At 40.2% G+C, this 536,143-nt stretch overlaps 6 protein-coding genes and 1 pseudogene across 10 annotated transcripts; 2 read left to right on the top strand and 5 right to left on the bottom strand.

Annotated features, from left to right (window-relative positions):
- Positions 1-68,794: 68,794 nt before the first annotated feature.
- On the bottom strand, positions 68,795-70,950 carry GPR135 (G protein-coupled receptor 135). The gene has a single exon (XM_066342661.1). It carries the CDS (start codon positions 70,948-70,950, stop codon positions 69,448-69,450), a length of 1,503 nt encoding a protein of 500 aa, XP_066198758.1. The 3' UTR covers positions 68,795-69,447.
- A 4,992-nt stretch (positions 70,951-75,942) lies between these two features.
- L3HYPDH (trans-L-3-hydroxyproline dehydratase) lies at positions 75,943-92,217 on the bottom strand. 2 transcript variants are annotated; one of them, XM_066341522.1, is made up of 5 exons: positions 91,587-92,217; positions 84,380-84,549; positions 81,118-81,240; positions 80,886-81,023; positions 75,946-76,880 (listed from the first exon to the last, which is right to left on the bottom strand). In XM_066341522.1, exons 1-5 carry the CDS (start codon positions 92,101-92,103, stop codon positions 76,755-76,757), a joined length of 1,074 nt encoding a protein of 357 aa, XP_066197619.1. In that variant the 5' UTR covers positions 92,104-92,217; the 3' UTR covers positions 75,946-76,754. The 2 variants fall into 2 exon arrangements, with proteins under 2 accessions (XP_066197620.1, XP_066197619.1); XM_066341523.1 differs by lacking the exon at positions 81,118-81,240 and having other exon boundaries at positions 75,943-76,880.
- A 53-nt stretch (positions 92,218-92,270) lies between these two features.
- JKAMP (JNK1/MAPK8 associated membrane protein) lies at positions 92,271-113,564 on the top strand. Of its 3 annotated transcripts, none has more exons than XM_066341525.1 (7): positions 92,271-92,377; positions 94,581-94,654; positions 95,561-95,715; positions 102,202-102,408; positions 104,584-104,765; positions 111,031-111,107; positions 112,227-113,564. In XM_066341525.1, exons 1-7 carry the CDS (start codon positions 92,374-92,376, stop codon positions 112,443-112,445), a joined length of 918 nt encoding a protein of 305 aa, XP_066197622.1. In that variant the 5' UTR covers positions 92,271-92,373; the 3' UTR covers positions 112,446-113,564. The 3 variants fall into 3 exon arrangements, with proteins under 3 accessions (XP_066197622.1, XP_066197623.1, XP_066197621.1); XM_066341526.1 differs by having other exon boundaries at positions 92,278-92,377; positions 94,531-94,654; XM_066341524.1 differs by having other exon boundaries at positions 92,290-92,377; positions 94,563-94,654.
- A 6,531-nt stretch (positions 113,565-120,095) lies between these two features.
- On the bottom strand, positions 120,096-186,561 carry CCDC175 (coiled-coil domain containing 175). Its single transcript, XM_066343615.1, has 19 exons — positions 186,405-186,561; positions 184,571-184,656; positions 182,176-182,287; positions 174,918-175,053; positions 171,823-172,051; positions 168,515-168,637; positions 164,248-164,357; positions 145,501-145,582; positions 143,738-143,874; positions 141,474-141,584; positions 138,352-138,423; positions 137,569-137,704; positions 136,918-137,049; positions 132,703-132,841; positions 128,503-128,582; positions 126,651-126,803; positions 123,617-123,719; positions 122,331-122,374; positions 120,096-120,266 (listed from the first exon to the last, which is right to left on the bottom strand). Exons 1-19 carry the CDS (start codon positions 186,559-186,561, stop codon positions 120,096-120,098), a joined length of 2,313 nt encoding a protein of 770 aa, XP_066199712.1.
- A 4,100-nt stretch (positions 186,562-190,661) lies between these two features.
- On the bottom strand, positions 190,662-391,904 carry RTN1 (reticulon 1). 2 transcript variants are annotated; one of them, XM_066342722.1, is made up of 9 exons: positions 391,499-391,904; positions 289,274-290,047; positions 277,795-278,529; positions 199,123-199,330; positions 196,985-197,123; positions 195,491-195,560; positions 194,924-194,970; positions 194,780-194,838; positions 190,662-191,474 (listed from the first exon to the last, which is right to left on the bottom strand). In XM_066342722.1, exons 1-9 carry the CDS (start codon positions 391,737-391,739, stop codon positions 191,432-191,434), a joined length of 2,316 nt encoding a protein of 771 aa, XP_066198819.1. In that variant the 5' UTR covers positions 391,740-391,904; the 3' UTR covers positions 190,662-191,431. The 2 variants fall into 2 exon arrangements, with proteins under 2 accessions (XP_066198819.1, XP_066198821.1); XM_066342724.1 differs by lacking the exons at positions 277,795-278,529; positions 289,274-290,047; positions 391,499-391,904 and adding an exon at positions 215,656-215,853.
- Positions 233,435-234,103, bottom strand: LOC136376755 (peptidyl-prolyl cis-trans isomerase FKBP3 pseudogene; annotated as a pseudogene).
- Positions 391,905-406,755: 14,851 nt separating the features above from the next.
- LRRC9 (leucine rich repeat containing 9) lies at positions 406,756-523,336 on the top strand. The gene is given in 33 exon segments (XM_066388277.1): positions 406,756-406,844; positions 411,466-411,547; positions 411,833-412,051; positions 413,722-413,862; positions 414,757-414,820; positions 415,520-415,590; positions 420,179-420,361; positions 423,130-423,285; positions 428,468-428,664; positions 429,584-429,715; positions 436,095-436,271; positions 436,598-436,715; positions 442,677-442,809; positions 445,104-445,226; positions 445,852-445,967; positions 453,882-454,094; positions 460,584-460,703; positions 467,123-467,314; positions 468,818-468,943; positions 472,050-472,184; positions 473,221-473,398; positions 478,134-478,354; positions 479,655-479,777; positions 488,319-488,449; positions 490,386-490,494; positions 492,410-492,549; positions 498,553-498,689; positions 503,317-503,534; positions 505,947-506,015; positions 516,102-516,242; positions 520,795-520,939; positions 522,506-522,578; positions 522,580-523,336. Coding segments are annotated over 32 exon segments (4,440 nt in total). The 5' UTR covers positions 406,756-406,844; positions 411,466-411,499; the 3' UTR covers positions 522,671-523,336.
- Positions 523,337-536,143: the final 12,807 nt, after the last annotated feature.

Below are 536,143 nucleotides of genomic sequence, written 5' to 3'. Positions count from 1 at the left end.
GGGCTACTCATGGACTTATTTATCTGCTGGTATTGAAAAGACTCTAGCCTCTAGAATCAAAACCTGTTTCATTTTGAAGGACTTTTTAAAAAATAATTTATGGCCTGACCAGGCAGTGGTGCAGTGGATAGAGCATCAGCTGGGACACTGAGAACCCAGGTTTGAAACCCCAAGGTCACCAGTTGAGCATAGGCTCATCCAGCTTGAGCAAGGGGTTGCTGGCTTGAGCGTGGAATCATAGACATGACCCCATGGTCGCTGGCTTGAGCCCAGAAGTTGCTGGCTTGAAGCCCAGAGGTCACTGTCTTGAGCCCCAGATCACTGTCTTGAGCAAGATATCCCTGGCTCAGCTAGAACCTCTGGTCAAGGCACATTTGAGAAAGCAATCAATGAAAAACTAAGGTGCCGCAATGAAGAATTGATGGTTTTCATCTCTCCCTTCCTGTTTGTCTGTCTGTCTCTCTCTCTCTCATGTGTGCGCACACTTAAAAATAATAATAATTTATGGTATAGGTCAATATGGGAAGTGTTACCTTTCTCTTGACCCCGTATCACTGGCTGCTGGCTATTCTCAACCCATTTTGAAGTCAAGCTGAGAACAAATTGTCTCGGTGGTTGATAGAGGGCCCAAGCACTTCTGATCTTCAGAATGAGATTCACGATGTTCTTGTAATTACTAGCCATCTTATTTTTCATCTAGTCACTGGATACTGCATAGTATTTAAAGACTACTTTGTTCTCTTACACTTGATTCTCATTCAGATGGAAGAGTCTTCTGCCCATTGGACAAATTTTATATTCTATCCCACAAGCTGAATCTGCCTATTATTACATATTTGTACATTTGAGCGTGAAGCTACATAGGGAACCACCTAGACCTTCAGTGGCCCTTTGCGTGTTGATAGAAATCAGGGGAAACAAACTTTCAGACCACACTAAACTTACTTTTATGTCCTTGGTGTCTACACAAAAGAAAATTGTCAACTGGGGAAAATGTGCTTCTGTCAAGAGGTTGGCCCTCCAGAACTTTGCCTTTTTTCTGTAACCTAACATAGATTTATGTAGTGCAAAAGTATAATCATTAAAATAGTGTGTATACAATTATTTAAAAGACCATGTTCTGAAGGAATTTTTTTGTGTGAGGTTTCTGTTTCTTACCAAGTGGAAAATCAAGGAACTCCCAAGGTTTAACAATTACTTGATACCATTCGGTTCCATAACACTACCTTTGAGAAACACAGAACTCTGTAGAGAAATTTAAAGTCGAGATTTTAAGTCTTCTTGCCTGACCAGGCGGTGGCGCAGTGAATAGAGTGTTGGACTGGGATGTGGAGGACCCAGGTTCGAGACCCCAAGGTCGCCAGCTTGAGCATGGGCTCATCTGGTTTGAGCAAAAGCTCACCAGCTTGGACCCAAGGTTGCTGGCTCAAGCAAGGGGTTACTCAGTCTGCTGAAGGCCCACGGTCAAGGCACATATGAGAAAGCAACCAATGACAACTAAGGAACTGCAACGAAGAATTGTTTCTCATCTCTCTTCGTTCCTGTCCATCTGTCCCTATCTGACTCTCTCTGTGTCTCCTACAAAAAAAAAAATTATTTTAGGTCTTCTTGCAGCGGGATCATTTACAGACCATTACTCTGTTGAGTTAGGTGCCCGTTTTCTCTGAATCTACCCGTTTCCCCTATTAACATGAACTCCTCTGAAGTCTAAAAACCTGTTGAGCTCATAATTAAGAGATGACTTAAAATCTGTAAATTCTTTATTTTAGAGAAAGCTGGGAACCCTAGAGGAATGAGTTTCTTGTTTATAAGAATTTTTGTGTTTTTTATAGCAAAGACCAACCAGACTTATTTTTCATCAGTCTTATGGGAAAAATATTAGGTCTAACCTTTGGTCTCTTCCCTGACACACTTTCGGCTGTTGCAGCCAGCTGTGTGTTTCCATAGAATCAAACAACCTGAACACAGGATTGCACACAAGGGTTTTTTTTAACAAGGATACTTATTTTTATCAAACCTTGGTGTGTTTTTATTTTTCATGGGAGACAGGGTTCGAAGTATAACGTTTGCCGTATCATTCCAATAAAGTATCAATATTTGTTCTCTCAGCTTCTGTGCCTGTGGTTTCTTTCACTGAGAGGAGGAAGAAGAGAAACAGTTCACTCCCATTTCATTTACACCATCACGGTCATGCGGGGACATTTCTGTGATCTGCGGTCCCCCGTGTGATGATGCACATTTCTTGTTAGTTGCCTTGCCCGCATGCTCTGACCCCAGCCTCCAGTGTAGAGAAACTTCGCAATGTCTAGAGATTTGAAGACCAACTGACTCTTCTGAGACACAAAGGGTGCTCAGAGTGGAGCTGATTGTGATACTGAGTAATGACTCAAGATAAACAGGCACAGGGAAGAGGAGGTGGTGCTCTACCAGATGCTTAAAAAGAGAAGAGCCCCTGGAGCCTGACCTGTGGTGGCGCAGTGGATAAAGCCTCGACCAGGAATGCTGCGCTCAGCAGCTCAAAGCCCCGGGTTTGCCCAGTCAAGGCACATATGGGGTTGATGCTTCCTGCTCCTCCCGCCCTTCTATCTCTGTCTCTCTCTTTCACTAAAAGAAACAGAGAAAAGCCCCTGTGAACATGGCCAAGACACTTCCCTACCGAATCCGGTAAGTGGCCCCACTCCCTTGCTCATGTTCTCCGTCAGCGAAACACCCTTTGGTAACTTACCGAGCCCCTTGACTTAGCTCATCCACATCTGGGTATTATCTCCCAAAAACAGCCCAACAGGGTAGCTTCTCACCATTCCTTGTACTTCTATCCAGACCATCACCCTTTGAGACTTCGGCCCCATCTCTAAAACCCCCTAACTATTAGGACCATGCTGTTCATACCTTAACTCTACTTTAGAAGCTGGGGAGGTGGGGGGGGGGGGGGCGGCGGCAGAGATAAAACGATGGGTTGGTCACTACTGAGCTAACCATGCTCAGGCAGTTCAGATTACAAGCCATTAGGATTTCCAGTTTAAGAGTTTCTGCAAGTTGACTGTCAAAGGGCTCACAAGAAGAGCCTGTCCGCCCTCTCTCCTTCCGTCCCTGTCTTTCTTCCCTCAAACCATCTTCATCCCACCATCACGAAGGCTTGATTATTAGGAATTCTCTTTAAAAGACTTTGCAGAAAGCAGTCCTCTCCTACTGCCTTGACTGTGAGATATTTGACCCTGGAAGGCAGCAGCTGTGTAGTGACCCGACATTTCTATTGCTGCAGAATGCCCACTGAAAGCTTGGTCTTTCAATGTTCGCAAGAGCGCTGCGAGGCGTGGGGTCATGTAGCCCTGGCCCACTGAAAGCTTGGTCTTTTCAATGTTCGCAAGAGCGCTGCGAGGCGTGGGGTCATGCAGCCCTGGCCCACTGAAAGCTTGGTCTTTTCAATGTTCGCAAGAGCGCTGCGAGGCATGGGGTCATGTAGCCAGCTGTGGCTCACTGGACTTGCTGCTGAAGAATTAATGCAACGGGAAAGGAGCGTCTACCACATGATCTGGAGAAATGATGCTTCGAGGTCAATTGGCATTGATTCCCTCATTAGAATGAAGCAAAGGTGACCCTGATGAATCCTAAAACCACCTATAGTCATTAAAAGTACATGCCACAGAAGACTGTTCCCAAGCTCTCTCCTGCCAATTTCTAAGCAACACAGTAGAACCTAATAACTGAGTTTCACCTTCTTGTCTGTTGCCATCAGACATCAGCTGTGACCTTAGGCAGTCTCCTAAATACCTTCACTTCAGTTTTTGAAAGCTGGGCAGAACTGTTGTAAAACTTCCCATTGTGTTCTGGAGCAGTCCTGCCTCTGAGACTACTACAGCCAGTTTACTTTACTAACTAGAGTTAAACTCTCCTGATCCCACGGCTTAGCTAATCCTTGAGGCTAGAGCCCTGGTCCACAAACTGCGGCTTGCGAACCACATGCGGCTCTTTGACCTTTGAGTGTGACTCTTCCACAAAATACCACGTGTGGGCACTACCTCAATAAGGAATGTACCTACCTATATAGTTTAAGTTTAAAAACTTGGCTCTCAAAAGAAATTTCAATCGCTGTACTATTGATATTTGCCTCTGCTGACTAATGAGTTTGCTGACTAGTGGACTAAACCAAAGTTAGTCCTGCAGAGTGAATGCAGCTATTCAGTCATAGCTGAAAACTGCTGCTGGTTCCCGAGGATCCTGGGTGTTAGTGAGCAATAAAGGGGTCCTCGGGTGCAATCACCTAATAGTATTGTTTCTGGATAGAGAATGACTTTTGCTTGAAAATTGAAGATTGCTAGTGGAAAAAAATATACCACCTCAATATTCACTATGACTGTTGATCCTGCAGTCGATGTTGCAAATATTGCCAGTGTCAGATTTCAGTCCTTGCTGCTGCGCTGCTATGTCTAGGCTCAGGCTCGGGCTCAGGCTCAGACTCACGTTCAGGTTCACGTTCACATTCACACTGCAGCTCTGGCTACAGCTGCAACTGTGGCCCAGGCTCTGGCTCAGCTCAGGCTCGGGCTCAGGCTCAGACTCACGTTCAGGTTCACGTTCACATTCACACTGCAGCTCTGGCTACAGCTGCAACTGTGGCCCAGGCTCTGGCTCAGCTCAGGCTCGGGCTCAGGCTCAGACTCACGTTCAGGTTCACGTTCACATTCACACTGCAGCTCTGGCTACAGCTGCAACTGTGGCCCAGGCTCTGGCTCAGCTCAGGCTCAGGCTCAGGCTCAGGCTCAGACTCACGTTCAGGTTCACGTTCACATTCACACTGCAGCTCTGGCTACAGCTGCAACTGTGGCCCAGGCTCTGGCTCTGGCTCAGCTCAGGCTCTGGCTCTGGCTCAGCTCAGGCTCGGGCTCAGGCTCAGACTCACGTTCAGGTTCACGTTCACATTCACACTGCAGCTCTGGCTACAGCTGCAACTGTGGCCCAGGCTCTGGCTCAGCTCAGGCTCAGGTTTTCGTTTTTGACATTTGATGTCTGATTAAGGGTCTATCGATTTCACTTTATGGGAGAAACCTGGGCTCTACCCTAGCTGGGTTAGAGCAAGTGCTTATAGCAGATTGCATTACAGCAGTAAAGAGGCTCATTTTAGGTCCATTTACTTCATTTTAGGTCCCCATTTGTTTTTACCAGGTACCGGGTATTGTGGACCCTCAGAGCCCTACTGGGGCTGCACCCTGACCGCCTGCATTGATTTAGTCATAAAAATCAATGCATATCGTTAAATGGCTTTTCCCTGTAGTGTTTGTGGTGACTTGGAAGAGTGTATGGTTGTAAGAGAAGGGAGGGAACAAATCAAACCAAATGGATGCGCCCACTGTGCTCTTCAGTGCAGTGGCCCCAGCTGGAGCGCTGTGTTCTCCGAAACAAAGCATTTTAAGAGCAACAGTGACAAACAGAAATGCATCCTGGTAAGAAGGTCTAAAAACTGACTCAGAAGCATCCACTGACAAGAAACTTTCAGACAAAATACAAAGGTGATATAACAGTCGGCCTCAAATATTTGAAGAGGGAGGACTTCTCTTGGATTTTGCCACGAGGCAATTCTACGCCAACCAACAGGTAAGAGTCACCAATAAGTTGCTTTCGTTTTTCTTAACTTGGAGAGAACTGTCAAACTGCTCTGATAACCCGCAATTGAACAGGTACATCATGCACATACTGAGTATGCTCATCCTCAAAGGAGTTTAAACCTCTAGAGCAGGGGTCCCCAAACTACGGCCGGCGGGCCACATGCGGCCCCCTGAGGCCGTTTATCCGGCCCCCGCCGCACTTCTGGAAGGGGCACCTCTTTCATTGGTGGTCAGTGAGAGGAGCATAGTTCCCATTGAAATATTGGTCAGTTTATTGATTTAAATTTACTTGTTCTTTATTTTAAATATTGTATTTGTTCCCGTTTTGTTTTTTTACTTTAAAATAAGATATGTGCAGTGTGCATAGGAATTTATTCATAGTTTTTTTTATAGTCCGGCCCTCCAATGGTCTGAGAGACAGTGAACTGGCCCCCTGTGTAAAAAGTTTGGGGACCCCTGCTCTAGAGTCTAGACTACATGTCTGGAGGCTAGATGATAACCCATCATCACCTCAGGGCTGCAGGCATTTGGGACTAATCGAGAGGTTGATTAAATGTTTCTTTTTTTAAGAGAGAGAGAGAAAGGAATGGGGAAGGAGAGAAAGGAACAGAGAGATAGAGAGGAAGGGGGAAGGAAGGAAGGAGGGAGGGAGGGAGGGAGGGAAGGAGGGAGAGAGAGAGAGAGAGAGAGAGAGAGAGGAGAGAGAGAAGCATCAACTCATTCCACTTGGTTGTGCCATTGATTGCTTCTGTTATGTGCTCAAACCCATCATCTAGGAGTTGAGTCAGCTCCCTCAGCACTGCTGGGTGACACTCTATCACTGCTTCACCAGTCAGAGTAGATTAAATATGATTTTTTATGCTTTTTATTTGGAAATAATTTCAAACTTACAAACACTGAAAAACAAAGATAGCACAAGGAACAACCTACATGCTCTTTTCCCAGATTCACTTCCTGTTAACATTTTGCCCATTAACTTCATCATTTGTTCTCTTGCTCTCTCTGCATGTAATGACTACACATAATCTTTTACTCTGAATCATTATAAAGATGTTTACATCATGTCAATTAATTCCTACATAGTCCAGTGTGCATTTCCTAGGAGTAAGGATACATATACCTTCAGTACATGTATCAGCTTTATAAATTTGTATCTTGTACCTTTATCTAATCTACCATTCATGTTCCAATTTTGTCATTTGATGTAATAACAAATGTCCTTTAGCATTTCCCCCCTCCAGAAAAGGATCTAGTCTAAGGTTAGATACTGTACTTAGTTGTCTTATCAGTTTAGCCTCTTCTGCTCTTCAGCCATTCTTTGTCCTTTATGGCATTGACATTTCTGAAAACTAGTCCAGTAGGAAGCAGAATAATGACCCCAAAAAGTTCATTTCCTAATCCCCCAAAACTTGTGACTACGTTACCCTACAGGGCAAAGAAGACTTTGAGTTAAGGCTCTTGAGACAGGAAGGTTATTTTTGGTCATCCACGTGGGCCCAGGTTCGTGTTTGGAGTCAAGCTCAGGTTTAATTAAGCTCAGGTTCACGGTCTGGTTCACGTTCACATTCAGGTTCAGGTTCGAGTTCACATTCTCATTCATGTTCGGGTTCACGGTCAGATTCACATTCACGTTCAACTTTACGTTGTGGCTCCAACTCCAGCTTCGGCTCTGGTCTAGGCTGAGGCTCCTTTTTGGGGCAGCGGCTCTGGCTCAAGCTCAGGCCCAGGTTCTTACATTTGATATTTGACATCTGACTAAGGGCCTGTCAATTTCCTTTTACGGGTGAAACCCCCCCTCCGCAAAAGCCAGAGTTAAAAGTTGCAAGGTAAATGTGACCGTGACGTTGAACCTGATGGTGATAGGAACTTGACCGTTCAAGTTCTCGTACACATTCACGCTTATGTTCACATTCTGGCTCCGAGTTAGGTTGCAGTTTCAGGTGAGGCTTGCTGGTGTCCTGGTGGAAAACTTGACCTTAACCATGAACTTGACCGTGACTGAAATTTTGAACAAGCAAGTTTTCGTGCACGTTCGCGTTCATGTTCACGTTCAGGTTCGAGTTCACAGTCACGTTCATATTCACCTTCAGTTAGCGGCGCCAAGTCAGGCTGCGGTTTCCGGTGAGACTGCTGGTCGTCGTGGCCAAAATCGGGACCTTGACTTCGTGAACTTGACCATGATTGTACACTTGACTGAACAAGATTTCGTCCACATTCACATTCACCTTCGAGCTATGGGTCAAAGTCAGGCTGAGGTTCCAGCTAAAACTACAGTTGTGCTGAGACTCGGGCTCGGGCTCAGGCTCAGGTTTTTATCTTTGACATTTGATGTCTGATTAAAGGTCTGTCAATTTTACTTTATGGGAGAAACCTGGGCTCTACCCTGGCTGGGTTAGAGCAAGTGCTTATAGTAGATTGTATTACAGCAGTAAAGAGGCTCATTTTAATGTCCCGTTTTGTTTGACATTTGAGATCTGATTGAGTCCCTGTCAATTCCACTGTATGGTAGAAAACGGGCCTCAGTGGAAACCGGAGCTAAATTGCAAAGTGCACATAACGGTGACCCTGAACCTGACAGTGACCAGGAACTTGACTATGGCTATGAATTTGACTTGAACTTGACAGTGATCCTGAACTTCACTGTGCCGGAAAACTTGACTGTTCAAGTTCGTGTAGATGTATGTTCACAGTTCTCACCCACAGTCAGGTTCACACTCACGTTCACACTCACGTTCACGTTCATATTCACCCTCACGTTGTGGCTCTGACTGAGGCTGTTGTTCCAGCTGAGGCTGTGAGTACCTCAGCTGTCAACTTAAACCTAACCGTGAACTTGAACTTGACCGTGAACTTGAACTATGACTTAACCTTGACCATGAGCCTGAACTTGGCTGTGAACTCGAGCTGGAATTTGACTGTGAGCTTTAACTTGAACTGGCAATTGACCTTGACCTTGAACTTGACCGTGAACTGTATCTTGACTGTGACTATAAATTTGACATTTTAAGTTGTAGTACTTTCATGTTGGTGTGGGCTCAGTCTCGTTACCCAGCGATTCAGCTGACACCGTCAGCCTTCCTAGGCGATGCTCTTTCCACTGAGCTACCAGCCACTAAAGTCAAGGTGTTTTTCTTTCAACTTTTCATTTAAAAATAATTCCAAACTTGCCAAACAGTGAAGCATGGGCCCAGGTTCAAGTTCAGGTTAGGTTGCAGGTTCAAGTTCAGGTTCAGGTTCACGTTCACGTTCTCGTCAGGTTGTCATTCATGTTCACATTTGCGTTGTGGCTCAGACTTTGGTTTCGGCTGTGGCTGAAGCTGCCTTGGCAGCTGCTGCTCTGGGCCAGACTCCGGCTGTGGCCCAGGCTCTGGCTCTGGCTCAGCTCAGGCTCAGGTTTTTATTTTTGACATTTGATGTCTGATTAAGGGCCTGCCGATTTCACTTTATGGGAGAAACCTGGGCTCTACCCTGGCTGGGTTAGAGCAAGTGCTTATAGTAGATTGTATTACAGCAGTAAAGAGGCTCATTTTAAGGTCCCGTTTTGTTTTTACCAGGTACCGGGTATTGCGGACCCTCAGAGACCTACTGGGGCTGCACCCTAACCGCCTGCATTGATTTAGTCATAAAAATCAATGCATATTGTTAAATGACTTTTCCCTGTAGGGTTTGTGGTGACTTGGAAGAGTGTGTGGTTAGAAGAGAAGGGAGAGAACAAATCAAACTAAACGAATGCGCCCACTGTGCTCTTCAGTGCAGTGGCCCCAGCTAGTGCGCTGTGTTCTCCGAAACAAAGCATTTTAAGAGCAACAGTGACAAACAGAAATGCATCCCGGTAAGATGGGTTAGAAACTGATGCAGAAGCATCCACTGACAAGAAACTTTTAGACAAATTACAAAGGAGATATGATACCCAGTCTTGAATATTTGAAGAAGGAGAAGACTTACGGATTTCACCACAAAGCAGGACTATACCAAACAACAGGTGAAAGTCAACAAAAAAATGATTTCATTTTTCTTAACCTGTAGAGATCTTTTCTACCCCTGTGATAACCAGCAAAGTGCTGCATAAAGATGCTGAGTATCCCCATCCTCAGAGGCATTCAAACCGCTAGACTAGATGCCAGGCGGCTGAATGACCACCCATCACTTCAGGACTGCAGACATTGGGAACTAAGTGGCACGTTGGATAATTCTGTGTGTGTGTGAGAAAGAGCAAGGATGAGGTGGACAGGGCAGGGGAGGAAGGAGAAAGAGAGAGGGAGGTAGCTGGGGATGTGGAGAAACATCAATTCGTTGTTGCACTTAGTTGTGTCATTGATTGTTTCACATAGGTGCCCAGACCGGGGTTCGAACTTGTTACCTAGGGAATGAGCCAGCACTCTCAGCTCTCCTAGGTCATGCTCTATCCATTGCACCACCAGCCAGGGAAGATAAATGTGTATTTTTAAATTTTTTATTTGGAACTAATTTCAAACTTACCAAACATTGAAAAATAAAAATAATATAAGGAACAGCTATGTGCTCTTTTTCCAGATTGACTTCCTATTAACATTTTGCCCCATTTGCTTCATTATTTGTCCTCTTGCTCTCTCTCCGTCTCTGTGTCTGACTACACATAATCTTCTCTGAACCATTGAAAAGCTGCTTATATCATAGCCCTTAATTCCTACACCCTCCACGGTACCTTTCCTACAATAAGTATATACTTTTATATAACTTCAGTACATTCATCAACTTTATAAATTTATATTTTTACCCTTATCTAATCAACCATTCATGTTTCAATTTTGTCACTTGATGTAATAACAAATGTCCTTGAGCATTTCCCCCCTCCTGAAAAGGATCTAGTTGAAGGTCAGATACTGTACTTAGTTGTCTTATCAGTTTAGCCTCTTCTGCTCTTTAGCCATTCTTTGTCCTTTATGGCATTGACATTTCTGAAAACTAGTCCAGTGGGAAGCAGAATAATGACCCCCAAAATGTCCATTTCCTAATCCCCCCAAATTTGTGATTATGTTACCCTACATGGCAAAGAAGACTTTGATTGAGTTCAGTCTAGAGACAGGAAGATCATTATCCTTGGCCATTCACGTGGGCCTGATGTTATCACAGGGTCCCTACGAGAGGGAGTCAGGTTCTGAGAGCAGGCGTGAGCTAGGACGCGGAGGCTAGAGGAGTGCAACCGCTGGCTGTAAGGATGGAAGGTCGCCACGAAGGAATGTACACGTCACCCCAACCACTTTCTTTTTTTTTACCTATAATTTTCCTTGGTTTTTGTTTGTTTGTTTTGTCGTCTGATGTTTCTTTTTGTTAGATTGACATTGATGTAATGCATTTTTGGCTGGAAGACAGCATAGGTATCAGGGACTCATCCTCATCCAATCTTTGTCTGTCCCTCCCAGGTAACATAAAATTTCATCAGTCAGTTAAAGTGTCACCTAATTTTTTGGTATAATGACCGCATTTTATTCTCTCTGGCAATTGATAAGCTGTCTGGTCCTCGTTAAAATTCCCCCTTAGAGTTAGCGTCTATCGATGAGCCTTGGCTGAAACAATCTTTACTGTATTGGTTGGGAAAAGACAGTAGCTCAGCTCCCACAACCTCTCCAGTTGCCCTCAGCTTTCTACTTTAAGCAGGAGCCTCCCAACTCCTCCATCATTAATTACCTCTGATCACTATGGGCTTGTGAGTTCCTATTTCTTCCAGTGGCTAATAATTCATTATTGGTCTTTATTATTTTTATGCTCAAATTATTTCATATCTGACCTGAGGATGCCCCCTCAAGCTCACTCCAATGTCATTGTAATATGTCCCATTTTAAAACATAATTTCTTAACTTTCTGGCCTAACAAAACTTCCAGGTTTATCCTGTAACTCCTCTGCACCAGCCTTGGAGTGAGACATTTCTCTAAGGAACTCTTGGCACATTTAATGGATAATGGCATCACAGACTGAGATGAACTTTGCTTCTTGACCTATTTCACAGACAGGAAATGTATACATGTATATACATGCATACAACACACATGCATACAAACATGCATGTGCACATACACATGCTTATATACATGCACATATTTTATAAATAATGATTTCACATTGATCCCCTTAAAGCAGGGGTCCCCAAACTACGGCCCACGGGCCACATGCGGCCCCCTGAGGCCATTTATCTGGCCCCTGCCGCACTTCTGGAAGGGGCACCTCTTTCATTGGTGGTCAGTGAGAGGAGCATAGTTCCCATTGAAATACTGGTCAGTTTGTTGATTTAAATTTACTTGTTCTTTATTTTAAATATTGTATTTGTTCCCATTTTGTTTTTCTACTTTAAAATAAGATATGTGCAGTGTGCATAGGGATTTGTTCATAGTTTTTTTATAGTCCGGCCCTCCAACGGTCTGAGGGACAGTGAACTGGCCCCCTGTGTAAAAAGTTTGGGGCCCCTGGTCTAATCCATCCTCACAAGGTCCTCCCTTGCCTTCCCCTGTTTTATATCTCTGTGTCCCTTCTTCCACAGTGAGAGCACTAATCCCAACCACATAACACATATATTCAACCCAACATTTAATCTAAAGGAGTTTCAAAATTGCTTCTTGTGTAACACTACAAAAAACTACCCTACTGGAAAGTGCAGAATTTGTACTTTTTTCTTCTCTGTTTCCCCTCCCACAGCCCACTGTGTTGCTGACTGAGGTATATAATATAAAAATCTGTGTCCATAAGTTACTTGGATAAGTCCTTTCCATGTTCCTTTAGCTGTAGTGAGGTTTTGTCCCCTTCTCATGCTTATTGGTTTAATTTTATTTTTTGAATGTGTAGACTGCTGACTTATTTTCAAAGTCAAAATTATATGAAAAAGTACACAGAGAAGTGTCGCTCTCTTCTGTATCCCTTTGACCTTACCCTACCTTGTAGATATTCAAGTTTAAAGATTTTTGCTTTCTCTTACCGTTGTTTCTTTTGTAATGATATATATGTTTATTCATTTTCCCTTCTTTTTTCCACAAAAGATAGCATACTACATATGCTCTTCTGCAGTGAACATTTTACAATTAATATCTGCTGGAAGACACCCCAGATCAATTCATACAGATCTTCAACCCCATTCTTTTTTTATAGCTGATAGTACTTATTGTGTGTAGGTATCAATTTATTTTAACCAATCTCAAATATTTTCCAGTTTCATATAACATTGTAACAAATAAGCTTGTGTGTCTCTATTCTTGTTGAAGATATATTTTCAATATATATTTCTTAAAGTGGGATTACTGGGCCCTGGCTGGATAGCTCAGTTGGTTATAGCATCATCCCGAAGCACAGAGGTTGCTGGTTCAATCCCCAGTCAGGGCACACACAGGAACAGATTGATGAGTCTGTCTCTCCCACATGTGTGCTCTTTCTCTCCCTTCCTCTCTCGCTAAAATAATTTTTTTTTAAATTTAAGTGAAATTACTGGGTCAGAGTAGACACATAGGTCATTGTTAAAAATTGCTAAATAAAATTTAAAATATTTTAAAAATTAAAAAATGAAAAGCCTGACCAGGTGGTGGTGCAGTGGAGAGAGCATTGGCCTGGGACACTGAGGTCCCAGGTTTGAAACCCCAAGGTCACCGGCTTGAGCGCGGGCTCAACAGCTTGAGCGCAGGGTTGCCAGCTTGAGCATGGAATCATTGACATGGCCCCATCCATAGTCACTGGCTTGAGCCCAAGGTTTCTGGCTTGAGCAAGGGGGTCACTGGCTCAGCTGGAGCCCCTCCCCTTCCCCCCACCTGGTCAAGGCACATATGAGAAAGCAATCAATGAAAAACTAAGGTGCCACAACTAAGAGTTGATGTTTCTTATCTCTCTCTCTGTCTGTGTCTGTCTGTCTCTCTCTCTCTCTCTAAAAAAAAAAAAAGCTAAATAACCTTGATAGGCATTGTACCATTTTGCATTCCCACCAACAATGTGAAGTGTGCCTAATGAATTCAGTCGGCTCTCACTATCTCCACTGTTATACGGGACATCTCTCTTCTGGATTATGGCAATGGCCTTCTAACTGGTCTCTTTGTTTCAGTGTTCTCCACTGTAATCTATTTTCATTACAATAGCTGAAGTGATGCTTTCAAATATATGTAAAATGATGTCACTCTGAGTAAGCTCTCCAGAGGATTTCTGTCTCACTTAGAAGTAAACGTAACAGTTCTCACATTGGCCTTCTAGACCCTAAGTGATCTGGATACCACCCCAGCACCATCACTCTCTAACCTCGTCCTCACTACTTTTCCTCTTCCTCCCTTTGCTCCAGCTGCACTGCTTCCTCCTTTTCCTCGATCAGAGCAAGCACTGACCTAATTCAGAGTCTTTACGCTTCTGTGTTCTTTCTTTACCTTCCGCATCTCCTCCAGACCTTTTTTCTAATATAAGCTTTTCAGTAAAGACTTCCTTGGCACTCAGTTTACAATTACAACCCATGCCCCCCCCAGCACCCACTCCTATCCTCTGTTCTATTTTTCTTCATAACACTTATCATCATATATTTGGAATAGCATTTGTTTATTATGTCTCTTGATTCTACCCCACCCATTAGAATAAAAGCTACATGAAATTAAAGTTGTTTGTTTTGTTCACTGAGTATTTCAGCATCTGGAACAAGGTCTGACATATGGCAGGTTCTCAATAAATCTTTGTTAAATCGAATTAATGACTTCAATATATTATATAAGTCCCTTTTTGGCAAATCAAGTATGCAAAAAATAGAGGCATGAATAATGCAATTTATGGCATTTATTTCATAGATACATTTTAAACAAGGATATATTGGAAAGATAAATCTCTCTTTTTAAATGTTTATGACAGTATTTTCCAATAGCAACTATTACATTTTGTGTCGAATAGTTCTTTGTTGTGGGAGCTGTCGTGGGCATTGAAGGATGTTTAGCGCCATCCCTGACCTCTACTCATTAGTATATCTCCCCAATTTTTTTTTTTTACAGGGACAGAGAGAGGGATAGACAGGGACAGACAGACAGGAATGGAGAGATGAGAAGCATCAATCATTAGTTTTTCGTTGCGCATTGAGACACCTTAGTTGTTCATTGACTGCTTTCTCGTATGTGCCTTGACCGCGGGCCTTCAGCAGACCGAGTAACCCCTTGCTTGAGCCAGCGACCTTAAGTCCAAGCTGGTGAGCCCTTGCTCAAACCAGATGAGCCCGCGCTCAAGCTGGCAACTTTGGGGTCTCGAACCTGGTTCCTCAGCATCCCAGTCCGACGCTCTATCCACTGCGCCATCACCTGGTCAGGCTCTCCCCAAGTTTTAACAGCCAAAAATACCTAAATATCTCCAGACATTGCCAAATGTCCCTTAAGGAATAAAATCACCCCTATTTGAGACGTACTAACCTATAGGCACATTTCTAAAATTGAATCATACATGCACAAAAAGAACAGAATTTAACAATAGAAGTCTAAACAACAACAAAAAAAATACAATCATTTGGGGCAAAATCTTCCAAGAAATATAGGGTTAAAAGTTAACCAAAATGAATAGGGTTGCCAGATAAAATACAGGACACTCAGTTAAATTATAATTTCAGATAATACATCACTTTTCAGTATAACTATGTCCCATGCAATATTTAGGACGTTCTTACACTAAAAATTTTATCTCTTGTTTATCTGAAATTAAAATTTAACTAGGGAATCTTATTTTTGTTAAATCTGGCAACTCTAATTATACAGTAATGACTATAACATCATTACATATAAAACAGGCCAGGCCCTGGCCGTTTTGCTCAGTGGTAGAGCATCAACCTGGCATGTGGATGTCCCAGGTATGATTCCTGATCAGGGAACACAGGGAAAGCAACCATCTGCTTCTCCACCCCTCCCCCTTCTCTCTCTCTCTCCCTCCTGCAGCCATGGTTGGATTGATTAGAGCATGTCAGCCCCAGGTGCTGAGGATGGCTCCATGGAGCCTCCACCTCAGATGCTAAAAATAGCTCAGTTGCGAACATGGCCCCAGATATGCAGAGCGTCAGCCCCAGATGGGGGTTACCCGGGTGGATCTTGGTCGGGGCACATGCGGGAGTCTATCTCTCTATCTTCCCTCCCCTCCCTTTCTTCTTGGAAAAGAAGAAAAAAACATACAGCCCAAACCGTACTTGAAGATATAGGTATATTTGTTAACGCCTTCACTTCTTTTTTCCCCCCCATTCACTTTTGAGAGAGAGAAGGGGGAAGAAAGAGCTAGAGAGAAGCATCAATTCATAGCTCCACTTTGATTGCCTCTCAGATGTGCCTCTCATGTGTACCCATTGATTGCCTCTCATATGTGCCTTGACTGGAGCTCAAACCAGTGACCTGGGGGTTGAGCCAGCACCCTTGGGATCAGCAACCTTGCTGCTCTAAGACACCGCTCCATCCACTGTGCCACTGTCCAGCCCTTGATGCCTTCATTTCTTAAGCAGAGAACTGATTCAAAGTAAACTAAATGTTTAACTTAAAAAATGAGAAAAACAATCAAAAACACCAAAGTAGAACAAAATAAGTAATCTAAAAGAATGTCTCACAGCTAAATTAATTTAAAAGAGGAGCCCTTTCCCACTTTGGTTATAATTTTGCCGATGAGATTATAATACTCCAGGAGCTTTGGTTCTTAGACAGCTCTGGACACATTCTTATAATGCTCTGCATCTACTCACCCTTCTTCTAGGTGATGTCTTTTCCTTTTAAATATATTACCACACACTTTTTTCATGCTGTGTAATGTCCATCAGAATTTGTCTACAGCCTCTGACAAGGAAACTCTTGAGTTTCAAGTATAGGCATTCTTGCTTATGCTGGTGGTTTTAGAAAGAGCCTACTTCATGCCCACGTGGTTGATTAAGATTAGCTGAAACCTAAAGCATCTCGCTCCTTATATAGTGTGTAAAGTCATGGTGCACTTTTGACCGGTCACAGGAAAGCAACAAAAGATGATAGAAATGTGAAATCTGCACCAAATAAAAGGAAAACCCTCCCAGTTTCTGTAGGATGATGTGGCAGCATGTGCGCATGCACAGATGATGACGTAACACCGTGTATACAGCGGAGCAGCCCACGGCCATGCCAGTCAAGATGTGAATGGTACAGAGGAAAGTTCAGTGTGTTCTGTGGCTCGCTAAATTTGAATTCGTGACCAAAGTGCAACATGAATATCAGCGCGTTTATAACAAAGTGCCACCACATAGGAATAACATTACTTGGTGGGATAAGCAGTTGAAGGAAACCGGCAGTTTGGTGGAGAAACCCCGTTCTGGTAGGCCATCAGTCAGTGAGGAGTCTGTAGAGGCTATACGGGATAGCTACCTAAGGAGCCCTAAAAAATCTGTGTGTGAGCCCACATCGAACTGCACTGAATAGGTATGAAACTGGGAGAGTTTTTCTTTTCTTTGGTGCAGATTTCACATTTCTATCATCTTTTGTTGCTTTCCTGTGACAAAAGTGTACCATGACTTTACGGACACACTGTACATTATCCTCCAGCATCTTTACAGATGAGTCCAGTATTCTCAAGGCATCTCTCTCACACATCTTTTCAGACATTTCCAGGGAGATGGCGATGCCTCCCTAAAGGCAGTGGTACTCAAGACATGAACCTATGAGTGAGTGCCTGGACTCCCTGAAGGAAGTGGTTATATCAACTAACTTTGAGAACCAGGACGGGAACAAAGAAATAAGGTCTATTGCGTACAACGGGCTATCCCTGTGTTGTCATTTCCTGAGCAACCTTCTTCTTATCTGCAGTGGCTCTGTTGCCAAATTTCAATTTGGAAGAGCATTACAAGGGGGAAAAAAATCCAAATCCTTATGTAGTATTTCCTAGTTAGTAAACACAGGATTTCCTGCATGCGAAAAGATTTCAACAAATTGCCTTCCAACACGGCCTAGTGACACTGTTCCGTTAGGCGCAGATAAGCGTGCTGATTGAAATCTCCTCCAGCTGAACAAGAGGTTTTGCCAAGCGTGCAGCCAAGTTCACAAAGCTGCCCATTCCCACCAGGCCTTCGAGCTGCAGAAATGGAAATGAGCTCGCATTTCACACTGATCGCCGTGTGGTCCTAGTATCTCATGTGTTTGCACGTTCCCCCAAGTAAAATTTAGAAGTGGGAATCTCCCTTTTCTTCTGAGAGCTCAAGTGAGCAGCATGGTAATTATTAAAGAGGTAGGTAGGTGGTCAACAAAGGCTTCCTGTTCATGGGTTTTAGAAACAACGAGATTGGGGGTGGGGGCGTTCTGGAGGATTGACGCTTTTTCAAGCACTGGCGTTTGTTCCTGGGAGGAAAGACAAAACTTTCTGACTCACAATCTCCACAGGAAGGAAGTGTGTTCAGCAAAGGGGCAGGAATCTTTTCTCCTCAGACATAATTCTGGTCACACCAGGGTAATCTGTAAATCGGCATTAGAAACTGTTCCTTTCCCCATTTCCCATTCCTAATAAGGTGCTTGTGATGAACTAAGCGACTGAAATTCTCTCCCCAGACTTCAGTCCCTCTGTTTTAAAATCCTATGTTAGTGAATTCCTTCTGGAAGCATGTGGTTTCATAATCCCCAGGACACGCTGTTGGCCTGAAACTCCTTGTACTTGAGTCATCACATTGATGTACTAAAGAGTCATAGCAACTGCTCCAGTTTGCCAAAGGACAGAGGATGTACAGATTTTGATATATATCAAAATTCTACAGTAATATGTTATCCTGTGGAAGTCACGACAGAGAAACCTGTTCAGGAAAAGCCAGGGTGAATCTTTGAAGTGAGCATTTGTAATGTTCTGTCTATAGTGTTGCCGCAGTTGCCGTCAAATATAAATACAGGCTATGTACCTGGACTCACTCCCTGTGACATGGCTTTGGTGAATTGCCACCATTCCTTTTGTTAGTCCCCTAGGCTTGCTTGTTGACAATCTAAGAGTATCTAGCTGTTCATCATGTCCCCAAGCTTTAATGAATTTATGAAAATGACCTCATTAAAATAGGATTGTATAAATTTCCATCATTAAATTTGAGAGAAAATTTCCTTTTAGAATAATAATAACTACCATTTATTAAGGCCAAGCACTGTAATAAGCATTTTCTATAAAAACAACCCAATAAAAACCCAAAGACTCACTTTACAGATGAGGAAACTGAGGATCAGGAAAATTAAGAAAGTTACTGAAGGTCACACAAAATTCAACTATATTTTACCAAATAGTTGATAAAAAAGAAATTGCAAAAGACCTGCCATTATAATCTCCCTAATTTTTTTCTTTTTTTTTACTTTTATATTGATGCTCTGAGATTAAAACTCAAGTGCAGAACAGGAACAGGGCCATGGCTGGTTCTCTGGGGTCATTTTGGTTTGCTATTTCAAGTGGGGATTTTCTGATAACAGAATAGTAGTCACAGAATCATGGGGAATCAAAATGGTCCCCCCCCCCCCCCCCCGGATCAAGGGATGGACATGTGACCGAAGCAAGGCAATCAGAGCTGAGGAACACAAAGTCTGGTTCCAGTGACAATCCCAGAAGAGACGACTCATATAGTTCTTGCTACCCAGCACTCAGGAGCTTGCCTGGTTCCAGTCCTTTCTGACGCTTACTTCTTCAGCTGTCCCATCCTAACTGATGGAAATGTCAAATCTGGGCTCTTCAAGAACTAAGGGACCAGAAAAATGAGGCACCAGCTCTCTGCTTCTGCTACAGGCAAAGGGATCTGTTTGCTATTAACAAGGGCTTTGTTAGCAAAGTTTGAAACATCACGAATCTAGTCCAAGTACCCTCAGTCCTTGGAGCTCAAATTGTGACCATCTAGCTCAGCATTTGGGGACTTTAATTTTGGCTGTTAGATTCACTTACTTTGCAAATAAAGTCAAACGTGAGGAGGGGGTGGCCCCTGGGACCCCCTTTCATCTCACCACTCTTTGTACCCAATCAAGACAGACGTGGAAACAACTGCCATCCCAACTCACCTCCAGCTGACAACATTTTCAAACCCGGTTCCAAATCACATCTGAACTGTCCTTTAAACAACGTATTATTGTCACCATACTGTAAATGCACAACGGCACGTTTGTCTGTGTACATTTTTGGCGCTAGCAGTTTTTATTATTCTTTACTCCATGCCTGTCAAAAGCCATTTGTTCAATAATTTATTTTGAGAGTTACCGAACTTGAAATGAATAAAATTTAAAGGACCGTTCCGAATTCAAAACTAAATCTGAAGAAGCTGACCAGAACATGTAAGCTACGTTCCCTATTCCTCGTACTATCCCTTTCCAAAAAGGCAAGAATCCAAAGATCTTTGTTAAAAAAAAAAAAAAAAAAATAGAGGCTTAAATCTAATTTGTAGTTTTTGGCGTGAGAGTGAATGTAATCTTATATTTAACAGTGAACATCTATCTTTTTTTCTCAAAAATAAACTTCTCTTTTTTTTTTCTATTTTATTAAATGAGCTAAAACCAATGTGAAAAACTGAAGGGCATCTAAATAATCACATCAAGGTTGGGGTAGTTTTCCATATTCTAGTCAGGAGGCTTATGGCGTGGCAGTCGGAACAGATAGGCAGGAGAGGAACCAACCGAATTCCAAAAGTTCAGATGGGAATTAGTTTTTAACTTGAAACATATTTTCCACTGGAAATCGCGTTTAAAATGGTAGCTATGTCCTCAAGGTTAGCCTACGAAGGGCTTTCAGACTGTTCGGACAGTCCCGCTATTCTAGTCAATAGTCCTAGTTCATACGGAAAAGAGAGGAACGATGTTAAGATCTGACACCCTTTCTTGGACCCTCACCCCAGCTCCCCAGCGCCCTCTGCTTTCCTAGGTGTCCCCGGGGTTGTCTCCAGCTGCCACCCTCAGGTCACCTGCAGCAAAATTACACCAGGAGCTTATTAATACGAAGATTACCAAGTCCACCTCTTACATAGAAATTTCTAGAAGTGCGGCCAAAGAATCTGCATTTTAACCAATTACCTAGGGGATCCTTTTACACACGGAGGGTTTAGAGCTAAAATGCTTTTGGTTTCTAATTGCCGACTTCCACCTCCACCCCAAATCCAAGCGTCTATCTGCTCAAGCTGGCGGACCTCCGCTTAAGTGAAGAGAATGGCAGGAAATCAATGTGAGTTTAGTGAAGATTTGGGTGCTGGTGCCGCAGGGGCCTGCTCTTTGCTCTGCCTGTGGAAACCCCTGACCTACAGGTGATCATTTTTAACAACTCGATCTATTTCTCCTCACATAGAGATAAAGAAATTTGTTTGTTTGGGGGTTGGGTGAGTGGGCATTAGAATTATATAGAGAGATTTTATATAATCAAATCTTTCTTTTAAAAAACTTAAAATGTATTTTCTTACCTATTAGTTACTTTGTGACGACAGAATTTTTAATGACTACCTAATATTTTAATTTTATGGATTTAATAATTCCCCGCTGAACATTTATCACTTATTATAAACAAGGCTCTGATGAATATTTGGAAAATGTCTTTGACAGAATTGTGTTTTCCTTGGGATTTGTTTCCGGTGATAGAATTCATCGTTTCTCACTACGGATTGCCAAATGCCCTCTGGAGAGGATCATACCAGTTGGCACTCCCAGCAGCTGGGTGTGAGAGTTCCCTTCTACTAAGCACACCATCATCCACATTGAGTAATACCAGGATTAAAAAACTTTCAGACACTTTTTTTTTTTAATTAAGGATGATCCAAGCTGTGACTTCAAAGAACAAAGGAATAGGGAAGAGAAATCAATCAGAGTGGGGGCAGAGCCCTCAAGTATGAATCAGGAGCTGGTACCTGGACTTGGTGACTACCTCTCTCTCGCTGTGTCTCAGTGGACCACGCCCATGGGAGGGTTGAGTGGAGCAGGAAGTGACGGTCCAGGTAGAAACACTCACCTGGCAGTGCGCCTCCTACACTGCCAGGCAGAATGACTAAATCAGCGGTTTGCACATGCTAGCTTGGATAAAAATTAAGAATTACACAAGGCAAGAATAAAAACTCAGATCCTGAGCTCCACCCAGAGATCCTGTTTCAGTCAGCATTAAGTAGGCACAGGGATTTACATTTTTATTAAGGACCCCATGTGAGTCCAACTTAGGTGGCCTAGGACCTCACTTGGAGAAATATTAAACTAAAGGCAGAAAAGAATATTTCTAGAGTGCCAACCCTATAAACCCAAATTATTTTATCTCAGGAAATTACTTCAGTATTGCTCTTTCCAAGAGGAATCCACTTTGAATAGTTTCATGATATAATGATTTTTTTTTGTTGTTCTATTCTGAAATGGACATCTGAACTCAGAGGTCGCTGTGACTGGTCGCGCTCTCAATCCAGCACTGAGAATGGGTGACCCAGCACTGAGAATGGGTGACTTCAGCTGTGCACAATTCTAGTTTGTGAGGATGGTACAGAGACCTTAGCTGGACACATTTCCCTGTCTAGCTGCACGCATGAGCTCTAACCTGGTTTCATGCTGGGTGGTGCTAACTAGAGAGCAAAGATAGCAAATGCTGGCAGAGACTTTTGATGGCACATTCCTTTGTGGCATAAAAGCAGCCTGTGAAATACAGGCTGCAGTGTGCGGAGTCAGGGACCCTGTACCTTCGACATCCTGTGAAAAGGTCCCCAGGCTAGGCCTCCGCAACCCTTGTTGCCCTGGAAAGAGTGAGAAAGATGATCTGTGTTAGCATCCAGGCTCCACATTTGCCAGTTCCAATTACCATCTCGGTGTGAGTTTAAAGGGACTCTGTCAACATTACTTAGCTCTGAAGATCAGGTTCAAGAAGGAAGGTAAAGAAGAGTTTGCTCAAGGCAAGCCTTAATCTCAAGCAAAGTAGATAGTTACCCATTGTTATGGACTGGATTGCGTCCCTTCAAAATCACTGTGTTGAAGTCCTAACCCCCAGAATTTGGCTCTACTTGGAGATAAGGTCTTTGAAGTGGTAATTAAGGTTAAGTGAACTCACTAGGGTGGACCCTAATCCAATATGATTAGTGTACTTATATTGAGAGAAGATAAGGACACAGACACGCAGAGGAAAGACCATGTGAAGACAGAGGGAGAGGACAGCTGTCTAGAAGCCAAGAAGAGGCCTCACAGTGAACCACCGCCCACTGCTGACACCTGAATCTCGGACTTCCAGCCTCCAGAATCATAAGAAAATAAATTTCTGTTGTATAAGCCATCCGGTCTATAATACTTTGGTACAGCAGCTCTAGGAAACTAATACACCCATTGTAGTACATTTGTGTGTGTGTGTGTGTGTATTTTTCTGAAGTTGGAAATGGGGAGGCAGTCAGACTCCCACATGCACCCGACCAGGATCTACCCGGCACGCCCACCAGGGGGCAATGCTCTGCCCATCTGGGGCATTATTCTGTGGCAACCAGAGCCATTCTAGCGCCTGGGGCAGAGGCCATAGAGCCATCCTCAGCGCCCAGGCCAACTTTGCTCCAATGGAGCCTTGGCTGCTGGAGGAGAAGAGAGAGACAGAGAGGAAGGAGAGGGGGAGGGGTGGAGAAGCAGATGGGCGCTTCTCCTGTGTGCCCTGGCTGGGGATCGAACCTAGGACTCCTGCACACCAGGCCGACGTTCTACCACTGAGCCAACCGGCCAGGGCCTGTAGTACATTTTGAACAAATCTCTCTCCCCTTAGTCCCTGGAATATTCCCATTAGAGACAGTCAGCCCTTTGGCTTTGGCTCTTCAGCTTAATAATCTCTCACTTAATATTAATAACATACACACGCACACACATACACACTCTTGTTGTTCCTTTTAGGCCAGGCAGCTGGCTTACTTATCTCTGTATTCTCAGGCCACCTATCAGAATCTCTATCTAGTAGAATTCAACAAACATTTATTGGATACTTACTATATGCCAGACATGCTAAGTCACGAAGATTTTAAAGTATAGATGTAATGCTTCTATTTGAGACACTCAGTGTCTGGGGAGAGAGAACCATGCCCAATTCAAGGGCTGTGATGGTGACAGTTTTAGGAGGACAGAAGTGGAAATGGCTATTTTTTCCTAAGGGACCTGGAGAGACCTCACAGCAAAAGTAAGTTTGAAAGGCAGACTAGGAGGTTTCCAGATGAAAAAGAAAGAAATTCTGGCTGAAAGAAATAGTATGCACCAAAACACAGGTGTATACAGTGAGGTGTGTCTGGAAATGATGAGAACTTCAGTGGCACTGGAGTACAAGGTTGTCAGGATAAACTCAAGTGGCCATGTGCACCATCCTCAGGGCAGGACAAAGCCACTCTGCTCAGCATACATCGATGGAGAGGGTTCTTACAACATCCAGGCTCTTACAACATCTCGGAGGCAAGCAGATGGTCCTTGCCAGCCCAAACCAACGGATCCCACTGCTGTGCGCTGGCTGAAAGAGCACAGGGAGCCCAGCACAGGAGCCAAAGTCCACCTCACTCTCATGGAATCAATATTCCCAGGCCCGCTTTCCACTTCTGGAGAGCTGGAAAGGAACCAAAGAGATGTGATTTAAGCTAGCTCCTAACATCTGCTCAGGAGAATATAATATCTTTATTACTGTCTTTGTGTCCAAGGTTCATTCACTTGTCAGAAGTCCTGATGACATTCCTGCTCCTCTCTGTGTGGTCAACCCCAAATTTGTGTGTTTTGGCAAATAACTGATATTCTTCCTATTGATAGACTGTTTCCCATGTTATTCACTTACAGAGTTTCTGTGGTCCAGTGTTCTGTCGAGTCCCAGCTGGCCAGGAGTGCATAACAGTCATTAACAGGACTGCTGCTTGTTTTTTATAGTCTGGGCTTAGATAAGTTTAAACCCATTTATGTTACAGTACATATATCTAACTGGGTAAAAATGCTCATTTGTGTTAAGTGCCTTCCAAAATTAATGTCAAAACTAAAAATAATAGTTCCCCATTATCTAAGTGATAAAATATGTACTTTTGCCTTTTCGTGATATAGAAGAGTAAAAACTATTTTTGAGAAAGTTACTTCCTGACTGATCTAAACCAGAGCATAATTTTTATAGATTAAAATATTTTTGTATTTAGCCTGACCAGGCAGTGGCACAGTGGATAGAGTATCGAACTGGGACACAGAGGACCCAGGTTCGAAACCCCAAGGTCACCAGCTTGAGTGGGGGCTCCTCTGGCTTGAGTGTGGGCTCTTGAGTGTGGGGTCGCTGGCTTAAGTGTGGGATCATAGACATGACCCCATGGTCGCTGGCTTGAGCCCCCAAAGGTCACTGGCATGAAGCCCAAGGTCACTGGCTTGAGCCCAGGGTTACTGGCTTGAGCTGCTGTAGCCCCTGTGAAGGCACATATGAGAAAGCAATCAATGAACCACTAAGGTGCCGCAACAAAGAATTGATACCTCTCATCTCTCTCCCTTTCTGTTTGTCCCTCTCTGACTCTCTCTCTCTGTCTCTGTCAAAAAAAAAAATTTATATTTACTAATTTTAGAGAGAGAGGAAGGAAGTGAGAGCAAAACGGACAGAGAAAGAGAGAGAGAGAGAGAGAGAGAGAGAGAGAGAGAAACGTTGATTTGTTGTTCTACTTACTTATGCATTCATTGATTGAGTCCTGTATATGCTCTGACCAGGGATTGAACCCGCACCTTGGTGTATTGGGATGATGCTCTAGTCTAACCAACTGAGCCACCAAGCCAGGACCCAAAGCATAATTTTGATTAAAGTATAATGTCCCAGGGGACTGAGCAAAGAACCAAATACCTTTTTTTTTCCAATTTGTTTTGCTTTCTTATCATTTGTTTTGAGAAAGAGTTTGGAAGGGGCTTATTCAAATGTTGAAGTTACTCTTTCAGAAAGAATTTTTAGGAGCTTATATAATCATTAACTAACACATCTCCTCATCCCATAATAATCCTTGATATCAATTGCCTGCTTTTTAAAATAACAGCTTAATTGAAATATATTCACATATTACACAATTCACCCACTTGAGGTATACAATTCAATGGCTTTTGGTATATTCACAAATGGTGTCACCATAATCAATTTTAAAACATTTTCATCACTCCAAAAAGAATCCTTATACCATTAGCAGTCACTCCTCATTTTTTTCCCATTTCCTTCCTCTCCAACCCTAGGAAACCACTTTCTGTGTCTTTAGAGTTGCCTGATTCTCAACATTTCAAATAAATGAAACTATACAATACATGGTCTTTCATGACTGGCTTCTTTTAGAATAATGTTTTCTTAGTTCATCCATGTTATAGTTCATATCAGGATTTCATTTCTTTTTATTGCTAAATGATACTCAATTGTGTGAATATGCCACTTTTGTTTATCCACTCATCAGTTGATAGACATTGGGTTGATTCCATGTTTTGCTGTTCTGAATAATACTGCACTTGTTTTTGGTATGAACATGTGTTTTCGTATATTTCATATGGAGTGGAATTGCTGGGTCAGATAATTTTGACTGCTTTTCAATGGTGAATGAGGACACTCCAGATTTCATATCTGATAAACACAGTTCAAGGGACACTAGTGTGCAGATGTCTAGCAGACAAAGTAGAAATGAGGACTAGAGCATGGGTGAGAAGTCCAGGCTAGAGATTTGGGGGCTACCTGCAGCATTGGTGGGAGCAAGCGTATGGGTGACACAGAACTCCACAGGAGAGTCAAGAGTACCATAAAGAGCCTGACTAGGCAGTGGCGCAGTGGATAGAACATCGAACTGGGATGCAGAAGGACCCAGGTTCGAGACCCAAGGTCGCCAGCTTGAGTGCAGGCTCATCTGGCTTGAGCAAAAAAAGCTCACCAGCTTCAACCCAAGGTCGCTGGCTCAAGCAAGGGGTTACTTGGTCTGCTGAAAGCCCGCGGTCAAGGCACATGTGAGAAAGCAATCAATGAACAACTAAGGAGTTGCAATGCACAGAGAAAAACTAATGATTGATGCTTCTCATCTCTCTGTTCCTGTCTGTCTGTCCCTGTCTATCCCTCTCTCTGTAAAAAAAAAAAAAAAAAAAAAGTGCCAAAAAGAGAAATAAGAACTGAAGAGAAGTCTTAGTCCTGCATGCCGAATGAGTTTACCCATGCCAAATGAGTTTACCCACAGGAAAACCCTTCACAGACTGTCATGTACTGCAAAGACTCAAGTTGATGGGAAACAGGGCAATGAACAGCTGCGATGGAGAAGGTCACAGGGAGTCCTATCCTGAACCAGCTGTACGACTGATTTTTTGATAGATCTGATAAACAGTCAAATGAAACCATCAGACTACAAGTCCTTGGATAATTGGATGTGATAACAAAGATGATAGTGATTAAGCCACGCTTTTTTTTGACAAGAGAATTTGCTCCTGAGTACTTCAAATAACTGTGTTGATCATTCCAACTTTCTTGATTATTCCAATGGCTTTTCTGAGTCTGCGCTTTCAGCCATGTTTCCAAAGCAAGTAATGATACCTGGGGGCTTCTGTAGCGAGGCACCGGTATAGAAATTATGGTGCCATTATTGTCCTCTTTTTGGACGGAGACAACTTCCCGAACACATTTTGCATCAGCTCTTCAAAACATAAACAGTTCCACATTTTAAAGTTTGTAATCAGCCAAAGTATGATGGACTGTTGATGGCACCCGCCCTTTAAGTTCTAGCAAAATCTTGCTTGATGTCTCCCAGATGGTCATTTGGGAGGCAGCACCTGAGGCTAAGGAAGTCAGGTACCATAAAGGCAGGAGGCCACCACGCACCCAGCTCCGCAGGTGTCAGCACTGAACACCTGCAATCGTTAACAGTTTCTCACAAGGACCTTGAGATGTAATTAGTTTACCTCCAATTTTCAGACACGGAAATGGTAACTAAGAAAAGGTAGAGATGACCAAGGTCAAAATCTAGTAAGTGGCTGAGCTAGACTTTGAACCTATATTTGTTTGACTCGAGTGATTTTTTTCCTACTGAGTAACTTCTTTTTTGTTGAATTTGTGAAGATTTCTACAATGTTCACCACCACGGTCCCTAATGCCACAGTTCTGACACTGCAAGTGATAGAGTAGCTGCAGTTCATGGCAGTGCACCCCCCCACCCCCTGCATGACTGAACATTTCTCCATTTAATACAACATGTACTATTCCATGTGTTTTTTAAAATACATTTTATTTTCAAGTGCCTCTATGATTGAATTAGAGAAAACTACACCTATTTCAGCTGAACTACTTTTCCTATGCCCTTCTTAGATGAATCTGTGATGAGGGAAGATTCACATAAACTGCATGTTGGTGAAAAGGTGAGCCTTATATGTAACATTAATAAATGCCTTTTTATAATCAGAATTGCAAAAGTGAAAAAGATAAACTTGAAGATATTTAGCGGCAATGAAGCTCTATTCTACCATGTAAGGATTACTAACAGTTGTATATTTGAGTTGCTTATGGACAATGCACCTATAATAGCCATATTGTACAAAATATATGACAAATCATAATAAACTAAGAATTCATTTGTAAATTAACTTATACATTTAATAGATTTTATGCTTCCCCCATATGCTATGCTAAAACTGTCTTGCATTCTCCGGGGAAGTACATACACAGCAAAGCTTGCCTAATAAAGTCTGCAATTGTGCTGAGATAAATCACTACTTGCCAACATTAAGGGGAAACAGTAATTTATAGGGCTGCAGTGAACACAAGCTTTTAAAATTATGTTCTGTCCTAGGGGGAAACTACCCCCACAGAAATGCATTTACAAGAAAATAACTGGAAAGGTTTGGAAACCTGGGCACTTACTGTATTTTGTGGTGGCATAATATTTTATTACCATTGTTATTTGCCTAAGTTAAAGTGCTTATCAGACTTGATCTCAGCCCTAAAAAAATGTAGAGTCATAAAATAGTATTCAAAGCAGACCTACCTCATTACAGCAACATCCCTGATTCTTCATATTTGAGGAGTTTTTAAATGTTCTAAGTTCTTTATCACACCACTTCTCAAATACCTAAAATAAATGAGGAATTTATGTGTGCAGATTCATATGCCATTTGACAAGGGTAATTTGTAAATTAAGTTGAACCTAAGAATGAGCCACCATGTTTTGGGGGTTCTTTTTTGTATTTTTCTGAAGTGAGAAGCCAGGAGGCAGAGAGACTGACTCCCACATGCGCCCAACTGGAATCCACCCAGCAAGCCCACTAGGGGGCAATGCTCTGCCCATCTGGGGCATTGCTTCGTTGTGTTGTAAGGTACCCAATTCCACAATTTCGTGGGGTTTTGTAGAGGCACATAGTCTAAATTAAGTTTTAAAAAGTTTTATTAAAGGAGGAAATTTATTAAATATGCTGGCCACATATGGCTGACACAGGGCAACAAACCCAAATTGTGCAGTATCCAAAAATAGTTCAAGGGCTGTTTATATGCTCTTAATTATACATGGGAGGGCAAAAAAACCTGACATCACGGCATAAGTTTATACCTTTTGTCTAGAGATACATACATCAACTACACGTTTTTAGGAGGGGAGGGGTAATTTCCATGGGAACAAATGCCTGTAAATGGTCCATTAGTATAAGAAAAGGTTTTTTCTTTTCTGCGCCTGGCTAGCTATTCACCCATTTCCCTATAGGTATGTGGGAAGGTCAGAGAATCCAAGTCTCCTTCCTCTTTTGCATTTACAACACAATGCCATCAGCCATCTTGGTTTTATGCTAATCATAAGTATAGAAATCACACTTACAAAATCTTTCTGCATGCCTAGCCCAAACCAATAAAATGTATTTTTAAACTTCCTAAAATATTAATATTAATTCTGTAGCTTTTGGCACCTTGCAACATTCCCCACTGATTCTATTTCCTAAGTCAAATCTTTGACTTAATTTACTGATGAGCATAAGGCTGTTGTCTAGGAATATTAACTTAAATCATGTAACAGATATTTAACAGACAGCATTAATAACAATACAGTTCACTAAAGAAACAAACGCTATTGATTAATTTCTTATTAGCTGCACAAGCCTTTTGCAACTTACATAAAACTAATTGGTCTTTATAACAATTTACTTTTAGTCAGAACTCTTAATTTTAAAACTCTTAACCTTTAATGACAATTAAGTTGGCTTTCTTTTTTACCCTAGTTTTCCCTTTCCCCAAAGTCAGATTAAAAGGGAGTCCTTAGTAAGTTTCTTAATGCATTTGCCGAACGTAAACCAACCAGCTTCTGGTTTGTGGTTGGAATAAAGCACGCCAATTTTCTACCTTAGCAGCAGTGGGAGTTGTCAGGATCACGGTGTTTGGACCTGTCCACGTGAGAGTCAGTCCTTGATGATGTACTTGATCTCCTGGTAATGTTAGAAGCAACTCTTGGACAGTCTTTTGAACAGTTTGCTGAGTAATCTGTAAATCCTGCAAGTACTTAATCTGTAAATCCTGCGAGTACTTTTACTATTTAATTCAAGCATTTTATTTGCCCTGAACCTTTTGAGTGCCTGTAGGTACAATGTAACTTCAAATTAGCTTCTGATTAATATTGAGTTCCTTTCCTACTAGCTTTGAGTCTGTGGACACGAATGTAGGTCCAATACTAGAATGGGCAAGCTAAACCTGGAAAGAACCATATATAGCAATTTCCTAACAATTGTCAATTAATTTATTAAAGTATATTTCTAAATGTTTACCTGAGAAAATTCCTTCCCTCTCTGTTTTTAATCTTTTCTAATTGGTTTTGAATAAACCTTTGGCAATAAGGGTCCCAAAACCCCACTGGTTCTGGGTGGCATCTATTCATTTGAATTACTATGTTCCAATTTTGAAGCAGACTGGAAGAATATACAATTGACAATAAAATTCAAATAGCTAATGTTAACAAATACTATAATAAGCATTTTAATATAATAAAGTGACTAAAGCCTACTAGATTATTAAACAAAAATAAAATTCTAACTAATATAATGGGATTTAAAATAAAATTCTTACAGTCACAAATGTCCTTAATATATTAACGTAATTTTACTAAATTTTGTTGACACTATTGCAGCTTTTTATTCACAAATGTAACCTGATTTATAGTTTAGTTTGAGAAATGTCCTAAAGGGCAGGAGTTATACACATGCAGGAAAAGTGTACAAGGCACTGGAACCATGGTCATATTCCTACACTTTGCAGCTAGAGTTTAAAGCCCTCATGATTATTGCTCTTAATTAGAATTAGGATCAGGTCCCAGCCTACAATAGGCGTGGGGCATTGAGATAAGAGGAATAAAGGAGACACTATACATTAAATAAAGCAACAAAAATCAGACTGTCATTACCCCCAGTAAAGATCTTTGAGGGCCTGACCAGGTGGTGGTGCAGTGGATAGAGCGTCGGACTGGGATACTGAGGACCCAGGTTCAAGACCCCAAGGTCGCCAGCTTGAGTGCAGGCTCATCTAGTTTGAGCAAAAAGCTCACCAGCTTGGACCCAAGGTCTCTGGCTCAAGCAAGGGGTTGCTCAGTCTGCTGAAGGCCCGTGGTCAAGGCACATATGAGAAGGCAATCAGTGAACAACTAAGATGTCGCAATGCGCAACGAAAAACTAATGATTGATGCTTCTCATCTCTCCATTCCTGTCTGTCTCTGTCTATCCCTCACTCTGACTCTCTCTCTGTCTCTGTAAAAAAATAAAATAAAATGAAAAATAAATTTAAAAAAAAAGATCTTCGAGGGATAAATAAAACTTAAATATTCAGGCAAGGCATAGTAAATGGCCCTCGTATTTACAAGAAATGAGATCAGTTTTACCTGCTTCTTGGAAGAAATTCCCTTAGGCTCATAAATGGCCTTCAGTGGCAGGTCCCAACAGGCTGGGCAAGGTCAGGTCACAGGTAGCTGGAAAGGGCTAGAAGAGACTGAATCCTCCCTCCCTGGAGCAAGGGGGCAGCTTACCTTCTCATGTCCCTTTTTCTACAGCAAAGATATGTCCCCTGGTGGGGCTGGGAAGCCTGGCAGGCCTCAGCTCAATGACCTTTCTTTTCCCCTCTTGATGCAGGGCCCTGATGAAATCCTATTAAGTCCCTTTAGGGCATTGGAGCCTTTTAACGGTATATGCCAAAAGCTGGTATTTTTCTGATCTCTTTTGGGCCCCACTTGCCTTTTCTGTTACTATTTGGTCATTATAGACCTTAAAAGCCATGCTCAGAAGATCTCACTGAGGGGCTTGAAAGCCCTTTTCTGTCTATATAAACTCTTGGAAAAGGACAAAAGCAATGTTATTAGCTGGATTAAATCAAGAAAAACTGGTTTTGGTGTCTCCTTTATAATTCCAGAGTCTCTTCGCTGCTGAATAACTCAGTACTTAAAAGAAATTTAAACAAAAGCATGATAAAATAGATTTTTAGGAGTTTTAGGATATGACTCCTTTCATTAAACAATATTGTTTTAAAATGATAATAAGCTAAACATTACATAAAAAGACATTATTAAAAATTTCTAATATTTAAACTAAGATTCTAATATTATAGGGCTATAAAACAGCAAATAGCCTGACCTGTGGTGGCACAGTGGATAAAAGCATCGACCTGGAACGCTGAGGTCGCCGGTTCAAAACCCTGGGCTTGCCTGGTCAAGGCACATATGGGAGTTGATGCTTCCTGCTCCTCCCTCCCCTTCTCTCTCTCCCTCTCTCTCTCTCTCTCTCTCTCTCTCTGTCCTCTCTAAAAATTAATAAAAGAAAAAATTAAAAACAAACAAACAAAAACAGCAAATAAAGAATTAACAAAAGGCCTTTAAAATAACACATACATTTTAACATGGAAAATACTTTTTTTTTTTAACACAACAGTGGGGAAACAATAAGTCACTACTCCTAACCCAGTGGTTGGAAAACCTATTAGTTAATAGAGCCAATTATTTTTTTTTTTTTTTTGTATTTTTCTGAAGCTGGAAATGGGGAGAGACAGTCAGACAGACTCTCGCATGCGCCCCACCGGGATCCACCTGGCACGCCCACCAGGGGCGATGCTCTGCCCCTCCAGGGCGTCGTAGAGCCAATTATTAACAGTACAATAATTGAACTTTCTTTTAAGAGCCAAATTTTAAATTTAAACTATATATGTAGGCACCTTCCCTACTGAGGCAGCGCCCACACTTGGCATTTTGTTGGAGAGCTGTACCTAAGAGGGCAAAAAGGCCTTTTGTGGCCCGCAAGCTGTTTGCGAATGGCAGTTTGCCAACCAGAGTTCTTAGGAAAGGGGAAAGGAAGAGACATTCAATGTGTTTGTCCCTCTTTGTACAACTCAAGGGCTGACTTGAACCCTGGCCTGGCCAAGCGGTGAGGCTCCAGGCTCAGTCCCTAAGCGACACTCTCTCAGGACCTCCGTTCCCTTCTCCTTTGTCACCAAATTAGGGACACAGTTGTCATAGGAGAGGTGGCATGAACGGGCGGGTATGTCCAAAAGCCACACCGACTTTTATACCCTTCCCCCTGGCAGCTGTTTAGCTTAATTTCTTATAATAAAAGCAGCAAATAAAATATAATTTTTATAAATTTACCTTCCTAGTAATGGGCTGCTTTTAGCCTATAAGAGGTTTCCAATCTTTCCTGCAATTCTCTGCAAATTCTTTTTATAGTTTTACCGTTATGGTTAATGCTGTGGGTCTTCCTTATGAACTCCATATCTTCTACGTAACTGAGAGACTTGAACTTACCACCCTCTCAGCCCTTGAGAGAGCACTGGAATCTTTTCCCTCATTTTTATACCAGTGGAGGGCAGCAAGCTATCATCCCCAACCCACGGAGAGCTTATTTTTAATTCTATTTTTATCCTGTGTTTTCCGAATAGGCAAAACTTCCTTCGGTCAGTAGGCAGATATTTGAAACTATTGATAATTTCTATTTTATATTTTAGTTACCTTACTTTATTGCCTTTCCAGTCGCTCCACACACAGCAGGCCGAATCCTAGCCTAACCGTGAGCTTGGAGGCAGCGGGCTGTTTACTGTTTGCCCACCACTCGGGTGCAGCGCTGGCGGAGATGGGGGAATGGCGGAGAGGGGAGAGACCATACCTACATCTGCCTCTCCTCGGCTGCGGCCCAACCCCCTTTCTCTGCGCACCGCGCAGCCCAGCTCGGTTTTTCTCTCACTCAAACTACTTACTTGCTAGTCCTTCAGCTTTAGAGGATGGAAGAACACTTTCAATTTGTGGTTTTCTCTCTTCCCAGTGGCTGCTTGTAATATGGGACATTTAATTTTCCAATGTCCATTTTCCTTACAATATGCACATTGATGACTTTCTAGCTTAGTCCTATTCTTTCTTTAATTCTTTCTTTTTTCAGAATTTACATTAATTTCCTCATAATTCTTCTTAAGGGTAGCTATGTCCTCATGTGCCTCGGAGAAGTCTCCTTCCTCCTCCGAGGGTCCCTTATCCTTAGAAGAGTTTGTCTCTTGGAATGCTGCCACTACTGCTTTAGTTATTCTTTTTTCCTGTTTTTTACTCAAATTTTGCATGACCAAGAAGTCGTGGCACCCGCTTTGTATTGAGCATATTTTAAGCCACTGTGGTGGATTCATTATTAAATTTAGCCACTGATCAATGTATGGAAACTGATCGGGACAACCTGGGTTCCCAATTACTATATTCCAGACTGTCCTTATTATCTGGAGATTAGAATTCCCGGGTTGCTATTACTTATTACAAAACTGAAACTTGTTTTAGGAGAATCTAAGAATTTGTGCACCAATAAAAACAAAAAGATAAGACAGATAATTAACTAGCACCCAGAATAAAAGGTGTTTGACTATAGAGATATTAATTATTACACAAGACAAGGGGAAGAAGCCAACTAAAGAGAATGATTCTTTTCAGAGAAGAAACCTGACAGGGCACCCGAAACTAACTTGAGAACAAAGAGAGGACAATGATTTTCTACTTAAGGTTGCTTTTTAGTCAGAAGCTTCCAGTTTTAACACAAAAGACCAAAGCCAGGCTTTAAAACAGACACATTTTAGACATTAAACAAAGGACTTACATACAAACACACTCGAGCGTGCTTTCATAGACGAGGGAAGGGCTCCCCCTTGTGGCCTCTCAGGGGTACTCAGGCCATGTCCCTGCAAGGACTTTAAACTTTAAACCCAGGAATTTTAGACAAAAGTAAGGAGAACAAAGAAGAATGAGATCTCGATAAATACAAAGGTGTCTTTACTCAGGTTTCTCTGAGAGAATAACACAATTAGCTGCTTCTGGAAGTTCAGGGTCTCTACTCAGTCCCCTTTAATTATCTTTCTTGAGAAATAAATAAATGTGCAAGCACATAATCATGATAGAAGCTGATGGACCTGGTCACTTTCAGCTCCTACTAATTGTCCTTCCAAAGTATAACTAAATGCATCCCAGAGAATTCTAATCAAGACCAACGGATCTCCCACCAATGTCTTGGTCTTTGGAGAGTCCACAACGGAATTACTAGATTCAACTCAGTAATGCCAAAAAGCTGGCTTTACCTACATACTTTTGAAGTTACAACTCAGCAACGCAGACAATCTGTTCTATCTACACACCTCTGGAGTTACAACTCAGTAGAAACAACAGCTTTGCTTTACCTACAAAATTTCAGAGTTACAACTCAGCAAAACAAAAGATCTACTTCACCTACAATCTTCAGAGTTTCAGCTCAGCAAAGCAGCTTTGAAGGCCCTACTTATATCACTGAAGTCACAACTCCGGAGTCACAACTCAGCGAGGCCTCCCAAATTACCTATATTCCAGTCCCAAACAAATTTGATCAGTACCAGTCTCAGATAGAAAAGTGAAAGCAAGTATTCAGAAGAAAGCCAGAAAAATTCAGCAAAGCAGAAAGAGTTGCTTTACTTACCTTCTTTATTCCTCTGCCAAATAGTCCAAATTGTCAAATTTGGGAATCAGGGGTGTCTACTGGGGAACTGTCCGGACCCACAGGAAGACTGGGAACCCAGACTGGGAACCCTGACAACATTTCAGGTGGCGCCTCTCCTCGGGACTCAAGTGGGACCGGGCAGCTTTCCAGAGAGACCAGCCGATTCTGGGTGCCTCTACCTAGTAACGCGACACACCGTAGGCCCCATGTTGGGCGCCAAATGTTGTAAGGTACCCAATTCCACAATTTTGTGGGTTTTCGTAGAGGCACATAGTCCAAATTAAGTTTTAAAAAGTTTTATTAAAGGAGGAAATTTATTAAATATGCTGGCCACATATGGCTGACACAGGGCAACAAACCCAAATTGTGCAGTATCCAAAAATAGTTCAGGTGCTGTTTATATACTCTTAATTATACATGGGAGGGGAAAAAACCTGATATCACGACATAAGTTTATACCTTTTGTCTAGAGATACATACATCAACTACACGTTTTAGGAGGGGAGGGGTAATTTTCATGGGAACAAATGCCTATAAATGGTCCATTAGTATAAGAAGAGGTTTTTTCTTTTCTGCGCCTGGCTAGCTATTCACCCATTTCCCTATAGGTATGTGGGAAGGTCAGAGAATCCAAGTCTCCTTCCTCTTTCGCATTTACAACACAGTGCCGTTGGCCATCTTGGTTTTATGCTAATCATAAGTATAGAAATCACACTTACAAAATCTTTCTGCATGCTTAGCCCAAACCAATAAAATGTATTTTAAACTTCCTAAAATATTAATATTAATTCTGTAGCTTTTGGCACCTTACAACAGTTGCAACCGGAGTCATTCTAGCGTCTGAGGCAGAGGCCATGGAGCCATCCATCCTCAGCGCCCAGGCCAACTTTGCTCCAGTGAAACCTTGGCTGCAGGAGGAGAAGAGTGAGATAGAGAGGAAGGAGAGGGGGAAAGGTAGAGGAGCAGGTGGGCACTTCTCTTGTGTGCCCTGGCTGGGAATCGAACCCAGGACTTCCACACGCCAGCCAACACTCAACCACTGAGCCAAATGGCCAGGGCTGAGCCATCATGTTTTATTAAGAGTAAAACTAGTGTTCAGTCTCTGTGGGGAATTTTTTTTTCTCTCTGGCCAGAGGATAGTTGAACAGTTTTCCTTTTATGGCTTTCATTAAAGAAGAGAATTGAACCCCACACACATGCTCACGAGCTCACACAGTTGCATGTTTCTGTACACCATCCCCCATAAGCTTCACTTCATTTTCTGGCCAACTGCAGCCTGAGCTCCTCCGCGTTAATCTCTGTCTCACCTAGACCCACTTTTCTTCAGAGAACCTTCCCTGGATTAATCCCATTGTCTGGCTTTTCAATGCCCCACAAAGGGCTGCTATCCCCGCATAGTATGAAACAAACAAAGAGCACACCCAGTTATGTGGATTGAAGCCACCTCAAATTCAAGTTCTCTGACTGTCCTCCCCCAGCCCCACCCACAGCGCTGTCCCGCAGGATGCCTTGGTCACAGCCCTCAGTCCCATGCTCCTCAGAGGCTACTGCAAGTCTCCTCCTCCTCCTCCCTCAGACATCACTTCCCCACAGTAGACGACCTCCCCTCTTAAAAGTTTATCTACTTTTCACTCACCTTCATTCCTTTCATCTTACCACCTTCTCAGATTCTTGCTCCATTATTAATAACTAACTATCACTCTGGTCTGACTGGTCTTTCCTTCTCGGTTGCTTCTTTCCCTTCGCAGACACAAACCCGTCTGGATTCCCCAGCGCCTCCCTGCTCTCCTCCTGGGGCTGACAGCCCTTAAATGGAGGTGGTCACAAGTTTCTTTTCAAAGTTCTCTTTTTTCATGACCTGTTATAATTTCCTTGGGTGCCCATATCCACCCTACAACAGTCAGGGTGCCCCTGGGAAACTGATCCACACCAGTAAGTTTAACCACAAGTCAAAAAGAATCATTGACTGGGCAGAAAGTTGTTAACTAAGTCACTGAACAGGTGGAAAAGGAACTCAAAGATACGGCAGAGGCAGCACCCACAGGAAGCAGCGCCACCTCTGGGGCTGAGAGAACCAAGGAAGAGTCTGGAATTATTAAAACTGGAACTTAGAAGAGAGTTCCCATGAGTGGGATCCAGACCTCAGGGAAGGGGCGTAACTGGGCACTGTTAGGGTCTGTAAGCGGTGGCCAAGAGGAAGCTGGTTCTGCAAGTGGTGGAGAAACTGCACACCGGCCCCAACAGCTGCTGCTGGAAGCAAGTGCAGCAGCTGGAGTGAAGCAGTGAGCTGGAGGGACTTGGACCTTCCTCTCCTCCACCCTGCCACCTCCTTCTAATGGCAGAGCCCTCAGAAGGAGGCAGCTGCTGGCAAAACAGAAATGTGGTTTGCAGAGTCCCGGTTCCAGCTTCTGAAAGTGAGTATTAAAGAGTGAATTTGGATCGAGGGGTAAAAATTGGCTCAAGCCCATAACCTCAAATCCCACGGGAGGATTCAAAAACCCCTCCTCCAGCTCAGCCTTGCTCAGGAGCCTCGGGCTCGTTTAGCTGCTACTTAATTGCAAGCCCCACAAGTTACCTCAAAGTTAGTGTGTCCTGAATTGCTCTCCTCATCCTTTTTTGTTCTTCCCTCCCTGCTATCCCCAAGTGAATGAAGACCATTATCATGTACGGATAAAACGCATCAATAGTATATCCTCACTGAACACTCCCTGTCCCTTACTCTCCACCTTCAACCCTCCCAGAGTCTTTCACTACCCTGACCATCTCTCACGTCACTTCCTTCCTCTCCATCCCCGTCGTCACTTCCTTCCTCTCCATCCCCGTCGCCACTTCCTTCCTCTCCATCCCCGTCGCCACTTCCTTCCTCTCCATCCCCATCGCCACTCTCTTAGTCTATGCCTTTGTCATTTCCTGCTGGATTAAGATCTTGCCTTCACAGTAGGCTTGTTCAGTGGTGGGATTCAAATAATTCAACAACCGGTTCTCTGCTGAAATGACCATTTTAAGTATAAAAAAACCAATATACTGAAAAGTAGTTTACTGTTTCATGCACTTAATACTTAAATAAGAATAATAAAAAAGATACACAAAACTAGATTATGTTATAAGAAAGAGTTTTAAAATATTAATGAAAAAATACTAAATGATAGCTGACAAAAAAACAGCACAAGTTGTCACCCCCTGGTTGTTTGGTTTGTTTACTGAAGTAACAAAAGCGAGGGAATTAAAATGCAGTATTTCATCAAAGGTATAATGAGTTTTATGAAATGAGTAAGTAAATATTACAAGCATAGTTCCGTCAAAATTTTTTCACCCATGGACGGAATGAACATTGCTACGGGCACTTAGAATACGCTGTTGTGCAGATAAACATTAAAACAGAGTAAGGAAAGTAAATTTGTGATTTCCACATTGGGCGGCTGCCCAGGCGCCCACCTTAGAAAGAACCTTGATTACAAGTACCATTTTTACAACCGGTTCGCTGAACTCAACAACAAAAACTTAGGTATAGCTGTCTCACGTATGACCCTCTGCCACACCCAGGGCCCTGACTTCCAGTCAGGAATCTCTATAAGAATGATCATTCTGAAGTTTAAATCCTGACAACCTGATCTTTGCCTAAAATCTTTTACTGGCTTTCTTTAATCTTCAGAATTAAATTCTCTTTGGCCTGATTTAGCAAGCTCTCCAGTCTTAATTCTTCTGTCTGCTTCTGCCCCCGACCCCCTGGCTCTCAGTTCAACCAACACGTGAGGTCCCCAGCACACTCTAGCCCTCCGCGTTTCCGCCCGTGCCCCCTTCCCCCCACTCTGTATGTTTGTACATCTCCCTTTCCTTTACAAGTTAATCTTCCCACTTCTCACTTCTGACCCTTCTCCCCCCTTTTAACTCCTTTCTTGCCTTCCAGACTGAGTACAAGCTCTGACTCTTAGGAGGATTCTCTCCGTCTTAGTCTCCAGTCTGAGTCTCTCCCGTGGGCTCCCATCACCCTCTGCAGAGTGTCACTTGGTGGAACTGCTGAGTGGTTAAGCACGAGAACTCTGAGATCATGTTCAACTCTCAGTGCTTCGTCTTGCTGTCTGTGTGACTTTGGGAAAGTTATTTCACCTTACCCCTCCTCAGCTCCCACATGTGGAGACTGGGGCTTATAATAGGTCCTTCCTGATAGCTGGTTATGAAGATTAAATGAGATATTTGTAAAAAAAACCAATGCCAGTTTTAACCATTGTTTTCAAAGTGTCTCGCTTCTCTGGCTGTTGGCACATGGGATAGAGCAGGGGTCCCCAAACTACGACCCGTGGGCCACATGCGGCCCCCTGAGGTCATTTATCCGGCCCCCACCGCACTTCTGGAAGGGGCACCTGTTTCATTGGTGGTCAGTGAGAGGAGCATAGTTCCCATTGAAATACTGGTCAGTTTGTTGATTTAAATTTACTTGTTCTTTATTTTAAATATTGTATTTGTTCCCGTTTTGTGTTTTTACTTAAAAATAAGATATGTGCAGTGTGCATAGGGATTTCTTCATAGTTTTTTTTATACTCCGGCCCTCCAACGGTCTGAGGGACAGAGAACTGGCCCCCTATGTAAAAAGTTTGGGGACCCCTGGGATAGAGGGAACTCAAGAATTAGAAATTTAGCTTTAGTAATAATAGCTTTTAGTTATGATAGGCTTCATGATTAATTCAGGTAAAAAGCTTTGTTCCAGAAGTTGGATACATGATTGTGCCTACGTGACTTTGATGAGGTTGCAAGCGATCCACCCTGTGCCCCAGGCCCAGGAGACCCACAAGCATGATGGTATCTAAGCCCTGTGTTCCAAGGACAGACGCCTGCCGATGAGGACGCAGATAGGGTATACTGGTCAGCAGATGAAGAAACGCTAGAAGAATCCCTGGACTGCAGCTTTTACCTAACTAACTTCTCTCCAAATTCCAAACCCCTTACCTACCCTTTTCTTTCCCTTATAGAAAAGGTTGGCTGAGATGAGGCGTTAAGATGGCTTGGGGGGTACAGAACCCCCATCTTCTCAGACTGCTGGCCACCTGAGTAAAGCACCCATAAAGATTCAATCCTCGTCTCCACTTATTTGGCTGAGTGGTGACAAGCAGCACGAACGCGGAAATTTTTCCGCTTTCACATGCATGATTTTGAAGCCAGGACACACATGGATAGTACGCTGCTTTAGAACACCATTCCTCTGCTAAAACTCACAACCGCATTTCTTTTGGAAGGGCCAGGACCAGATGGATACTATAATTGTCTTGATTCCATAATTATTTAGGGATGGGCTCAAGCCTCACGTTTTCTTAGGCACTAGGGCCTTCTACTTTCTTAAGGAAAAAAGAGTGAATGTTTTGCCAGCCCCGGGTCCCCTGGCCTGAGTTAAAGTGAGTTTGGTGGGAATGCTATTAACTTCTTAAGGGGAAAGATGAAATTGGCCGGCACCCTGTGTCTGCCTTCCAGTTTGCTGGGGTCCTGGCTGGCCCTGGGGAAGAGAACCCAGTGAAGCATGAGCAGAGGCAGCACACGCTCCTTCCCCGGGGTCCAGTCAGCCAGCAGGCCTCTGTTCTACCTCAACACAAACTCTCCTTCTAAACATTTACTTGTGTTTTCAAACTTCAGGCCCAATGGGATCGTAAAACATATTATTCCGAAAGAGATTACCCTCCACTAATTCATTCTACCACACACAGAGAAAAACGAACACCACGCACAAGCCGATAGCATGGAACTTCTCCAGAGAGCCTGCTGACCACCATGGAGGAAGCCCTCACAGAGAGCCGTGGGGAGAGCCCAGCGTCTGGAGAAGGCACACGGGCAGAATGAAGACGCGGGAGTGCACTTTGTTTCGATTTTCTCTTCACCAGGCCTATCCTTGACTTTTTACAGATTTGCCAGCAGAAGGATCGGGATGGATGAGAACATGGGAGAAGAATGTTCTACTGTCGTTTGTCGTTTGTGTTTCTCGGGAGAGCCATTTGCATGCACGTGGACGGGCAGCTGAGAGGCCTGGGTGGCTCCTGCAGAGAGTGGGAAGGTCAAGCCGCTCCCTGGGGGCTGGGATGAAGTGGCCTCTAGCTTTTGGTCCTCTGGGAGGATGCAGCTCATGTCCAACCACAGGCTGTTACCTCAGATGGCCTCACTGACACAATCCGAGTTCCTTGAGCGTTAGCATCAGCCTGGCTGCATGACACCCTCCTGGGTCCCCCTCCAGGAGCCCCGGCTCTGACACTGCCACTGATGGGCTGTGAAAATTACTGGGACAAGTGGGATATGGGTTGCTTCTTTTTTAATGTGACGGATTTTTTGGTTTTCCTCAAAAAAAAAACATCTCTTCTAAATAAGAAAGCAAGAGCGCCTGAGTGTGGGAAGAAAAATCTAAGCTACTAGAGACTGTAGGGGAACTTCCCTCTGGAGAATACCAGGTTACAGCCTAGCTATGCTCCCTGGGAATGGTTTCGCTTCTAGCGACTGATCTACAGAGTCACAAAATCAACACATCATCATTGTTAGATGTTAAACGTATATTTATATCTAAGGCACTACAACCAAATTATAAGAGCCTTTACTTACTTTGTATCCTTCTACACCCATGCCCCTCCTGCCTGACCAGTAGAAAGGTGATGGGTGTGCTAGCCCTTTGTGAAAGGAAATTGCTACAAACTATCAATGAGAGATTTTTAGCCATTTTTAAATTAATGAGAAATAAAATTTTCTTTTTTTATGTATTGCTTTTAGAGAGAGGAAAGGAGAGGGGGGGGGACATCAATTTGTTCTTCTACTTATTTATACATTCATTGGTTGATTCTTGTCTGTGCCCCAACAGGGGACTGAACCTGCAACCTTGGCGTATGGGGATGACACTCTAACCAACTGCACACCCAGCCAGGGCAATATTATTTCCATTTTTAAAAATTAGAGTCACACTATAGTCATTCATTGTAAAGGAATAACAAAGTTTTATAAGAGCACATGTAGGCTTAAGCTTTTGAATATCTTTTTATATAAATATATTTGAGTGTGTTTATTTCTAACTGTGAATTTAGTTTTTGTCTCTAAGATTGTGAGAAGTCATTTCCTACAAAATAACCTGAAAAATAGATGAAGTAAGTTGAATTCACACTTTTTTCCTTTAACAAAGGAAACTTTGTTTAAGTGAAATCTTGCTGAGAAGCCCAATATATAAAATGGGTAACTAATAAGAATGATAGACAAGCAGCTCTGGCAGAAGGACAGGTTACAGGAGCCTTGCTCTCTTGGCTGGCATGTCCACCTCATATGGACACCAAGGGCCCTCTGGACACAGCACATTGAAATAAGCAAATAAGCACATGCAAAGATATTCATTATTAGCCAATAGGGAAATTCAAATTAAAACTACAATGAGCTATCACTGCACACCTGTTAGAACAGCTAGAGTGACAACAGCAATTCTAACCAGGATAAGAAGAAACAGAATCACTCCTGCATTCCTGGTGGGAATCTAAAATGATGCAGCTATTCTGCAAAATAATGACAGTTTCTTAAAAAATGAAACATGCAATGACTGTACAACGCAACAATCAATTCCCAGGCATTTTATCCTGGATAAATGACAGCTTTGGTTTATGTGAAAGCCTGCACACAAATGTTCAAATGAGTTCTATTTGTTATAGCCCCCAAGTGAAATAGCCAAGATGTCTTTCAACAGGTGAATGTTTAACCAGACTGTGATTATGTAAAATAGTACTCAAGATAGTACTACAGATTAGTACTCAGCAATAAAAAGGAAGCAATTATTAATATATGCAACCTGGATCAATCTCCAGAGAATAATGCTGTATGAAGAAAGTCAATCCCCCAAAGGTTACATACTGTATAACTCTATTCCTAAAACATTCTTAAAGTGACAGAATTATACAAATGGAGAACAGATTAGTGGTTGCTGGGGGTAAGGTTGTGGGAGGGGGCAGTGGAAGTGGCTATAAAAGGGCAGCATGAAGGACTCTGCTCATGATGAAAATGTCCTGTATCTTGTCTGTATCAGCATCAATATTGTGGTTGTAATATTGTTCAACAGTTTTGCAAGATGTTGCTGTTGGGAATCTAAATTTTTCTTTCCATAGAAAGTTTAACAATAAATGTTTTTTAGGCTATCAAAAAAGTTGACGTCTCTAAATACTGTGTCTCTGATTCTGAATAACCACATATAGCTCTGACTTGGATGTCACATGCCCATATACCCATGTATCAGCTCTAGAGGTGAACAGGATGCCCTCTCAGACAGATGCCAGGCACAAAGTAAAGCTCAACTTTCTGCCTTCCCAATTCCATCAAAAGCACTTACTGGACTTGAGTACTGCTTTTGAGTCAACACAGGATTCAAGGCTGAAATTGAACCTGCTGGGTTTTTTTAAGTTCACTTCTGATCTTAACTGGGTAGGAATTTAGGTGATAAGGCAGTGAAAGTAAACAAGAGATAAATAATATCAGCTCAACAAGAGCTGCTGGGTTGTCTAATTAATTGGCAACAAATACCCACTTAACTCCAAAAATATTTGTGGATGCAATTTTGAAAATACATGTTATATACTACAGCAGTCTGAATTATGGCCCCCAAAGAGGTTCATGTCTTAATCCCTGGGACCTATGAATATGTTAGCTTATGTGGCAAAAGAGACTTTGCCGGTATAATCAATTTAAGGGTTTTAAGATGGGGAGACAATCTCCTGGATTAACCAGGTAGGTCTGATGTAATTACAAGAATCTTTACAAAATGGAGGAAAAGGGTCAGAGAGAGAAGGCAATGTGATAATGGAAACAGAGATTGGAATGCCTAAGCCAGGGGTCCCCAAACTTTTTACACAGGGGGCCAGTTCACTGTCCCTCAGACCGTTGGAGGGCCGGACTATAAAAAAAAACTATGAACAAATCCCTATACACACTGCATGTATCTTATTTTAAAGTAAAAAAACAAAACGGGAACAAATACAATATTTAAAATAAAGAACAAGTAAATTTAAATCAACAAACTGACCAGTATTTCAATGGGAACTATGGGCCTGCTTTTGGCTATTGAGACGGTCAATGTCCAGTTCCATATTTGTCACTGCTAGCCTAAACAAGTGATATTACACGCATCCGGAGCCGTGAGGCGCGTGTCCTGCGTCACCGGAAGCAGTACTGTACGTGAGCGACGCCGCACTTTGCGGCACCGCCACACAGTACTCCAGGAGCACAGGATGTGGGTGCATGTGCTCCTCTCATTGACCACAAATGAAAGAGGTGCCCCTTCCGGAAGTGCGGCCGGGACCGGATAAATGGCCTAAGAGGGGGCTGCATGCAGCCCACGGGTCGTAGTTTGGGGACCCCTGGCCTAAGCCAAAGAATTCTGGCCACCTCCAAAAGCTGAAAGAGGCAACGAATGGATTCTCTTCTGAAGCCTTTGGGAGGAATAAGCCTGATGACACTTGATTTTAACCCGGTAAGGCTCACTTCTGAACTCCAAACTGTAAGAGAAGAGTAAGTGTGTGTTGTCTTAAGCCACTAAATTTGTGGCAATGTATTACAGCAGCAATGTGAAATTAGTATATATCCCATAAAACTCTTAAATTGAAAAAGGAAAAAAAAAAGAGAAATAAGATAAAGCAAGAGTTCACTCTTCTGTTTAATTTTATTCAAATATTATTTTGAAGGCAAGATTTACTTCTCATAAACTGCATGTAGACTGTATACCTGAATGTTTACCAAAGAAAATGCCAATCAACTCCCATAGTAAGACACTGGATCATCACTAATAATTGTTTTCTTTTAACTCTGCTGGTAAACAAACCCACATCAGGGATTCTTTTAAAAATCATTTAAGTATGCTTATCATTTGTCTTAGCCTCAATAAGAGTTGAGCTCAATAGTCTTCCTTTTCTGTATTTGCATTTTAGAAAACCAGAAGTCAAGTAAAGTACAGCAAAATTATTTATAGCTGTCCATGCATTTTTCTATTCTTTCTCTTTGGAGGCAGCTTTGTGTTCTTTGGCGCCACTAACTTTATTATTCAATCATCACTATTCATTTATTTTTTCAATGAATAATTCCTCAGATATATATGTGTATAACTATGTGTACATATATAATAAGAATTCAATTATTCCTGTTATTTATAGATGTGTCAAAACAGTGAAGATACTGATTTTCAAAAAGGCTAATCTTGAACATGATATGCTATAAAAAGATTCTTTAGGACATTAATTACACTGGGGAACAAAATATTTGTTGCATCCACAAAAACACTTATTCTTACCTAATTTGAGTGTGCTGATCTCAAATCTGACATTAGTTTTTCTCTGTAAGCTACAGTTTGTTTGCAATTCAAAATTTTAGGTTTTCATCTTATTGTAAAATTTTCAACATTTAGTTTAACATAATGAAGTAGAATGTCTTCTTGGGCATCATCTTTGTGAAAATATAATAATTTATATAATGCAGTAAATACACTAATACACTAAAAGATATGATTGCATCAAAATTTGTCTACAATTTCAAAATAGAACATATTAAAACATTTATTTTAATCATAAAATTTACGCAAAACTTATTTAAATTCTATTCAGGCAAAAACTTGAGTTTGTAGCTCTTGCGTTTGTGTACTTGTTGAGGACAATCTCATTTGATGCTCCAGCAGTAGTCTGTTCATCACTAACAGCTCCAAGATTTTTGAGAAACTTATCAAGGTGACTGTTCAGGAAGTGAATCTTAACGCTCATGTTATATCCAATGTCGCGGAAAGCCAACAACATCCTTTGAACCAGAAGTTCATAGTTTTCTGCTTTTTTGTTGCCAAGGAAGTTCTTTGTAACTGCCACAGAAGACTGCCATGCTGCTTTCTCCTCCTTATTCATCTTCCTGGCAAATTCTTTTTTTTTTTTTTTTTTTTTTCTGAAGCTGGAAACGGGGAGAGACAGTCAGACTCCCGCATGCGCCCGACCGGGATCCACCCGGCACGCCCACCAGGGGCAATGCTCTGCCCACCAGGGGGTGATGCTCTGCCTCTCCGGGGCGTCGCTCTGCCAGGACCAGAGCCACTCTAGCGCCTGGGGCAGAGGCCAAGGAGCCATCCCCAGTGCCCGGGCCATCTTTGCTCCAATGGAGCCTCGGCTGTGGGAGGGGAAGAGAGAGACAGAGAGGAAGGAGGGGGGGTGTGGAGAAGCAAATGGGCGCTTCTCCTATGTGCCCTGGCCGGGAATTGAACCCGGGTCCCCCGCACACCAGGCCGACGCTCTACCGCTGAGCCAACCAGCCAGGGCCCTGGCAAATTCTTCGTCACATATGAGGGTTCGAATTTGAGGTCCATCGAATATATCTGCTTTTATCTTATCGAAAGACAAGGCAGGAAAAGCAGAAATAATATGTTGAAAGCATTCACTTTCTCTATTTAAAGCCTCGACAAACTGCTTCAGTAAGCCAAATTTGACGTGAAGTGGGGGAAAAATGATTCTGTCTCAGTTAACTTCAAGTTCATTCACAATATTTTGCAATCCCTACTTCCAGAGCTTCACGTTTTGGCCACTCCTTCTGTGTCCAGTGTTTCTCCAGAGCTCGGCTGTCCCACAAACACAGAAAGCAAGGATACTTCGTGAAACCTCCCTGTTGTCCTAGCAGGAAATTTACCATTTTAAGATCCACACAAATGATCCAGTTATGCTCCTCATACTTCAGAAAGTTGAGGACAATTTTTATGTCATTATAATCTTCTCGCAGATGAGATGAATAACCAATTGGAACCGCTGCATAAACATTACCGTTGTGATGAATAGACACTTCTCCCAGGAAGAGATACAAATGGCCAACAGATATATGAAAAAATGCTCAGCTTCATTAGTTATTAGGGAAATGCAAATCAAAACTACAATGAGATACCACCTCACCCCTGTTAGATTAGCTATGATCAACAAGACGGGTAATAGCAAATGTTGGAGAGGCTGTGGAGAAAAAGGAACCCTCATTCACTGTTGGTGGGACTGTAAAGTAGTACAACCATTATGGAGGAAAGTATGGTGGTTCCTCAAAAAACTGCAAATAGAACTACCTTATGACCCAGCAATCCCTCTACTGGGTATATACCCCAAAACCTCAGAAACATTGATACGTGAAGACACATGTAGCCCCATGTTCATTGCAGCACTGTTCACAGTGGCCAAGACATGGAAACAACCAAAAAGCCCTTCAATAGAAGACTGGATAAAGAAGATGTGGCACATATACACTATGGAATACTACTCAGCCATAAGAAACGATGACATCAGATCATTTACAGCAAAATGGTGGGATCTTGATAACATTATAAGGAGTGAAATAAGTAAATCAGAAAAAAACAAGAACTACATGATTCCATACATTGGTGGAATATAAAAATGAGACTAAGAGACATGGACAAGAGTGTGGTGGTTACCAGGGGTGGGGGGAGGGAGAACAGGGGGAGAGTTAGGGGGAGGGGGAGGGGCACAGAGAACTAGATAGAGGGTGGCGAAGGACAATCTGACTTTGGGCGAGGGGTATGCAACATAATTTAATGACAAAATAACCTAGACATGTTTTCTTTGAATATATGTACCCTGATTTATTAATGTCATCCCATTACCATTAATAAAAATTTATTTAAAAAAAAAAAAAAAAAACATTACCGTTGTGTAGGAGAACACATTTCAGACTTCGTTTAGATCTGTCAAGAAATAGCCACCATTCTGTTGGACTGTAAGTGGTAATACCTAGCTGGTTGAGAAAACTACTGCTATCATGACAGTAAACAAAGTATTTGTCTTCAGAAAAAAAGTCCACAAAAATTTGTTCATTCTTCCTGAAATGGGATACTTTAGCTGACTGGTGAAGTACATTCTTTTCTTGAAGCCTGGAGGCTAATAACTCAGCTGCTTTCTTTGATAGGCCCAAATCTCTTCCTAAGTCGTTCAATTCGGGTTGGCTAAACTGCTGAGGGGTTAATGACTGCTTGGCATCAGAAGAAGATGCTTCAGATTCTACAACCATTTCCTCATGCATCTTATCCAAATACACTTGATCACCATGTTCGCTTTCTTCGTTCTTAGAAGAAATAAAAGCAATGAAAACTGGAACTGGGAGTGTCTCAGAGTGTAGGATAGGTCATATTGCTGAAGGAATATTAGGATATGCGATCATATGCTGTTTTTTCTTGCCAATGCCCTTTGTATGGATCAGACAGAAATAACAGTCACTGCTGTGGTCCTTAGGTTCACGCCAAACCATGGGAATACCAAAAGGCATTCCTTTGCATTTTCCTTTTGTCCAGTCATGAAGCATTTTCTCACAATTATGACACACAATATGAGGAGCCCAATTCTTGTCTTGATCGCCAAGGGGAACTTGAAAATAGGCAATATATGCACATGTCACAAATGATGAAATATTGCGCCTTTGACGTTGAAGTGTGTAACAGCCACATATATAACAGAAGGTGTCAGGACTGTTCTTACATCTACGCCTACTCGAAGAAGCCATGATTCAATCTTAAAACAAAATAAGAGGGTGTTTTTTTATCAGATAATAATTTTTTTACATTTAAAAACAACTACAATTATGTAAAAGTGATGTTTGTAAAACATTAATTGCCTTGTGGTTAAGTTCAATCCAAGAGTCGTTGCCCTTTAATTCCAATTTAAAAACCAATACATGCCATTAACTGTAACAAAAAGAAATTAAAGTTGCATAAAAACTAGAGCATGCACCAAAAAAGTGGATTTCAGACTTGGAATCAGTGATGCAGAAATATATAGAAACAGTTCTAAAACCTCATGCAACAGAAAATGAAAAAATAATTGTTCCCCAGTGTAATTAGTGGTTTGAGAGCATCTAGAAAAGACATTGTGATCCTCAAGAGTCAACAAAGTGGTTTCTGGCAGGCTTAGCATGACTAATCCAGGTGGATTATTAACATTCACCTAATACAGGGGCTTCTGATTAGTTGTGTTGTCCCAATATACCTGTACCTTGCATCCTACAGGCTCCAACTGGTGTAAGACTGTTTTCCAGAGTGCCAATTAATATGTAATGACTTGATTAGAACAATGTTCTTCCCAAGCTTATATATGTATGGCTTAAAAAACAATCATGATCTACTTTTGTTTTGTTTTTTTTTAAGAGATGAACTTTTTTTTTTAAGATTTTATTTATTGATTTTACAGAGATAAGGGGGGAGTGAGAAGTATCACTCATAGTTGCTCCACTTTAGTTGTTCACTGGTTGCTTGTTGTATGTGCCTTGACTGGGCAAGCCCAGGGTTTCAAACCTGCGACCTCAGCGTTCCAGGTTGACTCTTTATCCACTGTGCCACCACAGGTCAGGCAGTCATGATCTACTTTGTAAATGTGCCACACAAGCTTACAAATCATCGGAGTAGCCCTACAGAATATTTCTATGTCGCCTACTTGAATATCCCTAGGGATAGGAACCTTGTCCCTCCCTGTTCGACCTATTTATTAGACATTTCCTTTACATAGAGCTACACTCTACCTCTCTCTATGTAACATTAACTCTTTGTTCATCTGTCCCTCTGTTTTAAAACGTGAAGAAGGCTATCAGGCCCTCCTGCCAAAATCTTCTTTTTTTTCTCCAAGTTTAACATCAACTTTTTTCTTCACTACTTTTCACAGGACAGTTATTAGTCATTAGGGAAATGCAAATCAAAACCACAATGAGATACCACTTTACATTTATTAGGGTAGCTAACATTAAAAACAAAACAATAATCCATAACAAGTGTTGATGAAAATGTGAAGAAATTGGAACCCTCATACACTGCTCGTAAATGTAAAATGGTGCCGCCAGCTTTGGATAAGTTTGGCAGTTCCTCAAAATATTAAACATAAAATTTCCATATGACTCAACATTTCACTACAAGGTATATACCCAAGAGAAATAAAAACATACATCCACACAAAACTGAAACTGTTCATAGCAGTATAACTCATAGTCGCTAGAAAGTAGAAGCAACACTCGAAACAATCCATTCATTAACTGATAAATGAATAAACAAAATGTGATATATCCATAACAATGAAATATTTTTCAGCAGTGAAAGGAATAATGCAATAAAAAGAATGAAGTACTGATAGATCAGGGGTCGGGAACCTATGGCTCGCGAGCCAGATGTGGCTCTTTTGATGGCTGCATCTGGCTTGCAGACAAATCTTTAATAAAAAAAATAATAACGTTAAAAATATAAAACATTCTCATGTATTACAATCCAGTCATTTCCTACCGCTCATGTTCATGGTTGCGGGTGGCTGGAGCCAATCACAGCTGTCCTCCGGGACAACACCAAATTTTTATTGGATAATGCATAATGTACATGGGTCGTTGTATAGCTCTCACGGAATTACATTTTAAAATATGTGGCGTTCATGGCTCTCACAGCCAAAAAGTTTCCCGACTCCTGTGATAGATGCTACAACATAAGTAGATAAACCTTGAAAACAAAGTTTGCTAATATACAAAGTGAAAGAAGCCGGTTACAAAAATCACATATTGTATGATTCCATTTAGATAGAATGCCCATGGTAGGTCAATCCCTACAGACAGAAAGTAGACTAGTGGTTGCCACAGGCTGGGAGGAGAGGAGAATGGGGAGCCACTGCTGTTGGGGCTGGGGATTCTTTCTAGAACAATGAAAAGTTCTGAAGCCACATTGGTTACACAGTCTGAGTACGCTAAACCTGCTGAATTGTACAAGTTAAGAGTGAGCAATAATATGTGAATGATAGGTCAATAATGCTCTTTTAAAAAGCAGGTACAGGGGTCCTTGGGCTACAACAGTCTTGACATATGACATTTCAAGTTTACAATGTTCACTCCCATAACTTGAAAAAATTGAGATGTGAATGTTTCCGCTTGTGCTGTTAGCATCACACCTACAGACTACGTGGGTGAACTAGTTTGGTTGCGCATGGTGGAAAAATATACAGTACAGTGTACAGTATAGTATATTTATGTCCTTTTGCTTTTTCTGTGGCTTAGTTGGGTTTCTGTGTTCTAGATTATGATTTTACAACTGTGTTAGGATAGGTAAGTGACTTAGGCGAGGGTGTGTTTTGACTTACACCAAAATTCGGGTTACGTTGCTGTTATAGGAATGGGACTGTGTCATAACCCTAGGATCCACTGTATGATGAAAAGCTTTTACAATTTTGCTTTATCATTTCCTATCTCTCAGGCCTGGTTAGCATTGATGTGGTCATGATGTGAACTTTTCAAGGTGTCTAACTGAACCTTGTCATATTAGACAAATTAAACCACACTATTGAAAGCAGGAGGTTGAAAAGTAAGAAACCTTAGGTTTAAAAATGTGTTTTATGACTGACTACAAAACTTGGTTAAAATTTTTAGATGAATTAAAAACAGGAAAAGTGGAAGCATGTCACCATTGATATTTATTTTATTAACTTCAAATGTTATGAAAAGAACTAAAGCAGTTTATTTGATTTGGCTGAATATACATTAGTTACTTAAAAATAAAGCATAAACTTAAAATAGCAGGTTTAAAATGCCTGTCCAGTGCTTTAGAACGAATTGCCAAATATTAATCTGTTCTAAGTCTTTACATCTGTTTTATTGAGGTTTGCTAAATGAGTTAACATAAACTCAAGCATAACATATGCCTAGCATATTTTGATAAAATGTGTCACAAACATATACTTTTCCACATATACTTAAAACTAGAAAGCCCGGCGGTCATACAAAATGACCGCTGTTCTAGATATTATAAATTGTAATTAAAATGATTTGTGCAACGGTGTCTGCTAATTCAAACTGAATTACCCAGGGCAGTTGGCGAGGACGCCCCTTTGCTTAGTGCCCCACGGGGTTTCCCCCTTCTACTTGCTTAATTGCTTAAAGTAGAGTGCAATGAAGGAAACCACTGGCGGTACATTTCTTAAGAGCCACCGCTAGCTCAATAAATAAAGGTGATTTAAATATGTTTTAACCCTTTTTGCGTTTCGGTCAGCATTACTCTGTCGTTTTTTTGCGTTTCTGTCCTGCCTTTGTTCAAGGGACTCATTTTGTCGAGACAGGCTTTTTTGTCTTGCATCTGAGGCAAGCCTTGTTTCTCTATGCTCATCAGTCTCATTTTGCCGAGAAAGACGCATTTGCTCTGCGACTGAAGCAAGCCTTGTCTTTCTCTGCTCAGTGGTTTCTTTTTGTTGAGAAAGCCGTTTTTGTGCAGCTTTAGCTCCTTTTCTCTCCTCTTCAGTGCTGTATTTTCTAGGAGGCATTCTTAAAAGAAATTATGTTAAGACGTAGTTTTTATGTAAAACAGATGATTGCCAATGCAAACAAATGTTCACCTTCCCCCTGACACGCTCAATTTGCGTTCAGCCTTAAATTGTTTCAAAAGCAGATGATTGCCAATGCAAACAAATGTTCACCTTCCCCCTGACCCGCTCAATTTGCGTTCAGCCATGGCAACTTCACCCCATTGGCTAGTACAGTTACGCAAGCAACCAATAAGCTATTGGCGACAAACAGACACTTAAGCCGCATATAATAAAGATATACATTTAAAATAGTTGATAGGGAACTCTCTCTCATTGTATTTTCCAGGAAAGAAATCTGTATACAGGAAGTGTATTGTAGAGTAGTCTCAAGAATAAAATTGTGAGGAGCAAGAGAAGCAAGATTGGGCAAAAGTAGAAGAACCATGATGAAATGGCAAGATGGGCCCTCTCAGAGCATTTAAGACTTTGGGGGCTGGGATGCTCCTTCAGGGATGTCCCAAGTCAAGGTAAAAGGACTGGATTTTTGTATCTCTACCTTGACCACTCATTGAATGTCTGCTGCCCCCCCAGTGAGCGGGCATAGCTCTGGATGAAACAGTTCCTTTCATCTGAGGGTCGTTCTTGGGGAGAAATTAGCTGTGAGCCATCAACAGGTAATGCTTCCACCAGCATCCACCACAGGGAACTCCATGCACTGCCCGGATCCACTTGCTTTGTATAAACTATTCATTCCATCTGGGTACAGCTCCCTCAGGACTCAGTTGGCCCCTTTTCCTCAGGAGAATAGTTAATGAGATGAACACCAATCCCCATGACTGTGGTTGACCTTAGGGATGCCGCCGACATTCCACATCTCCCTTCCCTATTATCCATCCACATTCTCCTCATCCTCGGTTAGTCTAGGTCAGTGTTTCCCAACCTTTTTTGTGCCATGCCCCACCTTAACCTTTCTAAAATTTTCATGTCCCCCCCTATGTAACATACATAATTTTTAACATTAAAAAATTGATTTGTTCACTTAATAAACATAAATGATAGGTTCTAGGAAGAAATCACTATGAAATTGTTAACAAAACACAGTAAGTAAAATTTCAAAACATATAATGAAAAACAGAAATTTAAATTCCAAATAATTTTAATACAGATTTTTCTATATTAATTTATTATTTTAATTTAGTGTGATCCTTGCACTTGATGCTTGCTGCACAGAGATTTTATATTAGGTTCCAATTTGGTTAGCTTTAGTCTCAAGTCTCCACGTTGTGTTATATCCAGCTGATTTCTTTTTTCTACCAGTAAATCATTTACAGCACTAAATCCACATTCAGCTAAAAATGAAGATGGAAACGGTAGCAATAGTTTTCTTGCACATTTGGTTGAATTTGGGTATTTGATTTCTGTTTCCTCACAAAGCCATGCCATCGCTCCTTTGATATTAAATAAAGCTTTAACTGACTCATCATTTTGCAATTCTGCGAGTTCTTCTTGATACTGCATATTTGATATATCAGACAAATCCACTAACATTGGCTGCATCATCCATGTTGGGAAATCAATTTGTTTTAAATCAGAAAATCTTTCTTTTAAATCAGCCGATAGAATATTCAAATGATTGACAATAACAAGTAAAGCGGTATCAGTTACTTTCACATTTTTGGAGACAATGAAACTGTTTAAAGTTTTTGTTGTTAATATGTTTCTGACATAACTCAATATTGGTAATGAAACCAAATATCTTTGCTTTTGCATCGACAAGAGTTTTGTTCCTTGAAGTTGCTTATTTAATATATTTAGTTTTTCAAAGATATCGGCTAAATAACTCACAAAGGCTTTACCATCTATTGTTAACAGATACTTCATTTCAGGTTTGTCACTTAAAAAATCACTAAGAGTATCAAACAGTTCCATAAATCTTTTCAAACAGTCTCCTTTAGATAGCCATCTTACTTCAGTATGAAGTAAAAGTCTCACATGGTCTTCATTTTGTTCTTCACAAAATAGCTTGAAAAGACACTCACATTTGGCACTAGCTTTAATAGCATTAACACACTTTATTACTGTATGTAATACTTCATTCAGAACAGGCGAGATGTTTTTAGCTACCAAGTTTTCCCTATGAATAACACAATGCACAAGAATCATTTCTGGATTCGCATCTTTCATCAATTTTAAGCAGCCATTTTTCTTGCCCATCATATTGGGAGCACCATCTGCAGCACAAGATGTTATATTTTTCATTGGTATATCATTGACATCTAAGTAGTTTTTTAGCTTATTATATATATCTTTGGAGGTAGTGGTGCTTTCTAATCTTTTACAGAACAACATTTCTTCAGCAAAATGTCCTTTATCAATATATCTTACGTAAGTTATCAATACTGCCTCACTGTCTCTCAAAGTTGATTCATCCATTTGCAAGGAGAATTTTCTTGTTTTCAGCTTTTCAATAAGTTGTTTTTCAATATCCTCACTCATTTCATCTATTCTTCTGCTAACAGAATTGTTACTGAGTGGCATAGCTTTTACATCTTTGTCATCTTTTTCAAGAACCATTTTAAGAAATGCTGATATTGACGGTTTTATTAAATTCTCTCCTATAGTGTGATTTTCTCCAGTTTTAGCGATGAATAAAGAAATTTGATAACTAGCCTCAAGAACACGATTATTAGTTGAAGTATGAGCAAATAGAAACTTTAATGTTCTTTTTTCAAAATTTTTCTTTAAAGTTTTAAAGTAACTCAAATCTGAATTAATATGAGCACTATGTTTCGCCTTCAAATGCGCCTCAAGACGACTTCGTTTCATTGATTCGTTGGTCAAGCATTGCTGGCCTAAAAGACAAAAAGGAATCCGCTCATCGTGAACAGCGGGTATGAACCCAAATTTTAAATATTCTTCCAAATATTGACGAGTTTTTTTCTTGCTTGCACCACTCATTTTACTATGGGCTATAATAAAAATAAGATCAATTAAAAACTAATATTAAAATATGTGTTAAAATATATTCAATGTGACAGAGTAAACGTATACTAAAAATTCATATTTATTTAAATGTATATAACACATTTACTACACTACCACCACAAATCAAAAGGTATCTATATTTTTTCCACTTGACAAAATTTTCTGGAAAGTTATGCTTCTAAAATTAAAATTGTCATGCATGCACTATTATAGCCCCAATAATATTTATAAAATATTATTGCTTTCTAGCCCCGATGCAAGAAGTACTTAATAGAGTTTAATATTGATAAAAATAAAATCAAATACTTACCAATTATATCTATGCAATATATATATGTATATTAATTAAATCAACAAGCTTTTACAACAGTTTTGACTGACACTTATTTTTTTTTAAATAAATTTTTATTAATGGTAATGGGATGACATTAATAAATCAGGGTACATATATTCAAAGAAAACATGTCTAGGTTATTTTGTCATTAAATTATGTTGCATACCCCTCGCCCAAAGTCAGATTGTCCTCCGCCAACCTCTATCTAGTTCTCTGTGCCCCTCCCCCTCCCCCTAACTCTCTCCCTCCCTCCCTCCCATGTCCTCCCTCCCCCCACCCCTGGTAACCACCACACTCTTGTCCATGTCTCTTAGTCTCGTTTTTATGTTCCACCAATGTATGGAATCATGTAGTTCTTGTTTTTTTCTGATTTACTTATTTCACTCCGTATAATGTTATCAAGATCCCACCATTTTGCTGTAAATGATCTGATGTCATCATTTCTTATGGCTGAGTAGTATTCCATAGTGTATATGTGCCACATCTTCTTTATCCAGTCTTCCATTGAAGGGCTTTTTGGTTGTTTCTATGTCTTGGCCACTGTGAACAGTGCTGCAATGAACATGGGGCTACATGTGTCTTTACGTATCAATGTTTCTGAGGTTTTGGGGTATATACCCAGTAGAGGGATTGCTGGGTCATAAGGTAGTTCTATTTGCAGTTTTTTGAGGAACCACCATACTTTCCTCCATAATGGTTGTACTACTTTACAGTCCCACCAACAGTGGATGAGAGTTCCCTTTTCTCCGCAGCCTCTCCAACATTTGCTATTACCCGTCTTGTTGATCATAGCTAATCTAACAGGGGTGAGGTGGTATCTCATTATAGTTTTGATTTGCATTTTTCTAATAACTAATGAAGCTGAGCATCTTTTCATATATCTGTTGGCCATTTGTATCTCTTCCTGGGAGAAGTGTCTGTTCATGTCCTCTTCCCATTTTTTTATTGGATTGTTTGTTTGTTTGTTGTTGAGTTTTATGAGTTCTTTGTAAATTTTGGATATTAGGCCCTTATCTGAGCTGTTGTTTGAAAATATCGTTTCCCATTTAGTTGGCTGTCTGTTTATTTTGATATCAGTTTCTCTTGCTGAGCAAAAACTTTTTATTCTGATGTAGTCCCATTCATTTATCTTTGCCTTCACTTCTCTTGCCATTGGAGTCAAGTTCATAAAATGTTCTTTAAAACCCAGGTCCATGATTTTAGTACCTATGTCTTCTTCTATGTACTTTATTGTTTCAGGTCTTATATTTAGGACTGACACTTATTTCAAATTAACACCAACTGAATGATGTGAAACACTACAGAAGGTGCGATGGGCCAATTAGGTGAGAATAACTGCATTATTTAGCGAGTTTTTAAAACGTCCGGGGTTCCCCGCGGCAGACAGCACACTCCGCGGTGAACCCAGGACGAAGTTTACTTGACAACGCCAATCACCCAGTTGATATTTTGGTCTCGTCAAACGAAATTATACTTAATAATTATTTACTGCAATTATTTAAGAATTGCATTTTTTGTTAAATTTGGCACCGATATCTAGCATTGCATTTAAATGGCCCAGGGTGAAAGAGTTAAAGTCGTGTCGAGTCCATTTTCAAATTGCCCCCCTTAACTATCGAATTGCCCCCCTGTGGGGCGTGGGCCCCATGTTGGGAAACACCAGTCTAGGTGGCTTCCCAGGTCGGGTGATGCAGACCCTCATTACTGTGTCATCTAAAGCTTTGTTCACTATGCCCTCCTGAGGATCAGGTGCTGCACCTGTTCCTTTACGACAAATTAGTCAGGAGAATACAAAAAGATGCCAGTAAGTCACATGGAACCAAACCTATTCTTTCTTTCCCCATTGTATAACAGAGGGGCTGCCTCCTGCACAGCCTGGGGTTATTTGCATTGTCGTCCAAAAGCAACCTAAGTTCTCCCTCCTGGGAAAGCCCATACCTAATGAGCCTCCACCCTTTGATCTCTTTCTCTATGTCCTCATGCTATGACTATTGATATTTTAATGCATTAAAAATTAAACTGACATTCATTTTCAACTTGCATCCTCTATATAGTTTCAACAACATGAATGCCAACACATTATTTTAGAAATGTTGAAAGTTCCCCAGCAGTGGGGAATCTGTTCAAGAGAAATGTCCCCTTCCCTTTCCCCAAAGGAGTCGCTTAATTTTTAATGGACCAAGGGGGAAATTTCATTCCATGCTAACTACCTACAAGTTCCTCATAATTAGGGTGAATGTTTATTCATCCAAGATGCATTAAAAAAAAAAAAAAGAAAACAAAACAAAAATCATTTTTAGGTCTATAGGCAACGTCTGTGTCCATACCATACTGTTTGATAAATATTTTGTTTATCACACCTGCAGTTTGATCATTTAAAGGTAAGTTTTAGATACACAAAGTTGATTAGTCTTTTTGGCACCAAAGCAAAGAGCCAATCTGGAATCTATTTAGAGCTTATTAGACAAGTTCACCTCTGTTATTGGCTTAAATGCTTTGGTATACAAGAGTATTATTTTTTTGATAGGCTGTCTGGTTATCTACTTCATGCTAAATCCAACATTTTCTGTTTAACTTTAGATTATTTGTGTCCTGCATCTATCTTAATTATTGATTTAAAACAAAATCTGCTCTTGCCTCTGACATGAAGTTACTCAGGTAGCCTGAGCACCCCCAAGGAAGCCAGGTTCCTCTGAGGGCACAGGGGCGTCAGTGAGTCTCAGGAGACCCTGACCACTCGGCACAGGCGCCCTGAGACACGGCCACCAGGTTCCTCTGAGGGCACAGGGGCGTCAGTGAGTCTCAGGAGACCCTGACCACTCGGCACAGGCGCCCTGAGACGCGGCCACCAGGTTCCTCTGAGGGCACAGGGGCGTCAGTGAGTCTCAGGAGGCCCTGACCACTCGGCACAGGCGCCCTGAGACACGGCCACCAGGTTCCTCTGAGGGCACAGGGGCGTCAGTGAGTCTCAGGGAGACCCTGACCACTCGGCACAGGCTTCCCTGAGACGCGGCCACCAGGTTCCTCCGAGGGCACAGGGGCGTCAGTGAGTCTCAGGGAGACCCTGACCACTCGGCACAGGCTTCCCTGAGACGCGGCCACCAGGTTCCTCCGAGGGCACAGGGGCGTCAGTGAGTCTCAGGGAGACCCTGACCACTCGGCACAGGCTGCCCTGAGACACGGCCACCAGGTCTTCTCTAGTCTACTAGCAGGGCCAGCGAGGCACAATTCTGACCTTTAGGGAGAGTGACCGAACATGACGAAGCGAGTTACCTGGCCACCTAGGAATCATTTAAAAAGTTATCATAGGAAACCAATTTCACTCTTATATTTCAAACATACTATTGATGCTTAAATTCAACTGACTGGAAAAATGGGACTCATCTGACAGCAGAGGGGCCGATGAAGGCAGGTAGGCATGCTAAGGGACAAATCACTCCTGTGAGCACCCAGATACGACTCTACCCTCATTTCATTTCACTTCACCTGCCTCCTCCTTACTGTCAGATTCTCAGACCTCCAGCCTTCCCTCTGCTCATCCTTCCCCTCTGCTCTCCCCACCCACCTGCTGTGGGTTCCAATACCAGTACTTCCAGTACCCGTTGTCATTTGGATGGCTCTGTGCTCTTGAAGAATTATTTCTTTGAGTCTCATTCTCTTTATCTACAGAATGCACATAATAATATCTAGCCCACAGATACAAAATAAATGAAATAATGTAGGCAAAGTACCTAATGGCGGCACTCGACAAATTCTAGCTCCATCCAAAACCCCACTCTCTAAAGAGGAGTAAAGTTTCAGGACACTGAAACTCCCAAATTACAAATAGAATTGTATTTTTCACATAAAGAAATTTGCCTTATTTCTCAGTTGTCCTGGTATATTTTATACACACATCATATGGCATGAAATAAATGATTTAACATACATTTTTTTTATAAATAAATTTTTATTTTAATGGGGTGACATCAATAAATCAGGGTACATATATTCAAAGAAAACATGTCCAGGTTATCTTGTCATTCCATTCTGTTGCATACCCATCACCCAAAGTCAGATTCTCCTCCGTCACCCTCTATCTAGTTTTCTTTGTACCCCTCCCCCTCTCCCTCCTTCCCTCCCCCTGCCCCCCGTAACCACCACACTCTTGTCCATGTCTCTTAGTCTCGTTTTTATGTCCCACCAATGTATGGAATCCTGCAGTTCTTGTTTTTTTTCTGATTTACTTATTTCACTCCGTATATTGTTCTCAAGATCCCACCATTTTGTTGTTAGTGATCCAATGTCATCATTTCTTATGGCTGAATAGTATACCATGGTGTATATGTGCCATATCTTCTTTATCCAGTCTTCTATTTTTTTTTTTTTACAGTGATTAAAGCCTTTAAGCAAACTCTTGGCCAATACAGCCAGAATCCATAAAAGAGTAGTGTCTTTAACATGTTCACCAATTAGACATGTATGACATTGGTCATATTTATTCTAAGTTACTTTTTTCAGAAAATTAAAAAGGCAAAAGAAAGTTTTAACATCAAACAGTGTTACACCATGTATCTATCTAGTTTTAACACTGTAGCATTGAAAAAGATCTTAATTGTATAAATTATTTATTGTGTATGCAAGCTGTAATTCCTTCTTAAATACTTTAAATAAACTCAGGGCTATTTAGAAATGTTATTACCAATATTTTAAGATATTACATCATCCAATAAGAAGTATTCACTGCTTTAATTTTAAAGAGTGATATTAAAATAATGCCATGGCCATATGTGTTATTAAGTATAGAGCTACTAAACAGGTAATAATGGTTTGCCTTATATAGGGAAAGAATTTTAGCCAAAGGTTAATCTTCCTTCTTATTTGACTTCGAAAGCCAAAGTTGAATATATATGACAACTCTTGGATCAAATGTAATAAGAAGCATGAGGACATATCTTTTTACTTTAATTATCAACCTTCTACTCCTCCTGACCCCCAAAAGAGAACCTCTTTCTGTTTCTGAATACTCAGCTTAATTTAAATTATGGATTTAATACACGATACATTTGCCTTAGTTTGGCATAGCACTAAAGATGATACAACACTTTTTTAATTTGATAATGAAAGCCAACTGTAATCAGGAATGTTAAAGAGTTTGAAGATGATGAATGTTTAATGTACCATGATGTCCTGCTTTTGAAATGGTTGATACTTTCCCCCTCTTTGAAAACTGTTCTACTTGGTAATAGAGCCCCCTTGTGGGAAATTAATAGTATTTCAGGCTTTCAAATCGCAGATGAAAGGCCTTTTGAGTTTTTTCCCCTTTTATTATTGTGTGAGCATAGGTAGTGCTATCAAGAAAATATGTACTTGTCTGGGGACCCCTGGCATCCAGAAATAAGCAGGCACTTAGTGACTACCAGGGAGTGGTCAAGTCGGTGCTGTCTCTCCTTTAATTTGTTTCTTGTAGCTGAAGGTAAAACAGGGTTAAAAACGTGGGGTTTTTTTTTCTACTTAAATTGATTGTTAGGTTATTTAGAGAGAGAACAAGTTGACTGACAATTGTATACTTTTAAAATGGCCCATGTAGAGAACGTATTAAATTAGACAGATGTATGGTATGTTTTGACTTGCTGTAGTGAAGATATTTCCTCTCCTTTTGGCCAGAGAGCACACTGCACTGAAAGGAAAGGGTTAGCGCTCGCCCTCCAGGTCAGCCAGCCCTGCCAGTGAATGCACGTGATCACAGCTGTTAGAGGCTGGTGGCTTGTGCTGCCTGAACCGGGGATACAGGGAGGTCCCCTGAAGGAGAAACAGTCAGGACCAAGGGAGGGTTGATAGGAAGAGATTGTCTTCCACCCCTCCACTCCTATGTGCAGAGGATGTAACAGGGTACTGAATCCTTGGTATATTTTGTTAATCATAATATAACAGTATGATTTAAAAGGTAACATAAAAGACTGGCTGTCTTACAGCTTAACTAAATTTTTTCCAGGATTTTATTTTTATTTTTATTTAGACACACAACACCGAAGTGTTGCTATGGTGCTATATTTTCAGGGGCCTGGGCCAGCTGCTCAGGCCTTCGTCTGTGGTTCCAGGGCCAAAGGTCTGAAAAGGCCGAGGACCCATTGCAGTAAATACGTGAATGACCTCACTCCTCCCAAGGCCAAGTGGGGAGGCTTCCCCTCTCCTTCAACGTGGACTCCGTAACATGCTCTTGGTGGTTCACCGTCATCATTCACTTTTCAAAAGTAACTCATGCTTACTGCAAAAATATAATGGGATAAATTATTCACGACTGAAATGAACCTATAATTATATAGTTTGGTAAAAATATTATTTAATAGTAATGGCATTTCTAGATATCCTTTCAGACTCATTTTAATGCAAGTTTGTTTCTCAAAAAATGAGATCAGGCCCTGGCCGGTTGGCTCAGTGGTAGAGCGTTGGCCTGGCGTGCAGGGGACCCAGGTTCGATTCCCAGCCAGGGCACATAGGAGAGGCGCCCATTTGTTTCTCCACCCCCCCCTTCCTTCCTCTCTGTCTCTTTCTTCCCCTCCCGCAGCCAAGGCTCCATTGGAGCAAAGATGGCCCGGGCGCTGGGGATGGCTCCTTGGCCTCTGCCCCAGGCGCTAGAGTGGCTCTGGTTGTGGCAAAGTGACCCCCCCCCCCCCCGGGAGGGGCAGAGCATCGCCCCCTGGTGGGCAGAGCGTTGCCCCTGGTGGGCGTGCCGGGTGGATCCCGGTCGGAGCATGCGGGAGTCTGACTGTCTCTCCCCGTTTCCAGCTTCAGAAAAATACAAAAAAAAAAAAAAAAAAAAAGAGACCACTCTAAATATACTATATTATAATGGACTTTTTATTTTAATAAAATATTATACATATATAACATTTCCTATAAGATTTCATCATAAAAACCAGCATATGCTGCCCATTTTCTCTGTGCAGGCATCATGCTAAGTGCTTAGTATATGTGTGCGGTATAGAAATTACTCATCTTTCTGCCTAGGACTATTTTTCAGAACTTGACATTGGGAGGTGAAGCCCAAGTAAGGAATGGTGGTCCTGCAAGCTGAGAATGTAGAGCTCAGAGTTCAAGGCAGCTGAAGTGACAGGAACCTGTGGATCAGACTGCCAGAGAAAAGAGTTATGTGATAGAGGGAGACAGAAGCGTGCATGAAGGTTCACCCACAGATCTTTGGGACAAAGTTGGGCTGTGCGTGTGTAGAACAAATTGCATGATGCCTAGGAGACAGGGGCTACTACTACAGGACTGAGAGATGAACATAAAAATACTTCAGATACACTGGACTGGATGATATTAGAGTTCTAGTCCAACCAGAATGGAGATACTTCACCGAGCACCTCAGGCATTTATTTAATACAACTGAAAGATTCAACCTTGGGGATAAAAACGATGCCCTACAAGAAGAACCATATCCAAAGACTAAGGACCAAACTAAAGTATATATTTAGCATATTCGCAGCATGCTGCACCTGAGGTTCAGCACGTCCCCTACGAATGGGGGCTAGGTGAAGAAGAGAACTCAGCCAGGATCACCTGGGATTTAGCCTCTGCCACATGTACCCAGAAAGGGGAGTTCTCATGATGGGCTCGGCCCAGAAGCCAGCGTGGGCCTTGACTGGGCTTGGGAAAAGCGGGAGTCCATTCTCCTGGCTGAACTCACCTGAACTGAGGTTTCTGTCACACCGAGCCGGGAGCAGGGAGAGAGAGTGGGCTATAATTCAAATTCCACAGGTTCTTGCTTTCTTCGCGAGTCATAGTAGACTCCCTTGAATAAATATTTCTTCATCTACTCTATGCTCTTAGCACAATTTCTAGAGACTTCAAATGGTTGCTTTTTAAATAATTTTCACATTATCCTGGTTTCATTGGGGAGTAGGTCCACAGAGCTCACTACCATCCCATAAGCAGAACTCCCAATCTATACTTTATATATAACTTTGACTTATTGGCCCAACAATACTAAACTGTTTTAAGGAATCAAAAATGTTAAAAAATTATTTTTAAAAACAGCCTGAGACAGCATGATGGGTGCTGCACAGTCCTCTGTGGCACTGAGACAGAGTAACAATCTGTGTCCAAAGAAGATCTTGAAAGTGGTCTGATGCTAGCTAGCGCTGGGTCCTCCTGGACCGAGTGGGAATAATCACGCAGCAAGCAGTGGGTGTGACCATTGATGGATGTCTCAGCGATGCCTATAGAGATGGAGGACCTCCAAAGACTGATGCTCACAATGCCTTCGTGCCAAATGAGCCCCTGGGACCTGGATGCTGCCATCTTAAGTTTCTGCCGTCTGGCAGAAGAGGAGATTGTGAGGTGGGAGGGAGGAAATAAGTTGCATAAAAATGACTTCCTTGCACCATGAAAATTGTGAACTAGGCTTTAGATCAGCAGTAAAAGTGTAGGCAATTCTTTGGACAAGTTCAGCTGAAGGGAAGGTGCTGAGGGAGAGAAAATGGGTGGAGGAATAGGAGAGGCTTCCCTGCCCTTTTAAGTGAGAGCTTAGGGCATGCTTAAGTGCTCAGGGGAGGGATCTGGGCCTGCAGGCAAGGAAATAATTGATAAACATGAGGTTCCTGAGGCTGAGGCTGGAGAGGGGACTGGTTTTTTTTTTTGTTGTTGTTGTTGTTTTTTTCATTTTTCTGAAGCTGGAAACAGGGAGAGACAGTCAGACAGACTCCCGCATGCGCCCGACCAGGATCCACCCGGCACGCCCACCAGGGGCGACGCTCTGCCCACCAGGGGGCGATGCTCTGCCCATCCTGGGCGTCGCCATGTTGCGACCAGAGCGAGGGGACTGTTTCTTGTTTTGTTGTTGTTGTTGTTGTTTTACTACTGAAAAGACAGAGCTAAGAACTGGTATAGGCCCTGGCCAGGTAGTTAAGTTGCTGTTAGAGCACTGACCCAATACACCAAGGTTCAATCCCAGGTCGAAGCACATACAAGAATCAACCAATGAATGCATGAATGGGTGAAACAACAAATCAATGTTTTGGGGGTTTTTTTTCTCTCTCTCTCTCCCTTCCTCTCTCTCTAAAATCAATAAATAAAAATTAAAAATAGAAGACATATAAATTCAGTTTAGTTACCTTTGGTGGCTAAAACATGAGTGTAATGTATCTGACGACCTCTGTTTCTTTGGTGAGGTAGGAGCGATGGTCATCTTCTGAGAAGGGAGGGTCATTTAAAAGTTTGAGTGGAGAAAGTTCATAGAAACCTACGGAGGGCAGAAAGATCAGCTGACAAGCAGAGAGGTCGGGATGGCTGAGCAGGGCGGAGGGCCCTGGTACGACTGTGGGTCCGTGTGCGGAGGGCCCTGGTACGACTGTGGGTCTCTGTGCAGAGGGCACTACGGATCCGACTATAACTTTTCTCCAGCTGTGCTCAGCTTCCCTGGAGCAGGAACAGAGAAGAAGGCTGACTGAGATCACCCAGACCTGGGATTATTACCCTGTAAGTCATTGCTAAGACTCTCTTCATATATTTTTTAAACACACATCATATATAGTGTTCTCCAAATTAACCAAACCCTTTCTTTTCAGTTTTACGCGAGCCCTGGCCAGACAGCTGGTGGGTTAGCAGAGGTTGCTGGTTCCGTTCCTAGTTAGGGCACACACACAAAGAGATCCAAGTTTCTGTCTCGGTTCCGCTTACTCTTCCTGCCTCTTACTCAAAAACCAATAAATTGGGAAAATAAAAACAATATTGAATTGTACACTTTGGATAAATTTTAAAAATTATGCTACCTGTTTTCCTATCCCCCCCCCCCTTTTTTTTTGTATTTTTCTGAAGTTGGAAACGGGGAGGCAGTCAGACAGACTCCCGCATGCGCCCGACCGGAATCCACCCGGGATCCACCCGGCATGCCCACCAGGGGGCGATGCTCTGCCCATCTGGGGCATTGCTCTGCCACAACCAGAGCCATTCTAGCGCCTGAGGCAGAGGCCATAGAGCCATCCTCAGCGGGCCAACTTTGCTCCAATGGAGCCTTGGCTGCGGGAGGGGAAGAGAGAGACAGAGAGGAAGGAGAGGGGGAGGGGTGGAGAAGCAGATGGGTGATTCTCCTGTGTGCCCTGGCTGGGAATCAAACCCGGGACTCCTGCACGTTCTACAACTGAGCCAACTGGCCAGGGCCTATCCCTTTGATAATTGTGTTTAACTTCTCTCCTTTCCAGATTTCCCATTGTGTTTTACAAACTAGAGAGGCAATACAATGCAGTGGTTAAGACAGGACTTCTGGCACTGATATGCTAGGTAGGTATACTCTTATGTCTAGCACTTACTTCCCAGGTGAACTTAGACAAATCACATGGTACCTCCTCTGTGCCCCAGTTTTCTCATCTGTAAAATAGGGGCAGTGATCACAATAGGGGGTGGAACCCCCCCCCCCACTCCCTAGGAGGGCTGCTTTGAGGATCAAATGAGCTGATGTCTGTGCCATGCAGAGTATGACTCATCGCAGTTAATGTAATTAAAATGAAGTACTCCTCCTGGGAGCAGAATGCGGTATGAAGGACTGCATTCTGGCCTTCTTGTCTTATGCTATATTGAACACATCCCAGTATTTCAGTCTCTTTCCTCTTCTCTCACAAAGACCTTGAAATCATATACTCAATCAGTGTGAGAAAAGGCCGAAGTCCTAACTTTATTGGAAAGTCGTTCTTTCTCCATCTTTTATTCATGGCATTACTTTTTGTCTTAGTATTTATAAATAGACCAGATTGGTAGCTGGCCTTTATCTACATGTCTTCTGCTTCCAAATCCATCTCCGTTGATAACCACTTCTAGAAATGCTGCACCTTTTCCTCCCCACAGGTAAACTAAAGAGTCATGATTATGGGCAATTTTTATTAAGTACAAGATTCATAATTATGCTGGAAACCTTGTTAGGGCAGGTACTGTGATTTCTACCTTTTAGTAGCTTTTGTACCCAAGAAGGTGCCCAAAGTAAAGTAGGAAATAAAAACAGTAGATGATGATGATGGTGGTGGTGGTGGTGGTGATGATGACAGTCCCATAACTTCTCATCTTTAGTGTCCCTTACCATTGATCTTTGTGAGGACAGAGAACGGAACGTAGGGTGCTGAGCCCAGAAAGACTGTGCTTCTATCACTGACTAGTTGTATAGCCTCGAATTAAACACAACACTAGTTCAGTAACTTATTAACAACTTTCTCTTTTCTCCCCTCCTATTCTTGTCGACCATAACTGTTAGAGCCACTAACATGAGATCTCTTCCCCAAGCCATCCCTTTCCTAAAACTTTCTACCACTCCCTACCAAGAGCTAAGGTGGGAATTTCTTTCCTGTCTTAAAGTCCTTCATGCCACCAGCTTCTCACTTCCACTCTCTCAGATGTTCCCTTCATTCACCATTTCATGCTTATTTATTATACACGCTTATGAAATACCTCCCTTCAATTCTTCATCACAGGCAATACCCTATTCGCAACAGGCCAACCCCCTTCCCCCAAGATCTCTCTTTTTCTGATTTCCTAGTCTGTGATACCTTTCATAACTGGAAGATTTTTTTTTTTATCATTTCTTCCTAAATTGTAGAGAAATTCCATTTTCTCATAATGCAAAAAATATACAACTTTTTTCCTTTAATAGGTAAATACTCTAGGTAACTTGTTAAATGTCTGTTTGGCTGCATTAAGTCTGTATATGTTTTATCACAAGTACTGAAAAGGAGAGATGATCTCATCCACTTTGTACTACACTGAATGTAGCAAAATACATATAATTTGTAAGCCTCTGATTATGAGGTGCCTTGAAAAGAAACAAGAAAATATCTTTTAAAAAAATCTTTAGCTCTGCCATAAATATATATTTTCATTTTTTATTACAAATTAATGGCATATACCCACCTATCACGCAGAAACTTAAATACAATTAACATCTTTAAATACTTTACAAGAAAAAAAAGATTGCTATTTCACATGAAAAATTTTATATGATAGCTGATGTGTCCTATCTAAAGTACTATCCGATTAAGGCTATGGAATATTGAAGACAAGAGGGGCAGGATGGAGGAAAAGAAAGAAAGAAGAAAACACAAAAAGAGCTCGTAAAATTCTGAGTAAATGAGTGGCATTTAATGAAATTGTACAGACACAAATGCTGAATTGTGCTTCTGAATTTTTTAAAAGCATCTTTGTTTTATACATTTGTAACAATATCTCTAGATTGACTAAAGTACCTCTTTGACTTGCCTGAGTTATTAAGACTCTATAACATTATATAATATTGATAATTCCACAACCAGTCTCTCTTCCTAGTAAAGACTACATTATTTTAGGAAAATCATATCTATAAAACCAGGATTCATTTTTTAATAATGTACCCAAACTTCCAAAAGTGCAAAAGAGTATGATCCTCTTTGAAAGTTGTTTACTCCAAGAATGGGGAGACTTCTCAAAATATTTTTAGAGTTCCTCTTAGGAAACATCTTCAATTTGTTAAAAGCCACATAGGAAAGTGAAATCTCTTATATTAATATATATATAAATGACATTACTCACCGGATTCAATAAACTTGACTTCAAATTACATTTTTGACTGCATCCCAAAATCAATTTACCTCAAATGACAAAGATTTTCTACTTTGCAAGTTTTTTTTTTTTTGTCAAGTGTGAAATCATTCTGAGAACAGCATCCCTCAATGTATTAGAAACAAAAGTAGCAGGTGAGGTAAGGGCAAAGCTAGCCAGGGCAAACAATTTTGGGGGTAGGATGAGGAACAGTACAGTACTCTTTGAGTATAATCTTAGAATACTTTTCTAAAACAACCGCATTTCTTCATTTTCATACTTTAGGTGGTTGAATTTTATGGTAATAAACTACCTTTTCAAAATCCTTCAATGGTTTTATAATGGGATATGAATTTTAAATTCCCCACAGAGACTTTAGAGGGGTGGGGTGTGAAGGAAGCACACGGAAGTGTAAGGGTGAGGATTTTCCGCTCCCAACCTAAGCACCCAGAGCATGTATCAGAGTAGCATGTGCCAGAAATCCGAAGTTTTGTTGAATGCTGGTGATTTAGAGGGGTGGTAAGCAGTTCTGAGGGTCTCTGTTCTTTCCTGAAACTCTTTGTGTTTGAACAAATACTGATTTGCATTCAGTGATTTTGTTTGTTTCACAATATGTATGATTCCTGTAATATGAGCTTTTCGGTAATTGTGGGGTTTTAGTCATTTTTGGCACTTACTGTTCACAATAGTTGTGTGGTTTAAGATTATTTTAATTTTTGCATTTTACATTCCTTTTGGCACTTTTGAAGGGGACAGTTGTCTTGTATGTTTGGGGGAAGTGGTAGGCCTCCCCCTCTGTAACTTTTTTAAATGTTTGGTTTTATGAAATACACGATTATCCCCAGAATTCTGTATCATTAAATGTAACAGGTAAAAGTCTGCCTTCATAGGCTGTGTATCCCAACCCTTCTTAGAGACTGGTGTCCCTGGCTTCAGATTTAGGCTGTTTGGTCAATGCTGTCACAGGTTCTGGTGGCCCTTCCCGGCAGAAAAGTACAACTGGGTTTTTGCGAGCCCACAAGACCACGTCCCCCGCCGTCGCGCTGGTCGGATTGGAAGAGGTCATTCTGGGGCAGACTCCCAGCGGGTTGGCATAGCGGTTTCGAAAGCGATTGCTCCTTCTGGCCTGTAGGCCGGGTCCCTGGTTGGGCAGGGAAGCGACCGCATTCCTAGTCCGGTAACCTTCTTCCCGACTGCGTCCTAGGAGCAGGGATATGTTGGGGTTGCGAATGGCATAGATAACAGGGTTGATGGCCCCATTGGCCCACGTCAGCCAGACAGCCACCACGTTGAGGAGTGAGGGGGCCTGCGTGGCCAGTGCCTGCCGGGCAGCAGCCAGCAGCACCAGGAAGCAGTAGGGTCCCCAGCAGCAGATGACAAAGAAGATCATGATGAGTACAGTGGTAGCCGTGCGCACCTCGCTGAAAAAACGCAACACATGCGCGTAGGTAGTCACAGGCCGTATGCGCACGTCTGACAGGCGCACGGTCTTGCAGATATGGTAGTGGCAGAAGCACATGAGCAGGAAAGGCAGCAGGTAGCAGGTGATCACCAGCCCCACGCTATAGGCCACACCCAGCTGCGCAGGGTCGGGGGACGTCTGGTACAGGCAGCCGTGGAAGCTCTGCGCCGCCGGGGGCTCCCGGGGCGCACGGAGAAGCTCAGAGGGCAAGGAGAAGGCCAGGGCCGCCAGCCAGGCGCCCACCAGCAACTGCAGTGCGCGGCGGCGACCGATCTTCTCCCGGGGCGGCCGCACGATGGCGCAGTAGCGGTCCAGAGAGATGAGGGCCACGCTGAACATTGACACGATGCTGAAGCACGAGCTGAAGAAGCGGCTGGCAGTGCAGAAGCCGTGCCAGGGCCCCACGGCGGTGGCTGAGACCCCGGGCGGCGTGAAGAGATCCAGGAAGGCGGCGGGCAGGCAGAGCAGTGCTGTGAGCAGATCCGACAAGGACAGGGACAGGATGAAGGCGTTGGTGACGGTGCGGAGCTGCCGGTGCTTTACGATCACCCCCATCACCGCACAGTTGCCCAGGCTAGACAGCAGGAAGATGAGCAACAGGATGAGCCCCTGGGCCGCCACCACCACCCCATGCGACAGCAGCGGCGCCGGCCCGGGGCCCAGTGGCGGCCTCTCCGCTGCCCCCGCTACCCCCTCCGCCTCGTGCCAGCCGAGGCCCCCGGAGGCCGAGGCGCCAGTGATGTCGCCCTCGGTCCCGCTCCCGTCGCTCTGGTTCCCCAGCACCGCGGCCCCCGCGGTAGCCACGGTGCTGAAGGACAGCAAGCCAGCCGCCGTCACCGTGGAGGAAGTCCCGCCAGGTGGATCTGCTGCGGAGGGGGCGCCGGGGTGTGGGCTGCCCAACAAGGCCATGCACACTGGCGGGCGGCCGGGCGGAGGCGGCTGCTCCTCCATGGGGCCCCGCGGCGGCCGCGGCTCTGCGCATCCCGCACAAGGGGAGGCGGCCGCAAGGCGGAGGGGTGGTTCAGGGCCAGAGTGAGAGGCCGCTGCCGGGAGCCCGCTCGGCCGGAGGGGTGGCTGTGGCCCGACCCTGCGGAGCCTTTGACGTGTGTTCTAGGCGTTTCCAAGGGAACCGCTTGTTTACGCAGGAGCGCGGGGCGGGACACCCACTAAATTCCTTCCGAAGCCAAGCCAAGGTATAACTTCGCAACTTCGCGAGGTTACTCAGCCCTGGGTCTGAGCTTCAGGAAGTGTCAAGCCGATATCCGCAGGGTCCACTGTCTGGCCAGATGAAGCGGGAGTGGCCTTCCAGATCTTAAACTTGAGGGGCAGAATAATTTAAACCAGGTGTTCTCAAACCTGAGCACGAACGAATCACCTGGAGTTCTTGCTGAAACATAAGTGACTGGGGTGAACCCCAGAGTTTTAGATTAAGTGGATCTGTCGTCCTGTTCTACAATTTGCATTTCTAAGAAGCTCCCAGGTGGTGATGATGCTGTTGGTTTGATGACACTTTGAGAACCACTCATGTACTGTGTTTATTAAAATACAGATTCACTGGTTGACTCCCAGGATTACTGAGGACAGGCCCATGAATCTAAACCCCATAGGTGATTCTGACACAGGTACATGGAGGAGCTAGGATTATGGATCCTGGAGGCAGGATGTCATCTTGTTTTAAAGAGCCTAGACCTCAGGACTATAACTGGCTCTCACAAGTGTGGAGAAAGAAGGGAGAGTGATTGTTCCTTTTCCTGTGGCCTGGCCTTCATTAGTCTCTGGAACGTGATGTTTTGAGTTAAGGTATTGCCAACTGGTTAGTCACCACAAATGCAGTATCTGGTTGGGAGATACAGGAACGGGAAGTGCCTGCCTGCCCAGGGAAGCTGCATCTCAGGTTTCTGGGCATGGTTTTTAATGGAGAAAGTGTGATTAACCCTCAGGTTCTGTAAGGCTGTGGTTTGTAAAGTGTGGACCCTAGACCAGCAGCATCAGTGTGACCTGGGAACTTGTTAGAAATGAAAATTCTCAGGCCCTGCCCTAAATCTGAATCTGAATTCTGGGCTGGAGTCCAGCCACCTGCCTAGCAAGTGATTCTGATACACAGTCAAGTTTGAGAAACACTGCTCTAAAGAATGAGTAGTGCATTTGTAGGTCTTTAGAATCAATGATATTAATGGTTTGGATGCCTATTTCAATGAGGAAAAACATCTTACTGGAAATTGACAGCATAAATCAGAGTCCATTTAAGGTGGTAAACTAAGACTGGGTTTCTCTGCCTCAGCATTATTGACACTTTGAGACAATTCTTTGTTGTAAGGGCTGCCTATGGATTACAGATGTTTAGCAGTATCCCTAGTCTCTCTCTACCCATGAGTTGCCTGTAGTGACAACTAAAAATATCTCCAGATATTGCCAAATGTTAATATGGCAGGGGAAATCAACCCTAGATGAGAACCACTGAATAAAGACAAAAAATATAATAGAGCCTTGGTCAGTGGCTCAGTGGATAGAGCATCAGCCTGGTGTATGGATGTCTCAGGTTCAATTCCTGGTCAGGGCACATAGTATAAGTGACCATCTGTTTCCACCCCATCCCACCCCTTCTCTCCCACTTTCCCTCCCATAGCCAGTAGCTTGATTAGTTTGAGTGTGGCCCTAGGCACTGAGGCTAGCTCCATTGGAGCACATCAGCCTCAGGCACTAAGAATAGCTTAGTACTCCAGCATTAGCTCCAGACAAGATTGCTGGGTGGGTCCTGGCTGAGGTGCATGTGGAAGTCTGTCTCACTATCTCCCCTCCTCTCACCAAAAAATAAAAAATAATATATTAATTTATTTCTAAAATCTTCTCTGTACTATGTTTTCAGGAACAATAAATAAGGATTCTAGCAGAAAGAAACTTACAGTCTTAAGTAAACACAAATATATTACAATATCGTGTTGTTGAATATATATAAAATGAAATGTTATGGAGGTGACTAACGTAGGGTAGCTGGTGAAGATTTTGCACAAGAAGTGATATTGGACTCTCCAAAAAGCGGTGGGGAGACATTTGATGTATATATAGTCAGAAGGTTAGTGTCTAAGTATTTACTCTTGTGTACTGGCAAGAAGAGTCTGTATCTTAGTATACATGGCAGTAGGGAATGAAGAGAGAAATAAATAATAGACATTGACTGGGGCCCACTTATAAAGGCCTTGTGTACAGTGTTTCAGAGACTGAACTTCACTGGGGGACGATGGCATATTGGCACTAGTCTTTGAAGGAGTATAAGCCATGGTTAAGCCATGATCAGAAAGACAAGAGTGATATCATACTGTCCTGGCTTTCCTCCTTCCTTGTTTGCCTCAGTGTCCTTGGCCAGTTCATTCCCCTACCTACCTTTAAATGCTAGAGTCCATCAAGGCCTAGTCTTGGGCAGCTCTGGACTTCCTCCCTCATCTCACTCACACCCAAAGCTTTGAAAACTCTTTATTCACAACTCTAAATTATGTCTCTAGCCCCAAACCATATATATCTTGCCACTTGGCATTGCCCCTTGATGTGCAAACGCACCTCAAATGCAAGGTGGCCAAAGTGGAATTCATGATCTTGCCTAAAAACCTTGGTCCTCAATATTTTGTATCTTAAAAGATCGTACCATCTTCATCTAGGGCTACTAGCCAAAAACTGTGAGTTCTTCCTAGATGAATTTCTCTTCCTCATCACCAGCCCATGTCCAATCACCAAGACCTGGGAATTTTACTTGTTAAATATCTTTGTATCCTTTCACTTCCTCCAGCACTTCATCCTCCACCTGAATCTTGGCTCTCATCCTCTCTTTGGACTACCACTGTCACCTCTGAACTGAGTCTCCCCACATCCAGCTCCTACTCCACACTATAGGCAGAAAGCTCATTTAAACAAAGTGAATTTGATCATGCCAATCACTTATTTAAACATTAATGGCTTACTCCATTTAATTTAGAATAAGGACCTCAATACGTAATATTTACTACAAGGCAATATATGATTTCACATCTGTTTCCTTTCTAGTCTCATTTTGGGCCACTTTCTTTCTTTTTGCTCCACTCCAATCACGCTGGCCTTTTGTGACTTCCTTGGGGCATTTGCATCTGCTCTCTCTTCTGCTTGGAAAGCTCTGCCACTACCCCCTCCCCAGTCCCCTTGTCTCCCATCCCCAAGTGAATGTCAGTCTCTCAGGGGAAGCCTTGGCTTAGGACATACCACTGTCTACAATTATGTTTTCATGACTGTAACTTGCTTCCCATAGTAGGCTCTAGGCTCTGTGAAGACTAGGACTTTGTCTGGTTTTTGTTTGTTTGTTTGTTTTTTTGTATTTTTCTAAAGTTGGAAACGGGAGGCAGTCAGACAGACTCCTGCATGCGCCCAACTGGGATCCACCCGGCATGCCCACCAGGGGGCGATGCTCTGCCCATCTGGGACGTTGCTCTGTTGCAACCAGGGCCATTCTAGCGCCTGAGGCAGAGGCCATGGAACCATCCTCAGTGCCCAGGCCAACTTTGCTCCAATGGAGCCTTGGCTGTGGGAGGGGAAGAGGGAGACAGAGAAGGAGAGGGGAAGGGGTGGAGAAGCAGATGGGCGCTTCTCCTGTGTGCCCTGGCCAGGAATCGAACCCAGGACTCCTGAACGCCAGGCCGATGCTCTACCACTGAGCCAACAGGCCAGGGCCAGGACTTTGTCTGTTTTATTAGATTCCTAGCATTTAGCACTCTGGAAAACTGATAGAAACACACACAAGAAAATATTTTTTGAGTGACTATTGGAGGAGAATCTGGCAACTGAGAGACCCGTTAAGAAAAGACAATGTAATGGCCCAGGGAAGAAACGAAAGAATCTGAACGCAGGCGCTGGCAGCAAAGGGAAAAAGAGATTTAAGGAGGTAGTAGATGGATTAAGGTCTTTGGATATAAGTAATACAAATAGGGCACTGTCTCCCTTAAGCAAGAAAGGAATTTACTGGAAAGATAGGGGACATTCAGATTACAAAAGGATAGTCTAACAGCCAGCATCAAGAACAAGAGAAGTCAGGGCAGCTCTGTGGGTAGAGATAGCAGATACTAATTGAGGGTAAGCTCTTTAGGGCACTATCAGAAATAAGTCTGCTCCAATCATTTTTTAGACCTTATGTCATTTCTCTCAAAATCCTAGGTCCTGGAGGAAAGAGCCTGATTGGTGTCCCCTTTGCCTGGTAGTCCCAGCAAGGCTACATTTAGGGGATGGATAGTCTCTGGAGAAAAGGAGAGTGTTGATAAAAGAAAGTAATAGTGTCACTTTTTAGAGAGAAGTGATTCTTTACCATTGAATATTATACAGAACGAGTGGAAAATATTATTTTGTGTGTGTAATTTTAGGTAATTCAATCACAGACCTAAAAACAGAGTCTATACAGACTTGCTGGATAGTAAAGCCAGTTAAAATGAATTAATTACTTCAGTTTCTGCCTGGTCAGGGGAAAAAAAATTCTACTTACCTCATAACAGAGTCTAATGAATATTGAGAGCATCACATTAAATAATTTTTTTTAGATTTTATTTATTCATTTTTATTAGAGAGAGAGAGAAGGAGAGAGAGAGAGAGAGAGAGAAGAAGGGGAGGAGCAGGAAGCATCAACTCCCATATGTGCCTTGACCAGGGAAGCCCAGGGTTTCAAACCGGCGACCTCAGCATTTTCAGGTCGACGCTTTATCCACTGCGCCACCACAGGTCAGGCCTGTTAAATAATTTTTAAGATTTCATTTTATAATGACTGATAATGATCTTATTTATTTATTTATTTATTTTGTATTTTTCCGAAGCTAGAAACGGGGAGAGACAGTCAGACAGACTCCTGCATGCGCCTGACCGGGATCCACCCGGCACGCCCACCAGGGGTGATCACATTTATTTTTAATAGTCTCAGTTTACTAGCAAGAATACCAAGAGTTAACATTTCTTTCGCGTTTGAAATCTACCTGGCCATCTAGTTGGTAGAGAGTGAGACTTGTCCCACTGTAGTGATTCACTGACTGATTTCTACTATGTACCTATATTTCAATAACACAATACACAGCCCTTTTAATAAGGGCCTTAAAGAAATATCAAAGGTCTCATTATATCAGTTGGTCTTCTCACATCAGTTTATGAAACTTCAGTTTCCTGGGGTAGGAGCTGGGTTTTGCAGCACAGAAAACATCTGGCGAGAGCTACAATGTGTACCTGAGGCAGCGCCTGCCCCGCTCCTTCCGGGCTGTGAATGTAAGGTGTTGAGTACCTTATAGTAATCCATCTCCCTCACATCCTGCTTAGAGAGAGCACATCGTTTTACTCAAAACACTGGAAGTCTAAAATAATAAACTTGTAAGAGTCATTATTGTGAAGGCTACAATTCAAGCTATTTTATTCAAAGAGCATTTAAAACAAAATATTATAGCAATTACCATAGAATAATATTTCACACAAGAACTAAGGTTTTAGTTTTACATGATTTTTTGGCATTATGTATGTTAGACGTGAGATTTATATGTGTGTGTGTGTGTGTGTGTGCGTGCGCGCGCTAGACATGAGATTTATACATATATATGCAAAAATAGGTATAATGACTTTCTATTTAGTCACAGTGTCCTACTGTATTTTAGAAAGAATGGAACTTGGCTTACATGTACAATTTGGATACAGGTTTCCACATAATTCAGATAAAAACTACTTATAGATAATAACTACTTTAAAAAAAAAACTGTTAAAAGTCATAGACGTCACTTGAGAAGAAAGCCATCCTTCAGTGGGTCACCGTCTTCTACTATAAACCTTGCTGTCCCCGTGTAATGGGCTTGTCCCGATACTTCCACTATGACAGCATTAAAATCACCACATTTTGCTTCCTGAAAAAGGAAGGTGAAACCACAATATCAAAATACTGCATTCATCTTGTATCTGGCTGTAAGTCATCTTGTTGATTTCCATGATTTTAAAGAAAATGCACGAGTTAATGCAATAGGCAACAAAAGAAGAGCGACCAGATCAGGTCCGTGTTTACATGAGTCAAGCCGTGGAGGGGGAGACGACCTGAGAGGAGGGGAACTAGGCACCCAGAACTCTGCTGAGAGGTAAGCTAATCCACTGATTGAATTTAGTCACTAGGGTAATTTTTAGTGAGGATGGAGAAAAGCAAAATATGGAGATACTTTAGAGGCAGAACTGACAGACTTGGGGACTGATGTATGTGGGAAGTGAGGAAAAGGAATAAATTAAATGTGGCTATAGATTTTGGCTTGAAAGTGAAGCTGTCACTACCATTAATGAGGCAGGAAAAAAACATTTAGGAAGGCAGGAAGGAAGAACCTTTTAACGAGTCGAGTTTGCAATATCTCTGGGACAGTCGTCTCAAGATAAATGTACTGGACAGTTGGGAATACAAGTGTTAGACCCCGGGGAGAAGCCCAGGGTAGGCATGGTAGGGAGGAAGGTGTGGAAGTCATCATCAGTGGGCGGCTGAGAGTTATAGCTTCAGAAGTGAGTGAAATTTCCCAGTGGCATCAAATGGCAGATGAAATGAGAAGGAGGCTCAGGATGAATATTGGGGACCTCTAAATGGAAGGACAAGGAAAGGAGGCGGGGGAAAGAGATGCAGAAGATACGACCAGAGAGCCTGGAAGAGCAGAGACAGCAATGAGAATGTGCCTGTGAAGAGGTTCTGCCAAGTGTGATTAGTAACTATTAAATAAGTAACTTCAGACCCTAACTACGGAGTAGCTTTTTATTTTCTTTTTCTTTTAAATGAGAATAACTGAAGTTTACAGTAAAATGTCAATCATTAGGTTAGGGTACATCAATTTTATTATCTTTTTATAAAGCTGCTATAATATAAAGCCCCACTGAAAAAAACTTGCTTTGTCTAATAGCAATGTTATATAATGCTTACCAGTGTGGGGAGTTCAGGGAGACCCACATTCATAGTCAGGATCTTGTACTGTTTGACCTCTGGCAAATTACCTAAACCATTGAATTCTTTAATTTATCATCTCTTAAAAAAAGGTTGATAATAGTACTGACCTCCTAGGAGTCTTGTGAAAATGAAATGAAATGAAATGGTACGCATAAAATATAAAGTGCTTAACTTGGAAGTTGACATGTAGTGAAACACCCAATAAATGTTGCAGATTTTTATTTTATGTTCAATTGCAGACTTGAAGACAACGTATCCCAAATATTTGCATACAATGTAAATGGTTTGGTATCTCATAAGATCATGTATTATGTAGGAATCCCTAACATAAAGAAAATCAATATTTAGAAAAAACAAACTTTAAAAACATCTATATTAGGATATAAAAGTCTTTATTTGTATAGAATCCTATGTTAAAGGACTCTTTATAAGTAGATTCATTTACTAGATGTAATTACATCATCTTGTAGATTTCATTTATTAATATGAGTAAATTCATTAATTAGCTCCATTAGCATGTTTAAACTTTGATTCCATTACAAAAATCCTGATTTCCACAACTTTTCAGGACTTTCACATCTTATTATAAAATGAGACCCTCCTACAGAACAAAAACAGAGGCTTGGACACATGGAACACAGACAGCTGTAGGAGGGGCGGGGGTGAAGGAACTGGATGAAAGAAGGTGAAGGGATTGGCCACAAACTTACATATACCACAGGGAGGCAGCAGCCAGGGGAGGGTGGAGGGTAGGGCAGGTGGAGGTGGGCAAAGAAGGGGCAATGGAGAAGGAAAGAGACTTCGCTTGGGGTGGAGGATGCACAATGCAGTGTACAGATGGTGTTATATACACTTGAAACATGTATGGTGTTATGAACCAACAGTATCTCCATTGATTCAATAAAAACATACCCCCAAAAAGTTATAGGATCTTAAAAAATATATCCAGGCCCTGGCCGGTTGGCTCAGCAGTAGAGCATCGGCCTGGCGTGCGGGGGACCCGGGTTCAATTCCCGGCCAGGCACATAGGAGAAGCGCCCATTTGCTTCTCCACCACCTCCCCCTCCTTCCTCTCTGTCTCTCTCTTCCCCTCCCGCAGCCAAGGTTCCATTGGAGCAAAGATGGCCGGCGCGCTGGGGATGGCTCCTTGGCCTCTGCCTCAGGCGCTAGAGTGGCTCTGGTCGCGGCAGAGCAACGCCTAGGAGGGGCAGAGCATCGCCCCCTGGTGGGCAGAGCGTCGCCCCTGGTGGGCGTGCCGGGTGGATCCCGGGTCGGGCACATGCGGGAGTCTGTCTGACTGTCTCTCCCCGTTTCCAGCTTCAGAAAAATACAAAAAAAAAAAAAAATATATATATATATATATATATATCCAAACCCTAATTTAATGGTTCTCAAACGTTTTGGCACAGAACCCATTTATACAATACCTTAAGGTTTGACGACCTCAAAAAATTTTGTTTTACATGTGTTATATCTTTTTTTTTTTATAAATAAATTTTTATTTTAATGGGGTGACATCAATAAATCAGGGTACATATATTCAAAGAAAACATTTCCAGGTTATCTTGTCATTTAGTTCTGTTGCATACCCATCACCCAAAGAGAGATCGTCCTCCGTCACCCTACATGTGTTATATCTTATTAATATTTTCTATTTTGATAATTAAAGATATTTGTTCATTAATTCATTTTAAAAAGTAAACTCATTACATATTAACATTAACAAAAAATTTTTGTAATTTAAATTTTTTTTTTTTACTTTATCTTAGGAGAGAGAGAGAGAGAGAGAGAGAGAGAATGAAAGAGAGAAGGGAGGGAGGAGCAGGAAGCATCAACTCCCATAAATGCCTTGACTGGGCAAGCCCAGGACCAGAGACCTCAGTGTTCCAGGTGGACACTTTATGCACTGCGCCACCACAGGCACATAAACAACAAATATTGATGAGAATAACATTTGCCAAAATAAAAAATTTAATGACAAAAATGGCATTGTTTCATATTTTTGCAGACATTTATTGTCTGGTTTAACAGAAGACAGCTAGATGGTCGTATCTGCTTCCACATTCAGTTGGTTGGTACATCACATCATTTAGCCTCTGGAGAACTCCACTGTACATTCATGAGAGAATGAAAGTAAAGAGCAAATGATGTCTTAATAATATTATGAATATAGTTTTGACCTTGTGGACCCATGGAAAGGAGCTTGGGAACCCCCAGGAGTGTTCAAACCATACTTTGAGAACCAATATCCTAGCTAAACAGTTTTTATAGGCCTGTTTTTAAAATTCTCTTCTGAGAGCTGAGTGAAGAAACTCACGTCACATCCAATTACACCTCTTCAGTCTTTTTCTTTTCAATTGTACTTTTTTAATGGATTTGTTGGGGTGACATTGGATAATAAATATATAGGTTTCAGGTGTACAATTCTACAATACATCATCTGTACATTGCACTGTGTGTTCACCACCTCAAGTCAGGTCTCCTTCCATCACCATTTATCCCAGCATTACCCTCTTCTACCTCCCCCAGCCCCCTGTCTCTTGTAATCACCAGACTGTTGTCTGTGTCTGAGTTTTTTTCTTTGCTTAACCCCTTCACCTTCTTCACCCAGCTCAGAACCCCCTTTCCCTCTGACAAATGTCAGTCTGTTCTCTGTATCTATGAGTCTGTTTCTATTTTGTTAGTTTATTTTGTTGATTAGATTTCACATATGGTACTTGTCTTTCTCTGACAGGCTTATTTCGCTTAGCATAATAATCTCCAAGTCCATCCATGCTGTTGCAAAAGGTAAGATTTCCTTCTTTCTTATGACTACTATTCCATTATGTAAATGTACCACAGCTTTTTTATCCACTCATCTATTGATGGGCAGTTGGGCTACTTTCATATCTTCAGTCTCAAAAGTAACACATTTACAAAAGAAGCTAAGGGTGTCACTCACCCTCACAGCCTTCCCTGTGAATACTGAGCCAGTGGCACTGCTTTTAAAGGCTCTGGTCTGGTTCAGTTCCAGAAGCCCCTTGTGATACTGTAAGGCAATTCGGGCTGTCACTCCTGAGCCAGTAGGACTTCTGTCAACCTGTTTCAGAATAAATGAAGATAAGAGTGTTCATAGTGCTACATACAGTTCCACATTACATGGCTTTTGTGCCTAAAACTTAGTGTTTTAATACCTGTTCTTCTGCAAACACACAAATGTTGATGGTTGGCTCCTCACTGTAAGTGTCTTTCCCATCTGTTAATATAGTTCCATATAGAAAGCCAAGGTCTTCACTATCAGGATGAGTGATTTTAAACTGCAAATAACAAAACCTTATCAACCACATATAAAATAAATATATTGATTTAAATTTCTATTTCAAATCATATATGTGGGACATTCTTAGACATAGCTTTTCCATCTTTATCATTTTTAAAATACCTTTGGGTCAAGGCACTAAATGCTAGAAATGGCATCTTTGTCGCTATGAATAAACACAGTTTTATTGGAAGTTGCAGTTCTTAGCATACTTTGAGGCCTTCCTAAGGAAGTTGCCTTGCATGCAGCTTCTGCTAAAGGAACAGTCCTATTTTATACACACACACTCTTGGAAGCACTGAGCGCAGCATGGTCAGTCCACAGTTGGGCCACAGCCGCTCACACAGGAAGAGGATCATGTGGAAAAATCAGGCAATGAGTATCTAGATCTCAAGTTAATCCCACTGACAGAGACAAAGACTGTGAGAGACCATGAGCAAGCAAAAGTTACAAGGACGCAGATGCTATTAGGTAAGAAACAATTGAACCAATAAAGATTTATTGTAAAGGATGAAGTCGGTTGGTATGAAAAGCAGATACAAACAGAGAGAAGCAGGCACTGGCAGGATAGCTAAGTCACATCAGGGGTAAAGCGTGGTCAGGTCAGGCCCAGATGTGCAATGCTTCTCGTTCAATTTTTCCTGGATTTCGGTAACTTCTGATAGTTTGACCAAGATGTTTGCAATCTTACTTCCTTCTACGTGTATCCTTACAGATACTACCTTCCACTACTACTTGCCTGTCACAAAGTAGTAGAATAGATTTGGATTCTTTTTTCTTTCTTTCTTTTTTTTTTTTTTGTATTTTTCTGAAGCTGGAAACGGGGAGAGACAGTCAGACAGACTCCCGCATGCACCCGACCGGGCGCCACCCACCCGGCACGCCCACCAGGGGCGACGCTCTGCCCCTCCCGGGCGTCGCTCTGTCGCGAGCCACTCCAGCACCTGGGGCAGAGGCCAAGGAGCCATCCCCAGCGCCCGGGCCATCTTTGCTCCAATGGAGCCTCTGCTGCGGGAGGGGAAGAGAGAGACAGAGAGGAAGGAGAGGGGGAGGGGTGGAGAAGCAGATGGGCACTTCTCCTGTGTGCCCTGGCCGGGAATCGAACCCGGGACTTCTGCACGCCAGGCCGATGCTCTACCACTAAGCCAACCAGCCAGGGCCAATTTGGATTCTTAAAATTCAAAGAGTCCATTTATAACCAGGTTAAAGAGGCCTGCATATCGGCTATTTGTTCTCCGTCTTCTTGAAGCCTCTACGCCCTACCTGTGCTCTCGCACCATCCAACATCACACTGTTCACAGGTGTGCTCCCCCCACTAGACTGAGCTCCCTGAAGGTGGGCTTTGTTCCTTTGTGTTTTCAGCATCTAGCATAGTGTCTGACTTACAATCAGTTCTTGGTAAGTAACTGTTCATTAAAAGAATGAATGAATGAAGACGAATTTATATATACTAACTTCAGCACCCCAACCATGGCCTTTCCCTAAATCTTCATCAGCATGTGAATGGCCGGCAATTCACAAAGTAGTTCTATTGCCTGATACACTCCTAATAAAACTTCTTCTCACATATTTTGAAAAATCCCTCCTCCCTCAAGTCTACCCTTTACAACCTTGGTGAGAAGTTCAAGCTTCAATGACAACTTCAAAATTACTTCTACTAAGAAATCTGTATCTTTTCCCTTTGATTTCATTGAAAGCAGGTGAAATTATTTTATGCCAAACTGCTAATTCAAAGTATGAGTTGTCTGCTTAATGGAACAGAGAACTGATGTAAATTCAGAAGTTATAATGATAAAATAATTCTATATATTGGTATTGACAGTCCTGGAAAAATAATAATTTAGAACAGGGATATAGTGTAAATTTTCATTTTGTTATTTAAGTTATAAATTATGTTAAATTAAAGCTTCAGATATGTTAAATAGGTCCATAATTATTAGTATAAGAATATCAGACACTATCTTTCACAAGTTATTTACATTCAAATGTTGTATATGAGTTATTTATAGGGTTCAATTTGAAGGTGAAATGGCAAACTGGTGCTAGAAATGAAAGAATATTCTAGGTTTGTTTATTATCTAAACTAATTTTATCAGAATAGTTTTCCAAGCAAAAACTAGAGTTAATTGAGTAGTTATTTAACTAACTTCTTAGCCATATAAGAATAATTCACTAATTAAGAATTAATGTTCTCTGTAAAATAAGAGAAAGTCTGACCAGACTTAATGAAATCTATTTTATAAGCTATATTTTATATTCATTATTTTCTTTTTGTTATTATTATTATTATTTGTTAAGTGAGGCAGAGACAGACTCCAACATGTGTCCCCACCGGGATCCACCTGACAAGCCCCTACCAGGCAATACTATGCCAGTCTGGGATCACTGCTCCATTGCTCGGCAACCAAGCTATTTTAGTGCCCCAGGAGAAGCCATGATGCCATCCTCAGTGCTCGGGAGCCAACTTTGCTTGAATCATTTGAGCCATGGCTGTGGGAGGGGAAAAGAGAAAGAGAGATAAGGGAAGGGGTGAAGAAGCAGATGGGCACTTCTCCTGTGTGTCCTGACCAGGAATCAAACCCAGGACTTCCACACGCCAGGCAACACTCTACCGCTGAACCAACTGGCCAGAGCCTCATTATTTTCAAATTTCGTGGAATGACCACATATAGCAAACCATATGCATTTAAAATTAATGGAATACTATTATATATGTAGTGTATGTTTATGTAACCACAAATTATATTAGTTTGTATGTATTATTTAAATTAATAATAGTTATCATCATTAAACATATATTATAAGGCTTGGCACTATTCTAAGTCCTTTACATGTATTGACCTGTTCTTATAACTCCCTATGAAGTAAGAATTTAATAATTTACATTTTACAAATGGGAAAACTGAGGCACATGGAGGTTATATAACTTGCTCAAGGGTACAAAATTGCAAACGGCAAAGCTAGAACTCGTAGGTAATCTTGCTCAAGCCTGAGAGTCAAACCAGTACCTTGTTCTTAGTACTACTAATTATTTAAATACAATGCACAGGGATTTAATTTTCTGTACAGACATGTAGTGTGTATTCCCTCCATGCCACAGGGAAAGGCGGTTGTTTGATGGCGGCGTTTGTACTGACCTGAGCTTTCACTGCTTCTGTCACTGTACTTGCTGCATCCACAAGGTCCCTTGTCTTTGCAGAACAAACATTGAGTCCCAACTTTTCAGCACTAAGAAACGCATAAAATGCGCCGCCATATGCAATATCCACTGCCACCTTTCCATGGCCAGGAACATCCACCAGGAGATCTAAAAGGATGTGTTTAAAAATAAGTTTGTTTTAGTACTTTAGAAATAAAAATCACAGAATTTTTTATAAGTGTATGTTTGGGATGGGGTGGGGAAGGAGCTTCCTATCATACAAAGGAATGAAACAAAAATCCATTTTCAAAATGAGTAAGCATCAAGTAAATAATAAGAGCTTAAGTGCATCTATTTTTAACTTGATGTTTGTATGAAGTATATATTTGAATGCCAAGTTTTCCTTAAATTATATATATATATTTGTTAATTATTATGAGGATCCTTTTTTCTAGGAAACAGCATAGAGGCATACAGAGGAAAATCCCTGGGAGATCAATGTATGAAAGTTATGAAGGAAGATGTAGCTCCCCTTGAATTTAAAAATGGTTTAAAATTTTTTTATTTATTAATTTGAGAGAGAGAAAAGAAGAAAGAGAGAGAAAAATCAAATCTGTTTTCCACTTATCCATGCATTCATTGGTTTGTCCTTGCATGCACCCGACTGGGGATTGAATCCACAACTCTGTGCATTGGGACTATGCTCCAACAAAGTGAGCACTCGGTCAGGGCGAGAAGTGATTTTTAATAGTAAGGATTTGGAATCCTAGCCACATATTGGTTTTCTTCAGCTCTAATGTCAAAACAAAATGAAAAAAACAAAAAAATATTTTTTCCTATATATTATATTCAAACACATATTCACTTATATATTTCATTTCATGAAAGTATCCTGCAAGCAAATACTCAGAATAAAGCCATTGTAGAATCATTGGCCTTTATGGTCAGTGATTTTGCATCAGGGTTTTAATTTATTTTTTCTTCTTTTCCAAGTGAGAGGGGAGACAGAGAGACCCTACCGGGATCCACCCGGCAATCCCTGCTGGGGCTGATGCTCTGCCCATCTGGGGCCATTCTCTTAAACTATTTTTAGCATTTGAGGTGCAGTTTCCAGGGAGCCATCCTCAGCATCTGGGGCCAACGTGCTTGAACGATTGAGTCATGATTGCAGGAGAGGAAGAGATAGAAAGAGGAGGGGGAGGAATGGAGAAGCAAATGGTCGTTTCTCCCATGTGTCCTAATCAGGAATTGAACCCAGGACATCCACGCGCTAGGCCGATGCTCTAGCACTGTGCCAACCAACCAGGGCTCATGCATCAGGGTTTATAATGAGTATTTTGAGTGCCTGACATACCCAAAGTTTCACATGAAGGTCAGTTGTTTGAAATCCTGAATCTGTATTTCCAAAGGAATGGGGCTGGATAATATTTTGGGATGTTAAAACTGTTTTCCCCCTTCTCACATTTTCCTCTGTCCCTCCTCTGCAATTCCAGTGGATTCGGTTATCACAGCCTCTTGGGGAGGCACACGGCAGGGGAGAAAGCAGGTTTGGTGGAAAACTAAGATCTCAGGGGAAAGAGATTTGTTGGCAAAGGAGTGTTCTCAGGCAGAAATATTTCTCCTGGTCAACAGAAAAATTTCCTCTGGACTGAGAAAGGAGGTTGCAGGTCCTGAGTGCAAGTTAACTTCCCCACAGCACCATGGAGAAGCTGCAGGGTGTGACAGGGGCAGCAAGGAGTAGGGAAGGTAGGGGCAAGGGACACATGCAAGGGGGCAGATGATGCTTCCCTGGTAACCTGTTCTAGTTGAGGACCAAAAGGCCCTCTTCTCCAAGGCTTTGGCTATTTTCAAAAACCTTCATTCACACATATTTCAGGAAAAGGGGCAGCAATGAAGCTAAGTTGCAGATTCAGAAATTAAGTTGTGAAAATAAAATACTTCTTCTATTCCTGATTTTGCATAGTCATACAAAGGTACCAGTATGCTATCAGTTATAGACTAGCCCACAGAGCACTTTTCACATGTGTAAAAACAGCAAATGTATCATCAAAAGAGTAAAACATGCCTGTGGAACTTAAAAGCAAAACTGACTGAAAAAAGGTCTTATCTGGATGCTGGCACAACTTGAAAAGCACATTTAATGAAAGGAGAATGAGGAATTAGATGGAAATAAGGACTGCTAGAAAGCTAATTGTGGCTTTGGTGTCCTTGTGTGTAAAATGGAATTGCTGGCCCTGGCTGGTTGGCTCAGTGGTAGAGCGTCAGCCTGGCGTGCAGGAGTCCCAGGTTCGATTCCCGGCCAGGGCACACGGGAGAAGCGCCCATCTGCTTCTCCACCCGTCCCCCTCTCCTTCCTCTCTGTCTCTCTCTTCCCCTCCCACAGCCAAGGCTCTATTGGAGGAAAGTTGGCCCAGGCACTGAGGATAGCTCTGTGGCCTCTGCCTCAGGTGCTAGAATGGCTCTGTTTGCAACAGAGCGATGCCCCAGATGGGCAGAGCATAGCCCCCTGGTGGGCGTGCCAGGTGGATTCCTGGTGGGCGTGCCGGGTGGATCCCTGGTGGGGCGTGCTGGGTGGATCCTGGTCGGGCGCATGCATGAGTCTGTCTGACTGCCTCCCCGTTTCCAACTTCAGAAAAATACACATACAAAAAAAATGGAATTGCTATTCCCCCCAAAGGGTTCCTTTTGAGAATTCCATGTAATAATGTCTGGGCAGAGCTTGGCACAGATTAAGAATGCAATAAATGTTAATATTAAGGCCAAAAGTTTAAACCCAATGGGAACAGAACTCTTTCTTAAGAGGACCTGACATTATATTTGTGTAAAGCCAGTAGCCACGGCCACCATCACAGCTGCCTGGCCAATGCAGGTTCACATTTGTTTTGGACAGATGATGATGAAACAATGGAGCCAAGAACTGGTGGGCCATTAGCTTTAATCCCAGCTTGCACCCGGCAGGAAAGACATACACACAGTGGGAAAACACTTCTCTTTCCATTCAGGGCTCCCAAAGCCACTGACTTATCCGAGTTTCCTAGAATCAAGGGTTTCCACCTCACCAGCCTTACTCACCTCTGTTCCTCATCTCCTTCTCTCTGCACAAATTCTGCACAAACTGGCTTCTCCTTCAACACGACGCCATCTTGGCTGCTTCTCCTCTCCTTCACGTGGCCTTTCTCTGCTCTCCTCTCTAATGCTAACTGAGAGAGAGCAAGCTCCCGGTCTGCCCCCTTTTATAGTGTAGAAATCAAAACCTTTAATCCAATATATATTATACAAACAAGGAAGTCTCTGACACAAAATCACTTATCTGAGGCATAATGGGATTCCTCATGAGAGTGCACCACCCCATAGCAACAGTCAAGGGTGTGGGGAAAAGCTTAGTTTTAAAACTAAGCCTTAGGCTATAACGACTCTGTCTGCTTACAGCCTGTACCCCACACCCAATGCAAACTATAAGCGAGCAAACATATATATCATATTTACAAACTTATTTGACCAACAATTTGTCAATCAGTATATTCTTTCCAGATTTCATTTGAGATACTCATTCAACAAATACTACCTACTATTCTAGCACTTGAATACAGTGATCCAAACTCAGTTTTCATTTTAACAGGTGGAGTGGTGGTGGACTCAGTAATTTCCTGAGGTGGGTACAGTTGTGATCTTCATTTTACAGACATGATATTGAGGAATAGAATCCCTTTCACAAGGTTACTGAGCTGGGGAGGGACAGAGCAGTCATCTTTAGGAAATACTGTCAGTCTGCCATTTCTGTATTTTTCTAAGTAGAGAATTTAGGATTTCATTTTCTTAATGACTCAAAGTGACCATGTTGGGCAGATAAAATGTATTATGCTCACTTTGTTAAAGATTACGCTGCCCACGAGGAGGCTGTCACCCAGGTGATATTAATGTGTGTTGAGAATCCTTATAGCCTGGGGCTTGGTTTTGGGATTAAGCCTTTCCCACCCTTTTTGATGTGGGGCGGTACAATCCAATCATGCCTCAGAGAAGTGATTTTGTATTAGGGACTTCCCTGTTTTGTATATTGGATTAGAGGTTGTGAAGCTACAATATAAAATGGGGGCGGAACGAGAGTTTGCCCTCTTGGTTCCTGGGATGATTAGCATGAGAGAGCAGAGGAGAGCAGAGAAGGAGGCCACGTGGAGGAGGCCAGGAGAAGCAGCCAAGATGGTGGAGTGCTGAGTGAGATGCTAGTTTGTGTAGAGTTTGTATTTGGGATAAGGAAGGAGATGGGGAACAGAGGTGAATAAGTCTGGTGAGCTAGAAACCTTTGATTCTAGGAAACTCGGATAAGTCAGTGGCTTTGTGAGCACTGAATGTGACTGGGTTTTGGAGCCCAGTATGTGTTTTTACTTGCCCGCCGGGTGCAAGCTAGGATTAAAGACTATGGCCCATCAGTTTGTGGCTCCGTTGTTTCTTTACCGACTGTCCGAATCCAATGCGAACCTGCACTGGCTGGGCAGCTGTGATGGTGGCCCTGGCCGTGCCTCCTGGCTTTACAGACCATTAATTCTCAGATTATAGTACGGTCAAGCAGTGGCGCTCTTAGAAACTACTGTGTTTATGGGGTTGGCTGCCCTGCTGTCACCAGCCCAAATTGGGGTAGTGGTGGATCCTGCTGCCTTCTGTCATTTCCCACAAAATTTAGAGAGCTTCCATCTGCTACGGGGGTGGCCTAGGTAGCCAAGTGCTTTAAACTGTTGAGGTTTTTGAGATACAATCTTAAATATAAATTCCTGTCTCCTTCAAGAGCCCTCTGTTGGGCAGATAAAATATATTATGCTCACTTTGTTAAAGACGACGCTGCCCACGAGGAGGCCGTCACCCAGGTGATATTAATGTGTGTCTCTGTGGGCAGGTAGAATCCTTGTAGCCTGGGGTTTGGTTTTGGGATTAAGCCTTTCCCACCCGTTTTGATGTGGGGCGGTACAATCCAATCATGCCTCAGAGAAGTGTCTGTATTAGAGACTTCCCTATTTTGTATATTGGATTAAGAGTTTGGATTTCTACACTATAAAATGGGGATGAAGCGGGAGCTTGCGCTCTTGGTTCCTGGGATGATTAGAAGAGAGAGCAGAGGAGAGCAGAGAAAGGCCACGTGGAGGAGGCCAGGAGAAGCAGCCAAGATGGCGGAGTGCTGAGTGAGATGCCAGTTTGTGTAGTTTGTATCTGGGATAAGGAAGGAGATGGGGAACAGAGGTGAATAAGTCTGGTGAGCTAGAAACCTTTGATTCTAGGAAACTCGGATAAGTCAGTAGCTTTGTGAGCACTGAATGTGACTGGGTTTTGGAGCCCAGTGTGTATTTTTACTTGCCCGCCGGGTGCAAGCTAGAATTAAAGACTATGGCCCATCAGTTTTTGGCTCCGCTGTTTCTTTACCGACTGTCCGAATCTAATGAGAACCTGCATGGGCCAGGCTGCTGTGATAGTGGCCCTGGCTCTGGATACTGGCTTTACACCCTCTCAATGCAGATGTGACCTCGTTTTCTCCTAAAGGTACAAGTGAGATCAATTTGCTCTAAGACTGACAAATGCTGGGGCAGTGGTTGGCAAACCGCAGCTCCCCAGCCACAAGCGGCTCTCAGATTGACGGCCTTTTTAGCAAAGGCCAGTTTAGGAGTACCCTAATTAAGTTAATAACAATGTACCTACCTATAAAGTTTAAAAAATTTGGCTCCCAGAAGAAATTTCAATCATTGTACTGTTAATATTTGGCTCTGTTGACTAATGAGTTTGCCGACCACTGGCCTGGTGTATTACAGCATCATTCAGAATCAGGCTAATTAATCTTGAATCCAGATCCTAGAGAAGGATCAAGATTGAATTAACAGAACGATTTGCATAGTTTGAAGACTTTGAAAAAAGGTGATAATCCTATTCCTGGCTGGAATAAATGAGCTCCCAGCTGACTTCCAATCATGACTACTAAAGCATCCTCGCTGACAGAATTCAGCCCTTCGGAGAGATTTCCCTCTATGTAAGGATAATTATTAGACAGTTCTTGTACATGACATACAGGCTTTGTACTAGGGAACCCAACAAAACCTTCTGAAGACTCAGCATAGATAGAGAACTAACTAGTAATCTTATGTATTCTGCAATCTGTCTCTTAGAATGAATATATACCTAATATATATCCTCACCAAAACTCAATGAGATAATACATGAAGAAGCACAAACACAGAGAGGTTAAGTAATTTGATTAAGGTTGCACAGCTTTACCAGGTTGTTAGGCTCCGAAGCTAGGCAAAGTCTGTTCCGTTTTTAAAGTATAAGAGCCACATATCCCTATTTTTATGATTTATAAATTGCTTCGTTCATTCTAATCTAATCCTCCCCCCCCCCCCCCCCAGAAGTGGGGAAAGCACTTTTTCCAGATGAGTTTTAGTAACTTGCCAGTAAGTATAGTGTTTCTAGTGAGGGTATTCTGAGCCAGCCTGGAACCCAGGTATGCTGGCTGTTCTTTGCTCTTTCCAGACCCTGCTTTATCTAACTGGGAAATCTCTAGGAATGCCTGATGTGTGGGGAAAGAGGCTCTAAAACAGGGGTCTCAAACTCGCGGCCCGCCGAACAATTTTGTGCGGCCCGCAGACTAATCCACGAAGTTCAAAATATTTTGGATAAAATTAAGTAAGCCTAGGGGCCTACTTGTATTTTTCATTTCTCTAGCATCCTAGCTAGATATTAGTTTAGTTAACAGCAGTTGTGATGCGAACTACAGTTTCTGGTCGTTTTGTAACACTTGAGTAAACTGCATGTACAATTGTGCTTGTACTGATTTTTTTTTGTTTTCAACTGCAGTGAGAAAAGTGTTGCATAACAGTTGCCTTTTGTAGACCTAGTGAGGCCGGCGGAACGGCTGTGATCTTGCTCTGCGGCCCACATGCTGAGTTGAGTTTGAGACCCCTGCTCTAAAAGAAATGCGGAATTCTGTAATTCTGAAGGCTCTCTCAAGACCACAGCTGATAGACCTGGGGGATAATTAAATTGCATGCGCCGCCCAAATCCGGGAGGCTAAGAGCTGACACGCATCCGCAGTGATTCAGAATTACCTGTTTATTAGTTGTAAAGGCTGTGGGGTGGGTTAGTTGCGCGGCGTGGGTCCCAGCCCTGAGACAGTGTAGTTAATTGGACATCGGGTTGCAACCTGGGGCTGGGAGGGTCCTGCCCGTTACCTGTGGCCAGCGCGAAGGCCGGGACGCTGTGGAAGCGCACCGGGCCGCGGCTCAGGCCGCCCTCGCACTCCACGAAGGCGGCCACCAGCCCGCACGGGCAGTGGATGTTGACGCGGGCCTCGCGGGCGCCGGCCGGGGGCGCCGGCACCAGCCCGAAGTCGAGCGCGAAGCGGCCCAGCGCCAGCACAGCGTGACCGCACATGGAGCTGTAGCCTTCGTTGTGCAGGAACAGGACGCCCAGGTGCGCGTCTGGCAGCTCGCTCGGCACCAGCACCGCCCCGTACATGTCCCGGTGTCCCCGGGGCTCGTACATGAGCCGTCGCCGCAGGTGGTCAAGGTGCTGGCGCATGTAGCGCCGCTTGGCCAGCAGAGTGGGGCCGATCACCTCCGGGCACCCGGCCAGCACGATGCGCAGGGGCTCGCCGCCCGTGTGCATGTCCACCACCGACAGCGCCGGCGTCCCCGGGTCGTGCGGTGGCAGCCGGGGCACCGCCAGCGTGCTCTCGGTCGTCTGCATCCGGAAACACGACCACAGCCCGGGAGAGCGCGCGCTTCAAACCCAGGGTCCACCCGTGTACTCGGCTCCAGAGGGTTGGACGCGCGCGCTCCTCAGAGGCCCGGGCTTCCGGACCCGGACGAGGAAGCGCCAAGCGGGGGCGGGGCGTCGGAGCGGTCGCCCGGGTTACCAGGAGGCGGAACCGCCGAGGCGTCTGTGGCCCGGATGTCCGGGTGCTGCGGCCGCGTCGGCTGATCCTGGAGGTTTTCCAGGAGAATTTACAAGCGACCAATGGGTGAGTGGTCCCCGGCCCCGGGGAGCGTTTGTCAGCGTCCCTTCTTCTTCCTTAGGCGGCTGGCTCCGGGCTGGCCCCGGTGGGCGGCCTCGGGGTAGCGGCTCATCCCCGCTCCTTGCTCCCACCGCTCCGGGGCCGGTGTGTAGGGGGTGCGGTGTGGGGAGAGGTGAGGGTCTCCGCCCCGTACCCGCTGCACAGAGGGTGTCGGCTGCGTGCGGAGAGGGGGAGAGGCCAGGCTTTGTTGTTACGTTTGAAACGTCACTTTAAGTGTCTGTGTCAGTCCCTTTGTTTAACATTCATAAGGGTTGACTTCACATTTTAGAGCACAGGCGTTAGTAAGGGCAGAAAAACAGTTAAAGGACGCAGAAGCTCCAGCCCACATAACGACGGCCTCTTGTTTCAGCATCAAACACAAGTTTATAGGGCCATCCACAAAGGTTGCACAAATTTAGCTCTCATATACAGAAGGAAATGTAAGGAAAAAGTGAACAGACACTAGGAGTCAGGGTTTTGTTTGGCTGATGGTAAGCTGTTGCTGGTTTTCAGGACTTGGGGTTTAAGAAACTAGTTACTTACATTCAAATGTATTTATTGAGCATCTACTAGACGCGATGCCTGTGTAGCAGAAACTTCCAATTCTGTTAACTTCTGCCTTCTCAAGATATCTGAAACAATTCATTTTCATCAGTTAGTTTAGAACATTGTGATTACAGTTGGTTTAAAAATAAGTGCCAAATAAGGCCAAGCAGTTTGTGGGTTTTTTTTTTTTTTTTAAATTTAGAACTCTGGTAAATGTGAAAATGTTAAACTTGAGGCATTTTAGTCAGTGCTGTTTCTGTTTTGTTTTTGTTTTTCCTCAGCAGCACCAGGAGAAAGAAATCAGAAGTCCTGTTGAGTTTGAAAGGAGAAAGGGCATTATGGATCAGGCAGTCCATAGATTGTGAATTCATGAAGAATTTGGGAAATGATTGTTCAAGAATAAATATATAATGCATAATATTCAAGTTAATTTACATTTGAGCACCGTTGTTTTGGAATAATTCCACACCAGGCTGTAGGCTCCTTGAAGGCAAGGACTCGGTCATGTTCCTCTGTGACTCTTCAGTTGTCCCTAGCCAGTGGAATCTGACACTTAGTGCATGTTTATTGAATGAATGAATCAGTGAATGAAGGGAAACATGTCATGAATGAAAAAATCCTTCTTCAGTAACATCTCCCTGTTCATGAGGTCATAGACAATCTGTAGGCGCTGAGTATTTTGATTTGTTTTTGTAAAGAGCGGCTGCTTTTTATTTCCCCCAAGCCTTGCAATCAGGGGATTGACTCTAAGGCAGTGGTTTCCAAATACTGGTCAGAGGCCTGGTGACAGCCTTGGTGAAATTTTCACCTGTCCTCAAAAAATATGACAAAAGTTAGAATAATGTAATAAGCTTTTTATAACAGTGAATTTAAAGTCCTGCTCTTTATTCTGAAATTATGTTCCTTCTGCTGTTCTGGCATTATGATGTGTTCTATTATGAAAGAAGGTGACAATAGATTGTGCACACGTATGCGTGTGTGTGCACATGCGTGTGCACTTAATGTCCTGGTTGAGTAAAATGCAAAGTAGTGATTCTCTACTAATCCTCTTATTGAAAGACAATGTAAATTCAGAAGTCTAGACCATCTAATCAAGGGCAGTGGCTGGCTGGAGCCTTTGGAGACAGGCCAGGTTAGGCTTTGAGTTCTGGTAGAAGACTGAGGATGTTAATCATAAGAAACAGTATATTTTTTTAATTTTTATTAATTTTAATGGGGTGACATCAATAAATCAGAGTACATCTATTCAAAGAAAACATGTCCAGGTTATCTTGTCATTCAATTATGTTGCATACCCATCACCCAAAGTCAGATTGTCCTCTGTCACCTTCTATCTAGTTTTCTTTGTGCCCCTCCCCCTCCCCCTTTCCCTCCCCCCCATAAGAAACAGTATTAACAACAAGGTTCCAGTATAACTTTCTGCAGTGTCACAGTGTAAAGGAAAAATTTAATTTTTAAAATAAATGCATCAAGGTGTTTGTCATATTGCATATGATATTTTTTTTTTACTTGAAACTGTTATTTCTGCCAAATGCTTCACCTGTTATTGCATTATTTTTTTATAATCATAAAAGATGTTACTGTACTGGCATTTGTTTTTAAAAAGCTGTCGATGTTCAACCAGCATGCCTTGGACTTTACTGTGGGAAGACCCTATTATTTAAAAATGGCTCAACTGAAATATATGGAGAATGTGGGGTAAGTCTTAATGTTTGTATGTTATTTCATTTGTAAAACCTTTTTGCTTTTGAAACTTTTTAACATAATCTTTTTTCTTTGTTCTATTCATTAATTTATGAAAGAATATGTAGGCATTAATAAAACTGTGTTATATTGATTATGTATAGTACATCTTTCTTGACAGTCATAGTTGTGTTTTTAAAAACATTTATAATTTTATTAGTGATACAGTACAATGACTTGGACATCTAAGTAAATTAACATTACAATTCCAGAAGACTTGTTTGCAATTATTTTTGTACGATGTTAATAACTAGGTTTTTCATTTAGTATTATTCAACCATTTTAGTAACTTAGTAAAAGGACTCCTTTAAGAGCATTATACAGATATAGGTCAGTGGTCCCCAACCTTTTTTGAGCCACGGACCAGTTTAATGTCAGAAAATATTTTCATGGACCGGCCTTTAGGGTGGGACGGATAAATGCACAAAATAAAATTATGCAACCAGCGTAAAAACTGTGGTATTTTTAAATATAATTGTCGAACTTACGAGACAAGCGTCAAGAGTGAGTCTTAGACGGATGTAACAGGGAATCTGGTCATTTTTTTAAAAATAAAACATCGTTCAGACTTAAATATAAATAAAACGGAAATAATGTAAGTTATTTATTCTTTCTCTGTGGACTGATACCAAATGGCCCACGGACTGGTACCGGTCCGCGGCCCCGGGGGTTGGGGACCACTGATATAGACAAATACAGTGTAGATTTATTTTTATTTTACTTACACTTTCTCTTATTTCTAAAAGATGCACATGTGAACAGATGTTTAAACTGAAATGGGATATATTATAGAAAGATTTGGGGGGGTATTCATGTTCTAAATAATCTCTGTACATAAAGTACTGTTTTTATATATTGTAGGTGTGTCCAAGAGGACAGAGAACGAATGCACAGAAATACTGTCAGCCTTGCACAGAGTCTCCAGAACTTTATGATTGGCTGTATCTTGGATTCATGGCGATGCTTCCTCTTGTTTTACATTGGTTCTTCATTGAATGGTACTCAGGGAAAAAAAGGTTAGCACTTTCTACAAATGTATTTGGATGGACTGATGTTGAAATAATTATTGTTTAGAACACCTTATCAAACAGTCGCACTTCTGTTGTTTTAGAAGTGGTAAACCTGTTTTTGCTTTATATTCTGGTTACTTTTGATTGTGGCAAGAACACTTAACAATAGGGCATGCTTCAGTAAATAACAAGGGAAGTGTCCTTTTTTTTACTTTAAATGAGCTTGGAGGATTTTTTTATTTACATTTTTTTTTTAAGAATTTTTGTGGTTTTTTTTAAGATTTTATTTACTGATTTTAGAGAGATGAGAGAGAGAAAGGGAGGAGGGAGGAGCAGGAAGCATCAACTCATAGTTGCTTCTCATATGTGCCTTGACCTGGCAATCCCAGGATCCTGAACTGAACCCATGATCTCAGCATTTCAGGTCAACGCTTTTATCCACTGCGCCACCACAGGTCAGGCTGAAGAAATAAAAAAAAATTTTTTTAAATTATATATATATATATATACTTTTTTTTTTTTTTTTTTTTTTTTTTTTTTGTATTTTTCTGAAGCTGGAAACGGGAAGAGACAGTCAGACAGACTCCCGCATGTGCCCAACCGGGATCCACCCGGCACACCCACCAGGGGGCGATGCTCTGCCCCTCCGGGGCGTCACTCTGCCGCGACCAGAGCCACTCTAGCGCCTGGGGCATAGTCCAAGGAGCCATCCCCAGCGCCCGGGCCATCTTTGCTCCAATGGAGCCTTGGCTGCGGGAGGGGAAGAGAGAGACAGAGAGGAAGGAGGTGGGGGTGGAGAAGCAAATGGGCGCTTCTCCTATGTGCCCTGGCCGGGAATTGAACCCAGGTCCCCCCGCACGCCAGGCTGACGCTCTACCGCTGAGCCAACTGGCCAGGGCTTTTTGTTTTTTTTTTTACAAAGAATTACTTGTGTTTACAAAGTTCATTGTTCTAGAGCTAATACTTTATGGTTTAATTTACTACTAATAATCTAGTATAATATAGTTAAATGACATAGCTGCAACCTAGTTATGAAAAGTCAGGCTAACACATTAACTCCATAAATATTCATTTAAGGACTGTTTTATTTTTAGATCAGAGGAGGAGATACATGAATAACCAACATGGTTTATGGTCATAATCCTGTAGAGAAGACAAATGTAATATAAATGTAAAATAAATCAGTCTTAAAAGTGTATAAACAAAAAGTCTAAAAAGCATTGTAAACAAAATGCTCTGGAATCCTAAAGAATGGAAGAGAGAAATTGGACCTGGTAGGATCTGAAAGACTCGAGGAAAAGGACCATTTTAGGCAGAGGAAACGGCTTGAACACTAGCAAGGAGGTATAGAGTGTGTGCCCTGTCGGGAGGGAGCTGAAGTAGTCTGGGCTGCCCACAGTGGGGCGGGGGGGGTGAAAGCAAGCTGGTGAGGAGAGTGGGAACGGTGGACTGAGGCCCGAATGTGGAGGGTTTTGATGAGGTTATGAACTTTCCTCTACTGAGAATGAGGAACCAAATTCTGCCTTAGTATATTTTAGCCATACTGGCCAGTCTGCCTTCTCAACATCTGTCTTGCTTTAGATCCGTTCCCTTTCCCCTCCCCAAACTCTCTGCCTGAAGTAGTGTTGTACTTTCTTGTTCCTGTGACTGCACTTTTTACCAATCTGCCTTTTTCCCTTCAGATTTCAGTTCAAATGACACCCACTAGGAGAGGCCTTCCCTGACCCAGTCTAAATTAGGTCTGTCTCCTCCTTTTTCTCTGTTAATGGCACTTTTCATCTTGTTGTTGATTTTGTTTTGTATTTAGCACTCTATACCATTTATAGTTACCGTATGTTTCGCTCCATAAGATGCACCTGACCATAAGACACACCTAGGGTTTTAAGGAGGAAAATAATAAAAAAATATTCTGAACCAAATGGTGTGTTAAAATAATAAAATACCGTATTTTTCACTCCACTTTTGGGGGGGAAAACTGTGTGTTATGGAGCGAAAAATATGGTAGTTATGTTTGTTTTCTCAGTCCACATTCCTCCCACCCCTGACCATGAGCCCCAAGAGGGCAGTGGCCGTCTCTCTTGTCTCCGTGGACTCTGCAGAGACTGGCACAGCAGCTGGCACGAGAGGTGCTCACTTAGTATTTGCTTGGTGAAGACACAGGGTGAAGGGTTTGGTTTAGAGAAGTACCGTCCGTGGGTGTATATTTAGGAAGGTCACCTCGGTGGAGGGGAGATGAGAGATATATTAGAAGAAACCGTGATGGCCAGACTCCCATCATGGGAATAGAAGTGGAAAGGATAGTCAGATGGAAATGGAATTAGCACTTTTCGGGACCCTACTTAATAAATCCACAGTGATTATTTATGTTGAAAAAACATTCATTATTTTGCGGAAGAATCTATAAATAGATATTTTAAGAGCAGGTCTCATTCTTTTCATTTTTGTTATAGAATAATGAGATGACAGTGAGAAAGGTATAGTACACTTAAAACTAAAATAGAATAAATGCTTAGTAATTATTGAAACTTCTCAGCTCAAAGTAGAGAAGAGGTGGGGGTAACAGGAGTACCTTCCAAATGCTTTAGAACTACAACATTTCTAGGGAGACTCTTAGAACAGAGTGTAGAGCTTTGTTTTGAGGTAGAACAGAGGAGTGATCATTGTTTAGACAGGAAAGGAGGTGGATTAAAAAAGGTAGCTATGCTTTGCATAGCCAGTTGATAGCAGGGAACTATTTTTAATGAAAGAAGCAGGTGCCTAGCTATCTGAGGCGAACCAGTGTTCTCAACCTCTTTTTCATTGTTACCTCTTTAAAGAGCCTTATAGATACCTTTCATTCCCTAATTCCACCTACCCCCTAGAAATTTCTATTGAACTGTTTACGTAGTGTCTGTATATATGTACTTTATGTATAAAGTGTAGTAGTATTTTATCCACAAGGACCAATTCTTGCCCTCTGGGAGTGACATCACCTATTAAGAATACATGGGCCAGACAGTGATCAGAACTCTTCTTCCCGGTGCTCCTGCTTTCCCTAGAGTTTGGTATTAAATTTGTTTATCTTTAAGGCCAGGGCAGAGATAGGCAGCAATTGCATATTTTTATGTAATGTAGTCAGAGGCTGTGTTTTTTTGTTTGTTTGTTTGTTTGTTTTTTACAGAGACATAAAGAGAGTCAGAGAGGATAGATAGGGACAGACAGATGGGAATGGAGAGAGATGAGAAGCATCAATCATCAGTTTTTCGTTGCGACACCTTAGTTGTTCATTGATTGCTTTCTCATATGTGCCTTGACCACGGGCCTTCAGCAGACTGAGTGACCCCTTGCCCGAGCCAGCGACCTTGGGTCCATACTGGTGAGCTTTGCTCAAACCAGATGAGCCCGCGCTCAAGCTGGCATCCTCGGGGTCTCGAACTTGGGTCCTCTGCATCCCAGTCCGATGCTTTATCCACTGTGCCACCGCCTGGTCAGGCCAGAAGCTGTGTTTCTTATGTAATTTGTATTTATATAATTATAATTTTTCAGATATATTCATCCAGCAGTCTTTAAGGGTAGTTGCAGTAAGTGGCCGGTTTCAGAGATAACTAAAATGTGGCTGCTCATAGTCCAATGGATGAAATGATAACCCTTCACAGTATATGTGAGGTCCTATCATACAGGTATGGGCAGAGATTTAAGGCTGCATAAAGAAGTTAATTTTGCCTTCTCAAATTGGATGGTGTTAATAGAAAAAAAACCTGACTTTAAGGTAGACTTTGAGAAATGATTTTTTTTTGTTTGTTTTTTTACAGAGATAGAGAGTCAGAGAGAGGGATAGATAGGGACAGACAGGAACGGAGAGAGATGAGAAGCATCAATCATCTTGTTTTTTCATTGTGACACCTTAGTTGTTCATTGATTGCTTTCTCATATGTGCTTGACCGTGGACCTTCAGCAGACCGAGTAACCCCTTGCTCAAGCCAGAGACCTTGGGTCCAAGCTGGTGAGCTTTGCTCACACCAGATGAGCCCCTGCTCAAGCTGGCAACCTTGGGGTCTCGAACCTGGGTTCTTCCGCATCCCAGTCCGATGCTCTATCCACTGTGCCACTGCCTGGTCAGGCGAGAAATGATAGTTTTTGATAGAAGAATTGAGGAGTCAGACATAAGAAAAAAGACATGCAAAAGTATAGAGGCAAAAAGAGCTCAGTATAATCAAGAAATGAAGGTGCTGTGAGAATGAATGAGGCCAGGATTTCAAGACATTTGGGGTTTGGGGAGTCTTAGGAAATGTTCATAAGACCTGGGGAAGACCCCATAGCTGATTGTGAAGAATGCACAGTTTGCCATGATGGGGAAATGTGTGTGAGGGTGAGTGTGAAGCATGCCCAGGCGTGTAAGGGGTGAGAAAACAAAGTTATTTAGCAGAGCCAAGAGGTGTGGAAGACAGTGCTGGTGAGGAGTATTGTGCAGGTGGGACTCGGTGAAGCAGATTAATAAGCAGAGTTTGAGAATCAGATTTTGTTTTTTAAAGATCATGTGGTTGACTACAGATGCAGTTGGATGGAATGGGTATTATAAAAAGTTAAAACAATGACAAGAAGTGATGAGGTTAAAATTTTGCCTCTAAAGGTGTGACCTCTGTAAGGAAACAAAAGATTGTATTATATGTCAAGGTGCAAGTGTTTACTTATGTAAAGTGTTTTCATCTGTGTAAGATGGTGCTAGAGTTCTCCCAACAATATGGGATAATCATGAGCTTCAAGTGGCCTTCTGCATGAAATTACTGAAGTCTGTGAAAGACATACTATTTAAGACACCGCTGGTCTCCCTGGAGTTAGGGGAGAGCCCCAAGAAACTATTTTCTTTCAGATAACAAACTAACCCACTCTGAGCTGGGGCCAGTACGGATGGGGGAGATGCTTGAGGTTTAGGCCTATAAGACTCTTGTTTATTAAGATCTATTAATGACGTCCTAATCTATGATTAGCAAATAAACAGTGTGACTGAGAGTTGGTAGTCATAACAAATAATTTATTCTCCCAGAGGACTTTGATAATGGACTTTTAGCTATAAAATATCTGTTATCTTTGTAATGTTTAAAGAAATAAAGGTTGCAGTCACGAAGATCTCCAGTAAATAAGAGATTATTGGGAACGAACAGATTTTTTTTTAAAAAGGACTTTTCTAGAAATGAAAATGTATACTTGCCCCCCAAAATGGTAGGTCAATTAGCAGATTAAACAGTTGAAGGTAGAATTAGTGAATTAGAAAATATATATACAAAAAAAAATGCAGCACTGAGAGGAAAGGAGAAATTATGAAATATGTTAAGAGATGTGAAACAGAATGAGAAGCTATAATATGTGTCTGTACTATTTCCTGGGAATCCACTCAGGTTCAATTAAACATTCAGATTTAGGAGACTATCACAGGTCATACCGATGCCAGGATGGCTCAGCCTGGCAGCACGAGCCTTTCCTTCTCAGCAGTAGCTTTTAAGCAGTTCCTCAGAGGCGAGGAAATGAGGCCCACACTGAGTACATGTGGAGTCACCCAGGCTTAAAGTCCTATGCCCTAAAGGAGCCGGAGTGGTCTTAAAGCATTAATACAATAGGAATAAAAACATTAGAAAAAGTGATAACATTTTATATAATGGTTACCTCTAGGGTAGAGATAGAAGTGTGGAATGGGCAGAACAGAGGTAGATAAAAGCTCTGTATTGGATTAGGTGGTGAGTTTGCAGTATTTATTATACTTTATAACTAATATATTACATATAATTTTTCTGTACTTTTTTATATTTAAGATAACTTAAAATAATGCATAAAAAGCTTTAAGAAATGTTTGCCCTGGCCTGTTGGCTCAGTGGTAGAGCGTTGGCCTGGCATGTGGAAGTCCCACGTTTGATTGCCGATCAGGGCACACAGGAGAAGCAACCATCTGCTTCGCCACCCCTCTCCCCTTCCCTCACTTCCTCTCCTGCAGCCACAGCTCAAATGAGCAAATTGGCCCCCGGCACTGAGGATGTCACCGTGGCCTAGCGGCCTCAGGTGCTAAAATAGTTCAGTTGCTGAGGAACGGAGCAGTGGCCCCAGAAGGGCAGAGCATCAGCCCCAGACAGGGGTTGCCTGGTGGATCCTGGTCAAAGTGCTTGTGGGAGTCTGTCTCTTCACCTCCCTACCTCTCACTTGATTAAAAAAGAAAGAAAAGTTTTTCATAGCAATTTGGCAAGACACTGAAGATAAAGGTAGATCTAATTTCTGCTGTTCTGCATGTTTAGATGATACTGCACAGTGGTGTTATCCCTTTTTTTAGTAAACAAGGTTAAACTCTTCTCAAGTACTTTTCATATATGTTTAGCTTTTTCTACTTATTTAGAAGATTTTTAGTTTCAGGAGGTAACAGTTAAAAAATTTTTTTTTAAAATCATGTCTTAAATTACATGCAGGTTTTATTAAAAGCCATTTAGCACTAAAAATTTTCTGGTAATTGTGCTTCTTTTGTTTGACCAGTTCCAGTGCACTTTTCCAGCACATCACTGCATTATTTGAGTGCAGTGTGGCAGCTATTATCACCTTACTTGTGAGCGATCCCGTCGGTGTTCTTTCTCTCCGCTCCTGTCGGGTGGTGATGCTTTCTGACTGGTACACAATGCTTTACAACCCCAGTCCGGATTACGTCACCACCGTGCACTGTACTCATGAAGCGGTCTACCCACTGTAAGTATTTCTTCAGACTTGAGACCATTTTTAGCAAATGATAATGCTAGATTTCAGTCATTTCAACAGGATGAGCATTGTAAAATGGCGTCTAGGCACTGGGGGAAATAAGCGGAAATTATTTTCTTAAATACATCGTCTGATAGGAGAAAATAGAAGTACATCTTAGTTAATAGAAGTGAAAGTTTTTTTGTATTGGTGTTAAAGTGTGTATAAAACACTTGCAAAATAAACCACATATGGTTCTTTAAAAGGGATTTATAAGGAAAACCTTTTAGGTATGCAACAGAGAAGCAACTATCTGACATAAGGGAAGGACTCGGGACTTCGGAGCTAAAAACACGCTTGAGTTTGAATCCCAGGTCTGCCTGTTGTTGTGTTAACTTGAGCATCTGGAGAGCCCCTTGTAACTCAGTTTCTCCGTTGCTCAAATGAGAATGATGATCCCTAATAAGGTGATTATGAGGATTAAATAAATTCGTACATATCAGATACAGTGTATGCCTTATTATGGGAAGCACCTAATAGTAGCTGAAATTATTAGAGTGTTTGGGGTTAATGTTCTTTGTTTTTTGTTTTGTTTTCAAATAAATGAAATTTCAATCAGAATGTTTTGTTTTAAAAATACCAAATTCATAACATTCTGTATAATATCATCCCAGATTACTTCATTTTTAGGTTTTGTGTAAATTGTTGGTGTTCCTTTGATGTTGTTATACTTGGTAAAGGTACAGAAGAGTCTGGTGTTTATGTTTTCATAGGGCAAGTTTTCATTACATAATATGCTCAATGAAACAGTCCTTTTTGAGGAAGTTTTTTAATAGTACTAAACATCAAAACACACATGCATATATGTAAAAAGGTAATTTTCAAAAAATAAGATCCAGATATAAAGATATGAAAATCTTTCCACATGCGCAGTTTTAAGCCTTGCAAATTATTTATTCCATGTATATATTCTCTCTCTCTGGCTCTCAGGCTGTACATACATGTATGGCTAAAATGTATATATAAAGGACTGATAAAGCCCTCTGTTGACTTAATAGAGCTGTACCCTCAGCTTCAACAAATCAAATGACTACGTCATATTCCAGCATAAATATACTGGAAAGCTTAACCAGTTTTCTATTGTTGAATATTTATTTTCTTCCTGAGTTCTTGTATTATGTGATCCAGTAAAAACCTTATTCATAAAGATTTTTGTGTATCCCTGACTATTTTCCTTTGATACATTTCTATAAGTAAAATTGCTGGGTTGGAGGATTTACACATTTTTAGGGTTTTGGATACACATTCCCCAACTGCCTCGTGGAAAGGGACTGTGTAAAGCCAGCAGCCACGGCCAGGGCCACCATCAAAGCAGCCCGGCCCATGCAGGTTCGCATTGGATTCGGACAGTCGGTAAAGAAACAACGGAGCCACAAACTGGTGGGCCATCGTCTTTAATCCTAGCTTGCACCTGGCGGGCAAGTAAAAACACACACTGGGCTCCAAAACCCAGTCACATTCAGTGCTCACAAAGCCGCTGACTTATCCGAGTTTCCTAGAATCAAAGGTTTCTAGCTCACCAGCCTTATTTACCTCAGTTCCCTATCTCCTTCCTTATCCCAGATACAAACTCTACACAAACTGGCATCTCACTCAGCACTCCGTCATCTTGGCTGCTTCTCCTGACCTACTCCACGTGGCCTTTCTCTGCTCTCTGCTCTGCTCTCTCCTCTAATGATAATCTCAGGAACCAAGAGCCAAGTCCCGTTCTGCCCCCATTTTATAGTGTAGCTTCACAACCTTTAATTCAATATACAAAATAGGGAAGTCTCTAATACAAAGTCACTTTCTGAGGCATGACTGGATTGTACCACCCCACATCAAAAAGGGTGGGAAAGGCTTAATCCCAAAACCAAGCCCCAGGCTACAAGGATTCTCAACACAGATTAATATCACCTGGGCGACAGCCTCCCTGTGTTATCTTTAACAAAGTGAGCATAATACATTTTATCTGCCCAACAGACTGGCATGCACTGTACAGCAACGTGTGAGTCCTGGCCAACCTTCCAGCAGTATGAATATTCAAGGGTAGACTTCTTGTCCTTTTACCTTTTATAGGATCTTTGATTTGAAAATGATCAATTTTAAAACATATTTTGATAATAGAACTCTTTCTTTATTTTACAGGTACACCATTGTGTTTATCTATTATGCGTTCTGCCTGGTGTTAATGATGCTGCTCCGGCCTCTCCTGGTGAAGAAGATTGCCTGCGGGCTGGGGAAGTCCGATCGATTTAAAAGTATTTATGCTGCACTTTATTTCTTCCCAATATTAACCGTGCTTCAGGCAGTTGGCGGAGGCCTTCTATGTAAGTTTGATGGTTAGCTAATATATTTGTTGTTATATGTGATGACCAATATTTCCTCTAAGTATCATTTTGGAGCTCTTTTATTTTCATTTTTTTTTAGCGAGAAAGAGAGAGATAGGAAAGGAGAGAGATGAGAAGCATCAGTTCTTTGTTGCGGCACTTTAGTTGTTTATTGATTGCTTTCTCATATGTGCCTTGACCCCGGGGGTGGGGAGCACTCCAGCCGAGCCTGTGACCCTTCCTTGCTCAAGCCAGTGACCTTTGGGCTTAAGCCAGAGACCATGGGGCTATGTCTATGATCCTGGCTCAAGCTGGATGACCCCGTGCTCAGACCAGTGACTTCGGGGTCTCAAACCTGGGTCCTCTGCATCCCAGGCCAACACTGTATCCACTGCACCACCGCCTGGTTAGGCTGGAGCTGTTTCTTTAAAAAAGATTTTTTTTCTTAATTCTCGAAAATAAACCATAGTATATATTTTTGTAAAAACATATAATAAGCCTTATTTCTATGTAGAAAGTACTTTGTATTTGAAGCTTATAACCACAACAGAAAAAATTGTAAGACCTAAGTATAAATTAGAAAATTTGCATATAATATATGTAAATGACTCTTGGTAATATAAAATGTTATCATTGTTAGGTCTTAGATTTCCAAGTCTCTTTATGAAAACCTTTTAGATACAGTAAAAGAATCTTTAGACTATTCTTTTGTGTGTGTGTGTGTGTGTGTGCAAGAGACAGAGAGAGGGACAGACTAGAAGAGAGAGAGATGAGAAGCACCACTTCTTCATTGTGACACCTTAGTTCATTGATTGCTTTCTCATATGTGCCTTGACTGGGGGAGGGGAGCTATAGCAGAGCTAGTGACCCCTTGCTCAAGCCAGTGACCTTAGGCATAAGCCAGTTACCTTTGGGCTCTAGCCAGCAACCAATGGGTCATGTCTAGGATCCCACACTCAAGCCAGTGACCCTGTACTCAAGCTGGTGAGCTCCCACTCAAGCCGGATGAGCACTAAGCCATCAACCTCAGGTTTCGAACCTGGGTCCTCTGCGTCCGAGGCCAATGCTTATCCACTGCGACACCGCCTGGTCAGTCTAGACCAGGGGTCTCAAACTCGCGGCCCACGGGCCGCATGCAGCCCGCTGAACAATTTTGTGCAGCCCACAGACTAATCCACGAAGTTCAAAATATTTTGGATAAAATTAAGTAAGCCTAGGGGCCTACTTGTATTTTTCATTTCTCTAGCATCCTAGCTAGATATTAGCTTAGTTAACAGCAGTTGTGATGCGAACTACAGTTTCTGGTAGTTTTGTGACACTGAAAAGTGTTGCGTAACAGTTGCCTTTTGTAGACCTAGTGCAGCCCGCCCAACGGCTGTGATCTTGCTCTGCGGCCCACATGCTGAGTTGAGTTTGAGACCCCTGGTCTAGACTATTCTTGATTTTAATATTGCTATCTGTTTATTCAGCAACCATTTAGATAAATTGTTATGCAAAAGAGGAATAAGAAAAAGTTGGTTTTAAAGGGCTCACATACTACTGGGAAAATCTGTAAGAGCTGAGAGGACATACTGTGCTGCTAATTTGGATAGGAGGCATTGACCATTGCAAGGATGTTAGATACCATCTTTTATATGGAGTCCCCCAGGGTACGGAGGGCACATCTTCTGGCCGAAAGTAACTAGGCAGGATTGGGCATCATTATGCAAGTCATGTGGCTTGGTAATGAGTTTGGTTCAAGATTAGGGTGGCATTTTGAGGGTAAGACCAAGGGAAACTGGAGATTAATCGGGGGTTTATGTTCCTTCTTATTGTGGTTTATAGCCATATTGTTTCAGTTGACCTGCACGGTATTTGAAAATCTCTAGTTCCATCTAGCCCAGGGGTCCCCAAACTACGGCCCACGGGCCACATGCGGCCCCCTGAGGCCATTTATCCAGCCCCCGCTGCACTTCCGGAAGGGGCACCTCTTTCATTGGTGGTCAATGAAAGGAGCACATTGACCATCTCATTAGCCAAAAGCAGGCCCATAGTTCCCATTGAAATACTGGTCAGTTTCTTGATTTAAATTTACTTGTTTTTTATTTTAAATATTGTATTTGTTCCCGTTTTGTTTTTTTACTTTAAAATAAGATATGTGCAGTGTGCATAGGGATTTGTTCATAGTTTTTTTTATAGTCCGTTCCTCCAACGGTCTGAGGGACAGTGAACTGGCCCCCTGTGTAAAAAGTTTGGGGACCCCCGGTCTAGCCCCTGCCATTCTGTTTTCTGTTTACGTCAACTGTTTACCTGGCTGGCTGGCGCTGTCGGCATTTGAGGTTGCTGTTCTCACTGTAGGAAGTAGAGACGTATTCTGAAAAGGATTCTAAACTCCTTCTTTAAGGCAGAAGAGAGGCAAGACTAGGTTTGTACCTTAGGATGGAATGTGGATTGTCAGGGAAAAGACCTGGGGCGTCAGGTAAAGTTAACTGAACGAGGGAACTGATAAAATACAAGGGTTGAGACAATGGGAAGAGAATATGATGATAAAGTTGCTTTCTGGCTTAGTAACTGGTGAATGGATAAACTGAATCTTAAAAGAAGCAAATAGGTTGGTGAGAAGTGAATTCAGTTTTAGCTATTCATGGAATATTCAAAATAGTACAAGTCTGGTGCTTGGAAGAGCTGTCTGGGCTGGAAAGGTTTAAGAATTGTCAGCTTTCCACCAGACCCATGCTGGCACAGTGGATAAAACATTGACCTGGGATGCTGATGTCCCAGGTTCAAAACCCCAAGATCGCAGGCTTGACAGGGTTGCGGGCTTGAGCATAGGATCATTGACATGACCCCATGGTTGCTGGCTTGAGCACAAAGGTCACTGGCTTGAAGCCCAAAGTGCTGGCTAGAGCAAGGGGTCACTGGCTCGGCTGGAGCCCCCTGGTCAAGGCATATATGGGAAAGCAATCAATGAACAGTTAAGGTGCTGTAAATACGAGTTGATGCTTCTCATGTCTCTCCCTTTCTTTCTCTCTCGTTTAAAAAAAAAAAGTTATATCCTAGACTTCAGGTAGTGCTATTTTAGAGAACCTTTTGGTTAAGAAGTGGAGGAAAGGCCCTGGCCGGTGGGCTCAGCGGTAGAGCGTTGGCCTGGCATGCAGGAGTCCCAGGTTCGATTCCTGGCCAGGGCACACAGGAGAAGCGCCCATCTGCTTCTCCACCCCTCCCCCTCTCCTTCCTCTCTGTCTCTCTCTTCCCCTCCCGCAGCCAAGGCTCCATTGGAGCAAAGTTGGCCCGGGCGCTGAGGATGGCTCTGTGGCCTCTGCCTCAGGCGCTAGAATGGCTCTGGTTGCCACAGAACGATGCCCCAGATGAGCAGAGCATTGCCCCCGGTGGGCGTGCCGGGTGGATCCCGGTCGGGTGCATGCGGGAGTCTGTCTGACTGCCTCCCCGTTTCCAGCTTTGGAAAAATGGAAAGAAAAAAAAGACGTGGAGGAAAGGAATAAAGGTGTGAAAACCGGAGAGATTTGGAAACTTAATCAAAGGAGGCTACCCGACATTATTGCTTCCTTCATTATACCTGCTATCTTGAAAAATGCCTGTTCCCACACTGAATGTCTTACATCATTTTTATTAACAAGCCTCTACTCAAAACATACACATAAGGCCTGACCAGGTGGTGGCGCAGGGATAGAGTGTTGGACTGGGATGTGGAGGACCCAGGTTCGAGACCCCGAGGTCACCAGCTTGAGCAGGGGCTCATCTGGTTTGAGCAAAGCTCAGCTTGGACCCAAGGTCACTGGCTCGAGCAAGGAATTACTCGGTCTGCTGTAGCCCCACCATCAAAGCACATATGAGAAAGCAATCAATGAACAACTAAGGTGTTGCAACTAATGATTCATGCTTCTCATCTCTCTCCATTCCTGTCTGTCCCTATCTATCCCTCTTTCTGTCTCTCTCTCTGTCTCTGTAAAAAAACAACAACAGCCCTGGCCAGTTGACTCAGTGGTAGAGCGTTGGCCTGGCGTGCAGGAGTCCCGGGTTTGATTCCTGGCCAGGGCACACAAGAGAAGCGCCCATCTGCTTCTCCACCCCTCCCCCTCTCCTTCCTCTCTCTCTCTTCCTCTCCTGCAGCCAAGGCTCCACTGGAGCAAAGTTGGCCCCGGTGCTGAGGATGGCTCTGTGGCCTCTGCCTCAGGCACTAGAATGGCTCTGGTTGCAACAGAGCAACACCCCAGATGGGCGGAGCATCGCCCCCTGGTGGGCATGCCGGGTGGATCCCGGTCGGGCGCATGCGGGAGTCTGACTGCCTCCCCGTTTCCAACTTCAGAAAAAAAACAACTAAAAACAAAACAAAAAAACCCCACAACCCCCCCCAAAACACATACACATACACATAGGGAGGATCAAGGATTTATTCATTCATACCAAATATACACCTGTGCAGTCTGAGATTAGTCACAGGGAGCATCCTACCAACTCATAGTTTTACGATATTAAAAAAAAGAAAAAGATAACTGTTGGTTTGTACGGTGTTTAGTCAGTTCTGGCTGCTGTACCAGAACGCTGTAAACTGGTGGCTTACAGCTGACAGCAGTGTTCTCTCACAGTTCTGGAGAGGGGGAGATCCAGGAGCAGGGCCCCAGCAGACTCAAGGCTGGAGCAGCTCGCTGTGTCTTTCCGTGGTAGAAGGAGAGAGAGCTCTCTGGGGTCTCTTTTACAAAAGGCACTAATTCCAGGCCCACCTCCAGATACCATCACGTTGGGGGTTGGATTCCAGCAGAAGAATCTGGGGAACACAAACCATTCAGTCCATAACAAGGGGATATGAAAGTCTGAGCCAAGTAGAACAGCAAGAGCTTCTGGTAGTTTAAAATGCTCGGGTGTTGGGAGAGAGACTGGCAGTTAGGAAGACGTCAGTGACAGGCTTGCACCTGACTGGGAGTGTTTTTGAAGCCAGTTTTTAGTGGGATCCGCATCTGAATCATCAGGGGAACTAAAATTCATATTTCCAGGCCCCACCATGGGTCCTAATGGCTCAAAATCTCAAATTGTTTTAGGTCCTAGAGCAAGACCGTGCTAAGTCCTGCCCTGAGCCCAGGACCTGCTCCCCACAGGCTTGAGGTTTAGGTCTTCCTGGCAACTTCCTTTTCCTCCTTAGGCCTTTTTTACTGCCAGGTCTTAAATTTGTATCATCAGTAACATTTTTTAGCTAATTATAAATGAAATGTGATTTTCTTTTTTTTGAATGGCTGGTTGAGGACCTAATCACTGTCTATGAAATAAAAGGTTTGAAATCTCAAGTGAGCCATTCAATTATTTTTTTTTAATTTTATTTATTTATTTATTTTAGGGGGGGAGAGAGAGAGAAAGAGAGAGAGAGAGAGAGAGAGAGAGAGAGAAAGGGGAGGAGCGGGAAGCATCAACTCCCATATGTGCCTTGACCAGGCAAGCCAAGGTTTTGAACCGGCAACCTCAGTGTTTCCAGGTTGACGCTTTATCCACTATGCCACCACAGGTCAGGCCATTCAATTATTTAGTAAGTTGAAATCAGGCTTTTATAGGTAATTCAGAGCTTCTGGCTTCTGCATCCTGAATTAACATTTGAAATTGTTCCAAATGGGTGTCGCTGCAATATAGAATGATTGGTTTCATAAACTGAAGTTAATTGTTTTAAAATAATTGCAGGAAAAACAATTCAGGATTTTTTTTTCAGTTTGTCCCTTTGTTTTAGAGTGCTGTCCATTTAAAACGTTTAAGAGAAAGGCGGTGTTTTGTAAGAACATTTTGCGTGCAGTATCATTACAGCACTGTATTTGAAGTGTAGTCAGTAGTCTCCCCGATCCATGGCTTTGCTTTCTGTGGTTTCAGTTACCTGCAGTCAGCAGTGATCCAAAAATATTAATTGGAAAATTCCTGAGAGAAACAGTTCATAAGTTTTCAGTTGCATGCCATTCTAGCATTGTGATGAAATCCTGTGCCCCCAGCTCGTCCTGACCCTGACGCGGACCGCCCCTCTGTCCAGGGCGTCCGTGCTGCACACGCTCCCACAGCTGCGGAGTGGGGCGACTGAGACAGAGACGGTGGCCTGCAGAGCCGACAACACTGACTGTGGCCCTGACAGAAAACGTTTGCTGACCCTGCCTGTGGGCACGAAGGCTCAGGTCTCCCACAGGACTGACTGGTTGAGAAAGCTTTCAATTATGAGAACTAGACTGTTTGAATTTTTTGATGGTTTATTCAGAAAACTTGCTTAATTTTCACCATAATACCAATGTTTGTTTTTCAGATTATGCCTTTCCATACATCATATTAGTGTTATCTTTGGTTACTCTCGCTGTATACATGTCGGCCTCTGAAATAGAGGTAGGAAAAACTGCTTCCTTTGTTAAAGTTTTTTTTTTAATAGATTTGACAATTGATTAGGATAATAATACATGTGATATGACATAATACAACTGATTTAGTAATCCTTGGCTAATCGATGTCACTAGGTAACTGTTAGCTCATTGGTTGTGTTTATGAGAGGTTATATACTGGACTGTATTTGGGAAATTAGTGAAGTAGTTAGGCTCTATCAAGCATGTTGGAGAAAAAAAATCATTTCACATAATTTTTCCATAGGAAATATTTAATTATGAGATTAACACCGTTTCAAAACCAAAAAATGCTTTACAGAACTACTTTTAAACTTTGTTTTACAGTAGCAACACTGTCATCAATAATTATATTATACATTCTCTACCCCTTGTATTTTATCCCCAATTTTATTTTCTTGATTATAGATGTTTACTTTTGTCCTCTAATATCTATAATAGTTGGGTGATTTGGAAATAACTAATTACAATATTAGTTCTGATACTGTTTCTGTGTTGAGATATCCCCTTTGTGCCTTTAACTTTTTAGAATTTCAGTGGAAAGTCACTATTAGAAAGGACTCTTTATTTTGAGGCTAAATTCTAAAGGAATCAAAGTATCAAGTGCCCTGGTACTGCTCCACCCTGTACTTGCTAACCCAGTGCCTGTGTGCAGTCTTTAACTGCCCATTACACTGGGTAAGACACATGCTTTCTCATAACTCTTAACTTAAAAAAGTTCAACCCAGAGAAAGTAAGTTGTTAACTATATTGGAATGCTTGCTGTTGATGCTTCTCTTTCTGTCACAAGTGTGACAAAGAGAGAGGGAATAACTTTTAGGGAGAATAATATAATAGAGGAACTAGAAAATAGTTTGATAGTGATTATTCAAATATTTTCCTTTGTATATGATCCCCATTTCTCCTATGTAATCTTTAATCAATATTGCAATAGGTATAATTAAAGAAGGTAAAGTAGTAGTGGTCCCTTAGGTCCCTTTTAGCTCAAACATTCTATGATTCTGAGGTTATGACTGCCAAATACATTTAAATTAAAATATAATAAATTATCTAGCTGATTCAGTTCAATAATCTGTTTCTCTTTTCTTTCCATTATAAAACTATATAGAGCTGCTATGATCTTCTGGTCAGGAAGAAAAGACTCATTGTTCTCTTCAGCCACTGGCTACTTCATGCTTATGGAATAATCTCCATTTCCAGAGTGGACAAACTCGAGCAAGATTTACCCCTTCTGGCGTTGGTACCCACACCAGCCCTTTTTTACTTGTTCACAGCAAAATTTACTGAACCTTCACGGATACTCTCAGAAGGAGCCAATGGACACTGAATATAAAATGCCAAAATACCCCCCCCCCCCAAAAAAAAACAACAAAAAAAACCCCTAAGAAGTATTCTTAAAAAAGTAAAACAATTAAATGTATTAGTACTTTCTGTCATGTACGGGAATAAGGTTGTCAGTATAGCTTAATGTTTTTGGTTGTTTGGTTTGGTTTTGGTTTTAACTTGAGACTCTGTGGTTAGACTTAAATACTACTCTGTTATTTAGTATAATCCACTAGCCACTGGCAGCAGGCTCTTAGAAGAAGCCCATTAGGAAGCACTTGCCTCTTGCGACACTTGAGCAGTTCTTTAGAGAAAAATCACGTTTCTGTGTACCTAGCAATATGTGGTTCTGTCTTTATAAGGAAAACTTGAACAGGTAAATGGGAAATTCTTAGCTTTGCACTGCTGTGCATGCCTGTGTGTTTCTGTTTGTTTCGGAAGCATAAGGAATAATAAAGACACACATACCTGTGGGGGCTGAGAGCAAACATGGAAACAAAGTATGTTATTTTTTGTTATCTATTTATTTTCACCAATAAAGTATTTTTATCCATTATAAAAATAGAGTATAATTTATAAAACAGGTTTTCTGTTTCCAGGTCGTTTGGTTGAAGATATTTTCCAAATTATTCCTGTTTCTGTAAAGAAAAACAATGAAAAACTTAACTACAGAAAGTCTCAAATGTTCTGACATCTGAATTTGACTAATTACGGAAATTCAAAACTTTAGGTAGTGAGATTAATGTCTTTTTCCCAAAGGAATAAATTTAGGTACTCACATATTTCCTTCCTCTTCCATCTCATTCTTTAAGGATGCATACACATGCCATAAGTTTTTTGATTCTAAGACATTTTTTCTCACATCATGACATTTCTAAATTAGCCTGCATCTTATAATTTATGGCTTCTTGGATTTATTTTGTTAAATGTAAAAAGTGCACTCACTTTATATAGTTTTGTTTATGCCTTTTGGATTCACAGCAGTTGTATCATTGAAAATATTGTTAATTTTTCTTTGTTAATATGTTTTTCACAGTACGTGCAACCAGTGGGAAATGGACTTTTTTAAAACGTCTGTGTTTGTTCTTTTCTGTAGGAATAAAAATAAAATGTAAAAATTCTATATGTGATTCACACAAGGTTTGGGTGGTTATCGGTGAACATTAAAATTCTAAGCTGCCCACAGAACCCCTGGACAACTTTGTAACTGGAAAGGGGGAGGCTTGGGGGGTCCTGTGGCCGAGAACCAGAACTATTTTTGTCCCACTACATGGGGAACCATTTTAAGTTATCTTTTCTGGTGTATTCTAGCAGGAAAATGTGTATGCCAAAGGAGAAATCACACAAGTAATTCTGATTACAGTCCTCAAATGCAAAGAATTCAGGAATACTTAATACATACCTGCATTTTTAATCCGTGTTCTTAACAAGACTAGAACAAACATTTCACAGCAACTGTAGTTGCTAATGTTATTAAATAATTTGTTAAAGTGTGTTTATTAAAAATATACAAAAACTATCTTTGTCCTAGCTCAACTTTGTTTTGACTTAGGTCCTTGTAGGGTATTACAATTCTCACTGCTATAGTAATTATTTGCTGGAGAGGTCATTTAAAAGTCAAAAAAATATTTTCTTGATTAATTTGGGTCAATTGATCAATTTAACAGTCACACTGGTGCATATTTGTCTCAAACCATTGGTTTGCAAGGCTTGACTGCACATTGGAGCCAGCTGAAGAGATTTCGAAAAGCATGCCTGGCTCCCTCCCCCAGATTCACAGCGGGGTGGTCTCGAGTGCAGGACGAAGGGTTTTTAAAACCTCCAGGTGATTCTAACCAACATTTGAGAACCATTGTCCGAACTCTAATTAAGATCTTAATTTTTCCAAGAGAACTTTTCACAATTTCGGGGCAAATGACTTTTTAAATTATTATTTCTTACTGAAATTTTGATTCTGCTAGATTATCACTGCGTCTTTTCCAGAATTAAATGATCAAATACAGATAACTACATCCAGTTCTTTTCCATTACAATAACAAAAAATAACGGTTATATGAATTATTTGATCTTTCTTTAAAAATATCTCTTGGCCTAAAATGTCTCTCTAGAGCAGCTATCAAGATATTTGTCTAGAACACAAATTATCTGAAACCTAAATTATAGTATATGGTATACAGTTTAATTCAAGGACTTTTGGATTTTTAAAATTCTTTCAATACCTTTTTTTAAAAAGTCTGTACTCTGTTACTATTTGGTTTAGGTATACACCAAGAATTAACTTTTTACCTTTTGTTTATAAAAGAATTTTAAAGCAACAACGATTTTAGTTTTCAGGCCGAAGCCTGGTCCTTCATATTCTGACAGGCCAATCAGCCCCCAGCAGAAATTTCACGCAGCCATGCTATTATAGTTCTTGGCCGGGTCATGTCTGCTGCTCCTTTGGGAAGACATCCTTGTGTGTTCCCAACACCCAAAAAGACTTTAGACGTCCCACTTTATCGTCCCCTGTAGCCACTCATTAGAAGAAGTCCATTAGATTCTAACTATCTCTTGTCTCATTTTCACAGTATGTGCACTTTGAGGTTCAGAGACTGGGTGTCATTCAACTTTAAGAACACCATTTGCTCTAGTGGCAGATTCAAATATGTTCAATATGTTAATGAAGCAAGTGCAGTGTTCCTGAAAGAGAGGGTCAGGACCTGCAGGGATGCAGTGATATAATATGTCCAGAAGAGGGCAAGGGAGAACTGTTGAGCTGGAAGAGATTAAGGGCTTCTCTTGAAGTTCATCTGTGAGAGAAGCCATTCAACAAGAATATTCAAAAGCTATGAAAGAACAGCCTCAGCAATCTTGAAAATGAAAAACAAAGTGGGAGGTATCACACTGCCTGATATCAAGTTATACTACAAGACCATTAAAATCAAAACAGCTTGGTATTGGCATAAGAACAGGCATACAGATCAATGGAACAGAACAGAGAACCCAGAAATAAAACCACACCTTCTTGGTCAATTGATACTTGACAAAGGAGGTTAGAGTATAGAATGGTGTAGAGACAGTCTCTTTAACAAATGGTGTTGAGAAAATTGGACAGGTATATGTGAAAAAATGAAACTAGATCACCAACTTACACCATCCACATAAACTCAAAGTGGATAAAAGACTTAAATATAAGTCGCAAAACCATAAACATCTTGGAAGAAAACATAGGCAGTAAACTCTTGATATCTTTTGTAGCAATATTTTTGCCATTATATCTCCACCGGCAAGTGAAATAAAGGACAAAATAAACAAATGGGACTATATCAAACTAAAAAAGCTTTGGCACAGCAAAAGATACCATTAACAAAAAGACAACTCACACAATGAGAAAACATATTTGCCGATACATCTGAAAAGGGGTTAATAACCAAAATTTATAAAGAACTTGTAAAACTCAACACCAGGAAAGTAAATAATCCAATTTAAAAAAGGGCAAAGGAACTGAGCATACATGTCCTCCAAAGAGGACATACAAATGGCCAATAGGCATATGAAAAAAATGTTCAACATCACTAATCATCAGAAAAACGCAAATTAAAACCACAATGAGATACCACCTCACACCAGTCAGAATGGTGCTCATCAACAAAACAACACAGAATAATAAGTGCTGGCGAGGATGTGGAGAAAAGGGAACCCTCCTGCACTGCTGGTAGAAATGCAGACTGGTGCAGCCACTGTGGAAAACAGAATGGAGATTTCTAAAAAAATTAAAAATCAAACTACCTTTTGACCCAGCTATCCCACTTTTAGGAATATATTCTAAGAATCCCAAAGCACTAATTCAAGAGAAGATATGCACCCCCATGTTTATTGCAGCATTGTTTACAATAGCGAAGATCTGGAAACAGCCCAAGTGTCCATCAGAGGACGAGTGGATTAAAAAGCTTTGGTACATATACACAGTGGAATTACACGGCCATGAAAATGAAGGACATTTTACCTTTTGCAATGCCGTGGATGGACCTGTATATTATTATGCTAAGTGAAATAAGCCAGGAAGAGGAGGACAAACGTCATATGATCTCACTTATATTTGCAATCTAATGAACATGGTGAACTGAGGAACAATAGAGGCAGAGGCAGAGTCACGGGGAGCAGAGGGACAGCTGTCAGAGGGAAGGGGATGAGGAGACCAGATCAGAGGTGGCGAAGGGATTAGTGAAATCATTCATAGGGGTCCTATACCTACGCAGTGATGTAACCCGAATTTTGGTGTAAGTTGAAACACAAACAGAACATTTGCGCTTTTATTTTTTAATTTTTTAATTTTATTTTTTTTAAATTTATTCATTGTAGAGAGGGGAGAGAGAGAGAAAGAGAGAGAGAGAAGGGGGGAGGAGCAGGAAGCATCAACTCCCATATGTGCCTTGACCAGGCAAGCCCAGGGTTTTGAACCGGCAACCTCAGTGTTTCCAGGTTAACGCTTTATCCACTGTGCCACCACAGGTCAGGCACACTTGCGCTTTTAAAAATCCAAAATGGCGTAGGTAAGGTACTGGGGGATACCAACTCCCTCACTCATATGCCACGTTACTACATATCCTTCCACCACATGCAACCAAACTAGTTCACCCATGTAGTCCGTAAGTAAAACGTTAATGGCATAAGCCAAAATACGTCTCAAGTTTTCAAAGTATTTATGGGAGCAAGCATCGTAAAATCAAAACGTTGTATATTGACTGTCATAACCTGAGGATCCACTGTATACATAACACACAGATACAGATAACAGGGCAGCAAATCCCAGAGGGAAGGGGGGAGGGAGTTACGAAGAGGGGGGCCAAGGGGGTGTAATGGGGGCACGTTGTTGGGGGGTGAGGGTGTTGTATTGAGTGGGACACCTGAATCCATGTTAACACAACAAATTAAAAGTTTTAACTAAAAAAATGACATAAAAAAATCTAGGAGATTACAGGCGACTCAGAGATGGCCAAGTAATTCAAGCGGCCAGACTGACCTTTATCACCTCCGGAGGGGGTAGATTTCAGGGATCTGATGAATGCCTAACAGAGGTCTAATGCTGTTATCATTTATATTTTACAACCAGGGAAACTGAGGAGTGGAGGTTAAAAAACATGGAAGAGGGAAAGCTGAGATTCGAGCCCAGGTGGTGCCATGCTCCAGGAGCAGAACGAGTAGAGCTAGGGGAGGAGAACTCTCCCTCCAGCCCTCAGGTCCACGTCCAGCTCTGCAGAGACCTCTCCTGACTCCTTAACCAGGTCAGGTCTCCCTCTTAGGTTCTTGAGTTCTTAGGCCCCAACTTCAGTATATTATGGCACTGAAAATTTTCATCTATTTGTTTAACACCTGATTTTCCCACTACACCAGGGATGGACAAACTATACCTCAGGAGCAATTCTGCTACCACAGCTGAGTTAAGACCTTTTTTTGGCTGGCAAAACCAAAAATATTGTCTGGCCCTTTAAAATTTGCCGACCTCTAAACCTGACTGCGATTTCCATTTGGGCAGGGACTAGATCTGTTTTCATTCACTCTTGTAACTCTGCAGCCTAGTTAATATAACACGTAGCATAGAACAAATAGGCAGTCAGTCAATACTTGTTAAATACAGTTTAGTGTTAATAGTGAAACATGGATGGAACCTAAAAACAGGACCAACCAGAGAAAGGCAGATATGTTCAATAATGGATCAGATGGGATGTTCTGCTTCAAGTGAGCCCGCTGCCTGCTTCCTTAAGCCCATGGCCTCCAGCAGCGCACACTTGAAGCCTTCCTTTTCCATGGGAAACCTTTCCCACTATCCTGCCTGCCTGTGAATTTGTGCCCAACGCCAGTGTCAGTGACTTGGACTGCCTTGCTATCCCTAGCTCTGCGCCTCTGCTCGTTCTCATGTGAGTGGTCTTCCTTTATTTCCACACCACAATTCTCCATTTTCCATAGCTTATCAAGAAGACAGTCCTCAAGACCCTGGCCAGCTGGCTCAGTGGTAGAGTGTCGGCCCAGTGTGTGGAAGTCTCATGTCCGCCAGGGCACACAGGAGAGGTGCCCATCTGCTTCTCCACCTTCCTCCTCTCCTTTCTCTCTGTCTCTCACTTCCCCTTCCTCAGCCAGGGCTCCACTGGAGCAAAGTTGGCCCCGGGCACTGAGGACGGCTCCATGGCCTCCGTCTCAGGCACTAGAATGGCTCCGGTTGCAAGGGAGCAATGCCACAGATGGGCAGAGCATTGCCCCCTAGTGGGCATGCTGAGTGGATCCTGGTCGGGCGCATGCGGGAGTCTGTCTCTGCCTCCCGCTTCTCACTTCAGAAAAATACACACACACATACACACACACACACACACACACACACACACACACACCCCAGTCCTCAAAATATATACATGAAAAACGGAAATATGGTATCAGTTATTTAGGGAGCATAGCTTTTCAATACAGCCTATTTAAGTTTGCTCCAACACAGATTCCATCGGGCTTCAGACAAAAATGGAAGGTTTGCTCATGTGAAAAATAGTGCAGTTGACACTTGGAGATGATTTAGTTCTTAAAATGCTGCCTGAGCTAGGGTTGCGGAGGATGGCTTGGCCTTGCATAGAGAATGCAAAGTGAAGCAAGACCCACCAGGCACCCATCACGCACTTATACGTAAGTACCACCAGGCACCAACAGGAGCGCCAAAACAGCTTTTGACCGATGAGAAGCCAATATTTATCACTGGCTGCAAAAACATTATTTCTTCTGTCAGTAATACCCTCAGGACAATGATTTTTTACCAAATATTGAAATGTGTTCTTTTTAAAAATTCTATCACTTTCTTCTCATTTTGCTTTATTAGATTTCATTTTACTTTCCACAACCCACCTTTATAATTACTTATCTAATGATGATGCTCTTGAAAATTAAATCTTAATAACCTCGAATAAACCCACACACCTGCTGAATGACATTTTTCACTTCACCACTCCCTCGCTCTCCTGCATTCTCCCATCCTGCCTTCTCTCCCTCCACCACCGCACCTTACCAAGGGATTCCGCCCGGGACCTCTGGGCTGCACTTGTGCAGGGGCTCGCCTCCCCTTCTCACTGCATCCTAACCCGGACAGAGCTCTCACAAGACATCAGAGTGGGAATCAAGGGGGAAGCTGGTGCTCCTCTACAGAGACCGGGCTGCTTGCCCACGAGGAAATCAATATTGTTATATACGATCTATGAACATCTCGGAAGCCCCAGAAAGCATCACCAGATTTGCAGAGAAGGCAAGAGTTGCCGTTTTCAATACTAAACTCACCCCGGGAAGAAAAGGTAAAATGGTGTTCGGTATCTTCTGTTTATGAAGACAAGGAAATGTGTGAAAGAGTTTTAAAAGACTGCTTTGGAAAGTGTTTAAACTAAGAGTTTAAACAATCAGAAAGAAGTTGAGATCCAGTTATTTAGAAAACTCACTTAGGTGGAAGGGAGATTTGTCTAACACTGTTGTACTTCCATGTCCAACCCCCCAGATGGGGTCCAATGCCTGGGACATGATCAGGGATGGATTAGTGGAGATAGCTAAGTTATTTAATAGGCACTCTTATTTGGGAGAGGGACCTTTTTTGATGTCACCAGCTACTGTAAAAGGGCAGAAAGTTCTTTGTTACCCAAAGCTTTTGATGCTACTTACGAGGAAGGTCCACAGTGGATTCCTGTTCAGTAAGAGAATGCAACTCTTCGAGATTCCCTTGTAACCAAATACTGAGATGCTCAACTTTTCCATCTCTTTCACGCAGCTTTTCTATTAGGTTTTTTATTTCTTGCAAGGTTTCTTTACAATCATTTACAAAAGCCTTAAAAAATAGCATTGAGGGTGTGAATATAAATTATAATAAAATAAAAATCATATTCTGTACAGTGACTCATATCCAAGACAAAACATATATGCAAGGTTGGTAATAGTCATGCAAAATAAATGTGTGTACACAGCAAGTGCACAATGTTTTATAAAAGATCTCAGAAAAGTGGATCAGTGAGATTTAATATATTGCTCACCAAACTCAAAAAATTTTTTTAATGGTTGACTTTTTTTATCGAACTATATATAATTGATATATAACATTACATTGGTTTTAGGTGTACAACATAAGTTGATATTCATATATATTGTGAAATGATGATCACTACAAATCTACCTAACTTCACTACCACACACAGTCGCAGAATTCTTTGCTTATGATGAGAACTTTTAAGATCTATGTATCTCTTAGTAACTTTCAAATATATATGATACAATATCAACTATAGTTGCCATGCTGTACATCTCATGACTTACTTTATAATGAAGTTTGTACCATTTGATTTTTCATTCCATCCTTCACACAACCCTAACCACAAGTCTGTTGTTTTTATCTATGCATGAACTCAAAATTTTAACTGGCTAGGGTGATGATGGTGGTGGTTGCATACAAAGCCCACTCACCCTCCGAGCAGCACAGAATCGCAGAGGAGATTTGTTGTTAAACAATCGCATGGCGTCAAGTTTAAGAGAAAGGACTTTAGAATTGGGCTGAGTCTCCATTTTAGATCTCCGTAAGGTTATTAAGTGTTTGGTCTTGGGCAAGTTACCAACATTCCCTGAATCTCAGTAGCTTCATATGAAAAAGGCATTACTTCCACCTTACTTACCCAGTGTTTTAAGGGGTAAAAAAGGGTTGTGTTAAACCTCAAACATGTAGGAAGTGGCCCAGCTCACTTCTTTCCTTTACACCAGTGGTCCCCAACCTTTTTTGGGCCACGGACTGATTTAATGTCAGAAAATATTTTCACAGACCGGCCTTTAGGGTGGGATGGATAAATGTATCACGTGACCGAGACAAGCGTCAAGAGTGAGTCTTAGACGGATGTAACAGAGGGAATCTGGTCATTTTTAAAAAATAAAACATCGTTCAGACTTAAATATAAATAAAACGGAAATAGTGTAAGTTATTTATTCTTTCTCTGTGGACCGGTACCAAATGACCCACGGACTGGTACCGGTCCGCGGCCCAGGGGTTGGGGACCACTGGGTTATTTAATCTTCTAGAGAAGCCAAGGCAGCCAGCTGCTGCCCTCTCCTGTTGCTTCTTCTGCCTTAAGCCCTTCCTTGTTTCACTGATCCCACCGGCTCTCAAAACCACCTGGACTCAGGCTGTGAAGTCTTTCCTGCATGAAATAAAAAACTCACACAGTCCAGGCTGGCCCTAGGCAGACCTGCTCTGGGCCTGGTTCCCGTCCAGTAACACAAGCACCTGTCAGTAGAAGTCTTTTTTTTTTTTTTAAATTAATATTCAGCTTTCTACTTATTGGAAGTAATCTTGTGGTTCATAAAGGTGGAAATGATCATTGTCTGAACACATCAGACTCATTCAAGATGTATAAATAATAATCAGACCTGAAAAAAGATGTTCAAAGGAACATGTTGGAGTTTTTGGATTTCCTGCTCATTGCTGGTAAACCCAGCAATTTAGATGAGGCTTCTTCTTAGTGGTAGGACTTCTGTTCAGCTAGATATCAGGCATAGGTTCTAATGATAACTGTTCTTAGTTTAATTGTAATTTTGATGTGGTTGTGGGAGAATTCAAGTACCTCATTTACCTAGGCTGCCATCTTGACAGGAACCTCCAATAAAAGTCTTAATTTGAAAACAGTGACATTCCCATTTGAATTGAAATGTTAGAGTGGAGAGACAGTTTCCCAAAGGACTGAGATTTCACAGTGACATTTGGCATAAAGGACACACTAAATCTGTGAATGTCCAGTGATCCTGACCTCCCCCTTTACGGTGTACTACACACACACATGCCATGCACACACTTATTAGGTAGGTAAGTGCTCTCAGAAATAGGATACTTACTGAGTTAACACAAAACACTCACCTTTATAGTGATCTGAAATTCAGCCCACACATCCAAATAGCGTGCTAAAATAAAGATTTTCAAAATGCAAAGGTTACTGAAACAATTTGAACATTTTAATAAAATGTTATTTGTTTTTCAAAAGTTGGTTTTATGTAAAAATATCTAACTTCCAAAATGACAGAAAAACTGGATTAGACTTGCCCTCCCACTGCAAACAAGCAGAGAATGGGACACCAGACGCGTGAGAGAGTGGGTCCTCGGGTGACTCCAGCCCCCAGCTGCTGAGTTACCCCACACGGCAGGTTGCCCAGCTGACGTCTCATGGAGCAAACCTGAGTTGTCACCTCCAAGCTCTGACCAAATTGGCAATTTGTGAACAAAGTATATAATTTTTAATATTTCTTATGCTGCAATAGTTCATTTGTTCAAGACATTATAAAAGATGAAACACAAAGTGGCCACAAAGCACATGATAAGATAGATACTAGACAACATCAACCATCAGGAAAATGCAAGTTAAAACCATAATGAAATAAATACCATTACATACCTACTAAAATGGCTACAGTGTTAACAACTTTAAGTGTTTTGACCATTTGAAGTGTGGGTGAGGATGAGGAGTATCCTGTAGCTAGTGAGGTGATAAATTTGTAGAATCACATTGGCAAACTGGCAGTTTTTTATAAAGTTAAACATATACTAATTGTATAAGCCAATAATTCCACTTTTTGGCATTTACCCCCCAGAATGAAAAGAAATATTTGCAAAACCCCCCCACCCTCACAAAACACTTGTAAATAAATAGAAACCCCAAATGGGAGATAATTCAAACGTTCTTCAGCTGGTGAATGGATAAATAAAATATGGTACAGCAATATAGTGGAATGCTACTTTACAGCTACAGAAAGGACCAAGCCAATGATTCATGCAACAACATGAATGGATCTCAAAAACCGTCTGCTGAGTGAAAGAAGCCAGATACAAAACTGTGTGTATTCTATCATTCCATTTATACTGATCCTTAGTGACAGAAAGCTGACCACCGGTTTCTGAGAACTGGAGGTGGGGTAGGACACTCCTACAAGGGAACACAAGGGCAATTAATTCTTCAGGGATGAAAATGGTCTCTACCTTGTTTGTGGTGGTAGTGGTTACAGTGCTGAGCACATTTGTCAAAACTCAATGAACTTAAGATGGGTACATCTTATTGTGTGCAAATCAGTAAAATTTGATTTAAAATGGAGTTAAACAAAGCAAAAACTTCAGTTTTTATTTGGAAAGATGCCCTGTGACACAATGCTTACTGTGATGAGTTATCAGCTGCCAAGACAGGCCACTTGAGACATGCGTGATGTCCTCTTCTCTCTGTGCATATTGCGCTATCTTGCTCTTCAAGTGCGCGATATACTGGAAATTAAAGGCAGGTACTTGCTTTAAGCAGTGTAGTTACTGTAGATTCGTTATCCTGTGGTCATTCAGCAAATATTTATTGATTCTTCCTCTGTGCCACCAACTGTTCTGGGTGCAAGGCTAACAGTGGCGAACAGAGCCCTTGTCAAGCTTACATTCTAGTGAGGGAGATAAAAGATCCTGCTTTCTAGCAAGCATTTCGGTACTCAGATAAAGACTTCATCTGAATACAATTTTACATGAAAAGAAAATAAAAGGTATTCTGCCAAAATGCATCACACATATACATACACATCAAAATTGTTCTTTAGGTAAAATGGTGTGCAGCATCACAGGCAGACACACTGCCTGGCTGGAGATTCCACAGAGAGGAAGACCCCAGGGAGAGGGTTCCTTGAGGCAGAAGACCCCACAGAATCCTCACTAAGTCGAAGGTCTCACTGGGTTGGGTGACAGTGGTAGCAATGGTTTGGATCTTAAAGTCATGGCTTTCTGTTCTGACCACTCAATACTCAGAAACTCTAAAGTATCTGGGAACCTTGAGGGTATGGGCTTTGGGATATAAGCCTGGCACTGGTCTGGTTTCAACAGAGAATCAGTTGATACTAGATACTACCCATAAAAATCTAAGAAACAGTGTCCAATACCATAGAAGGCGATGACACAGAACTGTTGTTAAGCACGTGGTACCCTTGATCTTGTGTCAGTACTCACATGGCTTGTTGGCAGATTTTATAGTAAACCGAAGTCAAATCCAAGCCATCATTCCTGCCCCTCTTTGAACACTGATCGCTGTAGACTGGCTTAGTTAGTTCAGCTGGCCTCCCATAATTCTAATATGTTTACACACTGAATTGTAATTATCTATTTATATGCCCACCTCCTCAGCCAGATGGTGAGCTTCCTAAGAGTTTGGGGCAGTGTCTTAGTCATCTCTGCACTCACTGCACCTCCCCCCCGGGTTAGGGACTCAGTAGGTGCTCAGTGTTTGTTGAGTGAATGGATGTAATCAATAAAATAGAGCGGTGAATGAATGAGATAAAGTCCAAGGTCATCCAGGGGAGTAGTAGACTGGGTACTGAATCCAAACATAGAACTTTTAGAACCAGCCTTTCACATAGTCATTCATTTGTTCACTCATTACCAAAATAGCAATAAAGTTTTAATTATTTTAATAAATAATATACATCATCTTAATAGGAAGATAATATAATGGAATATTTCTGTGAGTGGATAGAATTCCTCCCAAGTTTCAAGGGCTGGAACAAAGATGTGTTGCATGTGTGTGGGTTATTGATGACGGTACCTGGGCACTGTGGAGCATATTTGCCTGTTCAAAGTACAGGAGGTCCTCGGGTTACAACAGTCTCAACATGTGACATTTCAAGTTTACAACACTCACTCCCATGAAAGCTTTAAAAAATTGAAACATGAGTGTTCCGACTTTCACTATCAGCATCGTACTTACAGACTACGTGGGTGAAGTAGTTCGGTTGCGCGTGGCAGAAGACGCAGTAACACAGGATGTTTGTATTTCTATGTTCTAGATTATGACTTTACGACTGTGTTAGGATAGGCAAGTGACTTAGGCTAGGGTGTGTTTCGACTTACACCAAATTTTAGATTACATCACTGTTGTAGGAATGGAACTAGGTCATAACACAAGGACCCCCTGTACATTAGTACCTTTTATGCCATTTTAATTCTACCAAAAAAAAAAAACACAGGCTATTGGTGGGAAAACTGTTGCCATTGAACTAATGACCACAATTACCCAGAGAAGTAAAGGGAATTTCTCCTTAGAGTCTTATTGCTATAGGACTGCTTTTATTTTTCCAACTATTAAAAATCCTAAAAAATGTAGAGTCTCAGTTTCTTCATTTATAAAAGGGATAGAATATATTATCCACATTAGAAGATTATTGTGATCATCAAGTGGAACTGAGTCCCTCTCATATTTGAGGAATTGTGCAAAAATACTTAGAATACACTGATATAGTTCCTGACCTAGCAGTCATTATGGTTTACTGGGAAAAAAACAGATACAATCAATACAAAACAGACAGATAACCTAATTTTTTAAATGGGCAAAAGAACAAGCACTTCACAAAGAGGGTATACAAGTGGCCAACAACATATGGATAGGTGTTTCATTAATCATCAGGAAAACACAAATGAAAACCACAGTGGGACACCACTGCACACCCTCTACAATGGTTAAATTGATAAAGACCAAGTTTCGGTGGGAATGTGGGACAGCTGGTATTCTTGTACCTTGCTGCTGGAGTGGGATCATTGCAGCTTCCGTGGGAGACTGGCACTGCCCCTAATGTGGACGATGTGCATCCCTACGGCTCTGCGATGCCACTTGAGTATGTACTCAACAGAAATATGCCCATATGTTCACCAAAAAACATGTACTAGAATGTTCATAGCAACACTACTTGTAATAATAGCCCACATTAGAAACTCTCCAAATCCCCATCAGCAGTAGAGCATATAAATAAATTGTAGTACAGTCATACAGTGGAATACTGCACAGTACTAAGACTGAGCAAACCCTGACCGCACACAATAATAGGGATGGCCCTTGCAAACAGAATGTTGAGCAAGAGTGTGTGGACTGTATCATTCCACAGAGAATGTTCAGAAACAGGCAAAGCTAGTACATGGTGTTAGAAGTGAATATAGGGCTGCCCTTGTGAAGGGATCAGTGACAGGAAGGGACACAGAGGATATCTGTATACCATTCGTGCTTTGACTCTTGATTTGCGAGCTAGTTACTCAGATGTCTGTACACTTATGATTTGGGCATTTTCTGTATAAAAGCTTCATTTAAAATCTTTTAATAGTTATTCTCTCCTAACTATTACAAGTCTAAGCCATCAACCAAAACCACTGTGCACACTGAAGTGCTCTTGAACTTACTTCTTTTAACCTTTTGTTTTCCAGGAGCAAAGCATCTGTTATTAGGTCATGACAATAGATTTCATTTTCTAAGTTCTTTACAATTTCAAAATGACTGTTGAGTTTATTGCTTTCTTGATCTCGTAATTGTTTTAATTCTTGTTTTACCTTATCCTGCTCAAACATAAAACCCACAGTTATCTCACAGAGTTTGATGAACAACACAGCAAGCAATGTATTAGACTGTCTGGATCACATTCAGAGAGGAGTCCTAATCGATTCCTGAATCATAGGCGGAGGCTATGATTAGCTTCCCTTAGAAAAACTGTATATAATTCTAAAGCTGATTCATGGAAATTTATTCATAGACTTTGGGAGGTAGACCACCTCACAAAATAGAATATATGTTGATATTATGAATAATTGTCTGGCAAAAGTAGGGAAGAGGAGGGTGAAATTTGTTGAGGACTTTTAGAAAGGATTTATATTTCTTGAAGGAAAACAACATTACTTTGTGGATTTTCCAGAATTTTCTGTTTTCTCAACTGAGTCTCTATAATTATTATTATTATTATTATTTTCTTTTTCTTTTTCTGAAGCTGGAAATGGGGAGAGACAGTCAGACAGACTCCCGCATGCGCCCCACCGGGATCCACCCGGCACGCCCACCAGGGGCTACGCTCTGCCCACCAGGGGGTGATGCTCTGCCCCTCCGGGGGCGTCGCTTTACCTCAACCAGAGCCACTCTAGCGCCTGGGGCAGAGGCCAAGGAGCCATCCCCAGCGCCCGGGCCATCTTTGCTCCAATGGAGCCTTGGTTGCGGGAGGGAAAGAGAGAGACAGAGAGGAAGGAGGGGTTGAGGGGTGGAGAAGCAAATGGGCGCTTCTCCTGTGTGCCCTGGCGGGAATCGAACCCGGGTCCCCCGCACGCCAGGCCGATACTCTACCGCTGAGCCAACCGGCCAGGGCTCTATAATTATTATACTGTTATAAATCACATCATCTTTTTATTCATTGTATAATTATCACTTGCAGCATCCTATTAAAGAAAACAGAATTGTATATATAGTATACTTACCTATAATTTTCTGCTTCATATTTCTTCATATTTTAACACCCATAACATGTTAAAAGTTACTTTTGGTATCAGTGCATCTCAAAAAATAGACTGTCCATTTTTAATTAAGCAATTCCATGTTTGTCATTAACTTGATTATAAAATTTAAAAAGGTAATAAACATCTCTTTACCTGCTTCCATCTCATCTGTTCCCTCCCTACCCTGCAAAATCTGACCGCTTAATCTTTGTCTTCATAGGGCTTTATCAGGGTAACAGGTCTGAAAGAACCTTACAAAGCACAATTCAATCTCTGAATTATAATAAGGACACTGAGGCTGCCCAATGATTTCCTCATGGCTACATGTTAGTTGATTCTAAAGTCCCTGTCTCTCTTTCTATTTATATACACACACACACTCATATATATATGTATATGTATATGTATATGTATGATCATATATGTGTATGTTGTGCCTTAATGAATTTATTTATTTTAAGATTTTATTTATTCATTTTAGAGAGGAGAGAAAGAGAGAAAAGGAGGGAGGATCAGGAAGCTTCAACTCCCATATGTGCCTTGACCAAGCAAGCCCAGGGTTTTGAACAGGCAACATCAGCGTTCCAGGTTGACCCTTGATCCACTGTGCCACCACAAGTCAGGCTGTACCTACAATTTCAAAACACTGGTATTAAAAAGGTAAGTGTCATCAATGTGGATTTCTTGCAAACTTCAGTGGTGCCAGGTAAGTATTACTGTGGATATATATTCCAGCATTCTAATAAAAGAAAAGCGAATGAATGCATTGATTCTTTACCATGTTGTTAAGGGATCTGGAAGTTTCTCTTGTCATTTGAGAAATCTGATCTCTCAGAAAAATCTCATCATGCTTTTTCGCTATAAAAAAAAGAAAGAGAAAAATTAACTACCCACATGTTCTTTGGCTTAAAAAAGACATTAATCAAAATAAGACATACACCTGGTTTTAAAAGTCAATAACTGTGCCTGACCAGGCGGTGTCACAGTGGATAGTGCATCGGACTGGGATGTAGAAGGACCCAGGTTCGTAGACCCCGAGGTCGCCAGCTTGAGTGTGGACTCATCTGGCTTGAGCAAAAAGCTCACCAGCTTGGACCCAAGGTCTCTGGCTCGAGCAAGGGGTTACTCAGTCTGCTGAAGGCCCACGGTCAAGGCACATATGAGAAAGCAATCAATGAACAACTAAGGTGTCGCAACGAAAAACTGATGATTGATGCTTCTCATCTCTCTCCATTCCTGTCTGTCTGTCCCTATCTATCCCTCTATCTGACTTTCTCTCTGTCCCTGTAAAAAAAAAAAAAAGAGTCAATAACTGTGGTTTATAACAAAAACCAGTGGTCAGGTGCTCCTCCATGCTGCCTCCACTCGTGTCTGACTCCTGAGAATCAACCATTTTTAAATCTATTTTAGCTTTTTCATCTTCTATTTTCTTTAAAAATGCTTAGATGGCTCTTTCTTGATTTGCCATTTTATGACATTTTCTACTCACTTCCTAATCTAGTAGTAAAGGAGGACATAATAGGTCACCCCCCCAACCCCCACCCTCACCCCACCCCCACCTTTTCTCCCTCTAACCTCCCATAAAGCTGTGGTTTATGTTCAACTGAGTAGATCACTATGAGAATGTAAATATCATCCACTCCTGAGACAAATGGTATAGTGTGATTACATTTCCTTTCTTGTATAATTTTTGTTTGTTTGTTTGTTTTCTGGAGTTAAAGGTTGCCTCATTTTATTTTTTTATTTTATTTTTTTTATTATTATTATTTTTTTGTATTTTTTCTGAAGCTGGAAAGGGGAGACAGTCAGACAGACTCCCGCATGCGCCCGACTGGGATCCACCCGGCACGCCCACCAGGGGCTACGCTCTGCCCACCAGGGGGCGATGCTCTGCCCCTCCGGGGCCTCGCCCTGCCTCGACCAGAGCCACTCCAGCGCCTGGGGCCGAGGCCAAGGAGCCATCCCCAGTGCCCGGGCCATCTTTGCTCCAATGGAGCCTCGGCTGCAGGAGGGGAGGAGAGAGACAGAGAGGAAGGAGGGGGGGGGTGGAGAAGCAAATGGGCGCTTCTCCCATGTGCCCTGGCCAGGAATCGAACCCGGGTCCCCCGCACGCCAGGCCGACGCTCTACCGCTGAGCCAACCGGCCAGGGCCGCCTCATTTTATTTTTATTTGGCCAATTTTCCATGAACATTTCATGGTCCATATCAAAGTCTGTTGAGTTGTAAAATCTGAATATGACTTCCCACATGGTCCAACCCATAGGTAATCTATTAGCTCCTTCCCCTCTCGCCCAGCGGCCCCTGTACTGACTTTGGGCCTGATGCACAGCCCACCTCCTGAGACTTCTCTCTGTGTCTCACTCACGTGGGACCTCCTGTTTCCTGAATCTCACATCCTCCTCTTTTTCTTTACTTATTCACAGAGGCGGGTTTAACAGTGAGTGCACTGGGCACGTGCTCTGGGCCCCGACTTCTGAAGGGCCCTGCCAACCCCAACTTTTCACTTTTTTCTAATGACACCAAGTTTGGTTTCATATGTGCAATTTTAACATTAATAGCACATGATATTTTTTATTTATTTAAAAATATGGTTAACATGTGTATATTTTTATTTTCCCTCTCTCTTTTTTTTTTAAGGGGCCTGATATTTTCTTCTGTGCCCGGGGCCTCAACTGACCTTAATCCGTCTCTGTTTATTCCCTGTTTGTTGAAGCAAATTTTGTACTAGCTTCTTGAGACAGAGTAAATAAGATATTTTGAGATCTTGTACCTCAAAATAGGTCTATATTCTAAACTTATACTTGCATGATAATTTGGGTGGGTAATTAAGACAAGAAATTATGTAATTCCTCTCAGAATTTTGAAGACAATGTCTCCTAACTTCCAGTATAATTATTGCAGTGACAGCATCCTAAACAATCTGATTCCTAGTCTTTCGTGTGAGATACATTTTTTCTCTCTAGAAGCTTTTAGGATTTTCTCTTTTTCCCCTGAAATCCCACAGTGATGTGGCTTAGTGTCTGTCTGCCCTTTCATATATTGGACAGAGGATTTAATGGCTCTTTCAAATATACTGCTCACAAGAACTAGGGGATATTTTATCACTTCATATGATAAAATTTATCATATGATAAAATCATTAAATAAAATTTTTGTGAGCAGTTATATAAAATGCATATTCTTCAGTTCTAAGACTTATCTTTGTATTATCTTTGATAACTTTATCCTTTTCATTTGTTTCTGTTCTTTTTTTCTGGCCTTCCTATTAGATATATGATATCTTAGAATGGTCGAATTTTTTTTATCCTTTTATCCTGTTCCTTATCTCCAATTTTTTTTTAATTTTTAATTTAATTTTATTTTTTTACAGAGACAGAGAGAGTCAGAGTGAGGGATAGACAGGGACAGACAGACAGGAATGGAGAGATGAGAAGCATCAATCATTAGTTTTTCGTTGCGCATTGCGACATCTTAGTTGTTCATTGATTGCTTTCTCATATGTGCCTTGACCATGGGCCTTCAGCAGACCGAGTAACCCCTTGCTTGAGCCAGCGACCCTGAGTCCAAGCTGGTGAATTTTTTTTTGCTCAAACCAGATGAGCCCATGCTCAAGCCGGCAACTTCGGGGTCTCGAACCTGGGTCTTCCGCATCCCAGTCTGACGCTCTATCCACTGAGCCACTGCCTGGTCAGGCTCTCTAATTTCTTAAAAAATGTTTGGAGAGATTTCTTTAACTCTTTTTATAATCCTCCTATTGATGTTTTAAAAGTTAGTTTATTATATTTTTTATTTTTAAGATTTTTTTCTTGTTTTCTTGTCTTTCTTTTATGCATCTTGTTCTTTTTCATAAATGCAATACTTTTATTTCCTTAAGAATATATCTGTAAAGTATATTTTCTATAATATATAGAGAATGTATTTTCTAAGAATATGTTCTAACGTTCTTGGTGTTTTCTAGGTTCCCACCAAGTTCCGTTTTTCTGTCTGCATTAGTTTGTTATTCATGTTGGAGTTGTTCCTGAGATGTCCGGTGACCTTTGACTGTCTAATACTATTGAAGAGTGAGACACTAAAAGGTTTGGTTCCTGGGTGCACTTCCCTGTGCACTGATCAGGAAAGGACCAGCCATTTTTGTTGGGAGACCCTCAAATATTAGAGTCTATGGGGCTTTTCTCGGAAACTTCGGTTTCCTTAGAGAAGAACCCCACCATCTCCTTCTTCAGGAAGGGGAAGAGATTGAAGAAGAATCATAACACAACTGACTGGCTGGCGGCCTTAAGCCAGCTGAGAGCGGATGAGCATCTCAACCCGGAACCTGTCTTCCGCTCTCAGTCGTATCTGACACCCTATCATTTAGAATTCTGGATCTGTGAACTTTTGGGTGCACACATCTAATGTTTGTGGAGAAAATGATGATTTTTTACATTAAACACACAAGGTCATGCCATGTAATAGAATGCTTTCAGACACATTTCACTTTCTCTCCAAAGCTCCCAGATGTAAGTTGTGTTCTTATAAACACCTGCCTCAGGGTAAGTTAATGAAAAAAAAATGGGGAGCGGTACCTACTTAATAAATGGTTAAAGTCATAGCTGAAAATTATATAATGTGCAAATTCATGTTATAAAACAAAAAATTTTCCACATAGTATAAAGGAGTATAAAGAAGTTTATTCTACCTTTACCAAGTACAGAGAGATACCACAAGATAGTTGCTATTAATTCTTAATTTTAAACAGTCTTTAAAAGAGTAAAGGAATGTTGACAATAGCAACAGTATGATCTTGTGATGTAGAGGAGAGGAAATTCATAGATAAGAAAAGGAAGAAAAATGAATCCCTGGAGGATAGAGAGTCAAAGGTGACGGGGGAATTGGAGCAATTGCACCCTTGCTCTGATGTGTGACCCGCCTCGTGTTAGAAGACAACAATGAATTCTTACCTGGGCCTAAGGTCAATTACTAAGGGCGTCATTCCTACCTGTAAGAACATCGTTGAGCTCATCAAATATTTTGCTTGTGTTCCTATAGGACTCTTCTGCCATCTGAAGATGGGGAAGGTGCTCAACGAGTTCATCTTCCTGGAGTTTGGTAGTTTCTGTTTCCTCAACAAATTTTTGCTTTCAAGAAAGGAGAGAAAGGAAAGCTGATTATGAGGTATGATTTTGGAGACCTGACATAACACTCTAGAGTAGTATATAAATTCTTTGAGGGAGAGCTCTGTCTTGGTCTTCTCCTCGCCTGAGGTGCATAGCAACATACCTGGCACATAATAGATATTTTAAAAATATTTGCTGACTGACTCTCTGGCAATCTATAAACTAAAGAGATTAGATTCAACAGCTTTCCAAAGATCCTTTCAGTCCCATGGGTCTATTGCTATAATTCCACTAATGCTACCATGTATGTAGCAAACCCCCCAAACCATTTGAGGAATTTATCTTGGTTGATATTTTAATGAAACAACAACAACAATCAGGCCCCAAGACAGAATATACACAAGTTCTAAGAAATGCGGCTGTTAGTAAGAAATGGGAAGGGGTAGCAATAGTTGGATATAACACTACAACAAGTGGGTCCAGAGTCCCTGAAGCAGAACATGAATTTGCCTGCTTAATTATTCAAACTCAGGTTCTATTTCATTTCAAGTGGAGTAATAACAGCTGGACCACTTTTTTATTTTAGAAAGTCAGGATGGATTTGAAATGGGGACAAAGGCAGAGACGGCCAGCTGACATTTACTGCCCAGTCTCCTGTCCTTGAGTATCCGGGCTCCTGAGTTTAGCAGAAATGTATGGCCGCTAGCTAGTGATAGCTCTGTTTCCCTGGCAGGTAGGTGTGTGAGCAGAAGTGGTTTGCGCCGATTCTGGGCCTGGGTCTGCAACAAGAAGGGGTATGTAGCCCTTGGCCCTTTCTGCCTTCCCCTGGATGGAGAGGATAAGAATGGAAGCCACCACCTGGACCCACAGATGTCAGCCTCACGCTGAGCAGGGCAGAGCTGCCTTCCCACCTGGATTGCTTTCTCTCAGCATATACTGAGAACGAGAAATAAATGTCCCTCTGGCTGTAATCACCACACTGGGGGTCTTCTCAACTAGATACACAGACTTGTAAGATTTGAACAGGACATATTTGACCCAGTTTACTCGTATAAACTTACATTTTAATTTTTATCCAGGTTATATCTGCACATAAGTTGAAGAAAACCCTGAGCACCAGCAGGGTAGCAACAGGCAAGCTTCCCCAGCAGGGGGCACCCTAAGACACAGCTCATCAGAGGCCACGGTCCTTTGACCCCACCGAAGTGTTAACTCAGATGCAAGAGACAGAGACCCACACAGGTGTATGCAATAGCCCCGTGTTCAAACAGGACTCAAAATCTCTTGGGCATACCTTTTGGATCCTTACAGGGACATGCTTACTTAAAATAAAGGCACCAAACCCAGGAGAGCCCAATGTCACAGTTTCCCTCCAGTTATTCTACCAATCTCAACACAGCATATCAATCAGGATTGTTCTACCTAAGAGATGCTCCCTGATAATACAACCGGTAGTCCACCTGCACCGGGCTACAGGGGCAAGAAGCCAACAAGTTAAGTCAAGGTCAAATTCTCAATAAAGGAGAGAGGAGTGCTAATCCTGTACAACACATCTTGGTAATATTCACTATATTCTGGCATCTGACACAGCAGCTTGTTCACACCCTAATGCACAGAGTGATACACCACCCTGATCTGTCCCTTTCCGAATTGCCTTTAAAATCCTTATAAATAAACATACGAAGAAAAACACACGCAAAACACGGTCATTTACAAATATCGCAGCGCAGACTCAGGAGAAAACTATGCCAGAACGCAGTGTTAAAAAACTCAATAGTGTGGTATCGATGTTATGCTGTCTACTAAAGAACAGCCTGGGCTGGGAGGGGGAGGTAAGGAGGCCCGTGAGCGCGTTAATTAGGTCCCATTGTCTGCACCCCACCTCCATACTCTGGTCACACTGCTCCTCGTGATTCCTCAGATAGGACTGTCCTGCCTCAGACCTTCCATGAGCCCCATGCTTTCGGCTTGGCCTGCCTTCTTCAGGTTCCCACAGGCGTGTGCCCTCCTATCCGGTGGGGCTACAGTCTTCCTTCTCTGACGACCCTGTTCCTGATGGCACACACACCACGTCACACACACCTGCCCCGCCCCGCCCCACGTCCCTCCTTTCTTTTTCTCTCTAGCATCGATCACCGTCAAATGTACATGCTCCATTGGTTTAGCTTGTTTATTTTCAATCTCCCTGCACTGGGATGTAAGCTCCATAAAGGCCAAGCCTTATTTTGTTAGTTTTTCTTTCCTTTTTTAGCATCTAGAAGAATACCTGGCACCCAGATATGGTACAACCAACGGAGAAGTGTTTCTGACCCCAACTACTCTCCATCTGTTCCTTCTCAGTTTGCATCAGTTTGAGCAAAGCTTCCTCTCCTTTGTTTGTTCCCTGAGCTGCGCCGGCTCCCACTGCACCTCTTCCTGTTTCAGGCATCCCCTTCTGACACCTCTTCCCTGAGCGCCTCTACTCTCATTTTGCTGATTTTCCTTGGCACTGCTATGAAATTATTTATTTTTTTAATTCACAAAAGAATGTTTGGGCCCTGGCCAGTTGGCTCAGTGGTAGAGCGTCGGCCTGGCATGTGGAGGTCCCGGGTTCGATTCCCGGCCGGGGCACACAGGAGAGGCGCCCATTTGCTTCTCCACCCCTCCCCCTCTCCTTCCTCTCTGTCTCTCTCTTCCCCTCCCGCAGCCAAGGCTCCATTGGAGCAGGGATGGCCCCGGGCGCTGGGGATGGCTCCTTGGCCTCTGCTCCAGGCGCTAGAGTGGCTCTGGTCGCGGCAGAGCGACGCCCCGGAGGGGCAGAGCATCGCCCCCTGGTGGGCAGAGCGTCGCCCCTGGTGGGCGTGCCGGGTGGATCCCAGTCGGGCGCATGCGGGAGTCTGTCTGACTGTCTCTCCTGGTTTCTAGCTTCAGAAGGGTACAAAGGAAAAAAAAAATTAAAAAAAAAAAAGAATGTCTGATCACAATTTTCATGTGTTCCAGCATCTGAATGTTCTACATTTGCTGGAAAGCGTTGGTCCCTCTTTCACTCGTTTCTCTCATAGAGTTTCCATGTGGAAGAGACATGTCTGCTCTTTCTTGTCCATGTTAGAGACTGGCTTTTTTTGGACTAATATCTGCAGAGGATTTCTGGAAGATGTAGCAGGGATTGTGTGTGAGGGTGGGGAGGAAGACTGGGCTTGGACCAGAGTAAGCTCTAAACTCTGAAATGGAAGGGCTCCCTACTTCGTCGCTCCAGCAAGGAACTGTTGCCTTCACAGAGAAACCCTCTTCGGGAGAGCTGGGCCTCTTTTTCTTCTTCAAACTGAATCAGGTTCAGAAAGGCTTCTCCCACCATCTCTTCTCTCCTCGGCTTCTCTACCACGAAACACACCCTTGCTTTTCAGGGTCACACCATCACCTTGAAAAGGTGTGCCTTCTGTTGCTGCTGGCCACCTGCCACCTCGGGGCCCCTGGGTGCTGCTGGTACCCCTTCTCTCCGCCTCCTTAGCAGCCCTGCGCTGTTCTACCCCGGGTCAGCTCCTGTGCGTTCCCAAGTCAGCACAAAAAGATTTCTTGTGGCCCTGGCCGGTTGGCTCAGCGGTAGAGTGTCGGCTTGGCGTGCGGGGGACCCGGGTTCGATTCCCGGCCAGGGCACATAGGAGAAGCACCCATTTGCTTCTCCACCCCCCCCCCCTTCCTCTCTGTCTCTCTCTTCTCCTCCCGCAGCCAAGGCTCCATTGGAGCAAAGATGGCCCGGGCGCTGGGGATGGCTCCTTGGCCTCTGCCCCAGGCGCTAGAGTGGCTCTGGTCGCGGCAGAGCATCGCCCCCTGGTGGGCAGAGCATCACCCCTGGTGGGCGTGCCGGGTGGATCCCGGTCGGGCGCATGCAGGAGTCTGTCTGACTGTCTCTCCCTGTTTCCAGCTTCAGAAAAATACAAAAAAAAAAAAAAAAAAGATTTCTTGTTGCTCTATTTCCTTTTTAGGAAAAGAAGAAACATTCAGAATGAAATTGTAACCTTGTTCATACTAAAAGATTTATTCTACATTTAATTCAAAAGAGCATGAATTTGACCCCTCTCCCCTGCATACAGCCATCTTAAACGTAAAATAAAATTTACCTCATACTTTTTCAGTTCTTGAACCAACTTCTTTTCTTTGATAATAAACTGCTTCTCCTCTTGCTTTAAGTCTGCTGTAATTTTTTCAATCTCTGCTATATATTCAGTGATCTCCTTTTCTCTGGAATTGGTCTAATTAGAAAAAAAATAGAGATTTGTCATTTGTCTTGTAGCAGTCATCCTTACATTTTTAAACAGCCAAGTAAATTACTATGTCTTTGAATGAGATTGGGCTCTTATTGCATGTCATTATGTTTCAGTAGCCACTGAGAAGTTGTTTTTTCCCCCTTCAGAGATTAATTTCTTCACTAAAAATATCCATAAATGACATGAAGAAATGGAGAATGGGAGTGGTGGACAGTGGAGGTGAGCAGAAGCTAAATAACTGGTGTTTGGTCTCTATTCTCAGATAAATTCCTGAAAAACTATCCAGTCTCTGATTAGAGACTTCAAAAGCCTGGAGAATTGCTACTTTGTTTGCTAAATTTCCTATAGTTAATACACAGCAAATGGGTACATTTCTTAAGAAAGTTACATAATCTACCCTAAACATGAAGTCAGCAGAAAGGAGAATACCTTTTGTTTAAATTAGCTGTTTAAGGAGAACTACTAATATAGGGAACTAGTACTAAGTCTGTTGAATTCCTTTACCTCTTCAAGTAATTTAAGGCGTCTAGCTTCTGCAGCTTGAATTTTATCCAAAAGTAGTTGTAATTCAGCTTTTATATTGGATAGCCAACATTCATAGTTTCTTTTCAAAGAACCTACTTTCCATTGCATTACAATACTAGCAATTACAACAAAAAGAATCATTATTAATCGATATAACAGTCTGCTGAAAAGATGAAGGAATGAAAAACAAAACAAATATTACATAAAATTGTTTGTGCTATTGTTGATGCAGATTGCACATTAGCTGGAAAAAAAAAAAGACAGAATGTTAACTGCCTTAGTGCCAGATAGGCAAAATGTAAGACACTTCCAAGTAAGGAGCTGTGTGGGCACATCCAACAGGCCAGCGGATGAACCACACTTGGCAGCTTGCCTACTTTACGTCAAGGATAGAAATCAGAAAGGTTCAGGCAGAATAGTAATGGAATTACCTACATTCCCCAACGTGCTAATGAGAGATTTCAAGCTTCTAGGTTCTCAAATTTTTCTCTCCACCACAACATAAAAAAGTTACATATTCAGGGGTAAAAATGTGCAATTCGAGTCTTATAAATCATATTAACACCGATAACAACAATAGTAAAATAAAATAGAGTTAAGTTTTCCCAGCTGCTTCCTAGGTGCAAGGTGCAGATCAAAACATTTTACATGGAGCCTCTCATTTACCATTCATGGCAACCTTACAAGACTCCCTACTTTGGGGCACTGTTCATTCAGATAACATGCACTGTCTACAACACAAAGGGACTTCCTTTTCTTTACCATCTCTGACGTTCTCTTTCCAGGTTATCAACCAGGACTTTTATTTGTTTCGCATAGGCTTCCTTTGCTGCTCTAAAGATAAGAAAAAATATATTGGATTTGGCATTTGTGGGAACTGTTAGAATATATAAAACTGTAATGTATGATTCTTATATACAATAAAGTTACTGCCTAATTGGGAGACAAAACAAGTCTTGTGAAACAGCTAAAGACTTTAGTGGCAGATTGATAGAAAGACAATTACATTCTGTGCAAGCACAAACTATGCAAGTATTGAGGTGGATATTCAAAGATAGAGAACAGATGCAGGAGGGCAGTTGTGGAAAGGTTATTGGAAGTTAACGTTTAATAGAAGGAGGAATGTGGATCGCCACAAGGGAGGTGCAATCTCACTAAGGAAAAGACATCATTATTTGCAAAGACACAGGGGAAAGGAACAGAAAGTCAGTAAGTACTCTTGTGACCAAGGCAGACTTGCTGCAGCTAGAGGACATGAATGGAAAGAACCCCATGACATAGGAGGGGTTAGAGTTAACAACCTGGTGAGGAACTCTGAATTCTAGATTGAGTTTGATTTGATACAATGTTTAATTCAGAAAGTCAATAGAAATTCTTGAACTAGGGGCAAATAGCAATTAAGAATGGAAGATTTGAATCTAAAATGGATGAAAATGTAAAGACTTTAATATAGATATTGGCAGGTTTTTTTTTATCTTTATTCCCTTTTCCCCCATTAAGTGCTTCATACACAGAGATGACCTGAAGGCCACATAAGGAAAATGTGATTGTTATATCTTTTTAAAAGATAAAAAATATTCATAAATGAAACTTAAAATATGAAATGCTGTTAAATGAACTAGAAACATACTGTGCTCACATTATTTTTCTCTATTTGAAATCACAGTACGGGCTCTCAATTTCTTACCTAAATAAACCTAATTTGCCCCAATGTTACTGATTTTATTTATTTACGTATTTAATTTAATCCACAAAGGAGTTGACTATTTAAAATAAAACAACAGTAATATAAAAAAATCCTAAATGGATGCCAACATTGGGCTACAAATTTGGCTCTGAGCTTCCTGGTGACCAGAGTAACGATGACACAATAATTTATTATACATTTACATTATTCATAAAAAAATAAAATCACAATCAACTCAATTCTATTTTCCTGCTTTTTGTAGTAAAGAGTTTATAGCTTGCTATTTATAGTTTCCATTTCTATATTAGAATTTTAAAATCAGGTATAGGCTCACATGATAAAAAATAGATGTTATTTAACAATATATGGACAAGCAACCAAAAAGCTACACTTCTTGATTTGTCTACATTTCTGTTGGTATGTGTCAAATTTTCATCACCATCTATCTTAGTTTTCTATAAGTTGGTCTCTTCAATGTCTTATATTTAAATTCTTTATCTATGATATCATTCTATTTTTGATAAGCAGACAGAAAAATCTGACTTGTTTTTAAAGGTCTAGTCAAAGTTTTAAATCTTTGTATAACAAAGAACTCCTTGAGTTCACTTTCTTTCATCCTTCTCTAATTGTGTTTTTATAATTCTCACTATTCTTCAGTCACATATCATTCATTAGTTACTGCTTGGTGTTGTCTTGATCATTGGTCCAACTAAAGTATGATATAAGTTGCTTCATGTCCAATGTTAGTGAGAGTATAAAATAATAGAATATTTACATAGGGTGCAGTGGATAGAGCATCAGACTGAGATGCAGAGGACCCAGGTTCAAAGGCCAGAGGTCCCCGACTTCAGCATGGGTTCACCAGCTTGAGCTCATGGTTGCTGGCTTGAGTGTTGGATCATAGACATGAACCCCTGGTCACTGGCTTGAGCCCAAAGGTCATTGGCTTGAAGCCCAAGGTTGCTGGCTTGAGCCTAAAATCGCTGGCTTGAGCAAGGGGTCACTCACTCTGTTTGTCAAGGTACATATGAGAAAGCAATCAATAAATAACCAAGATGCTGCAATGAAGAATTGATGCTTCTCATCTCTCTCCCTTCTTGTCTTTCTGTCCCTATCTGTCCCTCTCTCTGTGTCTCTCTCTGTCTCTGCCACACACAAAAAATCTTACTTAGGGCATTTTGTAATAATTATAAAAATAAAATATACATGACCCTCTTTGATCCAATATTTCAACTTCTAGTACTTTTAATAAAGAAATAGTCACATAGGTAGACAGAGATCTGTTAATGTTAAGTTTGAAAATTGTTTGTAATATAGAAACAGAAAAAAACCAAATGTCCATCAATAGAGTACTGGTTAAATAAAATACAGTATAATCTGCAAAAGGAATACTATGCAGTTAGAGAAAAGAATAAGGTCCTGTGTATGATTTTTTTCTTTACTTTGCTTCAAACTCAATAAGTATAAAAATCAGTACCTAGAATTCCCATATATCTGTCACCAACTTTTCTAAATGTTGCAATTTTACCATGTTTTATCATCCTCTCAGATATAATTTTTCCAGCTTTACTGAGCTATAACTGATATATAGCATGTGTGAGTTACCCAGATATAATTAGAAGTAGAAAAAATCCAATTATAAAAGAGTACAATCCAAATTTCAGGTATATACACACACACATATATTATATATACATACATAAACATGTATAGCTAAATATTAATACATATATTAGAAAGCAGGTATAGCAAACTGGTAACAGTAATTATCTCTGTGGGAGAGATTAGCTAACTTTTACTAAGTTACACATTTATATATTTGAATTTGAAAATCAGGTATAGGCATTACTTATCTAATTGGAAAAATTGAAATAGATATTAAAGTGATTTAGAATGGTATAAAGGAACATCATAGGAGGTCAGTGTTGTAATAATGCTTGGGTACATTCTTGTCACCAGACCCCTAACTCACCCATTCTTCATGCCTAGGAACTTGTATAGAACTCAGAACCTGTCTATCATTTCAGTGAAAGATTCAATGATAATAGCTTTTCAGGACTGTAAAACAAAGAAAGCTAATTATAAATTTCCTTTTCTATAGTATATTAAAAGTTGACATAGATTTGTTGTTACAATTTATTAAAAAATAAATGCATAGAAGAATGAAGATTAAAAATTTTAAAGGTAACAAACATACCGATTAAGTCCAGTAAGTGTGACCAATCCTTCTTCCATATTTTTGATGTCTACTTTTCTTTGGGCTAGAAAGTTTTCTTTATGAGCAATAAATGACAGTTGGTTTTTATTTCTACATGGGAAAAAAAAGCAGAGCTATTATATGTTAAAGGTTTAATTAATCACTTTTAACTCCACAGCATGAGAAAATAAGCCATCAGAAATAAATATTTCAAAAGTATTTCAGAAGATTTAGTTCATAAACTATTTACCCAATGAATTAGTAAAAATAGGAACAAAGTTTTCCACTTGTGGTGGCTAAATTTAAATTAATGAAAATTTCCCAAGCCGTGAAAAGAACATTAGTTACAATAGTAACCATAAGACAGTAAGAACAGCCCTGTAATATTTTCTCCCTTTCAGTGGGTGTGTCTCTCCTACATTTATCAATTCTGCCATGTTCTTTTGTAAAGGTAAAGGAGTCAATCAGACCAATTTATAATACTGGCTCTACATCTTCTCAAGAGTGTGATCTTGAAAAGAAACTTGCCTTGTTAATAAGCCTCTGTTTCCCCACCCATAAAATGGGATTACAATACTTCTCTCACAGGGTATAAACAACATACAGCCATTTTTATAAAAAGTGATTATTTTTTGTCTCCAACATGCAGAAAGAATATTAGAAAGATTATGGTGTTGTTCACATTTCCAGACATTTATAAGAATGTACCTATAACAGAAAGTACTTTATCTAAGTATCCTGTCTTCTTCAAAACTACCATGGACTAAATGTGTCCTCCACAAATTCATGTGTTGAAACTTTAACCAACAGTGTGATGGCATTTGAAGATGGGGTCTTTAGGAGAAGATTAAGTTTAGATGAGGTCAAGGGGGTGGGGTCCTCATGAAGAGATTAGCATCCTCAAAAGAAGAGATACCAGCATGCTTGTTCTGTCTCTCTTTCCGCACAAGGACACAGTGAGAAAGTGGGCATCTACCGGCTTGGAAGACAGCTCTCACCAGAATGACTATCCTGGCATCCTGGTCTGGGATATCTAGTCTCTAGCACTGTGAGAAATAAATTTCTGTTGTTTAACCCAACCAGTTTACGGTATTTTGTTATAACAGCCCAAGCTGAACAAGACAAAAAAAAAAAAAGAAAAGGTTTTAGTGTTACAATTATTTGTCATCAGTACATTTTTATGTTTCAAACTGATAGCTTAGCATTGACCTGAGAAAAGTCTTTGCCTGAATAATATGAACAGTATTATTATCAGTAGGTTGTTCAATGGGATGAGATAAATGATTTCAACAACTTTCTGTAGCTTAAGTGCAACAACTGTGACCATAAACTCAGCTTTACAGTAAGTGGGTCTGGACACTGTAATTACATGTTCATGAGATCTAACTGCAAGTGTAGTGATGGATTATTACTTACATGATTTATACTTGTAAAATGTTATTCTGTGGTGTTCATTGAGAAGGCATTAGTGAATGTCCACAACCTGCTAAGCAATGTGTAAGATTTTGGAGAAATAGTGCTGAGTCAGACAGAGCAACTGCCCTCATCTGCTCACAGTTCAGGACATAGGGATTTATACCCAGTAGATTACAATGCAGTAACTGAAGAAAAGAAATGACATTAGAAGGATGTTTCAGAAGGATTATTCTAGTGGAAGGGAAGTAGAAAAGATAAAGGTGGTAAAGCAGAAAGTGGGAAGAACTTTTAAGGGGCAAGCCAAGCCAAAGAGACTGAAAGGGGTGAAATGAATGAAGTTGGAGAGAAGGATAAGATATATTTGAAAACTATCTGGGAGGTGGAATTGACAAGTCATAGTGCGTAAGTGGAGTTCAGTGAGTAGTAAAAGACAGGGATTTCCTTGAATAATTTCCCAGTCTCTAACAGAGACTGGTGTCAGTGGCCAGACCCTCCCCTGAGATAGGGCGTAGAGGTACAGAGCCAGTTTCTGACGCTGTCGATCTCATAGTTTCTCTAGATTGCCTGGTAGGGTAAAAGTCTGGTTATTTTTTCAAGAATCTAGTAAAGAAGTAAAATTAATGCACTTCAAGTCTGTGCATTCAATCTGAGCCATATGAGGGAAGTATTATTCAGTGTTATAGAGACAGATTAGGAGTGTGTTTATTATTAGGTAAAGAATATTCTACTATTGTCAATAGATTTTAGAACTTAGATACGCGTAAGTGAAGAGTTACCACTTTGATAGCAAGGAAGCACCCACGACTAAGGCATGTGGATTCATGCATGGATCAGGAACAGAAACATACTCGTCATGAATTTTCTTATACTGCATAAAAACTTTATCCTCCTCCTGTAAGACAATCTTATGTTGTCTGGTAAGAGTGTACAATTTATCTTGTAGATCTTTGTTCTCTAATTGATCTTTGTATAGTTTTTCAGCAATCTAGGGGGGGAAAAAAGTAATTGAAGTAGGAAGACTTGTATCACAGTTTCTCTGAGGGGAGGCAGGGTCAGGTGGGCAACTCTCTAAAGCACTGAGTATATTGCTTACCTCACAATGACTATGTCACAAAAGTGGAGTGATTTAATTCTATATCAAATATGCAGTTATACATTTTGGGGCCTCTTCCATAAATTATTACAAAAGTATAGAAAGATGGTAAACACTGATGCAAAAAACCACAAAGTAATAATTCATAGTGAAATAAGAATTAGGATTTAATAAACTGGGATCATTCCATTCAGGATATATATCTTTTTTTTTCCTGAAAATAAACTACATACACTGGGGAAGTAAAGTATGACATCAACAGAAGCTCTTGCTCAAACCATCTTTCACTGCATGTTATGCTTACTTCTTGTTAAATATTTCTACTTAAGGACAAAGAAAGAGTACTCATTAGTGTTCTGAAGGAGGTAAAAACTTTGTGTTTAAATATTTCTACTGTATTGCATCAAATGAGGTGGAAAAGATAGCTTTAGTATCAATGGTGGGCTGAATAGCTCAAAACAAGCCTCTGGCTGAGGATCGCTAAAGCAGCTGGATGAAAAAAATTTTTTTAACTGTTGAAGAACTAACAAGATAATGAGGATCTACTGGGCCTACCTATACGAGAAAGCAAGAATCCATAGTGTAAGGCTAGCACTAAAAAGTCCTTTTACTTTTTACCCTTAGGACATTTACAGATACAGAAGAAATCACCTGAAAACTGAGTTTTGGTGGGGCAAAAATAAAAATTTAGAGCTCATCCAGATGTTGAGTCTGATAAACCTCCCATTGTATGAGTCTGGGGTCCCAAAGAACTTCAGCCTCTGGTGAGGGAGGACTTGGAAGCTAATAAGCCATGGTCCATGATCCTAAAGGAACCCAAAGGTAAGATTAAGGTGGTTTGGGATGGGTGTGCATGTATGTTTGTATATATACATAAATAAATTGGGTCATATTATGTGTAATGCTTGATATTCAATTTGTCACGCAATAATATATTATGACATTTAATTCTGTTAAAATTTAATTATTTTCCCTATAATTGTTCACCTATCATAATAAATGCTTCATGGAATATCTTGTGGAGAAATCTTGGTTTACCCCCATGATTATGTACTTAATATATCCTATTTCTTTTAATCTAAGTTTTAAAATGGCTAGCGAATTCTCCTGGGGGCCAAATCTGACTGAAATATATATTTCACCAATGTTGTTAAGTACGATACAAGTTGCTATGCTTCACAGGTATCACACAATGGCAAGAAGCTCCTTATTTTTCTAATTAATTCACATGAAAAATGTCCATTAGTCATGGATAGTCTTAATGTAAAATAACTATACCCCACATGAAAAGTTAAAAAATGATTCATCTTCATAGAGACAATTTTTGCCCTTTTACGTACTTAAAGTACTCTGGGAGGAAATAAAATCTTTGAATCAATTATGATGAATAATCATGATTATTATTAGTTAATGAAAAATCTACTCTTGGAAAATTTCACATTTCTCACATTTATTTAAATTATTAACTAAAAATAAAATCTAATTATAACCTAAAAGTCATCATTTTTGTCTTCCTACCTCCTTTATCCTCTGCAGTAAGTCATTCTTTTCAGCATTAGATGCCTCTTCCAGTGCTTCTTTGCTTTTCAAAAAGAAATTCCTACGAACAAAGGAAGTCAAACAAATTCATATGAAGACATGTTTTTCAGCAAAGCCACATCACCCTATGTAACATATTTATTTATATAGCCAACATAATAGAAGATGTTACTTTTTGGAATTGATGAATTAATGCTTTATTATTGTACTCAATCATTTAAGAAGCAATTACTGAACAGCCACACTTTGCAGATGTCATAGGTATTAGAGACACAGTACAGGCAAAGTACCCATTCTCATAAAAATTGCACCCATGTAGGCCCTGGCCTGTTGGCTCAGCGGTAGAGCGTCGGCCTGGCATGCGGGGGACCCAGGTTTGATTCCCCGCCAGGGTACATAGGAGAAGCGCCCATTTGCTTCTTCACCCTCCCCCCTCCTTCCTCTCTGTCTCTCTCTTTCCCTCCCGCAGCCAAGGCTCCATTGGAGCAAAGATGGCCCGGGCGCTGGGGATGGCTCCTTGGCCTCTGCCCCAGGCGCTAGAGTGGCTCTGGTCGCGGCAGAGCGACGCCCCGGAGGGGCAGAGCATCGCCCCCTGGTGGGCAGAGCGTCGGCCCTGGTGGGCGGGCCGGGTGGATCCCGGTGGGGCGCATGCGGGAGTCTGTCTGTCTCTCCCCGTTTCCAGCTTCAGAAAAAAAAAAATACAAAAAAAAAAAAAAATTGCACCCATGTAGAGTGGTCAGAACATAAGTGAATTATCAAAAAATAAATAATATACTTCAGATAGTGTTAAGTGTTCCAAAGAACACAAAGTGGGTAAAGGAGAAAGAAATCCCGAGAGAGGGGCTGCTACTTTTCGACAGGGAAGAAAGACCTCTTGGAATGACGTGTGGAAACCTAAACAATGAGAAGGAACCAGGTATGTGAAGATCTGAAGGAAGAGCGTATCAGGTAGCAGAAAGAGCAGGTGACAGTATCCTGAGACAGAAACAAGCTTGGTGTGTTTTACAAAGAGAGGAGTATGACAAGGCTGGAGAGATAGGCAGAGACTAGGTTATATAGGGTCTTGGGGACAAAGTAGAAGTTCAGATTTTATTCTAAAAGAAACCAGGGACAGATTTTTAAAGCAGAGGAGTCCACATGAACCAATTTACATCTTGTAAAGATAACTCTGGCTACTTAGTGGAGAAAAACAGTATAGGAAAACAAACCACGGAGAAGGCTATGACAGTAATCCAGAAGAGGTAACGGTGGAGGTGGTGGGAAATAGTTGGATTCAGGATATATTCTGAAGATGAAGGCAACAGGACACGCTTTGGGAGGTGGCTGGAGTTAGAGTTGGGTTGGGTTAGGCAGTGATGAAAAGAGGCATGGTAGATGATGATTCTATGTTTGGTTGTATTAACCAGGTAAATGGTGACATGGGAGGCTGAAGGAAGAGCTGTTTCAGTGAGTTGGAGGATTAAGAATTTCTTTTAGAATGTGTTATATTTGAGATATTTCAAAAAAGCCTTCAAATGGAGAGGGAAAATAAGCTGTAAAGGATATGCATTTAGAGGTCACAGTTGGATATGTAAATTTGGAAGTCACTGAGATACAGAAGGAATTTAAAGCCACGAGGCTGGAGGAAATCATGTATGGAGAGTGTGAATGGAGAATCTAGATTCTAGAGTCAGAAAGAACTTTGAAACAAGTGAAAAGTCATGAGAAAAAAGAAGTAGGGTAGTGAGTGAAATAAGAGAGTGTGATCTTTGGCAAACCAGGTGAAGAAAGTGTTTCCAGACGGTGGAAGTGATTACCTACATCAAATTCCATGAAGAATTCAAGAACTTTAAAGAATAGATTAGATCACTAAAATTTGACAGGATGAAAGTCATTGGTAATTTTGACAATTTTGAAACCACTTCAGCCCTTCTAAAAAGCATCTATAATTTTTATAGTCTCCCACACTGTAATGGCATTACATACTCTCGGTCACAAATTGGGTGTCATTTGCATACAACATTTAGCTTCTAACACCCTACTTCCAGGGTGTTAAAAACCAGCCCAATGGCAAAGAAAGATCATAATAATTTAGAAAGGTAGGCACTGATTCACCTTTATTTTACAAACACATTATGCTGGATATCAATAATAATTTAAAAACAAAGATTAAACTATTAATACCTCTCCTAGACTTGTGGAGCATTTGAAGCACTCTTAACTGTCTAAATATAGAATTTTCTCAGGGTTATGGGATTTTTTGTTTTTCCTCAATATTTTGACCTCAAAATAGGTAATGAGCTTGTAGGTTAAAGATTTCAGGGGGTGAAAAAAATTTTTTTCTTTTTTATTCAGGGAGAGGAGAGGAGGCAGAGACAGACTCCTATGTGCACCCCAACTGGGATCCACCTGGTAAGCCCACTAGGGGGTGATGCTCTGCCCATCTGGGGCCCTTGCTCCATTGATCAGCAACTGAGCTCTTAGCACCTTAGGCCATGGAGCCGTCCTCAGTGCCCGGGCCAACTCGCTCCAATCGAGCCACGGCTGCAGGGGAAGGGGTGAGAGAAGCGAGAGGGGGAGGAATGGAGAAGCAGGTGCTTCTTCTCTGTGCCCTGACCAGGAGTTAAACTCAGGACTTCTGCACACTGGGCCAACGTTCTACCACTAAGCCAACATGATGCCAGGGCCTCATGGGGTGAAAATTAAGGCTTGTAGATTAAGATCTTCCTATTGGAAGATGAGCTATCCAAATTATTTGAGTTTCTTATATAATTTATTCTTAAAGAATCTTAGAAAACAAACAATGCTGTTTGGTTCTTGAAATTCACCAGGCAAGAATAAGAACTAGGCTGCCTTTTCCCACCTCCGTAGATAGAGAAAATAAACTAGGTGAGAAATTTTTAAAAATGCAGAGAATTTATTTTTAATTTTCCAAGGAAAAAAGTAAAGTTTTATTAATAATAAGGGGGTAACCTATATTCTCAATCACCAAATTAGTCAAAAGCACTTTTCCTCAGTGAGATTTCAATGAAATAAAAACCGTTGAAAAGCTGGGGTTGAAAAAAAAAACTCCAAAGATGAACCATTATAAATGGAAGATCTATGAAACACTTATTTTCTTCTTGAATATTTATTTAAAACTAGTTAGCTAACATGAAAAATGTTTATAAATAAAACTTCATCAGTGTAGCAGGATTTTTAATCGTAACTCTTAGAAATAATTTAAGAGCTAATCTTGACCTTCCGCTATGATTCTTTGCCTACTTTTTCTTTATTTTTTTTATATATTATTTTTAATAAATTTTTATTAATGTTAATGGGATGACATTAATAATTCAGGGTACATATATTCAAAGAAAACGTGTCTAGGTTATCTTCTCATTAAATTATGTTGCATACCCCTCGCCCAGAGTCAGATTTTCCTCTGTCACCCTCTATCTAGTTTTCTCTGTGCCCCTCCCCCTCCCCCTAAATCTCTCCCTCCCTCCCTCCTGCGTCCTCCCTCCCCCCACCCCTGGTAACCACCACACTCTTGTCCATGTCTCTTAGTCTTGTTTTTATGTTCCACCAATGTATGGAATCATGTAGTTCTTGTTTTTTTCTGATTTACTTATTTCACTCCGTATAATGTTATCAAGATCCCACCATTTTGCTATAAATGATCTAATGTCATCATTTCTTATGGCTGAGTAGTATTCCATAGTGTATATGTGCCACATCTTCTTTATCCAATCTTCTATTGAAGGGCTTTTTGGTTGTTTCCATGTCTTGGCCACTGTGAACAGTGCTGCTATGAACATGGGGCTACATGTGTCTTTACGTATCAATGATTCTGAGGTTTTGGGGTATATACCCAGTAGAGGGATTGCTGGGTCATAAGGTAGTTCTATTTGCAGTTTTTTGAGGAACCACCATACTTTCCTCCATAGTGGTTGTACTACTTTACATTCCCACCAACAGTGTATGAGGGTTCCTTTTTCTCCACAGCCTCTCCAACATTTGTTATTACCCGTCTTGTTGATAATAGCTAATCTAACAGGGGTGAGGTGGTATCTCATTGTAGTCTTGATCTGCATTTCTCTAATAACTAATGAAGCTGAGCATCTTTTCATATATCTGTTGGCCATTTGTATTTCTTCCTGGGAGAAGTGTCTGTTCATGTCCTCTTCCCATTTTTTTATTGGATTGTTTGTTTGTTTGTTGTTGAATTTTATGAGTTCTTTGTAAATTTTGGATATTAGGCCCTTATCTGAGCTGTCATTTGAAAATATCATTTCCCATTTAGTTGGCTGTCTGTTTATTTTGATATCAGTTTCTCTTGCTGAGCAAAAACTTTTTATTCTGATGTAGTGCCATTCATTTATCTTTGCCTTCACTTCTCTTGCCATTGGAGTCAAGTTCATAAAATGTTCTTTAAAACCCAGATCCATGAGTTTAGTACCTATGTCTTCTTCTATGTACTTTATTGTTTCAGATCTTATATTTAGGTCTTTGATCCATTTTGAATTAATTTTAGTACACGGGGACAGGCTGTAGTCGAGTTTCATTCTTTTGCATGTGGCTTTCCAGTTCTCCCAACACCATTTGTTGAAGAGGCTTTCTTTTCTCCATTTTGTGTTGTTGGCCCCTTTATCAAAGATTATTTGACCATATATATGTGGTTTTATTTCTGGGCTTTCTATTCTGTTCCATTGGTCTGAGTGTCTATTTTTCTGCCAATACCATGCAGTTTTGATTATTGTGGCCCTATAATATAGTTTAAAGTCAGGTATTGTAATGCCCCCAGCTTCATTCTTTTTCCTTAGGATTGTTTTGGCTATTCGGGGTTTTTTATAGTTCCATATAAAAAATTTTTTGTTCCATTTCTTTAAAAAATGTCATAGGAATTTTGATGGGAATTGCATTAAATTTATATATTACTTTGGGTAATATGGCCATTTTGATTATATTTATTCTTCCTATCCAAGAACAAGGAATATTTTTCCATCTCATTGTGTCTTTTTCTATTTCTCTTAGCAATGCCTTGTAGTTTTCTTTATATAGGTCCTTTACATTCTTTGTTATGTTTATTCCTAAGTATTTTATTTTTTTTGTTGCAATCGTGAAGGGGATTATTTTTTTGAGTTCATTTTCTAATATTTCATTGTTGGCATATAGAAAGGCTATGGACTTCTGTATGTTAATTTTGTATCCTGCGACCTTACTGTATTGGTTTATTGTTTCTAGTAATCTTTTTGTGGAGTCCTTTGGGTTTTCGATGTATAGGATCATATCATCAGCAAAAAGTGATACCTTTACTTCTTCTTTTCCGATATGGATGCCTATTATTTCTTTGTCTTGTCTGATTGCTCTGGCCAGAACTTCTAGCACCACGTTAAATAAGAGTGGAGAGAGTGGACACCCCTGTCGTGTTCCTGATTTAAGGTGGAAAGTCCTCAGTTTTACGCCATTTAATATGATGTTGGCTGATGGTTTATCATATATGGCCTTTATTATGTTGAGATATTTTCCTTCTATACCCATTTTGTTGAGAGTCTTAAACATAAAATTGTGTTGTATTTTATCGAAAGCCTTTTCTGCATCTATTGATAAGATCATGTGGTTTTTGTTCTTTGTTTTGTTGATATGGTGTATTACGTTAACTGTTTTACGTATGTTGAACCATCCTTGAGATTCTGGGATGAATCCCACTTGATCATGATGTATTATTTTTTAAATATGTTGTTGTATTCGATTTGCCAGTATTTTGTTTAGTATTTTAGCATCTGTATTCATTAGAGATATTGGTCTGTAGTTTTCTTTCTTTGTGCCCTCCTTGCCAGGTTTTGGTATGAGGGTTATGTTGGCCTCATAAAATGTGTTTGGAAGTATTGCTTCTTCTTCAATTTTTTGGAAGACTTTGAGTAGAATAGGAACCAAGTCTTCTTTGAATGTTTGATAGAATTCACTAGTATAACCGTCTGGGCCTGGACCTTTATTTTTGGGGAGGTTTTTAATAGTTTTTTCTATTTCCTCCCTGCTGATTGGTCTGTTTAGGCTTTCTGCTTCTTCATGACTCAGTCTAGGAAGGTTGTATTGTTCTAGGAATTTATCCATTTCTTCTAGATTGTTGTATTTGGTGGCATATAGTTTTTCATAGTATTCTACAATAATTCTTTGTATATCTATGATGTCTGTGGTGATCTCTCCTTTTTCATTTTGGATTTTATTTATTTGAGTCCTGTGTCTTTTTTCCTTGGTGAGTCTTGCCAAGGGTTTGTCGATTTTGTTGATCTTTTCAAAGAACCAGCTCCTTGTTTTATTGATTTTTTCTATAGTTTTTCTGTTCTCTATTTCGTTTATTTCTGCTCTGATTTTTATTATCTCCTTTCTTCGGCTGGTTTTGGGTTGTCTTTGTTCTTCTTTTTCTAGTTCCTTAAGGTGTGAAGTTAAGTTGTTTACTTCGGCTCTCTCTTGCTTGTTCATATAGGCCTGAAGTGATATGAACTTTCCTCTTATTACTGCTTTTGCTGCATCCCAGAGATTCTGATATGTCGTATTTTCATTTTCATTTGTCTGTATATATCTTTTGATCTCTGCGCTTATTTCTTCTTTGACCCATTCATTTTTTAGAAGTATGTTGTTTAGTTTCCACAATTTTGTGGGGTTTTCCCCCTTTTTTTTACAGTTGAATTCTAGTTTCAAGGCTTTATGATCAGAAAATATGCTTGGCACAATTTCAATTTTTTTAAATTTGCTGATATTGTCTTTGTGGCCCAACATATGGTCAATTCTTGAGAATGTTCCATGTACACTAGAGAAAAATGTATACTCTGTCGCTTTGGGATGAAGTGTCCTGTAGATGTCTATCATATCCAGTTGTTCTAGTATTTCATTTAAGGCCACTATATCTTTATTGATTCTCTGTTTCGATGACCGATCTAGAGCCGTCAGCGGTGTATTGAGGTCTCCAAGTATGAATGTATTTTTGTCAGTTTTTGTTTTAAGGTCAATAAGTAGCTGTCTTATATATTTTGGTGCTCCTTGGTTTGGTGCATATATATTAAGGATTGTTATGTCTTCTTGATTCAGTGTCCCCTTAATCATTATGAAATGACCATTTTTGTCTCTGAGTACTTTTTCTGTCTTGTAGTCAGCATTATTAGATATGAGTATTGCTACACCTGCTTTTTTTTGGGTGTTGTTTTCTTGGAGTATTGTTTTCCAGCCTTTCACTTTGAATTTGTTTTTATCCTTGTTGCTTAGATGAGTTTCTTGTAGGCAGCACATAGTTGGATTTTCTTTTTTAATCCATTCTGCTACTCTGTGTCTTTTTATTGGTAAGTTTAATCCATTTACATTTAGTGTAATTATTGACACTTGTGGGTTCCCTATTGCCATTTTATAAATTGCTTTCTGTTAGTTTTGTATCTTGTTTGATTCTTCTCTTTTGTTTTTCTATCGTTTGTTTTTGTTTGTTTGTATTCCATACTTCTTTCCTCTGTTGCTACCTTTTTTAAGTCAAGTGTTTTTGTGGTGGTTTTTTCAAGGGTGGTTACCATTAAGTAATGAAAAGGGTACCTACCATATTCATTGTAGTACCCTTTCTTGTGAGTATTTCTGCGCTTCATCGTCCTTTGCTACTGTTAATCTTCATCCTTTCTCCCCTTTTTTTTTCTTTTGTTGTCACAGTTTAAGTTTGGTTTTATTGTTTTCTTGGTGGAGCTGTTACTTGTGGTTATGAAGAAGAAGAAAAAAAAAGAACAGAGGGGTGACGTCACGGAAATGGCGCCGTGAGCAGCGCGTCCGACAGATCTCCCCAAAATCACAACAAATTTATCAACTAGAAACAGGAAAATTTATCTTCGGAGCAAACTGAAAGCAAAAGGACTGTTATCACTCGAATCTGAGAGACGAGGGTGTGGAGGAAGCTACCGCAGGGACGTTCATTCAAGCCGCGAGAAAGTGCGCCGGTGGTAAGTCATCCGCACTCGGAAACCGCCGCCGCCGCCGCCGCCGCGAGCAGTGGGTCGGTTGCAGAGCCAGCGGCAAACAGCCGCTGGCGCGCTCCCGGTCTGATTGCAGACCGAGCATTGCAGACCGAGCACCGCTAACGTTCCCAGCGGCCCGCGCACGGGGAGCGGGAGAGGCCCCAGGGCGGTATTCCCTACTTGGGAGATTCTCTCCGCGGGCGGGGCACCTCACCCAGCCATTCAAGCTAACAATCAAGCGTTGGGGGAGGGGCGCGCGCAGGCAGCCTGAAATACCTTCGGGAGCACAGCTGCGACCCAATTACTAAAATTAACTTAACCCGTGAAATCTGCGCACCCTCGGTTCTAATTGATAAGATCTCTCTCAGTTCACCGACCCAAGACAAGAGGAGTGATATTTTTTGGTGCCTCTCGCTAAAGGGGCGGGGGCAACTTCTGATTGATAGAGCCTTCATATTCAGGGATAAACGCTAACAAGAAGGACTTGGCAGATAATAAGATCTATACCACACTAGTCGCAAGCAGAGACTAGTGCCTCTTTTTACCGGCCAAAACAGGCTACAAAGTGTGGAAAGCCTGGGTTGAGAGGTCTAACGGAATGCTAGGCGCTGAACAATCACCTTGACAACAATTGACTCCCACCCCCGCATGATTACACTGGAGGCCCTGACTGTCAGAGCCCTTCCCAGAGCCTTGCACTGAGTGGGGATAGAGTGGGGATTTCCCAGCTCTTTGAGCCTCTTACTCCCCAGGCAGAAGCAGTGGCAGCCTTGGGGCTGGATCGCCAGGCTGCTGGTTCGGGAGGGGGGGACTGGGAGAGAGAATCCACGAAGGCGAACTCTCTCGTCGTTAGACCCTGCAGACGCCGGCAGGCCTTGACTACCAACAAAACTAAAGCCAATTGTGTGACATTGCCATAGAACCCCATCAACTGCAAGTCCCTGCCTGGGTGTGGCGCAGGGGCAGGGCCTGGGGTGCAGAGTTGCCGACCGGGAAGAGGGAGAGAGGAGAAGGAGGAAGAGGTTGACATCTCAAAATCAGGAAAAATCCACAGACTTTGCAGCTTGTTCCACTGTTTGTTGGTTTTTTTTTTTTTGTAGTTGTTGTTGTTTGTTCCTTCTATCTTATTGCCTTTATTTCCTCCACCTCAGCCCTTCTATTCTCTGCCCATCTTATGCTTCCCTTTTCTTGAACTACACTACCCATAAGTGTTACATTTTATTTCTCTCCTTCATCCTCACCCTCCTTTGGGGTTATACTCCAGGACACTTAATTCTCACTCTCTCCTCTTTTGTTTTTTTTGCCTTATTTTGTTTTTTTTTTCTCTTCCTTTTTTATTTCTTCCTTCGTTTTTCACTCTTTCTTATTTTTTCCTTTCTATTCGTTTTTTCTTTTCTCGTTTTACTTTCCTCCCATTTAATCCTCAATCACGAACAAATTAGTTAATTTGGGACTCAAGGTTTTTTTTGGCTTTGTTTTTCTTTTTCGGTTTTGTTTTTGTTTTTTTCTGGTTGGTTTGTTTTTGTGGCATTTTGGGTCCTCCCAACCCAAGGTCTCCATTGTATTTGGTCTTTGCTCCACTTAATACAACGTATTTTTACTTATTATTTTTATTTTTTCTTCTTGATTATTCCTTTTTTTTTGTCCTTTTTTCTGGTTCCCTCTTGTCCCTCTCATTATATCTCTTGGTTGACCGTCACCCACAGGCAGATCAACTTATGCTTGTCTAAGATTTTCTTCCCTTTTTTTTTTTTTTTTAATTTATTTATTTATTTTTCCCCCTTGAACTCTTCACCGCAAACCAGGCCCTCCATTATAGGCACGATATTTCCCTGAGGAGGGGAGAGGAGGGAAGGAGAACAAAGAAAAAAAAAGGGGGAAATAATAAATTATTACTGCTTTTTTTTTTGTGGGGTGTTTTACCCTTTGTTTTTTTGTTTTTCTTTTTTTTTTTTGTTTTTGTTTTTGTTTTTGTTTTTGTTTTTTACTTTTTACTCTTTATTAATTCTAATTAGTGCTATCAACAAGACCACCCGCAGATGCCAATAAGAAAGAGGAAATCGAATATTATGGATACAAAAGAAAGAGAGGTAACACAAATAGATGTGGAAAAATCTATGGAGAAAAGACTTAACATATTGGAAGCCTTGGAGCTAAATGACAGAGAATTTAAAATAGAAATCTTAAAAATACTCAGAGATATACAAGAAAACACGGAAAGGCAATATAGGGAGATCAGAAAACAACTCAATGAACACAAAGAATATATTACCAAGGAAATTGAAACTATAAAAACAAATCAAACAGAAATGAAAAACTCAATTCACGAGCTGAAAAACGAGGTAACAAGCTTAGCTAGCAGAACAACCCAGATTGAAGATAGGATTAGTGAAATAGAAGACAAACAACTTGAGGCACAACAGAGAGAAGAAGAAAGAGACTCAAAAATAATAAAAAACGAGAAAGCCCTACAGGAATTATCTGACTCCATCAGAAAGAATAACATAAGAATAATAGGTATATCAGAGGGAGAAGAGAAAGAAAATGGAATGGAGAATATACTCAAACAAATAATAGACGAGAACTTCCCAAGCCTGTGGAAAAAACTAAAGCCTCAAATTCAAGAAGCAAACAGAACACCGAGTTTTCTTAACCCCAACAAACCCACTCCAAGGCACATCATAATAAAGATGACACAAACCAATGACAAAGAAAAAATTCTCAAGGCAGCCAGGGAAAAGAAGAGTACAACATATAAAGGAAGGCCTATTAGATTATCATCAGATTTCTCAGCAGAAACTCTACAAGCTAGAAGAGAGTGGACCCCAATATTTAAGGCCCTGAAAGAGAGGAACTTTCAGCCAAGAATACTATACCCATCAAAGCTATCATTCAAGTATGAAGGAGATATAAAAACATTCACAAATACAGAAAAGATGAGAGAATTTATCACGAGAAAGCCCCCACTCCAGGAAATACTAAAGGGGGTTTTCCAACCAGATTCAAAGAACAAAAGAAAACAACACCACAAGTAACAGCTCCACCAAAAACACAATAAAACCAAACTTAAACTGTGACAACAAAGGAAAAAAAAAGGGGGGGAGAGAATGGAGATTAACAGTAGCAAAGGACGATGAAGTGCAGAAATACTTATAAGATAGGGTACTACAATGAATATGGTAGGTACCCTTTTCATTACTTAATGGTAACCACCCTTGAAAAAACCACCACAAAAACACATGACTTAAAAAAGGTAGCAACAGAGGAAAGAAGTATGGAACACAAACAAACAGAAACAAATGATAGAAAAACAAAAGAGAAGAATCAAACTAGATACAAAACTAACAGAAAGCAATTTATAAAATGGCAATAGGGAACCCACAAGTGTCAATAATTACACTAAATGTAAATGGATTAAACTTACCAATAAAAAGACACAGAGTAGCAGAATGGATTAAAAAAGAAAATCCAACTATATGCTGCCTACAAGAAACACATCTAAGCAACAAGGATAAAAACAAATTCAAAGTGAAAGGCTGGAAAACAATACTCCAAGCAAACAACACCCAAAAAAAAGCAGGTGTAGCAATACTCATATCTGATAATGCTGACTACAAGACAGAAAAAGTACTCAGAGACAAAAATGGTCACTTCATAATGATTAAGGGGACACTGAATCAAGAAGACATAACAATCCTTAATATATATGCACCAAACCAAGGAGCACCAAAATATATAAGACAGCTACTTATTGACCTTAAAACAAAAACTAACAAAAATACAATCATACTTGGAGACCTCAATACTCCGCTGACGGCTCTAGATCGGTCATCCAAACAGAGAATCAATAAAGATATAGTGGCCTTGAACGAAATACTAGAACACCTGGATATGATAGACATCTACAGGACACTTCATCCCAAAGCAACAGAGTATACATTTTTCTCTAGTGTACATGGAACATTCTCAAGAATTGACCATATGTTGGGCCACAAAGACAATATCAGCAAATTTAGAAAAATTGAAATTGTACCAAGCATATTTTCTGATCATAAAGCCTTGAAACTAGAATTCAACTGCAAAAAAGAGGGGGAAAAACCCACAAAAATGTGGAAACTAGACAACATACTTCTAAAAAATGAATGGGTCAAAGAAAAAATAAGCGCAGAGATCAAAAGATACATACAGACAAATGAAAATGAAAATACGACATATCAGAATCTCTGGGATGCAGCAAAAGCAGTAATAAGAGGAAAGTTCATATCACTTCAGGCCTATATGAACAAGCAAGAGAGAGCCGAAGTAAACAACTTAACTTCACACCTTAAGGAACTAGAAAAAGAAGAACAAAGACAACCCAAAACCAGCCGAAGAAAGGAGATAATAAAAATCAGAGCAGAAATAAATGAAATAGAGAACAGAAAAACTATAGAAAAAATCAATAAAACAAGGAGCTGGTTCTTTGAAAAGGTCAACAAAATTGACAAACCCTTGCCAAGACTCACCAAGGAAAAAAGGCACAGGACTCAAATAAATAAAATCCAAAATGAAAGAGGAGAGATCACCACAGACATCATAGATATACAAAGAATTATTGTAGAATACTATGAAAAATTATATGCCACCAAATACAACAATCTAGAAGAAATGGATAAATTCCTAGAACAATACAACCTTCCTAGACTGAGTCATGAAGAAGCAGAAAGCCTAAACAGACCAATCAGCAGGGAGGAAATAGAAAAAACTATTAAAAACCTCCCCAAAAATAAAAGTCCAGGCCCAGACGGTTATACTAGTGAATTCTATCAAACATTCAAAGAAGACTTGGTTCCTATTCTACTCAAAGTCTTCCAAAAAATTGAAGAAGAAGCAATACTTCCGAACACATTTTATGAGGCCAACATAACCCTCATACCAAAACCTGGCAAGGATGGCACAAAGAAAGAAAACTACAGACCAATATCTCTAATGAATACAGATGCTAAAATTCTAAACAAAATACTGGCAAACCGAATACAACAACATATTAAAAAAATAATACATCATGATCAAGTGGGATTCATCCCAGAATCTCAAGGATGGTTCAACATACGCAAAACGGTTAACGTAATACACCATATCAACAAAACAAAGAACAAAAACCACATGATCTTATCAATAGATGCAGAAAAGGCTTTTGATAAAATACAACACAATTTTATGTTTAAGACTCTCAACAAAATGGGTATAGAAGGAAAATATCTCAACATGATAAAGGCCATATATGATAAACCATCAGCCAACATCATTTTAAACGGCATAAAACTGAGGACTTTCTACCTTAAATCAGGAACAAGACAGGGTTGTCCACTCTCTCCACTCTTATTTAACGTGGTGCTAGAAGTTCTGGCCAGAGCAATCAGACAAGACAAAGAAATAAAAGGCATCCATATCGGAAAAGAAGAAGTAAAGGTATCACTTTTTGCTGATGATATGATCCTATACATCGAAAACCCGAAGGACTCCACAAAAAGATTATTAGAAACAATAAACCAATACAGTAAGGTCGCAGGATACAAAATTAACATACAGAAGTCCATAGCCTTTCTCTATGCCAACAATGAAATATTAGAAAACGAACTCAAAAAAATAATCCCCTTCACGATTGCAACAAAAAAAATAAAATACCTAGGAATAAACATAACAAAGAATGTAAAGGACCTATATAATGAAAATTACAAAGCATTGTGAAGGGAAATCGAAAAAGATACAATGAGATGGAAAAATATTCCTTGCTCTTGGATAGGAAGAATAAATATAATCAAAATGGCCATATTACCCAAAGCAATATACAAATTTAATGCAATTCCCATCAAAATTCCTATGAGATTTTTTAAAGAAATGGAACAAAAAATCATCAGATTTATATGGAACTATAAAAAACCCCGAATAGCCAAAACAATCCTAAGGAAAAAGAATGAAGCTGGGGACATTACAATACCTGACTTTAAACTATATTATAGGGCCACAATAATCAAAACAGCATGGTATTGGCAGAAAAATAGACACTCAGACCAATGGAACAGAATAGAAAGCCCAGAAATAAAACCACATATATATGGTCAAATAATCTTTGATAAAGGGGCCAACAACACACAATGGAGAAAAGAAAGCCTCTTCAACAAATGGTGTTGGGAAAACTGGAAAGCCACATGCAAAAGAATGAAACTCGACTACAGCCTGTCCCCGTGTACTAAAATTAATTCAAAATGGATCAAAGACCTAAATATAAGACCTGAAACAATAAAGTACATAGAAGAAGACATAGGTACTAAACTCATGGACCTAGGTTTTAAAGAACATTTTATGAACTTGACTCCAATGGCAAGAGAAGTGAAGGCAAAGATAAATGAATGGGACTACATCAGAATAAAAAGTTTTTGCTCAGCAAGAGAAACTGATATCAAAATAAACAGACAGCCAACTAAATGGGAAATGATATTTTCAAATAACAGCTCAGATAAGGGCCTAATTTCCAAAATTTACAAAGAACTCATAAAACTCAACAACAAACAAACAAACAATCCAATAAAAAAATGGGAAGAAGACATGAATAGACACTTCTCCCAGGAAGAGATACAAATGGCCAACAGATATATGAAAAAATGCTCAGCTTCATTAGTTATTAGGGAAATGCAAATCAAAACTACAATGAGATACCACCTCACACCTGTTAGATTAGCTATGATCAACAAGACGGGTAATAGCAAATGTTGGAGAGGCTGTGGAGAAAAAGGATCCCTCATTCACTGTTGGTGGGACTGTAAGGTAGTACAACCATTATGGAGGAAAGTATGGTGGTTCCTCAAAAAACTGCAAATAGAACTACCTTATGACCCAGCAATCCCTCTACTGGGTATATACCCCCAAAACTCAGAAACATTGATACGTGAAGACACATGTAGCCCCATGTTCATTGCAGCACTGTTCACAGTGGCCAAGACATGGAAACAACCAAAAAGCCCTTCAATAGAAGACTGGATAACGAAGATGTGGCACATATACACTATGGAATACTACTCAGCCATAAGAAACGATGACATCAGATCATTTACAGCAAAATGGTGGGATCTTGATAACATTATAAGGAGTGAAATAAGTAAATCAGAAAAAAACAAGAACTACATGATTCCATACATTGGTGGAACATAAAAATGAGACTAAGAGACATGGACAAGAGTGTGGTGGTTACCAGGGGTGGGGGGAGGGAGGACAGGGGGAGAGTTAGGGGGAGGGGGAGGGGCACAGAGAACTAGATAGAGGGTGGCGAAGGACAATCTGACTTTGGGCGAGGGGTATGCAACATAATTTAATGACAAAATAACCTAGACATGTTTTCTTTGAATATATGTACCCTGATTTATTAATGTCATCCCATTACCATTAATAAAAATTTATTTAAAAAAAAAAAAAAAGAAAAGAAAAAAAAAGAACAACAACAAAAAAAACCCCACAAAGACTTGAGTCCCAAATTAAATAATTTGTTCGTGATTGAGGCTTAAATGGGAGGAAAAGTAAAAGGAGAAAAGAAGAAATGAATAGAAAGGAAAAAATAAGAGTAAGAGAGAAACGAAGGAAGAAAAAAAGGAAGGGAACAAAAAAAAACAAAAGGGGAGAGAGTGAGAGTTAAGGGTTTTGGAGTGTAACCCTAAAGGAGAGTTAGGATGAAGAAAAGAAATAAAATGTAACATTCATGGGTAGTGTAGTTCAAGAAAAGGGTAGCATAAGATGGGTAGAGAGTAAAAGGACCGAGGTGGAAGAAATAGAAATAATAATAAAGGCAATAAGATAGAAGAAAGAAACAACAACAACAAAGAATTAGTGGAACAAGTTATAAAGTCTGTGGATTTTTCTTGATTTTGAGAGGTTAACTTCTTCCTTTTTTCTTTTCTCCCCCTCTTCCTGGTCGGTGACTCTGTACCCCAGGTTCTGCCCCTGTGTCACTCTTAGGTAGGAATTTGCAGTTGATGGGATTCTATGGCAATGTCATATAATTGGCTTTAGTCTCGCTGGTAGTCAAGGCTTGTTGGCGTTTGCAAAGTCCAACAATGAGAGAGTTTGCTTTCCTGGAGACTCTTTCCTAGTCTCCCCTTCCTGAATTAGCAGCCTGGTGATCCAGCTATGAGGCTGCCACTGCTTCTGACTGGGGAGTAAGAGGCTCAAAGAGCTGGGAAATCCCCACTCTATCCTCACTCAGCGCAAGGCTCTGGGTAAGGCTCTGGTAGTCAGAGCCTCCAGCGTAATCAGGTGGGGCTGGGAGTCAATTGTTGTCAAGGTGACTGTTCAGCGCCTATCATTCAGTTGGACCACTCAACCCAGGCTTTCCACACTTGGTAGCCTGTTTTGGCTGGGAAGAAGAAGCACTAGTCGCTGTTTGCTTTATGGATCTTAATATCTGCCAAGTCCCTCTTGTTAGGTATATCCCTGAATATGGAGGCTCTGTCAATCAGAAGTTGCCCCCGCCCCTTTAGCGAAAGGCACTGAAAAATATCACGCCTCTTGTTTTGGATCGCTGAACTGGGAGAGATCTTATCAATTAGAGCCCCGTGGGTGTGTAGATTTCGTGGGTTAAGCTAATTTCATTGATTGGATCCGCAGCTGTGCTCCAGAAAGTATTTCAGGCTGGCTGCACGCCCCTCCCCCCAGCGCTTGATTGTTAGCTTGAATGGCTGGGTGAGGTGCCCCGCCCACGGAGAGAATCTCCTGACTAAGAAAGACAGCCTTGGTGCTCCTCCCAGACCGCAGCTCGGGGCGCGTGCGCACGCGTGAGGTTTCTCCGCACGCCAGTGGCCGGGGACCGCGGCACGGGGCGTGCGTGCGGTTTCTCAGCACGCCAGTGGACGGGGACCGTGGCACGGGGCGCACGCGGGGTTTCTCCGCACGCCAGTGGTCGGGGACCACGGCACGGGGCGCGCGGGGTTTCTCCGCACGCCAGTGGACGGGGACCGCGGCACGGGGCGCGCGCGGGGTTTCTCCGCACGCCAGTGGTCGGGGACTGCGGCACGGGGCGCGCGCGGGGCGTGCGTGGTTTCTCAGGGTATGCTGGGGCGGCTGCCAGTGCCCAGGCTGCGGTCCCCGAGTGTGGGCGGGCAGCTGCACGTGTGGGTTGACTCACCACAGGTGTGCTCTCTCCTCAGCAACAGTCCTTTTGCTTTCAGTGTGTGTGTGTGGAACTCCGGAATGCTCCGAGGATAAATTTTTCTGTTTCTAGTTGATAAATTTGTTGAGATTTTGGGGAGATCTGTCGGACGCGCTGCTCACGGCGCCATTTCCGTGACGTCACTCTCTATTATTGTCTACTTTTTCTTTAAAACATGTATAGATTAAAACCACTGGATGACTTTCAAAGAAATAGATTTTTTATTCTGAGTGTGAATTGTGATAATACTTGAGTTTTCTTATTTTAAATCTGGTACTGAGTGCAAAACTTATTGCCTATTTTATGGACCAAGGATGACAATTATTGTACTCTGCAATTGCAGTTTTAGAAGATAATTTGAATTGAAAAACATTCAAACCTGTGTATGTAGAAATGAGCTGCCATATTATAACAGGATTTCACACATGAAGTTACTTGTCCTTTGCAGAATCCGGCAGTTCACAGTCTGTCTTTTAAACTGTCTTTTAAAGAGACCCTGGGGGTAGGCCCCGAAACCATATTTATATTACAAGATCCCACCTTCTGGTCCAGACCTGAGTCAAACAGCTTTTGATGGGCAATCTGGAAATTCTCCTGGAAGAGAGTATCTTGGCCAGTCTCTAAAGATAGATGGGCCTGTGACAGGTAAACTCAGAGAGTTTGGAATGGCCAGGCTTAGCCAGGGGCTCACCAGGAGGAGACACAACATGTAGATAAAGAGAGAAGGATGAAACTCTTTTGCAAAAGGAAAAGAGACTGGGGGCCTTGGGATGGACTAGAAAGTTGCCTTAAGTTTCTTGTTCCAGTTCCACGGGTAAAAGTTTTTGCTCTGAGGCTTCCTTGTATTTTCTCAACAAATTTGGAAGTCCCCCTTGGCTGAGAACAAGCACTGTAACCGCGTGGGCAGGTGAGTTTGCAGCATTGCGTGGGCCTCACTAAGGCCTTCCCGGGGCATAGCTGTTGGCAGGGAGTCAGGAACTGAAGTGGGAATAACATGCATCACAGAGTCCCTTCCATTTCCTAAGGTGACTGCATCATCCTCAATATTTTCTCTTTATCTCCTGAAAGACTGATTAATTTCTAAATAAAGACGTGCTTTTATAAAGCTGACAGTCACACAAATTTTGTAAATGAAAAGATTATAATTTTCATCTAATAAATTATTTCTTTATTTTCTGAAGTGAGAAGCGGCGAGGCAGAGAGACAGACTCCCGCATGTACCCGACAGGGATCTACCCAGCATGCCCACCAAGGGGTGATGCTCCGCCCATCTGGGGTGTTGCTCTGTTGCAACCGGAGCCATTCTAGCACCTGAGGTGGAGGCCATGGAGCCATCCTCACCACCTGGGCCAACTTTGCTCCAATGGAGCCTTGGCTGCAGGAGGGGAAGAGAGAGACAGAGAAAAAGGAGAGGGGGAAGGGTAGAGAAGCAGATGGGTGCTTCTCCTGTGTGCCCTGGCCAGGAATCAAACCCAAGACTTCTACATGCCAGGTTGACACTCTATCACTGAGCCAACTGGCCAGGGCAATAAATTATTTTTAAATGAAAGAAAAATAACATCTAGAAATGCTTCAGTAAAAATAAAGTATCATACTTACGTTTTATCCTCCAAAATAAGACAGGCTTTCTCTAGTTCTTCGATCTGTTGTTTCATATCTCTTATTGATTCATGTAGCTGTGCTATCTCTAAGTTGTGATCACTAAGAACCTATTGAAAGAATTTTCAAAATTATGGCATTCAATGATTGTCAAATAATTCATGACAGCAGTTCAATTCACTAAATATTCATGCGTCACCTATTCAACTTATAATTGGAGGTACCCTTTAGTTAAAATAAAAGCAATCATTATAATTGTTTCTTCAAATTACAACCTTGGACAGAAATAATTTTGAAATCATCAGAAAAGATAAACAAAATTTGGGAGGAAGAGCAACCAAATATAGCAGCGAGGATGTGAAAACTATAAAAACAACTTTCAAGACATTTCTTGACTATCATTTAAAAAAATAAACAAATCTATATTTTCATAATCATCTTCAAAATGTTACTCCAGGATAGTACAATGAATATTATAAACTAGTCATAGTTTACAATATGTGACAGCTCCCCAAAACTATTTCTTTCTCTAAAGCACCCACATGACTAAACTTCTGGGCCATAACTAGTTCCAAAGTAACAAGGGTCTGAAATCCTGGGAATGCCATCAAAAATTGGCAGAATGTCTGAAGGACAATGACCAATGATCAGGATTAATGACTAAATGTTGAAGGCCACCAGGCTTCTGACATTGGTTACCTCTAGCCCTCAGTTTTCTCTGGCCTGGATATGTAGGTCACCTTGAGAATCACATACCTTGATTCTTTTCTGCCAACATGACATCAGCTTAAGCAGGCTGAAATTTTTTTTAAACTGAAAGTACCACATGAGAAATAATCTGATATTTCTTATTGTCTCAGTCCATAGCCAAAACATTGTTTTCTGATCTTGGGCAATAACAGCAGCAAGTTTTACCAAACACAACACTCTCAGCTAAGAGCTATGTAGGCATGACCTTACTTGATCTCCAAAGTCCTTTGAAATAAGCAATAATATTACCCCATTTCATATGTTGAGAAAACTTTAGGCAAGTAAAGCCAAAACTTGAACCCAGGTCTCTGTGACACTCAAATTTTTGCTTTAATCACTATTCTCAGCCCTGGCCAGTGGCTCAGTGGATAGAGTGTCGACCCAGCATATGGATGTCCCGGGTAAGATTCCCAGGCAGGGCACACAGGAGAAGCTTCTGCTTCTCTCTCCACCTGTCTCCCTCTCCTCTCCCTCTTCCCCTTCCATAACTAGTGGCTCAACTGGTTCTAATGTGGTTGGGCACTGAGGATAGCTCCATTGGAGCACGTTAACCTCAGACACTAAAAATAGCTCAGTACTCTCAGCATTGGCTGCAGAAAGGGGTTGCCGGGTGAATCTGCAACCACCTGGAGTCTGCGAAGTCTGCTTCACTATCTCCCCTCTTTTCACCTAAAATAATTAATTAATTAAGAAACCCCACTATTCTTCACTGGTAAGGTGGGGTGAGCGTTAGCAGGCTAGAGTGGAGAGAAGAAAAAGGACACCATCAAGCCTTGTCTAATTTGGCCTTAGAAATATTTGGATTACAGATTAAAAAACATGTACTTCATTTTTCCAAGCTAGGATTGGGAGGGCACATGGTATATGATTTATGAGGGCCAAACTAGAGATATGAACTTGGATATGCAAATAAAATCTGATTTATACAACTCCTATGTTCTCTTTTGAGTCTACCCTGACTCATATCCCCTTACTATGTTGATATTTCAAAAAATAGATAATATTTTTAAATGCACACATTTGGTGAAAAAATTTATTTTACTTATGTTTTGTAATTGGATTTAATAACTGATATTAACTGAAATGATCAGAACCGTCCTATAAAAAGTATAATAGCATTAACTGTTGTAGTAATATAATGTTATAGTAATTAAATATATAGAAATATAAAAATATAGAAGACATATAAGTAATTAAGATATTTTATATAATATTTAAATTAATTAAAGAAGTTAAAGTTATGCTGTCTGGATAAGAATTAATATAGTGTGTGCAGATGTGATAAACAGACTGACTTTTGAGCAGGGCCCTGTTAGTGAGTGTGTGAAGTTATACATAGATAAGAAGTGGCTTGATGTCAAACTCTGTAAGTTAACATAAACAAGAAACTTCCCTAGGAACATTTAAAAAGTGGCTTGATGTGACATTTCAGTAGATTAACATAAAAAGGAGTCCCTGTGGGGAACTCCCAAAAAGGTGGTTTGAGGTGATAATTCTGTAGATTGACACCTGTTAGAAGACGTTGGCCAGAAAAAGTACTAAAACTGAGGGGCCCCCTGCTGCAGTAGTCGCCCAGACTCGAACCTGAATGTGAACTGTCTCAACACTGCTCTGAGCTCTGACCAAAGACAGCTGAGAGGAGCTGTCTTAAACTGTACCCGAGGGGCCCCCTTAAGCTGTACCCAGGCACGCCAAAAGGATTTGTGAGTAATAAACTGCCTGTGTGACTCTTGCAACTAACTTTGTGTGTCGATCTCGTGTCTTTCCTCCGGAGGCAGTTAGTGTCGGCACTGATAAGTAGAATCCTCATAGGTGCCTCAAGAGTAGTATGAAAGAGACTGCCAGCCCTGCGGATAAGCAGCAGGAGTGTCTCACTGCACGGGAAGTCGAGTCAGGGATGCCTGATCAACGTAGAGCTTGGGCTCTAGTGGGACAACTAAGCAGTCTGATAAGAAGTGTAATGTTTCACTATTAGTGTTGCCTCATATAGAGTTTTACACATATTTTTCAGTACAGATAGAAGAGATGCCTACAGATAGAAGAAATAAAGACTCAATTCAACTAATTGTGATAGAAGATTAACAGGCAATTCTGTTTTAATTGACCCAGAAGTGGTATTAACATTAACTTTTTCAATTATAGTCACCTCCTTAAGCTTCAGTTCTCTTATCTTTAAAATAAGGATGATGATGCCCTGGCCGGTTGGTTCAGTGGGAGAGTGTCAGCCTGGTGTGCAGGAGTCCCGGGTTTGATTCCCAGCCAAAGAGAAGTGCACACAGGAGAAGTGCCCATCTGCTTCTCCACCCTCCCCCTCTCCTTCCTCTCTGTCTCTCTCTTCCCCTCCTGTAGCCAAGGCTCCATTGGAGCAAAGTTGGCCCGGGAGCTGAGGATGGCTCTGTGGCCTCTGCCTCAGGTGCTAGAATGGCTCTGGTTGCAACAGAGTGATGCCCCAGATGGGCAGAGCATTGCCCCCTGGTGGGCATGCCGGGTGGATCCCGGTTGGGCACATGCGGGAGTCTGTCTGACTGCCTCCCCATTTCCAACTTCAGAAAAAAATAAATAAATAAGGATGATGTTCACAAAATAGTTAACATAGTACTGGCTTTCACTTAATGTTATTAATTTAAAAAAATAGAACTGTAAGCCCTGGCTGGTTGGCTCAGTGGTACAACATCAGCCTGGCATGTGGAAGTCCCAGGTTTGATTCCTGGTCAGGGCACACAGGAGAAGTGCCCATCTGCTTCCCCACGCTTCTCCCTCTCCCTTCTCTCTATTTCTTTCTTCCCCTCCCACGGCCAAGGCTCCACTGTAGCAAGTTGGCCCCGAGTGCTGAGGATGGCTCCATGGCCTCTGCCTCAGGTGCTAGAATGGCTCTGGTTGCAATGGAGCGATGCCCCAGATGGGCAGAGCATCACCCCCTAGAGGGCTTGTGGGGTGGATCCCGGTCAGGCACATGCGGGAGTCTGTCTCTGCCTCCTCACTTCTTAAGAAAAAAAAAAAAAAAAGAACTGTAGAGTTTTAAAGTATTTCCCAATTCATATAAACAGTCTTCTTTCCATATTCATGCTCCTGTACCTAATACAAATAGAGAACTGAAATTCCGTTTTCTCATCACATATTCAGAATTAAGGTATCTGCCCATGGTTACTCATTTTGTTACGTAAAATAAAGCAATATCACAGAAATGTTATGTATGGTTCTGTATGCATTTGGTTGGTTCTGTGTACATTTAAAAAAATCATTTTTACATTATTATGGCCCATTAGCTGTAATTTGTACCTAAGGCATGCTAAACTTCCTTCTTCCCACTTATTCCCGAAGAAAACGAATGTACTATCAATATAACACTTTAGATGAAGTATCAGAAAATATTAAACATGACAAAAATATTCTCCCAGAATGACAGGAAAGTAAATTAAAATCAACTCCTTTTTTATAAACACCTGTTACCGGTTATAATAAAAGTAGGTATTGAGGTGCCTGGGTCAGGCTTGAAAAACAGTTTATTCTTTCTTACCACTGTTTGAGTAGTAACTGTTTCTTTAATTTCTGTCTCTGTAAGCCTTAATTTATCCAATCCTTTCTTCTTTCCATAAGTGTCCCGTCTTTTAAATTCACAGAGTTTTTTATATTCATCAATCTGTAGTGATAAATATAAGCCAATCAAAAACTTATGAGAACAAAGTTTAGAAAATATTTTTTTATTATGTCAGCCTAATTCATATTCAATCTAAGTACAATATACCAATTGCCACTGTAACAATTCATTAGAAAAATACCATAGCAATAATTACAAGATTTATAGTGTGCTATGCAGATAAGGAGAGTCAAAGAAAGGAATAAAGAATCATCTGGAAACCTAATTTTACATTTTTATTGGGAAACAAAACAGACAAAAGACAGAGTAAACAAAATCACCGAAGACAGGGCAGCTTACAATTCTGGACAAATTCTTACCACTTTACAAATATATTCTCACCACTTGTCAGAATATGAAGTAAATTGCTCTCTTATTGATATCAAACACATCAATAGATTTTTCTGGCAAAATGAATTATCAAGCAAAGGTAACTATTAGAGTAGTAAGGCCTGAAAAAGTATATTCAATTCTATATTAAACAATTATGAAAACATATTTGGGTGGCTTTCCTTCAAAGCCACCAGCCAAGTCCCCCAAAGTGGCTAATCTGAATAAATGTGATTGTTATCAAATTATCTCTACACCAGAAAACAGCTGAAAGAAATGTTATGATTAACAAATTTTGATGAAAATTGCAATTCTATGTTAATGCTTTGCCTTAAGCTCCCTCCCAAGGTCTTGCAACTATAGAAATGATATTAGCAAAACGTATTTTGTTTTGGGCTAGGAAAGATCTTAGGGGTTGAAGATACTCTGATACCTGTAATAGTTTTTCCTTTTTCATAGGAAGTAAAGGGAATTAACAGGCTGTTACCACGGCCTATCACCTGCCTTGAGTGAACATTGGTGGTTGACTCCTTTGTATCCACTTCAATTAGTCTAGCCCTCCGAGACACGGTATTCCTTTAGCCAGTATTGTACCGGGGTGGGTGATCAGACATGGCAAGAAGACTTGTGGTCCTTGGTTAGGAAAGGCTTTCCTATTCATACTTAAATAAGGAAACAGAGTCTAGTTGTCACTGGCAGCCATCCTGTGACCATAAAGGAAACTGGTCTTCAGATGAAGGATGGAGGAGAGGAGGGATGAGCCACAGAATTAACTAGTTCTGGACGCTGCTCCTACAGCATGAGATAACAAATGTCATACTGGGCAAGCCAGTTTGAGTCAGGGCTTCACCATTTGCATCTGAAGGTATCCTAACCAGTGTCATTTTCCAGGGGGATCACCACACTAACTGTGGGCCAATTCGGCCACCATTCATTTAGGCATTGCTTAGGGCTACTTTCTGCTACGGTGGCGGAGTTGGGCGGTTCATGGCCCACAAGCCCCAAATTTACTATCTGACCCCTTGTAGAAACTGTTTGTAGACCCTGAGATAGACTATTCACATAAGGAATAACCTGTTTGCAAATTCCCTATTTTAAGCTCCCCGTGATTCCTTTCTTGCAATTTCACATTTACATTAAAGAAGAGAAGGGGAGATAAACTTCCCCAGAGGGTTTAAAATGAAGTTAAAACTCATTCCTTCAATGAAGTAATGTTATAGAGTGCCTCCAGGTGTGGGGCGTGCTAAGGCGCTGTTGGCAGTGCTGGGACACAGCAGTGAAGGGTACAGAAATCCCTGCCCTGGGGACCTTCCTTCGGGCAGACCTGATGCCATCACTGGTGGACCAATGAGGTTCCAGGGGAAGTAAAAAAAGGGCCAAGGCTCCCCACTCCTCACCCCCACTCAGCTGTGCCCACACAGACACACCCCGCGCCTGGCCCCTGGAACTGAAGTGAGCCGCCGCAGCCTGGGGGGTCTGGAGCGCCCAGAGAACAGAAGGGGGCGGGGACAGCGGGTGAACCCAGCGTTGCTCGGCATCACTGTCAACAGCCATGAAAACGGGAAGACTTTTGGTCTTTGTTGTCCTGAGATTTCCATTTTCCTGTGATAACAGTAAATCCAAGGTAGGTCTCACCCAGTGACGGGAGCCTCTCGCTAGTTTTAAGACATGCATTTCAGCCGATTCCAGCACTGCAGCCCAGGCTAACGGCCGCAGTGACCCTGCTCCGGTCCCCGGGCTTTCAGAAATCCGGCTGAGCAGCTTGCAGACGGCCCCAGGGCCTCCCTGCCAGCTCCTTCACAAAGAGCCTATTCCAAGGATGACAAGGCTGAGCAATCTATATTCAAGATGAACAATCCATGGTTTTAGTGTAAAATGATTCCTGAAGACACAGGTGCTTTGAAGAATTAAAGACGCTTAGACCTGACTGGGATTTTTGAAACACTCAAGTTTTATCATAGAATCAATCACCATAAAAACCAAAGATGGTCACTGCCAGATTGTATTTCTCTAAATTTGTAATGAAGACTCAAGAAAAGCAACCAAGTAAATATTCCTTCCTTCTTTCCCGCCTTCCTTTTTTAAAAAAGATTATTAAATATAGCAGTTGTGAATTTGAACCCAATCTCTTGCATTTTCAATTTGAGGTTATAGCAACTCCAGTCCTGGAGAGGGCAGCACCAGGAGCTCACCTGGAACTCTCATGAGGAGCGAGGCCCCACAGCAGAGGAAGGAAGGAAGAGGACTGACCCTGGGACGCCCTAATATGGAGACAGTTCTGCCTCTCTGGGGCAATCAAGGGCAGAACCAAGAACCACCAACAGTAAACCACTCTCAAGGTGAATTTTAATTAACATGGACTAGCAGACAGCGAGAAGCTGTCACTATTCCTCTGGCCCCCTCATAAAATTGCTGGTCTCGGAATATTCTTTTCTCTTAGGGCCTCTGGCCCCACCCAGCCCCTCTGCAGGCCTCCTCTCAGATTCATCCATCAGGGGCAGCGGCTCGGACAGCGCTGAACTCCCTGGTCCTGCCACACCACACGGCTCCAGAACTGACAACGGCAACCAGATGACATGGAGACAGACTACTTGTCTCTGTAGGGCTGCATATGAGGACGGGGCCAGTGATACAAATCCTGTCACTCATACTCCTTCTCATGAACTGAGATGCTGCTGTACAATGAAATGTCTTCCCCGAGGGGGCTCCACTGCCCTCAAATCTCTGTTCCCGTCCCAGTGCTCACAGAAGACACCATGGGAGTGCTGGCTAGCCTCAAGGACAAATAAATTATTCCCCACTTCATGCCTGAGGTTCTGTACAATTCTGAGTTCTAAAAGAGAATCCACGCCACTTACCATTTCACTCAACTTTCTTTTTTGTTTCAAATATTCTGCTCTTTCTTTTTCTGTTTCTTCCGCTAGATCTTGACTATATTCTGCTTGCACTTTTAATTCTTCCCCCTCCAACTTTATTTTGGTATAAGTCTGGTTGATGTAAATAATGGTAGCGGCTTTTTTCTCCATCGTGTGGTTAAGTGACAGGACAAACTTTTCATGCTCCTTTGCCAGCTCCTCTTGCTCTTCACTGGGAGGGAAAAAAAAATCATTCATGGCCTGAAAAATATAGCCTTTAGGATTTAAAGTCTGTTTGGTGAGATCGACCACCATAAAGAGGGAGATTTGAAGGGATACTGATTTTAGGATTGGACTTGTCATTGCCTAAACTTGGTTGAGATGACAGAGGGAACACAAAACAAGCGTCAACCTGTAACTGTTTACCACAACAAAGATGTCACATGGTCCTGCCTCACCCCACCCATCCCCACATAGCAGGCAGTAACTATGGGATATTTTGGTTTAGAGTAAACAATGATTCAGGCCCTGGCTGGGTGGCTCAATGGATAAAGCTTCATTCCCTACTCCTTGAGGTCCTAGGTTCGGTTCCTGGTCAGGGCACATACAAGAAGCAATCAATGAGTGCATAACTAAATGGAACAACTAAGTGGAAAGGCAAGTGAATGCTTCCCTCTATCTCTCCCTTCTCCCCTCTTTCTCAAATCAATGGGGAAAATTTTTTTTTTAAGTATTCAATGATTCAGAAACAGTTTTGCACAGGTAAATGAAATCTGGCCAAATGGTTTGCTGTGTAGCATTGGCACATCTCTCTTGTCATCCTGAGATACATAGTCCAGTCAAAGAAAGATAAACATTCCAGCACACACACACACACACACCCCCCAGCCAACTTCTGATGCCACGACCCTGCCAGCAGGGCCTAGGAGAAAGCTAGTCTTCCTCTCATGGACAGCAGTTAGGCAAGGAGAGGGTCCATCTTCACTGTTCAGAGGATGCTTGAAACCTAATTTGAACTCTCTTACCTTCTCCCAGCTTCAGCCAAATCTGAGTTTGAAAGGAGACCTTAACCTCACACATCAGTTGGTCACATTCAGTGAAGGAAGACCTTAAGACTGTTAGAAACATCTACACTAGGGCTAACAATAAACGATTTGGAGGAGGGACAGTTGGCCTCATTTCTTTATTTTTCTTTTTAAAAAGCTCCTGCAATGTAAAGACCTTTTTCCTTTTTCTAGTCCCTGGGGCTAAAGACCTTAGTGCAGGTGGTTGTGTGCCAAAGTTCAGGAAAATGAAAACGGATTGTTGGTAAGTTTAATTTCCAGCCATCAACTCCACAGAAATGCAATCAACAGAAGCCCAGCCTAGAGAGAGTCAGATCATGGGTGCTTTGTGGTCTAAGAGAGGAAGCCTTCTAACAATGAATAGACCTGAGGATTGAGTAGCTTCTAGAAAGCAAAGTGAAACAAAATAAGTCAAATCAAAGCCCCTAACTGGGTGTCCCGAGATGGGGGGAGAAGAGCACGCAGACCCCTGGCACGGAACAGAAAGCAGGCACACCGAAGAGCCTGCAGGTATTGAGCTTCGAGGACTGCATGAGGGGACGACCTGTCAGTGAGGGAGGGCACCTTGATACATACCTTTCTGTGGAAAATGGGAGAAACAAGTGATTGTAGCTTGATGATGCTAGCTTATCGAGCAACCCACCTTAGGTTTGTCATCTGCCTTTCTATAAAGATGTCTCTAGTGCAGTGATTCTCAGAATGTAGTTGGGACCTACCAGCAGCATCAGCCTCAGCATCACCTGGGGACTTGTCAGATATGCAAGTTCTCACCCTCACCTCCAAGACTTCCCAAATCTGAAAGTCAGGGGGTGGGTGTCCCCAGTAATTTGTGTTTTCACATGCACTTTAGGTGATTTTGATGTACAATGGAGTCTGAGAATCACTGGTCAGTAGGGGTGTGATGGTGCTGGCCAAATGATAAGAGTATTCCAACTTGGAAATGGACAGTCTAGTCTACCTGTCTGTGGCAGCTGTGGCTAGCAGGCACCATGTACCAATCTGCCCTGTGAATCCCTAACAAGGATTAGAGAGTGCAGCATTTCACAAACTCACGTGAGGATGAACTTTCTCTATTCTGGAGCGTCTCCCAGAACAGGTGTTCTGAGAGCCTGCTTCAGGGACAGCGTCCCTGAGTCTTGAGGAGTCCGCCTCACTCCCTGTGTTTTGAAATCTGGTGCACCAAGCAGTCCTCTGATTTAGCTTCCCGAGATTTTTTCTCCTATGATGAGGGCTCTTTAAAACATTTCTCACTTGGACAAACTGACATTCTGATATTTACACACTAGCCTTGAAAACTTACTCACAGTTCAGAGGAGTCCTTCCGAGTTTTGTTTTGTTTTTCTTTTTTCTTTCAGCATCTCTCTCTTCCTCTATGAGCCAGGTAAATCAAGACTTATAACCCCCATTTAACAGATGGAGAAAATGAGGCCCCCAGGGGTGAAGTGCTGGCAACACAGCCAGGAATAAAGGAACGAAACTAACATGGGTCAGGTCCTGGGCTACCAGCAGTTACACATACTGTCTCACTTCATTACAGATAAAATCTAGAACCCTCTCCTGGGAACCGATCTTATCCCTAGCCATTAGTAGATTATGACTGAATACATTAAGGAACGAAGATAGCTATAATATATCTGGTTTGATATTTACACCCAGTAAGATTTCTTCCTTTGGGGTATGTATGGTTTGTAAGTTTAATTTCACTAAAATGGAAACCGAAACCTAAAATCACCGTGTGCCTCCACCCGTGGACGTGAGGAGCCAGGCAGGGTGTGATTCACACACAGTAGTTCTTGCTGGGAAGCGGCTGCCTCTGACCACAGTGGTTGAAGATTCTCTGCTGTCTTTCCCAGATCTCTGCAGCCATCACGTACCCCTCATGAGCCTGGGTCCTCTTCTCCAAGTGATTTCCACCTCTCACCTTGCGTGGCAGCAGTTCAAGTCAGAGGACAAACAACTGAGCACAATTTTCCCACTCCAGCCCCAGATCCCCAAACCCTTTCAGTTACTGAAAAGAAAAAAAAAAGTACCTACCCCAGATCTTTATTTCTTTCTTTCAGATCAAGTAATCTCTTCTTCAGAAACTTTATTTCATTATCGACCTTTAAAATTTTTATTTGTAGTTGGCTTATCTCAAAAAGGTTTAATCTGCGAGCATCTCTGACACACTCTTAAAAGTAAGCGGAAATGTTACTGTTATTTGAGAAACAGCACAATTGTAGGATACTGACTTTTCAAATCATGAACAAATTGTCTTTCCTTAAAATAGTCTTTTAATTATGCTCCTGTATCAGACACCTCCTCCTCACCCCTTAAGACCCCTTCAGTCATATCGATCAATTATTTCCCTTATTTCAGCTGTTGCTGTGGTGACTAGCTTTTTAGAAGCTCTGAGCAACTTCATACCGATACAGTCTGACAGCAGTTGATTTCTGCTTTTTCTATCCACTTCTCACCTTCTGCCTAGGACTTCCCTGTTGCCTCTACCATGGGACTTTTTAGACACCCACACCCATGCATGGAACCCAAAGTGTAGAAAGTGGGGCACACATTGGACCAATGACTGACAGGAACTAGCACCTAGATCAGGGGTAGTCAATCTTTTTATACCTACTGCCCACTTTTGTATCTCTGTTAGTAGCAAAATTTTCTAACCGCCCACCGGTTCCACAGTAATGGTGATTTATAAAGTAGGGAAGTAACTTTACTTTATAAAATTTGTAAAGCAGAGTTACAGCAAGTTAAAGCATATAATAATTACTTACCAAGTACTTTATGTCGGATTTTCGCTAAGTTTGGCAGAATAAATCTTTATAAAACAACTTACTATAGTTAAGTCTGTCTTTTTATTTATACTTTGGCTGTGCTGCGACCGCCCACCATGAAAGCTGGAACGCCCACTAGTGGGCGGTAGGGACCTGATTGACTACCATTGACCTAGATGGTCCTGAGAAGAGCTAACTGGCCTAGGGGCATAAGTTCATGCTTCATTTATTGCATCTGACAACAGTCAACATCATATTGCACCTCATATTAGCTCCTCCTTCTCCCCACTCTGACCTCCTTATTCCATTCTCCTCATCCTTGAATTGGACTCCCTAATAAAATAATGGTGCAAAAGCGCTGCCTCCAGTTCTGCTGTCTAGGAAACGCAGGTGTTAAAAAAACACACTAATTATTCAACAATAAATAACAAAGCAGTATAATCACATAAGACTTTAGAATATTATCTCAGTGCATGATAGATAAGAAGGCATGAAATTTTTTTAACATTGCTGTTTAGAAAAGTCCTGGATGACATTTCTACACATCAAATTTCCTAGAAATGAACTGTTAGCTTCCCTGAAAGATCTGGGCTATTTTTTCTAGGCTACTACTAGTTAAATTGTTCACTGTAGTGGGCTTCTCAAACTCTGTGTATCAAATATACATATGCCTAGAGATCTTGTTGAAATGTAGATTCTGATCTAGTAGTTTGGGGATGAGCCTAGAGATTCTGCATTTTGTAACAAGCTCTCAGGGGACGTTCATGCTGCGGATCTAAGAACCATATTTTGAGTAGTAAAGCTTTGTTCATAATGCCAATTAAAGTTACTTGGTAAAGTATTCAGCATGTATCAAGGATATATATGGTAATGTTCCTTCTAAAATATTTTTTCCTGATTATAAAAGTAGCCCAACCTAGAAATAAAGAGCAACCAGGCCCTGGCTGGTTGGCTCAGTGGATAGAGTGTCAGCCTGACATATGGACTTGATGGGTTCGATTCCCAATCAGTGCACACCGAGAGAAGTGACCATCTACTTCTCTCCCCCTCCCAATCCTCCATCTCTCCTTCACCTCCCACAGCCAGTGACTTGATTGGTTTGAACACAGCCAGGTGCTGAAAATAGCTCAGATGGTCCCTGAGCATCAGCCTCAAGCACTAAAAGTAGCTCAGTTGATTTGAGCATTGGCCCCAGATGGGAGTTGCCTGGTAGATCCTGGTCAGGGCATATGCAGGAGTCTGTCTCATTATCTCTCCTCCTCTCACTTAAAAAAGGAAAAAAAATGAAAATAAAGAGCAACCAAAGAAAATTAAACAAAAGCACTCTTATTTTTCTCTGCATGGATAGTTTGTTGTATTTCCTCTGCTAAACTAGATTAACACCATCCATATTGGTTTATAACCAACTATATCACTCAGGGTCTAATTAGGTCATTGAAATCTTATAGTAAATTGATAGGGAAAATTTAATATAAAGAATTATGAACTATAACAGAGGATTAGAGTAATGAGAGAATGAATAGTAAGAAAGTAAAGAGAATGTTAAGGAATTCAGGAGTAGCAGGCAGAAGGAACAGCCACTATCCCTAGGGCTGAGACAGAGTGCTCACGAAGAAGTGGCACCTCCAGGCCTGAGACCTGGACCTCACTGGAGTTGACTGTGGCTCACTGGATAGCTCAAAGAAATGCATGAAATGCTGGGCTGGCAATCTGGCTTCTAGAGTATTGAGGGAACATGTTCGAGGGAGGTGACATAATCTAGAACTCCCTGCAAAACCAGCCAAATTGGTGCAGAAGCTGTCCCTGGGAAGGCAGCTCACTGGTAGCACTGTGCCATGATGTTGCCCAAAGGGGCACTGGAGGAAACTGCTAGGCACTTGGGACTACCACATGCTGGCATGGAGAAGCTGCATGTGCTCCAAGAGTCTGCCAAACTAAGCACCCTGAAAGCAGGATGAGAACCCCTTCTTCCTCTTGTATCCATCCTGGGCCCTCTAATGACAAAGTTTCATTTTGTGTGGGCTGGGGAAGGGGAAATTTACAGGGCCCAGCTCCTTCCAGGCAGAGCAGACAATGAAGGCAGACTTCGTTCTTCAAGGCAACAAGTGGAATTAAAAATTGAGACTACAGTTTTTGGTACGTCTCCCTGGGAAGCAGATTCTAAAATTTGTGTGTAGAAAATGTATTGTGTAGTGATCTCAGAAACACCTCCAAGGAAGTAAGGGAAGCAGGGTTGGGCAGAGGAGAGGTTAAATGGTGATGAGCTTTAGAGCTGAGATGACACTGTGGGGTTGCTCTGCACTGAGTCAAGGGAGGAATGCCTTGTACCCAGAGTGACCGATCAGCAGCACATGGGGAGGAATGTAACCCGGGTGAAGTCTTCCTCCTCTGCCAAGGACAATTCCAGTGGAGGAACTGAGATGTGAGCCTCAGCTAACATTCCTGGCAAATGGGAAAATGAAGTTGGACCCTTACCTTACACCACAGATAACATTTAACTAAAACATTACAACCAAAAACCTAAATGTAAGAGCTAAAACTATAAAACTCCTATATGAAAAAAGGGGAAAGGTTCATGACATTGGATTTGGCCAGGATTTCTTGATTATGAACCCAAAATACATGCAACAGATAAAAAAATAAACTGGACTACATCAAAATTTAAAACTTTTCTGAATCAAAAGTGACTATCTTCAGATATATGGAAAAGATTTATATAGGCAGATGGGGATCCTCAAACCCCTCAGCGAGATCTTCTGAGCATGGCTTTTAAGATACCAAGAGGCAGAGAAAGCCCAATAGAGATCAGGGGAACTACCAGCTTTTAGGATATGCCCTTAAAGGCTCCAACGCCCCAAAGGGGTCTCATAGGATGCCATCTGGGTCCTGCTTCAATAGTGGAAAGGAAGGTCATTGACTAAAGCCTGCCAGACTTACATGCCTCTCCTGTGAGGAAACAGGGACACTGGAAGGTAGGCTTCCTCCTCGCTCCTCTAAGGGAGGGTTCAATCTCTTCCAGCCCTGTTCCAGCCACCTATGACCTAACCTTGCCCAGAATGCTGGGGTTTGCCACTGAAGGCTGAAGGTGCCCAGGGCCGTTGGCCCCATCTACGACACTGTGGACGAGCCTAGGGCATTTCTTCCAAGAAGCAGGTAAACTGATCTCATTTGCACAAGGGCCACTTAACTATGTCTTGCCTGAATAGTCAGGTTTTTTATTCTTCCCTCGAAGATCTCTGCTGTGGGTGTTGATAGTCCTATTTTCTGCTGCTTTGTTTAATATATAGTGTTTCCTTTATTCCTCCTACCTCAATGCCTCACTCATATTTCAGGCTGGGACCTACTCCTAATTTAGAGCTCTCTTTCCCCCTTTTGCCAACTTTTATTATGAATCTACCTTTGCCACCCAGCTTAGTGTATCCCAAGGTTCTCTTTACCAAGCCACAGTCGCAGAGCTCCAGGGAAAAGCAACCTGGTCTCATCTTTCCAGGCAGAGGAGAACAGAAGCTCCATCTCCACACATGCTGCAGATGGCTTTTCCAGTCTACCTGAATCATTACCAGATAGAAGCAGCGGTCATTGGGACTTGGACATGAGCTGCAAAGTATAGAATTGTGACAACAATTCCAGTGCCATGCGGACTTTTCCTGGATGTGGACTTTTCCTGGACTCCTGCTCCTTGCGACAGCTCCTAACAGACTGAACTGGGGTTGGGTTGCATTTTTCAGGGATTTGGCATGGTGATGGGGCCAACTTGGACTTGGTGAACATATTCAGAACACTACACTTTTATGGATTCTTGCTGTATTGGCCAAGAGTTTGCTTAAAGATTTTAATCACTGTAAAAAAAAAAAGAAGACTGGATAAAGAAGATATGGCACATATACACCATGGTATACTATTTAGCCGTAAGAAATGATGACATCAGATCACTTACAACAAAATGGTGGGATCTTGATAACATTATACGGAGTAAAATAAGTAAATCAGAAAAAAACAAGAACTGCAGGATTCCATACATTGGTGGGACATAAAAATGAGACTAAGAGACATGAACAAGAGTGTGGTGGTTATGGGGGGCGGGGAGAGGGAAGGAAGGAGAGGGGGAGGAGTGGGGGAGGGGCACAAAGAAAACTAGATAGAAGGTGCCAGAGGACAATCTGACTTTGGGTGATGGGTATGCAACAGAATTGAATGACAAGATAACCTGGACATGTTTTCTTTGAATATATGTACCCTGATTTATTGATGTCACCCCATTAAAATAAAAATTTATTTATTAAAAAAAAAGTGACTATGAACAGAGTGAAAAGGCAACCCATGGAATAGGATAAAATATTTTCAAATTATGTATCTGACAAGAGGTCAATATCCAGAACACATAAAAAAATACCAATAAAACAAAACAAACAACCTGATTAAAAGGTTGGCAAAGGATCTTATGGATGGAAAAAAAAATTTTTTTTTTAAATAAATCAAAATGTGACCACGGACTGAACCTGACAAGCTCAGGGAAAGCCTACACAATGGCCTTGGGAACTCAGGGAACTAAAGTAAAAACAGGATGGTCTAAATCAGGGGTAGTCAACCTTTTAATACCTACCGCCCACTTTTGTATCTCTGTTAGTAGTAAAATTTTCTAACCGCCCACCGGTTCCACAGTAACGATGATTTATAAAGTAGGGAAGTAACTTTACTTTATAAAATTTATAAAGCAGAGTTACAGCAAGTTAAAGCATATAATAATAATTACTTACCAAGTACTTTATGTTGGATTTTCGTTAAGTTAGGCAGAATAAATCTTTACAAAACAACTTACTATAGTTAAATCTATCTTTTAGTTTATCCTTTGGTTGCTCTGCTACCACCCACCATGAAAGCTGGAACTCCCACTAGTGGGCAGTAGGGACCAAGTTGACTACCATTGGTCTAAATCAAACCTTTCTGACTAAAAGCAATTTATAGGTAGTCAAGTCCTAGGGAGCTATTCTCTATCTGAACTAAGGTCAATGCTTGCTTTGAAGCCTGTCTGTTACCTTTTGCATCTGCAATAACATACCCCGATAACATGCCTTTGAAATGTAGGGGAAATCTTTCTCTGCCCCCCTCAGGGCAGGCACCCCACCAGAGCAGGAACCAACAAACCCCTTCATTGTTATTATCATGTTAACTTACCTATCTTGTGTCTCACTGTGTAAAAGAAGTTTCAGCAGATACACTTTTACTTCTTACCCAATCTCAGAGATTTCCCCACTTTACTTTCTCCCACCTCCCTAATCTATCACCAATCAATTTCATGTAACCCCCTTACATCTTCCCCTTTGATTCTAATGTATAAAATAAGTGGTGAAATTGCCATTTTCCGGAGCATTTTCTCAATCCGTTGAGACTTTGCTTCCCGGCAATTGTCGACAGCTTGACTCAAATAAACTCAGAAAAATTCTTACAGGTTTGAAAGCTTTTTTTTTTTTATGTTGACAATCTGAATAGACATTTCTCCAAGGAAGATCTATCAATAACCAATAAGCATATGAAAAGATGCTCAACATCATTAATCATTAAGAAAATTCAAATCAAAACCACAATGAGATACCATTTTATACCCATTAAAATGACTATTATTTATAAAACAGAAGCAGAAAAAAAGTATTGGCTTAGTATGGAGTAATTGGAACCCTTGCACTTTGTGGGTAGGAATGTAAACAGGTGCAACCATTGTGGAAAACAGTATGGCAGTTTCTCAAAAAATTAAACATAAAATTACCATTTTATCGTACCACCTATTAATTTCCTCCTACATCCATACCCAAAAAATTTGAAGCAGCAATTCAAATTGATATTTGTACACTTCTGTTTATAACAACTTTATTCATAATAGCTGAAAGGAAATAGCCCAAGGGTCCATTGGTAAATGAGTAAATGGATTAATAAAACATGATGTATACGTAAAATGGAATATTATTCAGTCTTAAAAAAGGAAGGAAATTCTGATACATGCTACAACATGGGTGAACCTTAAATACCTTATGCTAAGTGAAAAAAGCCAGTCACAAAAGGACAAATACTGTATAATTCCACTTATATGAGGTACGTATAGTAGCCAAACTCATAGAGAGACAGAAAGTAGACATGTCAGTTAGGCCAGTAAGGCTGACTAACTGGATAAGTACCAATTTGGAATGGGCCGATCAATATATTTTTAGTCTGTTTAGAAACTAAATTATATAAATATAAGATATATAGATATATATTGCTCACAAAAATTAGAGGATTATCAAAACGAATATGAAGCACAAAATATCCCCTAATGTTTGTGAGAAGTATATATAATTTTCACTTAAACGGTCAGGAAAATTATTATGGATCTCACTGTTTGTGTCATGTACTTCTAGCTATATTTTGACCTGAAATAACTAAACTGATCTTATTTAATCACAAATTAAACTCATCTTTTTACATAGAGATGTACTTGGTTCTATTTTCTTATATGATAAACTAAATTTCTATAGTTATTAACCTCAAAATACCTTCCAATTCTGTGCCCGCATTATCAGGAAGAGTTTCCAATATAAAATACAGTCTGCTGAACTCCATGCTTTCAATTTCCAGAAGATCAATGGTAGCCTTTCTCATTTCTTCCTAAAAATTTAAATTACATATTAAAATAATAAAATTTATCTCCTGAGCAATGTCCTATAAACATTTTCAGAGGTCAAAATTGGATTTTCATCAAATACCTTCAGCTGCTATTTTTATTTGGATAGAAAGTAGAAGTAACTACAATCAATTTTAAAAGTATCATTTTTAGTTTACCTTTTCATTTCTGTTTATTTTCTTCTGCTCAGAAATCACCTTTCCCTATGTGTGTTTCTTGTTTTCAATTTCAATCAATTTAAAGGTAAAGACTTCAATAAGTAGGGTAACATCCAGAAAAAAGCTACTTAATTAAAAAATAGAAAATGCTTATAAAAATATGCTTAGGTCTAAAGAGAACAATGGTTCTCTTATACATATCTACAAATCCAAACAAGAAGTCAGGTGGGCCTGTTATTATTATTAATAATTTATATTTTGGGGGTGGGGTTATTTGAAAAAAAATTCAAAAATCTGTTCATGAAAAAGCACATAAATCATCTTTTAAATAAATGGTCATAATAGCTATAGTTACTTTGTAACCTGAGAAATTATCATTCTATTTCATGAATAATAAAACACAGTTTATATAATTGTACATATAGTAAGATCACTTTTTTATAAAATAAAATTCAATGCAGGCATCATCTATACCCTGACAGCAGAAAGTACATTCATCAAGTTAACAGTGATTATTTTAGGGTGGTGGGATCATCACTGTCTTTACTTTCTTCCTTTTCCTTGTCTATGTTTTTCTAAGTTTTCCAGAGTATACACTTAGTGCTTTTATAATAGTGAAAATCTGTTACTTTAACAATAGTGGGATCTATCTCTATTTAAGAGACGTCACAGCTCAGATACTAAATGGACACATACTAGATACTTTAATAAAGCCACAGTAAATATTTTAATCCCTTCATTTCCTGGAGAAAAACATAACTAAAGGAAAGCAGAGGGAAGGTTTCTACAAGGCCACAGTGCAGTACAACATAGACAAATTCTGTTACATGTATTCTAAATGTGTGTACTCTATACGTCTTCAATCAGGTATAATTATAAAGCATAATTCTGTAGTCTATTATATATACATATATACAACTATATATAATTACATAAAGTATAATTGTAAAGTAATGATATTAATTTTTAGCAGCAGTTTGTAGACCCAAACTCATTTATTTTATAGTTGTATTTCTATATTTTTAGATATTTGATATGCAGTAGATTCTTTTTTTTTTTTTTTTTTTTTTTTTTTCATTTTTCCAAAGCTGGAAACGGGGAGGCAGTCAGACAGACTCCCGCATGCGCCCCACCGGGATCCACCCGGCATGCCCACCAGGGGGCGATGTTCTGCCCCTCTGGGGCGTCGCTCTGTTGCATCCAGAGCCATTCTAGCGCCTGAGGCAGAGGCCACAGAGCCATCCCCAGCGCCCAGGCCATCTTTTGCTCCAATGGAGCCTCAGCTGCGGGAGGGGAAGAGAGAGACAGAGAGGAAGGAGAGGGGGAGGGGTGGAGAAGCAGATGGGCGCTTCTCCTGTGTGCCCTGGCCGGGAATTGAACCCGGGACTCCTGCACGCCAGGCGGACGCTCTACTGCTGAGCCAACTGGCCAGGGCGATATGCAGTAGATTCTTATTCAAAATTTTTAAATCAAATGAAGAGACTTCATCATTTGACCCTGCCAGGGAAGCATTGCAAACATCATCCAGGACCAAACAGAGAAATGTTTGTGATACTTCAAAAGAAAATTCTTTCAATATTTCTTTGTGGGGCTGAGTTAGTATAACTAAAAGTATTTTTGTTCATTTGTGTATACTGAACAGCACAGTCTGCTTCAGTGAAATGGGAGCCCAAACAATCTCTCACCAGTTAGATAAGGAATGGCTTTGAGAGAAGTGAATTCATTGCCACCACACATGCAATTTATTTCAGAGGTTGTTTGTGTTAAACCATGTTTACATAATGGTGTCCCAAGCATTGGCCAGTATGGTTCAGCCCTTAAACTGAGCTCTGTTATGACCTGTACCGCCTCGCCTTAGCTGGCTTGCCCTCCTCCAGATTACATGGCTCAACTCAGTGTTCTGCGTGGAAAATCGGGCAGCAATCCACAGCTGAGCAACACTGTTTAAAATGCTTAGTAAATGGAGAGAAATTTTTTTTTTACTCAGGGTAAATATTTTCCCTATTTATCTACTGAAATACCTTAAACAGAGTTGGTGCTAAATTAAAGTCTGATGAAGAAATAATTGGAAGATTGAAAAAAGAAAAGCTCTTATAGATAATACAATACCAATTTCTTGACAGCTACAGCAATGTCGTTAAGAAAGATCCTAGCTTCTTCATTGCATTTGAAATAGTCACTTTGCAGTGATTGTTCTAAAAAAAAAAATTTGAAAATTAAGATCTCTTATTTGTCTGTCCAAATTCTATTTAGCCCTTTAAGATGTAGTAGCTCAAATGCTTATTCAGCTGGAAATTTCATCTTCTATCTCTGAATTTCTATAGTACTTTATATAAATCTCTTTTGTACTTATTTTCTATTTCATAGTATTCTAATTTAGGTACGTACTTTATGCTTCTCGAACACAAACTTCTCTTAAGAGCCATCTTTGCATCTTTCATGGTAGGCAGAGGGATGTATAGAGGATAGGACAAAAAATTCAACAAACATTTATGAACAGAACAAATATAGCAAGCCTATACTATAGGTTTGTTTATGAAATGTTTTCACATATATTTGTGTGTGTATATATGTAAATACGAATCTTAAATATAGTATTTTGCCCCAAACCACACATTTAATAAACTGTATAAAAATCTAAGCTGATTCTTGTAAATTACGATGATTCCCAATTCACAGGTAAGAAATCTAAGATTTTGAGGTCATGTCATATGTTCAAGGTAACAGAGCCCATTACTGATAGAGTCTGGACGCAAGTGGTGTGACTTCAGTGGCCATGCCCTTAATGGCCCTGCCCGACTCTCAGAAGAGTAAATAGCCATTTCTGCCCTCAGTTCTAGGCAACTTGGATTCTCTTCATGAACTAAGCTCTCAAACTAAGTGAAAATCCATTACAAGTTTGCAAGCAAGTGTGTATTAGGGCGGAATGCATTATCTGCTATTTTCTTTCCTTGCTTCTAGCAAATGAATGAAGACCCAAGCCTGTTACCACTTGTAAATGGGCTGGAGAGCTACATATTTTATAACCCCCACTCAGGACAAGAGGTTCAATGAAGTTTTTTCCTAAGAAAAACTTTCTGAGGGTCCAAAAATTATTAGCAGAAAAAAGTATTTTGTATCTAAGTACTAGGACTGAATGGATATATTGATCTATAGCAGAAGCATTTAGGTCTCTTTGGTGGTTAACATTTTTACTGAAAACACATCTCCAATCTTGAAAGAATTGTGAAGTTAAATTACTTCATCTGAGAAGGAAGAAACTATCCCAAACTAAGAGAAACATTACGATGGATATCAACATGAGTATCTAGAAACGATGAAATGAGCAGAGGAAAAGCACGGAGAGGCTTTGTTGTTTGGTCTAATGGTTTATGAGCTGAACAAGAAACACTGCCCTTCCTTGGACTATGTCTTACCTTAAGCTTAGATGACTTGATTACAGGTTCAGCTTTTAAATGAAGAAGTATTTTAACCTGGCCTCATCCGTTAGCATCTCCTAAACATCCTTCTCTAATTTTCCTTGCTTAATACAATAGGAGCTTCTTAAACACTCTTTCTTGTTTGCCAGCCAGTTTGCAATGGCATAATGTTGGAATAAATTGTTTAAAAAAAAGTCAAAAAGGGAAAAGATAAATTTGAATGCATACTGTAAATAGTGGGCACTTTTGTCGGCAGGCAAATGGCAATGGTCTGGGAGTCCAGGATTTGTCATCAGCTACTAGTATGATTTGGGCCAAGTCACTCCAGTGGCACCACAGCAAAAGAGCTGAGCCCTGGGTCCCGTCCGGTCTCCTCTCTCTTGCCCTAGGAGGTGCAGAAGGCTGCGCCCTAGCCAGGGAAGCTCTGGGTTCCGGAGGACGGTTCTCACTGAGGGTTCCCGCTGAGTGCCGCCTAGGCGCCACCTCTCAGGGGACGTCCCTCTCAGCGCCCGCGGGCCTCTTACCCACAGCAAAGAGCTGCTCCAGCGCTGAGGCCGCGACCGAGGAGCCCAGGGTGGAGGGGACGGTGCACAGCTCCAGGGATGGGCCGGTGGAGACCGCGGTCGGCTGCGTCTTCTTTTCGCCGAACCTCAGGTCGAGGGACCAGGAGTGCAGCGCCATCTTGCTGCTCCTGCGCAGAGCCCACCTGGCTGGAGGCAAGGACCGCCGGTTGCCAGGGACAACAAGGATGTTGAAGCAGGCGCCCGCTCGTTGCGCTCACGCTGGGTGGGCACCTCCCCTGGTCTCTAGCTTTGTCCACAATAATTAAGCGATCCAAAAAGGATGAGCCTTTAGCTGTCCTTGCTCCTATTTCCATTGCTCGTGGACCTTTGGAATCATAATGATCATCACCATTAAACGAGTCTCTGTGTCAGGCACTACAGGAAGGGCTTAATTTTCACAAGGCTTTGTGAGGCAGTTCTTTTTTTTCCTTTTTTCTTTTTTCTTTCTTTTTTTTAAAATCTCCACTTTTACCGAACTCTACTAGTGGTTTTAGATGGGCTTGGGTAGTTACACACCTGCAATCATTTTGTGGTTTCACAAAATGTCCATGGCTGATTTAGTTTTTACCATAACTATTCATGGCGATAATTATGATTATCCAATATTTTAGAAAATCTTACTGAGGTGAGAGTTATTGATCTTGGGGATAACCTCTGATTCAACCCTTAGAATGGCGGTCTGCCAGAGCTCCTTGTGACTGTGCTACTTGGGCAGGGTGTGCCCCGGACTGGACAGGGTGTCTGCAGAGCCACGGAGGCGTGACTGCGGAGTATGGGGTGCATGGAGAGAAGACGCAGGAGCCCAGCTGGGAATTTGGATTGTGATTTTCCTGTCAGGGGCCTTGAATTCTGACCCAGGAGTTTGGGTTTTATTGCTGCAGGCACGGCTACTATGACTTAAGAAGGTGAAGAACAGATTAGGCTGCTCCCTGCTGGCAGCTGCTAGGTAATTCAGTTTATTTCTGCCTAAGGGAACGCATTATGGTGGAGTAGAATATCCTTATCAATTACAGACATTATGATTTTTTCGAGAAAACATCTGCAAAGTAATCAGAAGTTAAATTGGGCCTGAAAGAACCAACTCATATTTAGCATAAATGTCTTATTTTTAAATTATTGTTATTAACTCACTGATGTTTTGGGTGGCATCCTTGTTTAGAAAGGTAGCAATGATGATTGTTAATGCTCACTTAGTATTTTTATAGACATTCAAACACTCAGGATCTTAAAGTAACTGTTAGGTGACACACGCACAAGGCTTCATGAGTTTTAAAAGAAATTTATTTATGCATCTGAGGGCAGATGGGCTCAGACCCTAGTGGCGTCCGTCCCGAGGGTCTGCGGAGTTTAATTTTTATAGGGTTAATGAACAAGGCTTAGTCAGGAAGTTAGTTTGGGCACGAAAATTTGGGGTGTGGTGAGGGGATCGCTTTCCACCTTGCCAGGGTGGGAGGGTGGGTGAGGGGACGTGGGTATCAATCAGTCAGGTTTGCTCAGGTGGGGAGTCATGGGAACTGCCAAATTCAATGCCAGATTACTTAAAGTTTAACCTGAGGTTTTTTGCTAAGGGGCCCTGGACCTGAACCTAACAGTAGCAATATTCTCATTTTCTTTATTTTAATTAATTTAATTCCTATTTTTTTACAAAGTTTCTTAGATATGATGAGTCATCTGAAGATGATTCAGTCAAGATCTCTGAAGTATTAAGCTCTCTATTTGATTTTAAAATCTTTGTCTTCTCTCTTTCTCTTTTTGAGGCTGTGTGTGTGGGAAGGGTACTGATCAGTACCTTATACATGGATGGAGTTGAGAATTTCCAGAGCTCATTTGGAAAATAAAAATACAAGTAAGTCTTTGCTGCTCTGAACCCTGTTCCCTCCTACCCCCTCCAGGGCCTCCCTTAATCAGCTGCGGTGTCTCCCACGTGTTCCTCAGAATTCACACCCTTTCTCTCATTAGCTCCACGCCTTTCCTAAACCCCTTTGTCACCCTCCCTCTCTGTTTCCCTTCATTACCAAACTTCTTAAAAGTAGGGTCTCCATTTCGGCTATGACGCATTTCTTCACCCGGAATTCTAAACTGCCTCCTCCTCATCTTCTAATAGTCTTTTCTCGTGCTCCATTCCCACCCATCTCCTTTCCTGAAGAATTTGGCACCATTACCCAGTTGCCCCAACCTTTCTTTAGAAACTCCCCTCCTGTTTGCTTCTGGCTATTACTTCTTCACTTCCTTCCCTGGCTCCCTTTGTTGTCTTCCTCCTATTTTCCCAAAGAGGCAATCAGCCTGGGCTCCTTCCTTGGTCTCCCTTCGTACTTTCTAACCTCTCCTCTAGAATACAGGCGAGTTTACACAAGTAAACTCTCAAGTTGTATCTCCTGCCCAATCTCTTTTCTAAGTATGAATCTTGTAAACCAGCCTAAACATTCTCATCTAGCTACATTGTGAACATGTTAAATTCAACCTGTTCAAAATCAAAGTCTGCATTGCAGGTGGTTTCTGTGCCTATTGAAACCACACTTGTCTCATCAGTCTGTCTTAAAAGCTGCCTCATCCATACATTTTCTTTGGAGTCTGAAGGCAAAGGACCCTATTGTTCGACTTGGCCGAGGCTGTTTATTAACCCTATCACACCGCTACCGCATTGGCTAACACCAAGACACTCGTGGTGCTCTTCTACATCTCCCACCTGCTTCTCTGCACTCAGAAGGGAGTGCTAAAGTTTGGGTGTTCAGAGATGCCCTATTCAAGGTCAATATGGGGATTGTTAGAACTCTATAGTAGTAAAGCAAGGCCCAGCACTTGGCCACTCAAGTGCATTCCGGTAAGGGAGAGTTGTCCCACTTACTGCTCAGCAGTCATTCCTCACAGTGAGAAACAAGTGGAGAAAGAGGTGTGAGCTCTGTACGGGAGCAAAAGTCTTCACAGTGCTGTAAGGGCCAGTGTGAGGCCTGGGATGATGCTCTGGGTTGAACTGTGTCCCCCAAAATGATATGTTGAAGCCCCAAACCCCAATATCTCAGAATGTGACCTTATTTGGTTGTTAGGTTGGGCCCTAATCTGATATAACTGGTGTCCATATAAAATGGGGTAATTTGGACACAGAAGGCAGATGATGTGAAGTCACCTAGGAGGACGACACCTGTGTGCCTGGAGTGATGCACCACAGATTGCTGGCCACCAGCAAAAGCTAGAAGAGGCAAGGAGGAAGTCTCTCCCAGAGCTGACAAAAAGAGCGCAGCCCATTGACACCTTGGTTTCAGACTTCCAGCCTTTCAGCCTTACCTGACAAGACCATCGCCACCCCAAGCACCTTACAACCCCATCCCGCTTATTACTCACTGCAAGTGCCACACACTTGCATGTCTTAGCACCCGAGTGCATGTTCTTTCTTCATACTGGAATGACCCTTCTTTATCTGGAAGAAGCCAGGACCCAACCCCAAAGCCAAAGTTCACCTTCTCTCTCGCTCCTATTTCATGCTGCCTTTTATTTAGTTAGCATTTCCACATAGCCATCGCCCATCTCCCCCATCGTGGCTGTTGGCACTGTGTCCAGTGCCCTCGTGGTTTCCATGAGTGCTTATTCAACTTATGTACGAAACTGGTCAATGGCAGCTTTTGTTAGTAACTCTTCCTTTTTTCTCCCACTACTTTTATGCTTCCCATTGCTACAACCTTCATCCACTTAAACCTCGTCATCCTTGACTTTTGACAGTAACAGTGAAATAAAATATGCAACTGGACTTTCTACAAAAGAAGCAAGAAGACTTATCTTGGTGATGGCACGAATGTTAGTTATGTTATACAGTTCAGAGTCTCTCTTATTCACAGCCCCGTGCTCAGTGCTTGGCACATAGTAGGTGCTCAGTAAATAACTACCAAGAGAGGGAATTCACAGCAATTATCATTGCTTCATGCCGCAGTTGTGTTGCATATTATTATAAGAAGCTTATGGAAGGTTTTAGGATCACCTTAAAATATCTGCATCAACCACATAGCATAATATGAAGAGTGTTTTCCAGTTTTACTACTCTCTTCGGTGATTTCTCTTAATAGCCCAAAGTAGTCATACACCAGGTTGGGGTTGGACCATGTGGTCCAGGAGATAGGAGTAAAGTGAGCACATGGTCTCGGCCTTCCAAGCATGTCCTCAGGAGATTTCATCTCTTACAACTTTTGCATTTTCTGATCAGACAGACCACAAGAAGAGAGGGAGATGTTTTTACATTTAGTAACATTTATTTATGCATTCAGTATCAAGTACATAAGTGCAAATATCCAGAGTCCATAATTAAGTCCATGAGGAACTACAGAGAAAGTAATACAAATCGTAATAAAGTGAACATGCTGGCACTTTTCAGTTACCACACATGTAAGTCAGCCCATCGGTCCCACACAACAAAAGTACTGCGTGTTTGTTTCGGATTTATTCATCTATGTAATTATTTTAAGTTATACAAAACTGATCACCATAGAAGTACGGTCGACTGTTTTTTATTTGTACGTTGTGTGTGTTGGAAAAACACTAAAACATCGGTCTACAATTCTATATATTGTTATTAAAGATTAATCCAACCAGCAACCCAAGGACATAAAAGCAATTTCCACTATTGCGTCAGTGCACTGGGAGGAGAGGCCTAGCCCCGGGGACGCTAGAAGCTACAGAAGCATTGCAGAGGGGGGGGGGAGGAACACTGAGGAGGGAAGAGAGTCGGGCTCTCACCATCATGCACTTTTATTTTTTTAGCAACACGAAATTAAAAACCACATCTAATACACTTTTTTTCTATACTTTAGTGCTTGACACAAGTGACTCAAATATCCTAAGAATACAGAAACAGCCTAAAAACAGCTGCTTTGAAGTTTGTCTCTAAGATTATGGTACTGGGGTGGGGGGGAGAAACAATCGATTTGCCGTAACATGTAAGAACAGAGGTGTTACCACTCCAGACATTCCTGTTTTGTGTCTCGTCCCGGTGGGATACCGATTTATTCAGCGTGCCTTTTAGCGCCTGGGATTTTAGCCTGAATCCTAAAAGACAACATCAAAAGGTAATAAATCACAAGGGTGATTAATGAAGTTATTTTATGACATTATGTGTTGTTGCTTTAATTCGCTTAAGTGACCATGTAGCTTAATATTCCGAGGAATATAATTTTTATGTATGAGTGTCCATAAACACATTTCTTTTTGAATTGATTTTAAAAACTTTAGTTTTAATTACAGTTGACATTCAATGTTATTTTGTATGTTTCAGGTGTACAGCGTAAGGTTAGACAGTCACACTTTGCAGGCGTCCCCAAACTACGGCCCGCGGGCCGCAATGCGGCCCCCTGAGGCCATTTATCCAGCCCCCACTGCACTTCTGGAAGGGGCACCTCTTTCATTGGTGGTCAGTGAGAGGACCACTGTATTTGGCAGCCCTCCAATGGTCTGAGGGACAGTGAACTGTACCCCTGTGTAAAAAGTTTGGAGACCCCTGTGAGTGGTCCCCTTGCTCCTGCCCGCTCCTTGCTATTTTCAGTACCCACCTGGCACCACACATAGTTATTATGATATTACTGACTGTACTCCCTATGCTGTAGTTTACATCTTTGTGATTATTCTGTAACTACCAATTTGTACTTCTCAATCCCTTCACCTTTTACACCCGGCCCCCCAGCCCCCTCCCCTCTGGCAACTGTCAGTCTGTGCTCTGCATCTGTGAGTCTGCAGAAACACATTCCTATGCAGCAATAAGAAAGACGTGTAAATCAGACAATGAATGATCCAAGAAGGCCACATTTTTAAAAAATTATAACTTTTTAGGTAAACAAAGATATCGACTTATTTCAGGATTACAGAAACTGTGATGTAGTTAGGTGACCATTTATCACCCAGTTGGGGACACTTTTGAAAGAGAAGGAGAGTGCTGTTACTAACTATTCTAAGACAACGAGCATAAATGGGGAAGATTCAAGGTAAAGGAACCTATGGTTAACCTTAGCATAGACAAACTACCCAGAACTGGAATTAGAAAGCCCAAGTGTTAGTCCCCACTGTACTACTAGTTAGCCATGTGACATAAGGCCAGCTAATGAGCTCTCCTGATCCTACAGCATCCATCTTTAGGGTACGGGTGTGATTAGATGTCTCCAAGGCCCCTAAAATCCTGTGATCCTCACAATATGGCAGCATTATTCTATGGTGAGTTTATACTGGAGGCATTCTGTTTTGTTAGCGCAAAGCTTTATGAGCTCTATGTAGATCTTGACTGAGACCTTGCTCTGTGCCAGGCACCCTTCTAGACCCTGGACTTCAGTGAACAAGAGAGAAGGTGCCTGCTCTCGGGGAGCTTTCTTCTCTTGGGGGGTGAGGAGTCAGAAATAGGTAGATAAACAGAGAAGTTCAAAACTAGTCCCCAGACAGAACTTATTATCATTCATTCATTAAAACTCATTCATAGAAGAAAATGTCAACAGTAAAATCTCTCACATTTCTCTCAGAAATATTTTTTCTGATATAGCTCCTCAGGCAAGGAAAACAGGAGAAAAACTAAACAAATGGGACTACATCAAACTAAAAGGTTTTTTTTTTTTTCATAAAGAAGAAAACCATCAACAAAACAAAAAGAAAACCTACTGAATGGGAGAAGATATTTGCCAATGATATATATGATAAGAGGTTAATACCCAAAATTTATAGAGAACTCTTAAAATTCAACACCAAAGCAACAAACAATTAGAAAATTGGCAGAACACCTTCATAGACACTTTCTCCAAAGAGGACATCCAGATGGCCAATAGATATATTGAAAGATGCTCAATGTCATTAATCAGAGAAATGAAAATTAAAACCACAGTGAGATATCACTCACTTCTGCCAGAATGGCTATCATTAATAAATCAACAAACAAGTGTTGACAAGGGTGTGGAGAAAAGGGAACCCTCATGTACTATTGGTGGGAATGCAGATGAGTGCAGCCACTATGGAAAACCATGTAGAGGGTCCTCAAAATATTAAAATGGAACTGACATATGACCTAACCTATTTCTGAGTATCTATCCAAAGAAACTCAAAACATTAATTCAAAAGAATACATGCTCCCCGCCATGTTCATTGAAGCATTATTTACAATAACCAAGATATGGAGGAAAGTGTCCATCAATAGACAAGTGTATAAAAAAATTGTGTGTGTGTATGTATGTGTGTATATATACACACATACATACACACACAATGGAATATTACTCAGCCATAAAAAAGAATAAAATCTTACAATTTGTGATGTAAGGGATGGATCTAGAGGGTATGGTGTTGCATGAAATAAGTCAGATAGAGAAAGACAAATACCATACGATTTCACTTATATATAGAATCTAAAGAACAAAATAAATGAACAAACAAAATAGAAACAGACTCATAGAGAGAACAGACTGATGGTTGCCAAAGGGTTATAGGGTGTTGAGCATTTGCGTGAAAAAGGTGAAGGGATTAAGAAGTACAAATTGGTAGTTACAAAACAGTCACAGGGATGTACAGTACAGCATAGGGAATATAGTCAATAGCATTATAATAACTATGTACAGTGCCATCTGGGTGCTGGAATTATCAGATCACTTTGTAAAGTATATGACATCCAACCACTAGTCTGTATACCTGAAACTAATACAAAATAATACTGAATGTAAACTGTAATTGAAAAATGTATGTGATTTGATTGAGTCAAAAAGACCTCATTCGTCACGATACCTAAAATAAACCAATGAAAGTTTTGTTTGAGAGTTTTAAAATTTATAGCCCTGGACAGTTGGTTCAGTGGTAGAGCACCAGCCTGGCATGTTGATGTCCCGGGTTCGATTCCTGGTCAGGGCACACAGGAGAAGCGCCTATTGCTTCTTCACCCCTCCCCCTCTCACTTTCTCTCTCTCTATCTCTCTCTCTTCCCCTCCTGCAGCCATGGCTCAATTGGAGCGAGTTGCCCCGGGTGCTAAGGATAGCTTTACTGCCTCTGCCTCAGGAGCTAAAAAACTGGCTCTAGTTGCAATGGAACAAGGGCTCTAGATGGGCAGAGCATCGCCCCTAGTGGACTTGCCCAGTGGATCCCAGTCAGGGTGCATGTAGGAGTCTGTCTCTGCCTCCCCTCTTCTCATGAAAAAATAAATAAATAAATAAAATTTATATTTATACTTACTTTCTGAAATAATATCATTGAAAAGAGCATGAATATGACTCAAGTAAGTAAATGACCATAAATCACCTATCATTTTATTATCCTTTTATTACCCCTACCTCATCCACTCATACACCTGCTTAAGATAGTCTCTCCTTTGTATAAATTGCACTGTGCAACTTACTTTGCCACAACAGCATTTATGTGAGTCCTCACAAGTCCCAGATATTGGTCAATCTGTGCCTATAACAAGGAAGAAATTATGAGCACATCCAAAGTTCACAAGGTCAAAATGTAACGTGAATGTTTGACATCACATAGAACTTACCTGGTGCTTAACATACACTACAGGTAGAGTAAACATTGAAACCACAGCTGGGATGAAAAACAAATGAAAGTATTAAAATTCTGAGAGTTATCAGTATCTATAAGCTTATAGCTACAAGTTTATATAGTTATATGATATCATAGCTTTACTTACAATAGCTAGCATTCTAGATAAAAGATGACAGAGCAGTTTATAAGGAAAACAAAGGGATACTGAGCCCTTCACAGATATTAAGTCATTATCCTTAGAATGAAGGTAGTCTGTGCCCTCCCAAGATGAAAATGGATTTGGGTCCATAACTGCCATTGCAAACAGATATACTATATTAGAAGCCAAAAACAAAACAAAAATCAGTTGTGGTTAAAGAAAAAACAAACTAAGAAGTTCATTATTAATGTGTAAAATATACCATACTCTTTATTGAACTATGGTCGGGGAAACACTCCACACTCAAGAGATATCTGGTATTTGTTCTTAGGAACTTATCAGTGCCAGCTAACAGCCCGGGAAGCTCTGCGCTCACAGAGTGTGTGTGTGAAGGAAGACAACACGCTTGTCTGCTCTTACCCATGAGCAGCAGGGTCAGGCCATTGAAGAGAGCGCCAACGTAGGTCAGGAGCCACATCAGGACTGCAAACTGAAAAGTGAAATGATTATCAAAGCTTCTAAAACCGGACAGAGAACAGTCTTATTTCATTGACTTCTTTTTCTATTAGAATTTGAAGCAAAATGTATCATGATTTCAACAGGAATTGTTGGAGCATTTAAAGCCTGCCACAGAATATTGAAAGGGGATACTGCCTTTTCTCAGAACACTTTGGGTGGCTCTGTTATAAGATTCGAGGGACTCAATGAAATAATAATCTAGGGCAGGGGTCAGCAATCTGCTGTCCTTGGCCTATTTTTGTGTGGACCCATGACTTAAGAATGGATTTTACATTTTTAAATGGTCGAATAAAATCAAACAAGAGTAACATTTTGGGATATGTAAAAATGATATGAAACTCAATTTCAGCATTCATAAAGTTTTATTGGCACATAGCCACAGCCATTCATTTATATATTGTCTTTGGCTGCTTTCCTGCTACAATGACAACAGAGATTATGTGGCCCACAAAGCTTAAAATATTTACTATATGGTCCTTTGCAGGTAAGGTATGCTGACCCCTGCTCTAGCCCACAATATTTACATTACAAACACAAATAGAAATGCCTTAAGAGCCCCACGGTAAGTAATTGTAATCTCCTTGGTATCTCTCCTTAGTCTTTACTTGGTGAGATGTTATTCCAGAAAAGCACCTTGAGGGTCAAGGTCACATCACCCACTTTTCCTTCTGCCCTTCCTTGAACAATTACTGGGCATCCCGTGGTACAAGATTCCTGCCAAGCGTGGACAAGGTGCTCTGGGAGCCCAGGGAAGTCACAACAGTCTTGCTAGGGTTTTGCCAATCATGACTGATGGACTATAATTTTATTTGTAAGCCATAGAGTGGTCAGGTGGTTAAAGCAGCTCTGTCAAAGAAATACGGTGCGTTTGATGAGAGCACCAGGGACTACACCCAGGTGCTGAGGGCCCTGCGTTCCTGGGCTCAGTCTCACAGCTCACACAGTGTAAAGACACTGAACTATTAGCAGACCCCAGAGTTTCTTTCAATGGAAAAGCACAGTGTTCTTCACATTCCTCAAACTAGATTTTTATTTTAAAATTAATTTTAGAAAATTGGCAGACGAATTGAAAATGGTAGGGAGAAGCAACCTGGTATGTTACAAGTACAGAACTAGATGTTGTGTAACCCGGCTTTGATCCCAGCTCTGTCAGTCAGTGACTTACTGGGCAACCTCAGGTAAGTGTCTTAGCCTCTCTGAGCCACAGTCTCAACATCTGTAAAATGAAGGGATTAGACTGGATGAGCTCCATGGTACCATACAGCTGGAAGTTTTCTGACTCTAGGGTATTATTACCACTTGCATCTTATTCTCTATTATGTGGGTTTGGGTTTATTAAATTGTCCCCTTAGAAAACAAACAAAACTGTTGAGTGAACAGCTTAAGCAACCGTACTTTTAAGGAATCCACCAGGTCCTGGACGAGGAAGAGTCTCCTCAGCTCTTTAAGCGTGTTGTTCACGTAAAACTGCAGGCAGTCCGTGTACTTCTGAATCTGCTCTTGAGAAAGGGTGATCTCGAGCTCCAAGTAGGCCCTGTCAACAAACCATCCCCGCAGAACACGCTGTCAGAGGGAACCACAAAACAGCTAAGCTTTCCTTCTTGCTCTGAGCGTGACAGCCGGTCAGCCTGGGGGGTGTATGCCAGCCAGTGGGCTGCAGGGCACCATTCCCAGTTCCTGGGGAACACGAGGTTCATGGCACCGACTGGGGTGCTGTGACTGCTCCTGTCTCCTAATGACAGCCCTGTAGCATGGCTGGCAGGTCAGAGCAACTCTTTACAATCAGCTCATCTGTTGAATTCTCGAGAGATCCCTGGCTCACCAGATAATCGTGAAAGTCCTCATTTCTTCTTGGCTGAGTAGACCTGAATTATCCTTTTAAATAGTTGAAATATCTGGAAAAATCCTAGCTGCCGATTATTATCTGTCATCTAAAACTTTTTAAGATTTCATATTTAAATTCTGGAAAGTTCTTCCAAGATTTTACCTGAGAGCTTTGAAAACTCAAGTGAGCTGGGCGATAATGAAATGCTCGCTAGTTCTATTAAGAAAGGTGTCTTTATTTATTTTGTTCATTAGATTCCTCACAGAAGTGAAATCATACACAAACAAAAAATAGTCACAGACTCACAGAAAATAGAATGACAGGTGTCAGAGGGGAGAGGGTTTGGGGAGTTGGGTGTAAAAGGTGATGGGATTAAGCAAAAAAAAAATCTCAGACACAGACAACATTCTGGTGATTACTGAGGGAAAAGGGGTGGGGGAGAGAGGGTTAAGGGGGATAAATGGTGAGGGAAGGAGACCACTCTGGGTGGTGAACACACAGTACACCATAGAGATAATATATTATAGAATTACACACTTAAAACCTATATAATTTTATTAACCAATGTCACCCCAATAATTTAAATAAAAATATAATTATCTACATAAAGATACCCCCCCCCCATAAAAAAAGAGAGGTATCTTTACTAACTGCATTTTTCATTTGTTCAGATGGTTAAATTTGACTCCTGGGGAGATACACCAAGCTCCTCAAATACATGCAAATCAGTCCCTCCTCCTGTTTGGCCAAGTTCCATTCTCTCTCTCTCTCTCCATGTGTCCACCCAGAGGATATCCCTAAGTTCTCACAGCGCTTACCTAACTTTGGGAATTGGAATGAAAAAAGAAAAACAGCATCTGGCTTGAGTTTTAGGGAGTTTACATTTAAATATTTTAGCTTTTCTCCCATTTAGAAAAAATATATAAAAATATTAATTTGTTTAAATAGTATGTTTTGATTCAAAATGTACTGAGTCAAATATTTCTTTTACTGATCAAAACAATCAGCCAAAGAAAAGTTCTACAGTTTAAAAGGGTCTCTTAAAGAAAGAAAAAGTAGTTGAACAAACTCTAATTAGACTCTTGTTCCTATACTGGGTATTGGAAGAAGTAAACCAAATGGAGGAAAAGTTGCCCCTTATACAACAACTTGATTGTTATATAGAGAGAGTATAGAAATAAAAACTCAAAAACCCTGGTTCTGGCTCGTGTTCTTTCCTGGCCACGTGACCTTGGCTGAGTCACCTGACTTCTTAGAACCTCAATTTTTTATCTGTAAATAAAGATCACAATGCTCTTGCCTTCTTCATAGAGTTGGGGGGATTAATTGTTTTTGAAACACTTTTTTAGATTATAAAACATTGTAGATATATCATGAATCATGATTACTATTAGTAAAAATTAAATATAACATGAATGTTAAATTTATTTTAAATTTATATTATATAAACTTATATTAAACATTACATACGTAATTAGTAGTAATTCAAATATGTAAAAATCAATAAAGCATTGTGTTAGAATAGATAACTGAGTTGTAGAAATTCACCAGGAATATTAGATAGTAACTAAGACAGGGTGCTAAAGGAGACCCTTAGGAGACCTGCTGGGACTCGGATAAACACCGCCCGAAGCGCAGGGGGTGAAACAGGGAGGGGCACAGAGCCCGTGAGCGGCTGGGCAAGGGCTGCTCCGGCTGCGGCACTCACTTGAAAGGGTGGCCCTCGTCGGTTTTCTGCACAGCTTGTAAAACAGACTTGTAGATGCGGAAACTGATGGTGGCCGAGAGCGCAGCGAGGGCCAGGTAGGCCACGACACTCACGACGCTGAACTGGGTCAGGGAGAAGAGCAGCAGCAGGAAGCTCCCGAACACGATGCCGGTCTGCTTGATGTCCCGCCAGTACAGCAGGTCAATAGCTGCGGGGGAGACACAAGCGCAGCACTGAGGACGGCCAGCCCGGGGGTCGGGGGTGGGGGGTGCGGACTGCAGGTTCTCACTGGCCTCCGGTCCCCAAACACAGCGAGTGGAAACGGGGCTGTGCCCAGGGCACTTGCTGTCATCCCATTTTGGGCTGGAAGAGTCTTTTCCATCCCTGGCAATTGTCCATAAATCCCCAGATAAGAAAAGGCTGTTGCATCTCCAGCAACCACATCTCCGTGAACACATCCCACTGGGCTACGCCACCTGTACAACGGCCCAAATCCTGTGACTGAAACAACACTGAAAATACAGAAGACCGTGAAAAACCTGTTCTCTTCTTTTGGGCGGCATTGGTCGTGTGTGTATCTGGATGCCTTGCTAACAACTTTATGTCCCACTGGTGGCCGCAGATGTGCACGTCAGTCATACCAACCGTTCCTGCTGGGAGAGGAGCGCAGCAGTGACAAGAGAGGTCTGGAGAGGCGGAGCCCTCTGGAGCCCGCGGCAGCCGCAGACCTGCCCAGCACCGAAGACATCTGAACACCAGACGGCCTGCCTCCTAAACCAGCCTGTCTCAGCAGCCCAGGAGCAGACATTTGGATGAAACTATTTTGTATGTGATTTGTTCACTTACATTTTATGACTGAAAAATCTGGCATACAAACTTAAAAATCTACATCACATCTATGATTCAGTTATTTCCCTCTTTCAACTTAGAAAAAAACTTAAATTCAAAAGAATAAAGCCATGGTGCTTCAGTTGTGATACAAAATGAGAATATTTCTAATATTCCAGTCAGGAAATTATGAAAAAAAGCATAGAAACCTTGCTTAAGAATGTACGGAAATTTCCCCTCCAATTAGACAAGTGATAATTTTTTTTAATTGAGATAAAATTGACATATAACATTGGATAAGTTTAAGGAGTACAACATGTTGATAGATTTGTATATTGTAAGATGATCACCACCACAGTGTCAGCTAACACCTCTATTATGTCGTATAGTTTCTTTTTCTGTGGGGAGAACATTGAAGCTCTAGTCTCTTAGCATTTTTGAAGCACATACCAAGTATTGGTGACTATAATCACTATGCTGTGTATTAGCTCACCAGAAGATGAACGTATTCATCTTCTAGTTCGTACCCTTTGGCCAACATCTCCCCATTTTCCTCACCCTCTAACCCTTGGTATCCACCGTTCCACCCTCTATGAATTTGGATATTTTAGATTTGACATATAAGCAATAACATACAGTATTTGTCTTTCTCTGTCTTATTTCACATAGCTTAATGCCCTCAAGGTCCATCCATGTTGTTGCAACAATCACTTTATAGAATAGTGTGTCAATCAATTTTCAGAAAGAAAAAACAAGGCACAAAATTTCCATCTCACAGTCAAGTGAACAAGGCAGTTGCTTACACTGCCAGCTTCATATGCAGAGTACACAGAAGCATCTGGTTTACAGACTTAGCCAGTCATCTGCTCAAAGGAAACTGTAGAAGAGAACAGGGAGCAGCTCCCATCATACAACAGGTGTGTGACTAGCTGAAAGAACCGTCTGACAAGGTCCCATAGCCTAGTGACTACCCTGACACTGTAGTGTGGATGTAAAGAAAGTTGCAGCGCAAAGAATTAACCAGCAACAGCACCCTTACCTCAAGAGCTGGCTAGGGAGTAAATCAGCGGTTGAAAGGTGGAAAAAGGCCCCTTTTATAACAGGCTGTGGCTACCCCAGCAATCTGGAGCCCGAGAGAGAACTGAAGTTAAGCTCATCTATCATCCATCCCCTGCTATTCCCCACCCACCACCACGACCTGGTCCACCAATGACATGAACTCAGTAAGATTACTGTAGCCAGCCATATCTCTGGGGAAAAACTTGCTCCATTTTTTCTACAACACAGTGGCAATGTAAGAAGTAGAGGAGAAGATCATAAGCATGTTTTGGGATGAAACAAAATTTTTTTTTCTCTTTTGAGTGGGGTCAGTTCTACAAGTAGGTTTCCTGGGGTACGAGAAAAACACTGTTGCCCCAAAGCCTCTATTTTGTCTCAGTTCCATCTGAGTGAGAGGGACCTGAGCAGTCCAAACCTGTGCTGTGTACGGGTCAACTGTATTTTCAATCCTTGGTTGGGAATCAGTGGATGCAGAGGGTTATAGGCTGATTCTCAACTGCTCAAGGGTTGGTGTCCCTAAACCCTGCATTACTCAAGGGTCAACTGTAGTTATAAGATGACATGATTTGTCTAAGGGGAGTACTCTGAAGGCTAGGGACACCAACCTCCCTCTGAAATGTCAAGGGGCATGGGAGACCTTGCAAGTAGTTTCCAGGCAAGAAGGAGATAGAATTTGCTATTTTTAAGTGAATTGCCACTTATCGAATTGCTTACCACCATTTACAATGATATCCTCTAGAAAAGCCTTCTGAATCTCTGACTCCTGTCTAAACAGCTCTAGAATGGCAGGCATCAGGTCCCAGCTTTACTTGAAGAAACTGAGCAGAGAGCATTATTAACAAAGTAGCATGCATTTGGTACAGAATCATGACACAACAGGTCTTTTAGTCGACTCGCTAAGATTGCTGGAGGTTTCTAATTGTGAGGTTAACAGAAGATTTATTTTAGAACATCATGGGATGATTCAGGTACTTTGTGACACAATTATCTATTTACGTAGATTCTGAAATGTTCAAAACACTTTCAAATAGTATCTGATTTAAATCTTATAGTAAACTCCACTAGACAGGTGTACAGCAGTTTCACCCTTATCCACGGTTTTGCTTTTCATGATCTACTATGGCCCAAAAATATTAAATGGAAATGATCAGAAATACAACTCACAAAATTTAAAATGCATGCTGTTCTGCATAGTGTGATGAAATCTTGCATCCTTGTGCTCCGTCCCACCTGGGACATAAATCATCCTTTCATCCAGTGTATCCACGCTGTAGATGCTACCCACCTGTTAGTCACTTAGTAGCCTCTACATTATCATGGGGACTGTAAAGGTATCATAGTGGTTGTGTTCTAGTGACCCTTATTTTACTTAATACTGGCCCAAAGCCATTCATTTAACTTCTATTACAGTATATTGTTATAACGTCTCTTTTATTGTTATTCTTATTAATCTCTTATTGTGCCTAATTTATAAATTAAATTTTATCATAGATATGCATGTACAGGAAAAAACAGTACATATAGTGTTCAGTACTATCTGAGGTTTCAGGCATCCATGGGGCTCTTGGAACGTATGCCCCACATATAAGGGGGAACATCAATATAACAGGTGAGAAAGTTAAAAGCTGAGAAACTTGCCAACTGACTAGTAACAGGAGAAACAAGATCAAAACCCGAGTTTGATGATTTTTTTCTGTAACAAAACAGTTGCCTCTTACACATATGGTTATACATTAACTGTCCTTAAAAGTATGCAAAATTAATTTGGGCAACCTGACTGATGTTTAAATTTGCTTCCAGAGCTAGATATTTAAAATAAAACTTTCTTTAAGTGACTCATTATCAGCAGTAAATAGTTATTGCTCATATATTTATCTAATAATCACAGGAATGAGGAGATCATAAAATTTTGTTCCTGCCTTTAAGAATCTAGCTGGGAAGATTGGACATTAATTTTTTTTTTTTTTTTGTATTTTTCTGAAGCTGGAAACGGGGAGAGACAGTCAGATAGACTGTCCGACCGGGATCCACCCGGCATGCCCACCAGGGGCGACGCTCTGCCCACCAGGGGGCGATGCTCTGCCCCTCCGGGGGGTCGCTCTGCCACGACCAGAGCCACTCTAGTGCCTGGGGCAGAGGCCAAGGAGCCATCCCCAGCGCCTGGGCCATCTTTTGCTCCAATGGAGCCTTGGCTGCGGGAGGGGAAGAGAGAGACAGAGAGGAAGGAGGGGGGAAGGAGGGGGGGGGGCGGTGGAGAAGCAAATTGGCGCTTCTTCTATGTGTCCTGGCCGGGAATCGAACCCGGGTCCCCTGCATGCCAGGCCGACGCTCTACCGCTGAGCCAACCGGCCAGGGCCGGACATTCATTTTTTAAAACACTGCATCAATGATAGTATATGTTGTGTAGTCGGAGGTGGTAGAAGTTGATTTCAAGGAAGGGATAGTACTGGGATTGATGACAGTGGACGTGGGATGATTTGTGAACAAGGTGAACAACTTGTGAAGGAGATAGGGTGGATAAGGGGAAATATTATGAGGGATTAGTCGACAAGAATGGTGACTAATTAGCTGTGGGAGAAAGGAGGAAGAGCTAATTCAGGGTGAAAAGCAACATTTCAAAGCTGGGTGACTGAGTGATTAATATCACTGACAAAAATAGGATATCTGAGGGTGAACTGATTCGGGGAAAAGTTGACACTTGGTTTTAAACCTCCAGGTTCTGATGTGATGACATCAAGTAGGGGTAGGTACTTTGACATAGCCTGGGGCGGTGATGGAAGAGGCTCCACGGATGAGATGAGGCTGACAATTACACACAATGCGTATTAATTTTTTTTTTTTCATTTTTCCGAAGCTGGAAACAGGGAAGCAGTCAGACAGACTCCTGCATGCACCTGACCGGGATCCACCTGGCATGCCCACCAGGGGGCGATGCTCTGCCCATCTGGGGCGTCACTCTGTTGCATCCAGAGCCACTCTAGCGCCTGAGGCAGAGGCCACAGAGCCATCCTCAGCGTCCGGGCCATCTTTGCTCCAATGAAGCCTCGGCTGCAGGAGGGGAAGAGAGAGACAAAGAGGAAGGAGAGGAGGAGGGGTGGAGAAGCAGATGGGCGCTTCTCCTGTGTGCCCTGGCCGGGAATCGAACCCGGGACTCCTGCACGCCAGGCCGACGCTCTACCACTGAGCCAACCAGCCAGGGCTGTGTATTAATTTTTTTAAATTGACTTTAGCAAGAGAAGAAGGGAGAGAGAGAGAGACAGGAACATTAATCTGTTCCTGTATGTACCCTGAATAGGAATCGAACCAGCAACCTCTGTGCTTCAGGACGATGCTCTAACCCAGTGGTCCCCAACCCCGGGCCGCGGACCAGTACTGGTCCATGGGCCATTTGGTACCAGTCCACAGAGAAAGAATAAATAACTTACATTATTTCCGTTTTATTTATATTTAAGTCTGAACGGTGTTTTATTTTTAAAAAATGACCAGATTCCCTCTCTTACATCCGTCTAAGACTCACTCTTGACACTTGTCTTGGTCACGTGATACATTTATCCATCCCACCCTAAAAGCTGGTCCGTGAAAATATTTTCTGACATTAAACTGGTCCGTGGCCCAAAAAAGGTTGGGGACCACTGCTCTAACCAACCAAGCTATCTGGCCAGGGCCATATTACTTTTCTTAAAACTTGGAAATTAAATGATTTTTTTCCCCTTAGAGTTTGTTATAGTAGCTGTGAGTTAAATGCCAGTAATATCATATTCCAAATGATTCAGATAAATATGTACAGTAGGCAACTGGAATATAGGACTGAAATTTAGTACAAAAGCTGGAGTGGACATGGTGATCAAAGTCAGGAGAGTGGAGGAAACCTCCAAGACAAGAGAGACTAAGGGATGCAACTGTGGTAGAGAAGGTGGTGGGACTTTATTCAAAGTAATAAAGAAAATGGTAAAAATAGAATGGTAGTTTGAGGAGTAGTAGCAACAAGTTTACTTTTAGGTTGAGGGAAACCTGGAAATGTTAGTTGGAAGGGAGGGCTGTAGCCACAGATATGCGTTGAGCTGGAAAGGGAATGACATAAAGCAGCTGCAGGTAGATTTACTCACATCTTCCTCGGTCCCCGAGACCGAGGCAGACGGGGTAGGGTTTGAAGAGACGAGGGAAAGTCGAGACCTGACGTTCAACATGGTAGTGATGAACCACAGGTGGCCACGGAGCCTGCACACGGCTAGTCTGATCTGTGGTGTGCCGCAAGTGAAGACTACGTGTCAGATTTCAGGCTCAGTGCATAAAAGGATGTCAAGTATCTCATTCATGCTTTTTATATTGACTTTTTGTTGCAAAGATCATCCTCTGGATATGTTGGATTAAATAAAATATGTTACCAAGGTTAATTTTACCTGTTTCTTTTTTTTTAATGTGGTTACTAGACAATTTTAAATGACTTACCGTTTTATTATTTGGACAGCACTGATCTAGAAAGATACAGTAACAATTCAAAAAGAAATGGAGTAAAGGACTGCCAGGAAGTAAAGAGGGTTTGGTGAAAGTCGAGGATCTCCAGTGGATCCAGTCAGCAGGGCTTGAGGCTGGGTGGTCTGAGCAGTAGACAGTGGGGCTGACCCACGGCTGTGAACTGGCACAAGGAGCCTGGTTAGAGGAGCCAACGATCAAGAGGACAGAATTCAGATGAATGCCCTGGGCTTGGGCTGGGAATAGCAGGCAGTTCAGACCGCTGGGCTGCGGGGCTGGGAGAATGGCAACGGCTGTGTGTGGTTCGAGTGCCAGCAAATGGCCCGAAGCGCTGATGATTCAGAGGGAAGGGTAGGAAGTGACGAAGTGTGATCAGAGAAGAGAATGTCTGTGTTCCCGATCTGCTGTGTAAATGCCAATTTTAATTTTGCTTAGAGTGATGTAACCTTGTGTAGGAAGCTTTATAGTACCCGATCCAGAAAAGTGGATATTTGGATAAAGTTTCCTTAGAACCTAAGTTAAAAATATATATAAAAATAACTCTATAACTGCAATAAATTACTCCAAGTAGTCTTTGCATACAACAAAGTATAGAGAGACTTTCTCTTCTTTCAATATCCTCCTACTGTAGAAAGGCCCGATGAGCGGTTATACACCGGAGTACACATTCACTAAGCATCTTCACCAGAACAGGTGCATTACTGTATTGTTTGGTCACTTATAAATTACTTTGCCAAAAATCATTTGGCTTTGAAATGAGAGATCGGTGTGCCCTATCAATCTGGCAAGTGGGCTGGGTGTGGTGGTCTCATCCTCGTCCCCAGACCACAGGTGGGGGCACACAAGGCAGCTGGCTTGGGGCTGACTTAGCCCTGATTCAGTCAAGGCTGAGCTGCCAGGGTTGACAGATTCGAAATACTGAAATCAGTGTCACTGCATTCTCATAATCCGAGCAAGAACAGAAGAGAAACACAGAAGTTGAGCCAAGGTTTTAATTAACAGCTACATGGAAATAAAACGCTATGTCAAATTTCTAGGAAAAAAAACCAAAACCCTTTAATGCAGTCCAAAATTTTTTTGTTTGTGAAACTATTTTAAATGTATTCTATGATATGATCCAATAGTGGCTGCAGTACTCAGAAAGTTTATTAAAAATGTATGCAGTGAGAAGACAGTGGTGCAGATACTCATATTTTATTTATAAGGAAAAATGTGGTATCAGTGAGTGATATAAAATGGCAATAAATCGTGCACAAGTATCTGCATTACTCCACTTTATTCTGAACTGTATTTATTTGTATTCCACATTGGTCTAAAAAAAAGATTTCTCGTAGCACTGCATCACTTGCTACGAGAAGTTAATGCCAAAATGAGAAAATCCGATTCATAGGTAAGTAACATCAGCATTTCAACAACAGGATTGTTGGAAAATGGCATGACTTTTACTTTTTAACAGGCTTCCAATAATTGATTATAATAATCGACTACCTTCAAAAAAAATCAGAAGGCTAGAAAAAAAAACTCAGTTCTTTACAACTCAGTGTCCAAAGCAGTAGAGAAAAGCCAGTTTCTCTGATTTTCATGAGGCAAACAAAATACCATCCCAAACAGTTAACCAGAAGAAACAGGAACCTTCCCCACTTTAACTTTGCTTCATTTTGTCATCAAACTGGAGAAATGTAATGGAAAGAGATGTACAAAAATACTTTATACATAGAGACCTTCAAAGATGACAGCTCCTAGTCAACAAATTCATGAGCTTCCTTTGCCTTGAAAAGTCTCTTACATAAATGAAACCTTTAAATGTTAATTCAGGCCCCCTGAGCCCAGAGAGGAAACTGCTGGAAGGGACTTTCGCTGAGAAAACACCTGCAGTGATTACATTTTCCGGACCTTTCCTTCACCTTTCCTAAATGCAGCCAATATACTGTCAAGAGAAAAATGCCAACACTATTTCTAGACATTTCAATAATTCTGCAGATGTTCTGAAAGGGGAGAGGTATTAAGCCATGTGCTCTGTGTAGACAGTAAAAGAGCGGAGCATTGAACCCACATGGCTGATCCTCTCCTCTACGTGAGCTTTGGTAGAACAACGGAAAATGGAGGATTTGATTACCAAAGCCACAGCCAGCAACAATCTCTGGTACTTTTCCTCCACAGGAGACAAAAGCTAACACATTCTTCTAATGACTACCCTTCAGACTGGATGGAAGGTGGAAACTGCTCTTATGTTTCTGGGAATTCTGTGAAACAGCTGAATGTGTTTCTGTCTGCCCATTCCAAGCACTAGGACCACATTCTCTCTTTGCCGCAAAGGTAACACAGCGATGCTTAGGCCCGTTGTCACAGTGATAGAGTGGGCTTGGCCAAGAAATGAAACAGCAGGGCCCAGTATGGAAGACAGTGTGGCCAGCTCCTCCAGCTAACACTCCAGCAAACGGGCTCATTTGCAGGAGTCTCGCAGGGCAACTGGCATCAAAGGAAGAGATGGCCATATGGAGAGAAAAACAGACTGTGGGCACACAGTCTGAAAAATTTGCTGTGTGCTGAGGGGGACCCAGAAAAATTTGCAAGGTATTGAATAATGGATGTCTTCATATGCTTTTTTGAGTGCTTTTTCTTTCTTTAAGCTTTCTGGCTGTTTCAAAATAACAGGTGTTCATTTGGTCGTGGTCATCAGTCATAATTAGCCACAAAATCTTAAATCTGGGTCACACATTAAATATCCATCAATGTATTGGAATAGAAAAGAACCATGGAGATAGACTCCTGTTGGTAATTTATAAAAGTAAATTAAAAAAAGAGTATATTTAAATTTTTGACCTTGACCATATGGCAAAAATATTTCTTGAACTAAAAAAAAATGTAAGATAAGGATAAGGATTTCTCTTTGTACTTCTGTTTCATTCAATAAAACATTGTGGCTTTCTTGACCCCTATTACATAGATTTGATTTGCAGTTTGATGAAATGTATCTCAAGACAAGATATAAAATATGACCAGAGATACAGAGACCAGACTGACAACTGTCAGCGGGGAAGGAGGTTGGAGGGCTTGGTAAAGAAGGTGAAGGGGTTAAGCAAAGAAAAAAATAATTCACGGACACAGACAACAGTGTGGTGATTAGAGGAGGGAAAGGGGGTGAGGGAGATAAATAGTGATAAAGGGAGACTTGACTTGGGGTGAATGCGTGGTGCAGTGTACAGATGATTATGTAATGTTACACCTAAAACTTACGTAATGTTATTAACCAATCTCACCCCAGTAGATTCAATGAAAAAAAAAAAGACATACAATATGACCACATTTGAAGCATGCCCAGTGAAATGAGCTGAACTGCAATCAATTCTAAAAATGCAAACCTGTTGTAATTGTACTTCCCATTTGTTCAGAATTAATACCAGTCTGTGCAAAGAACTTGTAGGTAATGTTTGAATTATTTTCCTGCCCCTTTGGCAATAAATAAAAAAAATTTAATTATTTGATTGTGTGAAATAATAAGACAACTTTTCTCAGATTTAAGTTTAAAATATAGATAACTCAAATATATTTGGAGGAAATAGAACTCTATACTTCTAAGTTATAAAAGTCCTAACAATGTTATCGTATTTGAAATATATGCTATACATTTGGAATACAATTATAATTATCAAAGTGTTTTTTTAAACATAGTTATTATTGTTACCTTGGAAGAAGATGACTTTAAAACAATTATTGTCAAATCATTAGCTTTCAATTACAAGCTTAATTATAAGGTGATCATGTTTCTTTGAATGTCTGTGTGTACTTTCTTGAGAACTGAAAAGGTAACAAAATGTAAATATGAAAAATGGCCAGATATGCACACAGCTTGGGAGAGCATGTTGGGAAGGATGGGAAATGTGTTGGTGACATACATTTAATCATTTCCAAAAAGAAAGGTAATATTCTGAAAACTATCCAACCATGTTAGCTTTTGTTTGCTGGATTCAGTTAATTTAGAACTTGATTCTATTATAAGCTAATTTAAAATACATCAGTTACTGTATAAATTCTGTTCTTAAGTATATTAACTAGTCTAAAGATAAAAGATAATTGAATAAAGAATATCATTTTGAAAATAAGAAAAAAGTGGGAGTGAGGGAGGCATGGAAGGGAGGAGAGAGAACTTTAAAAAATGATGCAGAAGGAAGGGCCTATTGATTCTGATCAAAGATTTCATACACAATCCCTAGGAATCTTGAGTAATCATAATGCTTTAAGAATAGAATATTAAGAATGTTTTTAATTAAAGAAATAATTCATAAAAATCTGAAAAAAATCATAGACTTGAAGTGGATTTAGATCAGGATTTTTGTCACTCTTTCTCACCCATACTGAATCTTGGCCTTTAAAAAAAAAAGACACTGCAGAGAATCCATCCATACAGCCTAAACCCAAAGCATGTAATTAAAAATTATTCCAACCTGCTGATGTTGATCACAGTCTCTGTCTTAATTTTCAGTAGGAATAGCTTATATAGTAAAGAAATATGCATGTGAAGTTCAATTCTTTTGGTGTCAATTTCTTCCATTTAATTATTTCAAATACATTTTGAGATACGCACAATCTTGTTTTACAAAATCTCCTTCTTTTTATCATTAAGTGGAGGAGGGGAGGCAGAGAGACGGACTGTTGCATGCACCCTGACCAGATCTCAGCAAGCCCCCTATGAGGCAACGCTCTGCCCATCTTGGGCCTTTGCTTGGCAAAGAAACTCTTTCTAGCACCTGAGGTGGAGGCCACAGAGCCATCCTCACCACCCATCTGGGGCCAACTCACTCGAACCAATTGAGCCACAGCTGCGGGAGGGGAAGAGAGAGACAGGAAAAGAGAAAAGGAGAATGGGGAGTGGTGGAGAAGCAGATGGTCGCTTCTCCTGTGTGCCCTGACAGGGACTCAAACCTGGATGTCTAGATGCTGGGCTGACACTCTATCTACTGAGCCAACCAGCCAGAGCTTACAAAAGCTATTTTTGTTGCCTACCTACTCCTCTAGCTTCATTTGACATGCTAAAGAGATACTGGATAACATTCAGCAAATATTAATGTTGATTAGCTGTAGGTGGTAGAACTTTGGGTGACTTGTGGCTTTCAATTGAAACTTTCTTTGTAGCAATGGAAATTTTCATAATGAGCAAGCATCAATTTTAGAAGAACAATAAAACTGTTATTCTCTCCAAAAACTTTGAAGCATTCCCTTATGAAGATTCTCTTGAAAATTATAATACACTATGAAAAAGAATACTTTTATTTGTCAGTGGAGTAACATAACTACCTACATTTAGTATATTATCTGTATAATGAGAGATTTCTTTCATTAAAAAAAATCCCCAGATATCCTGCTAACCAGTTTTCCCATTGGATCCCATTAGAATAGGCAGACAAGGAGTTTGCAAATGTAGTTTTTTATGTTGTAACATTTGTACAGTATTCTAATAATATTGAGTCCAAATAAAATGTTGTTTTTGATGGATGGTGATATTGGTCTGCCTTTATGTCTGTAAAATTGTCTTTACTACAGTAAAATATGTAACAAGAGCTTGGTCCAGTGACTGGCACAGAGATCGTATTGATGGAGAATCTAGGATGATGACTGAATTATGATGGTGGTGATGACAAAAATAACGGCATAAATTAAGATCACTGCCTTGCTGATGACTTTTACTGTTTGTAAAGAGAGAACTTACATGCAAATATCTCAGAAGAGGTAAATGAGAGTTCCCTTTCTGGAACTCAGCATTAGTTAAAGAGGTGGTGAGTGTTGAGATGGAAAGAGTTTTAGACTTGAAGCCAAGAGTCGCCTCTTCACTACTCAACATACCACTTATTCATAAACCTTGGGCAAGCCACTTAACCTTTTTGAGCCTCTTGATGTCCACAAGTAAATTGAAAAGCTCAAATAAGAAGTTCTTCGACAAATAAAGACTATGTAAATGTGATGGATTATTAAATCCACACAATCACCATTACCTAGATAATTCATATTAAAAAGTCTATTGAGGAAAAAGCCATCTGCCATTGAGGCAGAGGGTAGAGCAGTGGGAAGTAAGGGGCTCTGAGGTCAGGCAGCCTAAGCTTGAATCCAGCTTCTGGCATTACTAGCTGTGTGTCTTGGTAGAAGCCTTAGTTGATCACCTGTAAAACAGGATAGTAATAAAACTTATGCATTATACTTAAATGTCATACGGTTTGTGTGAGTTAAATGCAATAATGCAAGTAAAGCACTCAGTAAATGTGCCCAGTGAATATTAGTATTGTTGTGGTCTTTAAGATTACTGTATACAGGGGTGGATAAAAATAGGTTGAATTATCAGCCATTGTTACCTAAAGGATAAATCATAAGTAAGAATACAAAATAATAATAAGACAAATAATATACTAATAAATAATAATACAAGAATAACATACTCATAACTGTAAACCTACTTTTGCCCACTCCTGTGTATAGGTGTTTTATTAGCTTATTGTTTTATTATTTCATTTTTCACTGAGTAGAATAAGCTTTGGTTTATTAAGCAATATTTGGTATTAGAATCATTTTTTTTTAATTGGAAGCAGAATCTGTGTAGTTTAGTATAATGTGGACTTTAAGCTTTCTCTTTAAATATTTTTCTCTATATCTGAAATCTTATATATTAATAAAATAAATATAAGGTTCCTTTTGCATGTGTAGTACAGTTCCTATGATACACTGTATTGGTTTCAGTAGAGTTTTCATGTGATATACACTGGGCTGCAATTTCTCCGTGGAAGGTTTAATGATACAGAGGAAACTTGAAGCTCACTTTTTTTTAAGTGAGAGGCGGGGAGATAGAAAACACTCCCGCATGTGTCCAGACTGGGATTCACCTGGCAACCCCTGTCTGGGGCCCACAGTTAATCAACTGAGCTATCCTCAGCCCCCGAGGCTGACGCTTAGACCAACCAAGCTATCCTAAGCACTGAGAGACAATGGTCAAACCAATAGAGCCACTGGCCTCAGGAGGGGGACAGGGAGAGAAAGGGGGAGGGGGGGAGAGAAGCAGATGGTCACTTCTCTTGTGTGCCCTGACTTGGAATCGAACCCGGAATGTCCATATGCCAGGCCAATGCTCTAGCCACTAAGCAACTGGCCAGGGCCAAACCTCATGTTCTTTATTCCCTTTTCCAATCAAAACTTTCTCCTTGGAGTAGTTCTGGAGGACATTATCAATAATGTTACATGACTGTTTTTTTATTGATCTTTTTTTTTTAGAGACAGAGAAAAACAGGAACTCATTGTTCCACTTAATTATGCATTCATTGGTTGGTTCTTATATGTGCCCTAACCAGGGAATGGTCCCACAACCTTGGCATATGAGGACTATGCTCTAATCAATTGAGCTATCCAGCCAGCGCTACTCCTAAATCATACCCATTTCCTCATTTGCAGACTGGACCTTGCTCTGCTAGTCTATGGATTGGGCTCACTAAGAATTACTGTATTAAAAACCAGTATCCTCGACCCTGGCCGGTTGGCTCAGTGGTAGAACGTCGGCCTGGCGTGCAGGAGTCCTGGGTTTGATTCCTGGCCAGGGCACACAGGAGAAGCGCCCATCTGCTTCTCCACCCCTCCCCCTCTCCTTCCTCTCTGTCTCTCTCTTCCCCTCCCGCAGCCGAGGCTCCACTGGAGCAAAGTTGGCCCGGGCGCTGGGGACGGCTCCGTGGCCTCTGCCTCAGGCGCTAGAATGGCTCTGGTCACAACAGAGCAACGCCCCAGATGGGCAGAGCATCGCCCCCTGGTGGGCATGCCAGTGGATCCTGGTCAGGTGCATGCGGGAGTCTGTCTGACTGCCTCCCCGTTTCCAACTTCAGAAAAATACAAAAAAACCCCAAACAAACAAACAAAATAACCCCAGTATCCTCAAACCTGGTTATATACTAATCTCACTTGAGGAGCATTTGAAAAATACTGATGCTTAGTCCAATTGGTTCAGGACCTCTAGGGGTATAGGCATACTTTGTGGGGTTTTTAAAGCTTGTTTGGTGATACTAAGGTGCAGCCAGGGTTAATAACAACTGTTTTTCAAAATAAGGGAATTAAAGTGAAGAGATATGTTGAAAATGCTAAAACAAAAATATTATTGTATATTTCATTTAGATGGAAAGTTCTCTTGGTGGGGAGAAAAGGAAATCATTTACTTTTTACCATTTCTCTGTTATGCCTATAAACCCACCCACCTAGTTATTAGTCAATTTTCAAGATAATGGCTTTGTTCTATTTGACAAACGGAAATCAATATTACTAAAGACTACCAAAGGTCACTGCATGTAAAAGACCCTCAATGATCTCGCATTAATCTTCACAAGTAGCTGTGTATCGGAAATGAAAATGGTTGTCTTCAATGAATAAATAATGGCATTTTGTGTCATTTTGTGATCATAAATGTCCATGCACTTTTTACTGCTCCCTCACCTCCCAGACCCCCAGTCTCCCCCCACAACCGCCATGAGAAAGTCAACTGAGCCAAAACATAGGATTATAATGAAATAATGTCTTACATTTTATACAAATAAAACAGAAAAATCTGCCTTTTTTTTTTTTTTGCTATCTATTTTTGGTAAGAGAAGAAACCCATAATCAGAGTCTAAAAGCCAACTTTGTTATGTCTTTATGTCTAACTCTATCAAGCCATAGTTGGTATTTGAATATGTATATCAAATAAACTAGAGGAACCTTAACAGAAGAATGAAATGTTATCAAGAATTTCATATAAATTCTGCCTTCGATATAAAACATGTTCTATTCTATAACATTGTCATCATTCTCTAAAATTATACTTTTGAATTGTCATATATTTCTTTATGTTGTGGCTTTTAAATTTATTAGGGTCATTTACTCTTTCCAATATAGCCACACAATTTGAACTCGATTATTGTATTTTATTTCATTGCCACCCAACTGACAAAGAGGCAGAGCAAATGTCTTCTGAACTCTAAGGTCATGTTTACCTTTCTCTCCTTAAAAAAATTACCAAAGAAAAATCCCACAGGCCATTAAATATGAAAAGGTATCCTGTTCTTTCTACCATATAAAATTACAAGAGGAAGATGCCAGGTTAAAAACAACAACAACAACAACAACAACAAAAAACAGCTTCTGCTCCAGAGTATTCTTGGTCCCCTGAGGGATGCTGCAACCCTGCAGGTTAACTCAAATGCACCTTCTTCAAAAACATATTCGTTAAATATTAAAAGACACTTCATCTTACAAATACTCAAGTTTTCCAGGCATAATTCATTCTTGCAAAATACCTGTCTCCTCCTAATCTCAAACTGCGCAAGGTGAAGGAGAGCATCTTAATGTAACAAAGGAGAGATGGATGTGTGAAGTATGAGGCTGAATAAAAATGGCTGAAAAGCAACCCAAGCGAGGCTGGAGGGTGGCCACACCCAGTGCTAATATGGACTGTTTTAAAATAAATTTGTTATACCAGAGGGCAACCTGTACTGCTTTTTATTTCCCTCCACTTGTGCCACAGTTGCCCATTATTACTAAATAGTAGTCACAAGTTACCCCAATGACAGACAAAAAAAAAAAAAAGACCCTGAAATATTTCCGAATGAACCATCCCAATATGTGTCTACGCCATCATATTTTCAGGATTTGGAGAGCTAGTCTGCATTTCCCATCTCCTTTGTGTGACCACAAATAACAACCCTGAGATGGGTGTGTCCCTCTTAAAAGGATGCACTAGATGCCATTCAGTTAATGGTTCTACCAGGAGATTGCAACCTTTCTGCAGAAATGAAATAATACAGTGGGATGCATAGAACAATAAGACAGCATTTTAACTCCGGAGGCGGGGAGGGATTAAACAAGTATTGAATGATCAAGGATCCCAAAAGAGCTCCCGGAGAAGGCAAATGATGCATTATTTAAAATACCAGCTTTGCAACAAGAAAACAAAAGGGCGGTGGGAGGTTAAAAACAAATAGGAAAAAGAAGAGAAAAAAAAACAAATACCATCCATTTTGATTTTTGACATAACAAGTTTACTCCCCCCAACAGAAAGCTCTTGGGGATAAAGCATGCAGAGGTCCCACAGGTGAAATGATGTATTGTACAATGGCTGAGTCCGGGTCCCGGCTTCCCGTGAGCCGCAGGCATGCATTACTGAAATAAAGAGAATACCCTGACTTTTCCAGTTGCTCCACACACAGTCCATCTTGGTGGAATCGGCAGTGGCCTGCATCGTGCGGGCTGGGGGGCTCGCCGCTGCTGTCCTGGGCGGCGCGGAGCGGGCACTCGGGCGTCGGCGGCCGGCTGCAGCGGCTGGGCTCGCGGCGGCCGCAGACAGACTGGGGCTGCACCAGCCGGCGCGCGGCGAGGGGCGGGCGCGTCGCGGCGCCGCAGTCTCCGCGGCAGCGAATCAGCGCGGCCGACCCCGGAGCTGCCTGCGCGCACGGGGATGCGGGCGCCGCTCGACGCCAGCGCTTCGGCTCGGCTGCCCAGGGGGTGCTGCCCTGGAGATGCTGAATCCGGGCCCGACCCGGAGTGCGCAATCGCGACCGGGCGTGGGAGGTTTGGGAGAAGTGGAGGGGCGCAAGGCCCAGGGTAGGGGTGAGCGGGCTGTTTCTGGACGTTTCTGAGGGGGCTAAGAGTATATTCTGGAAATTTCTTGGCGCAAGACACCTGTTGGATAAAACATTGTCGATGGTGGTACAAACATCAGGCTTTCAGAGTAATGTTCCCTAATTGTCACCATGGCTCACTGGCCTCTCTCTCCCCCCAAATGGTTACATTCTGGACTCGCTTTATTTTAATTAGTTGGCATTTTTAAACAGTTAACCAGATTCTCTCTTCTGTCTTTTGGAATATTCCACCGTTATCAAAAACCTTTGCTGGCAAGCCACAGTCGCTGTAAAGAAATCCCACGGCTCAGTCCCTGAGGGCTTGTGTATTGCTCCTGCGTCCCCCTTTTCCAGCTCTGCTTGTGGGGTTCATGAATAAACATCAGAATGCAGCACCTGTCAGCACTAGATCAGAGCCCTTGGGCTCTGGCACTCAGTATTGTCACTGCAGTGATACTCCAGTTGTGGGAACATCCAAACAGAACTCGGACGCAGAGGCATTCTACCTCAACAACAGCATCTTTGAGTTTGAGTATTGGGGGGCAGTGGCGGTGGGAAGGTGTGTATAATTTGGTTGATAACGTTGGTTTCCAAGGCCAGTGAGTCGAGGGCTTCAGGAAGCCCAAGTTAAAAGGTAGTTGTTAGTGGGAGGAGCAGAACAGTGACCTACTGTTGAAATCCTTGATCAGATGATGCACCAAGGTTTTGAGGGAATGGGCAGGGGATAGGTACCTTTCTTACTTTTTTACGAGGAAGAGTTAAAAATAGCACGTGGAGAAAAATATGAAATTTGGGCTTTGTCTAGGAAAGAAAGCCCCGGTGGAGGGAACGCTTGAAGAGACCAGATGCCTTGGAGACCATAGGGACATGTAGAAGGATGTGTTCCCACTTCATTTGTTGTAGCATGGCCTTTTCACTACATAGGAGTTCTTTCTCGCTCTTGGAGAAGTCAAGCCTTCCTGGTTCTTCCATAGTTTTCAGAGGCAAATCTACATCTGGGTATCCTGTGCCTGTAATCTCAAGGTTATGCTTGTAGATCAGATTTATTTTTCATTTTATGAAGCACATATATGTTAAAATATGATCTTTAAGATAATGCATGTTCTTTTTAGAATACAAGCTTCCAGAGAAACCAGCTAAACCTCTCTGAATATCTCTTTAACACCTCTGAAATTATTCCTACGGAAGCTTAACAAGAATGACTTCAAGGGATGATTTGGCACTGCTGGGCAGCTGAAGTCTTCTACAGGAGGAGGGGTGCCTGGGCTGGTGGGAAGGAAAACGGTGACCACACTGTTACAAAGCACTTGTCAAAGCGACTTGCTCTGAAGACATCAGTGACATTTCTTTTTCATCAGTGACTTTTTGTTATTTATATTCCCTACCCTTTACCTCCCAATTTTCATTGTCATGGTCATGTTTGGGAATCCAGTCAGTAAAATACTGAAAAGACTGGCACTTGAAGAATTCTCACTACAGGCTGTGAGGGTATATGGACTGCCAGGGATGGAGGAAGGATGGAGAAGGAAGGGCTTGCCAGGGGGTTATTGCTGCCCTGGCCACTTTTCAGTGGGAAACCTTTGGGGCCCTGGCCACTAGGAGGCACTGCCAGTTTAGTGATGTTCCCAGTTATCTGCCTTCAGTCCAGAAGGTGCCCCTAGGTGTCGTTAGTGGTGAGTAGTCATTATCCACCAGGTTTCCCTAGCCAGAGTGTGCTGCTAATCTGACAGTCAGGACTGAGCAACAAGTGAGAGCAGCACGTCCCTAAGCAAGGCAGAGAGGGCAGAGACAAGCTTCTCCTCAAGTGGAGGGGCAGTGTGTCAGACTTCTTGGGCCGTGTGTTTTCATTGGCCACAAAGTTGACTTGGGAATGTCAGTTTAGCTAAAAGACCACATTCTTTTCAGTCATGTAAGTCTGGATAGAAAAGCCTGATGGCACCTCAAAACTCAACACAGCAGTTTGACAGTGGAAGGTTGAGGAGGTAAGATGGGTGATGCCACAGGCAGACACTAGTGAAATAAGAATTGAGGATGGCTTTAGATTAATGCTTAGGTTGTAAGAGAAACATAAATGAAATTATTGCAGGAAAATTAAAAGAGTATGAAGATCTTACCTGGGAATTAGGGGATGTAGACTCACCTGTATTACCAAAGTTAGTTATGTGGACTTCAGCAAGACTTTACCTTCGTGGGATCTCTCTCTTATAATACACAAATGAGTTAGAGCTTTAGATGTTTGTTTCCATGAAATAATAGGAATTTATTTCCTATAGACATTGTAAATGGGTATGTTCTTTGCACAAGTGCCCACACAATATTAATTGAAAGCTTTTGCCAAGATCAAAACAATAAAATGGATAGAAAAGATATGGTGAATGAAAAGAGAAAGCAAAATAAAACTTGCGAAAAGCAGGCAGGAAATGCCACTGTCTTTAAACCAGGAGAACAGACGGGCTTTGTACGCAGCCAGTTTAGAACTTGGGTTAGGTGCCTGCCAGGAGAGGAAACGATTTCTTTCGTTTTCAGGATGTAATCATGCATTAGGCAGTCTGTTTTAAGGCAAAGCAAAATAGTCAGGTTTTTTTATTTTATTCCAGATTAAGATTAATGTCGAAGGCTACCATGCCCAGCGTGGCTGCCTCATGTCTGCCTCCTGTAATATCAGGATTTTACTGATGAGAATCAGTGGCACCTACATTGATATCCTTATTCAATAAATATTTACTATATGTTAGAGACTGTCCCATAAAGCAAATTCCTACATTTAAGAAATTTATATGCTCATGTGTGTCACGGGAGGCATATAATAATAAAAGAGGTAAATATATATTTCACTTGTGGTCAATTGTACTGGGGATAACAAAGCAGGGAAAATTGGAAAGAGAATGGAGGTGTGGTTTGTTATTTTATAAGGAGGGTCAGCAAAGTTCTCATTTAGGATAATTACAGCAGACACCTCATGGAACAGACGGAGAAAGCCATAAAGATAGTATATGGGAGAAGAGCATTCACAGATGCCCTGAGAAAGGGCAGACTGTAATGGCTGGTAATCTCTATCAAGTATTTTCATAGAATGCTTTAATTTTTACTTGTTTTCTTTTTCTTTTTAGCTTTGAGAAGTACAGCAATTAGAAGGCACAGAACCAAAGCAATACTTTATTATGATCAAAGAACATTAAGAACTCCGCTTTATGCCATATGGAATAAGGAAATTTAAAGGAACAAACACATTTGTACATAACCCACTGTACCAAAATAATGCAGGAAGTGTCTTCAGTTCGCAAAACAGATTAGCACTTGTTATTTGCCAGGTGCTCTCTCATATGGTATACATTTAGTTGTTACAAATTCCTATGAGATTTACAATAAAAAAAATGGACAAAAGAAATGAATAGACAGTTCTCCAAAGAGGATATACAGATGGCCAATAGACATATGAAAAAATGCTCAACATCACTAATCATTAGAGAAATGCAAATTAAAACCACAATGAGATATTACCTCACACCGGTCAGAATGGCGCTCATCAACAAAACAACACAAAATAAGTGCTGGCGAGGATGTGGAAAAAAGGGAACCTTCCTACACTGCTGGTGGGAATGCAGACTAGTGCAGCCTCTGTGGAAAACAGTATGGAGATTCCTCAAAAAATTGAAAATCGAACTGCCTTTTGACCCAGCTATCCCACTTTTAGGAATATACCCCAAGGACACCATAGAACGGTTCCAGAAGGAGAAATGCACCCCCATGTTTATAGCAGCATTGTTCACAATAGCGAAGATCTGGAAACAGCCCAAGTGTCCATCAGAGGACGAGTGGATTAAAAAGCTTTGGTACATATATACTATGGAATACTACTCAGCCATAAGAAATGATGACATCGGATCATTTACAATAACATGGATGGACCTTGATAACATTATACGGAGTGAAATAAGTAAATCAGAAAAAAACTAAGAACTATATGAACCCATGCATAGATGGGACATAAAAATGAGACTCAGAGACATGGACAAGAATGTGATGGCAACAGGGAGTGGGGTGGAGGGGTGGGGAGGGGGCGAGGAAGGAGAGGGAGGGAGTGGGGGGAGGGTAGGGGCACAAAGAAAACCAGATAGAAGGTGACGGAGGACGATTTGACTTTGAGTGAAGGGTATGCAGCATAATCAAATGTCAAAATAATCTGGAGATGTTTTCTCGGAACATATGTACCCTGATTTATCAATGTCACTGCATTTAAATGAATAAAAATAAGATTTAAAAAATTCCTATGAGGTTGATACTGTTTGCCTTCATTTTGCTGATTGATTTATTCATGCATTCATTCAAACTACATTTATACAGCCCATACTAAGTGCTACAAAGGGAAGTGCCCACCCAGAACTTGAGTCTGGTTGGGGAAGATTTACACAAAAATAGAGAAGTGCAATCAATTGATAGATGAATGAGCAGAGAAGAGTAGATATACAAACCAGAATGGTCAGAGGGAAGAGGAGGGTCGGAGAAGGCTTCCGAGTTACGAACAAGAAATAGTATCGCCACTCTGAGAGATGAGGCTTTTCTAGCAGACAGATCAGGAGATTTAATTACAAACGTGTAGAGACCAGATCCTGACAGATCCAAGCAGCACCACAGTCAATAAAGTACAGGAGACATTGCAGGGTTTCAGAAAGAGTAACAAAAAGTTGAATAATTTATACAAATTTGGCTGAGCATTTTCCAGAATTCATAAAAGACATAAATTCTAACCTTAGGCTAGACAAAAAGAAATCAGTACTCTGACCTCAATCATAGTGAAACTGGAAGACATCAAAGACAAAGAGAAAATCTTAAATGCAGGCATAAATAAAAGATATTACCTCAGAAAAACTGTTAGACCAAGAGCAGTCTTTTCATTAACAGAGGCCAGAAGACGATGGAATAATGTCCTCAAAGTAGTGAGGGAAAAGAACTGCCATCTAGAATTCTCTACCCAGCAAGATTAATATAGGCATTTTCAAATATGTAAGAAATGAAAAAATTTACTAATTCTAGACTCTTCTTTACTTTCTTTTGCTATTCTTTTATTAGCTCTTTAAATGGGAGCTTACATTATTTTCAGCCTTTCTTCTTTTCTAGTATATTTGTTTAAAAGTGCAAAATTCTTTCTAAGCATAGTTTTAGCTGCATCTGCCATGTCTGATATATCATGTTAATATATATCAAATAGTATTGTTCAGTTCAAAATAGTTTCCTATAGTCACTGTGATTTTTTTCCTTTGGGATATTGATTATACATTATATATTATAGATTTTTGAGGATTTGTTCTAACTATCTTTATTGTTCTAACTAACTTTATTGTTTATTTCCAGCTTAATTCTTCTGTAGTCAGAGAGCAAACTCTGTTCAGCTTTAATCCACTGAAATTTGTAGAGACTTGCCTTAGATCTTGAATTATGTTATTTTGACACATATATCAAGTGGACTTGATTGTATATTTTGAAGTTTTAAGAAGTGTTCTACAAGTGTCAATTAAGTCAGTGGTCTCCAACCCCCGGGCCGTGGACCGGTACCAGTCCATGGGCCATTTGGTACTGGTCTGCAGAGAAAGAATAAATAACTTACATTATTTCTGTTTTATTTATATTTAAGTCTGACCAATGTTTTATTTTTTAAAAAATGACCAGATTCCCTCTGTTACATCCGTCTAAGACTCACTCTTGACGCTTGTCTCGGTCACATGATACATTTATCCGTCCCACCCTAAAGGCCAGTCTGTGAAAATATTTTCTGACATTAACCGGTTCATGGCGTAAAAAAGGTTGGAGACCACTGAATTAAGTCATATTAGTTACTAATACTTTTAAAATAATCTATCTCCCTACTAATTTTAATCCCAGTTTTTTTCAAGACGTTGATAAGTTGGTTGTCAGATTCATATGGAAATGCAAAGGATATATGATAGACAAGGCAATCTGGAAAAAGAACTAAGTTGTAGGCCTCTCACTCCCTGATTTCAAAACAAGCTATAATAATTAAGACAGGTGGTACTAGATAAGGTTAGACATACAGATCAATGGAATAGAATGGAAATAAATTCTTACATATAGAGTCAATCGATTATCAACAAGGGTGCCAAGAATATCCAATGGGGGAAAGACAGTATTTTCAACAAAGGTGCTGGGACAATAGGACATAAAAAAGAACAAACTGGACCCCTACTTATACCATATACAAAAATTACCTCAAAATAGATCAAATATTAAATGTAGGAGACAAAACTAGAAATCTTTTAGAAGAAAACATAGGCATAAAATCTTCATGATCTTATATTAAAAAGAGGTTTCTTAGGTGTGATACCAAAATCCCAAGAAATGAAAGAAGAAATAAATAAATTGGACCTCATCAATTTTATTACTTCAAAAATTTTTCCTGCATCAAGGAAACTACCTTTTTTTTAAAGTGAGAGAGGGGGAGATAGTGAGACAGATTCCCGCATGCACCCCAACTGAGATCCACCCAGCAACCCATCTCGGCCGATGCTCGAATCAACCAAGCTATTTTTAGCACCTGAGGTTGACACGCTTGGACCAACCAATCTATCCTCAGTGGCCAGGGCCAACACTTGAACTAATTGAGACACTGGCTACAAGGGGGTGTGGGGGGGGAGAGGGCGGAGGGGGAGAGAAGCAGATGGTCACTTCTCTTTTGTGCTCTGACTGGGAATCCAACCCAGGACATCCATACACCAGGCCCATGCTCTATCCACTGAGCAAACAGGCCAGGGACAAAGGAAACTATTAAGAAAGTGAAAGAACAACTCATATAATGGGAAGGAATATTTATAAGTTATACATTTGAGGAGGGGCATGTATAAAGAATAAATAAAAGACTCTTTTAAATGAATGACTAAAAGATCATTAAATATAAAAAAAATGGGTCATGGATTTAATAGTCATTTCCTAAAGAAGACATACAAATAACCAGTCATCATATGAAAAGATGCTAACCATCATTAAGTGAATGTAAATCAAACTATATATGATGAGATGCTACTTCATATCGATTACAATGTATATATAATAATTAAAAAGATGGAAAATAACAACTGTTGGTGAATATGTGAAGAAAACTGGAACCTTCATAACATTGCTGGTGGGAATGTAAAGTGGTACAGCCACTTTGGAAAATATTTTGGTAGTTCCTCAAAAAGTTAAACAGGCCCTGGCCGGTTGGCTCAGCAGTAGAGCGTCACCCTGGTGTGCGGGGGACCCGGGTTCGATTCCCGGCCAGGGCACATAGGAGAAGCGCCCATTTGCTTCTCCACCCCCTCCCCCTCCTTCCTCTCTGTCTCTCTCTTCCCCTCCCGCAGCCAAGGCTCCATTGGAGCAAAGATGGCCCGGGCGCTGGGGATGGCTCCTTGGCCTCTGCCCCAGGCGCTAGAGTGGCTCTGGTCGCGGCAGAGCGACGCCCTGGAGGGGCAGAGCATCGCCCCCTGGTGGGCAGAGCGTCGCCCCCTGGTGGGCGTGCCAGGTGGATCCTGGTAGGGCGCATGCGGGAGTCTGTCTGACTGTCTCTCCCCGTTTCCAGCTTCAGAAAGAAAGAAAAAAAAAAAAAAAGTTAAACAGAGTCACAATATGAGCCAGCAATTCCACTGCTAGGTGTACACCCAAGGGAATTGAAAAGACAGTGAAAGAAGGGAGGGGAAAGAAAGGAAGGAAGGGATTTCTTTTGGAGGTGATAAAAATGTCTCAAAATTAGTTAGCAGTGATGGTTACATAACTTAGTGAATAAACTAAAAACTACCGAATTGTACACTTTAAAAGGGTGTGGTGTGTGAATTATATCTTAAAAAAAGAATATGGGGAAAATACTAGATAAGATTCATCCTCCAGATGGCTGCAATGCTACATCCCGGCATGAGGCATGGTGCACAATGTGAGCTGAAACCCAGCCTCACATGCTGTCTTGGCCAGGCACTCTTACAAAGGGCACACCCTGGCAACTTTCCATGGCAGTCTGGATTGCTTCTTAGCCCACCCTCCAGGCCAGCCCTTGTGCTCTGCCCCCCCTGACAGCACAACTGCTTGGCTCAGGCCCACAGTGCACTCTGGAACTCCTTGGCAACCTGAGTTAGTGCTGTCCCTTTCCTGGTCCTTCCTTCCATCACATCTCTCAACATTTTCCCTGCTGGACTTCCCAACCACGTAACTTGGAATGGTTTCTGCAGTCTGCGCATTCCCACCAAGCCCTGGCATGATTGCATTTGTGGTTTTTTTCTTATTAGGGATTGGTTTCTTCAGACTTGATTTTCACACATCCTTGCCCTCTGACCATGACTGGCTCTACTTTTATGTTTATTTGTTACCTATCAGTCAGTGGCTGGCTCACAAGAATTAGTAGGATCACCACTTGTATTTTTCTCAAGCATATATAAAACATTTCATGCTTACAGCAAAAAAGCATGGAGTTGAAAAGAGAAAAGGTGGTTTATCAGAAAATACCATTCCTTTTTTTCCATTAATATTTATATGATATCTCTTTTCTGTCCTTTTACTTTAAATCTGTCATTGAATTTGAAGTGAGTTTCTTGTAAGCAGTGTGTAGTTGAATAGTGGTTTTTTAATGCACTCTGCTAATCTCTATCTCTTGCTTAGTATTGAAGGTTACTATTGACAGGTTAGCACTTAAATCTTCATATTGTTTGTTTCCCATTTGTTTCTCATCATTAGTTCTCATTATTTGTTTCATTCTTCTGGTTTCCTATGGGCTACTTCTTTTTTTTTTTTTTTTTTTTTGTATTTTTCTGAAGTTGGAAACCGGGAGGCAGTCAGACAGACTCCCGCATGCGCCGGACCGGGATCCACCAGGCATGCCCACCAGGGGACGACACTCTGCCCATCTGGGGCATCACTCTGTTGCAACCAGAGCCACTCTAGCGCCTGAAGCAGAGGCCATGGAGCCATCCTCAGCTCCCAGACAAACTTTGCTCCAATGGAGCCTGGCTGCTGGAGGGGAAGAGAGAGACAGAGAGGAAGGAAAGGGGGAGGGGTGGAGCAGATGGGCGCTTCTCCTGTGTGCCCTGGCCGGGAATCGAACCTGGGACTCCTGCATGCCAGGCCAATGCTCTACCACTGAGCCATCTGGCCAGGGCCATGGGCTACTTCATTTTTTAGGATTCCATTTTTCTGTATTTATAGGTTTTTTTTAAAGCTTATCTCTTAATATACTTTTCATAGTGGTTACTCTGGGCATTACAACAGAAATAGTGACATAACAGTGTATTAATCCCAACATTTTATCCCTTTGAAGTGCAATGTGGAAATCTCACTTCCATTTACCCTCCCCACCTTTAAATATTATCTTAGTATTATTATCTTCAGCATTTGCTTTAGTGTTTGTTCCAGTAATCTAATATGATTTATAAAAGTCATAAACAGTCTATTCTGTACCCATCCTTCTGCTCTTCCCATTGTTCTTCCTTCCTTCCTAATGGTCTAAGTTTTTTTCTTTTATCACTTCCTCAGCCGGTGTTTAAGGGGAGGTCTTTTAGTGACACACTGTTTTAGTTTTCTTTCATCTGAGAATGTTCTTGCTTCTCCTTTGGTCTTGAAGTACAGTGTCACTGGATACAGAATTGAGTTGGTGGTTCTTTTCTTTCAGCACTTGTGCCACTTTCTCCAGGCCTCCATGGTTTTAGATGAGAAAGTTGCGGTCATTTGTATTGCTTTTTCTGTAGAGATAATGTGTCATTTCTCTCTGGTTGCTTTCAAGGCATTGTCTTTGTCTTTAGCTTTCAAAAGTTTAATTATGATATGTTTTGGCATAGATTTGGGGGAGGAGCCCTTCAGAAGTTGGGGCCCAGAGCACACACCTGGTGTGCCTGCTATTAAATCCACCTCTGGGTCTTGGTCAAACTCTGTTAAGTATAGTACCAAAGGCAGTTTAATTTCCAGAACTTTTGCAAGGTGGTTTGGGCTGCTTTGTTTATATGGTACCACTAGGGCAGGGGTCCCCAAACTACGGCCCGTGGGCCGCATGCGGCCCCCTGAGGCCATTTATCCGGCCCCTGCCACACTTCTGGAAGAAGCACCTCTTTCATTGGTGGTCATTGAGGGAGCACATTGACCATCTCATTAGCCAAAAGCAAACCCATAGTTCCCATTGAAATACTGGTCAGTTTGTTTATTTAAATTTACTTGTTCTTTATTTTAAATATTGTATTTGTTCCCGTTTTGTTTTTTTACTTTAAAATAAGATATGTGCAGTGTGCATAGGGATTTGTTCATAGTTTTTTTTATAGTCTGGCCCTCCAACGGTCTGAGGGACAGTGAACTGGCCCCCTGTGTAAAAAGTTTGGGGACCCCTGCGCTAGGGCTTCCCCTGGTCCTTGCTGTTGCTGGCTAAGACAGCAGAGCAGGTTTTACCAGAGGGGCTGCTGTGTATCTCTCAGTAGGGGAACAGCACAGTGGGATCCCTCCTGGTGCCTCCCAGCTACCCTGTTGTCTCCTGGCAGGGAGGAAAGTCTCAAGATACCAGGGGTGGTGAGGCTTCCAGACCTGGGCTGTTTGTTGTAGCTGAGTCCTAGCTTTCCTGATTCTTCCTGCCTGCCTGCCTGCTTGCCTCAGTATCTCTTGGCAGAAAAGGGAAATCTCAGGCCTGGCAGGGAAGGAGACCATCTTCCCTTCATGCTCATTACTGGCAGGGTTCCTGATTGACCCTATTTGCCAGTTCCACCAGGCTAACCTGGTGTTATCAGAGACTCCCATTGGAGCTGGGGAGAATGGACCTTCCTGGGCTTCCTACTATAGTTAGGTGAGGATAAAAAAACACCAGGTCTGAGCCACCTTCTGCTGAGTGGGGGAAGTAAGATGTCCCACCTCGGTATTGTTCCTTCAGTCCTGGGGTCTCAGACTAGTTCACCTTCATACCACCTTTCAGAATGTTCCTTCATTTGTTTCTTAAACTATTTCCATACTTGATAGTTGAGCTTAGTGGAAGTGAATGGGGAGAAACAGGTCTGTACTATCTTGTCCAAATCAGAAGTCCTATTTATTGCTTTTTAAATAAAATAAAACTGCTAATCACTGAAATTAGAGTCTTTCACAATCTCCTTCTATCCACTATCATCATCACCAGCAATGTTCCGATGTATTTTCTTTGTTTCTGCTGATGAACTCAATACAGGTTGGTGTTGGGGTTTAGTTTTGTCATGCTGAGTTGGATTCAGTGCTGGGACATTAACTGGTGATCTTGCTTAGAGTGGGAGACAGAAGGCGGAGTTAATAACATAACAGTGACATCTTTGTTTTCTTTTGTTTTTGGAAAGGGATAATTCTGACATTTCTGGAAACATCAGTGATGGCCAAATTGTCTCTAAGGAGACTGGCAGGTCTGGAAGGGAAATCTGGAGCAAGCTGGAAGACAGGCTAGAGCAGAGAGGCCAGCATGGAATGAATACCTTACAATATGGTTGGCCCACTGTGGCAGATGCCACGGTCATTACAAACTCTCTTTTCCCATGTCTTCCTCCTACTATAGAGCCTATAAAAACAGATGGTAGCCTGACCTGTGGTGGCGCAGTGGATAAAGCGTCAACCTGGAAATGCTGAGGTTGCCGGTTCGAAACACTGGGCTTGCCTGGTCAAGGCACATATGGGAGTTGATGCTTCCAGCTCCTCCCCCCTTCTCTCTCTCTGTCTCTCCTCTCTCTCTCTTTCTCTCTCTCTCTATCTCTCCCTCTCCTCTCTAAAAAAAATATGAACAAATAAAAAAAAAATAAAGAAAAACCCAAAAAGCAAAAAAAAAAACCCAACAGATGGTAACATAAAGCTAAATGACACATTATCTATCTATCTATCTATCTATCTATCTATCTATCTATCTATCTATCTACCTACTCAACCACCCATCCATCTATCCATCTATCCATCTATCTGATCTCAGAGATAAACATATATAGTATTTTCCAGTATGCCTTGCACATAGGAGTGGCAATGGATCTAGGTTTTAGCCAAAGAATTATAAAGGAAAGTTGGCTGGAAAACTTCTGGAAAAGAGTTTTGTTTTTTTTTTTGTTTTTTTTTTTGTTTTTTTAATTTTATGAAAAGCAAAAACTCTTTTGTCACCTTGGCTATCCTCAGCTTTCTATGAGGACACAATGCTTGGAACTCTTGCTGCCACCTTGTGACCATGAGGCCATAATGACTGTAATGAGTCTAGTGCCCTTACATTGTGGATCTGTTGGACCACCTATGTCTCTGGTATTTCCACCTCTAACCTTCTCATTAAGTGAACCGTACACATTGATGCTAGTTAGATTTTCTATGACTTGCAGTCAAAAGCATTCCTACTGATGAATCACTGACGGAGGGTCAGTAGCAGAGTTTAGCACTACTTTGCCCAGTCTCTTCTTCACTATACAGACCCCATGTTTCAGTTTAAGGCAGCAACACATTCTGTCTCCATTTTCTGCTCATTCCTCCCACCATGGACATTTTCAACCATCTTCTTTGAAGGCCATGATTGACCATTTTGACAGAAAGCAAATAGAATAACTACATAAGTGGGTTGCTATTGCAAAAATATGCCTTATACAGCGATTTAAAAGAAACACTCCCAATAAATCATTATAGAAGGAAGCTACTGACGATTTTACAATAGTGCTTCTTTAGTATAAAGTCGCTAAAAAACAAAAAAGTTCCCTCTGCTGAACGTGCATTAATGAACAAGCACCAGAAACTGGATTAAAAATAATGATCTCATTATACATTTACAGCACAGCAATATATATATTTCTGCAAACAGTTGCAAGTTTACAAACCACCCTTCACATATCTAGAAGGAAAAATGTTAAAGTACTGATCTGTAATCCCAGGAAGCTGCCAAATCAGCACTGAAGTGTTTTTTCAACAAAGGGCAACCTGAATCTACAAAAGCAGAGTCTCACTATTTAAGGTTTGGAACTTCAGAGGAGGACTTTTGTGTTAGAAAAAAAGTAAGCAGACAAAGGACAACAATAGTCCATTGTTGTGAATGTGTGTGAGAACAAATCCTCTGCAAAGTTCTATAGCACACAACCACAGGAGCCCAAAACATAAGAACACTAAAAATGAATCAATATGCTCCCTAGAATATTAACATCTTTCCAACCTGGGCTAATCTAACAATCACTTAATATCTCTCTCTCTCTCATGTGTGTTTAATGAGTAGAATGGTATCTGTGTGACAGCAAGTCTGAAAGTTCCAGGGACCAGAACACTAGACCTCTTTGGGTACAGAAGTCCCAGGCTTAAACTCCTATGTGAGGTGAGTTTTAAAAGATGCTTATAACTCTGTTGCTGTCCAGTGACCCTATAGAAATACTTTTGAAGCTGGCTAACTGAAGATCTAGACAGATGACTTCTAATAGGTCAGCCCATCGTCACAACACAGTGAGGACCACTTGTTGATTCAGCTTCAATGTCCTTAGCATAGCTTTACTCTTGTACATAGAAAATAGAGCTACACTTGATTATTTTATAATTTTTCTTTTCATTTAATCTAATATTCTAAACACTGATGGTTTTTAGAAGTCTTCAAGGTTAGAGACATTGACTTAATTGTAGTTCAGCAAAACTGACAGCTGATGTTAAAGTGAAGTAATGAGAACTCTGGCATGTTATTTAAGTTTTTTAAAGAGATGCTTGTTACAAAGTTGCAAGTCAAAGAGTCAAACTTGTGAAATGGAGAAAATGTCGAAGCCTTCCCTCTTTGAACACCTTTCTTATATTGATTTACCAGATTTGTGGAGGTTAGTTCTAACCTCCATTAGTTAAAGACAAACCATTGGGAGTTCGGGGAAGAGGCCTCGTTATTCCTCCTTTTGCAACCGTCAGATAACAAGGAATGAAGATTGTAACTTGTATATTAATCAAAGAGCAGAGAAAACACTCCACGATGAAAAGAGTAAGAGCAGTACCAGCAATAGCACATGTGTATTAGCATATGCCGAGTGACAGAGCCTGGGCTAAGTATTTCCCGTGAAGCCTCTCATTGAATCCTCACGACCAATTTATAAGGAAGGACTGCTAATGCTCCCATTTTCCAGGGGGTGTGGGGGATCTGGGGCTCAGATTAGGTGACTTGACCCCACCCCTGAAGCCCCTTAGTGACAGAGTCAAGTTCAGACCCAGATTTGCCTGGCTTCACAGCCCCAGCTGGGATCCAGGGTGCTTTACTGCTCACTGACATTTCCTAACAACCACCCACTGTCTGCACCAGAGAAGCCAGGGGCTGGGCTGACAAAGGGTCTAAAGCTTCTGAACCTTGAAAGGCCAATTCCAAGGTAGGGGGCAGCTCTAAGCCTTCCCAGTGTGTCTGCCTTATGCAGCTGACTTGGGCTCAGAACTCAGTGAAAGAAGATGTTGTGTGTTTAATGTTTGGTTTTGTCCACAGAAGGAAAATGAGAAGGCTCAGACATTATATTTCTGACATCTAATTTCTTTAAAGGGACACTATACAACCTGATGCTGCAGTGATTAAGAGTGATTAGTTGGAAGCACAAATATTGGGAGTCTCTAAAGTCAGCCTCACTTTCTCTGGGCTTTGGGGTGTGCAGCTAGCCTGGCTAAGAAGTTCAGGCTCGGTCACTTACTGGCCTCACTGCTTCAGACGCTGTTTGACTCCCCAAACGCAGGTTCATCAGCAGAAAAAAAAGAAAATAATGCTCACCACACGTACATAACTAGGCCAGCACTAACGGCGGTCAGTAACTAGCAACTGCGGTCAGTGAGGAGGAGGAAATTATTATGATTATTTTTTAATAAATTTTTATTAATGTTAATGGGATGACATTAATAATTCAGGGTACATATATTCAAAGAAAACATGTCTAGGTTATCTTCTCATTAAATTATGTTGCATACCCCTCGCCCAGAGTCAGATTGTCCTCTGTCACCCTCTATCTAGTTTTCTCTGTGCCCCTCCCCCTCCCCCTTCCCCTCTCCCTCCCTCCCTCCTGCGTCCTCCCTCCCCCCACCCTGGTAACCACCACACTCTTGTCCATGTCTCTTAGTCTTGTTTTTATGTTCCACCAATGTATGGAATCATGTAGTTCTTGTTTTTTTCTGATTTACTTATTTCACTCCGTATAATGTTATCAAGATCCCACCATTTTGCTATAAATGATCTAATGTCATCATTTCTTATGGCTGAGTAGTATTCCATAGTGTATATGTGCCACATCTTCTTTATCCAATCTTCTATTGAAGGGCTTTTTGGTTGTTTCCATGTCTTGGCCACTGTGAACAGTGCTGCTATGAACATGGGGCTACATGTGTCTTTACGTATCAATGATTCTGAGGTTTTGGGGTATATACCCAGTAGAGGGATTGCTGGGTCATAAGGTAGTTCTATTTGCAGTTTTTTGAGGAACCACCATACTTTCCTCCATAGTGGTTGTACTACTTTACATTCCCACCAACAGTGTATGAGGGTTCCTTTTTCTCCACAGCCTCTCCAACATTTGTTATTACCCGTCTTGTTGATAATAGCTAATCTAACAGGAGTGAGGTGGTATCTCATTGTAGTCTTGATCTGCATTTCTCTAATAACTAATGAAGCTGAGCATCTTTTCATATATCTGTTGGCCATTTGTATTTCTTCCTGGGAGAAGTGTCTGTTCATGTCCAGGAGGAGGAAATTAGAAAGTGCATCTCAACCTAAAAAGTCTTTCTATAGTAGCTAATAAAGCTCTCTTAAGTTGCCTTAGTTTGAACAAAGTCACTCAAGAACCTTAAAAGATGTTACTTTAAAACGCTCTTATAGTCCAACAAGAATTCTTATATCTCTATTATAATAGGTATTTTAAATTTCATATAATCCACATAAAGGTCACACTATTGTGGCAAATTATTTTCCAAATTAATATCAAGGAAGGTATGATTTTTCTCAAATAAACTATATTTTATTAGGTAATGAAAGTTATTAAAAATGTAGTTATTTGTTGAATGAATAAATACAAAGCACCTTTTCCGCCTTGACTTTTTGCTCAACCAGTAACTCAAAGCTGAATCTGATACAAACTCAGGGGAACTCTGCTGATATCTGTCACAGCACTTTACTTCACCCATTTTTCTTTATGGATTTGGTTCCTTTTTTAATTTTCATTTTAAAATTAAAATTTTTGCAACACTTGTAGATTCACCTACAATGATAAGATATAATACAATTTTTTTTTTTTTTTAAGAGAGGAGAGGGAGAGAGAGAGGGAGAGAGAGAGAGGAGAGACAGAGAGAAGGGGGGAGGAGCTGGAAGCATCAACTCCCATATGTGCCTTGACCAGGCAAGCCCAGGGTTTTGAACCGACGACCTCAGCATTCAAAAAGTTTCTTGTGTGCTTTGTGCAGTTTCCCTCTGTGGTAATACCTTTGCAAAACTGTAACACAATAACATAACCAGGGTGGGGACATTGACTCAATCCCTGAATTTTGTTCAGATTTCCTTAGTTTTACGTTACTTGTACTCGTGTGTATATGTGTTAAGTTCTGTATACTTTTATCACCCCGTAGGCGTGTGTCCACCAGCACAGTAAAGGTCCTAACTAGTTCCAATACCACAAAAACCCCTCCTGTTGCCCTTTTATAACCACACCCACCTTCCTCAAATTCTCTCACTTTTTTTTTAAGACATTGGGTAAATTTTTATTGAGCCTTTTAGTTTACAACATGAGGTAAGAGAAATGAGTTCTCCCTAACCAGTACTTTACACAGCTGTAGTAAAATATTTTAACCTTCAGGGATTTATAATGGATTCCATTTCTTCAAAGTTTGGGGAGAGGCTTTGGCCGGTTGGCTTAGTGGTAGAGCATCGGCCTGGCGTGTGGAAGTCCCAGGTTCGATTCCCGGCCAGCTCACACAGGAGAAGCGTCCACCTGCTTCTCCACCTTACCCCCTCTCCTTTCTCTCTCTCTCTCTCTTCTTCTCCTGCAGCCAAGGCTCCATTGGAGCAAAGTTGGCCCTGGCACTGAGGATGATGGCTCTGTGGCCTCTGCCTCAGGTGCCAGAATGGCTCAGGTTGCAACTGGAGCAATGCCCCAGATGGGCAGAGCATCGCCCCCTAGCAGGCTTGCCGGGTAGATCCTGGTCAGGTGCATGTGGGAGTCTGTCTCTCTGCCTCCCTGCTTCTCACTTCAGAAAAATACAAAAAATAAAATAAAATAAAATAAATTAAAAAACGTTTGGGGAGAAAGTAAACAAGTTCTAACATGACTTTGAATTTTCCAGTTGACTCTTCCCTTACAATAGTAACCAGCTGTAATTAGTTACATAAATTTCTTCAAGGACATTGCTCATATCTTTAGATGTGAAACATTGCTATTTCAATCAATATCCACCAATTCCACTTTAAAAATGAGTTTTGCATTTGGTGGAATTTTGGCATCAGGCTGACCTTTCTTTCCATAAGCCCATTCTGGTTCGATCTCCAGTCGAGCCTTTTCTCCCGTACTCAGAGTCGAGAGTGCTTCATCCCATCCTCTGATAACTTTGCCTATTCCAACCGTACAACTTAAAGGCTTGGCATCTTTCTTCTTCTTTGTACTCATTTGAATATTGGTATCAAAACAGTTCCGACCTGTAGTGTTCCTGTACGCCAGCAGTGAACAACATCTCCCTTTCTGGGGAAGCTGGTTTTATCCCCCCTTTTAAGAACAGACTTTGTATATTTTGGTGGACCCTCATCCAGAGTCTCTTCAGGCTTGGTTTCTTTGGGTTTATCTTCATTAAGCTTCACATTTTTCACATGCTCGGACACTTAAACTTTTCAGTACCCTTGAAATGCTTACTTTCAAAAAGATGGTTATAGGCTGTAACCAAATGGTCCTTGTTAGCTGTCTTGGCCACACTTTTAATGCTTCCTAATAACTTATGTTCTACAAGAAACAAATCTGAACGTGGGCCTGCAGACACTTGATAATGTCCTTGTTGGGTAGCTGCTCACGGCGTAGCTGCTCCACGGTCCAGGCCCCCTGCGGAACGACCGCCGCCATCTTCCCCAGCCGCCTCTGCCTCACCTCCTCTCACTTCTTAGTCTATCTTTAACAGCCTTATTTTCTACGATTGGGAGTCCACAGGGGATAAATAGACATGAATAAACATTTTAAAAAGCAAGGTTATACTCATCACAGCCTGTTGGCTGTCGTCTAACCCAGCTGGACAGCAGAGCAAGGACCCCTGTGTTACCAACATGGCACCTTTACTAGAGTGGGAAAACACGTTTGCACCAGACAACTTCCCACATTTTAACTTAATAGGCCACTGTCCCACGCATGTGCTAGGTGCTGAAGAAACAAAGATGAATAAAGTACAGGTGTTCATCAACAATTGGGAGGCAGAAATTTAATTGCAATGCAGATGATAATACAATTCATTTCAGATATTTGGTTTCTGGTACAGATTAAGGAGCACAGGGATGGAAAGAAGAAGAGCTACTTTAATGATGGATAAAAAATTGCCAATCCCTAAAAATACTTTGAACAGGGGGATTATTACCAGAGAAACTAACAACTGGCACCCGAAGAAAATGCAGACATAAAGGGGGGGGTGTGTCTGTGGTATTTAAAGTAGTAAAACATCATCTTACTGAAAGTTTTTTCATATTGAAAGAAATTCACAGCTTCATACTGTGAAAAGAAAGCAACTGAACATGAATAATCTTAAATGGAAAGATGCAAACAACAGAGGATATTCTTGGGCATAAAGGGGGAAGGAGAGAGAGGTAGATAAGAAGTACTTCAAATACTGCAAATGGTTAAAGAAATCAAGAAAGAAAAGTGGTTTGTAAAAAATTATAATGGAGAGCCCAAAAAAGGCTAGGATATAGGTACTAAATACATTCTTTACCTAACATTAGGGGAACTTTGATAAATTTCCTTTGTTCCTTCACAAATACTTACTGAAAGGTATCATTGGCCAGGCTTCCCTTTAGGTGCTAGACATAAAACGGTGAGCAAGTCACACGTGAGGCTGTGTAGCCTGCCGGAGTGCAGATGTGGACACACACGATTCTCATAGGTGGGAGAGGCACCGTCCCAGGGAAAGGACAGGGAGTCAGGGTGCACATGAGAGGGCTGGCTAACCAAGATACGGTGAAAGAAGATCAGGGAAGGTTTCCTGGAGGCAGTGGTGTCATGAAGGGTAAGCGACCTAAGTCACACAAAGACTGGGTGCAGAAGAGGGTGGGAAGAGAGAAAAGGGAAAGTGGGATCCTATCGCAAAGCGCTTGACGCCAGGGAGTTCAGAGGCAAAAGTCAAAGTGCTCAACAAGAAACCAGAATGTTAATTTGGGAATCAAGAGACTAATTAAAGTAAAAAAAAAACTTAATTATTTGAGACTTACAGGAGTTGTAGAAAGAACACTAAAATTTATTGAGCATTTACTACATTCCAGGCATTGCACTAGATTCTTTTTCATGTCAGCATGTTTAGTTCTTATAACAATCCTGTGATTTAGGGATGATTCGTTCTGCTTTATAATGAGGAGCCTAAGACTTGGAGAGGTTAAGTAACTTGTCTGAAGTCACGTATATAAGTGGTAGAGTTTGAATTTAAACTCAAAGGGCCCAATTCCAACACTTGAGATCCTCAGTTAGCTGGATTATTTTTATGATCTATTTGTTATTGTAATTTTATAATTACTACAAAATCACAAGAAAATTCTCTAATTTTGCTTTAAATAAAACCAGCCATGAAGGAATGATGTAAGGTTAACATATTTAGTCCCTTTTCAGACCTTTAGTCCTATTTAACTTTTAGTTTTCCAAGATGCGTCCCTGATAGTCCCACCTCCTTCCTCCATTCAATACTGGGTTACGTGCCATCATGTACGTACTCATAATCCCCGTTTGTCTTCTTGTCTACTTTCCAACTAGGCTATAAGCTTCGAAAGGGCAGGTTCATCACTGTGTTGGTAGCACCTAGTACAGTGCCTGACATACAGCAGTTAGTCTATAAATATCCACTAACTAAATTTTCTTTCATTCTTTTTTACTGTTTCAGGTAAACATTGCTATAGCATTAGAACTGCTGATTATGTTGTATACCCATCGCCCAAAGTCAAATCATTTTCTGTCACCTTATATTTGCCCTCTTTATACCCTTCCCCCAACCTCCTCCCCTGTACCCCAAGTAAATTTTCTAAATCAAGGTTAGTTGGGGAAAAGTTTACATTGGCATATGCACTTATTACCAACCGTCTTCAACTGTTAAGTGGAAGGAGTAATTTAGTTAGTTTTTTGCCGAGACCATACAGACTGATGAATCAACGTCTCCTGTACATGCCAGGTCCTCAGAAGGTTCCATTATATAGCAAATGCTACTGTTTATTTTCTATGGTTTAGAAATGATTTGGAAGCTATCCTCATCCCCATTTGTAACTGCAGTGGCAGCAATCAGGAAACAGGTGCGATTAATTACCAGAAGTTTTATGGCCTGAGAGAGAAGTCAGAGTTTGACTCCCTCCCCCCCAAATAAAACAATAATAAGATTCTATGAGAAGCCCAAGAGAGAACCCAGCTAACTGATGACAGGAAAAGACTTTTCAGGGCAAAGGACACGTGCCCAAACATGGCACATGCTGGAAGAATGCCAACAGGAGGCAGGACAGAATGAAGGATGGAGGTGAAAGGCAGCAAAGAATAGGGGGGTGTAGCTCTGCTGAACTATCGGCTTTAATATCTCTTGGAGTATTCATTAAAAATGAACATTTCTGGATCCATCGCTGATTAAACAAATAAGAATCGTTGGGAATGAGGCCCTAGAATTTGCATTTCAACAAGTTCTTCAGTTCATTTTTAAGCACTGAGAAAAAAAAAAAGACAAAGAAACAAAGAAACAAAAAACAGTGAACCACTAGCTCTTAAATCCATGAAACAAGATAAATAACCACAGTGTAGAAAAGTGAGGAGGTTCAGTAATGCTTATTCTCTACGAGCTAAGGTGAGCAGTCCAGAGAAGAGTTTTTTGGAAAGGTATTATGAGTTCAGATAATGGGCAAAAATCCATCGGATTCACCACACCCTACTTAGGAAGGCACAGCTCGTCACAGACCCCTGCTGCACCCCTCCACTGCTCTCGTCCACGCTTCCTTGGCAGAGGGGGCCTGGCTCCACCTCAGGCTTGCCTTCAGGTCTTGCTCTTTCTCCCTCTGACATGCCTTCTGACCCCTTTCTCCCAGAATCCCAGTCTTTGAGTCCTTCTGTAAAGAACATACCCGTGGGTGCCAATATTTAAGTAATGTTGATTTGATATGTCTTTGAATTTATTAAAAAAGTATTATCGGCTTGACTTTTCTCAGCTTCTAACCAGCAAATATCTCCATTTGGTTTTTATTGTAGGTTATTCAAGACACCTTTTTCCACAGATGATGGTCCCTCATTGCTCTGATCAATGAGGAAACAGTGGTTATAATTTCAGAATAAAAGCAATAAAGACACAAGGAAAAAAAATCTTTTTTTAGAAGGCATGAAGATTTACAATTTGAAATGTAGCTCAAGGAGTCAAATTCTGCATTAAGTGGCTAGAGTATGATGTACAAGAAAATGAAACAAAAGATTGATATTAATACTGAAGATTTTGAATCACTGAAACAAAACTATCAAACAAAAACCTGGCCCTGTGGTGGGAGATGATTGAGGTGGTCGTAATTATTCTGCTGAAGGAAGATAAGGACCTGGCTTCCATAGGTAGATGGGACAAATAAAGCCCCTGTTGGCTTTTTCTTGAGTCAACTCAAAGCACTTGGCCAGGCTCATGCATCCGCCCAGCTTCCAGACGTGGTCCTAACTCAGAACCATGCCCTCATTTAAAAGAAAGTGGGAAACAAGCTACCGGCTCACGTAAGGCAGTCACATGGATTTTAGCTTGGCAAGGAAATTTCCTAACAAAACATATGGCCCGTTTCTGTCTTTTACTGTTAGAACAATCCCCTTAAATAGTATTTCTGACAAAAATAACATCCTTTTCCCACCCAAGTATCTTGGCATCTAAATGCTATTCTAAGCACTTTGGAAAAATAGTTTAAGCTATTTACAACCGTGACTTCCAGTACTGTGGCCAGAGATAGAGAACTTCACTTGAGTTGCCAAAGAAAGGATCATGGTGTCATGTAAGCCCTGGAAAACAAGCTAAGGGGACAAGTCTGGGCTCTGCCCTGAGCTCCAAGAAGATCTGCAAGGCTGCCAAAGCTTAGGCAGCCATGAGGGGTGCACGCGGAACGAGGAAAGGGGTCTTTTCCCTACAATTTTAGGTAAGGGTTGCGTGTTAAGGCTGAAGTGGCCCAGCTCAATTCTTTCAGCTACTCCAGCCAGGCCTTCCCACCAGCAAGAAAGAAGCCACCCATGACTTACAAAACACTTCATTTCTGTAAAAGGCTGGGGCCAGGTCTTTGTTTGATGTGTGTTCTGGCTTCCACAATCTGGGAGAAGGAAATTGACTGAAACTCTTAGGCAAGGACAGAGGACTCACCAGCTCAGGAAGCAATTAGTCAGGTTGCAGGTTGCCGCATCCCTGTTTTTCCATCCCGTGCCTCCTCTGTGGATACTAAAGGCTTGTTGCCTTTTAAAAGTCTCTCTGCCTATTACTAGGATCTAAGTCTATTTACTTTCACACTAGACAGATCCAGTCTGGGACACAGCACGTGGTGGGCCCTCAAGGGCGGAAGGCTCTTGCTGGGCTCCCAGGTACAGAGGCACAGGCCTTCCTGCGCATTAGTGCCAGTTCCCCAACCTCCTTTTGTCCCCAGGTTCGTGGGTTTGGATGAGGCTCCAACAGAAACTGACAAGCTAACTCGCGGGTGTCAAAGTGCAACCCACAGACCACCTGCTTCAGTGGCATCAGAAGAGCTGGTTAACATGCAGCCTCCTGCCTCCCCCCGCCCCAGGCCTACTGAGTTAGAGTGGGGGGGCTGGAAATGTGCATTTTAACAGGCTCCAGAGGTCATTCTTATGCATATAAGACGGTTAAGAACCATAACCATAAGTGCAAAGTCTAATATAGAAATCTATTTAGTTTTGGAGTTCAACAGTGAATTAAAAATGCAAGGAATAGCATCTGGACCTTCTTGTTTTCTGGGATTTGGAAAGTGAGAGATTGAACTGTGAGGGAGAATGTTATTTGGGAAAGACTTGGAACAGATAGGAACCTAGTAGAAAAAAGGCCAATGTAATCCTTCACTCAAGGAACTGAGTATCATGGTTTTTGTTTTTTTTTTTTGTATTTTTCTGAAGCTGGAAACGGGGAGAGACAGTCAGACAGACTCCCGCATGCGCCCGACCGGGATCCACCCGGCACGCCCACCAGGGGGCGACACTCTGCCCACCAGGGGGCGATGCTCTGCCCCTCTGGGGCGTCGCTCTGTCGTGACCAGAGCCACTCTAGCACCTGGGGCAGAGGCCAAGGAGCCATCCCCAGCGCCCGGGCCATCTTTGCTCCAATGGAGCCTCGGCTGCGGGAGGGGAAGAGAGAGACAGAGAGGAAGGAGAGAGGGAGGGGTGGAGAAGCAGATGGGCGTTTCTCCTGTGTACCCTGGCTGGGAATCGAACCCGGGACTTCTGCACGCCAGGCCGACACTCTACCACTGAGCCAACCGGCTGGAGCCTGAGTATCATGTTTTAGTGTAATTGTCAGGGTGGTCTGGTATGAATGGGCGGAGTTTTCTGGATTTTCCCCATAATCATTAGGTATTGCATAGGTGCTCCAAGAGTAAACAACAGTGCAGAGCTCAACTGCAGGATCTATTAAAGAGAGCCACGATGATAACCCATACACCCTTTCACTTAGGTTTACCTTTGTCACTGTATCAATGTTTGTAAAATAAGGCTGGGGACTGGGGCTCTAAATTTTATCAATGCCAGCCTCAACCATCTCAGCTGAGACCACCTGGTTTTCGTTTCTTCTCCGCCTTAATTTCTGTCATAATGGAAGGGACATGGTTGTAGTACCCATTATATGTACCTCGTAGGGTTGTTAAAGAGGACTGAGCAGTGAAAAAAGCAGGGAGCAAAATAGATATTAATACTAGTCATCTATAAATAATTTCACATGGTCATTTAAGAAACTACTGAACTGACCAATGAACTGCTTGGTTAAAGTCTGGGATCGATTTATAAATTTAAATCATTCACATTCTGCCTATCACCTGGTGCCACAGAGACTTCAAAGTTCAAGTTCTTTGTAATAGCATATAATTTTCTAGAGCTTCCACACAGACTAGCTATTCTCTTCAAATTTGGTGAGCTTTGCATCTGCTCTTATTCCACGTTAGGTCTAAGAGGGTTTTTGTTATTTTTATTTTAAATAGAACCTTTAAAAAAGAAATCTAGGTCAGACTAATCAACAGACTCTCAAAAAGCCTTGTTATATTGTACAGCCTCTGCAATGTAGCAACAATAAAATGTTCGCTGCAACTGCTGCCCTCACAACTCAAAGCATGCACAATACATCTGGCCAAGTGTGTCTATTTCCATGGCACCTATCACCATGGTAACTGAGCAAAACTCTTTCCAGAACAATCAAGTTAGCAATATAGCCCTTGGTTACTGTCTCCTACAAGCTTTGCTCTTGAATAAATAAATGGGACATTTTCTGGGGTTTTTTGTTTGTTTGTTTTTAAGAAGCCATAAAACCTTCCAAAATAGACAATTATTGCTAAATACTGCTTGACTTTACTAAAAATAAAATAACAAGCCCTCTTCCTAGTGATACCAATTAGAGAAACATTTTGTTTCTTTCTTTTAGAGAAGCATTTCCAATCTCCATGACCATGCAAGATGTACAGAATGTATCCTGCTTTGAACTACATTTTAAGATTCTCTTGCCTAAAGGTTAAATAAGCAAAGAAATAGTAATGATTTTTAAAATAAACCCACTTTTACACTAATTGGAACTAATCGGTATATTCACTGAATCAATAAAGTTGAATAATTCCAATTCCCAATTTCCCAGTGATCCCACATACAGGCTTTATTATATGCTGATCAAAGTGTAAATTTATATCATCTTTCTAGAAAAGCAATTTGGCAATAGGAGCCTTAAAATGTTTATACCTTTTATCTTAGTCTGTTTGGGCTACTCTAACCAAAGATCACAGACTGGGTAGCTAATAAACAGGAGCAATCTCTTACAGTTCTAGGGGCTGAAAATTCAAAGTCAGGGCACCAGCATGGTCTCATTCTGGTGAGAACCATCTTTCTGGTTCAGAGCTGGTACTTTCTCGTTGTGTCCTACCTACAAGGTGGAAGGGGGAAGGAACTCAGTGCGGGTCTCCTTTACCAACTCTGTCTCCAGCCTGGACCTTGCTCCTGAGTTCCAGACTTCTGACTACAGTCCACTAACTTCTGACTATATGTGTCTTCCTGAACATCTCATTGGCACCTACGGACTCTCCCTTCCTTCATCACCTTCTCCTGGCACTGTGTTCTCACAACGAAACCAGCGCAATCAGAGCACAAGGATCACATCAGGCTCTTCATCCTCTCCCATAGCTCCCTTCGGACCCATGCTCACACCTTGATTTCTACTTCCCAAATCTTTCTCAAATTCTGCTTCTGTTTTGGTTTAGAGTTTAGACCTTCATCATCACTCACTGGGTTTTCTGATATGATTTTCTAAACATCCTCTTAATTGCCAGTCTATCCTTCCTGTGCAGAAATCTATCTAGAATGCAACTCTGATCATGGTAGCCCCTTTTAGAAGCTAGAGGTCTCCATAGCATGCCCTGCCTGATCTGGCTCCTTCTGACCTGTCCCATTTCATCGCCCATGACTTCCCCCCTGACTTTCTACTTTTCAAGAAATCAGAACTAGCCTTGTTCTCTGAACCCTCACGTTCCGGCCCCCTCTGGGGGCTCTGCAGGTACTCTTCTCTTCAACTGGAACCCTCTCATGCTCTCCACCACTCTGCAAGCTACAGTTTCCTTGACTTAGCTCAAGGTTCCATCACTCTCGTTCCCTTCCTCCGTGGCATCACTGTTTCCTGCACATATTCACACAATACTTTAGTTATTCAATCAAAATTGGCTAAGAATCCAGGACCGTGCATGTACTGTGCTGGCTGTTGGGTATGTATGGACTATCTCTGCCCGCAGAGGGACTCTCATCACCTTTACTGACGTTGTGTTATTCACTACTCTGAATTGCTAGAGGGGAGGGACTGGTTCAATGTTGGTCAAATAAGTTTTTAAATATGACATATATGTTTGCTTGCTTTGGGTGTGGGACACAGGCTGTAGGCTGGCAAAGTCATTATAGCCTAAGGCAGGGGTCCCAAAACTTTTTACACAGGGGGCCAGTTCACTGTCCCTCAGACCATTGGAGGGCCGGACTATAAAAAAAACTATGAACAAATCCCTATGCACACTGCACATATCTTATTTTAAAGTAAAAAAACAAAACAGGAACAAATACAATATTTAAAATAAAGAACAAGTAAATTTAAATCAACAAACTGACCAGTATTTCAATGGGAACTATGCTCCTCTCACTGACCACCAATGAAAGAGGTGCACCTTCCGGAAGTGCGGCGGGGACAGGATAAATGGCCTCAGAGGGCTGCATGCGGCCCGCGGGCCGTAGTTTGGGGACCCCTGGCCTAAGGCTTAGTTTTAAAACTAAGCTTTTCCCCACACCCTTGACTATTGCATAATAGGGGGTGGTGCACTCTCATGAGGAATCCCATTATGCCTCAGATAAGTGACTTTGTATCAGAGACTTCCTTGTTTGTATATTGGATTAAAGGTTTTGATTTTTACACTATAAAATGAGGCAAAGGAGCCCATGACGGAGGAGAGCAGAGAAAGGCCACATGGAGGAGAGGAGAAGCAGCCAAGATGGCGGAATGCTGAAGGAGAAGCCAGTTTGTGCAGAGAGAAGGAGATGGGGAACAGAGGTGAATAAGGCTGGTGAGGTACAAACCTTTGATTCTAGGAAAACTCGGATAAGTCAGTGGCTTTGGGAGCCCTGAATGGAAAGGGAAATGTTTTCCCACTGTGTGTATTTCTTGCCTGCTGGGTGCATGCTAGGATTAAAGCTAATGGCCCACCAGTTCTTGGCTCCATTGTTTCATTACCGTCTGTCTGAATCAAATGCGAACCTGCATTGGGCAGGCGGCTGTGATGGTGGCCGTGGCTACTGGCTTTACAATTGTAATCACCTTTGTATCCTCAGAACATGGCAAAAGTAAGATCAACTGTGTTCAGAGAGAACGTGGTTCAGCAGTCTTTAAAGGTGCTTTGGGAATATGAGTGGATAGTTTCTGAATTCCCTCATAATCCTATAATAAAAGTGACTGATAGGAGGGAATATATTCAGTCCCATTGTAGTCTCCTTCCAAAAAACTGTTATCTAATCTACGCTGCACTGATCTGCCTGATAAAAATCTTTCTTTTGAGGTTATTAGCAGTTAAGGATACTGGCAAGAGAAAAGAGGAGAGATTTGATTTATAGCTAAGGCAGTGACATTTGGATTCTTGATTAATATTTAAAAAGCCAAATGACAAAATATTTGATGACATACACTCTGTGGTGGATATGTGAATCTGTAAACCCCATTTTTTCTTACTAAGGCATTCTTTTGGTTTTATACTGATACTAATTCCAAATTCCATCTCATGTTCTGTTTCTATTGGAAATCACTAATTGGCATCTAAGTTTTTTTTTCACTGAATAAATACATTAATTAATAAGTTTTAAAATGTACAAAGGTGGTATAATTTTCATGAATTAATACTATGACTTTTTTTTTTTAATCTAAATATTTTCAAATCATCTGAGGATAGGGAAAGTAAAAAACTGCACATTTATAGTATGGTTAAAATGAAAAATATATTTGCAGATTTGAAATGAGATGGATTCAACAGAAATCTTTATCAATTTATTCAGCATTGAAGACTAGAATTTCTTCCTTTCAGAAAATTGAAAGGAGCTGGGTTGAGTTGTCTCTGGCTAGTCTCAAAACACTTTCCAATATACTATCCTGAGGTCCATTCACTATAAGATTGAATGTCACAAATGATGAGTTTTACCACAACTTCTGAAAACTTTCTTTGTTCCTCAAACCAGGTGAGCCAAGCTACAAATCTGTTTATTCATTTCTATTTCCTGAAAGATTAGATATGCTAGCTCAATAGTCAGTCCCTTGAAGGGCTCCTTTCTCTTTCTTTAGAATTACTCTCTCAGTTCTTTAATCCCTTTGGTTTCATGTAGTTGACCTTATTAGTCAGAAAAGTGTTTTTGGCTTTTGTCTACCATGAAAAAAAAGTGATGACCCATCTAATTTGCTCTCCTCGGTTTTCTATTCTTGTCAAAGCCAACTCCGTTCACTATGAATCTACTCTAGTGTTTTGTAGTCTCTGTGTCATTTTTTTTTTTTTTGTATTTTTCTGAAGCTGGAAACGGGGAGAGACAGTCAGACAGACTCCCCATGTGCCCAACCGGATCTACGCCCATCAAGGAGCAACGCTCTGCCCACCAGGTGGCGATGCTCTGCCCCTCCAGGGCGTCGCTCTGTCGCAACCAGAGCCACTCTAGCGCCTGGGGCAGAGGCCAAGGAGCCATCCCCAGCACCCAGGCCATCTTTGCTCCAATGGAGCCTCGCTGTGGGAGGGGAAGAGAGAGACAGAGAGGAAGGCGAGGGGGAGTGGTGGAGAAGCAGATGGGCGCTTCTCCTGTGTGCCCTGGCCGGAAATCGAACCTGGGACTTCTGCACGCCAGGCCGACGCTCTACCACTGAGCAACCGGCCAGGGCCTCTGTGTCATATTTTATCATCAAGTATTGTGCTTTGAGTAGTTACTAAAAAGTAATTTTATTGATTGACTTTCATGGGCTAAGAAAGCTTCTGCATTTAAAGGTTCATAATGAATCAAACAAAATATGTAGTGTATGTTTAGTTTGCAATGGTATAATCATACATATGAGAAAGACTCTGAGTTTTAATTAGAGTATGTCTTTAAAAGAAATTTAAAGTCTTTCTCACTCCACCCCATTCTTCTTGTTTAGTTTCTGTTTTTTACTTTGGTGGTAAAATTTATCCAAATTTTATATTTTACAACTGTTTGTTGATTTATTAATACATATTTATTCCTGGTTTTGCTATAAATCAATTCTAACTATTGGGAAAGTCACTTAATACCTTTGTTTGGTTTTCTTCACTTTTAAAGTGAAGAAGGTTGATAACAATTCTCTAAATTTCTGCCCAGCATTAATATTTAAGGATTCTAAATTTTTCTTTAGTATAAGATTTTGCTACTACATGAAAATCAAGGTGTCCTGCATAAAATTTCCAATACTTCTTTAATACGGAGAGGCAGGACCTCCATGTATTATATAACTGGAACCCTGCTGGCTCCCCAAGAGTCCAATTACCTACTTTAGACAGAAAACTAACATAGGGTAATGTACCAGCAACTAGCCAGGTAACGACCTTAGAATTAGTAGTCACAACGGGCCTCTCTAAGGAGGTGTCAATAGGTTAAGAAGAGACAACAAGGGAAAAGAAAAAAAAAAGAAGAGACAACAAGGTAGAAACAGCTGAGAAAGATCAAGAAAGGAGAGAACACTGGGCAAAGGGAACAGCTAGTGTAGAAAGCTAGGCAGGAACATACTTGTCATCTAGAAAAACATGAAAGGTCAGCATGGCTGGAAATGGTGTACGAGGAGGAAAGTGGTAGAAAGTAAGGTCAGAAAATGAGGCAGAAATGAGATCTCATAGGGTCATTTCAGCCACAGTAAGGAGCTCGATTTTATTCTGAGAGCTTTGGGAAGATGATGAGTGGCCCGATCACTGACCTCCTCTGAATCACACTTGTGTAGCTGCCAGACAGAGAGCCGCCTGCAGGGGGCAGGAGTGGAAGCAGAGGACCAGCAAAAACCAACGAGCAACCCTGATGATCAGTTTTCACACAATTCACCTTTTGAATACTTACTAGAATATTAATGGACATTTCTATGTTCGTTTAAGTGAACATCGCTCCTGGTTTTGGCTGTTTTGTATAAAGTAAGCCTTCATTCGATGCTGCAGCCCAAAGTGGTTTTCTCCTTGTCCCTTGCTTTTGCCTGTAGGACGTTCAGACAAGGCTAGTATAAAAAATGTACCACAATGAAAGAATCACCCAGTATCCAAACAAAGGTCTATACCACAATCAGTAAGTAAGTTCTGCCAGAAAAGGTAGTAGCCTGCTCCATGTCAACAGATAGAAAAATGATTTCTTTCAGACTCCAAACACGCTTAGAACCAAGCTGACTTCTTCATGTCCCCTCCCCTTTCTCCATACCTTGATTTGTTTTAAGAGGATGCATCTCAAAGCCAGTGGTCCGCTGGCATCGCACCCTCACTCTAAGTCTAAAGACCACCTTTCACCATTGATGGCATTTGCGTTTCAGTCAGGTGTTTCGTTACTTGGTTCTTATTCCTCAGCTGGCCAGTGTTTAAAATCAGGATTTTCTTAACTTCATGAAATATTGATCATAATCCACTCTCGGTGAAGGTAATGCTAGCAAGACAATTAAATACAGCAGATTATCTGTCTGAAAACAAGGAGAACCATAGTTCAGGACAGGTGGGGAAGGAGGGAGAAATCACTACCAATGGCTGTAAATGATTGACAAGCATTACAAGGACGAAAGGAAGAAATAACAGATGTACATGCAAATGTGTGCACGCATACATTTACACAGCACTCTTCCTCTGAGTCGGAAACATATCACAGTATATTTCATATGACTAAAAATAATTAATATCTCTTTTAAGAAATGTTCATTGCAAGCTTCTGAAAATAAGTTTGAAAATTTGCATGGTGCGAAGACATTGAATTACATTGATTACAAAACTGAGAAAATGCCATATGGTGTCATAGAACCTCAAAACTTGAGGTTGAAAAGAAAATTTCTGTTAGATTCTTAAACCTCTAATACAATATTCCACATTGATGGCCAAGCTCCCAATATTCTGGGTCAAATTATAGGTAGAATATGGAAATTACTCATTATACAGTACAAAGTAGCCTGATAAGATTGTGAACTTACACCAGCTGCTCGTTCCCACCCCCGAACCCAACCCTGGAGATGGCACAGAAAGGGAAAGGAGGCTGATGGATCTCAGAAACTCACGTATAAACTGGGAAACCCTCCACAGGAGAGAGTGGTTGTGTTCCAGAGTGGCCAGCAAACAGCAGTCCAGAGAGGATAGGCACCCACAGAGGAGGGACTGCAATGGAGTTCCCTAGTCTTCTTTTTCTTTACTGCCCTAGGGTAGATAACTAGAGGCAGAAAAACAGCAATACCAGCTCTCAGGGTGGCGACAGAGCATTCCTTCCACCTCCAGGGTGAAGGGGCAGAGAGGTTCCCAGAAAGGCAAGGTCAGCTGGTGGTGCTACATGTGGATGACAGGGTGGGGGTGGCTGGTAGTGAGGTGGTGGGACAGGAGGGAATATCAGGCCCAGCTCATAAAAGCAGAGGTTTTCCCACTCTGAAGGACGTTCTGTTCACCACTCCCTGAGCTTACTGACCGTGAGGGGCCCAGGCTCAACTCTCAAAATATAGAAAGCATAACTGGTCAACCTGTGGGGTGGAATAGATTAATCAGAATTCGAAATTGGGCCCTGGCCAGTTATCCCAACAGTAGAGCATCAGCCCAATGTGTGGAAGTCCTGGGTTCGATTCCTGATCAGGGCACACAAGAGAAGCAACAGTCTGCTTGTTCTCCCCTCCCCCCTTCTTTCCCTCTTTCCCTCCCTCCCACAGCCATGGCTTGAATGGTTCAAGCAAAGTTGGCCCCAGGCTCTGAGAATGGGTACAGGGCCGCACCTCAGGCACTAAAATAGTTTGGTTGATGAGCAACAGAGCAGCAGCCCAGACGGGCAAAGCACTGCGTGGTAGTTGGCTTACCAGGTGTATCCTGATTGGGATGTATGTGGGAGTCTGTCTCTGCCTTTCTGCCTCTCACTTACTTAAAAAAAAAAATTAAAATTGGAAAGTTAAAAAAACTTCACAGAAACTCATATATCAAGCAAACAAAAATTAGCAAAAGTATAAAGAAGATTTAAATATCATAATAAGCTCAAACTAATAGAGAACTTTACATCCAACAGAGAATCTATATTTTGTTTTCTTTAAGCATACATGAGACATTGATGAAAATCAAGCCCTTGCTAGGCATGATCAAAATCTTAATAAATCCTAGTGAATCAACATTACAAACACTCAAGACTAACCAAAATGTAATGGAATTTAAAATCATAGGGGACATTATAAGAACTTAGATCTGAATGACAGTGAAAAACCATTTGTCAAAATTTGAGAGAATTTTAAATATATCAGTCAGGAGATAAGAAAGTAAAAGCAAATGAGCTATATTTTTCAACTCAAAAGAGCAACAGAGAAAATTCAAAAAAACAAGAAAGAAGGAAATAGTACCAGTGTGAAAATGAAACAATGAAATAGAGAAGAAAACAACAAAAATGGAGAATATAAAACCCAAAAGCTGCTCTTTTGACAAGATTAATAAGAGACACAGGACTGATCAAGAAAAGGAGGAAGAGGCAGCAAATAAACAAAATGAAACGCGACGGAGGAGACAGCAGCAACACAGCACGCATTACCAAATAACACCATGGGCACCAGTACACGTCAATAGCTGAAAACTACAACAAATGGATACATTTGGGGAAAGTACGGTACACATGAGTACAAAAGAAAAGAATCAAAAATATTACACAGAAAATAATCTTCTAAGAAACTGAAATGGTAATCAGACTTCCTCCACGCACACACACAAAACCCCTTACATACATCCAGACAGTTGTGCCTTTCAGTTCTACCACACTTTCGGAGACTAGATGATGCCTACTTTATACAAGCTGTCCCAGAAACAGACAAAGGGGGCACGTTATCCATGCCATTTTACGTTGCAGGTATCGTCTTTATTCCAAACTGAGATGAGAGCAGTACAGTAAAAAATAATGACTACAGGCTCTGTGCATTCAGGAGAGGCAGTAACACGCAGTAGAGCACAGATTTCAGAGCCAGGCCCTCTGGGTTCAAACTGCTGCTTCACCATTGGCTAGCTGTGTGATCTTGAAAATGGTATTTAACTTTTTTTGTGCCTCAATTTCCCCATCATTAAAATGAAAATGACAAATATTAGTATAGATGTCATAAGTTGCTGTAAGAATTAAATGAGTTATTAATATATGTAAAGTCCTCGTCTGGTATGGAGTAAACGTTTTGTGTTAGTAATTATTAATGTTGACATAAATATCAAAGTTATAAATAAATATTAGCTAACCAACAGATATTAAAATGCCATATCAATAGTAGTTCATCAAAAGGGTGGTCGTTGAGCGGTGAAGCAGGACCCAGAGGTGCTCTCGGTTGTCACCATGCACCCCTCCTTCAAGCAGGTAAATCCTCCCACTGTCTTTCCAGTTTGATATCCACCAACATTCTTTCCCATCAGGAGGTGCTGACACCATTTTCAAATTTTATTTATTCTTTATTTTCATGTGATGCTTAGTATAGGGCTTGCAAGTAATAGGTATTGAATAACGTTGATTGATAGAATGAGTGAGAGCAGAACCGTATGCAACATGGAATTCCCCACTGATTGACAGGCACAGGAGAGGTTGCGAGAACATACGTGATTCCACCCCTTATTTCTCTTCCCAGACCGGTCTATAAGTGCTGCCTCTGCTTTTGCCTTTGAGCAGGGGCTCACTAGAAGTAAAGACATTGCTCAAAGAAAAGCTCTCCTCTGGCATCCATTTTGCCTTAGCGCCTTCACCGGCGGCACTGCTCTCCAGGTCCGTTCGGCTCCAGGCTCATCATTTGTGCAAAACCAACAGGGAAGCCAGGCTGTGGGCTCAAGAGGCAGAGGTAGAAGGAGCAACTAGTAGTTGTCACTTTTCTTCCACCTGACCTTGAGTTCCTTCAGCTGAAGTGAGAACTATGCTAGGTAGTGAGCATATAAACCATGACAAACAGGCCTTGGATGGGTGGCTAAATGGATAAGGTGTTGACTCGGTGTGCCAGGGGTCGTAGGTTCAATCCCCAATCAGGGCACATTGGAGAAGCAATCAATGAGTACACAAGTAAATGGAACAATTCAAGGGCATGTACGAAAGCAATCAATGAGTGCACAACTAAGTGGAACAACGCGTTGATGCTTCTCCCTCTTCCCTCTCCAAGTCAATGGAAAAATTATATTAAAAAAACAATAACAAACAAAACATGGCTCATGTCCTCCTAGAGCTTACACTTTCTTGGGAACACAAACATTAATAAATGAATACAGGTATAAACTTGTAATTAAAAACCACGATAAAATCTATAAAGGATAGCAGGCTACCAGAAATTTAATGTAGCTTTGAAATTTTACTTTTTCAGGCCCTTCATTTTATTCTTGGTTTCCCTGGAAATCTTGACAGATTTAGCAGGCAACTGTGTTGAAGTCAGAGCAACTATTCAGCTAAGTTTCCAACAATTCAGCTAAGTTTTAAACTTCTCCACTTCTCGACTGTCAACAGCAATTTAATACCTGCCTTTACCTGCCTGGCTGCAGACGACATGTGCCATTATGCTGAGGCAGCAGGTAGAGTGACTGCTTTTAAACACTGCAGGATCGTTGCTAAATGGCATGGATACTTCTGACTAAATAAATGACTTGGCCCACAGCACAATTACCTTGTTGTCTTCAGATGGCTTTCTGCCTAAGTCACTCATCATTCCAAGGGCCAAGAATCACTTTAAAAAGTCAGTAGTATAACTTAAAAGGATAAGTACTTTTATATTCTCAGGTCTCACTGTGAAATAAAAGAGGCTGTTTAATTTTGTTTCAGTTTTTAAAGGAGTAAATCTCTTGCCGAATTGATTATCCTTATAGAGATACTAAATGGAAAACGCTATTCACGACAGCTGCCTGAGCTGATCCGGGGCTGGCAGGCCTAGTGACAAATCCATTTGTTGTTAGCAACAAATTTCTAAATTCCTATAAAGGTGTGGTGTCCACCGTGCATCTCACAGGTCCCAAACACTGGTGGAAGAAGTTGGAAACTACTATAGCCTAACTGTTTGGGATCTAATCTGGACAGGAGTTGTTCCTCCAAGATTGATGAGTCTATCACAAAGCACAGATCCAAATCATTAAGGATAATCCATCAAGAAACAATTTGTCACCTGACCAGGCGGTGGTCCAGTGGATAGAGCGTTGGACCGGGATGCAGAGGACCCAGGTTCGAGACCCCAAAGTTGCCAGCTTGAGCGCGGGCTCATCTGGTTTGAGCAAAAGCTCACCAGCTTGGACCCAAGGTCACTGGCTCAAGTAAGGGGTTACTCGGTCTGCTGAAGGCCCGCAGTCAAGGCACATATGAGAAAGCAATCAATGAACAACTAAGGTGTTGCAACGAAAAACTAATGATTGATGCTTCTCATCCCTCTCCGTTCCTGTCTGTCTGTCCCTATCTATCCCTCTCTCTGTCTCTGTAAAAAAAAAAAGAAAAAAGAACTGCATTCTATTATGTTAATTATATCTCAAAAATTAAAAAATAAGAATGATATCCTTGTGTGTTTTTTATAAAAAAGCATCTTAAAAAAAAAAAGAAACAATTTGTCAGGTTTTCCTATTCTTGGCCCCTAGACCCCAAATCTAAGGAAAATTAGTGAGACCCTTAAGGACAAAGAACAAGAAAACACAAGATCTAGAAAGTTTGTAAATAGAAAGAATCTGACAGCTGCAATGCTGTGCTGTAACCACTGGATACTCTCAATTTAGGTTAGGTAGGTTAATATTATTTGAGTCTCAATTTTTGCTCTAGTTGCTTCTCAAGGGAAGAACTCTCAGGAAAATAACAACTTTGTTTTCTTATTAACAAACGCTTATTAATGAAAAGCAATCAGACTCTCCTTCTCTTTTCCTCTTACAAACACCTCTTCTTTTTTAAAGACTAGGCTCAAATATCACCTCATCTCGGTACACACCACTAACCTCCCCACATATTAATGGCCTCTTCTCTGTGTCCTTTCTGCACTTCTTTGTTATTGTACTCATTATTGTATGCCAGGGGTCCCCAAACTTTTTACACAGGGTGCCAGTTCACTGTCCATCAGACCGTTGGAGGGCCGGACTATAAAAAAAACTATGAACAAATCCCTATGCACACTGCACATATCTTATTTTAAAGTAAAAAACCAAAACGGGAACAAATACAATATTTAAAATAAAAAACAAGTAAATTTAAATCAAGAAACTGACCAGTATTTCAATGGGAACTATGGGCCTGCTTTTGGCTAATGAGATGGTCAATGTGCTCCTTTCATTGACCACCAATGAAAGAGGTGCCCCTTCCGGAAGTGCAGGGGGGGCCGGATAAATGGCCTCAGGGGGCCGCATGTGGCCCGCGGGCAGTAGTTTGGGGACCCCTGTTGTATACCATGGTTATTTGTTTGGATGTCTTCCTGTGTAATGATTTGTTTGAGATTACCATCCTATCTTATCATTGAAACCCCAACTCTGAATATAGGCTGTTACCAAGTACATGCTGAATAAATGTTTGTAGAACTGAATTTAAATCTGGAGAGAAGAGATCAAACTGATGGTTGCCAGAGGAGAGGGTGGTAGAAGGATGAGTAGAAACGGTAAAGGGGAATATAGTCAATTATACTGTGATAAGTTTTTATAGTGACATATGATTACTAGACCTAGTGTGGTGATCACATTGTAAGGTATATAAATATCAAATCACTATATTATACACCTGAAACTAATATAATACTATATACCAACTATACTTAAATTTTAAAAAATTAAGGAAAAATATCTGGAGAGAAGTTTCTAATAGCTCATTACAGGCTTTGAGCTCTCAAACCTTCACAATGGTATGTAGAAAGTAAATGATCATACCTATAAGTAATGCAACAGTTGTCTGTCAGGGATAGAAAATGCACTGAGTGATAGAATCCTTCCAAATTTTTACAGACTAGAATAATGGGATAAACCTAACAAGATCAAGCTAAAAAATTTTTTTAATTGATTGATTTTAGAGAGACAGAGAGAGAGAGAGAGAAAGAAGCAGAGAGAGAAAGAAAGAGAAACATTGGTTTGTTGTTCTACTTAGTTGTGCATTCATTGGTTGCTTCCCGTACGTGCCCTGACTGTGGATCAAACCCGCAACCTTGATGGTTCAGGCCAATGCTTTGACAGAGCTAACCAGCCAGGGCCATAAACTCAAGTTTAATGAAGATAAAATGCAAGGCCTAGTACTACCACCCAATATGCCAACCATAATGATGTGAGATAGAGAAGAATTACTAGTGTGTATAAATAAAAACTTAGGGGTATTAGATGACGTCAACTTAACTCAATTCAACAGTGTGAAGCAGCTGACAAACAGGGCATGTGTCATAGGCTGAACTGATCGACACTGGGTGTCACAGTGAGGGAATCCATGGTCTTTCTGTGGAATGCACTATCCAGCTCACATACTACTCAAAAAGACGTTATGCTTGGGCGTACCATCCAGAAAAGGGGTTTGGAGGAACTAGAGGGCATACAAAAGGGGATAAATGGTACATGGGCTTAAAACCAATGTGTTGACGGACAGCAATGGAAATCTAGGGTCTGAAAAGGCAGAGATTCAAGGTTAGCATGATGGTTATCTTTTTATCATACATTGTGTTCCTACACAATACAATAGGATTATTCGAACAGGAGCATCAGCAGTGAGATAAATTTCATAAATGACCAAGGATGACAAGTCAGCTTAAAAGGCAGTGAATTCTCTGTCGCTGAGAATGTCCATAAAGGTCTTTTGCACTGGTGCTTTCCAATCCCGAAATTCTCTGATTCTGAACTCTCTGATCAGTCAGGTTAAAAAAAGGAGGTTCCCTGATTTCTCAAAAAAGATAACATCATCTCAACACTTGCTAATTTCTAATATTATGTCTCACTAGAAAGAATGAGTAGTCAAAATAGCCTGCCATTTTATTAATAGGATACAACAGCTCTTTTTTTTTTTTTTGCAAAGCATTAAGATTCAAGCTAAAAAAAATATCATGACTGAGAAAAGCCTCTATCTTTTTGTAAGCACAAGATTTGAAGTTTGTTTCTCAGATAATCATAGGATTACTTTTGAAGCATTTTAAAATTTTTAGTTTTGAGTGGGAATCTTCATTTTACCTGTACAACTGGAGTTGCTGGGTAATACTTTGATATAGTCGACGTTCTTCCAGAGTAGATTCAAATATGGAGTCGGAGGAAACGCAGTTGCATTTGTTCCAACTGGAATCTTGTTGTCATCTATACTAACAAAATAGATACTGCAAATAGATACTACAGAAGGCATACTTTTGGTGGCTGAAACTGCTCTGTTTTCTATCTTATACAATCAGGGCCAACAAAAATGTGTCCTACATGTTTATGAGCCAAACCAGAACACTGTTATTGAGAAACGGAGGTGACATCTTTTAAAGGAAAATTAAAAAAAACTGTTTTAATATTACCTAGTATTGAGTATCCACCATATTTTTCTGCACTTAAATTTTTGTGAAAAAGAAGCAAATTGTATAAATAAGTAATAAGGCACATCTAGCAAGCTGATATTAAGAATTTAGTTTGAGAAGCAGGGAAGGAGCAATTTTTAGATTATTATCTCTTTGTCAGAAATTTAACTTCCAAGCAATGAAAATAAAAATGAACACAAAAATAAAAGTTCTCAGTTCTGAGCCCAGTTCTTGATGTTGGCTCTTCCATATGACATTAGCAAGTCACTTTCTTACCTTGTAAGAAAAAGGAATGAAAATTTCAAAGATGAGAAACAGAATTTTTGAGTTATCACAGAGACAGAAAATGCTAGCCCCGGGTTTGGACCTAGGTCGCACCAACTCCAAAAGTCATCCTATCCAATATTATTTCTATTTCTCAATATCACATAGAATGATGTTGATTTCTATTCCATCTAATCATACAGCAGGGAGAAAAAGAAGAGAATCTGAGTTTTATGAAAACAAATTATGTTCTAAAACAGAGATTAGCAAACTTTTTCTGTAAAGGGTCAGATAATAAATATTTTAGGCTTTGTAAGCCCTATTGTCTCAGCTGCAACTACTCAACTCTGCCATTGCAGCACAAAAGCCACAGACAATATGGGAACGAATGAGTGTGGCTGTATTCCAATAAAATAGTATTTAAAAAAAAAAATAGGTGGTGAGGCCCTGGCTGGTTGGCTGAATGGAGAGAGCATTGGCCCAGCGTGTGGATGTCCCAGGTTCAATCCCTGGTCAGGTCACACAGGAGAAGCAACCAACTCCTTCTTTTCCCCTTCCTCTTCCCCTTCTCTTTCGTTTCCTCTCTTGCAGCCAGTGGCTCAATTGGTTTGAGTGTCAGCCTGGGGCACTGAGGATAGCTCAGCTGGTCTGAGCATCGGTCCCAGACAGGGGCTGCTGGGTGGATCCTGGTCAGGGTACATGCTGGAGTCTGTCTCTCTATCTCCCCTCCTCTCACTTAAGAAAACCAAAACAGGCCCTGGCCGGTTGGCTCAGCAGAGCGTCAGCCTGGAGTGCGGGGGACCTGGGTTCGATTCCCGGCCAGGGCACATAGGAGAAGCGCCCATTTGCTTCTCCACCCCCCCCTCCTTCCTCTCTGTCTCTCTCTTCCCCTCCTGCAGCCAAGGCTCCATTGGAGCAAGGATGGCCCGGGCGCTGGGGATGGCTCCTTGGTCTCTGCCCCAGGCGATAGAGTGGCTCTGGTTGCGGCAGAGTGACGCCCCGGAGGGGCAGAGCATCGCCCCCTGGTGGGCAGAGCATCGCCCCTGGTGGGCGTGCCGGGTGGATCCCGGTTGGGCATATGCGGGAGTCTGTCTGACTGTCTGTCCCCGTTTCCAGCTTCAGAAAAATACAAAAAAAAAAAACCAAAACAAAAGAAAACAAACAAACAAACAACAAAAAAAAAACAGGTGGTGGTGTCATAACATCAAAAAGAATAAAAAATTAATAAATTTAATGAAAGAAGTACAAGACTTGTACAATAAGTACGAAATACTGCTGAAAGACATTAAATAAGACCTAAATAAGTGAAAAGTGAAAAGATACCTCACATTTATGAATCGGAAGACATGATATTGTTAAGATGGCAGTACTCCCCAAACCACAGATTAGTGCAATCCCTATCCAAAGGGTTCCTATCCAGGTCCAAGCAATCCTTATCAATTTCTGTTTTTCAGAAGTTGACAAGTTGATTCTAAAATTAATATGGAAACGCAAGAGAGCCAGAATAGCCAAAATAATATTGAAAAAGAACAAGTTGGAAGGACTTACACTTCAAGATTTCACTTACTACAGAGCTACATTAATGAAAAACAATGTGAGCAGCATAAGGCTAAACATACAGACCAATGCAAACAGAAGTGAGAGTCTAGAAAGAAACCATGACATTTATAGTCAATTGGTTTTTAACCAGGATGACCAGACACTTCAGTGGGAAATGAAGAGATTTTTTTAACAAATAATTCCAGAACAACTGGATATCCACATAAAAAAGAATAAAGCTGGAGTCCTATCTCACACTAAATAAAAAATTTAAAGTGGATCAAAGACCTAAATGTAAGAGCTACAACTAAAAAACTTCGAAAAAAACCCAGGAGTGAACCTTTGTGATGCTGGATAAAGCAATTGTTTCTTAAGCTCCTCCCAATGGCCCCACCTTCTAATACCAAAATCTTTGGGGATTTCAAAATATGAATTTGGGGACAGGAGACAGAAATATTTAGGCCGTAGCATATCCCAATATAAAAATCCCTGCATTCGAATCCCTTTCAGGAACACCCCCCGCCCCAAATACTCCTATCTCTGCCAGGTTCAAAGCTCTATTGAGAAGATTATGCAACATTGCCCAGAATCCTATCCAATATTTAGCAATGTTCCCTCTCAGCATGCTGCTCCTTATGTCTTGTGAGGATGCAAAGAAGGAGCAGTGGGTACAATATGGTCTGCCATCGGGAGAAGGAGACACAGGAATAGTCAGAGCTTTGGAAACATGCTGGCACCTAAAGAGTCAGCTCTCAGAGCTCCAGAGTCACTGGAATCTACACACTAGTCCTTGTTTCTATTGACAGGGTGCCCCTACAATACAATGAAGGGATGGCCTGGTTTTTCCTTTTGAATTCAGCATTGTCCCGTGCTGAGAGCACAGAAGTAAAGGACACCGAGAGAGGAAAGGAAAGAAGATAGGGAAATGGCAGCCAAAGCATCTGGGGAGAGAGAGCCAGTGTTGATCCTGGAGTCCGACTCCCTGAGGCTGTAGCCGCTGATTCTCCCCACCATTGTGATCAGGAGGAAAACCCACCCTCCACAAAGGCCAGCACACCACAGAAGTAGCATTTTAATGCCAACGGAGCATACTGGAAGGGAGAAGTGGGTAATCAGAGCTAGAGCCTCACTATAGAAATTCAGCAAAAAGCTGCTAGTATGGCATTTAGTTAGCCCGACAAATACTTTCCTGGCTTTGAAACGTGGGACTCAACTGGGTGGCACTTTTATAAACAGTAAAGGTAATATGATGGACTTAAATCTCTCCTTCATGACCAGAAAAACCTTATTAAAAGCACTCCAGAGAGGAGAGGATAAACAAGATATTCAACAGCGTCTTCCTATTCCCAAATCCAATTGTACTTCTGCTTCCACGCAGGTGGTACCTCAGGACCCCAGCACGCGGAGGGGCGCGCTGTGCGTGTGCAGGAGCGCACAGCGCCCACCCTGGCGACTCGCCGTTATTCTGTGTGATCAGCCTCTACCAAGGTGAGCATTTAAATTTAATTGTACAGATGACTAATGAGTCTCTAAAGTTAGCCACTAACTCCACTTACATCGCATAAACAGCACAACGGGGATGAAACACGTTCCTACCATTTGCATGTCTTCCGCTGGCGTACTATCACTACAGCGTCTGCTAATGGTGCCGAAGCTATCAAAGCACTCATTCTGTTTATGAGGCTCATTTCCCAGGAAGCCTAGCAAATACTGTCGTCTCTTCAGGACAATTCAACCTTTCTCGTTAGGTTTAGAAAGGGATAGGAATATTATTCTACTAATACTTCTCCTTGTTCCAGATTGTTTTTTAAGCTATGGGAGAAAATAGGCATAGAAAGGTCAGGTTGCTCACATAAAACAATGACACAGACAGGGTTGAAACAGGTATTGCTTTCATTGCTCCCAACACTTTATTGCACTAACTTGCTTATGTGTATATCCCTACAAATGCTTCGTGGGAAGATAAAGTGTGTTCATTTTATCTTCCTCAGCTATAGCCTGTCATTCACATGCAGTAGATACTTGAGACTTAATTCTCGAATGAATGAATGAATGAATGAATGAATGAATAAACATTTGTATCTGTGAGTGTGTAAACATGTGTAAGCCAAAACGCACACACACACAAATCCACATGGATAGTTCTTGGTTCTAATTACCTAATTCAGAATCTCTTTTGCTTCTAATGACAGGAATATTAGTAGTCACCATGGGGCTCAATGTTCAGCTCAAACTGATCTTTAAAAAGAGTAAATAAAGAGAAATGCACTAGGCATCTAATGCTTCTCCCTCTTCTAAAATCTAATACAACTACACTTAAGATTGACAGCATTTGTAGTGAGAGTTAATAATAACCATACCTGGTGCTATTATTTGAATGTTCCATATGCATTTATTCTACCCCCGAGAGAGGTTGAGGGCTGGCGAAGTAATTAGTTAAAAGCACCTCCTGGAGAGTAGGTTCTGACTTTACCTGGTGTTCTCCATGGAACCCAGCAAAGAGCCAGACACATACAGGTGCTCGAATCATGTGCTGAATTAAATAACTGCCAACCTGAGTCAAGCCCAAGGTCCATTCAGTTCCATAACAATAGTAGAAACTGGCAGCTTTCACAGAACAGATTTGTTTTTCACTGGTATAATGTTTCTGGTTAATGTGGAAAGATAATTAATTAGCTAACAATAAGATGAGTCTGTCTTATACAAGAGCCCCAAGGCACAAGGTTGGAAGGCACATCTGTTGTCCTTGTTGGCAACCATAACACATTAGAGATGTCCATTACAATGTTTCAGTTCTATCTTCTACCTTTGACCATCCTATTGAAAATAACTATCCCCTTAGCCTACTTTATTTTTCTAATTCACAGCACTTACAATGAGATGATACTGTAATATGTATCTTTACTTGTATACTGTTAGTCTTTCACTAACTGAACCCCATGTAAGTAAGGGTGTCTGCTTTATTCTCCATTCCCCTCAGCATGCCTAGGAAGGAGCCTGGCACATAATAGGTTCTCAATAACCATTTATTCATTGATGTAGCTGAATTTATAAATGTTCACTCACCAAGAGTCAAGTTGTCATTTGAGATAAAGCAGAGAGGTATAAGAATGTGTTAACTGCTTGCTAATTATCACACATATGTGTACATTCCGCTAAATGAAACACAGTCCTCAGGAAATGAATACCTAGAGCCGGAAACATCCCTCTGCCAAAAGCTTCATCCAGCTACCAGTAGAAAGAAACGGGCCAATCAGTACACAAGATTTGGAAAGAGATATGCTGCATTCTACTAAAACTAAAAAGAAAGTGTGGAGGGGACTGCTGCTAATATGCCAGATGGGGTAGAATGCCATAAAACTTACGGCAGATGGCACTAAAATATTAAACTAGCATTTCCTTACGCTCCAAGCTGAGCTCTATGTTAACGCTGATTAGGGGAGTCAGTCTATTTAAAAACATGCAGATAAAAAATGAATCATGTACTGTTAAATCTTTCTGCTAAAAACAACTCAAACTTTATTTAGCACCTAATATGTGCTTTCACACAAGTGATGTGTTAATATTTTTCAGGCAAGGTTATGTCTAACAAAACCACCCAGAAGAGGAGAAAGAAAAGCCCATAGTCTCCTGGATCTGTTAAAAAAAAACAAGCTCAGTGTGGTACAGCCATGAAAATCTGCTTCTCTGATCTCCATAGCAACTGCAGCAGCCCTCAGACAGTCGCTTTGAAAACCAGATTTGTTTTCTCTTTTCCAAGTACCTTTGCATGATATTTTTAGATAATGTTGAAATACAACCGACACTAAGTAAGTTGTAAACACACTGCCTGTTCCAATGGCTTCTGTATTGCACAGGGCGACTTGCCACTTTCTCCCTTAACCCACAGTGCAGCACCTGGTCTCCAAGGAGGCTCCAGGAAAATGCCGTCAACTGAAAGGCAGGCTTAATAATATTTACAGGCTGGCATGAGCTACCCGGTTGGAAGAGAAGGTACTCTCAAGATTTATAAACCATACAAAGTAATCGGCATATTATCCATCTGCTTTGCAAACATTATTTAAGGCTTTCCTCTAAAAAGAAGCCCTGGCCCTGGCCGGTTGGCTCAGTGGTAGAGCGTTGGCCTGGCGTGTGGGGGACCCGGGTTCGATTCCCAGCCAGGGCACACAGGAGAAGTGCCCATTTGCTTCTCCACCTCCCCCCCTTACTCTCTGTCTCTCTCTTCCCCTCCCGCAGCCAAGGCTCCATTGGAGCAAAGATGGCCCGGGCGCTGGGGATGGCTCCTTGGCCTCTGCCCCAGGCGCTAGAGTGGCTCTGGCCGCGGAGGGGCAGAGCATCGCCCCCTGGTGGGCAGAGCGTCGCCCCTGGTGGGCGTGCTGGGTGGATCCTGGTCGGGCGCATACGGGAGTCTGTCTGACTGTCTCTCCCCGTTTCCAGCTTCAGAAAAATACAAAAAATAAAAAATAAAATTAAATCAAATTAAAAGAAGCCCCACAGAAGACTCACTTTGTCACTGAATCTGAGCACAGACTCTATCAAGTCTCAGTCACCCCAAGAAGCCAGGACAAAAAATGAAAAACAGAACCCTGCAAAGAGGTGTACACTGAAGAATTCCTTCAACTGTTCTGTATGTTTGAAAATTTCCATAATAAAATATTGAGGAAAAAGGAAATACAAACCCAGGGAACTGTTTCATGTTTTTACTATAGTCAAATAGTGGGGAGATAGAAGTTGAGAGATATTTACTCACTGGCTAATTTAAAGTGACCAGCTGAAAAAAGCTTTGGAGGATTCTTTGAGTATGAACTGGGCATTAGATGATGTGAGAGTGTTTGTTTTATTAGATGTAACAACGGTCCTATGGTTACGTAAGCAAATGCTACTTTTAGATGCACACTGAAGTATTTTGGGAGATATATCTTGATGGCTGTGACTTAATTTAAAATGCTCCCCCCAAAAGTAGATAAAATAATTATGAAGGAATGATAATGATCATTAAATTTTGATATATATTTACAAGTTCATTATATGTACTATTCTCTATATTCTGTGTCTATAACTTACCATAATAATCTATTTTAAAAATCTTGAAAAAATACAACAATGAGTATTCATTTTCAAATCACAGATAAGAGTTACTAAGTATTTGAACTTGTCTAAACTTGTCTTTTTTTTTTTAATTCATTTCAGAGGAGAGAGAGAGAGAGAGAGAGAGAGAGAGAGAGAAGGAGGAGCAGGAAGCATCAACTCCCATATGTGCCTTGACATGGCAAGCCTGGGGTTTCGAGCCCAGGGTTTCAAACCGGCGACCTAAGTGTTCGAGGTTGATGCTTTATCCACTGGTCAGGTTAACCTTGTCTTCTTAAAAGAATAATTAAAATACATGCTATTTTAATGGATGAGAATTTTTCGTTAGTGCTTGTGAAATAAATATTTGATATGGATTGTTGGAGTGAGCTGATGCATAATTATTAATATTTTCGAAAGCATGAACATAGTGGACTAGGAAGATAAAGCAAAATGCGCAAAACAAGCAAGATGTTACAAGAAACATCGCTGGATGGAGACAGAAATTCTGTATAAAGCAGCTTGGTGCCAGTCTGCCTGCCTATAGGGGCCGGGGCAGGCAAGGGACTGCTCTAAGGTGGAGCCACACAGAAGTTGAATTCCCACTTAGGATATAACTGAAAGCAAAGAACAAAAATGGAGAGCTTGTCGAGAGAAATGACAGTCGTCCGAAGCATTTTATGTAAGAAACATATAAACCCTCAAGGATTTGTCTATTCAAGCTAAAAGGTTGATTCCATGTTTATCATTGTGAAACTGTAGCTAAAACCTGCCTCCAAATATCACTTCAAATACCCCTAAAGAATCTGATTGTTCAGAAGATAGCTTAAAAACAAATCACAGGGATAAACTTCTTTGTTGGTAGAGTTACAGCCTGGGAAATGGGGAAGAGGAGTCTGAACCATTCCAAGCTTGCCATGAATTCAGTCCTTTTTAAAAGAAAGTAGCCCTAATGGTTCTTTCTGCTAAGGGTGCTACTGCCTGGGCCAGTCTCCTACATTGGAGAAATCCATCCTGATAGGACCAGCGTTGGGGGCTTGAGCTAAATGTGGCTGAGGAGGAACAATGCCCATGAGGTGGGTTATGACAGGTGATGATGCAGTTCACTCAGATCCTCCCACCCCAAGCAGCAGGAATGCTGAGCGCACAGGAGGGCGGCTGCTGGTGGCACTCGGGCATGGCTGGGCTGCCATGGCCAAGCTCTACAGGCCTGCCTTACAGCCAGCTTTGGAAGGCCAGGGGCTGACCACCCAGGGGAGCCCAGCCCTGATGCCTCCTGTATCCTTGGTAACTGCCACTACTGACTATAACCTAGAAGTATAGCTGTATCTAATAGAGAAAACACGATCCAATCATCGAATGTGGTAACTGTAGCCATTTACAATGTGCCAGGTCTTCCACTAACTTAAGCTCCTTGAAAATATTATTCAATGGCTCTGGTTGCGGCAGAGTGACGCCCCAGATGGGTAGAGCATCGCCCCCTGGTGGGCATGCCAGGTGGATACCGGTAGAGCGCATGCGGGAGTCTGTCTGACTGCCTCCCGGTTTCCAACTTCAGAAAAATACAAAAAAAAAAAAATATATATATATATATATATATATATTATTCAATTTAAATCACATTAGCATTCCAGGGAGTAGGAATTATTAGCCACATTTTACAGATGAGTCTTGGGAAGTTTTAGGGCAGCAAGTGGTGGATTTGGGTTGAAACCCAAATCTTATTTCAGAGCTCATGCCTTAATCATTATGTAATACCTCCTGTCTCTGTACCAGCCTTAATAACAAGCCTTGTTTTTTTCCTTTTTTAAATTGGGTTCTGCTGTGTTCAAAATAACAAGAAGCATTCAACTGCAGAAAGTTTTTCCACTTTATAAGGGTTATAAAATTTCAGTAGACCGATCTTGTACAAATTCCATAGGCTCAGCAGAGAAAGGCTGAACACAGGCCTGCAGTGATGTCACCTTCTGCCCTGTCTACTCAAATCCCTTATTGGTTATGTCAGCTGAACCTCAGAAAGCATCCTTCTCTGCTGACTGCATCTGCCCTTTCCGGATCCCACCAGGGGTGCATGGCCAAGAGATAGGTGCTCTTTGTGAGGAACAGCTGGGGAGGCACACACAATGTTTTCTTCTTAATTGGCCTATTATTCTTTAACCTTTCCTTGGACTCAATAACATTTCAATGAGCTCTTGGAAAAGAGCACACAAGCTATAAAACCCTCCGACATACAATAAAATCCTGTACTACTTCAGTGGATTCACCTATGCGTCGGAGTCACCATTATTTATTCATCAAATGTTTATTAAGTCCCTACTACTTACCAGGCACCACCGTAGGTACTGGAACTACAGAGGCAAAAGAGTGTGATCTTGCATAGGGCTGGCAGGTGGATGTCCCCGGTTTGATTCCCAGACAGGGCACACAGGAGAAGTAACCATCTGCTTCTCCACCCCTTCCCCTCTTTTTCTCTCTCTCCTCTTCCTCTCCTGCAGCCATAGCTCAATTGCAGCAAGTTGGCCCTGGGTGCTGAGAATGGCTCCATGGCCTTCGCCTCAGGGGTTTAAAAATGGCCCTGGTTACAAGGGAGCAATGGCCCTAGATGGGCAGAGCATCGCCCCCTAGTGGGCTTGCTAGATGGATCTCAGTCAGGGCACATGCAGGAGTCTGTCTCTGCCTCCCCTCCTCTCACAAAAAAAGAAAAAAAGTGTGATCTTAAAGAGCTTGAAGTCTACGTGGTAGAGACAAGCAATAAACTTATGAACACACACTATATCAGATGTTAAGTGCTGTGAGAACTAAAATAAGATACAATTGTGCAAGAGGTCTGTGATAAGGGCTTGATGCTCAACGGCTTTCCTGTGTGCCCCATGCATCAGGGGACAGTCATGTTAATAATTCTGGCCAATGGATCATAAGCAAAAGTGATGTGTGTCATTTCCAAAAGGTTTTGAGGTCTAAGTGTGCCCGCCTCCCAGCTCTCTTCCCCTGTCATGGCCACTTGGGAAGTCGTATGTTGCTATTCAGTGGCAGGAAGGAGAGAGCTTGGATTCCTTTGTAATTGGATAAAAGAGAGCCCTCACCCAGTAGCATCAGATTTTGTGTGAGCTAGAAATACACATTCATGGAGCTGCACCACTGAGATTTGGGGTTTGGTGACTGCAGCATGGCCCTACTAACAGAAACAAAGAGTACAGAATGCCAGTGCCTGTGGTCAGACATCCATTGGGACTGAAGATGACAGGAGCCCATACATCATGGACGGGGTGAACTCGGTGTTGGTGAACCCTGGGCGGGCATTTTAAATCATCTGAAAATACTAAAAATATTGATCTGTGGATATTACACCCAAAGATTTTATTCTGGGTTATTTAGGTTAGGGCCTAATTTTTTTCTAAAATATATATTTTTTAAAAAATATATATATATATATATTTAAAAAAATAACATTCAACAGAAGATGAGAAATTGGGTCAGCTGGCTTTAGGAAACCTCTCCAGAGGCAAGCTGTCCCACAATATGTGTGGGAAAGAGCTTATTAATAAGATAAAGACTACATCCTATAAGTGATTGGGAAGCAGCCAGGCTAGGACATAGGAAAACCTGTAAACTATTAATTGAAATTTTATGAAGAATATGTTGCAGAAAGAATTCTTGCATTAAATGAGTAATTAAACTGGATTCTTCCAAAGCCCCATCTCATTGTTTAATTATTATTAACATAAATATTTAAATAGTAATAAAATGAGAGAGTAATTACTTAACCTAAATTATCTCAATTAATCTTCACAAGAGTCCTGTGATGCCACTACCATTCTTTCCTTTAAATATATGAAAAAAAAATGGAAGCGCAGACAGGTTAACTTGCCCCAAATCACACAGCTGGTAATAATACGTGGTGCAGCTAGGATCCAAGCCCAGCTGGCCCATTATTCCTTGTCCCAGTGAAGAGGGGGTATGCAATCAAAATAATGCAGAGTCTAGAGCAGGGGAATTGAGACAAGAGGCCAGTGGAGGGCAAAGGGCCTCCAGCATGGGCTCAGGGAGCAGCTTCTCTGCTTCTAGTTGAGGATCCCAGTTCTTAGAGAACAGAGCAGTCGACAGGCTGCCAAATGTGATGGAAATTTCCAACGAAACAACCCATTCTTCTTGCTCCAATCCTAAGCTTACCAGGCAATAATGAGCTGATCTCCACACTAGGTGGAGTTCCCCTGGCACATCTCCAGAGTAGATTCATAAACTGGCATTCTGGTTTGTACCAGATTCTGATATGTTTGTGTTTCAGAACACAAACTGCTGAGAATGGAGTCTTGGACTACCACTCCCTAAGGCAGTGGATCAGCCTTACCCTAAAGTGGCTCCTTCCTTCAGACCTTCACAAACATGTGAAAACAAAATGGTTTATCAAATAAACCTGTACAGTTCACTCTAAGAAATGGAGAGTATGAAGGGCCCCAAGGACACAGAGCACAGGAATGAGTTTTGAAAGGGAAGCAGGGAAATCTCAGGATCTCTGGGCTCCAAAGTGGGGCTTTGAGTGACTGGGGGACGGCGCTGAGGCTATGGATACATGAGCGGTGAGAGGCAGGGGCGCCCAGATACTGGGCCTATTTCCCAACTTTGCCTGGGTCTAGCCCTAGACAGAGGGACTCCCCATGGTCTATCTCACAGAATCTTCAGTGCTTCTGCTCTGGCGGGCCTGATAGGCATCACCAGGGAGACTTCTTACTTTGTACAATGCCACAGGGCACTGGCGACTCACTTTGTGGTTATTAAAGATTTGTTCAACTTTTATGACAGCCTTTTAAGAAGTAGCCACAAAATATCCTGAGAACAGAATTGTCATTTTCTTACTTGCTCAGAATTACCTTCCCAGTAGCTCTGGCAATAAGGCTTATTAGCATCATCAGCAAAGGAAAATACAAAGGAGAAAGGTATAGAAAGGGAGAAGCAAGACAAAATGATGCAACTACAGTATGTGTTCCAACATACATCCTAACTATAGGCCTTCTTTCTCAGCCTCATGTTACACCCTGAGTTATCACATTAGTCAGGACGAAGCTGGCTGCATTAACAAATAACCCCAGCTCTAAAGCAGCTTAGCATGGGAGAAATTTATTCTGGTTAACTTAGTAGAGCAATGTGAATGTTTGTAGCAGGCAGGTTTCTTCTAGGTAGTCATTCGAGAGCTAGGTTCCTTCCCCTCTGTCATTCCCTACGCCTAGAGCCTTGAAGGAGCAAAAGGCACAATTATATATATCTTCACCATCTTGCCGCAGATGTGACCCACATCACTTCCACTCACATTCCACTGGTCGGAATTAGGCAGGTAGCATCACCTGGATACAAGGAGGGCTGGGAAATGCAGACCCCGACTGGGCAGCCACTTCCCAGCAATGGCTCTATACTCTGGAAGAGGAAGTATCAATTTGGTGGAGAGCTGATCATCTTTATTACCAAATGGACATCATATCAATTACAGGGGAAATAACATATACAGTGGGAGTGATCAACCGAATGATCTTATGTCTCATCCTAGAGGAAATTCAGTCCAGATTTTACAGGTGAACAGAAAGGCTGAAATCTGAAAGGTGTCTCCTTCACAAAGGACTTTGCTCAGCATCAGGGCTTTGGCCCAGGGATTTCTCCATCAACAAACAGGAAATATATTTCCATAAGAACCAGAATGTGAACCATAAGAAGCTTTAGACATCAAGTCAAAGCCAAGATTTTAAGCTATGGTATTAGAGCATACCTTAGTGAATATATAAAATATACTCAAAATTTTCAAGAGTCTGTTGTCAGAAAAATAAAAAGCCAAAAAACTGGACCCCAACAAAGGGAAGAGAAAAAAATAAAAGGGACAAATTGACAGCGAGGCCATTTTACTTACATCAAAATTAACTAGAATCAAGTTCCTTGTGATTTTAATTAATCACTTATAACATTTGAGAAAACTCTGACTATGTAAAATTGATTCAACCATAGTTTGGCTACCCTAAAATATTAAAAAATTAAATTATTTTCAGGGGATTAGACTCAATTTCAGACTGAATGACCATGCTAACATTTGAACTAGCTGTGTATATTGTACACAATTATAAAAACTATTTATATATTTAGTATATAAAGTTTAATATATATTTAGAATATTAAATCTTAAATCTCCAAATCCTAAGGCAACAGAGAAAAGCATTTAATAAACAAGTCAACCATCTGGAAATCAACTTAGTTGGAAAAGGATGCTGGGTGAGAGTCGGGTGACCTTATTTCTAAGAGTGATCCTTCTACCCTCAGAGTATTACCTAGAACCACTGACTTCCCCAGCCCTTGACTTCACTTTAAAATGAAGGTGTTGGTCCAAAAATTCCAGTTAGTACAAAACTATGATTCATAAATTCTGCATAGCATTATACCTTATGTTTTGGGACAGGCTTAAAATTAATGGTCTCGCTTAAAATTAAATCAGGTAAAAACTACGTTACCCTTTTAGGGATATTTTTTAACTTCTGTCCTAGTGCTTGTTCCAAGGCAAATATGAATGGTGATTTAAATCAGTGGTCCCCAGCCCCTGGGCTGCGGACCACGTCCATTTGGTACTGGTCCGCAGAGAAAGAATAAATAACTTACATTATTTCCGTTTTATTTATATTTAAGTCTGAAAGATGTTTTATTTTTTAAAAATGACCAGATTCCCTCTGTTACATCTAAGACTCACTCTTGACACCTGTCTTGGTCACGTGATACATTTATCCGTTCCACCCTAAAGGCCGGTTGGTGAAAATATTTTCTGACATTCAAACTGGTCCATGGCCCAAAAAAGGTTGGGGACCACTGATTTAAATGACTGACCACCACATAAATGATCCAGCCATGTGAACACTGTAAAATCATTCAAAGACATATATATTCTTACATCATAACCCAGGAGATCTGTAAATTCTAAATTGTGGTGGTTTGAAATGAGTTAAAAAAAAATAGCAGAGAGGTTGGAAATTTTCATCACAACCACTGGATGGCAACAGACGTTAACAGTGAGAAAGAGCTAATCAATAAGAAAGGCCACCCTTGCTTCACTAGAGATCTTCTCCCATGTTAGAGGCAGGATCAAACAAATCTCCCAGAGATCTTAGAAGGAAGTAAACAATAATGAGTTTGGAAGTAAAAGAATTAGTTTGGAAACACATATTCTGTTTTTATAAGTGTTTTGTGTGTGGATAAATCCCCCAGGAGTTCAGCTCAGCCAAGAGTTGTAAGAAAATGAGGTACTTGCCAGAAGGGACGAGTTAAGCCAGAATGCTTTATTTACCAGAATACACAGCTTTTCCCTGAATAATTTATTAATGGCAGGGAAAATTTTGATCTTGTGTAATAACATCAAGCTTGCTACTCCCCATTTGTGACCGAAAGCGTACAGCTCAACCCCACCTTCGGGCCTTCTCCCTCTCCCATGAATTGTCTAAGCTATATGGACAGAGGCATCTGGAGGACCACTCTGACCCAGGAGACCCCAAACAACTGGGAGTATGAGGGGTTAGTTTTCTGTGTTCCCACCATGTTCTTCTGGGGTCTCTGTTCTGGAGCTCTGTCAGGGGGGGATGTTAGAAACATCCAGAGTGTACAGCTGAGATGTGCCCACACTATCCTCCTCCTATCATACTTCCTGGGAGGAGGTGGAACCCAGCATGCACAGTAGAAATCTCATTCTGAGCCCCACACGTGAACCATTTTAACCAACAGCGGAGCCCAGGTTTCAGGACCCCTGGAAAAAGTGGGGGACTAGAGGAAAAAACCTGTCAAAGGTTATTCTGAGGGCTTTGACAGATCAGCCCCAACACAGTCCCTAGAATGAGAATTCTCAAATTCTGATGGACTGAGGATTCCCTTTGGAGCTACTGAATGAAGCTGATTCCTGAGCCCCTCCCTAGGAAATCCTGCGGTGAGCCTAGGAATTTATATTTCAACAAATGGCTTCTGATGTAAATAATCTACCAACCATACTTTGAGAAACACCGTCTAGAAAAACCAAACAGGTCCTCTGAACCCAAAATTCAGTCTCCTTGTCACCTGCCCCCAGTTTCTAGAGGGAGAGAGAATCGTTCTGGCAGAAGACCACTTTCTCAGGATAGGTCACTGAAACACCCAGAGGACCATTACTGAGATGGCGCTGACTGGCGAAGCACTGAGTGATTGCAGGTAAAGACCGTGGTCACCTGTAGCTGTGCGCTGAAGTCCCTAGACCTAGTAGTATGTTTGTTCCCATGTCAGATCCTAATTTGAGTGTCTGCCTTACAACGACCTTTTCTCTGACTTTAACCTCTGCCCTCTGACAGCCTGCTGACTTTTTTTGCCTGTTGGTAAAATTTTGATTCATATTTGAGACTATATTTTGGACTTTCTGAGCTTTATGAGTTACCGGCCCCAGCCAAACTTGTATCTAACTCTATTTAAATAACAAACTTGCTCATCCACAATCCTGACCTATCTCACTGCATGCCTTATCAACCCTCATAGGCACCACATTGGACCCTCATTCCAGCTCCGGTCTTGGCCACCCAAACATCACTGTCACTTACACACACCGATGACTATTATGCCCTGAGATGTTTGGCCATGGAACTATACTAGATATAGAGCTCAGACTATGAGAGAATATTTCAGTGCCATCATAACCCAAATGGGCGATTTCCCAACAGCAGACACACAAAAAATGGGTTTAATGACTAATGAAACAGCATCAAATTTTGGGGTATTTTTCCCATTGTAAATATTTTTGCATATATTTGTAATTATTATAGTGACAAAAGTTGAAATATAATTTGAGAATTGTTGTGATAAAGTTACCCCACAATCAACCCTTTGCACCAGTAAGTTCTATTAAGTCAACCCGCAAAGTGTATCTCAAACCTCTCCAGGCCCCCCGCCCCCTCCCCCGTCTCCGTTCCTCCCTCCCCCCCAGGCACTGCCATCTCATGTCCGCACAATGGCAACAGCTTCCTAATGGATATTCCTGCTTCCACACCTGTCCATCTCCAATCCTTTCTCCTTAAAACAGCCGATGTGACCTTTAAAATGCAGGGCACATCATGTGACTTGCTACTTTAAGAATCTGTCAGTGGCCTCTTGCCAGGTTTGAAATAAAGACTGAATTCCGTACCCTGGCCTGGGCATGAAAAAGGCACTGCAGACCTTCTGACTTTGTTGACTTTGTTTCTTGCCACTGTCCCACTTGCCAACCATACTCTAGTGACACAGACCATTGTTACAGCTTCTAGAATGACCCAAGAACTTTCCTGCCTCTGGACTTCCCATTTTCTTTTGCTCAAATCCTGTTAAAACATCATCTCTGGTCCTCACCAACTCCAGAGTTTCCTCCTTCTCTGACCTTCCTACCTAAGTACTCTCTCTCCCTCAACACTCTGTTTACTTCCTTTTCAGTTTAACCCCTCCCCTACCCACAATGCAAGCCCAGTGAGTGGCAGACATGTCTGCCTTGGTCACCGATATATCCCTAGCGCCAGGCACACAGCATGCCATAAGGGTTGGATCAAAGGAAGGATGGACAAATGAATTGGTAAGGTCTTGCTTTGGTAGTGCTGGCCTAACACTGGATAAAAACTTACATCATTCTGTATTATAGGAGTGCTTTGAGGGTTTGCAAAGACAGAATCCCAACGTTTAGAGACCATATCTGTGAGTTTCCCATCTAGACTTTAGAGGAATGTGAGGATAGCACTTGGAAAGGGTGGAGAATCCCCGAGAGCCAGTCTTGGCTCTGAGAAGGATATGAATTTTATCCACCAAGTCCCATGATCGCATCAGTAAGTGAGGATGATTTATTGGAGAGATAAAAGGGCTGGATGGGAAATCAGTATCACTCTCTAAATAGGGTTATTATTTCTTAGAAGCATCAAGAGTTCGCCGTTTATGAACTCTACAGGCAAGTTCAAGGTTGACTTGAATCCATCTTAGGAGCTAATCTATGCCTCACTCAGTGCCTAAGCAAAAGTTATCAGGAAGGTAGGTTGTACTGTGTCCCAAAGAATTTTCATCACAATATTAGAGGTACAATAGCCATTTTGGATCTACATATACACCCTGGAGGTGAGTGTCAAGTATATATGTCCTTAGAAATAATAAATTTGGGGGCTACCAAGATTTGGAACAACTGTATCCAAGGCTGAGGAGGAAACCTCCCCAGTGTCTGAAAGCTGCCATTTAAAAAACAGATCAATATGCAATCTGGGAAAATGCTAATCTTGTGCCAGTTCCAGAAGGAAAACACAGTGAGGTGAGCTGGCTACTGGCAGCCTCACTCTGGGATGCCGAGAGCAGAGGAGTACCTTCTGTCGCTGGGTGAAGTCTCACAAAAGCAGCTTAATTGCTTGGAATAGTCTAAGATGGCAGCTCACTGCCTCCATCTGAGTGTTTACATGGCATGCATCCTCACAGAAGCCAGGCTTCATGGGCAGTCACTGCCCATCTTGCTGAAGCTGGCATGGGGGTGGGGAGGAGGGGGGGTAGTAGCTATAACAGAAGGGGCATAAGTCCTCAGGATGATTCTGAATCTACACAGTGAAAAAGAGAAACTTTACAAGAATCTTTACAGCCTGATTTATGAATTTAGTCTCATAGAAGCAAATAAATATAGGACTAGAGCATAATGACATTTTTAGAATTACAAGAAGAAAGTAAGTAGGTTACACTTACTTTGCTTTTCTTCCAAATATTTTAGGACAGAAGCAGTATCTGGCATAATAATGAAAAGTAATAATAAGCCTCATAAATGCCAGGTCTATCTGAGAAGACCTCCATCTGGTAGCGTTCCTGCAAATCATTCCCCAAGGAGGAGATACACTTTTCTCTGCCTCAAGGGGCTGAGCCCAGCAAGCTCTGGCTCCCACAGCCGGTGCCCACAGAGAGGTGAGAGGCCCAGGCAGGCATGGAAACGGCTGAGTGCCCTCTCAGTCTCTCTAATTAAAAACTGCCATATGCGTCGGGCAGGCTCACTGACATTTTTTTTTTCTACAGGTCTGGGCTGCTTAGCTCATCTGCTTACAACCCACGTTCTCTTTAGCGTGCTTACTAACAGTGCAGGTTTAAGCCTGGGCCCATTCTGACCCTGTTGTTCTGGGGCCGGGGCTGAGCAGAGACCTGCATTTCTAATCAGCACCCCCGCAAATTCTGAGGAACCTGGTCCCCCGGGCCACAGTTAGAGAACCAGTGGTCTAAACCAATAATTCTCCAGCTGGGGTCACTGGATACATTCTTAAGAGTTCTACAGAGAGAATTTATACGTTTTGTCTGTTTATTTTGACAATAATTTTTCCAATATTAAGAGCATTCCAGGTTATCTGGATGATAATTTTATAACCAAACACTGAAGTGCGAGACTTCCACTGAAGTGTTCACAGTCAGGCTGTACTGTTCACCCTGTCTCAGGCCGGTGAGTCCTTACTCAGGTGCAGACCTATCTGAAAGTTCACATCCAAGTGAGCCCTGGACGATACCTTTGCAGGATAGGAAGGGAAGGAAATAGAAGGAAAGGAGGAGGTTTTGACAAAGAATATCAACGTGTTGATTTGGGGGCTGGGGACTAAGGGACATCCAACCAGCACTTGGAAAATGGAGTGTGGAGCTCAGAAGAGAAGACTTATCCAAAACCAGCGATCTGGAAGGTGCTACACACACGCAGTGGCTAAAAACCTATGTGGTGAGAGCAAGGAAATGAGGTATGAAGTACTAGAAGGAAGGTAGCAAGAGCCTGGAAAAGAGGTCAGAGAGTAAGGAGAGAAGCGGAAGAAAGGAACAGCAGACAGACAGGGAGGAACAAGTTCTGAGAAGGAGAGAACAGTGTTCGGGTGAGTGAGTACTGTCTCTATGTTACTGTTAAATGAAATAAATTACAAAATAGTCTGTTCAATATGATATCACCTGTGCAATAAAAATTGTATATGCCCAAATATTTCCAAAAACACGACTAAAAAGAACAAAAACAAAACAAAAGTCTGGGGTTATCTCTGGAGAATTTGAAACAGGAGGAGGGTGCAGTAGGGAAATCTTAACTTTTATTTTGTACCATTTGTACAGTTTAAATTTATTATTGTGGGCCCTGGCTGGTTTGCTCAGTAGTAGTGTTGGCCTGGCGTGCAGGAGTCCCGGGTTCGATTCCTGGCCGGGGCACACAGGGGAAGCGCCCATCTGCTTCTCCACCCCTCCCCCTCTCCTTCCTCTCTGTCTCTCTCTTCCCCTCCCGCAGCCAAGGCTCCATTGGAGCAAAGTTGGCCCAGGCGCTGAGGATGGCTCTGTGTCCTCTGCCTCAGGCACTAGAGTGGCTCTGGTTGCAACAGAGCGATGCCCCAGATGGGCAGAGCATCGCCCCCTGGTGGGTGTGCCGGGTAGATCCTGGTCGGGCGCATGCGGGAGTCTGACTGCCTCCCTGTTTCCAACTTCAGAAAAAAAATACAAAAAAAATAAATTTATTATTGTGAATATATTGCTTTTTCACTAATGTTTTAAGAACTGGTCAGCAGTATGACATTAAATTATTAGAGAGGACAAAAAAGATGAGATTCAAAAGTGGCCATTTGGGGGGCAAGAAGGTCGTCAGCAGTAATGGGTATCAGAGTGGTTTCAGTGAAAGCCTCTATAGTCTAAAACACTGCTTCTCAAGCTGTTACATGCAGATAGAAATCACCTGGGGGCCTTCATTCAAATGCAGATTATGATTCTGTAAGCCTGGGTGATGCCTGAGATTTCGGGCACATGGCTGGTCCAAGCACCATTCCTTTGAGTTGCCAGGTAGTCAGAATACAGGAAATGGAAGTGAATGTGAAGAGACTGCTATTTCCCCAAAAGTGTTCCCTAGATGAGCCCTGAGGCGTGCTTTAATAAAAAAGATTCACAGTGAAACAGATTTGGTGAATACCACATGCCCATCCTGATGGTAGTACATTGGGTATTAGTGTTTTACTGAGACATTTTCGCTGGCTTTTCATTCAGCTCTTCCTAACAGATAGGCTGATCTTGCAGCAATGAGAACTTATCTCTGCCGTCAGAGTCTGATGTTCATAGAGGCCATCTGGAAGATGCGGGGGAACAGAAACACAGGCTAGCAGGAGCTCAGGGGTGCACAGACAGGAAACTGGAATATGACAAATTGTATTCTGTCTCCAGTAAAACAGCGACAAAGGTCTCTGAAAGGAAAGAAAGCTCCCAAAATAAACCTTGTTAGGGCGTGTCCACCAGTGGAGCCTTGACCATATATGCTGTGATACCATCAGATATTTGCCAAGCCTTATTCTAAAGATTTCAGGACCTTTCTAAAACTTAGCCCAGCCTCAGCAGCATGGGGATGAGCATACCTGTGAACACGCGAACTGAACGCATCTATAGTGCTAGCGGTTTCACTGAGCGAGAGCAGGAAACCACAGAAGCAAACCTGACCTCATAGCCAAAAGGAGTCCCGCTTGACATGAGTCTAATCCTTCTGTCCAGTGACAGTGATTACAAACAGCCCGGGGGAGGCTGGGTAGCACTGATCTTCTCACCGGCTGAGACAGAGCAGGTAAGACCAGAAGGAACCTCAGAGCCCAAGCTCCGGCCCGCTTGGCTGCCTGGGCACGGCCTCTCGGCCTCCTCACAGGCAAGGCACTGAGCAGTAAGTTTCAGTGAGAGACCGGATTTCAGAGGACACCTCAACGCAGAAGAGAGCAGAGGTTATTCACCCTGGCATGCCCTCCTCGTTGGAAAGTACTGCCACTCTCTCCTCTCTAAAGTCTAAACTTGGCAGCAGAGGGTTCAAGCCATATGTGGCAACTTGCGCAGATCAGAATGACACCAGAACTGGCCGTAAAAGGTGCCCTGGAGCCTTACATTCACGGCTGAGGTTTTCCATCGCCTTAGCTCTGCATCAGATGTCTGGTCACTCAGTCGGTCCCAGCTGTCATACAAGTCTCTCCAATGGAACAACGAGGGAAACGGGCCTGCTCAATTCCATTTTCTCCATATCAGTCTGCGGATTTGTTTACTTATGGGGACAAGTGTATTAGAACAGCATTGTGCACGTGGTGGCTGTTTCAAGGACACTAGTTAGGGGGTAAAATGAAAACCCGTGCCTGGTCACTACAGTGACCTGAACTCAGGCTCGACTGCCTCAGGATGCAGGGGACGGCAGGGGATGGCATTGGACGGCAGGATATGGCAGGGGACAGCAAGGGACTGCAGGGGATGGCAGGGGACGGCATCGGACGGCATCGGATGGCAGGGTATGGCAGGGGATAGCAAGGGACTGCAGGGGATGGCAGGGGATAGCAAGGGACTGCAGGGGATGGCAGGGGATAGCAAGGGACTGCAGGGTATGGCAGGGGATGGCAAGGGACTGCAGGGGATGGCAGGGGATGGCAGGGGACGGCATCGGACGGCAGGGGACTGCAGGGGACGGCATTGGATGGCAGGGGACGCAGGGGACGGCAGGGGACAGCAGGGGATGGCAGGTTGATCCTCCTGATGCTGTTTTGCAAGGCTCCCTGAGGCTGCACGGTCCTTTCTCATCACAGACTGGTGGCAAATGAATCCAAATTAGTTTTAATAACCTCCTAACAAATACACATTCCCTGTTAAATTTGTCATCAAATATCCTCCCTACCCACATGAAGTATACTTCAAACTCACAGGGAAGGGTTATTTGGGAAGTCAAGAGTCAATTATATTGGCCCCCACATGATGTCAGGTGACTAAGCCTGCAGCAACCATGTGACAGGGTGATTGTTTTATTGCATTCCTTTAATTTTGTTTTATTATATTCCTCTAGGTTACCCCATTCCGATGTGTGAATTTTAAAGAATATAGAAGCTAGAGTCCAATCTATAATGAGAAAGATTTTGCCCTCTATTTTAATCTAAAGCACTTTAATTGCTACTAACATCGGTGAAGTTAGTGTTCTCCCAGGAAAGAGGATGTACACTCAAAACCATTTATTCCCAAAAGGCAAAATACTTCTAAAGAAATAAAAAGCATAGTAGATGCATAGGTGAAAAAAATTGTGGTTTAGGGTTTGTTTTAAAGTTTGACCTGGGTGTTCTTCACTCAGGAGCTGGTAGAGGTTCTCTATGTTCACTAAGTGTAGCCCATTAACGAGCCTGTCTAGACCAGGGGTAGTCAACCTTTTTATAACTACCGCCCACTTTTGTATCTCTGTTAGTAGTAAAATTTTCTAACCGCCCACCGGTTCCACAGTAATGGTGATTTATAAAGTAGGGAAGTAACTGTACTTTATAAAATTTATAAAGCAGAGATACAGCAAGCATATAATAATAATTACTTATAAAGTACTTTATGTCGGATTTTCGCTAAGTTTGACAGAATAAATCTTTATAAAACAACTTACTATAGTTAAATCTATCTTTTTATTTATACTTTGGTTGCTCTGCTACCGCCCACCATGAAAGCTGGAACGCCCACTAGTGGGCAGTAGGGACCAGGTTGACTACCACTGTTCTAGGACCTAATTTATTAACCTGACTCTTTGATTCCTTTCCTGAATTCTATAATACAATTAATTGGATGTGGGGGATGCTTTTAGAAGAATGTTCCCTACACATATAATGTCTGGAAGATAATATAATGATGTCTGCTTGAAGACTTACAGATTTTTCAGGGAAAACTAGAATGGCCAGATTAAAATCATTCTAAGTTATAAGTAACTAAAAATCCTTTAGTGACCTTAGGTCTTGTTTAGGGACAAAGTAGACTCTGGATTCAACTCATCCCTGTCTTTCCTGACTAGCTGGGACAAGAAAAACTTTATCAAAGTGTGAATCCCTTGTTCCTTGGGTAAGGGAAAGGGTGGTGGCAGAGATCCACCTGGCCCATTGAGGAAACAAGTATGGCTGGCAAAATGGATGTGCAAATGGGAGGTCCCAGCACTTGGAAGAGCTGTTGTCACTCCCCATCCTTGAGGGGGCAGGGAATTGGAAATAAGCCTGGAGTATAACAACAACAACAACAACAAAAATCTCTTCCCAAGAGAGGAACCCGGCCCTGGAACGAAAGGAGGGCACGCTGGCTCCACTCAGGAGATCCTGGAGGATGCTCATCATTGCGTGGCCAGCCCACTGCTCCAAGCACGTGGTTCTGCCACCCAAGTCCCAGCTGCAATCTGAATTCTTTCCTCTCCCACCCATCCCCCTGGACTTGTTCTCTGCTCAAGGGTTTGACCAGCCAGGATATGACTGAAGGGTTGAGCCTCAACCACCCCTGTGATGAATTCCCCTGAACACTCAGGGAAGGCACACTCAACAGACAATCAGGAAAGCTGTCACTTTACCTTTTTGCTTATTGAGAAACAGCAGAGGGGGCACGAAGCCAGGACCTTGTGACCAGGGGCTCTTTGCGGCCGTGGGGCTTTCCTTGGAACTCGCAGTTTCTGCAGGTTTCCACTGGGCGGCGGGCTCCTCAGGCACTGGGGCTCTGTCTCCAGCGGGCAGCTCCTGGCCAGTTTGGGGGACAGCCGAGGGGAACTTAAGAAAGGGGCCTGGCTGAGCGCCCGCGCGCTCCTCCACCCGGGCACCCGGTTCTTCCCGGATGGCGTCCAGGGCGCCCGATTTCATCTGGGGCGAGTCCTGCTCCCGCTTGGGGCTCTCCTCCGAGGCTGAGGAGGCGTCACAGGACTCGATGATGAGCTCACTGTCCAGCTCGGCCTCACGCTCCTCCCTCAGGATGCTGTACTGGATGGATGGTGAGGCCGGCGAAGGTGGCGGGCCACCCACGTGGCCGAAGGTCACGTAGCCAGAGGTCAGCGCATCCTCGGCGGCCAGTGGGTCCTCGGACACCAACTCGATCTCTGAGTCCCCTGACTCTGCGCTGCTGGCCTCGTGGTCCAGGGGGCTGGGGATGGTGGGCAGCCCGGACCTGGCCTTGGCCTCGGGCCTGCCAGTCACCTGGCCCGCTGGCCGTGGGCTCTCTGCTGTTTCATATGATAACCCCTTTGCTTCCTTAATGGCAGTGATCAGCTCATCCTCGGAGATGCTGCCTTTCCCCTGGGATTCTGCAGCAGATGGTTCTGTCGTCCCCCAGAGCGAAGGAGAGCCGGAGAGGTGCACATACGGACAGAGAGAGAAGAAATGAAACAGAGTTCCGTTAGGGGAGATGTTTTCTTGTTGCTTGAGAAACACATATCTCATTAACACAAAAATAGTCTGTTTGCAGGGCTATGCTGAAAAGACAGGCCACCTGAATAAAAGGCTAATTACTGTTATGGCCCAATTAATCAGTGTTTTACATATCTATCTATCTATCTATCTATCTTAATCTAGCTATTTAAAAAATGACCCAGCAATTTCTTAGCAATAGCAGCACCTCGGTTGGTTTTTCTGTTTCAATGTGGCTCCAAGTCTAGAAGTTGTTTTTTAATTTCTTCTTCATTCTCCCAGGGAAGTCGCCAGTGTCACAGAGTGCGTCAGGGAATCTGACGGATATAATTCTCGGATTTGGCTCACCAATATCAACCAATCTGAAAACTTTGTCCATTGCTGTTTGGGTTCCCTCCTCTAATAAGACAGAAAAAGCTGATTTGGATCCTTGTTTACAACTTGATTTCTGATCTTTACATTTCCCATAAGAAACAATCATTTTACTCTTTTTTTTTTTTTTTAAATGAAAAATGTGCCTCGGTGGAGCCTTATAAGAGAGAGCCTGGCCCGTCCCACCAAACCGGCTGTGCAGATTGCCACAGTGCACAGCCCCACCGGGCTTCTCATGGTGGAGCTTACCTCCATTATTTACCCTCTCTTCACCTCCTCTGGAGAAGAACAAAACCCAAGAGTCACCCCCACGCCCCTGGTGAAAGCCAGCCTCGGCCTGATGTTTATCCAGATGGTCCAAAATCCTCACTGGCAATCTTGCTGATATTTCTGTCCCTTGGATGAGACTACCTGGGATCACCATGACAACAATTTTCAGGAGCTGCCCTGCAGCAGGGCCTTACTTCAGAATATCCTAGACGGTGGCCTCTGGCCCTTCTGGGGGACAGAACTACTTGGGAATGACGGCTAAGGGGAAATGGATAATGAAAGTGCTCTAAAATCTATTGTGGCAATAGATACACAATTCTGTGAATATAATAAACAGCATTAAAATGTAAATGGGTAAATTTTATGTTATGTGATTATATCTCATTGAAGCTGATTTAAAAAGAAAAATAAATAAAAAATGGAAGGAGGCTTTTCCTCTGAATTAGCACTTCTAGGAGAACTTCCTGACCTGTATTAGACTGTAGTATGAGTGAGAAGTAACTTTATTTGTGTTAAGCCACCAAGATTTGGGGATTTATCTGAATCTGAATGAGTGAACCCCTTCAATTTGGATTCTGCTCTAACTGCTTGCCTAAAGTCACTGATAACCCCCAGATTACTTTTGTGTTCTGACCCATTAAGAGGATACTGCAATCCCTGGGAGGAGGAGTTATGACAACCTAATGAGTTGCAGTGGCCAGAGGACAATTCAAGAGACATTGAAGAGAGAAAAGAGGGTCTGACTCATGTGGTAGGTGAGAAAAAAATGGGGCATCAGAGGCTACTCAGAAATGGTGAGTAAAATGAACAGGAATTGCACACCCACAAACATGGAAGTCAGAGCAGTGAGCTGTTTCGATGGAAGAGAGGGAAAAAAAAATCATATATTCATATCTTGGATATCTTCCATTCCTGTGGTTCATATTCTTTCAGTTTCTCACATTGGAAATCTCTGTCTGACCATCTGAACTGCTAGGACTGACCACACTGCTGCTTGCTCAACATTCCGACACCACAAAGCAGGCAGCCAGGCAGGAACCTGGGCTCAAAGGTCCAGAAGCAGCCCTGCAGGGCAGCTTACGCTGTATGCAAGCCAGCCTGGTGACGGTCCTTCAGGAAACAGGCTGGTGCCCACGCATCCTGCACAACCAGGAGCCCCTGGGCAGTTTGTATTTGTGTGATGATTTGATTAATGTTCATCTCTTCACCCCAGTCTCTCTGACCCCAAACTGAAAGCACTGTAAGGGCCAAGGACAGTCAAGGTATTTTGTTCACAGAGAGATGCATCCCTAGCACTTAGTGCAGTGCCTGGCTCACAGAAAACGCTGACAAATAGAGCTCATTTGAGGACCAGCGCAAATCTTTAGAACATCGATTCTTAATTAGGTATCAGGCACAAAAGTGCTCTTAGATTCTGACTTGTAGAACTAAGTCTGGGTGGGGACCCATGCATCTGCATTTTGTAATCTCCTCACTCCAAGGGTGATTCTAACTGTCACCTCCAGTTAGGGTTGGCAGATTTAATAAATAAAAATGCAGGATATCCAGTTAAATTTGAATATCAGCTAAACAATCAATGTTTTATTAGTATAAGTCAGGGGTCCCCAAACTTTTTACACAGGGGGCCAGTTCACTGTCCCTCAGACCACTGGAGGGCCGGACTATAAAAAAACTATGAACAAATCCCTATGCACACTGCACATATCTTATTTTAAAGTAAAAAATCAAAACGGGAACAAATACAATATTTAAAATAAAGAACAAGTAAATTTAAATCAACAAACTGACCAGTATTTCAATGGGAACTATGCTCCTCTCACTGACCACCAATGAAAGAGGTGCCCCTTCCGGAAGTGCGGTAGGGCCCGGATAAATGGCCTCAGGGGGCCGTATGCAGCCCGCGGGCCATAGTTTGGGGACCCCTGGTATAAGTGTATGTCCCATGAAACTTAAGTATCTGGCAACCCCACCTACCTCCAATTAAAAGCTGCTGTGTTAGAACATTCAGAAAAGAAGGCTCAAGGATCTTGCTTTATTTATTCAAGAGTAAGGGTGCTATCAGACAGCTGTGGCCTGTGGGAGGAAGAGGCCTGATGAGTCTCATCTTGGGCAAGTGAAAGTGCTACCCTAAAAAGAATCTATCCTGGCCCTGGCCGGTTGGCTCAGCAGTAGAGCATCGGCCCAGCATGTGGACGTCCCGGGTTCGATTACCGGTCAGGGCACACAGGAGAAGCTCCCATCTGTTTCTCCCTCCTCTACCCTCTCTTTCCTCTCTATCTCTCTCTTCCTCTCCCACAGCTAAGGCTCCATTGGAGCAAAAAAGTTGGCTCAGGTGCTGAGGATGGCTCTGTGGCCTCTGCCTCAGATGCTAGAATGGCTTTGGCTGCAACGGAGCGACTCCCCAGATGGGCAGAGCATCGCTCCCTGGTGGGCACGCTGGGTGGATTCCGGTTGAGCACATGCGGGAGTCTGTCTGACTGCGTCCCCACTTCTAACTTTGGAAAAAAAAGATAAAGAACCTATCCTTATGAGTCAAAAGGAATTTAGTAGAAATTGTAAATGTTGCCCTCCATTCTTACGAGGTACTAAAAGTTTAACAAAGTCCTGGGAGGAATGTGGGAAAAAAATTAGAACAAAACAGTTTCCTACTCTGTTGAAAACCTTATGGGGCCTGACCTGTGGTGGCACAGTGGGATGAAGTGTCGACCTGGAACACTGAGGTCACTGGTTCAAAGCCCTGGGCTTGCCTGGTCAAGGCACATGCAGGAGTTGATGCTTCCTGCTCCTCCCCCTTCTCTCTCTCCTCTCTTCCTCTCATTCTCTCCCCCTCTCTCTCTCTCTCTTCTCTCTAAAATGAATAAATAAAATCTAAAAAAAAATGTGTTTAAAAAAACAACAACCTTATGAGGATCTAGCTGGTTATTATATGTCAGGACTGATACACAAAGCTGGAATCAGTCAATGAAAATAATCAATAGGATCTAGAAACTGAGGCAGTTAGGACCTCTCTACCTGGAAAGATGTGTCTGTTGCTGCTGCTAATAAGGATGATATTATTAAGCAGGATAAACGGGCCAGTTCACCAAGTTGCAATCGCCAGTGTCCACCTGTGAATGATGCTGCCATTCAGGTCTCCCCTTGGCTCTTGCTCATTCTCCACTCATCATTCAGAGGGATCACCTGAAACCCATCTGGTCCTGTCATTCTTTCCTTCCTTCTCCCAACACCGGCTACACTGACTCTTAAGCTGCAACTTGAACACACAGGGTGTTCCCGGCTCTGGGCCTCTTCACAGCTGACCTTCCTCAGCGATCAGCCTGGCTCGCTCCTTCACCCCACTCGGGTCTCTGCTCAAAGCCGTCGGCAGAGAGAAGCCTTTCCTCACCACCTCCCTATCACTCTCACACTGTGTCTTGCTTTATGTTTCGTCATAACCATTATAAGTATCTGATTTAGATTATGTATTTATTATTTATTTGTGCGTAAGTCTTCCTAACTAGAATGTAAGCTCCATGCAAGCAGCAATCTTGTGATTCATCACTGTGTCCCCAGTGGTGATGACACAATGCCTGGAGTATATATTCAATGTATATTTGTTGAATGAATGATGGCACTTCCCAGCATGAACCCTCCAATGGTTTCCTGCTGTATTTGGAACAAAATCTAAATTCCTTATCCTAGATTATGAGGCCCCAAATAGTCTAGGCCCTGCCCACCTCTCCAATGTGGTTCTATACCATACTTCTGCCTTGCTCCTTTGCACTGTCTTCCAGTTCCCCACACTCCAACCCTGGGGACCGTGCATTTGCTAATCTCTGTCCCTGGGCCCCACACTTTGAACTTGGGGTCCTTCTCCTCATTCAGATCTCAGATCATATGTCACATCTCAAAGAGGCCATCTATGAACCCCTCACACCCAAATCTCTGTCACTCTTTACAGCACTCATACTCCATGAAATGACACTACTTATTTATGTGTTTCTTTTTATTATCTCCTCTCATTGGCAGGTAAACTTCCTGAGGGCAGGGACTTTATAAACCTCATACTGCAATGTCTCTGGTACCCTACACATGTCTGACATAGAGAAGTCACTCAGTAAGGATTTTTTTTAAGGGAGAGGAAGGGAGACAGATAGATTCCTGCATGCGCCCCGTCTAGGATCCACCTGGCAAGCCCCACCTGAGGCCGATGCTCAGACCAACTGAGCTATACTCAGTGCCTGGGGCCAATGCTCAAACCAATTGAACCACTGGCTGCAAGAGTAGAAGAGAGAGAGAAAGGGGAGAGGGAGGGGAAGAGTAACAGATGGTTGCTTCTCATGTGTGCCCTGAACCTGGGATGTCTGCATGCTGGACCAATGCTCTATACACTGAGCAAAACTGGTCAGGGCCAGTATTTTTTAACAAAATAATGAACTTTGAAAATGAGTAGGAGAATCACAGACCTCACCAATGCAAGGAAATAGTAACAGTAGTTTTCAAAGAGTTAGAATTGAAATGGATTTACCTTTCATTGCTTATTTCTTTTTAAGGGAATCTGGGTGGTTTAACAATGACGTTTTGATTATTGTTCTTTCTGAGGCTAATGTGTCGAAGAAAATTGATGACCACCATAACATGCTCCAGGTGTATGTGTCAAAAACAGCTTGGTTTCATGAGTCAATGGTCTGGTGCATCAGGGCAATTATTTATATAAAATGTTTCACTTGTACTCTTAACTAATCTTTGCTAAGAAGAACCTTTCAACATTTAAGATGTATGAATTTTTGCCTCTCCACCTCAGAGTATATTATTTAATAAAATGAAACTAGTTAAGTATGTTGGAGGAACTTACAAAATGAAATAATCCATTGGAATTGGAGAAAATCTATTAGACTCTTTGCTTGAGCTCCAGGGCCTGTGACTAAATCTGTTCTAATGTAGAATTTCTTTGGAGTTATAATTCACATAATTAGAAGTGTTCCCCAGAACTGACGATTTCTATCTTTATTAAACAATGATAAACAGAACTCCTTTTGTTTAGCATGTCTTTCTTTCCCTCGGTTTCTAAGTAGGGTTACATGTAATTCTTGGTATTTGTCTTATCTGTTGGAACTGGAAATGGCAGAGTGACCCAAGACCCAAGAGATGTAATAAAGCCCAAGTCTTCCGGTGTCAATGGACAGAGTGTCATAAGATGCCATGGACTCACAAGGTGGGATGGGAATTAGGTTAAACTTTTGGGATAAACAAAATAAGGAGAAAGGTCTCAATGATGAGCTGATTCCCTCTATCTCTTCTGTTAATTTTATTCTTACCTGTTGTTTTATGACTGAGGTATTATGATGTGGAAAAAGGGTGAAGAGAGAAACTGATCATGGGAGACAGCTGTGTAATGGGACAAGGGACTTTCTCTTTCTTGAATAAACCTTGCTTAGAATGTTTATTTGAAGCAACTGCAGAGAAAACCCTTGCCTTAACCGCATGCTGTCAAGTGGGTAATTCAAGATCATAAAACTTCAAGGTCATGTGAGCCAGATCTGTCCTTGTTTTCTTTTGAAGTTGCTCCAGAAGCCCAATAGGTCACAGCTATTAAACAATGGAAATTCCCTAATAGTAATTAATGAACTGTGTACCAAGTCTTTATCATCAACCCTGTAAACTGTAATTTTTACGAGGCGTATGGCCATGTAAGTGGACTTATATGCGCCAGGATATTTCACTCTTCCTAGAGGCTGACTGAAGTCCCTCTGGACTGGCAGCTCTGTAATACACAGCCAGTAATGCAGCTTACATCTTCAGAGCTCCAGTATCTTTATCTTGCGGAATAGCAGAGGGGTGTGTGATGCATTGCCAGAAAGAGCCCAAGGAGGCTTTGGGACTCAGCTGTGTCCCTACCTCATGTTGTAGGCTGGGACAAGTCACATCTAATTCACTTGGGGCCTCAGCTTCCTTCTTTGCCATTATAACCAAATCTTAATTTACATTTTTTATAAGCTCACTGTACCCTCACATCTCCTGTCTTTGTACCTTCTCAGATGGAGGGCCACCCCTCCCCTTCACGTGGTAATTCCTCCTGCTTCTTCGACAGTCACTTCTGGTCTCAGTACACCTGGAGAGCTGCTGGATTCCAGTGCTCCTCAGCACTGTTTCTGTCTCTCAGAACACAAATCACACCAGAGTTTGACTGTTTCCCTGGAGGGCAGGGACTGATTTGTGTTTGTTTTTAAAAATCTGTCATCACCAGTACTTAGTAGAGTGACTGATCAAAAGAACATGTGTAGAACTTGTTTGTTGAATGAGTGAATAAATTTGAAAATCAGGGACTTGGTAGAATGGCTCTCTGAGACCTTAGAGCTTTATAGTTGAATGAGGGTAAGATAAGATTGGGGAAGGGGAGAAATTGGTGCTAAATCTTTAGGAAAACAGGACAGGAGGTACCTCCATTAAGTCCACTCTGTTTTAACACTAGGACTTACTACAGTATTAGGGTTTGGAACAATCATTCCTAATCCTGAGGTTTGGGATCTGATTTAAGAGTTCAGTGGAAGCTCACTCACCTGAGGTGCTGAAAATCACTGTCTATAAATCAAAAAGGTTTGCAAATCACTTTTGGGTAGGCTCAGAATGCCAGCCAGTGGAGGCAAGGAAAGATTCAAGCCCTCCAGACTATCCTCTTCATCTTGATACCTCATGGGCATTTACACACAGGATGGCAGATGCACACAGAATGGAGATGCACATGGGATGGAGATGCACACGGGATGGAGATGCACACAGGATGGAGATGTGCACAGGATGGAGATGCACACGGGATGGAGATGCACACGGGATGGAGATGTGCACAGGATGGAGATGTACACAGGATGGAGATGTGCACAGGATGGAGATGCACACGGGATGGAGATGCACACGGGATGGAGATGGGCACAGGATGGAGATGTACACAGGATGGAGATGTGCACAGGATGGAGATGTACACAGGATGGAGATGTGCACAGGATGGAGATGTGCACAGGATGGAGATGCACACAGAATGGAGATGCACACAGAATGGAGATGCACATGGGATGGAGATGCACACGGGATGAAGATGCACACGGGATGGAGATGTGCACAGGATGGCACATGGAATGGAGATGTACATAGGATGGAGATGCACACAGCATGGCACACGGGACTGAGATGCGCACAGGACAGAGATGCACACAGGACAGAGATGCACACAGGACAGAGATACACACAGGATAGCGATGCACACAGGACAGAGATGAACACAGGATGAAGATGCACACAGCATGGCACATGGGATAGAGATGCACACAGGACAGAGATGAACACAGGATAGAGATGCACACAGCATGGCACATGGGATGAAGATGCACACAGCATGGCACACAGGACGGAGATGCACACAGGACAGAGATGCATACAGCATGGCACACGGGATAGAGATGCACACAGGACAGAGATGCACACAGGGCAGAGATGCACACAGGGCAGAGATGCACACAGGACAGAGATGCACACAGGGCAGAGATGCACACAGGATGGAGATGTACACAGGACAGAGATGCACATAGAACGGAGATGCACACAGGACGGAGATATACACAGGACGGAGATGCACAGAACATGGCACATGGAATGGAGATGGACACAGGACGGAGATGTACCCAGGATGGAGATTCACAGAGGATGGAGATTCACAGAGGATAGAGATGCACAGAGGATGGAGATGCACACAGGATGAAGATTCACAGAGGATGGAGATGCACAGAGGATGGCACATGGGCAGAGATGGACACAGGACTGAGATGTACCCAGGATGGAGATTCACAGAGGATGGAGATGCACACAGGATGGAGATGTACACAGGATGGAGATGCACAGAGGATGGAGATGCACACAGGATGGAGATTCACAGAGGATGGAGATGCACAGAGGATGGAGATGCACACAGGATGGAGATTCACAGAGGATGGAGATGCACACAGGATGGAGATGCACACAGGATGGAGATTCACAGAGGATGGAGATGCACAGAGGATGGAGATGCACACAGGACGGAGATGTACACAGGATGGAGATTCACAGAGGATGGAGATGCACACAGGACGGAGATGTACACAGGATGGAGATGCACAGAGGATGGAGATGCACACAGGATGGAGATGCACACAGGATAGGGATTCACAGAGGATGGAGATGCACACAGGATGGAGATTCACAGAGGATGGAGATGCACACAGGACAGTGATGCACACAGGACGGAGATGCACACAGGATGGAAATTCACAGAGGATGGAGATGCACACAGGATGGAGATTCACAGAGGATGGAGATGCACACAGGACGGAGATGTACACAGGATGGAGATTCACAGAGGACGGAGATGGACACAGGACGGAGATGTACACAGGATGGAGATGCACACAGGACGGAGATGCACAGAGGATGGAGATGCACACAGGACGGAGATGCACACAGGATAGAGATGCACAGACGATGGAGATGTACACAGGATGGAGATGCACACAGGATGGAGATTCACAGAGGATGGAGATGCACACAGGACGGAGATGTACACAGGATGGAGATTCACAGAGGACGGAGATGCACACAGGACGGAGTTGCACACAGGACGGAGATGCACACAGGATAGAGATGCACAGAGGATGGAGATGTACACAGGATGGAGATGCACACAGGATGGAGATTCACAGAGGATGGAGATGTACACAGGATGGAGATGCACACAGGATGGAGATTCACAGAGGATGGAGATGTACACAGGATGGAGATGCACACAGGATGGAGATTCACAGAGGATGGAGATGCACACAGGATGGAGATGCACACAGGATGGAGATGCACAGAGGATGGAGATGCACAGAGGATGGAGATGCACACAGGATGGAGATTCACAGAGGATGGAGATGTACACAGGATGGAGATGCACACAGGATGGAGATTCACAGAGGATGGAGATGCACACAGGATGGAGATGCACACAGGATGGAGATGCACAGAGGATGGAGATGCACAGAGGATGGAGATTCACACAGGATGGAGATTCACAGAGGATGGAGATTCACAGAGGATGGCACGTGGGCAGAGATGGACACAGGACAGAGATGTACACAGGATGGAGATGCACACAGGACGGAGATGTACACAGGATGGAGATGCACACAGGACAGAGATGTACACAGGATGGAGATGCACAGCATGTACACAGCATGGCACATGGGATGGAGATGCACACAGGACAGAGGTGCACATGTGGAGTGGGGCGTTCCTGCTACCACTCTGGCCTTTCACCAGGTGGAGGAGTCCCCCTTTGTGTTTGAAAGGATGTATCGAGTGTAGTTTAACACCCTGCCTTGAATTAGAGTAGAACATTCAAGTTGAATAAAATCACAACCTAGTGAATTCAGACATTTAAAAATTCTATTCAAATAAATCCTTTAGTTTAAAAAGCAAAATTGTATGCAGATCTTCAATAAACTGAGATAAAAATGACAGTGGTGACACTGAAGGGGGAGGGGAGAAGTAGTCTTCATTAGGTTACCTCTCCCTGCTCATGACCCTCCCAAAGACCTGAGGCCATACCCCTTCACTGTGCTGACTTGGAGCTGGGCTGGGCGGGTAAATGCCCTGCCCCAGGTAACCCCACCCATCTCAGAGCATACAAGGTGCTCACCCCAGGAAGCCTCCAGGAAGTCAGGGAGGAAAGCTACACCAAAGCAGATGGCACCTTCCTCTCTGCTCTGCACAGTGACCCACGGGAGGATTTCAATGTTTCCAGCATGTCATTTTCTCCTCTCAACAGAAAGAACTTTTTACAAAGCAAATCTGACAGGACTATAAGGAATGTCCCAAATCTCAACCTCTGCGCAATGAGCACAAGACTAGGAATGTTATATGCTAATTAAATTGGTTAACTTGAGACTTAAATGCAAATTTTGAGTCCTTAATATTCAGATTCCCATGTGCGGGTTTTCCCAAAGCAGGGAATATCAGTTTACTTACCTGTTCCGGAAGACGGAGGAGTGACGGATTCTGGGCTGTCGTCCTCAGGCTCGGAGACGGTGACAGTGGGCACTGTGTCAGGACTCAGTTTCAGACAGATATCTTGCTTTTCAGGGGTCTGCTCTTGGGTAGCAGTTTCAACAGAAGGCTCGATCTCAGTCAGCGTGATTTTGATGGGGGCAGTGACCAGAGAGGCTCTATGGTGCTCTTCAGAGAGATCATCTATGTAAGGAGCAAATGTCGATTCTTCAAATAAATGGTCCTTGAGGATTTTTCCCTCCACAGGAGCTGGTTTCTCTGGTTCATGGACCTCTTCGGATTTTGTTGACCCGTCAGTGTCCTTATTCTTCAAGTCCAAGTCTTTCTCTTCCAACGTGGGGCAGCACTGCTCCTGAGAGTCCACCTCGTCTGGCCTGGCTATGTCAATGTATTTGTAGGCTTCTGCTTTCATCTGGTCCAGCGGGTCGGCTAAGATCTTGTTCACTTCGGTGGACTCTGCAGGAGTCATCTCGATTCCAGAATCAGAACTAAATAAGCCATGAGGCTCCGTCCCAGGCACGTCTGGCAAGGAGGGTCCAGGGGTACTCAGCTCCTCGGGACTCTCTGCTGTGGTGACATGGCCATTTTCCTTCTGAAGAATCCCAGTGAAGTACGTGGAATCCTCCCGAGGCGGGTAACAGATGTCAGAAATCAGGGACGTGTAGCACGCTCCCTCCCCATCTTTTGATGGCATTGAAAAGGGATGATCCATGGCCCAGGAGACATCTGCCACACCTAGGAACCAAAACAGCAACAGACAGTGAGTGAGCGCTGGGCTTCAGTCCTCTCTCCCGCCTGGCCTGGCGCACCACCCACCCCTGCCCCGTGGAGACATGGCATTCTTCCTCCTCCGGACCTGGGAGTTCCCTCTCAGCACTGGCATATTCCTCTGATGGCCCGCAGCACGGGTGTGTCCCTGCCTGGCAGCGGACCACAGAGGCTCATGTAGCTGCCATGGCCAGAAAAGTTGGGGACAGATCTGAAGTGACTTGGTCTTAGTTAGTATTATTCAACAGAAGACCTCTTTGTATATAAAGTGATCATGACCCTGTAAGCAGAGGTGGAAATGTAGGCTCATTCAGGTCTGTAAGTACAACAATGAGAGAGTCGGCTGGGGAGAGGGGCTGCTGTTAAGACTCAGAGTGGGGAGAGGCCTCAGGAGACCCTCCGTCCACCCCGTCTCTCCAGGGACTCCTGCTCCGCCTGGATGGACGCCATCCCTTCTCTTTTTAAAGGTCCTCAGAGAAAGGGACTCCTAGTCTCCCGATGAAATCATCCCAAAGTGGTGTCAGCTTAACGGCGCTCTTCCCTGTCTTCAGTGTTCTCCTCACTTTGTTTCGCTCTCATTCACGCATCTACGGCCCATTCTTTGCCTCCCAGTGATCTTCACAACGACCCACGGGGAATTTCTTAGTTCCAAACAAGTTTCTAAGTTTGAGTCTAGAGAATGTTTTCTCTTGACCTTCATTCTACTCATAAACCCACTAAAAGTTCATTAAGAGGCAGAAGAAGAAAATCCTCTATTATCTTTTCTTGGCTGTAAAATGTTGTCAGAAAGAAAGAAAACTAATGTTTACTGAGGCATGACCATATGCGAAGCAGTTGGATTTTACCCAATTCTTACAACTCTCTTGTAAATTAAGCCCAACACTCTCAACCTACAAATACATCATACACACATGTGCATGCACACGCACAGACCTTAAGACACACCCAAAGAATATTCCAGATTAGGGTGCCAACTCATAAAAGTACTAAAGTAGAGGCAGTAATACAATAATAGCTAAAATTTGAGTGCTTGCTATGTGTCAGACATAGTTCCAAGTTTTTTTATTAATATTTACTCAATTAATCATCAATGCCATCTTAGGAGATCGATACTATTTTAGCTTCATTTTACAGACAATGAAACTGAGGAACAGAGAGGTTAAGTAACTCACCTACAATCACACAGGCAGAAAGCAACAGAGCCAGGATTCAAACCCCAGAAATCTAGAAGTCAGGAAACCTTTCATGCCCTTTGCACCTTCTTAAAATAAGTTTCTGGAGTTTGGGTTTTTTTTTTTAAAGTAACTTTTTTTTTTTTTTTTTTTTCTGAAGCTGGAAACGGGGAGAGACAGTCAGACAGACTCCCTCATGCGCCCGACCGGGATCCACCCGGCACACCCACCAGGGGCGACACTCTGCCCACCAGGGGGCGATGCTCTGCCCATCCGGGGCGTCGCTCTGCCGCGACCAGAGCCACTCTAGCGCCTGGGGCAGAGGCCAAGGAGCCATCCCCAGCGCCCGGGCCATCTTTGCTCCAATGGAGCCTCGCTGCGGGAGGGGAAGAGAGAGACAGAGAGGAAGGAGAGGGGGAGGGGTGGAGAAGCAGATGGGTGCTTCTCCTGTGTGCCCTGGCCGGGAATCGAACCCAGGACTTCTGCACGCCAGGCCAATGCTCTACCACTGAGCCAACCGGCCAGGGCCTAAAAAGTAATTTTGACTCTAGTATTATCTATTACAAATAAACTTAACTCTTGTATTGTCCTAGCTTTCTCTCGGGTGCACAGTCATTGTTTATCTAAGAAGAATGAGAAAAGCACAAAGCCTCTTCTCTGCTCTAGCACTTTGCTGCCACAGCACCTGTGCACTCACTGTTTTCTTTCCTCAGACCTCTCTGCCCCCAGAGACCTGCATACCTAACCCTCTCGTGGCCAGATCTTTGCTCAAAGGGCAGCTTCGTAAGGAAGACAACACTGACCTGCCGTGCCTTCCCCACCCCATGGCAACCCTGTTCCTTCCTACCCTTCTCTACTTTTTCTTTTTTCCATATCACTTGTCTCCTCTTAATACACCGTATAATGACCTTAGTACTCATGTATTGTCTCCCCTTGCTAGTTATGTTCAATGAGGGGGGAAATCTTTGACTACTCTGTTCACAAATGTGGCTCAACACCCAGAACAGGCCTGGCACATAGAAGGTATTCAATAAATATTTGTGAAAAAAAATTTTTTTACAGTGTGAATTTTCAAATTAAGCACAAGTAACAGGATTATGTGAGAGGACAAGTTGGCAGATTCCCCCAAAGTGCTAATGATACTCACTTCACTCAGCAAGTGGCCTCATTTGGTGACTAGTTCAAATCTGCATTTCTGCGAAGCTTCTAATTGAACCTCCTTTGCATATGGCAACCCTCCTTTTCAATTTAGACCAAAAAAGACCCAATAGCAAAAAGAACAATACTAATGATGAGTCTTATTGCCGAACATATACAGACCACCAAAGAAAACGCTAATAAATTTAAATTCATGTGTGCGTACACACTTTATCCTACAGAATTTTAAAAACCTCTTTCATTGTGTGAGCTCAGCCTACATGTAGACCTCACTGGAGGCAAGGAAATCAATCCTGAGATATTTCATTACACATATTTGGGTCCTGGGATTTTCCACCGCGATGATCTGGAACCACTTCCACGTGTTATTAAGTAAGTGCTCACCAGAAAGTAAGGACGGTTTGCCCATGGATAGAAATGGTCTGGAGGCCTGGGAGGTGGGGAAGGAGGTGCTCTCCCGGAGAACACACAGGAGGCAGTGTCCAGGGTTGTGCCACTGTCATTATCATTCTACTCTTACTCGATGCTTTGATTGCAGAGGCCATCACAGGGCTCCTGGCCTTATCACCTATACCTGGCATGGTTCATAGCCCTCCAGCCCACGGTCTCCTGACACCAGATAGCACACTAAACACAAGGCAGCACCTGGCCGCAGGTTCTGCCCTGCTTCATCAGATCCTCCCTAAGCTCCGCAGCCTGGCCTTTGAGAGGAGGGGAATGCTCTCTGGCCTCACAACCTTGTCCCCACTGCTCTTCACAATGTCACCTGCATTCTATCAGCTCTTCCAACCATCTTCCACTCTCCAATTCAAACTCTGAGCTCTGATGAACATAAACTCTCCGTCACTTCTCTAACACTATTCTCCCAACCTCTACACCCAACTCTCTGACTTTTAACCTCAAGCCACTAAAGTTAAGCCGCTTTAAGTGACCCTCCTCCATGATGAATTTGTTGACAACACCTGTCAGGACCTGACCCCTTCCCACTGTTCTCTCTCTTCTTTCCTACAGCATGTTATTATACTGCTCATGTAGCATGGGGCATACAAATTTTCTATGTCCAAGTTCACTCCTAAAAACCTGTCAGCTTCTGGAGTTTGAAGCTCATGGCCTGCACACTGTTGTGTAGTAGGCACCCAATACCGAATGAACGAATGAACGAATGGGCCAATCGACTGATGATTCAATGGACTTATTCTATGCAGCTACTGAGAACAAACTAAAACTAACTGATGCAGTTTACAAAAAGGCTGTGTTTAATCGAGCAAGTGAGAAAACAACCTAGAATTTGAGTTATCCAACAATAGACAGAACCGCATCTCAGAAACAGGAATGCTCTGATCCCACTGGGCAATCAGATAAGAGAGTGGCCCAGCATCTGTCTAGGCTAGAACCAGCACGTGGTGAAAAGCTGGATGAAACAGCCGCAGAAGTCCCTTCCGGCTTTTATGATTTCTGTACTGACTGGCTGCCCCTGTGGTCGGACATGATTTCCTTTGCTCCTTCCTTATTTGTAAAACAGACTCAATATAATTTTCCTTGAGGTGATGCCACAGCATATACGGGCTGGCTTTAAACCTCAAGCCACTAAAGTCAAGCAGCTTCGGTAATAACTGAGGGACTAGAATCTAGAGCACATCTACACGAGGAGAGAGACTAGAAATGAAATCAACAACTGGGAGGAATTCCCACCCTTGAAATTCTTATCTTACCACGCCCGTCTTGCTCAGAGAGTCTAGTATGAAACTGAAAAGGCCATTTTGCCACATTCTTCAAAATCTACCAACTAGAGGGAGAGGAACACAGTCACTTGTGTAAATCACGCATTTAAATGGGACCATGTCAGAACCATCACCAAAGCAACAAATAATGTAGTACTCTGAATGCGGCCATGTCCCATTTTCTTAAATTGAGCTAAGTACCTTGAAAGACTCTCAAGGTTCTAACTTACTGAATTTGAAAATGTACATACATTACAGGGTGCCTATCAGTTAGAACTCCAGAAAAGAGAAAGTCCTTTTAGATGGAAAATTATGCGAGAGCAGAGTCCTGTGGGAAGCAGAACTGAGCCTGGGGCTCAGGAAAACCAATTAATTCCTGTCAGCCCTCCCTGCGGAGCTGGCAGAGGCAGGACCTGAGAAAGACAGCAGGAGCCGGTCACCCGAGGTAGAAACCAATATTGTTACATTGTTAAATACAAATCCACTAAATAAAAGCTCTTTTCTGATCCAGGCTAGAAATGACTGCTTTCTTTCTATAACCAAGGATTCCTTGGAACATTTGACTTCTTTCTCTCTGCTATTTCCTTGGCCATCAAAAAGTCTGATTCCCATGGAAGAAGATACACAGTGAGTGGATGCCTCTGGGGAGCTGGCTGGACAGGAGGACACCCCAAGTGCCGTTACCTGGATACATTTAAAATGGAACTGATTTTTTCAAATCTTCATTTTACAAGTAACTTTCAGAAGAGTTCTTACAATAAAAACTGAGAAATCCATTGGTCACAATTTCTAATCAAAAGCCAAGTGGGAGAAAGATGAAAATAAGCTCAAACTATTGCCATTAAATCACATGTACTGATAAAAATGAGCCTTTTGTAGTTGCCAATGTCCTAGATCAGAAATACTATGAGCTTGACAAATTCAACTCCTAAAGAATGGGTGTTTTATTTTATTTAATTCTCTGGCAATACTAAGGAATGAGACAACAAAGATGGCTTGCTAAAGATGACTTTACTTTTTTAAGGAAAGTTTCAATCCCAAAATTCTAGTCCTTAACTGACTAATCCTCACAGAATCAAGTTCCTTCAGGTGGTGGCCGACAGCATAGGTTTGTGCTCGGGCTCTACCACCGTCAGTGGTGAGACTGTGCGCAAGTTGGCCCCTCTGAGCCTTAGTTTATTCATTTTTGAAGTGAGGGTAATAATAGTTCCCATCCTTGGGCTGTCAGGAGGATGAAATGAGATGATGCACTTAAGTATCTGGCACATAGTACACATTCAAGAAATGAGAGCTGTGGGTTTTATTTTTACCTCTATTTTACCATTAGCAACATATTACCACCTGTCCACGGGTCTGGTGCTTTATCTCTAATGACATGTGATCAGGCTCCTTTGGGCCAGGAGGAATTCACAATGGCCTGTCCACACCCATGCTGCCTTCTGGGGTCTGCCTTCGATGCCAAAGTCCCCAGAGTGCAAGGGCACTGCTGTCCACGGAGCTCCATGACGGGACGTTGTTTGTAGCGATGCTGCTCACATAGACCCTGCCCCAGTCGTGGTGGTGACTGACTTGGCGTGAAAAGACAACAGACAATAAAGAAACGAGAGTGTCCAGTACCCATGGATAAGCTTCCTTCCTTGTGGATGGAGCTCATTCTGTCCCCTTCAGGGAAAGATTAAGGGCCTACGGTTTGAGATGACACTTCTATAACTCAATAAAGCCTTTCTTACTGCTCTGAAATGGAGACACAGAGAATGCTGGAAAGACTGGTTATGCCAAAAGGGTTTCTAAGCACAGAGGTAGATATGCTCCATCAGAGAAGTATCTGGATTAAAAACAAAAACAAAACAAAGCAAAAATACCAATTATTGTTTGAATAGAGCCAACACTAACAGGTACAAGGGGCATTAGTCCCATTAAATAAAGAAATATTTTTAAATGAGGGACATAAGGAAAAAAAACTGGAAGATACACATTCAAATTCAAGAATTAACGACCAGAAACAGTGACCTGAAGTAAATCTACACTCACTTTTCCCAGAACCGTTTGCCCCACGGCTGCCCATGTGATGGATGGCAGTGGCCTGCACAGAGGTTCGGCTGTGCGGCGTTTTCCCTGAAACTCCCACTCATCTTCTCTGAGAGCTAAGAAATCAGCAGCCGCACAGTGTGGAGGCTGTGACACATCTGACAACGCAGCCATCCAGGATGGATGGGTATGCCAGGGAGGCTCCGGGAGCCTCTATTGTACCTAGAAAATATTCTCCTCCTGAAATTAAGTGGTCTATGAATTAACATGACAAATAGGTGCTCAAAAACCCAGGTACACCCATTCTTTACAATGTTATCTATGTGATTAGCTAATAGAATAAAAAGAAAAAAATGAGCCTGCATTCTCTAGCAAAAGACTCTAAGCCAAAGTGGATGACATGCTTGCAGGTTTAAGAAGATGAGTAACTACTCTTTATTTTTCCAGCTTGCCGTCTTATTTAAAGCTTGCCTGCCAGAATAATGGATTTAGCTGTTGGGAGTGCAAAATTAATGTTTAATTTAAAAAATGACTCAGCAGGTTTTGGGGTTTTCTTTCCTCTCTGATGAACCAGGGTTTGCACGGCCTGAGGGTTTTCACTCTAGCAGAAAATGACGTTAGAGGAAGAAGCCTGGCCTGGCAGACAAACCACTGTCTAAGTTTCTCTGACAGTGCTCAGGGATGCCCCAGAAAGCATAAAGCTGCAGAGCATCGAGATGGAATGGGAGCAGACGTTCTGATGAGCCTGGAAGTGTGAGATATTTTTTGCCTGCTCTCCAAGGGTGGAAATGTGCTTCTATGGCCTCCTTTGGAGGATAAGTGTTAGGAGAGGGAAGGTGAAAGTGAATTATTATTCAAAACTTACTTAGCTATTAAGAAAAGGATTTTAAAACCCTATAAAGAGTCTCATTTTTTTAAACTTATGTCTCATTGCTTTTTTTAAAATATCAGCTTTATTGATTTACAATTCACAAGCCATAAAATTCACTCAAAGTGTGCAATTCAGCAGTTTTTGTACATTCGCAGAGTTATGCAAGCATCTCCACTCTCGAAGCCACCCACCTAGCTTAGATGCATTCTACTCTCAATGTTTTCCGTACAGCAAAAGCTCTGTTACTTCTGGCACACAAAGGGAAGGGTTACTTTTGGAAAAAGGGAAGAGCTACTCCCATCTATTTATCATTTGTTGATAGAATTTTGCTATCTGGTTTCCAAAGAGAAAAATAATTGTTCCTGGTCACATCTCCTCAGTGCCACGGCTCAGGCTAGAACCTTCCTCGTTTTCACGTTCACGTTGCTTTTTTTTTTCTTACACTGTGAGCTCCTAGGAGACATGGACTATGTTTTTTTCTCTCACTATGTCCATCAACTAAGCACACACAGGCTTTGTTAGGTAAATTCTTATAAAATGAATGAATGAATACGTTTCCACACTCATCATACTGGTTAGTTTGTCATCATTCAAAATCTGACCTGGTCCTGGCCTGACCAGGAGGTGGCGCAGTGGATAGAGCGTCGGACTGGGATGCGGAGGACCCAGGTTCGAGACCCTGAGGTCACCAGCTTGAGCATGGGCTCATCTGGTTTGAGCAAAAGCTTACCAGCTTGGACCCAAGGTCGGTGGCTCGAGCAAGGGGTTACTCGGTCTGCTGAAGGCCCGTGGTCAAGGCACATGTGAGAAAGCAATCAATGAACAACTAAGGTGTCGCAACAAAAAACTGATGATTGATGCTTCTCATCTCTCTCCGTTCCTGTCTGTCTGTCCCTGTCTATCCCTCTCTCTGACCCTCACTCTGTCTCTGTAAAAACAAAAACAAAAAACACAAAATCTGACCTGGTCCTGATTACAAGCTGATGAGGAAAGTGAGGGACAGTGAGACTCTTTCCCCGCCAAATTTTTATTCCTTTGATTTAAACTTCTTATTTTTATTCACAAGATTTTATAGATGCAAAGAATTTTCATGATGATTGACTAAGACCTGCATCTACCAGAACAGAGTGAAGGAGACTCTCGGAAGGGGGTTTACCTCAGTCTGGAATGATCCACAAGAACAAGCTGACACTAGAGTTAAGATTTCTCCTTAGAATGTGTTTTATAAAGGAAAGACTATGACCACACAGTATAGAGCCATCCTTGTAGAGCTGCCACCAGTCCCTACTGTGTCTTGACAAAAAGAAAAAAAAGTCCTTGCTCGGTGGACTGTGCCAGAGGAGTGCATCCCCTGCTGGACTGTCTTGGATTTTGTGCCAGAGCTGGGAACTGGTCGTAGGTCACGGGATCTAAAATAACGCCATGCAAAGTGATATGCGTTGGGAGGTACGTGAGGAAGGACAAATGAGGGTGACTGAGGGATCATTCTGTCAGAAAGATGACAGGGCATGGCATGTGGCATGATGTGCTCTGAAGTACGCTGGGTGTGACCTGACATGGGTGGTGCTGGGTACAGCGGTGAGCTGTGGTGAGCTAAGGCATGACCTGACAAGGCCAGAAGTGTGGTGCGGAGGACATGGCATGGCGTGCTGTGTGGTGTGCTTTATGGGGCAGCATTCTGCAACAGAGAAACTGAAGGCATCAGAGAACCTAAGAGTTCCATCCCTGACAAGTTACTGACCTTTCAGTCATTACACTCTCAGGAAACCCCAGTTTCCTCACTTACTCAAGGAACTAACATTTAAGTTAATCACTTACCATGTGCTAAACAAGATAGTTGAATAGATTACCGTATTTCTCCATGTATAAGACGCACCTTTTCCCGAAAAATTTGGGGTCTAAAAACGGGGTGCATCTTATATAGTGGTTGTAGTTTGTTTGTTTTTTTACTTACATTTCCCAGGGTTTTTTTGCACTTGTTTTGCACTCTTTGTTGAAGACAGTGATTTGTCATCAGACACAGATGAGGACAAGCTAATGGATGGGAGTTTTGACAGCGATGAGGAATTGTATGAATTTTATGATGAATAAAACCTGAGTTCAATAACTTTATGTAATACATTTTCTTTCAAATTTCGGGCCACAAATTTAAGCTGCATCTTATACATGGGGAAATACGGTATTTAATTTCCAGCTTAAATAATCTATGAGGCATTTTTTTAACCACACTTATATTATTGATAAAAGAACTAAAGCTTAGAGAGGTTGATGAATGTGCTCTGAGGAACACAGCCATAAATGACAGGACCAAAACTTGGATTTAGGGCAATGCGACTCCAAAACAGATGCTATTAGCAATACTCTCAGCATTTCTGTGAGGATTAAAGGAGACTGGTTTGTGTGGCTAGCTTCTCAAACAAAGCTAGATGGATCTAAATTTGGAGTCAAGAAACAGCTAATGGTGCAGTAAAGTAGAGAGAAACCGTCTCTGAACCAAGTAGACTCAATGGTTGATTAACGTTCATTTCTTATACCAATTGTTTTAAGTGGTTCTGGCAAGAAAGGGTATGTTCTAAGACTTGATGTACTATCAACGTGGACTTCAAAACCTCATAGGCTGGACATCTTTTTGAGGTACACGAGCAGAGAGAATGCTTTTATTTTGAAATGCAATTGTCATTAGCTACCATTTTGCCTTTATATAATATGCCTTCTTTCTCAAGTTTTCAAAATCTAATTCCTATGTTCTGCTTACCATGTGATCTTTGAGATTTAATTTTGGGTTTTGAGCATTCCTAATTTCAAACACAGTCTCATGTTGGAACACAGGTTGTAGTAATAGACACAAGTGAATGGTATTTTGGAACAAATTAACAAAACACTGGAATTCAGGACACATCACTTGGTAGACTCAAAGGCAAACCCTTTGACTTTAACACACACACATACACACACACACACTCACACACTCACATGCAGTCAACATCAAAATAGTGTATATGTAGAAAATTTATTCTGCTTGAAATAAAGAAAGGGACCCCAAAGGTGGCCATAACTAATCAAGGAAAGTGACAAAAAAGATGAATGTTCTTTATAAACAGCACTCACTTCGCTCCGCTGAGCTATCTGATCTATGAGCCGAGGTAGACTGTGCGTTTAAAGCAGGACAATAACTCAGCCGTTGAATTGTGAGTTTGGTCGTATTGATCTAAGTAGCTCTAAGTGCTCAGTCAGGAAACTACATCGGGATTTCTTCCCACTTTCCTTTTATCTTTAGGAAGAAAAAGGGCAATAAATAATAAGCAATAAATTGTAAACATGCATAATTTCTGACATCAATGTAATATTTCAGTCACCTGCACAGTCTAAGGGGATAATAAAAGTATTGCATTTTTCTAGTGTAACCTACCTATATGATGATCAACCCATTGTTCTTTTTTGTTTTTTGTTTTTGCAAAAATACATTGTGTTTTTAGGAATTTGGAGAGGGCTGCTATTGTTAGGAAAGTGAGACATGCACTGGGGCTTTAAAAATACGCATGACAAAAGAATAGAGAGGCAAGAGGAAAGCAGTAAGAGATTATTTCAGGGACAGAAGTAATAGCAAAAGCAAAGGCTTAATAATGTACAGAAAAGAATCCCAACTCCAACAGGAGAGTTTTAGAGGTAGTGGAACTCAGACCAGAAGGAATGGCAGGGATTATGGAACCAGGGTAAAGGTTCTATAGAGAAAATGGAGAACATGTATCCAGTGATGATATTAGAGCATAGAAGTGACTTGAACCATTGTTTGATAATGCTTCCATTCCACATTGGCAGTGTACAGGTTTGGTGGTCATGTCAAATGAATGTGCTATCTTTTTAAATGATAGAAGTAATAATGCATTATCATTACAAAATAATTTAAAACATATAAGTACATGAATTAAAAAGAAGAGTCCCTATTCCTACCCCTATTTCTCAGATATAACAGCAGATACTATTTGAGGAGTTACAGATATTTTATTATTTTTTGTGTATATATATTTATTTATACTATTCCAGATAAGTATATATGTATATATTTATATATACTACACAAGATAATATATGTATTATACTAGATATATACACACATACATATATTCTATACCAGGGTGATTCATATATATTTTCTAGATAGATAGACCAACCCATATATGTACTATATGTATATACCTAAATATACTGTGGGTATATATCTAGATATACCATGTATACATATGTATAAATATATGTGTGTACATGTACAGTATGTATTTATTTATATATGCATACTCTATTTACTAAACAAAGGCCATACTTCCATTTGGGTATATAGAGATCTACCTTATATTTTTTAAAAGTTAGTATTCCATAAAATGAATGTTCTAAAATTAATTTAAGCATTCCCCTTCTGTTGGACACTTATTTGTTATCCATTCTTTTGTTAATATAAACAATGCTGCAATGAACATCCTTGGAGTACATGCCTTTTTGATGAGACCACTGAGGCTTAGGAATGTAAATATTTTAAATGTCTTTTTACTTACTACACAGCTATTTGAAAATGGCCTAGTAAAATGTTCTTCGTTGTGTCCAACCTTATGTCAAATTGGAAAAATTAGTGGAAAATGGAGCAAAGAAAGGGCAGGACTCAACAATACAGAGGCTAAGAAAAAGAGTAGTGCCCGCAGATACTATGAAAAAATAGTGAACATCCATAGGACTACCATTTAGGCTCGCTCTAGATTCTGGGTAGAACAGCTCTCAAAGAGACTGGAGATGGGTTCAAAAGAAAGTCCTCTCACTAGAGAAGTGCCTGGTTAGGAAATTGCACAGAATTGAAGGGATTTGAGATCAATCAGTCTTAAAGGATGTGGAGGATTTATGTAGGCTGAAGAATAGGAAATGAATTTCCGAAGACAGAAGGGTTGATACTTTGATGTTCAGTCAGATAAATTCAGAAAGTCATTTGAATTTCTATATATTCCATCTACACTTTGGACACCATCTTATCCTTTCTGATTAGTCTGAAATAGATCTGTCACATTTGATGGCAAAAATAAACTGACCCCCTAAACAAACAAGTGTGTGAACAGTTAAAATGCTCTAGGCAAAACAATAAATAAGAGCTTGCAGAGGATACTGAATTTCTTTGTTTCATAAGATTTCATAAAAATAAGAGCAGAAGCCTACACCAAATGTGTCTTGGAAAAGGAACTAGCAACCAAGGACTATGTCACTAATTCACTATGAGTATTCAATTTTCATCATTTTTTAAAACTTCTAAAAATAATCTGCAGACATTATCTCCTACATCTGGTGTTGGGAGCCCTCTAACCACGACTTGTAAGAATTATACTTTCAGTTAAAGACTGAATTCACAGACTGAGCCAGAAACTAAAGTCAATTCCACTTAAATGTTGTTTTTTAAAAAGTTTGGTTGCCCTGGCCGGTTGGCTCAGTGGTAGAGCGTCGGCCTAGCGTGCGGAGGACCCGGGTTCGATTCCCGGCCAGGGCACACAGGAGAAGCACCCATTTGCTTCTCCACCCCTCTGCCGCGCTTTCCTCTCTGTCTCTCTCTTCCCCTCCCACAGCCAAGGCTCCATTGGAGCAAAGATGGCCCGGGCGCTGGGGATGGCTCTGTGGCCTCTGCCTCAGGCGCTAGAGTGGCTCTGGTCGCAACATGGCGACGCCCAGGATGGGCAGAGCATCGCCCCCTGGTGGGCAGAGCGTCGCCCCTGGTGGGCGTGCCGGGTGGATCCCGGTCGGGCGCATGCGGGAGTCTGTCTGTCTCTCCCTGTTTCCAGCTTCAGAAAAATGCAAAGAGAAAAAAAAAAATTAAAAAAAAGAAAAAATTTGGTTAACAATGAGCTGGAATTAAATCTGTCCCTCAACACAAAAGAGTTTTCAAAATAAAAACTTGAAAAGAGCAGTTGGAAAGAAATTAGAATCAAGCCTCCCCACCCCCCCATGTGTAGAAACAGGCCTTCTGATCTATATTTATTTTTATTATATTTGCTCCAAACACACATATGTTATTCAGCATATTATGTTTTTCGTTACCCAGAAGCTGGAAAGGCAGATGCTCTTACATTTTGAGAAGTAACCAAGGGTTAAAGCAGAGCTATCCAGTTGCCTGTTAGCTGCTGGTCAGTGTTTATCAGTTGACCCCAGAGAGGCTTGATTTTAAAAAATGAACCCCTTTAAAGGAATTCTTTAATTCTTTAACACTTCAGATTTCTTCTCTGAATGGCAAGATTAATCATTTCGATGTAATTTCTTAACATATCTTTATATCCTATACATGAATCTTTTCTTCCTGACTAAAAGACATGGAAGGAAACTTAAAATTTATTGAATACTTGCTACCTGCCAGTCACCATGCTTAGGTCTCAAGCAATAGCTCATTCAATGGTGTCAAGTCCCAATCATGTCAATCAATAAATACATGGAAATTCTAAAGTGGGGTTTTGGTAATACCATGAGAATTATGAGGACAAGCCAAACCTAATAATGATACAGCAAACATGATATTTCTCTGTGTTCGCTTAACTTCATTCATCCAATGCCTACTGTGTGCTAGGTATTTATCCCAGTTTCTGGAAACACAACAGTGAATGAAACAGGTATATTGGGGTGGGCAGAGGCAGCTTTACAGCTGTGAGTACTGGCCCCATGGAAGGCTCTGGCCCCATGGAATGCAGAAGCAAACAACAAACAACTATGCAGGCATGGCAGAGACTTCTAATCGCCCCCCCATGTCTATCCTGTCCTTCCTTCCTTTAGCAATAGACACCCCCACCCCAAACCCCTACCCCCACAAGAAATTTTAGCCTACGGCTACCTGGCAAAAGAGTACATGCACTTCCCAAGCTCCTGCTAGGTGTGGACACATGACTGGATGTGAATGGAAGCAAGGCATGCTGCTTCTGGGTCCTGTCCTCAAAAAAAGAAGCTGGTTGCCCTTCCTATGAGCTAGTCCACAAACATGGTCTCTTTGAGCCATCTTTAACAGTTGTTGTTGACACAGCAACACTGGAGGGGTTGATGGGAAACAAGACAGAAGCGCTCCAGAGCCCTGGATGGCCTCCTGGGATGGCCTCCCTTACCTGACTGCTCACCTACATCTGGACTGGTGAGTAAGAGAAAATACAGTAGCTTGTTTGACCACTACTATTTTTGTTTCTCTTTCTTATAGCACCTTAGGCATACTCTAACTCAGGGGTCCCCAAACTACGGCCCGCGGGCCACATGCAGCCCCCTGAGGCCATTTATCCGGCCCCCGCCGCACTTCCGGAAGGGGCACCTCTTTCATTGGTGGTCAGTGAGAGGAGCACATTGACCATCTCATTAGCCAAAAGCAGGCCCATAGTTCCCATTGAAATACTGGTCAGTTTATTGATTTAAATTTACTTGTTCTTCATTTTAAATATTGTATTTGTTCCCGTTTTGTATTTTTACTTTAAAATAAGATATGTGCAGTGTGCATAGGGATTTGTTCATAGTTTTTTTAATAGTCCGGCCCTCCAATGGTCTGAGGGACAGTGAACTGGCCCCCTGTGTAAAAAGTTTGGGGACCCCTGCTCTAACTAATACAGCAGACAAATAAAATACCTGACAGTCACAGTAAGTGCTCTGAAGGAAAGAAACAAGTGGAAAAGAGGAAAAATAAAAGGTTATCAGTAGGAAAGGTTTGACTCTTTTTGTAAAAAAGATTTTATTTATTTTAGAGGAGAGAGAGAGAGAGAGAAAGAGAGAGAGAGAAGGGGGGATGGGCAGGAAGCATCAACTCCCATATGTGCTTTGACCAGGCAAGCCCAGGGTTTCGAACCTGTGATCTCAGCATTTCAGGTTGACTCTTTACCCACTGTGCCACCACAGGTCAGGCGGGTTTGGTTACTTTTGATAGGATGCTCAGGCCACTCAAAGCGATGACATTTAAGCTGAGAGGAAGCAATATGCAACTTTCTTATTTCTTTAGGATACTTTCAATCAGTTCTTTCTCCCTCCCTAAGTTTTGACTGATTTGTTCTTACTCTATATCATGGGCCAGGGTGCAAATCTATACAGCTGTATAAAAGCCCTAAGACAGGCCCATAACTGGATTACTGACCTCTGTGAATGTGCCACAATTGTCACCTTTATGTGAAAAGACAGACACATGCATCAGTTAACCAGCTGGTGACAAACCTTATTGAATGGTTGTCTACCTTGTCTTACAGTCACACTAAACTGGGAGATATTTGAGGGCAAGAACAGTCCTATTGTCTCTGCATCCCTAGCACAATACTGAGTACTTAATAAGAGTTCAATAAATGTTTGAATGACTAAGCTTACAAAGTTTGCTTAGTCATTCAAAACATTTTTCAAATGTTTGAAAAATTCCCTTTTCTTTGGCAACACAAAGATATGACTTAATAGCATCTTATAAAACAGCACTTCTAACAGCATGCTCTGGTCTGATGACTAAAATCAGGATTTAAATCATCTGCCCTGCCCTCGCTTGAGTGAATAACTAGAGATAACTGAGGTGGCCCTCCCTTGGAATGCGGATACATCATGGCTCTTGATGTGGTCTGCTTCTGTCATTGTTGCCCACATAACACAGAACCTTGGATGGTGTTTAGAAGACTAAACATTTTTGGCACTCTCACACCCCACCCCAGTTTCCATGCTGTTAAAGACTCAGAGATGGGGGAGAAGAGTCTTAGCTATGAAATGACTACATCAGGTCCTTGACCGTTATCACTAACAATATGGTTCTATTCCACTCCTTCATTGAATTCCATGTGTCTCGCTGTTAAAAAATATTATACTAGCTGATAAAAAATGGCAGTCGCTGGATTTATTTCACTTTCTTATGTGTTGATATAGCTATACATGCATTACCTCATTTAAGCTTGATAGCAATCCTAAGAGGCAGGCACTGTTATTATTCCTATTTTACAGATGAGGAAACAGAGGATTAGAGAAAATAAGTGACTTAAACAAGGCATCAGATTTCTAGGGTGGCCAATCATTCCAGTTTGCCTAGGAGCAAGGGATTTTTTAGGACACAGGACATTCAGTACTAACACTGGGAGTGTTCTGTACAAAGACAAATGAGTCACCCTATAAGTAGCCAAAGAAGAATCTGAACCTGGGTAGTTGGATTCTAAAGCATTTGTTCCTAACCATGATGTTATACTGCTGGATTTCTTTAAATTTTAAAATTCATTTTAGAGAGAAGAGAGAGAGAGAGAGAGAGAGAGAAAAGAAGAAGAAGAAGAAGAAGAAGAAGAAGAAGAAGAAGAAGAAGAAGAAGAAGAAGAAGAAGAAGAAGAAGAAGAAGAAGGGGAGGAAGAAGGAGAAGAAGGAGGAGGAGGAGGAGGAGGAGGAGGAGAAGGAGGAGGAGGAGGAGGAGGAGGAGGAGGAGGAGGAGGAGAAGAAGAAGAAGAAGAAGAAGAAGAAGAAGAAGAAGAAGAAGAAGAAGAAGAAGAAGAAGAAGAGGAAGAAGAAGAAGAAGAAGAAAGGGGGGAGGAGCAGGGTTTGAACTGGCAACCTCAGTGTTCCAGGTGGATGCTCTATCCACTGCGCCACCGCCTGGTCAGGCATGTGATTTCCTTTTAGTTAGATGGCTGGGCTCTGGAAATAAATCATCTTTGCATTAAGACCAGTTCTGTATTCTCAGAACTCGACTCATTTCGATGGTTCTTTCCCAGAATTTATCATTGAAAATCTCAATGTCACAGTCAAGGTTGATACATGCATGTGTATACACATCTTTATTTTCATAAACCAGAAATTCATGGAATTGTAGTGACTAGGTCAGCTACGGGTATTCAAAAATGAAAATACTTAGATTTTAAACTAGGTTTATTTCCCAGAAGGTTTAGCAGCCTTGAATAATTTTTTAAGAATTGTGTAATGAGATATTCTTTCCTTATATCCAAGTTACCCATCATCAACAGGATCTGTATTTTGCATTATTTCTCTAATAATTCTGATGAATTTGTGATGACCCATTTACATTCTCATTCCCCAAATGATGTTCTAGTTTCATATTTGCAAAATGTCTGGGTGGAAGCAGGGAGCCACCTGTACCCGTAAAATCCATCAAAACCACAGGCCTCAACAGGGGTCATTAGCAGGCTTCTCACCGAACAGGTTGACTAAAAATTAGGAAGAATTGCTGATAAACCCATCAGCCTGAACTATGTGCAAGAAATGCAGGCATTGCTTTTTAATGTGTTAATTTGGCTCCTTAACTTTTACAAAATCAAAACCCAAGTGCATCTGTGAGCACTACAGAGGTATGTGAATCATAAGCATTCATCAAATGTCATGCCTAAATTAAGCCTTATCATCAAATAGTATTTATTAAACACCTACATACTGCATCCACACGGCAGCACATGAGGTACACTGGCATCAAGATGCTGTATCTTCAGTCATGAAAATACTTCATAATAAAGTGGCAAACAGTTGCTGAAGGTTATAAACATTCTTTTACTTGAATAGTCTCCTCATAAATTTCAAATAAACAATGGAATGGGTAGCTTCTCCCACATGGTGAAATCTTCACTGCAGTGCTTCGTTTTCAATTATCCTTAATGTAAATGAAAGAAAGGCTTATATGCAATTCCAATTACGCTTCTGCAAGGCATTCTCAGAAGAATTACTTGTGTATGAATTCATGTCATTTGACACTGTGCTTTTTAAAATTATGGGACAATAAGAAACAGTGGGAAGGAACGTCTACATTCAAATTGTCAAATTACCATTTTTGTTTTAGATAAGTATACTATTCATTATTTATTGCTATTGTCTTTTGTAATTACTTTTGATAATGCATAGACTAAAATAATTCATAAAAGCTGAAGAAATAGAACATTTGAAGACAACAGCACCGAAATTACTTTATATATCTAGAGGCTAAGGACAAACACAATTGCCAGAAAAATAGAATTTTTAGTCAGTCAACTGATGTTTTGTCTATAGAACATTTTTAAAAATGTGTCATGTAATTGACTTTTAAATAACTAAACTGTATGAATCAACCTGTTGTTTCTATATCTTTTAGAACAAGATCCTGAGATAGTGTCTATTCCTCAGAGATTTTGACTCCCTTGTCAGTTTCATATACAAATATGTTCATTATGATGCCAGCTCTATTGTTGGATTTATCAGTCAGTGCATTCAACTGCCTTCAGTGTGCTCAGCACTCTGTTAGGTAACATGGGTGCTACCAAAGAAGCAAAAGCAGGTCAAAGTAACAGCTTACACCTTTCCAAATTAAATTCCAAGACAGCCTAAGTCCTTTCTATCCTTCTCCAAAATACGATGTGAAAAAATTACATTAAAAGCTTTGCTGCTGACTGATTCCTTAGCTAACATGACGCTGAATCATAAAACTATGACTGTGCATCTTTTTTGGGTCCTCCCTTTCTACTCCACGGAGCTCCTAGGCTGTGAAAAACATTCAAAACATTCATTCCCAAGACAAACAAGACTGAGACAAAGCCCTTGTTCATCATTATATAACAACTCAGGTTTTCAAAGAACCTGGGAACCCAATAGTTATACAGGGGGTCCTTGGGTTGCAGCACAGTTTCATTCCTATGACAGTGGCATAACCCGAATTATGATGTAAGTCGAAACACACCCTAGCCTAAGTCACTTACCTATCCTAACACAGTTGTAAAATCATAATATAGAACATAGAAACACAAGTAAGCCACAGGAAAAGGACATAGGAACCATGATAAGGGTCAAAAAGTCACCAAAGCAACACAAATGGAACACTTCCACTTTCAAAAGTCCAAAATGGCGTAGGTAAAGTACTGGGGGACACCAACTCCCTCACTCATATGCCACGTTACTGCATATTCCCTTGCCTAGCACAACCAAAGTAGTCTGTCCATGTAGTCCAGGGGTCCCCAAATTACGGCCCGCGGGCCACATGCGGCCCCCTGAGGCCATTTATCCAGCCCCCCACCGCACTTCCAGAAGGGGTACCTCTTTCATTGGTGGTCAGTGAGAGACGCAAAGCATGGCATCGCTCACATACAATACTACTTCCAGTGACGTGGGATGCACGCCTCATGGCTCCGGAAGCACGTCACATCACTTGTTACATCTGGCAGTGACAAATAGGGAACCGGACATTGACCATCTCATTAGCCAAAAGCAGGCCCGTAGTTCCCATTGAAATACTGGTCAGTTCATTGATTTAAATTTACTTGTTCTTTACTTTAAATATTGTATTTGTTCCTGTTTTGTTTTTTTACTTTAAAATAAGATATGTGCAGTGTGCACAGGGATTTGTTCATAGTTTTTTTTATAGTCTGGCCCTCCAATGGTCTGAGGGACAGTGAACTGGCCCCCTGTGTAAAAAGTTTGGGGACCCCAATGTAGTCCATAAGTAACCCTAATGGCATAAGCCAAGACACTCACGTCTTAATTTTTTTTCTTTTTTTGGTATTTTTCTGAAGTGAGAAGCGGGGAGGCAGAGAGACTGACTCCCGCATGCGCCCAACCAGGATCCACCCAGCAATCCCACTAGGGGGTGATATTCTGCCCTTTTGAGCTGTTGCTCTGTTGCAACCGGAGCCATTCTAGCACCTGAGGCAGAGACCATGGAGCCATCTCAGCGCCCAGGCCAACTTTGCTTCAATGGAGTCTTGGCTGTGGAAGGGGAAGAGAGATATAGAGAGAAAGGAGAGGGGGAAGGGTGGAGAAGCAGATGAGCACTTCTCCTGTGTGCTGTGGCCAGGAATCAAACCCAGGACATCTACACACCGGGCTGATGCTCTACCACTGAGCAAACCTGCCAGGGCCACGTCTTAATTTTTTAAAGTTTTTACAGGAGTGAGCATAATAAAATCAAAACGTCATATGTTGAGACTGTTGTAACCCAAAGACTCCCTGTATCCTACACTAGTCAATAAAGGACTAACTGCCATTTTAGAGATGAGGAATTTAGGACTTAGAAAAAAATTATAAGATGTATTATTTATGAAACCCTGTGACTATGTCTTTGGTATCCTGGTGAACGAACTCCAGATAACTGGCCCAGCCTGATAATGGGGCCCTTCGGTGAATCAGCCATTGTATTCCCTTGGATGAAGTTCCAGTTATGCCCAACATATATTGCATTTGTCCCCAGTGAATAATGTTACGGTGAAATTTTAGAGCAATAAATTTCAGATAGTTTGCTATAACTTAATGCAGTAAATTTGTTAATTAAAGATATACTAATTCCTACCTTAAAGTAGTTCATAAATTAGGCTTTAATTGCATTATCCTTTTCTTAAGTATTTTATTCTAAGTGGCTTCTCATGTAAGAGCCCCAAAGACAGTAAAGCGTAAATCTATGAGACATGGGTATTCCACTTCATTAGCGATAAATTACTACCTTGCCTCGTTAGTTATATTAGAAAAACAGTCTCATCATTTATTTCTTGTTATCGTAAAAACAAGATCATATCAAATCTAATCAAGAAAAAAACTAAAGACAGTGCTATAGCATGTGACTTACTGTTATGGTTCCAAGAATAAATGAGGAAGTATCATTTATCTATTACATATCTTCTGATACAAAAGCTAATTTCTGATAGATAAACCAGAAAAACAAAAAAAGGGAACTCATTTTAAATTAATAACAATGTTAATTTACAGATGATAAATAGTCCCATTTTGGATTAAGGATTTAACTATCTCAAGAAAACTCATTCCACCCCCCCCCAAATGAATATCAAAAGTAGTTTTACCATCAACTGCGGGATCGCCTGAAGTCACCATCTCACATCTCTTTGTCTGAGATTTAACAGAACAAGCAAAAGAAGTTCAAAGTAGGTGACACCACTATCATTTTTCAGCTACTCAGGGGATGATTTAGCTTGGCTTTTCATTTACTATCTTTCTTTTTCCTTTTACCCTGCTTTTGACCATCTCATTAATTATCTTATCCAAGAGAAGATGAAAGAAAAGGACTCAAGAAATGAGAGAAGAAATGAACATTCAAGCCACGCTTTGGCGCTTTCAGAAAGGAACATCATAAAAGAATGATGGAACAAACACAATGACTAAAATGAGGATTTTGGATTATCTGAAGGTTTTATCCATTGATGCCTCTCTTTTTTCCCTTTGTGTAAATAAAAGGGAGTTACGATTATTTCTCCATTATAGAAAGATTGGGATAAACCTGTTTACCTAAACTAGAAAGTCAGATTTACACATCTTGGGCTGGTACACACACTACGGTAAGGGTATCCATTGTGAGCTGCCAGTTCCACTACTTAAATGAAAGGAGAGCTATAAATGCCTTCAGTGGCAGAATTAAAACATAACACAACTGCTGAGCTAATGATAGCACAGCTCTTTATTGTTCTGTGGGAAATAATGACTTTCTTACTAAATTGACTTTTAAAGTTGCTGAATTTCCTCCCCAAGCATTCTTCATCCCACTTGGTATAATGTGGAACCAACTCTGAATAAAAAGAGTATGCATGTGATTTATAACCTATAAGCCACTACACAGGTTCTTATAATTTGGCTCTGGAGGGAGGTTGGTTTTGTTCGCCTCTGCTGTTTCCATTGTGTCACCTGCTGTTCTAGCTGTGTCGACACAGCCAAAATGGAGAGCTAAAATAATTAGGCAAATAATTCAGGCCCAAAATATGACTGAGGACAAAGTTACTTGGCAGTCTCTTTCTACCCTGATCAACTTCAGTTCATAATAGTCTAACATTTTATTTTTCCCCCCCAAAGGCCTCAAATAAAAACATTGTGAAGTTAATGAAATTCAAGTTATTTTCATTCGGAATCTAATATTTATGTATGTATCCTTAATGTTTCCCTTCTGAATAAAGCACAGTCAACGTGGATAAATCAGGTCACGTTAGTTCATTACCCCAGAGTTGAGCTTTAGACTGGTAGTATGGTAAAGTCAGCCGAGAGCCAACTCACAAAACATCCAGAATTATTCCCACAGGACACTACATAAGCCCAAGTTCCTCCTCTAAAAGAAAACCTTTCTGATAGTTAATTGTTCGTATTAATCGAAGAGATAAAGATGGCCATGTGACTGTTTCCTATTGCTTTACTGACTTGACATTTTTGGGGAAACTGTTGCAACAATAAACAGAAATCACCTGCAAAGCTGTGGCAGCAATGGCTGCCTATCCACCCATTCACGCTACCCTTCCACGCTATGGAGTCATTGCTGGGATGCAGTTGCCCAGTAGGAACTACATTTCCTAGTCCCCTTCCTAGCTGAGACCAGGCGACTAGTTCTTGCTAATAGGATGTAAGCAGAAGTGGTGTGTGTCACCTTTAGTCTGAGGTGGTTTAGTAGCTCAGCTACCTCTCCTGTCTACTGCCTGAATGTCTCTGTCCCATGAAACCTTGAAAACCTTGTATTTAAGATAGTAGAAACAAAAATGGAAGGGGCCTGGTCCTTAAATTACCATTTGAGGGCCATCTGCATGCTGCTTAGGAACATATATCTTAGATTTTTTATTTATTTATTCATTTTAGAGAGGAGAGGGAGAGACAGAGAGAGAGAGAGAGACAGAGAGAGAGAGAGAGAGAGAGAGAGAGGAGAGACAGAGAGAGAGAGAGAGAAGTGGGGGAGGAGCAGGAAGCATCAACTTCCATATGTGCCTTGACCAGGCAAGCCCAGGGTTTTGAACCAGTGATCTCAGCATTTCCAGGTCGATGCTTTATCCACTGCGCCACCACAGGTCAGGCACATCTTAGATTTTAAGTGAGTAAGAAATAAGTCTCTATTGTGTTCAAGAAATTACACATTTTTGGCTTTTTAAAAATAGCAGCTAGCTTTACTCTAACTTAGACAAAATCTATCACAGCATTTTGAACCTAATGCATCTCTCTAGGAGGTCTTTTGTAGTGGACAATGGTGATATCTAACACTTATGAACTGCTTACCGTTTGTCACATATTGTTCTAAATCCTCTACAGGTATCTGCTCAATTTTCATAACAGCCCCATGAGGCAGGTACTATTCATTATTCCCATTTTAAAGATGAGAAAACTGAGGCACAGTGAGATTAAGAACACAGAGTAACAGAAATTGAACTAAAATACCAGATGTTGCATCTTCAGAACAAAAATAAGACACTTTTTACTCTATATGTTATATGACAATATCAAGGTCCTCTGTTTCAATGTGTATTTTTTACATTCTGAAAGTAGGCAATATAAATTGTGGTCTGGTCGCCTGGTTTGTTAAAAAGACAATTCATTCAGAGAACAAAAAGTAATCTTTAATAACTGAAATAAGGAGACCCTGTGAGGTCTGCACTGTCCCTCTCACAGCCAGGAATAAGAAGTTTTCAATTTGGGGTAGCAGGATCAATCAATATAAATAATACCCAATAATATAAAATTAAATAAAATTTGATTCAATAAGATGCCATATTATCATGCTTAGCTCTTTCCTATCCTTTTTCTATTTATTCTGCAGTTAAAGGCCTAGTGTGTCTTAGAAAATAAATAATTTGGGCCAATATAATTGAGAAGAATATTAGTTGCCGAGCCATTGTTGTTCTCTCTGCTAGCTTCTGACCAGATCCATAAAATAGGAACCTCCTTCATCTTGGAAGTGTTTGAGGGGGGCCCTATAGCCCTTCTCCGCCCCCCCCCCCCAGGAGGCTGAGCCTTCCTCTGCCGGGTGGAGCTAAGGAGCTGCAGTCTGAGTCCCCAACCCCAGTCTCTCACTCTGACACTTCTGGAGCTGCACACCCACTCCTCTCCTTCATCCAGTAGGAGGCTGTGGGGACCGGATGGAAAACTCATTTCAGGAGGAGCAAGAAGCCCATTTTACCACCGCAGGTCCAAGCTGTGCCCTCCAAGCCAGTTTTACCAGATAAAGCAACACGCAGGCTCGAACCTCAGGGGACTGGTTCAGAACTCCGAAGGGAAGGAGTGAGATTAACCAGTACTCTGAAACTCCCACAGATATCCTAAATTATTTATTGAGTTAAAGCTCCCAAACTAAAAATAATCCACCTGCCATTGCTGACAGGTGACGTCATGTGACTGTCCATTATGGGACAACGTGCCCCTCGCCTAAAAAGACCAAATGTGTCTGCAGAGCAGATGTGGTCCCTGGGCAGGGGGACCTCAGTGTCAGAGTTCTGCCCCTACCACGGAAGAGCACGCAGACCCTCCACCTGGCACTCTCGTCTGTCTGATGCCACATTACTGGAGGAGAGCAAACGTTACACGCCATCATCTTAGGCGTGACGGTTCATCCATCTTGTCTTGGTTTACAGGCATGCCCTAAAATCCTGGGAGTCTGCTTGCTTTTTGTCTGTTTGTATTTCATCACGGCTCATCGATTTTTTTTAAGCCTCAATACTTCCTCTTTTCTTACTAATAGTTATTCATCAGCTGGATGAGATGAGTAACTAATAGTTACTCATCAGTTGGAAACAAGAGCACACTACAGACTTGCTCAACCTGCAGGAATGAGACCACGTCCCTTTTACCAATATCTTCCTTTATCGTGCTGACCCAGTGGTTTTGCCCTTCTATTTTGACTGTACCTACCACTGGCTTTTTCTTCTCTTTGGTCATTTAGTTGGTGGCACTCCTTCCAACTATCTTTCTGAGATAAAATGGAAATCAATGATGGTTTCTTTGGCTCAGCTGAAGGAGGTTTTAAAGTGAGACTCTGAATCCCAGCCCTTTGCCCTTTTCTTTTTTTTCCCATTTTTAAATTTCTTTTAAAACTGATTTTATTGGGGTGACACTGGTTAACATAATTATACAGATTTTAGGTGCCCAATTCCACAACCAATCTCTGTACACCGAATTGTGTGTTCATCCCCAACCGCAAGTCAAGTCTGCTGTGCTGCAGAATTTTAGTAATTAGTTTATCTGTTCCATGAGATGAAAAAGGTTGAAAATTACTGGTACAAGGAAAATCATACTCTCCTACTCATGCATTAAGTTCCTCTCTTGGGCATTTTCATAGTATCCTGGCATAGTCTCTTACCAGACTGCTTGGTGATTCTGAGAATTTGTCTGACAACTTTCAGAGAACCTAGTCCAGTTTCTGTGCATACACATTTAAATTGTTCATCTATTGCTAAGGTTTTTAGTTACTGCTTATAACCTTATTGCTTTTCTTCCTCTCCCTACCTCTACCCTACAATTTCAGAGGAGAACATTAAGGCAAGTTGTCAAGAGGATTTAGCATCACTAGTCTATAGCAGACAGGAATTTAAACCTAGAATCACTGGGTTTCCCTTCTACACTCAAGTTCTATCCAGCTGGAAAGGAAAATGTGTAGATAACCCTGCACTAACTGGTATTTCCTGCACATTCTGGCTGTGGTCTTCCATTCTCCACTCTGGTGCCAGGCACCGCTTAAGCACTGGGAATAGAAAAGACATGATCCTTGTCCTCAAGGAGCTCCCAGGCTGCTGGAAGCCCAGGCTGGTTGACAGAAGACATTGTAATCTGTGCTATGAAAGAAGTCCTTGCTGGTGCCACCAAGGGGGCAGAGGGGGTGCCCAACTGTATCCTGAGTTCTGGAGAGGAGATGCAACGCTTGCACCGAAACCCAGTTTTCTCAGCATGTAAATAAAACATTAAAAACAAAGAAATTTCAATCGATTAAAGAGAACCTATGGCCAATGCTAACAAAACCTGACATCGTCTTGGATTTATTTCCAACTGCATGAAGCCAAGAGGTACCTCAGGGGAAGAAAACCCAAAACAGAAGCAAGTGTTACAGGCTGGCGCCAGCCATCCATGAGGTGATCAAAGCGGGAGGTATCAAATCTGAGAGAAAACACGGAACAGAACTCTTTTCATTGAGTGAAGAAGCTATAGAAAGTAGAAAGCCAAGGTCTAGTACAGATTTCAGATCTCACACACCTCACCAGGTTTTCTTTCCTCGCTCCCTCTCTGTCTTGTCCCTCCCTCCCCCCCCCCCCCCCGCAACTAACTTAAGAGCAACTCCATTTCTATTTGTTTCTTCTCACTGCTTCTCACAAATCAAGTTCTAAAGAGACTATAAATTACCACCATGGAAGCTCATTTTAGAAGCAGTGAGTCCAATTATATCACAAAGAGCAAGGTAAACACAGGAAGGTGCTGCTAAACCATTAGTTTCACAAATAGTTATTCAATTCCCTTGCAAGTTGTAGCAGCAATAGATGTGATGTTAGAAGTGGAGGCATTCATCTTAGAAGCAGAGTGGAAGCCTCTCGAATTCTGACTCCACTTCCCCTTTTCCCTTCATAACACCGTTATTGGATGCTACTCCAGGGCACAGCACTTGCTTGGAAGGCATGATAATTAGTAGAAAATATGTACTAATTACATCATAATAATGAGCAGACCATGCAAAGCCCCCTTTGCTTCCAGCATTTGGTGTCCCCCAACCTTATGGAACTGGTGCCTTTTCTTCTGTGCAGATAAAGAAACCTGGACCATGGTTACATGGACAGGGTAGGGGACTTGGGGGACCCAATTTGAACCAAGATCTCACCGATTCCAGAGCCCAGGTTCTCCATCACTTACCTTCCTTCTACTTGTTCAAAGCAGATCAGAACAAAGATTAGAGTAGACCGCTTGGACCATCTTCTTTCTTTTTTAGTAACTTCATTGTAGACTTTAATATTTTTATAAAAACAAAAATCTCCAAACTTTCGGTCATCAACTGTTTATGTTCCTGTTCTGTTCCAATTGCTGTTACTATATATAGCTGATGTTTTACTTAGGTGTAATCAGAATATAATTTTGAGTCTCTGCTTTTTCTATTATTCAATGGTTATTTCAAAATCTGTTCCCATCTTTTGACATGGTTCACACCACTAGTCATTTTAATGACCATAAACAATTCCATTCTTTTTTTTTTTTTTTTTTGTATTTCTCTGAAGTTGGAAACCGGGAGACAGTCAGACAGACTCCCACACCTGACCAGGATCCACTCAGCATGCCCACCAGGGGACGATGCCCTGCCCATCTGGGGCATTGCTCTGGCGATGCCCTGCCCATCTGGGGCATTGTTCTGTTGCAACCAGAGCCATTCTAGCCCCTGAGGCAGAGGCCATAGAGCCATCTTCAGCGCTCGGACCAACTTTGCTCCAATGGAGCCTTGGCTGCAGGAGGGGAAGAGAGAGACAGAGAGGTAGGAGAGGGGGAGGGGTGGAGAAGCAGATGGGCACTTCTCCTGTGTGCCCTGGCCGGGAATCAAACCCGGGACTCCTGCACGCCAGGCCTATGCTCTACCACTGAGCCAACCAGCCAGGGCCTCCATTCTTGCCATTATTTGGTTTCCTCTCCTCCCAAATAACCATGAATAGTTTTCATATATCCTTCCCCCCCATTCCTGTTATTAATTGCTGCTTAGGTGTTTACAAATTATAAGAATTTCTAAAGTGCTTATCATTTAAAATTTACTTTTTATATACATTCAGTTCCATGAATACATGACTTGATTAAAACTGCATAATACCGCAGTGAGTAGGTAGACCACTATGCCATACATCTGAAACTAACACAGAATAACTGAATGTAAACTGCAATTGAAAAATAAAAAATATATATATTTTAAAATTACTTTTAAAAATAAAATAACAAATAGCCTTTGAAACATTCCTGGAATGAAAACTACACATTTCGTGAAGATATGATGAAAGAGTCTATAGACTCACAGTACAGAAAAGTGGGTCATGTTAGCATGTTATTGGAAGATAAACTACCAGCAACACTATCCAACATAGTCCACGTATGGAAAGGGAGTAAATTTGCATTTTAATCCTCTGGTTTTGAATTGTTCTTTTACAATGAAAACTAGTTGGAAGCAAGAATTAAGGATGTAAAGATTTAATAACTCTATCAATTTTGATAGTGCAATTTCCCCTGGGCTGACAGCGCTAGAACCATCTTAAAGCACCAATAAAACTTCACTTCACAGTTGCAGAAATGAGAAGAATCGATCTTTCATCCCAAGTCTCTTACCTAAATAAATTATTAAGAGTCAACAAAGAGACAAAATGTAGCTAAATGAATAAGGCAGAATAATGTGTGATCATGATTTTCTAAGACGCTATAATGTTTTGTTTTTCAGGTGGAGGTCCTGATTTACAGCTGCCTTATTACTGCAAGGAAAGGATGCACTTCACCACCTTTTTCAAGCAGCTGCTCTCATGTTACTTAATCACAGCAGTCACATGTCGGTGCAAGTTTTCTCTTTCCTGTCTCAGCCACGAGCTTCCTTTTTCCTTGTGGAGAATGATTGGTCATGACCCAGAAAGGGGCAGTGGAGAGGGCTAGAGCCAAGTCTGTCCTGTGGGCTATGCTGAGGGATGGTTTGGTGATGGTTGCAGTGGCCCTGGTCACAGTGACCCTGGGCACACTTCGCATACATCATCTCATTACGTCCTGCATGAGGAAAGCCCTGTCAATCCGCTTGTACTGATGAAGAGAGCAAGACAGGCTAAGAAAGTTGTCTAAGGACACAGTGAATGAGCTAAATTCCTAATCCCTACCAATCGCTCGACCCCTATAATATGTTACCTCCCTACATGTCTATGTATATGTGTTTCAGTCAGTCAATTCACAAAGATCTCCAAGTTTCCACTGTTTGTTCAATACGATGGAGAAAAACGCACTCACTTAAGTTCTGGGTGAGGTGGGAGTAGAGAGAGAACCAGGCAAGAAAGTGACCCTGGTGGGGCCACACCCCACAGGAGAAGCAGTGGAGGCCCTGGACTATACTCCCGAAGGGTCTGGGTGCACGAGAGAACAGCAACACCTGGATTTTGAAGGGGCGGAGAGTGAGATGACTGGGAATGTGGGGAAGGCAGAGACCAGAGATGAGCGGCAGCCGAGGTGGTCAGAGCTGTGGGAGGTGGAGCTGACCCCCCCCCCCCCGCACACCGTCTGATTTTCAGCGGAGACTCTCCTCAGAAAATGCTCTGTGTATTCAGATTCTTGTTGAGAGCAATAAAGTAATAGACTCTCATAATATTATCATTTCCAATCTGGTGGCCAAAATAACTAGTTCATGGTTTGAATTTGTATTTTCCTGATTCACAGAAAGGGTATGAATCTTTAAAATGCTTATTGGCTATTTGTCATTTCTTCCTCTGCAGTCCGAGTCTTCACAGCCTTGTACATTTTTTTTTTTTTTTGTCAGGATTCTACATACAGGGTGGGCAAAAGTAGGTTTACAGTTGTGAGGATGCCAAACAGAGAATTTATTCCTGTATTATTACTTATTAATTATTGTATTATTTTCCATATGAACAAATGTTAACTTACTTTTGCCCCAGCCTGTATATTATGATTATTACTCTTGTCTTTATATGTTTCAAAAATCTCCATTATCATTATTTTCAACTTTACGGTATCTTTGTCTGTATAGAAGTTTAAGTATATAGATGGTCAATTCTGTGGATCTTTGCCATTATGTCATTTTTGTTTTTTTGTTGATTTTTTTTAGAGAGGAGAGAGAGAGAGAGAGAGAGAGAGAGAGAGAGAGAAAGGGGGGGAGGAGCAGAAAGCATCAACTCCCATATGTGCCTTGACCAGACAAGTGCAGGGTTTTGAACTGGCGACCTCAGCGTTCCAGGTCAACACTTTTATCCATATGTCATTTTGTTTTTGCGTACACTTGAGAAAACAGAGTGTACTGGAGTATGCTTTGGGAATATGCTTTGGGACAGCCATTTGGAAGGGCAAGTAATAGCGTTTCTTTTTTTCATACGGAAAATTCATTGTTATGAAAAATGTTTTCCCCTCTTATTGTGACTGTTTTTGTAGAAAGAAGCTGTATACCACTTGCCAGTTTGTATTGCTGGCACAGTGAAGTGAATCTTAGTGGCTGAGGAGAACGTACGTAATGACACTCCTGATTCTGCAACTACTGGGACATACATTGGAGGGAAAATTGGATTGCAAATAAGAGTGAGAACTGGTAAACACTTTTTAATTGCTGCATTTTAATAACAGGAAGCCTTCCTGAACCTACTATTTGATTTAAATATATTTTTGATTGTCACTTTTTTTCCACTTTTTTTTTTTTTTTTTTTCTGAAGCTGGAAATGGGGAGGCAGTCAGACAGACTCCCGCATGCGCTCCACTGGGATCCACCCGGCACGCCCACCAGGGGGCGACGCTCTGCCCACCAGGGGGCGATGCTCTGCCCCTCCGGGGCGTCGCTCTGTCGCGATCAGAGCCACTCTAGCGCCTGAGGCAGAGGCCAAGGAGCCATCCCCAGCGCCCGGGGCCATCTTTTGCTCCAATGGAGCATCAGCTGTGGGAGGGGAAGAGAGAGACAGAGAGGAAGGAGAGGGGGAGGGGTGGAGAAGCAGATGGGCGCCTCTCCTGTGTGCCCTGGCTCAGAATCGAACCCGAGACTTCCGCAAGCCAGGTCGACGCTCTACCACTGAGCCAACCGGCCAGGGCCTTTTTTTTTTTTCCACTTTGACCTATTTTCATAGATTGAACATTGCAAAATTGATCCAGAGTTTTATCTCAGTGAGTGAACCTTGCAGTAACTTCTTCAAACAGAGAGGTTTTTGTGTCTTACAACTATAAGTATGTTGGCTTGTGATCCAAATAGCTGAGTGGTTTTTTATTTGTTTTTTGTTGTTGTTTTCTGAAGCTGGAAACAGGGAGGCTGTCAGACAGACTCCCGCATGCGCCCGACTGGGATCCACCTGGCACGCCCACCAGGGGGCGATGCTCTGCCCATCCAGGGCATCGCTCTGTTGCGACCAGAGCCACTCTAGTGCCTGAGGCAGAGGCCATGGAGCCATCCTCAGCGCCCAGGCCAACTTTGCTCCAATGGAGCCCTGGCTGTGGGAGGGGAAGAGAGAGACAGAGAGGAAGGAGAGGGGGAGGGGTGGAGAAGCAGATGGGCGCTTCTCCTGTGTGCCCTGGCCGGGAATCGAACCCGGGACTTCCACATGCCAGGCTGACGCTCTACCACTGAGCCAACCAGCCAGGGCCCAAATAGCTGAGTTTTACCAACCCCTCATACAGCCTTGGATACCTTTTCCATTTACAAAATATTGTATTTCCCAATCATGTTAATCTAATTAATAACACCCATCAATGCTCAAGCTGTTTCATTTTCATTCTTCCTTCAACACCGATTTCATTTTTCTTCTTCCTAAAAGTCTCATTTTGAATTATGTGACTTAATTTTACTGCCTAGTGGTATAAGTACATTGCTAAAATCCATATGAAAATTATAACAGAAGTAAAATACATAAGATCTAAGTGCCAAGATAAATTCTATCCTCTGGTGCTTTGTCTCTACCTAAATTCATTTGTTTCTCTCCCATCTGTTTGGAAACATTTAATTAAATTAACATATTTCCTGAAATTAATCTGGCTTCCATGTCAAATGCCAAATATTTGTGTTGAAGAAACTATGCGTATTTTATTTAGTCCCCATCATACACTCTATGCTATAAATATTATCATTGTTATATAGATAGAGATACTGGGTCTGGAAAAGGTAAAGTAACTTGCCTAAAGTCAACCAGCTCTTTCATGCTGTAACTGGAATTTGAACTAGTTGTGCCTAGCTTCACAGTCCTTGCTTTTTCCAATACACACCACTTCCACCTTTCCACTCATCATGAAGGTCTGGATGGCGTTGCTTGACTTGAACTCCAGGATCGGAGCTTCTATTAGGAAAGAGTATATACCTGGGGGAGGTCCTAAGGGCTGAAACTCCAGGAGGCATGAACAACACTGAGAAGTGCCCATCAATAGTCCACAGAAGTCAATGACCCAAATGGGACCACAGGCAGCACAGAGTATAAAAACAGACCGGCACCTTGCTAGATATTATTGAATCTAACTGTCTTGTCTATGATGGCTCAGTTAAACTCTATGTCGAACAGAAGTCTGCCAAAGAACAAAGGATTTGCAATCAGACAGGTTCAAATTTCAGTGACACTATTTGTGAGACTTTGGGTGCAAAATTTTAGATGCTTTATTTATCTATAAAAAGGAGGGAAAAGAAGCATCTCACAACACTCAGTAAATGGCACTTATAATTAAAATTAGTCATCACAGAAATGTAGGCCTGAGCTCCCTTTCTTCTCTGCAGAGAAATAAATGATACTGAATATAAAGTACCTGCAACAATGCACGGCTCAGATGCACAGCCAATAAGTAATAGTTATTATCATTCTCATCACTATTACAATTATTAGAGAAGATTACAGCTGGCCTTGCCAAGGCCTCTTTCAGCTTCTGGATGCGAGGGGAGGGCAGTTAAAGCTGAAAGAAAGGGTAAGAGTATAGAGTAGAGACAAAAATTTGTAACCTATGGAAAACTCCCCTTCAATTTCTGTTCAAAGCATCTGATGAATATGTATGCTAGAACTTTATCAGTGGCATAAACTTCTGGCCAATTACTTCACTTTTGCTGTCTAAGACAACATAGCCATTGTGAGAGAAAAATGGCGATTTGTCTGGGAGGGACTGCTTTTAGCTGTAAGAGTCATGCTGTCATCATGTCAGGACTCAGTACCTGAACTGAATGACTAATCCCAAAAATACACCCTTGAAGTACCAAAAATAGTCCTGATGACTAAAGAATTGAGCAATCAGAACTTATTTGCAGAAAGCAAGGACAGAGAAGTACTTAAGGAACTCCTGCTGTATATAATGCAAGTGTTATTGAAGACAAAAGAACTAGCTTCAGATGATCGTCGGCTTATAAAGGAGTTTCCGAAGTCCATTTTAGTATAATATTTGGAACCTGAAACACATATCACATCAAGAGAGGAATTCATAGATGGTGGTTTGCCTGGGACGGGGGAATGCTGAGGCGAACTCTGAAGGGTGCAGTGGAGGTGATGCAATAGCGCTGAAAGCTCTAGCAGAGTTAGGCACACGAGTCTGTGCACCCTTGACCTGACGCCTTTTAGACAGATAGAGCCTGGGCAAGTAACTATATCTCGATAATCCTCAATCTACACTCCTTCCCCCACCTCTGTTTCATTGTTGTATAATTGGTATTTTAAAAACTGCACATAATTAATGTATACAATTGGGTAAATTTGGACATATGTATATACTTGTGTTACCATCCACAATACAGGTAATAAAAATCACCTCCCAAAGTTTCTTTATGTCTCTTTCACATGTTTCTTTCTTTCTTACTTTTTTTTTTTTTTTTTTGGTAAGAACACTTGACATGAGCTCTACCATCCTAACAATTTCTTTTTTTAGAGTGTAAGAGAGAGACAGACAGACAGAAAGACAGGAAGGGAGAGAGATAAGAAGCATCACTGGCAGTTGGAGCACTTTAGTTGTTCACCGATAGTTTCTCATACATGCTTTGACTAGGGGGCTCCAGCCGAGCCAGTCACGCCTTGCTGAAAACAGAGACCTTTGGGCTCAGGCCAGTGACATTGGGCTTTAAGCCAGTGACCTTTGGGTTCAAGCTAGTGACCATGGGGTCATGTTTATTATCCCACGCTCAAGCCAGCGACCCCATGCTCAAGATGGTGAGCCAGCGCTAAAACCAGATAAGCCCACACTCAAGCCAAATGAGCCTGCACTCAAGCTGGTGACCTTGGGGTTTTGAACCTGGGTCCTCAGTATCCCAGGTCAATGTTCTATGTACTGTGCCATCATCGGTCAGGCGTCCTAACAAATTTTCCAGTACATAATACCTTGAACTATAGCACTATGTCGTTCAGCAGATCACTGGTACTTATTCATCTTGTTTATCCATAAGTTTATACCCATTGAACAGCAACTCCCCATATCCTCTCCTCCCCTCCCTGGGAACCATCATTCTATTGTCTACTTCTGTATCTTTGAGTATTTTTAGATGCCTCATCGAGGATGAATCATGCAGTATTTGTTCTTCCGTGCCTTATTTCACATAGCAGAATGTCTTCCAGGTGGATCCATGTTGTCCCAAATGCTAGGATTATTTTTTCTAATGGGCATGAAACTAGTTCCAGTGTCATATGTCCCTGTAAAAAGGAGCTGATACCATTCTGGAAACACTCAACACAATCAGCACTCAGTAAACGTCACCAGGAACTAGTATCAGTAATGAAAATGCAGACCTGATATTTTTCTTCTGTTTAGTTTTTACCTGCCAGTGATGTCAGAACTAAAGAAAAAGCCATGAACATGGTAGATGTGTAGTCTCCTAACAGGGAAAAAGAAGAGGATGTTGGCAGAGTGTTGGGGTTCCATGTAGACAGGCTGATAAGCATAATCTTTATACGTGCACATTGTTAAAAATACAAACAGGACGCCTAACCAGGTGGTGGTGCAGTGGGTAGAGCATTGGCCTGGGATGCTGAGGATCCAGGTTCAAAACCCCAAGGTTTCTGGATTAAGTATGGGCTCCCTGGCTTGAGCATGGGCTCCCCAGCTTGCGCGCTGGCCCACCAGCTTGAGCACCGGGTTGCCAGCTTGAGTGTGGGATAATAGACATGACCCCATGGTTGCTGGCTTGAGCCCAAAGGTCAATGGCTTGAAGCCCAAGGTCTCTGGCTTGAGCAAGGGGTCACTGGCTCAGCTAGATCCCCTCATTCAAGGCACATATGAGAAAGCAATCAATGAACAACTAAGGTGCCACAACTCTAAGTTGATGCTTTTCATCGCTTTCCCTTCCTGTCTCTCTCTCTCTCTAAAAAAATAAAATACAAACAGGAGAAAAGGCATAAGATGGAAAGAAAAATGCTTCCTCCCTTTCTGAAACCCCATTGTTGCATATTTTATGTGTCCCTTGGGGAATTCTTATATGTCTATATTATCCTAAATCAGTCTCTATACCTTTTTCTATCCCCATACCTGTGTCAAACCTCTAGCTCTTTATTTACACAAAAGGATCATGCTATATATGTGACACTTCTCCCGTTTTCTGTTTTCACTAAGTAACTCATCTAAAAACTCTTTCCACATGCGCAAATACAGATCTGCCTTGTTCTTTGTAATTATTTCATTGTATAAATAAATGTACTTGAATTTTTTTTAACCTGACACCTATCAGTGGACTTTTAATTTTTTCTCACTGTTTTATAATAACTGCAATAAACATCCTTATAAATGTACATATTTTTGCAAATTTATCCAGAAGGCAAATTTCTAGCACTGGGGATGCTAAATTAAAGAGCATGTGTTTTCTTATTTCTGTTGAGAAATACTGCCAAATATTTCCTTAGGACATCATGCACTGATCTGCACTCACTCTGGCCAACACTGAGTGCTAGCAAATGCTGAAAACGTTGTCATCAGATACACAAAAAGCAACATCTTGTTTTATTTGGCTTTTCTTTAATTATAAAATATATAATATGTGTTTCCTATGTTTGTTTTCCATTTGTGTTTCTTTTCTTATGAAATTCTTGTTCATGTTCTTTGTCAAGTTCTCTATTTTTACAGGGTTGTTCTTTCTTTTGTCAGTTAAATAAATTGGTAATTCAACATATATTTTCTTATGATGATTTAAAATGCTTCATTTTTTTTTTTTTTTTTTTTTTTTTTTTTTTTTTTTTTTTTACAGAGACAGAGCGAGAGTCAGAGAGAGGAATAGATAGGGACAGATAGGAACGAAGAGAGATGAGAAGCATCAATCATCAGTTTTTTGTGTGACACCTTAGTTGTTCATTGATTGCTTTCTCATATGTGCCTTGACCGTGGGCCTTCAGCAGACCAAGTAACCCCTTGCTCAAGCCAGCGACCTTGGGTCCAAGCTGGTGAGCTTTGCTCACCCCAGATGAGCCCGCGCTCAAGCTGGCAATCTCGGGGTCTCGAACCTGGGTCCTCCGCATCCCAGTCCGATGCTCTATCCACTACACCACCGCCTGGTCAGGTGGTATTTTGAGTGGAATGTAAATTGATTCTAAAAGTAAGGACAATGGCATGTGCCTTGACCAGGCAAGCCCACGGTTTCGAACTGGCAACTTCAGTGTTTCAAGTTGATTCTTTATCCACTGCGCCACCACAGGTCAGGCCAGTAATTTAGTATTTTTTCAGTCCCATTTGCTCTATTTTCTAACTCAGATTGCCAATTTTCCTTCTGCTGTTACCATCTGTGAGGTCCATAATTATTATTTTCCCATGTCCAAGTCCCTTCTGTGCCTTTTTTTTTTTAAGATTTTATTTATTCATTTTAGAGAGAGGGGATGAGAAAGAGAAGGTGGGGAGGAGAAGAAAGCATCAACTCCCATACATGCCTTGACCAGGCAAGCCCAGGAGCCTTGAACTGGCAACTTCAGCGTTCCACGTCAACGCTTTTACACACTGCGCCACCGCAGGTCAGGCCCTTCTGTGCCTTTTACACCCACTGATTACCTCAAAGCCTTCCTTCTGGACCATCATTTCAAGGTCAATCCGTGCCTCTCTTCTTTCTCCTATTCCTAATTTATTTATCACTGGAGTAACAGTCTTGTTTTGGCCCTCCAATAATCTCCTCGACTCTGTCATTCCCCTTTTTATCTCATTCTATAGCTTGACCATCGTGCCTTTGCTTCCCTTTTCATTGAATTCATGCTCTTTTAAGTTTTTTTTTTATAGCAAAAAGCGACATTTAGATAATATGTTTCCATTTCATAGCTAGTAATCTTCCAGACAAATCCTTTCTCTCGAGTTGGCAATCTAGTCTTCACTCCTTTGTTTTCCTTTTTTGCTCCTTTCCTCTTGCCCAGTTTCCATGTGTCTTCTTTTCACGGTGCTCATATTCAACCTGAACAGCTCTGTCAAGACTGTATAATTGCTTCTTGGCTTTCCTCCACATTATCTGTTTGCCTCATCTTCTCCTTCATCTTCCGCCTGAGAGCCGGGTGAGTTCCGCTGGGACCACGGGCAGCTATGGTTAGCAGCCCTGCCGCTGCTCTCCCCGCTGGCTCCTTATGAACAACGGTCCTGCATCTGTGTCCACACCTTCGAAGTCACCCTATGTCATGGGAGAGCATTCGCATTTTCCCAATTTCCCAAGAAGGTGGAGCTACGGAAGCTTTATTTAGATAGAACCAGTGACTATTTTTCGGTCTTTTCTAGCCAGCAATGGATTCCACTCTCTTTCCAGCCAAAAGTGGCCAAAAAAAAAAAAAAAAGGCATTTTGGCCAAATTAGCATCCTGCTATGCTCTGCCATCCAGACTCTCTGTGTACTCATTCTTCCACGATCCTGCTTTCCCTGTTCACTTTACCCTTCATCCTCCGGTCGGCAAAACCATTAATTTGCTCGGGGTAATTATAGTCACTCGCTATTCCATGTCAGCTTTCTTTCCACCTGGTCAGTTTCATAAAGATTAGTCCTGATGCTTTTTCTTCCTTTGGGAGACACTGAGGGCTTTCCAACTTCTTTCCAGGGATGCCTACGGACCCCGCCTTGCTTCTAACTAAATGGAGGATTCAGGAGAGGCTTCTTAGGGCTTTGTCAACTCACATTCTGTTCTCTCAGCCGCCTCAGGGGAGCAGGAAACAGGCAATGGAATTAGGAGCCATGATAGTGCCTGGAATCCTGTGGTTCTTTCCTTCCTGACTGTTCCATTGCATGAAGCTGTACCTCTGCCTTTATTCAATGGTCAGCATGCTTTGCTGGCTTTTAAACTTATCCAATCTTTGGGCATGTCACTGTCTTTTGGGAGAGGGAGATTCTGTGATTTGGTTTCACTCTATCATCTTATTCTGAAAGTAGGTCTCAGGTTATATATATATCAGGGACTCTTCTCCCAAAACTAAATCTAAGTAAGTGTCATGAGTCAACAGTAAAAACATAAAAGAATATCAATTCAACTTGAGGGGGAAAATAGATTCGGCAATAACAGATCTACTGAAATACACTCATGTATGTGTGTACATGTATAAGTAAATATGAAAGCCAAATAAAGAACTGGGCACATTTAATTGGTTAAGCTCTGGGTATTTATAAAAAATGACAAAGACCAACTGCCTTAGTGTCACCGGGGAATTTAAACCAGGACCGACAGTACTCTTTATGGCTCAGCTCTGAAGAGGAGCTCAAAACCCCCCATTTCATGCTTTCTTTGCATTTACTATCATTCCAGTTTCATCTGAAATATAAATATGTAGTCTATATATGTTTACACAACCACATTTGATGGTGACTGTTATAACCTCAAAAGCCTCAAAACCAGAATTTAAAAGCAGAATCCTCCAGAAAGTACTGGCAGGAAGCAAGAACAATCAATGATACTTTCTAGATTTCCTGGAAATTCTAGTAAATATTTGTTCAAAAGTGAAGAGAACTGGTAAGGAGATTTTCTTCTGTGGTCCCTGGGATGAACACTAAAGCTTCTTTTCCCTTCTGTGTCATGCGGGGTAGAAATTATCTATGTTGTTTCACGTGACAACAGCAAAGTAATAAGACAATGAAACCTATCTGAAATCATGTGACAACCTTAGTCTGATATATTTTTAAAGGCCTTAAAAGTTTCAAACAATTGATCCGCTCTGGCCCCAAGATGAAACCACGACCACCCCAGAGAGAAATAACTGAAGCTGGTCACATGAGAAGAACACACATCCTAGTAATCCTACTGAGAAACAAAGACCAAGCATCAATAGAGCTGCCTTTAATAATTAACACAGAGTGCATATTTTTAATAATTATGTAATATTTTACTTTTTTTTTCTTTTTTTTCTTTTTTCATTTTTCTGAAGCTGGAAACGGGGAGAGACAGTCAGACAGACTCCCGCATGCGCCCGACCGGGATCCACCCGGCACGTCCACCAGGGGGCGACGCTCTGCCCACCAGGGGGCGATGCTCTGCCCATCCTGGGCGTCGCCATGTTGCGACCAGAGCCACTCTAGCGCCTGAGGCAGAGGCCACAGAGCCATCCCCAGCGCCCGGGCCATCTTTGCTCCAATGGAGCCTCGGCTGCGGGAGGGGAAGAGAGAGACAGAGAGGAAAGCACGGCAGAGGGGTGGAGAAGCAAATGGGCGCTTCTCCTGTGTGCCCTGGCCGGGAATCAAACCCGGGTCCTCCGCACGCTAGGCCGATGCTCTACCGCTGAGCCAACCGGCCAGGGCCAATATTTTACTTTATTCTAGAAAAAACTAAGGTTTTTATCCTAAAGAAACTTGGTTTCCTGGTTTTATTTATCCACCAAGTGACAGAAGCAGAGGTCTATGCTGGGTACAGCGGATGCTTCAGGATCCATAAACGACAGTCTCTAGCCTTACTCTCAGCTACTGTGAGACTCAAAGGTGGGGCTGAACTATAATGCAGCCTTCTTTTTCTTAAATTCAGGAGGACCAGGCTCCAGTCCATGTCTGCTCAGCCCAGGCAGAGTAGATAATTGTGTCAATTGTCTGTAATAATTTAGGCGAATCAAAACAGGAGCAACAACAACAAAAACTACCTAATTCTTCATAACTCCTGAAATTTAATAAGAAACTGATTACTTTATATCATTTGTGTGGGTGTGTTTTTAATCCTATATATTTCCTTTCCTGTCCCTAGTAACTTTCATAAGAGAGAATTTACACAAATGCCATTACTCTCTCAGGAATACACAAACACACACATATGGATATAATAAAGAAGCTACCCAGGCATACATTCTCTTAGACTCCCTTAGGTGTTCATTATACTAATTTACATTTGGTGCTGTGCCACTGTCAAAAGTCAGCTTCATCTAGGTGTGCACTTAGCCTTAGCCCAAGTGCCCGAACTATACACAACATCCTGATCATGACCCTCAAACACCCTCCAGGGCAGCACTACCCGCTCCTCTATACATTACCCCCCCCATGACAGCATGTGCACTTTACTCCTGTGTCACAGAAGCCCCATGTTCACCTTTAGAGGTGGACATTGTCTAGGTGCCTCCCCAGCATTCATTACTCTCCTCTCCCACTAAGTAGCAGCCATGAATCTTGAGTTCAACTGGCCCTTCCTCCAGTCCCAAGGATGCTCATTAGCTTAAACTACTCAGGATGATATCCCCCCTTACCACAGTTATTCATAACCCAAAGATAAGCTAGTAAGCATATGGCATTATCTTGGCCATAATGAGTAATTCAGGTACAGACATGTGACCTAAAGTTGTTCCAATCAAAATGAAACTCAACTTCTTTGTTCAATGGCAGGGAAACAAGAAACTCTTTGCATACCCCACACACACTTCTTCATTGGGGAAATTAACAAAATGTATATAGATTAGGAGCTGATAGAGATATATAGTTGATTTACAGAAGAAGACACATGGAAAGAATTATGAACAAAAAGCAGCACAGCTCTGAAGGTATTGCAAGCCACTGGATTAAATCACTCCAAAAACCTGTTCACCTGTAGAGTTTCCAGTTTCAGCAGCCAATAGATTTCCTATTGTTATGACAAGTCTGGACTGAGTTTTTATTTGCCACACAAAGGTACATGACTGACACATCTTCCTCCTTCCCAACTGTATTATGATAAAGCTTTGATTGTTATAACAAAGATCCAAAATAATAATGACTTTGTCCAGAGCCAATATGATGGTTTCATGGTGATGGAGCCCAGGTTCTTTCTACCTTGTTGCCTTGTCATACCTTGGATGTGTCGTCATCTGTATGGTTGAAAGTGGCTCATTACCAAGTCCATGTTCCTCACTGAAGGATGAAAAAGGGGAAAAAAAGAGGAAGGAAATGGCCACATTTTTCTTTCAAAGGTACAATTCAGAAGCAACACAAACTACTTAAGGTGATATTCTATTGGCCAGAATTTGATTGTATGGCCACATTTAACTATAATGTAGGCTGAGCTATGTAGTCTATATCTGGGCAGCCACAGTCCAGCTAAAAACCTTACATTATGGGAGAAGAAAAGAACAGAGGTTAGAGGAAAATCAGCAGTTCTCCACCCTGATCTTTACCACAGACTGTCCGTTATGGGAGCAACGATTAATCATGGATGGCCTACCAAATCATTTCCATTTGTTCTTTTAAACCTCTTTAATATCTACTCCAATTTAACAGGATCTCAATTCCATCTGCTTAATTCTACATGAAAAATAATTCCATATTGTGTGTATGTTTGTGTGCATACCAACTAAAGTTCAAACTGTCTAATTTCAATATTTTGTGACTAATTTTTAATCTTTGATAGGACAAACTGCAATTAGCCAACCTGTTTTCCCTTGATTTTTCAAAAAATAGTAGTATTATAAGTGTAAGCACTTACTCTCTTAGGCCAGTTAATGAGAGAATGGTTTGTTTTTTAAACCATTTCAAAATGACTAGATTAATGTTAAATGTTACGGACAATGGCAACCTTAACCAGAATTCTGAATTTCTTCTAATACATAAAATCCATCAGTTTGCATGACTCATGTTCATCTACATTACTGAGAGTAACTTCCCAGTGTCTAGGAAGCTGCATTTACTTGTAGAGTTTTAAAACAAACATCTCATTAGGTGTTTGCTAAAAGATAAAGGGCCAAACCTCGACACTGATATCTGGTGCACATATATCATGTCGGTACCTAAATGACAGATGTAGGTGTATAAGCGTGTAGTTGTTGCTTATTGTCACAGAAGATGAGTTTGTTTTCATCCCAATGTGCAGGTAGGAGCTCTACTCAGGAACATAGTATGTACAGGGGTTCCTCAGGTTACAACAGTCTCGACATACAACGTTTCGAATTTACAAGGCTCACTCCCATAGAAACTTAAAAACATTAACACGTGTTTCAGCTTACGCCGTTAGCATCATCATACTCACAGACTATGTGGGTGAACTAGTTGCCCAGTACGCTTACCTACGCCATTTGGACTGTTAAAAGCACAAGTGTTCCATTTGTGTTAGGCTAAGGTGTGTTTTGACTTACACCAAAATTCGGATTACGTCACTGTCGTAGGAACGGAACTGTGTCATAACCTGAGGACACCCTGTACTTCAATGAGGAAAAAACCAGGATGGGGATTTATAATAAATATGGTCATCAAAATAATCGACATCAATCCAAAAACCATGTATTATCACCAACTATATCCCAAGTACTCTGTGAGGTACTGGGGAAGATAAAGAAGAATGAGGCAAGTTCCTTCCTGGATAATGTATCCAGTCTGATATTACATGCAATACTGTTGTTCAGTGTCCCCACTGCCAGCAGGAAAATTACCCTAGGCAAGATACACAGGTGTCAATAATGTGCTGGCTCTGACTTACTTGGCACTTCCCTGTAACACTCTACACCCTATCCTTATGCCAGTACTTACAGTTACAAGAACATTCTCTGCTATGTCACATCTCTATGTCTTCATAAACTCCTAACCTGGCCAGGTCACCTTTACTACTGATTCCTTAACATTCAGCTCAGGCTGCATCCTCACTGTGAGGAAAGTTTTCCCTAACCTCTGTACACAGTATCTAAGTCTCTCCAAAGGTCACTCTCTCTGGTTGCATTCACCGCATTATTTCTGATAATTTACTGACCTCTTCCACTCACTAGACTGGGCTCTTGGGAAACAGTGACTCTATCCTGTCCATCTTCATATCTCCTGGGCCTGGAATAGCGCCTGGCACAATGTCAGGGTGTGATAAAAGTGTGTTGAGTTAAAGAATAAAGGATGGGGGGGGGGGTGTTAAGTTTGTAAATGAGCTCAATGCAAATTATTGTCATTCATGAATAACTCCTTCAAATTCTAAGGCAGTCACCTGAATTCTGTGAACACTGCCCCAATTATTGTTTAGAATAACACAAGCTTTTGCCCTCCACAGAGCATTCTTTTGAAAGATTTATTATTTATTGTGCATGATGAGGTTTGAAATTCTTATTCTATGTAACCCATTATTGTTAAACGCTAAACACATCTTCATCACCACCACTCTGCCCTGATTTCCGAGCAAGTTCTACAAGAATATGAGACAGTGATATACTGTGGGGAAAATCCCCTTCTCTAACAACCACTGTGGGGTTCCTAATTCAAGTGGGTCAATTGTATTGGTAACGCAGCCTCCTGTGCCATCGAAACATCAACACTGGGAAGAGTCTAAGTGAGAAACAGTAGATTCTGATTCAGAAAAGGCAGCATAACATCCGGCAGTCTTCTCTCCTGTGAAGCTTTACAGAGATCTTTCTCCTGAGCTGTTCAAAAGTCCATTGTGCAACTCGTAACCAGAACCTACTATTCACTAAGAAGAATAACCCAGGGACGCTTCTCAGCGTAGTCAGAGAGGCAGCAACCTACAGGACACAACATTAAAGATGCCCTCACTGAAAGGTCTCAATGTTGCCAACTACCTGCCCATTGTAAGTCTTTCCTTTGGTTTAAAGCATTAGGTCTACTTCTTCCTTACGTGGAAGTAGAGGCACTGCTATCATAGTAAAAATGAAAATCTAACTTTTCATTACTTTGCCTAGTTCCATCCCTGTTAGCACTACTGAGAAGCAGTATTTTAGTGCAGTTACAATCACCAGATTGGGAGGCATGTATTTCTTAGCACAAATCTAGCTCTTTCACTGATAGCGCATAACCACGGGCAAGTTACACCAACTTGCCGAGATTCAATAACCTATAAAATAGAAATAAGAATACTTCTAAAGCTATGACATAAATGTAGATGCCTAGCATTGTATATGGCTTATAGTAAATAAAAATAAATAATTGTTGTTGTTGTCACTACTATGAATAATAATGACTCAGCTTTGAGAGGTTGATTAACTCATCATGGCCACAAAGTCTATAGTGAAGAGACAATGTATTCAATATTCACCCAGAAAAAAAAACACAGGAAATATGTTGCCATTATAAAGGTAGGATGTGGTCTATTATCCATGCTAAGACAGAGCATTACAGTAAATCTCTGGAATTAAAGGTATAATATCCACTTTCTCAGGATCAAGAGGCCGCTTAAAAATCAAGCACAAGAGAAAATGGTGTAATCAAGAGATGTGGCATGGCATGCTGTTTTATAGCAAACCTTTTTTTTTATAAGTAGAGAATGTTCACTCTGAAATAAAGATTAAAGCTATAGTATAGTAAATACATAAACCAGTAACACAGTTGCTTATTATCATTGCCAAGTATTATATACTGGGCATAATTCCGTGTTATACAACAGGCAATACAGTAGATTTGTTTATATCAGTATCACCAAAACACGGGTCATGTGTTGTGCTATGATGTATGAGGACTGGCTATGACATCACTAGGTGATAGGAATTTTTCAGCTCCTTGAACAATGTGGGTTTGAACTTGGAGGCTCAATAGAACTGCGCTGGTCAGTAGAAAAAAAAATCTTGTATCAGTCAGTGGACCGTGTAGTTCAAACCCATGCTGTTTAAGGGTCTACTGTGTTTTATATAGATTGATAGATATAAATATGAATATAGTTTTACAATTAGTGCTGCATTAAGAGTTTATATTGGTACCTTTACAGCAGAGAAACTGGGCAAACACCCCTCACCCCATCATCAAAGCGAACATTATCAGTGACAGGTCATGTCAATGTCATGCAAGCCTGATTGAAACGCTCAGGATGACACTGCACTCAATGATGTCCGTCCTCAAAATCCATCACCCCAGTGTAATTATGACATCAGACAAACCCCAACTGAGGGGACAGTCTACAAAATATCTGGCCCCTGTCCCTCAAAACTGTCAAGGTCACCAAAAACGAGGAAAGCCTAAGAAACTGTACCAACTACGAGGAGCCTAAGGAGACATGACAACTGCGTGCAGTGCACTATCCCAGAGGGGATCACAACAAAAGAAACAAGAATCAAGCACAGGCTTGAGTTAAAAATAGTATGTCAATATTGATTCATTAATTGCAACAAATGAACCATTTGAATGTAAGATATTAACAAAAGAGGCAACTAACTGGACGGGGGGGGGGGGGCTTAAGGGAATTCTCTGTACTATCGTCACCCTTTTTCTTATAAACCCAAAGCTATTCTAAAAACAATGTTAAACTAAATAATTATCAAAAATAAATAAATACAAACAAATAAAATCTTAAACGTGAAAAGAGAATCCTGATCACATACGGACAATAAGCGCATACCACGGGAGCCCCAGGTTTCCGAATCTCCGAGTCAGGAGGCCTCAGCCACCCACCTGCTTACTGCCTCCTTCGCTCCTTACTACTGTTTCACCCTCAGGTCACAGGGAGTGCAGCTCAGGAAAGGAAAGAGCTGTTTAGAATGGAAGTCCAAGTGTAATGTATCCAGCAGAAAGAGCCAGGGGACAGATAAAGTGGGTCACATTAATACTCTTACCTCTTGCTTGTCTGAGGTAGTAAAAGATGCCAGTTTCCTAAGTAAGAAAATGCTGGGGTACCCCAACCCCCTAGAATTATATGGGGGACGAGATCCTGCAAAGAAGGCTGCTTTTTAACTTGCCTAATTCAGGCCAGGTAGATTTGGGTGTCCTGAATTATCTGGATAGTTGCCCTGATTCTTTGTTTTGACTGTGGAGACCTGGCCTTTGAGGGAAATAGGCCATTCATTCCCTGAGATACTCATTTCCTTCCTGGGAGATGCAAACTTACTGAAGGGTCTGGACACTTTTCACATCGGGATGGAATTATGAGCGTGCAAGGGGACTTACCCATAAAAACTCCTTCACAGTAGAGGCAGGTCATACCCAGCACAGTGTTGTGTAGGGAACCTCCTCCCTCTCTCCCTCCGGCAGACAGTCAGGTGAGCGGGCCAGAATCTCAGCTCCAGGGACTCGGATTACAGGTGTCCTCTCTCCAGCTGTTTTTAGTCAAATGCGAAAAGGAGGCATCCTGTGCTGGTGATTTCATTTAGATAGACAGCTATCTTCTGCCTGGCGGGGTGTGTTTATCCTGGGGTAAGTGACATGTTACCTTTATCAGTTTCACCAAGGGGGTGGTGGATTGTCCTGTGGGGTTTTTGTTTTTGTGTTTAAGCAGTGAGAGCTAAGAGAATTAAATGTCACTTATAAATTCCCAGCTCTTCCTATTTTATTGTTATTTTGAGACAGGCAAAAAGATGGCACGTGGCCCGCCCCTGCCTTAGCAAGATTGTGACATCATCCTGGATAAAGAAAAGAGTGTGTTAATACTATTACAATTAGTTGTCATGTTAGCAAATGAGATGTGGGCTTAGGTCATGGTCAAATATTGGAGAATAAACCCTGGGAAGCTTCCCCAGGGGTGAAATTCTTGAATGATCCAGAAGCTTGCTTTGCTTTGGCATCTGGATATTGAAAATGGTATCTCAAGAAAATCTGTCTTCATGCATGATGTCATGTATTCCAGGATCTCTTCCGCAGTTCCGCCTACCTTGACCACCCCTCCAAAACAGCTCCCCCAGGCCCTAATCTCTATCTCCTTAATTTCCTCATTTTTTTGATACTTACACACTGTGACACTGTTGGTTTTTTTATTGCACTACCCTACCCTCACTAGAATGTAAACTCCATAATAGCAGACTTTTCATTTGTCACTGCTCTACCCTCAAATTCTAAAATCATTTCTGGCACACAGAATACAGGTTCGCAGGCATACACACGGTAGGGGAGGAGAGGGAGACCCCCAGCCTGGATCACCTGGAACCTAGCTATGTCTGGCCAGGTCTCTGCCTCAGAACATTTCAACTGGGACTGAACCGTGGCTGCCCACCTGCTTTCCCACAAGGCCCTGATTTATAGCAAAAGATCAAATATTAGGAACACATAACAGCTTAAAACTAAAACCACTGATGCTCAAATCAATCGCACCCATAAATGAATCTTTTCTTGGAAAGCTTATATAGTGTCATAAACCTTGATTTTTACACAGGAGTTTGATCTAATTGTAAAATATGGTTTTTTGCCACTCAAGGTAGCTGAGGACATTTTGTTTTCCAAGAGTGACCGGGTGAGTTATGGACCACTCTAGCATCCATCCAAGAAGCACGGAAGAATGGGGCCCACAAAGCCAGTGGGAAAGGGCTCAGGGGCAAGAACATTTTTGTTTGAAGCCTCTGAGTCCTGGTCATTCAATACACTGTAATGTGTACATTTTTAATTGGTTCTCACTTGCAACAAATAAAAACGTGTTTCATCTCCATAAGGACATTGGAATTTCCAACATTTTACACCAGGTAGTCAGGTTCAGGAAATTCCTTCTCGTGTTAATATTACTGCACCCAAGGAAAAGGCCATAATGATTCAAGTTAATGGCTTAATGGAATATAAGAGTAAACAGAAGCATAATTAAGAAATGTTAATTGTCCTATTTTTGTTGTAAGCAGCAGCATTCAGTATTTAGCTTTAATGTTTCCATTGGACAGAAAATAACCAAGTTCTGGGGCTGCCTAGGATTTGGAGAGAGGTACTTCCCTGGTCTTCCTCCCTTGCCCGCACCCGATCAGCTGAACAAAGCTGAGGGCTGACTATGTAGAGGGCACAACAGAGCCTCCAAATACCTCTGATAAGGTAGCAAGACTGTTTCACACTGATTTTCATGCTGTTTTTATATATGGAAAGAAATTAGTCTCTGTTCAAAGTTTTTGAAGGAAAACCGTCTGAAATAGGCACTTTTTAATTTCTTCTCAAAAATTAAAAAAAAAAAAAAAAACAACTCCAGCCTTTCTCAGTTGTTCTGTAACACCTGCCCTTGCATTTACTGCATGTCTACTATGTTCCCAACCCTGAGCTACTACCAGAAAAAAAAATTAACGCTGGGTGATAATTCTCCACGGGTCCCTTGCATTTCTGCATGTATAATATTATGATAAACTGTTGACAGCTTTGTTGACTATCCTTTTGAAAATATTTGCATAACAGTTGAAGAATTTAAAAATATGTTTAAATAGCAAACAGCCTTGGAAGACAGCGTGTCTCCCCCCCCCTCCACCGCCAGGCAGAGGGCAGGTTTGGTTCCTATCGAGATATGATGTCTCCCTCTGGGCAAAGGTTTGCTAGCAGCCCTTCAGAAGACTGGAAATTTCCCTAAACTCAGAGTGCCCCAGCTGCGACAAAGCCCAGTGTGTGTGCAACACCGGGCAGGGCTGCTCTGCGTGCCCCACGGGACCCGGTGGCAAGGGGACTGATGCAAATAGGAAGCACATGCCGTGTTGCGTGGAACAAAGTTCCCTGTCACCGACCAGGCATTTCCTGTCCTCTGCCAGCACCCAGGGAACAGTGAGACTGACTTGTGAGCTTGCAAGCGGGAAAATTCTCCAGCCCTTCACAGTCCTTGACATTCAATGACATATCAAGGTGATATGGTCCTTGGGGAAAACAAAAAGAATTAAAAAAATTCTAAAATAATATATACATGGAGTAACAGAAATATGCCTCAATTGTCACGGATGCACGGCAAAATCAGGGAGGAGGGACAGTCAAGAAAGTTTTCTGGAAGATGATCAAACTTCAGACAGAATCTTCGAGGTGAAGAAGAGGGCACACATACACAGCCATGGCGGCAGAACAACAATGTGTGTGCACAGAACCAAATGATGCACGGATGCGGGAGCCTCAGGTGATTCTGGGGTTGACCCAGACCATGGCTGAAAGCCTAGGCAGAGGCCAGATTATATCCCCGAATCTCTTCATAGGACTTAAATACTAGTTGTAACACTGTGGTCTCCTAAGAGAGGCACACAAAGCAATCCACTGTGGCACTGGAAGAAATATATTGGAACTTATATACATGTACATACATGTATATATGTACATATATGTTTTGCTGAAAAAATAATTTAACTCTATTAATAACTAATATATGGATTAACAGTGACTCCCTCAATTGACCTGTATTTCACACAGCATATGGGGATTCCAAAGGGAAAAATATGAAGCCTCTCAATCACTAGCATGTGGCAATATTGCTAAAGCTATGACTCAGCTAAAGCTATGTGCAGTTTATACCAACTAATTTTATTACACTAATCCTCACAGCATGGACAAGTGGCTTGAAAGTTTAGATGGTGTAGAGTTTGGTGAACCATGTCAACAAAATAAATTAAATTAAAAACTAAACTAACAAAAAAGGATTCCTGAAACAAAACGCAGAGTGACAATAGCAGTAATAATGCATATACAAAAAAATGACCCCAAAATGAGCTGTCGCTTTCAGTCTGATCTCTTCACTGGCCACATTGCAAGCTAAAAAATGACAATTTAATTAGATCTGAATGTAGGAATTTGTTTTCTTGTTCACTGAAATGTTAGGACAGGTAACTAGTCAGACATGAATCAGGGCAGGCAAAGAGGGGAAAAGGGATAAATTGCCCTCGACATTCCTACACGTCTGTGGGATCTAGGTCAGTCTTTAAGATTGTCCTGACCATACCAGAACTTAAGGTCACAAGTTCCCCGATATGGTCTAAGCCATCTAGCACATGCGCAGTAAAGTGAAGACAGCTAAGCAAGAGGGAGAAGAGGAAAACCCAAGAAGTAAAAGCCCATAAATACCTAAGCTCTGTAACTAGCCGGGGCTCTCATGCTCTTGAAGTCCCATCTGAGTGTATTTCTCACGTGGCCAATACATTCTTGCTTAGCTTGTTGCACTTTCTCTTGACTGAGTTCCTTCTTTCAAGAAGACAACTACTGAGGTCTTGTTGTTTCACTGGTAACAAAAATATGGCTCCATATGGACTATTGTTAAAGATGAATCACATAAGTGTCTGTTGATTCTTGAGATATTAGCTAATAGTGGTATTATCACAATTGGCAACACTTAAAAACTGAGTATCAGAAACATAGAGTCAACCATTACAATTTTTTCAGTGCTGTTTAATGTTATATATATGTGTCTCAAACCAGAAAATATTGTTGGGAGATGCATTAAAATATTGTTGCATATTTGAAGAGAGTTGTATTAGTACAAATTATACAATGTGGGAGGTTTGCTACAGAGTTGGATGAAAGTACTGGGGTTTCAACATGTCTCAGCTTATGATATTTGCTAGTATCTATTTCCAATGATAAAATACGCAGAGTTACTTTTGGTGAAAGACTCAAGTAGTGATTCTTAGCTCTAACTGCACATTAGAATTAACTGGGTAAGTTTTAAAGATTCTCATGGCCAGGTCCCTTCCCAGGCAAATTAAATCAGAATTGCTATAAATACTTCTCTCTTCAGGAAGGAAAGAAGGAAAGAAGGTTTCAGCAACAGCATCTCACTGTGAAAAAACCATTCCTGAATAATTCACAAGCAAACAATCGCTACAAAGAAATTGAAGTCAGGATTGCAAAAACTGCTACCGGAGGTCACTAATGCACAGTCAGTTCTGCAATAACATAACATACAGGTTCCTAAAAACCACAGCACCGCACTACACAAAGCTGCAACAAAAATCACAGGGCTTCCAGAGAAAATGGAGTAAGGGCATAACACTCAAAAATTTCACTGCCAGGTGTATTTTTTAAAAGCTGAAGTTGAATAAAAACAGAAGCACAATTTTACATATTATGTGGCTAAGAAATTTATAAATATATAATAAACTTTGCATTGTACTTTGAAAAAGGCCTGAAAGTTTTTAGAAAAGGGTGTTGGAAAGATTGCAGTTTATGGGTTATTATGCAGTGGAAAAGAAGGGTTATCTGAAATTGCATGCAAAGTAACACCCGGTGTGAACAAGTATAGCTCACAACACACATAACAAAGTCTGTAACATGGTAAACAGAGGCAGCTGGTAGAAGTTTGAGGGGGGTGTGTGTATATGGCCGAATTCAGCTGTTTTCTTACTTAGGTTCCATAGTGTTTCTCATGGATAAAATTGTGCATAAGCAAACACAAAATTTGTGTTATGCTCAAAGCATTCCCCAATATATTAATTGCATTGGAATGATTTCCCATTTTCAAGTAAGCTTTACAGCAGAACTGACTGTACTATTACAAAAACAATACATTGAAATAACGCATAATCTTTCAATAATTTGCTGTGAGCTGCAAAGTGACCAAGGACATCTTTTACATCGCTACATCAAGTCTGCTGTTTATCTCATTGTAAAAATTAATAATAATTAATAAAAAGAATTACTGAACTTTCAACGGACTTACCTATTTTTTATCATACCAAAAAAAAAAAAAAAAAGACAGCAATTTTAATTTGCTGACCTCTCCTCATATGACAAATGCCTTCCGTATCATGGCACCAAGCAGATATTTTAATAAAAATACACACACAAATTCTCCCTTCATCATAAAGGTAGCATTTTAATCATGAGGGAGAAGACTCTGAAAGGAGCATTTTGAAAATAAATATTTGGAACCCTGGCCAGATAGCTCAGTTGGTTAGAGCATTGGCTCTAAGTACAGAGGTTGCTGGTTTGATCCCCGGTCAGGGCACAGACAGGAGCAGATCAATGTTCCTGTCTCTCCCTCCCTCCCTCCCTTCCTCTCTGGCTAAAATCAATAAAACAAACATTTTTAAAAATGAATAATTGGAAACAATTCCGTTAGTAATTTTTTTGCTGAAAATTTTGTGTCATATATAAAAACTCTTTTCTCTGCACATATTATATTAGAAACTGAATTTTCCAACCCACCTAAAAATCTTCCACATGAGAAACTCCTGTCTGTGGGTTTTGAAATGAATTGTAAAAGTATAAAAAGCATCATACCAATTAGTTTGCAGGGAAAGCCATCTGGTAAGATTGAGATTTATTGGCAAAATTTAGTAAAAAACCTTCACATTACTGATACGTGAAATTGAAAAAAATGAGTACCTAGAATTAATAAATTTAACCATTATCTACTTATTCCTTTTAAACAAATATATCTTTGTAAGAAATCTTTTGGAGATTTGCCAGCTAATAAAACCAAGCATAGAGCCAAGCTAACCTTGAAGACAGACTGTCAAATCTTTCATCACAAAGTGTTAGGCTAAGACTTTCAAAAAATTTAAAAGCAGATTAAATCACAACCGTGTTGCTCAGTATTAAGAGTAAAAAAGACTTTGTATCATTAACAAATTAAATAAAATATAGTATCGTTAAAAAAATTTTTTTGTTTTTAACTTGCCTGTTTTACTTTATGTCTAACATACTAGTATGTGTGGGCAGTTTATAAATAAATAAAAATACAAATGAATATATACATAAATGTTTTCCATTTTTTTAGGTGATAGTGAGGCAAACTCCTACATGTGCCTCAACCAGGATCCACCCAGCAAACCCATCTGGGGCCGATGCTCAAATACCGAGCTATTTTCAGTACCTGAGGCTGATGTGCTCCAACAAAGTTATCTTCAGTGCCTGGGGGCCCGCTAGAACAAATCAAGCTAGTGGCTAGGGAGGAGGGAAAGAGGGTAGACAGGGAGGTGGGGAGAAGCAGGTGGTCGCTTCTCCTGAGTTCCCTAACCAGAAATCAAATTGAGGATGTCCATATGCGGGACCAACACTCAATCCACTGAGCCACCATCCAGGGCATCTTTTCAATTTTTTTAAGGACAAACATCATCAAAGAAGTTTTGGAACCACTGCAAGAACTTATGGGGAGATGAAGCAATTGGGCTGTAATCAACTGCATCTTATCAGAAATCCCATTTTAGAGAGTTTAATTTTTCTCATATAAAGGAAGCCTGGTTGAATGTAGTCACAGGCTGGGACTTCTGCAGGGCCCAGATTCCCTTCTGTCTTTCCATAAAACCTTATTTAACATATGGATTTGCCCTCATGCAATGGTAGACATCATGTCCACATTTCAGGCAGGAAGATAAGGTAAAGGGAGAGAGGAGAAAAAAGGTAGAATTTACACATTGACTGAAGACTTGGACAGTTAACCAAAAGCTAGGCACACCCAGGGGGAAAGTCTGAGGTCAACTAAGGCTCTTTTTGTATTGTATATTTATCAAGGCAGACAACAGAGCCAGAGGCTGAAAGCTGGGCATCAACAAGATTTACTGTAGAGAAAGGAGCAGAATGCCTGGTTGCTAGCTGGATGCATATTAGCACTGAGGGGCCAAGGTAAGCCTTGACCCAGAGGTGGGCCAGCGCAGGTGTGCCATAGGGTGCTCACCGCACAACAGCCTGGAGCCTCTCTACATTTGAAAGCACAGATTCTGGAGACATGAAGTTAGCACTTCTTTGGGAAGAGTCATCAGTTCAATGTAGAAAACTACTACGGGAAGGAAAAGCTAAATGAACTTCTTATAAGTCCCACTCCCTCTAATACTTTATAACCCATCAACTCAGCTTTGCAAACAATATCATCTCAGAGTACCCATGGCTTTAACAAGCCAAATGGGTGCCTACTTCAAAATATTCTTTAGGAAAACCCTGATTGAAACTACTGAAAATTAATCTATGAATACGCTCATTCAGTCACCCATGTAAAAAGCAACCTAATGATTTTAGGTTACAACAGGAAACCCAAAGAAATAAATACAGAATGCCCATAGTTTAGAATGGCGCTGAGCTCTCTCTGGGATCATTTTACCCTGACAAGGAAAAGTTATCCAGATTTGTATTCTGCCTGATTTTCTCATATGTAGCATTTTTGAGATTTTTTTTCTCTTTGAAATATCTAGAATCAGCTACTATGTTAAGATAACAGAAATAGTAACATTTAAGTTCAAGATTATGTATCTCTTACAATAGCATGTTCAGGCTATTTTTATTTACTTATTTAGAAATTAAATTTTATAATGTGACTTTGATTAACAATAATACACAGGCTTCAGGTAAACATTTTTATAGCATGTGAACTGTTGATTGCATTATGTGCTCATCACCCAAAGTCAAATCATTAACCATCATCATGTATTTATTTGTCCAGACTATTTTATATTGCTCAAGACTCAAAAGTCTTGTACATTACTCAGCTACTCCAAACAGAGCATGTAATAAATTACTGCTGAGATGCAACCAATTTGAGCAAGACAGTTCATATTTACTTTGAAAAATGATTTCTGCTCAGAGAGCTTGTTTTCGTTAAGGTCACTGTCATGGGCACCAGTAATAATGGGTATTCTTTACCCGTCTGCATACTAAACTGTATAAAGCTCCATTCTATAACCTGAAATGGAAATAGAATGTTTCCGCTTGCATTTTACACTCTGAGGATGACCGCTATGAAAGAACTAAAGCAGATTGCTTGGGACCCCCCAATATAGGATACAAGTCTCCCTCCAGCCCACAGGAGCCCTCCCTGCTGCTCAGAGACATCACTCCATTGCTCACCTCCTCTGCCTCTCATACTAAAATTCTCTCCTGATTTTAAAAATCCCTCCCTGAATCCTACATACCTCCTGCAGTTAGGAAATGGTCTATCTCATTCTCTTCACACCAAGATTCTTAGATGGTAGGTAAGCTATACTGTGTTCACCTCTCAATGCCCATTCTCTTAACTCACCATATGCTCCTGATCCATCAACCAATGCCTACTGAGCCAGGCACTTCTGCAGAAGGTATCTGCGGACACTGACCTCCTCTGCTGTCACGGGAGCTCAAAGGCGCTCCATGGTGGGCTCTCCATCTTCCAGCCCTTTATTCCCATACCGTTTTTATACTCTTCCCTTCCCTTCCCAGTCTTGACTCTGTGCTCAGCCTGTCCAATACCCTTCCCTCTCTTCTTACGGTCCTCCTTTCTTTCTCATTTCCATAATACTGATTTCCATGTCTTAAAGGACCCCCTGGGCCTTTGTGTAGATACATCTTTCTCCAGTGGCCCAATTACTCAGCAGTCTATTTCCTGTGCTGTTTACCAACTCCATCCCTTTGCTCAGGGTACCACTTCTGCTAACAGTACCTGTTGTCCCTTCCACAGTGCAGTCACCTGTGCAAGCCACCTGGTCTTAGAAATACAAAGTACCTCTATAAGGGCTTCCATGATTAATCTCTACACCACTGATTTTACTCAAAATCCTCTAATATACAGAAGCACAATTTCTCCCTGATGCTTGAGAGTATGGTCCTTGTCTCCTATTTCTTTTATGATTATCTTTACTGCTACAGGCATAATTTTAGGGACTAAGGTATGCAAATATACCCAAACACATACACACATACATAAACACATATGAAAACACCATGGGTATTCAGGTGATTAATTCTAATTCAGATATTTTATAAAGAACAAAGAAACCGGCCCTGGCCGGTTGGCTCAGCGGTAGAGCGTTGGCCTGGCGTGCGGGGGACCTGGGTTCGATTCCTGGCCAGGGCACATAGGAGAAGCGCCCATTTGCTTCTCCACTCCCACCCCCTCCTCTCTGTCTCTCTCTTCCCCTCCCGTAGCCAAGGCTCCATTGGAGCAAGGATGGCCCGGGCGCTGGGGATGGCTCCTTGGCCTCTGCCCCAGGCGCTAGAGTGGCTCTGGTCGCGGCAGAGCGACGCCCCGGAAGGGCAGAGCATCGCCCCCTGGTGGGCAGAGCATCGCCCCTGGTGGGCGTGCCGGGTGGATCCCGGTCGGGCGCATGCGGGAGTCTGTCTGACTGTCTCTCCCCGTTTCTAGCTGCAGAAAAATACACACAAAAAAAAAGAACAAAGAAACCATTCCCAGGAAACCATTGTCCAACCGTCAGCCATCTCCACCAGCCCTCTGCCCATTCCTCTATCGCTGTAGAGCTGACCACATGGGGACATGGCTGTCTGCCTTCTCCGATGCCCAGAGAGCTCCTAGGAAACCAGACGGAATCAGATTTAGCTCTGCATCGCCAGCACCCTACATAGGGCCTGCAGACAGAGCAGGGGCTTAAATATCTGTTGCACATCAAAATGAGTTTTGAGATGGAAGACTCAAATCAAGTTGTAAACAACATCCAGGGTAAAGTTAGGATCTGATGGGGAAGGAAGTTGTGCAATAATGATACTTTTAAGGATCAAATTATAAAATGTCCCATTACCAATAAGGGTTGTTTTATGTATTTTTTAAATGATTTTTAGAGAGAGAGGGAGGAAGGAAAAGAGAAAGAGAAGCATTTTTTTTGTTCCACTTGTTTATGCATTTATTGGTTGATTCCTGTGTGTGCCCTGACTGGGGATTGAGCCCGCAACTTTGGTATATCAGGATGATGCTCTAACCCAGGGGTAGTCAACCTTTTTATACCTACTGTCCACTTTTGTATCTCTGTTAGTAGTAAAATTTTCTAACCGCCCATCGGTTCCACAGTAATGGTGATTTATAAAGTAGGGAAGTAACTTTACCTTATAAAATTTATAAAGCAGAGTTATAGCAAGTTAAAGCATATATTAATAATTACTTACTTACCAAGTACTTTATGTCAGATTTTCGCTAAGTTTGGCAGAATAAATCTTTATAAAACAACTTACTATAGTTAAATCTATCTTTTTATTTATACTTTGGTTGCTCCGCTACCGCCCACCATGAAAGCTGGAATGCCCACTGGTGGGCGGTAGGGACCAGGTTGACTACCACTGCTCTAACCGAATGAGCTTCCCAGTCAGGGCTTTTAATGTATGTTGTTTTTGGGTTTTTTTTGTATTTTTCTGAAGCTGGAAACAGGGAGAGACAGTCAGACAGACTCCCGCATGCGCCCGACCGGGATCCACCAGGCACACCCACCAGGGGCGACGCTCTGCCCCTCCGGGGCGTTGCTCTGTCGTGACCAGAGCCACTCTCGCGCCTGGGGCAGAGGCCAAGGAGCCATCCCCAGCGCCCGGGCCATCTTTGCTCCAATGGAGCCTTGGCTGCAGGAGGGGAAGAGAAAGACAGAGAGGAAGGAGGGGGTGGGGGTGGGGAAGCAAATGGGCGCTTCTCCTATGTGCCCTGGCCGGGAATCGAACCCTGGTCCCCCGCATGCCAGGCCGATGCTCTACCGCTGAGCCAACCGGCCAGGGCCTTAATGTATGTTTTAAAGACAAATATCAGCATTTTGAATAGTATATGGTGAGCTTACAAGCAAACAGGAGAGGACATCCTAAGAAATACATCTGTTTTGAAGCCCAATAGTCAAATATAATGCTCAAGTTCTAATATATCTGCACCCACTTATTCTGCAAATTGTTAATAAGTGTCCATGTGTGACAGGCACCCAACTAAGCCCTGGGGTTACAAGAGTGAGGGTAGCTGTCCTCATGGAATCTGTGACAGCCCATTGGGGGAAAAAGACATTAACAACATATAAGTAAGGAAAATAAAAATAACACTCCTCATTGCAAGGGTTGGTAGAGGCTATGAAGGAAAAATAAAGGAAGCTTTATATTCAGGAGAACCTAAACAAGATAGTCCTTGAGAGGGGAGAATATACATTTCTAAAAACAGGCAGAATTAAAGACATCTGGATTAGTACCTAGAAGAGGCATCAAGTTGCCCTACAGTCTCCTCCAAACTGTCTGTCAAAACAGCCCCACCGCCCACAGTCCTGACAATGCGGGTGTCATGAAGAAGATAATCTTCATGTTTGTTTCTAAAGACTGTCATGTAGCCCTCTTAATAAATATGCCACCATGCCCTAACCACTTCCTTGTTAACGAGTACTTGCTACTACTCTACTAAAGCATCTACCTACACATTTTATCTCCCTTCGATTTTTTTTCTTTAAGAAATACTATGAAGAGTGGGAGTGTTGGTTGAATAGCATAAGCATTCCCATGCCCCTCGGAATACCCTGCAGCCGGGGGCCCTGCAGTGCAGGGTACTGGAGGGCACCTCTTTGACCACAGCTTTGTCAGCAGACATTTCATTGTCTTCTCTATTTTTGCTGGTTGAATAGACACAAAGCAGGGTCTAATTCTTGTCTCTTTACTATGTTAAACAGTTTTCAAAACCTGATTCACTGTTTTTATTTTCTTTTTCTTTTTTTTTTTTTTTTTGTCATTCTGAACAAATAATTTACCTCTCTAAGCTTAACGTTCCTTATGTGTCAAACAGGGATAATAACAATACCCATTTCTGCAGTGTCGTTTGAGAATCAAATAATATTTTTAAATGCTGTACCCAATATCCAGGATGTAGCAAACATTCAATCCATGATAACTATTGTGTCTGTTTATCATTTATCAATTTGGTCCTTTTAGATTTGAAAGTACTAGTTCAATTTTATGCAATAAACATTAACCTGGCAAAATGACTGAAAATATTTTCTCCCTACTTTCTACTATCTTATTTATTACCTTAATTTTGCTTGTTCTTCTTGTATAGGAGCTTTTTAAAAATAAATAGTACTTTTTGATAAACTCAAAATGGATAAAAGACTTAAATGTAAGTCATGAAACCATGATCATCTTGGAAGAAAACATAGGCAGTAAGCTCTCCAACATCTCTCGCAGCAATATATTTGCTGATTTTATTCCTCGGGCAAATGAAATAAAGGACAGGATGAACAAATGGGATTATATCAAACTAAAAAGCTTTTGCACAGCAAAAGACAACATGAACAAAATAAAAAGACAACCCACACAATGGGAGAATATATTTGCCAACACGTCCGATAAGTGGTTAGTAACCAAAATCTACAAAGAACTTGTAAAACTCAACACCAGAAAAGTAAACAGTCCAATCACAAATTGGGCAAAACAACTGAGTAGACACTTCTCCAAAGAGGACATAGAAATGCCAATAGGCATATGAAAAAATGCTCAACATCACTAATCATTAGAGAAATGCAAATTAAAACCACAATGAGATATCACCTCACACCAGTCAGAATAGCGCTCATCAACAAAACAACACAGAATAAGTGCTGGCGAGGATGCGGAGAAAGGGGAACCCTCCTGCACTGCTGGTGGGAATGCAGACTGGTGCAGCCACTGTGGAAAACAGTATGGAGATTCCTCAAAAAATTAAAAACCGAACTGCCTTTTGACCCAGCTATCCCACTTTTGGGAATATATTTTAAGAACACCACATCAACGAGTCAAAAGGAGAAATGCACCCCCATGTTTATGGCAGCATTATTTATAATAGCCAAGATCTGGAAACAGCCCAAGTGCCTGTCAGTGGAGGAGTAGATTTAAAAACAGTGGTACATATACACAATGGAATACTATGGGGCCATGAAAAAGAAGGAAATATTATTTTTGCAACAACATGGATGGACCTGGAAATTATTATGTTAAATGAAATAAGCCAGGCAGAGAAAGAAAAATATCATATGACCTCACTCATCTGAGGAATCCAATGAACAATGTGAACTGAGGAGCGGAATAGAGACAGAGGCGGGATTAAAGGATCCAGAAGGAAAGCGGACAGAGGGGAAGGGGATGATAGGCTGATAGGATGGGATGAGAGCAGAAAAGCAAATCCTGGAGGGAAGGGTGGAGGGCAGTAAGGAGAGGGAGACAGGGGGGATGTACTGGGGAACATGGGGAGGGGAGGAAAATTCGGGAGGACACTAGAATCTATGTAAACACAATAAATTAATTTAAAAAAATAGTACATTTTGAAGGAGGGCCCATGGACCTCTACTAATATTTCGGCTTCATTTTCTGGATTCTGTGAGACCTATTTTGATGGTTTACATTTGTAGGAGTGGAAAGTGGAGGTGCAGAGTGTTCACTCTTTGGTTCACAATCACTCCCTAAAACAGCTCAAAGTGCAATTTTTAGAAAAGATGCTGAATAGTATTTACCATGCAAAGGTTTGTTTTTGTGGTGACTTTTCAAATCTGTTGTTCAGGAAAACACTCCCCTTGCTTCCATTTGACCGGCAACACCTGAAGGAAGATGTCACAATTCCCCTGCCGAGGGCCCTCACTTTCATCCAAAAGGAAGCTGATTTTTTCAAAGCACAGTTTCAAAAACCACAGCTCCAAAAAGCTTTGGCAAGTAACTAGCTGGGAAAAAGCCACTGTAGTGCATTTTATTTTTTAATACTTTATGTACCAACTGACAGGTGTAGATTCCCAATTTTAAGGTGTCAATAGAATTTAATTTGTCATAATGCATGAAAGACTTTTTAAATTTTTGTATTGAATTTATTGGGGTAACATTCGTTAATAAAATTGCACAGGTTTCAGGTGTACAATTCTATAATATACCATCTTGATTTCATTAATAAAACCTGCTCAATATAAAGTGACAAAATTCTCCCAAATTCCTATGTGCTGAAACCTGAGCATAAACAGACACCTCTCTTTGCCCACTTCCTTCCCATCTTTCAGCTTTGATGGAGGAGGGCTCTGAAGGACTAATCTGCACCCTCATTCTCTGCCTCCCCTGTTCTGACCATGTGATTTGACTTTGATCTCCACCCTCATCAGACAAACAAGTACAAGACTCGGGAGTCTAAAGACTATCATTTCCTTACTGTCTAATATGTGGCGATCACTTAACCCTTCTCGGTCTTACAGGGCCCAGCAGTATAATGGAAATAATAGCAACAATGCCGGCCATGTTTTACTCAAATAGGTGTAGTGAGGATCAAGTGCTAGAAGTATGCTTATTTCTCATGCCAGATTTGACCTCACGCAAGAAGTTAGCATCAGGTAGAGCTCCTTAAAAAAATAAAAATAGGCTCCTATTTCAGAGAGTAGATGGCACATAAGAATTTTCATGCTGCTGGTGGTCTGTGCTTATTCCAGATGTTTGGCCTTAATCTTAATCCTTAGCTGAGTCCCTGAAACTTTGTGGTCCATACCACTTACCTCGGGTTGCTTGTCCTGCTGTTGTTCAGTGTGCTTGACTGGTTCCTGATCTTTGATCGCGAATTTTCTAGACGTGACTCTGTCTGCTCCCCTGCCTTTGGTTAGGGTTTCTTAATGCTGGCACTATTGACATTTGGGGCAGATAACTGTCTGTGCGGGGACATCCTGTGTAGTGTAGGACATTCAGCAGCAGCCTGGCTTCTACCCACTAGATGCCAATAGCATTCCTGATTCATGTCAATCAAAAATGTTTCTAGGCATTGCCAAGTCTCCCCTAAGAAGGAAAGTTGCTCCCCCATCCTCTGTTGAGAATGATCACTAGCCCTCCGAACCCTAACCGCTGGACTACCTGATCTACGACTGTGGCTTATCAAGCCCTAATATTTCAGGAAAATATTGTTCTTCTCCGAGCCCTCCCCTAATGTTAAAAGCAGTATCCAGGGAAAGGCTCTAACTCACAGCAAGTTGCTGTGAAATAATAATAAAATAATTAAAAATGTGTTATCTGAGTTTTCAAAGTTTTCTCTCCCTGAGCAGGGAGCTGCCCGCTATGCAGTCGGCAGTGTGAGAAGAAGACAGTTGTGTCACATCTGGACCGTCTGGTCTTCAGTAGCACCACTGTGCTATGAGGCTAGCCCCTGCAGCATTCTTCCAACCAGTGAGTCTTCACAAAGCACCAAAAGCCATGGAATAAAGTTATCATGTGCTCATAGAATTACAAACAATTTTTGAGTCTACCTGTCTCCGTGCCCCAACTTATCCATAGTTTTTGAGAAAATCAAACACAGGTCTGGGAGGCTAAATGGCTCACTGAATGTCACAAAGCTATTTAGCAACTGAATTCAGAGCAGAAGCCTATTACCTCCTCACATGCCACTCATTACAGGCACGCTGGAATTAAGCACCCAATAGTTTGTGGTACCCACTCCCAGTATCCCAGTTCACACATTTCATTATTTAGCACTAGTTTTTCCATTTGTAACTCATGGTTTGCACTATTAAACATGTCACAGTATACTTATATTCCACCCCCCCCCCAGACAGAACTAAAGAGAACTTGATAGAAAAGCATTAAGTCACCATATCAAGAGGTCAGAAAACAACCAAAAAGAAGAGAATAAGAGAGAGGGAGAAGAGGGAGGGAGAGAACACACATTAATGAGAACAAACTAAACATTTTTAACAAGTGACCTCAGTCCTCAACATGATGCTACTCGTACATTTGAATACTGGCTCCACCAATAAAGAACGAGGTGATCTTTGGTGAGTTACTACACTCTCTGTGCCTCAGCTTCCTGATCGGTAAAGTATATCTAATAGTAGAACTGACCTCTCTATGTCGCTGTGGGAATTAAATGACACTGTATATATAAAGTGTCCCGCATGTGGCTCACACGTAGTAAGCACTTCATAACTGTTAGTGATGACTATTCTGTATTCTAGCAAGCTATGTCTGTTTCACCTCTGTTCAGACCACCATGTTTCCAATTCCAGTCTGGCCATATAACCATAATTTTGATCAGCTCATTGGAAGCCCCTGAGTTTCTTCCTGATTTTGTATTAGCTAGTGGCTCCTAGGAACAAGTGACAAGGAAGACAACAGTCACCAGGGATAATCTTCCTGCTTTATAGTGGTCCACATTTACTCAATAAAGTCTTCTGAGCCAGAAATTCAAAATCCAGAGATGAAAAAAATATAGGGTTCCCCTATAAGCAGCACGCAGTTTTTTGTCTAGCCAATGTTTACTGAGCTCCTACTCTGTGCTAGGACCTATACCAGGCTCTGCGGTTCCAGGGAGGAAGGGATAGCCCCTGATTTCATGGTCATTACATTTCAGTGACAATAATCAAATAAGCGAAAACCCAGTATCAGTTAGTGACGCATGCAAAGAAGAAAATAAACTGTCTGACAGAGAGCGATGGCAGGGGGTGGGGGCAGGTGAAGTGTTTAGAATGGGTGGTCCCGGAGGGCCCCTCTGAGGAAGTAGCATGCCAGCTGGGATCTGGATGACAAGCAGCACCTAGCTGGGTGAAGGTTTGGGGACACTAGCTGAATCTACAGCCAACAAGGACGTCCACATGTGTGGTTCTTATTGCTGCTGCTTCTTTGCATCCCTTGGGTTCCTTTTCTCACTGGACTTGCCCTCTTGCTGGCTGCCATGGCAACCTGGACAGACCATTTTATTTTGCCCACCCAGTCACTCACCAGCCCACACTCAGTGCATACCCAATCCTAGCAACTAGTCATGGAAACATTATTTAGAAAACAATAGACTCCTCCATAACTCTCTACATCAGCACTAAGGACTATTCAGTTGTAACTGAAAATAAATCAGGCAGCCTTGTCCCAGGAGGGATTCTCAGTCATTGCCTATCCTTCACAAACAAAAAGCTCAAACCAGTTTTTACCTTGTTTTCAACAAAAGCCTTGGGTCAACCAACCCAAATGACCCATAATAGCCCCATCTGATACTACAGTGTTTTCCTCTATTCCTCTGCAGTCAGACTTTCCTGGGTTCTCACTCTGGATATGTTTGCATTTGAGACAAGTCTTGATTTAAATATTTCTGTAAGACACATTTCCAGAAGTTGCAGCCTATGTATTGTTTGTTTCCACCCATCTAACTTAGGTTCTCCCATACAAGCCATAAAACAGGATACTTCCATGCTTAATGAGCCATGAAGGACCAAAGGAAGTTACCACCCTATTTATGTCCCAGAAAATGAGTTCAGGGGAGTCTTGTTTACTTTTGTTCACCTCACCCCGGAATGTAGCTTGGAAAATGAAATCCTACATCTTTAACAATAATTCAGAACCATCTCTTTTAACTTGGACATCCTTTCTGTGCATCTTTGCAATCCTGATGACCTTCTAAGGATCATATTCTGAAAGGAGAGCTAAAGAATTAAATAACAAATAGAGTATGATGAAGCCTACCCCCTGATCTAATCATTTTCTCTGGATTGAAGTATTGGTTAAAGCACTGTAGTAGAATGGAGAGAGAGAGAGAGAGAGAGAGAGAGAGAGAGAGAGGGAGGCTGCTCTACCTAAACAGAAGCCAGCGATCGTGTTCCAACTAGTCTGACTCTCCCTGGAGTGCCGTGCTCATTCCTGTTCCCGGGCTGGACAAAACCCTCCTTACGAGGACTGTGGAGGACACTGGATAGGAGCACGGACAGAAGATGACAGAGGCCTGAAAGAAGAGATTGGTCAGGATGAGCAGGTATTAAGTGGCCTAGAGGGAAGGCTGCAGAACACCCATTTGCATATAGCAGCACAGGAACTGTGAACTGCCTTAAAACCAGATTGTCAGTCGTCCAAGTGTCTCCTAGTTTTTGTCTCAGTCAACGGCTTGCTACAGATGCAGCAACAGAAGGATACTGTCATAAAACACCTGGCCAGCTGCTAGGCCTCAGCGCTGAATTCACTGTTGGCTGCACTAGCAGTGTGATGTTTCACCCCCACAGCTCAGGTAGATGGTTACAAAAATCTAACAGTGGGGGAGGAGAAGGCATCCCGATTTCTGTATGAAATTCTAAAGAGACACGCACTTGCCTGGCCAGGCGGTCCTTCAGTGGATATAGAGTGTTGGACTGGGACGCGGAGGACCCGGGTCAAAATCCCGAGGTCGCCAGCTTGAGCGCGGGCTCATCTGCTTTGAGCAAGGCTCTCCAGCTTGAGCCCAAGGTTTCTGGCTTGAGCAAGGGGTCACTCGATCTGCTGTAGCCCCCCAACCCTGTCAATGCTTCTTGTCTCTCTCCCTTCCGGTCTATCTGTACCTATCTGTCCTGCTCTCTGTCTCTGTCACTAAGTAAATAAATAGACATGCACTCACAGATAAACTTTTTAAAGCTCTGACAATCTATAGGCACTAAGGAAGCAAGGTAGCTTATAACCAGTACTGGGCAAAATTCTGTGCGCAATAGAATAAAGCTAAGAGCTAATCTCAGGCTGCCCCACCTCTGCCAAATATTTTATTATTCAACCGCCTAGAGTTTTACCATGTCTCTGGTTGGTCGCATAGCTCAATTTTTTTTTTCCTGTGGCAGAGACAGAGAGAGTCAGAGAGAGGGACAGACAGACAGGAAGGGAGAGAGATGAGAAACATCAATTCTTCGTTGCAGCTCCTTAGTTGTTCATTGATTGATTTCTCCTATGTGCCTTGACCGTGGGGCTACAGCAAGGTTGCTCAAGCCAGCGACCTTGGGTTCAAGCTGGTGAGCTTTTCTCAAACCAGATGAGCCCGCGCTCAAGCTAGCGACCTTGGGGTCTCGAACCTGGGTCCTCCACATCCCAGTCCGACACTCTATTTTCTGCGCCACCGCCTGGTCAGGCCTCATAGCTCAATATTGAAGCAAGTGGATAATGATGAACTTTCGGATATTCAGTTCCTTTTAGGTCCCCAGATGAGCTTCTTATTCTCATCCTTTCTACCCAAGAGACTCGCAACTCCCCAGCAATCCATCATTTGTTCACTAATGAGCATTTCAGAATGCCTTCTCTAACACACAGTACTGTGCTGGGAGGGAGTCAAAGATCAACCAGATGTGCTCTTTGGGAGCCTGTGATCTGGCAGGAGAATAAAAATATTTAATACTCATTATAAGTTTGGACCCCTGAACACCATCACTCTTCTTCCCTGACCTCATCCCCTGGTAACCACCATTTTATGCTGTTTTTCACAGGTTTAACTTTCTTAGATACCACATATAAGTGATATCACACAGTACTTGTCTTTTTCTCCATCTGACTTATCTCAGCATAAGGCATGTGTTTAGTCTTAAGTGTGATTTTCTTATAACAACAGAGCAACTTCTGAAATGGATTTACTGGAACACAGTCAACCACGCTGGTCAGGCAAGGACTGAGCCCCGGAGGGGCCGTCCGGCCGCCTGCCTTGGGCAGAACAGCCGTCACGATGCCTTCCCGAAGACACCACCCAGAATCTGGATCAATGTGGCTAATGCTAACTGGAAAGCAATTCCTGCTACATCGGAAATGAGTGAATTTTAAAGTGGCCAGACATCTTTAGTGCCAACACTGAAGATGTTTTGTGCTGACTCTTCAAATGCACGCTGGAAGAAAATGAACAAACAGCCACAGCAAGACCAACCCAGCCCTCTCACCCAGAAATGCAGCACTAACATCCGCTCATAAAGTCAAGGAAGCTTAGGTTGTTTTCTGGCCCAGGCAGTGATAAGGGAAAATGCCAAATAAGGACTGAGGAACCCAGGGGACAGGTGATTATAGGCCAGCGGCAGAAGGTAGGCGGGGCAGCATCGGGAAAGAACTCCGACAGGGTGACAGGTGCCTAAGCACAAATCCCAGCTCTGTCTCCTAGAGGTCGTGCCTCTGAACAAATAATTTACCCACTTCCTGTCTCCTTTTCTTGTCTTTAAAATCGGGGAACTGCACCAGGTCATCTCTAAGCACCTTCTTAATTAAGACCCAGAACACTGGTATTTGAATAACATTTCTGACCCTAACTAGCAGTGTGAACTCAGCAAGTGCTTAACTTCTCTACACCTCAATTTTCTGTAAAATGAGGATAATAATAAATCTAGTTCACAGGGTAGTTGTAATGAACAAACGAGTTAACATATATAAGACCCTTAGAACAGTTCCTGGCGTGTAGTAAGAGCTAAATAATTATTATCTATTATTATTTCTATTATTATTATTAGTAGTAGTGGCAGTAGTATTCTTCATCACAGTGCAGAACACAGAAACAATACTTAGAACTCTCAGCTCTGTGTCCTACACCAGTTCACAAAAAGATATAAGCACATTTAAATCAGTTTCCCAATGAGTATGGGTTTAAAGCTACAAGTTAAAGGTATGGGTTATAATTTTTTAAAAATTTCAGTGGGAGAAGGGGAGGCAGAGACAGACTCCCACATGTGCCCTGACTGGGATCCACCAAGCACACTCAGTAGGGGGTGATGCTCTGCCCATCTGGGACTCTTGCTCCATTGTAACTGGAGCCATTTTTTAGTGCCTGAGGTGGAGGCCATGGAACCATCCTCAGCACACAGTGCCAACTCATTCTAATTGAGCCATGGCTGCAGGAGGGGAGGAGGAGAGAGAGAGAGAGAAAGAAGCAGAGAGAGGGTGGGGTGGAGAAGTAGATGGGCACTTCTCCTGTGTGCCCTAACTGGGAATTGAACCTAGGACTTCCACAAGCCGGGCCGACGCTCTCTCACTGAGCCAACTGGTCAGGGCCCTGGATTATACATTTTTTAATAATGATAAAGGATTACTTTGCTCACTTCTTGACATGAGAAAACAACCAATTCTCCTCCCCACACTTGAAAGGATGGCCACACTGCTTCAACGCAGCCAATGCTCCGCGCATCCTCTGGGGCGCAGACGAGGACACTTCCAGTCAAAGCACTTGTGCATCACATTGACGATCTCTGTGCAGTCTGGTAAATCTGACTTCTGTGACTCACAGTGCAGATTAGAGATGGAAAAAAACTATAATATGAAATATAGGTTTTAGGATTGAAAAAGGTTCATCATATTTATCTATAAATGTAAATATTTATATTTTTATAAAGGTAAAGATTGATGTCTTTTTAATTTAATTTTTTGAGAGAGGCAGGGAGAGAGAGACTGGAACATTGACTTGCTCCTGTAAGTAAGTGCCTGACCAGGGAACTGGACAGGACACTTCCACGCTCTGGGATAATGCTCCACCCAACTGAGGTATCCGGCCTGGGTTTTATTTACTGATTGATTTTTAGAGAGACAGAGAAGAAGGAAGATAGAGGAGTGAGGGAAGAGAAGCATTCATTTGTTGTTCCACCCAGTCATATATTCACTGGCTGCCTCCAGTGTGTGCCCTGACCGAGGATCGAATCCACAACCTTGTTTCAGGATGATGCTCTTAACCAACTGAGCTCTTAACCAGTGGAGCTCTTAACTGCCCAGGGCCAATTGATATCTTTTATAAAGATTAAAAAAAAATTATATTTTCTCTTCAACTTATCTATGAATAATTGAACGGTCATTTATAATTATCTATAATAAAGTATAGACAATTGATTTATCATATTTCTCCTTATTTATCTATGAATTCCCAGAGCCCATAAATGGTCATTGAACCCACTTCCTCACTTTTCCCTGCACCCCCCTGAGAACACAGGGGGTCAGAGAAGAACCACACAGAGCAAATCAAGACCGCACTCTAAAAAGACCGCACATCCCAGAGTGTCTCTGTGACTGAGGTACACGTCTGGAAGAGAATATGACAAGGGCCTCAGGAGAAAAATAAACAGTAAGACATCTGGGTAACTGCCAAACTGAAGACTGAACAAAAATTTTCTAAGAAGCAGAACCTACAAACCTAAGGGGACCATCTCACAACTCAGAGCTTCACCTGAAAATGAAAGATTTATATCCATGTGGTTTCATACGGGTGATTAGTGTCTAAGAGGGACAAAAAGAATGAAAAAGAACATAATAAACATCGACTATCTCATGGTGAGTGACAAATATCCAAAGTAGTAATGTAAAACATTAATTATAGGAAAATATTAAATAACAGTGAGAAGGTTAATGACATGACTCTGGTAAATAATATGGTAACTTCCATTTATTTAGAGCATAGCAATAAGAAAGGTCACATAGATATGCTTGCAAATGGTAACTGAAATATTGCAAGATTCTCTTAAAAATATTTCAGAATTTTCATTTGATTTAAAAATCATTTCATTAAGAACCAAAAGGAAGAGGTGATGGAAGACAACTGGACTTTGGGTGATGGGAATGCAACATAATCAAATGTCCAAATAACCTGGAGATGTTTTCTCTGAATCTATGTGCCCTGATTTATCAATGTCACCTCATTAAAATAAAAAAGTTTCCTTTGGAGCAACGGTAAATGTGTGAAAGTTTTAAAAAATAAATTGAATAAAAAAACTTTTTAATAATTCTGTTAAAAAAAAAAAAGAACCAAAAGGACAAACAGCACCAAATTTCAAAACTTATTATAAAGGTATAATAATCAAAAGAGTGTAGTATTGGCTTAAAGACAGACAGATCAGTGGAATAAAATAGAGAGCCTACAAATATTTGAACAACTTATTTTCAATAAAGGCAACTCAGTGGAGAAAGGAGAATTTTTCGGCAAATGGTGCCAGAAAAACTGGATACCCACGTGCACACACACACACACACACACACACACACACACACACACACACAAAGTAGGATACTTCTTTCACACCTATACAAAAACTAACTCAAAATGGGTTATAGACTTACATGTAAAACCTGAAATGGTAAAAATGCCAGGAGAAAACCTTTGTCACTGGGTTAAGCAAAGATTTCTTAAATACAACACCAAAATCATAAAAGACAGCAATGCATAAAAGAACAAATCGATAAATTGGACTTGATAAAAAAATGTCTTCCACTCTTCAAAAAGACTGATAAAAGAATGAAAAGACAAACTGCAGACTGAAAAAATATTTGCAAATCGTATCTGATAAGACAATTGTGGGCAAAATATATAAAATACACTCAAAATCCAATAATAAGAAAAATAATCTAATAACAGAGGCAAATATTTGAACAGATACTTCACCAAAGAAGATATATGGGTGACAAATCAGCATGAAAAAGATACTCAACATCATGAGTCATCAGAGAAATTCAGCTTAAAAGCACAATGAATATCACTACACACCTAAGTGGTGGTGAGGATGAGGATGTAAAATTGTACAATCAGATGCAATACTTTGGTAATGACATTAAGATCATTGAAATATAGCTGTACTTCTGACTTAGAAAGTCAAGTCTCCTACAAATTGGTCTTTGCTTGTCTCAAATATTGCCACATCACTCTAGAATGGTCCGGTTTGGTTTATTGATCCCTTTTTACCAACTCTGTAGTGTAGTGCATATCACTAAAGTTTAGTAAGGAACCAGCATCAGACAAAAGTAAAGAGAAGCTTTATCTTCTATTTTACTAGCAAAATCTTTCAGATTTCTCATTGAAATTCCACATTATGAATCAAAAAGACATGAAAATCATAGAATTAGATTATCAAGTGAATTCATTTGAATGGATACCATTTTGCTGTAGTTTTAGGGTTTTTTTTTTTCTTTCTATCATTCTTTTTCATGCTTCTATACTTTCTGGTTACAGGAACCCTGTTCTTCCTCTAAGAATGTTTAAAACACACGTTAGCTTGTCTTTACCTTTAGCTCATAAAATATAAATACTTTATGATTTCCTTTCATTATTACTCAGATTATTATTTCAAAGTAATGCCTGCTTATTGGAACCTGTCAAGCAATTTGAAGAAACATAAAGAAGTAAAAATCTTTCTCCTTCACCCAAATCTCACTCTCCTGAGGAATCAAGGTTAATTGGCTGTTGTGCTTTGGTGTGCCCCAAACCTCTTCGTTCCACCATCTTTACAGACTTAAAAAAGCAAAAGTTCAGACCACTAGCAAAATGTATTGTGGTTTTTCAAAGTATTGACTTACAAATCTATAATAAAATCAATGGGAGTATATCAGCTGTGATTCAAAATCTTTACTAAATCCAGTTCTGAAGCAGGAAATTTTCCCCATAAATTAAGGCTAAGAATTCAATAAATTCAGTTTAGCCCACAGGGAAAACTTAGCATTTTTTCTCTCCAATTTTAGATAATGAATTTTCATCGTAAAATTTCCATTCATATGAAGAATAATTGAGAATCTGTTTTCAGTGTTAAACATGCAGGGAAAAAATTTTAATTGGTTTTTTTCTGCTTTGTAAATTTAACTTTTCCTAGGTTCTAAAATTACCTGATTTAGTGGTATACCATAATTAAACTTTCTATCTTTTGCTTTTTTTCCCTTCTCCCATACTATACGTTTTCAGAATCACTTCCAAACTTCCCCACTTTCAGTTTTTGGAACCCACTACATGCTTTGTACCTCATTCATATGGCTCTGCTCCTCCTGATTCAAATGCACTCCAGGAAGGGTCCATCCATCCTGGTCCAGGGGATGAGACTTGGGCTCTGCAGATTTTTACTGACATCAATATTAGATGTTGGTGAGCTCACCTAAACACGGTCTCCATTTTCTCATTATGCATCTATCAACTTCAAAAACTTGTTGTGAGGCTTCCATAAACTGAAAACCACTCTCTACTCTCTCGTTCAATTATAAGTGCTTAAGAGCACAGAATTTCAAGTCAGCCTGACTAGATCTATCTTTTTCTAGCTGTGGTATCCTGGGCTCATCATATCCCCTGTGTGTCCCTATTTCCTCACCTGCAAATAGAAAATAATAAAGTGCCTGCTACATATGGTTGTTGTTGTAAGGATGAAATGTGATAATATTTGGATCCAGCAATCCCACTTCCGGGTATATATGCAAAGAAAATATCTCAAAGAGATTTTTGCACTCCTGTGTTCATGGAAGAATTATTCACAGCGGCCAAGATGTGGAAACAACCACAGTGTCCATCAACAGATGAATGAATACAGAAAATGTGGTGTGTCAAGATGGAATATTATTCAGCCTTAAGAAGGAAAGCCTACCGTTTGTAACAACATGGATGAAACTAGAGGACAGTATGCCAAGTGAAATAAGCCAGACAAAGAAAGACAAAACAACATGATCTCCTTTATATGTGTAATCTAAAAAAGTCAAACTCACAGAAACAGAGAGGAGAATGGTGACCAGGAACTCGGGGTTACAGGAAATGGAGAAATGTTGGTCACCAGGCACAAAGAAAAGAGGAATGACATTTGAAAAGTACTTAGTACATAGAATGAGGTCAATCAATGTTGGCTACCTTAAATTTTACATCACTTCAGTCTTTCGTTCTCATAATAAATCCAAATGAACAATATTCTTCCATTTCCAGGCTTCAAACATTCATCAGTATCCCTCTGCAATCCCTCTTCCATGGACTTGCTCTCTTGTGAAGCCTTATTAACATTTTTACTGCTTAAATAAATTTTTCAATGAGAAAGCAGCCAATCCTGTGGCTTCTAGAGGCCAATCTCTTTCTTTAGAAGCATTTGATGATAAATCACACAGAACTTCACTAAGTTCTTCGCAAAAAAATTTTATGCCATTAATAAAGGTACTTTGCACAAGCAATGACTATATGGAGAGAACCACTAAACTAAATATTAAATATCATCAGGGCCATTTAACTATCTAGCATTCTTTAGATGATGTCTTTGCTCCATCTCTCTCCATCTGTGACCTTAAGCAAGTTACTTACCTTTTTGGGTCTGTTTCCTCACCTATCTAAATATTCTAATAACACATATTTCATAAATCATATGTGAAAATTAAATGGTTAAAATGTTGCATGTCAACTCTAAGTAGAGTCTGATAAGAATATTAGCTATATTCTTAAAATAAAAATATGCCATTAAAATAATAGCTAAAAAGACAACAGAAGAAATAAAATGGATTGTAATATATTTCTGATAAACTCAAAAGAAGACAAAAACAAAATAACAGAGGAACAAAAGCAGATGAGGCCAATAAAAAATTTAATTGGTAGATTTAAGCCCAAGTATATTAATAATAATTAATATAAGTACTTTAACACTCCAATGAAAAAGAAGAGATCATCAGACTGATAATACAACAAGACGGCATGTTATTTATAGAGACATGCTTTATAAAGATTTAGGTAGACTGAAAGTTGGTATAGACAGATATCCATGCAAACAATAAGTATAAGAAAGCAAGTAGATGAGGTACACTTCAACAAAAGAACTATTAGCATAGTTTTATAATTATCTGAGCCAATTTATCAGAAAGCATACAATTCATAAATGTGTATGCATCTAACAGTCTCAATTATATGAAGTAAAACCTGAGATAACTAAGGGGATAAACATTAAAATCCACAATCATAATTGGAGACTTGAAAATCTCTTTCAGGAATGGTTAAATTAACACAAAAAACAGTAAGGATCTCGAACAGGCTTTCCTGAACTAGAATTTTAAGCACTTAATAAAATAACTTAAAAAATCACTTGACTTAATAAATGTGCAATAAATTTAAGAACTTATAAATTTTGAAAAAAAATATTTTTCCAGTTTTCCTAAAGATGATACATAACTAACACCATTCCAGATCCACAAAATGGATGCATGAGACATTGTTGCTTAATCATCTGCACAACCCCAGTTACAAAGAGAGAAGCTATGAAAAACATTATTAACTTGACCTAATTGGCGTTAGAACATTTACACCTAAAAATGAATTTGGGTGGTAGTTAGCATGGTTTTTTATACACTTCTCTGAAAACTCATCAACCTATACATTTAAAATGAGTGCACTTTATTATACATAAATTATATCTTGATACATTTCAGTGAAAAACAAAACCACAGGAAGATTCCATTACATCCACCAGAATGTCTAAAATTAAGGAGTATGACAATAAGTAGTGCTGGTGAGAATCTGGGACGACAAAAACTTTCATATATTTTTGATAGGAGTGCGACATGATACAACTGCTTTAGAAAAGTTTAGGAGTCTCTAATAAAGTACAGGCCCACCCCATGCCATTATTATACTCCTAGGTAAATAATCAAAAGAACTATTTCCACAGGTCCACAAAATGGTATGTTCAAAACCTTTCATAGCTATATTCGTAATAGTCAAAAATTAAGGGTAGAACCCAACTATTCATCAACAAGTGACTGGATAAATAAATTGTGATATATTTATATTATAGATTATCGCACAGTAACAAAAAACAACACACCCCATTCACATATAACATGAATAAATATGTCAAAAACATTTTAGTAAGGGAAAAAAAGGCTAGACACAAAATCATTCCCTTGGTATATGTTCAAAGACAGGCAAAACTATTCTGTGGTGATAGAAGGTACAATAATGGTTGCCTCTGGGAATGGGAATTGACTGGCGAGGTGGTACAAATGAAGCCTTCTTGGATGATGGAAATGTTCTTTCTTGATCTGGGTGATGGTTACATGAATATGCATTCACTGAGATTTACAAACAAGATTTATTTACTTTTGTGTATGTAAATTACAGCTCAGTATTTTTAAAAGATTAAATGGTATAATTAAGTTAAATCAACCTGACACATGGATGCTATTTAATGAATTATAGCTATTATTGTTTTTCTATCTTAAATACCTGTTAGTGACATCTGCTAAACATGTATAACTGTACACTTTAAAAGATAAGGTAAAACAGAAAAAGGAAGGCACTTATGATCTGAGACGGGAAACTGTGAGTGAAATTTCACAAAAGTAAGACATTGGGAAAAATGCAAAACTTGTAGAGACTGTGTTCTATAAATGATTAAACATCATAAAATGTTCATGAATGACCCAGCTATCGGAGTTTTGTCACTAGTGACATTTGTTTTCAGGTCTTCCATTTAGAAAGCAACAATTATAGCATAGTGCTTTTCTACAAACATTTTAAAGGCACTAGAAAGAAAGAGATTTATTTTAAGAAAATAAATGGGTTAAGATTTAGGTCGAAATCCCAAAATGATTTGTTTGTCCTTAATTTGCTCCATGAAAAAGGCTGCTTTGAGAATCTCAGCATCCTCATGGGACTCCTTTGCTCCCTGCCTCTCTGCAAGAATACAGACTGGGTTAGCAATAGAGCAGAGAGACCTGCGGGGGCAAAGAACAGGAAAAGCTCGTGGGTGTTCTCACAGGCACAACTACACAGGTCTTACTTATAAACACAACTTCAGGGGTGGGGTGGGGGGTTAAAAACCAGACTGTAATAGGGGCCTTGCCATTCATATAAAAAGAAAAAACAGTTTGTGGTTATTATGCAGAAAAACATGCTTTAAATGAAAAAACACAAAAGTAAAATAAGCAACACGCAGTGAAGAAGCTCGTGACGACTTCTAAATGGAGTATTTGGAGATTTTAGGGCTTATACTTTTTTGCTTGAGATGTCTGGTTTTCTCCCCTATACTCACCAAAGAAAACTAGCCTTTCATTCAACAAATACGTTTTGAACACTTTTACATGCCAAGCGTTGTTCTAAACCATGGAGACACAACAGTGAGAGTCAAACAAAGCCCTCAGGGAGCATGTTTCCAAATATGAGAAATGAACCAGGGAGTCACAAGTGAATTGTCATCCCCAGGTGTCTGAACAGAGTTGCTAATATAATCCTTGGTTGCTTCAATCAAAAAATATTGAGAGTAAGTAAAGATCAGAACCCCTGTTTTTGGAGAAAGAACAACACCATGAATGGGGAACGGGATAAAAACTTTAAGAGTGGGGTGGGGGAGACAGGACCTCTTGAGTTTGCAACCAGAGCAATCAATTTTTTACACTTTATCTGGGGGAAGGCAAGGGGTGTTTCAGCTAATTTAATGGGGAGAGGAGGGTCCAACAGTTTTGCTTAATATTTATGGATGCTATACAATAAAATTATAAGGATGCAATTGTGCAAAAAAATCTATGTTCAATCAGTAGAACTAGTCAAATGTTTTTCCATATTATAAAGAGCTGGTGAAGTACAATCTATAACCAAAGTAAAAATTTAATCACCTGATACATGAACGTGACATTGTACATTCCCTGAATCAATTAAAAATTAAAAGGGTTCATACTTTGCATTTCTTGTTCAGTGTTTATAAAAGCACTTGCTTTGCGATTCCTAATGGTTTCTTTACATCTGTATAATCAATACTGTGGATGACCATTACCTTAAAAACAACATCAGCGAAATATGATTTTAACATTAATACATTACATTTGCAATGCAGTGCTATTATCTTTGAAGGTGTTTTACATTCATTCTCTTTTCCTGCATCTGCATTTTATTTAAAAGCATCACTATGCATCCAAGCCAGAAACTGAAATGTCTAAGTCTTTTTCATATCCAAGTCCTAGCCACTGTACCTCATAAAAATGTTCATCCCAACCCCTCTTGCTCTCCACCGCCATAGTTTTGGCTTTACTATTTTCCATGGGACTGCTGTGGATGCCTCTTAACTCACCCCCCACCCCTCACCACACTCCCACTCCAACCTTCCACCTTGCTGAATGCTTTCTTAACACAAATTTGAGAGAACATCTATCTCACTGAAAAAAAGAAAACAAACCTCAAAACTGAAATGACTATTGTCAACAGAGAATAAAGCTAAAGTTCTTAGTTGCCATCCACAGTAGAGTTCTTATCTGCCATTCCATTCCCCCTTCCCTTTCCTCAGGAGGATATAGTCACACATAGGACTGCTAGGCATTATTCCATCATTACAACTCTATTCATTTGTACTTACTGTTCCCTTTTCCTAGAAAATTCTCACCCACAACTTTCTGCATATGACATTTTTCAAGGCCCATAAAAAGAAGTTATTTCAGGTACCTGCCATGGACAATTCTGTAGAGGACATGCTAGAGGAGAAAAAAACTTTCCAGAATTATATATATCTATGCTAGAGTAGATTAGAGACAGCAGTAGTTGGAACTATAAATATAAAGTTGATGAAGGTTCTATATTTAAAAATATGAACTTGGAACAACTGCAAAAAATTAAGAACTCTCTGTAATAACAGCCTTGATGTCTGGAAGACACCAGCTGGGGGTGGGCCATTATGGGCCATGAACAAGTTGGGATATAAGAGAAGGTCGGTAATGTTGCATAATGAGTGTGATGGAAGACAAGAAGCACAGTCAGACCATGATATTTCCCCTACCCCTTCCTGGCTCCAGGTTCACTGGCGCTTCTGTGAGGAAGGAGAGACAGGATGATCTAAGGGATAAATCCCAGCCCAACGTTGCTTCTCTTTCTTCTCTTTTCCACCCTTGGCAGATATCACTCATTAATCCCAGCATTCTTTTCATCTCAGCATCATCTCTATGACTCGCTGCATGCACATAGCAGGTACACACATGCACATGCACACATATGCACACTCATCTGCTACCTTGTTTCTGAAGTTCTCAGTGCTCACCCCAGAGCACCTATCCAGAAACCTTTCTGCTAAGTGTCTCATATATTTCCAGCTAAGTAAGCACAATAGAAAAAGAAGAGTAAGTATGCATCCCAAGAGCCTTTGGATGTAGCCTAGATACATGATGCAGAAAGTTTATTGAGTCTCATATTTAAAAATTGAATGTGAGTTTACTCCTTAATGAACCCATTTATTTTGTAATAAAAAATAGTGTTTTTAAAAGGTTTCTACTGGAGAAATTGATTTTAAAAATTTTATTGAATTTATTGGTTAAATTTATTTATGTAAATAAAATTACATAAATTTCAGGTGTACAATTCTATAATACATCATCTGTATATTGTATTGTGTGTTTAATGGGCAATAACTAGAAGCATTTCCCTTCAAATCAGGAACAAGACAGGAATGTTCACTTTCACCACTCCTATTCAACACAGTACTGGAAGTCCTAGCCACAGCAATTAGACAACAAAAAGAAATAAAAGGCATTCAAATTGAAAAGGAAGAAGTCAAGTTGTCATTATTTGCAGATGATGTGATACTGTATATAGAGAACCCTACAGATTCTACCAAAAACACTACAAGAACTAATAAATGAATTCAGTAAAATAGCAGAATACAAAAATAAACATCCATAAATCAGTTGCATTTTTATACACCAATAATGAACTATCAAAAAGGAAAACTAAGAAAACAATCCCATTTACAATTACTTCAAAAAGAATAAAATACCTAGGAATAAATTTCACCAAGGATGTAAAAGATCTGTACTCAGAAAATTATAAGACTCTGAAGAAAGAAATTGAAGAAGATAAAAATAAGTGGAAGCATATATCGTGTTCATGGATAGGAAGAATTAATAATTAAAATATCCATTCTACCCAAAACAATTTATACAATTCAATGCAATTAATTCCTCAAGATACCAATGGCATATTTCACAGAACTAAAACAAATATTCCAAAAATATATATGAAACCACAAAAAGAACCCAAATATCAACAGCAACCTTAAGAAAGAAGAACAAAGCTGGAGGAATCACATTACCTGATCTCAAACTATACTACAAAACCATAATAATAAAAACAGCATGGTACTGACATCAAAACAGACATTTACATCAATGAAATTATACAGAGAGTCCCAAAATAAGCCCATGCCTTTATAGTCAATTATAATATTTGAGACAGGAGGCAAGAACATATAATGGGGTAAAGATAGTCTATTCAATAAATGGTGTTGAGAAAACTGAACAGATATGTGCAAAAAAATGAAACTGGACTACCTTCTTATCCCATACAAAAGAATAAACTCAAAATGGATTAAAGACTTAAATGTTAGACTTGAAACCATAAAAATCTTAGAAGAAAACACAAGCAGTAAAATCTCAGACATTTCTCATAGCAATATCTTTTCTGGAGAAAACTGATTTTGTCCAATATGGCTCTGAGTGGCCTTGGTCCTTAGCCAGGTGTCTCCATACCTGTTTGAGATTCACAGTCTGTCCGATTCTGAAAGCCTTCTCAGAGACACAGTCACTTTGAGAAGACTGTTCTTGTTTATGAACCAAGAATAATCTAGAGTCTTAAAGGCAAATTCAAATAAAGAGCTATGTACCGCTTTGACGCTATTCTAGAAACCTAGAGTCTGGGAGGCAAAAAAACATGGATTCCTTATTGAGAAAGCAAGAAGGTAGAAATATGGTTTTAAGCAGTGCTATTCTCTTTGAATTGTCCTTCTCATGCCTTAGCCTGCTAATTTCTCATCCTTTAAAACTCAGTTCCAGAACCACATCTAGCAAAAATCTTTTTCTAACCTTCCCTTCTGTTAAGACGTTTGACATAGCATACAATAGCAGGTACATGCTTCTATTATATTTCTTCACAATAAAATACACTTATTGCTTTATTTATCTCCTACATTAGACTATAAATTTCTTAAAGAAAGAGGTTTTTAAAAATGTTCTATCTGTAGGCCCTGGCCGGTTTGCTCCGTGGTAGAGCATCAGCCTGGCATGCAGGAGTCCCGGGTTCGATTCCCGGCCAGGGCACACAGGAGAAGCGCCCATCTGCTTCTCCACCCCTCCCCCTCTCCTTCCTCTCTGTCTCTCTCTTCCGCTCCCGCAGCCAAGGCTCCATTGGAGCAAAGTTGGCCCAGGCGCTGAGGATGGCTCTGTGGCCTCTGCCTTAGGCACTAGAATGGCTCTGGTCTCAACAGAGCGATGACCCGGATGGGCAGAGCATCGCCCCCTGGTGGGTGTGCCAGGTGGATCCCGGTCAGGCGCATGCGGAAGTCTGTCTGACTGCCTCCCCATTTCTGGCTTCGGAAAAATACAAAAAAAATGTTCTATCTGTCGCATTTAGCATAATATCTGGCATATAAGTATGTAAGAATGAATGATTAATTCCTATCTCTTTATCATTGTCCATCATAAGCACACTACATTATAAAATATTTTTGTCTACCAATAGTAGTTTAAAGCAGTGGTCCCCAACCTTTTTTGGGCCACGGACCGGTTTAATGTCAGAAAATATTTTCACAGACCGGCCTTTAGGGTGAGACGGATAAATGTATCACGTGACCGAGACAAGCGTCAAGAGTGAGTCTTAGACAGATGTAACAGAGGGAATCTGTTCATTTTTAAAAAATAAAACATTGTTCAGACTTAAATATAAATAAAATGGAAATAATGTAAGTTATTTATTCTTTCTCTGCAGACCGGTACCAAATGGCCCACAGACCGGTACTGGTCCGCGGCCCAGGGGTTGGGAACCACTGGTTTAAAGAACACAGTAATTCATCAGTGTTCCCATTTTTATTAATCAAAGATATCTCTGAGTGTGCCACAAACATAATAAAGGGAAAATATTTTTAAGTATTAAAATTGCTTGATAAACTTAGATTAATGGTACTATTTTAGTTTGCTCCTATGGGCTCAGACAAGTTTTAGCTAAAGGTATAAAGCCTCAGTTTAAAAACTGTATGTGTCATTTCAAAGTCATCCTCAGGAGTTAGTGCATAAGAATGCCATGTTTTTATTGTAAAGTCATGGAATCCTGAGACAAAAGAAATACAAAGAATAATTGAGGTAATCTAGTTCAACCTCCCACTTGAAAAATAATCCTCCTTTTAAAAGTCCCTGATAACGGATCACACAGTCTTTGCTTGAACCCTCCTAGAGAACAACACTCAACTTCATGTGACACTTCTGTTTTTTAAGATTTTATTTATTAAGTTTTGAGAGAGGAAAGAGAAAGAGGGAAAGGAGGGGGAAGGGGCAGGAAGCATCAACTTGTAGTTGCTTCTGACATGTGCCTTGGCCGGCAAGCCTGGGGTTTCGAACCAGCAACCTCATCACTCCAGGTCGACGCTTTATCCACTGCGCCGGCACAGGTTAGGCCGTGCAACATATTTTTTTTTGAGCAGCTCTAACTCCTGAACCCACAGCCTTTTCTTTCCATATGAAGAGATAGCAACATACATGAGCAGAGGGGAGTAGAAGAGCTGGCTGGATTACCCAGCCCGGCAGTGAGGAAGTACCAGGGCTTGAATTCATTTACCAATCTCATATCAAGACTTTCAGCCAGGCCGTCTTTGCTGGTGCAACTGAAATAATTTTTCACCAAACCCAAACCCGCTGTTAAGCCTCATTTGATTGAAGCCTCTTTCATCTTAAGTAACTGTTCAAATTTCAAAAGACTAGAATTGAATTAAAAGGACTGTCATGTCTTGCTTTACAGACTAATGGCAGATTAATCGGCCATACCATCTCTATTGTGAACAGAAAATGAAGCTCTAACTTGTAATGGTCACACCTCCATGCCGCAGCCCCTTTTTGAGGGCAGAGCTGCCAGGTGAGGTGCCAGGTGCTAAGAAGGAGGAGCTGTCAATGGCAATTGTGTCAAACTAATCTCAGAGCAAAACACTGCATGTTATTATGTAAATTCTCAGGATACTTGAATGCCTTATCAAGGACATCCATCCAATTAATTTTTTTAAATGTTAACAGAATTAATTTATCATCAGATAGTTTTAATCATACCTGCCAAGAACTGTTTTTATTTTTTAAGTTAGCATTCTAGGATTTTTTAAAAATTCAAAATGCTCTGACATATGAAAAATGTTTGCTACTTATTCTTATAACATATAAATAGGAGCAAGAATTTATACTGAAATTGATTTACTATTGATCATATGAGTTATACATAAAAGATCCAAGTCATACTTCTAAAATCTCTGAATAGTCTTTGATTCACAGACTATTCTGTGAAGAGTCTTATAAAATGTGCTATAATCCCCATATGGTATTAAGATCTTTTTATGTAATCAAAGAAAAAAAATGAAACCCTCAACTGATGAAATTTTGACACTAAAATATTTGACCCTCTGCTCCGGATTACAGAGACTACTGGAGACACAGAACCTACCTCAGGGGACTTTCAGTCAAGAGAGGGAGAAAGAAATATTAATGTACTTGATACAATATGAGCAAGGACATATAAGTAAATCATCATTGATGAAAGGATAGGAAAGACCCCAAATTCTCAGCTATTTTAATAGGCCTCTGAGAAGAATGCAGTTTAAATAAACATTCTTGGAAATGCACCTGTTTTACCAGCTAAGACATGAACCCCAACATCTGAACCCTCATCCTGATCAACCTAGTGGGATCTCGACAGACTCCTTTCCATGTCCAGTTTATGGTCTTGGTTAGACATAAATAAGTAGAATTATGCAAATGAGCTGTCATCACTACACAGATTAACTAAATGATAGTCCAGTCCTCTGCTACCTATTGAATAGGGAATGGGGTCCTAAAGCTAATCTAAGAAGTATATACAGTGTTTACCATGGTGCCTGCCAGCCTGCCTACCTGTACTAGGTGCTGAATAAATGTTAACTTGCTTCACATTTACCTATTTCCTCTCTTTGCCTTAACAATCCCATTCCCCAATCATGGGGAAGAGTACATTTTTATACTTGGGTATGGTGAAAGAAAAACCAACTAACTCCCAGTATTGCTATCCAAACCACTGCGTTTGTGAATCTCAGTGCTAATTGCACAGAAAAGTTTACAAATGATCCCTCGTATCTGAAGAACCCTGAGCTAACTTCTTCTCCATCTGTATAAAGTTAGTATGAATCCTCTAGAAAGTCCCTAACAGAGGAAAGAACACTTTGGCCCAAAGGCCTGACTCCGCCCACTGCCGGACTTCATTCAGCTGGGGATGAGAAAGCTCTGGGGAGCCCAGGACGGAGCACCCGGAGAACAGCTCCTTCCCTGTGCCCTAGAGATATGAGCAATTGTAAAGATGTGAATTATAATTTCAAGAGGGCAATAAAGCCAAGAACGCTGGTCTCACTCACTCTAGATTCTAGAATTTAGGAAAGCTTTGTTTTCTACTCCTCTTGTCTTTTTATTCACAAATCCATTTATACGTACATATTGGGTTGGGCAAAAGTAGGTTTACAGTTGTGAGTACAGGAAACACAGAGTTGATGTTTGTATTATTATTTAGTAATTATTGTATTATTTTCCATATGAACAACTGTAAACCTACTTTTGCCCCACCCTGTATATTATTTCCTTTGCTTCCTCAAAGGGCCTCTCTCCCTCCCTGTGCTTTCCTCTTCTTAACTCTCTTTCCCCATTTTGTGTGTTTGTACCCATTCCTGGGGTGAAGCTTTCGCCCGCCATCACCATTCCTGCCCACCCCCAGTGCCCCCTCTCTTCCCCTGTCTCTCCAGCTAAGTTGCCTCCTAAAACTTCCTTCTTTCTCTGGAAGATCAAGCGGGATTCCTTGTCCTAATTTTGTCTTCTTGTGAGACAGTTTTCTTTTTCCTTATGGTATAGTGCAGTGGCAGAAAGGCAGTGTGGTACGAAAGAGAAAGCAGGAGAGGAGCGTCTAGGCTCTTGTGATCCACCTATGTACCAACTTCCCCTTTTATGAACTGAAAATTATGTTTCACAAGATCTGTAATAATGTTATTAAAGCATATCAATTTGATTCATATTCAAAAGACATTTTCACACTAATGATCACAGTGGAAACACACCATCATTAAATGTTAAGTAATAGAGTTAAGAGTTGACCTTGATGTCCCCTGTCTGGCAGAATGGTAGAGCTTTTATGCTATTAACAAATTGATAAAGGTTCCTTTTAGGAACCAATGTTTTTGGCAGTTAATGTAGTGGTTACATAAGTATCAAGCACAAAGCAGATTACTACACTTTGAAAAAGAAGAAACACAAATGGCCTCGCGGGTCCACCACAAACAGTTCCCTAATCCTAACACACCTCTCCCTTCAAGACAGGATGTTTCTGGGCCTCAGTTCTCTAAAAAGTACACTACTGCTCTTTTTTAAAGTATTTTTTAAATTCGTCAATATTATTCATACAAATGAAAACAATTCTTACTTCTGAGACTTCTGATAGGTAAAAATCCAAATTATAAACAGGGAACTGCTGGGCCTTTAAAAGATTGCACAATTTTGGGGAAACAATACCAGGTGTTTGTTCCTTCCCACACTTCCGGTAAAATAAAATAGAGACACTTCTCTAATGCCATGGATCCAATTAAAAAAATAAACACACAATTTCAATTCTGATCATGTAAACATACTGGGTTTGAATTTACTTTTGTATTATCAATAACAAAAGGTTGCTAAACAAATTAGTAGTATGCTAAGTAGTGGCAACTCAAAAACTTCTACACATAAATGTGCTCAGAGGCCACAGTCTGGTTGGAATAGAATCCAGTTGACTTTGGAGCTGCATTTGTACAGGAAGCTCTGTTTTTACTTTGATGATGTTTCCATACATAAATAAAACTAGTACAGATATTTTAAAAATTATAGTATGCACACTTTAAATAAAATTGAGAAAACATTAATTGTCCACATTAGAGGATAATGATTGATTGATTGATTGTGGCTTAAGATGGCTGATAGAGATTAGAGAGAAAATTAACTGCTTCCCCACCTAAAGTATCTCCTGATAATAACAGTAAATGGATGTTGCCTAGAGTAACAACTGGTTCCCAAAATTTTAGCAATGGCTAAACTGCACACAGAAATGTAGACTGTACACAGAAGCAATGAATAGACAAATGATACATCACTTCTCTGAACACTAAAGATTCACAAAGACCCAACATTTAACCCTCTCACAGAAGTTGAGACTCTACTGGCCATTGGAAAAGCTGAGACTGGAATCCAATATGGTGCCTCTAAGTCCATGCCCTCTCTCCCACTTCACCACAACCGCTTTGGAAAAGCTGTGGCTCAGGAACCATTTTAGGGCCACAAATTCCATTCTAGTATATTCTTGAAACTAACAAAATAGCATTTATTAAATGTAGACTTTTTCCTCAATTTATTCCGTTCTTCCTCATAGTATGACTATATTGTTATTTTATGGCATTTATTTTTATATCTTGGTTATGTATTTAGGTGTCACCTACCCAACTACATGCTGTGTGCGTCTTGCAAACACACACATATAATAAATGCTTAATAAATTATTTGTTGAATAAATAAATGGATGATTCAGTGAGGTTTTATTGAACCAAGAAACTATCTCCCTTGAGTAAACAGTGATCTATATGAGTGTCTCTGGAGTTATTGATTTCTAAGAGTTAGAAAATTATTTAATTCTTCCATTCATGAAAAGCCTCTGAAAAATCCCAGAATGTATGTGCAAAATGGTGTTTATAAGTGCATTTTCCTAGGCAGAACCAAGTTTTCAGCTGTTTCTCCAATGGGGGTGATCCTGAAGAGATAAACTAACTAGTCTAATGAATCCTCTCTATTATAGCCCTTATATCATATAAATAGCCAGCCAAACTATGTATACATACCTCCTGTGATGACATTTTCACCATTACAGGAGGCAGTCCAGCCTATTTTCATATTTTGCAGCTTAGCTTCTGATTGACCACAGCTCCATCCTCCAGAGTCACACAGAACAGATCCAGTGCCCACGCCACTTGACAGCCTTTCACGTATCCATAGACAGCTGGCATGACCCACCCTTCCTTCTCTTAAGCAGACTGTAAATCCTCAGTTCTTTCAACCCGAGTCAAAGCTCCTGCTACATCTGCACCCTGGAGTTTTCAGGACACTCAGGACTCTGCCCAACGCCAACATGGGTGACCCTCCCAGAGCCAAACACAACCTTCACGTCCCTGTTCTGGGCACCTTGACTGAAAGAGATTAACAGTTCATCAACTGAGGGCAGCTACTTCACCCCACTGACTTAGAGTTAACCAAAGCTCTTATAATTTTTTCCCTCTATGGTTTGCAGTTTCTCCATGACCCTCCAATTATGTTCATGCAGTTCATTTGAGGATCCTACTAGAAGATTTTACAAGTATCCCTGTCAAATGTCTACTTTTTTTTTTTATAAATTTTTATTAATGTTAATGGAGTGACATCAATAAATCAGGGTACATATATTCAAAGAAAACATGTCCAGATTATCTTGTCATTCACTTATGTTGCATACCCATCACCCAAAGTCAGATTGTCCTCCGTCACCTTTTATCTAGTTCTCTTTGTGCCCCTCCCCATCCCCCTCCCCCTCTCCTCCTTCCCTCCCGAGCCTTTTTAGGTCTGTTTCTTTCAGCTGAGGTTCCTACAGATCCTCGAGTCCTATCATTCCAAGTGTTAGCTGCCACCCCCTCTCACAGCTTCTCTCTCCCTTTAGTTCAGATGGGTTTTCATACAGGTTAATGCCTTATAAATATGCAACTTTTGCTACGCAGACTTTTTATCTTTATCTTATCATCTCTAGAGTTCTTAGCTGTACTTAACTAGCGGGACGGATAAGGAAAAGTATGTCTACTCCATCTTTCCAGAAGCACTAATCTATTTATGAAATACTTAAGCTACAGAGCTATAAGACTAGTCTGAAGATACCTAAAAGTCCACAGAGCTAGTTAATTTAGTTCTGGGGGGGTGAGGCAGGAAGTGGGTGCATGGGCTGGATTTGGCCACCATGCTCTCTTTGTGCAAGAGGCCACCCCTTCCAGACTGACTTCCATGTATACCTTGGACAACTTCCAGTGATTACTGTCCTTCCAGTGAACAGGAGAATCAGAATGGAACTCATCTATCCCCCCCCCCCCCCGACCTCCAGCTGGCCCCATGGGCACACCGCAGCCCTGTTCCAGTCATGTGATCACTCCACATGAGTGGAGCTGGACACCAATCCAACTGTCCTCCTCATAGCCAAAATGTCTTCCAATGTGGACTGCCAGAACTGAATTCTCCCCACTCCCATTCTTTCCCACTCTCCTGCCATTCCCCACTGATATTCGCCAAGGTCCAGATGATCAAGCAAGCAGTTTCTATTAAAACATGTATGACGTCAGAGTAATGGCGGGGTAGGAAGCGATACCGATAAATCTCCCCCAAAACTCAACAAGATCTTCAACCAGAAACAGAAAAACCTATACTTGGAGCTTCCAGATGCTTCGCAATACACCCAAAGGTATGATTGAGTAAAAAATTGGCTAAATATATAACCAAACCCCGAAGGAAATAGGGAGTAAGAAATGCTCCGCCTTCCTCACTAACCTAAACAGGGCGGCTTTCTCTGGTAACTGTGAATATAGAAACTGAGGCGGGCAAAGAGGGTGAATACATCCAGGCCGCAAAACAAACGGCCGAACCAGGCTGTGGCACGGAGATCCAAGCCAAGGAAAATCTGATCCTGTGGCAACCCGGGCAATACAAGCTAACACTCGCGCCAAACCCAAACAAAGAAAGACAAGCGGCGCGGCCATTTCACCCGGTCTCCTGGCTGGTGCGCAGTTAGTGGGCGAGAGATTTCTTCCTAGGCCCCGGGAGTCAGTGCCCGTGTTGCCTCACGGAGAGGCAGGGTCAGAGGCCTTTCTGTGGGCCGAGGGCAGAGTCTCTGGGCAGCCCCAGCGCCCTGGGAAAGCCACGCACGGGAGGGAGTGAGAACTAATTCCAACGGTGGAGATTTTCCGTGCCGGAGGGTGTTTCACTCAGAGGGAAAGCGGCCGGCCTCATATCCTGGTTTGCGCGCGCAGATAAGGAGTGAGCGATTCCTCCGAGTGCCTCGGCAGTGCGCGCCCGTGTTATCGCATAGAGGAGCAGAGTCAGGGGCCTTTGTGTGGGCCAAAGCGGAATCTCGGGCCGCCCCAGCGCCTTGCAAAAGCCGCGCACGGGGACGGAGCGAGACTCAATTCCAACGCTGCAACTTTTCCCTGCGGTTGGGGGTTTCACTCAGAGCGTGAGACTGCTGGCCGGATATCCTGGTCTGCGCGCGCAGCCAGTGAGTGAGAGTTTCCTCCAAGCGCCCCAGAAGTGGGCACCCGCTTGTGTTACCGGACAGAGTGGCAGAGCCAGAGGTCTGTGAGTGGGTGGAAAGCCCGCCTGATTATGCTAGCAGCTCTGACTGACTGAGCCTTACCCAGAGCCCTGTGCTGAGTGGAAATAGAGTGGGGAGTTGCCAGCTCTTTGAGCCTCTTACTATCCAGGCAGAGGCAGCAGCAACCCCATAGCTGGATTATCAGGCTACTAATTGAGGAAGGAAAGACTAGGAGAAAGGCTCTAGGAACACGGACTCTCTCACTGTCGGAGCCTATAAATGCTAATAGCCTAGACTGCCAACGAGACTAAAGCACAATACATGACATTGCCATAGAGACTTATCAACTGCAAACCTCCACCTGAGCGTGGCAAAGGGGCAAAACCCGGGGTACAGAGTCACCGACCAGGAAGAGGGAGAGAAAAGAAAAAGCAAGAAGATAACCTCTCAAAATCAAGAATAATCTGCAGACTTTATAACCTATCCCATTTTATTATATTTGTTCGTTTGTTTCTCTTATCTTCATTCTTGATACTTTTTTTTTCTCCTCCTCCAATTTGGCCGATTAACTCTCTGCCGGTCTTACTCTCTCCTCTCCTTGAACTACACTACCCATAAGTGTTACATCTCCCATTATCTTTTCTCTTCTCTTCCTTTCTCTCTATGAGGGTTGCACTCCAAAACCCTTAACTCTCTCTCTCTCTCTCTCTCCTTTCTTTTTTCTTCTTTTAGTGGTTCCCTCTTTTTTTTTTCTCTCTCTCTCTTTCTTTTCTCCCTCTATATTAGTTTCTTCCTTTCTCCTTTACATCTCCTCTCACTCAAACCTCAATAACAAACAAATTATCTTATCTGGGACTCAAACTTATGTTTCTGGCATTCTGGGGGGTTTTTACTTCACCTTTTTAACTCACTAGCAGTGCTCCCATCCCTGGCTCTCCATATTATCTAGTTCTTGTTCCACTAAATACAATAGTAATTTTTTAATTTGTCCCCCCATTTTTCCGTTTTCCTCTTAATCCTCTCATCATAACTCTTAGACAACCAACACCTAAAAGCAAATCATTTTATTCTTGACCCAAATTTTTTCCTTATTTGCTTTTTGTGGGTCCATACGCTCTTTTTTTTCTTCTTCTTCTTTTTTCTTTTTTTTTTTTTTTTTTTTTGTTTGCCCCTTTATTACTTTTCCCCAATTCAGGCCCTCCATCACAGGCATTGTTTGTTATAATTCACAGTCCACCACAAGATTTTATCAAGAAAGAGGGGAGAGGAGAGGAGAGGAAAAAAGGAGGGGGGGAATAATTTCCTTTTTTTTTTTTTTTTTTTTTTTTAATTTTTATTTTATTTTATTTTTCTTTATTTCATTATTAATTTTTTTTTAAAAAAACAACTTTTTTCAATTTTTTTTTTATTATTTTTTTTAAACTTTTTATTCTTTATTAAATCTCATTAATACTATCAACAAAACCACCCTCAGATGCCATTAAGGAAGAGAAAATCGAATATCATGGATACAAAAGAAAGAGAGGTAACACAGCTAGATGAGGAAAAATCTATGGAGAAAAAATTTAATATATTGGAAACCTTGGAGCTAAATGACAGAGAATTCAAGATAGAAATCCTAAAAATTCTCCGAGATATACAAGAAAACACAGAAAGGCAATTTAGGGAGCTCAGAAAACAACTCAATGAACACAAAGAATATATGTCCAAGGAAATTGAAACTATAAAAACAAATCAAACAGAGATGAAAAACTCAATTCACGAGCTGAAAAACGAAGTAACAAGCTTAGCTAATAGAACAGGTCAGATAGAAGAGAGGATTAGTGAAATAGAAGACAAGCAACTTGAGGCACAACAGAGAGAAGAAGAAAGAGACTCAAAAATTTAAAAAAATGAGATAGCCCTACAAGAATTATCTGACTCCATCAAAAAGAATAACATAAGAATAATAGGTATATCAGAGGGAGAAGAGAGAGAAAATGGAATGGAGAACATACTCAAACAAATAATAGATGAGAACTTCCCAAGCCTGTGGAAAGAACTAAAGCCTCAAGTTCAAGAAGCAAACAGAACTTCAAGTTTTCTTAACCCCAACAAACCTACTCCAAGGCATATCATAATGAAATTGACACAAACCAACAGCAAAGAAAAAATTCTCAAGGCAGCCAGGGAAAAGAAGAATACAACATATAAAGGAAGGCCCATTAGATTATCATCAGATTTCTCAGCAGAAACTCTACAAGCTAGAAGAGAATGGACCCCAATATTTAAAGTCCTGAAAGAGAGGAACTTTCAGCCACGAATACTATACCCATCAAAGCTATCCTTCAAATATGAAGGAGAAATAAAAACATTCACAGATACAGAAAAGATGAGGGAATTTATCATCAGAAAACCCCCACTCCAGGAATTACTAAAGGGGGTTCTCCAATCAGATACAAAGAACAAAAAAAAACAGAGCCACAAGTAAAAGCTCCAAGAAGAACACAATAAAACCAAATTTAAACTGTGACAACAACAAAAAGAAAGAGGGGGAGAAGATGGAGATTAACAGTAGCAAAGGACGATGGAGTGCAAAAGTACTCACAAAATACTTCGCTACAATGAGCAGGGTAGGGACCCTTTTCATTATTCAAAGGTAACCACCATTGAAAAAACCACCACAGAAGCACATGAGATAAAAAAGATAGCAACAGTGGAAAGATGTATGGAATACAACCAAATAAAAACAAAAGATAGAAAAACAAAAGAGAAGGATCAAACAAGACACAAAACTAACAGAAAGCAAGATATAAAATGGCAATAGGGAACCCACAAGTATCAATAATTACACTAAATGTAAACGGATTAAACTCACCAATAAAAAGGCACAGAGTAGCAGAATGGATTAAAAAAGAAAATCCAACTGTATGCTGCCTACAGGAAACTCATCTAAGTAACAAGGATAAAAACAAATTCAAAGTGAAAGGCTGGAAAACAATACTCCAAGCAAATAACATCCAAAAAAAAGCAGGTGTAGCAATACTCATATCGGATAATGCTGACTACAAGACAGGAAAAGTACTCAGAGACAAAAATGGCCATTTCATAATGGCTAAGGGGACACTGAATCAAGAAGACATAACAATTCTTAATATATATGCACCAAACCAAGGAGCACCAAAATATATAAGACAGCTACTTATTGATCTTAAAACAAAAACTGACAAAAACACAATCATACTTGGAGACCTCAATACACCGCTGACGGCTCTAGATCGGTCATCCAAACAGAGAATCAACAAAGACATAGTGGCCTTAAACAAAACACTAGAGCACCTGGATATGATAGACATCTACAGGACATTTCATCCCAAAGTAACTGAGTATACATTTTTCTCCAGTGTACATGGATCATTCTCAAGAATTGACCATATGTTGGGCCACAAAAACAACATCAGCAAATTCAGAAAAATTGAAGTTGTACCAAGCATATTTTCTGATCATAAAGCCTTGAAACTAGAATTCAACTGCAAAAAAGAGGAAAAAAATCCCACAAAAATGTGGAAACTAAACAACATACTTTTAAAAAATGAATGGGTCAAAGAAGAAATAAGTGCAGAGATCAAAAGATATATACAGACTAATGAAAATGACAATACGACATATCAGAATCTATGGGATGCAGCAAAAGCAGTGATAAGAGGGAAGTTCATATCACTTCAGGCATATATGAACAAACAAGAGAGAGCCCAAGTGAACCACTTAACTTCACACCTTAAGGAACTAGAAAAAGAAGAACAAAGACAACCCAAAACCAGCCGAAGAAAGGAGATAATAAAAATCAGAGCAGAAATAAATGAATTAGAGAACAGAAAAACTATAGAAAAAATTAATAGAACAAGGAGCTGGTTCTTTGAAAAGATCAACAAAATTGACAAACCCTTGGCAAGACTTACCAAGGAAAAAAGAGAAAGAACTCATATAAACAAAATCCAAAATGAAAGAGGAGAAATCACCACGGACACCGTAGATATACAAAGAATTATTGTAGAATACTATGAAAAACTTTATGCCACTAAATTCAACAACCTAGAAGAAATGGATAAATTCCTAGAACAATACAACCTTCCTAGACTGAGTCAAGAAGAAGCAGAAAGCCTAAACAGACCTATCAGTAGAGAAGAAATAGAAAAAACCATTAAAAACCTCCCCAAAAATAAAAGTCCAGGCCCTGACGGCTATACCAGTGAATTTTATCAAACATTCAAAGAAGACTTGGTTCCTATTCTACTCAAAGTCTTCCAAAAAATTGAAGAAGAAGCAATACTTCCAAACACATTTTACGAAGCCAACATAACCCTCATACCAAAACCAGGCAAGGATGGCACAAAAAAAGAAAACTACAGACCAATATCTCTAATGAATACAGATGCTAAAATACTAAACAAAATACTAGCAAATCGAATACAACAACATATTAAAAAAATAATACATCATGATCAAGTGGGATTCATCCCAGAATCTCAAGGATGGTTCAACATACGTAAAACGGTTAATGTAATACACCATATCAACAAAACAAAGAACAAAAACCACATGATCTTATCAATAGATGCAGAAAAGGCTTTCGATAAAATACAACACAATTTTATGTTTAAGACTCTCAACAAAATGGGTATAGAAGGAAAATATCTCAACATGATAAAGGCCATATATGATAAACCATCAGCTAACATCATATTAAATGGCACTAAACTGAAGGCTTTCCCCCTTAAATCAGGAACAAGACAGGGTTGTCCACTCTCTCCACTCTTATTTAATGTGGTACTAGAGGTTCTAGCCAGAGCAATCAGACAAGACAAAGAAATAAAAGGCATCCATATCGGAAAAGAAGAAGTAAAGGTATCACTTTTTGCAGATGATATGATACTATACATCGAAAACCCCAAAGAATCCACAAAAAGACTACTTGAAACAATAAGCCAATACAGTAAGGTCGGAGGATACAAAATTAACATACAGAAGTCAATAGCCTTTCTATATGCCAACAATGAAACAACTGAGAAGGAACTCAAAAGAACAATCCCCTTCACGATTGCAACAAAAAAAATAAAATACTTAGGAGTAAACATAACAAAGAATGTAAAGGACTTATATAATGAAAACTATAAACCATTGTTAAGGGAAATCGAAAAAGATATAATGAGATGGAAGAATATACCTTGTTCTTGGCTAGGAAGAATAAATATAATCAAGATGGCTATATTACCCAAAGCAATATACAAATTTAATGCAATTCCCATCAAACTTCCAATGACATTTTTTAAAGAAATAGAGCAAAAAATCATCAGATTTATATGGAACTATAAAAAACCCCGAATAGCCAAAGCAATCCTAAAGAAAAAGAATGAAGCTGGGGGCATTTCAATACCTGACTTCAAACTCTATTATAGGGCCACGACAATCAAAACAGCATGGTATTGGCAGAAAAATAGACACTCAGACCAATGGAACAGAATAGAAAGTCCAGAAATAAAACCACATATATATAGTCAAATAATTTTTGATAAAGGGGCCAACAACACACAATGGAGAAAAGAAAGCCTCTTCAATAAATGGTGCTGGGAAAACTGGAAAGCCACATGCAAAAGAGAATGAAACTGGACTACAGTCTCTCCCCCTGTACAAAAATTAACTCAAAATGGATCAAAGATCTAAACATAAGACCTGAAACAATTAAGTACATAGAAGAAGACATAGGTACTCAACTCAGGGACCTGGGTTTTAAAGAGCATTTTATGAATTTGACTCCACAGGCAAGAGAAGTGAAGGCAAAAATTAATGAATGGGACTACATCAGACTAAGAAGTTTTTGCTCAGCAAGAGAAACTGATAACAAAATAAACAGAAAGCCAACTAAATGGGAAATGATTTTTTCAAACGACAGCTCAGATAAGGGCCTAATATCCAAAATATACAAAGAACTCATAAAACTCAACAACAAACAAACAAACAATCCAATAAAAAAATGGGAAGAGGATATGAATAGACACTTCTCCCAGGAAGAAATACAAATGGCCAACAGATATATGAAAAGATGCTCATCTTCTTTAGCTATTAGAGAAATGCAAATCAAAACGGCAATGAGATACCACCTCACACCTGTTCGATTAGCTGTTATTAGCAAGTCAGGTAACAGCAAATGTTGGAGAGGCTGTGGAGAAAAAGGAACCCTCATACACTGTTGGTGGGAATGTAAAGTAGTACAACCATTATGGAAGAAAGTATGGTGGTTCCTCAAAAAACTGAAAATAGAACTACCTTATGACCCAGCAATCCCTCTACTGGGTATATATCCCAAAAACTCAGAAACATTGATACGTAAAGACACATGCAGGCCCATGTTTATTGCAGCATTGTTCACAGTGGCCAGGACATGGAAACAACCAAAAAGCCCATCAATAGATGACTGGATAAAGAAGATGTGGCACATATACACTATGGAATAATACTCAGCCATAAGAAATGATGACATCGGAACATTTACAGCAAAATGGTGGGATCTTGATAACATGATACGAAGCGAAATAAGTAAATCAGAAAAAAACAGGAACTGTATTATTCCATACGTAGGTGGGACATAATAGTGAAACTAAGAGACATTTATAAGAGTGTGGTGGTTACGGGGGGGGGGGGGGGGAGGGGGGAATGGGAGAGGGATAGGGGGTGGGGAGGGGCACAAAGAAAACAAGATAGAAGGTGACAGAGGACAGAGGACAATCTGACTTTGGGTGGTGGGTATGCAACATAATTGAACGACAAGATAACCTGGACTTGTTATCTTTGAATATATGTATCCTGATTTATTGATGTCACCCCATTAAAAAAATAAAATTATATAAAAAAAAAACAAAAAAAAAAAAACATGTAAGGTTGGCATCGCATGACTTTTCCTTGACCTATGTTCTTCTAGACTGCTTTTACATCTTACAGTACTGACTGGGTTTCCTATTCACAGTATTTTGCAAATATATAGTTATTAGCAATTTGTGTGTACCTCTTCATGTTACTTCATTTTATCTTGACAACAGCTCTGTAAGAGAGCCGGGACAACAGTGTCACGCTGTTTTTTATATGAAGAAACTGAGACATTAAGTAGATTTGCTCACGGTGACATGGTATTAGGTGCCAAAGCAAAGACTAGATAGATGTGCTTTCTCAGTCGGAGTTTATTCCATGCCATGATCTTGGCTTCCATGATTCTATAATAATGCAGTTACCATTTGATTGCCAAGCAATCTACAAGATCTAGTCTTGTAGACATATACTCACTACTGAATCTGAGGCTCAGAAAGTTTAAAATAACTTGCCTAATGCCAATTCGTTAATAAGCGACAAGGCACTCTTGCTCTGTTCTTGGACCGCAGTTCTTCCCATACTACAGATCCTCTCTTTCAAAAACCTAATTTATTCTATGGCTGCTCTTCTAATTTTCTAAGTCTCTACTAACATAATCCTGTTTTCATCTCCAAAATCTATTCCTTTTTCTATGGTGCCAAGTGCAGATTTCCACTCAAATTGCTTTTCATCATTTCAAGCCTCATATAACTAAAAATGAACCTGTTATCCTCACCTCTCTAATGAGGTCCCCCTCCCACCTCTCTATAGAACCGACACTCGTCCAGCCACTGCACACAGAACCTAAGAGTCGATGCATTCCTCCCCTCGTCCCCCATATACTGTCAGTCACCAAATTCGCCTGAATATTCCTGTGAAGCCACTCATCTTTCTTCCCCGGGTTATTTACTCAAGGCCCTGAAACTGATGTTATTGGGTCAGCTGTCTTGAAGCAGAATGTGCAGGTTTCAGGATCATCCCCATTGAGTTCATCTACTATGCCACTGTTTCACTAATCTTATTTAACACAGTTTTATAATATTACTCCCTTACTCCCACCATATATAAACCTTCCACAGTCCCATAACCCACAAACAAGGAGTCTAGAATCTCGTGTGCAATTTCCAAACCACCAGATTCTGCCTTCCTCTACCCACCTGGGCAGGTTGAACCAGCCTAGTCATTGCTCATCTCCATAGCATCACCCATGTTTCTCCCCACCCCTAACCACCTCTCTGTGCACTTTGCTTATTCATAGTTTATCTACCCTTTAGATGTAAGTCACACTTCACCTCTCTCAAGAGACCAGGTGTTCCAGAACCCATAAAATTGTAAAATTCCTGCAACATGTATAGCTTGTGCTATCCATCCAAGCACCAGGCTGTTCTCTGACTTGAGTTGTTTATCTTTGTTTTGTGTGAGTTGGTCACATCTCCCATCTGGACAGTAAGCTCAGAAAAAATGGGGGAAATGGGACATAGCTCATGTGCCTTTGTTCCCCACAACTCCTAGCAATAATGCCAAGCATAAAGAGGAGAGTCAATAAATCACTGCTTCTGAAAGTGTTAATATGCATTTGGCAGCCTTGCTTCCCTGGGTTGAGGTTTGTGGATCACTTCGTGGGATATTGAAGAAGGTAGTGTACAGACAACATTTTGAGAAGCCCTGATTTTTCAGAATCAGTTGAAAAAATTCATGCCAAAGGTAGGCGTGATGTTGGTTTTTATTCTTATGCTCATCAACTAAATCTGCAATAACTTAAATACACACATTTTCTGTTACCCAAGAGTTTTTTTTTGAAAATGAAGATAGCTATGCATAAAACAAAATTCTATTTACTTTGAAGGATATGAGATACTCAACAAATTTCTCACATTCCAGAGGCAAAAATTTGGTCTATACCTGGTTTTATAATAATTTCATGCAGATGAACTTGAAAACCCATTTGCAGACTGGGCATGGAAGTTAGAATGCAGGACCATTTGTTAAAATGTAATTCATTACGCAACCCAGCAAATATGGTTTTAAATGAATAATCTGACATAAATATACAGATAATGAGGCAGAGGACTATAAACAGATTCATGCTGATGCTCTTAGCTTTACAGAATTGTTTAATGAATTCCCTTCCAAAATTTAGAATATGTTGAATATTTATAGAATTAAATACAGTAGAAAAAGTGAAACTGATAGTTCAGAGAGAAGAATAAATAAAAGAGATGCTTGCAAATATGTTTTGCATTTAGGTTAATAACCCACACCTAGATAAAATTGTGTAGTTGTTATGAAGCAAGTATGTTACATTATGGATTTTTTCTCTACAGTGGAAAACTAGAGAATTTAAAGATGGCCACAAATTGTAGAGTGTATTGTAGGTAGCCAGTTTGAAGTTAAGTATGGTTTTTGCAATGTAAACTATTTCTGGTTTCATTGGTGTGCCGGTCACTTGTCAAAAATATGCCCATGTTAACAACTACAATGTAAAGTTAGGGTATTGTTTTCTTTTTGGAAGGTATAAAGAGCTTGGTGTAACTAACACCTTTCTTTCTAAGTTTCCCCCAATAAACAGCAACTTTGATTATACTTGGATATCAGTAACTGGGAGACGATCTATCACTCTTCTGGGCAGTTCTAATTATTAGAACTTTCTCCTTCATGATGCAGAAATTTGCTTCTCGTTTACCCTCTAGTCCCAACCTGCCCTGTAAAATTACTCCAGACAAGCCTTCTTTCCTTACTTCGTAAGAGTTTTTCTAGTATTTAAACTTAACTTTCAGATCTCCTTTAATTCTTCTTTTCTTCTGGCTAAAAATTCTTAACTTCTTCAACTCTTTCTCAAGTGGCCTTTTCTCCAGAAGCCTCACCAATCTAGTCACCTGCCCTCACCATTCTGTAACTCATTACCATCTCACAAAGCGTGGCTCATACCATTTAGTACAGGACTCTGACTTTGGCCTACCTAGAACAGAATCTAGGGAAACTACCTCATATAATGTTCACCCAAGACTTTCTATTAATACTACCTAAAATTACATAAGCTATTTTAGTAATTTCACCATACCATTGGCTCATATTTAGTTAATTACAAACCTCAAAGTTCCCATCCCCAACAATGAACTATTTTAAGTTGTGTCTCCTACGTTCTGTACATATTAAATAGTTGCAAAAACTATATCAACACTCTACATTTATCATTTTACAGGCAACTGCTCTTCCCTCCCCTATAAAAAGTCCCTAACTTTTAAGCTCAGGTCACTCTGTTCTTTCCTAAAGATATAAGCACCTGGTTCACTGTCACTCTCCAATCTCTGCCATGGTCCTTGTGATTTCAGTAATCATACAGGTGATTATTTCACTCTCGGGCTTGCCATTCTTCTGGACTCCACACCTCCAATGACCTTGTCCTCCACCATCTCAGTCTCCTACTCCCCTCAATAACTGTGTTCCTTTCTTAGTCTCTGTCAAACACCCACTCTCTCATGGCCCTCTGTATTTTAAAGTGACTTTTCCAAAGCTCCCCAGTCAATAATCTATTTCAACTTTAAAATAAAAACAGAATCCAGAGATCTTTGAGTTATATTCACCAATGGTTATTTTTATGAAGACAATAGAATCAGACAATTAAATAGATATAGTAAGACTGACAGGGATAGATTTGATTTGATTTTCCCCCCAGCTACATTGTCTGAGCAAGCTGTGCTCATATTTATTTATCCTGTGCTGACCTCAGAAAACTAGCTCATACCCTTGTGTCCATGGGGAGAGATTATTATAATGTCCTTCTAGTCTAGCTTCCAGCAATGACTTGAGAATGAAAAGAATGAAAAATGGCACAAAAGGAACTGTACAGCTAAACCAAATACTAGTGTGAAACAGAAAGATGCACGTGTTCCAGGAAACCACAACCTGTGTTTAGCATAGAGTCTTACACAAAGGAGGCATTCAGTAAATGTTTACTAAATTGAATTGTACTGTAATAGTTTTTCACTTTACAGATAACAAAAACTTTTCATAATCTGTGCTATCCAGGATGGACTGTATATTAAGCAAGCTAATCCACAACTCATCTCTAAACCATCAGAATGAGAAGTACATGGACAGCCTAGAAAAAAAGAGGGGGGCAGGAAGGCCTATGGTATATTTGAGAAGCAATGAGCAGGCTAAGTTTCCTGGAACAGTAAGTTCATGAAGAAGGAATTATGCTGGAAGCCTCCGTAAAATTTATCAATATATTTTTAGGGTATGTAAGCATTTCTAAATTTTAATTTAACCTTATTTCAATTTTCTACATGAAAGGACATATACTGTACACACTGCCAGAAGTGTTATTGATTATATTCAGAGACAGAAATAAATTGCATTACTCTTTTACTCTTCTTAGATGTTCTGTATTACATTGAAAAGGCAGATGGAGTGTTCCTTCCCATTTCAATAGAACTGTTGCTTTCTCAAAAGACGAAAGGAAAAGGAAGATTGAAATTTATTCTTTCTGAAGGGGATTACTGGGAATGACTCCAAATAAAGACACGCACCTACCAAACACATCCATCCACAAATGAAGACAGTCAATCCAACTTCCACATGGATTTTAGAAGATTATTGTTAATGTGTATTGTAAAATTTATTATATTAAACAGAATAAACATAGATATATAATCATTTTGAAAATTATTTAAATGTTATAAATTAAAAGTATTTCCAATACAGTATCACAGCCAGTGTTGAAAATATAAATTTATGAGCACCACGGTCTAAGTAGGGTAAATTGGGAAAATCTCTTTATTTTTATCTATCACCTAGAAATTTAAGTCAAATTATCTATAAGTCAGTACTACTGAAACAAATCTTACTGGACTGATTTCTCCAGACCATTCACTATTCTGTTCTTCATTTTGCCTTCCAAGTGTGAGGCAGTCAATGAGTTAATTTCCAAAGTGGCCAATGAGTTAACTTCTCATCACAGCATTTTGTTCAAATGTTCTATTTTAAAGTCTTCCTTTAAACAAAGGGCCATTCTTCTATTCTTGTGTTATTGTATGCTCCTTTTGAATAGTTTCCAGGAATAACCAATCATGGAGGAAAAAAACAGTTGCTCTTAACATCCTTTGTATAAAGTTATTAGATAATGGCACTGATTTCTGATTAACAACTCTTACATGTTGTAGCCCACACACACATGAAGCACTAAAAGTTCCCTTGGCAACAGACATTATTTCACATGCCCATTATAAATTTTAGATATGAAAAATTAAAGAAAATGTTACTTTTGTTACATTGTAGCACAAGAGACAGAGAAGCAATAAGAAGACCTGAAAATACAGTACTGGTAGTTTCACAGTGCAGCTTTAATGCTCTTTAAATATATATTCATTCTAGGACACAACTAAGAAATAGTTTTGAAAATGCTGCTTTGGGAAATTTAATTACCATTAATATATTAAAATAAATAACAGAATTTCTTTCCACAGAGCAAGAATGGTGGTGTTTTTCAGAAAAATAAAGGGTTTTAAAAACATCTATATCTGTCATACATTGTATAATTCCATCTGAAAAAGAAACAAAAATCTGTTTAAAGTATATCACAACAAAGTCTAAGTTACTTATTAGTTTGATTTGAGTTCTAAAGAGCACCATTTTATTTTTAAAAAGTAAAGTAGTGTGTTTAATAGGCTTCTTCTCGATTTTGTATCTGATAAAGTTCAAGATACACCTGCTGACTTGGCTTATAGCAATAGAACTGCCAAAATAACAGACAAGAGAGCTGGCCCAGATTCTATTCAGATGTTTCAAGATCTAGTTATTTACTGAGATATCATTTCTGGCATCTGGGTCTCCTATAATAACCTATCTAGTCTACCAAATAGGAAACACACAGTTTTAAAATATCAAACAATCAATGGCTATATGAGAAATTTCTTCAGAAATAATGAACTAAAAAACTTCTATATAAATATGTGCTATAAAATAAAATTTTATTTCTGTAAAATATGTGCTCTTTTCCCCCTCCCTTTCTTTTCCACCCATCCAGAGTTAATATCACATTTGATTGTATTACTGTATTTGTTGCCTAGGATAGGAAACCCCTATGATAGTTAACACAGTAAAATATTTCTACAATAATGATGATGATGATGATGATGATGATGAAAATTGCAACTGCCTACTTTGTGACAGGTGGAGTTGTTCTAAGCATTTTATAGCAATTCGTTGTAGTGGATAGTATGTTACTGAGCTCAGGGTGCTTAGCTTCCTCTCCCTGATTTATCCACCTTGGTGACACTGATGGGATATAGGCCATATCAATAAAGAAATAATTTACTTTGATGTGGTGGATAAAGGTTCTGAATCATGAGCTTTCCTCAACAAAGAATGGTAATGGTAAATCAACAAAAAAGGTACATTCATTTACCTACTATCTTTTGCCATCTTATTTTGAAATTATAAGAAGTTTTGTTTTCTCTTTATTTAGATGAAGAAGTTGAAAGATAGGCTAGGTAGCCATTCTTAGTCTTAAATCCTCGCTTTCACATAGAATAATTAACATATGGCAAATAGGGTTTTCTGCTTTCTTTCTTTGCTTATGATCCCCACTTTTCCTCTTCCCTTCAGAATGCTGACATTTTATTCAACGCATTCCCCGAACCTCCATTTCTCAGCTCAAGTCTTGTGCTGGAGCACAGTTAAAGCTACCTAAGGCCACTCCACATGACCCATGAGAGCAGTGGCTTAAGAAGGGGGTTCCCCTAAATCAGCAGCCAAGAGCTGGAAAGCCAGTCCCACTACTCTTCCCCTCCTCTGGGAGCAACCACCGCCCCAAGGCCTTCCAAAGCCACAATTCCAAAACTACACACTCCCATTACACCACAACAAAGCTTTCTCACGGAACAACACAACACAGCACCCTATACCCACTCCCTGGAAACACAGCGCTAACCAGGCCAGCAGCTCCTCCCCAAAACGTGCCTCCCACATCTTTTGGCCAGTGTCCCAGAGTCCCTGGTCCCCTCTGGGCACCTGCACGCTCTGGCTCCGAGTCAGGCGAAGGGAGGCCCAACCCAGGGCCATTTCAAAAGCCCGTGTGGGTTCAGACTGCTGGTAAACTGTGCCTCGTCCGCTCACCACCACCCAAGTCCTTTAACACCATCGTCAGGCTGACCACCCTAAGGGGTTCCAAGTTTCAGTGTTCCCTGTAAGATGGGAGCGTCCGGGCAGCTGGGAAAGAAAGGTTTTGGGCGAGGGCTGCCACAACTCCCAACCCACTTGCAACGCTGTCGCTCCTAAATTAGGCATACACACCTTTTCCGAGCGGGGAGAGGGAGAGACGGAGGATGGGAGGGGAACTGGGATGAAATAGGGTGTGGCGGTTCGTACAGGGAATGAGTAAGAAAGGGACAGGGAAAGCCTCATCTCCGTCCCGGACCGAGCGGGGTGAAGGGGCGCCGGGCCGGCCGGCCGGCCGCTTTGTTGTCGGCGTCCCCGTCGCCGGCGCGCGAGCGCGCGCAAACACGCCCCCCAGACATCGCCACCGGCAGGGGGCCCCGCAGCCCCCGACCCCTGGCAGGAGCGAGAAACTTGTACGCGGGCGCTCCAGCGCCAGGATGCGGCGGTTCGCCTAGGAGGTCCATTTTAACAGCCGAAAGAATGATGATCATTAAGTAAAAGAATCAATAGTATTTTGTTTTCTTCCAAGTCTCTGGGAAAATAAAATTCAGGTTTTCTGCCCGTTCGCTACTATTTACAGGGGCCGGTGGCGAAGCCGGGGCGGAGGAGGGTGTTCCCGGCGCTCGCGGTGGAGACACGAGGAGGGCGCAGAGCCGACCTGCGGGGGGGACCGGCTGGGGGGCCCGGGCCCCGACGCCAGCGCCGCCCGCCCGCCCGCCTTACCTGTGGATGCGGTTTCCATGGCAACGGGCGGCGGCCGGGCGGGGCTCGAGCCCAGTTCCCGCGGCTCCGCTTCCCCCGCCCGGGCGCCCCATCCCCGGCCGGACTCCCCCTCCTGCGGCGCGGGCTGGGCCCCTTTCGACGTCGCCGCTCCGTCCTCCCCTTCCCCCCGGTCCCCGAACCACGGGGACCCGGGGCCGGCCAGCGGCAGCAGCTCTTCTTGGGGGTCCGGCGGCGCGGCCATGGCTGGCGGTCCCCGGGACGCGGCGACGGCGGCTGGGCCCGGAGCCGAGGCGCGGAGGCTGGACGGGCGGGCGCTCGCGGCTGCCGCCCCCGCCGGGACTCGGGGCTCGAGAGGCTGCGGTGTCAGCGCCGCCGCCGCCGCCGCTGCAACTCCGGGCCGAGCTGCCGCCCGCCGCGCCCCGCGCCTCGGCTCCTCCTCCTCCCCCTCCCCGGCCCCGCCGCGGCCGCCGCCCGCGCTCCTCCTCCCGCGCCCGGCCCCGCCGCGCTCGCCCGAGCCGGCTGTTACGCAGGTGAAAATGGCCTGTTGGGCCGAGGCTCCCTCGGCAGCCGGCAGCCCCGGGCCTGCGGAGGGCCGGCCCCGCTTACGGGATGTGCCGGATCCACTTGGATCTTAATCTCATTTGGGGAGGAATCAAAGGAAAAGATGCGCAGGTAGCAACGACCCCCCCACCCCCAGTGGGAGCGTGAGTGAGGAGGCGAGCTGTCCTCCCAACTCACAAAGTTAAGCCCGGTCTGGTGTCCTGGACACCGAGGCAAAGAAAGGAAGCTGGAGACCTCAAGACCTCTGTTCTGAGAGTGACCACGGTCAGCGATGGAGAGGCCTCAGGGCTGCGCGCGGACGAGTGGTCCTGATGGTGCTGGTGGCAGATGGAGACGGGGGAGTGTGCAGCCCGAGGTTCAACGCTGCCGCCGTAGATTGGTTTTCCAGCACAGGGCTGAAAGTAGTGGATGGAGTACAGGAAAAAGCTCAGGAAAACCTTCGGGGAAGAAAAGCTGACCAGACCTCATTCCTACAAGCACTGAGGACAAATGGAATGGCACAAGTAGTACAAAAAGAAGCTCTGTCTCCTTTCAGAAACACCGAGCCAATGCCATCCAAACTGGAAGCTGCCTGTGCTAATATTTATTTGTGCTATTTTATTTGAGAAGTTGGGCATTCCAGGAAGCTTGCTGCTTCTGCTGCTTTTTCTTTTCCTTTTTTTTTTTTTAAATTTTCAGCCCTCTCTGATAAGGTAGAAGATATATGACAGAAAAACCAACACTCAGAGAGAAGTGACTTGCCTGATAATGTATTATTCTTATATTTAGACCCATCTTTTCAAACAAGACTTCCACTTCTTTTTGCTTCCTAAGTTGTCTGTCTATAAAATAACGTGGTTGTATAAAAAAAAAAAAAATGCAGCCCAACACAGAGGGTGGGTGAATAGGCTTCTCTGCTGCTCCTTCTCTAGAAATGGTGGGGCGTGAGCTGACGTTCTGTGAAGTGTTGTGGGACTGCTAAGCCACCATAGGCATATTGAGGATTTCATATCTTTCCGTTTTTATACTCAATTTCAGCACCGTTCAGACGTACCGCAAAAATGCTGACACTTAAAAGCCTAAGTTTTGCCCAACTTTTGTTATACTAATATATTAATATTCAAAAGATGTTGTATCAACCTTGGGTAGCTCGGTTGTTCTAGAGCATCATCCCTATATGCCAAGGTTGCAGATTGGATCCCTGGTCAGGGTACATACAAGAAGCAACCAATGAATGTACAACTGAGTGGAACAATTGATGTTTCTCTTCTCTCCTCTCTCTCTTTCTCCTTTTTTTCTCTAAAATCAATCAATTTTTTTTTAAAACATTAAGATGCCCTGGCCGGTTGGCTCAGTGGTAGAGCGTCGGCCTGGCGTGCAAGGGGTCCCGGGTTCGATTCCCGGCCAGGGCACACAGGAGAAGCGCCCATCTGCTTCTCCACCCCTCCCCCTCTCCTTCCTCTCTGTCTCTCTCTTCCCCTCCCGCAGCCAAGGCTCCATTGGAGCAAAGATGGCCCCGGCGCTGGGCATGGCTCCTTGGCCTCTGCCCCAGGCGCTAGAGTGGCTCTGGTTGCGACAGAGCGACGCCCCGGAGGGGCAGAGCATCGCCCACTGGTGGGCAGAGCGTCGCCCCCTGGTGGGCGTGCCGGGTGGATCCCGGTAGGGCTCATGCGGGAGTCTGTCTGTCTCTCCCCGTTTCCAGCTTCGGAAAAATACCAAAAAAAACCTAAGATGTGTCAACGTAGAGAAAATATTTTTACTCAATAGAGAATAAATGTGGCCTGCTAGTGCCAGATGTCCCTAGTCTAATAATCATCAAAATTTTATACTGTTGGTATCTTCAAAAGTTATGATGAACATGTTTATTATCTTGATTGTGGTGATAGCTTTGCAGGTATATACATGCGTCAGAACTCATCAAACTGTTCACTATGTGCAATTTCATATATATATCAATTTTACCTCAAGAAAGCTATAAAAATTATCCTCTCCAACAATAGCCACCAACAGAGTCTTGGTTATCATGAATAATCATGATTTTTTGTATCTTCCTATAGGAAAATAAGCCTGAGTAAGAAATCTGTAAGATAAAAAGCTTTCCACGGCCATCTTTTTGTGTGGCTTAATCCTGTTGTATAATCGAGGGCACTTGTGGGACTTTTCAAATCTATTGTTTAGAATGCCCGCAAGCATTGGAAATGTCAGGTGGAAATTTATCATACTTTCATTATTAATAACATGCTAAGAACACAGAAAACTAATGATATAACATTTAAGTGGTTTTTGTTGGGTACTGAAACTTTGAGAATTGTTATGATAAGGCAGTTACATACAAAATAATATGGAGTGTGCTATTTTGTTTCTCTGAGAAACATTAATGAAAGTCATCATTTCAAAACTGGAATAAATATGCAAGGCTCTTGATTGATAGTTTGGGGATATCCTTAAATTGATAAGGAATTTTGGGATATGATTCTGAATATTTTCCACATTTCATCAGATATTAATCAATAGTCTAATTGAGAATGGGGGAGGGGATAGCCAGTTAAGTATGATTAGATTTTACTTGTTAGGGGAAACTAAAATTTCCCATTTTGAGACTATTTCCATTTTCAGTATAATTAAAATTTCATTTCGATAAGCGACTCTATTTTGCTCTGCCGAAAAAGGTGTGCACACTCTTTCCATTTTAGAAATTTTCACAGCTATCTTATCAAGTTCTACCTCTGGACACATACAGATTATAATTGTCTATCTGGAGAAAGAAATCTGCAGTTTTATTCTATGGTTTGAAATTACCAATGTTTATCAGTATTATTTATTCTACATTTGCACTTCTGTGAACTGACAAAGCTCGACTAATTTGAAAATTGATGGACATAATAACACACAGTCAACGATGAAATTCCAAGGTTTGCTGAGTTGCTCTAATTCAGCGATTTTCAACCTTTTTCATCTCATGACACACATTAACTAATTACTAAAATTCTGCAGCACAACAAAAAAATTATATTTTTTGCTGACCTGACAAAAGAAAATAGGTATAATTTTGATTCATTGACACCAAATGGATATTGTTGTGTTGTCTGTTGTCATTTTTTTATGTGACAATCTAAGGGAAAAGAGGTCAGTACCCCTAACTAAATAGTCAGGTATTGCATGTTTTAAGATTCTTGTGGCACACCAGTTGAAAATTGCTGCTCTAAGTTATGAATTGCTCTAAAATGTTTTTGAAATAAAATAGGATTGGCACTTGGGAAGGATTCTTATCAAAAAGAGTTGAGACAAAAGAACTGTCAGGTTTTCTTTTCAGCTGTTGTTTTTGGAAAAGAAGTTTTGTTCATTATTTCAAAAGAAGGAATCTGGTGTGGAATAATTATTTAATGCTAACTTAACTTAGACTAAACCTTAGCTCACGGGGAAAAGGAATAGGGGAAACTGCAGGAAGGACACCACAAGTAACAAATTTTAGCTAAATTAAAATCCTATCTAGCCTCAATATTAAAGTTACCTAATAGCTCTGTGCCTCAGTTTCCTCAACTGTAACTTGGATTTTTTTTTTTTAAGGAAGAGAAGGGGAAACAGAGAGACAGACTCCCACGTGCACCTGACCAGGACCCACCTGGCAATCTCTGTCTGCGACTAATGCTTTGAGCTATTTTTAGCAACTAAGGCTGTCATGTTGGAACCAACTGAGCTATCCTCAGTGCCCAGGGCCAATGCTGGAATCAAAGGAGCCACTGACTGAGAAGAGAGAGAGAGAAGAGGGAGAGAAGCAGATGGTCACTTCTACTGTGTGTTCTGACCAGGCATTGAACCCAGGACATCCATACACCAGGCCCATGCTCTACCCACTAAGCCAACGGGCCAGGCTAACCTGGATATTTTAATAGTACCTTCAGCACTGGGTTTGGGAGAGCACCAAATGGGTTAACATATATGTACAGAATATTATCAAGATATAATAACACATGCCAAATCATTTCCAGAAAATGGTTTATAATAGTAAAAGCTTAGCCTAAGAGTCAACAGTAAACACTTCAGACATTTAAAGAAAATTAGATGAGGAATAATCCTCTATATTGAGTTACCATTGGTCTGTTTCTAGTAGTAGTTCCTCTATACTAAAAGACAAACCTTACATAAAGATAAATATACTTCAAAAATTCTTTTAATTAAGATAAGTGTTTGACTCAGGATGAAACTCACTGTGGAATTTCAAATTTCTCTGAAATCATTGTGTGTGGGGTTGGTTCAGGGGTTAATTTGTCTATATGGTATGTTTTGCAGCTCATTTTGCAACATGATGTTCACTCTCCCACAATGCGTGGATGCTCTTGAACTCCATTTCCTACTGCAGTGAAAGAATATTTAGATTGAAACTAATTTATAGAAGCTATAAGCTAGTGCATAAAACAGTTGTTTTCTCTAAGGGACCACTACAGCACTCATTAAGTAGCACAACACATTTGGAACACACCAGGCTCCTGCTGTCCATGGAGAGTGGCTGCTGTGACTTAATCTGTTATCTGAGGCCATAAAACATAGATGCTTCTAATGTCCGCCAGTAGGAGTAGAAAGAGGAAAGTTGATAACTTTTCACTCAATCCAGTTTTGTTTTCTTAGTTTGTACATTTGAGTAAAACTGCAGACCTTTTATTTCTTGGGGCAAAAACATGAATTGAGGTCTGTAATTTGAATTCTTCATGCTTTGGCTTCACAATTAATACACCTTTTAAGACCTTCTGAGCTTGAGAAGCAAACCAAAATGTACAGATAGACATTGGTTGCTTTTAACTAGTTCTTTGCAATTTACAAACAGATCTCATTTAATATACACACATGCATTTAATTTCTAAATTTTGGTGAGAGATATGGTATTTCACAGTCATTTTTAAATTTTTTATTTAGTTGAAGTCCAATGAATTAAGAGTTTTTTTTTCACATTCTTCTTGTTAATTTGTATTTTTTAGTAACAGCTTTACTAAGATACAATTTACATACAATACAACTTAAAGTGTATATAATTCAATGGTTTTAAGTATAATAATATGATTGTGTAACCATCATCACAATTTTAAAACATTTTCATTACTCCAAATAGAAACCTCAGACCCATTAACAGTGGCTCTCCACCCCCACAATCCCAAATCCAGTCCTAGGAAGTCACTAATCTACAACATGAATTTATCTATTCAGGACACTTCATAGGAATGAAATCATACCTTGTGTCATTTTGTGTCTGCCTTCTTTCCTTTAGCAGAATGTGTTCAGAGTTCATTCATGTTATATGGCATTTATCAGCATTCTATTCATTTTTATTTGTAAATAATACTCCATTATATGAATACCACAATTTGTTTATTCATTCATCAGCTGATAGGTATTTAGGTTGTTTCTATTTTCTTTCTATTACAAATAATGCTGCTATAGTGTTCGTGTACATGTTTTCTTTTATCTTGGGATATAAGGACTAGAATTGCTGGGTCATATGGAGACTCAACATTCTATTGTTTAAGGAACTGACAGAATGTTTTCTGAATAGCTGCCTCATTTGAAATGCCCACGAGCAGTGTATTTTGGTTTCAATTTCTCCACATCCCTGCCAACAGGTATTATCTGTTTTTTTGTGGTTTTTTTTTATTACAACCATCTTAGTGGGTATGAACTAGTATTACATTGTGGTTTTGATTTGCATTTCTCTGATAGCTAATGATGTTCAGCATCTTTTCATGTGCTTATGGCCGTTTGTATATCTTCTTTAGAGAAAAGTCTACTCAGATCCTATGCCCATTTTTAAATTGAGCTATTTGTCTTTTTTATTTACTGAGTTGTAAAAGTTCTTTATATATCCTGGATACAAGTTTTCTTATCAGATACATGATTTGCAAAAATTTGCCCCATTCTATGGATTGTCTTTTCACTTTTTTTATGGTGTCCTTTATAGCACAAAAAGGTCCAGTTCAACTATTTTATCTTTCACAACTTGTGGTTTTGGTGTTATGTCTTAAAAATATTTGCCTGATCCAAGGTCAGAAGATTTATAGCTGTGTTTTTTTTCTAAGAGTTTTATAGTTTTGGGTCTTATATTTTGGTATTTGGTCAATTTTGAGTTAATTTTTTTAGTTAATTTTTATATATACTGTGAACAACTTGTCTTTCTTATTTTGTGAATTTTCTTTTGTCTAGTGTTTACTTTTCCAGTCAGATATTTTTTCTCAAATATTTTTAAATACCCCTTGTGTTGTATTTTTGTCATTTATGTTTCACGTTTTATTGTTCAGGGTGATGAGAAAACTGAGGTTCTAAAAAATCACAAAGACCTCTTTAAAGTCACATGGCTAATGCAGCTGTTGCTCAAGTCTAAGTCTTCTGACTTTAACTTCATGTTCTCCAACTTAAAAGTGTTGACACAGTACAATCAATTTTTTCGTTTGTATGCTGTACATCACTAACTAAAGTCTGACTCAGTGGAGCTCAAGGAAAACTACAGAGGCCGTCAAGATTAATACTCACAGACTACACCCAGAGTTATCAGAAGTTAAAGTAGATCACCAGCATCAAGAGGACAGGACAGAAAAGGTACTGATATCCTGTGAGGAAGTCAGAACCCTGGACAGCTCAGTAGGAGCCTTAGCAAAAATCCATTTTCTTCTAATTTAGGATTGCAATCACTGAAACTCCAGATTAGCAGTCGATTCACACTTTTGGGAGTTAGTTCCAATTTAAAGGGCTCTGGTCTTATTCATATGATCCCAATGGGGGGAAATGTCATACCATCTTTCAAGAGCCTGTAGTATTTGTGAAGAGGCATGACCTAATCTCAGGCCTGACATGGGTATATACAGGAAAATCCCAGGTCCCTGGGTCTTTGGGGAAAAGGGATAGAAGGGAAAGGGCTAGGCTGGTCTGAGAAGAAACGGTTTTTTTTCTCTCCTTTCTTGGAGCTTTTTATCCATAAATCTCTTTTTCCATCAAATTTGGGGAGTAGGCAAGAACTCCACTCTAATTGGGAACCAGAAACAGTACTAAGCAGAAGCTTAATTCTACTCCATGAGAGTCTCAGGAAGAGTTCAGGGGAATACTTATGCAAAAGGACTTTGAGCCAGGCTGTATTTATAATTTCAGGTACACCACAATACAAGTTTGACCGCTGGTGTCACAGAGTAGATAGGACCACAAAAACTCTGTGGCTTGCATGCACTATGAACTGTCCAGTCATTGGTCATCTAGCCCACTGTAGCCTTATTTGGTGTAAGACCATGATCAATCAGGATAAGACTATCATGACTGAGAAGAACCTAAGAAAAATGAAAAGTTCTAAATGAAAAGTCCTTGGCATGAAGATAGTCCAAGACACATGCACATAGTCAATAAAGAGAAAGACACACTTTGGGTCTGTTTTGTTTCACTTGAAAAAGAAGCAAAAGAAGAAGAGGAGGAAAAGGAAGAGGAGGAGGAGGAGGAGAAAGAACATTGAACTTTGTCTCTTTGGTCTCTTTGAAATGGGCATAGCATACCAGGACATCAGTCGAAGGGTTAACATTCTGTTTTAAAAGTAATAGGCCAACTACCTTATGTAGAAAAAACTATTACTTTGCAGAATATCTAGATGATCCTAGAATAATGTTACCCTTCAACTGAATCATGGCTTCTTGTGCAGCTTTAACTGTGGAGATGTTAGCAAGATCTTCTTGTCAAATGTCACTCCTACTCTAGCCTGTCACCAGTATTCAAAGTTCAACATTTTGACTTTATACATTTGGCAGGTCAGTACTTTTATAAGTGGCAGCCTTCCCAAATACATAACTCATCATTTACAGAATGCTCATATCTCATAGTGGATTATCAGACAGCTTCACTAAGCTGAGTTTAGACTCTGATAGGGAATAAAACTAGGTCCAGCATGCCACACTGCCTTGGGAGGAGAGCCCACAGACATGCAATCACAGGCCCTTGACACTCACAGCAAGATGCTTAATTTCCTGAGGGCTGAAAACGTTTCAGCAAACTATGAACAAGCTCAACAATCCTTGCATATTGTCATATCATAACAGAAGTTATGTCTAAAATTGTGAAAATGTTTATTTTCCTCTTCAAACCTTTTCATTGTCTCTGAATTTTCTGAGAAAAAAAAATAAGTTCTAGGAAAAGTCTCTAGGGTAATCAGCCAACATTTTTTATTTCTCTATTTTTTATTTTTTCATCTTTTAGATACTAATAAGTTTTGTTTATAAATTATACATGTAAGGTTATCGTAAGCATCAAGGATCAATTCACGAAAAGAACACTACCAGCTGCCAGGAAGCCAGAGGATGAGAAGGATTATGCATTTGACTGCATCAAGAGAAGCTTAATGTATACCTTTTAATGAGCAATGCAGCTCTAATGCCTAACTTCAAATTCTGCTACCTGAAAAAAAAAACACCCAGCAGTGCTGGCCCCTGCCAGGACTGCTGTTGTGAAAAAGTATTGTGAAGACTGATACAAGTTGACTAAGGATTGTTTTGGTCCTGTAAGAATAAACTTCTTCCTATGTGTTGTGTTACACAGGGTATCATTGAGTTCTTGGATGTCTTCTTTTCATTGATTTATATGTACATTTTATAGAAGTGACTAGCATATAGTATATATTTATTATTGATAAATAAATGAATGAAATGTGAGGAGTCTCACTAGAAGAAGACACACTGAGGATGCTTTAAACAAAGTCACCTTCTCCAAGGGATGCTGCCCTTCCATACCAACCCTGAGATATCAACACAATGTCTCCACCAGGCACCTTCAAATTCTATGATATCCTGGGTCCTGACTTTGGCTCCTATTTTCTTTCTGGAGATAACAGTGTCTTGGACTTCAGCTTTCAATTCCTGCTTGTCCTTGTTTCTCCCCCAAATGTGGCTTCCCTTCTGATGACCTGGCCTTCTGTAGTTTCACGTCAGCCTCTGTACCTTGCAAGTCTCCACCCACATCCTAGATAAGCCTGAGTCACTGGCTGTCCACTCCTGGGCTTCTGCTCTCTATGGCTGTCACCCATGGGACAGAGGCTTTTATGCAGCTGGGGCTTGCAGGCTCTGAAGTTAACCTCTTGGGTTCTGTCAATTCCTGCCTACCCTACCCATTAACCCCTAATATGCATAGAGGAATATCTCATGGGAAAATCAAGACCATGTGGAAAATCACAACTTTCCTAAATATCGTAAAGAACAGATGCCTTGCAGTCTGAAATAATTTCAGTACAGAGGCCTTGAAGTATGGAACTTCCCCATAAACCACCTCTTCAAGAAGGTGAGAGATTAAAATTTCCAGTAATAATAAATAAAGTTTTCTTCTTAGCTGCTATGGGGAATCCACAGCTTAATTGGGGTAGATTTTTGAAGAATGCTTAGAGGTAGTGTCTGGGTGTAGAAGCTTCAGTGTCATGAGTAAAGCCATGGCTGGGTCTTGGCCTAGATTGTCATTTCATTTAGCTTGCCCAGTTTGGAATGGAATAAAGCCACTCTAGATAATGGGTTTAAAGAAGTTCTGAATAGTCAGTCCATTTGGGCCACCTAAGTGGAAAGAGCTGTGATTCTTTCTAGGTTACTGTCCCTACTGGTTGAGGCTGTTTCAATGCCCCTTACAAACTAGCTCAGGTATCTGCATAATTATTCTCAAACTTGGTGACTTCCCTGAGGACCATCTTAAACTGATGTACTTAAGCTTCCCTGATCCCAGCTTTCTCTTCTTCTCTGCATTTGGTCAGGGAAGCCACTATGCCATTTTTAAGCCCCAGGTTGAGAGAGGGAGTAGAAAAAAAAAATCAGTTCTTGTGTAATGAGGCCCCTACTCAAGGATGAGCTCATCGTGGAGCAACGCCAGCACTGGCAGCTGTCGCCTGACACTTCCCCAACAAGTTCAACCCACCTAAGAAGTTTCAGAACTGCAAACTTTGATAACTGGGCATCACATCTATTTCTCCCCAATATTGCCCTCAATGTTATCATGGTAAAAATATTTCATAAAGCTCTATGCTCATCTCATTCTATGTGGCCTCCCCAGGAGCCAAACACTGCAGCAGCCCTCTTTGCCCCACTGGAATTAAAACCATTGCTGTCCAACCTTGAGAATTAGCTACTCAGGGTAACTAGTCAGTATCAATAAAAAGATATACTCTTGAGTATATTATATATCCCACTTTTTCTTACATGTTTCAGAATTTGTGGTCTGTCCCAGAGCTGGCATTTTGCAAGCTCTGAGTTTTCCTCACAAGGCCTATGATGTTTCTGGACTCTACAGAAACCAACAGTCAAGCAAAGCATTCCTAAGATACGCTGGAAGTATCAAAACTTCCAGTATACTTGCTGTAGCACTGAAGCTACCATTGTGGTTCTAGGAGCCCCAGCTCTGATAAGGTATGTTCAACCATCCCAGAATGCAATGATTCAAGCACTCTGAGACTTCCTTCTGACCAGTCTGTGGCAGTACCCCAACTGAGGTACACTATCTCTTGGTACATATTGATTTGGGGTACAATCTTATTCTGGATAACTGTCACACAACTCCAGGAACCTGGCCCATTTATTCATACAATCCTTAATTGTGGCTAACAATACTAGCTCTTTGCTGAGCTGTATCAATCCAAATATGAGATTGTAAAGGTCAATTCTCTGGAATTTTCTCCCTTAGAGCCATTCAATGATTGGGGCAGGTCACCAAACTCCAGCCATCTCTAGTACTTTTGGGGTTTGTAGAATACTGTGAGATAGAGCCATACATATATTATTCCTTCCATATTTCTCCATCCTGACTTCCCAGCTTACTAAAATGCTTAAGGAAAACAAGCCAAGCACCATAAAAGACCTAAAAGGCATTTGAAAATCACAAAGATGATCCATCCTGCATCTATCCTAGTACACCCAGACTATTAGGGTTCTTCCTCCCCCAAGCATATGTTCTGAACACACCGTACAGAAATATTTTCTCAAAGTATGTGCTAGATACCAACTACGTCAGAATCACTTGACATTCTAGCTTAACATGCTTGTTCCTGGGCCCTATCTCACATTTACTGAGTCAGATCCACTGGAAATAGGCTCAGGAGTATATAATTTAAATAAGCACCTTACGTAATTCTTATATCCACTAAAATTTGAAAATTATAATGATAGCTGTATCCTTCCCAACTCAGCCTTGACCGGCATTTTTACAAACCTATTCCACAAGTTCCCCATTCTCCATCCCTTGCCCCTTCCAACCACCCAAAGTTATATGATATGAAGGAGGAAGTTCTTGACCACCACTAAAGCAGCATAAAGCCTAAAGCATTATTTGGAAGAGGTTCATGTTTTCAATAATGAAAAAAATAGGCTATTGCAACTAAGAATAGTACTAAATTGTCCAAAGATTAAGCCAAAGTTCAATTAATTGGCTCTAAGTCCCTCCGGTACCAAGACAGAGTAGGCCAGGCCCAGTAGAGACAGTAGAGAGCAGCTAGCCACAGGCAAGGTAGTCAGGTAGGTCAGAGAGAAGTGTCTATAGCTAAGAACTCAGGAAGACTGGTGGAGCTGGGAGCATTTAAGTACTGAAAGTAGCTGGTTAGGTATTTACAGTAAGGCATAGTGCTAGGAAAACTAAGACAGAGTGGGTGAGAAGATACTGAGGGCAGTAACGACAGGAAGAGAGCATTGTCAACAACCAGCAGAAGAATTCAAGGAACAGGCTAATCTAGTCAAGGCCAAGTTTAACAGACACATCAAGACAACGTACAAAGAGAGGTACAAAGATAAATGCATAACTCAAGGTTTATAAGATACATTAGATTTGTACCTGTTGTTGGAATGGGAGTTGAGACTGGAAAAAAAATTTTAGATTAAACAAGGGCCTTATATAGAAAAATAATGATAATATGCTGTGATATGAGGGATACAATCAACTTTCTGGACTGAGGTATAAATAAAAGATAAAGAAAAGGAAAGAAAGAGGAAAGAATTCTTTCTACAAAGAACTGGTCAGCTCTTCAGTGAATTAAGACTACCATCTCTGCTCAAATTCACTGTTCTTCAATTTGCTACCTCAGACCTAAATGCAAATATAAATGGGATGGTAAAATGAGGGGGTTATATTGTCTGAGAGAGAGTAAGTGCCTCATTACAATTCCATCCTGGCTGCCTTTTAAGCTATTAATTCTATATCAACAAATCATGGACAAAGATTATTTAACTCTTTTTAGATAGACCTATTAGAAATAGCATTCTGTTGGTCTAGTTAAAACTTTACTTCAGAACAACTCTCAACTTTTAATTGGATGATATATATTCACAGTCAGACATTCATAAGAGGGCCTCTGCTGATGACTTTAGAAGCGCTGCAGAATTATCTCTTCCACCATCAAAGTAAACCTTAAGTTGTGCTGTATTCAGTTTTTTAATGATTATATCAAATTTAAACATGTGACATAGAATTTTCACAATCTAATAAAATTAGTAACGAGAAAATGTTTATTTGCATAAAGATCAAATGTCAAGAATATAAAAATTACATCAGCATTTGAAATCTACAGACTGTTGGTTCTCTGGAATTAATCTTAAAGGCATTACAAAGCCAAATTATAATTTGAATGTCTCCATAGTTCTCTATCAATAAGCATAGGGCTTTTGGGGAAATAAATTTAACAATCAATTTAAAGGTTATAATTAACTAATTATTATGCAACTCAAGATTTTCTTATTTAGGTCGATAAAGCCACTTCTTTTTTGTTTAAATGATTCTTCTTTAAATTAGGCAGTGACACAATTTGTTATAATCAATGGTAATGTACCTTCACAATTGTTTTCAGATTCAAGATACACTTACCCATAAATAAGAGATAAAATTTATATGTTTGTCCTTTGTCTAAGAGTATCAACAGATAGATGAATTAAATGAAGTCTTATTTCACTTACAATGTTAATTTAGTTTGCTGGACTTTTAGTGGTTTCAATTTGCATTGTTTCTTGAACGGACACATAAAACCATATCATAAACTTTAATGTGAGAAAAAGAGATTAACAAAACTGATCACTCTTTTTGTATTCCTCCTATGGCTTTTAAATGTAAGCACCTCTTGCTCCAAATACCATCTGGAATATGTTAACAACATTCTTTCTTAAGAATTACTAGGGCAAAGGCAATACACCCGTGGTTATTAGTTTACAGCTATACAGCAAGTAAAACTCGATTGCTGGCTGGCCAAACCCGTGAGCTTAATCCAGAAATAATGTTCTTAAAGTTACTTGTTTATATCAATCAATTAATGACAAATGAAAGCAAATTTCTGTGAAATAAAATTGTAGAGGAAAAATTAACCTTTTCCTATGGTTATGCATGTTTACAACAGTGAATATTAATTGAATCATGACAAATATGTTGAATTGCTGGTAGTTGTTAAATTAATGGAAATATTTTTAAAATCTGCACTCCTGTATTTTTCTTGAGAAAGTGGTTTAAAACTAGAATCTATTGAATAAAGTGGCCATCTGGTGTCAGAAATGAGCATTACAGACACTATTTTGCATGAACTTACAGTCATAAATATTCTCCACAAACCAACTGAACCACAAAAACATATAGTAGCACTGTCCGACAGAAACATAACTCTTACGTGTAACTTAAATTTTTCTAATGACTACTCTTAAAAAGTAAAGAGAAACAGGAACTTTAATAATACATTTTTATTTAACCTAATATATCAAAAATATTTCAACATGCAATCAATACAAAAAAATTGTTTTTTCATACTGTCTTCAAAATACAATGTGTATTTGACAGCACAACTCAGTTTGACTAGACACATTTCAAGTGTTCAAGAGCCACACATGGCTATGGCTACCACATTGGACAGCGCCAATCTAGAGACTGAAATGAGAGCTGCCTTTACTTTGATTTGCCTTTTACTATGTTTATGCATTTCTCAGCCCCTCTGCTCACTCTTTTAAAAGTTCCTCCCCCCCCCCTCTTTAAATTTTACTTTATTTTTGTAAATATTTTTTGCCTCCTGAACCTTTTAGAATATTTAAATGGCCCTCAAAGGCCTGTCCTCAGAGAACAGGACAAGAAGACCCTTGGAGGGCCCATCTCTTCGCCCAAGGGCACGCGGGGTGGGGCTGGGGGCTGCTTGTCTGCCTGCGCAGTCCTTCCATTCGGCTGGATCTGGGCTCAGCGGCTTCCAGCGGCGGTCAAGGGCCGCGAAAGGAAGGCCACGTCGCGGGGGATCAGGGCCGTCACGGTCGTCCGGCCTCCTTATGACATCACAGCGTCACACTTTGGGGATTCCAGTCCAGCGAGGATCCGGGCTAGGAGGACCTGAGCGTCAAAGATGTTCGATGGGAGGAAGCCTGGACTCGAGGAGGCAACGACTAGGTAGGTCCCTGCCACGATGCCCACAACTCGTTGCTTCCAGTTCCGTCCCCTGATCCAGCGAAGGCAGGTGGGAGGTTGCACGCCAGCAGGAAAAGACCCACAGCAGGGAAGCACCCACTATTTCCAAGGAGGACCAACGGGGTCTTGCGGGTGAACCCTAACTCTGCTCATTGGTTGGAGGTTGGAGCCACGTGATACAGAAACGGGTCGGTTGCTGCTTTCCCCTCCCCTTTTATCTCCGTCCTGGTTGCGAGGTCACGAGAGGCTGGGAGGGGTTTCCTAGGTAACCGCTAGGCAAGCGTGTACACATCCGGCCTGAGCCTAGAGACGGTGCCGCGCCTGCTCCTGCAGGACAAGGATTTGAGAGGTCGGAGTGGACGCTGCTCTGTTTCAGTTGTGCGGAAATCCATCTTCTGTCTGGGCTACGGTGAGTGTCTGTCACCTGGTGGTCTTTGGGTGTATATCACGTGTTGCCTGGCCCTGGGAGTCTTTGCTCCCCTCTGTCCGTCTCCATCCACACAAGCAGGAAGACAGGAAAGAAGCAAAGTTGAGTTCAGAGGATTCAGGAATGGCACAATGGAGATAATAATGAGAGACAGTGCCCTGGCTTTATCTAAGGCCATCAGTGACCAGAGAATAACTTAAGAAGAGAAGGAAAGGGATGGTGGCCCATAGCCACTGTGCAGCCTTTACTGACCCTGTTAAGGTACTGAGCAGAGAGAACCAAGTGCTCCTTCCCCAGACTTGATACTGCTCACTTGATACAGCCACAAGGGCATTTGGCCCATCAGTGATCATGAATGAATTCTGATCACTTTATACCCAAGAGAGGAAACAGTTTGATGACACGGGGCTTCTAGTTTATAGAAAAGAAACTTGATTTTCTCAGAATGGCACCCTACCCCATTCTCATAGCAGACAGAAACATGGTCCTTAGCATTCTAATTACTTTTATACTCTAATTGGTCATGTATAGCAAGCTTTATACCATAAAGGACCCTGTGGTATGACAATTCAAACCACGCAACACAGTTTTTATCAAACATCATGTGTGTGCTAGACACTGTGATAAGTTCATGGCCCCTGCCTTCAATGAGCATGGAATCTTGTAGGGAGGAGAGACCTGAAAGCATCCCAATACAGTGGACAGGCTCCATATCTAGGGCATATTTGCAGGCCTTCACTGGAGTCACAAGAAAGAGAATGATATTACTACCAGAGAGAAATTCATTACACAGAAAATGTTTGATTTAAATCTTTAAGGATATATGGAGTACACTATAAAGTCAAGGAAAAAGACATTTTAGGTTAGGTAAACAGCATATGTCAAAATATAGAAATATCCCATCCTGTTCAGAGAAATATAGTTGTGGCCAAAGCCTGGGTGCTCTGGGGAGTTTGTGGTTGATGAGCTTGAGAGGTAGGCAGGAGTCGAAGCACAGAAACCATGAATACTTTCCATGGGGACTCAGGTGAGCAGATTTACCTTTCAGGAGGCTGGCTGTCACAGTAGTGTAGACAGGATGGATTGGAGGGAAGTGGGACTCTAGGGAGGACATCTAGTTAAGGTGAAATGATGTGAGACTGAACCAAAGAAGAGGCGATTGGAATGGAGAGGAGGGAAAATCTGATAGACATTTAAGAGGTATATGCAGAAGGATTTAATGAGTGAGTGAGCATGGGGGAAACAGTAAAAGTGGTTGAAGGTAAATCCTCAGATATGGATGATTAAAAGGATGGTGTCATTTATCGAGAGAAGGCATGCATTAGGAGAAGCAGGCTGGCTGGGAAATAGGATGAGTTCAGTTTTGAGCATACTGAATTTGAGATGCCTGTGACACATTCACATGGAGTTTTCCATGTGGGTTGTTGGTCGGTTGCACCAGGAAGAGGAAGAGATGGATTAGTAATTTTTCACCAAGAAGGAAACAATTGATCAGTAAGTTTGAAATAACAAGTAGCAAGAAGCCAAGGAGAAAAAGCAAACCAAAAAGGAAAACTTAAAGAAGAGAGTCATCGGCATTGTCAAAACGCCATGTCAAAGTCAAGTTGAGAGCTGAAACATGGCCAGTGTCTTTGGCAATTAAGTCATTGTTTACCTTGCTAAAAGAAACTGCAGTGGCCTGAGGTGTCCCCAAACAGATTGCAGTGAGCTGAGAACTGCAATGGAGGTAGTGAAATACTGCTAATGACAGAGGTGGTTGTTTTTTTTACCCCAACCACCATCCTCTCTCACTTATATTATTACAACTATCCCTTAATTGTGTCCTTGCTTCTACGCTACATGTTTATTTTCAACAGACTAGCTAAAATGATCTTTTTCAAAACTTAAGACAGTTCATGTTACTCTTCAACTCAAAATCTTCATACAGCTTTCCATCTCACTCATAATAAGATCCAAAATCCTCACAAGGGCCTCACAAGATAGCACATGACCTGGCCCTGCAATACCTCTCTGACCTCACCTCCTACCAGTCTCCATTTCCCTGGCTGTGCTGCAGACACATCATGTCCCCTGCTCTTTGGCAAACATGCCAAGTATACTTTCACCCCCCCCCTTTTTTTGCATTTGCTCAGCCTCTGCCTGAATGCATTTCCCCAGGTTTCCTCATTGCTCATACTCCTTTTCTTCAGCTCTTTGCCCAAATATTAACTTACCAAAGAAATCTTCTCTTTCTTCCCACCCCATCGTTCTCCAACTGGAAGATATTTGCCCCTCAGTACATCACTTAATGAATGAGTGAATGAATGAGCAGAGAATTGAGTGTATTAGATGATTTTTTCTTTGTAATGTTAGCCGAGTTCTCTCCCCTCCTTGACTTAGCACGGTGGAATGATGTTCCCAGTTTACGAAGCCCGAGTACAATTACAGACTGTGTGCAGTACTCTGATGTAGATCTCAAAATCCTTCGATTTGGTCCCTTTGGATGGCTATAGCCATCCTCTTCCCAATCATTGCTGATCTGAGTTTGGGAAAATTTTTAGCATAGTTTTGTTAAACTTCTTTCTCTGATACCTTGAATTTGGGGCTGGTTTGATGGGCTTTTCTCTTGATCTGATACCACTTGGTTTATTTTCAGTCAAAAGACCTTTCTCAACATTTTGACAATCACTGCTCTTTTCCTAGCACTACTACACATTTTTTTCTTATTTTTATAATCCCTTAGTTATTCAGTGGGATTTGGGGAGGTAAGTTAGGTAATTACATGGATTCTAGCCACCATTTTTTTTGCCTTAAAATTTTAATTTATATATAAATATATATAATTTAATTTATATATATATCAATATATATATATTATATATATGGTCTATAGCTTCTACCATTGTCCTCTTTGTTTACTCCATTCCAGCCCTCTGGTCTCCTAACTGTTCCCTGCACACACTCAACATAGATCCTTTGCACTTACTGGGATATCTTCCCCCATGTATCTTCATGACTCACTTCCCACATTACTTTGTATAAATGAAGAAAAGTTAGCATGCAAATGTTTTTTAAATAAATATTTAAGTAAAATTTCATTTAGGTATAACATATATCTTAGGAATCTAATTTTATTTTCTCAAAGTGAACATATATTCCTTTATTCAGCACCCAGATCAAGAAAAATATATATGTGTATTTTGTTTGTTTTATTTTTTTATTTTACAATGTGGGGGGAGGACAAGAAGTACCAACTCATAGTTGCTTCAGTTTAGTTATTCATTGCTTGCCGTATGTGCCTTGATCGGACAAGCTCAGGGTTTCAAACCAGCAACATCAGCATTCCAGGTCAGCGCTCTATCCACAGCACCACCACAGGCCAGGCAAGAAATATATCTTCATCAGTACTACAGAACCCGTCTTTGCCTCCTACTAGTTACTCACCCCTGAAAGTTACCTACTATCGTGACTTCTGTTATCAGAGATTAGTTGTTTCCAAATTTTAAATGAATGGAGTCACACAGTGTATGTACTCATTGTGTGGCTTCCTTTGTGCAACGTTGTGTTTATGAGAATCATCTATGTTGGAAGAAACAATAGTTTCTTTCTCATTCCACTGGTAGGTACTAACCAAGTAGAAATGTGTACCTGTGTGACAAAAATGTTCAGAGAAGTACTATTTAGCTCCAAACTGGAAACAGTACAAATGTTTACTAATAGAATGAATAAGCAAATGACTATATAATTATGCTGTACAATACTGAACATAGTTTTTAAAAAAGCGTGAGGGTTTTTTTTCTCTTTGCCTAGTTCTAATCCTATTCAACATGACTGCCTACATTATGCTTTCACCTGCATCTAAGATAACTAGTGTTAACAACTTACTATGTATCTTTCTATATTTTATTTTTGCATAATCATATACACACATGCATCCACACATACACATGTGTCTGTGGTAGAGTTATTATTCTAAAAAGTGGGATCACAATATACTCCATTTCTACACCTTGCTTTGTCATGTCATAATATTAAAACTAGGACTCCTATATTTTTAAAATAGTATATATCTGGAATATCATAATGAAAGTATTTAAAATTAGGAAAAAATGGGTTAACTTTTTTTAGAGTTATTTAGTTATTAATTAGCTTATATCATCTGAAAAGAAGTTAGCAAATTCATTTTAATAAACATTTATTACCATGCCATATATGTCGCTAACCTAAGGATTCTTTTCTTTGTTCACTAAGTACACTTAGGGAACTAAACGACATGAACTGGAGGCAAGGTTAGGGTACAGATGAGAAATGACTCTATCCTTCAAGTGATAAAGGCTCATAGTGTGGAAGAAAATTACATTTGTTTTATTTCAACCGAGAAGGTAAAATAGGAACAAATGGGAAGGTATTACGAAGAAATGATTAAACTCAGAATAAAAAATAACTTTCTAACTGAAAACTAGAGATGGGACGGACTGTCTTGGGCCCAGACAGATAGTTGGTAATGTGCCGTCTGAAGAGTTGTGAGCCACAAAGCAGTTGCACGTAAGTAGGTTTAAGGACCCTTTTAATGTGGAATGCCATAATTTTAGTATTTATTTTAATTTTTTATTTTCCTTAATAGATAATATTATTATGACCCTTATTTTTAATGGAAGATGACTGAATGTGAAAATTTAAACCAAGAAGAAATAATCAAAGAACTGGTGAGTTAAAGCCAATTTTATTTTCAACCAAGTTTGCAAGCTGCTTTCTGGAGCTTACCTAGACATTTCTTCTGCTCTGTGACCTTTGGAATCAGAGAAAAATTTTATATATATATATAAAGTATGTATATATATATAAAGTGTGTGTGTGTGTGTGTGTGTGTGTGGTACAACATTCCTTCTTGTGTCAATGGCATTAGTGCAATTGACTGTTTATAATTTCTAGGCAAAGATAATTTTTTATTATCCTAAATAGGTAATACCCACTTTCTTTTTTGAAAACAGTGTTTATGCAATGGTTTATCTTATGAGATGGTTGGACAAGAAGGACCAAATACTACAAAACTGGAGATGTTTTTCTCAGAGTACCCCCGTATAGTTGGGTTATCATTATTTCCTAATTTAACAAGTCTCACAATCGTGGCTCAAGATATAAAAGAAATTTCAGGAATAGAGACTTGTTTACAACTCAAAGAACTTTGGATTGTCGAATGCTGTCTAGAGGTAAGTCTAAACATATAACTTCACATGAAATATTTTATACTGAATTCTTTGGCTTTGGAAAAATAATTTATTGAAATATATGCTTAACACGTGGATAAAAACAAATAAGTGAGGGGGAAAGAAAGACCATACTTGATGAGTTGCAATAAAATCCTTTAGTAAAACAAAAAAGAAAACAAAAATAAATAAATGAGCAAAAGATGAAAATAGATTTATACAAAGAAAAAATAGAAATGAAAAATTAAAACATAGACATATCTACATTTTAGTAATCAAATCAGACTAAATAATAGCCATTATTGCTTAGTAATAAAATCAGTTCATTTAGATAGTATAGGTAGTGCAAAAATTGTAACATTTATTTTGAAAAATAATATTGCAAAATATATGAAAAGCCAAAGGAAGGTTGACTCAGAAATCCTTATTCTAAGATATTGCTCTAGAGAAGTAGGTCAGCAATAAACAACTATATGCATGAAGTCATTTATTGCAGCATTATTTATAAAAGCTAAAATTTTAAAATAATAATATGCTACATGTAGGGTTATTTTAAAGAAAATGATTATAAACTTCATAAAATATTTTTAATTAATAAATATTATAATTTGAAATTATGAAAACATTATAGATGGTCTTAAGTTAGAAAAACAAAACTGTATAGGTATTATGATTATAGCCATATGAAATTAGGTATAAAGTTGATTTAAATTTAAAGAGAATATAAACTTGTGTTTAGGTAGATAGATTATATGTTTTTCTTTTTGAAATTTAATTTGCGCCCTGGCCGGTTGGCTCAGCGGTAGAGCATCGGCCTAGCGTGCGGAGGACCCGGGTTCGATTCCCGGCCAGGGCACATAGGAGAAGCGCCCATTTGCTTCTCCACCCCTCCGCCGCGCCTTCCTCTCTGTCTCTCTCTTCCCCTCCCGCAGCCAAGGCTCCATTGGAGCAAAGATGGCCCGGGCGCTGGGGATGGCTCTGTGGCCTCTGCCTCAGGCGCTAGAGTGGCTCTGGTCGCAACATGGCGACGCCCAGGATGGGCAGAGCATCACCCCCTGGTGGGCAGAGCATCGCCCCTGGTGGGCGTGCCGGGTGGATCCCGGTCGGGCGCATGCGGGAGTCTGTCTGACTGTCTCTCCCTGTTTCCAGCTTCAGAAAAATGCAAAAAAAATAAATAAATAAAATAAAATAAAAAAAAAAAAAAAAAAAAGAAATTTAATTTGCTGGATATTGGTTTTGCAGTAAAATGTAACTTTTAAAAAGAAATGTACTTAGTCTGACCAGGTGGTGATGCAGTGGATAGAGTGTTGACCTGGGATGCTGAGGACCCAGGTTCAAAACCCTAAGGTTGCTGGCTTGAGCACTGGCTCATCTGGCTTGAGTGTGGCATCATAGATGTGACCTCATCATCGCTGGCTTGAGTTGAAAGGTCTCTGGCTTGAACAAGGAGTCAGTGGCTTGGCTGGAGGCCACCTCTCCTCCCCAGTCAAGGCACATATGAGAAGCAATAAATGAACAATTAAGGTGCCACAACTATGACTTGATGCTTCTCATCTCTCTCTCTTCTTGTCTGTCTCTCTCTCTCTTGCTTAAAAAAAAGAGAGAGAGGAAAAATGTACTTATTATGGCAAAACATAAGTTAACACTACTCAGTCTGTTCTTCTATTTAACAGAAAATTGAAGGTCTTCAAAAATGCAGAGATTTAGAAAAACTATATTTATATTATAATAAAATTTCCAAAATAGAAAATATAGAGAAATTATTGAAATTGGAGGTTCTTTGGCTGAACAACAATGCAGTTAAAGATATTGAGGTAAGATAATTTCACTGAATATTAGTAAAGTTAATTACTACTATGGAGTTTAAACCAGAATGTCCAAGATCACATTATGCTTAAGAGCCTAAATATTCATGATGAGTTTAATTATTGTTAGTAGGAAGAACTCACATAGAGAACTTCATATATATTATTTTCTTTACTCCTCCTACCAAGCCTGAGAGGTAGTGTTGTTTCCTCTCTGGAGGTTAAGAAAAAAAAAGAGGTTTGTCTGACCAAGTGGTGACTCAGTGGATAGAGCCTTGGCCTGGGATGCAGAGGACCCAAGTTTGGAACCCGAGGTCGCCAGCTCACCAGCTTGAGTGCAGGGTCACTGGTTTGAGCATGGGATCATAGACATGACCTTATGGTCACTGGCTTGAGTTCAAAGGTCGCTAGCTTGAAGCCCAAGGTCACTGGCTTAAGCAAGGGGTCACTCACTCTGTGGTAGCCTCCTAGTCAAGGCACATATGAGAAGGCAATCAATGAACAACTAAGGTGCCGCAGTGAAGAATTGATGCTTCTCATCTCTCTCCCTTCCTGTCTGTCACTCTCTCTCTCTCTCTCTCTCTCTATCTATCTATCGATCTCTTTCACAAAAAAAAGGTTTAAAGAAGTTTTATAACTTGCCTTAGTTATAAACACACTCTATGTGTTCTGTGCCTTTTTTTATTCCTCTTCCTCATTTTCTCTCCATATCCCTCCCTGCTCCCTCTAACTCCCATAGCTGTCTCCAGGTTCCAGAGAAACAAAGATGGCTTCACGAGGGTCCCTCTTTACTTCTGTGCTCAGTGCTCAGAACACCTGGAGAACTAACTAGATTGATCAGATGGTTTATAAATATAGGTTTTTAATGATTTCTCCTAAATTATGTACTGTCTAAATTTTTAGGGTTTGCAAACCTTGAAGAATTTAAATGATCTCAACCTTGCTGGAAATCTAATTAGCAGCATCGGTATGTACTATTTCATTTGGAATGTAAGATAATGCTACAATAATATTTTATCAGTATAAAATGTACATTTCTGGCCTTGGCTGGTTGGCTCAGTGGTAGAGTGTCGGCCTGGTGTGCAGGAGTCCCGGGTTCGATTCCCGGCCAGGGCACACAGGAGAAGCGCCCATCTGCTTCTCCACCCCTCCCCCTCTCCTTCCTCTCTGTCTCTCTCTTCCCCTCCCACAGCCAAGGCTCCATTGGAGCAAAGTTGGCCTGGGCACTGAGGATGGCTCTATGGCTGCTGCCTCAGGTGCTAGAATGGCTCTTGTTGCAACAGAGCAACGCCCCAGATGGGCAGAGCATCGCCCCCTGGTGGGCGTGCCGGGTGGATCCTGGTTGGGCGCATGCGGGAGTCTGTCTGACGGCCTCCCTGTTTCCAACTTCAGAGAAATACACACACACACACAAAAAGTACATTTCTTTCTTTTAGACTTTTTTGTATAACCTCTTTGCAAAGCATTTCTAAATCTATGGTTATAGGATGTGAAAATATTGCCCATTAATTAGTGGTTGCTAAATTATACAGTTTATACAGTGTTACTGTTAGTCTTCTTTATATGCAAGAAATGATTCCCATATAGAACTCAGAAATATGAAAGAATATAAATAAGAGATAAAACAAGAAATAATTTTTCTTTCATCTTGTGTTTTAAATGAAAGGTCGATGTCTTGATCCCAATGAACAACTGGAAATATTAAACCTTTCTGGTAATCAAATATGTTCTTTAAAGGTATGTTTAAGTGGAATACATTTTTATTTACCAGTTTGGATCATGAGCTATCTTATTGCAAAAAATGGACTAGATAGCCCCTTTTAAGAAGTAACTTAATTATTTTGGACTACCCAATACTCCCAGAAATTTTAGAGGTGACTGATTAAAATGATCCTAATGAGCTCACACTATTAAAACCAAATAACCATTTACCTTACTTGGCTTTTAGGGTACTACTTTTTTTTTTTTTTTTTTTAGTTTTCCTCTAATATTTCTAGCAATACTTGTGGTTATTCATCCTTTCATGATATCTAAAAAACGGAGTGCTCCAGGTCAGTCCTGGGATATTTTCTTATTCTGCATTCATTCTGTAAATAATTTCATCATATTTATAATTACTTTAAATACCTTTGATCCACTAGTTCTTCCTAAAATGGTATCTCTACTTTCCCTAACAACTCCCCAAACTATAGACATCTCTTGTCCTAACGCAGACTGATTTCCCCTCCACTGAACCTTCTTCTCCTGCAGACCTTGCCACCTCTCTAAATGGCATCTCCATTCTTCTAGTAACTTAAGCCAAAATCTTTAGAGTCCTCTCTGTCTCCCCTTCATACTTGGCATTCCTTCATACTTCACATTCAATCTATCAGCAAATTCTATTAGCTCTACCTTCAGAATAGGTGCATTTTGTTACCACCTGCATCACTACTGACTTGGTTAGGGACACCATCATCTCTAACCTGCATTGAGTGAAAAAAAGAAGCCTCCCAACAGTCCTTTCTGTGTTTAGCTTACCCTTTCACTATGATCAATTTGTACTTCACACAGCAACCCGTTCCTTTAAAAATATATCAGATCAAATCACTCTTCTGCCCAAACCCTCCCTTGGTTTCTCTCATCTCTTTCAGAGTAAAAGCCACTAAAAAAATCTAGTCCCCAAACTGTCTCTCTGACCACAGTTTCTACCACTCTCCCCTTTGCTTACTCCTTTCCAGCCACTCTCCTCACTGTTCCTTGCACACACCTTAGGGCCTTTGCACTTGCTGGAATAGTCTTTCCCCCTGTATCTTCATGGCTCATTTCTTCACTTCTTTCAGGTCTTTGTTCAAACGTTATTTTCTTGGTGATGCCTTTCCTGCCCAATTTAGGTAAAGTAGCAACAACCCCTACTCCCCTACCCAGGCTGCAGCACTCCCATCTCTCGTTCCCTGTTTTATTTTTCCTCTTGGCACTGCTCTACATCTCTTACTAGAATACAACTTCAAGAATACAGGAACTTGGTCTGTTTTTCACTGCTGTATTCACAAGGCTTAAAACAGTACTTGGGATGTAATAAATCTTAATAAACATTTGTCAAGCACTTTAATGAAAGAGAAAAAACAAATAAAAAGACTTAATGTATATGACATATAATGTGGGTGAAAACATGGCATTCATAATTTTGACAGTGTCAGACTGAAGATGCATATTCCAACATTTCCTCTACCAGGGGTCCCCAAACTTTTTACACACGGGGCCAGTTCACTGTCCCACAGACCGTTGGAGGGCCACCACATACAGTGCTCCTCTCACTGACCACTAATGAAAGAGGTGCCCCTTCCAGAAGTGCAGCAGGGGGCCAGGTAAATGGCCTCAGGGGGCCGCATGCAGCCCGCGGGCCGTAGTTTGGGGACGCCTGCGACAATAGTGAAGAAAGATGAGTAAATCTACTATAGAAATAATTTTGAATTGATCAGTATTAAAATAGGCATTCTTTTACTCAGAGAAGAATATAAGATATCAAAAAGCTGTGGAATGAGGCAGAATATTTAAGCAACTTAAAAAGAAATTCAAACAAAATTTTATTTTCTTGGCCAAAATCAAGAGGAGATATTCGACATGGTCACACCTTGAAAGGTTGACAGAATTTCAACAGCCACTGTGGGTGTATCTTCCAGGCGGTGGCACATGGGCCTTCTAAGATGGGAGAACAATATGCACAATGGTGTGAAGGCCAGAAATCAAAGGGTATACTTGAGTGATACCAGCAGACGAATCAGAGGGAGCTGTGAGAGAGATATTCAGAGTGCCGTGGGGGTCATGCTTAAGCTAACAGACGAGACATGGGTAGGAGTTACCTACGGAATGGGTATTCTACACCAAGTGAGAAGGCCCTCATTGGTGGAGAGGAACATAGCAAATTCAAGAAACTGGAAACCTGGTGCAGCTGGAACAGAGTGAGGGAGAGAATCATGAGTCGAGGCTGAAGAAGATAAGGGCAGGATGCTGGGAAGATAAGGGATTGCCCTGCCAAGAAGCCAGACAGGGTGTACCTCACCCTGGCTAGCCATGGCAGCCTGATGTGGGGAAAAGCCTAGCTGCATAGGCAGAAGGATCTGCAACTCTAGCCCTGCCACAAACCAGACATAGCATAATATGGTGGTAACATATAGTATAACTGAAGTGATGATGTAAAGCTCTTAGAATAATAATGACTAGAACACAGTTAACACTCCACAGACATGCTATTTTGTTACTGGTCCTATTATGATAACCTATTTTATTTCAATCTGGATTATTGTGAAAATTTATTGTATGGCATAATATTACAAAGGTTTCCTGTAAGAATAATGGCTATTTATTATAAAAGCATTGAACATGATTCACAGCAACTTTTACTATTCTCATATTAGAAATATTTCTGAAACACTCTTATCTTGAATTTTTATCTCTACCATTTCCATTCACCCTAAAAAGATACTATCCTGGCAATGATGGAATAACTTTTGTGCCACTTTCTATCTCCACCAGGTACCACAACACTAATTTTCAGTCACTAAAATGACTGCAATGTCACCTGACTCCTGAGTGTAGGTGGGAGGTTCCTGTGTAAGACTTCATAGTTCACTATCTCCTAGCCCAGACTGATGGTCAAATGCAACAAAGCCCACAGCCTCAGGTCCTAACAATGAGCCAAATTCCCACTTGTCCAGAGACAGTTTGGAGACGCATGGCTACTTGGCTCTGTCTTACCTTTTACTCTTGCAGCCTGACTTCTACTTGCTTCCAAATTCCATTTGCACTTTATCTTCAGAAATAATGCTTCCTGGTTCTTGTTTTAAATTCCCCTTAACTTTGATTCTGACTCTCTTAGCTAGTATTGCAGCCTTTCAGGTCCAACCCCACCATAGCACCCTGCTGCCCCGGAAACCATCCTAGTCATGCATTATTGAGGAAAATATGAGGATATTGTAGAGGTTGGAAGAAAGTAATAATCATTCAATTTAATTCACATATTTATTTAGTGCCTACTGTGTTTTAAATACAGAGTGTTGGGAATGCAGTGTTTAACCAGACACAAGCCCTGTTCTCAGAGAGTGTATCTCAGGAATTGGCAAACTTTTTCTATAGAAGGCCAGATAGAAAATATTTTAGGTTTTGTGGGTCACATAGACCTCTATAATATATTCTTTACTTTTTCCCCAACACTTTAAAAAGTAATCACCATTCTTAGCTTGTAGATCGAGGGCCAACACCCATGTAGACCCTTGGCTTATTGACTTGTGGAGGCACAAGCAATTGGCAGTGGCAAGTGACAAACTCGATAACAAAGATAAGGCCAGTGGCTAAGAGTTTATGGGAGAAGCATCTACCCCAAGCTTGAGGGATGAAACAAGGCTTTCAGAGAAGACAATTTTTAGGTTGAGTCTTAAAAGATTAAGAGGTTAAATTGAGGTGAAGTCCAAAACACTCTAAGGCAGCAGCATGAGTGAGGGTCTAAAGATAAGATAGGGTCTAGTACATTCTGAAACTACAAGTTGTTCAGTATGGCTACAGCAGAAAATGTCAGGGTTTAAACTGGAAGGAACAAGACTGAAGGGTGAAGCAAGGGCCAGACTCCAAATAAAAGAAGGTGTGAAGATGACTGGAACTTCAGGATGAAAGGTGTTACGGAGAAACAGTCTGAAAGTGCATTATCAACCCTTCCCCTTCCATAGTTTGTGAAGAAAGTGAGGCCCTCTGGAGAAAGCTAGGTTTCAGTTGTCTTTAATAGGTAGAAAAGGCATTTATAGAAGAAAAAATTAAAACAACTAAAAGCCAAGAATTTAATGGTGATTGTAATAGAGCAGCAGTCCCATAGCCTTTGATGGGAAGAGCAGATCTGGTGGCCAAGGAGAATGGCGAGCAGTGTTCCTAGGAGGTAAGTGTGGGGAGCGGTGGAGAAGGGAGTAGGAGACCCGCAGGCACACTGGGGGCGGTCGTTAGAAAGGAGTCGTGTAGAGGAGGAAACACTGTCTTAATGAATAAATGTGCTCAAGTGACTGGCTGCGAGGTTCCAGATAAAATACAGGATTTAGTAAAGATTCTTTAGCCTTTTTTTAAAAGTACGTTTTACAGACATAGTTATGTAGAGTCTGCTATTCCATTATTGATGACCTATTCTTCATATATTTAGCATGTTTTTCATTAGAAAAGAACATTTTATCCATCTAAATGACTTTAACTTCATTAAGCAGATAATTAGAATGTGTTACATTACATTATGGTGATCTTAAGTGTTCAAAACCTCCTTTACAAATAAACAGTTACAATTAATTAAACACTATTATTGCTTCCATTTTAGGACCTTACTAACTTAACCAGGCTTCATCACTTAAAGGATTTAGGTCTGAATGATCCTCAATATAAACCCAACCCAGTTTGTCTGCTGTGTAATTATTCCACGCATGTACTGTATCACTTGCCTTGCCTTCGAAGACTTGACACGTTTGATGTGTCAGCAAAGCCAATCAAGGAACTTGCAGATGTAAGTGCATCCTTAATCAGGAATCTGTGACTTAAGTTTAATTAACCTACTCTCATTTGAAATTTTATGTATCAAAATTAGAAAGCATCCATGGGGAACGGTAGTATTTCAGGATTAGGTCAATTTTAATCTGATTAATGATGATTTGGGGTTGGTTCCCTATAAGTATAAATGGGGCCACCCCTACTGCCAAGATCTTGAAGATTTCTGAAATCTTGAAGAGAACTATTCCGGGACTACCAGTGATGGCAAACCTCCTAGTAAAAGGGCTCCTTTGACATGCCACCAAAGGATCTTTAATTTCAGAATGGAGTGGATAGGGTCATCATGTTCATTAATAGTCTAGTCTTTCCACGTTATATTTCTGCCTCTCTCTTCCCCATTTGTTCATTCAGTTAACCATCCAATAAATAGCTTTTGAGTATGTAGAACATGATAAGCATGTGGATGCCCCCACATGTGGCCCTCCCCTTCTTTCCTGAAGCTCATCCATCATCTCAACATAAAGAATGTCTTTATTCTTTTATCTTAACGTGTTCCCTTTTCTTGCTAGTCTGAGAATTTCTTCTCAAATTCCATTCTCTCTGTCTTCCAAAACTGAGATGATCATCCTTCCCACCCGAATCTAAGAAGTTAACTGTCCTGCAGTACTAAGCAAAGGACTACTTGTCCACTAGCAGATGTTTGGAGTCATTGGAGGGCCAAGGAGGAATGCCTTCTCTAACAATATTAACTCAAAAGTAACAATAAAACTCTGCAGTAGCAACCATATATTTGAAACTTCCACGATCATTTCTGTAGTTTTACATCAGACAGTTTCTGCAAATGTGAACAGGTGAATATGCTTCATGAAATAACTTGACTGGTTCATTTATCTAAAAGATATTTAAGGCATATTGCATTCCAGGCACATTTCAAAGCACTAGAGATATAGAGTGACCTAAACAGGCAAAATCCCTGCTTTCTTGGAGCTCACATTTTACTGAGAGAAGACAGATAAGCAACTAAATAAAGCAACAACTAGTGATAAATGCTATAGAGAAAATAAACAAGGGTGAAGGAAACAAGATTGTTGGTAGGGGCAGAGGATGGGGTGTTGGCTATTTTATATAGAATTGTTAGGAAAGGATTTGCTAAGGACATTCAAGCAGACACGTGAAGGAAGCGAGGAAGCAAGCTGTTCAGGGATCAGCAAGTGTAGTATGCCTGCTACAGGACTGATGCAAGAGTATGCCTCATATTTGAAGAACAACAAAGAGGCTAGTGTGGATAGAGCTAAGAAAGTGAGGAGGACAGAAGTAAGAGATGAAGACTGGAGTGGTGGGGGCTGATCACATGAGACTAGAATATCATAAAGACTTTGGTTTTTACTCTGAATGAGATGGGGGCCACTGAAAAATTTTGAGCAGAGGGATGACGAGATGACTTATGTTTTAAAAGCTTCCTTTTTTTTTATTTCGAAGTGGGGGGGGGGGCGGCAGACAGACAGACTCCCACATGCACCAAACCGTGATCTACCCGGCATGCCCACCAGGGGGCGATGCTCGGCCCATCTGGGGAGTTGCTTCGCTGCAATGGAAGCCATTCTAGCACCTGAGGCAGAGGCCATGGAGCCATCCTCAGCTCCCGGGTCAACTTTGCTCCAGTGAAGCTTTGAGTGCAGGAGGGGAAGAGAGAGATAAAGAGAAAGGAGAGGGGGAGGGGAGGAGAGGAGAAGCAGTTGGGCACTCCTGTGTGTCCTGGCTGGGAGTCGAACTCAGGACTTCCACATGCTGGGCTGACACTCTACTGCTGAGCCAACTGGCCAGGGCCTTGGATAATGGATTAAAATTTAAGGAAAGAGGGAAAGCAGAAAGACCCGTTAAGTTCTAGTAACTTGGGTGAGAGATGTTGATGGTTTGATACAGGTGTTAGTAGAGGTGGTGACAAAAAGTAATCAGATTTTGGTAGTAGTTAGAAGGTGGAACACATCTGGATATGCTGCTAGATTGGATGTAAAGTGCAGAGAGAAAAAGTACAGAATAATTCCAAGTTATTGGTCTGAGCAACTGAAAGAAGGGAGGGAATTGCTATTTGATGAAAAGAGGGAGTATGGGAAGAGTAGGTTTAGAAGGAAGAATTATGGTTTAATTTTAAGTTTATAAATTTTGAACCATCTTTTGAACGTCCAAGGGGAAATGTCCAGTAGGTCACTGGATATATATAAGTCTGCTCTTTTATAGAATTGCCTGGTTGGATTAGATTGATAATTTAGTAATTTGCTCAATCTAAAAAAGTTCATTTGGAGCATTCTTTTACAGATTAAAAAAAAAAAAAAAACACGCATGAAATCCTATTCTTAACTATGCTTTTAAAACATGAATTTAATATTACATTTACTTTTAATTCCTTATTTCTTTACTTCTTCCCTGAATTAATCAAATAGGGAAAATGTAGTTATATATTTGTGTTAGTAGTGTTGCCTCATTGGCTAAATGATACTATTTTGTAAACTGATTTCTATCTGTAGTTTATTTATGTTGTCATCATGAAGATAAATGTGAATATTTCTCACATTTAAAATATTATTGACAAAGAAAATCTTTTGAATTTTATTGTTTAGCTATAGAACTCTGTGTAGCCATTATTTCAACATCATCCTTATTAGTAACTGAGCATGCAAGACTTTCAAATTGTTATTTAGAAGAGATGGCACTCATACTATACTGCTAATAATTACTTATAATGTTTTTATTTCAGCTAATCTTTTTATTTTTTCTCACTTTTAGACCATAGTAATGAGAAAAATTATTTATTACAATATGCGTATAAAAACTATTCAGAGGCAGCTTAGTGAAGACCTTGAAAAACTGAATGATCGAAAATGTAAATTACAGAAGTTGCCAGAAGAGCGAATAAAATTATTCAGCTTTGTGAAAAAAAATGTAAGATTTAAGACTGTAAAATTTCAGTAGTTATATCTTAAGAAAACTGATAGATAAAATAGCATTATACTTTATATATATACCTATATACATATATTTTTTAAAATTAATATTGAGTTTCATGTCAAACTTGTTTCCAAAATTTATTAATTCCAGGTGTTTAACTAAGCTCCATTCTATGCTTAGAAATCTACAGTTCAAAAAAGGTATAGGCTTAATATATAAAATTTAAAAATTTTTAATATATAAAAAATTTTAAGTAATAATTCAATATGATTTAGAGTTATATACATCTGTTAGCCTTATTTCAGCTTGATTTTTTTTCAGAGACAGAGAGTCAGAGAGAGGGATAGGTAGGGACAGACAGAGAGAGATGAGAAGCATCAATCATCAGATTTTCATTGCGACACCTTAGTTGTTCATTGATTACTTTCTCATATGTGCCTTGACCTTGGGCCTTCAGCAGACCAAGTAACCCCTTGCTGAAGCCAGCGACCTTGGGTCCAAGCTGGTGAGCTTTTTTTTTTTTTGCTCAAGCCAGATGAGCCCATACTCAAACTGGCGACCTCAGGGTCTTGAACCTGGGTTCTCCGTGTCCCAGTCTGACGCTCTATCCACTGCGCCACCACCTGCTCAGGCTCAGCTTGATTTTTTTTTATTAGAGACTAGTAAATTGTGTCAAAAATTATTTTTTGTCTAAAGGGCTGAAATTTTCTTTTACTAATATTATTAAGGTATACAACAAGGTAGGGACTTTATATCAAGCTAACTTTAGTACTTATGTGTGCTTTTATATTTAGAATAAATAGATTTCCTTTACTAAAAGTAGATCTTGAAAAATTAATTACCTCAAAACAGAATGTCACATATAAAAGAACTATGTACTTTTTAAGTATGAAGAAAATAATGGGTTATTCAGCAAATGGTGTTACAAAAGTATTGTAGTTAAACTCAATGGATCAGTTGAACAATGGATCAATGTTTCTCTCTCTCTCTCTCTTCCTTCTCTAAAACCAATAAATAAAAGAATTAAATGTAAATATGAAAAGATTTTAAAATTAAAGAATATATAGATTAATATATTTAACTGATCTCAGCCTACCAAACAAAGACTAGAAATCACAAAGGAACAGAATGTAAATTTGATTGAAAAAAGAAAGTAAAATGCTTTTGTGCTAGAAAGCATCATTAATGAAAATAAACAACAAATGACATTCAAAAAAATGTTTTTAGCAAACATAATGGACAAACATGATATCCTTAGCATAAATGTATTCATAAATGGAACAAAATAAAAGTAAACGTCTAAGTAGAAAATTGATCAAAGTACATACATTCATTTTACAAAAGAATAGAAATGACTAATAAATATTTAAAAGAAGCTCAACCTGATTATTAATCTCTGAATGTGAATTAAGATATCAAGCAACCATTTTCACCTATAAAACTGTCAAAGCATAACACATGGTAGTATTCAGGCTGGTGAAGATGGATGTAACACTATTACACCACTAATGGTAATATAATAGGTCATATATATTAACAGCCTAAAAATACTCATAGCCTTTAATCCAGCAAATAAGCTTTTAACACTTTTCTAAAGATCTGGATAAATATGATATTTATATATAAGTACATTCAGCACTGCACTATTAGTAACAAAGCAGTTGGAAACTACCTAAATGTTTAACAAGATAGAACTATTCATTCTTAAGGTAAAATAGCATGTAGCCATTAAAAATCAAGGTTTAAAAATATATTTAGCCTGACCAGGCAGTGGCACAGTGGATAGTGTCGGACTGGGACACGGAGGACCCAGGTTTGTAACCCCAAGGTTGCCAGATTGAGCACAGGCTCACCAGCTTTAGCACGGGGTCGCTGACTTAAGTATGGGATCATCGACATGACCCCACGGTCTCTGTCTTGATCCCAAGGTTGCTGGCTTGAGCAAGGGGTCACTCAGTCTGCTGTAACCCCCTGGTCAAGGCACATATGAGAAAGCAATCAATGAACAACTAAGGCAGTAGTTCTCAAACGTTTTGAAGTCAGATGCATTTAAAATCCCACAGATAATTGTAGGCACACTATATACAGATTTTTGAGAAATACGTTATAATAACTAAGTCAAATATTAAAAAAATACAAAGTCCAAGCATGCTTTAATGGTAATTAAATGAAGTAAATACAACAAAATTAAATTTATCCTGGCATTAAAAACATTTTTATGTTACAATTTTTGAGTTATGCTTTTTAGAATTTGTAAAAAAGAGGGGTTAAAAAATAAAGACAAAAAAGTTATCCTTTTATATATATAGTACATTCTTAGTAAGATTTAGTATTTTCTGCAGGTCCTGGCATGAATGTGTTAAGTTTTTTCATTCTTGTGTTTATGAGAAACAGGAGCCTGATGTGTCCTAGCGATTTCTTCAATGTTTGGGCATATATTTGAAAGGCAAACTCTCATTTCCTCATCAATACATTGAAGAATTTCTCTCTTTTTACTCTTGTGTTGAGAGTAGAAAATCCTAATTCACATAAATAGGATGTTGAAAATTGTAGTAAAATGTTCAAAGCTTCTTCAGATATAGCCACATATTCTTCTTTTATAGAAATCCAAAAGGCTTCAAGAGACAATTCCTTATGTTTAATCATCAATCCATGATCAGTTGATATAGCTGCCGGTTCTTCTTCTTCTGTTAATGTTAAACCAAAAACACTTGAAGCTTCCATGAATGGGTTTCTAATCTAATCATATTGTTCAGTGTTAAGTGATGGAAAATGCTATAAATTAAATTCTGCCCATCAGCCTTCAAGTTTTATCTTATTTGCACTTAATTTTTGCTCACTTCCAGAATCAAACTCTTCAATATCATGCTTCTTTTTGAGAAATCTATCCATTTTATTTGGGTGTATTTATCTAAAAATAATATAATGATATGTTAATAATAAATATAATAATAATATATTAACAAAAAGAGTGGTATTTCCATAATGAAAATGGTATAATAGAGTAATTATATTTATTTTTATATCTGGGCACATGCCGCGAACCAGCACAGCTAGTAATTCCAGGTCCCAAGTGGGAACGGTGCAGAATTAAGAAAATATGTAGAATTAAGAAAATATGGGGTTGGGAGGGCTCTGTAATTGCTGCTAGCGAGAACAAAGTGTGCCAAGAAAAAGCACATCTTGCTTTATTTATAGGGCAAAGTGAAGCCATTAGCAAATCAATGGTCTCTGATCACATTTCCAAGGTAACCCAAGAATTTTACCAAGTGCAGAAAACCCCCACCATACATATTTTATAAAAGAAACTTTCCTCCATTCTTTCCGGGGAACATGGGGGATAGTGTAAACAATCCAGCACCACAGCTTAACAGCCTTTGGCAACTTAATCAGGCAAGTGAGGTGGGGGGTTGGCCAGACTGTCAGCTTACAGCCAATTCCCCACACCTCTGTCCTCCAAAAATCTAAACTCCAAAAACCCTGTTGGTTTTTTGGTCCCCAACAGGCACATATTTCTCTGGAATACCATAGGGCACACCTGGAAATCTTCTAGGGTGCAACAGTGTGCCCTGGTACACACTTTGAGAACCACTGAACTAAGGTGTTGCAACTAAGATTTGATGCTTCTGCTCTTTCTCTCTTCTTGTCTGTCTGCCTCTATCTGTCCCTCTCTCTGACTCTCTCTCTCTGTCAAAAATAAATATATATATTTAATACTCTTTCTAGAGACTTTGCATGGGGTATGGATAGGGGTATAATGCGGCATGTAGAGGGTGATATATTGAGTGGGACACTTGAAACCATCTCAACACAATAAATTAAAATAAAAAACTTTAAATATATTTATATTTAATACTCTTTCTAAAATAAGGTTTAAATTCATATTATAATCAGAAATATATTCTTAAAGTAAAACATTAACAAAATTTAAATTATTTATTTGAATAAATATTACAGGAGATCCAGGAAAATGGAAATCATTTTGTATCTACTATTTTCATGTGCAAATGCATGTATGATATTAAGTAAAACCTGCAAATGTGAAAAATAATAGCCATAGATTATGTAAATCATATTTTTACAAATGTGCTTAATTTGATTTTTTAGAAGCTGCATATAGCCATTATTGAGAGGCAGTACAAAAAATTAGTAAATTTTTATTTATATATACCTTTCTACAATTTATCTTGAAATACTATGAGCTGGGCTTAGGTAAAGTAAGTGATACACTCACCCTGGGACTAAAATTTAAGAAAAGGCCCCAAACCTCAGTAATCAAGATAAATCATATTGTTTAAATGCAAACAATGCAAAACAATTTATTATGAACAAATCTCTCCAAAATATAAAAAATTTAAATAAAGATATTTCTATATTGAGCCATATGAAACAGGCAAAAGGAAAAATGTGAGTCCCTATATATATATGCTTTTTTTAATATTTTGTTTGTTTTTAAGTGAGAGGAGGGGAGATAGTGAGACAAACTCCCACATGTGCCCCAACTAGATCCACCCAGTGACCCCCATCTGGGGCTGATATTTATGGTGGGGCTTACAATCGAGCTATTTTTAGTGCCTGAAGTGGAGGCCACTGGCAGCATTCTTAGCACCAGGAGCCAACTTGCTGGAACCAATTGAGCCATGGCTGTGGGAGGGAAAGAGAGAGAGAGAGTGAGAGAGGGGGAGGTTGGATAAGAAGCAGGTAGTCTCTTCTCCTGTGTGCCCTGACTGGGAATCAAACCCAGGACATCCACACACTAGGTGGATGCCCTACCACTGAGCAAACTGGCCAGGGCTGAAAAAATATTGAAAAATTTAAAGTGTGATAAAAGTAACATTATTTGAAGTTTAAATATTTATACCAAAACCAGTATTTATTATAATTTTACTTTGGCTATAATAACAGGAGCAAATTTGTCAGTAATATTTAAAAACCATTTCTGTGCTTTTCTCATTTACAGTTGAAAGAAATGCCACGCTTGAAATATTTAAGATTATCTTTCACTTAGTAGAAAGAAATTGGCTGACTGAATTTGTACTAAAGTTATAATCACATGCTGGCCATTTTTTAGTGAATTTGGCCTATTATCTAGATTTCTACTTTGTTAATTTAAATTTTCTATATATTTAATAGAGTCCACTAAAAATTCTGCTCTCTGGTCCATTGATTTCAACAGTTGGAACGGGAATTGGCTGAACTCGAGGGATCTGGCAAAGGACAAAATGAGAGATCTGATGACAATAAAGTACATGAGTTTGAAATATCAGAGAAGTGTGAAATGGGCACTGAAGAATCAAGCCTTCAGCGGAAGATACTGACCAAACTAAATGCCTTGAATGAAAGGGTAACATTCTGGAAAAAAAAACTAGATGAGTATGTTTAATTAATTATCTAGGTGTTTAAATTTGAAACATGAGAGGATAGAATGTTCTGAGCCATCAGTTGAGCCCAGTTCCCGCCTTCAGGAGTAGAAAGAATTATAGTATTAAGTAAAACGTGAAATGTGTTTCCTAGTAGAGACAGGCATCTTTGATTCAAAGCTGGTATAGAAGTTTTTATAGAGGCAATACTTAATTAAGAACAGTAAACTTCTCCTAAGTGGCTTCCTGTGACATTCCTGCTCTAGTGTCTGCCAACTAAAAATATTAAAGGTTTTTTATTTTTAACATTAACTGCTACTGGTGCAAAAACTCATGGCATAGATGAGACTGGCAAAGCACACGCTGTACACAGTTGCCTTGAATAATGTAGAAACAAACTCAGGTTGAATATCAATTAGAAACATAAAGTAAGAAGACTTAGTAACTAGTGATTTTTAAAAATTTATTTACTAGGGCACCAAGTGAATAAGTTAGTTTGCCCTGTAATACCGCTGACAAAATAATAAGTAACATTTATTCAATTCTTACTCTGTGCCAAACTCTTTGCTAAAAACTTTACATGCATTTTGCATATAATCCTCAAAAAGCCTATTTGGGTCTAAGTATTATTAATATTGCCATTTTACTGAGAAACTGCAGCATAAAAATAATGTGACTTGTCTGTAATCTGAGTGCAAGTGATGGAGCAAGCAGTCTTTTAACCTTCACTTATTCTGTGGTTAACAAATATTGAGGTGATTTTAGTTGTCAAAATTAGAATGTCTTTTACATGGTTTAACTATTAACATCACACTTTCTTTATCCATTGGCAAAAAGCCTTGTATTTCAACATTAGTTTTTAAAAAAGCAAACATGAATTTTTAATGTTGTGATTTGAAGAATATTTTAATAGCTTTATTTTTTTTTAATAGAATTGAAGCAACTTATCAAGTTGAAGTAAAGCGAAGGAAGGAAAGTCGTGGGTTTTTTATCCCATTTTTGTTACTTGAGTTGGAGACTGTAGGAAATATCCACTTTCAAGAAGGCACTCAATCTGATGACTGGTAAATCTGTTTGGAATTCAGTGATAGCTTTAAAAATAATTTTAAGTGCTGAAGATCATCAACCAAAATATCAACTTACAAAAATGTTAAAACGTCCCATTTTCAAAACACTTTTTTAAGTGAAAGGTGGGGAGACAGCAATAATCCCACATGCACCCCAACCAGGATCCACTTGGCAACCCCATCTGGGGCTGATGCTCTGACCAACTGTTGAGCTATCCTCAGCACCCAAGGCCGACACCCAAACCAATCGAGCCGCCAGCTGCCAAAGGGGAGAGAGTGATAAGGAGAAGAAGGAGGGGAAGAGAAGCAGATGGTTGCCAGGACCCAAAACACTTCTTAAAGAGAATATTCATTCATTGAGACTTGGCAGTTACCTACTTTACCATCTATACATCTTTCTGTTTACATCATTGCCATGAGCTAACCTTGAAAACCTCCTACTAGTACTTCATTGCTCTTTACCCAATTTCCCTTAGCCCATGGGCAGTTTATGCTCAAGTATTAATTTTATGTATGCTCATACTTTTTTACTTCTGGACAGATCTAGCCCTGGATTCTGACTATTGGGTCAGAAGTTAGAACAGAGAAGGAATAGAAAAGCAGGATTGGCAACAGCAAGTAGCAAACACCAGAGAAGGCCGCTTAGTAAATTTCCTGGAGGTTCCATGATCAAAGACAAACCAAGTTGTCTAGAGCTAGCCATAGTCAGGGTGCAGAGACTCATGAGTTAAAATAAAGCATACACTAAAAATCCAAGAATCCGAGTGAACAGTGCATGCCGACAAAAACAGAGAGAGCTACCAGGAACAGAAGCCGGAAGCCGGCACCGGCACCTCAGAAACAAGGCCCCCTGGTAGACAGACACAAGGAGGTGGTTGTGTTGCCTCAACTGGAGGATACAACCAAAAATAAATGATCCTTGAAATAAAAAAGAAAGCCTTTGCAGAAAAACATCACTAATTATTACTTTCCATTTCTACAATATTTTTTCTCAAAACTGAGAAGCCCATGAATAAGCCAATGATTGCCCTAGACTCTAGGGCAATCATTGGCTTAGAGTCCTACTGCAACTCTGGGTGTGTGGAGAGAGACCAGGACCCCTGGAAAGCTATAGACTGGACTTGGTATATCACCCCAAAGGATGATTTTACTCGCAGTCAGTTTTGAAATAAACTGTGATTCTTTTTAAATGGAATAAAATGCAAATTTTGCATTAACTTTTTAGGGAAAAAAAATGTGATTGTTAAGAGTTACTTTAAACCAATCGCCCTGATTTCTATTAGATGTGGTTCTCAAGGGCCTTGTGGTTACTTTGGTGGAAAAGTCTGAGAGGTTCTGCTTAAGAAGAAAGAATTTTAAAAATCTTTCTTTTGTATCAATACATCCATTTGCCCACCAGTTACCACTGTTTGCTTAACCACGATACTTGATTTTTATGTACAAACATATAAAAGATGTTCATCCCAGTTCCCATGCAAACAAGTAGAAGCCTTGACTTTTCAAGTGCAAAATCTGAATGGTGGCCCTTTGCAAGATGCAGGTATAATTTTTCTACCTTTCATTTATATTCACTCAGTCTAAACAATTTTTTTTATTATTTTTGTTTTTTTTAACTTACCATAAAGTAAGCTTCTTTACAAAGCAAGTAGGTTAATGAGAAAAAGTATGTAGAAGCAACAAAACTAAAAAGCCATTTATGTAACTATGTCAGCCTGATAGTAAAGCAGATAGCCTTGATGATTGATAAGTGTTAACAATTGTTTACTTGGTTCTAATAAGAACAACCTTGATCCATTTTAAGGAGAAAATCCAATATATGTTGGCAGAATTTCAAGGACTGTTTTTTACTTTTCACATACTACAAGCTTGGCTACCTTAGCTGTGATCTTTTATGTATGTTAAGAAATAATAACTAAAGTGCTTTAAATTGCACTGACTTCTCTTTTATTAATATTTTTAAAGCCAGTGAGTTAGCATTTAAATAAGAAGGACTGGAGTAGAGCTAGAGCTCAGACATAGGCTTCCCAGCTATTCTAAAGTAGGGTGTTTCTAGGACACCTTTCAGGAGCCAAAATGGTATAAAGTGAAGAAGCAAATATCATTGATTTATATGGGAAAAGTTTTGAGCATTCCCAGACCCAAAAAATATACCCTACCAAATCATACCAACTTATATATAAAACCAAAAATAATACTAACATACAGTGGAAGCAGGAATGATATGATAAGTACAGAGCCTATATAAAGTAGAAATAACGTATGTACAGTATAGTTTCATTTAGTTGTGCATGCAGCCTCTATAATGGCTCGCTTCAAAACAAATGCTATATGCTAATTTTGCATTTTGCCTTTATTTGTAAAAATGAAAATCCTCTCCAAATTTCTTTCGGTTAGCGAAAACAGGTACGAATGTAGGTCTTCCATAAAAGAGAAATGGCATAAAGTGAACTTCCGAAAAGTGAGGTATACCTGTTTAAAAGTTTTCTATCAAAATAGCCTTCTTTGTATTTTTTAGCAAAAAAATTTTGCCGATTTCTAATTGTATATTATTCGATATTTCTTAGCTTAGTTTCTTTATAAAATAAAAGGGCTATGTTTTTCAATTTTAAAACATTCTATTTTATAGAGACTTGTTTTCCTGCCCACAAACCACCCCTTCCTCTGACTCCGCCATTCCTGTTTGTGGCACTGACATCCTCTCAGTCATAGAGGCTCAACAAACATTAAAGCCATTCTTGATTACATTATCTCCCTCAATCTCCACATCCAGTCAGGCTAGGACCCACAGGTTTTCCTCCATAATGTCCCTTGCATTCATTCTGTCCTCCATTGTGACCAATATTATCTGCACACAGGCCCTCATAACCTTCCTTACACTATTGCTACAACATCTAGCACAGTGTCGGCGTGCAGTAGGCTCTCGGTATTAATCAATCAGTAACGATATCAAAGTGGTTTTTTAATTGGTCCCTGCTGGCATGCTTCCTACCCGGAGAAGACTCCATTAAAAACAAAACAAAAGCCTCTTGCAGCACCCTGTTATCTCCAAGATTATGTTCAAACTCTTCACCTCAACATGAAGTTTCCTTCACTGTATGGTCTCCAAACTATCCTAATCTTTTGAAACCCCTTCAGAGTCAGCCGTGCTCTGTGTTCCTAACTGTTCTTTGAACATACCTGATATATCATTGTGTATGTGGTTGTATTGTTCTATTTCCTTCACCCAGAATGCATTGTATCCCCTGTCCTCTATCATTGCCTGTCAAAATGTACTTCAAGGCTGACATCAACAGTTATTCTTTGTTTTGGAGAATTTTCTTGTCATCTCTGTCAGATGTAGTCATTATTATTTTTCTTTCACTCTTCATAGCACTGAGTTGTATCCCTCCTATCTTATACTCTATTATGATGTTGCTTGTACTTGTCCCATTACTTTTCCACTCCATTGGTTTATTTACTCAAGAAGATAAGACTGCATTATATTGATCTTTGAGTCTTTTCTACATTTTTCACTTTCTTAGTGTCCATCCACTGAGCTACTACTACAGGCCCGAGTCCATGCTAGCTGCTAGGAGTAAATGTCAAATAAGATATAGTTCTTGCTGTCATCGAGGCTACAACCTGGTATGGAAGATTATGGCACCAAACAGTAATAAGTTCTGGGATAATGGTAGGTGTGGACAATGGAGGTGTGGAGAAAGTAGGTGGGGCCAGCTATGTGAACATCAAAGCAGAAACGGGATAAAGAGACAGTTATCTGGAATTGGAGACACTTGAGGGAGATGTTTTGATCTGAATTTTGAAGAACAGGTAGAAGTTTACTATAGTGAGAATCAGAGGAAAGACTTCCCAGACAGAGGAAACAGCATATGAAAGGGTGTGAAAATAATGTAATACATTTGGAGAACTCCAAGTAATTCCACATGACAGGGGCCTAATGTTAAGGGTCTTTCAGGCTCGGCTAATAGTTTGAATTTTGCTCTTAAATCTGTGGGACTCCTTCGAAGGAGCAGTGTAGCAGACTTAGATATTATTTTATATAAAGTTCTAGAGACTCATCATTTCAGGTTCAGACTAAAATGTGTTTACCTCAACCCAGTAATGGCATGCTCCCCAATGCATGTGGCATATTTTCAGGAATGCTGTGAAAAGTTGTCATCCTTTATGAAGTATTGAAAATATTGAAAGCTACAGTACTTCTCTATGAGAAAAGGTCAGGTTCTCTCTCCTCCAGAAGTATTCCAGCATTCTGTGAATGATGTTTTCTCATTCTCAGCATGGTCATGGCATTGAATGAAATGCTTTACTTCTATAACCCCAGTTAGCTTGGAGCCCATGTCCTCTTAGTAGTGGGGTTTCTGTCTCCAGGACTCTAGAATTCCACATAAGGAAGTGCTCAGGGGCTGAATTCCCAGACAAAGGAAATTTCTATGAAAGGATCACTCTTTATGGAGTTTCCTGCACCATTCCCGGTTCTTGCATTCTTGGGGGACCAGACTATACACTAGGTCTTGTCCATTCATCATTTCTATCTATTCTTGATCAAGGATAATTCTTGACTACCCTTTTGTTACAAATACCCTTTTGAACAAATACCTTATCTATATAAAATGCCTGCAGCACTAGTTTCTATCAGAATGGAAGAATGAAAGTAATAATGAAAGCTTCAGTGGTTCCAGGACATGCTATTTAGGGGTGACTAGGGCTGATTTAGGCCAAGAAAATGACCCCTTTATAGACAGAACTGCAGGTTTCCCACTCCACATGATATGCAGCTTTTTGGCTAGATCTCTGAACTAGTTGGTGGTACTATACCGGACTAGAACACTATACATTTGCCTACCAGACTGTGAGCTCCTCTGGGATTAGTTTGGTTTGGGCAGCTCACTTCTCAACTCTAAGGGAGGAATAATGGGGCAGCTCCTAGCTGCACTGGTTCAGTCTGTGCTCGTGAAAAAGACAATGCTCTGAGTTAGGAGCTCAGATGTTAGTCTTTGGGAGAGACCACCCTCAGGAACCTTTGTGGTCTTCGTCCATGCCCAAGCTCAGGCCCTGGTGGTTATGCCAGCATAGACATTTCATCAAAGGCAAATATATACCATATAGGATCACTTAATTTCCTTTTCAAATTGATCTATTCTAAAATCTCATCTTAATATAAATTCTGTGCTACTTTAAGACAGGGCCAGAATTGCTGTGAGCATGGCCAGATGAGGGCAGCAGAAAACAGCTTAAGTACATTTTCTTGAGATCTTCACAAGGCTGGCCCCTCCTTTTCCAATTCTTAGCTCAAATATCTTATCTGTAGGGTCTTATCCAAGACCCTTGTTAAGAAGCCCCCACTCCATTCCTTATTCCATGCCTCTTGTTTCTTCAAAGTGAAATGATTCTGTCTTATTTTGGGGGGGGTCCCAACTCTCTTGTAATACAGTATAGGCTCCAGGAGAGCAGGGACCCTGTCACTTTCACTTACATGTCCCTACTTAAACAAAGTTATTGCAATAGTCCCACAGAGAGATGGTGGTGATTTGGAGTAGGGTAATCACTGTGGTGATGATAAAATAGGGCCATATTCAGAATGAATATTATGTGTAGGGCCAAGCGGACTCGATGAGGAATTGGATACTGGGGAGGAAGAGAGGAAGCAAGGCTTATTTCTGGGGTGTTAACTTAAGCTACTAGTTACGAGGTGGTGCCATATACTGAGATAGAAAACGCTCAGGAGGAACAAGTTTAGGGGCAGGCATTGGTCAAGTATACGTTTAAGAGGACTATTGCATATGTGAGTGAATGTATCCAGCAGGTAGTTGGATATATCTGGCCTGGGTGTATCCAGATAAGTTGAGTAGAGATAAAGTCGAGAAATAAAAGGTTGGAATATATATTTTTCATTAGATATTGCCAAAGGACCAAAGTGAAATTACTCAGCGATAGTATTCATGGAAACAAGAGGAGACCCAAAGACTTATTCCTGGGGAAGTCCAACATTTAAGAGTCTGTCAGAGGAAAAAGAGGCAGCAAAGAAAACCATGAAGGAACAGCCAAGAAGGAGAAAGAAAGAAACATGTAGTTCCACTAAAGCCAAAAGAGAAAGTGTTTCAGAAATGCAGGGTTGCTCTACCAATATATCTTTTAGTCAGAGTAAACATATAATCATTAATAAAAAACTGTTATTTTTATGTTTCAAAGTTTAGCATCTCTTTTATTGATTGAATAAGTGTGCCCAGTTTGAACCAACATAAGGTTACTATAAGGTGATATATCTTTAGGGGGAAAAAACAAAATATGGACTATAACTTTTATGTAACTCTATGTTCTTCAACTTTTTAAGAAAAATCTGTTATTTTCATTGTATATATTCTGTGTCCCCTTACAGGTTTAATTCTTGCAATGAATTAATTCTGTCACGTTTTTGTACATGGGACTTCAGAACGTATGGTATTACAGGAGTGAAAGTGAAACGTGTCATCCAAGTTAACAACCGTATTCTGACACAAAACTTTGAAAGTAAATTCCGAAAATTGTTGAACAATGAAGATATGCAGGATTTAGAGTAAGAAGTTAAATTCCATAAGGAACATTGAAGTCTGGTTTTATTTTTTTAAAAAGACTTTCTGTTTTAAAAGTTTAAAATATTGAAAATATACCTCCTTAGTAAATATTTTCTTTCCCTGCATCTCTCTTGACCAGGATGACCTCCTAGTTTTATCTACATTTGGGCTCTTTTTGAGACAAGGGGTGTAGAGATTTAATAATGACACTGGAACATCCAGTGTAATTGGGATATACCTGAGCAGGACATACAGTCATCTTATCTATGGCTAAGCTTTTTAAAAATTAGTTCTCAACATTTTTTTGTCTCTATTCTTTATTCTTAAGGAGCTATCGAAAGATGCTGGAATACCTTTTTTATGTTTTTGATCCTGAAATTATAGTGAAGAATAAGCATCTGCTACAAATACTTGAAAAAGGATTCAAAGACAATGAAATAAGCAAGGTAGCATAAAATGTCATTCAGAATAATGTTCTCTTCCTAATGAATAAAGCTCTGCTGCTGGTTAAGCATGGTTTGACCCTTAGTCCTTTTATTCATATGTTTGTGTGGCAACTTCTATTTCACAAAAAGCTTTGTGCTGTCATAGAAAGTACAGCAGCCTCATTCTTTGGATTATACAAAAATAAGTCCATTAATTTATCTGTATGACTTTATCTTTCTAGGGATTTTATTTTTTATATTGTGATCCTTTTGTTGATGATCTTCTTTAATCTGTTTTCAACTCTCCAGGGTCCTCTCATTCTTGAAAAAATGTATATTCACTTAACACTGCTGTGCTTTCCAGTTATCCTACTTTTCTCTTTCCTTTTACTGCCACCATATCCATATTCTCTGCTTCACTGTCCCCACTTTGATGCTGACGTTGCTCTATTCCTGGTCACTCCTGAGCTCCAAAATATTGTCAACCTTTCTCAGTCTTCTACCATCTTGGCGAGGTCACTGTAGCACACTGGAATAGGGCATTTCCTAACCATTTTCACATCATGATGCACATAAAATGAAAACATGGCCACTTTTCAACCCTGCTTCCCTGCTCACCAGCTATGGACTTCACCACTCTGTGACTGCTTCTTCCTCTCTGTGAAATGGAAGTAATAATAATTGCCTACTTCACAGAGTTGTCATTAGGATTTAGTGAGATATGCATAAAAAAACTTTTTGCCTATCAATGTTCGTAACAACATTATTGACAAGAGCCCAAAACTGGAAACAACCCAAATGTCCATCAACAAATCAATGAATAAACAAAGTGTATATACATATAATGCAATATTATTCAGCCATAAAAAGTAATGAAATTCTGATACATGCTACAACACGGATGAGCCTCGAAAACATAATGTTAAGTGAAAGAAGCCAGACACAAATGAATGAATATTGTATGATTCTACTTATATAAGGTACCTATAGGCAAATTGATAGAGATATAAAGTAGAATAGAGTTTACCAGGGGGGTGGAGAGGATACAGGCATGAGTTACTGCTCAATGAGTACAGTGCTTCTATTTTGGATGATGAAATGTTCTGGAAATGGATAGTGGTGATGGTTGCACAATATTGTAACTGTACCTAATGCCAATGAAATGTACACTTAAAAATTATTAAAATGGTAGCTTTTACCATATATATTTTTATCAAATAAAAAAGAATCACCAAAAAAACGTCTTGCAGCCCCTCAGTGGAGGCTGGATTGAAGGAAGCAGGAGTAAATGACAAGGGCACTTGATGCAGGAGGTACTAGTGCAGCTCAGGCTGAGATGATGGTGGCTTTGGCAGGGCGGAGTGCTGAGTGTGCCCTCACTGTACTTCCTGGAAGAGAAGTAAGAAGGATGTGGGGGCTGAGGATTTTAGAAGGCAGAATGAAGTACTCAGAGTCATTTCAGAGAACTAGGTACCACCATGGGCACAGTGGGTGGGAGGAGGTTGGGGCTAACATTTCTGTGTGTTTTCTGCCTGCTAGACGTTGTACTAGTACTTTAACCTTATCCTCTGTACTGCTCTGTCCCCTATAGTAGCCATTATCCACATGACTGCTGAGCATTTGAAATGTGACCAGTCAGAACTGAGACATGCTCTAAGTTGAAAATATACACCAGTTTTTGAAGACGTGGTATAGAAAACAGAACTGTAATTTTTTATATTGATTACCTGTTGAAATGAAAATATTTTATTAAGTAAAATGTATTCTAAAAATTTATCAAAAATGTACTTGGACCAGTTTTTTGCACATAAGAAATTTTTTTATAAAATTTACCTTTATTGTAAGAAACATTTGATACTTTTGACTGCTATTTCTTTTTTGAAACTTTCCTTTGGCATCTGTGATATTACCCTATTGTTATTCTCTTATTTTTCTTATTGTCCTATCTTTGTTTCCTTTTTGTTCCCTCTCTTGCTTCAAAATATTAGAATATTCAAAGGTTAAATTTTACTAATCTGCCCTGCTTTCTATACCCACCATCAATTACTCTCATTGTTAAGATCTTAGAAATGGTGGAGGAGGTATAATTGGCTGGAAAAATCACTAGGTAGCATGTAAATCAGATAAGCTAGATTTCTATGCTACGGTGTGTATGTCGTGAGTATGTGTTCTAAATCATTAAAGAAATGTGATCTGATTCAAAAGATGAGCTGTGTAAGCTATTTAGAAGGATTTGGCTTAGTTTGGCAGTATCTGTCTGAGGCAGAGGGCTGGCTAGTATGGGGAAGATCAAATAGATAGTCTTTGATACCCAAGGACATAGTCAATAGCCATAAAGAGTATCACTTACCGTATTTTGGCTTTTTCCAAAATGTATATCCTCAGCCAGCCCATCTCCTGACACCCTCAGCTGCTGTTTCTGAATTATCTTAATGAGCTGCTTTATCCTTTTATACAGTACAGTACGTCTAAAAGAAGCTTTTGACCCTTGGCCCATAAGCAAGTCCCTCTTAGTTTTCTTTCCATATTTCTAACAATGCTGTCATTTCCTCCACTGACCAGGCTCAAAGCCTTGGAATTATGTCTGACTCTTCCTTTTCCATTATCCCTACAGCTAATCATTTGTCATGTTAAGTTTTCCTTCTTTATTGTATCACTTGCATTTCTCCCTTCCCTCCTTTTGCCTTGCCTGCCACCATTTAGAACATTCCTTCTAATCTTTGTCAGTAGTTTTCTAATAGGCAACCCTGTCCTGGTCTTTACTCGTTCTACTTTTACAGTACAGAAAAGTAATCTTTACTAAAATATCATTTCCATAGTGAACACGGCACTGTGCTCATGATGAGAAACTTCAGTAGCTCCCCATTACTTCCAGTAACAAAGTCTAAACTCCTCTGCTTGACGCTTAAGGCCCTTCACAATCTAGTTTCATCTTAGCTCCCGGTTACCAGAGACACCAAGTGTCACAAATTAAGTATGTAGTTTACTTGTGATTCTCCTAAACACACTTTAATGCCTCCATCCGATGAAATGTTTTTTCCTCCTTTTTCTATGTGGATCACATCCTTCTGGTTTCAGCTCAGGGACTTCCTGCTCTGTGGAGCCTATCCTGAATTCTCAAACAGCAGGAGTCCTCTTATTTAGTTTACGAGTTTGTCCAAAAAGTCAATTAAAACGGAGAACTATAAGCAAATGACTTATTTAAATAATCCTTTACTATAACTTGAAACGTATTAACTTACATGAAGTTGTCTTTTGAGTATGAGGTTGGAACTCTGGGATAATCTTCCTTCCATCAGCCACAACCTTATTACATATTAATTTCAGATTCTTTAAAATTAAGCATGAACTGAAAGATTCTTGCAAAGTAAGTGAAGTGCAAGAATCCATCCATAGATTCATCGTATTTTTCACTCCATAAGACACACCTGACCATAAGACGCACCTAGGGTTTTAAGGAGGAAAAAAAAAAAAAATTCTGAACCAAATAGTATGTTAAAATATTTAATAAAATATACCACAATGATATTTCAACAATGTAACCTCAACAGAAGTATTAACAACCATTAGCACTGTTATTAACAAATGAGAAGAGACTTTAGTGTTCAAATACTCTTCTAGTTGTCCAGGAACCCACAACAGCTAAAAATATAAAATAAAATTAAAAAAAAGAACATCCGCTCCATAAGACACACAGGCGTTTCCCCCACCACTTCTGGGGGAAAAAAGTGCATCTTATGGAGCGAGAACACGGTAGTTTGTATGTTCCTCCCTGCCACCACCACAATGTTGCATTTATTTCATCTACACATGCTCCCCCACCCCCACCCTCCGCTTTTTATTGAATTTATTAGGATGACACTTGTTAACAAAATTATACGGGCACACAATCCTACAACACAGCATCTGAACACTGTATTGTGTCTTTACCATCCTAATTCAAGTCTCTGTCCACCACCATTTATTATTCCTATACCCTCCCCACCTCCCCCACCCGCGCTCCCCGCAATCAGCACACTGATGTCCCTGTCCATGAGTTCTCTCTCTCTCTCTCTCTTGTTCACCTACACATGCTTTGACAGAAGTGTTTAATAATTAGCTTCTATGGAATCTTACCAAAGCGTTCCACTTAGTTTTCATAGAAACAACTCTCAGTCTTTCTTATATTTCATTAATTTGTGTAATGGGCATAATTTCAGTAACACAACCAGCAAAGAAAGTTTGGGAACAAAATTAACTGACTTTTGACAAGTGTATAACATAACTGGGGGGAATTAAAGGCACTTCAGTATTTTTAAAAGTATCTTCTTATACTTGACTATGAGAGAATGAGAAATATTGGTTAATGCTGTGAATTGGGTAAGTGGAAGTTGATTAAGTGGCAATCAATTGGAATTTTTATTGTAGCACATTTTTTTCTCTTGAAATATAATCATTTCTATGCATTTCTCTAGAAGTCCTTGAGGGCAGGACCTGGCTTACAGATTCTTAGTTGAAGTCTGATGGATACTTAGCAGGTGGATGAATGGCAATCACTACTATTTCTATACCTGCATAGGGTTTCTATTATTATTTTATTTTATTCTTTTAGTTTTAGTTTTTATAGAGACAGAGAGAGAGAGTCAGAGAGAGAGGGACAGATAGGGACAGACAGACAGGAAAGGAGAGAAATAAGAAGCATCAATTCTTCATTCTGACACCTTAATTATTCATTGACTGCTTTCTCATATGTGCCTTGAATGGGGGAGGGGGACTACAGCAGAGAGAGTGACCCCCTGCTCAAGCCAGCGTCTTTGGGGTTTCGAATCTGGGTCCTCCATGTCCCAGTCTGACACTCTATCCTCTTGCGCCGTTTCTTCTTCTTAAAAATAATTTCTTCTGTAAAGTTTCCAGGTATTCAAATTATGTCTAAACTTCACAAAGCCTAGCCATGATCCCATTACCTCTACAAAATCCTTCTTAACCAGTTCAGTTAAGAAAGGATAGCTTATTTGACACATCTTGTGGTGCCTTTATTTTTAAGTATTGGATACAATTTCCATCTTCCCCTCTTTTATTTGAGGGCTGAGATCATGCTATAGCTTCACAATGCCATACAAATGGCTTAAATCAAATGGCTATTTAGTGATGTTCCCTAGAAATCCTTTCCTAAGAAGGTTATACTTACTGGGATGTGGAGATTGTGGTCATATAGCCTCTTTGGGCAATAGGTTTTGATAAGAAAAAGATATACATATATATGCAATTCAACATCTATAGAAAAGATATATTTCTAGATAATTTGGCTACTAGTATTAAACAAATAATAATTTTTAAATGGAGATAGTGACAGGGAGAAGTATAACTGAGCTCAAAACATTGCCAAGTTCTACTTCTGTCCTTGGATAGATCACATAATCTCTCATAGCTCTAGTTATTTTTGACTAGAGATTTTTGTGTGCTTTTTAGTGCTGTTTTTACAAGTAATATAAATATTTCTGATAAAACACTTTGAAGAAATAAATCTAGTCAAAGGGAAATTAAACTTCCATGCATTAGTACAATGAGATGTATCTGAAAAACAATAGATTATTATACTAGATATATTATTAGAAATATATATTTTTTTTATGAACCTTCACTAATGTAATATTTCATTCTCACCAGATTTTGTGTTTGAAATATATACTATTACTAGTGGGGTAGCATTGAATACATATAAAACTGAAGTTCCTGCACCACACAGCATTGTCAATCTTGACTCTAACTGCTTTTACAAAAAGAAATATTGCTCTATATCACCTTTCATAATCTCTCTTAAAATATATTATATAAATGGTTTTATGGAATGAAGTTGCAACTGAAGGTTACCTACCACTTTTCAGTGAATCTGGTCTGTATTTTCTTTGTCCAGACACATAAATATAAAATAATAAACCAACTGTATTCAAGTTGAAGTATTGTCAAATTTGTAAAAATATTGACTTTGTTTTTTCATTACAGCTGCCTCTCAGAAAAGAAGCTGTTATTCTTACTAACAGCCTAAGTATGTGTGAGTGTCCCAGAATTGAAATTCTACGGCAAAAGTACAAGGATGAGAAGAAAATCTCTTTTGAGCATGACCGCTTTAGACATGGTAATATGAATATACACTATTTCTGAACTTTTGAGTTCTAAGTCTTCAAATTCATTATTACCTAACATTTTTGATACTCGGTCTTATCAACTCAGGAGATTTTTCTGAAACCGGTTTTATTTAGTATTTACCAGTGTAATAATGCGTGACTTTCTATTACTTTAGTCAAACTGTCAACAAATATTACTGAGTGATTTTTATGTGTCAGCATTAATAGGATGAGATTCATTTGTTACTCATATTTAATCCCACTTATATAAACACTTCACACAGTCTGCTTTAGTTTATTGTGTCCTAAAATACATAAACTTTACATATATCCATATATATATCCATATATATATACACATATATACAGACACACACATACATCTAAATGTGTATATATTATACCACACACACCCCACACACACCAAATTCATAGGAAAGAAAAAAGAGAACATGGTCCATTTATGCAATAATCATCATATAGAGCTCTTGGAAAGGCAGGCCTTATTCTTCCTAACTCATCAAAATATAATGTGATAAGAAATCATGATTATAAACCCAAATTGGCTAAAGACCCATGTGAAGTATGTGGATTGCTTTATCTAGTAAGTTGCCTTTTGAAAGAAAAACTTTTGGTATTTAATTTATTCAATCATCAGTACTTTATTTGCATCTTGAATATATATAAGTAAATGTATATAACCTAGTTTGTAGGACACTTGTAGAAGGGGTTGCCTGGTCCCTGCAGGTTGGGGAAGATCACTTCTTCATGTCCTCCCTTGTCTCACCCTCTTCCGCTGTTCATTCTCAGTCCACCAATACATATTGAAGGCTCACTGTGTGTTGGGCACTTGGTAGGTGATAAGGATAGTCAATGCAGACTAGATACAGTTTCTCCGTTATGGTATTTAGAAACATTAATGATTATGCAAATAAATGTAAAATTATAATTATCATAAGAACTACAAAGATGAGGTACTAATGCACAGTACCAAAAACTAAAAAAAAGAACTAATCAGGTCAGGGAGTAAGGAACACCAATTTTTTGGTCTCAACTATCCAGTTTACTGAAGATTATTAAATAGTCAGAAATTTGGTTAACTTATTTATAGAAGTGATACTCTATGTTCCAGACTGTAGCTCTGCTAAGATGATCTATGTATGTTTTGTAGTCTTTCATTCAGTTAATAATAATTGGAAAATTAAGAAGATTATTGATTATTAAGCTTATTAAGAACCCTTAATTTGAAAACACCATTTATTTCTTTTTCTTATTCTCCTCCATTCTTACCCTAAGAAATATCTATGGTGTTTCCCTATATCTTTCTGGAATACGCTTTCCAAAGCAATTAGTTTCTACCAATAAACATTTTATAATTTAAATGTAGTTTTTCAAAGAGTCATCTGAATGTTTTATGCACAGTAATTAGAAGTTACTCTATAGATTTCAGTGACTCCTGGAAAGCCTTGGGATCTAGTGAATCTCAAGGTTTGCTAAAATCTAAAGGGAAAAGAAATGTTCATTTATTCAGTAGAGATTTATTGAATGCTCCCCATGTTCTACATCATGGTCTAAGTGCGATGATACAAAGATGAATTTTTATAACAGTTATCAATAAGAACAGCAGATTTCTTATTTTAAATTACTTAATAAAAAATTGCTGAATTATTGGAATAATTCCTTTTCTGTAAAGCTTTGCTTGATATAATCACAGACCTGTTTCATTTATCTGAAAAGTATTTATTGACCTACTATTTTGTTTTTTGTTTTATTTTTTGCTTTGCTTTTTTGTTCTTCTTTCCCAAGTGAGAAGAAGGGAGATAGAGAGACTCCCACATGTGCCCAGACCAAGATCGACCTGGCAACCCTCATCTGGGGATGATGCTCTGCCCATCTGGGGCTATGCTTATAACTGAGCTATTTTTAGCACCTGAGGCGAAGGCTCCACATAGCCATCCTCAGTGCCCGGGGCCAATGCACTTGAACCAACTGAGCCATGGCTGAGGGAGGGGAAGAGACAGAAAGAGAGAGAAAGAGGAGGGAGAAAGTTGAAGAAGTAGATGGTTGCTTCTTCTGTGTGCCCTGACTGGGAATCAAACACTGGGCATCCATATACTGGGCCAATGCTCTACCCCTGAGCCCACCAGCCAGAGCCTGACCTCTTATTTTGAATCAAGCAATGTGTTAAGGAATAGCCAGGATCTCTGCCTTTACAGCACATACAAGTCTAGGGCCAATAAGGAATGTGATCTTGGAAAATTACTAAAATGAATTATTGTTTAAAAAAAATTTTTTTTCAACTTAGGTATCATCCTCATTACAAAGGTTTTCCTTGGCAAGAGTGTTCAGGCTCATGAACAGGACTCCATCAGTCAAGCCAACTATCCAATGGTTAATTCAGTGTTCCTTCATCAAAAACATTTACGAAGTATGTCAGCCATAAAGAGAAATATGCTTTCATCTTTCTGAATACAAAAGTTTGCATTTAACGCATATGTTTACAATTTAACCTCTACTTAAAGTAGTTTGTAAACTTTTCTACAAAAAAATGTCCCTAGCTACTAATGAGCTTCCAGTTTTCTATCTCTTACTTCAGTGTCATTTATATGAGTGTGCATATTTTATTTTGTAAAATTTTATGTTTCACACACATATAATTTTATATATGTAGTATATATGATATGTAATATGTATCTCAAAAGATAAAAACCCACTTATCTTTTAACAACAAAGGTTTTAGAGTAATACATTTGTCAACACTATGAGGCCACCTTTTGAATAGAAAAGTGAAAAAGTATGAAAAGGGAAGTATATGAATAGAAGTAAACTCTACTAGTCTGTGTAATGAAAGGGTAACTATAAGTACTTATATAATTAACAAACTATCAAGGGGGTCTGGGAAGGTAATAAGAAAAAAACCCCCACATTAACATAACAGTTGGAACTTACTGAATTTGTTATTCATTAATCTATGTAAGAATGAAAAAAGTATATTAATGTTTCATTTTGAAGTATGTTTATTTTGCCTGGTTTTGTTTTTTATTTTACTCTAGATTCTGTAGTGAAAACAAAACACTGTGATTGCAGCATTCGACAGTGCAAGTGGTTTGTCTTTGATCATGACCTTGTTTTGCCGGAATACGTCATTGAATTTGAGTATATTACAGTGGTATGAATGTATTTTTAAAACTAGAATTTCTTAAATGAGAACAGAATATTAATTTGAAGTCTAATAATGTTATATCAAATTATTTTATAGATTTGTACATACTTGAATTTAAAAACAAATCATTATGAAACCTAAATATCTTAATTAGGCAAATATATTATATGAGTAATATATGGCTGTAGTCTCACTGGAAAAGATTTAAATTATATTGTGGAATAGAGAATAAACATGAAAACCTACTTTTACTTCAACCCCATTGCCACTCCCTTTTTTGCAGGCATTCACTGTTAACAGCTTTGTGGGTTTGCTTTCGAACTTTTTCTATGCATTTGCATATATAACAATACTTACTATTTTACATTGTAGAATCAAATTCTAAGTATCCTGTCTTGATTGTTGCCTTTAACAATATGTTTTAGACACATTTTCACTTCAGTACATGTACATCTATGCTTCATTCTTTTGGTAGCTGCATACTATTAGTAATACTCTGATTTATTTGACTTACTGTTGCTGAAACATGCAAGTTTTCAAAAGTTTTATTACTATTTAAATCAATACTTCAGTAAACATCATTTTAGATACATCTTTATATAGACATGAAATTTTCTCTGCAGTATAGATTTGTATAAGAATTTGGAAAGTCAAAAGTATATGCATTTTCAATTTGATAAGTTTTACCAGTGCTCTCCATGAAGGTTTTACCATTTTATAAATTTCCAACAGTACATGATAGTGTTTGTTTCTTTGCATTCTTACCAGCACAAGTTACTATCAATCTTTGTTTCCACATGCTGATAAACAAAGAAAAGATATTGTGTTCTTTCAAATGTTATGAATTATTTATAGTTTTATGAATCACCTGTGGGTTGGCTTTAGCTCAGCAGTTCCTTCTAGTCAAGTTTGCTTGTTTTATGAATCACCTGTTATATCCTTTGACCATTTTCTTTTGTACTCTATCATTTTCATACTGGTTGGAAAAATTCCTATATGCATTCTGGATATTAATACTTTATTGTGACTATATGTTGCAAATATTTTCTGTCACTTGTCTTATTTGTAGCAAAAAAAAATTATGATTTTTTTTGTTCTTGTACTATTTTTATTTATTATTATATTATTTATTACTACTAACCGACTTTTTTAAAAAATTTGTCATGTTTACATAGTTACAAGTGGCCCCCGGGTTCTCCTTGATACCCCTTTTGCCTCCCTCCCCCCACCACCTTCTCGCCTTCCCTCCATGATTTACTACCCTGCCCTCTATCTCTCTGTGTTATGTGTATATACTTTCCCTAATTTTTTCCATTCTTCCTTCCCCTCTTCTCATCCTCTTTCCCTCTGACCGCTTTCCCTCTGGACTCTTTAACCCCTTCTCTGCCTCTCTTTCATTCCTCAGTTCATATTGTTCATTGGATTCCTCATATGAGTAAGGTCATATGATATTTTTCTTTCTCTGCCTGGCTTATTTTTCTTATCATAATAGACTCCAGGTCCATCCATGTTGTCACAAAGGGTAAGATTTCCTTCTTTTTCACGGCTGCATAGTATTGCATTGTGTATATGTATCACTGCTTTTTAATCTACTTGTCTACTGATGGACACTTGGGCTGTTTCCAGATCTTGGCTATTATAAACAATGCTGCAATAAACATGAGGGTGCATTTCTCCTTTTGAATCAGTGATTTGTTATTCTTAGGATATATTTCTAGAAGTGGGATAGCTGGGTCAAAAGGCAGTTCGATTTTTAATTTTTTGAGGAATCTCCATATTGTTTTCCACAGTGGCTGCATCAATCTGCATTCCCACCAGCAGTGCAGGAAGGTTCCCTTTTCTCCACACCCTTGCCAACACTTGTTATGTGTTGTTTTGTTAATGAGCACCATTCTGACCAGTGTGAGGTGGTATCTCATTGTGATTTTAATTTGCATTTCTCTAATGATTAGTAATGTTGAACATTTTTTCATATGCCCATTGGCCACTGTATATCTTCTTTGGAGATGTGTCTATTCAGTTGTTTTGCTCAATTTTGATTGGATTGTTTACTTTCCTGATGTTGAGTTTTACAAGTTCATTGTAGATTTTGGTTATTAACCCCTTATCAGACGTGTTGGCAAATATGTTTTCCCATTGTGTGGGTTGTCTTTTTATTTTATCCATGTTGTCTTTTGCTGTGCAAAAGCTTTTAGTTCGATATAGTCCCATTTGTTCATCCTGTCCTTTATTTCACTTGCCCGAGGAGTAAAATCAGCACATATATTGCTGCGAGAGATGTCGGTGAGCTTACTGCCTATGTTTTGTTCCAAGATGATCATGGTTTCATGACTTACATTCAAGTCTTTTATCCATTTTCAATCTATTCTTGTGAATAGTGTAAGTTGGTGGTCTAGTTTCATTTTTTTTGCATGTATTTGTCCAATTTTCCCAGCACCATTTGTTAAAGAGGCTCTCTTTACTCCATTATATGCTCTTATCTCCTTTGCCAAATATCAATTGACCATAAAGGTGTGGGTTTATTTCTGGGTTCTCTGTTCTGTTCCATTGATCTGTATGCCTGTTCTTATGCCAGTACCAAGCTGTTCTGAGTACAATGGCCTTGTAGTATAACTTGATATCAGGAAATGTGATAACCCCCGCTTTATTTTTCTTTTTCAAGATTGCTGAGGCTATTTGTGTTCTTTTTTGATTCCGTATAAATTTTTGGAATATTTGTTCTATATCTTTAAAGTATGACTTTGGTTTTTTAATAGGAATTGCACTTAATTTATATATTGCTCTGGGTAGTATAGGTATTTTAATGATATTTACTCTTCCTATCCATGAACAAGGTATATGTTTCCACTTGTTTGTATCTTCTTTGATTTCTTTTGTTAATGTTTTATAATTTTCTGAGTACAGGTCTTTAACCTCCTTGGTTAAATTTACTCCTAGGTACTTTATTTTTTTGTTGTTGTTGCAATAGTGGAGGGGATTGTTTCCTTAATTTCTCTTTCAGACAGTTCATTGTTGGTGTATAAAAATGCCACTGATTTCTGAATATTGATTTTATATCCTGCCACCGTGCTGAATTCATTTATTAGTTCCAGTAGTTTTTTGACTGAGACTTTAGGGTTTTCTATGTATAGTATCAAGTCATCAGCAAATAATGAAAGTTTTAGTTCTTCTTTTCCATTTTGGATGTCTTTTATTTCTTCTTCTTTTCTGATTGCTGTAGCTAGGACTTCCAGAACTATGTTGAATAAGAGTGGTGGAAGGGGGCACCCCTGCCTTCCTCCTGTTCTTAAGGGGATTGCTTTTAATTTTTGCCCATTGAGTATGATGTTGGCTGTGGGTTTGTCATAGCTAGCCTTTAAAACAAAGGCTATAGTAAGAAATAAAGAAGGTCATTACATAATGATAAAAGGAGCATTATAACAGGAAAATATAACTATTATAAATATATATGCACCTAATATAGGAGCACCTAAATATCTAAAACACATTTTGATGGACAAAAAGGGCGACATCAACAGCAATATTATAATAGTAAGGGATTGTAATACCCCACTAACATCAATGGATAGAACCTCAAGACAGAAAATTAACAAAGAAACAGTGGCCTTAAATGACACACTAGATTAGGCATGGCCAACATACGGCCTGCTAGCCAGATTCGGCCTTCATAATGAGTTTATGTGGCACCTGACGCACTGTGGAAATGAAATAAGTGGTACTTTTAAATCATTATACATAAACTATGATATCTTCAGTAATCTTCAGCTCAACTTATATTTGTGAACAAACTTTTCTTTAATGAATCTAAATAAAGTACAAGATCAAGATTGAATGATTTATAGTTAGAGGCTGTGTTAAGAATAGCTACTACAAGTATAGAGCCAGATATTAAAAAAAATAATAAGCGACGCAAGGCACCTGAACACATCACATTAGTTTCTTTGTTAATTTGTTGTACTAAATTACTTACATTTATTCATAAACAAATTACATAATAAATTTTTGTTTACTTAAACAAATCATTTTTGTATTTAACATTTTTTAAGTTTAATATTTTGTCCGGCCCATAAAAAAAGTTTTCTTTCTAATCTGGCCCAAGAGCAATAAACTGTTGGTCATGCCTGCACTAGATCAACTGGATTTAATAGATATCTTCAGAACATTTCACCCCAAAGCAGCAGAATATACATCCTTTTCAAGTGCTCACGGTAATTCTCTAGGATAGACCACATGTTAGGACACAAAACAAGTCTTAATAAATTTAAGAAGATTGAAATCATATCAAGCACCTTCTCTGATCACAACAGAATGAAACTAGAAATCAACTACAATAGAAAAACTGAAAAACATTCAAACACTTGGAGACTAAATAGCATGCTATTAAATAATGAATGGATTTACAATGAGATCAAGGAAGAAGTCAAAAACTTCCTTGAAACAAATGAAAATGAACATACAACAACTCAAAATTTATGGAACACAGCAAAAGCAGTCTTGAGAGGGAAGTTCATAGCACTACAGGCATACCTTAAGGAGCAAGAAAAAGCTCAAATTAACAACTTAACCCTATACCTAAAAGAACTAGAAAATAATAGCAAGTAAGCCCAGAGGAAGTAGAAGGAAGGAAATAATAAAGATCAGAGAGGAAATAAATGACATAGAGGCTAAAAAAACAATACAGAAGATCAATGAAACCAAGAGCTGGTTCTTTGAAAAGGTAAACAAAATTGATGAACCTTTAACCAGACTCACTAAGAAAAAAGAGAAGGCACAAATAAATAAAATTAGAAATGAAAGTAGAGAAATAACAACTGACACAGCAGAAATTCAACGGATTGTAAGAAAATACTATGAAAAACTGTATGCCCAAAAATGGTACAACCTAGATGAAATGAATAAATTCCTTGAAAAATATAATCATTCAAAAATCAATCTGGAAGAATCAGAAAACCTAAACGACCGATTACAACAAAAGAGATTGAAACAGCTATTAAAAAACTTCAAACAAACAAAAGTCTTGGGCTCGATGGCTTCACAGGTGAATTTTACCAAATAGTCAAGAAGAACTAACTCCTATCCTTCTCAAGTTATTTCAAAAAATTCCAGAGGAGGGAAAACTTCCAAACTCCTTTTATGAGGCGAACATAATCTTCATTCCTAAACCAGGCAAAGACACTACAAAGAAAGAAAACTATAGGCCAATATCCCTGATGAACTTAGATGCTAAAATTCTCAACAAAATATTAGCACATCAGATCCAGTAATACATGAAATAAAATTATACATCATGATCGGGTGGGATTTATTCTGGGAGGCAAGGTTGGTATAATATTCGCAAATCTGTGAATGTGATTCATCACATAAACAAAAGGAAGGAGAAAAGCCACATGATAATATCAATAGATGTGGGAAAAGTATTTGATAAAATCCAGCACCCATTTATGATCAAAACTCTCAGCAAAGTGGGAATACAGGGAACATACCTCAACATGATAAAGGCCACAGCCAACATCTTATTTGTCATTTTAATTTGTAATTTACACATTAATTTTAAGAAGTCAGATTTTTCTATCTTTTCTAGTATGGATTCTGAATTTTATGTCTCATTTCAGAAGGCTTATGTAAATATTCTTTATTTTCTTTCAAATCTTATATAGGTTGTTTAAAAACTTTTAGCTTTTTAGTTCCATACAGAATTTGTTTTATAGTGTGTAAGGTAGGTAGGGTGATCAAATAAATTTTTCCTAAAAATGAAAAGTTACTTGACAAGCATCATCTTTTTTGCTCTACTTTAAAATGTCATCTTTATTGTTAAAATTATTTCTATATACAAGAGGTCTATTTATAGATCCTTCTATTCTGTTCCATTGATCTCTTTGTGTAATCTTGGGCCCCTTACCATATTGTTTTGGTTAGTAAAATCTTGTTGATATATATATTTTTAAATTTTATTTTAGTGAAAGGAGAGGAGGCAGGAAAAGACTCCTTTATGCACCCTGAAGAGGATACACTTCACAAGCCCACTAGGGGGCAATGCTCTGCCCATCTGGGGCTCTTGCTCCATTGCAACCAGAGCCATTTTTTAGCAGCTAAGGTGAAGGCTATAAAGCCATCCTCAGTGCCTGGGGCCAACTCGCTCTAACTGAGCCTTGGCTGCAAGAAGGGAGGAGAAGAGAGAGAGAGAGAGGGAGAGAGAGAGAGAGAGAAGAAAGGAGGGAGCGTTGGAGAAGCAGATGGGCGCTTCTCTTGTGTACCCTGACTTGGGATCGAACCTAGGACATCCACCTGCTGGGCCCACACTCTACCACTGAGCAACCAGCCAGGGCTGGTGATATTTTTTAAATAAATGATAGGGCAAATTCACTTTCCCTGACCCAAAATCATTTTTTTTTTTTTTTAGTTCTCAGGTGTTCTTGAGAATTTTTATTTCCAAATAAAATTTCAAATCAGCTTGTTCTACTTTATTTTATTTTTTATTAATTCCAGTGAGAGGGAAAGAAAGAGAGAGAGAGAGGAACATCCACCTGTTCCTGTATGAGCCCTGACCAGGGATTCAACCAGCAACTTCTGCACTTCTGGACAAAGCTCTACCAACCGAGCTATCTGGCCAGGGCCAGCTTGTTCTATTTTAAAATCCTATTAGGATCTGATTGAGACTGTAGGGCATTTAAAACCCAGTTTAGGGGTAAATGCATTCTTTCCAGTATTGGGCCTCTCATCCAGGAACAAAAGTTATTCCTTTTAGTCAAGTCTTCTCTTACAGTTTTCTTTATATAGGTCTTAAATCTTGTCAAGTATAGTTCTGGGCATTTCTATTTTATATTGTTATTATGAATGGGATTGTATAAGTCAAGTATGGTTTCAGCAAAAGACACAGAAGCCTAAATAGCAAACAAAAACACTCAAATAATAAGAAATTGAGAGATGGGTGGTTCCTGTTACGACTGTTCAGTGATGTCAGCATAACAGTAGCGCCATCATTCTTCTGCTTGCCACTCATTTCATGAGCTCTTTTGATCTGAAGTTCTTTCTTTACTTCAAGGAAGTTTTCTTCTCTTAATTCCTCGATTATGTCTTTTCTTTTTCTGTCAAGTCCATTGGAACAGTTATTAATTAAATATTGAACATTCTGAAACGATCCTCCATATCTTGTAATTCTTTTCTTTCATATTTTGCATCTCCATTTTTTAAATTCTGGAAGATTTGCTCAATATTAGCTTCCACGTTGCTAATTTGATTTGCTGCCATATCCTTTTGGTTTTTCAAGGCATTTATTGAATATTTTTTGTTTCATTTATTGTTGTTGTTTTGATTTTGAAGTGTTTATTTTTTTCTATAGCATATACTTTATTTTCTCTTAGATGCTTTGTTCTCTCAGTTTTTAAAATAGCATCTTATGAACCATTTTGGTGTTTTTTCTAGAACCATTTCTATTTGTTCATGTTGTTCCTGCTTATCCATACATAATTCTTACCATAATTACCTGATTACCTGGAGCATCCTCCTGCTATGTACTTGTTCACTACGAACATCAGTTGTCTCCAGATCTGCTCATCAGAGTGGTTATTTCCAGCATATGTTTAGCTTGAGATTAAATTTCTGTTCTTATTTCTCTCTCAATTCAGACCCTTCTGATTTATGTCTTACAATTTCTAGTTTTCTGTTGGTGACTTCTCCAGTTATAAAATAATTTAAAATTATTTTTTGCCAGTTTTAAGGAATATTTAGTGGAAGGTGATGAATACACCTGTTGTTAGTCCACAATTTTAATCTACTCTCACAGATTTCTCAGTGTGATTCTTATCATCATAGATATTACTATATGAATTAAAAAACTAATTTATTTTTTCTATATAGCTTTTTTTCAAAATGATAAATACAGCAACCAAATTTTCAATATTTTTAATAAATATTTTTTAGGTCAAGCCTCACTCTTTATATTCTTCATTCAAAAAATTTATTCCAGAAGAAAGCAAAAAAAAATCAGAAGGATCCGTATTGTCCCAGGAATTGAAATTTGATGATGAAGTTATTAAAATGGACCCCAGGATCAAGCCCAGACCAAAACTTGTTTGTTTGGATGACAATATTATACTTCCCCTTGCTAAGACTAACACGTACAGTAATATTGTGGTAAGTATTATGATAAATAAAATTTGGAGACAAGAACCTTGAATTTGGAATCAGAATCTATCCTATGAAATCTAAAGATATTAAACCATCTATCTCATTATGCCAGGCATCGTGCTGATAAATTTAAAAGTACCCAACTCTTTCCTTCTGTGTGGACTAGATCTGTGCTGTCTGGTAGTCATATAATATGTACCATATATGTTATTAAAATTTTTCTTTTAGCCACATTAAAATAGTTTTTTAAAAAATTTAAAGACAAAATTAATCTTAATAATATATTTTGCTTAACATACCCAAAATATCATTCAACATGCAAATGATATTAAGATTCACTAATCAGATAGTTTCATAACAAGTATTTGAATTCTGGAGTATATTTTACATTTACAGCATATCCAATTCAGACTTGCCACATTTCAAGTGCTCAATAGCTACATGTGACCAGTGGCTACCACACAAGACAGTGTAGGTCTAGGTAATGTGCTACTTTGCAAGGGATTTTATTCCTGAATAACAAATAAACTCTCCTTAAATAATTAAGATGAAAACAGGTAAGTTTCAAATCAGTTTCCAGGATTAACATGGAATATGAAAGCATTACATTTACAAAGTTAGTCAACAAAATTTGAATTAACTTATTGAAATTACTTACATTACACTGAGGCAATTATGTTGAAATATTAAGCCTACTTATCTTGACTTTCAGATCTGTCCACTTCATTTCTGCTACCATTCTATACAAACTACCTTTGTCTCTGACCTAGACTACTGCCATAGCCTTCTAACCTGACTCATTCTACCATCGCCCCATTGCCCAACTCCAGGAGGCACCATGCATGGTATATTAATGTTTACTGTTAATGTGTTCTCTGCATGCCATTCACTGTGTAACTGACTATAACCCCATACAAGGTGGATAGGATGACTCCCAGAGCTAGGCAACACAGGGCGTGTTGTGCTTCCACGTAGAGCTGTCAACTCATTCTCCATGTTGAAGCTAGAGTAATCCTTCAAAATGTAAATCTGATCATGTCACCTTTGTCACCTCTCATGACTTCTGCTTGAAATCCTCAAATGCTTTTTCATTGTTTTAAAAATAAAACCAAAATCCTTCATATGGCACATAAGGTTTTGTAGGCCCGGATCCCAGAACTCCCTTTCCAGATCGTTTTCATATCATCTTCCTTTTAGCACCCATGTTCAGCCTCCTTCCTATTTCTGAAATGTACCCTGTGTGCAGCTAACACAGAGTCTCTGTATTTGCTAGTCTTTCTGCATGGAAAGTACTCCCCAGGTCCCCTTCTTCTAGTTAAACTCCCACACATCTTTTAGATCTATACTTAAGCATTAAAGTCTTCTCTTGCCTCTGAGTCTAAGTCACGTTCCTTTGTTATATGCTGAGTAGCCTTCCTAGACTGTAAATTCCACAGAAGCAGAGGCTTCTTAGTGGCCGTTCTTAGTCATGTACATCCCCAGCACCAGGGCAACAATATGAGACTGTACAGTGTACATTGCATAAGATGGGCACCTCTGAGGGGCACTTTTTAAATTATAGAGTAGTGTATTTAAGACAAAAGTTGTTTAACAACTTTTGGTAAAATTTTTTGTAACAACAGAATAGGCCTAGTGTGACAATTTTCTAAAGCTGGAAATAAAAGTGTCTTAAGGAGGGATGACTTTTTCTGATTTACCCAAGCATTCTATGAAATAACATCAGCTCTGTCATTAGTTAACATAATATCTGGCACACATGAGATATTCATCAGCTTCTTCTTTTAAAAAATGTCTTCATAAGCCTGACCTGTGGTGGCGCAGTGGATAAAGCGCTGACCTGGAACGCTGGGGTCGCTGGTTCGAGGCCCTGGGCTTGCCAAGTCAAGGCACATGTGGGAGTTGATGCTTCCTGCTCCTCCCCCCTCCCCCCTCTCTAAAATGAATAAAAAAAATTTTTTTAAATGTCTTCGTAAATAGCAAGAGGGTCTTGCAGAGAAAGTGAGTTATTTTTTTGAACCTGCAGAAGTTGTAAGCAAATTGGCAAATTCATAAAAATACTTGAGATTGCCTACCAGGTGGTGGTGCAGTGGATAGGGCATTGACTTGGGACACTGAGGACCCAGGTTCAAGACCCCAAGGTCATTAGCTTGAGCTCAGGGTCACCAGTTTGAGCACAGGGTCACGGGCTTGTGCATGGTGGGATCATAGATATGACCCCATGGTTGCTGACTTGAGCCCAAGGTCGGTGGCTTGAGCAAGGGGTCACTGGCTGAGCTGGAGCCTCCCCCACTCCTGATCAAGGCACATATGAGAAAGTAATCAATGAACAATTATGGCGCCACAACTACGAGTTGATGCTTCTCATCTCTCTCCCTTCCTGTCAGTCTATCCTGTTCCCTCTCTTTCAAAAAAAAAAAAAAAAGAATACTTGAGAAGACAAGTTATTCTCATACAAAACTATATTTCTGTTTGCTCTGAAAGCTGAGATAGAGATAAAAACTTAGAAATAATTTTTATCTTTTAAAAAATGTATTGGGGTGACATTAGTTAATAAGATTATATCGGTTTTCAAGTGCACATTTCCATGATACATGATCTGAATACTGCATTGATTTTTATCTTGAAAATTAATATATTGCTTCACTGTAACATTTCTAGGTCCATTGTTGACAAATTTTTCTCCAGTGACTGAAATAAAATAGTAAATGAGGTTAATAGTTTTATGTCTGCTCCTGAAAATATTCAGAAAACATCTTTTTCAGAAGTTTATGGGGTTGCCTTGGTGAAACTGCATCGACATCATCCACTAAATTTCAAATCAAGGAGATTAAGTCCTTACCCAGCTAGTTCTTAGCAAGGAAGGAAAGCTTCATAACATAATGGCAATATTACTATCTTATTCATAAATGTGCAGGACAGTGATTACAGGAGGAGACATCTTCTAGCTGAAAGTATGGAGAAATTGTTGTTTCTCCACTGTAATGTCAATATCTCACATTTAAGTAATAATTTTTTGTAATAAAGCCTTAGAAATGAAAAGTATTATAAATGGATGTGTTCTGATTGGATTGAAACTCCATGACATGTAATCCTATAGACTTAAACCGATTTTTAAAAGTTTTAAAAATACAATAGAAGGTAGGTCTTTTATTATCTTTGGTTTGTAAGATAAGATACAGAGAAGAGGAGAATAAGATTTCAGAATAGGCCCTGGCTGGTTGGCTCAGTGGTAGAGCATCGGCCTGGCATATGGATGTCCTGGGTTCAATTCCCAGTCAGGACACACAGGAGAAGCATCCATCTGCTTCTCTACCCTTCCCTACCCTTCCCCCTCTCACTTCTCTCTCTCTCTCTCTCTCTTTCTCTCTCTCTCTCTCTCTCTCTCTCTCTCTCTCTCTCTTCCCCTCCTGCAGCCATGGCTCAATTGGAGCGAGTTGGCCCCAGGCACTGAGGATGGCTCCATGGCCTCCACCTCAGGCACTAGGAAGAGCAATGAAGCAATGCCCTAGATGGACAGAGCATTGACCCCTAGTGGGTTTCCTGGGTGGATCCCAGTCAGGGCACATGGAGGAATCTGTCTCTCAGCCTCCTCTCTTCTCACTGAATTAAAGAAAAAAAAGATTTCAGAACACCTTGGCCTGTTTATGACCTCAACCTGAATGCATTAATTTGATCAATACCATAAGAATGAAGCCTTTTCATCTTAAATTTGCTTATACTGCTTATGAGTCAGCAAACTTTCTAAACCTCCTAATAAAAACACTAGATATCACAAGAATGTTTAGACAGCATATCCTTTGTTTTCCTTCCTTTATGCTATTGCTATAAGACAAGTTCAGGTACATACGTCTTATTTTCTTTTCAGTCTTCCTCACTGGATTCAGTTTTATGAGGACATACATAAAAATAAATAAAATATATAGAAATAAAACCCCCAGATATATAACATACAATTATATATTCTCTCATTGACCAATTAAATACTAAAAATTAGGGTTGTCAGTTATAGTATGACTTTTGCACTGATTTAGTCACCTACCATTTACTGAGAAAATGCTATGGTTTGGGCAATGAGGTAAGTGTTGGGGGTTCAAAATGAAGAAATTCTTTTTCCTGCATCAAGAATAGCATTTTAATGGCAGAGACAGTTATGTAAACACACATAGGAAGGTGAGAGATGCTGGGATAGTTCCACACAAAGAGATGAGTTTTGTGAAGATTTTTAAAGGCTATGAGAAATTTAGTTGTTTACATCTTCTAGGCAGAGGAAATAGTCTAGCCATGGGCACATGGTTTTGGAAGAGCATGGTGTCTTCAGGAAACACTGAAAAATTCAGTGTAACTAGAACATAGGGTGTGTGATAGTAGAAGGTAGAGGTAAAAGCTAGAATACAAGGAAGCAACATGAAGCTGTAACTGGAAGAGTAGGAGATTAGGATGGATTTAGAAGGCAAATTAAAATGTTTTCATTCTTTAAGGAATACTCTCACTGTTTTTAAAGACTCTAGCTTTGGCAGCTTATGGTTATATTTAACTGAAGTTAGACTGATGGTATGGAAATTCAGTGAAAACTATTGCAGTAGTCCAAAGGACAAATAATAGCCTGAACTAAGGCACTGGTAATGGTGCTGGTATGGAGTGATTGGTTTGAGACCTTTCCAGAAATCAAGTGAATGTATAAAAGAGGGAAAGGGGGTGATCAACAGTATCTGTTAGATAGTGAAACTCTTAATCAGGATTGACAACATAGACTACTACACAGGCATATAGGGAAAATGATGAACTCAGCTATCGACATGCTAAACATGAGATTATCTGTAGAATGTATCATAGATGACATGTGACCAATAGAATAAACTAATCTGCATAAATTGGCTTTTCTTAACAATTTTAGCTAAGTTTTGACAACTATTTGACATTTAGTTGTTTCTCCCTGACAGGAATTTAGTTATGTCCATGGTATATATAATAGGGTATTAGATGGTAGTGACAAATGAAGAGAATTGGGAGGTAGACACCTGATTTTATTACAATACCCATTTATTATGAATACTGTAGGCAATTGGATTAATATATTTTTCTTTTTTTATTCACTAAGAGGAGGGGTGCCCACCTGGAATCCACCCAGCAAGGCTTCTAGGGCATGATGCTTGGCCCATCTGGGATGTTGCTCCATTGCTCAGCAACTGAACTCTTCTTAGCACTTAAAGCAAAGGCCATAGAGCCATCCTCAGCACCCTGGGGCCAACTCGCTCCAATTGAGCCATTGCTGCAGGAAGGGAAGAGAAGAGAGAGAGAGAGAAAGAAAGAAGCAAGAGAGGGAAGGGTGGAGAAGCAATGGGCACTTCTGTGTGCCTGACCAGGAATTGAACCCAGGACATCCACATGCTGGGCTGATGCTCTACCACTGAGCCAACCACCCAGGGCCTAAAATGTTTTCTTATGCCACTGTTTATTTTGTAGGTTATGCATAAATATAATCTTTACTTGATACCAATCATAATGGTGTAGCTTGAAGACAGAAAGATGTGTAGACATCAGGGTCTTCCCCAAATATAAAAATATAATAACTTTCATTTTTATATAGCCCAGAACAAATGTACAGGGAAGATCTGAGCCAAATTCTGATGTAGAAATTGTCTTAGGCCCTGGCCGGTTGGCTCAGCGGTGGAGCGTCGGCCTGGTGTGCAGGGGACTCGGGTTCGATTCCCAGCCAAGGCACATAGGAGAAGCGCCCATTTGCTTCTCCACTCCCCCCCCTTCCTCTCTGTCTTTCTCTTCCCCTCCTGCAGCCAAGGCTCCATTGGAGCAGAGATAGCCTGGGCGCTGGGGATGGCTCCTTGGCCTCTGCCCCAGGCGCTAGAGTGGCTCTGGTCGCGGCAGAGCGACACCCCAGAGGGGCAGAGCATCGCCCCCTGGTGGGCAGAGCGTCGCCCCTGGTGGGCGTGCCGGGTGGATCCTGGTTGGGCGCATGCGGGAGTCTGTCTCTCCCCGTTTCCAGCTTCAGAAAAATACAAAAAAAAAAAAAAAAAGAAATTGTCTTAGCCACTCTTCCACCTCCTTCTTTGGCATTCCTTCCTGCTACTCAAACACCCTCACTCAGCCTTACTTCCTTAGCCAGTGCCCTCATGCAGTTTCCTGCGGTCAAGGCCTATCCTTGATATCCTCTCTCCCTTGTAAGGTGTCCTTGTTAATACCCAAAATCTTTAGGGCATTGTCATTGGCTAGCCTGAAAAATAGATCTGCCCTAATAAATATCTCAACAATATATTGAACTATTTTTTTAAAAGAACTCATGCCAATTCCTGATCAATTTAAACCAAGCAGAAAATCAAAATAATCAAGAACCAGATCCAATTATGCTACTATAATCTATATTCTAAAATCATACATTTGATTTTTTACTTATTGGTTCTATCTTAATGTTACTTAAATAACTATGGTGTAGAATATAATCTGTCTTATTTTTTAATTTATATTTATTTTTTACTTCAGAGTCTGAATCTACATGGAAACAGCTTGAGTAAATTGAGAGATCTCTCCAAGTTAACAGGACTTCGAAAACTTAATATCAGCTTTAATGAATTTACTTGTCTAGATGATGTACACCACTTGGTAATAACTGCTCTTTTGAAATTATTTAAAACAATTTTTAATTTAATAGATAAGTTATATTTGTAATTATGACCTCATATAAGTATATTCAAGATTATACAGACCATGTCAGGAACAAAACTTACATACACTATACTATGTTACCTTTTCTAAAATAGGTCTTGGATTTAAATTCCATTTGCAAACCAAATATACACCTGTGGTCATATCTGATTTCTAGCTACTTTAAAATAAGTTTGTTAAAACTATTTCAGACTTGTTTTTAAACTGTACTTTGGAAAGTATTGTTTCCACTTTATTCTGCTCTTGCTACTTCTCATCTGTTCATTATCTATGTTATTTCTTTTTTTCTCGGCCTTGTCCTTTCTACCTGAATGTCACACACATAGATCTTGTTTGACTCGTCTCTGCTTTCTCATAGGTCATAGGACAAATATGGTAATGCTCATACACACATCAGTTTGGACCTTGCCTATCTTTTGCTTTCCTTGTTATATATCATATAACAAAAATAATCACATATGCGTTTCCAGAACTCCAATCCAGCATCCCTACTTTCCAAAGTTCCCAGATCACTGACATACCTTTTCAGAACGCATCATCATTCTCAGCTCTCATTCATTATCTACCTCTTTGCAACCGTACCAAAGCTCTTGCTCTGCTGCTTTCACTACTGTTGAAGGAGCTCTTACTTTGTTTACTGGCTCTTAGGTTTCAGTATTAAACCCCGTTCTTTGGGGGGTTTTGGTAAGCTAAAGTCCTTTTTACTTATTTTTTATTGAATTTATTGAGGTAACATTGATTCACAAAACGTTACAGGTTTCAAGTGTACAACTCAACAAAACATCATCTGCATCACGCGCCCATCACCCCCAGCAAAGTCCTTTTCCATCCACATTTCCCACCTTGCCCACCTCCACCTACCCCCACCTACTTTCCCTCTATCGCCACACTGCTGTCTGTGTCTGTGTGTTGTAGACATATGTTCTTGTTGATTTTTTTTGCTTAATCCCTTCACCTTCTTTCATCCAGCCCCCCAAAAGCCAAAGCCCTAAGCCCTTATTAATTCCTGTTCGTCTGGGTTTGATACACAGCTGAATAAAATGGTAGTTTAATAGAGGTCCCAGGACTATATGTAAATTGTTGAATTTTAATTTCTTTTTTCTAATATTCACTAGAAATTCTAAAAGTTATGACAGTCATTATAATTTTTTATAATTTAAAGAGTAAACTCCTAAGCGGTGCAAGGTGCTATTATAGTGAGTGAGCTGAGCCAGCTTCCCAGCATGTATTTTGCATTGTGGATTTGTTGTTCCTATAAAAGTTTCTTTCATCATCATAGCTTCACAACCTACTTATTGGATGAATATCACCATGGTCTTTTTATAGGTAAGAGAACTATTTTCAAATTTTAGGATTACCAAAGGTGGCAAGATATAGACCTCTCAAGCATCAAGTATCTGATGTATAAATGTGCCTCTAAAAATGACTGTAAGAATGTTAAGGACGGTCAGAGAGAGAAGATAGTTGTGTATTTCTTTGCTTTTTTATTATAATATAAAAAACAGATACATAAAACTGTTTAATAAAAACATGTGGTTTAGTCAATTATTATAAAGTGAACATGCTTGTAACCAACACCCACATCAAGAAATAAAAGTTTGCCACCTATAGCATAAGCCTCTTGTATGTGTGCCATTTCTTTAAGAAAGCATCATCCTGACTTCTATAGTAATCTCCTGCATTTTTCCTCATAATTCCATCAGCCAAATGTGTATCTCTAGCACACCAGTTTGGTTTTTACATTTTTAAAAATGTATTAAATCTTTTTTTTTTTTTTTGTATTTTTTCTGAAGCTGGAAAAAACGGGGAGAGACAGTCAGACTCCCGCATGCGCCCGACCGGGATCCACCCGGCACGCCCACCAGGGGGCGACGCTCTGCCCACCAGGGGCGATGCTCTGCCCCTCGGGGGCATCGCTCTGTTGCGACCAGAGCCACTCTAGCACCTGGAGCAAAGGCCAAGGAGCCATCCCCAGCGCCTGGGCCATCTTTGCTCCAATGGAGCCTCGGCTGCGGGAGGGGAAGAGAGAGACAGAGAGGAAGGAGAGGGGGAGGGGTGGAGAAGCAGATGGGCGTTTCTCCTGTGTGCCCTGGCCGGGAATCGAACCCGGGACTTCTGCACGCCAGGCCGACGCTCTACCACTGAGCCAACAGGCCAGGGCCTATTAAATCTTTTAAATCTCTTTTAATTTATAAGTTTCCCTTCAATCCCCCTTCTATTCTCCATAGTTTATCTATAGAAATACTTGGACCTTCCAACCAGGGTTTTCCACAGTCTGGACCCTACTGATTTGCTCACTTATGATGGAAATCTATTGATATATGCTTTCCACCCTCCATATATATATTTTATTTTATTTTATTTTATTTTATTTTTTTAATCAAGTGAGAGTCAGGGAAGTGGAAAGACAGATTTCTGCATGTGCCCTGACCGGGATCTACCAAGCAACCCTCATCTGGGGCTGATGTTCTGCCCATCTGATGTTTTGCCCATCTGGGGCTGCTGCTCTGCTGCTTGGCAACTGAGCTATTCTAGCACTTGGGGTGAGGCCATGGAGCCATCTTCACCACCTGGGGCCAACTTGCTCATTTGAACCATGGCTGCAGGAAGGGAAGAGAGAGAGGGAGGGAGAAGGGGGAGGGAGAGGGGTAGAGAAACAGGTGGTTGCTTCTCCTGTGTGTCCTGACTGGGAATCTAATCCAGGACTTCTACACACCGAACAAATGCTCTACTGCTGAGTCAACTGGCCAGGGCTCCCTCCATATTTTTTTTAAATTGTCAACTGGTTCCAGAAATTGGCTACTCAGGCAAGACCATATGAAGCACATGATATTACTTTTCTGATTCTTGCAGCCATTATTAATGCCTATATCCATTTACTCATTGTGGATTACAAAATGGCAACATTCTTATTGCGTTATTTCTTTTCCATTTATTAGTTGGAATAGTTTTACGGAGATATGTCCCTTTATCTATTATTTGGGAACCCAGTGGTTCCATTCACAAAGAAAATGCAGAATATATGCTTGATTATTTGCATTTATCAATTTTGAAGATAATGAATTTATTCCTTATAATTTCCCAAAGATGTACAATTATTTTATGTGTGTTTTGATATCATTAAGAATGCAGGAACTTAAACATACTTGATGAGATTCTATCCATTGTAGTTATTACCACAATTGAAGTTTAAATTGTCTCATCCTTAGACAATAGAAGCCTCTTAAAGTCAGCTCCTTTTGCCATGACTCTAATAATCTTTGATAGCTTCTTTGCCACCTGGTATGAAGGATGTTCCTTACACATTTTATGTGTTTCATGTTTTAACATGGAATCAACCATTTCTTCAAGGACCTTTGGTTTCTTTTAAAGAGAAATGGTATTTCGAGACCACAGACTTAGGCGATCATTGTTTCTAGGTCTTTCCAATGGACAGAACTTGGTGTAAAAGATGGGTGTGTTTGTGTGTATTGATATTTCCAATTCAAATTCAAGACTGAAAACATTTGAGCTTAGCTCATCTCTGTTATTTACAGGTATATTTTCTTTCTCCCACATCAATAATCCTGATTTTCAGGACATAAGGTCATAAAATATTTAATAATTACTCATTTGTTTTATCTTCTATCACACACAGAGCAGTCTCAGAATTACAGCACTAATATTCTCATCAATATGATTACTGAAAAGAGACTTTAAAATTTTGTGTGTGTGTTCTTTTTATTTTCCCATTATTTTTTGTTTTCTTTTAATTTATTGTGTTTACATAGATTCTACTGTCCCCCGGAATGCATCCCCCCTCCCCTGTGTTCCATTTAAAAAAAATAACTAAGATCATCAGGCTGTATCTATTTTGTCAGAGCATATGGCTTTACACTTTGCAAATCTCCCTTTTAGTTAATTGGTAACTACATTTAAATCTCATCACCATTTCTTAGGTTGGTATCTCTCTAGACATTTTGATTCTCTGAAAAATATTCTTATGGAAACAATAATCCTTTCAGTTACTGGCTGTTGATAATAGTTTATCATTGCCCTTTATACTTAAAAGGCAGTTTTGTTTAATATAAAATCCTTGACTTACACATTTTAAAAGTTAAAATGTTAACTTTTAAAAGCTAATTCATTTACTTCTGGCATAAAGTCTTTCTATAGAAAAGTCTGAAGAAAATGTATAATTGATTTTATTTTAAAAGAATGTTCTAAGATTATGTCCTTAATACTTTTTTACTGTCAAATATCTCTTAGTTCAAAAAATTATGATGATAGTAAATGACAAGTTTTTTATGTATACTCATGAGAATAAAAAGTAACACTATTTGGTTTCCAGAAATTTTTTTTTATATTTTATTGACCTGTACATTCAACTGCTAAAACGAGAACTACTATAATAATGTTACTCCTGCTATTCCAACAATGTGAACTATGCATTATATAGCAGTGACTAATTTTATGCTGAATTCAAACAATTGTTTAAATTAAACTGTAAATATATTCATTTTTAAACTATAGTAATATTTTTATCTTAAAAATATGTTTCAAAACATCTTCTTAAAGTTCTCTTTGTCTCTTTCTTGTTCTGTGTCTAAATTAGTGTACACCTTATGAAAAATTTATTTGCAACAAATACAAGTACAAAGTCTTAAAGACTTCTTATAAATAAGTAAGATGAAGTTCTGAACAGATAAATGACCAAAGACAAGAAGCAAAATAAAAACATTTGAAAATGGCTAATATAAACAGATAGAAAGATGTTTGACTTCACTGGCAAATAATGCAAGTTAAAAAGAGGCAGGTAGATTGCTGGGTATTTAATGAAATGGGTGTTCTCATATTCTACTGTTGAAAAAATGGTACCAATTTCCTTGAAAACTATTTGGCAGTATTTATCAAAAGTCTTAACAATACAGAAATCCTTAAGAATAGTAGTCCCATTGTTTAAAAACCCTTTCTGAAACCATGTCAGTGTCTCAGTTCAAGTATCATAATCATGGTCATTAGTTGTAGTGTTGCCAACAATTAAAAGCCATATAAATGTCCATAGAAAAATGTTTAAAACAATCCTAATAATTTACATATTAGAATATTAGACAATAATTTAAAATAATTTTGAAGAATATATATATATATATTTTGTATTTTTCTGAAGTTGGAAATGGGGAGGCAGTCAGACAGACTCCCACATGAGCCCAACCGGGATCCACCTGGCATGCCCACCAGGGGGCAATGCTCTGCCCATCTGGGGCATTGCTCTGTTGTAACCAGAGCCATTCTAGCGCCTGAGGCAGAGGCCATGGAGCCATCCTCAACACCCGGACCAACGTTGTTCCAGTGGAGCCTTGGCTGCGGGAGGGGAAGAGAGAGACAGAGAAGAAGGAGAGGGGGAGGGGTGGAAAAGCAGATGGATGCTTCTTCTGTGTGCCCTGGCTGGGAATCGAACCTGAGATTCCTGCACGCCAGGCCGATGCTCTACCACTGAACCAACTGGCCAGGGCCTAATTTTGAAGAAATTTAATGACGTGTGAACATGTTAAATGGGTACAAAATTCTGTGTAATACAATCTGTTTTATACAAGAAAAAATATATGTGCATATTATAGAAAACAATGTTTTCAGTCATACTTTCTGAGCAATAAAATTATGTTTTCTATTTTTTGTATCTATTTACTATATCATCCAAATTTCCAACAGGGAACATTTGTTACTTCAATGGTTTTAAAAAATTATTATTAAAAAATATGCACTTTTGAATAAGAAAATCAGAGAATATTTAGTTTCTACCTCTGAAGATGAACCTTTTGTAACCATGTTACAAAATATTAAAGCCCTTTGAGTGGTACGAATATTCATGTACATGTGCCTCCTGACCATCCAGGGTACGATTTATTTTTAAAATGTATAAAGCAACATTAGAAAAAGGCAAATGTATGTTCTTCTTGTTTCCATAAATGATTATCAAACATGATTTTAAGTTAATGGAACTATAACTGGAACTAATTTCCTTTTTTGAAAAAAAAAACTCACTCTCAGGGTTCAGCAAGCATGAAAAAAACTCACTACTCAAAGGGTTAAAAAGTGAAATTCCTTGTTTGTTGGGGACAAATTATCTCCCAGTTTCTCTAAGAATTCTCTTCTCTGAAAAACAAACAGTGCCACTCTTTGTCATCCAGGTGAAGTGAGAATTAAGAGAGAATGACTAAAATGAAATACCTGTAGCTCTTTAGGAGAAAGCATATGTTGATACCATGATTGCAGTATAATACTGTTTAGGTTTCCTGTGAGGATCATAGAGCGAGGTACTATGGAAACACAAATCATGATCCTTCCAGCATCACTTCTATTTCTATCTATTGCAGTGTAACCTTGAATATTTGGATGCAAGCCATAACCATGTGATAACCCTTGAGGGATTTAGAGGTCTGATGAAACTGAAGCACTTAGACTTGTCCTGGAATCAACTGAAAAAATCTGGCGATGAAATAAATATGTTAAGCAAACATACCATAAGCCTTCTCACTCTTGATATTCAACACAATCCATGGCAAAAGGTATGCAACAGACATCTTATAAGAAAGCAATTACTTTTATTTTAAAGCCAGAAATAAGCAAGCTATCTTTGTTGTATTAGAATTTCTTTAAATATTTCATAAGAATTTAGTATAGTGATCAAGTGATTCAAATGTTATTATAAGCCCTGGCCAGCTAGCTCAGCGGTAGAGCATTGGCTCAGTGTGTGGAAGTCCTGGGTTCAATTCCCAGCCAAGGCACACAGGAGAAATGCCCATTTGCTTCTCTACCCTTCCCCCTCTACTTTCTCTCAGTCTTTCTATTTCCATCCCACAGCCAAGGCTCCATTGGAGCAAAGTTGGCCCAGGCACTGAGAATGGCTCCATGGTCTCTGCCTCAGGCACTAGAATGGCTCCGGTTGCAACAGAGCAACACCCCAGAAGGGCCAAGCATCACCCCTAGTAGGTGGATCCCAGTTGGGTACATACAGGAATCTGTCTCTCTGCCTCCCTACTTCTCACTTCAGAAAAATAAATAAATAAATAAATAAATAAATAAATAAATAAATAAAATGTTACTATAAGAAAAAGCTATAATTTCATATTAGACTTTATTTTTTATCTCTAGTAGTTTGAGAGGATTATGGATTTAAGAGTGGTAAGTTGTCATGGGCATCTGCAAATCTTCAGCGAGTTTACATAGCTCTGTGTGCTATGACGTTATTGTAATGAGACAAAGGAACCAAGAATAATAGAATGCCCTGAGAAAAGCATACTATTAAGGAAGGAATAAATTTGTCCTCCCCTGATATGTTCTACTATTAAGGAAATTTGAACACTTTATTCTCATTAAAAAATATGTAGGTGCATGCTAAGAAATTTCAGTATTCAATGATTATAATTAGGGTATCTCCAAGTATTTTTTAAAAAGCCCCAAGTTTATACTTTCAAGAATCCTCCTTTCTTTGCTTTTCAAAAATGTATATAAGACTGTGTTCAATATTTTAAAAAAGGACTAAAACATGATTGGTTCTATTAAATTGTCCCTATTACTGTTTATATTGTTGTATTTCTTCCATTTTGCTCCATAAATTTGAAGGATATTTTTCTTCTGCCAAGGCAGACTTCCTGGATGATCACAGCACAGCTGTCTCCCTGTTGCCAAACTAAATGTCAAGGCTTAAAGGATCTGTATTGAATCACACCCAGAGCTGACAAACTGACTGCTGATCTAGATAAAAAGGAGGCAGGCACTGCAGTTGTTCTTTGAAACTTCCACCACAGTTACTTTTTAGCAGCTTGTAGGATTTTCCCCCTTCATAAGAGTAAAACAATCCATTTCCAAACAGAACAGATTAATTCATAAATACAATTGAATTTCAACCAACATGTAAGGAATTAAGTTAAGCCTTTATTTTTAGATATATAATAAAATAAGAGGTACATAATTTTGAGTTCTATGGGAAGGAATGAAGAAGCACTCCTTCCCATGCCATAACATACATAATATTTTGTGAAAATTAACTTTTTGTTATTTTTCCCAAGCCAGCCACATTAAGACTGAGTGTTATTGGCAGATTAAAGACTCTTACTCATTTAGATGGACTCTTAATTTCTGAAGAAGAAGCAACAGCTGCTATGAAATTTATTAGTAGAGCAAAAATTACTCAGGTTAGACTTTACAATTTAATATTTCTTGTACTATTTAGAATATACAAATAATATTTCCCATATTCTTGCTTTGTTATTAAGATTTTGATAGTCTCTTAGCATGCTACTAAAAATCAATTAATATATAACAATTATATTACTTGAATTTTTTTTCCTATTTAAATGTATTTCATTTGAATACCAACTGGTTGTATGGGTCTCATCCTTGCACAGTTTACTAAAAATACCTCGAGGGTAACTGTTTTTTTACCAGTCAACCTGAATTCACCAGATCACTTTCTAGGGCCTACGAGAAAATAAGCAAGTTTCTATAAATACAAAAAGCTTAGAGGCCATGGTAAAGTATCTAGTGAATTATTTACTTAGAATTGATATTACATATGTGTGGTTGAACTAAACAAAACCTATTAACCTGGGAGAGAGGAAAGGCATATATTACCCAGATCAATAACGTTATACATTGGCCAAAGTAGCTTTAACATCCTAAATATCTCCAGTCTAGTTTTCTAGCTATTTACTTTTTCATGGGATATTTAAATATTAGTTCCTTAAACAATGTAATGTTTGATTTTGGATCTATTCAAAATGAAGGAAAGAATCATTTTTGTTGATCAAAAATACTATTAACTCTGAAGAAGAATTGGGGATTTACCTTACCAGAAACCAAAACTTACTAAAATCTTTTAAGACAATGCGCAATTGGCAAAGTTAGACAAATAGACCAAAAGAACAGAATAGAAAGACCCAATACTGACTCACACATACATGGCAACGTGGTAAATAACAGAGCAGCCTTTACAAATCAGGAAGGCTAGTCATTTAAAGGCATAGGGACAAATGCGTTAAGAACTTCACTGTAAAAGGAAAAAAACAATAATGTTCTAAAAGAAAATATCAGCTTATCATTATGACCTGGAATTAAGAAAGAATTTATTACACAAGAAACAAAGAGCATAAACTATAAGAGATTGGATTTGTTTCCATTAAAATTAATATATCTGTTCCTCAAAGGGCATGCCATGGAGAAACTGAAAAGAGGCCACAGGCTACATACTGGGAAAAATGTGCAACACATCTAAATAACAACAGATATTCTTTATATGTTCAGAATATAGCATGAAAAGACAACCCGTGAAACAGAAAAATGGGCAAAGGATTTAAACAGACAATTCACTGAGGAGGAAATCAGAAGAGCCAAATAACTTAAGATACTTCACCACATTAGTTTTTTTTTTTTTCAATTTTTTGACAGACACAGAGAGTCAAAGAGAGGGACAGATAGGGACAGACAGATAGAAAGGGAGAGAGATGAGAAGCATCAATTCTTCGTTGCGCCACCTTAGTTGTTCATTGATTGCTTTCTCATATGTGCCTTGACCAGAGGGCTACAATAGAGTATAGAGTGAGTGACCCCTTGCTCAAGCCAATGACCCCGCACTCAAGTTGGTGAGCCCATGTTCAAGCCAGATGAGCCCGCATTCAAGCTGGTGAGCCCATATTCAAGCCAGATGAGCCCGCACTCAGGCCGGTGACCTCAGGGTTTTGAACCTGGGTCCTCCACATCCCAGTCTTACACTCTATCCAATGCGTCACCCTGATCAGGTTCTATTTCTAAAAAATGAACATTAAAACTGCAATTATCTATCAACTTACAGCCACTACTTGGCAAAAATTTTAAAGCCTGACAATATCAAGTTTTAGTAAAGATCTGAAGTAGCCACTACAACTGGTACACTCTGGAAAATCAATTTGGCATTATTTAGTAAAGCTGAATATAAACATACCTTACAACCCAGCAAATTGTATATTCTCTAAAGAAACCCAGGTACAAGCCTGGGCCAAGTAGCTCAGTTGGTCAGAGCATCATCCCGATACACCAATGTTGCAGATGTGATCCTTGGTCAGAGCACATACAAGAAATCAACCAATGAATGCAGAAATAAGTGGAATTACAAAATTGTTCTCTTTCTCTCTCTCTCTCTTTCTTCCTTCCTTTCACTAAAATCAATAAAATAAATAGTTCTTTAAAAAGAATTCTTACTGTATATTCCAGCAGTCATGCACAATAATACACATGACAGGAATGTTTATAATAGCATAAAACTGAAATTAGCCCCAATGTTCATTAACAGGAGAGTTAATAAAGAAAAGCTATGTAGCAATGACAAATTGATGATCTACAGCTACATGACATGCAGTAGCATGGATGAATCTCAGGAATATAATTTTGAGGAAAAAAAGCAAGTCATAGGAGACTTCAGCCCTGACCAATGTTTCAGTGGATAGAGCATTGGCTTGGCATATGGACGTTCCGGGTTCGATTTCTGGTCAGGGCACACAGGAAAAATGACACCTGCTTCTCACCCTCCCTCTCTCCCTTCCATCCCTCTTCCCCTCCCACAGCCATTGGCTCGATTGGTTTGAGTGTAGCCCGGGGCACGGAGGATAGCTCAGTTGGTCCCAGTGTGACTGCCTCAGGCACTAAAATAGATCTGTACTCAATCAAGTATTGGCTTCAGATGGGCTTGCTGGGTAGATCCCAGTAGGGGCACATGTGGGAGTCTGCCCTACTATCACCCCCCCTCTTCTAACCTAAAAAAAAAAAAAGACTTCATACATATTATTCAGTTTACATAAAGTTCAAATATGTGCAGACTAAATGATATATTGTTTATGGACACAAACATAGATCAATAAAGCAAGCTAATGGTAGATACAAAATTTGAGAGCATTTGATCACTTCTTAAAGGATCAATTGATTCATTTGAGTGATGGCTTCTGAGGATAAAGAGGAAAAGGATTAGGATGTAAAACAGGAATATTCTAGCTCTTAAAATGGTTTCATGAATGGATTATGAGTGTTTGTATTCTTTTAACAATTTTATGAATGCTATTTTATAATGGTTAAATATTGGCTAAAACAAAATAGAGTGAAATACATAATTTAAGGTTTATCTAGACATAAAACATCTTAAGGCAAAGGAAGTGTCATATTTTAAAATTACTCATTGGACCACTCATCTACAAAACAGCACTTTTAACTATAAATAAATGAACTTCTAGACGCTATTTCCTTTTTTCCATCGTGTGTTTTTTGTTTTATTAGTCATCCTTCTTACGGCATTCCAGCACTAAAGAGGAAAGACCACGGATACTTAGTATATGGCCTTCTGCCAAAATTCTGACACAGATTTCAAAGTTAGAACCGCATCCACAACTGAATGGAAACTGGTACTTGAAGGTAAAGGCTAATTCTATTAAACCCAGTAAAACAGTTTAACTTCAATTGATTTTTGTCAGCATTGGTTGGTGTTCCATAAAGAGGACACAGATAGGTAAGGGGCAGAAAATTAGAAGAGCCGAATTAAAATTAAATAGGTAGGTCAAGTTTTTTATAGTTATGTTATAGAGGGTAGGCCTTGATATAGTCACTATAGAACTGGAGATTTAGCATAAAAGTAGACTACAAAATCAAAGAGTAGATTCTGATAATATCTCAAAATAAATAAACAAAGTTTCAAGCTCAGAGTCAGAGGTCAAACTAAAGTTGGGGTAGTAAAGTAGAAGGGATCAGGACCCTGGCAAGGGAAGAGGGGAACTGGTCAGATTCAGCCTTTATCCTTATAAAGGAAACGGTATGGAGCACCAGCAGCTTCTTGCTGCATAAAGCACCCTTACATCTCTTGCCAAAGATAGAAACGGTTAATAAAAGCTGAACTTTGAAAATGGAAGATATTAGTGGCATTATTTTCGTTAAGGGATTATGTACAGATATTTAGCTGTGATATAGGTCCAGTAACAGCCTTGGCTGACCACACAGGCAGTCCTAGAATTAGAATGGCATTTTAAATTTGTCCCAAGTTAGACTGAGACAGCCAGGCCTTTATAGGCCTCTGTCACTGGATGTGGGCCAACCTGGGATTGAACGTGACTTTGGGCAAGGCAGTTCGCTGCAGCTGAGGCTGTCCCTGAGGCGCCGACAGCTGAAAGCTTTCTGACAACAGCATTCCCAGCAGCTGGGACAAGTCCATCACTGCAGCGGGTCGGACTGGCACAGCACAATGTCCATATACCATGTAAGTCCATCTGGAGTTATAATCTTGTCAACTCTTCCTTTTTTATATAAACTAAGGGATTCACAATATCTTTATAGTGAAGGAATTCCTTTGATGTCAGTCACCACATTTGAATTATTTCTCTGATTTTTTTTTTTATCTTATAACATTGAATTTATTGATGAGATTCAGAAGTAACATATAATGTGAATAATTCTACAGATAACTGCCTTAAATCTAGATGGACAACATCTCTTTGAAATCACAAATTTAGAAAAATTGGAAAATTTAAAATGGGCATCATTCAGCAACAACAATCTCACTAAAATGGAAGGCTTGGAATCTTGTGTTAACTTAGAAGAGCTCACATTAGACGGAAACTGTATCTCAAAGATAGAAGGTAAGGTACTGAGAAACTGAAAGTCTTAGAATACGAATGTCTAATTGACATGAGCAAAAAGTGAAGAACACTGAGGATACAATTTCCAAAGAGGAAAATCTCTAAAGAAGTTCCTAGAAGGTTTAGAGCAGAGGATTCTAAACAACTGTTAGTGAAATCAGTGACCACCTGCTGAATACAATGAGCTTGACTCATTATACTGTAGGTTGACTTTCACCCCTTCCACCTTTCCTATCCTCTCCTCTGTGCCAGTCTTAACCATCTATCACCAAACCTAGCAAACTAGGAAGTAATTCATATTTATAGAGTTGGAAAACTGAATGAATGAAAACATTACATACTTATCTAGGTATTAAATATTTATGGATGTGCATTTTAGTACATGGCTGCCCTTAACAAGGACACAATTGAAAATGAGGTGTTTTTGAAAAAGATAAAACAGCCCCAGTTCATTTTTTAAAACATGGAATTAAGGTTACATTTAGAAATTTTAAGACTTTAACAAAAATGAAAATTTTATTCACAAGAAGTTGAAAATCATATGTATATATAACTTTTTATATGGATCTACTTGCAAGTACAATTAACCAGCTTTACTCAAGTTGGGGTATTAACACACACACATTCACACACAAAAACATACATACTTATCTAGGTATTAAATATTTATGGATGTGCATTTTAGTACATGGCTGCCCTTAACAAGGACACAATTGAAAATCATGGCTGGAAAGAATTTTTTACTCATTTTTAACTTTTTATTTTTACATACCATTTTCCTTTCAGATTTTTCATTTACAATTGGCATACAATATGATATTAGTTTCAGGTGCACAGTGTAGTAATTGCATATTTATATACCTTATTAAGTGATCATCCTGATAAGTCTCATATTTATATGACAGCATATATAGTTATGACAATATTATTGACTATATTCCCAATGCTGTACTTTATATCCCTGTGACTATTTTGTAGCTACCAATTTGTACTTCTTAATCCATTCCCTTTTCACCCATCCTCTCAGTCCCCCTCCCATCTGCCAACGCATGCTTTTTCTCTTGTATCTATGAGTTTGTATCTGTTTTGTTTGTTCACTTACTTTGTTTTGTAGATTCCATATATAAGTGAAATTATATGGTGTTTATCTTTCTCTGATTTATTTCACTAGAATAATACCCTCTAAATCCAACCATGTTGTCATAAGTGGCAAGATTTCATTCTTTTTATGGCTGATTATTATTTCATTGTACATATGTACCACATCTTCTTCAACCATCCATCAATGGACACCTAGACTGCCTCCATATCCTGGCCATCATAGATAATGCTGCAATGAACACAGGGATGCATATATCTTTCACAATTAGTGTTTCGAATTTCTTTGAAAGATTTGCTGTCTTAATTTCTTTGTTCAATATGTTATAAATTTCTGAGTACATGTCTTTTACTTCCTTGGTTAAATTTTTTCCTGGGTATTTTATTCTTTTTGATGCAGTTGTAAATGGGATTATTCTCTTATTTTCTCTTTCTGATAGTTCATTATTGGTGTATAAAAATGCTACCGATTTCTAAATATAAATTTTGTATCCTACTTTACTGAATCAGTTTATCAGTTCTAATAGCTTTTTGATGGAATCTTTACATATAGTATGTCACTTGCAAATGATGACAGTTTTACTTCTTCCTTTCCAATTTGAATGCTTTTTATTTATTTCTCTTGTCTGATTGCTGTGGCCAGGACTTCCAATACCAAGTTGAATGAAAGTGGACATCCTTTTTTTTTTTTTTTTTTTTTTTTTTTTTGACAGAGACAGAGAGAGGGACAGACAGGCACAGACAGACCAGAAGGGACAGAGATGAGAAGCATCAATTCTTCGTTGTGGCTCCTTAGTCTCCTTAGTTGTTCATTGATTGCTTTCTCACATGTGCCTTGACTGGGGGGCTACAGCAGAGCGAGTGACCCCTTGCTCAAGCCAGTGACCTTGGGCTCAAGCCAGCAACCTTTGGGCTCCAGCCAGAGACCATGGGATCATGTCTATGATCCCAGGCTCAAGCCAACAATCCCACACTCAAGCTGGTAATCCCGCGCTCAAGCCAGCGGCCTCAACCTTGGGGTTTCAAACCTGGGTCTTCTGTATCCCACTTTGATGCGCTATCCACTGCATCACCATCTGGTCAGGCCAAAACTAGACATCCTTGTTTTTTTCTTAATATTCAAGGAAAATCTTTCAGCTTTTCACAATTAGGTATGTTAACTCTGGGTTTATCATTTATGGCCTTATGTTGTGGTATATTCCTTCTATCCCCACTTTGCTATGAGTTTTTTTTTCATAAATGGTTGTTGGATTTTGTTAAATGTGTTTTCTGCATCTATTGATAGGATCATATTAAATATTTTTTAAAACAGCATGTTTTACTTTATTTTAATGGTCATTAACAATATATTTCTAAAACTTTCTTGAGCATAAGAATCACTTGGGATACTTATTGAATATATAAATTCATATGCTTCTCTATAGATTTTGATTGAGTAAACCTGAAGGTAGCTTAGGCATTTATGCTGAGAAATACCACTAGTCTTCTATTCCTATATAATAGGGTGTTCGTTTTGCTTTGTATATAAAATTGAGAATGCTTTTTTTTTTTATTCCTTTCCATAAACCCACTGAAGATAAGAATTCTCCAACCTATGCCCATTTTTTCTAAACCCCCTTCTCAGAAAAGTAGCTACCCCACTAAACTCTGGCAGATACTTCTCTTTTTTTCCCTAGACATAGATAGGTTTAATATCCATTTAAGAATTTCTGCTTTGATGGTTTTATCCTAACATGCTCTGGATAAATTTAATTTCAGACCTGACCTGTGGTGGCACAGTGGATAAAGCGTCGACCTGGAAATGCTGAGGTCGCCGATTCGAAACCCTGGGCTTGCCTGGTCAAGGCACATATGGGAGTTGATGCTTCCAGCTCCTCCCCCTTCTCTCTCTCTGTCTTTCTCTCCTCTCTCTCCTTCTCTGTCTCTCTCCTCTCTAAAAATGAATAAATAAAAAAAATTAAAAAAGAAAATTAAAAAAAAAATTAATTTCAGAATTTCATAGTCCCATAATAGAAGATGGTATGAAAGGGGAGTGGATAAAATTTATTGAGGACCAATTACCTGCCAAAACTGATGCTTTTCTTTTTTTATTATTATTATTATTTTTTATAATTTTATTTTTAATGGGGCGACTTCAATAAATCAGGATACTTATATTCAAAGATAAATCCAGGTTATCTTGTCGTTCACTTATGTTGCATACCCATCACCCCAAGTCAGATTGTCCTCTGTCACCTTCTATCTAGTTTTCTTTGTGCCCCTCTCCCTCCCCCTTTCTCTCTCCCTCTCCCCCCTCCCCCGTAACCACCACACTCTTATCAATGTCTCTTAGTTTCACTTTATGTCCCACCTACGTATAGAATAATGCAGTTCCTGGTTTTTTCTGATTTACTTATTTCACTTCATATAATGTTAAAACTGATGCTTTTCAAATGCCATTCCATTTATTCCATAACCTCTTTGAAATAGATTTCAGTATGTCCATTTTATGGATGAGGAAATGAGGCTCAGAGGTTACATCATTTTACATAATTTAGCTATGGTCCCAATCTAGTAATGATACAATTGAAACCAACTCTGACTCCAAAGTTCTTATCTTTCAACTGCATCTTCCCATCTATCATTATGAAGGGCCTATACTATATAACATTCATAAAAGTTCAACTTGGTGAGAGGTGTTATCTTTTTAGTGTTCTGTTTTAGAGTGCTTTTCATCATACAAAGGTAAAATTAAGCTAATTGGTTCTTTTTAATACAAATGATGCCACACTAAGGAATATTTTCCAGAATATTGTACTCTCCAGTCCTTACCTTTGTTTTAAAATGGGGGCTGGTGATTATTTTTAGCTTTGTGTTACTGTGATGATGCAAATCTTAATGATATCACTTGAAGATTATTTGAAAGCAAAATTTAGTATTTCCTACATAATATCTCCCCTTAACACATAAGAAGAATGAGTCTATTTAGAAATTCAAATTTGGAATTTAATATATTAGCTAAGACTTTATACATAATATTGCCTTAAACAAAAGGAAATATAGTGATGATTAATATTATAGAATCTATAAAGCCACTTGAACTTAAAAAAAAAGAAGAAGAAGAAGAAGAAGCCTGACTAGGCAGTGGCACAGTGGATAGAATGTCAGACAGGGATGCAGAGGACCCAGGTTTGGAACCCTGAGGTTGCCAGCTTGAGTATGGGTTCATCCAGCTTGAGGGCAGGCTCACCAGCTTGAATTTGGGGTTGCCAGCTTGAGCGTGGGATCATAGACATGACCCCATGGTCACTGGCTTGAGCACAAAGGTCATTGGCTTGAAGCCCAAGGTTGCTGGTTTGAGCCCAAGGTCACTGGCTTGAGCAAGGGGTCACTCGCTCTGCTGTATCCCCCTAATCAAGGCACATATGAGAAAGCAATCAATGAACAACTAAGGTGCCACAACAAAGAATTGACGCTTCTCATCTCTTTCCTTTCCTGTCTGTCTGTCCCTATCTGTCCCTCTCTCTGCCTCTCTGTCTCTGTCACACACAAAAAGAAAGAAAAAGCAAAACAGTAAAATTACCAGCCAGTTATTTATTTTTTTAAATAACCTTTCAGTACTATCTGAATCTTTTCTTGAATTTGCTTATTTTTCTAGGCATTTCCAAGCTGACTAAATTAACTCGCCTCAGCATAAACAACAATCTTCTCACTGGTTGGGAAGAGTATACTTTTGATAATATGCTCCATCTTCACTTCATTTCTCTTGAAAACAACAGAATCACTTCACTGAGTGGTTTGCAGAAAGTTTTTACTCTAATTGAATTATATATAAGCAATAACTATATTGCTCTCAATCAGGAGATCTACAATTTAAAGGTGACTGTCTACGGTAATGTTTTTGTTTTTAAAAATATTTATTGTTTCTTTGTATGGTGAAAGTAATGCAGGTTTACTATACAGGATTTGGAAATATAGAAAAATGGAAAGAAAAAATAAAAATCAAGAATAACAAAGTTTATAAAGATGTATTTGCATTATATATATATATACATATATATAATCATATGTACTATATGTATAAGCATAATGTCCCCAGGTTTGTAACATCTATGGATAAGGTTTTTTTTAGTACTCAAATAAAATAGCCCAAACCCAGTTCCTCCTAACTACTGCCTTCCTCAATATTTCTAAGGATTCCCCAACTTGGATGGGGAGTAAGATTCTTTGACATGTCTTCTCACTGGTGGCTCCATTATTCTGGTTAGCTTTACCCAGCTTTGCTCTTTTTAATTCACCTAAAGAAACCTCTGATTTAAGCTACTGTATAACAGGCTTCACTGAAGATTTGAATAAGATGAAAGTTTTCTATAACACAGAATAGGAATTCACTTCAAATGTAATGTGTGATTTTATTATTACTAAAGTTCAGTGGCCATTTCCTACCACTGGAACTATCATCATGGGCCCTCTTGTTTTGCTTCTCCCATATTTCTAGGACTCCATTTCCTAACAAAAATGTAGGTCCATTTCCAAACTTTCCTTAAGTTTAGCTTTCTCCCCATCCTACTCCCCAAGTATAACTGCTTCTTCTAAAGCTGCGGAGGCAACCTAATCAACAATAGCAGCAACAAGAGACCATTGCACATTATGATGGAGTAGTTTTACTCCCTCTTATCACCTCTCCCAGCCATATCTCCTCAGGATCCTTCCTTCACAACAAGGGCACGTCTAATGTCTTGTCCAATAAGAAAGCACATTTTCCCTTAAGAAAAATTTTGCTATATTCTCAGAAGGTTTATCCCTCCATCAGCAGGCAATGCTTTTCATTCCTGTTATTACTGCATACACATATGCCTACTATTTAATAGGCCATTATCCTATAAACTTACCTAAGCTCCCTCCAAGTCTTTAATACTGATAGATGATACCTTTAGCCCCAGAATTCTAAAAAAGATTCTGATCATATAACAGATCACCAAATATTATACAAAATTAGACTTTAATGGTCTGAAAGGGTAACACTTGCACTGACTAAATAGTATATTTAAAAGTACTCAAATCACTATGAAATGATAGGGTAATTCAAATATTAAAATTCAAGGATGGTTAAACTCAAGGAAAAAAACTGCTAGACTTATATGTGTAATACTTTACTGCATGTATTTTTATTACCCAGGGTTTATGCAACTTGGTCATTCTAGACATTTGTGGAAACATTATTGTATGGAATGAAGAAAACTACCGGTTGTTTGTAATATTTCATCTTCCAGATCTGAAAGCGTTGGATGGAATCTCAATTGTAAGTTGTTTTATGACTCACCATTTGGTTCATATAGAATATATACATATTCACATAATCAGAGGCCATAATCATATTTTTTCCCAAGTGAGAGGAAGGGAGATACAGAGACAGATGCTCTCATATGCCCCAACTGGTGTCTACCTGGCAACCTATGTCTGGGGCCAATGCTTTGCCCATCTGGGGCCATGCTTACAACCAAGCCATTTTCAGTGCCTGAGGTACAGATTCCATGGAGCCATCCTCAGCACCCAGCGCTGATGTGCTGGAACCAAGCCATGGCTGTGGAAGGGGAAGAGAGAGAGAGAGAGAGAGAGAGAGAGAGAGAGAGAGAGAGAAGTAGGTAGGGATACAGAAGCAAATGGGCGCTTCCCCTGTCTGCCTTGACTGGGAATCAAACCTGGGACATCCACACACTGGGCTGATGCTCTACTCCTGAGCCAAACGGCCAGGGCCCATAATCATGTTTAACATTCCTCTATCACTTAGCATGATACCCAAACTGACTATACTTATTTATATCTGGGTCTCCAAAGCACATGTTAGACCTGGGTTTAAAAACTTTTCCATCTGGCCAATTCTTAATCATCAACAGAGGTGGCAGGGGAGGGAAAATGCTGCCTACATTTGCATCCACTGTTCAGTGCCTAAAAAAGAAATAGCATAATTCCATGAGACAGGATAGAACAAAGCTGCTCTGGAGCCCTATCATCCTCTTGGGCCCCGAAAGCTTTCTATTTCCTAGAAAAAGATAGTTGTTATATTGAAAAAATATATTGACCAACAAATGATATGTCAACATCATTAGTAAACTGTAAGGAAAAATAACACAGAACATAGGACTAACTATGAAAACAATATTTGAAACTTAGATTCTACAACAATGAAGTTCAGACAGAGCACCTGATGTCCATGTAACAGGGCAAGTGCATGACAAATATATGCAGAATAAAAAGCTTCCCTCTGTAACACTGCCTAGTTCCTGTCAAACAATAAAACTCATCAAATCATCTAGAAAATTGAGAGATAGTTCATGATTATTTCGGACTCTGAGGTGTCTGGAGAAAATGGCTAATTCTAGCCTTTTTGGGAGGACCCTCCTCAAAATGAAGAATTAAAAACATTCTTCTCCAACACAAATTGTCTAGACTCCTGTATACTGGGTTTTATTTAGGTATTGGCTTTCATTAAGGGATCTTTTTAAAATAGACTTATGAAACTAATATTGCACATTGCATGTGCCCTAATGATGTTAGTGTAGATCTTATCCTTCCTGTCCCTCTGTGCCCTCAATGAAGGACCACATGAGGAAGTGCCTTTAGAAGTAAGTGTAGAAAAGTAAAAAGGTCTGGGGATGCAGCATGCCAGCAGTCACACTGTGTCCTTGTGCTCATGCTAGCAAGCTTCATTAAGTGGTACTTATTTTGAAAAAAGTATAAAATGTAAATATTACACTGGAAACTAGAAATTGCATAGAGAAGGGCAGGCAAAGAGATAGCATGTTATAGCATTTCGAAGTACTGGGTCTTAATTTTTTTTAAAAAAGTTCCGAATGAAAATATTTGATCTTAAGCTTATGTTTTTCTTTCTCTCTAAAAGTGTCTGAACACCAGAATGTTTTGACAGCATATGCCCTCAAGTCTCGCTTCAAGCATCATCTACTCTTCTGTCTTTTCTGATCATTTAAAATTCTTTGAACTTATCATATTGCATGGTGAAAGTTATATTTGCATAGCATTGAACAGTTTATAAAGTACTGATAGTTTCTCATGTTATCATTGTAAGCTAATCGTTACAAAGCCCTTTAGATTTTTACCCCTAAAATCCTCTTCTAACCCACTTCCTCTGTCCCACTGCGACTTCCTTCATTTAGGTCCCAATGAAAGGAAAGGATTTATTGTACTTTCCCCATCTCCCACCTCCCTCACAACCCTCCGTATCCCAGTTTTTACTAATTGCATTATTTGATGACTCTTAATTTGTTACTTTAATAAAATTAAGTGCCGTACCAGAAACACAGAAATAAATCTAGGAAAAAGTTTTTCCTTTAAAGAAACATTATGCTCTGCTCACTGACAATAAGTGTTATTTAACTATTTTCCTTTCATTTTGACTATCTAAAAGCTCAGAGCAATTTATGGTCCAAAAACAGAAAACCCTATATGATTTATGGTCTACCTATCAGATCCCAGGCTTTGATCTAGTCTAACTTGGATCATTCTTGGTCCTGATCTTCACTACTTATTATTTTCATTTTACTATTGGATTATACTGTATGTGCTTCCTGTAAGCTGTCAAAAATTCTTTGTGAAGTTAGATAAAGTATAAATATATAAATTAATAATGGAATATGAAGACTAGACTAAATAATTTACACTTTAATTGAGACATAATGGAAGGGCATTAAATATTGAGTAGGAGGATAACTTATTCAAAATTATGTATTAGAAAATTTAATGTAACAGCAGTGTTTACAGTAATAGATGAAAGACCAATAGGAAGCTATTAGAATAGTCTACATGTGAGGTAATGAGAATCTGAATCAAGGGGAATTGACTTTAAAATGGGGAACTGAAAGAAATAAAACATCCTGGGGAGAATTGACAGAACTTAGCAACCGGTTGGAATTGAAAGACAAGGAAGGGAAGAGTAAAAGATGTCTACAAGGTTTGAGTCTATACCAATAGGAGATATAAATATAAGAACAAAGCAGTTTTCAGAAATAAGAAGATTAGTGTTGAACACACTGTTTTGTATGACAGTGGGTCATCTGACTGGATATGCCAAGCAGGCAGCTGCAAACATAGGACTAAATCTGAATATGGAAATTTAATTTACATTTGTTTAGATTTGGAAATAATTTGAAGAAAGTTGATAGTTAAATCCAAAAGCATATGTAATATTGTCTAAGGTAAGAATTAGAGAAAGTAAAGAAATCCAAGTGAGGCTGTAAAACTTCCATCTAGGAAATTTAAAAAGGAAAATAAGTCACAAAAAGTAGGTGCAGAGGGAGATAGAAGAGCAAAATGAAACTAGAGTTAAGATATAAATGGACACGGACTTTCGAAATGGCATAGTCCGAATTCTTTGTTTTATGGATGAGCACAAAGAACTCCAGAGAATTTATATGACTTACTCCAAGTGACCTGACTCTTTAATGGCAAAGCCTGGACAGCTGAGCCTCTCTCTGTCCAGGGCTCTCTGGACATATAATCACACTGCCTTCTTTGGAATGGGAATAAAACCTGAGGGAGGACGGAGACTCTTTCTACATACTTCTATTTTTAAAACATTATTTTTACAAGAATATACAGAAAAAGACTGTTAATCCCTGCTTTAGAAAGACACAAATCAAATGTTATTTTTATGTTTATAAAAGATGCAAAAGTAATGTTGTTCCTACGGCTGAATTAATGTTATTTTGAACCTAGAGATTGTGTCTTTCAGGGTTCAAAGTAGGAAATGTATATGTGTGCATATGTATATTTAGAGATTTGTTACAAGGCATATATAACAATTGTGGGGGCTGCCCACGCAAGTCAGAAATCTAATGGGCAGATCATCAAGAAGGGAAGGTTATGAGCAGCTCATAGTCATGGACCAAAGCTGCTCTCTATAGGGGGATTTCTTCTTTCAGTAAAGTCTTGGTTCTGCTTCTAAATCTTTTCAGTTTCTTGAATCAGGCCCATCCAATTTATCCAAGATAATCTCCTATTGAAAGTCAACAAATTAGGACCTTTAATTTGACTTGCAAAATACCTTCACATCTACATTAATGTTTGAAGAACAACTGGAGACTGTAGCTTCACTTACTTCGTAGCTCTGCTGTTTGGTGCATACACCTTTAGGATTGTTGTGCCTCGATAGATTGACCCTTTCAGTATGTAATGTTCCTCTCTGTCCCTGATAATTTCCCTTGTGTTGTAGTCTATTCTATCAGATATTAATGAGAGCACTCCTTCTTTCTTTTGATTAATGTTTAGGTGGTGGTATATCTTTTGCCACCCTTCTACTTTCAACCTGTATATATGATTATATTTGAAATAAGTTTCTTGTTAACATCACACAATCGGGTCATGTTCTTTTATCTACTGCCAATTTCTATCTTTTAAATGGTGAGTATATACCATTTACATTTAAGGTAACTATTCATATGAATGCTATAGTCTACATTTTTTTGTTTTCTGTTTGTTTCTCTTATCTTTCTTCTTCTTTTTTTTTTTTTAGTAAGATAAAGCTTCCTGTGAGCTACTTGAACATTTCATAAAATTTTTATCTTGTTTATTTTTTAGTATATCTCTTGATATATATATTTTGTTTACTGGATGCTCTAGGCATTACATTTTATATACATAACATTATAGTCTACTAGTGTTGACATTTTTACCAATTTAAGTATTAGAAACAGTACTTGATTTTAAGTCTATTTCTCCTCTCTTGGTGCCTTAAATATTTCATCTATGTATATTGGGAACCACATCAGACAATATTATGCTTTTTTTACTTCAACTGATCAAATATAATTTGGAAAACTCAAGAGTAAAAGGAAAGTCTATTGTATTTATATCTTCCCAGGATGCGTCCTTCTTTCCTGGTATTTCAAGAATCCTCCTTTTTTCCCCTCTTATTTCAAGAACTTCCTTTAGATATTCTTTCACGGTGGGTCTGCTGTCAACAAATTTGCTTTGTTTCCTTTATCTAACAATGTCTTAATTTCACCTTCATTTCTGAATGATATTTTTTCTGGATATAGATAGGATTCTGGGTTGACCATTCTTTCTAACCAGAACCACAATATTTTCTGGTTTCCATGGTTTCTCATGAGAAAGCTGCTGTAATTCAGACTCTTTTCCTCTTATAGTTAAGATTTCATTTCTCGCTGCTTTCAAGTGTTTTTTGTTTGTTTGTTTGTCTTTAGTTTTCAGAAACTTGATTATAACTGTGTGTCTTGACATGAGTTTCCTCTTTTGGAGTTTGCTCAGCTTCTTGGATCTGTAGATTCATGACTTTTCCCAAATTTGGAGAAATTGCAGCCATTATTTCTTCCAGTGCTTTTTCAGCCTCACTCTATTTCTCCTCTCATTCTAAGAACCCAGTGTTACCAATGTTAAATCTTTTGTTATGGTCCCACATGTTCACAATGTGGTCTATCTTGGTAAGGTGAGGCTCATTTGTTTTAAAGTTTGTTTTCCCTCTTTTTTCCCACTGGGTAATTTATATTGCCTTATATTGAAATTCATTGATTCTATACTCTATTCTCTGTTCTGCAGTTAAGCCCATCCATTCTGCTTATCTGGTTACAGCATTTTTCAATTTCAAAATTTCCATTTAGTTTTTTTTATATCTTCTATTTCTTTACTAACATTTTTTTTCTTTGCTGAGAGTTTTTATTTTTTCATTTTTTCAAGTGTGATCATAATTACTTGTTGAAGTATTTTTGGATGACTGCTTTGAAGTCCTTGTCAGATAATTATAATAACATCTGTATCATTTTGTTGTTGGTGTTTGTTGATTGTCTTTTCACAATCATGTTGAGATTTTTCTGATTCTTGGTATGCTAGATTTCCTATTATATTCTGGACATTTTGGATGTTATTCAGAGTCGATGGATCTTATTTAAATCTATTTTAGTGAGCCTCCCTTGCCACTTGCATCAGAAAGGAGGTGGGGTACCACTTTGTTGCTGTCAGGTGGAAAGTAGAAGTCCAAGCTCCCCCACTTGACCTGTGTTAACAACCCCAACATGTATGATTCATTCAACTGCTAGATTAGGGTACACATTCACACTCTCCATAGGCTTCCATTGACTCATCCTGACTGGGAAAGGCAGAAGTGCCTTGTTAATGCTCCACAGTCACATTATTACTGGGTGGAAGTGGAACTGGTTCCACATGTGAGCTCTAGTGACATTGTGTGTTTGGGTGCATTAGTGCAGTGAGAGAATGAAAGTCCAGGCTCCTCAATCAGTGGGGGGATGATGGAGGGGATGATGGGCAAGAATTGAAGTCTATGTTCCCATTCTGTTTGAAGCCACAAGTTATTTTATAGTGTTTGATGGGAGTAAAATCTATTGCTAAGTTTTCGGCTTAATTTGCTTCTCCTTTTCTAGTCTTTTGATCACAGAGACCAGGCATCTTATGAAATTCTTTCCCCCCTCTTATTGGCATTTTTTTGGTTTCTGGCTTTTTCAACACCTAGTTCAGGATTTATAAGGCAAAAAGAAAATCCATGTCTCGAGGAAAAATTTGCTTCTCTGTATTTCCTTTACTCTTACATTACTATCACACTCACAATACTTCTGCTACCAAATGTATGGGGTTTTCACACATCAAGCAACTCTCTGAAACCAGTTGGGTGTCCTAGAATTCAACTGTATTCTAACAGTATCTACCTGGAGATAGCATTAGATCCCAGGGGTTAAGAACTTGTTTCCACAATACTGGCCCACCCCACATCAAATACTTATCACAAGTTGTGATCTGTGCTTCTGACTAACTGGCTATAAATGACCACTAGCTTAGGTTTAATTAATTTGCTAAAGCAGTTCATAGAACTCAGGAAAGCATTTACTTACTAGGTCACTGGCTGCTTATAAAAGGATATACTACTCGGAACAGCCTGATAGAAGAGACACATAGGGCAAGGTGTAGGAAGGGGATGAAGCTCCCATGTTCCCTGTGAGTACACCACTCTCCCAGCACCTCCACGTGTTCACCAACCCAGAAGCTCTCAGAACCCCCTCCTTTTGGGTTTTTATAAAGGCTTCACTGTGTAGGGATGTCTGATTAAATCATTAACCATTGATGACTAATTCAACCTCTAGCCCTTCTCCCCTCCTTGGTAGTCAGGAAGTAGGACTAAAAATTCCAACCTTCTAATCATGGTTTGTTTCCCTGGCAATCAGCCTTCATCGTTAGGGACTTCCAAAAAAATCACTTCATTAACATAAACTCAGGTGTGGTTAAAAAAAATTCTTAAGAATAACAAAATACTTCTTTTGCCTTTATGGCTATGGAGCTATTTCAGGAACCTATGATGAAAGACCAAATATTATAACAAAAGATGCCCTTATGGATCTTGTATTAAAAATTACAAGGGTTGCATGACCAGGCGGTGGTGCAGTGGATAGAGTGTCGGACTGGGATGTGGAAGGACCCAGGTTCCAGACCCCGAGATCACTAGCTTGAGCGTGGGCTCATCTGGTTTGAGCAAAAGCTCACCAGCTTGGACCCAACGTCGCTGGGTTAATCAGTCTGCTGAAGGCCCACGGTCAAGGCACATATGAGAAAGCAATCAATGAATAACTAAGGTGTCACAACGCACAACGAAAAACTAATGATTGATGCTTCTCATCTCTCCATTCCTGTCTATCCCTCTCTCTGACTCTCTCTCTCTGTCTCTGTAAAAAAAAAAAAAAGAAAAGAAAATTACAAGGGTTATCAGAGATATTGGCCAGGAACAATGGATGGAGTCATGTCTTATGAGCCCATGCTCAAGCTGGCAACTTCAGGGTTTCGAACCTGGATCCTCAGCATCCCAGAATGACACTCTATCCACTGTGCTATCATCTGGTCAAGCCCCACTTCAATTATTTACCAAACTATTGCTGTTAGGAAGATATCTTTCTACCTGTTGTTGGATGTTATGGGTTGTCAACTGTGTTCCTTGGTCTGAAGAAATACAGTCAGCTGTCTTGATTGTTATAATTCTTCTGTTCCAATTCTTTTAAAGTACTCTGAACATTTGCTTTTACCACTGGGTCAGCAAAACCAAGTCCACAGCCAGTATTTATTCCTGTCAAGACCCATTTGTAGCTCCTCAGGGCTACCAGTCTCAGTCTGACAAGCCAGATATGTTCAGGGCCTTTCCCCAGGGGAATCTGCCACTTGGCCATCTGCAGTCTCTGCCTCATGTGCTGGCAGACAGAACAGTATTATTGGCATTTTGTGCCTCAGAGAGTACAAGAGGAATATGTTTAGATTCAACCCATCTCTGCATTGCTGTAGACCTCCAAAGTCCACCTATTCCATAGACCCATGTGGCACCTTGACTAAGCATAGGAAAATAGCTGCTTATAAATTCCAGTCACCTTCCAAATCTAGACAAGAGTTCTAATGGGCATTAACATGACCTACTTTAAATGTACCCTTCAAATTTCCATAGGGCCATGTCCCATATGGGCATCCCTTTAATAGGCCAGGTTTCCATTGCCCTCCTGCTTGACCATATGGCCAGGCCAGGAACATTGGATTAAGACCAAATATATATTTCTTATTATAAACAACAATAACACACCGGGGAACTCACCAGTGTCATTCCTCACGTCCCAAGGTTCCTAGCTGATCTGTTTTCTTTTCTGTACCTTTCTGATTCCTATGTTTATTTACTATAGTATAATATGCAGGCATTTTATGTAGTTGTATTTAGTAGGAAGAATAGGGAAAAATGAGTCTACTTTCTTTTCTACCTGGAACCAAAGAATTAATGTCAGTTAGTCATCTGTAAAAGAAGATATCACTTTCTAAATATCCTCATATATAGAACCAAATGGAGACTGAGTGTGCAAAAGATTTGTTTGGTGGTAGACTAACTTCCGATATGGTCGCAGAACGACAAGGACATTCAAACTTCACCCAAATGCAAGATCTAAACTGGACTGCATCATCAATCAGGTACAATCATTTTATTATATGATTTTGACATTATAATTAAATATATATTATCATTTTCCTAAGGTTTATAATTTATACATCTTATCAAAATATACTGATAATTCAGAAAATTATCTACCCTACTCCAAAATCTTATGCTAACTTTACCAACACTGAAGTACTCTAATAATTTTTTATCATCACACACTATGGTGAAAGTGTTATCAATCTCTTTCTAAGACCTTGTATTTCCCTGTTCTTTTATAACCAAGCTTTAAAATTAAAAACTAAGTTTGACCCTCACATTGTATCAGTTTAATTGCAGGGGTCTCAAACTCAACTCAGCATGTGGGCCGCAGAGCAAGATCACAGCCTTCGGCGGGCCGCACTAGGTCTACAAAAGGCAACTGTTACGCAACACTTTTCTCACTGCAGTTGAAAACAAAAAAAATCAGTACAACAAGCACAATCGTACATGCAGTTTACTCAGTGTCACAAAACGACCAGAAACTGTAGTTCGCATCACAACTGCTGTTAACTAAGCTAATATCTAGCTAGGATGCTAGAGAAATGAAAAATACAAGTAGGCCCCTAGGCTTACTTAATTTTATCCAAAATATTTTGAACTTCCTGGATTAGTCTGCGGGCCGCACAAAACTGTTCGGCGGGCCGCGAGTTTGAGACCCCTGATTCAGTCCTCTGATCCTATTCGCGTGAATGTCATCACTGTCCTCCCAGGTAATAAATCCTTCTATCTTCTCTCTTTTTCTCATTTTGCACTTGTCATAAGCAGATATCTTTAGCCATAGTTTTAATTTATGATGGTAACCCCCCAAATTTAACCCAAATCTAGGTTCCTCACTTGAATATCCCTTCAAGATTACCCCATAATGGTTGCCCCATAACTCTTTATACTCCAGAAATCCTAAGCAATTCCAGTTTTTCAGTCTCAGCCATAAAATGCTGTTTTCATGTTTCTGCCTATGCTCATTCTTGTTCCACCACCCAGAACTCTTCCTTTTCTAACTTGCCTAACAAATGCCTATAAATTCTCCAAGTCTCATTTTAAGATCAATCTCCCCTGCAAAGTAATTCCTGACTTCCTCGATAGGTTTTCCTTTCCCTAAAATGTCACTACACCTCACTCTATTAGAGCAATTTTCCTTTTTTGTTTTAGTTTTTCTGGATCCTGCTCCTTGAGGGCAGAGACATATTTCATATTTGCTGTAACCTTTCCTAACATGTTGTCTGCACTTAGGAAATACTAATGAAAATATGTTGAATGAATATGTAATTTTAATTTTTTAATTTTAATTTCAGGGTTTAGAATTTGTTTAAAGAAGTGTATAAGGCAAGGTTATTTAGACTGTTGCTCTTCGTTATCATGGCTCAAAGGAAGGTGGGCCGGTTGTAATACTGTGGACCAGGAATCAAGCTTTCTGTTTAATTACCAAAACATCCTTACAAAGTGGAATGCAAAAGTTTTCTGGAGATCTCACGGAAAACTGTGTTGTCAAAGATTGTATTTGCTTTCTCCTTTTCTTTCCCATGCCTAACCCCTTCCTGGCTTTTCAGAAATAACCTATTTCACATATACCCTCTGCAGTTTACAACCTGAAAATCTTATGATTTACCATATCAACTTAACTATGACTTCATAAACATGTGAATTTATAAAGAAATCGAAGACGTTTATTTTTACATTTTTTATGATAATGTAATGTTTATGCAATAATAGACATTTTTTAAAGCAATGAAATTTTATGTCATTTTCTTACATATATGCTCCTCTAAAAAATGTATTTATCTGATCATTTGACCCATAGAAGGCAATTCTTTTTCATAGTATTTGTGAGGGGAGGTTTTTTAAAACCTGCCTTTGGCATTGTACATGAGGAAGTCATCTACATAATTTTCCTATTAAAATTATAACTGTATTTACTTTGTCTAAATTTAGAACTGTGGATTTGATTCCTGTTGACCAATTTAGAAATGTGTGTAATGTGAATCTGCAGAACAATAATCTTACCTCGTTCAGTGGGTTAATTTATCTGCCTAATGTGAAGGTGAGTCACAAATTTTCTTTCAAATTTTTCAATGCATGCTGTAATCTTTCCTTTAGATAAAATGAATTTATGTGTTATTACATTAAAAATATTTCTAATGTTCTTTTTTTCACCAAGCAAGAAAAATTATTACCTTCTCAAACTATTTTGGTTGACCTCAGTTTTATATGATTGTCTTACAAGCAGTAAGTTTTACTTGGCGTAGGAGATGGGTGACAGACTGCCTCTATAGTGAGTGGGCATGCCATGAAGTTAGAGGACACTGCAGTTCTCACAGCAGCCTCATGGCCTCCTGTCCTATAGTGTGACAGAGCCATCTCCTACAACCTTGTAAACATAGAGAAATAATCTCTGCAACTAAAGAGTTATTTCATCTCAATCAGGCTTGGAGAAGTTGGTGCAGATTGAGAAAGGCATGCAGCTTTCTAGGGTCTTCATTATTTTGTTTAATACGCTGTCATTTCCCAGCACATCAGATAATATTTTTTAAAGATTTTATTATTGATTTTAGAGAGAGAGGAGAACAAGGAAGGTGGGGGTAGGGAGGAATGGGAAGCATCAACTCTTAGTAGTTGCTTCTTATATGTGCCATGATCGGACCAGCCTGGACCGCCGGACCTCAGCATTCCAGGTCAATGCTTTATCCACTGCACCAGCACAGGTCAGGCACATCAGATAATTTTAAAATAGCACACATTTAAAGCCAAATCTGAACAATATAAATATTGAAATCTGTCATTTTATCACTGATATTATGTTGTACAGTACAAGCATTTAAACAGCTTTTAAGATGTTAATAATCTCAAACTAATTACACACGATCACTTTAAATCACAAGCAATTTGAGAGATGAATAGTCACGCATGGGATTTTTTGCTTTAAGTCACAAGCGGATATTTGAATCACAAGCTTCTGCTACCCTTCACTAGATGGCCTGCCAAACGTTCTGAAACAGGAAGAAACAAGCTTCCATGGAAGGGTTTTTGTTGAAACAGCCTCTAAGTCAGGGGTCCCCAAACTACAGCCCGCGGGCTACATGCGGCCCCCTGAGGCCATTTATCCGGCCCCCGCTGCACTTCTGGAAGGGGCACCTCTTTCATTGGTGGTCAATGAAAGGAGCACATTGACCATCTCATTAGCCAAAAGCAGGCCCATAGTTCCCATTGAAATACTGGTCAGTTTCTTGATTTAAATTTACTTGTTTTTTATTTTAAATATTGTATTTGTTCCCGTTTTGTTTTTTTACTTTAAAATAAGATATGTGCAGTGTGCATAGGGATTTGTTCATAGTTTTTTTTATAGTCTGGCCCTCCAACGGTCTGAGGGACAGTGAACTGGCCCCCTGTGTAAAAAGTTTGGGGACCCCTGCTCTAAGTGAAGGTGAGGAAAGTGTGGCGAAAAAGCCAAAAGTCAGTGATGATGATTAACCAAAGTAAAAAAAATAGCAATTAAGTTTAGCGATAAAGCTACATATCATAAGTAGTGTGTAAGTTAAATTTTGCAATTAAATGTAGCATTAAGTGTGTGGCGAGTAAGTTATGTTAGAGATAGTACACGAAATGAAAACCTCCTCTGCCAGCAACTTCACCTGTCCTGGAAGGTAAATACACTTCATAAACCAGTTTATTTCTTTACATTCTTTCTTATCATGTGTGTGTGTGTATATATATGTATTTTGTTATTTATAAAGTACATTTTATTATTTAAAAGCATATAAAACAAAAAATTTGTGTGGTTTTTGGGGCCAGAATGGATTAATTGCATTTCCATTCTTTTAAATGGGGAAATTCAATTTGACACACAAGCAAATTGAGTCATAAGCTCGGACATGAAATGAATTAAACTCGTGTGTCAAGGTACCACTGTATCAGCACTTATTTTTTAATGCTTGGTTGATGGGGTATTCTTTTGGTAGGTCTTATGCCTCAACAATAATCATATTGAATCAATCATACCCCGGCTAAAGCCTCAGAGTCACTTGAGCAGCAGACGGCTACTCTACCATAAAGTGCCTTCAAGTGGCTACGGACAGCAAGGAACTTCAAAATTAAACAGGTACTGTTCTTTTTTTTTAATTATAAATAATTTTGGTTGGAAATTTAAAAAGCAGTAAGTCACGTTAATGATAGAAATAACATACATTTGGCCTATTTTAATACTTATTTAATAGCTACATGCCAAAGATAAACTTCACAAAAAAAAAGACACTGAAAATAATCCTGTGTCATTCCTTATTCCCTTCTTCCTCCATTTCACACCCATATTGTAAAAAAAGAAAATGAAAAAACTTTGTATGTTTAATGACCCTGTATTTTTTCACATACCATAGCATTCACCTTGTTTGTGCAATTCAGTGAGTATTTTAGTATATTAACAAAGTTGTGCGACCATTACAACCATTTCATTTCAGAACATTTTCATCACCCCACAAAAGAACTCCTAACCTAGAAGCATGGACCTGGGTTTCTTTTGACTTTTGTTTTGTTTTTGTTTCTAAATTATTTATCTGGTTACCTAAAGCCTCATCATCAATGGAAAAGATACACGATGAAGAAGATGAGAACACACCTCCCACCTTCCTATGCATTTCTGGTAGAATATATATATTTCTCCTATCAGAATACTTTCATTACATTTTTCCCAAAAAATAAAGAACATTCCTTGTCTTCTTATCACCGTTATTGAAATATAATTTATATATAATAAAATACCAGTTTAATGAATTTTGACACATGTATTCAGTCATGTAACCATTACCATAGTCAAGGTACAAACTATTCCCATTTCAAAAACTTTCTTTATAGCTCTTTGCAGTCCTCTACCCCCCAGGCCCTGCCCCGACAACAACCACTGATCTATCTGCTTTCTGTCACCATAAATTTTGCCTTTTTCTAAAATTTCATATAATTAGAATCATATAATAAGTAGTCTTTTATGTCTGACTTCTTTCACTTAGGATTGATTCTTTTGAGATTTACCTTTTGTTGCAAGTAGCAGTAATTCATTTTATTGCTGAGTAGCACTCCATTATATAGATTATATGAGAAGTTATTTATTCATTTATCATTGGTGAACATTTGGGTGGTCTCCAGTTTGAGGCTGTTTTGATTAAAGCTGCCATGAACATTTCATTTATTCACATCCTTTATATTGGGGACTATTCATATTTGTTTCTTAAAAGCTTTATTGAAGTATAATTTACATACTATATTCAGTCATTTAAGTGTATAATTTTTACTAAGTTTATAGAATTGTGCAACTATTACTACAATACAGTTTTAGAACATTTCCATCACACTCCAGGTCCATTTGCAGTCAATTATATATATATTTTCCCCTAGCTTCAGAAGACCACTAATTCACTTTCCATAGAGTTGTGTTTTCTAGACATTTCATATAAATGGATCATATAGTACAGTATCATCTTTTGTATCTGACTTCTTACATTTAGTATACTGTTTTTGAGATTCATTCATGTTGTAGCATGTATTAGTAGTTCATTTTCTTTTTTGCTGCATATGTCAGGTGTTCCATAATATAGATATGCCACACTATGTTTATCCACTCACCAGTTGATGGATATTTGGATTGTCTCCACTTTGGGGTTAGAACAAATAATGCTGCTATAAACATTTGTGTAGAAATATTTCTGTGAACTTATGTTTTCATTTCTCTTGAGTAGACACCTAGGAGTCAAACTGATGGCTCAGATAGTAACTTAATGTTTAACTTTTTAAGAAACTGCCAAACTGTTTTCCATAGTGATTGTACCATTTTGCATTAGCAACTATACTCTAAAAGTGTTCTAATATTCCCTCCATACCCTCAACATTTGTTATTCTCTGTCCTTTTTATTACTACTACTCTAGTGATTTTGAAGTGCAACCTATTTGCAGTTTTTTTCTTTTTTTTTTTTTTTTGTATTTTTCTGAAGCTGGAAACGGGGAGAGACAGTCAGACAGACTCCCGCATGCGCCCGACCGGGATCCACCCGGCATGCCCACCAGGGGGCGACGCTCTTCCCACCAGGGGGTGATGCTCTGCCCCTCCGGGGCGTCGCTCTGTTGCGACCAGAGCCATTCTAGCGCCTGGGGCAGAGGCTGAGGAGCCATCCCCAGCGCCCGGGCCATCTTTGCTCCAATGGAGCCTCGGCTGTGGGAGGGGAAGAGAGAGACAGAGAGGAAGGAGAGGGGGAGGGGTGGGGAAGCAGATGGGCGCTTCTCCTGTGTGCCCTGGCCGGGAATCGAACCTGGGACTTCTGCATGCCAGGCCGACGCTCTACCACTGAGCCAACCGGCCAGGGCTTGCAGTATTTTTCTTTTATTTCCTTTTCTTTTTATTTATTTTTTATTTTTTTATTTTTCTGAAGTGAGAAGTGGGGAGGCAGTCAGACAGACTCCCGCATGCACTCGACCGGGATCCACCCAGCATGCCCACCAGGGGGTGATGCTCAGCCCCTCTGCGGCATGGCTCCGTTGAGGCCAGAGCCATTCTAGCACCTGAGGTGGAGGTCATGGAGCCATCCTCAGTGCCCCAGCCAACTTTGCTCCAATGGAGCCTTGGCTGCAGGAGAAGAAGAGAGAGACAGAGAGGAAGGAGAGGGGGAGGGGTGGAGAAACAGATGATCGCATCTCCTGTGGGCCCTGGCTGGGAATCAAACCTGAGACTTCCACACACTGGGCCAACTCTCTACCACTGAGCCAACAGGCCAAGGGCTTTATTTCTTTTTTTTAATTTATTGTGTTAACATAGATTCAAGTGTCCCACTGAATACAACACTCTCACCCCCACCCCCCGTGTCCCTATTTACACCTCTTTGCTCCCCTCCTTCTAATCCCTCCCGCCCTCCCACTGGGATTTGCTGTCCTGTTATCTGTATCTATGTGTTATGTATATATAATTTCATTAATCCCTTCACCTCCTCTGATCCCATCCCCTCATCCTCCTTCCCTCTGACAGCTGTCCCTCTGGTCCCTGTGACCCCACCTCTGCTTCTATTCCATTTCTCAGTTCACTTTGTTCATTAGATTCCACATATAAGTGAGATCATATGATATTTGTCTTTCTCTGCCTGGCTTATTTCACTTAGCATAATAATCTACAGGTTCATCCATGCTGTTGCAAAAGGTAAGATTTACTTCTTTTTCATGGCTGCATAGTATTCCATTGTGTATATGTACCACTGCTTTTTAATCCACTCATCCACTGATGAACACTTACTTAGGCTGTTTCCAGATCTTGACTATTGTAAACAATGCTGCAATAAACATGTGGGTGCATATCTTCTTTTGAATCAGTGATTTGGTATTCTTAGTATATATTCCTAAAAGTGGGATAGCTGGTCCAAAGGCAGTTCCATTTTTAATTTTTTGAGGAAACACTTTACTGTTTTCCACAGTGGCTGCACAAATTTGCAGTCCCACCAGCAGTGCAGGAGGGTTCCCTTTTCTCCACACCCTCACTAGTACTTATTGTGTATTGTTTTCTTAATGAGCACCATTCTGACAAGTGTGAGGTGGTAGCTCATTGTGGTTTTAATTTGCATTTCTCTGATGATCAGTGATGTTAAACACTTTTTCATATGCCTATTGGCCATCTGTATGTTCTTTTTGGAGAAGTGTCTATTCAGTTTTTTCCCATTTTTTAAGTGGATTGTTTACCTTCCTGGTGTTGAGTTTTAGAAGTTCTTTATAAATTTTGGTTATTAAGCCTGACCAGGCGGTGGCACAGTGGATAGAGCGTCTGACTGAGATGCAGAGGACCCAGCTCAGCGCGAGCTCATCTGGTTTGAGCAAAAGCCCACCAGCTTGAACCCAAGGTCGCTGGCTCCAGTAAGGGATTACTTGGTCTGCTGAAGGCCCGCGGTCAAGGCACATATGAGAAAGCAATCAATGAACAACTAAGGTGTTGCAACACGCAATGAAAAACTAATGATTGATGCTTCTCATCTCTCCGTTCCTGTCTGTCCCTGTCTATCCCTCTCCATGACTTACTCTGTCTCTGTAAAAAAACAAACAAACAAAAAAACATTTGCTTATTAATCCCTTATCAGATGTATTGTCGAATATGTTCTCCCATTGTGTGGGTTTTCTTTTTATTTTGCTAATGGTGTCTTTTGCTATGTAAAAGCTTTTTCCTATTTGCAGGGTTTTTTTGTTTTTTGTTTTTAATTTTTTTGTGGTTTTTTTTGCACCTTTCTGAAGCTGGAAACGGGGAGAGACAGTCAGACAGACTCCTGCATACGCCCAACCAGGATCCACCCGGCATGCCCACCAGGGGGGCGACGCTCTGCCCCTCCGGGGCGTCGCTCTGTTACAACCAGAGCCACTCCAGCACCTGGGGCAGAGGCCAAGGAGCCATCCCCAGCACCCGGGCCATCTTTGCTCCAATGGAGCCTCGCTGCTGGAGGGGAAGAGAGAGACAGAGAGGAAGGAGAGGGGGAGGGGCGGAGAAGCAGATGGGCGCTTCTCCTGTGTGCCCTGGCCCGGGAATCGAACCCGGGACCTCTGCACGCCAGGCTGATGCTCTACCTCTAAGCCAACCGGCCAGGGCTCCTATTTGCAGTTTTAATTTTAATTTTCCTCATGGCTAATGCTCTTAAGCAGCTTTTCATATGCTTATTAGCCATTATTATATCTTCTTTGATGAACTGTTTAAATCTTTTGCTTATTTTTAATTAGTTTAATTGTCTTTCTATTCTTTAAATATTCTGGCTATAAGCCCTTAATTAAATAAATTAATTACAAGTATTTTATCTCAGTGCTTTTTATTTTTTTAAATGGTATTTTTTGAAGACATTTTAATTTTGGTAAAGTCTAATTTATCAACTTTTTCTCTAACAAATTGTGATTTTGGTGTTGTACCTAAGACCTCTTTCCCTAACCTAAGGTCACAAAGATATTTTTCAGGCTTTCTTCAAAGTCTTATGTTTTTTTCTCCTACATTTAAGACTATGAACCACTTTGAGTTAATTTTTGTGTATGTTGTGAAGTAAAATGTGAGGTCTAAGGTCTAAATTTATCTTTTGGATGTGGTTATCAGTTTGTTCCAGTATCATTTAAAATACTATCATTTTCCCCACTAAATTGTCTTGGTACCATTGTTGAAAAGCAATTGATGATAAATGTAAAAGTTTATTTCTGGACTCTTAATTCTATTACATTGATCTATGAATCTGTCCTCTTACCAGTACCAGACTGGTTTGAATATAGCAGCTCAATAATAAGTTTTGAAATCAGAGATGTAAGCCCTTTGACCTTGCTTTTTTTTAAAGGTTGTTTTGGATATTCTGAGTTCTTTGAATTTCCTTACAATTGTTAGGATAAGATGGTTATTTTCTGGGTGGGAGTAAGGACTATTAAGCTTCTGATATAGATTTCATTGAATCTATTGATCAATTTGATAAGAACTGCTGTCTTAGTAATACTGAATCTTTTAATCCATGAACATGGAATATTTCTCTACTTAGGGTGATCTTTCATTTATCCCAGCAATGTTTTATAGTTTTCTGTGTATATATTTTGCACTTCTTCTGTTAAATTTCTCTGAAGTATTTTATTTTTTATACTATTGTAAATAGAATCCTTAACTTTATTGTCAGTTTACTGACATCAATATAGAAATTAAAATGATTTTTATATATTAATTTTTTACCCCGTGATTCTGCTGAACTCATTCATTAGTGCAATAATATTTTTTGTGTATTTCTTAAGATTTTCTAAATACAAGATCATGTCATCTTAGAAGATGGTTTTGTCTACTATATTTTCCAATTCTGATGTATTTTACCCCCTTTTCCCTGGCTAACTGTACTCACTCTTGCTTTTCATTTTAATTCATTCTTTCTGTACTTTACTATATAAAAATATTTTTAAAGCCTAAAAAATGGTTATTATATAAAATAAGAGACAACTTATTACAGTTTAATTCTAATACATTTGTAAATTCATTATTTTTTTCTTTACTTCAATTTATGGTAAGTTCATACCAAACTGTCTTTTTATGATATAGTTGGTCTGAAATTAAGTTTATGGGATCAAACTTACATGTGTGTTTCAGAGATATAATGAACAATGAAAATTTGTCTCCAATAATGAACAGCTTAGAAGTTCTTCATTTGGGCTACAATGGAATTTGTAATTTAATTCAGCTACAACTAAATAGACTACGAAATTTAAAATTCCTCTTTCTACAGGGTGAGTAGTAACACTGTTAATAAATAAGTCAGCTATTAAAAACTGACTTGGCCTGACCAGGTGGTGGCGCAGTGGATAGAGCATCGGACTGGGATGCCAAGGACCCAGGTTCGAGACCTCGAGGTCCCCAGCTTGAGCACAGGCTCATCTGGTTTGAGCAAAAAGCTCACTAGCTTGGACCCAAGGTCGCTGGTTCCAGCAAGGGGTTACTCGGTCTGCTGAAGGTCCACGGATAAGGCACATATGAGAAAGCAATCAATGAACAACTAAGGTGTCGCAATGCGCAATGAGAAAGTGATGATTGACTGCTTCTCATCTCTCTATTCCTGTCTGTCTGTCCCTGTCTATCCCTCTCTCTGACTCTCTCTCTGTCTCTGTAAAAAAAAAAAAAAAAAAAAGGCCCTGGCTGGTTGGCTCAGTGGTAGAGCATCGACCTGGCATGCAGGAGTCCTGGGTTCGATTTCTGGCCAGGATACACAGGAGAAGCGCCCATCTGCTTCTCCACCCCTCCCCCTCTCCTTCCTCTCTGTCTCTCTCTTCCCCTCCCGCAGCCAAGGCTCCATTGGAGCAAAGATGGCCCGGGCGCTGAGGATGGCTCTGTGGCCTCTGCCTCAGGTGCTAGAGTGGCTCTGGATGCAACAGAGCGACGCCTCAGAGGGGCAGAGCATCGCCCCCTGGTGGGCATGCCGGGTGGATCCCAGTTGGGCACATGCGGGAGTCTGTCTGACTGCCTCCCCATTTCCAGCTTCAGAAAAATGCAAAAAAAAAAACCCCAAAACCTGACTTGATTATCATCCTTTTTAATAAGCAAATATAGGCATAAACATTTACTTAAATTCACTGACAAAAATATTCTACTAATCAGAAATGGTTTTGGGGTTATTTATATAAATAATCTATATGCTATATATTCTTGGACTATGAATATTGCCCTAGAAAATTCAATATTGTATATCCCTAGAAAATGCAATATCATAGGACTATGTATAGTATTACATCATAATTTATTTTTATATCATATTCTATTTTAAAAACAATAGAAAGTAACCAGTGGGTAATTCACACATACTTATTAAACCCAGAATTGTACTAAGTACTAAAAAGAATACAGAAATACTATATTATTGTAATTATATATAATTTAGATTCTTCTCTAAAGTAGTCTGAGATCTACCTGTAGAGATATATGAAAACAAAAATAAATTAAGTTTGGACTATGTGTTATTAACTTAAGCGCAATAGAAGTTTAGAGAGGCCCTGGCTGGTTGGCTCAGTGATGGGAGAGCATTGGTCCAGTATGTGGAAGTCCTGGGTTCGATTCCTGGCCAGGGTACACAGGAGAAGTGACCATCTGTTTCTCCATACTTCTCCCTTCTCTCTCACTTTCTCTCTGTCCTCCTCCCACAACCATGGCTTGATTGGTTCAAGCAAGATGGCCTCCAGTGCTGAGGATTGCTCCGTGGCCTAGGCCTCAGGTGCTAAAAAAAAAAAAAAAAAGGCTCTGTTGCTGAGCAAGGGAGCGTCAGCCCCAGATGGGCAGAGCATCGCTTCCTGGTGGGCTTGCCAGGAGGATCCCAGTCAGGGCACATGTGGGAGTCTGTCCCTCTGCCTTCCCTCCTCTCACTAAAAATAAAAGATAAAAATCATTTTTTTAAATAAAAAAAAAGAAGTGTGTTAGGTTAAAGATACTGAACAGGAAGAGATGATTCAGGGATCAATCTATAAGGTGAGAGCAAAAGCTTAAAGGGAGTACACAGATATAGGCAGTGTTAAAATGAGGCCATGCCAGGGTCCACAGGAGAGCTACAGAACCTACATTTCTGCTGTTGTGTTGAATTTTCCAAAAGGTGGGGAACGTGGAGTCTTCAGGGAAGTGTATGGTGGGGCTATGGAGAAGCAATTTAGAATTTTAAGAATTAAGGGTCAGCTTGACCAGACAGTGGTGCAATGGATAGAGCATTGGCCTAGGACACTGGGGACCCAGGTTCTAAACCCTGAGGTTGCTGGCTTGAGTGTGGGCTTACCAACCTGACCTCAGGGTTACCTGCTTGAGCATGGGATCATAGACATGACCACATGATCACCGGCTTGAACCCAAAGGTCGCTGGCTTGAAGCTCAAGGTTGCTGGCTTGAACCCCAGGTTGCTGGCTTGAGCAAGGGGTCACTGGCTCAGCTGGAGTCCCCCAGTCAAGGCACATACGAGAAGACAATCAATGAACAACTAAGGTGCTGCAATAAAGAATTGATGCTTCTCATCTTTCTCTCTCTCATCTTATCTGCTTTCTCTGTCTCTCTCTCTCTTTCTCAAAAAAAAAAAAAAGATTTAAGAGTCAAATTTACCTAAAATGTAACTATTTAGTTAAATAGGTGGGACTTTTTTCTTCCTTTTTTTTTAATTTTAGTGAGAGGAGGGGAGGCAGAGACAGACTCTTGCATGTGCCCTGATGGGGATACACCTCACAAGCCCACTAGGAGGTGATGCTCTGCCCATCTGGGGCCCCTGCTCTGTTGCAATCAGAGTCATTTTTTAGCACCTGAGGCAGTGGCTGTGGAGCCATCTTCAGCACATGGGGCCAACTCGCTCCAATTGAGCCATGGCTGCAGGAGGAAAGGAGGAGAGAGAGAGAGAAAATCGAGGGGGGGGGGGTGGAGAAGCAGATCAGTGCTTCACCAGTGTGCCCTGATTGGGAATCGAACCAGGGGCATCCACACACCTGGCCGATGCTGTACCACTGAGACAACTGGCTGGGGCTGGGAGTTTTTCACAGCTGTAAATGCTGCTAGTTATAGAAATGTAAGATTCCTGAAATCACATTTAGCATTGTTGTTTGAAGTTTCATTTCTTAAATATGTTTAATGAGCATTTTAAAATGAATTATGACCAAAAATATGCTACTGTAGAAATTATTCAGTACTTGAAACTATCCAATATAATTTTTATACCATTGGACTTAAAATATTAGAAGTGATAGTTTAAACACTACATAATTTCATGAACATAATATATTAACACAACTGAGTTATTTTTCTCAATTTTACTTTAATCAACTTTTAAAATTCATGCATAGGGCACTGGAAATGTTTCAACATCTGTGATTTTGAAAACAAGTTTCGTGAACAATTTTATTGAAAGTTGTGTTGTTATGTTTCTCTATAAGAATAGACAAAATAAGGTAAATTTACCATATTTCATCAATTCTGAGATGTACACTTTTTACACGGAATATGTCTGAAATCTGATTGTTTCTTAATTGATGGTATGTCATGGTTTACTTAACCAAGTTTTTTTTCTTAGTGTACAGATAATTTTGACATATCTTAATAATTGTCATTGTCTTAAAATTAGTTGAACTATGTTAAATTTCAAGAAGAATTCCAAGATCACAGGTCACATATTCAGTAATCCATTAATTTGCTAGGGCAGCCATAATAAAGTACCAGAGACTAGGCAGAGCACATAATAACAGAAATTCATTTCCTCAGTTCTAGAAGCTAGAAGTCCAAAATCAAGATGTCAGCCCGATCGGTCACTTCTGAGAACTTCTGTTCTTGGCTTGTAGATGGCCTCTGTATCTTCTCATGGTCTTTCCTCTGTGCGTTTCTGTTTCCTAATCTCTTATTATAAGGACACCACTCATATTGGATTAAGGTTCACCTCAATGACCACATTTAACTTTCTATTAAAAACTCTACTCCCAAATACAGACACATTCTCTGGTACTAGGAGTTGAGACTACAACATATAAATTAGGGGGGGGGGGGAGGCAGGGACACAATTCAGCCCATAACAAAGAAGGAGGATGAATAGAGAATGAAACATTGTATGGCAAAGTAGAAGCAGCATTGAGCCTAAAATGTAAAAGGTCTAGGTTAGGCCTGGTGTTGCCACTTGTATGTCTTGAGCAAATCACTTAATTTCTCTGACTCTCAGATTTATGATAATTAAAAATGATAATATTTTCCCTGTCTTATTTTGTGACTCTAATAGGGAACACATATAAAAGTATTTTTTCAACTCAACAGTCACCTTCTCATATAAAATTATCATTAATACTTATAAAGCTATCAAATGGTACAACAGAGAGAAATAATAAGTTATAAAGAAAAGATGGAGGTTTTAAAGAATGTAATGAATTCTTAATTTTTTAATGTGTCATATAAAAATATGTTTTTATGAAAGAAATAAACACAATTAAAGTATATTTTTCCAACGTAAAAACACAATAAGTTATTTTAATAAATAATTATATATACCTATTGAATGCCTATTAGAATAATCACATATACTCAGGAAGCACATCTTTTGCAGCCTTTTTATACATCTACTTTGTCAATACCAACTATTTTAGTACTTAATTACTGAAGAGAGATAGGATAAATTCAGTACATTGTGATGTGTGTCACATCTTGATCTTTTAAATAAAAGAAGGAAATTTTACAAAATATTATTTGATGGTAATGCTGCCTACCTTTTTATGACTAACATTTCTATTTCTTCTTGGAAATGTGTTTTTTAAGTGTGTTTTGTAAAAAATAAATTAATGGAAATATTTAAATGAAGATAGATAAACTTTTTCTCAAGAAGTTTGGACTTACTTGATATATCATGACTTACTCTTTTTCCAGGGAATGAAATCAGTCAAGTTGAAGGGCTTGACAACTTGCTAATGCTTCAGGAGCTGGTATTAGACTGTAACCGCATCAGAGTATTTAATGACAGTGCCTTTGCCAAACCCAGCTCTCTGCTGGCACTTCACCTGGAAGAAAACAGACTACGAGAACTGAGCAGATTACAATCTTTGGTAAAACTAGAGAAACTCTTCCTAGGATATAATAAAATCCAGGTAATGTTATTTTGCTCTTGTTAGGACAGTGGTCCCCAACCTTTTTTGGGCCACGGACTGGTTTAATGTCAGAAAATATTTTCACGGACCAGCCTTTAGGGTGGGACAGATAAATGTATCATGTGACTGAGACAAGCGTCAAGAGTGAGTCTTAGACAGATGTAACAGAGGGAAGCTGGTCATTTTTTAAAAATAAAACATCGTTCAGACTTAAATATAAATAAAACGGAAATAATGTAAGTTATTTATTCTTTCTCTGCAGACCAGTACCAAATGGCCCATGGACCAGTACCGGTCCATGGCCCGGGGGTTGGGGACTACTGTGTTAGGATTTACAAGACTTACTTAAACTCCTCTACGCATAAAGCCTCCAAACACACCAATGAAAATTTTGCTAGTGTGAGACTTATTTATATGCCATGTAGATACTCTATGATGCAGAGGCATATAGACAGTCTGTGATGAAAAATGTCACTCTGCTTCTAGACTTAAAACCCAACCAAAGGCCCTGGCCGGTTGGCTCAGCGGTAGAGCGTCGGCCTAGCATGCGGAGGACCCGGGTTCGATTCCCGGCCAGGGCACACAGGAGAAGCGCCCATTTGCTTCTCCACCCCTCCGCCGCGCTTTCCTCTCTGTCTCTCTCTTCCCCTCCCGCAGCCGAGGCTCCATTGGAGCAAAGATGGCCCGGGCGCTGGGGATGGCTCTGTGGCCTCTGCCCCAGGCGCTAGAGTGGCTCTGGTCGCAATATGGCGACGCCCAGGATGGGCAGAGCATCGCCCCCTGGTGGGCAGAGCGTCGCCCCCTGGTGGACGTGCCGGGTGGATCCCGGTCGGGCGCATGCGGGAGTCTGTCTGACTGTCTCTCCCTGTTTCCAGCTTCAGAAAAATGAAAAAAAAAACAACAAAAAAAAAAACCAACCAACTCACATGCAGCCACCTGCTAAAAAATGGTTAGCTCTAAAGGTTCTAAGGCTCTTCTCAGCAATTCTAAGAGAGCGCTTTGTTCCTGACTACTCTTGGTCTACACTATTTCTACATCTCAATCTCAGACTTTCTCTGGTCCTTTAAATTTGGCATATGGGCCTGACCTGCAGTGCCGTAGTAGGTAAAAGCGTCAACCTGGAATGCTGAGATCCCCGGTTTAAAACCCTGGGCTTGCCTGGTTAAAGCACATATGGGAGTTGATGCTTTCTGCTCCTCCCCCATTCTCTCTCTGTCTCCTCTCTCTAAAATGAATAAATAAAAAAATAAATTTGACATATGGACTTGTTATATCTGACATTTGAATTGATTCCTGATAATGGTTGAATATTTCATTTCTCCCTTATTTAAGACTTCCTTAAGATCCTGCTTTATTTTACCTGCTCAAAATTCAACTCATTTCCATTAGGCTATTGCCCCAACTGAGCCCACACAGACTCTCTCCTGGAATAGTATGCAGATGAAAGTGTTGAAAGTATATATAACATTATATATCCCTCACATTTCTCTTAGTGTTTTGGTGATAATCGGTTAACCCTCCTTTTACCAATTTCACTACTCTGCCTATATCACTAAGGCAACCTTGAAGACAAAGTGAACTGCAGCCTGCCCTTAAAGGGTATATAGCATATAGCATAGTGCCTGGTACATAACAGGTACACTATATTTGTCTGTGGTTCTACCTGCTCGAGTTCAGAAAGCCTTTCTGGGGTGATATAAAAACCTGTGCAAGGCTAGAAGGAAATCATGAGCAATGCACTTGTCTACATAGCAACTAAGAAATACATATACAGAGGACACAGCATCAATATACTGAATCTGTTGGGTTTCACCATACATACACCATTTTAGAAACAATTTTGGGAAAAAATAAAATGTACAGCATTTGCGAAGTTTTACCAATGTTAAATAGATTATAATAAATAATGCCATTTAAGGAAAGGCAAGTAATTCAATTAGAGAAACAGTTTTTCAGTTATATATATTCCCAGCAAATATATCAGGATGCGGTCTGTCCAGTATCACATGCTTCTTTATGGTTAAACTTGTAATGAATATGTACATTTGAAATTATTTAGATTGGATTCACCTTTTTCACACTTCTGGGTCTAGCCCGGGGAATTAACCAACTATAATCTGAGTCCTAGAAGAGATCATAACTTTTCTGAGAAAAATATTGGTCTTTTCTTGCAAGTGCTTCCATGTGGCCTTTTTCTCATATTAGAATGTCATTTCTGCCAATCATGTATTTGGAATCAGTATTACATAGATCTGTCTTTAATCAGCAATATGGAATATTGTTACTAAAGCTCACTTCACAGGATTCAGTCATGAGCTAGGCACAATTCAGTGCTTACATGTAATTAGCCTCAAATCAGTGTATATTTGAAGATGTTGAATCTAACCAAATAATTTATTAACTATTGAATAGGATATAACAGAACTGGAAAATCTTGATGGCATCTCTTCCCTCAGAGAGCTTACAGTTTATGGCAATCCGGTGAGTAAGTTACTTACAGTTATATAGTGAGAAAATATGAATATTTAACTTTGTTTTAATTTCCTTTTATTTATTCATAGACAATTATCCAAGCACAATTTTCTGACTAGTGTCTTCTTCCAACTGGCTCTAATATAAACTGTCATTGTCATATATAAGAGAGTCCATTTTAGGCTTCTATAGTATATTCATTGGCCTATTTGTTAATCCCTATATACCAATATCACACTGTATTAATTACGATAGTTTTTTTTCCCATTGATTGAGAGAGAGAGAGAGAGGAAGGAGGAGAGAGAAAGAGAAGCATCAACTCATTGCTCCACTTAGTTGTTGCATTTAGTTGTGTACTCATTGATTGCATATGTGGCCTGACCAGAGATCCAACCGATGGCCTCAGTGTGCCAAATGACGCTCTATCCATTGAACCACCCAGCCAGGGCATTACTAAAGTTTTATATTAAGTCTTGATGTCTAGTAAACACCTCTCTTTCTCTTCCACTTCCTGTTTTTCTTTTTTCACTATTCTCTTGGCCCTCTGCAATTTCTATGAGTTTGAACAAACAGCTTCTCAAGTTACATGAGAATCTTGATATTTTAATTAGAATTGCATTGAATTTAAAGGTTAATTTTGGGAGAAATTTGCCATCTTTCCTGTGGGAGTCTTTGAAGGGATCTAATAAGAAGTGCCCTTATTCACCTAATAAATTGAGAAATATGACCATGGCAAATGGAGAGGTGAAAATATTTTGCTTAGCTTAGAGAGAAAGCCAAGTCGGCTTGCTAACAGATTCCAGAAATTGGCAATCATAATTACCCAGTAGTAGAAAATACTTGACTGAAGACTTCTTACATTGGAGGAGAGTTTCTCATGAAGGAGCAGAAAGCATTCTCCCAGCAATAAGCTCTCTTCCAAAAGGAAAGACAGAAGCTATCCATGCCCATTTAATCTTTCTAGATTTATTAAGCCACTCCACTTCTCCAGTGGAATTTGAAATTTTATATTTATTGTACTCCATTTCTCCAGTGGAGAAGAGAACAGGTTGAGAGAGCCCAGTAGTGACACATTAAAGAGCTATTTCCACAAAGAAAGAAATACAATAAGCAGTCACCCCTAATACTTACAGCATTAAGCCTTCTCACTCATAAACACAAATATCCCTACATTTTTAACGTCCTTTAATAAATATTTATAATTTTCTCCTAAAAATTTTAATAATCTTTGGTTAGATTTATTGTTGTTTTAACAGCTGCTTTAAACAGTATCTTTTCACATTTTTCTAATTGTTTCTTGCTGAACTACAGAAATTCTGATTTTTGCATATTATTCTTTATCCAGAAACCTCGCTGAACTCTCTATTTTTAGTTCTAATGGATTGTAAATTTTGTTGCATTTTTCTCTGTAACCTGTCATTTTATCTGTAAATAATGACTCAATTATTTCTTTCCAATCCTTATGTTTTTTATTTCTTTTGCTTCTCTTAATGTACCAACTAGAACCTCGAGTACAATGTTGAATAGAAGCAATTATAGTAGGTTGCTGACCTCAAAAGAATGCTTCAAAGTTGTCACTATTCAATATGATGTTTGCTCTAGGTCAGGGGTCCCCAAACTTTTTACACAGGGGGCCAGTTCACTGTCCCTCAGACCGTTGGAGGGCCGGACTATAAAAAAGACTATGAACAAATCCCTATGCACACTGCACATATCTTATTTTAAAGTAAAAAAACAAAACAGGAACAAATACAATATTTAAAATAAAGAACAAGTAAATTTAAATCAACAAACTGACCAGTATTTCAATGGGAACTATGCTCCTCTCACTGACCACCAATGAAAGAGGTGCCCCTTCCGGAAGTGCGGCTGGGGCCGGATAAATGGCCTCAGAGGGCCGCATGCGGCCCGCGGGCCGTAGTTTGGGGACCCCTGCTCTAGGTTATGGGTAGATAACCTTCAACGTTTCAAAAAAATTCTTTTTTTAATTCCAGTGTAGCACTACCTGTTTTTACATGAGTGGACATTAGATTTTGACTAATTGTTAATGTACTTTTTCTCTTTAATTTGTTAATATGTAAATGAAATTAATAGACTCTAGTGTTTAACCATCCTTGCATTCCTGGGATGAGTAATACTTAGTCATGTTTATACTTTGCTTGATTCAATATGCTAAGATTTCATGTAGTATAGATCTGTATCTCTGGAGGTAAGTAAAATTATCCTATAATTTTATCTTCTCATACTATACTTTTCAAGTTCATTAAGACTGTCTTCTTGCCTCATGAAATTGGGGAGTTCTCCCTCTTTTTCTAGTCTATGAGAAGACACATGTTCCTGGAAGGATAATTAGATATTATCTTTAAAACCATCTGGGCTTAATATTTTTGAAATTATGTTTAAACTAATTATTCAAAATCTTCAATGACTACAAATCTAGTCTGTTTTCTATTTCTTCAAAAGTCCGTGATGAAAGATTTTTTAAATAAAATTATCCTTTTTATCTATTACATGTATTATTATCATAGTACTCTCATAAATTTTTTAAATCTCCATTATATCTGTTGTCACTTTTTTATATACCTGCTTATTGATTTTTGTTTTTTCTCTTTTATTCTTGACATCTTGCTAAAGGTGTCTCTATTGTAATAATCTTTTCAAAGAACCATATTTTTGTTTTATCAAATGTATTAGTTCTTTTTAAAATTTTATTAATTACCAACTTCTATTATTTCATTCTTTTAGTTTCTTGGAATTTGTTTTTTTAAAAAATGCTTAAGAAGGTTCTTAGCTTATTAATTTTTTATATTTATTGTAACTGAATAAATTTTAGGTTAAAAATATTGCATTAGCAGCATCCTAAAAGTTTTGGTGTAGTGTTTTTTCTAGTCTTTATTTCTTAAAATCTACTTTCCAAAAGATTTCTTCTTTAATCCATGAATTATTGAGATGTATGTGTTAATTTCCAACCTATGAGGTATTTCTAGTTATCTCTTGGCTATTTATTTCTAATGTTATTACATTTTAGTCAGAGGAAACAGTTTATATATTACAATCTTCGGTATTTTTTAAACTTGATTAGTGGTCTAAAATGTGGTCAATTTCTTTTTACTCAATTATATGTCTTAGAGGTCTCACTCTATTAATGTATATATAGCTACTACATTAAAAAATATAGATTATGGCCCTGGCCGATTAGCTCAGTGGTAGAGCATCAGCCTGGTGTGTGGATGACCCAGGTTTTATTCTTAGTCAGGGCACACAGGAGAAGCAACCATTTACTCCTCCACCCCTCCACCTCCCCCTTCACTTTCTTTATCTCTCCTTCCCTCCCGCAGCCATGGCTATATTAGTTAGAGTGCATCAGTTGTGGTGCTGAGGATGGCTCCCTGAAGCCTTTGCCTCAGTCACTAAAAATAGTTCAGTTGAAAGCATGGTCCCAGATTGGCAGAGCATTGGCCTCAGACAGGAGTTCCTGGGTGGATCCCAGCAGACTGCAAGCGGGAATCTGTCTTTCTATCTCCCCTCCTCTCACTTGGAAAAGAAGAAAAAAAATAGATTATTTATTCATTCCTTTTTGATGACCATTTTACTATCATAAACAGAAAAACATATGGCTGTGTTGTCAGTTCCCAAGATCATTCCACTCCCATGTTCAAGGATTTGATCAAAGGGATGGCTTGTGGGACTTAGCATGCAGTCCTACTCATGGCTAAGATTTATTACAGTGACATAGTGAGAATATACAGCTAGGTAAATAATAAAAAAGGCACAGGCAGGCCCTGGCTGGTTGGCTCAGTGGTAGAGCATCGGCCTGGCATACAGGAGTCCCGGGTTCGATTCCCGGCCAGGGCACACAGGAGAAGCGCCCATCTACTTCTCCACCCCTCCCCCTCTCCTTCCTGTCTCTCTCTTCCCCTCCCGCAGCCAAGGCTCCATTGGAGCAAAGTTGGCCCGGGTGCTGAGGATGGCTCTGTGGCCTCTGCCTCAGGCGCTAGAATGTCTCTGGTTGCAGCAGAGTGATGCCCCAGATGGGCAGAGCATCGCCCCCTGGTGGGCATGCCGGGTGGATCCCGGTCGGGCGCATGCGGGAGTCTGTCTGACTGCCTCCCTATTTCCAGCTTCAGAAAAAAAAAATACAAAAAAAAAAAAAAGGCACAGGCAGAGTCTGGAGAAGTCCATGTGCAGACTTCCTTATGTTCTTTCTCTCCCATGAAGAATCATGCAATGCACATTCTTCACCCAGCAACAAAAATGCACCAAAAACTATGCTATGTTTCAGTCCAGGGAATCCCAATAGACTTAGTTAGCATTCAAGAATTTTGTTGAGGGCAGGTCACATAGATAAACCATGCCCATCATATACAAAAATTCTTGACTCCCAGAAAGAGAGAAGGTTGAACATTAATCATATTGTTGTGTGAGTAGTATACAGTGAACTATCTTTGTCAGTTAAGGAATGGTGGGAACTCTTCCAAAATCCAAGTACCAAACATTAGTCAAGAGCTATCCTTGCAAACAGACACTTCTAAAAATAACAGCCTTTAAGAAGAATAACAGCTTTTAAGAAGAAGAAGAATTATAGAAACAAAGGTATGAAGAATAAAATGACAGTAAATATCTGTCAATAATAACCTTAAATGTAAATGGATTAAATGTTCCAAAAAACATATGTAGCTGAATGAATAAGAAAACATGACCCTATGTAAATGCTTTCTGTGAGATACATGCCTCAGGAAAAAAAAAGATACAGACTAAAAGTGAAGAGATGAAGAAAACATTCTATGAAAATGGAAACAAAAGAAAGCTGGGGTAGTAATAACTATATCAGATAAAGTAGACTTTAAACAAAGTCCATAACAAGAGACAAAGAACACTACATAATACTAAAAGAATCAATCCAATGAGAGGATATAACCCTTATAAACATATATGGACCCAACATAAGAGCACAGAACTATATAAAGAAAATCTTCTTGGACACTGAGAGACTGATAGCAATACAGTCATAGTAGGGAATTTTAACAACCCACTGACATCAATGGATAAATCTTCCAGACAGAAAAATCAACAAGGCAGCAGCAACACAGTGGATCAGATGGGTGTAATTGATATTTATAGAACATTTCATCCCAAAGCTGTAGAATATACATTTTTCTCAAGTGCACATAGAACATTCTCAAAGAGAGACCACCTGTTAGGACACAAAATAAGTCTTAATAAATTCAAGAGACTGAAATCATATCAAGCATTTTCTCTGAACAAAATGAACTAGAAACCAATTGCAATTAAATAAATAAATAAACAAACCTGAAAAACTCTCAAACACATGGAGGCTAAATAGCATGTTATTAAACAATGAATGGGTTAACAATAAGATCAAGGAAGAAATCAAAAGTCATCTGAACAAATGAAAATGAACACACAACAACCTCAAATCTATGGAACATGGTGAAAGTATTCCTGTGAGGGAACTTTATAGCATTACAGGCCCACCTCCAAGAAGCAAGAAAAATCTTAAATAAATAACCCAACACTACCTCTAAAAGAATTAGAAAAAGAACAGCAAACAAAGTCCAAAGTAGAAGGAAGTAATAAAGATCAGAGCTAAAATAAATGACACAAAGGCTAAAAAAAAATACAAAAGATCAATAGAAACAAGAGCTGGTTCTTTGAAAAAATAAACAAGATTGACAAACATTTAACCAGACTCATCAAGAAAAAAAGGGAGAGAACCCAAATAAATAAAATCAGAAATGAAAGAGAAGTAACAACTGACACCACAGAAATACAAAGGATTGTAAGATAATACTATAAATAACTGTATGTTAACAAATTGCACAACCTTGGTGGTAAAATGGAAAAACTCCTAGAATCATACAATCTTTCAAAACTGAATCAAAAAGAATCAGAGACTTTGAATAGACAGATTACGAGAGAAACTGAAGCAGTAATCAAAAACTCCTAGCAAACAAAAGTCCTGGACTGGATGGTTCAACACGCAAATTTTACCAAACATTCAATGAAGAACTAACACCTATCTTTCTCAAACTATTTCAAAAAATTCAAGAGGAAAGAAAACTTGCAAGTTCTTTTTACAAGGCCAGCATTATCCTAATTCCAAAACTAGATAGTGTATACAAAGAAAGAAAATTATAGACCAATATCCCGGATGAACATACATGCTAAAATCCTCAACAAAATACTAGCAAACCAGATCCAGCAATACATTAAAAAGATCCTACACCATGATCAAGTGGGATTTATTCCAACATTCAAAGTTGGTATTCGTAAATCAATAAATGTGATACATCACATAAACAAAATGAAGGATAAAGAAACACATGATCATATCAATAGTTGCAGAAAAAGCATTTGATAAAACCCAGCACCCATTTATGATAAAACTCTCAGCAAAGTGGGAATAGAAGGATCATACCTCAACATAATAAAGATCATATATGATAAACCCACAGCCAACATCATATTCAGTGGAAGAAAACTAAAAGTATTTCCCTTAAGATCAAGACAGGGATGTTCACTTTTAGCACTCTTATTCAATATCATACTGGAAGTCCTTGCCACAACTATCAGACAAGAAGATAAATAAAAGGCATACAAATTGGAAAGGAAGAAGTAAAACTGTCATTATTCTCAAATGGCATGATATTGTATGTAGAAAATCCTAGAGACTCCATCTAAAGACTACTAAGTCTGATTTAAAAATTCAGCAAAGTAGCAGGATACAAAATTAATATTCAGAAATTAGTGGTATTTTTATACACTAATAATGAACCATCAGAAAGAGAGATTAAAATAACAATCCCATTTACTATTGCAACAATAATAATAATAATGTGATACTTAGGAATAAATTTAACCAAGGAGATAAAAGATCTGTACTTGGAAAATTATAAAATACTGAAGAAAAAAATTGAAGAAGATACTAATAAGTGGAAGCATATGGAAAAATTAACATCATTAAAATGTCTGTACAAACCAAAGCAATCTACAGATTCAAGCAATTCCTATTAAAATACCAATGGCATATCTCACAGATCTAGGACAAATATTACAAAAATCTATATGGGACCACAAAAGACCCTGAATAGTCTCAGCAATCTTGAGGGAGAAAAACAAAGTTGGAGGTATCACAATATCTGATATCAAACTATACTACAAAGCCATAGTAATCAAAACAGCATGAGATCAATGGAACAGAATAGTGAGCATAGAAATAAACCCATGCTTTTATAGTCAAGTAATATTTGACAAAGCAAGAACAATGGGGTAAATACAGTCTCTTCAATAAATGGTGTTGGGAAAATTGGACAAATACATGCAAAAAAAATAAAATTATACCACCAACTTACACAATACAGATGAATAAACTCAAAATGGATTAAAGACTTAAATGTAAGTCACAAAACCATAAACACCTAGAAGAAAACAGGGGTAGTATAATTTCAGACATTTTTTGTAGCAATATTTTTGCCAATATATACTGCTCACAAAAATTAGGGGATCAGGGAACATGCAGATACTCCAGTACTTTCAGCCTTTTGTATGGCACATTTTCACCAATGAAATAAAAGTTGGCTTTGAAACTCATTTGCATAATCAAACAACTTTCTTTGACTTGTCTTTTGTTTATCTGATGTTCTTATTTAATAAAAAAAATCAAATGCTTTTTTTATCACTTCATATTCATTTTGAGATATCCTCTAATTTTTGTGAGCAGTATATTTCCTTAGGCATTAAAAAACAAAGGAAAAATAATCAAAAGGGACTACATCAAACTAAAAAGCTTTTGCACAGCAAAAGAAGCCATCAACAAAATAAAAAGGAAACCCACTGAATGGAAGAACATATTTGCCGATGATAAAGGGTTAATTACCAAAATATATATAAAGAACTTACACCACTCAACACCAACAAGACAAACAATCCAATTTAAAAATGGGCAAAGAACTTATATAGACACACGTTTCCAAAGAAGACATACAAGTGGCCAATAGACATATGAAAAAACTCAACGCCTCTAATTATCAGAGAGATGCAAATTAAAAGCACAACGAAATATCACTTCACATCTGTCAGAATGTTAAATCAACAAACAAGGGCTGGTGAGGATGTGGAAAGAAGGTAAGGAACCCTTGGGCACTGTTGGTGGGAATACAGACTGGTGTAGGCACTGTGAAAAGTAGTATGGAGTTACCTCAAAGAATTAAAAATGAAACTGCCTTATGTTCCACTTCTGGGAATATATTCAAAGAAACCTGAAACACTAATTCGAAAGACTATATGCACCGTGTTATTTACAATAAGCAAGGTCGGGAAGCAGCCCAAGTGTACTTCATAGATGAGTGGATAAAAAAGCTGTGGTACATTTACAATGGACTACTACTCCTAGGCCATAAAAAAAAATAAGAAAAGGAAACCTTACCTTTTGTAACAGCATGGATGGACCTGGAGATTATTATGCTAAGTGAAACCAGTCAGTCAGAGAAAGACAAATGCCATATGATCTCATATGTGAAATCTAATGAACAAAATAAACTGATAAACAAAATAGAAACAAAGGCATGGATACATGGAACAAGTAGACAGCTGTCAGAGGGGAGAGGGGTTTGGGGGTTAGATGAAGAGATTAAGCAACAAACAAACAAATATATATATATTTGTTGTATATATTTATATATATACATATATATATGTGTGTGTGTGTATATACACATAGACACAGACAGTGTTTATATATATACATATATACATGTGTGTGTGTGTGTGTGTGTGTGTGTGTGTGTGTGTGTATACACATAGACACAGACAGTGTGGTGTTAGCCAGAGAAAAGAGGTCTGGGGGTAGGTGGAGGTGGGCAAAGGGAGGGGAGACAGAGCCAGAAAGATACTTTGCTCAGGGTGATGGACACACGATGCAGTGGGCATATGATGTTTTGTTGAGTGGTACACTTGAAACCTGTATAGATTTGTGAACCAATGTCACCCCAATAAATTCAATAAAATATAATTTTGTTGGAGGTTGGTCACATAGAAACCCTATGCCTACCACGTACTAATATTCTAAGCTCCCAAAGGAAACAGGCTGAGCATTAATCATATTGTTTTGTAAGTAGCCTAGGTACAGTGAACTATCCTCGTCAGCTAAGGAATGGTGGGATCACTTCCAAAATCCAAGTACCGAACATTACTCAAGAGCTATCCTTGCAAGTAGACCTTCTGTAAATAACAGCTGCAGGCCTACTGTGTTAACTCTTTCTACACACTTTCTTACATATTTTAAAGAGTAGTTTAAAGTATGAAGTGATGGAGCCCTGGCCGGTTGGCTCAGTGGTAGAGTGTCGGCCTGGTGTGCAGGGGTCCCGGGTTCAATTCCCGGCCAGGGCACACAGGAGAAGCGCCCATCTGCTTCTCCACCCCTACCCCTCTCCTTCCTCTCTGTCTCTCTCTTCCCCTCCCGCAGCCAGGGCTCCATTGGAGCAAAGTTGGCCCGGCGCTGGGGATGGCTCTATGGCCTCTGCCTCAGGCGCTAGAGTGGCTCTGGTTGCAACAGAGTGACGCCCCAGATGGGCAGAGCATCGCCCCCTGGTGGGCGTGCTGGGTGGATCCCGGTTGGGTGCATGCTGGAGTCTGACTGCCTCCCTGTTTCCAGCTTCAGAAAAAAAGGAAAAAAACATTAAAAAAAAAAAAGTATGAAGTGATGGATAATACAGTTCAGTGAATGTGTATTGAATTAAATTGAATATTGCTTATTGGAAAATGTGTTTCAAACAAATTAGCTTACAATTGAGCTTTTATAATGTAATCCTATTCCTGAATTGGGTTGCTTGAAATTAATGAACAATATTATATATTCTGAAAAAGAGTAAACCTCCCAATGATAGTGTTGGTTAGAAAAAAAAAAAATCTTATCTTGATTTAGCATAACAAAAAATTGAGAAATCATTCAAAAAGGGAGCTCATATTTGAATCATCTGCCTCTTTGCTGCCTATGCTAAATTTCCTTCTCTATGAAGGTTAATCTTAGAAATAAAAGGTTTTCTTAAGTAATAAATTATTTTTAACTTTATTCAGATTTGTAGAAAAATGCTACATCGACACATGCTCATATTTCGACTACCTAACTTACAGATGTTAGATGGAATGCCTGTGAATTCAGATGATAGGGCAAAAGCTGAACTTCATTTTTCTGAACTACAAGCAAAGAAAAATTTGGTAATAATTATATTATTTATACTTTTTCTTTTAAAATATATAAATTATTAGTATTGAAATTCCATGTTGTGCATTTTTACTTAAATGTTTAAGCCTAGGCTATGTGTTTTGTAGATTATTTAATATCTTTGTAGTGATTACTATCAAAGGCTTGATCTGTTGAATAGAGCACTATACAGACTTATACACACACACGCACAAGCCAGGCAAGCTCCTTTTCTAATAACATAGTTTGACATAAAGCAAATTATTCAAAACATGTGTGCCTCTTGCTCAGTATGTACAATAATACTAGAAGGGAACAAACTGCAACATATCACTTTTATAAACAGAAACTAACAAAACTCTTTCCACTTAGTAGATAAGAAGAAAAGAAAGGAATTCTGACCTCTACTCTCTGGACTGTGTAGTTCATCTAACAAGAAAGATGTGTACCTCTTTCCTTCCATACTGGCAGAATAATTAGGCCTTTTACTCATGAGCTCTAAGAAGGTATCTGACCATGGTAGGAAAAATATTAGAAAGAGAAGCCACCAAAGCATCCCATTAGGAAATTCTATCATTGACAATCCTCCAAAGACTAAATTTAACACAGAAAACTGTGGTTTTTAAGCGTTATTAGAGCTGTGCCTTTGCAAGGATATAGGAAAGAGAGGCTAGAGACAGGGAAACTAATTAAATGGCTTTCAGAATAATCCAGGAAAAAGATTATGAAGACCTGGCCTGGGGGGAGATCGGGGACAAGTGAAAATGTAAGTGAACCTCTAATGTAAGTGAAAGCCAGAGAGCGTTGATCTTGGCAAACAAAGATTACTTTCAAAAGTTATATTGAGGAAAGAGATAAGATTTACTATAGATGCTTTCACTTAGATTACCGGACAATCTCCATTCCCTCCTTGAAACTAACTGAATCCCAGAGCACACTGAATGTGCTCAACTAGTAGTCTCCTCTCTAATCCGCTTCAGCCTTCAACAATAGATTCACATATTTTCCAAGAGTTGGCTGTGTGTTTTCAAAAATGTATGTTCTCTTATTTAAAATAAACATATCCACAATAAATTCAATTTTTAAATTATTATCTGTTTCTATGAAAACCAAATGAAATACTTTGGAAAGTCTGGGTCAAGATCAATTACACACACATACACACACACAAAATGTCAAATTAGATTCAAAGAAAAAGTAGTAAAATATGGGAGAAAATTATAAAAATTCAGACAAAATAGATGGAAAAGTTATTTTTTAAATCTAGACAGATTCTTGTGTTCAGGTTTTCCCCACATCTTTAAATTCATGCTACTTTAAAGAACCCCAGACTAGAAATTGTAGGCAAAACCTTAGCTGTGGATTTATCCAAAAACAATCAGATAAAATGCCAATCAAGGGACTCTAGCTTTGGCCCTTCATCAAAAGACTGCATAGTGCATGCATTTTTATGTTTTAAATTTTTTAAAAGAAATATGAATTATACATATAATTCTTAATTATTTCCTGGATTTTTTGTTAATCTTGACTTTTTCACCAAGAGGCTTCTATTAAAGGTCTAAGAAGCTACAGAGGCCTGTGAGACTTAAAATTGTACAACGCTAATAAAGATAATCTAGATTAGGCCAAAGAAATTGGTTCATTTGTAAGTTATATCTTCAAAAAACTTTTTTCTAAAAACTATGCTTTGTGAAAAAAAATCTTAGCTACTAATCTGTATGATATACCTAAGAAAGAGCACCATCTCTAATGTCATCTAGTGAAATTATTGTCTTTCAAAAGAGAACAAATAATCAAATAAAATTTAGTTCAGTGATTTAAGTCTCCTTTTCTTTTCTCTCTTCTATATTTCTGGAGCAAGTTAGTTCTTACTTCCAGAAGTGGAAAAGTTTAGTTTCCTATTCCTGCTGTAACAAATGATCTCAAATTTAGTGGCATGAAAGAACATAAATTTATTATCTTACAGTTCTGGAGGTCAAAAGTCCAAAAATCAGTCTGATCAAGCTAAAATCAAAAGTATTGGCAGGGCTGCACTCCTTCTGGAAGCTCTAGGAGAGTTGTTTTTTGTTTTTTCAAATTTCTAGAAGCTATCTGCATTCCTTGACTCAAGCCCCTCTTCCAAGAATGGCATCACTTTGGCCTCTGCTTCCATCGTTGAATTAAATCTCTCACTCTGTCCCTCTTGCCTCCCTCTTATAAGGACCCTTGTTGATTGTATTGAGCCAACCTGGATAAACCAGAATAATTTCCCCATCTCAAAATCATTAATTTAATTACGCCGGCAAAATCCTTTTTGCCATGTAAGGAATTGTATTCACAGGTTTTGGTAATTAGGATGTAGACATTTGGGGGGGAGGGTAAAGCTGTATTTTTCTGCCAACCATATCATATACATGAGGGCTCCAGTGAGATACCTACAAAAATTGTCACATTAAAATTTATAAATTCTAGCCTGACCTGCGGTGGCGCAGTGGATAAAGCGTCAACCTGGAATGCTGAGGTTGCCGATTCAAAACCTGGACTTGCCTGGTCAAGGCACATATGGGAGTTGATGCTTCCTGCTCCTCCCCCCTTCTCTCTCTCTCCCTCTCTCTCCTTCCCCCCCTCTTTGTCCTTTCTCTCTAAAATTGAATAAATCTAAAAATAAAAATTAAAAAGAAAATTTTTTTTTTAATTTATAAATTCCATTTTAAGGTAATGTCGACTAAATTTTAAAAAGTACATATAATTACATATAAATTAACTAAACTACATATAAAGAAATCATTTAGCGCAACTTTAAAAATCATAATTTCCACAGATTATTAATTGGCTTAATATAGCAGAAAAAGTACTTAAACTCAAATTTTAGTTGATGAGTATTGCATTTAGAGGGTTTTCTTGTTGACTATTCTTTTCTATTTCTCATAATGGGAACTCATTTCCCCATCACTATGCTATGATGTTGTCTTGAGGGATTCTAGACATTTATTGTTGCTGTTTGAATCAGTGCCATATATAAGAATATAAATTAAATTCTTATATGCGTTATCTTATTCCATACATAAACATTTTATTTAAATTTTTAAATTTATCTACACATGGCTAGTAAAGTAAAGGGGCTATATGAAGTATTTATTTTAGGAAAACTTATTTTAAGATTCAATAATAATTTTTATTTTCATGGCTAGAATAAAATTGAGCCATTATTCCTTCTTTTTTTCTTTTTTGTTTGTTTTGGGGGGTTTTGTTTGTTTGTTTGTTTGTTTAAGTGAGAGGAAGGGAGATAGTGAGACAGATTCCTGCATACTTCCTGACCAGGATACACCTGGCAACTCCCCCCATCTGGGGCCAATGCTCAAATCAACTGAGCTATCCTTAGTGCCTGAGGCCAACACTCAGACCAACTGAGCTATCCTCAGCACTTGGGGTCAATGCTCAAACCAATCCAGCCACTGGCTGAGGGAGGGGAGGAAAGAGAGAAGGGGAAAGTGGAGGGGGAGAGAGGCAGATGGTTGCTTCTCTTGTGTACCCTAACAGGGAATCAAACCTGAGACATCTATACGCTGGACTGACACTATCCACTGAGCCACCGGCCAGGGCCAAGCCATTTTTTCTTTTAACCGTTTAGAAGACAAGAATACTTTTGAAGTTTATCAGTTCAGTCTAATATATTTTTCTTTGTTTTAGTTGCTGCTGTTCTTTCTTTTTTAACAGCAGATAAAGAAGGGATAAATGAAATCTAAAGTTTTTTTTAAACCAGAACATTTCTGGTGCTCTGGTTTCAGAAGTAAATTTGACAACATTCTATATTAGTGATGGAAAGAGAGTCCTACCAAGGAATTAGGGAACCTGAGCCTCGCTAGCTTCAGTAAAAGGCCTGATGCTTTAGTGTTCATTATTACAAAGCTGCATTCTTGGTAACACTGAAGTATGAAGGAAACTGGCAATTTTATGCAAATGGCAAAAGCCTATGTCTCTAAATAACTTGAACCATATATTCATAATTTATAAAGTATAAACAAGATCAAACTTAATGAAGAGGAGGCACAAATTTCTAGGGAAACCAAGGGTCTCCCTCCTCCATTTACTGATTCCTGGAATTCTTTTAAAAGCCTAATAATCCTCAACTAACTTGAAAGTAACCACTATTTAGAGTTAGGACATTCATTAAAGTGACTATAATAAGATGCTTTTTATTTACTTGTTTTTGAAGAATTAATTAACCGCAAGGCTCCTGATGAGGTACTGTGGGGAATACAAAGATGTAGGAAAAGAGAACAAACATTACAAAGGGGAATTTTACACTTTCTTTGTGAAGACCTTTTGGAAAGGGATGGTGCCATCACACTGGCTTCTGGTGATGCACATGATGCAGTCTGAAAAGAGAACATATGTTCTGTGAGAGGTTCAAGACCCAGAGACTGTTTCACAGTTTTTGCCTCATATTAACTCTGAGTTTAAGCAAATATATAAGTCATGACCTAAAAAATTTGTGTTAACAAATGGGGCTTGTGATAAGAACTAAACCTAACAATTTGAGTTTTGGAGATGAGGGTTCTTAATTGTTTTTATTTTGCTATGTAGCTTCCTCCTGTCGCCAACTCTCCTGTGGATGGTAGATCATTTGGCCAAAGGAAAGTTGCTCCCATCAAGATAACAAATGTAATTCTCCCTGGTGGATTTAGCCATTACTTGAGATCTGACTTCACTTTAACTCCTGAAGTTGAAGGTATTTTGGCAGAATTTCAGAGTGAATGTTAAACAACAATGATGAAAAACACTTCGTTTGAAACAAAAATCTCAGTTTAATTTCTAATTCTGTGTAAAATTGCATGTTTTAAATTTGCATTTTAAAATTATATGTTTGTTCAAGTCCCATGTGGCCATGCTGATTTCAAAAAAGCTGAAGTACTTTTTGGTCTTGCTCAACTATTAGTATGTTGTAACTAAACATTTGCTTGCAATTTGAACTTTGTGATATTTCCTAACATTTTAAAGGTTTTATTTCATTTTACGTTTTTCATAGCAAACAACAACCAAGACCAGTCCATTAGTACATCCTGCTAAAAGTAGAAATCAGAGGTTTAAAAAATATTGATAACAAGACTCTTGTGGTATAAAGGATACCTTAGAAAGAAGAGACTTTATCCTTGAAACCACAAGTACAATATTCATGAAGATAATACTAGCAGAGTTTCAAGAAGTAGAGCTCTAAAGGAGACAGTATATTACAAGGGCCGGGCATGGAAACGGTTCATTCTATTATATACATTTTAATTCAGGCTTAGATCAAACCTTTCCCCTAATTCCAGATCTTCACTGGCTACCATTTTGGTGAAATTGGGAGTAGCTACTCCTTCTCTAAGGGGCTCTCTTCTTCCATTTCTTTCATTGCCTCAAGCCACTGTTGAATAATAAAACTGAACACCACAATAATTGTAAAAATATCTAAGAATCTACTAAGAATAGCAGATTGTTCTATGTGATTATTTTTTAAATCAGTAAAATGCAACCTACTCTAAGATATTATTTTTTATGTAACTTATTTTTCATATTTCTACGGCTTTGAGATTTTAATCATAGTCAGCATGTTTATGCTTTTATCCAGTATATATAATTATCAGTAAAGTTGGATGTACCGAATTATTACTAGGTTCCTCAACGGTACAGTTTCATCTTCATGAATGTCAGCGATATGTTTTGTTTTGTTCAATTTCGGATTCATCTCCACAACTTCATTTTCAGGTATCTTGCTTCAAGATTCGTTCTACAACTATTTTTTTAGGATTTTCTGGTAGAGTCCTGTAATTTCTATTTTCTGACTATGTTGCTACCATTTTTATTTTGAAAAGAATGGTCACTTTATACATTTATTATAGCACACAGCTCAGTTCTGGATATTTATATTTTTAACAGTTACCTGGAGGGGAGCAGGTGGAAGAGGGTAAATGAAAAATGGTGACCAAAGGCGACTAGACCTTGGATGCTGAGCACACAATGCAATGTGCAGATGATCTATTGTAGAACTGTACACTTGAAACCTACATAATTTTATTAACCAGTGCAACCCCAATAAGTTCAATTTTAAAAATTACCTAGAAAGGATCAAATTGATTCACTAGCTCAGAGAATTAAGCAGCAGTAGGTCCTAGAAATATATTCCAATTCTATATTTATTAAAAATATTTTAATTCATGTTACAAAATACGTATAGCATACATTCAGCTGAAGGACAAATTTTATCATTTATTTTATTACTTAATGTGTCTCATTGATTCATAATTCCTAATTTCAGACCAAGAAAACAAGCAAGCAGGAATTCTGACAAATCTTCGGAGCACCCATGCAGAAATAGCTTTACGGCAACTCAGGGATAAATCTCTCGTCTCTTTTATCACATCAGAATATGGCATCTCCAAATGCACAAATGTACCAAAGCAGCCAAGATGAGGGAAGATAATGCTACTCTGTATTTTAATATCATTTCTCATCATTAAAAAAAAAAACCTCCCTAAATTTGTTAGTCATGTATAAAAATAGGAAATATTGTTATATACTGTTGTACATTTACTCTAAGCTCTTAGAGTCTAAGAGCTGGGAAAAACCATCAGATAGCAGAGGGCTTCTTCTCCCACATTCACCAAACCTTTCCAGAAGTCTGCTATATTTACATCCTCATCCAAAAAGATTTAGAAATGGCTACCAAGGTAGAATAGTGCTCACCTAGTACTTATCTGAGGGAAAATTGAAATAATTACATGAAAACTACTTTTAATTGTAGTCTCTCCCAAATATTCTTTGCATACTCACTGAATATGCAAAGCAATTCACTTATGCTTTGAACAATAGAGAAATTCAACTCTCTGAAACCACAAAGGCCAAGAATTTTGTCAATTCTTCAAATCTCTCCTTATATAGTAGTTCCCACTTGCCCTTCCTCCCTTCTGGACTCCAGCCCTAGAGGCCAGCTGAATGCCTGAGAGCCTGCTACTTCTCATTAAGAATCCACTCTACTGCTCATAACCTGTTTACTTTGGTTTCCAGTTATTACCTGTCTGCCAGCTTGTTGGTAGCCAAGCTCTGGCTCATCTATTAGAGTAGCCTACTCAGCAGCAGATATAGCTTAGGCTTGGCTCTTTGCTGTACTGACTTCCCTACTGTAATCATTCACATCCCACTGAGTCCTCAAGATAACTCATTTTTTAGATAGTCAAAAATTAGGATCATTTTCTCTTTTGTATGTCTTTTTTAATTGTACACATAAAATACAGGAATTATTTACTGCAGAATTACTTTAGGTTAGCTGATTCACTAAGAAATTGTCACCATGTTTTGATTCAAATATTTTATTTCTGACAGAAATTCTGGCAGCTGCTTCCCAATATCAAATAGAACATAACTGCCTAAAGAGAAATAAACATACACCAGAAACCTATTTCTGCTTTGTTTAATAGTGGTGCAAAACTAGCAGATAATGTCAGTGAAAACAAATTAAGATAACCATGTTACTTATGTTACTGAAGCACTTCAGTTTCATATGAAGATAATCTCTGTCAACCTCAGTGAATTTTATTTAATATCCCCACTCTTAAACTTTCTTTATGGTTATCTTATTCATTTAAATTTCTAGATTATAAAAATCATGCACTATTATGACCTACAACAATTTGAAAAGATACAAGTGACATAAAACAAAATCCAAAGAATCAAATATTTAGTCCTGGTACTGGAAGCAGTTACAGTAGTTACAAAATAGTGTTACAGCCTCTGATATGAAGATACTAAGAAATGTAATTTTAGGAAATAATCATACTTTCACTTGTAGAATAACTGTTCATTTGGGGTTACCTAAAACTAAAGCATACAGTTCTTACCAAACACAAGTATTACTGAAGCAAATTCAGTTTAACTAGTTGGATAACAGATTAGGTTTTGTAGGACTATACCAGGAAAAGAAATCCTCAAACTGGGTCTTCCTTAAGAATTGTTGGAGGCAAACCATGGGCATTAATAATTCTGCCTGAAGGTAGCTAATTGTGAGTGCAACCAGTCATTCATGCTCTAAGAATAAGGGAGTATGTACTACTATTTCAATTAACAAAACTTGTCAATTAACAAAACTTGTTAATTGTACCCATAATGAAATAATTTTACAAGCAGTTTTAGGCTAAAAAGAACACATGTTCAAAATGAGTAAACATTTAAAATTTGGACCCTTAATAATTACATTTCACTGGAAATAATTTTTCTAAAATATTATATTTCATAGCACTAGCACATATCATAAATGAATCAAATATGATTTTAAATGTACTCGTTTGTTAAATACAGTTCTTCAAGTTAATTAATGACTAAATTACCAGTTATATTTTGATATAAATCAGCTCCACAATTCATGACCTATTTAAATTTTTCAAGTATTGGTTCAACATTGTATATGGTTTTCTATTTTATATTTTCCTTACATAAAAATAAATTTTTACTAAAATATTTGTATTTTATAACCTATCTGGAAATATTTTTAAAGATATTTTGGAAACTAATTTCGATGTCATGCAACAATTTTGTATCTTCTTTAAATGCTGTATGTTTGTAATTAAATCATGTAATAGTTAAAATTTCAAACCTAATTCAGATTGATTTTACACTTCTTACTTAATGTGTGATTTTTAAACTACTATTACTCTTAGGTAGAAATAAGATCCTTTGTTTAAAAAACAACTATGATGCAGTTCTCACGCTGTCCAGAAGATGTCTTTGTTGTCCTTCAGTTTTGACTAGTACTCACATTACAGTGTAGCCGTAAGGGATTTGTTAATAACTAGGCATCCTCTGCCTTTTTTTCTTCTATGATAATGGATAAATTAAATACAGAATATATGTTACTTTTATAATAAAATGTGTCTTTTAAAATAATCCAGGTGGGACAAATAAATGTAATAGATTTTCACTGGAGAAAAATTTACTAGTAAAGTATAAATAGAAACAACTCATTATCCACTTAATATATGACATATTTTAATAATTTTTCCTATACATTTATAACATATTTGAGATCTATAATTTTATTATTATGTACACATTAAACTTTGAGATCTTATTTATTAAATTTAAAATACATCTAAATTTCTCCATGAAGATAATTTAATTTGTAATTAAATAGATATCATACCAAATCATAGATTTTTTCAACTCCAAATCCAATGCCTTTTTGGTTACTACAAGTGAATTGACATTTAATTCTTACTAATGTGTTAATCAGAGTTTGTAGATCACTAATGTGTGTAAAAACTGTAAACTATTAATTTTCTTCCAGTATATTTAGAGAAAATATATAATTTCTATAGTAAAATTAGTTCTTTGCTCCCAGCAAATGTCTTGATAGATTTATTTTGCATGCAATGTCATATGCATAGTTACATGACTTGTTTTAACTTAAAGGACAATTCCACAAACAACCTGGAAAGCTAAAAATTAGAGTACTTTAACTATAGATTAGGAGCTTACAATGCTGAACTGAATATAGATGATGTCAAAGTGATCTTCTGATTTTTATATAAGGAGATTAACTATAATTAATTATTCAGTAAGAACTTCACTTCTATTTTTCAAGTTCTGGATTCATCTTACTATTGATACAAAATCAACTATGGTTGTGAAATACTATTGTGTGTATTTGCAGACATGCATGACTAGTTTTAAAATAATCCTTATTTCTAAGTAACATCATTTCATTACATATTCATAAACTATCAAACATTATAAGAAGTCTTCAATGTTTTAAAGCATTAGATCTTACTGTTACTCATGCTGTAGGCTCTTAATTTCAATTAAATGATACTTATATAAGAAGGAATACATTATTTGTAGCACTTATGTAGAGTTCTGTTGGTTATTCAGTGAATATAATCAAATCAGGTTTTTTATGGGATTAAAAACGGGCTGTTTTTTGTTTGTTTGCTTGCTTTTTATTGCTTTGTTATTAAACTTAGAGCTTTTGGATGACCTCCAAGTGCTTAACTACCTTCTTTGTTCATCTTTGAACTTTCCTCCATTATTAAAATATTTTTATAGATAACATATACCAAACTGGAAATTTAGTTTGCAATCAGCCAGAAGTACACAATTATTTTATTAGCAATATTTCATTTCTACAAGTTTTTCTAAGTATATGAATTATAATACTCCATTCTTATTCCTTTTTTCATTTGTGAGCAAAATTTTTTTTGTAGACTACTGAAAAGACATTTCTGGATCTAATTTGTGCATTTTTTATTTTAAAATTTTAATTTGATAATGATTTTTCCTTGTAACTAAAATAAAATGAATGACTTTTGCAACACATAAAATGCTGTAACCTAAAAATAGAATAGTATAGTCAAAGGAACATAGAAGTAGCTTTGAAACTGTTAATTGTTTGAAATCAAATTATTTATCATTTATGTTTTATTTATTTATTAAAGCACATTAACTATATGCTTTTTTAGCTAAATCAAAAAGCCAATTCATCAACATCATTTTCCATATAAAATTCCAGTGATTCTGAATGGTAATTTTAAAATTAGATTGGATTTTTCCTTATATTTTATCATAAAAATAAGTATTTCTATATGCTCTGAATAAAAGTGCGTTGGGATAATATATTTTGGTAACCTATTAAAACTAAATATATTTTGATCAAACATTAAAATAGAAATGAATGTGAAGTTCTTTTCACAAATAATATTCTATATTTTCATCTGGTTTTTAATTTTATAATTCTAATTAACTTGCAATCATTTAAAAATATTTTATACCAACAGATTTCCATTACTAATCAGTAATAATAAGAAAAAAGGTTACTGGTGATCTTACCTTTTTTATAAGGCTCTTATGTTTAATGGTTTTGTAAAACATCTATGGTTACATTTATTTTTAAATAACAATATCTATATCTCAAATAGAAAAAACTAAGGTCATGGTTTAACAGCTATAGGTTTTCATCATGATTCTATGTGTTTTACATCTTGCTTATTGTAAAACATTATTTTTTAAGAAAATGTTTCAGATAATTTTAGTAGTTTGGCTTTATTTGTTACATCTTTAATTATAATGCTGCTGCTCGTCATCGCTCCTCTCTCCTGAATGTTTTATAAGGATGTTTATCAACAACAATAACAAAAGACTGATCTGTAAAAAATATATCAATAACATTTTTAAGTTTCCAATTATTTCTTATTCCTATCAATTTGGCTGAAAACAGGTATTTACAAACAATGGTAGCCTACTTTCTTATGGCCTTTCATTTTTTATGAAGTACTTTAAAAGAGTTCAATCAACCTTAATGGTGCATTTTTAGTTAAGGAAATAGAATGGGGAGAAGTCAATTTGAGCTCCCGGATGAACAAGTGTCTTCAGAAAGAATAGGCATAAATGGATGTAGAAAACAGAGAGAGTATGAGTAAAATGCAGTGAGCAGAGCACTCAAGGAAGCCAGCTACAATGAAAAGAGTAAAATACTGCAGAGCTTTTTAAGCTATATACAATTGGAACAATGGACTTGATCCAGCCATCTATGTTAAACTGTTAAAAGATAGGTGAAAAGCAAGTTGAAATTCTATAGAGTGTTGAGGAACAGTCGAATGAAGAGCTTTAAATCTAAAGAGAATGAATGCAGTCATTCAATGGGATGGAAATGAAGTCAAAATTGACATATTTCCCTGTATAATTTACCTTCTGAAGGACTTCTGTTCAGTTTTAGGTCTTAAGCCCTTATTTAGCAATAAAATAGTCTTTAAATGGCCACCATTAGAGTTTTTAAGCAACAACATGTGTACATCTGTGAATTTCATAATACATACCACATATACAATAATATGCAAGTAAAAATACAATATATAGGTCTCATGGCTGTAGTAATTTAATATTATAGTCTATCTCAGTCAGTGCACTATATGTATCAACCTGCCTGTTCTCCCAAAACAAAGGAACATAAAAGGCTAAGTTAAAGTTAGTGGAAAAGGTGCAGGTGTACAATTACACGTACTTGAAAATTAATCAAGATAACACACATAACTCATAAAATAGGATGTTTTGGGATGATTGAATAATCTAATGCTTTTAACAGCTGGAAGTCAATCAGAACACTTGTTTTCTAATTTTTTTTTAAAGTAAGAGGAGGAGAGATAGAGAGACAGACTCCCACACGTGCCCCAACTAGGATCCACTGAGCAACCCCTGTCTGGGGCTAATGCTTGAATCAACTGAGTCACTGCGAGAGGGGAAGAAAAGCAGATGGTCTTTTCTCATGTGTGCCCTGATCAGGGATCAAAGCCAGGACATCTGCACACCAGGCCAACCCTCTATCCACTGAACCAACCCACCAGGGCCTTGTTTTCTAATTTTTGAAAAGTTTTATTACATGTCGTTATAAAAAAATTTCTAATGTTTTCATGTATAGTAAATGGAAACATCACTATATTATCATATTATGTTTTGAAAAGAAGTGTAAATATATTTATGGAAATATATCCAAAACCTTTAAAAATAGAAACTAAATAAACTAAAGCCCAAACATTTGTTAATGTTAACAAGTTGAGCCATTGTTAACTCTCAAAAAGAATAACTTATGAGAATGTCAGCCACATAATTGTCATCTTTAGTAATTCTGTTATTAAATGTTGAAAATACCTATTTATTCTTTTTAACACTTAGCATTAACTGACTAATTAATATCATTAAGAATTTATACACCTACAATAGGCTTCAGAAACGGTGAAGATTGTCTAGTATCATGGAACTCTTTTAATATAATGCTATTTTCAGTTTTTTAATGCATTATAAAATAAGAGTAGAAATACAATATGAGTGTTTGAGAGGGAAAATCATCAAAAAGAGTCATTAAAAATAATAAAAGCCAAACTTACATTTTAAAGAGCATTATTTTCATATGGAGGACATAAAAATGAAAAAATGTTGGCCCTGGCTGGTTGGCTCAGTGGTAGAGCGTCAGCCTGGCGTGCAGAAGTCCCGGGTTCGATTTCCGGCCAGGGCACACAGGAGAAGCACCCATCTTCTTCTCCACCCCTCCCCCTCTCATTCCTCTCTGTCTCTCTCTTCCCCTCCCGCTGAGGATCCATTGGAGCAAAGATGGCCTGGGCGCTGGGGATGGCTCCTTGGCCTCTGCCCAAGGTGCTAGAGTGGCTCTAGTCGCAACAGAGCGATGCCCCGGAGGGGCAGAGCATCGCCCCCTGGTGGGCAGAGCGTAGCCCCTGGTGGGTGTGCCGGGTGGATCCCAGTCGGGCGCATGCAGGAGTCTGTCTGACTGTCTCTCCCCGTTTCCAGCTTCAGAAAAATACAAAAAAAAAAAAGAAAGAAAAAAGAAAAAATGTTTTGATTGGGAACCACTTTTCTCTTGTAACTCAAAACCAACTTTAAAAATTGAGATATTTGTGCTTGATCTGTGGTGGTGCAGTGGATAAAGCATTGACCTGGAATGCTGAGGTTGCCAATTTGAAACCCTGGGCTTGCCTGGTCAAGGCTCATAGAGGATTTGATGCTTCCTGCTCTGCCCCCTTCTCTTTCTCTCTCTCTCTAAAATGAATTAATAAAATAATAAAAAAAATAAATTTTTAAAAAACTGAGATATTTGTTTCTAATATTTGATCTTGCACATATTTTAATGTTTTCTTTTCAGTTATATTCGAAAGATCAATAAAGAATGCTATTATGAGCCTACAGGAGGAAAATAAAAACAAAGCAGAATATTGTATTTATTTATATTTGGTTATAAATCAGTTGATCTCCCTTCCTGGGTCATAAACATTTATTTAATCTTGAGATCAATTATTAATATTTACATTCTGTTTTGTGTCCCACTAAATTTTGTCATTTTATTCATTGTTTATGACTCTTTTCAGGATTATTGGAGGGGATAAAAAGTTATTTTTTAAAAATTTCTAAAATCAAATATCACTAGTGTAATTGAATGTATAACATTATATAAAAATATTAAAAACTTATGAGCTTATACATTTTTAAAAATTGGTATTATTCACTTGATATAAATCCAGTTATTCATTTGAGTGATTAGGCTAAATGGCCTATGTATTAAAGAAGCATTTGAACAGTAATATAACAGAGCACAGAGGATACACAACAAAAAGAATTATGTGAGTCAAAGATCAGTCTTACTACATACTAAATCACTTCTATTACATGACATTATACATTTACTATTTTTTATATTTATAAGAGATTTGCACCCCACCACTGAGAGACCAAAGAAATCAGTTATGTACAGTTTCTGGTCAAATCTTCAATTGAATATATCAGTATAACAGAGAAAACAATATCAGAACCTACCCTCAAGCTCTATGAAATTATTTCCTACAGGAGTTATGAACTTAGAATACCTCAAGGACCTGCCATATAACCTAAAGGAAGGAGGTCAGATAAAAGAAAAATTAAGAGTTAGAAATACCATATAATCAACTCTACTTTTACTGAAATAAAGTGCGCTAGTTTCCACTTGCTTTTCCAGATCTACTCTCCACTTTTCTCCTGCTTTGTGACTTTAGAAAATTACTTTCGTGGACAACATCAAGCAGGGTTCTTTCTCTAGCAGGTAGTTGGATTTAGCCAATGGAAGACACTAGCAGTATATCAAGGAGTGGAAGAAGAATGAGATTATGCTTTTGTAGTAACTGTATTCCTTTACAAGGGCCACATCTCCTTTTGAGCTCTCCTAAAACTCTCTTGATTCTGGTGAACTCTTATCACCATCAGGCCTAAGACTATTGCAAGTTTGTAATGCTTCACCAATCCTGGTTCATTTCCTTTAGTCCTACCCAAACTTCTGGAATAGATCCTTCATCCTCAATGGCCCTATTTGACTATGCCACCTGTTTTCCTGCCAAGACCCTAGTACATATAGTGCCTAACATAAGATAAATGTATGTGATATTGGGGATTATATTTAAAATTCAAAATGAAAAAAATACCTATGGAAAAATTTTTATAATTCATTACTTATCTGGTTTGGAACTAAATACCTGACACCTTTTTCTTCTACAAGCAAATGTTAATATCAGGTTGGAGTTGTGATGTGCAGCATGCAATATAGACTTGAATTCTGGGAACCATACATATTTTTAGTTTTATAATCAAAAAAATTATGTTCACAAACAGCAATTTTAATTATGGATAAAATATTTGCCCAATAGGTTATTTTCTTTATTGAATTTATTGGGTGACATTGGTTAATAAAATTATAAGGTTTCAGGTGTACAATTCAACAATACATCATTTACATGTTGTATTGTGTGTTCACACCACAAATCAAGTCTCCTTCCACTACCATTTATCCCTCATTACCCTCTTCTACTTCCTCCCACCCCTCTTTACTTCATGGTAATCACCATACTGCTGTCTGTGTTTATACGTTTTTTGTTTGTTTTTCTCACCCTTCATCTTTTTCATCCAGCCCTTTTAAGTTGTTTTTCTCATGTCGAGTTTTATAAGTTATTTATGAATTTTGGATATTAACCCCATATCAGATGTATCATTGGTGAATATGTTCTATTATTAAGTGGGTTATCTTTTCATTTTTTTGATGGTTTTGCTGTGCAAGAACTTTTTAGATGTAGTCCCATTTGCTTATTTTATTCTTTGTTTCTTTCTCAAGATTGCTGTGACTATTCAGGTTCTTTTCAGTTCCATATACATTTTTGGAATATTTGTTCTAGTTCTGTGAAATATGTCATTAGTATCTTGATAGGAATTGCATTGAATCTATAACTTGCTTTGGGTAGTATGGACACTTTAATGATGTTAATTTTTCCTATCCGTTAACATGGTATATACTTCCACTTATTTGTATCATCTTCAATTTCTTTCTTCAGTATCTTACAATTTTTTTAGTACAAGTCTTTCACAACCTCGGTTAAATTTATTTCTAAGTTTTCTGTTTGTTTTTGTTTTTTGGAAGTGTCGAAAATGAGATTGTTTTCTTAGTTTCCCTTTATGAAAGGTCATTATTGGTATATAAAAATGCAACTGATATCTGGATATTTTATATTCTGCTACTTTACTGACTTTATTTTTCAGTTCTAGTAGGTTTTTTTCTTTTGGGTTTTAGAGAAAGTTTTATTTCAGCTCATATCCTGTATGTTATTACTGTCTCTAAGTTGTGGGGTGGTGTTTACTTTTATTTTTTTACTTTAAAATTTTAATCAAAGTCATAATTGTACATAACTTAAAAGTGAAAAATATTTACAATGCTACACACACACACACACACACATACGCACACCAGCATTTTGTCACTCCATCTCAGTTCCAGTAGTGTTTTGGTGGACTCTCTATGGTTCTCTAAATACAGTCTCATGTCATCTGCAAATAATGACTGTTTTACTTCTTCCTTTCCAAAGTCTTTGCCCTTTATTTCTTCTTGTTTGATTGCTATGGCTATGGCTTCCATTACTATGTTAAAGAAGAATGGTGAGAGCAGTAACCCTTGTCTTGTTCCCCAAATTAAGGAAAACCTTAATTTTTGCCCATTGAGTATGATGTTGGCTGGGTCTGTCATATATGACCTGTATTACATTGAGTGATATTCCCTCTGTTCCCACTTTACTGAGAGTTTTTATCATAAATGAGTGCTGGACTTAACAAATGCTTTTTCTGCATCTAATGATATGATTGTGTGGTTTTTATACTTCATTTTGTTTATGTGGTGTATCACATGTATTAATTTGTGGATATTGTACCAATCTTGCATCCCCAGAATAAATCTTATTTGATCATACTATACTATAGCCTTTGTTTTACAGTCTATTTTGTCTAATATATAAGTATTGCTTTCCAGCTTTATTTTTTTATCCTTTATTTGCACAAAATATCTTTCTCCATCCCTTTACTTTTAGTTTGTGTGTATCTTCCATTTGAAGGTGGGTCTATCCTAGACAGCATATACATGGATGTTGTTTCCTTATCCATTCAGCTACTCTATGTTTCTTTTTAACTTATTTGGGTGACATTGGCTAATAAAATTACACAGGTTTCGGGTGCAAAATTCTATAATATATCATCTCTATATTGCATTGTCTGTTCACCACCCCAAGTCTCCCTCCATCACCATCTATCCCTCTCTACCCTTCTCCATTCCTCACCACCCTTCCTGCTATCAACCCCATGTGTTTTCATTGAGGCTTTTAAGCCATTTACATTTCAAGTGCTTACTGATAGGTATGTATTTATTCCTTTTACTATCTCCTCCTCCTCCTTCTTTGTCTTCCTTTTTCTTTGTCTTTCTTCTTCTTTCTCCTTTTCTTTCCTTCCTTTCTTCTTTCCTTCCTTTTCTCCCTCTCCTCCTCCTCCTCCTCCTCTTTCTTCTTCTTTTTCTTTTTCCTTCTTTCTTCTTCTCCTTCTCCTTCTCCTTCTCCTTCTTCCAGGCACTTTAACATTTCTTGTCATACTGGCTTGGTGGTAACAAACTCCTTTAGGTTTTTGTTTTGTTTTTTTTTTGTCTAAGAGGCTCTTTATTTCTCAATTTTAAATGATAGTCTGGCTGGGTAGTCTTGGTTGTGGGTCCTTGCTTTTCATCACTTGGAATATTTCATGCCAATCACCTCTGGCCTGAAATGTTTTTGTTGAGAAATCAGCTAGCAGTCTCATGGGAGCTCCTGTGTAGTTAACTGTCCTTTTCTTGTGGCTTTTAAGATTCTTTTTTTGTCTGTAACCTTTGCCATTTTAATTATTATGTATCTTGGTGTGGGTCTCTATGGATCCATCTTGGGACTCCTTGAACTTTTTGGACTTATATTTTTCTTTCATCAGCTCAGGGAAATTTTATGTTATTATTTATTCAAATAGGTTCTCAACCTCTTGCGCTCTCTCTCCTCCTTCTTGTACCCCTATGATGTGAGTGCTCTTATGCTTCATGTTGTCCCAAAGGTTCCTTAAACTATCCTCATTTTTTTTAATTTTTATTTTTGCTGCTATGATTGGGTGTTTTGTTCTACCTTGTCTTCCAGATTACTGATTTGATCCTCTGCTTCATCCAACCTACTGTTAATTCCTGCCAGTGTATTTTTTTCATTTCTGACTGGTTTATTTTATTGTTTCTATGTCCTTTCTCATTCTGTTGAGCATCCTCATAATCATTAGCTTGAATGCTATATCAGCTAAGTTGCGTGCATCCATTTAATTTAGCTCAGTGGTTCTCAACCTTTCTAATGCCGTGACCCCGCAATACAGTTCCTCATGTTGCGGTGACCCCAAACCAAAAAATAATTTTGGTGGCTACTTCATAACTGTAATTTTGCTACAGTTATGATTCGGAATGTAAATACCTGATATGCATTATGTATTTTCCGATGGCTTTAGGCGACCCCGGTGGGGTCGCGACCCACAGGTCGAGAACCGCTGATTTAGCTCTTTTTCTGGGAACTTCTCTTGTCATTTCATTTGAGACCTGCTTCTTTGTCTCCCCATTTTGGCTGCCTCTTTGTGTTTGTTTCTATGTATGAGATAAATCTACTATTACTCCCAGTCTTTGAAGGATGGTCTCATGTAGTAGGTGTCTTGTAGGGTGCAGTGGTTCAGTCTCCTTAATCAACTGAGCTGAGTGCTCCAGGAATGTACCTCATGTGAATTATGTGGGACCTCCTGTTGTAACTGAGTCTTGATTGCTATTGGTCTATTCATGTATGGGATCAAACCTTAGCCCAGCTGGCTGTGAGGCTCAACCTGACCACTGCATTGAGCTGTTTCACCTCAGCAGAGTTTGGTAAATGCCAAGATCTCCCTTTGGGTATACTGTTTGTGAAGCTAACTGAATCCTGCTCAGACATTATCTGAAGCTCGCCACTACATGTGTTGGTTTGAGGCCTCTTGGAAGGGACTCTGGTGCAGACCAATGTCAGATGCTGCCTGTGAACTGGCCCTGGGCCCTTGTTTGGAGTTACAAGCATACAAATGACCCACAGTTTGTGGTTGTCTCTGCTGGGCCTGAGTACATGCAGGATAGATTGAGCTGCACATCAAGGCTGATTTCTACTAGCACCATGACCAAGGAAAGGTCAGCAAAAGTCTCAAGGCACCGTGAGATCTACTTCCACCTGCCTCTGCCTGTCAGCTCCCTGTTAGGCTCAGTCATTGAAAGACCCTCTAGCAATACTTGAGTTGCATGAGGTAGGTTCACAGTGAGTCACCAGGTAAGGGTGAATGGTGTTCACCAGATGGATACAAATTCAAACTCAATGCCAATGCTGGGTCTGAGGCCACTCAGCAAATGTACCCAGGCATACCAAGTCAAGCCTCTGCACACTGGGTGCTTACACACCTTTATGTTGAGAATAGGGTCTTATGGAGTTGTCAGGGTGAGACCAGCAGAGTTTATCAGACCCACACTAAGATTTGGCCATGTGAATGAAGAGTTCTGCTCTTGTCAGGCATTTGAGGGAAAGTGGCCCCTATGCTAGAGCCATGCAACTCAGTCGGTCCTGGATTCTGCTGGGAAAAGATGGAGCTCATAAGAGTGGGGCAGCCAGGAGTTGGGTGGATGGGGCTAGTAGATCTCCCACGAGGGGGGAAGTGCTGGTCATGCTTTCAGGAAGGGGTGAGGTGTAATTCCCATCCCAGAGATACATCACTCAGTCTCTCCTGGATTTTGCCCAACTTCGGCAGGGCAGAGCTAGGATAGTGAGGCCTCCATTGTGGGAGTTTCAAGGGTGGGTCTTCCAGAAGCCTGCAGGGTGGTTCTAGAGGACCTCTTTTGAGGGGGAAGCACCAGTAAGGATTACAGGAAAGTAGGGGGAATGGCCCCTGGCCCAAAGCTACACAACTCAGTCACTGATACCACAAGTCTTCCCAGACTTTTACACCTTATCCAAAGAAGCTGACTCCTCAACAGGGCATAAACTCCACAGGATGGGGCAAAAGGGAGTCCAGA

Source organism: Saccopteryx leptura, chromosome 6, assembly GCF_036850995.1.
Source record: "Saccopteryx leptura isolate mSacLep1 chromosome 6, mSacLep1_pri_phased_curated, whole genome shotgun sequence".
NCBI classification, from domain to species: Eukaryota; Metazoa; Chordata; class Mammalia; order Chiroptera; family Emballonuridae; genus Saccopteryx; species Saccopteryx leptura.
Note: the sequence above shows the minus strand (reverse complement) of the source record. Positions and strands in the feature narration are given on the sequence as shown.

What these genes read in the sequence shown, in the direction of transcription:
- JKAMP (XM_066341524.1), top strand. An exon ending in AGTTGGCGGAGGCCTTCTAT is followed by an intron (nt 104,766 to 111,030) that starts GTAAGTTTGATG and finishes TTTGTTTTTCAG; the next exon opens with ATTATGCCTTTCCATACATC. An exon ending in TGTCGGCCTCTGAAATAGAG is followed by an intron (nt 111,108 to 112,226) that starts GTAGGAAAAACT and finishes AAAACTATATAG; the next exon opens with AGCTGCTATGATCTTCTGGT.
- RTN1 (XM_066342722.1), bottom strand. Translation starts at nt 391,739, where the DNA reads ATGGCCGCGCCGCCGGACCCCCAAGAAGAGCTGCTGCCGCTGGCCGGC. An exon ending in TCCTCCGTCTTCCGGAACAG is followed by an intron (nt 278,530 to 289,273) that starts GTAAGTAAACTG and finishes GGGGGACGACAG; the next exon opens with AACCATCTGCTGCAGAATCC. An exon ending in ATAAATGCTGTTGTGGCAAA is followed by an intron (nt 191,475 to 194,779) that starts GTAAGTTGCACA and finishes GTTGTCTTTTAG; the next exon opens with GATTCAGGCTAAAATCCCAG.
- GPR135 (XM_066342661.1), bottom strand. Translation starts at nt 70,950, where the DNA reads ATGGAGGAGCAGCCGCCTCCGCCCGGCCGCCCGCCAGTGTGCATGGCC.
- L3HYPDH (XM_066341522.1), bottom strand. Translation starts at nt 92,103, where the DNA reads ATGCAGACGACCGAGAGCACGCTGGCGGTGCCCCGGCTGCCACCGCAC. An exon ending in GGCCTTCGCGCTGGCCACAG is followed by an intron (nt 84,550 to 91,586) that starts GTAACGGGCAGG and finishes ACATCCTTTTAG; the next exon opens with ATCTCCTGGTGGATGTTCCT. An exon ending in TCACAGGGAAGGCTGTGAGG is followed by an intron (nt 76,881 to 80,885) that starts GTGAGTGACACC and finishes TTCCTTTTTCAG; the next exon opens with GAAGCAAAATGTGGTGATTT.
- CCDC175 (XM_066343615.1), bottom strand. Translation starts at nt 186,561, where the DNA reads ATGGCGCTGCACTCCTGGTCCCTCGACCTGAGGTTCGGCGAAAAGAAG. An exon ending in TGCGGGCACAGAATTGGAAG is followed by an intron (nt 175,054 to 182,175) that starts GTATTTTGAGGT and finishes CTTACTTTTAAG; the next exon opens with AGTGTGTCAGAGATGCTCGC. An exon ending in AAGAACTGAAAAAGTATGAG is followed by an intron (nt 132,842 to 136,917) that starts GTAAATTTTATT and finishes CTTTCTTGAAAG; the next exon opens with CAAAAATTTGTTGAGGAAAC.